This window comes from Callospermophilus lateralis, chromosome 5, assembly GCF_048772815.1.
Source record: "Callospermophilus lateralis isolate mCalLat2 chromosome 5, mCalLat2.hap1, whole genome shotgun sequence".
Classification (NCBI taxonomy): Eukaryota; Metazoa; Chordata; class Mammalia; order Rodentia; family Sciuridae; genus Callospermophilus; species Callospermophilus lateralis.
Genome location: NC_135309.1, coordinates 28,450,090 through 29,026,805, shown reverse-complemented (window position 1 = coordinate 29,026,805; position 576,716 = coordinate 28,450,090). Strand labels below are relative to the sequence as shown.

The window sequence follows — 576,716 nt, the reverse complement described above, 5'->3', positions numbered from 1 at the left end:
AATCTCTAAAACCATTTTTTAAAAATTTAAAGGAACTCAGACTGAACCTGTTTCAGAGGTATCCTGCTTAGCTTTTTTTCCGTAAGAAAGGTAGCAGAATTCCATTTTAACATGACTGTTTTATTTGACTATAGAGTTTCTTTCTTTCCTTTTTTTTTTCCTCCCCCCAAATGAAAGAGGATGGAACCCAGGTGTTTCAGGCTGGACCACACAACTGCCAAGAAAGCTGTTGCTCTTTCTAGGTGAATTCTTGAACCTGCAGGTGGATGGACTTGTAAGAGTTCCCCAGACCTGGATGCTATTGACAGTTACCTTTTGGCTTTTGAATACAGGTTTGAGACATTTTAAAAATATTGATCTCTAGGGCTAAAAACTGCAAGCTGTTTGAAAGTGGCAGGTAAGCTATTTTAGGGGAAAAAATGCCAGGATTTTCTCTGGTTTGCTTATTGCTTTTGATCCTAAGTATCTCTTGTGAAAATTCAGTAATAGATGTTTTTCAAAAGAGGAGGGGGAAATCTCAGATGTGCCTGAAAAAGTTTAAACCAGTGTGTCTTTGAAAGATTTTCTGGAACTTTTTAGAAAGCAGCAAAGCATTGTTGAAGGAGAAGCTTAAGTATGATGGGGCAGGGTTTGGGATCCTCCTTGACTTAACTTCCTAGGAAAGATGCTGTGTCCATGTCGGTTTATCTGATCATAAACTAAAACACAGTAGGTGCTCAATACATCACGCATATATCTATTTTCTACTCCTTTGGAAGTTTCTTTTCCTTCCTTCCTTCCTTCCTTCCTTCCTTCCTTCCTTCCTTCCTTCCTTCCTTCCTTCCTTCCTTTCTTCCTTCCTTTTCTGTACCAAGGATTGAATCCAGAGGTACTTAACCACTGAGCCACATCCTTAGCCCTTTTTATTTTTTTCCTTGACACAGGGTTTCACTAATTTGCTTACAGCCTCGCTAAGTTGCTGAAGTTGGCTATGAACCTTCAATCCTCCTGCCTCAGCCTCCAGAGCCACTGTGGTTACAGACAGGCATAAGCCATCATGCCTAGCTTGGCAGTTTCTTAAACTCTTATATCCTGGCTTCTCTTCCTCTTCCTGCATTGCTATTACTGTTATTGACTTCTCAGGATTATCACAGGGCTCTGGAATTTTATTGGAGCCTCCAAACCTGTTTTACATCAATACATCAATGAAGTGCATTACTCCAATGTATCATTTTGAAAAAAAAATACTAATTGTTGTTTTGCTTTGTCAGGACAAAAAGGAAACCACTTAAAAGAGACCTTAGTGCCTGCAACTTATAGAGCATGCAGATGATGTTGAGTTCATCAGTAGGCACCTCGGATCCAGAGCCTTATCATTTGAGTCATTCTGGCTGAAGGAAAACTAACAGGTTTACTGATTAAGGAAATAATGTCTATATAACATTTTGGGGAAAAGTGTTAGACAATTTCAGGCCTTCTCTGCACTTATTGATATCTATTCTTTCTTCAAACCCTTTCCATTGAAAGATGAACCCAGACCCTACTTGCAATACAACTGTTGTTTGGTGCCACTTCATCTACCAAACTTATAAATCCCAGTGGAGAAAACAATTATACCCCAGTGATCTGGCAATTTTAAAGATCTTCTCTAGTCAACCATGGTCTCTGATTCTCCATTCTGACCTCTTTTGCTTTCACCCCTTTCTCACTATCTGATTTCTCCTCCTTGGTGAGGCCTGCTCCTTTATGCAACTGAGCGGCTGCAGACACTCTGCCCTGGGAGAAGGCGCTCTTCATTCTTGCTGCCCGACCCCTCTCAGCTCTCATCTCAGCTTCACTTCACCAGGCCCTCCCTGACTTCCTTTCCCCAAATGGCAGTTCACGTTTGCTCCCCTCTTTCTCTTTTCGCATTCTTGGTGTTCTCATAATAACCTTTAGTCTTTTCTTTCTAGAGCTTATTGCAACTAGAAATACATGCTTATTTGTGTGATGATTTGCATAATGTCATTAACTTGCACTGTACTCCTAGCTCTCTGAGGGCCAAACTCTACCTCTGTCTTTCCCAGGTATCTCGAGCAGCTACCACAGCACCTCATCCATGGTGGGTCTCAGGATTTGGTAGCATGGATGAATAGATAGATGGTCCACCAAGGATGATTTTAGGGAGATAGTTTGGTGGTGTGTTTGTTGCAGTAAATGGGTTAGATTATCACATCACTTTGTGAATTTGAGCCAGTGGCTTAACCCATTATGTCCCATTGTCCGTTTTTGGAATACCTTAAAAATAATTAATTAATTAATTAATTAATTAATAAATCACTTATGGTAACTTCAAAGTAAATGTTTTCAGAGTACTATTCTTTTGAGCAACGTAATAGTTCAATGATTAGTGATAACATTTCATAATATTACGGATGCTATCATGAACAATAAATGCAGGATTTTGCCTAATAAATGCAGGATTTTGACTTACAATTTGTTTTAATGCACCTGTGTCAATTTCATTGAGACAGTTTGCAGAATTGAAAACCTGGGACTTAGTGGGTTAAGTTCTCTGAGCCTGAGAGAAATAGTAAGACATACCAAATAGGATGACTTTGTGGAACAAATGGGATAATCCATTTTCAACACTTAACGGAGTGCCCAGTGCATAATAAATTATCAAAGGATAACTAAAATAAAAAGCATAATTTTTTTCTTGACTATCTGGTTACATTAGTCTAATTCTTATGTTATTGAATATTCAATTCTCAATATATTGTTCTGATTAGATTTAGCAAATTCAAGTATTTATTTGTTCCTGTGTAAATGCAGAATTTAATATTTTTCCTCTGTTATATTAAGGATTACAACCCAGAATGAACAAGTGACTCTAAAATTTACCTCTCTGAAACAGTACTGTAGACAAGTGAAGAAATGTCAGCCCTCCCCAAAATCTCACAGCACATTTATTCTATGTTTTAAAGTTAATACATGTCTTGTGTGCAATTAACAAGAAGCCCTATTTGATTTCATTTGTTCCCCGTAATCATCCTTATGGAGAGCTTCACTCTCCCCATTGGACAGATAAGAACACCAGACCTGGACTGATTAAGTGGACTGCCAGTTCAATTTAGCAGAGATGTATTGAACACCTGTTTGGTGCCAGGTGCTCAGGGAGATAGAGAGAGGCAGGGCTGGGCCCTAGAGGAGGCAGGGTCAGCAGGGAGGGTACCCTGCAGTCAGCATTCCCTGGGGTTGGCAGGAGCCCTTTCTGCCACCACTATATGTCCTGGGTGGAGTGTGGGTGGGGGAGTGGTGCAGACTTTGTTTAGTGAGGATATGAGGGTGAGGGCTTCAGCCCCTGTAATTAGGAATCAAAAAGGCTGACAAGGAACATCTGATCTCACAGCCTAATAAAGAGCCTCCCAAGCATGACAACAGCCGCCTAAGAGCTGAGGCTTCCCCACTTTCTCATTGTCAAAACACTAAAACTAATTGCCCCCAGGCTCCTTGATTATCTGCAACCAGCTGCTGCTTTGACCACTTGAAAAATGAAAGGGCCTCCAGGAAGGAGATTTGTTTACAGGAAAAGGCAAGAGGATTGCTGAGCTTTCAGCCTACTTACTTACCTTACTCAGCCCAGTGCTCTCTGATCCTTGCTAGTTGGTGTGTGGTTTTCTTGTTGCATTTTCCTCTTTACGTAATCACACATTTGTCTCCCTTGGCAAACAAAGAAGATGGTTTTCATTGTTTGAATGTTGGCCAGTCATTCAAAGCTCACTGGAATGGTTTGAATGGGTTTCCCAAAAGTTCATGTATCAGAAAAACCTTCAAATTAATTTGGTAGTGATATTTGTCGGTGGTCTTTTGGAAGGTGATCAGGATGAGATGCAAGCACGGGGGGCAGAGTCACCCTGATGGCATTTGTGGCTTTATAAGAAGAGAAAGAGGGACCTGAACTGGCACATTTGCTTCCTCTGGCCATAGGGTGCCTTCTGTAGGTTTTATTCTAAGTTACATGGAGAGCTGTGGAGGTGCTGGGCAGAGCTGTGAGGTGATTTGATCGGCTCCCAGTATTTCAGATGCTAAAGATGGATAGAAGTGTCGACTGACAAGCTCCCCATGGGTGAACCGGTGAATTCCCAGGAGCCTCTAGAGAAGCAGCAGCACAGGCAAGGGCTGAAGGAAGACAGCGAGAGCCAAGGGGCCCTGACCCTTTTTGTGGGGGTAGTTCAGGAATGTACCAGGGATTGAAGTCAGAGACATCTGGTCAATGAACCAAATACCCAGCCCTATTTTCTATTGTATTTAGAGACAGGATGAAACTGGCTTTGAACTCGAGATCCTCCTGTCTCAGCCTCCCAAGCTACTAGGATTATAGGTATGTGCCTTGACTCTTTTAAATGATCCCTCTATACAGAACATGGTCACAGACACCGAGGATCCAACAAGACACCCAAAGGCAGCCATTGAGTAAAGAAAACACCTGCAACCTTGTAAAAACCCTTCAAAGAACTAAGTTTCTGACCGGAAGTAAGTTTAATTTATCTTACATAACCAAGATTTCATACCATTCTTAGGGTTGGCGACTAAACAGAGGATGAGGTCAGTTACGACACACAGAAATAGAATTATCAATTACATTTTGTCCAGCTGAGTTGTTATGAGTGTGTTTTGAACCTGATAAAAATCAAAAGCCTGTGTCTGAGTGTCTGAACATCCCAAGTCTCAGTACACGTTGTCATGTGGGTTCAAGCACCCCAGATGGAAAGGCTGGAACACTAGGAGACACGCCACTCCTCAGCGCCTTCCCAGGCAGCGATTGCTTTTGTGATGATCAGAATTTCCAGAATTAGTTCTCATCAGTGTCCTCTCTCCCTCCATCTTCTGATAATCAAGTGGCACCAGAAAGCCAATTTCTTGTTCTTTTTTACCCCCTTCTCTGTAGTGGCAACGCAGTGCCAGGTGAAACAAATTAGGAGGAGGGACCAAGAAACATCCGTCAAAACAGGACAGTCATTCATTAACACAGGCAGCAACTGTCACCCCATTATCTTCTCGCCTTGGCTGAGCTCCAGGCTCTAATCACATGCCATCTCCCCTCACATCTGCATGCACGTGGCTTCTGCAAGAGAAGAAATGGATGCATTTCCAGGGTCCTTCACAAGTGCTTTCTCTTTGAAGGGCTTGGAATTGAGTACTTGGTAGAAGGTGGGCATTTATAAATAATGGTTGCCAGATGCCATCCATTAGGTATCCTACTAGGTCATTTACAAGCTGGGGACCAACTTTCTCATTCCTGTGTGGATGAATGGCCTGTCTTAGGTTCTGTCTGATTTCTGTTGGCAGGATTGTTTTCTTTCTTCCTAATTTGGAGTTTGTTTCTGTGACTAGAGCATTAGAATAGAAATGCCTAATTCCCCAAGGAGGAAACTAGGGTATCAAAGCATGTTAATCCAAGTTTCCTTTTCTGCCCTTTTTAACTTAATATTTTAAGACTTCACACACAGGGCACAGCCTAGTAAGCTCTGGAAAAACTAATGACACTTCCCTTTGGTCAGTACAAACCCATGGCTCTTATATTGAAGGGATGAATTGGATCCATCTATCTCAGTTCCGCTTAGATACAAATTTCTTTTTCCAAAATGTTCTCTGCTTACCTGTGAGCAGTGTTATTTTGGCCAGCATCTATAAAGAGTAACATTCTTAATTGGATTAAGATAAGACATAATTAAAGATTGAGGTCATCCTAGATAAAAAGTAGTGTCTCGGATTGAATCCTGGAACACAAAAAATAAATTAGTAGATACACTGGGGAAGTCCAAATAAATTCTGTAGTTAAAGCTAACATAGCAATTTGAATTATCTCTCTCATGTTAATTTCTTAGTTTTTTTAACTAAAACATGGTTATGGTAGATGTCAATATTAGGAAAGAGTGAGTGACATTTACCTAGTAGCATATTGTGTCACTCTTACAACTTTTCTGTAAATTTATTTCAAAACAAAGAGATACATTTTTAAACATCAGTTATAATTTCGAGGGAGATTTGGGATCTTCTTGTAAGTTTCCTATCATGCACGAAGGGCAGTGTCCCAGGGTACACACAGTTCAGTGAGAAGCAGCTGTGATAGGTTAATGATGTTGGCAATTGCTAGAAGTTCCGAAATCCCACCCATAAGCAGTCAGCCCTTTGAGGCAGGTTCAGTTTGGTCTGTATTGTGCAGGTGAGGAAACTGAAGCTGAGAGCTAGAAAATAACTCCTTCAAGATCAACAGTGAAGGCAGAGTGTTCTCCCCTGTTCCTTGGTACCCAATGTCTATTCTCAACCATGCAGCAGAGAAGTATTTATTTTAATCATGACCTTGCCATTTATTAGCTGTGATCTTGGCCAATTACTAAACCTCTCTACTTCTCCTTTTCCTCATTAATAAAATAAGGAGATCGGGTGTGATGACCCTCAGGGCTTTTTTCAGCTCTGAAATCCTCTGACCTGATAAATTGCGTATAAAATACCTCTTAAATGAAATATTACCATTAAACTTTTCTATCAAGTGGAATTTTTTTTTCAGACTTAGGAGAAAATCACCTTTTGACTGGAAGGGGACTGATGTGCCATTCATTTCTTTCTCTGAGTAATCCTGTCTGCTCCTTATTTCTGGCTGGATATTTACCAATCCTGGGAAGCATGAAAACTTGTAAGGGAGATTTTGTTATAAATAATTCATTAAAAATTCAAATAGCAATTTTAGCATGTATTTATGTACTTTTAATATTAACCTAAGACATATTACTGACAGCATAGAAATGAAAGATTGAGCATGATAAACTATCCCAAAACTATTTATGCATCAGTTTGGTGAGTAAAATGACCCTGACCTTATCAAATTCCGCATGAGTTAATCAGCAAAAGACTTCCTCACCCATAGGTTAACATGATTTGGGTCCTGTTTACCTGAATTCAATATCCCATTAAAGTTTTAGAAATCTCTGACATAGGCAAATCAATACTGAGTAACATAGGAGAGAACAGTAATGAAATTTAAAATTTTTGAGTGCTGGAAGAAATTTAGCCAATGTGAATAGACTTTTTAAAGTTTCAGTGCTACTGCTTGATTATAACCTATTCCATTATAAAAATAAAAATGAATGGACAAAAGAGAACCATGCAAACTTACTGGAAAATTGTCTCCTGCCATGTAGTTTAAAGTAATTTTAAAATGTTTTTTGCAAGTTTCTTTGCAGGGTCTTGATCACTGTGGTACTCTGTGCTTGGCTGCATGCAAACACACATTGACACCAAAATTATCGTCATTTCCATTTCTAACAGTATTCAATGAAACAAGCATGTAAGAAGTTATTCAACTGAAAGGAATAAAATTGAAGAGGAAAATGATTGTCATTTTGTTAAACACTGTTATATCCAGTAAAAAGTAGAAAAAATAAACTCAGTAGGGACATAAGCCTTTGTGTTTGTCATCATACACAGATTAAATTGATGTATTTATACATTTTGACTCTCGTGCATAGATTCATTTTTGATTCCTCACATTTTGGTGCTCTTTTGAAAGCTAACTTTGATGCAGAAACACCTTAGTGAATCCTAAAATTCCCCAATTCATGTTAAATACTTAAATCTATTTTCTTTGCTTTAGAATAATGAAGAAATAACTTCTTTTATAGTTAACTTGACCTTTAGTCCTTATCCCTTTGATAGGAAATTTAAAAAATACACTATGTAATTTTTTTAGTGATGATCAATCATATGGAAAATTAAGTCCTATGTATTGTACTTGCATTTATGTGAAGTAACTTTACTTCACAACATTAGGAAACTTTGTCTAGTCTCAGTTTTTCTTTTGTACAGTGACAGAGCTAATTATTCTTGCTGAATTTATATCAGGGGCTTAGCAGACTTGAAAGCACATTGTGAAGTACATAGGGCTATATTCTGGACAGTTAAAACAGTTAATCTTTCAGTATTTATTGAGTGCCTATTATGTGCAAGGCACTGCATTCACGGTATAGCAGTGAACACAGCAGAGAGAGTATCAGTTCTCATGGGTCTGGCATTCTAATTAAGGGACACAACCAAAGAGAAATCAAATAGGAGAGTTGTTGGTAGAGATAAGAACTATAAAATAAGTTGAAGTGGGTAATGGGTTGGTAGCTGGGAAGGCCTTTTTTGGATAGGTGATTGCAGGAAGCCTCTTTGGGAGGGTGACCTTTGAGTTAAGAGCCAAGAGCAAGGAATTTGAAGGCAAGGGCTTTGCAATGAAGGAATAAGTCATGTTGTTTAAGGAAATGAAGATGGGTGCAGTGGCTGAAGCCTGGTGAAGTGTGGGAAAGATGAACACAGACAGAGCGAAAGGAACATGTAGGGATCTATCACATTGGGCCTTCCTCGTTATGCAATTTTATAGTCCTAGATAAGCTTTGTGATCTGTTTTAAGGATTTGAGTCTTTTCATACAAGTTTCCAAGGGCAAAGTACAGAGATGTTATTGTGAGGCAGGTGGTGTCCTTGGTTTGCTCAAGTTCTGTTAACACTTTTTCATAATAGCCACAAAATTAAATAGTCTATAGGGATGAAAGACTAATATTCCAAGTCAACTGGTGTCTCCCAGATACCTCTCTCATAACTCACAGTCATTTGGTGATATTAACCAGTATTTCTACCTCCTGCATAGCTCTATTGTTTTCTTTTTCTGGTTTTTGTTTTTTCTTTCTTTTTTGCGGGGGGAGTGGATGGAGCTCGTTTTTTTTTTTTTTTTTCCTTTATTTATTTTTTGGTACTGGGGATAAAACCCAGGGTTTCATGTATGCAAAGCAAACACTTTGCCACTGAGTTACATACCAACCCATCTCCTACCTGCATACCTCTTTTATCCACTCTTGATCTTTCTTCCCATTACTCTCATGATGACTTTTCTCTCCTGGTCTAATATGAAACACCCCAAGGTTGCCTCTTGCAATTGGATTTCCGAATGGCCCCTACAATGCTTAGTTGCAAAACAAAATCTCATTATGTCATTGCTTCCCCCTTTGATTCCTACTTACCTAATCTTGGCTGTTTAAAACTATTTGGGGACATTTAATCAGTTATAAATGTCCAGCTATCTTTGCAGAGAATATAGAGCATTTCACTATTTTTCTCCCTCATATTTGGACTTATCAGCTCTGATCCCCAGATGTTTCCCATGGAATATCTCTAAATGACACATTGAGCCCTCCTCATCCTCCCCTTGTCACTGCACATGCTTTTCCTTCTCTCTGGAATGTTTGGTGAATGTCCATTCACCCCTCACACGTCTGTTGCTCTGTGCAATAATCAGATGGCAGTAATCAGAATGCTCCTCATAGTAGGTTAATATTTGGCTTGACCAACTAAAACTGTAAGCTTATGCAAGTTGGTGCAAATTGGGGGTTGGGGGCCATGTCCTACTTACATTTGTAGCTGTCTTACCTGGCACAGTGCTATTAAAAAACAGGCTGTCTCACCACGGGCTTGTGATGGGATGCATGTTAGGCCATGCTATTATGTTCTTGGCTCTGGGAAGGTGAAAGTGTGCAAGCTACTGTTCTGTGCATTGCTCTCTGTTCTGTAATCCATTCTGCTTTTCATTCTTTATCGATAAAAGGAAAATGTTGATTGCTTGCATAAGATGTATATTGAAGGATAAGCATTGTGCCTAATGTAAGCATAGTGATCACAAAAAAAATGGTGGGGTGACAGCAATTACTAAAGCACTAATAATATAATGTTTGAGAGGAAGAACAAAGAATTGAGGACATGATTTTTGCATTTAAAACTTTAAGTCTAGCTGGCAAAGGAAACTCTTTGTATAAAAGGTCACTAACATCCTGGCGATTTTTGATTTGCAGATTGAGATATTTAGAAATTTTGATGGTTTAGATCTGGAATGCCCCTTCCCCCAAGACCCATGTATTAAAGGCTTGGTCCCCAGCCTGTGGCACAATTGGGAGGTGGTGGAACTTTAATATGTGGGGTTTTGTGGGAGGAAGTAAGGTCATTTGTGGCATACCCTTGAAGGGAATACAGGGACCCCTGGCCCTTCTGTCTTGCTCTTTGATCTCTCAGCTGCCATGAGGTATGCCACGTTGCTCCACAAGGTTCTCCCTTCCATAATGTACTGCTATGCCGCTGGCCCAAAGCAACAAAACAACAGGATGAACCAACCATGAACTAAAACTTCCAAAACCAAAAAGCACAATGAACTTTTCCTCTTTTTTTTTTTTTTAAGTTGATTTATCTCAGGTATTTGTTATGGTAACAAAAACTGACTAACATAATGTATTGTACTAATTTATAGGAGGACCAAAAGGGGGAAAATACATTCAAAATGAGGAGAACAATAATGTTAGTAAAAATGACTGTGCATGTATTGAACATATGTATCAGTCTCAATGCTCAGCATTTCACATGAGTAATGTCCTGGGATACTTAGAGAAATCTAGGAAATGAGAACATGTCATATCCTTTTTCTATGGTTGAAGACTCAGAAGCTCAAAAATTGCACTCATATGCCCAACACCACACATGTAGGCCAAATTTTGAACACAGTCAGGTTGAAAAGTTCCAGCTTATAAACCCTGTGTTCTGTTGACTCCAGGAAAGTATCCTGAAGGAGATTATGATTTGACACAGGCAATGAGAAAACCCAAGAAGAGAAGAAGGGCATCCCATGTGAATGGGTAGATAGGTAGACAGTAGGTTACTAGTGAGGCCATGGCATAGGAATTAGAAGATTCTGGAGAAGCAGCACTGGAGATTAATCTGGGTGAAGTTGTTTTGTAAAACAACAATGAATACATGATTATGTTGCTCAAGCAATTGTCCTGTTCTGCCTACAATCTCCTAGTAATTTTCCCACTTGTTAACCACATATTAAGTCCCTTCTATAAACCAAGAAGAATGGAAGTTTCAATGGTATCATTCTCAAAACACTTGGTCTTGCAAAAACAAATACCACAGTTATGGCTTCTTGCTGCAAATCTTGTCAATTCACAGGTAGAATTCTCTAGGCAGGGCTCATGTCTTTTGTTGCCTTTGGGATCTACATGGATTTTTCACAATGGCTTTTGTTGGAAATTTTGCAATAATTTAAACTGTGAGACACAAACTCAGAAATGTTATTCAAAATCTGAACTCTAGGGGGTTTCAAGAGTATTGTTCCTTTAAAGGGCAGGAAAACATGGGCTTATGGTACTTCTGGTGGTCAAGGAGAGAGTAAGATCTCAGTCTTTTGAAGAACCTATGAAGGGAACCTTGTAATTGCATGTGTAAGTGGTAGGAAAAAGATATTAAAGACAAGTTCATGGTTTCCCATTCAAAGTTCCAGAAAGACACTTACCTTATGAGAATAAGATAGCTCTGAGGGGCAGAATATGCAGACTGATGAGAACTCTTAGGAGATGCCTTTTGTGAGGTGTTTGAGAATAAGAATTGAAAAGATCAGAAGATGATCAGGTGAGCACAGATAGTAAAGCTACCGGGAGACATATGTGAGTCCAGGAAAAGATTTAATTAAGGAAGGACATATTAAATGAAGCAAAAGTTTAAAGTCAGCTGAAGAGATACTCTTACCTTTCAATAATACCAACTTAATTGGCAGCCTAGATTCAATTTGGTGGGTAAGTGGGAGAAGAAGACTATAAAACTAACAATACTTCAGGTGAATTGTATTTAGACTTAGTCACCAAATATTTAGTCATAAAAAATTAAACTTTCCTGATATCCAGATATCCATCAGGGGCTTACTATGTGTGTCAATAAATTCTGAATGTAGAAAAAAATGGTAGTAAAATAAGCAGTAAGTAGTGAAAACACCTGGTGAAATAGAGGAAAATATTTATAAATTCGATTGACTGCTGTTTTGTGATCATATTCTATTCAGAAAAAAATATATTTGATACATATTTTTTTTTGGTATTGAGAATTGAACCCTAATTCCTCCCTCCCTCCCTTCCTCCCTTTCTTCCTTTTCCCCTTCCTTCCTTTCTTCCTTTCTGATAAAGTCTTGCTTAGTTTCTGGGGGTCACACAAAGTTGCTAAGCCTAGCCTTGAACTTATGATGTTCCTGCCTCAGCCTCTGAATCACTGGGATTACAGGTATGTGTGTGTGTGTGTGTGTGTGTGTGTGTGTGTGTGTGTGTGTGTGTTTACACGTGCACGCATGCGCCACTGTGCACAGGATTTGATGTGTCTTGATGTCTACCAAAATCACCACTGTGTTAGGTTTTTACCACCAATATAATTTTGTGTTCTGTAGTCAGAGACAGTTTTCATCAATCTCATATTTTACTTTTCCTCCCGAAAAGAATATTATCCAAAGATGTAGTAATTAATGTAGGAAAATGTATCATTCTAAAAGACTATGACACAGTCGAAAATAAAATGCAGCTAGGAGTTCCTGGCTCTAATTTATCTTTTGAAAAAATAAATAGGAAGTCAGTAACTACTTGTGCATGAAAGACAAATGGAAATCTACTCCAGATAAATTTGCTTGGAAGTTGTGGGCTTAGAAAGATATGCTGTTATTTAGATTTCCTGTGAAGGTCAATTAATATAATTTTGATGATACTAATCAATAATGGAAAAAAGTAAATGAGATTATGTTTTAAAGGATATGAAATTACTCTGCCCTCAATGAATTTGAAGAGTAAAGATTTGTAATAGATGTTTGCTCATCTCAAGTAGACAGATTCTTACCTAAGTAAGCATTCAAATAGCTATTTTTCAGTTAGTCATTTATCTTACTTTTTTGGAATAAGTAAAAAAAAAGTTACCTGACCAGCGTGATATAAGTAGACTTACTGCTACATGCCAAATTAATGACATTCACAAAGTTGTGTGCAAATCTTTTAATTTATCTTGATTTAGTGTGTGTGGTATAATGTAGAGTTTGGTTCATTCACCATTTGTTAGTGGTGATGGGTCCAGAGCTTGGTGGCACTGTGGCTAAAGCTACTGAATTCATCAGCTTGGACTGACATCATGAATTCTCATTTTTTATCAACCCCAGCCCAGCAAAATTGTCTAGGTTTCAATGGTTAAATAGCCAGAGTCAATTCTAAGTACAAAGTGCATGAAGTTATTTATTTAAGAGACTTAATAATAATAGTAGTACAGTATAGATGTGATGAATGAGGAAAACAGATTAGGAACATCTCCAAGGAAAACTTTATGTCAATCTTTTAAAAAAAAATCCATGAGATAAACAATCTTGGCAAGACAAAAGAAAGAAAAGAAATTTCATTCTATCTATCCTATAAGAAGCTATACTACATTTTGACATCCCAAATTTCAATCTAGTTCTAATAATCTAGTTTTGGCATTTGGATTTTTAAAATTTATCTTATTTATTTATTTATTTGTATTTTAGAAAAATGGCACACACTGCTTTGTTTACTTTTGTGTGCAGGCAATGAGCACCAATGTTTACCTTTCAAGATTCAGTAATACCTTACCTGCAGTATGAAATAACTGCTACTGTATAAGATCTACAGAACTTTAGTCATCTGAGGGTTTTCTTTATACCCTGTTTTACTCTATATTAGGTGCCAAAAGATTCTTGCAATGTTTTGTCATTATGTCTTAAAAATTGTTTTCAAATTTTTGAACCACAAAAATATTCTCTCTTCTTCACTGTGCATTTCCCTTTTTGCTTATCTGCCTTTAGTTTTAAATAATTACAGGGTGAAAAATCACCAGGGATAAGCCTCTTAAAGAGACAGAGGGACTATTTTTCTCTTAATAATAATGTATATACAAATAAATGTTTATAGCATATTTAACAAATACAATGCCAGCTCTAAAAATGAATGAATACAAGGAAATCTTTTTCTAAATTTTTAAGATATTTTAAATTAAATATACCTTGAATGACTGGAAACTGGCTTTGGGTTTATCATCTGAGCTCAAGAAATTACAAATACAAATTTTAATTAATATGGGTACAGCCAGTAGAGTTACTACTTGATTGTGCAGTTCTTCTGAGGGTAGTAGACACCAGTTATCTTGGGAGTTGTTTGTTTATTCATCAAGTTGATTAAGGCATAATCTATGTGTGATGCATCTTTGTAAAGTGGACAATTCAACTGGTTTTGACGGATGTATACACATATGGAGGTATGAACATCACCATCAAGGTGGAATTTTTCCATAGCCCCAAAAGAACCTTTAAGCCTTTTTGTACTCTACTTCCCTCTCCGGAGGTTATTCTCCCAGGCCCAGGAAACCAGTGATCTGATTTTGTCACTGTATATTAGTTTTTGCAGGGTAGTCTCTTAAATACTGACTGTTTGTTCAATGTAGACCATTGAGCAACTTGACAACACATAGAGAAAAACAATGTTTTTTTTTTTTTAATCACCTAGAAGGATTGCATAAACTACATACCCTTTGTCTAAATAGTTCCTAAAGAGAATTCAATTTTATCAATGCTTCCAGAGCAGCAGTGTGGATAGAGAAGATGTATAAAGAAATAGTTTGACCTGTTCAATTGTAATGGCACTTAGTTACCGGCATGTCAAAACCTTAGCTCTTTGGAGTTTCAAGCCAGGATTAGATGACTATAAAAAGTGGTCAGAGAAAACACCTTTTATAAATTATACAGCGATGTCATATATATATATATATATATATATATATATATATATATATATATATATATATATATATCATCTCAGGTTAAATTATTTGACTTGCTATACATATTATCAGTGTTCTTAGTGAATTTATTAATGTAATTTTATTTATATGTAAATGATAAATATTGCCCATAAAACTTTAATTTTCCTCTTCTAAAGAGTGATGATAACAGCTAATATTTGCAAGTCCTTATCAGGCCCATGCATGTTTAGCCAGTGGTAATTTTCATTATGATAGTTTGATGATATAACAGAGATCAGAGCCCATCATTTATTGAATTTATTAATGATTGCCAATGTATGCTATTGAGTTTCTAACAGTGCCTAAAATTTCACACTGATATTTCCCTAAAGGGTACAATACTCAATTATTCTTTTTAGAAATGAATCTAACAATCAAGACTAAAGCTCAGCCTTAGATTAATAAGTGACAAAATAGAAAAAAAATGGCCATTTTTATGTGAATGAAAATATTGTTTCTTTCTATCATCATTCCTTCCTTCTGGTGTTACTTTTGACACCCATAAAAGCATATGTGTTATAGATGTTTTATAACATCTATTAACTGTTAATGATAAACATTTTGTATGCATTTTATACTTTATGCATATATAAATGTAGATTTTTAGTGAAAATGATTCATACCATCTGGACCAATTTGTTTTTCCTTAAAATCTAATCTAACATATCAGTACAATACTTGATAACAAAAAATAGAGTTTTATGTAATTTTTATATTTTCATGGTTACATAAAATCCTATTATATGATTGTACCATAAGTATTTATCCATTCCTCTATTGCTCGATATTTGTTGGATTTTTTTTTCTGTTTCTGCTATTAAAAATGATTCAATGAATCTTACTATCATACATATTTGTCCCGGATATGGTATTTTAAAATATCACTTCAAAGAAAATGCCTTAGTTTAAATGATGTACATTGAATAAAGCTTTTAAAGCATATTTACAAATTACCTTCCACACAGATTTCATGATACACTTTCCCCCTCTGTAGTGGGTACATTTTAACTTACTGATTTTCAAACTCTTTCACATGATACTGAAGTTGGATAAACTTGCAAATGTATGAAAAACTGTGGAAATGCATTCTTCTTGAGGGAAATATAGAAAGTATCAAGGGTATTTGTCTTGGAACTGAAGTTAGAAGGGGTATTTGATGAAACAACTTCTTTGCCTCATATTCTTTAGAGCCACTTAAGGGTGTTGTGCCTCAGTTTTTACTCCATGGATTATTCTAGCCCAAAGAATATTTGCTACTAATGGATAAACCCTTAGCAAACAACTGCAGAATTTTCTCAGACTTATTAGAAGTATATTCAAAGTCCACAAAGGAGCTATAACAAATATAATAGTTAGTGGTGAACAATTTGAAGCTTTTTTTTCCTGAGATCAGAATAGAATAAAGGTGGCTGCTCTCACTCTTGCATTTGAACCCTGTCCTGTTGATCCTAAGCCAGTGCAATAAAGCAGTAAAATGAAATAAAATGCATTAGAACTAGAAAAGAATAAATGAGCTTGTCATTATTCACAACATGATTGTGTGGGTGAAAGGCAAAAATGAATCTGTTGACAAATTCTTATAATAAGTGATTTTCATAAGGTCACTAAATACATGGTAAATATGTACTTCAGCTCTGAACATTTAAAAAATGAACTTTGAAAATATCATTAAGAAAATTCTACTAATTAGGACTACAACTAAGGAAAGAGGAACATGATCTCAGTGCTAACAAGTACAGAACATTATATTGGAGAAAAATAAGGATGAACTAAATAAATGAAAGGCTATACCATGTTCATGAACTGAAAATTTGATATTGTAAAAATACTATTTCTCAAATTGACCCATAGATCATTCAAATAAAAAAAAACATAAATTTAAATAGAGATACTTTATTTAAATGGATTGTTAAACAAGGAGAAGAGGACAATTGCAATAGGGAGAGAGATGCTATTGCAATGAGGGGAAATCCATGACCTTTAGCTCTGCACGCATCTCAAAGTCAGGATTTTCTTTTACAATGAGCAGGAAATAAAGCCAGAAAGGACCAGATTTGGGGAATGAGTGGTAGTAAAGGAAGCAATGTAGTATGATCATATCATTGTTCAGGGTATGTTTTTCTTTGCAGTCTGCTAATTCTTAGGAGGGTCCCTTCATTGTGAATCCTAATGCTTATTTAACTTTAGGGGCAAGTCAAAGTTTAAAGTGGTTTGTCCAGAGTAACTGGTGAGCACAAGTAGGTAATCTATTAATTTATGAAGCAAATAATAATCTGGAGGATATCTGTCAGTTTGATAAGTAAACAAGGGGACCATCTGGAGGTCTTGTCTAAGTCAAGCAGGGAAGAATGGTTCTCTGCAGTAAGCTATTTCTTGGAATGTAGTGGGGTGGCCCTTGTTGTTTTCCAGGAGCACACAGCTCAGGGGAAGTTGAACCTTGTCTGATCACTGCATTCTCCCAATCAGAATCCCAGAAGATATCTTTGTGGAAATAGGCACACTGATGCTAAAATTTACACTCAAATGCAAAGAACTAATAACAGTCAAGACAATCGTGAAAGAACAAAACCCTGGAATATTGGACATTATATCAAGACCTTATTATAAAGCTGTAGTAAAGAAGACTGGAACATTAGCACTAGAATAGAGCTAGCAGATAAAGAGAACCAGCCAGAATATCCAGAAACTGACCTGATCATGTATTGTCACCTACTTTTTGTGACTGTGGTAGATTGATTAAATTAGTAGTCCTGGTTCCTTGTCCCTTCTGGTATCTGTGCCCATTTGCAGCATGACTTTGTAGTTTTTTTTCCACTCCATGATACAAGTCCACTTCCCTGGAATTTGACCATAATACTTGCCTTGGTCAGTGAGAGGGTAGCAAATGTCACACATGCAAGGCTAGAAAAATACTGTACCCTTCTAATTCTTTTTGCTCTTGACTTAGAACTGAAGTTACAAGTTGAAGTTTTATTGCTCTCTCTCTCTCTCTCTCTCTCTCTCTCTCTCTTCCTACTTATTTATTTATTTATCTATTTTTTGCTTTAGGGATTGAAACCTAGGTATACTAGACAAGCGCTCTACCATTGATTTATAATTCTGGACTCATCCCAACTTTTTTTTTTTAAGTACTAGAGACTAAACTCAGGGCACTATATCACTGAGCTTATATATATATATATATATATATATATATATATATATGTATGTATATTTGTTTTTTGAGGCAGGGTCTTACTAAGTGGCCCAAACTGATCTCAAGCTTGTATTCCTCTTGCCTCAGTCTCCTGAATTGCCAGCATTGTGGGCATGTGCCACTGTACCTGGCTCTTAGACTTGTATTTATTTTTGAAATTTATTAAAAACATAATATTTGTACATCTTTATTGGGTACATAATATTAACTTATTATGTAGATATAATGTGTGGAAATCAAATCAGGGTAATAAGCCATTAAGCATTTTTATGTGTTGAAATATTATTTTACAATTTTAGTCATTTTGAAGCTAGTCATTTTGAAACATAAATTATTTTAATCAATAGTTACCCTACTATGCTAAAGAAGAACCAAAGTAATTCCACCCCTCTGTTTTGGAGCCCACTATTGAAAGAGGTTGTAGTTTCTGAAGCAACTTGTATGCCCTATAATCTTTAAAGTCACTTAAAAATAATGTGCTAATAAGATATTTGCTATGACATACCGAGGATCTCCTGCTAGAGAGAGAGAGTGAAAGACAGTCATCTTACCCCAGGTGTCCCATCCAAGGCCATTTTCCTAGAGGTAGAAAATTAGAGTGTGAAATCTTAGCCAGATTTCAAAGAAATCTAAACATTTAAAAATAAAAGAGGTAATTAACACCAGGAAAAAAATAAAGAGTTGAAATGGAATATAATTGAAATGATAGTATTGACTTGGCTTAGTCATGAACATTTTTTACAGAGACATCATGATGATTAAAAAACTAAATAGACATGCAGATTTAATTAAAAACAAGATGAAATTTTAGCAAAAAAAAAAAGAAGAAGAAGAATAGGAAGGTTAAATAAGGGAGGGTGTCAGAGTGGCTGGTGATAAAACAGAATGTCATCTTCATCTTCCATAGTACTAACCAGTGGCTGTCGTGTTACAGGGCACTGGCCTGCTGTGATGCTGGCAGCATAGTGGCCCCCTCTTCACCCTGATTCTTGTGATCATGCCAACATAATTTCAGGCATGTCATTCAGAGTAACAAGCATGACTTTATTATAAGGGATAGGAAAAGGGAAAAGAGGACATTCTAAAAGGAGACAGTAGGTCCCTTCAGAGAGAAGACAATGTGCCCCTCCTGCCCTCTAGTTCTATTGGGGGCGTCCCAGGGAAGTTTCGAGAGAGTCCTGCCTGGGTCCAACACTTGACTTTTGACTGACAGCAGCAAGATATCAGACTTTCAAGTCCCACTGTGCTTGCCCACTCTGGGTCCTTTTGGTCAATGCTGTCAGGTTCTAATTGGAAACTATTTTTACAGATTTTTGTGGTTATTGGGAATTATCCTTAACTTCCTGAGTTCTGAGATTTGGTCTGTGTCAGGGTCACAAAAGTACTTCTCCAAGCCCCTGCCAGGACAATTTATCTTCTTCTTTGGCATTTTGGGCTTGCATTTCTCTCATAGATAAAAGGTAGTTTGCTGCAGAATGTAATGTATCCTGTCAACTTAAGCCAGGTAAGGCTACATGATATATATATATATATATATATATATATATATATATATATATATATATAGAGAGAGAGAGAGAGAGAGAGAGAGAGAGAGAGAGTGTGTATGGGGGGCACAGTGGGCCCAGTTTTTAGAATTTTTCCCCATAACCACTTTTCCCCCATTGCTCATATCCTCATATCTGTCTCCTTTCAATAGCTATATATGAGAATCAATATCTGTAATATAATCATGTTAATTAAAACCATGAAGCCAAATACTAGAAGGAACAAAGAGAGAGCTGTTTTTTCCATTGTAAGCCATTTTATCAGCTGTTGGATTTTAAAGTAAATTACAAATGGCTAGTTTTGATGACCCCCCACTCCCTTCTCTTTACACTCTCCACCTCTGCCCTTTCCTGTAGCCAAGAGGGCACTCATCATGCCTGTGAGCAGAAGGCAAGGACCCAACCAAGGCAAGTCAGGTACAATCTGAGACCACCAGCTCTAATAAAAGCCAGTTAAATCAACCTACTTGTTTTAGTGTGCTTTCTCTCACTGTGGCAGAGTGTGTGAGGCTGAGGGACCAAAGGATGGAGCTGGGCTTTGCATCATGGTTCTGGAGGGTGGAGCCCAAGAGCATAGGGCCAGTGTGTGTGTGTGGCTTCTGATGAGGGCCTTGCTCCTTGGAGGAAAGCAAGTAAGTGTGGCAGAGGAAGAGAATAGGAGAGGCGGGCTTGCCTTATCATAATTCCCAGTAACTAACCCACTCCCTGGAGAAAGACATTAGTACATAGGAGGGCTGCACCCCCAGGACCCAGACACCTCTCAACAGTGCCACATTGAGGAATTAAACCTCAACACTGACTTTTGGGTGACACACTCAAAACATAAATGACCCAACGCCCTCAGTTATTGTCTAAGGCTGACATGGTGTCCTGCATAGTTTTTTGTTTTGTTTTTTTTATTTGGAAGGGCTAATTATTAAAAAAGGAAATTTAAAAAGTAGGCCTTTATTTTTGCTGTCTTTGTTGTTGCAATTTGTAGTTCTAGGGATGAATGAACGCAGGGGTGCTTTACCACGGAGCTACACCCCCAGCCCTTTTCTATGTTTTATTTTGAGACAGGGTCTTCCTAAGTTGCTGAGGCTGGCCTCAAACTTAGGTTCCTCCTGCCTCAGCCACTGGAGTCACTGGGATTAGAGGTGCAGCCACCATTGTGCCCAGCTGAATAAACTGGGTCTATAATAATGACTTTAATAAGGACTCTTGAAGCTCAAAATCAATCCTCCCTCCATGTTGATGATCAGACAGTTAAAAACACTTCGCTATGCTATCCATTTCTTCTTCCTTTAATTTTTAAAATCCTCACTCTAGCTGTCTATTCTGTTTTTCTATAATTTGTGTATCAATTATCATCTTTTGATGTACAAATTAGCATGAAGTAATGATAATCCAGCATCTATGTTTCCCCAGAGAAATGACCTTGCTGGAAATTCTGCTCATTTTTTTTTTAAACAGTTATCACAAAAACCCTCTCTGGCAGGACCCCAACAAATGTCACTTTTATGGAGAGTCTTTGAAGAACTCAGTGGACTGTGATTTTTACAAACCAAAATAAAATGGCTCCATCTCCCATATGCTCTTTCCTGTGTTCATAATTGCTGTGTTTCAGAACTCACTCAGGACTCCAGTTCTTTTGATCTGCACCAGACATCTATGGTTAGAATAATGAGCTACCATAGGAGGAGAGGATACTTTAAAATTTTTCTAATTGGTCACTCTAATGGTAACTACTGACTCCTATTGCCATCAGAGAATTTTGTTAGCAAAAATATCTATTTCCATATATGTGGAATTTCCTTAGTTTTATTTATTCGCTTAGAAATACCCAGTAAGCACTTCCAGTGCCAGGTCCTGAACTTGGGATTTGACTATTATCAGGAGACACATTTGGATGCATGGTGAAGGCCAGACACACATATGAGTGACTTTCAGGTTTTGACGTATCAGGGTTGTGGATGGTAGTGGGGGTGAAAATGGACTGGTCAGTATCTGTGCAGGCTGATATCTGCCATGATTGTCTTGTTGTCCTGTTTTCCTGTAAGACATCTCTGAATCATCCTTCATCCCTACAGTTTGTGTTCAGTTTTTTTTCCTCATATCTTGCCAAACTGCTTAGGCACACATGAGATCATTCTGCTGTTCCAGTGCTAAATGAGCCCGGGGAAGAATCGCTGGCAGTCTTTAAGTCTTCATCTGAGTTTAGCTACTTCTGAACAAAGAGATCATAGTTTATCTGATCTCTTTGTTGCCTTCTATGACTTCCTATTTTCTGTCTTTTTTTTTTTTTTTTTTGGTCTTAAACCAAAGACATTTATTTCTGACAGTCCTGTAGATTGAAAGTCCAGGATCAAGGTATTGTCCCATTCAGTGTCTGGTGAAGGATCTCTGAGAGAAGGGAAGGGGTGGAGCATGGAGAATGTGAGAGCACTGCCTATTTTCAATGTGTAAAATTAGAACAATTTAGTTAAGAGTCTTAATTGGTTTTATTTCTTATTCTGGACTTGGGCAAGGCTTTGTTCCATAAAATAGAATAAGTGTTTTAATGTGCCAAGCTGAAAAGTTTAGTCTTTAGACATAGAGGACTAAAGAAAGTCAAAACAAAGAACCAAAATAGAATTGGTCATTTCACAGTTATGCTCCTCTCCCACAAAGGTGGGAACAGAGGGACAGGATAATAATAATTGAAAAAAAAAGACTAGTTAGGCATTTTTTTTTCTTGGTAAGGATTAAAACAGGAGGATCTTATTATGATGGTGACTGAAATGGTCCCTTGTGGGGCATTTAACTGCTGTCTCTCTCTTCTGGATTCTTGGAAGATGAAATAACAACTCATTTTCAACTTATCCATGGGAACTTTAGCATGGATGACTGCACTTTGATTTTTAGTCTGGTCAGTTGGGGCCCAGTGTGGAAGCCTAGTCCAACACAGTGACCTTCTGTTATTTTGTATTTAACAATATACAGGAGTCTGAAGAGGTCTCCAGGAGCAGTGGAGACCTCTGCTCAGACTTTCCATGTGACTGATCACATTACAGAAAATAATGTAAGCACAGGTTAGGTATGAGTAACAGAGCAGGAGATTTGTTACAAAGGGGCAAGACACACTGAGAAGTGGGGGTGTGGGTGACGTCAGAGGGAAAGAGTGAATCCCCAGGTCTTGATCTGGGCTTTTAGCATTTATAGGACACTAGAGAGAGGGCTGTAATCGAGGAGGGGTCAGAGCAGGGTTACACTACTTCACACCAGTTTTCCTTGGGCTCGTGGTTCACCCTCACTTGTTCTAATCATGCTCCTTCTTTCATTGTGCATTTTACGTCTCCACCCAGGGGTGTGTATTTAACTATTGTAATGAGGCTCAGTTCATTTCTTGGTCACCAAAGTCTAATGTGCATGCTCCCTGAAGGGCTGGTTCCTCCAGAAGCCTCGTGGTCATCTTGTGGTTGTGTTGTTTTTTTTTTCTTCAGCCCATTGGCTGCTGTGGTCAAAGATGGGGGCATGGGGTGAAGAGTTGCCCAGGAGTTGTTTGTTGTGCATTTCAATTCTTTGTGGGCATTTCTCTTTTTAGAACCAGTATTCTCTCTGTATGTCTAAATTCTTATCTGATAACAACCTTTTTTTTAAAATTTTAATGACATGGTACTGATGACCTCCAGTCTAGAATTGACATAGAGATGCTCCATGCTTCTCTGTTGTCTCCACACTAATCTGAATTGGCCACATCTGCACTTGGCAGATGACATCTCTGTTCACTCCTACCCACCCCCCTAAATTCCTCTTCCCAATTGGGAATCTTGATTCAATTTGGTCAGGGAAATGGGGCCAGTTGAATAGCTCTAAACTTTACTTATCACACTTTCCCAAATCTATGGCCTTCTAAGTAATGTCTGTTCTTTCCTAGGAGAATGTTCTAGACTACTGAAGTTCAGAAGCCAAGGGTTTCTTTTTTCTTTTCTGCTGTTTTTTTCCTCTCCAGTAACAAGGAGCATGGAAGTGTGTAGGCAGTGCTCTAATGAGGGGAGGGGAAAACGGACAAAGGCTTAAGTGTTAGTGTTCCAAAGTACTTAACCAACCATATCTGGCTGGTCATACTACAAAGCCTAAGACAGAGTAATTGAACCATGGAGTCCAAGTTCATTGACTCCAAGAGAAGAAAAGATGCCTCACAGAAGGCTGTTTGAAGATGGCTTTCTCTATGAATGGAAATGTGCTTGGATAATACACATTTCAGTACATTGGGTTTTGGTAGGGAAATGACTGAAAAATATCTTAGTAAAGAGAAGACACTTTAGAGAGAATAGAGAATATCAGGAGAACCCTGCATAGATAAATTCTCTGAAGGGAGTCTGGTCTTGATTTGAATCCTGAGTCTGCCATTGCTAGTCGTGTGCCCTCAGATGAATTATTCAACCTTTCTGAGCCACATTTTCTTCATAGCTAAATGGAAATAATTAAACTACCTGTTACGTGGTGTTGTATGAAGGTAGGTGCAATATAAACGGTGAAGTATTTAGAACAGTGCCTGTGGCTTAGAAAGCAGGATATGTTTACTCATGTTGGAATATTGGTAGGAAGGAGAAGAAAAGTTAAACTATGGAAAGATTGTGAAGGGCCTTGAATAAGATGAGGAAGGAACTTGTCAGTAATGATTTAATGAAAAATTTATCTCAGCAGTACTGCTTAATTTCAAGCCATGATTATCTTGCAAAATTGTGTGTGAGAATGACTGAATAACTCATTAAGAATGCAAATCCCTGGGCTGGGGATGTGGCTTAAGCAGTAGCGTGCTCGCCTGGCATGCGTGAGGCCCGGGTTCCATCCTCAGCACCACATACAAACAAAGATGTTGTGTCCGCCGAGAACTAAAAAATAAATATTAAAAAAAAAAAACTCTCTCTCTCTCTCTCTCTCTCTCTCTCTCTCTAAAAAAAAAAAAAAAAAAAAAAAAAAAAAGAATGCAAATCCTTGGCCAAAAGTTTCCCTAGCCCCTGTGATTGTGACTCAGAAGATACACATGTAGTGAGAAATCTGTTTTTAACAAGGATGTAGGACTAGAGTAGTGTAGGTGAGGGGCCTAGGTAAGTGATTTAAGAGGACCCTCGTGCTCCAGGGCTTGTTAGCGCAAAGTTGTCCCTGAGAGAGTGCTTCCTTAAATTTCAAACTTCATGTCTCATTAACCGCACCCTGGTCCAGAGGACTTGAGATTCTGATGCTGGTGGAGGAAGGAATTTATTCACTCATTCATTCACAAATTTTTGGAGAACAGCTGTGTATGTGCCTGAAGTTATTCCAGGTATTAGCACATGTCACTGAAATTGACTGACAATAGTCCTTCCCTTGTAGAATGTGTGACAGGAATGATGAAAATAATAAATGCCATAATGAAACACATTGTACAATATGTTAGAACATGATGGGTCCTATGAGAAGAATAAGAGTAGAGAAGGAAAATGCTGGTAGCTCCTACTTAGAGGTGCTCTTTTTTTGTGGAGGACCCAGTTCTAGGAGGGTCAGTCACCAGGACCAGCTCAGATTCCCCAGGGGTGGCTGCCTGGAGCCTCCTATTTTTTTTTTTTTTAATTTTTATTGTTGGTTGTTCAAAACATTACATAGTTCTTGATATATCATATTTCACACTTTGATTCAAGTGGGATATGAACTCCCATTTTTGACCCCGTATACAGATTGCAGAATCAAATTCAGTAGCAGAGTTCTGAGTCTATGTCCTTCTTCAGCAGGAAACAATTTATATGAGCCCTTGACAGTGTCTGCCTTGTCTTCATCTGGAGAGGAGGGGCTTGTTATTTCCATCTACCTATTTGCCTCTTCTAACCTATAGCAACCCACAAGTTTTCAGCTTTTTCAACACCTACCATTAATGTGACTATAGAACATTCCTACCAGGGACAAAGATATTCTGATTTTTATGGATCTCTTGTCATTGAAAATGATTCTGTGATGAAAATCTAAAGACAAACTGACTGTAAAACACCACCAAAATGAAAAAGGAGGCTGTAATGCTAGAAGAAAAAAGAAAGAAAGAAAAAGTAGAGAAAGTTGATGAATTCTACAATCTACTTAGTATTTGTCACACACAAATGTCATGGAGTTTTAGAACTGGAAAGAACCTCAGCAATCATCTAACAAAGCAGATCTGAAATGAGAGTTAGGAAATGATGAGTACAAAGATCAGTTAATTTAAAAAATCTCTTTTATGAAAAGAATGATAAAGGGAGAGAAGCTCTGTCACTAAAAACGGGGGATGATGGCCCAGAGCTTATCCATCAGAACCCATGGCAATTAGACATTTGAAGACAGGAAGTAGGAGACACAAAGAACATGAAAGGACAAGAATAAATTGAGAAAATAAATGAAACCAGAAAAAGACAAAGTTCTGGACTTTCTAAATTTGTTAGGTTCTATTTTATGGCATGATATGGCTTAGATCCGGAATGTCTCCCAGCGTCTCATAGGTTGAAGGCTTTGACTCCCACACAGCAATTTAGAGGTGGGGTGTTTAGAGAATGATTGAATCATGAGGGCTTTGACCTCATCAGTGGGTTAAACCATTTGATGGATTCATAATTTGAATGGACTGTTAGGAGGTGATGAAAACTCTGAGCATGGAGGGAATAATTAGAGAAAGTGGGTCATATGGGCCATCTTCTTGGGGGATTATACCTTGTCCTTGGCCCTTTCCTCTCTTTCTCTCTCTGCTTTCTGGCTGTCATTGTCACAGGGCTGGGGTCTTCCAAGAAACTGAGGCAGTGTGAAGGCTCCCCTTCCAACCTCAATTCTTGCCATCAAGTCAGAAAGATTTCAGTCATGCTCAGAAAAATGGGCTTAAGTTTACTGAGGAGAAAAGGAAAGGGGATACTCTCAAGGGAGAGTGGGTCTCAGAGAGGAGAGGGACAGAATGCTTCTCCTGCACTCCAATTGTGTTGTGGATCCCGGAGAAGTTTCCAGAAAATATTGCCCAGGTTCACATCTTGATCTTTGTCTGACAGCAGGATGACAACCAACTTTCAAGTTCCCACCTCCATGACAGTGCTGAGACACTTTGTCCCATGCAGACTGGTTCAAATTGGAACCTTTTCTTACAGAATTTATGGCTAGGGAGAATTATCCTTGTATTCCTGAATTCTAGGATCTGTTCTGTGAAAGGGTCAAAAGTGCCCCTCCTCCTTTAAGGTAGCTTGTATTCTTCTTAGCTTAACACTATTTTAGGCCAGAATTTCTCCTGCAAATAGCAGGTATTTTGCTGAGAAATGTGACATATCTTGTCCTCTTAAGCCAGGCAAGGCTGCAGGTAAATTACTTCTTGGAAAAGAAAACTATATGGGGGTAAGCAGATTGGACCCATTTTATAAAATTATTCTCTTAACCTCCTTTTTCCACCACCCACATCCCTCTGACCCCTATCATTATGAGCTGAGCCACTTTCCTCTGACACAACCTTTCTCCCTGATATTCTTCCTCCTGTCGAGCCCAGAGTAATGGAGTCAGCTGACCATGGACTAAAACCTCTGAAGATGTGAGCTCCAAGAAACTTTTCCTCCTTTAGGTTGTTTATGTCAGGTATTTTGGTCACAGAAATAGAAGTTTGACCAATGTCTGGGATTGCTAATGTACAAACTAAAGAGCATGTCACAGAGGACAGGGCATCTTGAAACTCCTTATGACAACAATTTCTTTGGACATTACATCAAGTAAAAGAGCTATAATTAAGGCCCCTGATTCTGTGATTGGGAGCATTGGAAGAAAACATTAGAGAATACCATGTTCTCGTTCTTTCAGTGGGTATTTATTGGCCCGCAACTAGGTTTCTTTGAAAATTTTTTTGACAAAAATAGAGCCAGACCTGCAATCTGGTAAGCTTATCTGCCGTTGGTTTCTTTTCTGATATTTCAAAAGTATTGCCTTTGAATTTTGTATTTCATTCTTTTACCTGGGGCTGATTGGGCCTATGCTGCAGTATGTGATCTGACTAGTTCAGTTACCTGGGCCACATGGTCACAAGAATGAATTTTGCTTTGTACGGCCACTGTGCTCCACCAGTAATGACAATCTCTCATTGCATCCCAGGCTCTAAACACATCTAGAAGAGTGTTTAGCATATAATTTGGCTCATGAAAATATTTATTAAATAGTTCAAAAACTGATGACCCAACCACCACATATTTCAGACAAACACAAAAACAAATGAATGATTCAATGAATGAATAAATAGACAAAGACCTTCTTGAAAACATTTCTTATCAAACTGTTAATAGTTAACATCTTATGGAAAATAGAATTATGGATGGCTTGAATAAAGAGTAAGGGGGAACTTTCAAGATTTTTCTATAACTTTTACTGTGTCTATTGGGGATAAATATAATCTCCAAATTAATAATGATAACTTTCATGTGCCTGGTCATAATTCTGGGCATAAACTGGTGAATACAATAAACAAAAATATCTACTCCTATGGAGTTTCACTTTTATTAAAAAAAATAAAAATGTAACACAACTGAATACTGAAAAAAAATGGGAAATTGTGTTAGAAAGTGATATGTTCTAGGATAAAGAAAGGAGATCAGAATAAATGTGGTAGGTCACACTTCCAGATTCCTGTTTGAAAGGAGGACCTAGACTAGTTCTGAGAATTTTAGTTTCCTGTACTAATTCAAATCTACTAGGAGTAGTTACCTGCTATTTACCCTTTTAATACTTAAGATTTGATAGTTAATTTCAGAGACATTTTTCCCTAAATAATACCATATGGAATATGAATGGCTTTGAAACTTTTCATGTAGATAACATATAGAAAAATAAAAGTTCATTAGTTTTCTCCATAATTCTATATATTAAGGTGGGTTTGTCAAAAATTAAAATCTGCCAGGTATAGTAGCGCTCACCTGCAATTCCATATTTGAGTTTCTAAAGCTGCAGGATCTAAGTTCAAGGCCAGCCTGAGTGAATTAGCAAGACCCTATCTCCAAAACAACAATAATAAAAACAAAAGAAAAAAAAAAACAAGTGAGATTTAGTTCAGTTGTGGAGAGCCTTTGAGTTCAATACCTGGTACTATAGAAAGAAAATGTGAATCTATTACCTTATAATAGAAAGAAGCCAAGGTTTGGGCTCTTGTATTTTTAGAGTGCAGAAAGTCTGGAGTGCTAACTTAGCATCACCTGATGCCTGATTCCAACTCTAATCATTACAGGTATCCTTTACAGATATAGCAGAAGGAATAAAAAATCAAGCAACTGAATTGATGATTAAAATACTTGGATAACGGAGGCACTAAGGTATTCCTTGAGCCAAGGTAGTAGATTTTCATTAGCTGAACAACTAGTGACTGAGCACCAAAGAACCTGGTTTATCAATAATAAATGGGGAAAAAAGGTGGATGCATTAATAAGAGTGCCAAATCACTAATTCATAATGTGATTACATCCCTGCAATTTTCAGAATGACTGCAATTTATGTTCAACATATGTCCAGTATATTATTAGGTTGGGCCTAAACCCCAAGATATATAGGACCTTAATAAAATGTGCCAAATAGTTTGTTCTACAAATCAATATCTCTCCTTGCGGACAGAGTTCCCTTCCTCCTCTCACCTATTTTCTTAAGACAACAATGAGGGAGATAAAACTTTGCAATGTGGTTTACTGCTTTTCATTTCTGTGCTTATTGGCTGTATGAGTGCACTGCTAAAGGAAAGAAATCAGAAAAACTTAAGAAGGAACAACAGAGCAGCCAATTGTGATCACAACTTAGTGGGAAGCAATGAGGGGGTCTTGAGGCTCTTTGGAAACCAGCCAACCACTTTCACTACTCAGCTGCAGGAGACCGGCCATGGGGAGCCCATGGAGAGGTTTGGGATTCCCTGGTTGCAATTCCATCTGTCTGTGCTTCAGAAACTGTAAGAAAGAAGAGGAGGAGGAAGATAGGAGAAGAAGAAAGGGAAGCAGATGGTGGGAGAGTAGATGAAAGAGGAGGAGGCGAAAGAGAAGGAGGAGGGGGAGGGAAAGAAGAAGTAAAAGAAGCAGAGGTTTTCATACACTTCCAAATGAATCATAATGACTGAGGAACTTTTAAAGGCTTTTGTAGATTATAGACAGAGGCTGGAATGATCTGAGAAGAAAAAGACAACTGAGGGGGAGGGAGTAGGGATGAGAAAAGTGAATAAAGAGGGCAATGAATCTGATCTAACTTTCCTATGTGCATATATGAATATATCACAGTGAGTTTCACCTTCATATAGATCCACAAGGCACTAATTTAACAACAACAACAAAAAAAAAAAACTATAAAGAAATAGAAGATAGTAGAGGAAAGGGAACAGGAGGAGGTAGGAGGAGAGGGAAAGGAGAAATACCGGTGAAGGAATTAGAGCAAATTAGATACCTGCTTGTATACTTACGTTAAAATGGACCCTAATATTTTATATAACTAAAATGAACTTGTATACAAAAAAAATTTTTAAAAATCCAATGAGAGTCCTTTCATTCTCTCTTTCAAGAATAAACAAGAATTTTTCCTCTTGAGAAAAAAGAAAAAAGTAAAAAGATAATCACCATCTCCACTTGTCTCCCCTTCTCAGAGGACTGCTTTCGTAAGGCAGGTGGCACTTGAGGAGATCTTTAGGGTCTGTGTTTCCTCATGTTGACGCAGCAGTTCTTCTAAAATGAGTGATCTTACAATCTTCTGGTAGAGGTATGTTTGGACACTTAACAGATGTCCTGGAAATAATTTGCCAGTGAAATTTTGACACTCTGAATTTATTAGAAAATTTTAATAATGAGCACACAACAACATTTTAGCAGAGACATTGGAAAACCTCTGTCAGAGACCTGGTGGAATGTATTTTAGAATTTGTGCTGTGGTCTCTGTTACCACCAAGCTATCATTGTAAAATCAACAATAGACCATATGCAAACTAATGAGACTGGCTATGTTCCAATAAAATGAGATTTATGGACACTGTAATTCTAATTTCATAAAGCTTCCACTTGCCATGAACTATTCTTTTGATTGTTTTTTAACTAGTTAAAGTGTAAAATCCATTCTTAGCTCTCAGGCAGTAGTTTGCTGATCCCTGTCTAATGCAATCTAATTAAAACAATCAACGGATCCTCTTCATATAATCAAAGCCAAATTGCTCCAGCACGGACAGGGAGAACAGCAGCGGGATTGGATTTTCAAGATTTTTTTTTTTTTTTTGTAAGCACTTTCCCATGTCACCAGTGTGACTACCAGTCTCAGCCCTCCTCTCAACACTTGAGCCACTCAGGAATACAGGGCATCCTCCGGCTTGCCTTATGCCATAGCTGAGTCCAGGTTTGAACAATTAAGGTGAACTTTATTCTCTTCTACAGTTTTATTACTTTGTAAAAATAAATTTGTGGGATACAAGGTAGTCTATGCATCTTCAGGTTAGTGACCTCCACTGGACAGTTATCCCCCTTCTTGCCTCTGTGGGGCAAATAACACAATCCTCCTTCTCACCTGTCATATTGTAGCATGTCTAACATTCTTCTAGGCCAGACTTAACAGAAGACACCTGATAGAGTGTGGTGTCCCCTTGGTGGACACTACTAGGACTTGTTTCCTAGTCTTGTCACTGGATTCTCTTTTTATGCAAAGACCGGTGTCAGGATATTCACTGCCTTCAGTGGACACCCACCTATCCACAGAGAGGGAGTCTCATTCTCGATTAGCAACAACCAAGCAATTTCTTCTGTTTTATAGACTCTGGTTAATCCAGAGTGCTTTTCTGGAACCTGCATCACCTGTTGATGGATGTTTGCCGCAGTCTGGCAGGGCACAATTCAGGAGCCACTTGTCAAAAGAAACTAACTTTATTTTTAGAACCACACACGCCAAACAAAACAGCTCCTCAGGAAAAACCCTCAGAGCCCAACTGCCACCACTGGCTTCCCACAAGCCACTCCCCCCACCACCAGCCTCTCCACCTCCCACAATCCTCCTGCTCTTGAGGCCGATTGGCTGGGTCGCGTGGGCGGAGCCAAAAAAGTCCTCCAATGAGCAGCTCCGTGGCCTGAAAGGGCAGGGAAACAGCCCAATGAGCATCACCGCAGAGGAGCCAATCAGCTAGATGTTGCTGGGGCCGCTGTGAGCCAATCATCAGCTGGCAGTCTGAAAGTTTGCTGGGGCCCCCTCGGCTGTGGCTCTCAACAGATGTTTATGTTTACTGGTCCATGGGAAGGAATTCAGGGACTGGTTTTGATGGCTGTGGGAGGCAAACCTGGCACACTCATGTCATTGACATTCCAGCCCTAACTACAGCCTCGGGATTTGCTCCTATCACAATTATAGGACAGCAAGCAGCAACTGTAGGTAGGGTCATATATATTAAAGACAGACCTTTCCCTGAGCAATTAAAAATTTAAATAAACTTAATTATTTAAAATAAATTAATTGCACATTGGACACTCTGTGAAACAGTATTATCATACGTGAAACTTTGTTATTTTTCTTATGGTTAGTAAATTATAAGGCATTTTGCAATTTAAATGATAAAAATTGTGGGGAAAACCCAATTCTATTTTAGGAATTTAAGCTATTATATATCTGAGCTACAGAAAAAGTAACTCAATGGCCAAATAAATAATAAAAATTTGAATTAGTTAATGTAATACCTTGAAGTGCTTAACAATATAGTAGAAATTAAATTGATTAGCTATAGAATGCCTTAAAGTTATTAATTATATAATATCATATGATAAAGATAGATGCCCTTAAGAGTTATGCTTCTTTGAAATCTTGGCTTTGCCTTCACACTATATCTAATCTTGAGCAAGATAGTTAAACCATTTATGGCTTAGTTTTCTGAATTCAAAAATGGAATAACACAAATGCCATGGGGTTGTTGTGAGGAATACAGTCAGGCCAGCATATAGCACATATTGAGCGCATAGTCAGAGCTTAATGAATAATAGCTGTATTGATGGTATTGGTGATGATGCATGTGGTGGTGACATTGAATGCAATCCTCAAGCTTTGAGGAAAACTGAAGCAAGCCACAGGTATATAATAAGGTACCATTCATTATTGTTAAATGTTAATGTTCTTTAGGGGATACTTTTTCCTCCAACAGTTATTCTACTCCACTTCAGTGTAGATGGTGTTGCCATTTTATTTTTAACCAGTTGATTCATATTTGGTTTTGATGTAGTTGCCTTATTTAAACCCTGAGCTAGCATGTTTCACACAACCATTACCAGGTTCAAACAGAGAGAACTATTCATTATTCTTCCAGCATGCTTCCATATGCTTCACATTAATCATTGTTTAGCTGGGTAAACAGGAGTTGGGGTTTTATTCTTGATGTCATTAGGGAAATTAGTGTAAATGAGAAATTTCACTCTAAAAAGCCCTACAAATTTACCACTGGCTTTCACAGCTGAATGTTGGATGATATCATTTAAAATTCTTTTAATCAGAAGTCAGCTCTTTTGTATAATGTAAGAAAACCGTTTTGACTTATTTTTTTGCAGAATAATTTGAAAATTCTAGGTGCAGAAAAGCACCTAGAGAATAAAATTGTTCCCCATCTCCTCCCACCATCCAGGAATACCCACTGTTAACATGTTAGCATATATATTATGACTATTTTTTTTTCTCTGAATACATGTGCACATCATTTCTTTTTGGGTAAGCTGTTGCTCTTCAAGTCAGAAGATATTCCTATGTACTTGCTTTATGATGTTATTTATAGCTGGTGCTCCTCAAGCGAACCAAGTTTGTGCTGGATTGCTTGATTGGTCTCACCCACTAAGGGAGTAGAGGGAAACTGGGAGATGGCAGGCTAGCCAGGGGAACTGCTGTTGGTGCTTGCTCATTATGCTGGTACCTGAACCTCAGCAAGGCTTCACTGCCAGAGGCATGGGGCGGGTGTTCTATATTGATTAGGGTCAGTTTCCATTTACTGCTCACACTCCCATGGTGAAAATCATGGCATCATCTCTTTATGGGGGTGGGCTTCCGCCTGACGGGGCCTTTCCTTTCCTAATGTCTGAAGGCAGGAATGCCAGTAAAGCAGGGCCTCTCCCAGAAGTCTAAGCCCCAGGTACCTGGGTACCATTTTGGAGCTTCTGAGTTCTAATAATTCTAATTCCATTCATATGTTCCTGCATCCCTAGGAGCTATATCCACAGTCCAGTCACTGCCTCTGTGACATGTTACAATTTCCCTTGGTCTCTCCAGTTCTGTATCTCTTCACCCATTTCTCTATATTAAATTTCATCCCTTAAAATAATTAAGTGGCCTTGACTATTATGCCCACATATCAAGATGTTCTTGACTTTGATAGTCCATCTCCACCCTGTGTTTAGTTTTGCTCCTAAGACCACAAATTATCTTTCACAAGCTAGAAACAGACTTTATATATCAACCAACTTGAATGTCCTCTCACTGTCTACCAGCTAACTGATCCATCCTGTCGGTATCACCACCTTTACATAAGCTTGATTTATATCAATTTTAATTTTATAGGCATTTGGTCCTTATTTTATGAAAATGAAGGAAAAGAAGAAAAAACAAACCATAAACTTGTTGATGCTAAAAACACAACTTGTTGGTCACAAGTTCCATATAACTTGGGGAAAAATCATTGATCATCAAGGAAGTTGGAGATGTCTCTTTCACAGCTTGATCTGCAGCCAAACAGCACTTACAGCATAAGGAAAGTGAGCAAAGATACATGTTGTGTACTCAATTCTATGAATACATTATTAAAGATTACATCTAAAAGACTGGACATGATTAGGGACATAACATACACTTTAGGTCTTTGGGAATAAGGCTTCCTTAGCACACTAAACTAAACTCCTTAGCACACTGAACCATGGCTAAACTCTTCCACTCACTTTGCATTTATGTGAGAATATTCTGCAATTGCTTTATTAAAATGATGTATGGATTTTGCAGCACTTTTTATTCTGCCTTTGTGCTTAATCTGTTATTAACACCTTACCTGCTTTAATCATTCTGCCACTGAATGTTTCTTATCAGCCATTTCTTATTTAATTAATCCCATCTTGTCAACTAGTTATGCTGTTTCTAATTGTCCCATATGAAAATAAAGCCTTTGAAACCTTGCAAATACATTTTTTCATACATTTTTAATGGTTCCCTTAGAAAATTTGCCTGAAATTGCCATTAAAGGGTCAAAGTATAGTGACATTTTTTAACCTGTTACCAAAATGGCCTTCTAGTAATTGTGTTTTGGTGAATGAGTAATCCTCTCTGATTACTGTAAAATAACAGAAAGAATTTTAAATGGTTTTCTCATCTAAGTAGCAGGACTCTCTTGGTTACTTTAAAAAAAAATGTTTATTGAATTTCTCATTGTACCCACATATTAAATCTCTATTAATAATTTAGAATTAGTTTTCATTTTTATTTCTGAATGTGTGTGTGTGGATGTGTGTGTGCACGTACTTGCACATGTGTATTTAACCAACTTGGCTTCTAAAGCTGAACTATGGTTGAAAGAGATCCCAAGCTATAAAAGTGAGTAATTAAGACAGGGAGCCTAGAAAACAAAGGCCCAAAATAGGATAAAGTACCATATTATTCTCTGAATTTTAAGCTAAAAGCCATGAGGATTTGGGCTTGTATTTGTTCTTTTGATTGGAAATTAATCATATGTGATTGTTTTTATACCTGTTACTCGAGCATGTTGGTTTTGATTTCCTCTGGATACTGTTTCCCTTTATGTTAGTTTTTTCCCTATTCATTAAATTTTTTATTAAATGGACAAACAATGTGTTAGGGTGTGATGTTTTGATATATGTATATATTGGAGGATGGTTAAATCAAGCTATTTAACCTCTCCATCACTTCACCTACTTTAAAGATCACCCTAGAAGGAGAAGAGAGGGAGGGCCTATCCTTCCAACCCCCGCTCTCCATTATACTCCCTTTATAAATATAGCCAAAATATTAAAATTCAGGTAGATATCCTCGTGTTGAGAGTTGCCAACATCTGTTCTTTTCTGCCTCACAACTGTGTTTATTCTTTCCCTCATTTTTAGGACACCAAGTGTGTGTAGAACAAAGGAAACATAAAAGATTATCTTTATCAATAAGGGCAGGTGCACAGGAGAGATAAGTAGCCTGGCAGTTCTTGGAGCAAGTCCAAGTAGAAATGTGGCCTTGCAGGAATTGTGTAGATGATTATTTTTGGTATTCCTATAAGAAATGAAAGTAATGTTTTTTTTCCCCTTTCATTCAATAATAATAATTCGCTGAGTGCTTGAATTGTGAGACATTGGGTTTGGCATTCTGTGTTTATTAAGTCACTTAATTTTCCCAGCAGTCTTTTGAAATAGGTATTATTATGTCCCCTGCTGTGTAGAAAAGTAATCATGTGGCAATGGTTGGTGACACAGTGGGGGAATGGTTCAGTGGGGATTTGTATTGACTCTGACTCCGGTGTCCTTACCCCTTTCCCTTGATCCTCATCCCTCTCAGAAATGACTCTATGGACAGTGGCGGTATGGAAAGAACTGATCATTCCTTCTTGGTTGTTTATGGAGGCAAATGGTTCAAATAATTCTTATCAGGATTTAATGGGCAACACTGGGAAATCTCTTGTAGTATCTTTTTTTTTATTTGAGATACGACAGAGTCATCTTCTGTGCTTCAAATGTTAGAGGAACAACTGGAGACATATTGAGTAAGATGTGTTCTGAATGAGAACTTTACCGCCAATAACATTTTAATAACAATCATCTATGTGGATGGGGAAAGAGTGGCATATACCCCGCTGCATGATTTGGATGTGAGGTGTCCCTTAAAAGCTCCTGTGTGAGACAGTGCAAGAAGGTTTAGAGAAGAAATGATTGGCTGATGAGAGTCTTAACCCAATCAGTGAATTAATCCCCTGATGAGATTAACTGAGTGGTGACTGAAGGTGGGTAGGGTGTGGCTGGGGGAAGGTGGGTCCCTGGGGCCATAGCTTTAGTGTACATATTCTGTATCTGAAGAGTGGAGTATCTCTGCTGCCTGACCATCCTATGAGCTGCTTCCCTCTGACACACACTTCTGCCATGATGTTTTGATTTACCTTGAGCCTTAAAGAATGGAGCCACCTATCTATGGATTTAGACCTCTAAAACTGTGAACCCCCAAATAAATGTTTCCTTCCTTACAGTTGTTCTGGTCATGTCTTTTAGTCACAGCAGTGAAAAAGTCAACCAAAACACCCTGTTACTGCACCTCCTTGACACACACACACACACACACATCCCTTTCTACCTCCATGAAAATGCTGCATGAACCTGAACCTTCTGCCTGCTGGGGCTACACCTGGATTGATAAATATTTTTTTAGTACCTAACTTTAGATCACCTTGTCACTTCCATGAATCGAGAGCTTGGTTTCCTTTATGTTGTCAAGTCACTTCAATATCAGAAGAGCAAGTTGAGGTCCAAAGAGGTTCTATGTCTACTGGCTCATAACCAGCCAACAATAACACAAATTGGGCCTGGGGTTGTGGCTCAGTGGTAGAGCACTTGCCTAGTGTGTGCTAGGCATTTTATAGGCATTTGGTCCTTATTTTATGAAAATGAAGGAAAAGATCCTCAGCACCACATAAAAATAAAGAAAAATAAAATAAAGGGATTCTGTCCATCTACAACTAAAAATATATATCCACAAACATAAAAACAAGAACAAAAATGGCATCTACCTGATAGATTTTGGAAGGGATAAATTAAATGAGGCAGGCAAAGCCCCTTACCTGGTGCCTCACACTTACTTGGCTCTGAAGAACTGGAAACTATAGGTGTTTCAACCTCAAGGTGCATAGTTAATAGTGTCACTGTAGAAGGAAAAGGAGGATTGATGTGAATCTGGAGACGTCTCAACTTAAATGCAGTTGCCGTCTTTGGGCTTTCTTGCCTTTGGCAAATTTCCTCATCATGCTTTGATTCCTTTCTTCTTGAAACAATGACATTGGATTGACATTAATATTGAGCTTTCTATAAATTTCACGAAGGCAGTGCCTTTTCTCAACTTTGCTGCAATACTGCCAGTACCAGATAGGTATTGGATGATTTTGTGCCGAGTAAATAATGACTCATCAAATAAGAAATGCATTTGATCTTTTCACCCATCCCCAGGCTTCATGAACTTCAGGTCTGGGCCTCAAGTGAAAGAGTAAAATATCCACATGTTTTCGTTTAGCATTGATGTTCTAGGAATCTACCAAAGGCCCTTTAATATAGTCTAACATAATATAATGCAAAAGAAATCAAGAAATACAAATAGGTGCCTCATGCTTGTGCATTGTAGTACTTCATGTCATGAAATGTCCAGACAGCCTAAGTGGTCTACAGACTCAATCCAATCCCTATCAAAATCACAATAGTATTCATTCTAGAAAAAAAATCCTAAAATCCATATGGAATGTCAAAGGACACCAAATAACCAAAATATGCTAAAAAAGAAGAGCAGAGCAGAGGACTCAGACTTCCTTATTTCAAGACATTCTGAAAAACATCGATTATCAAGATATTGTGCCACTGACAAAGATGATTGCACAAACCAGTGGAACAGAATAGAGGTTCAGACATGAATTCTTGCATATACAGTAGAATGGTTTTTGAGAAAGAGGTCAAGATTACATGATGTGGAATGGACAGTTTCTTCAAAAAAATTGTTAGGAAAGTAGTTATCCATGTGAAAAAATAAAGAAGTTGGACACTTACCTTATACCACGTGTAAGAATTTATTGAAAAAATGACCTCAATATAAAATGTAAAACTATAATACTCTCATTAGAAAACAAAACAAAAAAGCTTCAGGGTACTGGATTTGGTGAGATTTCATGGATGTGATGATGAAAGCAAAAGTGGGTAAATTAGAGAACATTGAATGTAAAAACTCTCCATTAGAGGAGATGATCAACAGAGTGAAAAGGAAATCTATGGAAGGAGGAAAATATTTGCAAATCACAAACCTCATCAGGGATTAGTATACAGAATATATTAAAGAATTCTACAACTCAGCAACAGCAACAAAACAACCTCTTAAAAATGAGCAAAGGACTTGTTTTCTGAATAAGACATAGAGATGGTCAGAAAATTATGATGATGTGTTCAACATCGTAAGATAAATATAGCCAAAACATATCATCTCAGACTGACTAGCATGGGTGCCATAAAAGCAAAAAAATTGTAAGCACTGGTTAAGTGGTAGAGAAATTAGAACCTTTGAAGAATATTGGTGAGAATGTAAAGGGCTATTGCTATTATGAAATCCAGCATGGAGAGGCATCAAAAAATTAATTATTGAATTCACATACAATTCAGGAATCCCACTTCTAGGTTCTTATTTAAAAAAATCAAGACCTCTCTGTATGATGTGAAGCTATATAGCTCTCAGAAGAAAACATGGAAGAAAAGCAGGAATCCCCAAAGTAGAATCTCAAAGACATATCTGTACATCTGTATTCTCCACAATGACTTTTTTTTTTAATATGTTGAAGCAACCCAAATGCCCATTGACAGGTAAGTGAATAAACAAAATGCAGTGTGTAATACCATGGAATATGAAGCAACCTTTCAAAAGGAAACCATGGCCCATACGATAACACAGATGAAACTCAAGAGGATTTTGCCAAGCAAAATAAGCCTGTCAGAAAGGAAAAATTCCACTCATGTGAAGTATCTCAAGCGGTCAGAATCACAGAAACCTAAAGTAGCAAGGTGGTTGCCAAGGGCCAAGGAAGGAAAGGAGAAATAAATGATTTATTAATAGAGAGTTTAAGTTTTCCAAGAGGAAAATGTTCTAGAGATCTGTTATACAACAAGGCAAATATGCTTTCACTTTTGAACTCTACATTTAGAAATGGCAAATTGAATGCATTATGTTTTGGGCCAAATTAAAAAAAAAAAACAGTATGATGAATGTTTTGGTCAGGTTTTTTTTTCACTGCTGTGACTAAAAGAACCAACCAGAACAATTTTAGGGGAGGAAAAGTTTATTTAATGGCTTATGGTTTCAGAGGTCTCAATTCATAGAGAGCTGGATCCATTCCTCAGAGCTGCAGGTGAGGCAGGAACAACATGGCGCAAGAGTGTGGCAGAGGGAAGCAGCTCACATGGCAATCAGGAAACAGAGAGAGGCTACACTCTCCAAATGCAAAATATATGTCCCTTTGCCCCACCCCAAATGAACCACTTCCTCCAGCCACATCCCACCTGCCTCCAGTAACCACTCAGCTGATCCCATCAGGGAATCAATTCACTGATTAGGTTAAGGATATGACCCAATCATTCCTCCCCCAAACCTTGTCTCACACATGAGCTTTTGGAGGACATCATATCTAAACCATAACAATGAAACATGGCATCCTTGTGCACCATTTTAATGTGCTCAGTTATGAATATTCAAAAAATGGTTTATTTGATATTTTGAAAAACAAAGGAATAGAGAGTATCACATTTGTGCACACTGCAGCCTGCCACAGTCTCAGCAAAATATGCAGAAATCCTTCTTCACTCTCCTGTAGCCTTGAGCAAGGCTCAATCGACACATGGTGCCAAGATGTCTTATGTTGACATTAAAGCATAACCATAGGAGGTTTGGTTTGGAAATCGATAGTTGAACAGGGAAACCACAGAATATTGATAAAGTTGACAATATCCTAGGACCATGGCCATTGTAAATGAATACCAGATAAGAAGGAACACAGCAGGTGGTTTTCTAAGGGGAAAATGTGTTATTAAAATTAAATGAATGCTACCTTCTGCAGGAGAGAAGGAAGTGAGCCCATAGCCCCCAAGTTTCTCTCTCTCTCTCTCTTTTAATCTAATAAGTGCTTTATCACTTTCAGTTTTCTTAGCCTCAACCAGGGATGTTTGGGAGTTATTATGAGATTTGAAAGAATCCTGAGTTTTTCATCTTGTCGGGACTGAAAGTGCTTTATAAATGTCAGAGTTGGTGTGTGGGAATCTAGGGCACCGCTCCAGTGTGTACCTTACGAGTCAGTTAATGAGGCCACAGGAGAGCAGCCATCTAAGCGACTCCCAGAGTGGTCCTGACTTCGAGAACAACTCTCTGGGTCTGCTCAGCAAAAGAGGAATTTAATGTAGTTGTTGTTGTTGTGGAATTGCAAACAAGTATCCAGGTTTAAGCAAAATCGTTCTCTGAATTCTCACCCCAAGTTTTTCTAATACCCTGGTTGCTTTCTTGTTTGAGGAAAGATTTTATAGATTTTTTTTTCATTAAAATAATCTCTCAGTTGAGCATGACTCTGCTTGCTATAGACTCCTCCTAGTTAGTTTCTTCACCCTGGATTATTTTTCTTTGACTACTTTGAACTTAGTATTGTATCAGGATAATTCCTGATACAAAATAGACTTAAAATATTTGCTCACAAATGGAACGAATGGAAGCCATGCTGGTTTATAGTTTTGAGTTTGGCAATGTGATTCTGCTGTTGTTTATAATGGCTCTGATTAAATGAGTCTGAGCTTCATTATGGCCTGTAGATTAATTAAATGAGTTGGATTTATAATGAGAAACCATTGAGGTTATAGTTTGTTTTTAGCACTGAGATTCCTTGACCTTGGATAACCAGACAAGCAAAGGCCATAGAGAGACATTCATATGGAAGGGGCCCTTCAAAGCCCCTTGTAAAGCCATTTTGCTTAGAAAAAAATAATTCATTTTTCCAAATAAGGTTATGCCTCTTTTTGTTGAAAATGCAGATCAACTGACACTTTGTGAAGAATCTTGTTGGGGTGCCATAATCAAGGTATGATGCAAAGTGATATGTTCACAGATAGTACAGTGAAGTAGAAGAGGTTCTTTTTGTTTTTAATTAAGAAGAGTTCAGATTGGAAATGATGGCAGTTAACAGAGTTGGCCAAGAGCAGAGGTGCTCTGCTATGTTTTTCTTTATCTCGTGCTCCAAAATAGTATTTCCAAAAATGTGTTCTGTGAAACACTACTTACAAAGGCTTTAATTGTTCTATCAAAGTTGGATTCTGTGGACAAGCAAGTTTGAGAAATACAGGACTTAACAAAGTGAGATTTCTCAAAGCTTTGAAATACATGCTTTGGGACTCCTTAGGAGGATTTGAAAGGATACATCCTATTCCAAGGATTCAATAATAAGAAATGGTTTTAATTGAGAGTTTACCAGAATTAGCATTATATAGAAGTCTTCTGAGACAATCACACTCCATCACGTTGGATATAAGCTTATGTATACTTTATATTAGTTTGTCTATTTGCTGTGGCATATTCTGCACCATTTGCTCCATTACATTTTGTCTATATTTTGGTTTTATAAATCTCTGCTTGCCCATCACATCTAGACTGTAATAGCTTAACATTTAAATTCTTCAAGATTACTAAGATTGTGAAGAACAAAATGTGACTTCCTTTTGGTCACACAAATAAGGGACTAGATCTGATGTGTGATTTTGACAATGATGAAGAATAGCATCAGAAAGACAAGTTTTATGTCATTGACTCATGACTCACATGAAGGTAGACAACTACAACTTCTTTGGATTGCAAAGTCTTTAATGCTTGTATGTCCCAGAACTGGTTCATTTCTCATTCACCTCACACTTACTTCCTCCATGCTCCTGAGATTATGCTTTATTGTGAGGAAACAAAGATGGGTTAGCTATCATCTCTGCTCTTATCTGATTCTTGAGTTTCCTCAATATGTACAGAATTTCTGAAGACTTTCAGCTGAAAGTAGATTTTTTTTCCTTTTTTTTTTTTTATGTGTGTGTGTGTGAAAATGAAATGTCTCATTTTATCCATGGGACACTGAAAGGCCAGTTAGTGAAATAATTTGCCCACTGTCACTGTGCCTATGTGTTAATGCAGAAAAAGGAACCAGATGGTGAAATTATAACATAAACATGAGGGGTAATGTTTTTAAACTCATGATTGAGTTTGTCTGGCTAGAAATGTCTCTAAGTTAAATATATTGAATAAAATCCTGTGATATGATTTATTAATTCAGTGAATACTTATTACATGCTAAATCCTGTTTAGTATTTGGTGACCATATTCTCAGTAGGTTTATATTCCAGAGTCTTCCATGGTGCTCACAACTGTAGACTCTATTGAAACTTGTGACTATATTAAGATATCCTTAATATCAATATGGTTTGTGGAGCATATCATTCCATTGTTTCCTGAGTTTCTGATCCTGACTTACCAGGGTGTGGGCAGTGAGGTGGATTTTAACTCCTAAGTAGCTATTATTGTGCCTGCATGTTCAGAACAAAAACCCACTTGCAGTGGGGGAGTTTAATCTACTTTAGAGAAAGGAGTTCAAACTCTCTTGCAGGGTGGACACAGACATTGATGAAGAATAGCATCAGAAAGACAAGTTTTTTGTCATTGACTCATGACTGGTCTGAATTGCTATATGAACATTTTTTCAAAAAGATTATGAGGTTGATGACTTTGTGGCACCTGAGAATCAGATATAATTCATTCAGGATCACTTCTTGAGGGCTTGTGAGGTATATAATAATGTTCTATATATGGTGGGTGATGCAAATAGGGCTGTAACATATCCCAATGAAATAGAATACAATTTGACCCAGAGAAAAACACACAGAATGCTACACACACCTGAGGGAATCCTGCATTAATACCACATGATTATGTAACACACCAATGGTGTAGACAGTGGGTCAATTATGATTTCTGATGTTATATAAACCACCTATGTGAATGACAGCATATGGGACCTTGGCAGCTTATTATTAACTTTCTGAGCCTTAGTTTCTTCTCGTGAGAACTGACAATAATATGCCATTAAATTGTTGTGAGGAGTAATGAAAATTATGCAGCACCACATATGAAGCATGTTAGGTAATTGGTGTTAAGCACATCTTGCTGTGTGTGTGTGTGTGTGTGTGTGTGTGTGTGTGTGTGTGTGTTTAATTCCCAAATCTCTCCAGAGTTGTAGAGACAAGATCTGGAAGAGATAACAATTATGGGCTTAAGTTAATAACTTAATCAGTGGAAGAGATTTATAATTAAATTTGGGTCAGATGCATTGTCTAGCAATGAGTAATGGAGAAATACAAGTTCTCACAGCACCACAATCTCAAAAGACAGGGAAATCTTAACAAAGGACAATCTTGTTGAATTTCAAAATACCAGGAATGAGATGGATCTTCATTGTTTACTCCAGAATCGTTTTCTCCTCTTCTATGGGAAACTCTTCTTTCTACACTGTAGTGATAGAAAATCAAGGGCTCCTGGTAGAGAACCAGAATAGATTCTCCAGGACTTCTCCACATGCAGATCAACCCTGTACAAGAGGTTACTATCTTTCCCAAAGCCTTGAATTCCAAGGGCAACTCTACTACCTGGACTAACTTCCTTGTGTGTTGAGGTTAGAATTAAGATTTTTTGTTTGTTTTATTTGGAAGCAACAGAAAATTACTGATACTGGCTATATTTGAAGTAAAACAGTGACACATAGCAAATAAGTGACAAATAATGTAATAAAGGCACAATAATGTAATAAAGCACACAAAGGTGAGAGTTTATGCTAAAGAATAGTAGGCAAGGTTAAAAGGTTGACTGGAGATATATTCCTTGGTATTTTTACTTAACAATTTATCTTGAAGATTACTCTATATTTCTTTAAAGAAATGTTATTTTTATTTTGCATGTTTACATAATATCCCATTGTGTGTTTGTACTAGAGTATTCAAGTAACCTAGTAACGTAATCTTCTGTGACTGGGAGACTAAGTTTTTCCCATGATTTTGTTGTCACCACCATAAACATGTAGTTATGTAGTTTAATTTTTGTGTGAATATATTTTGGGTAAATTGCTAGATAGCTTTGCAGTAGAATGAATGCATATAGAATTTCATTATATATTGCAAAATTCTTCATAAGAGCTGAAGCATTGTGCGATTCAATGTAAAGTGTGTTGTAATTTATGCAAGAATAGTGTGGCTAATGACTTTGTATAACATTTTATTTTTAATTTCTAAAATTTGTTTTAATTAGTTATACATGACAGTAGAATGCATGTTGGGGGATATAATTTCTCATTTTTCTGATTGTACTTGTAGAATTACATTGATCATACAGACACATATATACATAAACTAATGATATTTGTTTCATTCTACTACCCTTCCTCTCTCCATATCCCTCTCCCCATCCCTTCCTTTACTGCCCTCTACATAATCTAAGGTAACTCTATTTTTATCTAGTGCCCCCCAATTATTGTGAATTAGCATCCACATATTAGAGAAAACATTCGTCTTTTAGTTTTCTGGGATTAGCATGATATTCTCAAGCTCCATCCATTCACTGTCAAAAGCCATAATTTTATTCTTCTTTAAAGCTGAATAATATTCCACTGAATACATATACCACATTTTTTTACCCATTCATCTATAGAAGGACCATAGTTTAGCTATTGTGAATTGAGCTGCTATAAACATTGTTGTGGCTGTTTCACTTTAGTGTGCTGATTTTCAGCGCTTTGTACATAAACCAGAATAAGATAGCTGGTCAAATGGTTTTTGCATTCTAAGTTTTCTGAGGAATCTTCATACTACCTTCCATGGTGGTTGCACCAAATTACAGTCACACCAGCAATATATGAGTGTACCTTTTTCCCCACATCCTTGTCAACTTTTATTGTTGTCTGTATTCTTGATGATTGCCATTCTGACTGCAGTGGGATGAAGTCTTAGTGTAGTTTTGATTTGCATTTTTCTAATTGCTAGAGATTTTGAACACTTTTTCATATATTTGTTGATGGATTGTATTTCTTCTGTGAAATGTCTGTTTAGTTCCTTAGCCCATTTACTTATTGGGTTATTTGGGTTTTTGGTGTTAAGTTTTTCAAGTTCTTTATATATCCTAGAGATTAATGCTTTATCAGAGGTGCATGTGGTGAAGATTTTCTCCCAGTCTGTAGGCTCTCTCCTCACATTATTGATTGTTTCCTTTGCTGAGAAGAAGCTTTTGAGTTTGAATCCACTCCATTTGTTGATTCTTGATTTTATTTTTTGTGAAGTCAGATCCAAGGCCAACATGGTAAAGATTTGGGCCTATCTTTTCTTTATTAGGTGCAGCGTTTCTGTTTTATTAACTAAGTATTTTGTCTACTTTGAGTTAATTTTTGTGCAGTGTGAGAGTTAGAGATTTAATTTCATTTAGCTACAGTGGATTTCCAGTTTTGCCAGCACCATTTGTTAAATAGGCAGTGAATTTTTTTGGTACCTTTGTCTAATGTGTTTGTGTGGGTTTGTCTCTGTGTCCTCTATTATGTACCATTGATCTATCTGTCTGTTTTGGTGCAAATACCATGCCATTTTTGTTACTATAACTCTGTAGTATAGTTTAAGTTCTGGTATTGTGATGCCTCCTACTTCACTTTTCTTGCTAAGGATTGCTTTGGCTGTTCTGGGTCTATTATTTTCCCAAATATATCATGATTGCTTTTTCCAGTTCTATGAAGAATGTCATTGTGAATTTAATAGGAATTTTATTAAATATGTATGACATTTTGGTAGTATGGCCACTTTGACAATATTAGTTCTGCTGGTCTAGGAGCATGGGTGATCTTTCCATCTTCTAAGTCTTCTTCAATTTCTTTCTTTAGTGTTCTGTAGTTTTCATTATAGAGGTCTTTCACCTCTTTTGTTAGATTGATTCCCAGGTATTTTATTTTCTTTTTTTGAGCCTATAGTAAATGGGGTAGTATTCCTAATTTCTCTTTCTGTGGATTCATTGCTGATATATAGGAACACTTTTGATTTATGGGTGTTGATTTTATATCCTGCTACTTTGCTGAATTTATTTATTCTAGACAGTTTTTTGGTGGAAATTTTTGAATCTTCTAGATATAGAATCATGTCGTCAGCAAATAGTAATAGTTTGGGTTCTTCTTTACCCATTTGTATCCCTTTAATTTCTTTATTCTGTCTAATTCCTCTTGCTAGAGTTTCAAGAAGATGTTGAATAAAAGTGGTGAAAGAGGAAATCCTTGTTTTGTTCCAGTTTTCAATGGAAATGTTTTCAGTTTTTCTCCATTTAGATTGATGCTGGACTTGTGTTTAGCACAGATAGCTTTTACCATGTTGAGGTATGTTCCTGCTATCCCTAGTTTTTCCTAGTGATTTGAACATAAAGGGATACTGTATTTTGTCAAATTCTCTTTCTGCTTTTATTTAGATCATCATATGATTCTTGTTTTTAAGTCTGTTAATATGATAAATTACGTTTTTTGATTTTCGTATGTTGAACCAACCCAGGGATGAACTCCATTTGATCATGGTGCACTATTTTTTTAATATGTGTGTGTATGCAATTTGCCAGAATTTTACTGAGAATTTTTGGTCTGTGTTCATCAGAGATATTGGTATGAAGTTTTCTTTCCTTGATGTGTCTTTGGTTCTGGTATATTATGGTGATATTAGCCTCATAGAATGAGTTTAGATGGATTCCCTTCTATTCTATTTCATGGAATACTTTGTGGAGTATTAATTCTCCTTTGAAAGCCTTGTAGTACATGGCTGAGAATCTGTCTGGTCCTGGGATTTTCTTGATTTGTAAGTTTTTGATGGTGTTTTCTATTTCATTACTTCAAATTGATCTGTTTAAATCATGTATGATCTCCTAATTCAATTTGGGTAGGTCAGTATTTCTAGAAATTTGTCAGTGTCTTTGATATTTTCTATTTTATTGGAATATAAATTTTTAAAATAACTTCTAATTATCTTCTGTATATCAGAAATGTCTATAGTGATATTTCCTTCTTCATCACATATTTTAGTAATTTGAGTTTTCTTTCTTTTTCTCTTCATTATCATGGCTAAGGGTTTATCTATTTTATTTATTTTTTGTAGAATCAACTTTTGGTTTTATCAATTTTTTCAATTGTTTTGAAATTGTACTAAACAGACATACATAGAATATTTCATCCATCTATAAATGCATATGCTTTTTTCAATTTCATTTATTTCAGATCTGATTTTAATTCTTTCCTGTTTCATACTACTTTTAGTGTTGATTTGTTTTTCTTTTACTACAGCTTTGGAATGTGGTATTAGGTCATTTATTTGTTGACTTTTTATTCTATTAATAAATGAGCTCAAATACAATAAAGTTTCCTTTTAGTCTTCATAGTGTGCCAGAGATTTTGATACGCTATATTGGTGTCCTCATTTATCTCTGAGAATTTTTTTATTTCATCCTTGATTTCTTCTACTATCCATTCAACATTTAATAGGGTACTATCTACTCTCCACTTGTTAGGATAGCTTCTATTTTTTAATTTTATCATTGATTTCTAAATTCATTCCATTGTGATCTGTAAGATTCAGGGTATTATCTCTTTTTTTGTATTTACTAAGACTTGCTTTGTGATGTTAGATATGCTCTATTTTAGAGAAGGAGCTACGTGCTGTTGAGAAAAAATATATTCATTCATAGATGATGAAATATTCTATGTATGTGTGTTTAGTCTAAATTATTGATTGTATTATTTAGTTCTGTAGTTTCTTTATTTAGTTTTTGTTTGGAAGAGCTATCCAGTGGTGAAAGAGGTGTGTTAAAGTCACTCAGTATTATTGTTTTGTGGTCTATTTGATTCTTGAAGTTGAGAAGGTTTTGTTTGATGTACACAGATACTTCATTGTTTGGGACATAAACATTTGCAATTTTTATGTCTTGCTGATATATATACATCCCTTAAGAAGTATGAAATGCCCTTCTTTGTCCCTTCTGATTAACTTTGGCTTAAAGCCCACTTTATCTGAAATGAGGATGGAAAACCTTGCTTGTTTACTCATTCCATATGAGTGACATGTTTTTTCCCATCCTTTCATCTTCATTCTGGATGTCTTTGCCCATGAGGTTAGTCTTTTGGAGACAGCATATTTTGGGGTCTTGCTTTTCAATCCAAACTGCCAGTGTATGTCTTTTGATTGATGAGTTTAGGCCATTAACATTCAAGGTTAATATTGAGATAGGATTTGTATTCCCTGTCATTTTGTTTTATTTCTAGTTTTAAATTTGACTTAGTTTCTCATTTGGTTGAATAATTTTCTATTGAAGTTCTTCTCTTTGCTGATTTGCATTTTTTTTTACTTCATCTTCATGGAATGTTTGTTAAGAAATTTCTGTAATGCAGGCTTTCTAGTTGTGAATTATTTTGATTTTTGTTTATCATGGAAGGTTTTAATTTCATCTTCAATTTTGAAACTTAATTTTATTGGATACATAATTCTTGGTTGGCATCCGTTTTCTGTTAGAGCTTGAAATGTATTATACCAGGACCTCCTAGCTTTGAGGGTCTGGATTGATAAATCAATTGAGATCTGTATTGATTTCCCTATATACATAATTTTTTTCTCATGGCCTTTAAGATTTTCTCTTTATTTTCTGTGTTAATCATTCTGATTATAACATGTCTTGGTGTGGGTCTGATGTAATTTTGTACATTTTGGGTTCTGTAAGCCTCTTGTATTTGATTTTCAATTCCATTCTTTAGGTTTGGAAAATTTTCTGATATTATGTAATTGAAAATATTGTGTATCCCTTTGGTTTGTATCTGCTCCTTCATCTATTCTGATAGCTCATAAATTTGGTCTTTCCTTGTTATCCCATAGTTCCTGGACATTCTGTTAATGGTTTCTTACCATCTTCTCTGCATGGTCAACTTTATTTTCAAGATTATATATCTTCATTGACTTTATTGCCTGAGGTTCTGTCTTCCAAGTGCTCTAGTCTGTTGGTGATGCTTTCTATTGAATTTATAATTTAGTTTATTAATTCCTTCATTTTGAGGATTTCTGCTTGTTTTTTAAATAATCTCTAACCCTTTATTGAAGTGATCTTTCACTTCCTGTATTTTTTTCTTTGATTTTACTTCGTATACTATATTTCACAGATCAGTTTAATTTTGTACATTCTGAATTCCTTCTTGGACATTTCTTTTACTGTGTTATCAGTGGATTCTGTTGTTGGAGCATCTTGATTTGTTTAGGGCACTTTATTCCCTTGTTTTTTCATGTTGTCCGTGTGTTTTTCCGTCTAGCAGAATAGATCTAAGGCAGCACAAATTCTACCCTGCAGACTTATAGTGTCTCTGAGTTTCCAGTGCCTCGCCTTTAACAGTGAGACCAATTTCAATAGCACAGTGTAAACAATATATAACCTTAAACCTAATAGCTCCCACTAAGGCGTCTACTGCTTTCACGAAATAAACAAAAATGATGAGTTCAATAACTATCTATAGTATAAACAGAAAAATGGCTAAAATGGTTTACAATTTCAAATGGTGGATGAGAGAACAGAAATAGTGTAGTACACAATGTTCACAAGGGAAGAAGAGAGAAGCTAGATGCAAAAATTCACAGGAAGAGTGGAAGAGGAGCCAACAGAGATTGGCTGTTGGTTGAAGAAAAGGTGGGAAAAAAGATCCAGGAAAACAGACAAGTGAGAGGAAGAATATAAGCAAAGAAAAAAAATTAAAACATAAGAATTCAACAAAACTGCAAAACACCATTCATATGACACCATCCTCCACACACTGATACATAAAAAAAAAACAACAAAAAACACCCTGCTCCAAATATGGTAGAGATATTAGCAAATAGGAAAATAAAATAAAATAAGATAAATCTCAATGGAAAATAAAGCGGTCTCCATTAGAATTCAGAAGTTTCTCAGCCCTGTCTCTGATGGCTCACAGGATCTCCAGGCCCAGATAAGCCCTCACAGACCCAGTCACTGTCCCACCAGTCTGGGCTTCCGATACCTCAGGCTCGACCACACTGCAGTCCCAAGATCACAATTCTGCTCTTACTTGCAAAGAGACCACCAGGGATATGCTCACACAAAGAAGCTACCCAGAAAAGAAGCAACAAGACCCCAGGCACCGCCTAACCCACAGGTAACCCCATGCTGAACCTACAGTTCCTGCCAGGAGTCCCCAGGAAGAGGCGGTTATGGTGGCAAACCTGGTGCCACCCTGGCTCCCAGGCCCTGGCTAGCATCCCAAGATGGATGTGGCCATGTTCAACCAACAGTAGACCTCTGGGTGGAGATGGCAGCAGCAGTGTGGGGGACTGGTAGCAGCAGGTGGCAGGCCAGGGGCAGTTATAGTAGGATAGTGGCAGTGGCACTACAGGAGTGGCTGCAACTATGGCTGCAGGGGCCACAGCAGGTGGCTGCAGCTGCATGGGCAGCAACACCCAGAAAGAAGTCCTCCAGGCAACCTTGGGGTGCCATCAGCGGTATCAGCGGCAGTGACCTCAGAGGTAGGGCAACTTGCCCAGGGAAAAGACCTCTCAGTGGGCAGCAGAGTCTGCTTTTATATAACATTTTAAAAATAAAAATTTGGCCAAGCAAGTATAGGTTTCCTTGGCATTTAACCCAAATGATGTAAGAGTTAGATATAAGATACTGTACTTTTGACAATGGATGATTTGGTTCACCCGAAAAAAAGGGTGGTTTTTTGTTTGTTTGTTTGTTTGTGTCTTACTTTTTCTTAGAGGGTTTATATGGCTACAGCTTATAGGTATATTTTCTAAAGAAAGAAAGCAATGTTTTTACATTAAAATGCATCACATTATTCAAAGGTGACTCTCTAGGCTGTTAAATTTAAAAGAATGATAATTTTTTCTATGCACTTGGCTGTGTGCTTGCAGGATCCAATATCAGATGATTGAATGATAAGACTTACACTGAAATGTATATTGTATCAAAAAAGATCTTAATAAAATGTATTTTTATTGGTGAACATATCCCTTGGAGTGTGCTGACGTTTCTTATTTGAAATATATCTTAAAATGGTGGTTTCAATGAGAAAAATACCTGCCTGCAGATGATACCACCTTTTTAAGACAGGCAAAAGCCAACTAAATGGGAGGGTATAGCTCCCACTCTTTACACAAGATCACTATGTGTGCACTGGTATGGCTCCAAGGTGATTGTGAGTCTGTCCATGTAATTTTTAAAAAGCAACAAATCTTAACAAAACAAGAATTTAGTACAATAGCAATAAAGTGTGTGTATTTGGTTCCAGCAGTATCCTTTATAATCTAATGCAATCATTTAATATTTATGTACCTCAATTTTTTTCACATCTAAAATGTGAGCACTTTGAGCTGGTTGATCATTAATGTTCTTTGTGATTTGAAAATGTATCTTGATTCTAATTATACTACCTGGTACTTACATAGGGAATATATAGATCTGCATTGAAACCAGCTTGTCCTTGGGGCTGGGGATGTATGTAGCTCAGTGGTAGAGTGCTTCCATAGCAAGCACAAAGCCCTGGATTCAGTGCCATCAAAGAAAAAATAATTTGCTTATTTTTGAATTTCCCAATTATTTCCTGAAATATTGAAAATACCAACTGCATATATTATATTGATCATTGCATACCACAGGTGTTTAAGAATTGTGAAATAAAGAAGCCACTGTTTTAAAATTGTAAGCAGGAATGAGATAGGGAGGAGAAAACTCCACTATTGACCTATCTGCCTCTGTTGCTGTGCTCATCTCTATAGCAACTGATGACCCTGATAGGCTTCTTTTCTCTGAAGAGGGCAGGTGAAGTGAGGTGTGAGGCAGAAGTGGTGGTGTCTCTGCTTATATTCTTTTATTCATTAAACCATTATTTTGAAAACTTATCATATAAAAAAAACATGCTTTTAATACATAAAAATCAAACATGGAACTCAACTTTACCGGTAAGCACAAATTTAACTGGGAAAGATAAAATATAACCATATCAGGATAATCAGAACCATAAATTATAAAAATAAAATTATAATAATTGTGTATATAAGTATTAGAGTAGATAGAATTAATTTTTAAAATCTTACATCAAACAACTTTGGTGCAAATTCAATCTTTTCCTCATTGCAGACTAAACTCCACTTTTCTCTCTTCGAGATTGGGGATTGAAATGGAGTAAATCATATTCCATATGTCAAAATGAACCCCACTATTACATATAAGGCACTATAAACACATTTACAAAAGAAGTTGATTGTAAAGTGACCTAGTAGAAAACAGATGGAATAAATTTCAGACCTTCTTGAGATTTTATCTACTTGTTATTATATAGTGAGGCAGTACTCCAAGTTATGTGTGCTAGGCTGCTTTGAAGCTGAGGTAATGTCCTCTACCTCTTGTGCTTTGGGGTTCACTGCCACAGGCTCTCATTCTGACTCTTAGGATTGATTAGAAGCACTCATGGTTCAGCACCTTGGAGAGCTGCAGGAGGAGGAGAGTGATCTTAAGTATCCCTGTCAGCCATCCAGAACAATTGGAACTTTCTGGTACTATTTAAAACATTGGCTGATCTGCTTGAAGGACAAGGGTTAGGTAACTGTCTACACCAAAAGGAGTTTGGTCTGCAATGTGGAACAGATTGACTTTGCACCAACATTGTTTTCAGTAAGATTTATTAGATTTATTCTACCTACACTAAATGTTAACTTACACAGTAATTAGAACTTATATTTTTAAATTTCATGTTTATGATTCTTCTGATATAGTTCTAATATACTCATTGGATATATTTATGTATATATCCATATATGTGCCATAAAATATTCAGCTATTTCTCTATTGAATAGCATACTCATTTTTTTTCTGTTACATTTTTTTTTTTTTTTTGGCATTCAACCTTTTAGTATCTATACTTTTAGTATCTATAGTATCTATACTATTTTGCTTCTGTAAAGATAAACTCCTGTCTGGGAACCTACAAGATGTTGGAAGATGGCTTTGCAGCATGATTCCCCTGACCCTGTAAATGTCAATTTAAACAATTATACACACATGAAGATACCTTCATCAGAGCTAAAGAAATCAGGTTACATGTTACTGCACCTGGGTTTATCACATCCATAAGAAAAATAAATAAATAAAAGAGGGTGGGAAAGACAGTTTTACGTAATTCCATTCACCCTGTCCCCATCCCTGAACAGTGCAGCATGAAGAGATCCCCTGTGAATATGGGAAGGGAAAGGAAGTAAGAGAAGGATTTTGCCAGGACTCCAGCACTAGGTCTGCCTCGGTAAAATCCAGTAACAAACAAAAAAGGAAGTTCTCACAGATTGAGCCTCTAAAGCAACTCCAATGCAAGGCAGATTTCTGCAGCTCCAGGATCTAGACTAGCTCAGCAAACTTACTTTCTTTGTATGTCCTAATGCCAGGCCCTCCCCAGTCACCGCAGCCTCTAGATCAGATCATCTTCCATGAATTCAGGTTTTAGGCCTGCCACATGGCCAGACTGTCCCCAAAGGTACCAGGTTTCAGACCAGGTAACATTCATATAACATTCAGGACCACCCCAAACTAAGCCGACATCTGTAGCCCTACTCATCAGACCAGCACTCATGGACGCATCTTTCAGACTGGCCCTTGTGGATAATGTTCTAGGCTCACCCAGAGTGAGCCTAGAACCTGGATTCCCAGGTACGCTGTCAGGTTTCAGATCAGCCTAGAGCTACATAAGCACATATAACCCCAAGCTTTATGCCCACCCAGCCTCATGTCACCCCTTGGGGACCCAGGCTTCAGGCCCACCACAAGGGTTCCATTAAAAAGGTTGAGTCTAGTAGATTCAGGTTCAAGGCCCAATTGTACAAATAGAGTCTGCCATCCTACCCACTTCTGACCCAGGCTCCAAGCTAGCCTGTCTGAAGACTGCAGTAGCAAGCCCACCTATAGACCACACCAGAAAACCTGCTTGGAATCTCTGTATAAACCAATCAATAAAATATTATATAGACAAAAAAAGTATTTCCAGTCCTCCAAAGGTAAAATAAGTTTCTTTTTTAAAAAAATTCAAAGACATCAATATGAAGCAACAAAAATTATAACAAAGGAGGCATAACACACCAAATAACAGTAGTGGCTGACCCCAGCAAAATAGATATATAGACTGACTGCCTAACAAATAAAGAGCTTAGTGAACTTCTAAAAAATATAGAGAAATAATTCAATCAAGTCAGAAAAAGTAATAAATGACCCAAACTATAAATTTAACAGAGATTGGATTTTTTTTTTTACAAACATCAGAAATTCTGGAGTGGAAAAATGTAAGGAGTACAATGGAAAATTCAAGAGAGACCTGGTACAGTACATAATGATCACAGAAGAATCTCTAAACTCAAAAACAGGCTATGTGAAAACATAGTCCTAGAAGAAGAAAAACATTTTTAAAAGATAGCTTGTAAGATTTGTGGGGAAACCTTACAACAAAAGAGCAGAGGTTTGAGTTATAGGAGTTCAAGAAAAAGAAGAGAAAAACACAGAGGTAAAAAGATGATTTAAAGAAATAGTAGCATAAAACTTTCAAATAGGAGGAAAGATATGCATATTCAGGCAAAGGAAGATAAAATGAGATGCAATCCAAGCAAGACTATAGGAGCACATTGTAATGAAATTTCAAATATTAAAGTCAAAGAGAGGATCCAAAAAAAGCAGAAAAGAAACATACAATGCATAAGTTTGCTTCAACAAGGGCGTCAGCAGATTTCTCAGAAATCTTACAAGTCAGGTATAATGGGATGATATATTAAAACTGCTGAAGAAAAATTACCAGCATAGAATATTGTACCAGGAAAATCTTTCCTTCAGCAACACCTTTACGAAGTGAGAAAGACTTTCGCAGACAAAATCTGAGAGTTCATCACCACCAGACCTGTCTTTTAAGAACTGATGAAAGGAATTCTTCAAGCTGCAAAAAAAGAATGCTGATTGAGTAATATGAAAACATAAAACTCACTGGAAAAAGTAGGTATACCATCAAATTCAGAATACTCTAATACTATAATGGTGGTATGTAAATAACTTATAGCTATAAAACATTAAGTCCCAGGTTTTCAATTCTATGAATATTCCAATGAAATTAATCCAGGTACATTAAAACAGGTTGAAAAATATAATCCAGAGCTTATATATTCTATAAATATTATTTAATATCACAATTATGAGAATATAATTATATTCTAATTTATATATAATTGAACTATATAGTATATACTATGTACTATATTTAAGTTTCTGTCAGTGTTCTACATCTGGGACTTGGGGACTAAATAGGTTAATAGGCAAGTGAAAGGTCAAAATCATAAAAATAATAGCAGCCACAATAATTTGCTAATTTATGTATGATATAAAAGATACAAATTGTGAGAACAAAAGTATAATATATTTGTTTGGTCTAAAATATGCGTGTAGAGATTTTGCATGCAATAAAACTCAAGTTGATAATAGCTTTAAATAGTCTTTTATAACTATAAGATGCTTTATGTAAACCTCATGCTGAGCACAAGGCAAAAATCTTCAGGAGATACACAAAAGACAGAAACTAAAGATCAAAGAATATCACTAGAGAAAAATCACCCAAATCACCAAAAAAGCAATAACAAAAAAGGGGGGTGAGAAGGGGTGGGGAATAAATGTGATACAATGTAGTCAGAAAACAAGGGACAGAATAATAATGTTAACTTCTTACCTTTTGATATTTACATTGAATATAAATGGATTGATTTCTACAATAAAAAGACATAGAGTGACTGAACAGATTTTTAAAAGCTCACCTGTATACTGCCTACAAGAGACTCTCTTCTACTTAAAGGACATAAAGAGATTAAAAATTATTTTATGCAAATGAAAACTAAAAGATCACAAACACAGCTATACTCACATCATATAAAATAAACTTTAGTCAAAAATTTACAAAAAAAAAAAAAAAACAGGGACGAGAGATGGGAGGGAAAGGGAGAAAGAAGGGAAATTGCATTGAAAAGGAAGGAGACCCTCATTGTTACACAAAATTACATATAAGAGGAAGTGAGGGGAAAGGGAAAAGAAACAAGGGGGAGAAATGAATTACAGTAGAGGGGGTAGAGAGAGAAGATGGGAGGGGAGGGGGAGGGGGGATAGCAGAGGATAAGAAAGGCAACAGAATACAACAGACACTAGTATGGCAATAGGTAAATCAGTGGATGTGTAACCAATGTGATGCTGCAATCTGTATACAGGGTAAAAATGGGAGTTCATAACCCACTTGAAATCAAATGTATGAAATATGATATGTCAAGAATTATGTAATGTTTTGAACAACTAATAATAAAAATTTTTTTAAAAATTAAAAAATAAAATACTAAAAAGAATTTACAAAAAAGAGGATGTCATTATATAATGATAAAGGGGCAGTTAATGAGGAAGAAATAAAAATTCTAAATATATACTTGTCATTGGAGCACCTAAATATATAATGCAAATATGAGTAGATCTGAAGGAAGAGAGAAACTATGAAACAATAATAGTAGAAGTCTTCAAAACTTCACTTTCAACAATAAACAGAGAAAATAAATAAGGACATGTTTTCCTTAAGTTAGTTTAGACCTAATTGACCTAACAAACATGTAAAGAATATCCCATCCAACAGTGACAGAATACGTATGCTTTGTAAGAGCACACAGGACATTTTCCAGATTAGATTATGTTCTAGGCAACAGAGCAGGTCCCAACATACTTTAGAAAAGCTAAAGTCATGCACATATTCTTTCTGAACAGAAGAATAGAAATCTAGAAGTCAATAATGAGAATTTTTGATAATACACAAATTTGGAAATCATACGTCACGCTTTTAATCAATGGGTCAAAGAAAAACTTAAAATGGAAATTAAATATCTTGAGGCAAAAGGAAATGAACACAAAACATACCAAAACCTGTAAGACACTTAGAAGTGTCAGTACTATACTGTTTAAACTTTTAGCCACACAAAGTAGGAACTAAATAAACTTATTTTTCTTATAAGTCTCAGCTTCAAATATTTTGTTATAGTAACAGAAAACATGGTAATATGTTATCTTGATCAACAGATTCTGTTGAATCCCTATCAAAGTCGCAATGATATTTTTTAAAGAAATAAAATAAATCCTATGGAAGCAATTCGTGTAGAACCACAAAGATCTGGAATGGGCAAATGATGTTCAGGAAAAAGAACAAAGCTTAAAACATCACGTTTCCTGATTTCAAATTATAGTATATAACTATGGTAATGAAACAGTATGTTATGGCATAAACACAAATACATAGACCAATGGAACAAGATAAAGATCTTTGAAATAAATCCATGCATTAATGGTCAATTTGTTTTCAACAAAGCTGCCAGGATCACACAAGAAGTGTTTCAATCAATAATGTGGGAAAACTGGATAACGGCATGCAGAAGAATCATTATCATGCACCATATGGTTAAAATGGAGTAAAAATAATGGACAATCTGAAACTAGAAAACTAGTAAAATAAAAATGTAATGGAGCCTGGTGTGGTGGTACATGACTGTAATCCCAGCAGCTCGAGAGACTGAGGCAGGAGGATCTTGAATTCAAAGCCAGCTCTGCAATGGCGAGATGTTAAGCAACTTAGTGAGACCTTGTCACTAAATAAAATAAAAATAGGTCTGGGGTTGTGGATCAGTGGTTGAATGACCCTGAGTTCAGTCCATGGTACACACACACACACACACACACACACACACTGCAATGGAAAATTCCATGGCAATTGTTTAGCCAATTGTTTATGGATATGACCCCAAAAGCATAGACAAATGGGAATGTGTTAAACTCAAAATAATTCAGTGCAGCATAGGAAAGAGTAAACAGAATGAAGAGACAACCTTTGGGGTGGGAGGAAATACATGCAAACCACACAACTGATAATGGATTAATGTCTAAAATTTATATGACTTTAAAAATTCAACAGAAGGAAAACAACCCAGTTAAGAAATGGGTAAAGAAACTGAATAAACATTTCTCAAAAGAAGATATAATAATGGTCAGCGGCTTTATGAAGAAGTACTCAAGATTACTCATCTTCAGAGCAATGGAATTAAAACCACAATTAAATATCACCTCATATATATTAGAGTAGTTATTATTTTAAAAAACCAAAGATTTTGGGGAGGATGTAAATAAAAGGGAATCTTCACAAATTAATGGTGGGAGTGTAGGTTAGTACACCCATTATGGGAAACAGCATGGGGGTTCCTCAAAAATTAAAAAAATGCAATGTTTGTGTGATCCAGCAATCCCACACTGAATATGAATAGCCAAAGAAATCAAATAAGTGTGTCAAATAGATATGCCCATTTCTATGTCATTACAGCATTGTTCATGATGGCTAATGTATGGAGTAGATTTAAATGTTCATTAATGAATGAATGGATGAAGAACTTTGGTATATATACAAAAAACAGAATCTATTTAGGTTTATAAAATAAGTGAATCCTGTTATTTGTGGTAAAATGGATAAATCGAGAGGATATTAAGCCAAGTGAAATGAGCTAGGCACAGAAAGACAATACTGTATAATATCGCTTATACATGGAATATAAAAATGTTGGACTCAATGTTGGCAACAGAGTTACCAATTGTGGGTAGATAGAAAGTAGTACCTGGGGAGTTGCTGATTAATTGATACAAAATTTCAGGTAGATGGGAGGATTAAGTTCAAGAGATCCATTTTTTTATAGGGTGACTATAGTTAATAACAATGTATCTAATTCTTGAAACTTAGATTTTTGTACTATAGAGTAATTATAGTTAGTAACAATGTATTGTGTTCTTGAAACTTACTAAGAGTAGATTTTGAATTCTCTCACCACAAATAATAATATGTGTGGTAGTTCACATGTTGATTTGCCCAATTTAGCCATCTCACAATGCAAGCATACTTCAAAACAATGTACATGACATATATTAGAAATTTTACTTATCAATTTAAAAAATAAAGTCATAAATTTGAAATACTAGATTGATTGATGTATGTAAGCCTCTTTATAAAGCAAAGGTAATACTTATTTTATTCCTCATTTTCTCTTATGTTTCCACCCATGAGTCTCATATGTCAAACATAGCATCTCTGAAATAATTTGAGCTTTGTTCCAAAAAAAAAAAAAAAAAAAAAAAAAAAAAAAAAAAAAATGGAGACCTGCTTTCGATAAAATTTTACAATTTATTTCCTTTTGGTCCAATCTTAAATCCTTAAAAATGCTTTGGTATGGACAAGAGGCAAAAAATATTTTGAGGAATTATAAGGAAAATAAGAGTACTTAATAACTTTTGCATTTTGGAAAATCAGAATGAGAAAATGAATGTAATATGTTAACAGGAAGAGTTCAATGGCCAAAAATGTATTAGCATGATTGAAAATGGTGTATGTGCCTCTTAATGGTATCTCTGAAAGTGGCGTGCTATTATAAAGATACGTTTGTGAAGTGTCTTGATGCCAAGCTTAATTCAATTCTCAAAATCATTTTAATTTAGTTTTTAATACTGTAATTTGTGGTAAGTGGCACTTATTTATACTTTAACCCACTTTCTTTATTTTCTCTGTCCATTCCTTAGGACCTTGTACAGTGTTTTTTGCAGAGTAGCCACACCCATCCACCCAGTGACTGGCTCTCTGCCTAATCCTGTCACTGACCGCAGGAGTGTCTCCTCACCTCAGAAAAATGAGACACTCATAGGGAAGAAAGGCACTCTAAACATATCACTGTCTCTGGGTAGTTTAGTATCCTATTTGTGTTTTTTTTTTTTTGGTTGTTGTTGTTGTTCATTTGTTTTGTTGGTTTGTTTGTTTTTTAAATACTTATTTTTTTAGTTATAGTTGGACACAACACCTTTATTTTATTTATTTACTTTTATTTGATGCTAAGGATCGAACCCAGGGCCTTGCACATGCTAGGCGAGCACTCTACCACTGAGCCACAAGGCCAGCCGTTTTTTTTTTTTTTTTTTAACTCAGTTATGACTTCCAAAATTATAGTTCAAGAAATGTGAATTCTCTTTTTGTTACCTTGTAAAATTGATCATATTTTTGTTGCATTTTTTTTTATATATGTATTTGTTGGTGCCAGGGATTGAACCCAGGAGCTCTTAACCACTGGGCCACAACCACAGCTCTTTTTATTTTTATTTATTTATTTATTTTGAGACAGGGTCTGGTTAAGTTACTTAGGGCCTTGCTAAGTTGCTGAGACTGGCTTTGAACTTGTGATCCTCATGCCTCAGCCTCCCCAGTCACTGGGATTACAGATGTGCACCAGTGTACCTGGAGTTTTTCATCTTTAAAAGGTTGTAACATCCTTCAACTTTTCTATAAGACCATTTTAAGCATGAAATGGTCATGAAACATTTAATGATGCTGATTCCATTTGGTAAGATTAGAAAAATGAACAATTGATCATATACAAATATAGATGAATTTACAAATGCATATGTTTGTGTATATATGCACTTCTTTGAGGCAGATTTTCGGTTCCTGTAATCACCCATGTTATACCTACCTATTGTATCATAGAAACATTCTGAATGTGTGATTTTGCATATTGCCTACATTGAGAAAAAAGTATTTTCATATGCTTCAGAATCATCAATTCTGTTTCAAAAAGACCTTGTGATTTAAATGGATGAAGCTTCATTGAAAAGTGGCTGTAACTCTACAATACTTTATTGAGGTCAGATTAAATATAGAAGCCAAACTCTTTTTATATTGCCATGTCTTAGTGACTTGGCTACAAATGCCATTTCTGCCCTCTACTCCTTAGTTGATTCACTGACAGCTGAGGCCATAAGATTTAGTAAAGGTGGAAATACTTTACAATCTATTCTTCTCTTTGTAGCATTCAGGTTTTTCCCTGTGTTGGAGCAGAGGTACAATTGGCAGAAACACCAAAACTAGTCAAGCATATATTGCATTGGTAGCAAGAATACCAATTTAGAATGTGATCATTGTATTTAGATTTCCAATGTATAAAGTATGAGACTAATTCAACCCCTCTACAGATATTTTTATTAAAATTTTTAAACAGATACATTTTTATATCTTTATTTTATTTATTCATTTTTATGTGGTGTGGAGTATCCAACCCAGTGCCTCGCACATGCTAGGTAAGCATTCTGCCACTGAGCCTCAACCATAGCCCCACTCTCTACAGATTTTGATGAATACTGGAGGAAGAATACAGAAGAAAATAAATATTCACACTTTGCACATTTCAGTTAAAACCTAGTATCATTTTTATAAGTATTTAAGAATTCACACACACTGGAACTGTCTTGGTGATTCAGAGTTTAGGGAAGGAACATTTCCAGTTTTATTTGTTATTTGCTTTGCAAAGCTCTACCTTTATGAGTATATATTTCTGGAATTTTATTGCCTTTGAAGTGCTGCTCCTCAGGTTTTCGATTTACACTTCAGAGTACTAGCTGGGAACCTTGGTGCTTGTTCTATTTTGAGTGTGTGTGTGTGTGTGTGTGTGTGTGTGTGTGTGTTAAATCTTAACATCTCCTGATGCTATGAAGAATCCACTCATGTATCCAACAGAGTCTATTAAGTAGACCAGCTTTGCTGAGTTTATAAATCAAAAGCTCCAGGTATGGGCATGAAATACGAAATGTCTATTGAAAATAGACATTTGGAAAACAGAATTGAATCTTAAAAGAAAGCATTACAAGTTAATGACTTGAATAGTCCACTGGCAATGCCAATGGTTTCAATATAAGGACATGGGAGAAAATCTCTCATGGCCTAAATCAACCTTACTGGAAAATGAGAAGGGTCCTAGGGCCAGTCTTGCCTGGATGGGTGACTAGAAAATTATTTTACAGCTGGTAAAACACAAGCACCTACTAAGTAATTGAAAGCAGAAAAATAATTGCTGTGAAGATAATTGCTTTGACATCTGATTAGATCTCAACCCCAGTTTCACCTTTTCCTTCAACATTGGCACCTGGGGCATGCCAATCTTGGTCCTCAAACTGATGTCTACTCCATTTGTAACTTTATTTCTTTCTTTAGCTGTATTTAATACTTGTACTGGATAGCAGCAAGGAGTCACCCTTAGTCGTTTCAGGCTCCCAATGTTGAAACTGTATATGCTTATTTTGTGTGGCTCCTTGTGGCATTAACCAGGACCCATGCATGGATGGATTCCACAAGCAGAGAAGTTTTAGTTCTTTTTTATTTAAAATCAATTTTAAAAGGTTTTATGTAGAAGGAATGGATTTTCTGCTACTGGAAATGTTTATTTCAGTTTCTTGCCATTGGAAATGTTTGTTCTCCAATATTTGGATGATGATCCAGAAAAGCTTATATCATGCCGTAATATATGTGGAGGTAACCTTCGGCTGTTTTGTGCTTCTGGGACAGAATGCCACAGACTGGGTAATGTATAATGAATCGAAATTTCTTGGCTCATAGTTCTGGTGCAAAGAAATATGAGACTGAGGGGCAAAAATCCAGAGGAGCAAGCATTGCTGAGGGGCAAGTATTCGAGTCAAAACATAGCAGACCACAGGGCATGAGAGAAAGCAAGAGAGCTGAGCCCCTCCTATTACTGGGAACCCACTATGCTCTCAGCATTCACACATTCGTCAGCGCTGTGCCCCCTTGACACAAACATTTTCCATCAGGCCCTGTCTCCTAGTGTTGCCACATTGGGGATCAAATTTCCAGCATGTGAGCTTTGGGGGACATGTTCTAACCACATTAGGTCCTAAGTTGTCACTTATCTCCTCTTTCATAACTTGATATAGTTAGTGATTTTCAAGTTCTCTAAGTTGTGTGTTTGCTATCTTGGGAACATAAATATATATATATATATATATTATTCCTATCTTGCTCTTGGCTATGGAGAAATTCATGCAGCTTTCTCAGGCCCACTTATCTTGGCAAACTCACCTACATATTTATGTCTGCTCCTACAAAACACACTGGACATTATATTGGAGACTTTGGATTGCCAACAAGTACTGAAGCCCAGGTCTTTGCAAACCTGGGCCCTCAGATCCTCTTGGAGTTCTGTCAACCCCCTGCCCTAATAATTAGTACAAGGACCCTTCTCAGATACCTACTAACTGGCACTCATGTGTAATTTTTCTACCAGATCCAGAGAGAGCTTTTGGGATTTGGGTTTCAAGTGGTGGTATAATAGAGTGGCTAAAAGCTCATATGCTGGAGCTTGGTTACTCGTAGAACAAATCCTGACTCCATCCGTTTAACTGCCTGTATGAACTTGAGTATGATTGAATCTATATATCTTCATTTTCTCTGTTAATATCACGTGAAGCATTGATGCCATTGCCTGAGGTTGAGGTAAAGTACAGGAAGTACTTGTTAGAGTGCTAGACTCACAGGGAATATGACCAAGGAAGGGTGATGGCAGTACTCAATGTAGTCGCAGCAGTGATATGAGGGATAGGGAAACTAGCTTGTATTTGAACAGAATCTAGGGAGTGCTGAGCCTCTTTAGTCTAGTCTTGATAACTGGAGCTAAAAATAGGCTCCTTTTTTATTCCCTGTGCCATTCCTCCTAGGGTTTTATGGCCTGAGTTCTCCACCTGTGACTAGCTAGATGGTCATTGTTAGTTTCCTTTCTATAAAATGGAGGTGACAGCAACTCCAAATTCCTGGTTTTGCCAGGAAGATCAAGTTAGAAGAATGAACCTAAAGCATAAGGCAAAGAGTAGCCAATAAAGGAATTTCCATTCCCTTTACTCCTCCTGATGTCACTCCTTATCCTAGCTTTTGGAACTGCCTCACTTTTGCTCAATGATTGTTGCTTTCAGTGATTACCCAAAGAACAGTGTTCAGGGATAATTGTTCTAGTGAATGAAACTTGCATAGTGTTTTTCCATAGTGAAACTTGCAAGTGCCTAGGAATTGTACCTGTGTCAATATGAGGAAAGGGGATGTGCCCAGTGCATTGCTATCTCATGGAAAAACGTTGGCAGAAATTAACAGGAATCACTTAGAAATACAATATAGTTAGCAGCATGTAGTTTAGAGTTGGTTCAAAATTTCAACTTAACTTTATGTCTTCCCAGGTAGAGCTTGGGAAAAATGTCTAGGCCTGTGAAACCTGAAGTTTCCCATCTGTATGGAGAATAGCCCTTACCTTATGGGTCACTGAGAAAATTCAAAGAGAAAAACTCATCGCTCTCCAATACATTAACTGCAATCAATACAGTGATAATTTTGTGATTTTTATTAGTCTCATTGTTATTATTGGAGATTTGTTGGATTATTGGGAATAAAATACCTGGAGCTAATGGTAAGGCATTCTGATGATAATAGCATTTTGGGGGGAAATATTTTATATAATAGCAAATTGTATGCATTCTCTAATAATTCTCATAACAAAATTGTGAATTTACTCACAAATGTAACTTAAATTTCATGGAAATTAAATAGCTTACTAAGAAGTTGTAACTAGTGCAGGACAGAGCTGGCACCAAGAGCTACGATCCATGGCTCAGGGTCATAATTTTAACTCTTCTCCATTTTCTAAAATAAATGGTTAAAACAATTGGTATCCTAGAAAATGCAAGACCTTGAGGTTTGTGTGAACTGGAAGTATTGGGAATATATTATGTAGCTCTTAATTTATGAGACTCCATGGGGCAAAGCTAGGACCAAACAATTTTGTGAGCAGGGAAATTTTATTTATGATCTGTTAAAAAATAGAAGAAGCTTTTTGAAAAAAAAAAAAAAGCACTTCTTGTCATTAGAAGTGATTGAATTTGCACATTCAAATAAAAGCCAAGTAACAGGAATTCCAAGGGGGACAGAGCTTATGAGTTATATGATTTCCAAACTTCTGTCCATGACTAGGATTCCATATTTTTGGTTTGAACTGTTTGTGACAATTAATTATGGAGGCAAGATGGAAAATATCAATAATTTCTACATTTTCTGATATTTTTATTTATACATCTCAATTGGTACATTATAATTATACATAATAGGGGGATTTGTTGTTACATTATTGTACACACACATAATATAACACTATACTTTGGTCACTTTCATTCCCTGGTACCCTTCTTCTACTCTATTGATCTTCCTTCTCTGCATTTTGAGATTCCTCCCCCCCTTTTAAAATAGAGTTCATATGATACTAGCTTGTCTCTTGAACTTTTTAATATTTTATTTTTAGAAGGAAGAAGAACAAGGTTTTAGAATCTCTTAAGCTCAACATTTTGTAGTAGTTTTTATTGGGGATGATACTGTGGATTGTGAGGTATAATTGCTAATTCTAGTCACAAAAAATTCAGGTAAGACTCTAAAGAATCCTTGCATTAAGTAATGAAGTGGTTAGCTTTTCAAGCTTAATACATTTCTGACTTTTCTCAAATTTTCACAAAACCAGTTTCTTGAGAAGCATAAAAATGAAATGTGCTCTTTTAATGTTATTTGAATCTTAAAGCAAATAATATATCTTAAACACCTACTAAAGGCAGGAGGATAGTTTTTTTAATCTTCCTTTGATTTTGAGAGATATATAATTTTAAAACTTAAATGATACAATTTCAGTGGAAACTGGGGTTTACCTGCTTGCTTAAAATAATCTTTCCTTTGGCATTCAAGTTACAATATCATTCAAGTTATCTTTCCTGTCGATCTTATTTTACTGAGTCATTTACTTCCCCTTCTGCCCTAGTGTCCTTTCTGTTGCTATAACAAAATATCTGAGTCTTTTATAAAGTGTGGAGATTTATTTCTCAGAATTTTTGTGTCTGGGAAGCCCAAAGTTGAGGGCCCCCGATCTGTTGTGGTCTTCTTGCTTTCTCATCCCATGGCAGAAGGTGGAAGAGCATGAGAGAGCATGCACAAGGGATGGGGGAGGGGCTGGATGGAGAAGAGGAAGCAAGTTGAACTTGTCCTTTCATCAGGAACCCACTCCTGCAGAAGATAAAATGACTCTCATGAGGACAGCACTAATTTATATTCGTGAGGGCAGAGACTTCAGGACCCAATCACCTCTTGAAGATCCCACCTTTCAATACTGTTGTGTGGGTATTAATTTTCCCACATATAAACTTAGGATAGCATATTCAAACCACAGCACCTACCTTGGCAATTCTACTGTGCCTCCCTGGCCAAACTCATTCATCTACCTCACCTCCAAAACAATATTAAGATTCACTTCTCTAGGTGGAAATAACATCATAATCACAAAAAAAAAAATATGAAAGTAAGTCTTTCATTTGGAAGACTATGGAGTGATTGATTATCAATGGGCAGTATTTTCTTACCTTGGATGTATTAGTTTATCAGATAAGGGATAAAGAGTTGAAAATATTTATAGGAAATAAGGGACTTGTGCACTTTGAATTGAAAATAATAAAATTTGTGAGACCGACTTGTGAAAACTCACAAGGATAGGTCAATCTTTAGAAACTGCATGCTATTCGGTGGAAATGCAGATATACAGTCACAGTAACAAGGGCATCTAGAAACTGGGTCCTATGAGAGATGGCTAATGTACATGGTGGTCTCTTCAAACACAGTAAGTGAAGTGAGTTACATGGCCTCCATGCAAGAAAGGAGAATGATCACCCAATTCCAATGAGAACTATGTGAATAGAAGTTTTCTACTGCTCGTGTTTGGCTTTAGAAGTTCTTAGGGCAGAACTTGGCTTACCTTGGCAAGGCCACAGATCTTTTGATTTCTTAAGTAAACAGTTGGTGCAAATGAGGCAGGCTTATGAGTGATAGGATGGAATTGGCTCGAATTTGTGTAGACGGTGGCCAGAATGCCATTTCTACAGGAATGGAGAGCATGGAGCTGATATTAGTGATGCTCTGGAAGAATGCACTGCAGGATATGGTAACAGAGCGAACACAGAAGACAGATCTAAATGACATTACTGGCTTTGTGGCTGAGGTGACAACAAAATAGCAGGATGTAGGTTGTTTTGACAATTGCTTTCTCTCAAAGGACAACTACAAATGGCAAGTGGTAACAATGGGGCCTGTCTTTCTAAATAAATCAACTTATGTGATGAGGTACGAACTTGATGAAAGTAACATTAAATTGACCCATAAATGAATACATCCAATTCCGATGTATCTGTTCTTTGACTTGTGCTTGGTTTCGTAACCAATGTCAACGTAGTGAAGTAGCAGATTTGTGTTAGCATAACAACAGCTCTCATTTATTGATTGGCCACTAATTCTATAATGGGAATTGTACTAAGTATATGAACATATCATTTTACTTCGTCCTCATGGAAACAATTTTCAACCCCAGTCCACTAATGGCAATGGGGATTTAGGGAGATGGAAAACCTTGGTGAATTCTAAAGTCAGGATTCCATTCTCATCCCCAGGCCAAAAGCCCATTCTCTTAAACATTTGGCAGCCCACCTCAGGAAGAACTTCCTGATCATGACCTACCATGGAGCAGAAGCATGACTCCTTAAATAGCCTTTCAGTGGACAGAGCATGAAGACAAAGAGGCACCAATAAATGGGAAAGACATTTGATCAAAAACAAGGGTGCAAACAAGGGCCCACATGGGTATTTAGTTTTATAACATCATCAACATTATCACTTTCATTGACAACCAAACTCTAAGATTTATTTCCAAATTAACTTTTTTTCCAGTTGATTATGTTTTAAAATTTTGTGAGTGGCAGTTTTCTAAGAACCCAGAGGTCTAGATGTGACCACTCCACCTAAAATCAACCAAAGAAAGATCAACGAAGTAAAGGTTAATATCAAGGAAAATCAAACCACAACAAAAGGACTACTTTTGTAGACATTAACTGTAGCTTTTATATCTCAGTGAGGGCTCAAACAAGGCTAATCACAGAACCTGCTTTAATTAAAAAATCATCAACAAATCAATAGGCCATGTACATTTGTCCTGAGCATTGGGTGTTTCTTTTTTTTCAAGGTTTTTTTTTTTTTTTTGATACCAGAGATTGAATCCAGGGGTGCTTAACCACTGAGCCACATCCCTAGCCCTTTTTATTTAGAGACAAGTCTGGCTAAGTTGTTTAGGGTCTTCCTAAATTGCTGAGGTTGACCTTGAACTTGTGGTGATCCTGCCTCAGCCTCCCAAGCTGCTGGGATTATAGGCATCACCACTGCATGCAGTGCATCAGGCCATTTTGATTAACTGCTTTTTGCTTCTATGAGTTCATTTGATAGTCTTCTAAACTATGTGAAGTGTTTTTTTTTTTTCTTGGTATCTATGACATAAGATGTAGTAGATAAACGATTTCCTATATTTAGGGTTCTAAGAAAATTGAGTAATGATGGTTTACAAAAGAATTAGCTATTATAGAAGGTATATTTTATGTTTGGCATTTTCAATTGTTGTCAGCAAGTTGTTTAACCTTCTTGTACCTGTTACATCATCCCTGGAACAGGAACAAGAACCTCGTTCTCACCAAAAGCATTGTTTTGAACCTAACACAAGCATCTTCAGGCTACTAGAAACCAGTATGGCACCACACAGGTGTGAAAGGGCCTTTAGAAAACAATTTCTCCCTGGGTATTTCAGAGTTCAAGTTAGTTGAATTTTAGTATCTAATACAAAAACCTGTGTCTTGACTGAAAATAATTTTTGGCGAAAAGAAACCTAGCTATCACGCTACCTTGGAATATTAGTTTCTTAATAGACATAAAAATTATTGGTACAGAGTGAAGATTAATAGTGTGTTTACTAAACACATGAAGCTACTTACACAAAAGCTCTTATGAGATGATTTGTTTAAAAGACTGATTATTATTTTATTGTTATTAGAATTACAGTCATTTATCCCAGTAAGATATTACAGAATGCACACTGCCATTTGGGAATTGAAAGTGGAAGAATATGCAGAACTATGAAATGACATTCCATGTCTCCTATAATTTTGTCTCCAGGACCACTTACTCAGTATCCTTAAGTGCTTGCTGCTGTTCCATGATCAGAATAAACAATTCGTTAAAAGAATGGATGCCAAGTTTGCCTGCAGTTGTGAAAATACAGTTTAATTTTGTTTCTACCAATAGTATCTTCAAAATCCCTACTGAATTAAAGGGAGCAAGAATGAGTATTTTTACTGAAGTAGTTATTGGAAGTGACAGAAGAGAATTTGTGATTTAAACACGAAAGCAGGGAGGAAAGTAAAGATGACATTTAAAAAAAAAAAAACAACTAGAAGAAAGGAGAGATGAGCTCATCTTTTTGTGCAGGAGTTTGCCTCACCTTTTGCAGAAAAGCAGCAACATTTGACTTATATGAATACAGTTGCCCAATTTCTACTTCCAAAAGGAAAACCTGTTGAACAGTTAAGAATTTTTATTTTTTGGGGGGGAGGATCATTTTGTATGCAAGTATTGAAAACAAGATATAATCTATACATTAATTTGATTTGTCTTCAGTGCCTAACACATGTTGAGCTTATAGTAAGTGTAGTAGTTACATAAATGGATTCTATAAAGCCAATGTATTTATTGATCATCACTTATATTATTAGTATCCTTAATGATTATATAAGATATTTGTGTATCTAAACATCCACTGAAAGGTGTCCACATCACGAAAAGTGATGATTGACAAGGAAACAAATGGAAAGCTTCACGGGAACTATTTTAGAAGGGAAGATACAGAAAAATTAAGAAAAGGAAGAGCAACAATTTTAGTTTTAGATGTGAGTGAGAGGTGCCACTATGATAACTAAGGGGAAAAAACCTAGCAGGTGGTTGTAAGTAGTGCAAATTGGCATAATGGAAGTTGCTTGGTTCTCTCCCTTGGAAGTGTGCTTAATATGCCTCGTTCAAAGGTGAGGAGAATTCTAGCCTAGGTCACTGAATTTTTGTTCACTGGAAAATTATTAATATAGGAGATCATGAGGTGACCTTGGAAAACTTTATTGGACTGGAAACTTTACTAATTCAGGATGAGCCACTCAGGTCACCTTGATAATTTGAACTAAGAATTAGATGCTGTATTCATAGGTTAGAGCACTAGAATGAGATTTATATAAAGATGGGAGGAGGATTGGTACCATGGTATCCCAAATTACAGGCTCTCTTCTCTGGGGGAGAAGAACTCATGTGCCATACCGATATGTGAGGGAAGACAGAAGAAGGAAGGACTGTTTGACAACACCATTTTACCCCTCTCAGTTCCTGTGGCTCCTCCTAGTTGGGCTTCCTTCCATGAGGTCTCTGGGGTATCCTGTCTTCTCTTGGTGAGGATCGATTCAGCAAGACAGCTTGAGGTATAGCTTTAGGATTAATCCCTAGAGGCAATTCAGTAGCTAGCAGAGCATTAGATTAGGGAACTCAAAAATATCAGTCCCCCAGCCCTGACTAATAACAGTAGGCTGAGTCATTCAAGTGATTCTATGAAAGAAATGCAAGCCAAGAGTAAAGCCAGCACTGTCTGAATCTGCCTGTATATTCTCCTAGGCCTCTGCAATGCTCTTAGGCTTTGCTGCAATTAGCTTAAGAGTTTATGGTTTTAAAAAAAATCATTAGTGAGTGCTGGAAATGTGGTTCAGTGGTAGAACATTTGCCTGGCATGCATAAAACTCTCAGTTTGTTCCCTAGCACGGGGTGGGGGAGGGACCATCCATAGTGACATGGGTTAGAACTCCTTTAGATGAATCACCTCTCTGTTGAGGGGAATCCTTTAGTACCCCTGTATGAAGTTTTTTGCTTTGACACCCCTAACATCTACTTCTAATTTTTTTTTTTTTTTTTTTTTTGCTCCCAGATAATTCTAAGACTAGAATAGCTGCTTAAAGGTGAGGCAGAAACCCATCTACCCATGCACTTACTCCTGGATTTTTGTTCTACCATTCCTGGGGCCAGAAAGAAGCTAAGACCCATTTTAAATGTGTGAGCCTTGCACATTCCATCTGGTGACTTAGCTCTCTTTACCTCTGCTTCCCCAGGACACTGAAAGCAGTAGGCTGTGTTTCTTTAACTCCTATGTGCCGAGTGGACTGACATCTGCAATGTGCATTATTAGGGCTCTACTTATTCCAAACCTGGAATGGTTTGGCAGACCATAAAATCTTACTGGGATCATAGCCCCCTCTGAGTATATTAGCATGTCTATTAGCATCTCCTGCAATGAACACATCACATTTATTTTAGGCAGCTGTGGGACTCTGCATTGCCCTTATTCACAATTCATTCCATGTATATTTATTAATATCGTCTGCAGTTCTTCCTGTATATCCCCCTAGCTCCTCCGTGTTTTCACTTCCATTAAAAGGACCATTTATTCCATCATAAAAGATTGGAGACAAAGATAGAGAAGGTTTCTTTTTATATTCACAAGACAAATATCTTTAAACTCATCTCTGGTGTATGGTTGCTAGAGATGAAGAGCTGGCAGGAGATTGGCTGAAAGGAATTCTTGATGTGCAGTTTTGCTTTTTGGGGGAATAGGTATTCTTCACAACAAGAAACCAGAGGAAGCTTGCTAAATTACAATTCATTTTGCCTCCCCTAATAGAGCCATGATAAAATTTGTAGCTAAGTTAAAAAAATACTGCATAAGAAAAATAAATGGAGGCTATATCCATTGCCTATGTAAAATACCAAGAGATGCTTCAGACTTTATCCAGAGAAAACCAATTATTTGTACAATGTCTTTGCAGTAAAACATAATAAAAGGGAGTAATAAGTGTTATATTTGAAAGCTGCCATAACTTCCAGTAATTAAGCGTCATAACAGGAATGCTGTAATGCAGCTTGCCTGTCAGTTCTGCACTGTATGGATTTCCACTTACTTTGGTAAATCTGTTGATGAACAAGGTTGTGTTCTAAAGGCAGGTACTAAAAGCTAGAGCATTTAGTACTAATGAAGGGAAATAGAAGTTTGAGGGCATGATTAAAGGTTCCTATGGGCATTTGCTCAACTTGAAAAAGTTACAGCACAGATAGATGCAGAGAAATTGTGGGAGATAGAAGGTGGGAACAATAATCTTATGTTAAGAACATTTCTGAGTGCAGCTAAATGGTAACACATGGGCATGGTTTGATTCACACAAACGACAACACAGTTGTCCTGCTCCCAAGGAGTCTATAGTTGTCCTGCTTCAAAGGGGCTGAGATGTTAAATGCTCAAGTTTCTAAAGACAAATGTATTCCCCCACATAAAAGTTTTTGAAATTGCTCAACTGTCTTCCAAGGTAGCTGTATCATTTTGCATCCCCAGCAATGGATGAGAATTTCTATTGCTCCATCTTCTTGTCAGCATTGATTGTAGTCAGTATTATGGATTTCAGCCATAATGAAAGATATACAGTCATGTTTCATTGAGTTTTCCAGTTTTTTTAATTCCTTAAAGGCATAATATAGAACTTCTTTTCATGTGATTACTTGCTATCTACATATCTACTTTCTTTGGCAAAAATGTTTCTGTATCTTTCTGCCCTTTTTTAAATGGGATTGTCCATTTTCTTATTGTTGAGTTTTAAGTGCTCTTTGTATATACTAGATACCAGTCACTTATCAAATATATGTTTTCAAACTATTTTCTTCTAGTCTGTGGCTTGTTTTTTCTCTCTCTTAACTCAAACATTTCATTCCCATCTTAAAACATAAGTTTTAACCCAGAAATTTAAATAAATACTGAAGCACAGCTAGAAGGCCTGAGTCTCATCCATAGTGTCCCTTCCACCACCTCCATGGGGGCTCATTCGAACATAAGGCACTGCCACAAAGGTTGGACAGCAATTAACAACAATATTCCTATAAATAAAAACATGATTTTGCTTTGGAAAAGCATCCTCTATGTACACTCTTTTTCCATGAGGTTCATGTGAGCGTTTTGTTCTACTTGTTTGTGATTGACTCACAAATGGGAATATGGTCAACCAGAGACAATCTCCAGACTCTTGGTGGAAAACTTTAAAAGAACTCTTCTTTGTTAGATTTAGACATGGATTTAGCCATGCAATGCTGGCTTTGTGTGGTGCTGGGAATTGAACCCAAGGCTGCACTCATACTAGGAAAGCCCTCTACCACTGAACTACAACCCCAGTTCCTAGACCTGGCCATGTAATGCTGGAAGTCATAATGTTACCTCATGTAATCTTAGATTAATATCAATATGGGTCAAAAAAATAACAGGAGACTGAGGAACCAGGTAATGTTATCATCACATAATTTCGTAGGTCAAGATGTACTGTATAAAAGATCTTTATCTGGGCATTACATTACTTAGAACCAAGAGAATCCTAACTGATACAACAGAAGATGAGACTATTCTACCAGTATATAATTCACCTCTGATAAGGGAAATTATGTTCTGAAAGTATTTTTTTCTTTTAATGAAACCCATCAAAATCATCTGAAAAAATCAAAGAAAGGAACCTGAAAATTTGTGGTTTTCCCCTGCTCTAACCCTTTCAGGAGTGTGAAATTTACATAGAGAAGAGAATCCACTATTTTAATTGGTGGGAGAAACCATCAATGGCATGACTAAAGAATGAAGATGGTATAAATAATGCATGCCCATTATTATAAATCGGATGTGGATAACTGTGCACATATCGTATTTGACCTGGGCTTTATACTTCCATTTGGTGTACAATGTTTTCTGGAGGCAGAAAATCAATTACACTGAACCACATGACTCTTGGATAATTCATATCAGAGCAAAGGAAAAGGGAACAAACAAGCAAAGAACACAGTTCTATATTTTTTAGTCTTTGCTCTGACATGTCACTTCAACAAACTACTTGCCAACTGGGCAGAAAGGAAATGGATCCAGAGAAGTAGGAGACCTGTGCATGCTTCCAAAAGCCAAGTGCTAATCCTGAGAAAAAAAAAATGCAGCTCAGAGTTTTGCCAGAGATGGATTTGCTGTTCTACTGATTATGAATTAACTTCATTTCTTAATGAAAGAGGAAGCTTGTGACTTATTCTTTCCTTACAGGTAATTTAGTTTAAAATAAAACACAGTCTGTCTTCTCATTGAAACCATGATGATTATATATCATAAGGAGTTCATTGTAATAAATAGTACATAAAAGTTCATTAGAAAGCTGGATATACATCCAATAACAAGGTTGTAATTGAATATAGTTTGGTTTTATCTGAAGTTCTGTTTTCCTAAATTCCTAGCAATCTGAGAGCTCAATGATTTGTTTTCTGTTTCCTTTTTGGCTAAGAAAATCGGGAAATTTATAGAGGAAAAGAAATGTCTTCCTGATGTCAGTTTGTTTTGCCTTACTTTCTAGTCAAATGATCTTTGAAATAAACAAATATGATTTAATGCATAGGATGAAAATATGTGGTGGGTTTTCTCCCTTGTGAAAAAGAAAATTTTGTGTGTGCATGTGTGTGTATGTGTGTGTGTGTATGTGTGTGTGTGTGTGTGTGTGTGTGTGTGTGTAAATGCTGTAAACTATTCAAGACATTTTTAGAAAAAAAAATTTAGAAAAATGATTGAAGGAGAATGGTATGATTAATATTATATTAGTTCTTTCTCCCTCCAGAGAGATTAACACATCATAACTTGACCAAAATATATTCTGAGTAAAGTTTTTTTTTTTTTCCCCTGAAAATGTCTTATACTCAGGAATGGACTGGATCACAGTGTGTGCCCTATTACACGCTCCAGACAAACCTCATTTAGTTCACAGTATTGTCCCTCTGGGTTTAAAAACAGTAATTTTAGCTGTAGTGAGTCTTTGGTTTACCACAGTTAAAGTTTTACCACCTGAAGTTAAAAATATAAATGATTATTTTACTCATACAGCTGAATTACAAATGGATGTTACTGTTAAATATGTTTATTTTAAATGCTCCCACTCCCAACGCTAAAGAAATTAAGTTGTAACCAATAGGATAATGGACTGACGAGCTAGAATTTCAAATAAATTGTTTTTAAATGTGGATGTTTTACCCGTAAAGGCAACACCTGAACTGTTGGATCAAATGCCAGACGTATGGATACCCTTAAGTAGCTACTACAGTAGCTACTTAAGTTACATATTCTGTTCTCATCATTCTTCTGGCATGACCTTGTCTCCATGTCCTTTATATAGTTTATAAATAATATGGGAATGTGTCAAGGGGAAAAGAGAATTCTATTAATAGAGCAAATAGCATCACTTGAATGGGGCTAACAAGGATTGGTTATATCACTTTTAAAGGTAATTGTTAAGGTCAGTGCTAACTCAGCTATTATTTCATGAACCCCTAATATGTGCTGGACACTGGAGATCTGATGTACAAGGCATTACACTCCTTACCCTCAAAGAGTTTAGAGTGAAAAAAGGAAATTCAGATCCAGTAAATTCCCATGGGCAAAGGAAAGGCTAATGAAGAGTGAGACAATTAATTTTATCTCCCCCCTTCTGCATTTGTGATTGTACCTTTGTGGTTTCCTTTGGGGAGGTCATGCACCCTGCAGTCTTATGCGGTGGGTGCTCTTCGAGGAGGGAGTCTTCCCACTGGAGAGAGCATCCATCCCCCAGAACTGTCAGTGGTGGATAGCTCACAGTTGTCCCCACCTAGACAACTGCCTTCACCCTCTAGAATGACACATGCCACCCCTAGGATACAAAGGTGAGCCCTTGGCTCAAGTTCTTTCCCTGTTTATCAGGCTGAGGCTTGACTTTATATAACAGTGCCCTATGTGGCTACTGAGTGCTGGAAATGAAACTAGGACCTGAACTTTTAATTATATCTAATTTTAATCACATTAAATGTAAACATCCATATATGGCTGGAGACCCCTTTGTCACAAAGCACACTTCTCTCGTAAAATGTGCAGAGCCAGGCTTCTTCCATGACTAAAAGTCTCCTCATGACCAGAGAAAATTGTAATGGTTTCCAGCCTATTTCAACATCATTAATGGATGCTTGGAGGTGCTCCATTCTCTATTGTATGAGCCGTACAGAATCGCTCCTCTAACACGGCTCTCCTGGAGCTTCTGGGTAGGACACTGGGCTGTGGCCTGTTCAGGATGCTGACATTTCTGGTATTAGGCCAAATGCATTCTGAAGGGTGACCCAAGCATTGTGAAAATATGGGCCTCCTTGGAGGACCTCATTCATTCCTGGAACTGGTCCACTTTGGATCTGAGCCCAGTGGAGCATCTTTGAAGGGAATAAAGAACCAGATTTAGTTTGTGCAAAGACAAACAGCACTATACAAACGAGTGAAGAAGAAAAATTTTTTAAAAAGTATTGATTGGTATGAAGCCAAAGGAGTTGCCCCTGTCAGAGACCCACACTCAATCTTAAACACATGCATATGAAAACAGATTTTCTACACTAGAGACACAAATATTGTTTTGTATTGTAGTTAGTATACAAGATGCTTAGGAAATCATTACTGGAATTAGTTTGTGGGGGCCCAATATGCTGCTATGTAAAGTCACTATCTCTGAGTCCTTGCTTTCATATTTACTTGATGTGGTGTCTGAAGTTACTTATCCTCTAAACCTGTTTTCTTGCCTATAAAATAGAGGCAGTTATTCTCATTTGGAATCTTCCATGTGGTTTTATGAGGCTTTCTTGGGGAACCAAAAGGTTTTGGACCTCTAAGCCGTTTGGAAAAACATAAGCTCCTATACTAGTTTGTTGGGGCTCTTTTATTGTGCTTTCATATTTTCGCTTTGCAGAGTTCATTGACTTCAATCTTATTAATCTGGAACAGTGGTTGCATTTTCAAAGGCTAACCATGCTAGACAGGTCCCTGCAGTGAGTGGAGGGGCAGAGCAGAGGCTGTGGGGGGCTCTGTCGAGAAGGGACTGGCTTGTTCATGTCATGCTTCTGTCCCAGGGGAAGGTGGGCTTAGGGTTGCCAGGATTTTTGCAGTGTGTTAGAGATATTTTCATATTGTATGGGACAAATGAAGTTCATTTATTGTACCCATCCTGTCTGCAGGCCATGAATTTGCAAATTTCCTTATGGGATTTAAAATGAATTATACTAAAAAATAAAATGCAATAGGGAAGAAAAGCAGAGAAGGGAATCAAATGAATAGAATAAGCTGTTTTCCCTCGATCAATAAGAATTTATTCCGCTCTATTGGGCTGAATGCTTTGGGGCTGCTTACAAAATAGAAAGCACTGTCTCTGACCTCACAGAGTATTTAAGGTCCCTAGAGAGGTATGCAAATGAATGATGTCTTAGAGAGTGATCAAAAGCCAAGATATTATTAGGTGTGAGATGGGTCAGTACAGACCATTGCAGTCCAAGTGCAGACTGCACTTTTAATCACTCATCTGTGATGATATAAGAACCAAAGTCGAGAGTCAGTGCCTAGAAACTTCCATAGCAATTTGACAGAGTGCTCTTTGTCTGTTTAATATAATAAAAATTGAGATTTACAAACTTCAGTCTTTGTTCTGTTTCTTTTTTAATTTTCATTTCTCTGGTGATTTATACTTAATGCATTTTTAACAAATTATTTGTTCTTTTTATTTATGCATGACAATGGAGAATATTTTGGCATATTTATACAAACATGAAGTATGTCTTATTTAAGTAGGTTCCCAGTCTTGTGGATATACATGATGTAGAGATTCACTGTGGGTATTCATATATGTCGGTAGGGAAGTCATGTTACATTCATTTTACCATCTTTCATTTTCCTATGCCCTTTCCCTTTTTTTCATTCCCTTGTCTCATCCACAGAACTTCTATTCTTCCCCTCCCTCCCTTGTTGGATATTTGCAGCCACATTATGTGTTTTGTGAAAGTGTCAGTCAGTAGTAGGTTAACTTAGAAAAACAAAAACAAAAGACAAATTTAAAAAAAATAAAACTGCTTCTTCACTGTGGTTATATTGAAAAGCACTGGTAGATGTCAGTATTTGGGAAGTTGGAGAATGAGTAATTTTCTGTTATCTGGAAGTTGTTAGCTCTAGATTAGCTTACTAGAAGGTATCAAGAAAATCTCCTTAAACTGGGTTGAGACAATACCACCCCAGTGAGAGGTGGGGTGTAACCTGGCTCATATTTCAAAAAAAAAAACATATTTAGGGAGAATAATTTTGTAATTACTTATAAACCACTGGGAGGTGTTGAACAACTGAAATTTGGAACATGTAAGAAATCGACATTCAGTTAAGCATGTCTAAAAAGCACACAGTTAACTGGTCATTGAAAGTTTAGAGTGATATCAAACTTTCATGTGTTTATGAGTAAACCTCAATTATTGAACCTATAGATCATTTGGAAAATAACAATTTAGAAAATTGATTTCTAAGGAACAAATTTAATTCAGAATTAGAGAAAGCTTCATTGACAAAGTTGGTCCTTCCCACTTGGGTATGGAAGTGTAAACTCTCTGTGGGCTTACAGAGGACATATGTGTATAGAGCATATAAGACAGGATGAGGAAGTAGCTAGATAGAACCCAACTTTTATTCTATAAGGACTCTTTCAACATTTTCTCCCATTCCTATTTCTTCTATGGGATCATATGTTCTTACTCATACTAACATTCATCAATTGCTAGATTTAGAAATGCCCACTTTGTTGAGGACACATTCTCTATCACACCTTCCCTCATTTATAGGTGTTTATGGAAAGCCTTCCTGGTGATGGTCACTACTTTAGTAGATGCTGGAAAATGCTCTCCTGAGCAACCTTCCATTGTATCTACAGTCAGTTTAGATCCTTCATGTTCCCGTTTGTATTCTTCTGGCCTAAAATCCAGTGAATAGGACAGACCTATGATTCCAATCAAGAAAATGAACTGTGGAGCATGTTGGCCAAAATTGGGAGTTGACCCAATTGAGGAAGGTTTCTGTGTAAGAGAACAGGCCACTCTAGGGTGTAAAATGCCAAGTAGAGTGTTCACACATAATGTCAACATGCAAATGTTTATAGCAGTTATGTTTGTAGTACTCCCAATGGAGGCAATCTGGATGGCTCCAATGGATGAATGACAAACAAACTGAGTCCATCTATACTGTGGGATGGAATGGACTATTGATAAACTCAACAACTTAGGTTTCCGGGGACTTAAGATGAATGAAAAAGCCAGTCCCAAAGAGACTGAACGAATGAATTGATGGGAATGAATTTATAATTTCATTCATGTAGCATTCTTTAAATAACACAATTACAGAAATGGAGAACAGATTAGTAGTTGCCAAGGATTAGAGTTGGTGGTGGAGCAGGAGGAAGATATGTGTGGTTATATAAGAACAACACAAGGGATAAGGGCATCAATGGGTCTGTTTTGTACATTGACTATTCTTGTGTATGCTTAAATCTATATATGTAATAAAATTTCAGAGCTATATACACACTCATAGGAGCAAGTTTCAGATTAAGGAAATGTGAATAAGGTTGCCAATCATCTAGGTTGTGTAGTTAGGATTTTGTAAGATGTTAATTCTGGAGGAAAATGGGTAAATGAAATGTGGAATCTTTCTTAAAGTTGTGCATATAAATCTATAATTAGCTCAAAATAAACATTTAATTAAAAGGAGACAAGTTGAGCAGGGTGAGGTGGGTATCTCTGTAAGAGGAATGCAGTGCAGAGTGCCAGGACTGAGTGAGCTGTGCAGGGTCCTGAATACACAGGGTGCCCAGTACGTGGTGTGAATCCAGAAGGGATGAGAGAGAAGTCTGTGGTGCCCTGGCCTGGGGTGTTCTGCATATGGTGCAAGAGCCTAATAAGGAACAAGAGGGGTGTCTTGGTGAGCCACCAGGATGCCCAGGATGATAGACTGGTTACCCCAGGGAGGTGGGCTGCTATGGTCAGCAAGGTGAGGAGGATAGTCTCATAGGTGGCTTTAGATGTGTGAAAGGTGCCTTTCCACATGGGCACATGAGAAGGTATCAGACCTTTATCAGGGTGAGTACTGGATCCAAACAAAGGGACTCCTGGCATGGGGTATTAGACAGTTAGGAAGTAGAGTGGATAGACACTTCTCCAGACTGCCCCGTCCTTCTAGAAAGACTTGCCCAACACTTTCTCCCGTTCTTTTTTCTTATATGGTGAGTGTTTGACTTCCCCTTTATTTATGGTACTAATGTATCAGTATTAATGTCCTTGCTTTGATATATCTGTGCTGTATAATAGAATATCCTCATGTGATTGAATAGTGTATAGGAATACACACTAAAGCACACCATGGTAACAAAACATCAGGTTGGCACATTTGCTCCTAAATGATTCATTGTTTAAAAAGAAAGTAATTTGCTCCTGTTCACAATATTTCCATAAGTTTGAGAGTGTTTTAGTTTTTTGTAGTAATTTAAAAAAATATACTAAAATTCAAAGCCAGAATTATTCAGAAAGATTTTTGCAGTTCAATTTTCAGGTATTGATGATCAAAATGTTATCAGGAAACAAATCATTGCATTATAATTGGAAACCTATGATACAGTTAGACTTCATCAGAATAATCACTTGTTTTAAATAATTATGGAGAATTTAAATCATAGGTATAGGGAGTAGTATAATAAACACTCATCGCCCACCTTCACAGTTGGCAAGAGGTGACTGAAACTCTAAAGGATGACTTATAAGTATATCAAGATGTCATATTGTCAGTAAATGTTCTGGTATACACCTCTACACAATAACATCTCTGTGTGATTATAATAGCATCACATGTTAAATGCAAAGACTAATTCCTCAGTACTTTCAAACTCTACTCACATTTCTCCAGGTATCTCATAAATGGTTTTGACAGTTGCTTCTTTTTCCCCCAAAAGTAGTTTAAAAATTAAAAAAAATCAAGGTCTTTGTTTTGTATTAAATGAATATGTGCTTAGATATGATTTAATCTTTGTTTCCTCATCCTCTTTTTCTGTATTTTTTTTATCTAATTATTTGTGGTGGGCTACATTTTCTCACATTCTGGGTTTCTGTTGGTGGTATACATGTGGTATCATTTAACAGACTCATTTATTCTCTGTAGTTCTTTGTCATCTTTGCTTTGGACTAGAGGTCTTGTCTGACTCGAGTTCCAGTGTGCCCCTAATTTTGAAGGTGATTTGTGTATTTCTAGCTGTTTCATAGTAGTGGTTCTGCAATGATTGACTGTCTTTCTTTTTTGTTAGATTTATCATTGGTTTTTTTGCGATCGGCCCTCTATTGTAAAATACCCCACGTGATATTCACCTCTTGTTTTATAATCCACTGATTATTATGTCCCAGACCTATTTTTCATCCCTCTCTGACTGGCTGAATTTTTTCTGTAAAGAACAACGTTTCCTGAACAATCATTTGATCACCCAGGTGTGCCATTCATACAAGTCAATGTTTAAGTTTCCCTTTATTTAGAATCAATTTTTTTTTTGAGATCACATGATATTAAGGCAGCTGTTAAGATTGATGGAAGGTGCTACAGGAAGCACTGTGGGACAAATGCCAGCAACAACTGTGAAAGGGCACTTCCTGACCTTTGCCCTTCTGTGTCTACTTACCTTCTCCTTAAGTAACGCCCCCCCCCCTTTCTCTGCTGGTGCCAGTGGCTGGTGGTCAGCCTCACTGGGGGAGACAACAAACCAAATGTCTGACTTCCACCCAGTTTCAAGTTAAGAGTTGCCATTCGGACTCTCTGGATTCAATATTGAAAAGCTTCATTTGTGCCACAGTGGTTATTGATCAATTAAGCTTGGGGAAAAAAAGAAATCACACACACAACTACAGTGGTAGGATTCAGATGACCATATGTGATTTGTTCCAATGGCGGCCATCTCTTAGTTTTTCTTCTGAGCTCTGGTCTTCCTGTGGTCTGTTGGAAAGATGGCTATCAGCTGCTCACTGTTACTTGGATGGTCCATCCACTGGGCATAATTCACACCATCATCCCAACCACTCTTAAGGTTTCTGCGATCTAAATATTTCATGTTGTTCACATTTGTTTGTTCTGCTTCCATGGAGAGCACCCTGGTCAGCTGTAGTTGCACAAAATCAGCACATTTTCATCTCTGCCTCACAGATAGTGGCAGGAGACTGATGTGTGAAGGGAAAAAGAACTCTTAAAACAGTAAAATTCTATTGAAAAAATCAATAGTTTGTTTTCTGTTTGGAAAAAAAAAAATAAGGCTATAGATTTTTTTTTCCTAACACAATATTGATGGGTTCCATTAAAGCCTGTGAGAAATTCGATTTTTAATGAAGTTGTTCTTTCACATATGCTGAACAGATTGATTTAGGAAGTTCTTATTCACGCCAGTGGAAGGCAAGTGTGGAAACTGCTTCATATAAACAAGCAATATGCAAAGCTAAGAGAAAGTTTTCAAAACCCTGAGCAAAAGGTACACTATCACTGTATTTAAATGTGTTTTAGAATAAAATTTCATTTAAAAAATAATTTCCTTTTTTTGTGTGTCTATGCTCAGTGCAGACCACAAAGTAGTGAAATCCCACTGTGTAATTCAGCACATCTGTACATAAATGACTTTGCTCATTCTAGAAGTTTTTGCTGTGCCAGACACCAGCAACACTGAGAACAGCATTCAATCCACGGACATCGCCTGCCCGCATCTTAATAATGACCACTTTAGGCCTAAAACATATAATTAAGTTCCCAGCACTAGGCATCTCAATGAAGAATATTGCTAAATAACCAGTCTGCAACGTATTTAATTAGCATAAACCAAAAAAAAAAAACCAAAAAAAAGCACCACTTAGACAGGCCATCTCGGGGCACCAGTGGGCCCCTTTCCATTTGTGGTACTTCATGAGCAATTTTGTAAAGAGGAAGAGATAATGAAGATTATTGCCCTGTTGCCCTGTTAGCCACACTTAGCCTTAGGACTGGAAAGAATCAGAAATTAGAGATCACATTAGCTCTTTTCCATATGAATTCTCAAAGTCATGAATTGCTAAGTAGAATTTATTCAAGATACAGGAAGCATTGTGTGGGGACCTAATCATTAGAAGTCATTCCAATTCTTGAGCTTCCGATGATTGTGAAGCTCATGATGAGACTCAGGATACAAGGGCTCCTTACTTGACTCAATGAGCAATCTCCTGAAATTCTTTCTTAAAGAGTAATTTGGCACCCACTGGTGCCCCGTGTTGGCAATATGTTTCTATGTGTTCCTTCAATATTAACAAGTTTTTTTAACACCTACTGTGTGCCTGACACAATAGATGTATGTGGCAAGTGCTTATACTTCATGAAGTTTATATTCTTTTCATAGATGGAAAGAAAAGAGATAATTCTATATGATGATCAAAAGAATAAAATATTAAGATGATAGTAATGGCATCAGGAGAGGGTTTAAAAAAACTAAGCCATTTTAAATAGAGAATTGAGGTGATCTGATGTTTTGATTTTTAATAATTATTACAGATTCTCAGTAGAAAATATTTTTAGGAAAACAGGGGAGACAAGTAGGGAGACCATTTGAAAGGTTATGTAGTCATCTGGGCAAAAGATAACTAGTGGCGTAGACTGGAATTTTTGGGATGCTCAAAGGAAGAGAATTTGTGGCTGCATATGGGAGACAGAAGCAGCAGGATCAGGTGGCAGAGAGGAAGGAATGGATCAAAATGAGGGTTGGACTTCTGACAGATGACTTGGTAGGATTTAGTACTAGTTACTACAAAAAGGTTCTCAAAGGAAGATTTTTTACTTAAAATAATAGTTTTGGAAGCAATGAACCTTTGATTTATAATTCCATAACTTGTCCTTCCCTCTGACATATGATCTGATTCATCTCTTAATTTACATTGAATACATGCAATGCCATGTGTTGCAATAGGCCTGAGGATGGGGTGGAGGGGGGAGGGGAGGGGGGAGGGGGTGGGGGGGCAGGCATATTGAATGGCTTTCCTCCAAAACTTAGTTCTAAAGGTTAAAAATTAAACAGAATGATGTATTAATTTAGTAATATACATACACACACATACATAAATAGTATGTTCCCTGTATTCTAGGTCTTTCACAAGTTTTAAGACATCAAACAATACAAGGCTGAAATCTTTGGACTTGATCTCAGAGACTCTATCTTAAGGCGTAGAGTCTTCACATGAGTGACTTTCGTAAGTATTTTTCTGTCTAAGTCCTAGTTAGACAGCCATGAAAGAACCAGGATGAAATAACTGCTTCCTAAGGTTATTGTAAGAAGGAAAATAGACAATATATATGTATTACCTCAGTGCCTGGTATATACAAATAGCATCATCAACTGTGGATATAGACTTTTTCTGTATTTTTTGAAAATTGCTCAAAAGTTTATTATTACTCCTTTAATCTGAGGAAACCTGGAATTAATCAGCTTTACTTAGTTTAATTTTATTCTTTAGGGGGGTTCTGCAGATGGAACTCAGGAACACTTCATCACTGAGCCATATCCCCAGCCCTATTTTTTATTGTACTTAGAGACAGGGTCTCACTGAGTTGCTTAGCACCTTGCTAAATTGCTGAGGATAGCTTTGAACTCATGATCCTCCTGCCTCAGCCTCCCAAACCACTGGGAATATAGGTGTATACCACCACACATAGCAATCCGCTTTATTTTAAAATAAGTAATGTATAATGAAATAGATCTGACCATATATTTGTTTAAGAAAAATTCCCTGGACAAACACCCATACAAAGTTTTAATCAACATGCCTGTAGATTTTATACACTGAAAAATGAAATGATAAAGAACTGTTTTGTATATTGTGGCTATCTTGAGAGTCTCCCAGAGTTTTATAATGATAAGAAGTGTTGAAATTTTGATTCATTTTCTTGCTTGTATCCCCTTCTATGCCCATAAAAATCAACACTGTCAATTTTGATTTCCTCTTTCTTGGCATTTACTATGAAGTCAGACATAATTTATAAAGAAACACCACAAACTACCTTTGTCACCATTGATATTTCCCAAAGATAGTGAGGTACTTTTACAAAATGAAACCTGATTTTTTTGTACAAAGGACGACTGACAGTTCATTCTTCTAACGATCCTTGTGGAAAAGGTGTAGACCTCACCAAGATCACTGAGAAAATTAATGAGGCATCAATTTGAAGATGTCAGAGCTGATAATTTAAAATTCCAAATAATTTGCTTTTTTTCCTAAATAATGGCAGAGAAAGAGGAGAACAGGGAGAATATCTTAGACTGGAAATTGGTGTCCAAATCCTGCCTTGAACTCTGGGACCTGGGAGCAGCCTCACTTCATTCCCATTCAGTTTGATTTGGGAATAAAAAAGAAACTCAGATAAAGAGAAGAAGCAAAAGAAAAGAGGTTCCTTTGTTTGTAATATTCACCAACTTTTCACTTGTGTAAAAAAATATCCTGCAATGTCTTCAAGGAAAACTCTGATATTGTGTTTTAGTGTTTGTTTACAGATTATTAATTGTTTGACACAGAACTGAAAGTTGGGAGTTGGTGAACAGGGAAAATTAAAACTCTTTTGTTTGGAGTCAATGCCAATAGAAAATGAATCGAGACTGGAAATACAGCACATCTGAAATTACTGTGCAAGTCAATGGGGAGGTAATGGTAATAAAGAGACAACTAAGTATCTTGTTGGTCTTTTTATAGACACTTAAGCAAGAGCTTGAAAACAGGCATTGCTCTGGAGAGAGTTTAATGATTTCTTTTACTTGAGTTTATTGAATTTAGCTCAGTTTTATGGTTTGCCAAATTACTCTTATCTGAGGGAACTTAGGTTAAACGTTATTAAAATATAAACACATTTTATATGAATAAAATTTTAGTAGAAATTAGAAGAGCAAATCATTAAAGGATCTCTTCATTTTAAAAAAGCAACCAAATAGCACATTTATTTTCTGTGTACAGTTTCTCCTTATTTATTATAGGTAGCAAGGTTACAGATTCTTCTGTCCCTCTCCCAGCAGTACCAAAAGCAAAATTGGAAAAATTTTAGTTGCACACTCATTGGTTTTAAAAGGGAAGAACTTTTCATGCATGAAGAGGAACACAATACTGAGAAACCCTCTGGTCTTTTGCCTAGGCCCACTTTTATTCCTTCAAAGGTAATTGCCATTACTGATTTAGAGTGGGTCTTTCCAGATCTTTTGCTTTCGGTATTATATTTATAAATCAGTCCAGGTGGAAAAATATATAGATTTATTGATGTTTTAAATCTTTGCTTAAAATATGCTTTACATGATTTATATTAAATCTTTTTCCTTGAAAAATACCCAATGTTATGTATTGGAGATATGCTATTAAAGTTTACCTTACTCAAGCCAGGACATAGCTTACCAGTGGAGCATTTATGGGCCTAGCATGTGCAAGACCCTGAGTTCAGGTCCCACCACCATGACCCCTGCCCCACAAATTGTACTAGTCCTCATTACCCACAAACCATTGTCTATTTAACCTTTCTTCTAACTAACAAATTGGTCTTAAAAATGCTCTTAAGCTTAGCTATAAAGTTAGTAGCCTCCCTTTACTTTAAAACTCTAGTTTGAAAAATCTTTAAATCCACTAATCTAACATCCATCTGATATTTCGGCTTCATTATATACCTATATGGAATGGGAGGGAACAAAGCATACAGAACGTGATCCAGACTCACTGTGGACCTTCTGACACTTTGTGAGTCCCTTGTTCCTCTTTTGTTTGTTTTGATTTGTTTGTTTGTTTGTTTGTTTGTTTAAATAAGAACTTTTGCTGTGAAGCGGCTCAGAAACTAAATTATATATATTGGCAAATGGACTGCCTTTTTGGATTTTCTGATTATTGGTATTATGATGCTTTTTGTTGCTCAGACTTTTCTTCAGAAGAACCCCTAATGGCCGAGGAAAGCAGTGAGGACCCCATGAGGCTCAAACTTAGCCGCAAGCAGTCTGCCAGCAAACAGGGAAATGTCTTTGAAGTCTGGTATTTTATCTTAAATATTCATGCAAAGCCTTATTTTGAAGAAAAAAAAGTTATTTTAGATTATACAATATCTAGTATGTTTGACAGTCTGGGAAGATGTGGTGTGTTTATCATTTGGCTTTGAATGCCCATTATGTGCGCTGCTGGAAGCCCTGGGAGTTCATGGGCCCCATTAGAACTGGACATAGGATGCTCTTTTATAAAGTACTACTGCTTTTGAAGTATCTGGCAAAGTCACTTACACCTGCCTTTTTAACATAGAATAGCCCTGGGATGCATGAAGACCTTGTGTTTTACATGTGTCTTTGTCAAAGCTCTATGCTAGTAAGTAGCAGAAGTCCACAAAACTTCCTTAAGTTTTAACAGTGTGTTTATCTGGGCAGTGGGAGTGTCACAAGAATGCAGACAAGGGTGACTGTCAGAAGCAGTGTGTCAGAAAGGACCAGCACTGGGAACAGGAAAGGGGACAGAAGCCAGGTGTCTTCTGGTGTGCACATCCTGGGTCTGGCTGTTTTCCTCTCTCAACTCTCTCTGAGCATAGATGTGTAACTCTCCTTCTGTTTGCACACCAGACACAATATGTAGGGCCTCTTCACCGCTCCTGAATTATCAAACCTTCTGTTCAAATGACCAGGAGGAAAAAAAATAGCATTTTTTTCAATTTTAGTTTTACGTTGTCAAGAAATTAAGTTCCCAAACATGGATGAGAATTCAAGACAAACAAAAAGTAACAGAGATGACAAAACCCATTGCCAACAGAGTTCTCTTCCTGTGGGATGGACTTAGTTGCCTTTCATTTGTTCAGAGAGGACTTCCCATTGCCGGGTAACTTCCCACCACCCAAATACCATGTATAGCACCGAAATGCAGAGCAAGTAGAAAACTAGTGCATCAAGTAGCTGGGCGAGGTGGTGCTTGCCTATAATCCAAGGAGCTCAAGTTCTTAGGCAGGAGAGTTCAAAGCCAGTCTCAGCAAATTTGTGAGGCCCTAAGCAACTCAATGAGACCCTGTCTCTAAATAAAATACACAAAAGGGCTGGGGATGTAACTCAGTGGTTAAGTGCCCCTGAGCTTAATCCAAAAAAATAAAAATAAAAAAGGAAAAAAAACATCAAAAACAAGTTTAGCCTGTGTTTTCTTACTCAGATCTCTTGTGCAAGAGAAGCTAAAATGAAAGTCATTTCAACTCAGAATTTGGAAAGTGAGATCATTTAGCATAACTGTCCTTCTACTGACAGTCCAGGGCCGGGGTGGTGGTCTAAAACCACTTCTGCAGTATAGTTAACTTATTCAAGGGAGAAAATCAATATTTCCCCTAAGTCTGAGAGAATGCAAACTTTCTTTGAATGGTTAAGCTGATTATAGCAAGATCAATAAAGGCATAGCCAGTCAGTTAAATAATAGGCACTGCATTCAACTCTTCTATAACTTTTAATAATTTGTTTCTGTGTTTGGAAGATGAGAGTTTTATATAAACAATGATATCATCTGCAAATGATGCCAGTTTTATTTCTTCCTTTGCATGTCTTTCATTTTGAGTTCTTATTTTGTAATTCCTTGGAATATGATACAGCTGCAGAATGACACAGTGATAATTGCCCCTCATGGCTTATTCCTGATTTTAAAGGGAATACTGCAAAGATTTCGCTATGGTTTTGCTTTCTCTGGTCATTTCAAAAGGACACTATCAGTTTAAGAGACCTCATGATGATAATTAAATAAGAATTTGTGCCAGTTAGTGGCACCCGCCTGTATTCCCAGCTACTTGGGAGGCTGAGGCAGGAGGATCACAAGTTTGAGGGCAGCCTCAGCAAGTTGGCAAGACTTCTCTCAAAATCATAAAGAAAAATTTAAAAATGAGCTGGAAATGTAGCTGATGATAGATTCCCTTGGGTTTCACTGTTTGTACTACATTGAGTGTTTTGTCTTTAAATAAGTGTTACATCTTATTTTGTTTGTTGTTGTTGTTGTTTGTCTTTGTTTGGATAAGACCAGATAATCATATGATCTTTTTATTCTTTAAATGTCACATTGTTATGAAAGACGTTTGTAAATTTTCTAGTTTCAAATTTACTTGCATAATGAAGTAAATCCAATTATATCATCTCCTATTATATTATAATGTTGGGCTCAATTTGCTTAAGTTTTTTAAAAGGACTTTTAAAATTTACATTCATTAGTAAAGAGAGCCTCTAATTTTTCTTTCTTACAGTATTTTTGTGGAAGTGGAATCAGGCTCATACTGACCTGCACTTCCTTTTCTGTTCATTGAAACAAACGTACATGAAATTGGGCCTGTCCCTTGAAATTTTGGTAGCACTGTGCTGTGAAATCAAATGTTCTTACTCATGATTTTGTAAGCTGTTTATAGGTAGGTTTTTCCCATGAGGCAGTTTGGGTGACTTATTTTTCTAAACATTTCATTGAGGTTTTTTCAAAATTGGCAAGTCCTTATTAGTAGAACTCTCTTATTTATTTACTTCTTCTTTTGAAGCTCTATTTTTATGCTGTTATGAATTGTTTTTATTGATAGTTATAGATTTTTTTCCTCTCTTCTCAGTCAGTCTCCACAGAGGTTTGTCTTGTTAGCTTTTCCAAAGAAATAACTTTTGACTTGAATGATCTTCTCTCTTGCAATTTTCTGTTTTATTAATAACCTCTGTGCTTCCATTGTTTTGTATGGCTCTTTTTCTAAATTGGTAAGCTGAACACTTAGTTAAATAATTTTGATTTTTTTAAATAATATCTTTTTGGAGAAGCATACAATTATGAAGTAAATTTTTCCCAATACCACAGGCCATGCTGCTTTTCTTCATGTTGTATCTAAATACACTTTCCATTTTTGCATGCATCCATTCATTCAAAAGCATTTATGGTGAACTAGTTACTTTTCCAGTTTTGGGCTTTTCTAGTAGAGAAAGCAGGAATAATCCCCAAACTATAGAGTCTATGCTCTCTATTCATTTAAGAAGGAAATCTGATTTATTGTTTCATTGATGTTATTAATAGTCAATAAAATCTAAAAATCTTAAACATTCAATTTGATACATTTTAAAAATAGTATCCATCCAAAACAAGTTAGAGTGAATTTTTCCCCCTCAACAAATTTCCCTTTAGGAGAACTAGCCAGTCTCACCCCTCTGTGAACATTGTTTTCCATAATCCTAGATCAATTTTGCCTGTATTTGAATTTTATAAACATGGAATCAAATAGATTGATGTCATGTTCTCTCATTTAACATACGTTTTGGGTAAAAACACCCAATTATTTCATCAATAAGTTGGTTATTACATTTTATTATCTAGTATCATTCCCTTCTATAGATATATGACGACATGCTTACTCTTTCTTCTCTCAATTAATATTTTGTTTGTTTCCCGTTCTTAGCAATTCTGTAAGAGCCTCCTCTCTCCATTTCCATCATGAGTGTTTGGTCAACACATATTTCCCTTTCTTTTGCACAAATATCTAGGAGTGAAAGTGCTGGCACATGGAATGGATGTATGCTTAAATTTTTAACAATCGTTCTCAGAATTAACAATGGATCTCTGGGAATCTAAAGACCCTTCTAAGAGTTTTACAAGGTCAAAACCATTTTTGTAATAAAAGTAACACGATATTCATCTTTTTCACTGAGTTGACATTTACAGTAATGATACAAAAGCAATGATGGGTGAAAAATGAATGAAGACTTACTAGTAGTCATGGTATTACTTCAGCAGTCTCTACCACATACCCTCAGTATTTCAGTTCCTAGTAAGAATACCTTTGATGATGGTAAAGATGATTAACTTTCCGAAATCTTGACTGTTACACACTCATATTTTAATAATCTGTATGATAAATGGGAAGTACATGTAAAGGCTTCCTACTGCACACTGAATATGATGGGTGCCATGAGGAAAAGCCCCTGTGTGTACTTTGAGTTACAGGCTCAACTAGCTGGTTTTGTCATGAAGCATATATTTTTTTAGTTGACAAGCTATTTATTCAGACTTGCATATTTAGTAAATGCTTTCTTGTAAATAAACCAAGAAAGCTTTTTATATCCAGAAAAATTAGTGACTATAATTTGCTGTGAGAAAAGTTGAACTCTCTAGTTAAAATTTATAGAATTTCAGAAAACACGTATGTCCCACCATAAACTTAACAGCTTTTAAGTACTATGCTCTTTTCTGATGAGATTGGTCATAATATTAACAAATGTGGTGAAGCTCAATGATTGGATAATGAGGTCAGTTAACACGTAGAAGATTCAGAGAACCAATATGTGTTTTTTAAATGATTGGAACTTGATGTTACAAAATCATGTGTTCATAATAACTTTTCAACATTGTGACAAAATATATGTTAAAGTTAAATCAAGTTAAAATATATGTTAAAGTTAAATCAAGTTAAAGGAGGAAATGTTTATTTTGACTCATGGTTTCAGAGATTTCAGAGGTAAATTATTCCCAACATACTGAAAATGCTGGTTTTTCTCAAAATTTTTCTAGATACACTTTGTTTTTTCATGCAAAATTGCTCCACTGCTTTTGGGCCTGTGGTGAGGCAGAATATCATGACAGGAAGCATGTGGTGGAGCAAAGCTGTGTGCCTAATGGTAGCCTGAGAGGAAAGAGATAGGAAGGCTGTGTCCCAATATCCCCTTGAGGGCACGCCTCCAATGACCTCACTTCCTCTCACCAACTCCACTTCCTAAAGATGGCATTACCTCCCAATAGGGCCACTGGATGGCAACCAAACCTTTAACATATGGGCTTTTGGAAGATAATCAATATCCAAATTAAAGCAGTTGAATTATGATCAATTCAAAGTACAAGGCACCAATGGATATTCATGTAATCATATTTTCAAAAAGTTCATTGTCATATTTATATTTATCTAATATTGGCTTAATATCAACAAAAGTTCCCACAGTTATCTTTGGGTGTGCTAGAAATGACATCTTTTACCTTTGTCATATTTTTATTTTATCTTACTGTATAAAATGTATTTTCACAGCATATGTAATTATAAATTGACAATCTCACTCTTTTCCCACTCTGAAAACTTTAAAGATGATATTTTGCTGTCCACTAGATTTTATTTGAAAATGGTAGTACTCTCAGACACATAACATTTCTCTTTCCTTTTCTTTTAAAATACTTCTCTTTATAGTAGTTTGACTATGATGTATTAAAGTGTGGATTTCTTTGCATTAATCCTGCTTGATGTTTACTGAGATTCATGGCTCTGTGCCTGAACGTCATCAATTTAAAAATATTTTCTTTTTATTTCTTCAAATATTTTTTGTACCTTTCCTCTCATCTTCTTCTGAACTATAGTTATGTGCATATTTTAACATCTGATATTACTCCAGAGATTTTGTTAATGTGATCCTTGTAATTTTTTCCACTCTAATTTTCTCTGTGTTTTAGTTTGAATAATTTCTGTTGACTTGTTTTCTGATTGATCTATTCATCTTTGAATCTACTATGACCAGTATGCTATTAATCCAAATAAATAAATTCTCCATTTCCCAATTTTTAAATTTCTAGCATCTTCTTTGCCATCTATAGTGTGAATTGCTCTACCTTGATTTATCCCCTCTTCATATATTTATCTTTTTAACCAGCTCTTTTCACAAATTTAACATGGTAATTCTCAAGAGCTTATCTGATAATTCCAACAGCCTGGACCATCTCTAGGTTGACTTTGGTTTTGTTTTCTTCCCCAAATTTTGTAAAATTAATTCTATTTTTCCTGTCCCTTTCAAATAATAGCCTCTTTTATTCCTCATTGTTTTTCTATTATAAGCTATAATTATCCATGTTAGTACTTTTATTACCATCCTTCATATCCTTTGTATTCTCTATTTTATATTTTTGTAAGTTTCTCTTCTTTTTAAAATTTCTTTTTTTTAAATGAGGTCACATTTTTATAGCTTTATTTTATTCTTTTATTTTTTTTATGTGGTGCTGAGAATTGAACCCAGGGCCTCACATGTGCGAGGCAAGTGCTCCACCACTGAGCCACAACCCCAACCCTCTTCTTTCTAAAATTTCTATAGGCTGTTTTCCAAATTTTATAGTTTATTTCTTATCTATGCTCATTTTGCTATTTATTTTATTAATTTTTATCTTCATTCATGTGTTTTTATACCAAATATTTCTATTTAATTTCTTAAATTTATTTTAAAAATAACAGTAATATTGATGGGTAATTGTTTCATCATCAGATGTCTTATAGAATTACTTTCTAGACAGAAGACTGCATGACACTCTGCTGGGGAACCTTAGATTCCATTGATCTAGTTAGTTATTTTATGGCTTCAGCTTGGGAAAGACATTGAGAGATGCTTATTGAAACTAATACCTTCAATAAATCAATGAGATTCTAAATTTTCTTAATACCAATAAGTAGGTTAAATTTTCAATGTGAGAGTTCTAATCAAGCAAACAAAGAAGTTCTAGTGAATTTCCCTATTCTAAAGCTTAGAGAACTTAAAAAATAGAATGAAAAGGAAAGTCAGTTAAGAAGCAGGGAGTAGTGTGAAGATCCTGATATAGCTAAGGCTAGAGAAGCAGATAGTCAATGTTTGTAAAGCACCACTGAAAGAGATAATAGTCTCTGGAAAGAAGATGCTGATAGATTAAAATCTCCATGCTGTCACTTTCTAGCTCATAAGACCTGTAACAAATTACTTTCAATTTAAGCATCATTTTCCTCTTTGGAAAAAAAAAAATGTACAAATAGTACCTATCTCAGTTTCTGTGGGGTTTAAATTAGATAATATATTTTAAAAGGCTTAATACAGCCAATATCAACAAGGAGGAACTGAAAATGTACCACAGATACAAAGAATAAGGTTTGGAAACTCCAAAGAGATCAGGTGTTAGCTGGAATGTAACCTCCATGGAGCCAGGGATCTTGCCAGGTTTATCCATCCTTGTTTCCCTAGCACTTAGAACAGTTCCTGAAACATGTAGTAGACATCAAGGGAATGTTTGAGAAGTGGGCAAAGAAGCAAATGCTTTAGGAAAATGTGAATTTGTATTGAGGAGCACAGGACATTTCAGAACTAGAGAATAAGTGTTTGCACACACCCAGGTACCACTATCAGTTGGTGGATTAGATGAGGGAGACATGAGCAGCCCAACTACCACCATGATAGAGCAGCAGAGGAGGACCCAGAGTCATGACTGATGTGCTTTTTCTGTTACCACTGAAGGGCAAAGAGATGCAATGGCTGCCTACCCACCTTTGAATTCCAGCCTCAGCCCTTGGCCACTGTGAAAACTGGAGTTTATTTCTCCTAGAACAACAGGTCCATCTGATTCTAAAAATGACACTCTGAATAGTTACATTCTCCTTTCTTGGTCTTTGTGAGGAGAAATGTTCGCAATCCAGAGAGTCCAATTGCAGGGAATTCCAATTGTACAGTGATGTACATGAAGGTTTATAAGAAAGTTTCCTTCCAAATCATTGAATTACAAGAATGGATTTGAATGTTCTTTGAGAAGCTGAACAAAAATATGAAGATGGTTTTGTATGCCTAAAATTTTGGATATCTGGGCTCCAATTCAGGTTCTCAGTGGACTATGTAATCCTTGCCAGTCAATTCAATGCCTTTTCTATTCTCCCTCCATTAAAATTAAGAAAACATATTATTAATTATAATAGTATGTTACTTGTTCACAAAGGGTATGTAGTGATCTTTTCATTTGAACACCAGAATTCTTCCTTTGCTTTACACATCACCATCTGCACAAATATAATAGAATTAGAACTGTACAGGAAAGGTGAATCCAATCCAATGGATTAATTATGAATGAGAGAATCCTGGGAGGTTGGATGTAATTGCTTGCAATATTCTCATGAATCAGATAGTACACAAAAACAAACTTTCAAGCATCTGTCTGACACATAATAAGTATTACAATTAGATATAAGTATCAAGAAGCAAAAACTGACCAAGATGACTTGGAATATAACATTTAGTTCTGCAAGATTTCCACCTAAGTTTTTCTTGATAGAAATACTGGATTCAAAAGAAAACCAGAAGTTAACAATTGATTTTCTCAAAAGGTTTAACAACAACAACAACAAAACCCTCTTTGAAGCTTAATCAAAAAGGTCTTGATTGTGAAGGAAACTATTTTAACAAAGTTAAGAAGTTGGGAAAAAAGTAGCTATTCGATATCACCAAAGTAGAATATTAATCGAGAAATTAGATTGACTGAATGTAGTTCATTAAATTTCTTTTCTCAATGAAAATATCATCTATTTTGATACAGTACTTCTGGTATATTTATAAATATGCATATGAGAGAAAAAGCAAGAGAGATGGTGACTTTTTGTCGTCAAGGAGAGCAGTCCTTTAGAGCTATTTCTGTAAATACATCATGATCCAAGGGGCACGTCACAGAGAACATGATGGACTCCTCTTCTCCCCTTGCTCCTGGTCTAAACTTAGCTTTCTAAATGCAGCAGCTCCAGCAAACTTTGCAACAGGTGCAGTAGATAAGCTCATGTGTTGGCTGTACTCTCCAGAGAGCTCCTTCCCAGATGGAGCACCCACAGTTCTGACAAAGGAACTTGATTTCTGACAACTTCTAACTTGAAGCTTATATCAAAAAGAAGGAGAATGAAAAAACCTAGCATGAGGATCTTTTTTCTAGTTTAGAAGAAGCAGAATCTTGCGTGTCTTTTGAGTTTCTATTCAAATGAGAGTCCTGTTGAAGCCCCGGGATCAGTTTCCCATTGCCACCACCTTCCAAACACAAGCGGACACTCAGTCATTCAACTGAGGTGTGCTTGTGTTCTCTCATAGAACTAAGCCCTTGGGTTTTTTCATAAAGGCCTACATTTCTGTGAGAGTAGGGTACCTGCTTGCTTGCTTGTATGATTTCTTATTATGTACCAGAGTCTAGGAGGATATAGTCTAGTTACCTTTTAGAGCACAGGAAAGCAAGCTATAGTTCATAGCCTGTTTTTATAAACAAATTTTATTGTTTATGCTCACTTCCATTTGCTTATGGATTTTTCTATGGCTGCCTTTGAGCTTTACGATGGCAAAATTGGGTAGTTCATAGAGATGATGTGGCTTACAAAGCCAAAAGCATTTAATATCTGGCCTCGTAGTCCCTAGAGTTGTTATAACAGAATCAATGAGACTCACTAATGTAGAAAGAGCAGAGATTTATTTCTTCCAGTAGGCAGGATGGAAAGTCTAAAGGGGAAAGGTCTGTGTATGGCAAACGCTTTCTTGTTGTGTCACCCCAAGGTGGAAGTGAAAGGTAGAAGGGCAAGACAGCTTGTGTGCATGCTTATGTATGTGTGTGTGAGAGAGAGAGAGAGAGAGAGAGAGAGAGACAGAGAGAGAGAGAGAGAGAGAGAGAGAGAGAGAGAGAAGGTAAGAACTGAACCTATACCTATGTCTGGAACTACTCCTGTGGTCACCAACTACCTCTCGTGATAATGACGCTGATCCACTCGTGAAGGTGGCACCCTTATGCCCTGCACACCTCCTAAGGTTGCACTTTTCAACACTGCTGCATTGTGGATGAAGTTTCCAACATCTGAGCATTGGGGACACAAAAAAACCCATGCATGACCCTTTATGGAAAAAAAGTTTGCTCAGCTATGCTTCAGAAGGTCAAAGATCACTACAGACACAGTTGACATTTTCTTTCCTTACACTGGCTCCATGATCAGCTTCTCTGCACTGGGGAGAAAGTATTGGTTGTATTATAGGTAGGTTAGTGAAGAGTGTCCTGGGGAGGCATGGGGCACACAGCAAGGACAGATGCTTCTTTTATCCACATCCCACAGTTCAAAATTTTTAGTCTTAGAGTCCCCTTCTTTCCTTAGCGTCACCTTCCCTTGAAAGAAGCAGATACAAAATAATTGCTTATGCATGTAGTATTTATTTATAGTACATCTTTCCTTGTATATAGAAGAGAGAACAAAACACCAATAGGCCATGTTGAACTTGTTTTCTTTGCAAGTCAACAGCAAGCAATGCCAAGATTAGTGACAGGGAGAGATTTTGACAACATGGAAATTTTGTTCATGGCACATTGTCAGCTCCGTGCTGCCTGTGACTCGTCTCCCTTTGGATCAATAGAACTGTCTTACCATCAGCATAACACTTTAATCAGGCTTTGCTAGAACTCGGCGATGGGATCTGTTCCATTTTACCACCTGAGCTAAATTTATTTCTCCCCTGACCTTTGAATGGATGTCATCACCCAGAAGGAAAGAATTTTTAGCACCCTTTCTACCATGGGATAACTGGAGCCTTCACTATTTTCTATGCAGGGCACTTTCTAAATGTGGCTTTAGAATTTTTAAAAGTGGGAAAAAAGTCACTACTGGAAAATGGTGATGAGTCACTTGAGGGTTATCACAGGAGCCTGAAAGGTGAGAAAAATTGATAAAACATAAAAATAAATACCCATAGCTAAAATTAGTAGTAGGAGAGGAACTGCTTGCTGCCTTTATAAGACTGTCCTGTTCTTTTGGGGAGTGTGGTAAATGAGGAAACTCAATTCTGCCCTTAGTTTAGAGTCAACGTAATCCCAAGGCTCCATACAATGTAGACCAAGCATGTGTGCCGGAACACCATATTGGACCAGAACCTTGGAGGGGCCACTGGACCCCCACTGATGTTCACGGGGACCATAGTAGTTAAGTGTGGGGATAATGCCACAGGCCTCCCTTCAGTGAGATTTAAAAGAGAGCAAGAGAAAATGAACTAGGCACTAAACCCCATGAACCTAAGAGGGAGTATGGGTACCAGGGCAAGGTTAGAGGGAGCGAATGGGGCATACATTTCAAGTACAGAATATCAGGGGACACCAAGATCCTCAGCAATTAATATGAAACCTTTTAATACCATGTTGATAAAAAGAAAGTAAAAACTTTACAATTAATGAAACATCAGAATTATATGTACCAGGCTCTTCCTCCTGTGTTTGCTTTATGCATATTGTATTATTGTACCATGATGACAGTGGATCCCTGGTTTTCAGTTTGGCTGGCAGTCATCCGGCCCTCCTGGCCATTTTTAACATTGGAAAGTGGCCTTGGAATAGCTTAGGCAACATAAGATTTTACAACAGTCATGTATCCTACTTATAGGATTTCTTTTTGTTGTTGTTGGTTTTTAAATTTTTTTTAGAGTTTTTTTTTTTTTTATTGTAGGTGAACATCATGTCTTTATTTTATTTATTTTTGTCTACGGTGCTAAGGATCAAACCCAGTACCTCTCACATACTGGGCAAGCACTCTGCCACTGAGCCACAACCCCAAGCCTGACCTACAGGTTTTCTATTGACATTTTTTGCACTTGTTTCAAAATATGAGAGAGCATATTGGTAAGTATCGAAGGAACACACAATTGTATTTTGCCTCAGACTTCAATATGGTCCCAAAGTGCTGTATGTTGCTATTGTAAAAAATGGCTGTGCTTTTAGTTGGTTGAGAACAAACATTGTATCAAGAATATTTGAATTGTCTTTAATTATTGTTTCTGTGACAGAGAAAAATCAACAGACATCACAGTGCATGCAGACTTAGGAATGGCTTCCACATTGTCCTTTAGTCATCTTCTTAGCTTCTCCTACAGAAGTCTTGGCTGGTGAGGAAATCTCTCCAGGTTCATACATGATTTTCCTCTTCTCCTTTTATTCTGGTGTGAGTCTATGAGGAGTTGAAAGCTCAACCATCTATAGAATTAGGGCAGGTTTCACAGTGAGGGAAGCAGGTTTGGCAAGGACTGTCCTGAATAGGTCAAACAGACTGCAAACACAGGGACCCAGTGTTTCTTGAATTTTTGATTCTTTAGAAATTGTTCTAATTGCTAAAGGTTGGAAACTTTTTTTTTTTTTTAATGTATGACCAAGTCACATTAAAAAAAAAAAAAAAAAAAAAAAAAAAAACAACTCTTGTCTTAACTGTTGGTCTTCCCTGTTCAGCCTCTCTGATTAGGGGAGAGTAGGAAAAGGAGGTAACTCTCCATAACAATGGTGGGAAAGCCTCAGAGAAGATTCTTTAAACTGTTCTTCACTGGTGGGATGCTCACATCCCAGGATTGCAAAAGACAGCCCATCCAATACAGAAAAAAAATTACTAGGATTTTTATTTATGATGATTTTCCTCATCCCTTTAAAATGTCTTTTTTTTTAAAGTTTATACTGTATGTACTATATTATTACATAGGGCATGTATATAATTTTTAAATAAATATTCATGAGTAGAGATGCTTGCTTAAAACAGGTTTTCTTTTTTTATTAGTGATGCATAATAAAAGTGCAGAGGTGACTAAATTAAATCAGATCTCTCCCAGTGCCTACATGCTCCCCTGCTAGCATGATGCTTGCACTTGGTGCTGCTCTGCAGAGGGTCTGTCTCCTCTTTATTCATTGTGAAGTGTTAGGAAATGCTCCATTATGTTGTGTTAGCTTCAGCATGTTCCAAGTTCAAATACAGAATGGGAAGGAGTTGAGGATTGGGAAGCACAAGATGTTCCTCCAGGGTGGCTGGCTTTGAATAAATTTTCAGGGATGAAAGCAAGTTTAAGAGAGCCCTCCTTGCTCTCACCTATGGTGGACCCTTCTTTATGAAGCACACTGAGTCATTATTGAGGTGCCATATTGAGTCAGTCCGTGGCTTGAAAATGGAGCAATGCTAAATGAACTCTCCACACAGAAAATTTGTTATCAGGACCTCACAAAAATCCATGGGCCAAGCACTGTGGGGTCAGACACTATCATGTGTTCCTCATGTACACAAATTACTTAATTCTTAAAATGATTCTCTGAACAGTTGGTACTGTCCTACATTCCTCCTGTAGATAATCACCTTGTTCTGAAAATCATGCTTTGCCAGTATTATGTCCATTTTTAAGATGGTAAAACTGAGCCTCAGAGGGGAAGTGACTTTTCCAAGGTTCTGCAGCTACAGGAAGTGGAGTCAACTTGGTTCTGTCTAAGTGTCGGATACTCTCAACCTTCTGACTCCCTAGTCCTGGATTTCCATGCAGCTCAGCACATTGGGCATAGGGTACAAGGTGTGAGACAGTGAAGCCGGAGTCTCTCTGTTCATAGGGAGGCCAAACCTGCTGGATTTGTCTTCTTTATTCTAGAAGACACTAGATGATGAGATAATGCACAACTGCCAGAAGGCAGATCAAAATTACCAAGGAAAAATATATCCTTTACTTGGTTTGATAAAAGTTTTACATTTTAAAACCCCAACGAATGCTTTTAACTTCCTGTCAGGGTAGATAAGTTAAGCTGCAGAGGAAGTAGTTGATCACTCCACAGGATTTTTCCCTTTCTGACCTGCCCTTCAGGGCTGCAGAGACAAGGAAGCTCAAGATGATGTTTCCCAGATTGCACCCCTGTACTTTCTTTCTTTAATAAATAATAGCATTTAAAGAATTCTTTCTGCCTAAGTTCATCATATGGACTTACTGTATTTTTTAATGGAGACATAGTATGGGCTCATTTATTTTACACCTTCTCCATGCCCCATGGAACAAGGTCTCTGGCCTCATGGCACTTACGTTTCCAAAATGGAAACATGCACTAAGTCCATTTCAAAGTGTGTCATCAATATGTATAAATCATAAAAATGTATGAAATGTCAATAATCATTGATATGTAAAATTAAGAATAATAATGTAGCAATGTTCCAAAGCATAAGTGTACCAAAATTTATGCAGCATCACTCCTGTGATAAACATTTAGATGGTTGGATTTTGCTATTAAACCACCCTTCACTGAGCTTTCTTGTGAAGGCCTGTTCTCCCATGTGCAAATATATTGTTGCCAATGAACTCCATAAAGTTCCAAAAGGAAGAATTTTATTGTTTTGTAAGAAATATTCCAATATCCTGTGGTTGGCTGAAGTTTGAAATGCAGGACCCTGCCTGACTGTGAGATTTTCCAAATTCTAAGGCTAACAGGAAGGCTACAGGTGCAGGGTTGCTGGGATGAAGAGTGAGGTGGGTCCCAGTTCTGGGCTGGCTGGGCTGATCATACATTTCTCTCTCCCCTGGACAGTGTCTTCACTGAGATCCCAGAAGCCTTTTCCCCTGCTTATCACCTTTTCCTGTTTCTTCCTGCTCTTATTATTAATGCCAGGCTAGCTGCAGTGCAAGCAATGTTACTGTTACCTCTCTTGGCCCTTGACATATTTTATTCTGAGCCTGAGGTTTTGCCAATTGTTAGCAGCTAACAGGTATAAAAATAGCCCACTTGTAATAAAGCAAATAAAAATGCAAAGAGGGCTGTAGGCTCTCCAAGCTGGCCTATTAACCTTTGTAGGATTCTCTGTGAAGTATTGACCACAGCATAATAAAACTTGGGTGAGTAGAAGAGGGACAGAGGAGAGCACTTGGATGACAAATAGTGGATCAGTTTCACCTTTTGCAGAGGTAAGGAAGAGACATGGTAATTTTGTCATCAAGCTCACATTAATCTCCTACCTCTACCTTGAGAGAGGGTAGGCTGAATTCTACCCCCTCTTTGGGATGATTAGTTTGTTTTAGCCTCAGTGAAGAATGTTTACCTTTGCAAGCAAACTAGCCATCCCTATTATGCTTTTTGGCGTTTGGATAGGAATGTCCTCAAAGGCTCATGTGTTGAAGGCTCAGTCCCCAATGTATCAATTGCAAGAAGTGAAGCTTTGGAGAAGTGATTGGGTTGTGAGGTCTTTGACCTCATCAGTGAATTAATCCAATGATGAATTCATATTCTGAATGGCAGGTTGGGAGGAGGTGGAAACTGTAGGAGGTGTAACCTAGTGGGAAGGAGTGAAGCCTTGGTGCCATGCCCATGGAACTATATTTTGTCCCCATAGCCTTCCTCTCCTTCTCTCTGCTTCCTGAATACCATGAGCTGAGTGACTTTTCTCCACCACATCCTTCTTCCATGATGTTCTCTCATCTCATGCCCAAAGCAACGGAGCCAGCTAACTGTGGACTGGAACCATGAGCCAAGATAAATCCTTCCTTGTCTTAGTTGTTTTTCTAAGGTATTTGTCGCAGTGGTGAAAAGCTGACTGTAACACACTTTAGAGATGTAAAACTAATTGAATATCAGTGGCAATTGCATATTCACTGCTCTGATCATTTTTATCTGTGCTTGCTAAGATATCGGGAGGCACTGTCTTGTCACCAGTCTTTATATTTGGAATAAAATGACTTGCTATGGGAGGGACTGGATTTCCATTTTGGAGACTTTCAAAGATTTCTCTTACATGTGTCAATTAGAGGAGTTATTTTTAAATGAAAATGATTTTGTTTTTTAGTGACATTTAGCAATGTCTGGATTGATGACCACAACTGCAGAGTTGCTACTTGCATCTAGCGTGTAGAGGCCAGGAATGTTGCTAAATATCCTGTAATGTACATGACATTTTCCACAACAAAGAATTATTCAGTCCAAAACTTCAGTAATATCAAGGTTGAGAAGACCTGAACTAGAAGAATTCTTCCTGGATGTAAGATTTTGCATGTTGCCGCAGAGTAACTCAGTTAATATGGTTTGTTTTGAGTAGGTTAGGGAACAAATAAAAAATCCTAAATTCTTATGGCTCTGCAGCAACATGCAACATTGTCCAGAATGTTCAATTCCATAGAATTTACAATGTAAATAAAAATAAGAGACATTGAAAATCAAATATAGAACTGTAGACTCAGTGATAATTTAAATATCCCAGTAATTGACTGTATTTCAAATTTAGATTTTTATTGATAATAAATATCACATGTCAACAATGTTTATGCCCAAGAGATACTTGCAATTTCTCCCAAATTAGATCTTTACTCTTTTCTTATTTTTTAACATGACATCACAAGAAATGCTCAGAAAAGTGCAATGGCTAAATTCAAAGCATATAAATACACAATTGACCAAAGAAGAAATGTTTAACACCAGGAAACATTGAGAAGAAGTTATTCAAGAATTTCACTAAGATGAGATGTGTATAAGTAAACAGTTTTTCAACTTTCCAATTTTCCTAGATTCTTATGAATAAAAATATCTAGAGAGTAGGGAAAGCATGCTGTGGGTGATGTTTGTTTCTCTTTCTTTTGAGAAGGGTGGTCATAAAACGTGTTGGGAAAATGCAAATATCTTCAAGGTATTTTTTCTTAAGCAAGAACTATCCCATATTATTTTGAAAGTTCTCTTATCACCAGAGAGCAGGGATGTAGAAAGTGATGAGAACAAAGAGGAGCCACTCCCTACAATACTTCCCCTGCAGATGAGTCTCCCCAAAACCACAAACAGGAAAGTGTCACTACAAGTTCAAGCAAAAACAATGGCCTTAGCACCCAGTCATGGTGGCTGCTGCAAAATAATACAAATAGGTATCTACTATTCCACAAAATTGTTGGAGCCTGGGTTTTGTACTAAATAGTGTTATCAAAATCCATGTATGTATGTAACCAAAATCTCCCCCTATATATATGTATATATATAATACTATATATAACATATATACACATGTAATATTATATAATATAATACTGCATGTATATAATATATATTTTAGTAGTATATATTACATATAGTGTTATTTGATAATATAATACATGTTGGAAATACTATATATATATGGATTCCTCCCACACACAGTCACACATTGGGGAAAAAAAAAAACTTACTGCTGGCTGCCTTGTCTAGTCTTTTTCTTTTACCAAATGAGATAAAATCATATATTGTGCACCAATTTCAGCAGTGCACACATTTCGGTTTGTTTTAAAGGGAGTAGAAAGAGCCCATGTTGGCCAACAACTGGCCACAGGGTTGTGGCCCCAGATGCTGAGAACTGCTGGTCCAGCAGATGGAGTTTTTCCAGTGCACTGTGTTTTAGGCATCCAATACCATTACCACCATGAACCCATTGTCAGGACCGAGGGCACACATGTGACCATGTGCAATTAGAATGAAAACTCCAGACAACTTCGCCCACAGGTTCAAGCTGGATTCACATTATTAGGGATTCTTTCTTAGACACAAAGACTTCTGAATATTTTAGATTATAGATCTCCTAATGGCATTTTTGTTTCCTGCTTTTTAAGTTGATGTTTATTCAGTCTAATGGGAAGCCAGATTTTAGGAAATACAACATTTCTCTTTGGATTCTGCAATTATTCAGGGTAGAGAAGAAATGGTTTTTAAGGCTCCACTGGATATTTACAGTTGGGTGATATTTTTCCTGTTCAGAGGCTGAACATACCCTGATGTGCTGTTTTAAAAATCAATCATAGATACATTTACATAGCTAGTACAGCTCAAGCAATCCATTAGAGGGGGCACATTTCAGTGTTGGGGGAAAAAGGAATTAAGATTGCAGTTTCTTTTTCTACCAGGGACTTTTGGTTGTTGTTTCTACCCATTTTTCCTTTAACACAGATAATTTTTTAGAGTGAACTAGTTTTACCACTGCATTGTATTAATTGCAATGAAGTCATTATTAGAGCAAACACATGGAGCAAGATTGCTTAATTAGGAGGCACTTCTCAGAATTAAAGACAAAGATATTAGGGGAAACTTTGCAACACTATTGCAAAGTGGAATTTTAACCAAATAACTTGCATCTATTTAACATTCATCAGATATCTATTGAGTATGTACAGAATTTCAGGAACGATCTAGGTGATGTTGATACAAATATAAATGAGGGGAAAAGAGAAAAGAACTTAAATATTGGTGTTTGGGAAAGTGTTGCTTTTAGAATTATAAGTACTGAGTTCCAATTCTTTCAGATTTATTTATTAATTAGTTGAGTAATTTATTAGAAACCTTGGCTCCCTTATTTGTGCATTTTTTTTTTTTTTTGGCTACTGTCTTTTTTGGCTAATATCTTTTTGTGATAAGGAGAATCTAGAAACCATATGATAAAACTTTGTAAACTGAATTTAGGGAACAATGATCCTAAGAGAATGTAGAGCACTATGCCAGGGTCCCTGAATGGTATACTATGTGTTCATGTGTGGCAGTAATGAAAAGGAAGACTGGGAACAGAAGGGTGCCCATTCATTTTATCAGTATATAGTTTTTGAGCATCTACAATGTGCTTATTCTACATAGAGATGTGATAGTGAAAAATATGTCTCTTCCCCAATGCAAAGTTAAATTTTAAAAACATAATAAACTTTGTGTTATAGTGGTGGAGGGTTTAAACAAAACATAGATAGGTAAACATATAAAACATCAGGTGAAAAAATGAGGATGAGGGCTGGGGTTGCAGCTCAGTGGTACCATGCTTGCCTAGCCTGTATGAGGTACTGGGTTTGATTCTCAGCATGGCATATAAATAAGGAAATAAAATAAAAGTCCATTGACAACTAAAAATAATATAAAAACAAGGATGTTGTTGCTGGGCGTGGTCACGAATGCCTGTAATCCCAGTGGCTTGGAAAACTGAGCCAGGAGGACTATGACTTTAAAGCCAACCTCAGCAACAGTAAGACACCAAGCAACTCAGTGAGATCCTGTCTTTAAATAAAATACACAAAAGGGCTGGGGATGTGGCTCAGTGGTTGAGTGCCCCTGAATTCAATCCTCAATCGGTACCAAAAACAAAAAACAACAAACAAACAAACAGGGATGGGGATGTGGCTCAAGTGGTAGCGCGCTCGCCTGTCATGCGTGCGGCCTGGGGTTCGATCTTCAGCACCACATACAAACAAAGATGTGTGTCTGACAATAACTAAAAAATAAATATTAAAAATTCTCTCTCTCTCTCTTTGAAAAAAAATAACACAAGTAACTACATGTTAACATGCATAATTAATAAAAAATAACACAATTTCTTTAAAAAAAAACAAACAAACAAATATAATTTAAATCCGGAGGTTATTGCTAGTTGTAGGCATGGCTATATCCAGGAAGTGGGTCAAATGATGTCACTGACATTTTTTATTTCTTCATCTTATGTTTGATTTCCTCATTCAAACCCAGGGTGTCTTACCAAAATAATAGAGCTTAGGAGTAAGTTCCAAGCTTATACTCTCATCATGCCATCAATTTCAGTCTGCAAAGTTTCAGTTTCCCAGTAGCTCTAACCAAGTCTGAAGTGTTAGTGCTCATTGGCTGATTCAGGTCATATATGTGGCATAAACCCATCACTGTCAGGGAACATGCAGATAGACTAGGCCTGCTTCATGTGACCCTTTCTGGCACCGAGGTAGGGAGTTTGCTTGTTGGTCAAACCGTGTGAACTAGATACATTGAAGAGGCTGGTTCTTTAAGAGGAATGAGAACTGCCCTATAAAACAAAGGGAGATTGAGTGTTTGGGCCGCAAAGCAACATTCTAACCTGCACATCCTGATTTTTACCTTCTAAAGCAACACCAAATGGAACTTTTAGTATTTGTGTTATCTGTAAGGGGAAAGGATTATTTTTTTTTTTTGTGGAACATCATATCTCTCTGAGCTCAGATCCCAGGATGTGGGAGGCAGACAAATACAGTTCCTAAATAAATGAATGCTAAAATGAATGAATGAATGGCTGAGATACTTGAATGTGGCTGATGTGATAAGTAATTTCTATCATTGATGGTATAAGGAAAATTGTCTAGCAGCTGGGTATGCTTACCTGCCCCATAACACGAACACAGGAAAGGGACTTAATTAGTTGTAATATGGTTGGATGCTATTAGATACTTAATTGAATAATTACTGGTTTAGGCCAAGGAATGCTTTTATCCTTTAATTATTTGTAGCTGGTTTACATAACCCTTAAAATTCTTCTTGTGGAAAGGAAAAGGGAATTTCCTTGTTTCGAAAAAGAAAATGGGCATGTTTCTCTGTTCATTCTGAGAGGTTCAGTTGAATATCCTCAATTAAAAATGTTTGTTTACTTTTCACAACATGGATTATCCAGTCAATAGATACCTTATGTACGGAAGCCATTGTTATGATTTGAATCTGGAATGTCCCCCAAACGCTGTTATATTGAAGAATCATGGGGACTCTGATCTCATCAGAGGATTAACCCATTGATTCATTCATGATCTGAATGGACTATTAGGAAGTGGTGGAAACTCTAGGAGGTGGGATATAGTTGAAAGGAGTGGGTCCTTGGGGGTGTGCCCTTAGGGACTATATCTTGTCCCTGGCATTTCTGCTCCTACCCTGTCCCACCTGCATGCTTCCATGAGATAAGTAGTTTTGCTTGCCATGCTATCCACCGTGATGCTCTGTCTCACCACAAGCCCAGAAACAATGGAGTCAATTGAGCATGGACTGAAACCTTAGAAACTCTGGGCCAAAATAAATCTTGCCTTCTTTAAGTTGTTTTTTGGTGTTTTGTCACAGCAAAGTAAAGCTAAAACCGATTTCTGTGTGTGGTGTCATTTGCTCAAATTCTTAGCCTTGTATACTGTGTTTCATAAATGAATCCAGGTGATTAAATCAGTGTTGTTAGGAAGATGAGAAGAAGCCCTTTCTGTTACATCTAATAACAAATTCTCTAGTCCCGTATTCCTTAAAGTATTCCCCAGAGACCTTAATATACAATAGAGACATTGAACTAAGTAGAAGCCAACTCCCAGATGGTAGTTGCAGAGGGGGATGGGTAGTGCTTCTCCATGGCTGTGTGGTCTGCTAAGAGCAGGTGATCAGTGCTGGGCCCCCAGAAAAAGCCACAAAACATTTCATTCATAAATGGTATTTAGAAACTGAAAACCGAGGTTTACTTTTTCCTCCAGTTGAATTGTGCTGTGGTTCAGCATTATGAACAGAGCATTCTCACCTAGAATACGACCCTAGGAGCTTCCTCGTACTTCTCCTGTCCCTCTTTTTTTATTATTTCTTGGCACTTATTCTGTCTTCCACTTTTCCTAGCAGGTTCATTCTAAATCTTTAAAATGGGACAGAAATTGTTTTCAACATTTCACTACATCATTTCTCTTCCGCTATGATCTCTGCTGGTCTCATGAGGTTCCTTTACCTGTGGTGTTTACCATGATTATTTTTCATTGCATTTTTCCTTAGAGGTGGCATTTTCATTTTTTAACAGAGGTGTATTACCTTAACTGAGATGTTCTCAAATGTATGTGTTCAACAATCTCACCTGAACTACTTGAAAACAAATTTCTGTCTTCTCCCTAGAGTTCTAACTGCACGTCTAGAATCTTGCCCTAGTGTGGCCATATGCATGGCAAAATGATACTCTGGTCAAGGACTGACCACATATTTGACAGTGATCCTACAAGGTTATAATGGCATTGCAAAAGTCTATCATCTAGTGACATTGTAGCAGTTGTAAAGTTGTATTTGTGGTGACAATGATGTAAACAAACTTGTGCTACCAATCATGTAAAAGCATAGCACACACAATTATATACAGAATGCAATAGTCGATAATAAATGTGTAATTGAGTAATACATAATAATTATGTGACTGGTTTGTGTGTTCTATACTGTACTTTTTATCATGATTTCAACATGTTCTTTTCATACTTATAAAACCATGTTCACTGTAAAACAGCCTGAGCAAGCCCTTCAGAAAGTATCTAGAAGAAAATATTTCTATTATAGGATATGGTAACTCCATGCAAGTTTCTGCCTCTGAAGACCTTGCTGTGGGTCAAGGTGGGGAGGTGGAAGGCGCAGTATTGAGGATCCTGACTCTGCACTGGCCTAGGCTAATGTGGATGTTTGTGTCTTGGATGTTAATAAATTAAAAATTAATAAAAATATAAATTTAAAGTATAGAGAAAATTAATTTAGAATAAGGTATAAAGTCAGAGTTTTGTAAATCTGTATAAATATTTTCATGTTTTAAGCTAAGTGTAATTTCAAAATAGTGAAAAAAGTTCAAAAGCTAAAATTTATAAATTAAAAATGTTACAGTAAGCCAAGCTTAATTTATTTTTGAGAAAAGAAATATTTTTCAGTGCTGGGATTAAAACCAGGACCCTATACATGCTAGGCAAGAGCTCTATCAATGAGCTATATCCCCAGTGCAAATGATTTTTAAAAAATAAATAAATTGAGTGTAGCTGACACATGCAGGGTGATCAAAGACTTCAATGTTATACAGTAATGTTCTAGGCCTTTACATTCACTCAGCACCTGCTCCTTGACTCACCCAGAACAACATCCGGTTCTGTAACCTTCATTCATAGTAAGTTTCCTCTATAAGTGTTCCATTTCTTTTATCCTCCGTTATGAGGTTATTTACTATGCCTTTTCTATGTTTACATATGTTTAAACACATACCACTGTGTTACAATTGCATATAGTATTTAGTATAGTAATATACCATATACCACTGTATCTAGAAGCAACAAAGACTGTACTATATAACTTAAATGTGTGGTAGGCTATAATCTCTAGGTTTGGGTAAGTACGTTTATATAATATCACACAATGATGAATTGCCTGGTGATGGATTTCTCAGAAAGTATTTCTGTCCATAAGTGACAAATGACTGCATTCAAATTTCCAAGCAATTCTCAATTGATGCTAATGTTGATGGTAGACCATACTTTGAGGTCCACTGCTTGATCTCAAAGAAATGAATACTTATGATGTATACTTATATTTGGTATTGAGGAGACAGAGGTGGACACAAAATGAGATGCAGTAAGTTCCACCCTGGTCCCTTCAGTTTAGGGAATGGATTGCTAATTTTAATTGTTATGACCTTAAGCTTTTTTAAGTCATTAATTTGTGTATGTGCATGCATAATTCTGGGGGATTTTTGTGAGCATGAAAGTCAAAAGAGGATGGGAAACGTTTATTAGAACTGAAGCATTATTTGGAAGCAGAGTACTGAAAAACATTAAGAAGCATTGAGAGTGTTGAGAAAGGACCAGTGGGTGTCAGAAAGTGGGGGGATAACTAGGAGGTAAACTAGGCATAGAATAGTCCCTTTCTTGTCATTTGCTTATTCAACTAATATTTATTGGTCATTCACTAGATGGTAGATGAGGAAAATACAGAAAGCAAAGAAGGCAAACATGTAGCACATTTGGTGATAACAAGTGCTATAAATCACACATAAGCTTTAATAATAATTTGAATAACATTGTACTTACCTTTCTGTATCAAATAATGCCATGAAGTAACTTGGTGTAAATGCAGATTCCCATAAGTCACCCCAGATATTCTCACTCATCAGACCTGGCTGCAGCAGGGGTGGGGCATGGGGTGGGCTTATCCTATTATCTGAAAAGTGGTTTTAATGCTGTTAGCCTTCTCAGCCTTATTGAGGAGATGAGATGGTTCAGGGAGCTGGACAGGGATGGAAAGGAGTGTGAAGGTGAAGGGTAAGATCCAAAAGAAAAAGTGAGGGCTGAAACCCTCCTGGGAGAAATAGGAAGCTGGCGCAGAATGGCAGGGAGAAAGAGGGTGGTGGGTCTGAGTGTCCCAGGGCTGATTTAGGATTCTGGCCCTTCCTCACTAGGTGAGTGGCCATGGACATTTCACTTAGTTCCACATCTGGAAAAGAGAAATACACATGTGCATGCATGTGTGTGTGTGTGTGTGTGTGTGTACATGTTTATGTGTATGCATCTCAACTTATGATGGGTTTACATACTAATAAATCCATTGTGAGTTGAAAATACTAAAAGTTGAAAATGTTTTGAATACAGCTAATGTAGTGAATATTATAGCTTAGCCCAGACTATTGGAAACATTCTCAAAACACATTATTCTGCAGTTGGACTAAATCATCTGACACAAAGCTTATTTTATATTAAAGTGATAAATTTATGTCATGGTTTATTGAATCCTGTACTAAATGTGAAAGAAAAATAAATGTATTTGTGTTTTGGGTGAGTGTTTATTTACATATATAGAGATACATATCTATCTATCTATCTATATGTGTACATTTCTACACATACATATGCATAGGATGTGTGTATACATGTGTAGACAGACCATGACCTAAGATGATTAGACTTATGATTTCTCAATGTTACAATATTTAAAAGAATTTTTTGTACTGCCAGTTACTGGTGATGAGTTCTGCTCCCTCCCATGTTGAAGTATGACATTAGAGAAGCACACTGAGGCAAGCATATAAAGCAGGGTTTATTTAAAAAGGGGTAACATACAAGTCTCCTGGGAGAGAGAAGGGGGGCCATAGCTGGTATCCTGGTATCCCAAGAAGGGAGGTGTTCTGCCTTTTTATATGTCCTGGGCTTCCTTTGATCCCCTGCTCTCTTTCCCTTATCTCTCTCCTTCCTGCAGTTTAGTTAGTGACTACGTCCAGGAGATGCTCAGTGGGGTGGCCAAAAGGTGAAAAGCAGAGGCCTGGAGGGGCCAAGTGGGAGGGATCTTGGCAGGAAGGGGGCATAATTAACAACTCCCTGCAGGGAGGGACAATCCCTGGGACAGGTTACCTTAGCAACAGGTTGGAGCAGGGGCAGGTTATCTTGAAAAGGGTGGAGGAAGGGCTTTGCAGGAATTAGCATTTGAATCCCTCTCCAACTTTTTGTACTCACTCAAATTGACCTCCTTGATCCTACCTGACTCCATTTACCTACCTCTAATGACTGCCTGTCTAATTCTGGTTTCATTTTCATATACAATCAAAAGAAAACACACATTTATGTCTTAGTGTGTTTGATGCTGCTTCAGTAGAATAAGACGAGGCAATTTATAATGAACAGAAATGTGTTGGCTAACTGTTGTGGAATTTAGAAGGTCCAATATAAAGGTGCTGGTGCCTGGCCAGAGACAGCATGCAGCATCAACACATGGTGGAGGAGCATACAGGTAAGAAGAAGTCAAGAAGGGGCCACACTTGCTCTTTTATAATGGCAGTCACCTCATCCAGAGGGGGACACTCTCATGACTTAAACAACTTTTAAAAACCCCATCTCCTAACAATTTTACAAGGGCAGTTCAATTTCTACATGAGTTTTGGAGAAACCATAGTGTGTGTGCCTACAAGTATGTATATATGCGCACTTAGACACACACACACACACACACACACACACACACCACATATCTTTTTGGCTGGTATTGTTTTAAAGGCTGCGATAGATAATTTAGAAAAGTTATACCATGTTCCAGGCACTGCATTTGGATTATATATAATCGTGATGGTGGTCTTGATTTTCAGGAATAAGATATTGAATAGGAATAAATTCTCAAAATGTTCCATGAGGGCTGAGAGAATGTAAAAGCATAAAATCTCTACCAAGAGGCTTAAGCACTTAGTTGTGTGCTGCAGAACATCTTTTGAATGTGGGCCAGGAAAGCTGTCAGGACACAAAGCAGTTTGGAAACAATCATTTTGATAGAACTCCTGGGAGCTTTCCTGCCACTGAGTTCTCTTTCCCTGTGTCCTGTGAGTGGTTGTCAAAGACCTTAGGAAACCAATAGTTCTGAGTCCATCACTTGGCACCTGAAATACCTAGACCAGTTTAACTCATCTGTACCTTTAAGGCTGCTTTTTCTTCTCAACAGGATATCAGGAAAGAAGAAATATTTCTTTGCCTGAAATTAACTTTATTTGGCAGCCTCCTGGTTTCTTTTGTCTACTCTGAGTGTTTATATTTTATAGTAAGTAATACATGGCACCCCAAAGAAAATTGTCATGTTCAGTGTTTGCCCAAAGGAGAACCATTGAGGCTTTTTGTTCCTCAGACTGAACTGAATCTCCAACATAGTGAACAACACAGAAGGGCAACCTTGGTGTGTTAGTGACCAAGGGATCACTGAGGATCACTCCCACAGATGAGTGAAGATATGTTTGCACTTCATGCAAAACATGTCCTTAGCTCACTTTTCCCTCTGTTTTTTTTTTTTTTTTTTTTTTTTTAATAACCAGTATTTGCTCTAAGAAATCTGTTTCATGCTTGATTCTGACTTTAAGAATGTTACTCCTTGAATAACTGTTGGGTCTACAGACTAGCCCCATGAGTCCTGCTTTCTGACCATACACCACCATTCCTTTACATGACCTGTCCATTTTATGCTGCAGAAAATTATGTTTCACTTCCACAATATCCTAACCCAGGATTGGACACATTGTCAATGCTAGGCAAATGACTTGATTAAACTGTACCAATTAAAACGGAAGTGTCCATGTTGACTCACCTTTTTTTCTTCTGCTGTGGAATTTTCCAAAATATGCTCTATAGAACATTAGCCCTATAAAATGTTCTGATCAAAGGATCTATAGTCATATAAACCTAGGAAACTATATGTATGCTTATCCCCTCATGGAGATTCACAATACACATTGGATACAAAGTTCTGAGACAATCAGTACTGGGGAACCATGTAATTAGTTGAGTTCTCAAATGAACTTGACTAAGAATCTTTTCTCTGGCTCCTTCTTTTTTATTTCTGCTGGAATTCATTGGGATACTATTCTATAGTACCTGGGCTCCACAAGGAGTTGTAATTCAGTGAGTATTTACTGAGGACCTACCATGTGTAAGGTAGTATGAGCTTCCAGTTTCCAGAATTTCCACATCTTTACAACAAGGGAATAATATCAAATTATATGGAATCAACTGATTCATTTGCTGCAAAATGAGTGAGATTGGTGGGTAGAGAAAGAAGACTACTTAAGAGGCAGAAGTCATTGGAGAAAGGCTGAATGTTTGGAATGCCTTGAAATGGGCTTTCAATAATATAAAATATTTCAGACATTAATATCAACCACCATAATAATAACTGATACTTAAGGTTTAATGCTAGGCATTATGCATTGAGAGTACCATGAGTACTTTAATTCTTTTAGCTTCCATAAAACATAGGCATTGCTATTCCCTTTATTTGACTGATGAGGAAACTGAGGCAGACAGAGGTTGAGTAACTTCCCAGGCCTGTGGGCAGTCCCTGAAGGATGTGAACCTGAAATGGCCAATACCAAAGCCCGTGTTTTTAGCTACTGTGCTAAGCACGGTAGTTTTCAGGATGTTCATAATTTAACTGAACCTGTCATTCTTCCCTAGTAGTATCTTTACATCAAAACATAAGAAAGATGGCCTGAGGATCTGAGTCCCGATGCTGCATGACTCTTGACCTGACTGTGTAGACTTTGCAGGCTACCTACCTTCCCTGCTTTCACTCCCTACTGTTTTCACTCACAGAATAGGTGGGTTGACTATACCTGCCTCATACAGTCCTGGCAAGCATTGATTGCAACATTGCTCATTATTCCTGGTACATGTTAAATTCATAAATGGGGATCACATATTGCACAAATGAATGTACTTTGCTTATTTTGATAACTATCCCTCTTCTCTTTTGGCGTGATTCCCTCTTTCCCTCTTTGTTTCTCTTTTAACTATTGGGACCTGAATAGAAAGAAAACTAGAAATGAAATTAAGTCAGTCTCTCTCTGGAATCATTGGCCCTCCTGATCTTACATTTCTTCCATCCGTAGATCTAGAATTGAGGACCATTACATTTTTTATGCAAAAGGTCAGCTAGTGAATATTTTAGGCTTTGTTGGTCAAAGAGTCTTTGTAGCAAGCTATTTGACTCTTCCATTGCAGTTCAAAAACAGCTGCAGACTGTAATTAAAGAAATGAGCATGACAGTGTTTCAATAAAATATATTTACAAAAAATATAGAGTAAGCTAGCTAGTGTAGAACTCCAGTATCTGGAAGAACAAAGATTTTTCTGTCAAATTCATTCCAAACTTACCTATTTGGCCATTCATTCTTTTCATATTTATCACTGTGGTAAAATATACAATTATCCTAAAGGAAGATACTCACCAGGAGGTGTTTGGGTAAGACAGATGTCTGGATCCACCATCTTAAAGAACTGGGAGGAGGCAGAGAACTGGAAACTGGATGAAGGGTGACTGACCCCAGAATCTTGTGTGTGGAAGTCCTACTAATATTCCGAATGGATTCTGATGAAATATTAATCATAGAAATTTACCACATAAACTGTTGATGGTAAAATCTTGGATTTTTAATGGAAACATTTATAGCTATACATTTTCTCCCTGGGATTGCTTTCTCTGTGTATTGTAAGTTTTGGAAAACTTTGTTTCAATTTTCATGTGTCTCTACTATTTTCTAATTTCTCTTATGTTTTGTCCTTTGATCTTTTGGTGTTTGGTAATGTGCTGTTTGATATCTACAAACTTGTACATTTTCTAGTTTTCCTTCCTTCTGCTTTTGAACCCTAACTTAGTCTTATTATGGTCGCAGAAGATGCTTTATATGATATCTATCTTTTTTAAATATACAGAGACTTCTCTGTGGACTGATATATGAACTCTCATGCAAAATGTCCCATGTACACTAGAGAGGAATGTTGTTGTTAGGTAGAGTGTTTGTGTCTGTTAGATCTACTTGACTTCATGTTCTACTTAATATCTACTTTCTGTTGCTATCAGAGAATACCTAGGGTGAAGTTACCTAAAATGAACAGCAATTTTTTTGGGCTTATAGTTCTGGAAACTGAGAAATCCATAAGCATGTCTCTGGCAAGGAACTCATGTTGCTTCAACTCATGGCATAGAGTAGAGGGTAAGATGCCACGTGTGAAAGGACCAAAACATACAGGGAAGCTTTACTATTATAGCAACATGCTCTGACACCGTGTAACTAACCCAGTTCTGGGAGAGCAAAAACTCCTAAGAATTAGCCAAACTACAGGAGAGCAGCATTAATCCATCAATGATGGTGATGCTCCCATACACTGATCTCACCACACATCAATACCATTACATTGGGGACCAAGATTCAATATGAATTTGGGTGGGGAAGAACCATATTCAAGCCATAGCAGAAGTTGTTCAAGTCCTATATTTCCTAACTTATCTTCTGCATAGCACTATTCATTGTTGGCAGTGTGGTATATAAGTGTCCAACTATCCTTATAGATACATCCTCTTTTTTCTTCAATTCTGTCAATTTTTGCTGCTTTTATTTTTCATGATTTGCTTTCATATGTAGATGTTTTAATTTTTGTAACACCTTTCTGTATGGAGATTTATTAATTCAAAATGTTGTCTCATAAACTTTTAAAATTAGCATCCATTTTTTTCTGATATTAATACAGGATACATATTAATGCATTACATACATATAACATTGCTTTATACATGGTACGTTATTTTACGTTCTTTTACTTTCAACCTGTTTGTGTCTTTGAATCTAACATGGGCTCTCATAGAAAATATCATTGGATCACGTTTTTCAATCCATTTAATCTCTGTCTTTTTATTGAAGAGTTTCCTCCATTTACATTTAAAGTAAGTACTGATAAAAAGGAATGTATTTTGCTCATCTTGCTATTTGTTTTATGCATGCCCTAGAGATTTTTTTTTGTCTTCCATTTCCTGCATTACTATTTCCCTTTGAGGACAGTTGAGTTTTGTAGTGAAATATTCCTATTCTCTCACTTCCTTTGGTGTATATTCTTTAGTTATTTTGCTTGAAATTATAATGGGGTTTATATTTAAAAACCCAAAGAAATAACAGCCTATTTTTAATATATACAAGGTTAACATCAATAACACAAAAACTCTTCTCCTTTAACAGTCTGTCCCTGTTTTTCAGCTGTCACAACTTTACATTTATTTTTGTGTCATAAAATATAAACTGATGATTTTTAATGCTTTACAAAAAATAAAAGCTGTAATTTTTTGTAAAGTTGTACAAAAAACAAAATTTAGAGTTGAAAACCCAAAGCTACAATAACCATTGCTTCTTGAATAATAATGTTTAATGTATTGTTCATTTAAATCATTTAGAAAGTAAAATGTGTAATTGCACATCAGTCTTAAAATAGTACAGGTTTCCTACATCTTTAAGGTACTCACAATGTCCTTTCATTTTACAACTGCACCACTTTCTCTCAAGGATTTTTTTGGTGGTAATGAATTCTGTATTATTTTGTTTACCTAGAAATGCATTAATTTCTTTCTCACTTTTAAAGGATAGCTTTGTGAAATATAGGATTCTTAGTTTACAGTTTTTTTTTTTCAACACTTAGCAGTTTATCCTCAGCATTACAAAAGAAGGAAGTATAGAGAGATGGAAGGAAGGAAAGAAAAGTATGTCTTAGCACTTAGAATACAGTGATAGAATGTATAAGCCTGCTGCATTTTAGCATTCAGTTGTTGCTGAGATATCTGCTGATAGTCCTCTTGGGATCCCTTGTATGTGACCAGTCAGTACTTTGTCAATGGCTTCAATGCTCTACCCCTGCCTTTGCCTTGAACCTGTTTGATTGTAATGTGTTGGGGCATCTCTTTGAGATTATCTTACTAGAAATTCATTGAAATTCTTAGATATTTATATTCATGTCTTTCATAAAATTTGGACTGTTTTCAGCCATTGGGTTTTCAAATATATTCTCTGTCTCAAGCTCTGTATTTTTTTTCTTCTGGGAAACCTATCATGCTGATATGCTTGATGGTGTGACCACAGGTTCCCCTTAGACTCCTTTTGTCAATATCATTATCATTTCTACTGTTTGGCTTCAGACTTCCTGATTATTTCTTCTGCCTGCTCAACTCTGCCTTTTAATCCCTCAAATAAATTTTATTCTTCATTGACTACATTTTTTAGTTTCATAATTTCTTTTTGGTTTGTTTTTTAGTTGCCTTTCTATTGATATTTTTGTTTCACTCTTACATTATTTTCTTGTTTTTGTCTACATCATCCTTTATTTCTCTGAGTATATTTAAATCCATTGTTTTTAAAGCTTTTGTCTAGTTGGTGTTTTATCAGGTCTTTTTAAGCAATAAATTAGGCTGGTCTGTTTACTTTCTCTCTATAGTAGTTTGACTGTACATTATGATGTTTTTGTGGTTGAAAATTGGACATTTCAATCATATGGTGTAGTTGCTCTGGAATCAGAGTTTCCCTCTTCTCCGGGGTTTAATGTTTTTTCTTCTTTGTTGTTGCCTTTGTTTTTGTTGTTGTTTCATTGTCTTCTTTTTAATTATTGCTGGATTAGCCTGAAGTGTTCTCAGGCCTTTTATAAATGTGCATTTTCCCCTGGACATGCACAAAGGCTTTCTATTTTCCCCCATATATGCTGCTGCTTTTCAATCCTGTAATATTCAATTCCTGGATACCACAAGCAGAAGAGAAAAATGAATAGGAGAGCCACTGGTCCTGTAAGCCCCTTGGAAGTCACTTCATTCAGAGGAAGAAGGTAACAGGGGAGGCAGGTGCAGCAACAGTTGCTGCTTCCTCTGTGCCCAATTCTCTGTGAAGAGAAGCAGTCAGATTACTTGATATTTTGAAGACAGAGTCCCTTTTGCAAATTCTGGCTCCTGCCAGCAGTATGCAATGTCTTCATGAGCTCATGCACAGCTACCTGCCAAGGTGTGAGGGGTTGGGGGATGGGTATTTGCTACTGTGGGAAGAGCTAAAACTGACCAAAAATGAACCACAATTTACTGTCAAGGGAAACTACAAACTTGCAACTTTCCCTTAAAAGTTGCAAGTCTTCAATAGACTCAACAATATGTACATCAGACATATTCTATCATTGAATTTGTTGCCTGGTTGGAGGAAAAATGTCTGGCATTTCCTCTTCCACCATCTTCCCAGATTATTGTCTCAATTTACTCATTTAAATTTTTGAGGCTTAAAGACTAGATTATTTTAAAGCTTAATATGTTTCTAACACCCAGTATGCAATCAAGTGTTAAAAAATAAAAGAGAAGTATATGTCCTTGCTCTCAGAAATTTCTATCTCATAGAAAGGGAAAAATACACAAAAATGACACCACAGAAATTAGCCACTTGTAAATCTGCAGATAACTTTTGAAAGCATACCTGGGAGCATAAATAGTGAGTGGCAAGGGAGGAAGCTTCACAGAGAAGGGTCCTTTAGTGTCTACTAGGTACAGTGAAGCTGCAAAACTTCTGGTTGGGGGAAGAACATCTGCCAAAGCCCCAGGGAACATGATGAGCTTATAAAGTGAATGAAAACTCACAGAGCTGTGTTAAAGGTAGATGGAGTTCAGGATGAGAAGGTGTGTTCGTCACCAAGTGCAATGCCACATAAAGTGGTTTTTCTAAGAAATGTTTTCCTTTCCAATTCTAACACCTGCTACTTTACCACTCCCTGCATGAGACTAGATTCCCTGCTGTCTTAAAGTCTGTCACTTCAGATGAGGTTTTGCAGAGCCTAGATCCATATGCTACACTGTGAAAAACTCAATACACCGTGTGCCAGTGTGGTTGTTGAATGCAAGCAAGAGTGGCCATTCAATCTGGCAAGTCATAGCCAGGAGACTGTTTTTTCAATGTCCTTCAATTTTTCTGTATTGCATGAGTTAGAAATCCAATTGATTTACTAAAATGATACAAGTATATAGGAGTAAATATTTTCTAAAGCATTATCAAATGGGAAAGTTTTCCTTATTCTCTCACAGAATATAGTATCTTGGAATGAAATACCTAGAAGGACTTTAAGAGATGATCCAGTTAATTGTGTTTTTCAGATGTGTCTTAGGATGCTGTGCTTAAAGAGGAGAAACTTGGTTTGAGCAGGGCTCTGTGCTCCATTACCCTGCTCTACCCAGCAGAGTTCTATTTTATCACATCTCTGTGAGATGTGAGTTCTGTGCAATTTTAGCATCAGATGAAAAATCAACTTTTTTTTTCCTACGAAACATTTGAAAAATACTGATCTAATTTGAATGTTACTTAATGTGGTGCTAGAATCAGCTCTTACCCATTAATGGTAACTAAAAGAGTGCATCTCTTCCCAACTCTGTGTTTGGTGACATTACACTGATTGCTAGAACTTAGTTAATGCTACACATGAGGGTTGTAATCATTATTTTCTGAAGAGCCAGTAATCATTGGGTCATTCCTGATGGGTGTAATATATAAGCACATGTCACAGCTTACAGGGCATGGTTGGGAAAAGAGTGCAGATCTTCTGTCTCTGACAACAGGACTGTTTCTGAAATGCCCAGTGTCATAGAAGATGGAGGAAATCTACATCAATTGCATGCCTACATGCTTCAAATGCATTCCTACCAGTTAAATGGTTTTATGCTGACAAGGACTCTGAGAACTTGGAATTTTATCTACATTCTTTAGATGTGGACACTAGAGTTGAAAAGGGTTTGTCCCCAAAGCATTTGTTTAGTGAGGGATGTGTCAGAGTTCCCAAACACATGGATAGATCCAGACCTTTCCCTTGCACTCTATCCACGTTGCACAACCCTATGAACTTGAACAAGTCACTAATTTCTTTAAACATATTTTTTCACTTGATATAACTAGAAGAAGATAAACCTTAGCTACCACATAAGGATGTTATAACCCAAGTGAAGCACTGTGTGTGCAGATGCATTTTATAAATCATGAGTGCTATTAAAAATGCATTAGTCCATCACTCATATAAAGTATTAAATCATGACACCACTCTGCTTCAATTTCATATTCATTAATAGGAATGAGAAGCAGTTTAGCATAATAATTAAGGACACAGACAATATCATTAGACAGGCCTGAATTGAATCCAGTCCCTCTTATACATTATTCCACTATGTGCTTTGGGGCAGTTACTTAACCTCTCTCTACCTCAGTTTCCTTACTTGTAAATAGACATAATTTGAACATCTGAGTCATAGGGTTTTTGTGAAGATTACACAATATAAAGAGAAATATTTAAAACTGTGGCATTAGGTTGACAAGTTAGTTCTTAAAAATTCATTGGAATTATTTTTATTTCTTATTCAACAACACTAACTAAACTAGGCTAAGAGAATCATTTAAGTTCTATTTTTTCACAAATGCTGACTGAATGAATTTCTTATTCTTTAACTCACTTTAAGCATAATTGGTTTGTAAACCTTTTAAGAGCTTCTGTCTTCCAGTCCGTACTTACTTTGATTTTTTTATCTTTCTCCTTTCTTCTCTTTTAAGCAGTACATCCCAGATCCCTGTGCAGCAGTCCCTCCATTATCCCTGGGGATGTGTTCCATGACCCTCAGTTGATTCCTGACACCGTGGATGGTACTGAGTCCTAAATACACCATGCTTCCTCCTATACTAGTGTACCTATAGTGAAGTTTAATTTATAAGTTAGGCACTGTAAGAGATTAACAGTGTTAAATAAATGATTAATATCAACACTATTAATAGTGTTAATAAAACAGAACAACGGCAACTATGTACTGCTTTGGAGTTGGACCATGAGTAATATCATCACACAACTCATAAGTGCATGAAATTTAAAATGTTCCAACTGTTTCCTTCTGGAATTTTCCATTTAATATTTTTGGACCATAGTTGACCATGGGTAACTGAAACCATGCAAACAAAACCAGGGATGAGAAAGGATCTACTCTATATCTAAATTGTCCCTTTACGGCTGAGGTATTTCTTCTCCTCTTTCTTTCTCCTTCCCTCTCTTTCTCCTCTAACTTGAAAGTTTGTTGACTACCTCATGCCCACTTAATGGATAATGATTGGTTTTTGACTTATGATGCCTGAGGTTTCAGGCTGGAAAAATCCATTTAGCTTGAAGCTTTGAACACATTTATCTTTAAATTGTAAAGATACAAATTTAAAAGAAAATTATAAAGTGGAGCATAATTTCTACTTAATTTCCACCTTGTTTTATTTTTCTTTTACCTCTTTCTTTCTCTAAAAGTAGTTAGCTTTAATACTATTTTGAGTTTTTAACCAAAAATATAATTATTTAAAAAGAGGTGTTTACTGATTCTAGACTATATTAGAGAAATTCACAAGTATTAGGAAAACTAATGTATTTTTAAGGTCCAGTGAACAAATATGAGCATGATTTATTAGTTTTGATTTTCCAGACCTTCTTTCCTTCTAAAGTCTATAAAGGATGCAATGAAGATAATAATCCAAGGTTGAGTTCATCATTGTCCAAAGAAGAAAAGTATCAGCTCAGGAATGATGCACTCATTTGTCAGTCTTTTATTTTTAATTTTTTTTGGTGAAAACCATTTTTAAAATTATTTATTTTTTTCAATTTAATGTGTATTCATTGAGGACATTTATAAAATTGGAAGTGTAGAGAAATTAAAATTAAATGCCATACTCTTGAAACATAGTCAATTAGAGTATTGATTCCAGTCTTCCTCAGTTTCCTTACTTGTAAATAGAGATAATTTGAACACCTGAGTCATAGGGTTTTTGTGAAGATTACATAATATAGGAAAAATATTTACTGTGGCATTAGCTTGACAAGTTACCTCTTAAAAATTCATTGGGATTATTTTTAGCTTTTGTTTCTTCCGTTTTAAAAATAATAATGATAATTGTACTATATATCCTGTTATTTGTTTTAAAATAAGGATTTAGAAATATTACCACAGACTTTATCAACTTCATTTTTATAACCACCCACTAATTCACTGACTTGTTCATAATTTATTGACCTGTTTCCCTGCTCTGTTATTCACAGTTAGCCATTTTTTTCCTTATAATTCAGTTAATCCATTTATTGCAAAGTCCATCACATAGTATGTGCTCTTGTTAGCCATTAACATTATTTTGAAATTGAAACATTTTTATACATAATAATTTTCTTCACTTAAAAAACTTTTAGTTAAGGGACTGGGGATGTGGCTCAAGAGGTAGCGTGCTCCCCTGGCATGTGTGCGGCCTGGGTTCGATCCTCAGTACCACATACAAAACAAAGATGTTGTGTCAGCCTATAACAACAACAACAAAAAAAAAAAACAAATAAATATTAAAATTCTCTCTCTCTCTCTTTCTTCTCTCTCACGCTCTTTAAAAAAAACAAAAACAAACAAAAAAAAAACTTTTAGTTAATTGATTTTTTGGTACTGCAGATTGAATCTAGGGGGTGTTTTACCCCTAAGAATATATATTCGATGAACTATTGCTCAGCCTTAAAGAATAATGAAATTATGGCATTTTCCATAATTTGGATGGAGCTAGAGAAATAATAATAATCCAATCTCAAAAAAAAACACAAAATCTGAATATTTTCTCTGAAATGCAGATGCTAATTCACAGTGGGGGTGGGGCTAGGAAAGAATAAAGTTACTTTAGATTAGGTAGAGGGGAAAATGAAGGGAGGGGAAGAGTCATGGGTATAGAAAGGATGGATGAATCAGACATTATTACCCTATGAACATATATAACTCTACGACTGGTGTGATTCTACATCATGTATAATCAGAAGAATGAGAAATTATACTCTATTATATACAATGTATCAAAGTGCATTCTATTGTCATGTATAACTAATTACAACAAATTTTTAAAATGTCAGTCATTTTAAAATCTTGGCTAAAGGAATCTTAGCCTCTGTATTGATTATAAACTCCACACAGAGACATTTTAATCAAAAGGAAAAGACACAATAGAAGTAGGGTGAGCTGTGTGCTTCTGACTAGTGATGGAGCCTCTCTGAGTTCCAATTCCCTGCTCTAAATATTTAAATAGTGCAGGAATCAGCTCACTTCTACCCCCAGGCCAAATCTGACTTTCCATCTGTTTTTGTAAACTCATGTGCTAAGAATCTTTTTACATTTTTAAATAATTGAAAAATGGAAAAACTAATATTTCATGACATGAACAATGTGAAACACAAATGTAAGAGTCTATAAACAAAATTGCAATAGAACCAGATATGCCTGTTCATTTATGCATTGTCTGTAGCTGCCTAAATGCTACAAGAGTTGAGTTTAGTAGTTATAATGGTGACTATGTAACCTGAAAATCCTAATATATTTCTTATCTGGCTTTTACAGAAAAAATGTACAACACCTGAGATGGTTCTAACTGCACAAAGTTTTTGCAAAAACAGATGCAGTTTTTGAAGCACCTGGAAGACAGTGGCATGCAATACCTGTCAGTTGTTTTCCTTATATGTAAATATTATGTTAACAAAGAGGGGTTGTGCATCATCTCCTTTTCCTGTTAGAAAGGATAACATCCAATAAGTTGAGTTTTCTGAAGTCAAGTCAGGTACCTGGGAACAGCTATGGGAGATGAGGTAGGGAACTTCCGAGTCTTCAGGGCTGAAGATGTTGCTTTTTATGTGATTGGTGAGGATTTTTAAGTGATTGGTGACGTTTCTGGGTCCTGGAATACAGGTCTGTTAGGGTGGTAGCTGTCTTCTCTAAACAAATCCTGGTAGCAGTTTCTTCATTCCTGAGAGGAGACTCCACATTCAACTCTTAGGATTCTCCACTACTCCACCTCATTCTGGAATTTATAAGTACTGTTCATTTTGGTTTCTGTGAAAATGTGCCTCAGAATGAACCCAAGGCCAGGACATTCCTGATGTTTTCTTATGAAATATTTAGGCATCTTTTCTATCATTGCCTTTTCCTAAATCCTGGAAATCTGGGTTTGCAGTTCCTGAAAATAGGGAGAAATTGCAATTCTACAATTATTGCAATGGTGATGAGATGTTTCCTATTCCTTAGAGTTACATCATCAGAGTCTTAGGAAAAAGCCAGTTTAGGCAAAAATATAAAATTAATTAAGCATAAACAAAAGACTAAATTTAGAGGAAGGCTTCTTGCAATTGGACTTCAAGGTTGTGATAGTCAAGGTTGTTTTATTTAATATAGCCATCTAAATATTTTCTATCTTCTGTAATTTAGTCTTTAAAGACTAAGCAGGATAATAAAGCTTACAAGAACAATTCATTGGTCAGTAAGCATTTTAGGTCACTAGGCAGAACACAAAGCAATTTTTTTTTTTTTTTCTGGTACTGGGTATTGAACTCAGACACTACACAAACTACACCCCCCAGCCCTTTTTATTTCATTTTGAGACAGGGTCTCTTAAGTTTTCCAGTCTGGCCTCAAATTTGCTATTCTTTTTCCTTAGCCTCCCAGGAGCTGGGATTGGAGGCCTGCAACATCATGCTGGTTGGAAATCAAACTTCAAGATTGATTGTGCTAAATCAAAATTAATTACTACATAAACATTGTTTTGTAGCAAGCTGTCTAGTCCACCATACTATGTCTCCCCATACAGCCTCCCTAGCACAGTTTTCAGATTTTCTCTAATTCCCTTTTCTTTGATCTAGCATATATGACAGTGTCTACTCCAGCCCAGACAGTGTGGAAGCTCTGGTGCTGAGAGATGAGTGGGAAAGACACAGTACATTGTCTTAACAGCTGATGATCCAGTTGAACCGGCAGATGACAGGGACAATAAATAATGGCAAGTAGTGTGCAATGAACACTACAAACTTTTGTGGAGAAAATAACAAGATTTAATGCAGAGTTGGGTTTAATTCAATACAAAGAAGGCTCTCAGGTAGAAGGGACTTAGAGCTAAATATTATACAGGAGGTACAGGATGTTGGTTATTCAGTACCTTGCAATCAATGCTGGGAAATTCTCACATGTTTGTTGCAGTTGTGTTTCTTTTCTTTCTTTTTTTTTTTTTTTTTCCTTTTATCTTATTGAGGTGTGATTGTGATTAAGTATTGTGCACATCTAAGGTGTGCATTGTGATGTTTTGGTGTATGTACGCATTGTGAAATGATTACTTCAATCAAGTTAATTAGCATAGCTATCAACTCCCATAGTTACCATTTTTATTGTGTTTGATGAGGACACTTGAGATCTCCTTTAGCAAATTCCAAGTACACAATACACTGTTAGTAACTAGAGTCACCATGCTGTACATTAGCTCTCCAGGGCTCAGTCATCTTATAACAGAATGCCACTGCCTTGGTTCAGCGTCTGTCCTTATAGGACACCTTCAGCTTCCTGGTAACCACTATTCTACTCTCTGTTTCTTCGAGTGAGTTTTTGCTTAGAATTTACCTGTAACTACGATCATGCAGCATTCGTCTTCCTGTGTCTGGTTTATTACACTCAGCATAATATCATCCAGATTCATTCTAGTTGCCACCAATGGTAGCAAGATTTCTTTCATTTTTCAGGCTAAATAATATCTTACTATGTGTATTGGTTGGACAACTTTCTTTTGCACTGATAAAATACCTAAGATAATCAAAAGGAGGAAAGGGTTATTTTGGCTCAAAGCTTTGAAGGTTTTAGTCCATGATCCATTGGCCCTGGCACTTTGGGCTAGTGGTTAGGCAGGACACATTGGTGCAGTGTGTGGGGCAGGGGCTGCTCACCTTGTGGTAGCCAGGAAGCAAGAGGAGAAAGAGAGATGGAAACAGGAAGGGAGACTGGGTGTGGTGGTGCTTGCCTGTAATCCCAGGGGCTCAGGAGGCTGAGGCAGGAGGATCATGGGTTCAAAGCCATCTTCAGCAACAGTGAGGTTACAAGCAATTCAGTGAGTCCCTGTCTCTAAATAAAATACAAAATAAGGCTTGGGATATGGCTCAGTGATTGAGTGCCCCTGAGTTTAATCCCCTCGGTACACCCCCCCCCCAAAAAAAAAGAGGAAGGAAGGGAGGGGTTGGGATTCTAGTATCCCCTTTAAGGGCACACAGCCCCTGTCACTTAACTGGCTCCCACTAGGCTCCTCCTCTTAAAGGTTCCACTGCATCCCAATAGCATGATGGGTTAGGGACCAACCCTTGAACTCGTGATCCTTTGTGGGACACTTTTTAAAATGTAATGGCATGTACATGTCAATCACACTTGGTTTATATTTCCTCTGTCAGTGGATACTTGTTTTCATATCTTTACTATTTTGAATGATGCTTGAAGAGCAAGGGAGTGCAAGCAATTTTGAAGGCAGTGATTTTATTTTATACATATGCAAATCATGTGATATCTCTACTAATTTTCTGAGAAACCTCCATATTGTTTTCCATTATAACTGTGTCAATTTACCTTCCACCAGTGAAGTGCAAGAGTTCCCTTTTCTTCTCATTCTCAAAATACTTATTCTCTTTTCTCTTCTTGACAATTGCTACCCAAAGAGGTACAGGGTTATATCTCTGTGGTTTTGTGCATTTCCCAAAGGATTAGTGATGTGAAACATTCTTTCGTAAACCTAATTTTCATTTCTATGTTTTCTTTGGGAAAACGCCTGATATGCAGTTATTTTTTTGCCCATTTTTAATTGTGCTTTTTTATCACATTGTGATAAATCTAAGTTCCTCAAATATTTTGAATGTTGACTCTTCATTGGATATATGGTTTTCTAGCCAAAACAATTAGGCAAGAAAACAAACAAGCAAAAAGCTTCAAAATCAGAAAGGAAGAGGTAAAATTGTCTGTAGGTGATTTGATTTTATACATTAGAAAACCCTAAAGACCTGTTAACCCACTGTTAGAACTAACAAATATATTAAATTTTCAGGTACAATATCAATATGCAAAAATCAGTTCTGTTTTACAAACTAGAAATAAACTGTCCTCCCCAAATTGAGAAAATAATCCCATTTACTATCATCAAAAAGAATAAAATCTCTGTAATAAATATCACCAAGGAGACATAAGACTTGTACAATGAAAACTATAAAACACTGATGAAATAAATTGAAGAAAACACAAATATGTGCAAAGATACCCCATGCTTATAGAATAAAAGAATTAATTATCAAAATGTACATACTACCTAAAGTCATCTATTGAATTACTGCAATCCCCATTAAAATTCCAATGGCTTTTTCCATGGAAATAGAAATAATCCTAAGATATGTATGGAACCACAAATACCCATATAACTAAAGGAGTCTTGAGTAAGAAGGGCAAGGCTGGATGCATGACATTTCCTTATTCAAATTACTTTGCAAATTTATACTAATCAAAGTGATATGGCACTGGCATTAAAAATAGACACAAGGGGGCTGCAATTGTGGCTCGGTGGTAGAGGGCTTGCTAGCACGTGGGAGACACTGGGTTCAATCCTCAGCACCCCATAAAAATAAATAAACAAAGATATTGTGTCCATATACAACCAAAAAAAAAAAAAGAAAAAAGAAAGAAAGAAAAATAAAACAGACACATGGGTCATGGAATAAATTAGAGAGCCCAGAAATAAACCCACATATGTAGTTCAACTAACTTTTGACAAAGTTACCAAAATTTCATAGTAGCGAAAATTTGGTAACTCAACCATTCTAAGATGAGAGAGAACCTCTGTATAGTTCATATGAATTGAAAGACCAACATTGCCCAAATATGAAAGATTACATTGTTGAAGGGGTGGATGAGTGAATCTGAAGGAAAAAAAAGGCAGGAAGTGAGGGCCAAACCTAGGTGACTGTGGATATTGTAAGCTAATTGGTTTTGAAGAAGGCTGCCTTGAAGCAGTGGTATTGAATAGGATCTTCTTCCTTAAGGAAAATAAGATGGCATACCTTTGATTAATGTCACTTTGTATGTAACCTCTAAATCATAAGTTAATATTGTAACAATTGAATCTATGGGCAATTAGCAAACATAAGGATAGTCTTTGTTTCAGATTCAGTGTAGACTTTTACTACCAAAGCATATTTATGTTCTGAATATATTTAAATACCAACTTTTAAGATTGCTCAAAAAGTAGATAATTTGTTAATACCCACTAATATTGGAATGGTTACTATATAAGAGCTAAATAAATTCTTAGTGCATGTTAGCTATTACAGTGTTTATAAAAGTCACTTTTACTGGGATTATTTCATGAAACCCTTGACATCTTATGAGATGGCTGTTATCCTGTTTTATAGATGAGGATTCAAGGATAAGAGCATTTAAGTAACACAATCTTCTGCTGACTAAGAAGACAATAATCTTAGTCTGCTAAATTCCACACCAGGGCAAAGAAATTCTACCTCCTGCAAATCACAAACATGGTAGCATCACAAAATATCTGCCTTACACAATTTCCCACACCTGGATGCTAAGAATATTTTCAAGGTCATGATATAAAAGTAAAAAGTAACAGTTTTACAGAGGTAAAGTAAAATGTAGTGAATTCAAAATTTTCTCTAGAAACCCAAATATATTTCTTCAATATGGAAATGTTCTAATTTTGATTTTGGCTCTGGGGAAAAAAACAGATTTTATTGATACTAATTATGTTGCTAGAAAGTGAAGTTTGACTTTTATATGGAGCCCCAATACTGCTTAACTCTTTGAATAATAGAATCTTTGTTTTTGTTACAGAAAAATATTGATGTATGATGGTATATTCATGGGAGAGGCTGTAATGAAGTCTCAGCTTTGTAATTTCCTATAAATGTGTTAAATGGCATGGTTAAAAATTTTACCCATTTCTCTAGCTATAAAAATTTACTAATTTATTGTTCTATAGGATACATCTGGGAATCTATAGATGTCACAGTCATTGTCCAAGGATAGCCCTCTTTCCATAGATTTCTCACAGAATGTCTTCCATGAGTTTAGCAAACACACCTATAAAGCTATCAGCTCAGGAAGTCAATCTCTCTCTCAATGGTAGACTCACACTAAACAACCTCATGAGATTGATGTCTGAATTCATAGCAAATTTGAATTAAATGTAGGTAGTCCCTCTGTCTCCATGCTGACTTTTATATTTCAGTTCTTCTCCATTTAGTGTTTATGCCTTTTCCTGCTTTGGGGCAATAGAAGCAGAGCATGTTACTGCAGCCCTTAAGTACATTATGCACAAAATGTACTTTTTAGAATCTATTATATCAATATTCCATCCTAAAATAGGACAGTGATGCAGCCCAGCCAGACAGTCCCAGTCTGTTGCTTCTAACAATTTCTGCTAATTACAGGAGATGAGGCTTATGATATTAAAAGGCTGTTGAAGCTGATCAGAAGGGATGCCCTGGGGAAAATGCCTTTCCCTTGAACCCTACAATATACTAAAGTAAATTCCCAGCAGAAATTCCCAAATTGAGAGAAGAAATGATACAGCGAATCAACCAGAACCACAATCATTTCCCCAGGGGGCAGTGAGGTATCTAGAACTATAATTTCCTGGCCACTTTCTTTGCTGTCTCTGTGTCTCTGGCCATGTCATTTCCACTCTTGAGTTCTCAGTTCCAAGTCATGAGAATGTTCGACTTAGTATGCTCTCTCCTTGTGGATCAAAAATATTTTATGTTCCATCATTTGTGAACTTTAAAAACCATATACAGTTCTGTTGACTGAGGCCTACTGCAAAAAAAAATGCTAGGAGAATATTTTTATTAGCAGCAGTGTTTATTTTTAGGAAAATAACAGATATTCATGAAGCTACTGTTGTGTTCACATACTGTGCCAGTTGTGGAGTTATCTAACTATGCTTCTATCACATATCTAGCAAACTCTAATGATCAAATAATCTAAAATGTAGAATATTAAATTTTCTGTCTTTGGCAGCCTTTGAGAGAAAGAGAACACAACTACTGCAATTGGAAGTTGGATTTGAAGTCCTGGCCTTTACTTTCAGGCAGAACTCTTTGTTCGTGGAACTTATAATTAGCTTGGAATTCCTACAAGCAACAGTTCTGTTTTGTACCACCAAGCACTGATGTGATTGTAAAAAATAAAGACCGTGATGCTGTGTATTTCTCAAGCACAGATCTTATTCCTTCTGGCCTCTCATGGAGTCTGGCCCATTTTATTGATCAATGAATTTTATTTCCAAATAAAAATGTGATATCTCAAGACTTTACTTTCAGAAAACTACAATACAAAGAGAAATTATGGACTAGAAAGAAATTTACAAAGAATTGATCACTGTTTTTAAGTGAAAAAGAAAGAATGAATGAAAGCATCTATTCAAATTCACCAGTATTTTCTTCATGCCATTTAATTTTTTTTCAAAAGGTACGTTTGCAGTGTTTCATTGCTATTCACATTAGTTACCAATATGCCGGTTCCCTGTGAAAATAATGACTTAGCTTCAGACTCCTTCATTGTATATGATGCATTTATTTCAATTTCCAAAACTGAAGATGACTTCAGCTTAGACAGTGTGTCTGGCCAGTAGAGATTCTCAAAATGTGTGGGTCATTGATTTGTCACTGAGCCAAATGTCCCAGTCCAGAGTCCTTCCATAAAAATTTCCTTCATAGTCAACCAGGTAATTTTGTCCCTGACCATTGAAAACTAAAGCTGACTCAGTTTTGCAGAGCCAAAGCGGGGTGTCATTTCCCACCAGGTATGACTTGTGACATGAAACCTCAAATGAAAGGGTGGCACCATGTTATCTCCCATTCATCTGCCATTAATCTAATCCAACTGTTTTGGGCTTGTACAGAGTAACTTCTTTTCTGTCCTTTGACTAAATATTGCCTCCTAATATTTCCAAGAGAGCCTTCCCTGGGCAAGATGCTGCAAGTGTGTCTTGGGGTACTTTAGTTTCCTGTCACCTTTTGTCAGTTCCCTAATAATCACACTCAACCCTATGGAATAAATGGAGCTGACTCCTTCCTGTTGGCTTCTAGCTTGTCCCATGAGTCAAATATGGTGCCCATGAACATGTGGCTTCATCTGGGCTATCAAGAGTCTTCCCTGGAAAAAGACTTACTATTTCCCCAGTGAGAGTGAGACCACCAGGGCATGTCTTACTACCCCAAGAGAGAGTGGAAGTCAGAGTGAAGCCAAGAGAAGGCTCTGGAAGAAGTAGAGGAGTCCTGATTATATTTTTCACTGCCTATCTTCAGATAGGCACCACTGGTAATTGCTGTTACCTCATTGAGTACAACCCCCATCTTTTCTTCCTTCGGTTAATTTGAGTTCTGTCTGCTATGATCAAAAAGTCCTGTCTTCAGGTTTATGCTGTAACTTCTAGCTGCTTCTCTCTTTAGGACCTCACAGTATCGTTACACAGTAGCCTGCCCTCCTCCCATGTCCATGGCCAACAGACTCCCATCCCTATAACCATAGACTACCCACTATGTGTCATAGGCCTTATGGTTTTCCAAGAACCTTGCTTAACCTTTTAACAGAGAAGTCTTTTGAATAAATGTAGGAATTACTTTATCTGTTTTTAACAACATTTGTATCTTATAAGAGGACTCAGTTTCCTGCACTCCAGGCAATATTTTAACAGGTTAGAAAGTGTAAATGAAACCTACAAACTCAAGATATAAGGCATTGAATCTTATGTCTATTGCTGCATTGGGATAAAAAAAACCAAACATAATCACTTACTTAAAAATATCTGTTGTCAATTTTCTGTGAGCTAGTTACCAGTGAGGAAGAGATTGCAACCTCAGCAGCAGAGTATTAGGAAAGATTGATATGAATCAAACAAAACTACAAACCATGTAATATGTCTATAGTCAGTGCCAGTCCGTGGGTCTACAGAACATGGAATTATTGTTCGAGGGTTCAGGGCTCAGGGAGATGTGAATCCTACAGGAAGTGATGATGGCAAACAAGTTTGAAGGCTGAGTTGGGGTTAAGTAGATGAAAACAAGAGACTGGGGTACTTTCTAGGAACAAGTAAAAAAATTTCTAGAAGGGAAGGATAGTTATTTTCCAAGCTCCTCAAGTGGAAATATACATGACTTGAAGAACTGGATGAAGGGAAGAGTGGGTGGCCAACATGGGTGAGAAGGTAGGCTAGGGACTGCTTCTCACCTCAGTCCTGCTGTGGGTCCTGCCTGTGCCTTTTAGACAAGTAATGGCCAGGTGTTTAAGGATTTTAGTTCACAGCATTGTAACATTAGGTCTATGTTTTATAAGATTCTGCAGCTTAGTAATTTTAAATTTGGCTCATATTAAAATTATCCAAGGAGTTCAAAGAAAAACAGTATTGCATCCTACATTCCATTGGAATGAAAATCCCTGGTGTAGGACCCTGGTTTTCATTTTCAGAGCCCCTCCATCCATGAGATTCTAACATAGAGCCGGTCTGGAGAACCACAGCTGTCAATGATGTGGGAGGTGTACCTTAATGCTAGCACCTGTGATGCACTGGGCCCAGATGATTTGAATGTTATCATGGATTGCATTAATAGAAATGTAGTTTCTGAATAAGAGAAGAGGGTGCTTTTCCCCTGCTTCAGACCCAACACACCTGAAATATCTGTCAGCTTCTCAGCACTAAAGGAAGAAATCAACCAAACTGAACTATTCCCAGAGGAAAGCGAACCAAATGACCAGTACAGTCTCAACCATAACAGTGAGAAATGATCCAATAGTGCCAGAAATTTAAAGTATCATCAAAATAATTCTTTTAAAAGGATGATTTCAGAATCTCTGTTTTTTAAGAAAGTCAAAGCTGTAATTTATTCAGGGTACATATATGTCAACTTACCAAATTCCAGTTCTCAGCATTGGAAAATAGAAGAAAATAATACCGATGAATATCTTTGGCCCCATGGAGCTTATATTCAAGAGAATAATGAAGCTTCCTGGTTCATGTGATTGTCAGGATCAGAATTTTTAGCTGACTGTGTGACGAGCAGACATAGAACTTGTAAGTATTATAGCATGGCATATTCCCATTATAATTTTAGAATATTAAAAGAAGTTTCTGAAAAACAAAGAGAACTTCATTTAGGGGAGAACTTCAGCAGGGTTGGTGCAGGTAGAGGGGATTTAAGAACATACTAGTAAGGAAGAAAAGTTGTGGCAGGAGGAACCTTGAGGGGTGAGCTCTAGAATCCTTTGCAAAACTGAGATCCAAGTGCTGGAGCATTAAATACTGACAGCACTTGCATAGCCTGAGCACATACTGTATGCATGCTCCCTGGTGCATTATCTCACAATAGTCAACACTCAGAGATGAAGAGAAAATTCAAATCTTAACTTGTGCAAATATAAAATGAAATATGTCAAAATATAATTTTTTAAAAATCTGACTGATTCATTAATGAGAGAGTTGGTGTGATGGCAAGACTAGTTCCAAGGCTTTGAGGATCTCAGTACGCATAAAGAAATGTTAGGGTGAGATTGCTAGATTTGACACAAAAGTAGGATTGTCCTAGAGGATTGCACACAATCACATTTGAGGTTATTATTATTATTTTTTTTTTTAGTGTATTGGAATTATTTGTATCTTTAGTAGACAAAATATCTCCCAGTTACCATGTAACTTCACTAAGCCTGGGAACTCTTTTTCAATAGCAAACAGCAAGTTCAACAAAGCACATTCCCTTAGGATACTAAATTGTCTTTTAAACAATTCTACATATGATGTTGAAAGAACATGACTGACTACCTTTTGGCCATATTTGCAAGTGTGAAATAATATTTTAAAAAATCAGATGAACCAAGGAATTGTTCTGGATTTTCCAGCTAACTCCAATGAAGCTCTGTATAGAGCTGCCTGTCTCCACTCAACCACACTGAAGTGGAACACTTAGCAAGACTTTGGGGACACAATGGGACAGGGTCTTCTGGATCACACCACTGTTGTTCTTATGTATAAACCAAAGCGTGGTTTTTCCAGTGATTTGCTTATTTGATTATGCAGACATTTGTAAACCACTTGAAATTAAGAACTTCTTGAACTACTTCTTTCGGGTTCCTGAAGGAAGCTGGGCACAGCAAATGATTGATGTGTTCTGAGTGGTTCCATAACCACTTTGGCTCCAAGACAAAGGCGGTGGAACCCCACTGGGAGAAATCCGATTCTTTAGAATTTACGGCAGCTGTTTTCTCAGAAGGAATTCTTTCCCAACTTTTCCATTTTATTTTGCTGCTCCTGTTGTTCCTTTAGGATGTTGCCGTTTCTGAACATAGTTAATGGTCTTCTATTTTTGGAATGTCACGCGAAGTCCAGCTTGCTGTCAGTGGCACTTTGCTCAGCCTCACGTAACTGACTGCAGATTCAATGGCACTATTTCCCTTTCCTCTGAGTTAATCTTGAGGAAAGACTTCAGAGTTAGGTTTAGGGAATAAATGAAAAGTGGCTCAGTGGCTGGTTTAATGCTCCAATAAGGCTTTAGGACAATGTTCTATGTCAAAGGTGAGAAGCCTCTGCTATATAAAGGTAAGGTGGCAGGAAACTTGTTTATTCCAGAACTCAGACTAGATGTGAAAGCACAATTTTGCACTGAAGTAATAGGAGGTCTAAGTTTTGCTCCACTAAAAAAAAAAAAAAAAAAAAAAAAACCCACTAAAATTTACTTTTAGTCTTTGCCATAAACACTTCATGTGGATTAGCTCATTGAATCCTCAACAGCTCTATAATGTAGATTTGACTTTTGTTCCCATTTCACAGTGAAAAATGCTGGGTCTAGACCACTTAAACAAGCTCATTGGGGTTGGTAACTCAAAAGAGGCGAGCCCAGATTTGACCCAAGCCATCTGAGGGTTAGCCTGCACTACTGAAGCTGGATAATGCCACCTTCCCATATTGTGCTGAAATAGAGAAAGCACACAGAACAGGAGACATTGCCTTTCCTAGCCTCAGCTCTGGCATTAACTGTCTTTGCAATTCTAGATGAGTTATCTCATCTTTCTGGGCTTCTATATCCCTGTGTAAGATGAAGGTTAGAAACAATTTGATTGGATGGTCTCTGGGGTTCCTTCCAACTCTAAAGTTCTCTGATTCTATAATTGCATCATGACCTTAGATGCACACATGTATCCTACCCCCCAACACACACACACATGGGCACACATTTGTGTGCACATACACACATTACTTCCCAAGGCCAAACCTAATCTTGCTGAAAGTCCCCAGTGCAATTTGATGCTAAGCCCAGACCCCACAGAATCCTATTATTTACAACAGCCCCTTAGGAACTCACAACACTTTAAAAATCCAGCAAGCCAGTTCTAAAAAAAAAAAAAAAAAAAAAAAAAAAAAAAAAAAAAAAACTGCTAAAGAGAGTGTTTTTTGGAAGTAAAATGTTAATACCAAAAAAGAAAGAGAGAAAACTCTAAATAATTGCTGCTCTCTCTTTAAATGGTCTCTTCTACCATGTTACCTTGACAACTTAGCTTTGGTTCTTTAGATATGGGGTTTTCAGTGTGGGAGAAGAGGGGTGTCCTCCTTCTGTGTTCCTGTGTCTTGAGATTTCCTCTTGTATTAAGGAAAGAAGAAAATGTCAAAGGCAGACCACAACATCTAGAGAAGGTACACAGGACATCTTGCAGGAGTGTCAGCCAGAAATAATCACAGGTGCACAGAATTAGGATGCATTCTGATTCAAGATACATTATTCTCTCGTTCCTGTTTCCTATCACCATGACGCACCGTTGCAATCGCCTGTAAATGTTACATTTTTGGATGAGCACAGTTATAGAGCAACAAAAGTGCCTGAAAAAAAAAATAATTGCATTATTTTTAGTTGCTGCAGTGATAGATGAACGTATCAGGTTGAGGGGACCACTCTCAAGAACTGAGCCAGTCTGGAAATGCTAAAAATATTGTTACCCCTCCAGCAATTGAAAATTTGAGCAAAGACTTAGGAAGCAGCAGGTAGAGAGATCAAATTAGAATTCCTATCTCTCAGCTGTAATAGGTTCGTTATCAAGACTGGCAAGCACTCAGGGGGCTAACAGAGGTCAGCTGGGGACTCCACGTGGAAGGAGCAAGCTAAAAAGGGGCAGTGTGGAGCGGAAGAAAGGCAGGACTTATCTTCATCATCAAGCACCATGGAGCAGAGCCTGCGTGGAGAATGGCTAAAAAATCAGAATTGGTTCTAGAAGCAGTTTCTTCTCTGTGAGTGTGAGCTCCAGCAGAGGCCATGAGCACTGTGGCAAGAGCCAGCCTGTGCCTGACACATGTGTTTCCCATTGATAGCTGGAGACAGCCCAGTAGCCTGTGAGTCGGCCTGACAAAGCCAGATTGAAGTACAGACAGAGTACGGTTTCAAAGCAGTCAGAAAAAGAACGAGAATGCTGTTCAGGAAATTCTTCAGGCATGGGCAGGGACTTGGCCGCTGTTCTGCAGTTGGAAAATCTGACTGGGGCCGCTTGTGAAGACAGGCAGGGCCTGCTCACACTCAGCGGGCTGAGTGACCGCCTCCTTCCCAGCAGCTCAGGCTGGGACACACACACACACCCCCGGAACCCGGACAAGGGCGATTTCCATCGGCAGCTTTGTGAAACAGACAAGAGAGGTAGGGTCCTGCTCAGCTCCTGCGTTTCCAGCCTCCCTTCACTTGCTAAGCCCTCTGCCTGCTGTTTGCAGCAGCTCTTGAGTGTCGCTTGCGTGTGTGTTAATTAACAAGTCATAACTGGATCCCTTGAGCTTTTGGTGTGGAGTTCTAATCTTTGCTTTCCCTAGCCTCTTTGAAAGAGGCACTTTTGAAAGTTGGGATTTAGCTGGTAACGCTGTTGTGTGAAGGAAAGCATGTGAATTCCTTGTATGTCACCCTGCTCCAACCATCTGTAACTTTTTCTTTCTGCCTGGAAGGACAATTCATTGGCAGGAAAGATAATTTTAAATGAAATTGTCTGTGTTCTTTGCCTCACAAGAGTTTCAAGAGGGGCGTTTCTAGCAGAAAATGGCTCTCGTTTTTTTTGGAGGGAATCGGTTTGAAGTTTGTATTTTGGATCACACTTTCAGAGTGTAGGAGCAGATATGTGCGCATGAGTTCCTGGCTTCTTTTATTTGTGTTTGGGATTTTGACTGTCATTATATCAGAGTTGACTGTCAGTGATATAATTGCCTACAAATAAGCTGGATTGTGATTTTGTTTCTGTAATCATTTCCAGTTTTTCTCAGCGGAAGAAGCAACTTAAGAGTTTTACTCTCAAAAAATAATTCTATATTTTATAAAGGATTACAAAACCATAACAGAACAATAGTTGACTCAAAGTCATTGTTAAAATTCACACCATATGTCTCCACCTTTCAACAATCAATTAATCCGATTTTACACCTAAGTGAATATAGTGCTTAAAAACAATCAAATGCTAAATAATTTTCAACAGAGCAGGGAATCTGTTTTCCCCTTCAATTTTGGATCTTCCTTACATATATGTAATATAGGGTTTTCCTCTGATAGGAAAACTATTACTTTTTCCATGTTAAATATTTAGACACCCAGTACAATACAACTGCGTTTAAAAGACTGATTCTGCTCAGCCTAAGCTGGATTGAACCTCATTACTGCTTTATGATTATTGGCTGAGCGATCTGTGGCCACGGTGGTGTTTTCCAAAGGGGGCTTGGCCAAGAGTCTGCTCAAGCAAAGAGGTGAATGGATGAATTCTTGAACATTTCATGAATAGCTAAAGAGTTAGACCTTTTAGCATGGATTTCTATGAAAAGGAGTATGAGTTCACATTAGTATTCTGAAATCTCTAAACAAGTAGCTCACAGTAGACATTCACCCCTGGGTGAATGAATGAAGAAGGCTGGGGTTTGTCAGCTGGGGTTGGCGTGGAACTAGGGTGCGTAGGAAGAAGTTTCTCCTGTTGGTATAAGATGAGGGTGATTAGGCAGCAATTTTATTTTTTCTACAGCCTTGAATTTGGAGAATGGAATTAGGATAGGACTGGCAGTAGGATTTCTTATTCGAAGAGACAGCTCACGAGTGTTTTCTTTGGTAACCTTGTCTTTGGGTGGGGTGCAGTGAGGTGGGGAGGGCCGGGTGTGGAAACCGCAGGGCTCCCTCCAAGGAAGGGAGGGCAGTTGGAAGTCTGTGACTGTTTTTTTCTAATGCCAAGACAGATAAGGGTTGCCATGAACCACAGCCAAGCACAATGCTAGGGCAATGGAGACTCCAATGAGCTCAAATGTCATAGCCTCTAAATTTAGTGTGCATCAAGTGCTCATCAGAAAGAGGCGTGAACTGGCAACCCCAGGTTACAGGCTGATGAAGAACAGTGACAAAAACTTGGAAGAAACTCTATAACTTTTCCCTTTTAGAAATAAAGGAGGGGGCCAGGGCCAGGGGTATGGCTCAGTAGTAGAACGCTTGCCTAGCATGTGAAGGCCCTGGGTTCAATCCCAAGAACCCAGCGAAGGGGAGGGGAGAATCAAGTTCCCTTGACATTTGAAAGGAAAAGAAGGAAAGAGGAGAAAGAGAAGAGGAAAGAAGAAATACAGGGCAGAGGTGGAGGCAGGCAGTAAGGAGAGGCTGCCTACGCCACAAACTGGGTATTGAGCATGGAAATGGAGAGACCCTCGTGAGGAGCAGAGGCTGCCTGTTAGAAAGAGCGCAGACTCCCAGACACTGGTCTGTTGGGCTTGGAGCATGCAGGTAAACCGGTGGCCTCAGTGCATAGGATTGTTTTACTCCCTTCAAAATAGGAAACCTTGTGGTCAGCCTGCCCTGCTGTGCCTTCTGGAAGTAATCAGAAGGCACATTTTATAAGAATAGCATCACCCAAGGGCTCAGATTTCCTCAGCAGGGCGGGAATGGGCACTTAAGACCTTATTTTTAACCGGGATTTGTTCCTTGTGGAGACATTCTTGCAAGGGGCGTTGAATGACAGGACCAGGTGGAGATGAGTGAGTGACTGTGGGGAGCCAAGCCAGTTCTAGGCCTGCTGTGGTCCCTTTATGAAGGCAAACTTGTGGAATAGAATGTAGTGGTTTATTCTCATGAAGAAATCTCTTTAATTGTATTTTTTTTAAAAAAAATCACCAAGGGTATGTGCCACATTGTTGGTTATATTTGGGGTCTCTAAAGAAATAACCAATAGGATAGATATGAATATAAGAGGAGATTTATTATGGGAATTGGCTCACATCAGTATGGAGGCCAGAAAGTCCCATCATATTGATCTGCAAGCTGGAAACCTAGGAAAACCAGGGTGTACTTCAGTCTGAGTCCCAAGGCCTGGACGCCAGAAGAGCTGATGGCATAATTCCCATTTGGAGACCTAAGGCCTGAGGAATCAGGGGGGTTGGAGTGGGGACGGAAAGCACCGATTTAAGTCAGGCCCAAAGCCAGGAAATCGAAAGTCTGAGGGTAGGAGAAGATGCACTTTACGAGGTGCTGTTTCTGGCCAGATGTGGTTTTATAGAAGAATTTCTACAGGAATCCAGGAGGGAATGGCTTTGGGAAGATCCCTCTCTGGGTGTCTGCTGTAGCCCAGCCACTTTTGTCTTATATATTGGAGTTTTGCAAGGTATTTCGTTTGAAGAGAGAGTTTTAATATTTTATCAGTAAAGATTGCATTTGACTGCAAGCTATTCACACACGACTCCAAGAAGTGTAAACATAAAAGGACTTATTTTTTGTGCCTATGGATAGAGATCAGCCTTTCACAGTCTGGGACGCTGGCAGCAGCTGAGCCTTGTCCTAGGGGATCAGAACATTCTCTGCTCTATCATCTTCAGCAGTGGAGCTCAACTCCCGTTCATCTCTCCAGGTATCACCTTCAAGCCAGGGCAAAAGAGGCAGGATATGAAGGGGAAAGCTATTCCTTCTCTTAACCTTGACTCCTTTAATCACAAAGGATATGCTTTTCCTTTCAGACCAGTCTTCATGGTTCAGCCCACACAGGCAGTATCGGGTCCTGTAGACCCTTGTTTCAGGGAGTCATATTACCATGACTGGTTAAGGTCAATCCTATTTCACCCTCTGAGTCTGGAGTAGGAACCCACAAATTTGGGTCAAAGGCTTTTTTTCCCCCCCTGATAATGAGCATGGGTAGTGTCAGCTACAAATACTTTTTCTTAAATTATTTTTTAGTTATACATAGGAACAATACCTTTATTTTGCTCATTTATTTTTATGTGGTGCTGAGGATTGAACCCAGTGCCTCACATGTGCGCGGCGAGCACTCTGCCACGGAGCCACAACCCCAGCCCATACAAATACTTAAAAATGTTTACAAAAGTTCATTTGCAAATTCATTTGAAAAACTCCTCTCATATTTCATTTCTTCCATCATAAAGAAGTAGACGTGGAGACCAGAAGAGACATGTCATTTGCCTAAGGAGCATGGGCAGTCCAGGACAAGGCAGGTCCAGGGAAGAGTAGGCATTTTGTGTGTTGGCTCAGTGACCTCAGCTGAGTGAGACTTTGGAGGCTGTGCTAGAGAAAGTGACATTGTAGTGGAGACTTAGTATTAGAAGTTCCCTCAGAAGCCACCTGGTTTCATAATTTCTCAAAATCCCCATAACCTGATTAGAGATCAGAGTTGGAGAATTCCTGTATTTTTTTAAAGCTTCCCCACTGATTCTGTTGAAGCCAAGCAGATATTAGTCTACAGAGACAGGTCTGATAAATGTGGCTGTGGGTGAATTCCTCATCTCCTTATGGGATCCCTGTGTGACAGATGCCAGGCAGATGTGACAGTGATGCCTTCAGTGATGTCCTGTCTCTGCCCGGACAAGGGCAGCCCGGGGTGTCCCTTCCCCCCTCAGACCTTGTCAGATTCAGTCAAATATGCCTTTCTGTACTTTGCAAGGACCACGCTTGTCGTTGCCTCTTGGGTCACATCTGAGGATGGCAATGGTACTCTGTACAAACGTGGGCTTGGGAGATAGAGTAAATGGAGAGGTGGTCAGAAATGTTAGGATAGATCCTAGCTCCATAGCGCTTTAGATCTTAGTTTTGAAAGAGTATCGGGTGCCTCTTGGGTGTTTTCTCTTTCTTTCTTTTTTTTTTATAATTTTTTATTTGTTTTAATTAGTTATACATGACAGTGGGATACATTTATGCACCTTGATATACGTAAGTGGGGTAGAATTTCTCATTTTTCTGATTGTACATGTTGTAGGACCACATCGGCCATGCAGTCATTATATGCACACAAAGGTGATAGTGTCTGATTCATCTGTTATCCTTCCTATCCCCATACTACCTGCCCTCCTTTCTCTCCCCTCTACCTAATCTAAAGAAACTCTATTCTATAGTGCCACCCCTCCCAATTGTGAATTAGCATTTGCATATCAGAAAGAACATATGGCCTTTGAGTTTTGGGATTGGCTTATTTTGTTTAGCAAAAGGATGGAGTTGGAGAATATCGTACTTATAGATGTTTTAAAATGAAGCTTTTGATTTATTTTTATCTATTTCAATTTTTTGTAATAATTTTAACAGTTTTAGGTTTATAATGAAACAATACAAAGGGATCTGGTATACCCCACACCTGATTACCTTGGTAATGGACTATTAGTACAGTTCACTTCTTACAATTAATGAACTAATTGTGGTCCACTTTATTAGCTGAAGTTCATACATTGTTTGAATTTCTTTATATTTCATCTAACATCCTTTCTAAGTTCCGGGATCCTATCCAGGATAACACATTGCATTTCATTGTCTTAGGCTCCTCTTGGCTATGACAGTTTTACAGACTTTCCTTGTGTTTGATAACCTTGATGGTTTTGAAGAGTCCTTATTTATCAGATGTTTTCTGCATGACTAGACTGGGTATTTTATTTATTCATTCATATTTTCTCAAACTTTTCATTTTGTATTTAATTAGTTATATGTGACAGTAGAATGCACATAGGCACTTTGATATATCATACTTAGATGGAATATAATCTCTCATTTTCCTGAGTGTACATGTTGTAGAATCACACTAGTCATGGGGTCCCATATGGATATAAAGTAATAATGTCCATTTTGTTCTACTATCCTTCCTATTCCCACACCTCTTCCCCTGCCTTCCCTTCACTTCCCTCTACCTAATCTAAGGTAACTCCATTCTTCTCTAGTGCCCCCCACATACACCCTTATTGTGAATTAGCATCCACATATTAGAGAGAACATTGGCTTATTTCGCTTAGCATGATACATCTTGAATTCCAGCACCCATCTCTGCGTCCTTCCTGGACTCTCCGTTGCTTTCCTCTGAAACCCAACAGCTAACCTCACCCTGACAAAACTATGGTCCCCAGAACTCAACTCCAATTATCTTAGAATTTGTATCTCCCATGAGTGGTAAAAGGAAGAGGGTAACTGTAAGGGAGAAGTACAACCAAAAAGAAGGGTGGCCAGTGGGTGATCTTAGAATATGATCACTCTTTTGCTCTGAGTTCAGGCTCACAGGTGGACACTGTAAAGATCTGGGTGACCTTAGGCAAATTTCATCACCTCCATGGTCCTAATTTCCTATAAGATCCCCTTCATATTGTATTGTGAGATTGTGTGCATAATGCTCTTAGAAAGGTACCCTATACTTAAAAAAGAACCTAAATATTTAAATATCCACATAGTTCATGTTAATTGAGATAGTACAAGGCAAACGGAATAGGGACATCAGAGAGTATGAAGAGCCAAGGCAGGCAGCAAAAAAAAAAAAAAAAAAAAAAAAAAAGAACGTTGCACATTGAATTGCTCAGGTTGCTTTATTTTTATTTTTTTTTTTTTGTGCTGCAAAAAAATTTCTCTACCAATTCTGATGTCCCCTTTTTCTTTTCACCTATGCTGCCACACAGAAAGGTGACTGTCTTCATCATTGTTTCAAATTCCTGTTGCAGAGTGTGAACTGCCTTATATAAAGGAAATCATGTAAGCGGTGGCCCCTGACCTGCCTCTCAGACAGGTCTGCAGGACTGGGGAGGAACAGGTCACCACGGTTCGCCAAGTGTATAAATCCTGTAAGATTGGTTTGGTCGAGGATCTTTGCTGGTGGTTGTACTAATGGAGCTCAGGGTGTGTAGGTGGATGTGAATGTAGTTGCTTTATTCTTCTTTTTTAACTGATCAAGTGGTGGCACCTATTAAAGTGAGCACAATTCCCTGATAATAAATAAATAAATAAAATAAAAAACCTGTGTTGCCAGGGATGAGAAACTCCCTTCTCATTCAGACTGCTTTCCCTTGCCAGAGTGATAGAATCAGACTCTCTTGTGAGCACCCTGACTTCCAAATGATACATTCAAAATGCCTGCAGCCCCTGCTGTTACTTGCCAGGGTTGAAATCTTCAGCCACTGAAACTGCTTTCGTTGAGCTCAGAGTAAATAAATAGCAGGGCTCCCTCCCTTCTGCAAGAAGATCATTCCACAACATCCTGCTGCACCCACTCTGATTGGGGTTGGGATGCTGGGCAAGGTGTATGTAATGAAAGATGATGGCTCAAGGACAGAGACAGCTGGGGGGCACAGCCAGGCTGTTTTGTTCCCGTTCTTGCCTATGGTGGCTTTATTTCTACTCTCTCTGTGATCTTTCTAGTTCTTTTCCTCTGTTTACTTATTCTAGGCCATTTATCCACTGGGAGTTTCTTTCCTCTCTCTTGTTCAGTATGTGCTTACTAGAGTTGTTATCTGCTTTCCTCCAGGGGTTGGAGTTGGTGATAGACCAGAGTCTGCACAGCACTAATTTTTTTTTTTTATCATGTCATGATAGACATTAACTTGTAAAGCTGGCTGTGTCCTTCAAAGATCTGTGCTTTCACTTCTATGTCTGACTAAGCTGCTCCTGATGTTTCCCAGGTGATGAAACATAGGGTCACAAACTAGCAACCCAAAGGCTGGCCTAACAGTGCATTTTGGTTCACAAAGTGTGTGCGTGCATGCGTGTGTGTGCGTGTGTTTGCGTGTGTGTGCATGTGTTTGATTTAGTTACAAAGCATTAAAACGCCCTAAGATATCCTGCAAAAATCTACATGTTTGCATTTTCTGGAAAAAGCTAAAGACGGGCACCGTGCCCTGATTTCTCATGGTGCAGTGGTTGGGGATTTGGACAACTCCTGTTTCTTTGAGTGGCATATGTCCCCTCATTCACTGATCTCACCTTCCTGATCTCTAGGCATTCAAGTTTGTCAACTCTGTTTTGCTTGATAGTTTCTCAGTGAAATCATAAAAGGTAATGATTTTGAGAGAATTTCCTTGGTCCTCTCTGGGGTGGTACATATAGTACCATTCTAGATGCACAGGAGAGAAGTTGTAGCATATTGAGACCTGGCTGAATTCTCTGAGAACATTGATGGGATGGGCTAAGCATTCATGGGAGGGGCACAGGAGGACAACATGGCAGCCGAGAGTATGGGTCTCAGAGTTAGATGTATCTGGAAATGACCACCTCAGATGATTGTAACTAGGGTTAAAACTTTAATTGTGGTAGAAATCACAATAGTCACTGGCTCTGGGAGTGGGAACTGCTTAAGAAAGGGCATAAGAGAACTTTCTATGGTGAGAGAAATGTTCCCTACTTTCTTTGAATATTGTTTACAAAGAAATACAGATTTGTAAAACATACTGAGCTGTAAAGTTAATATCTATGTGTATGTCCCTGGAGGTCAATTATAACTTGATAGACACATCTATCCATATCTCAAAGCAGGCAAAGTGCTCATCAAAGTACATAATAACTGTTAGCTGTTCTCATGCTTGTTTCTAGAAATTTTTATTTAAAAAGGAAGATAAAATGTCTAAAAATGGGATGAGTGTTTCCTTTTTGACCACAGATTTCATTCCCAGCATCTAAAAGTATAGGTAAATAGCTAAAGACTCATGCCAAACAATTGTCAAGGGAGAATCTATTGGATCAATGCTAATTTTATGGAGCTATTGAATCACTGTAGAAGGATGTGCCTAATTTGCTCTAGCTGTTTTTCATGATGCTGTAAAAATTCATGGGTTTTGGAGACATATCAAACAGGGTTTATTTCCTGTGAGAAAAATACCTATACTTAAAATAACATGCACCCTGACTGAATTACAGTAGTTTCTCAGTAATTATTCAATAATCTATCTTAAAATTAATATCCATGTTGAGAAATTCTGGCTAAAACAATTATAATAATGTCTTTAATTAGTAATTGTTCTGTTCTGGCTAATGATTCTCATATATCTGGGAGTATTTCCCATGAGAATTAAGAGAACCACTTTTTTGGCCAGGTATTCTGGATTCAGATTCCTGTAATGCCTTTAAAAAGCCAAGATATATATGTGTGAGCATATACGTATTTTATATATATATATATGTATATATATTATATATGTGTGTGTGTGCGCACACACACACACACACACACACACACACACATACATCTTTGAGTATTTTTCAAAAGGCATGGGTATAGTAGTTGATAAAAGTGATGTGAAACCAGCAAATGAAAGTCAAAGTGCAGAAGGCTGAGCCTGGAATTTCTGAGAGACATACTAATTTTCAGATGAGCCAAATGTGGTTTTGTCAGTAAGTCGCTCTGTGGCCTTGATTAAGTCATTTCACCTCCTTGAACCTCATTTTCTCATCTGTTTAACAAGTATTTTGACATTTCCTTCAAGTCTTTGTGTTTCATTTTATGATTCTAAGTGTTTGAGTCATGTTCGTTATTATTTTATTAACTACCTCGATCCCCAAGTCACAGGAGAGTTGTGGCAGCTCCTCTGTGATTGTCATTATCTGGTTCTGGTCAGAACCCTCCATGGGGACTTGGAAGCACTGGCCCTGTACAATACAGGGCAGGAGGCTTGCTGAAAGGAGTCAGATGTGTTCACAAGGGGCCAGAGCAGCACCTTTTGCATGAGAAAATGGCGTTAAATTAAATCTGTGGTAGGGCATATGAAATTGTTTTTCCTGTTCAAGTGTGCAGTTCACACATCCATTTCTGGTCCTTATCTTGCCCGTCAAGGAACAGGTACAGAATTACATCTCTGAGTTTTATATAGAGCCAAATCTTCAACACATGAGATTCTTTCAAGTCTTTGCTCAAATGTTACCTACTTCATGAAGACAACCCCTCTTCCTTTTTTATCTTGTGTCTTTTTCTCAAAGCCCTCTTCCCCTGTCATAAATATAATATACCTTACTCATTTTCATGTTTTTTACCTACCTCTATCACTGACCTCTGCCATGAAATCAGGGTCTTCATCTTTGCTGTTTTATATATCCCAGTTTTCAGGATCAATGCCATGGGATCACCTGAAAGAAATACCTACTGGCAGGTGCTGGTAGCATTTATGCCCATTTAAATGTCTCCTTTACTAAACACACCTCCACGGGAATTGTAAATACCTTGCATTGCATCCGATTCAGGAAATGCTAGGTCTTCGCTTTACTCTCAGTATGTAATGGTAAGAGAACCAGGCCTGGATTTGAGTTGAAACCCTGGCTGACTTCCTTGCTACGAGTTCTTGAGAATATTCCTGTATTCCTCGGAACCACTGTTTCCTCATTCATGAAACAGTTTTAACATTATTGATTTCCTAGAGTATTATCAGAAAAGGATTCATTCAGAGATCTGATAATACCTGATACAAGTATGTATGTAGCTCACAAATATACTTCTGTCTAAAACTACTTCAATAGCATGCCAGGTTTCTGCAGGTCCAGGATGGCAAGAATCAATGTTCATAATGATACCAGACTATCTTCCAGTTCATCAGAGATAAGAATTTTAAACTTAAATGCAAGGTACATGTTCATAATACTGATAGATTAAGACTTACAGATTTGTGCCTGAAGGCCCAGCCCTCTACCCACTGGTTTCCAGACTCATTTCTAAGTGCCTTTGCAACCCTGTCCTCTCTTGGGTCTTGTATGCATTTGAAATTTAGTAGAACTGTCTATCTGGCTGCCTTGCTCACACCCCGCTCCTTTGCCCTGTGAGCCTCCCTTCCCATCTGGCCCAGTCATTCACCTGGCTGATTATTCCAGAGCCCTGGCATCCTTCTTCACTCCTGTTCTTTTCTCACACCCAGTGAATCCTATTGACTGTACTTGCCCAATAGATTCCATTTATAGCAACTCTTCACTTTCTCACCCATCTCTATGCAGGTTCGGGCCATGGTCCCCTCAGCCTACTTTCTCGACTTCCATTCTCATGCTCCACAGCCTGTCCACTAGAGAACAGCCAGAGTGGTCCTAAAGTAGACATGTGATCATCTATGCCTCCTGCCTCAGGTCCTCAATGGTTACTTTCACAGTCAGAATTATACCTAAGGTTTTTACTTTGGCTTATAAGACTCTGCACATACATCCCATCCTATCTGTACCAGGGCTTATTTTCAAACACTTTAGTCTGGTCCTGTCTGATCTATTTACATCACTTGTCACACATGCCAAGCCAGCCCTCACCCCAGGGCCTTGGCACTTGCTGGTCCTGTTTCCTTCTCCTGGAAACCTTCCCAGTTGTCTTCATGCTTTACTCTCTTGCTCATTCATGGTTTTTTTTTTTTTTTCTCAAACCTCTCCATTACAGAGAGACTGTTCTTTGACAGGAGTGCCCCAACATAAACAGCTCCCTAAGTTTGTCTCCAACTGCTTCAGTTTTTTCTTCACAAGACAACTTTGCAAGAATAAGTGCAAGAAGTTACCTATTGATTGGTTTATCTGCTTAGTGTTTCCTCCATTAATGCATCTGAGAGGAGGAGTGGCCAGTCTTCCGACTGCCGAAGGCCTAGTGTGAACACCTGGGAGGCCCTGGCAAGAGTCATTGGACTCAGTACTCATGGGTGACAATAAACTTCTGAGGGGAGCCACAGTGTTCATCTCTGAGGAGTCCATTGTTACATGTCTCATATCCATATGATTTTTAAAAATGTTTTAATTTGTTTTAATTAGTTATACATAACAGTAGAGTGCATTTATGCACTTTGATATATCATACATAGATAGGATATAATTCCTCGTTTTTCTGATTGTACAAGTTGTAGAATCACATTGGTCATGCAGTCCTACATATACATAAAGTAAGAATCTGTTTCATTTTACTATCCTTCCTATCCATATGATTTTAAATAGTCTAGCTGTTTAAAAAATTGATTTTATACATCCTTGTGGAACTATCACTTACCAATTTTAAGTGGACTGAATTAGGTTTAGAACAGTTTGTTAAAAATAAAATCAAAAGTCTTTCTCACATACATACACACACACACACACACACACATATTTTGTCACATGTAGATAATAGAAATTGATATGGTTTGAACACATATTTGTTGCTGGAATCCTAGGCCAGAAACCTGACTCTCTGGCTCCCAACAGACCAGGTCTGTACACCTGCTTTCTGGAGAGCCCAATCAGAGAGAGACAATGGGAGGTGAAGCAGGAAAGGGATTAATTATTCCGAGTGGGCCCAAAGAGAAGAAACAGGGGCCCAGCATCCTGAGCACCTTCGGGATTATACAGGGGAAGGTCAAAGGTGGTGAGGAGAAAGCAGTGTGTGTTGTCAGTCACTCCTGGTCAAACTGAGGGCTGGTTGGTCACTATTGGCATGTCCTGCTGGCTCTGGAGAAAGGGCTCTTACATGGTGGGGTGGTGATTGGATTCCCAACGAGAGATGATTTCTCCAGCTTTGGGGAGGGGGCAGCCTGGATTCTAGTCATGGTGTCATTGCTCCTGCTTTGGGGGCAGCCTCAGTTCCCATCACAGGGAAATCTGCTTCTGAGACTTGTTCTTGGTGAAATCTTACACACCTTAGTCACTCCTTCTTGGTGTCCTCAGTCTTGAAGGAGACAGGAAGGCTAGGTAAATTCAGGGTTAGTCATCCTCATGTTACCGATTCTTGTACAGATGCTCCTTAAATACTTAACCTGTTTACGTGCAGAGTTGGGTAGGAATCTGACTAGAATTTAAGGAGGCAAAGGAAACAGCTGCAGGCCCAAGTAGAGTCGGTTCAGTATTTGCAAGAGCCATTTTTCCATTTCTGTTATATGTGTGTTGAACATTTGTACAAGAACTTTTAAAAACCCAGCAAAAGTGGTTGCCTTTATAGAGGATGAAGGTGTGATGAGAATCTTCTTAACTGTTATGTTCTTTCAAATAATGTGCTTGTCTAATTTTCAGTAAAAGTTGCTCAGTACTTAATGCACGTGAAGTCTTATAAAGTTTGAATACGGAATAACTTTTAAATCAATCCAAATATTCAAAAAGTAAATACAATTCATAGGCTATAAAAAGTCATTTACTTTTTTGGATGAATTTATAAGGAAAAATGCATTCTATCAAAACTAAAAACAATGGGTTTGTTACAATTTTCTAAATTGTGCCAGACCTTAGTAATCTAAGACTTATTACTCGTATGGATGACCGCATGAACTCAACCCTTGAAAGCAAACAGTTTTAAATCAGAAACCACAAATGAACATGGCTGAAAGATGACTGTTTATGTGCCAAGACAATCGAAAATAGTTCAGATTCCACAATAAACCAGAAAATGTAATGAGCCTGTAGGAGAACTTGTGCTTGCTATTTATATAAACTGACTACAATTGTGGAATTGCATAATTCATGGTTACTTTTCTGTTTATCGGAAATTTCAACATGGACTAGCACCAAAGCACCCTAGCCTACTTGGCCTGTGCCATATGTCTCACTCTAAGCCAGATAACGTAGATATTAGTCCTTCTGTATTTTTCTCTAATTCTTATAACTATGAGGAGCCACATACTGGCACTCTAGTCTCTTTCTTCAATTGTGTGTCTTCCCCTCTCCTCCATGTTTGTTCAGTTCCAAGTCTTAAGCACTTGAGCATGCTCTTCAGGTTATCTTGTGTGGTCTCCACTGGAAAACTTGTATCCTTCTCATTGCCACAGGGATTGTCACCTTGTCAGAATGGCCTTCCATGACCACAGAGGGTCACTCTCTAATCTCTACAATGGGACCTCTTTTGCTTCTCCTCCAGCACATGACTTTATTTGTAATTTTTTTTCCGTCTTCCCATTTGTTATGCCCTTCTCCCATTAAAATGGGCCCTTGATAGAAGCAGAAATAAGATCACTCTCAGACTTTTGCCAATGATAGGGAATTCCTTTCAAGGGTGGATCTGAGCTTTGTCACGGTTCTTTCCTCCCGGGTATGTGAACAGAGAACTGCACGCCTTTTTTTTTTTTTTTTAAATTGGTTGTTCAAAACATTACAAAGCTCTTGACATATCATATTTCATACATTTGATTCAAGTGGGTTATGAACTCCCATTTTTACCCCATATACAGATTGCAGAATCACATTGGTTACACACCCACGTTTATATATAATGTCATACTAGAGTCTGTTGTATTCTGCTGCCTTTCCTATCCTCTACTATCCCCCGTCCCCTCCCATCTTCTCTCCCTACCCCATCTACTGTAATTCATTTCTCTCCTTGTTTTTTTTCCCTTTCTCCTCACATCCTCTTATATGTAATTTTGTGTAGCAATGAGGGTCTCCTTCCATTTCCATGCAATTTCCCTTCTCTCTCCCTTTCCCTCGAACCTCTCATCCCTGTTTAATGTTAATCTTCTTCTCATGCTCTTCCTCCCTGGTCTGTTCTTAGTTGCCCTCCTTATATCAAAGAAGACGTTTGGCATTTGTTTTTTAGGGATTGGGTAGCTTCACTAAGCATAATCTGCTCTAGTGCCATCCATTTCCCTGCAAATGCCATGATTTTGTCATTTTTTAGTACTGAGTAATACTCCATTGTGTATAAATGCCACATTTTTTTTATCCATTCGTCTATTGAAGGGCATCTAGGTTGGTTCCACAGTCTAGCTATTGTGAATTGTGCTGCTATGAACATCGATGTAGCAGTATCCCTATAGTATGCTCTTTTAAGGTCTTCAGGGAATAGTCCGAGAAGGGCAATAGCTGGGTCAGATGGTGGTTCCATTCCCAGCTTCCCCAGGAATCTCCATACTGCTTTCCAAATTGGCCACACCAATTTGCAGTCCCACCAGCAATGTATAAGAGTACCCTTTTCCCCACATCCTCGCCAGCACTTGTTGTTGTTTGACTTCCTAATGGCTGCCAATCTTACTGGAGTGAGATGGTATCTTAGGGTGGTTTTGATTTGCATTTCTCTGACTGCTAGAGATGGTGAGCATTTTTTCATGTACTTGTTGATTGATTGTATGTCCTCCTCTGAGAAGTGTCTGTTCAGGTCCTTGGCCCATTTGTTGATTGGGTTATTTGTTTTCTTATTGTTTAATTTTTTGAGTTCTTTGTATACTCTGGATATTAGGGCTCTATCTGAAGTGTGGGAGTAAAGATTTGTTCCCAGGATGTAGGCTCCCTATTTACCTCCCTTATTGTTTCTCTTGCTGAGAAAAAACATTTTAGTTTGAGTAAGTCCCATTTGTTGATTCTTGTTTTTAACTCTTGTGCTATGGGTGTCCTATTAAGGAATTTGGAGCCTGACCTCACAATATGTAGATCGGAGCCAACTTTTTCTTCTATCATCAGACGCAGAGTCTCTGATTTGATATCAAGCTCCTTGATCCATTTTGAGTTAACTTTTGTGCATGGTGAGAGAAAGGGATTCAGTTTCATTTTGTTGCATATGGATTTCCAGTTTTCCCAGCACCATTTGTTGAAGATGCCATCCTTCCTCCATTGCATGCTTTTAGCCCCTTTATCAAATATAAGATAGTTGTAATTTTGTGGATTGGTCTCTGTGTCCTCTATTCTGTACCATTGGTCCACCTGCCTGTTTTGACACCAGTACCATGCTGTTTTTGTTACTATTGCTCTGTAGTACAATTTGAAATCTGATATTGCTATACCCCCTGATTCACACTTCCTGCTTAGAATTGCTTTTGCTGTTCTGAGTCTTTTATTTTTCCATATGAATTTCATGATTGCTTTATCTATTTCTATGAGAAATCCCATTGGGATTTTTATTGGCATTGCATTGAACCTATAGAGAACTTTTGGTAATATCGCCATTTTGATGATGTTAGTTCTGCCTATCCATGAACAGGGTATATTTTTCCATCTTCTAAGATCTTCTTCTATTTCTCTCTTTAGGGTTCTGTAGTTTTCATTGTATAAAACTTTCACCTCTTTTGTTAGTTGATTCCAAGTGTTTTATTTATTTATTTTTTTTGAGGATATTGTGAATGGGGTGGTTTTCCTCATTTCCATTTCAGAAGATTTGTCACTGATATACAGGAATGCCTTTGATTGATGTGTGTTGATTTTATACCCTGCCACTTTGCTGTATTCATTTATTAGCTCTAGTAGTTTCTTTGTAGACCCTTTTGGGTCTTCTCGGTATAGGATCATATCATCGCAAATAGTGAAAATTTAAGTTCTTCTTTTCCTATCTTAATGCCTTTAATTTCTTTTGTCTGTCTAATTGCTCTGGCCAGTATTTCGAGAACTATATTGAATAGAAGTAGTGAGAGAGGGCATCCCTGTCTTGTTCCAGATTTTAGAGAGAATGCCTTCAATTTTTTTCCATTCAGAATGATGCTAGCCTGAGGCTTAGCATAGATAGCTTTTAAAATGTTGAGGTAAGTTCCTGTTATCCCTAGTTTTTCTAGTGTTTTGAACATAAAGGGATGCTGTACTTTGTCAAATGCTTTTTCTGCGTCTATCGAGATGATCATATGGTTCTTATCTTTAAGTCTATTTATGTGGTGAATAACGTTTATTGATTTCTGTATATTGAACCAGCCTTGCATCCCAGGGATGAATCCTACTTGATCATTGTGCACGATCTTTTTGATATGATTTTGTATCTGATTTGCCAGAAATTTATTGAGGATTTTTGCATCTAAATTCATTAGGGATATTGGTCTGTAGTTTTCTTTCTTTGAGGTGTCTTTATCTGGTTTGGGAATCAGGGTGATATTGACCTTATAGAATGAATTTGGAAGTTCTCCCTCTTTTTCTATCTCCTGAAATAGATTGTAGAGTATTGGTATTAGTTCTTCTTTAAAGTTCTTATAAAACTCTGCTGTATATCCATCTTGTCCTGGGCTTTTCTTGGTTGGTAGTCTTTTGATGGCTTCTTCTATTTCCTCACTTGTTATTGGTCTGTTTAGGTTGTTTATATCATCCTGACTCAATCTGGGTAGTTCATATGTCTTAAGGAATTTATTGATGCCTTCACTATCTTCTATTTTATTAGAGTATAGGGCTTCAAAATAATTTCTAATTATCTTCTGTATTTCTGAATTGTCTGTTGTGATGTTGCCTTTTTCATCCTGTAAGCTAGTAATTTGGGTTACCTCTAAGAATTTTTTAATTTCCTCTTTGATGTCTTCTGTAACCCTTTGTTCATTCAGTAGCATATTATTTAATCTCCATGTGATGTAGGATTTTTCTTTCTCATTTTATTATTGATTTCCAATTTCATTCCATTATGTTCAGATAAAATGCATGGTAGTATCTCTACTCCTTTGTAATTGTTAAGATTTTCCCTGTGACATAATATATGGTCTATTTTTGAGAAGGATCCATGTGCTGCTGAGAAGAAAGTGTATCCGCTTGATGTTGGGTAGTATATTCTGTATATATCAATTAAGTCTAAGTTATTAATTGTATTATTGAGCTCTGTGGTTTCTTTATTCAACTTTTGTTTGGAAGATCTGTCCAGTGGTGAGAGAGGTGTGTTAAAATCTCCCATGATTATTGTGTAGTGGTCTATTTGACTCTTGAACTTGAGAAGAATTTGTTTGATGAATGTAGCTGCATCATTGTTTGGGGCATATATATTAATGATCGTCAAGTCTTGTTGGTGTATGGTTCCCTTGAGCAGTATGTAGTGTCCTTGTTTATCCCTTTTGATTAACTTTTGCTTGAAGTCTATTTTATTTGATATAAGTATGGACACCCCTGCTTCCTTCTGGGGTCCATATGAGTGGTATGATTTTTCCCAACCTTTCACCTTCAGTCTGTGTATGTCTTTTCCTATCAGATGAGTCTCCTGTAGGCAGCATATTGTTGGTCTTTATTTTAATCCATTCTACTAGCCTATGTCTTTCGATTGGTGCATTTAAGCCATTAACATTTAGGGTTACTATTGAGATATGGTGAGAACTGCACTCATTAGCTCTCGCGTTCCTTAATGGAACACATGTAGTGACGCTAGATGGAGAACAGAGTCAAGTAAGCATAGGTAAGAAGCGGGCCATTGTCTCCTGGTTCTTAACCTTGCCCTATCACTAGAGTTGATCAAGGTACAAACTAAAAACAAAAATCATTGGAAAACTCGGTGGCATTGATGTGTCTTTAGATAGTTTACTAATTCTAAACAAATCATCCCTGAAAGCATAATGTATTCTTATACAGCAGGCTAATAATGCAGCTGATCTAACTAGTTGCCAGGGAGCTCTCTTACTTGGGCATGGAGAGTATTTTTCCCCTTCTAAAAAGACCTGCTTGAACTTGAGCGTGGAACGCATCTATAAAACGCCGGCTTTTCTCAGTATCAGGCTAGAATGTGTACTTAGGCTCACAAAGCACAGCAGCCGTGTGTTTCTGCCCCATGAACTTCCATCATGCCCTCATCTACCAATGATATGTAGGGAGAGGGCAATAAAAGATTTCCATAGTGTGTATTTGATGCCTCTGAGAGAGAGCGAGAAGGGGGTGAACACAGTACAAACTCAATGACCCCTGGAGGATGATGGAGCCAGTGTCCGTTGGACTGTCAAAGCTTGTCAAAGAAATACTGTCACTCCTATAAATCTCAGTGTGGCTTCCATAATTAAAGGGACAATGGCTAGAGAGTGTAGGTGCCAGTTAGTCTGGGCCTGGTTCACTGTGACAACGTCATAAGGAGGGGTGATTTGCTCCCGGTTACCGGGCTCCTGTAACACATATTCGCCCTCATGAGGCTATTGGAGAACACTCTATTTAGGCCTTAGAAAGTCATGAGTGGTTGGAGGTGGCTGTAGTGGCAGAATTGAGACAGGGTCACACAGCCTAGGATGTTTACCAATGCAAGCCATTAAATGGAGCCTTTTCTTGAAGCTGTACAAATAAACTAACATCAGGCCCTTGATTCTGTAATGCTGTGTGATCCCAAGTGTGAACATTTGCATGTCTGAGACCAAGAGGTTGGAGCTCCCAAAACCGTTATCTAGTACCATGCCCACCCTGAGGGACCTACTTTGGAAACTCCACATCTGTTATGTTTGACAAGTCATTAGTCTGGGAACGTGGGTGGTTATATTATGACATGGCCTTAGTCACTGATGGTTTATTCCTATCCTATGGCAAAGTGACAGAAAGTTTTGCTCCCTTCGTTCTCTGGGAAATATAATCCTATTGCATTCTGTGCACAAAGAAACATTATCCTTAAGTCAACTGGATTGATGCCTAGACAGGTGAACACCAAAAATAGCCTTATGAAGGAGGAGAGCTATGCTTTGGTTTTAAGCCTACTTAGCATTAGTACAATGTGTGTGTCTTTGGAAAGGCACAGGGGTGTACATTTCTATTCCCTTATTTTTGATATTACAGCAGGTGTTTTTTTTTATTACTAGCCAATGTATTCTGCTATTCAACATTGACTTGGTTTTCATTCATTCATTGAGCAAACATGCTTATGTGACATATCTTAGGTGCTACTGGAGTCAAAGAGGTTGAAGAGTGGACCCTGTGTTCGTGGATGACATATATTAATATTAAAAAATCTTGTGGAATAATTTTAAAGAAGTGCTTCAAAGACTGATGGAAATTACCACCATTCTATGATTCTTAAGAGATGGGCGTGTTTGAAAATTGCCTCCTTTTGAAATTCAACTCCAGAGATGCAAGAAAGCCTCCTAGGGAGTGTACTGTACTGGTTGAAATTAATTTTGCTGAATTATTTAACTGTGGGAATCATTTTGGATGCATATTACTATAGAAGGTGGGAAAAATGATAATCATCATCCAACGCAAATGTTTGTTTTGTTACTATGACAGATGAGACACTGCTATAGACTTCCTACAATTGTAAATGAGATGTCCATTCCCTGAGTTCCTAAGCTGCTGTGACGTTTCACAGCCTTCTCTGTAACATCTGAACTTCTTACTATGATCTACAAAGTCCAGAATCACCTGACTCCAGGGTCCTTTTCCAAGTCCATCTCATGCCTGTCCCTACTGTACCCATGCCAAGCCAGTTGTGAAGCCTTGTGTGAATTTGAGGCTTTTCTCCCTTTGCTTAGGATGTTTCTGTACCCTAGTATTCACTCTTTCTTAACCTTCAAGCTCCAGCTCAAATGTTATGTCTTCATAGAGTTCTTTTCTTGGTCATTCCTTATAAAGTACCTTCCACCCTGTGATGCTCTCTTTAATGTAACTTGGATATGTGGTGTGAGTGCTTAATACAATTCATTCCATTTCTTTACTCATTACTTTTGCAATGCTCATTATCTTCCACCATCCAGACTGTGGGATTCATAAAGGCAGGGTAACTCTTATTACCTCTCATACCTTGAGAACTTGGTACAAGATATGAAATTCGATCAATGCTCTCTAACAATTTGATGAGTGAGTAGCTGAATGGTAAACATGTAAGTTCAATTTGCAATGAAAACTGAACTTTCAGTGATACACTGAGTGTCGTCCTCATAGAGGTACAAACCAACAGGATGATATTGAACCTGTCTCTGAGGAGAAAGAGAACATTGACTCATAACATGAACCTAAAGAAGCAGAGAAGAGAGATAGGAATGACAGGTGGTAAACAAAGTGGTAGAAAAAGAACTCCAGTTCTATGCTGTCCTGATTGCCAAAGAAAGTCAGTTTCCAGGTTGGAGGGAAAGTGAGCAGTGCCTAGAACATCATAAGGTCCAAGGAAAATGAGCATGTTAAGAAAAGTACACTGAATTTTAGTGGCTGGGCTTTGAATGGACCGTTTCAATCAATGGATGAGAACATGTGATTCCTAGGGCTTACCGTGGATCTGGAAGCCCTGAGCATTAATGAAATTAAAATAGGAAATAAGCAGAGAAGAAATCAAAGATGAACTGAGGGGTTTGTTTGTTTGGTAGCAGTAAAGATTTGTGCATGTTAAATTGTCAAGACACCAAAGGTTGCAAAGAGCATAAGATTAAACACACTGCTATGTCCACTCTATGCCTTAGTTTTATTAATTGTTAAATAAGAATTAACAATGAATGTATAAAAGTCCTTTAGAAGATGGCCTGGCAAGTACTAAGGGCTCAATACAAGGTTTTTTTTCCTTTTTTTTTTTTTTTTTAAAAAAAAAGGAAGAAAGAAAGAAAGAAAACCAGCTTGAAAAAATAAATAATACAGACTGACATTTGTTACTCAACTTGGGGAAAAAAAAAAGGTTTTCAATATAAAGTGCTAAGTATCCATATACACCTCCCTTTGATCCCATTTACTTTCCTAACACCCAATTATTCTAAATGCAATGATTCCTATCAGCATGCTTTTCTTTATACATGCTCTGAACATGCATATTCCAAAAATATTATCATGTTCCATGGTTCTATACATAACATTAATACAATCAGATTATGCACATTCTTCTACAATTTGCCCTTTCTGTTCATTGTATATAGGTGTGATTCATTTGTGTAAATGTGTGAAGATTGCTTCTTAATTTTCACTGCTACATAATATCCCATTATATTCCTTATTCTGTTGCTCATGAAAATTTATTATGTTTCCATTTGACTCCTCTCCACAAAATGGTATGTTTCTCCTCTTTAATAACTAAATCTTTTTTTAAGGCAATGAAATACCCAGATTCTCCAAAGGAGAACTAAAAGCCAAATAGATTGCTGAAAGAGGGTAGTGAAAACGAAAGCTCCAGGAGTAAAGAAAAAGTGTGAAGGATGGGGAAGTGTGCATGGGAAGAAGAGAGTGACCCAGGTGCATGAGTGTCCATGTTGGTGCTAGCTAAAGAGAGATTACTGACACAGGTGCACTAAACTGGCATCTCCTCGTGTGAAGCTAAGAATTTGCATTTAATCTATGCCTCTGAGTGATTCATCTGCATCCTAAAGTTTAAAAGCCATGCTGGTGGAACAGGGACTCCACTGTCTTTAGCTTGGCAATAGAGTCTGCAGTGCAACACCCAGGTCTTGGTATGCACTTAGGGCTCCTGATAGGAGGGACCAAGAGAGGATCTGGGGTTAATGAGGCTGGAAGCTCAATTTGAGTAGCTATTTTAAGAAAATAAAACTAGGAATACAAACTTAAGATAAAAACATGAATATGTATTTAGAATGAAAAACAAGATTACATTATTAATTTTTAAACGGTGACATAATATATACTTTTACACATCTTAGTGGCTTAGCCTTGGGCTGCCTCTTTAGATGACATCTATAAAGAAAGTGAGAGTGGAAAACCGCTAATAAAAAGGTATTATCTTCTATGGCAATCTTGACAGTTATTTTAAATTATTGATGACCCACAGATACTTAAAGCTTGCAACTTTACATTGAAACCCAACTGATAGACAGAATCTATGAATATGAGTCTTCTGATTGATTCCATTTCCTTGGTTCCTAAAAAGAAAAAAAAATAGAACATTTATAATTATGTATGATGAACTGCATGTAAAGAATTTCTGTTTTGAGTAGGCTTCTAGGAACATTGAATCTTACACTTGCAACTTTATACTTCTGATTATTTTCTTTTCCTAGCCACATCTTTCTCCTTATTACTCATATATTTCTGGTGCTGGTCACCCTAAGTCTTGTTTACCTTGGTATGTAGTTTTCGGATGCTGCACCTTTATGTCACAGTGCTTGTTGAGTTGGCACTAGGGGTAAAAGGAGGATTTCTGGAAGACAGTCCTGTCCCAGGAGAGCTGGCAATCCTGTGCCTCCACGGGAAAGTGGCTGAAAACCACGTAAATACATCTTTAGCACCCAAGATAAGTGAACCCCCAATTCAACCTTCTCTTCATTGAATCTCTAAAATTTGTATAAGTCCATCAAAGTGTGAAGGAAGGCAGAGTAGAATAAAATATGGTTTAACAATTAAAAGTAAACTTTCTTACTTTGCTCAGAAACTTTTGATGATGTTCCTGCATTCCCGGGACCCCCAAGAACTTTCAAAGAGCCCTGGTCGAGGGAGGACTTGAAAGTTCAACTTCGTTCTGTGGACACATTTCTTTGGGGAAGGAATAAAAAGAAACACAGATTAGAGGTTGTCTTTCTTCTTTTATCATTTCAACGTGTTTTGATTTTTGACTAGAGAAATGAACATACTCAGCATATCTAGTTTTCCCTTTTTCTGCAGGATAATTGAAAACAGATGTGCTCACTACCTTACGTTTGTGTGGCAAGGACTCCCGTTGTAATCAGTTGTAGAAAATTGCTCTCTTCCTCCCTGTTTTTCATTAGTTTTAGAGTTGGGCACTGGAGTATTGTGTTTCTTAAGGATCCTTAGAGTACGTGGTAAAGATGTGAGAACCTAGAGATGCGTAAAACAGCCCACTCCCCACGCGCCAGAGGACCTGAGTTCTAATCACTGCTCTGCTTCTGATTCTCTGTGTGGCTTAAAAAGCATCTGCTACTTCTTCCTGGCCAAGGGTTCATCTGTAATGGTGTTTGAGAAAATCTCTGGGTCCCAGGAGCCGAAGGTCTCCACAGAAGTGCTTTTCCAAGGCAGCCAGATTGTGGTTCCTGTTTTAAGTGGCAGGGCTCTGCTTTTCTGCTGTTTTCTTTGCTGAGGTTGCATTCAAGGTTTTTCTTAACATGGTTACATCATAAAGAAATGAAATTGAGTTTTTGATGTTGTCCCAAATGCTTGGAATTACCTGGGTAGTATTTTAGCAATGAATCACCCTGAGCCCAGATTCTAATGATGGAGATCAGAATTTTTATTTAAGTTTCCTTTGGGGCTGACACAGGGTCAGGGTTGCCATTATTCCAGCCCAATGGTATGCGAGCCTGTCTACCATTGGGATTATCTGCAAACTTTGATAAACAGTGATACAATGGTGCTCTATCCCTGACTGTTGTTTAATTAACCTCAGTGTAGCTGTTTTAACAGTGGAATCTGAACTAAAAAACATCTACTAAAAGCAACCACTGCCTTCTGTCAAGTTGTAACAGTCTACGTATTAAAACCAAGCAGTCACAACTTGGTATCTATGTCCCCATTCTCTTCTACCTATTGATCATACCATTTTTAATAAATGACCACTTTATACTTAAGTTATATAATGATATCATCAGTTGCATTGAGTGACAGAGAAAGGAAATCTGCTATGCTGGCAGTGGGATTAGCTTCTGTACATTCATTATGGGGTAACTCACTGTCCACCATGCCTGCAAGAATCCTGGACTGTCATTTGTATCCTTGCCCTACCACTAATCATACCACCATATACCTGTGGGTTAACTCTTCTATTTGAGTTCTTCCATAAAATGAGTAGATTCAAATCAAAGGAACTTGTAGCTCTTCTAAGGTTCTATGGTCCTTTCTTTACTTCACAGAATATGATCAAATGGAAAACAAAGGTCTAATTTCCTATGGACTTCTGCAACATTTTTTCCCCCTTTAATAAAATAATAAAATAACTCACTGTCCACCATGCCTGCAAGAATCCTGGACTGTCATTTGTATCCTTGCCCTACCACTAATCATACCACCATATACCTGTGGGTTAACTCTTCTATTTGAGTTCTTCCATAAAATGAGTAGATTCAAATCAAAGGAACTTGTAGCTCTTCTAAGGTTCTATGGTCCTTTCTTTACTTCACAGAATATGATCAAATGGAAAACAAAGGTCTAATTTCCTATGGACTTCTGCAACATTTTTTCCCCCTTTAATAAAATAATGTTGGTGTATATAAGACTGCTGTGTGATGACTGTGCCTCATCTTCATACAACAGTTCTCATCATGGACAGAACTGTCAGCCTGGGCCATAACAGGGATCACCTTATAACACAAGGCTTACTCCTCGACTGGGAACCGTGGGCTTGGGAGCCTGAAGTGGGTAGATTTGCACAGGGGTAGACACACACAGGAACCTCCTGGTGGTGCTTGACTTGCTCTTGTGTACACTCCCAGGCAGCATCAGCACCAGTAGGGGATGTAAAGTCACTTATTTGTTCTAAATTCACATGTTCATATTTTTCATTCATCAATTCCACACACAGCATTTAAGCATCTAATCACATTAGGCACTGATTTGAGCACTAGGGCAGTGTTGGGAACGAGACAGATGTCATGCAGGCTTTTTATGGCTGCCATCAGGAAGAATTCGCTCAGGTTTTTGAATGGAATTTCACTGGATGCCTGATGGCCATGTGTCCTGTGGGGAAATTTTTGCTGATTATCTAAAAGTCATAAAATAATCATCTTCTAAACCATGGAGAACATGACCAAATAACACAAAGCTGTGATTTTTTTTTTTTTTTTCCTTAGGACTCACATTTTAGTTTGTGCTTATGGTCACTCTGGCACCACATATTACTAATTATTTGCTACTGGCTAAGAAAGAATAAACAGGCAGCCCTTCTCTGCAGAGAATGTAGTATGCCTACACAGGGTCCACAGGAAGTAAATGCCCCAGATAGAGGTTGCACAGTAATCTGAATAGAGAGGAGCAGCATTGGCTGTGTCCTTGGATGGTTTAAGGCAGAGCAGAGTTGCTGTGCTCAGAGACCCTGTACCAAGGCCCTTGGTGCCACACTCTTGAGACTGACTTTTAGCAAATCCTTCTGTGGAGTCATTAGTTCTTTCCCATTTCGAATGACAGGTGTTTTATAACTCTGTTTGGCCCTAATTTTAAGATTTGTTTTGGTTTTAGAATTATAAAAACAAGTGATCTGTATTCATGTTGGTAACCAATTAGCACTGTTAATATTAGGATCATTTGTGTCAACACAAAGGGATTTGGGAAAGATTCCTTGCATTAAAGGTGATCAACAGTACCTCTGGTTGACAAATACTTTTCTGCACTTATTTTATGTTGACCAGTGCTCATATCAGTCTATAGGCTCCTGGAAGGCAGGAGCACATCTTACTGGGCTTGGCTTTCTTATGTTGATTAGGTAAATAAGTCAGTTGAAAACAGAGCTGGATAACTCACAAGAACTAACACAGATACCAAGGTCTGTAATATTCTACCACTCAATGAAGTCTCCCATCTCAGTGAAGCTTAAGCTGTGTGTCAATTGGGCCCCTTTTTAACTCTGACTTAGGGAAGATGAAAATGGTTACCTTTGCCACTTACTGTTTGGCAATACAGAATGATTGCGTTTGAGATCTTATTTTACTCTCCAAATAAATGGTCTGAATAATATTTTTACCCTACAAGATGAACTGCGAGGTAGGGTTTGTTTTATTTTGTTTGTTTTTATCAGACTAACTCCAAGTTTCACCTTTAGAGCTTGAATGAGTCTCTGAATGTTTCCCTCACTAAGATGTTGGAATTCTAAGAGTTATTTGGAAAATAGCTTCCTAGGAGACCCTTTCCTCCCAGGATGTATGCAGATGTGAATGTCTCAATGCGCTTCAGGAAAGAAGGCTGCTTTGAAAGGGAGGGCTAAAGCAAGCATCCAGAGAAGCCACCTTTGTCCAGAGGAGACAGATTTTTAGAGTTGTCAGGAGGGTGAGAACACACACAGTAGCCAGCCTTATCTATTCATCAGTTGATTTTTTTTTTCCTATCTTTTTTGCTCACTCTCTCTCAGCAGTTTAATGTGTGTACTTTTCTCTCACCTCGTTTATTTCAGATGCCTCAGGAACAGTACACACACCACCGGAGCACCATGCCCAGCTCCGAGGGGCCACAGGTCTACAAAGTGGGGATTTACGGCTGGCGGAAAAGATGCCTCTATTTCTTTGTCCTGCTCCTCATGATTTTGATACTGGTGAACTTGGCCATGACCATCTGGATTCTCAAAGTGATGAACTTCACAATCGTAAGTGAAAGCACACTGGGTTGTGGAGCGCTTGCTGGGGGAAGGCAGAACGTGAAGTCAGATGAAAGGGGTTGTGGAGGAGTGATGTGGCAGGACTCAGTACATCCCGCAACCTGGTGTTGGCTAGACGGAATTCCTGATCAGATTGGATATGGACCTTGGCTGTGATCTCGCCTCGGAGTTCTTCCCGAGGCTGGTGATCCACTTTACGGGCATTGCTCTCCTTTACGATCCCTTGTTTGCTTCTCCTCCATGTTTATACCTGTGCTTCTGTATCCGGTAGCTTTTAAGCAGCTGAAGTAAATAATTCAGGAAGAAATACAGGTGAAACTCAAGGTATTATGTTTCCCACAATTTTAGCCATGTTAGTAGAAGGTTTCGTGAAGTAGGAGTTGAGATTTCTGAGTGCAATTAGGCTTTGAGCCTTATTTAAGAGTACTACCTGTCCAGTTACACCTTCTTGTCCATTGCTTTGTATAACTGAGCAAGTTCTCAGTTTGAAGAGAAAAATCTTCTCTGGCACTATTCGGGAAAGATGCAGATGAGAAAAAAAAAAGTAGAGTTTCATATCTTAGGAATTGGCTTTTATGCTTCTTTGAAGAAAATTTGTTACTGGTGTTTATGGTCCCTGTTCAGACTAGGTAATTACTCATTTGATTTGAAATGGAAAGAAAACGGTGATAAAGTAACTTTTGGCATTATTCTGAGCTTTTATTTTTATTTTTTTCATTAGTGATCCTAACCTATACAGAGCAATATAAGTTCTCAACTTACTAAAAAGGAGGTAGTTGTTGTAATCCACTGACCTGAAAAAAACTTTTTCTTGTTCTGATTGCAAAAGTTAATAATTATATGAGCAATGAAAACAAACTCCTGTTTAAGTTTAACAAAAATAACAGGTTTTCATGTGAAAATCCCAAACATGATAACAGGTTGTTTTCTGAATTACAAGGTGCTATGCTTGGCAACGTGTGCATCAGCTACTCCTCTCTGCCTTTGCTCAGGCAGAATCAGCTTGGAGAGCTTCTCTCTGCCTTCCTAGGAAACCCTTCCTTGATGTTCTTGTAGCTCCATTTCTTATCTCTAAATACACTCAATATTCCAGATAATGGTTTTTTGCATGTGCTTTCCAGGCAGACTGAAGGATGAGAAGGGTAAGGGCTGCCTGTCTTCCCTGAGTGCCTTGACCATCACTCATGGTTGGTCTTGTGCTTGTTGGTGCTTGGGATGACTAGGAGTCTATATACCAAGGTTGAAGATGCTGCTTCAGGCTTCAGAATGGCTCTGTTTTTGTGGTTAAAGCTAAGAAACAATCTAATCAAATTAACCTCCATGTTATGGAGTTCTTTTATTTTAGGGGAATGGGTTGAGTTATTTCACAAATACAGAAAAAGTTCTGTCTTGCAATACCAACTTTGGAAGCCTATATTGTTCACTCTCGGTGGGGTTGTGGGGAGTCCCAGGTTATAGGTCCTACAGTATTGGAGCACAACAGCTTCTGTTTCTAAATTGAATTCAGTAAAGACTTTTAAAGCTTGAGCTTTCTTTACAGATGAGCAGCATTCAGAGAAGTGCGTAAGCAGGAAGAGAGTCGAGATCAGATGTAGTCTACAGAGCTGGCACAGGTGGCGATACAATAGAATGGGCAAAGTTTCCTCAGGTTAGGCCTGCAGAGGATGTCCAGGGTCCATTGGATCAAAAGTCCAAGTGATCACAGTTTCCATCTATTAATGTGCATGTTCTTGGTTGGAATAATGGAAACTTAGAAATCCTTCGGCATTGTAAAATATAAGAACACTGAAACTCAGGCAGTGGAATGGAGGGGAAAGATTTGAAAGACACTTAAAAGATAGAATTGACATACCCTCATTACCCTGGTTGGAAATAGGAGTTAAGGAGTGAGTAGACGTTTTGGAAGAATTCCAGGTTTGGATTGGGGAGAAAATTGGATGATGGGGCCCCCAAAACCAAGATGGTGTTTATTACCTTCCTACTGGTCTCCACCCCAATCTTTTGCTTGAAGTTAAATCCCCTGTCTTTCTGCGTGTGTAACTTTTACCTGCTCTGGCATTCATTAATACAGCCTGAAACCTTTAGGGACATGGGGGTCAAAATAGGATTTCAAACCCGAATATGTGTGATTTTATACAAATAGGACTTCTAAAGTATGTTTTATCTGGCAAGTGTCATAAAAGTATATGTACATGTATGTGCAACACCACTTCATAGATGTGAGCTGGGAGAGCAATATCATATTAAGGCAATAATCTATATAAAATCAGCTCTTTCCTGTAGTTAACTAAATTGATTCTCAAAGTTGAGAGTCCTTAAAGCTTTACCAAACCAAGTACTTACTGAGGTGAGAATAATGCCGTTATTATCTGTAATTGGTGCTTTACAAGAGTAATGCGTTTGAGCAAATAGAAGTGAAGTGTTAGAAAATTGGTCTTGCCCTGCAAGTTAAAAGCATATTTTTCCATCAATCACAGTATAAAACATAGTCTTTTCGAGTTATAATTTTATTTCACAAATAATAATTTACTGTCAATAAAGCCTTGCAAAAAGAATGAGGTATTAATCAATGTTATATTGAAGATTGTGAGATGAACAAGCAAAGGAAATCAATGATGGAAAAGTGAAGCATTTTATGCAGAGATTTTTAAAAAGTCAGCAATAGGAAACACTGGTTATTTTATATGCTTCGATTGCTCCATAATTTGGGATCTGGAAGAGTTTACACTATAATCAAACCCTCCAAGTAACAATGATCCAACAGGGTGATATCATGTGAAAGTCCTTCTGGATGACCTCGCATGCCATCCAGGACTGGATATTTGGAATTCTACTTTGTCATCAGACTTGCATTCTGTTCCAACCCCAAGGGACTCTGTTGGAAAAGCCCGCCTAATATAACAGTGTGGATGTACACGCACATTTTCCTTATTTCAGAGGCAAATCAGGAAAAATTGTTTTGTTTTCCTCTGCTCTTGGCAGGATTTTCCAGTGTTCATTACTAGACAGGAGAACAAGGTTACACTTTTCAATTTCCCCCTACAATGAAGAGCGCATAGTTTACCTATACTGTAAATACCTTAAACATCAACCTTTCCTTATTTATTGCACACTGTGGTATATAAGGGAACTAATATTTATTGTGTATATTCTGTGCACAAAACATGAAGAACAGACAATTCTCAAAAAGAAAAACAAGGGGGGGGGCAGAAAATACATGAAAAAATCTTCAATATCCTCAGTAATCAGGGAAACACAAATCAAAACTACACTGAAATTTCATCTCGCTCCAATTAGAATGGCAATCATCCAAGAACAAAAATAACAGTAGGTGGTGGCCAGGATATGGGGGAAAAGGTAAAGTTGTTTCTGTTGGTAGGACTACAGATTAGTTCAATCACTTGGAAAGCAGTATGGAGGACCATCAAAAGACTAGGAATGGAACCACCATATGACCCAGTTATCTCACAACTTGGTATTTATTCAAAGTAACTAAAATCTTCATAATATAGTGATAGAGACATCCATATTTATAGTAGCACAATTCACAATAGCTAAGTCATGGAACCCATAGTCAAATGCCCACCCACGGATGAATGGATACAGAAAATGTGGTACATATACACAATGGAGTTTTACTCACTTGGAAAGAAAAGTGAAAATATGGCATTTGCTGGTACGTGGATGGAATGGAGAATATCATGTAAGACGAATAAGCCATGTTTTCTCTCCCATGAAGAAGCTAGACCAAAAGGAAAAGGGGTGGGGTCAGAATTGCATGAAAATGGAAGGGAGACCAGTGGAGCAGAGGAAGAGGGAAGGAGGAGGAACCAAATTATACTACATACATACTATACAACAGTGAATGTCCCCTTTACATACGTATATAAAGCACCTATATGAACAACTATGAATACATAGAAAAAAGATTTGTAGAGTTGAGGGTAACAGGGGTAGGGAAGGGGAAAGAACAGTAGAAATACTGGGGACTGGATTGGAACAAATTATATCCCATGCCTATATGATCACGTCATAATAAAACCCAACATTAACTACAAAGAACTAATAAAAACAAAAAATTTCAATTTTCAAAACAACTCTACAAATTAGGTATTATTATCCCCATTGTACTAAAATAAATTAGGTATTATTTTTGCAATAATAAGCCCCACCCCAAGGCCCAGAGAAGTTGAGAGACTCACTGAAAGATACACAGCTAGTGAGTGAAGAATTGGTGTTTCAAATCAAAGCCCAACCTTCCCATTGCACTGCTCCTTCCTCTCCTCCTAATGTTGCAATCACCTGGCTCCTCACAAAGATTCTGGAGCTAGCAAAATGGCTCATTATCTCTGTTGCCCATCTTGTGTCATTGGTAATGATTTTCCCTCCCATCTAAGGATGTCACTGGAGACAGTGACATTTTCTGCTGGGAGTGTTTCCCTGATACCTGTGACTGTTTGGTGCTTATCTTAACTGTAAGTTGATGACCCTTTCCCTGCACTGTCTCCAACTTTTGTTTTGTCCCCTTGCTGGGTCGATTGAATAAGTGTCACAGGTGAATGTGAAGATTCAGTGAGTGGGCTCACAGTAAGCATCTGTAGCAGCATCTGACCCATAGGAAGACTCAGTATTGACGGCATAAAGCCATGCCACACGTGTGACACCACAGTGTTGTAGTGAGGGGCTCAGACTCTATAGACGAAGGTATAGTTTTTGATTCTGTCGCTTACTGTGTGAACTTCAACAAGTTCCTTTACCTTTCTGAACTGCTACTTCCCAGAAGTAACAATCCTACCTCAAAGGATTGACGGACAGAACACGACACATAGTAAGTGCTTCGTAGAAATGTTGGCTGTGATCATCAATTATTGCAGGCTCAGTCTACGACAGGCACTGTGCTATTGCAGTTTACAAATGTTATATAACTTAAACCTTATCCAGGTAGACACTATTATGGGGCTGACTTTACAAGGGAGAGGCTCATTAACTTGATTTGGGAATCCATGAGAGTCTGACTCTGGATCCTGTTCATTTAGCTGGTTTGACACTGATAGTACAGAGAGCCTCAGCAGGGATGTCTGGGGCTAGGTGGCTTCTCCATACTGCCCATGACAAACATTTCCTTTATTCTCTGGAGCTCTGTGTAGAACCAAATGAGCTAGCCCAGGTGTTTTGAAAGCACCTTCCTGTTTGGTTACTGTGATTTTGTCTTTTGATCTTACTTAGCTGGGTGAAGCCTCATTCCATTGAAGGCTATTCCTTCTGCCAACACTTTCTAGCAGCCCTGTCCAAACAACCTGGCCTCAAAGACCTTCCAAGTCCTGCCGTATCGATCACGCACACTATCATTTCACACAAGTGGTCATTAAGTGGCAAAACTAAAAAGGGTTAGGAATCATGAATAGGTGGCCTGGTCCTTTGCCCTGGTGGTTGTAAAACAGATGAAGTAGAAGCCACAGGAGTCAGTTCATCAGAAACCCTCATTTCACAGATGAAAGAACCAGGGTGACCTAGCTTCAGCACCCCAGTTGACCTGGGAACTTCTCAGGAGCACGAATTTTGATCTGTTCATTATTTTCCTAGCTTTGCTCCAGTCACTCCTATACAGTTGGCTTTGAATATGCATTTGTTAATTGTACATTGCCTTTTTCAGGCCACATACAGGAGGTAATGGATGTCAAGGGTCTAGTCAGTGCTGGGCACATCGTAGGTTCTCAAATTATCCATAACTGTCTGTTGTAGATCTCTTCTATTTCTCTTTCCAGTCTCCGAATTTATAACATTCAAATGATTGTAATTTGTGGTTGTATAAATAATAAATGTCAATATGTTTAATAAAAACTGATATAAATAAAAACTCTAGTTCCCCCACAGTACTGATAAAAACCCTATACGGCAGGCATCACTGTTACCCATATTTTATAGATAAGGCAGCATGGGCTCAGACAAGTACAGTAACTTGCCCAAGGTCATATAGTGTGTGAGGGATGTAGTTGGGATTGGGTGTCAGGGAGTCTGGCTCTAGATCCCTTGCTCTTGACCAGGGCACAGCGCTGCCCGTTTTCCAAGTGCTATTTTTCATGAAGACAAATTGAATTTGTTCAGTATGATGTCTAAAACATGATTTATTTACCCTAAAGTAAGATAAAGATCCACTGAGCGTCAGGGAGGAAGGCATTCTAAGACTTATAAATTGGACACTTTGTAAAACAACAAAAGCCTGAGAGAATGGCCAGCTTCTTTCATAACTGGGGACACTGGCCCGTCATCTGCTTGGGGAAGGCTCATGGAACTGTGACGCAGTCATTCTAACTCAAGCTGAGGGAGGTGAGGACACATATACAGAGGGAAGAGGAGTGGATCTCAAAGGAATTCAGGATGCCAATGGGGTATGGGTGACCTGCACAGCAGTCGGAGTGCTGTCGGGAACCGGTACTCCTCAGGGATATTCTGCATATGGCTTTCCTGGCCCAATGGCATCAGGCTTGCCTTGGAAGACCCTTTCTAAAGGCAGGGGTCCTTCTGCTCATGGTGAGCAAAAGTCTCTGTGTCTATTCCTGTTTTCTGCTGGCTTGCAACTTCAGCTTGCCTCTGCCTCTGACCTTCCCTGTGGAATGACCTTTGCCATTCAGTCCCCACCTCGACCAGTGGACCAGTGGTCATCTCTTACCTAAGTGAAATCCCAGACAGAGAACCCCGCTGGCCCGGTAAATTCCGCTCATCACCTTGCGGTTGGCTTGCATCCCCGTAGAAGGAGTTCAATGTCTCAGTACCTGAGCCCTGGGAAGGCAAAGTCGCATGTCTACAGAGTCCTGTGCCAAAACAGCAGGGTGTGAACTCCCTTCCCACAAAAGAGGTCAGATTTCACTTGAAATTTGTATGTACATTTGATCTCCTATCCACATTGCCCCTTTTAAAGGGTTTTTCCTTCTCATTTCTTCTCTGAAGTCCTCCCAGTTGGAGCCCTGACTCCCTCCTTTGTGCTGTGCTGTGCCGGGTGGCTGGCGCAGGGCAACAGGCGGGGCTGCTTTTATTTTCCTGTCTGTCTCCCTGTTGGGCTGTGAGCTCAGAAGACAGTCACCTTAAAGGATTCCTCTTTGAACCACAGCTCTCAGCCTCTTGCTTAACACATGGTGGATACTTGGAATATGTTTACTGAATAAATGATCAGGGCAAAGTTATGAATAGGCAGTTACTTTAAATTAAAATGTGGAAAGATGGGTTAATTGAGCTTCATATAGCTTTTTAAAAATGAAGTATTCACTGATTTATCAAGGTAGACAGATCATAAATGAGATGAGTGCTTGAATTTGATTATGAAGAGGTGTTTTAATACAGACACTCCTTTCTGTGTACCAACTACCTGATACACCTTAATTACACAAGAAGAGAAGGGAAATAATGCAATGTGAAAAGATTAGAAACTGACTTCCTTCTAGTTAATACTCAGTTTTGCTCACTAATGAGAGAAAGTGCTGTTACTGGCTTTAGTTATACTTTTTGTTTTATACTGTTAATGAATGAATACATAGTACACGTGAGAAGCCTATGCTCTGTGGCAGATTTCACCTTCACTTGGGGACTTGGGGAGACACCTCTACAGAGAACACCATGCATTCACCTCAAGTCCTTTGATTCTACTGGATACTTTTCACCCATTAGCTCAAAGTCATCAGTCTGAAACATTGCCAAAATGTTATTTTAATGCAGACAAATCACCCTCCAAAATTTATTTTGTTCTACACCGAGTCGTAGAATATAAATGCCTGATGTCATCTTGGGTCTGGAAAGCATTTTGTACCTTGGCAAGCTTGTCTATCATCGGGAAAGGTGCTGGTGTTTTGTAATTGCTACAAAGTGACATGAATCAGGATTATTAGGAGGTTAAACAATGTAGGTGGGCATATTTGCTGCATTCAATCAGTCTTTCTCTTTAATTAATTTTCATTTGTTTGAATTATACATAACAATAGAATGCACTTATGCACTTTGCTATATCATACATATATGGGATATAATTTTTCATTTTTCTGAGTGTACAAGTTGTAGAATCACATTGTCATGCAGTCACATATATACATAAAGTAATGATGTCTGTTTCATTTTACTATCTTTCCTATCCCCACATCCCCTTTCTTCACTTTCTTCTACCTAATCTAAGGTAATGCTATTCTTCTCTAGTGCCCTCCACCTTATTGTGAATTAGCATCTGCATATTAGAGAAAACATTCAGCCTTTGGTTCTTTGGGATTGGCTTATTTCACTTAGCATGATATTCTCCAACTCTGTTCTACTAGCAAATGTCATAATTTCACTCTTCTTTAACACAGAATAATATTCCATTGACTATATATACCACATTTTCTTTATCCATTCATCTATTGAAGGGCACCTAAGTTGGTTCCATAGTTTAGCTATTGTGAATTGAGCTGCTCTAAATATGGATGTGGCTGCATTACTGTAGTATGCTGTGTTAAGTCCTTTGGGTATAAATCAAGGAGTGGGTTAAATGGGCCAAATGGTGGTTCCATTTCAAATTTTCTGAGGAATCTCCATACTGCTTTCCATAGTAGTTGCACCAAATTGCAGTCCCACCAGCAACGTGTGAGTGTACCTTTTTCCCCACATCCTCACCAACACTTATTGTTGCCTGTATTCTTGATGATTGCCATTCTGATAGGAGTGAGATGAAATCTTAGAGTAGTTTTGATTTGCATTTTTCTAATTGCTAAGCACAATGGGCAGTGTTCTGTTTTGTGTGAAAGCTAAAGATTATCCTAAAAATTGTCCTATACTTTAGTAGCTAGTTCACAGTTTACCAGGAGAAATACCCAGTGTATCATTTTAAGACCTTCCAAGATGGCATATATTTTTAAGGAATTATGAAAGAAGAATCAACTGAGGCTAGAAGGCACTGAAAGGCTTCTTGATCTAAGAATTGAGAGATGGAAGAGGCATTTGGAGGGATGTGCAAAGCCAAGAAAACAGCTGGTTGTTCTCTGGAAGCAGGAGGGTTAAAGTTGATTGGGGAACCTCCTCAGGATGGTCCTGGTGGTAAAACCTCAGGCCACTAGAGAGGGCAGAGATGGTAGGAAGGTGGAGACCAGAATCTGACACTGGTCAAGTGGAACTGAATGTAAATTACACTCTAAGGAGGTCAACCTGAGAAACGTGAATTCCAATTATCAGCACATTACTATGCAACTTTATCCTATTTTTTGGGTAGTACTCATGACCTTTGCCACTTATTACAGTTTTCTATACCTTAAGTTCTATTTTTATGGTTCTAGAATAGAGAAAAAGAATGCTGGAAAATCTCCCTGGAAATATTTTTGTTGCTCACATATGGAATTTTAGTTCTGTTGGTCCAGCTCCTGAGAACTATGAATGATTTCAGAAATTAGCAATCATGACCACATCTGAGGAATCTGTTTGCTCTTAGTGAGGCATTAGCAGTCATAGGAAAGTGTTTACAGTTCTCCAGGAGCATGCTACTATAGATAACTTGAGGGTCAGTCCTTTCACAATAGACATGATAGTGAAATTATTCAAACTGTAGAAAGAACCAATTACTAGAAGGAGGTTTTCCTATCTGGTGTATTTGAGATTCATTAATTGGGATTTCTAGGCTCTGAGTGGTTCTGTAAGTACTCTGTACACCAAAGATGTCAAATTAAATAACATTAAAATTTCACTTCCTCAGTCTTACTAGCCACATTGCAATATTTCAATAGCTACATGTGGTTAGTGGCTGCCATCGTCAACAGAGCAGATATAGGATACTTCCCCCATCCCAGAATCATTTTGTTATAAAACTTTGTTTAGAATCTGTCATCCCATCTCTTAGATTGGTCTTTGCTTTTTAGATTGGTCTTTGAGGACGTGCTCAGACCCTTGAATGAAGATGTTCTTCATTCCTCACCATACAACATTTCTTGGATCTGGACACTTTCCAAATCCTGGAACCATGGAATTAATGTAGGAAAATAAACAACAAACACATCCAATAATATTGCTTAACAATAAGAGAAGAAAGTGTGTTATAATCTCATGAACAAATGATCAAGAATAACTATTACATCCACAGCATCTTTGTATCTTTTTCTCCCTTCCTTTCTGTTTTCTAAATTGGGAAGGAAATGAGATTATTAACATTTTTCATCTTGCCTGTGAGGAGCAAGATGGATCTTTGTAAGGTAATGAGCTGCATGAGGAAAGAGGGGCACGCCCATGTTTAGCCTTATTCTGCTAATTTTGCTAATTTATAAAATATGCAGTTAGGACCACATGATATTATAAATTCATTCAAGATCACATAGTTTTTATTTCTAATTACTAGGTTCTCCATACTCCTTGACTCAGAATGAGATCATTATTCTCTCTGGAAGTGTGTGTGTGTTTGTGTGTGTCTGTGTGTGTGTGTGTGTGTGTGTGTGTGTCTGCTTACTCTATATCTGGTTAAACAAAGATTCAAGATCCTAAGTTCCAGAGAATGAAATCTCAAGTGCCTTTTTAAATCTTAATTCATTCAGTTATGTAGTGAGTATTTGATCTGGCTAGCTACAGAAGCAATGGTCTTAAAATTTAGTAGCTTAATGTGAAAATAAATTCACTTTGCTCCAAATCTTCAGTTTGGGCATAGTCGTAAAGCCAGATTTAAAGTTAGGTAGTCAGTGTAGTTAGGTAAATCAGGTCTAATATCGAGTGAAATCTAAAATGGAGGCCATGCTGGGAATGACTCAGGGAAAACGCAGGACAACTCATGGAATGTTAATGAAGTCCTGTAAAGGCCCTAGGCCAAAGTCCACCTCAAAGAAATGTTAATGGAGCCCAGGAAACAGCCCCCAGCAAACTTGAAGGTGCTGACTCAGAAGTCCTTCCTGACCAGATTACTTCTTTGGCCCACCTGTGTCCCACCCCTCTTCCAACATACATTCCATCACCAAAACTATAAAAAGGGGAAACAACCGCACTTCCACGGATTCCCACCTCTTGGGTCCCCTTCCTCTGGGAGAAGTCTTTTCTGCTGTCCTTTAATAAACTTCTAATTTCTATTCTGACCTTGCCTCGGCGTGCTTCTTTGGTGTTATTCTTCAACATTGGGGAAGCAAGAACTCGTCACCGGTCAACAGCGGTTTCAGTCGGAACTCTAACTCTTCATTGGTGGCTAAAAGATTCTAGAAGAACATGTGGATGAGAGAGTGTAGTGATTGACTGGTGGCCCTCCAAAAGATATGTCCAGTTTTAGAACCTGTGAGTGTTGCTATATTTGGAAAGATGGATCTTATCTAAATTAAGGGTCTTGAGACGAGGAGATTTTTCCTGGCTTATTTGGGAGGACTCTAAAGTAAATAACTAGTGTCCTTGTGAAAGGAGGCAAGCAAAGATTTGAAACAAACAGAACAGACAGCATGACCTTGGAGTTCAAAACAGGAGTAATGCAGCCAGTGAGGGGATGCACACTACTTGAGGGAAAGTCAAGGAAGCTGAAAGAGACAATGGACAGATTCTCTAGAGCCTGAAGAGGGTGTGAAGCTTGGCCACAACTTGAATTCAGAACTATGTCTTCTATGACTTTGAGAAAACATATTTCTATTGTTGTAAGCCATTCGTTTTGTGGTAAGTTGTTACAGAAGCCACAGGAAATTAATACTGCAAAACTATTGGGTCCATGTTTGGAAATTAAAATCTGGCATAACACCTCCTCTGCCAACTGCAATTAGACACACAAACCCACATTTGCATCAAACCCTCCTTGAGCAAAACATAGAGCGTCGGACTGTGGTTTCTTCTTTATTTTTCATAAGGAACCCTGTAAGATTCTGTTCTCTCCTTTGGATCATAGAAGAAAGCTGAAACACTAAAATCTTAACTAACCTGCCCAACTTTTGCAGTTGGTAAATAGAAAGGTCAGACCCAAATAGGTCTAACTGCAAAGCTTAGCCTTTGAACCCCACCAGAAAATGTTTACTGTCAAAAAGCAAAGTCAGTGTGTCCTAAACAGTAATGACTTCACTAGCATAACGTTCAGGGCCAGTGATGGTCAGTGTGTCGGGAGGACTGAGGCTCAGTGGGCATCTTGAAAACACTTTGATCCTGGTTCAGCCATTGGCTACTCAAGCAGTTTTCTCTCTGTGAATAATTAAAGGGTCTTGCTAAGCTCATAACTGGTGCCTGTAAGAATCATAGTTTGGTTTCCTTTTGAGTTCTTTTTTTTTTTTCACAAGCCACAGATAAATGATCTTGCTAATTGTTTTCTTGATAAAGAACAAGTTAAAAACATGGGGAAAAAATCCTCAATAGAATTGTAGCCTTTCAACTTATAAGAAAAACCCAACCGACTGCTTTGAAGACAAAATTGTACATTCTGACCAGCTTTAATTACTAACCAATGTTGTTAAGTGGAGAGCGTGACTCGCAGCCCCAGTAAGTACTATGGTCAACCTCTTATCTTTAGAATAAGTAAAAATGAACAACGGGCATTAGAATGTACCAACATTGGGCTTGGGGGTATACTTCAGTGGTAGAGCACTTTCCAATTTCCTGTGCCTTCTGTAGCAACTGATCACATAGCACTTTCCTAGCATCTGTACAATCCCCAGCTCCACAAAAACAAACAAAAACAAAAACTTAGCAACATTTGTCTTTGCAAAGTCCAGCAATCTACCCAGTCTGAGTCTTTGACATGTATGGTAAAAATCACATTCTTTTCCCTTAGCTAGCCATCAAGTTTGGGTTGGCTAGCATCAGGAAGTTTTGACCATAGATGTATAAGACTATAATCTGCTATGTTAATAAAGCATGTGATAATTTCTTAATTATAAGATAAAAGAGGAAGCACCATCCCTAAACCCTAAATACAGAGGGACTGATCATTTGGATCACTGGGTCACTCACTAGATTAAATCAGGTGCCATTCATAGTTGATTGCCATTTGAGAAATGAATGCTTTATAGTTCACATAAGTGCTTTCAAATATGTTCAACTGAAACCTGCACTGCAATTCTTGACAAGGAGGGTTCAGGGGCAGGGATAGTTTGTGTCTTGTTCATTCCCTGGCTGAAAGCCTTGTGCTTCTGACTTTTGTGGTTTTCTTTGGAAAATAATTTCTTAGTCCCAATTAAAGCAAAATGGATCCTATTTGAAATCCTTACCTCTTTAAGTTCATTACCACTCCAGTTACAATTTGGTGATAGACTAATAAATGAATAACCGTCATCTTACTCAACAAATGTTTGTTGAGTTTTCCTCATGAGCCAAGTGCTCTACTTAGTCCGAACTTGTCCTGCTGGCTGGAGGTGCAGAAATGAACAAGACCCAGAGCCTATTTTCCTTCATGCAGCATTCCATACAGTAGTAAAAAGACAGGGATCAATCATATGATGAGACCAATATACATGAAGGAGTAGCTGTGATAAGAGCGTGTTCTAAGAATGTACAAAGGAGTGATACAGTATAATCAAACTGACTTTCCCTTGGATGTTATGCTGTTGAACATGGTGTGAGGAGAATGTTCTTAGGTAACAGTTGTGGAATTCAAGACAAACTAAACATAAGAAGCTAAAGGAAAAAAATCATCATAAATATAAAAGTAAGAATGAGTCATGGTAATTGCTTTCTTATGGACCACTTGGCTACATCATGGATGAATTGGGGACTTCACCCTTCAGAATAAATAGACTTATTCTTCTCACTGACGATAAATACCTTCTACGTTAAGAAGGCTGACTTATAGCATCTTTTGCTTGCTTTATCAGGACAAAAAAACATTTGTCCACTCACACATGCATTGACATTGACCTCAGGATTTGCAAATAGATTATTGTCTTTGATAGAATGAGGTTTGAGAGCAGATTCTCTGGTAGGCATGGTACTGTGCACTAGACACAGGGTATATTATCTAGCCCTGTGACAACCCTAGCATGTGGGTCCTACAGTGTCTTCCTTTTCCAACTGAGGAAGCTGAATCTTAGAAAAGAGGTCAGGTCATTTTCCTAAAGTTGCAGGAAGTGACAGAACTTGGATACCAAGCAAGGCTGAACTTGGAACTCTTGAAGTGCTACGTGACTTTCCATGATGCTATACAGTCTGAGGGTATACTCTTTTATTCCTCAGAGTACTCGGTCCCCAGGCTTGTGACATGACTAAAACATTCAAAGAGTCCACAGCAGGCTACAGGAGAAATGCTGACAATCTGCAGTACTCATCTCTGGAACCTTCTTGATGCCCACATTCAAATACAAAGATGTCTTACTGCAGCTGGCACTGTGCCTTCTGTGCAGTTTGTTGAGATATTGTCTTTGTGTTTTCTAACGGGTCCTATTGATTCTCCTCACTCCTATTGGTCCAATGGCATATTGAACTCAGAGAGGTTAAGAGGCTTCATAGACTGCAGACTTAATTACACTGAAGCAAATCCTCTCGATCTATACTGTCTGGATTATTGGCTTATTTTCCACTGGGCTTTCATTGTGCCAAGCTACTCTGAAGTCATATTGGCAACTGATGATTGGGGAGCATTCTGACATGTGAAAAAGTGATTTTAGGAGCAACAGGATTTAGCGGGCTTGAGAGGACAGAATTGGGTTGAAACCTCAGCTCTGCTACCAATGAGCTAGGTGACAACTTCCCTTCTTTGAGCTTTGCTATACTCATCTGTAGTAATGAGATTCATAATACCCGCATTGCAGAGCATAGTGAAGATTAACCATAACCAGAAAGTAGATCATAGGAGGCAACCAGCATTAGCCATTCTTACTGTCAACTTGAACACATGCCAGAATTGCCTCACAAAGACAGTGGATTCAGTTGCTGAAATTCAGTATGGTCCCAAGCTCATTTTTAAAGGAATGACTAATAGAGTCTTAAAAACATATTTAACTTGGGTGTTGCAGAAAATCATCATTGTGGTAAGAATTACAGTCACTCAGCTATTTTATGTGTGCATATTATTGCCATTTCAACTTAAAATAGATCTCTGGGAAACTGTAAACTATAACCATTCTAGGGGTTGAGATGGCTTATAAAGAAGCAAACTGCTAAATAAACAAAATAATTATTGGTTATGATGTATCCTCTGCAGGAAAAAGATGTCATGATGAGAAATTGGGGCGTGGCTTGCTATGGATACTGGTCAGCCTGTGCCTCTCCACAGAGGCGAATTTTAGTGGAAACTTGAAAGAAAGAGGTTGAGACAGTCATAGGAAGAGCTAGCGGAAATTCCAGTGGGGGAAAAGGAGGAGGATGGTGTTTCAGGAAATTTCAAAGGTCCTGATGGGGAAACAGTTAGGAGCAGGCATTCTCCCTGTGGTGACAAAAAAAGGAAGGTGCCATTGAGTGTCTATACCCCACATAAGAGTCAGTGAAGGGATGACACTGTGCTTTGTTCCCTGCCCTGCTTAGTCATTCATAGTCACCATTTGACTTTTAATGGCTTGTTTCTGATTGGCATATTGTGATACTTACATCAGGTGGTTTGATATCCATGTCCTTTAGTAAGCCCTGTGCCTAGCTGGTCTATTTGAAGTCAATATCCCTTTGTCCCACTTACAGACAGAGTGCTCAATTATTAGAGAAATGATGGTGTTGGCCTGGTGGTTGTTAATCTCATGGTGCCATCATAAAAATCCTTTCCAGTCAGAGAGACGTGGGAGAGCAATTTATGAAAACACAGTCCATTTGGGTTTTTTGCTCAGTATCCACAGAAAAGTATTATAAATGGGCTCCACTCTCTAATCAGAGAATTATAGCAATCTATTAATTGCCATTTCTGATTATTTGCATTTAATTAAGGGGTACTCCTGAGAAAATGAAGGACAGCCTAACCTCAAAATATGGCTTTATGTCATAGATAATTGACTATAATTTCTGCCTTTATAGCTTTCCCTAAATTGTTTATTTCTCCAGATGGTTCCTAAAAAAAAAAAAAAAAAAAAAAAAAAAACAAAAAAAAAAACTATGATTTTACCTCTTTTCTTTTAATGGGCAAGCAGGGTTTTCTGATAAAAGCTTATATGGTTTATTTTTCCCAAATAAATTGAAACTTAATTAGCCAAAAGTCCAGGTCTGTGATGTGTTTACAAAATTCATACAAACATAATAAATTTCAGTTAATCGCACAAATAGGTTTTCTATGTAAACAGTCACCTTTCTCATTGCTGACCTCTCAACATCAGATTTCAGTAGATCTAATCTCTCGACTTCCCTGGTAATGCTAAATCAACTCACCTAATCCAGAATATATTGCTCTTCCTTTGATTTATGAATTTTGCCATGGGAGTCAGTGATTACCTTCTACAGCCCATGTTTCATGTTCTGAAGATGCTATGAGAAAGATGTGCTAGACCAGCATTGTTTTTGTTTCTGTGCAAGCTTAAAAAAAAAAAGAAGTAGAAATATGATTTGGTTTTGTTTCTAAGTTTGCTTCTTCTCATAAAGTTACCTGGGCTTTTTCTTTCTATTTGAATGACAGTTCAAATTACATTGATCAGCTAAATGTCAAAAAGAATAGTTATTATTTAAAAAAAAATCTCCTGATATTTCTAGGATTTCTGTTCCTGAGAAGAATGATAACTTCACCACATGCTCAGCCAGATTCTTTGGCTGCTTGAGCCATTTCCTTTGCAGAAGACTTTAGAAAGCCATGTTAATCCTAAAGAACTATTTTTTAAATGCATGCCTTCATGTTTGATTGGCAATTAAACTTTCTTATTGGCCCCCTCATTATTTTCCCAAAAAGCCTTGTATATAGATGGAAGCTGGTAAATTCTCCTTCTCTTCTTTGTTCATATTCTGAGAAAGGAAGAAGATGTCACTTCAGGACATACGTCAGAAGACCCAGGAGCTTCTTTTCCAGGGCATCCAGAAAAACTCACCACCTGTCTCACTGGCCTGATGGGGTAACGTGTCCATGTGTGGAGCAGCAGTGGTAGGCAGGGAGTGTGATTAGGATCATTAGCTTGATCCTGAGTCACAGTTCCCATGCCCCAAACCCATTACCTGCAGAGAGGTACAAGCAACAGCAGAATGAAAATGAGTCATCCCAAGTGACAAAGAAGGAGCGTGGGGAAGGCATTCACAGGCCCATCTCTCAGAGCCGAATGCACTGTGTCACACTGGGATTATGACGGCAGAAACCCAGGGAACCTCTTGACTTTAGAGTGACTTTTGCTTCAAGATGGTTAGTGCATGTGAACTGTGAATCTGAAAAGTTCTCTTCCTTGCCGTATTTCTCCAAGGTTCATTAACAGCCAATATTATAGAATCAATTCAAAAGGAACATGTTTTTTGGTGCCTATCTTATTATTAGCTTCAGGGCTACATGTTTTAAGATGCATAATGAAATCCATGGAGTATTTAGCAGAAATGTGGCACTTTGCAAAATTGACTTTGGGGACAACGCATGGCTTATTTTGCAAGGGAAGTGTCATGCAGTTGCATGAATTGAAAAATCTTTGGTCCATCTCCAGGCTGCAATGAGCCATAGGCAGTTGGAAAAGGAGAAATGTAGAATATGCATGACTTTCAAAGGATCTATTAAGGTTCAGTGCCTTCTTAGTTTTGTACACAGACTACAGAAGGTCATCTTTTCCTGTGTGTTTCAAGTCACCTCCCTCCTATTGTGGGGTTGCTCATTTCCAAGGATAAGAAATGGGAACTGGCTGTTGTTTGTGACAGGACAGTGCTTCAAGAATAATGAGAGTCACTCCTCCTTTTCCCTAAAGATTGGTAAAGCAGAAGTACACACTGACTTAGTAGTTTTTTTTCTAAACAGCCATCATTACCATTTTCTCTCCAGAACTGTGGAGAGCCTCATCACTGTGAAAGTCAGGACACATGAGTTATGGTCTGGGTTTTGTTACAAGCTGTGTGACCTTGGGCGCAAAACTTATCCCTTCTGGGCAACATGGTGCACTTTGATAAGATGAAGCGTTGCAAAGGCATTCAGAACCAAGTGATGTCCCAGATAGCAGTTACCGCTAACACTGCACATATCTATAGTGGGGAGATGTGAAATAGGGACTTCTGCTTTAAAAGTGCCATCTTCTTCACCCTCTTAACCATCTAGTAAAATTCCCAAGATAAAATGGAGAATGAAGAATTCATCGATCAAAAACTGGGAATGGTAATCAGTCTCTTGCCAAAATCTGGGAGGAATTTTCATGAACCTTCAAGGTTTATGCACCTGTATTAAAGGGCACAATTAAAGGTAGTGGATGTTACACCATGAGAAATTGAGAAATCTTCCCCTTATCAGGGGTTCTTTAGAAAATGCTTCATCTTTTCATCCATATTTTCACCCTGGATACAAAATTCACTATCAGTAGCAAATTGGGAAAACAAGCATTTTCTCCTCTTGCTTTGTGTGATTGGTCTTCTTGAGACAAACTGATCTTCAGTTCTCTTCCTCCTCAGGGAATACACATATGCATGTCTGCATACTTGCACATGCATTTATGCAAACACATCTGAACATAATCATACAGATATTTGCAAAGATACACACCTATATGTGTATTATGTATGCATACATACATACTTACATATATAAACCTCTATATATGCACACACACCCATAAACTAGTGAGGGGGTACAATATGTTTTCTGTGCCTAAAGAATTGAAATATAAAGGACAGATCTGGCAGAGGCAGACAGGCTATAAAATCAAAGGAAATCACATAGGAAACAAAGAGTAAAAAGACAACAGCAAAACTAAACCCCACTTTGGAATCGACAAAAGATTTATGTTGAGAGAAAAATAAATAAGTGAAAACAAAACAAAACCAAAAAAAAAAAAAGGTGCTGTCCCAAAATGAATAAGGAAGAAAAGAGATAAAGCAGAAGAAAATAAACATTATACATGGAGAACAGTGTAAGAGTTATAGAAATCCCTAAGAACCACAGAAATCTCTGAGGAAGAGGTTAGCATTAAGGCCAATATATCAAATTATTGAGTGACATGTATTGAAAGTTTTCATTTGAGAATTTGAAGATATACATGAACCACACCTAGGAAACCACATGTTATCAGTATGGAACCAAAAACTTACCCCCGTCCCCCGCCCACCCCCACAAAAAAAAGTGTCTTGATCCAAGGCTTCTCTTTCAGAATGAAGAAGAAAAACAACAGGATATCTGGATGTTTTTGAAGGGAAAAATGATTTCCAATGATGCGTCAGTCAGAGAAGTGGTTTATCTTAATGGGATAAAACTAAGACACTTTCTCACATAATCTAATCCCCATAAAACATCTTCCACTAGTTTTCTTCAGCCAACTAAAAGTCAAATACAAATTAAGAATCCCAAAATGAGAGGATGATGCCATAAAATAATAGGGGGTAAGTTTTGCAACCATAAGCCTGTGAAAGATTTCTAAATATTTTCTGCAAATTTTTTAAACACAATTGTAAGTAGTTGCAAAAGAAAAAAAAAGAGATATAAGGTATAGATTAACCTAAAAAACTGGCATCTAAAATGTAGACATCATTCTCAAAGACCAGAGGGGTGGATACAGAATGCAGGAAAGGGGCAAGGAGATGTGAATTTGGAGGTTTTGAACTGACCATTGACTGTTTAGCAGAAATGGGTAGGAGCATCTCAAAAACTACCACTTTGTCTTCACTTTGATAGAAATTGAAAGGTGGATAGAATTATTTTTTTTAAAAAATTCCTAAGCAATGTCAAGGAGTATATTTTTTCATAATACCCTTTCTTAGAGAGCAAGGATATGGTAACTCAGAAGCAACAAATAAATGCACTAAATGGATGGTCCAAAAAGCATGAAGGGTATTCAGATTCATTTTAAAGGCTTAACCTAATTACTGCCTAATTCTAACATGGAAGCAATCTTGTAGTGCCATGGTACATTTGACCATGCAGAGTGACATTTAGTTGTAGATCTTCATCAAGGAAGGGTCACTTAGACAACCGGTACAGGACCACATATGGTAAAGAAGGTCCTACTGGGCTGTGCTATGTAGCAGCACTGTAAGCCAAATAAGGTCTGGTGTTGCCACCTAGTCTTGGTGACAGAGTGTGAGCATCAACAAGACAAATTGCATGATCTACCTGAGCTAAGCTCAGTCTTCAGAAATGCTGTGGGATAAGAGCCCTTGTGTGTGATTTCATTGTTTTATTTTTAACTGAGAATCTTCTCAGGAAGTACCAAAACACATTCCAGCCTTTTCTGTCTCATCTGGAGACTGGAATTTTCTTCCAAGTCTTTTGATCCATATTTGTGCATATGGAGTTAATACTATATGCTTTATCATATAGTATTAACTTCTGTTTCTTCATTTCTTTGAGAGTCAGCCACGCTTTCTCAGCCTGAAAGCTGTGAGGTAAACCAGATGATTCTCTGAGATTCCTTCCAGCTCTAAGATCCATAGGTGCTTGTGGAGGGCTGTGTGTATAAGAGGACCTTTAGATTTCAAGGGAAAAATAAGACTCAATCTCATCAGGGCAAGAGCCAAAAATCGCCGATTTTCCTACCCACGTCAGGGTTTACTGGGTTGTCAACAGAGTAGATACAACATAGACTTGTGTTGTGGTGGTATATCCTCCTGTCACATAAGAATTCAGGAGAAAATTGAAGATGTATTTGGGAGTTTTGCATTAGGATCCCACTGGTAGACCTGCAACCAAGATGGACTAAAATCTCCTATGGGCTCTCTGGGTTAATCTCCTCATTTGTGAAATGAAAAGTTTAGATGAGGTTAGGTGTTATGGACTGGCCATTGGACAAACTGTCTGGCAGAAATATGTTAATAGTCCTGTAAAGTGTTGAGAGTGTTCTTTTGAATGCTGTTGGAGGAGGGTGCATGCCCAGCATTACACCCCAGCCTTCCACTCCCTGTAGTATTACCCAAGTCTGGTCTTCAGCACACATTTATGTTTACTTTATTAACTTAAGTAATCATGTGGTGGAGATTTTTTCAGTAAGGCCAGGGAAGGAATTCAATTCTACATCTGTAAAATTAACTCTTCTGCTCTTCAAATTCTGGAGAGTCAATATGAAAAGGTATATGTATATATGTGTTTTTATTAAACACTAGAGGTTAAAATTTATTTGACTCATTAGAATAGATTGATGTGGGGTGGAAAGTCAACCTAGGAAGGCACACCAGAGAAACTGCAAATGGGTTTTAAGATGGAAATAGAAAAGTTATATCGGTGTACTTGTTTCCAAGTGCTTTCTCTTCAAAGTCATTAGTTTGGCCTGAACTACACCAGAATGGTCCTAATGGCCTCAGTCACAAGAGCTATTACAGGTTGTCTAACTTGGTTAAATTCTTTTCTGCTCTAAATTGTTAATGATTCAGCATTTCATGGCTTAAGTCAGGTGCTCTCAGAGGGCACCTTGCTTAAAGGTCAGTCACTTTCCGGAAATCAGCATCCAAGATTAAGACTGCTAATTCTGTATGGTGACCTTGAGAGAATAATTAGGTACTAGACTCAGAGTTCAGAAGGCACAGCTCTAGGGAGGGAGGGAGACCCCAGTTGGCAATGCTGGGAAAAGAAAAGAAAATCTAGTGAGAAACCATGGTGCCAGGAAGCAGTGGGTATGGGTTTGAGGACAGTCCTGCAACAGAGGGAGACCTGGTGCTATAGAAGAGAGTTGAAAATTCTGCATCTGCCTGTACAGTTAGGAACATCCCACACTCCATCTCTCTTTACCTGCTCAGGAGGCTTCTTAGTAAGTAACTATGATCATTACTAGATCACAGATGGGAAAACTGAGTCTTGGAGAAATGAGGCAACATGCCTACCTAAGAACGTTTTCAGAGTTTGCACAATATTTCATGAGGAACATATTATTATTCTCTGAACACCAGTATCTGATGAATGATTTATGCATTTTATTCATTTGTTATTGTGATCTGATATCTGCAAAGTAAATGTTGACGTGAGAGCCCTTTTGTCACCTGCATGGAGTTGTCACTATTACGCAAGGCTGGAACAGACATTCCAGGAGGGAGTGCTATAGATTCATGCCACTTCTCGCCCAGCCCCAAAGTGGGGTGTTAAAGAGATACGTTTTCTTGAAATTGATCAGAACGAAAGGAGGGGGGAGATATTTAGGAACAAACAGAAGGGTGATGACTAAGTAGAATATTAATATTGTCAGCAAAGTGTTGTGCATTTAGAAATAATCGGCCTCTAATTCCTAGGATGCTGTGGGAGGCCAATGGAGGATTTATTATGTTTTTCCCATTTGCAAACCAGCAAGAAGATGATTCATGTACTAAAGGAAAGAAGAAGAAGAAGAAAAAAAAGGCTAACAATGATTCTTTTTTCCTCTCTCATGACATGTAGTTACCAGCTTTGGTTTCTATTTTTACCCTGCCCTACTCCCCGAACATGTTTTTCCCTTATTTAGTAAACCTGCAACTACAAATGTATTGAATCCATTTTCTTACCTTCCTGCTAAATATAGAGGACAATACTTGCATTTCCATGCCTAGGGATTATTTTAAACAGCATCGAGAGCAGTTTTCAAACAAGGAATCCTGTGGGGTTTTGCATCATATTTTGGTTTGAGCTATTTATTTACTTATTACCCTTATTGTGGAAGATGTTTCTCTTTAGGGATTATTTTTTCATATTTTAAATGAAGGAATAAATCATCTTTAAGATCATTTTGTACTAAGACAAATTGTGTTAGGATTAGTGTAGGAATTCTGTTAATTCCTTTTATGATACATACTCAGAGTAAAAAACCAGGAGAATATACCCATAGTTGTAGGATTGAGGAAGCAATGTGAAGACTTCCCTGGGAGGTCATGGGTGACTAGGATGGGACTACAGGCTGGAGGAAGGAGAGAGACCCCAACATTGGGTGCTGGCTCCTTGGGAGTTGCACTTGTTCCTTTAGATGGGTGGGAGATGAGCTAGACACAAAAGACAAGTCTCTTTAATCTCTAACAAACTACCACAGAACCCTTGTTTGCAAGTCTGATTCTGAGCCCGCCTTGATCTCTGACAGCAATGGGGAGCTAGATCCCTGTGGAGTGTCTCTCGTTCTTCTCTCCTTCCTCCATGTTCACGGCCACACTCTACTCCCAGCCCTCTTGGTCTTGTTTAACTCATTGCAGGCCATGGTTTACCCAACTAACCTCTCTGAAATGCTACTTGATGTGTCACTCTACTTCTCAGAAGTTGAAAGACACATTGAGGGTGGCTCTATCAGGAAGACTTGTAGCTGTCCTTTAGATGTCTCTCAATATCCAGTGCATGTTCCCCATTGTCCTTATCATTCATCTACTGTCCCTGAAATGTATTCCTCCTGATTTCCACATCTTTGGGGTTGATGTCTTGTGATACCTCCACAGCTTTGAGATAACAGAAGACACAGAACATGCTGACTTTCATGTGTTGAATTTTTTAAAAACTATTTTTTAGTTGTAGATGACCACAATACCTTTATTTTTATATATTGCTGAGGAATGAACTCAGTGCCTCACACGTCCAAGGCAAGGACTCCACCACTGAGCCACAACCCCAGCCCTCTCACATGTTGAATTTTGACTTGTGTAGCAACTAACACTTCAAAACTATTTTAGAGTGATTACCAGCTTTATACCTCCATCCGTGTTCATGCCAGCACTCTAAAAGTGTTCCCCTTTTCCCTTAATGTTCTTATTTTAATAATTGGAAAATGAAGCTGTGATTGATGAGAATCAAAAGGTTTCAATACAGTTAAGGCTAAAGCTATGCATCTTTAGGGTTGTTAATGATGAAGAGTTGGGTTCTCTACCAGGTCCTCTTTGCATTTAAGCTGATTTTGTGACATAATAGAAAAGAGAAAATAAGAACATGACAAAATGTAGGAATGGTATCTTTTCATGCTATCCTAGAGGTTTGGAATAATAAGATTTATATTCTGTAGCTCCTTCATGGGTGTTAATCTATTATTTTACCTGCATAATTTATCTTGGCACATTTTCACAGACATGTGCTTAGAGTAAGAGGTGATGTCCTGTGTTCCTTAATTATGGTAACTTTACTTTTGCCCCCAGCTGTAATACGAACTCCTTCCAGTGTATTAAGAAACTGTTGGGGCTCATTTGGATTAACTTTCTATAGTTGTTTGTCTTCAATTGTATCTAAATTTCACCTCCTTTCCCTTTGGGCTGCTTTGAAATGATATAGTGTATATCATAACACTTACAAGTTACTTATTGATTATTTGGTCTGTTATCAGCAAAGTAGTGTGCATTTAGAAATAATTGGCTAGTTCACTTGCCCTGTCTACTAAAGTCTGAATTCCTTGAGAGCAAGAATAAGAATTTATCCAGAATACTTTGGGGGAACATAAGGCTATATTAGCTAGATATCTCAGAACTGTGGGACATAGCTTTGCCCACTACATATTAAATGCTAGGAAGAGTTAGAGTCACATTCTACCTTCTTTAAGGGCATTGCACAACCCTTCTGTTTAATATCCAAATTATTTAACTCACTCTAAATGAGTCTCACTCAAGCTTAAAGAGCTTTGAAAGGGATGTGGGATTCCTTTATCTAAGCTCTTCAAACTTTCTACATTGAAATCATGTTTGCTCTTGGGTTTGTAGCCTGAGCCACCCTAATGAAGATGACATTTTATAAAATGGAGAGAAATGGAGTGAGTAACATCTTCTTTTGTGCCATCCCAGAAATACACAATAGTGATTCTTGATCATGAGAGGTATTAGTGTTTAAATCCCCAGTTTTAAGCCACTTGTAAGTTAGCTGTTCGAACAGTAGGGTGAGTTTCATTTAATGTTGGTGTTAGCATTCATGTCTTTTTAGATAATTTACAGGAGAAGAGTAATTTCCTCTAAAACAACTCTGTAAGGGAGGACATCTGCCAATCCAATTACATTTTCAACTTCTCATTTCTTTTTCTATAACCTCCAATAATTTTACTGGACTTTTAAAGAAAAAACATGATCTCATATTATTTTTATATCTATCCTCAGTTGATGCTAATTTTAGTTTTAATGTTCCCTCTTTGATATCTCCCTTTCTATTGATTTGGTAAGAGTTACCTTTAATCACTTAAAAGTAAGTAATGCATTAAGACCGCCCAGGGCTAGCCTATATTTGGAAAAATCACTCCATTTAAGAATTAATTTAACAAGAGTCTATTACACATTTTACTTTGGAAATTCACCAGGATTCTTTCCATCTCTGTGAAAGCATTTATTATCCAGAATAGATTAGACCTAATTTTAGAGAATGCGACAGTGGGAAAAAAACTTGCTTAAATTTCCAGAAATCCCCAGGACCATGACTATAATAATAATGTTTAAGATTCACAGAATTTCACTGCTGAAAGAAAACGAGTAGATGGCACTCATAATTAGAACACCACCACCTAGCTTCAGGTATTTTAAAGCTATTTATACTGTAAAATAAGACACAAAAAGGAGATGACTTATTAGCTCAGGCCAAGAGGATATTCTAGTTCTATGAAAGTTTTCATCTGGTTTTACATTCTGTTTGTGACTACGTCACTAAGTGATCAGCATGGGGGGCTGGGGATGGACAGACCAACTAGATCATCTTGCATGGCAGGAAGTTAGAGCAAAGAATTTAGAAATCTCTATCCTAATATGCTGTTGGCAAGGAGAGTAGGGAAATGAAATCGTAGCTAGAAGCAGAGCAGTGGAGTCAACAGATATTTCATTTTTATTTGGGGTAGGCAGAAACACATTTTTGATAGAAGGGGTTTCCTTTTCTAGAAACTGTATCACCAAAGATATCTAAGAAAAAGGCTCACCTTAACCTGGCTCCCTATCTGGGTATTTGAATCACCAAAGCTGTGGAAAAAGTAATAAGTGATCAATCAACCCTAGCATAATGTAAATGTCACCTGGGGTAATTACTACCAGTCATTTGGAATTGGTAGCAAAATATTGATAGTTTTCTTCATCTGCACCTATTGAGTTTTATTCTTCTCAAAGAATAGGAGACACAGAGAATTGCCCAGTATTTTCAATACTTGACCTATTCATTGAGGCAGGGTCATTGGGGGGATATGGAATGTTTTCTGATTTGGGGGAGCAGTGTGTGTGTAAAACAAAAATTCAAAAAAATTCTCAATAGTTTCTTAAAATCAGAAGCTTCCTCTAGTACAAAACAATATTATGAACCAGTCATGATGGCGCATATGTGTAATCTCAGGGGCTCGGAGGCTGAGACAGGAGGATCGTGCATTCAAAGCCAGCCTCAGCAATGGTGAGGTGCTAAGCAACTCAGTGAGACTCTGTCTCTAATAAATACAAAATTGGGCTGCGAATGTGGTTCAGTGGTTGAGTGCCTCTGAGTTCAATTCCCAATACCTAACCCCCCCAAATAATATATATTATTTTTAGTCTGAATTATACTTTGTAGGGAAAGCCTATACTTTGGGAAATTTTTTGAACTTACTGTAGTCACCTAATTTGCTGAGGAATTAACATCAAAAGTGACTCCTGTTGTTCTGTGTTTAAATAACTTAATTTCTTATAAAAGAATTTTTTTAAAAAAATGCAGCTTTCAAATATGTAACAATAGTTCCCACCATTATGTACAACTATAATACAATAATAAAAAAGAAAAAAAACCACAATTGTAGGTTAAAAACTACAATCCATATAGTTTTCAATTGGGTGCAGTGGTGTATACCTTTCAACCCAGTGGTGGCTCAGGAGGCCGAGGCAGAAGGATATCAAGTTCAAGGCCAGCCTCAGCTACTTAGTGAGACCCTGTCTCAAAATTTAAAAAATAAAATTAGCTGGAGATGTAGCTCAGTGGTTAAGCACGTCTGGGTTTAATCCTTGGTAGCAACACACACACACACACACACACCCCACTTTTATTTGTTAACAGACAATGATAAAAGTGCAGAATATTTAATCCCAGATTTTGCTTTGGGCGCATATGGCTGAGTAACAGATAAGAGCCAAAACTAATTATCTTTGAAAAATAATGACAAATAGTTAAAGCTCTTCTGTCCAGCAGTTAACATAGGGTATACATGTCCTAAAACCACTGAAATTGAAAATAAAGAATGAAAGAGGGAAGGAATTTATATATAATCCCAAACCTCTATTTTAAAATGTCAGTATTATAGGGATAATGAACTTAATACCTACTATTTAATTAAAACTTAAGCTAATTAGTTAGTCTAATTAATTCATCTGATGAGCACCTGAATATTGCCAACATTATTCTGCATCTTTTGGAGTATGTTTTTAAATTTGGAGGGAGTAATTTAATGATGCTCAACACAGATTGTTTACACTGCAAAATAAATTTGATATTTTAATGTGTCAAAATCCCATTATATTATAAAATTTATCCTGATTCTTGCTGTTTCTACTTGCAAGTTAGTCTGTTTATTATTCTCAAAACATACTAAGTTTTCTCATTAGAGCAAATATCAGTCATAATAGCAATAGTTGGTTATGATATACACAGTGCATGTCTTACTGAAATAACTGTAAGCTCCATGAAGGCCAGAATTGTTTTGGACTTGGTCACTACCTAAGCCTAGTGCCCAGAATGCTTGGAAGGTGTTTGGGAGACAGAGACACATGAGCCGATGTCCTCACCAAAAATAAAACCAGCAGTGCACTTGAGGACGACAGTAGTGTGTGCTGGTGTGCTCTTAGATTCAAGTCTAATAAACTATTGTCTTGAATCCCTGAGCCCTATCAATAATATCCATTACATACACGCACAAGCGCGCGCGCGCGCGCGCACACACACACACACACACACACACACACACATATATATATATATATATATATATATATATAAATGAGTATTGTGTAGTTTCTGGGGTTAAATATATTTTCTATTAATTGCAAGTTTGTCTGATGAATGTGTAATGAAGTCTCTCTGGTGTTAGACAAACTCTCTTAAGTGGATGGTGCTCATTATCTGTTGCTATGTAACTCAGTGGCTTGAAACACGAATAAACATTTTGATCACACAGTTTTTTTATATTACCATATGAACCAACAATTCTACTTCTGGGCATATACCCAGGAGATTGAAGTCAGGGATTCAAACAGATATTTGTATACCAGTGTTTGTAGCAGGGTTATTCACAGTAACCAAAAGGTAGAAGTAATCCAAGTATCCACTAGTGGATAAATGAATAAACAAAATGTGTCATATACATATAAAAAATGTTACCCAGTCCTAAAAAAAGAAAAAAAAATTATTTTCTATGCTACAGTATAGATGAACCTTGAGGACTTCCTGAGAAGTGAAGTTAAGTCAGTCATAATAAGACATGGTATGGAAATCGTGTGATTCCATTTATGTGAGGCATGTAGTCAAATTCATAGGGAAGGAAAGTCAGAGGGTCACACAGGGGAGAATGCAGTATTAGTTAATGGGTACCGACTTTAAATTCTACAAGACGAAAAATGTTTGAGGTATAGACAGTGTGATGCCTGCATAGCAATAATTTTTTTAAAAAAAATTTAGTTGTAAAGGAACACAATACCTTTATTTTTATTTATTTATTTTAATGTTGTGCTGAGGGTCAAACCCAGTGCCTCACACAAGCCAGGCAAGTGTTCTACCACTGAGCCACCATTCCAGCCCAGCAATAAATATTCTTAATATGCCTGAACAATATACTTAAAAGAGATGATATGGTTAATTTTGTTAAGTGTGTTTTAAAACAATTTAATGAAAATATTCCTAATTTTATCTCCAGCATTACAAAAATCCAGCCATGTATGCAAATTCCTAAAAGCTCCTTGGCATCAATACATTTCCAGTGTGTGAAGCTTCTGATAGAAGCCAACTTTTTTTAAAAACTATTTTTCCACTCTTTTACTATCAGTTTATATAAGTGAAAAACTGTCCTTTCTTATTTTTCCATTTTTGTTACTAGCTGTGAGCTCTTGGATAATTATTTTTTTTCTAGGTTTCAGTTCATTGTATGTAAAAAGAGAATATACTCCTATTCAGTGTACCCAGAGCATAAACTGAGATGGGGTATGTGGACAAATTTTCTAAATTAAAGTTTTATGCAGATGAAAAATAAATTTAAATTTCATATATAATGTATTAGAAAGTATGGTTAATACTAATGAATGAAGTGAAATTACATGGAATAACACTATCCCAGATGTTACCATGTTGTGGTTAATTCATTTTTTATTCACTCAGGCACTGAGCATCTGTTGTGTGTCAAATACTGGCACTTACTTCCATTTTACCTGCTCATCAACCCACAGGCCTATTTGTTATTTATTCAGTCCATTCTTTGAATGAGCATGCATTTCACATGCCAGGCGCTATTCTAGGCTCTGAAGATGCAAAAGAAACAAAATAAAAAATATCTGCTATCTTGCATTCTAATAGGTAATCTGACTTGAAACAAGATACATAGTTAAGTGTATGTAGTTTAGATAGTGATAACAGCTAAGGAGGAAAATTAAGTCAGGAAAGGATGTTAGAAAATGTCATTGGTGGGTGGATTTAGGCAGTTCAGGAAAATCCTTTGACTTTGAGGAAAGAACTGCCAGAAGTAAGTTGCTCACGTACCTGTCTGAGCAAAAACATCGGAAGAACAATGTGCAAGAAGCTGAGGTGTTCCTGAGGTGGGGTATGGGTGGCATTCACAAGAAGCAGAAAGAAGTATGCCTCTGCCTGGCAGAAGCAATGGGCACGAGCTCAGAGTTGGAGCAGAGGCCACATCATTCAGTGTCTGTGCATGAGAACAAGGCTTGGCTTTTATTTTTAGTGACAAAGGAAGCCATTTTTTTAAGCAGAACAGCAATGTTATTTAATAGCATCTCTCCTGCTACTATCATGAGACTACCTGGCAGAAGGGCAAGGGGAAGAGGAGAAATATAAGAGGGGACACTGAACCAATAATCCAGGTTTGAGGAGATAATGCTTGGATCAGAGTGATAGCAAAAGAGAAAAAGAGATCTTTTCAAAGAAGGACTGGAGTGATCTGCTGGACGGGATGCTGGTTGTGAGACAAAAGATGACACCAGTCTTTTTGCTTTGATGACTCCTTCAGAATGGTTTAGAAAATTATCTTAGGAAAATAATAAAAAGCAAAACCTGCCAAATGGCAGTGTTAGAATTTGTTTTAGTCTTAGTATATCTGTCATTTCACATTTGTTCCCTGTGTTTAAACAAAAACAAAGAATTATAACTTTGGGCATGCCCAGGCCTAGATCCGCCCAGGCGCCATGTTTGTGGTTTGAGGTGTTCCCTCAAGTTGTGGCGGCTGAATCTTCAACATTACTACCCTTTCATTTTCTGTTCTCACTTGTAATCACCATTGCAAATATCTGGTTTAGATTCCAGGGTCTTTTGGCTTGTCTATGTTCCTCCTGGGTTTCAAAAAAGGATCAGGGCAGTAATTGTACTGCACTCATGTAAATGTACTGTAAATGTGCTGTCCACTTCACCAAACCCAAGGCAGACATCAAAAATGCTATACTATTTAGCCAAACCACGTCTGGAAGCCTGTAGCAGATGAGGCTGGCCAGGATGGATTAACGAAAGCTAGAAGAGCACACATTTCAAGCACTCTCTCCTTCCTTCCTTCCTTCCTTCCTTCACGTAAGTGAGACACTGCAAGTCAGAAAATGAAATGATTAAATATCAAATTGAAATGTGTTTTAATACATTCATACATGCATGTAGCATAAATTGGTCCTCCTCTTTCCCCTGGTTCCCCACCTCTAGTTCACTGATCTCCCTTCTATTTTCATGAGATCCTTTTTTTTTTTTATTATTCTTTTTTTCTCTCCAGCTTCTTTTATATGAAAAACACATTGAACCCTTTACTTTGAGTTTGGCTTATTTCACTTAGCATGATGTTTTCTTCAATTCTATCCATTAACCAGCAAACAATATAAAGCCATTCTTCTTCATAACAGAGTAAAACTCCATTGTGTATGTATACTGCGTTTTCTTTATCCATTTGTCTATTGATGGGCACTTAGGTTGGTTCCATAACTTGGCTATTGTTACAAGTTTTATATATACAATGCATTAATTAAAAACTAGAAGGGAGACCAATAAACGAAGAGAGTCAGGGGAGGGAGATGAGGAAGGAAAGGGGAAGTATTAGAACTAGAAATGCATTAAACTATGTTATATGCATTTGTAAATATGTCAAAGTGAACCTCACTACTGTGTATAACTATAATGTACTAATAAAAATGTAAGAATCTAAATAGTTTGTTTTATTCATTTTTAAGAGTTATGACACTTGAGTATAGATTTGAGTCATCAGTATCTGTGTTATAAGGTACAGTTTCATATAGAAGTAATGGGATTGTGGCATTTTTGAGTTGAAGGGATCTCTAAAAGGCTTGGTAAAAACAGCAAGGAATTGCAGGGAAGTAGGGGGATTGTAAGCTTCAGGATTAACCTGCTTGGGCCAGATTTCAACCTCACTCTTTGAGACTCTGTGACTATGGGTAGATTACTTTAACTTTCAGTACATTGGTTTTCCCATCCATAAAATGGGATAATAATAGTATATCTTTCTTAGGGTTGTTAGGAAAACCACATGATATTATTTGTGTAAAACACTTAGCACATAGTAATTGTTCCATGTACATTTTAAACATTTATCATAAACATTATTTTATATTATCTCGTTTACCTCCCCCAAGTTGTTGAAGTATGTACAGTTGTGTTTTTAATTTGCAGCTATCAAACTAAAGGCTCTGTGATGTTAAATGACACAAATAATCGGAAATCAGGAAGCAAAAATCAAACTCAGGTGTGTCTCATTCCAGAATTTAGGCTCTTAGGCAACAGGGCTCACTGGAAACTTGCCAGGGATTAAATCATTGCTTCTTAGATGTTCATCTGGCACATCCCCTGCCTTTCTCTTCTCTCAGCTTCCCCTGTCAAAGAAGCCAGCTAAAAGATGGCAGAATTTGCTTGGCACACTTCAAAGACTTGTAGAAGTTCACTCATGTTGCTCTACATTGTGAATAAAAGTGAAGAGTCTACCCAGATATGAACAAACATGATCACTAAAAACATGCTGAAGACCAGGTTTAAAGGAGTAATGGAAGGGCTGTTTTGTATCTTGACGAGCTTGCAAATCGAGGCTAAATTTACTAAGCATTTCTATCTCATGTTCATTTAAGTGCCAAGAGGTTGTTACTCAAAACCTAAACCTAAAAATTGTTTCCAAGAGCAGTGACAGGTTGTTTAAAACAAAGTAATAAATATCAGGAACACTGAGTATGGCTTCCAATAATATTAGTAGGCGCATAACATTTTCCAAATCCAGTAATGGAAGTCTTTACACTGGGATTTAATTTGTCAGCATTTCAAACCCTGTTCACTGAAATATGTAAACAAAGCAAGTTTCTTGCATCTAATATGAGGTTGCTAAAATTGGTGATTTATGTAATAAATTTTATAAACTTTCAATGACTATAGTACAATATTAGATTTTAATCTGATTGATAAGCACATTCTGATAGCTAAAACTAAGTTACTCCATTCATGGTGAATGGCTATATTTAGTATAATTGATTTCATCCTTGGCCAAAACCAAGCTCATTTCTATGTATAACAAGCTCATCAGCCCTTTTTATTGGGGGCTGTCATAGAGTAGACAGGTTTTCATGCATGGCACCTTGCTCAAAAGATTGATTTTATAATTATGAAGAGGACTTGGATTCTGGAAGGTTACCCAGAATGCTGCCATGAACTTGGCCCATGTGATGTGTAGGACATTCTGTGCTCATCTCTGGAGTTCATAAACATGGGAAGTTTGACTGGAGAAGGGGTATTGACTGGAAAGACAGGACTCCTGGGGATGCCCCCTCTGCTCTGCTGGGTGCTTACAAGCACTGTTCCTCTTGGCTCCCTTTATTTCCTTGTCTATAACAGGGAGCCTTGCATTGAAGCTTAAAGTGAAATCAATCCAGTATCCATAATGCAAATCACAGATGTCCTCAGAATGGCCCTTGGCTTTCTTTTCTTTTTAGAAGCTCATATATTGTCTCTGCAGAAGTCTGGAACAGCTGAGTCCTCCAGAGACAGAACAGATTGTTTTGTTTTTTTTCATTAAGCACAAAATGCCAGATGTAGTAATTGACTTTTGTTTAGGGACACTCATATGAAAGTAAACATACATGTATATTTCTATATATGTATATTATATATATTTTATTATATAGGATATAATATTGTATATAACTCAATATATAATAGACATCATAAAATATACAATATATCATGTAGATTTATATTATGACATGACGCCTTAATGATGTATGTTATATAGCAGTTTATATAATACATATATTAATCCTTATTACCCAATTTGTTTTATATTATATACATAATTAAATTATAAATCTCTTCTCTCATGTGCTCATTCTTGAGACCATGCTATTTAAATCTGTGTGCATTTACAGGGACATGTGTGCAGACATTTGGCTGATGCTGGGTTATCTGGGTCAAGTATATGCTGTTGAAGTCACATAAGTTAAATCTGTGTAGCTGCAGTAGACCTCAGAATGGGCTAATGAACATAGACCAGAAAAGTGGATGCTTCCCCTGCCAGGATGGACCAGGTTTTTCCTTGCTCCCAGGTTCTTGGGTATGTGATTCTCTGTTCTTGGTTCTTTGGTCTCCTTGATTCTTTGTTTACTTCCCTAACTCCTCTTCTTCCAGTAGCTCTACATTAAAGTCCCCTCCACCTGCAAGCCTTCTTTGGCCTCTTTAAGCTAAGCTAGACTCCTGTGTGCTTCACCCCCAGTAACAAAGGCTTTCTCATACTGTAATGGGAACTGCTTGATAACTTGGCTCTCCTCAGTGAGAGATCAGAACCTTATCTGTCTCATTTACTGGGTTCCTCTTCTGTGCCACATGCCAGACTATGGAGATAGGATGGTAAATATGTGAAGAATTGAACAAATGTACAAACAAACAAGTTAGATGCCAAATAAAATCTTCAGGGTTTTATCTACAAAGAAGAATATAAGACATATCCCATAGTATTTTATTTATTTTTATTTTTTTGGTACTGAGGATTGAACCCAGGGGTGCTTAACTACTGAGCAATATCCCCAGCTCTTTTTTATAGAGACAGGGTCTCGCTGGGTTGCTTAGGACCTCACTAAGTTGCTGGGGTTGGCTTTGAACTCGTGATCCTTCTGCCTCAGCCTCCCGAGTTGTTGGGATTAAGTGCACCACCACACCTGGCAATACATTCAATTTTAAAAACATATACTGACAATATGTCCGGTATTTCTCCCTCCATTATTATCAGAGGTCTCCAGTAAAATTTGTTGTAAATTTGTAAGGGTGTAAAGAGTAGTTATGTCATGTTTATGTGTAAACTTTGTCACTCCAGGACTTGGGTGACTAGAGACGGGACCTAGCCTAGACAACAAGTCAGGCTTCAGTGGAGGGGCTTCTAGTTATTGGAAGTCAGGTGCTCCAAGATGCACCTGAAGTTGTCACATAACGTAGCAGGAAGGGTCAGGGGTGCAGATGCAGGCAGAGAGACAGTGGGCTGGCCAAGGCAGGGAGGGAAAGCACATTAATCCTGGTGGGTAGATGGCTTCTTGAATGTGGATAGAAGGTTCTGGAATCCAGCCAGAAACAGAAGTCATTAAAAGCACCAAGAGTACACTCCAAAATCTGGGTGATCAGGAGTTTACCTTCAGGTGGCGCTGAAGTATAGCGGAATGAACAAGAAGTCGGGATTGGAAGGCCTGACCCATGACTGGTCCTGTGACCCTTGGGAAACCTACCTGACCTTTCAGGCTTCAGTTTATCTCTCTGTAAAATGATGGAAGTGACAACCCCATAAAGTTAGAGTCTAGATAATTCTTTAGGTAACAGGATGCCACAGGAGATCATTGGTCAGCAGGAGACTTTGAACCAAGGTTGCCTATGTGTGCATTTCTACTTCCAACCCCAGTTGACTTCAAGGATGGGTAGTCTAGGCCTAGGAGAAGGGGAGGACAAAACCAAAGGACAGGGACCTGGGAGTAATGGTCTTTATACTGAAAAATTGACGCTGGTTTTTCATTTTCACAATATTTCTGCCAAACAAGATTAGACAAGAATGGCTCAGTAGAGTATGCAGGAGCATCAGAATGGGAGAGGGCTGTTTCCTGGCCACTCGGGAACTCTCCCTGGAAGAGGTAAGGGCTTTTTCTGGGTCTTTGATGGAGGAAAGTCCCTTCAGAGGTTGCTGTAAGTTTGGGATATTTGTAGACAGGGAATCCAGGATGATGCAAGGCCTCGAGTAATAAAGCACATGTTCTCTGGTGCTTGTGTATATATATTTTTAAATTTTTAGATGCTCCCACTTATTGAGCATTTGACAACATCCAGCCCCTGTGCTAAGTCATACTTACATGTATGATCTCCTACAGTTGCCCAAACTGGCTTTACAGGTATTTTTTATTACCACCTCTGTTGTTAAATAAGGAAGAGTATAAATTGAATGACCAAAGTGTTCTGCCCAAGAGCATACACCTAGTTAGAATAGGAGCATGGACTCTTGAGTCTTTAAATCCAGAAGCTTCTAATAGGTACTGAGGACCAAAATGATTCCCGGTCATTAGCAGTAAAAGTGGAGACAAAGCTTACCACACTGCTTTGCTGATAGTACACTCACCTGTTACCTTAGTTTACACATTTGCTAATGTCCTTGAAGCACTGAAGGCCCCATACTGAGTCAGATTGTGGGGTCAGCAGTACAATCTGTGGATCATAAAATGTGGATCGTATAGGGGATGAGTTATATAGTTACAATCTGAGATTACCTTCTGGCTGTGTGATGCATGCCGAGTCCACTGGCCTCTCTGAATCTAGATTTGCCTACCCATGAAAGGGAATAGGATTAAATGAGTTAATATATTTAAATTGATTGCAAATGTTGCATAGCACACAATGAAACACAAGACATAAGACCCATTGTTATAATCATCATCTACACTGTCATGTTGGATGGATAAGCACTACATTTAACAATAAATATCTCAGGCTGGGGATATAGCTCAGTTGGTAGAGTGCTTGTCTTGCATGTACAAGCCCTGGGTTCTAATCCCCACACGTACAAAAAAGAATAAACATTTCAGTTTGCAACTTTTTAAAATGTGTTCTCTTAAAAGTCACATGGAATTTAGAATATTGCCTCTCTTACCTATAAAGTAGGGGATTATAATGGTGCCTCATCAGACTGTGATTTGCCTAAATGAAGTGAAGCATACAGAAATATTTTCTGAAACACCCAGCCTCTTAAGAATGTTGGTAGCGTTTTCCTAGTGATGAGCTCCTTGGAACTCTCTACAATCTGTAGCTGAAGAGTGCCCCAGATATTGGAGGAATTAGGCATCAGTCTTATTTCCTATTTGATTATTATTACTTTGGCTCTGCCCCAACCATCTGCAGCTCACTGGAGTCATCAGAAATTTTTAGCCCTCTCAAAAAGTATTTCAAAACGGTGAATCAGGTGAAGGAATTTTTATTCATTGCTCTTTCTTATTTTGTGATGGATTATTTGGTGGAGTACACACTGATTCAGTTGTGGTTTTAAAACAATGCCATTTTGAGCAGTCAGGAATGAAGATCCCAGCACATCCTGCAGATTCTGGGATCTTAGAGCCCTGGAGAACTATCTAGCAGACTTATGAATCAAGAGAGCCTTTGGGAGCAAACTTGCCTTCCCTTTCCTCTTGTTCATGCTCAGTAATAAACAGTTGTATTATGAAGTCGGTAACAAAAGCACACGAGCCTCATGCATTTGGGGGATGTGACAGTTCCAAATGGTGTTGTTTAAAGGAGCATGCTGGGTGTAAGCATGAGTATAATCAATGTGTGGTGACATTTCAAGGTTGTGGAAGTTCAGATCCCTTTGCTGTGTGCAGTATTCAACTCTGGATACAGAAACAACTGTTGTCTCTATTGTACTTCACCACACCAGATGATTAATGTGCTTTTAGCTTAAATAATTGGGAGGGGTGGCACCTCAGGGAATGCTAAACATATTTTTAATTGCTATATAAATATGTCATTTCCTTGCTAATTCAAGTTATGCATGGAAGGTTATATAATACCAGAGGGCCTGTGGGCATGATGCATTGCACCTGTAAGCTGAGTCAAAGGACTAACTGGGCCCAGCTGAAAGTAAAATATTTTTTGCAAACTCTGTCTTAGCAGATGAAGAATTAGATGTTGAAGCATGACATTTCTTTATAAAAGCAGAATTATTGTTTGGCGCAGAGTATAGTTTCTAAATAACTTTCTGTGATGTTGGAAGGAAACTGCATTTTCAATAAGAAAAAAAAACTGCCTAAATGGAACCCCAACTAAAGTATCCTTATTTAGGAGGGTGTATGTGTTAAGGAGAAAAGAATATTGTCTTTGGCATGAAGTTACATAGGCAAGGTGGTGGAGGACATTATTCTCCCATTACCAACATTCATATTATAGCCTAAAACTGGCTACATCAGTTTGGTGTCTCTGAAAGCAAAGATTTATTTAGCCCAAATTCTCCATTTTTTTTTTCCTTTCCAGGACAACCCTTCACCTTAGGGGGAGAGGGCAAGAGAGAGACTAAGAAAGAGTCCTTAGGTATGAAATTGTGCTAATTCACTTTTTCAGGCTCAGTCGATACTAATGGTTTGTCTAACCACAAGAGCTATATGTAAGTTGAATTTTACATTTTGAGACTGCAAAGGAGTCATGTTTAAATTTTGGAATGAGTCTATTTTTGTTGAGGTCACTAAATGACCAAAAATGCATGTTTAATAGGCAATTGAAGGTGAGAAATTCAAGATAACTCAAGAACTATGTTTGCTTTTTTTTTTTTTTTTTTAAATTGCTTCTTATAAGAGAAAACATACAGCCTTTGTTTTTTGGGGGGATTGGCTTATTTCATTTAGCATGATGTTTTCTAGTTCCATCTATTTCCCTGCAAAAGCCATATTTCATAGTGGGTGGGATAGGGAAGAATGAAGGAACTATGAATTGTACAGAAGGGAGTGAGGGGAGGTGTGGGGCTGTGGAGATGGGAAGGAAAGTAGAATGAGACAGACATTATTACCCCATTTACATGTATAATTATCCTATCAGTGTGATCCTGTACCATGTATAGCCAGAGGAATGAGAAGTTGTGCTCCATTTGTGTATAATGTGTCAAAATGCATTCTACTCTCATGTATAACTAAGTAGAACAAGTAAAAAAACGCTTCTTGATAATAGTTTCTTTGAACACTTTGTTTTCTCTATGGATCCTGGCTCATTAACAGAAAGACTGTTGCTGGATTAAACACAGAAGCGGATTCATTCCATGATCAGATGCCAAGAAAATAGTAGTCATTGGCAAACCCAGTGGTCTGATATAGACAGTAATCAAATCACTCACTATTAGATGTGCCCTACCAGTGGTCATTATTTTATTTGCAAGGGCCCTGAAGATGTCCTTTAATTTAAAGAAGAATGGAATCAGAAATCAATTAATGACTGATTGCTGTTTCTTCTACAAATGGATTTTTGGATTTGGCAGTCTGAGGACACCATTGTGCCAAAATCCATGCACCGGCTACATTAAAATACAGCTAGGAGTGTAGATCAGTGAATTAGACCAGATCTTCTACCTTCTTCAGAAAAAAGTCTGTTTTATTCTAAAAAAAAGTTTAATTTCAAAAATTTTCTTGCTCCCACTTTCATAACTTTCTGTGGTTCTATTTATGTCTAATTTTTAGTTAACTGAAGAGGAGTGTTACTGATTCATTTGTATTTTAAATATCTCCCTAAATGTTACTAGGGGCAACAAACAAACAAACAACAACAACAACAAAAAAAAAACGCAATACAAACACTATTTTGAAATATAGATATTGAAACCAGAAGATCCCCAATGCCAGTCTTGTAAAAATCAATGTTATATGTGCCACCTGCTAAATCCTCATCAGGTGTCTACAGCTGAAGTGTTGACTTGACTTGGTAGTGGGCACGGAAGAAAAGGGAACCCTGGTCCTTATCTAGAAGGTTCAACAGATCTGCATCTGGAAGGAGCTGACAGTGCTTGCATGTTCCCTCCCACCAGCTCCTTGTAGATGGACCCACATTAACTGTCAGATATAGCAAGAGGCCCAAACTTCTGAGCTCAGCCCCTACGCCCAAGTTTCTTCCCAGAAACTTCTCCTGTCTCCTCCTTGTGGGTTTTCTGTTGGCTACCTAATCTGGGAGCAAATGAAATGTTATGGATTCTTCCATCTGTAAGACTTATCTCCATTTGAAAAGATGACTTGAGAGCTTACCCAAAGGTTGGGAGCTGGCAGGAATTCCCAGCTCCATCCCATGGTCAGCGGGACGTTCATACTTTCTTTTCTTTTTTTTAATTTTAATTTTAATTTTTTTTTTTTGGTACTGAGGATTGGACCCAGCAGTGCTCAACCACTGAGCCACATCCCCAGCCCTTTTTAATATTTTATTTAGAGACAGGCTCACTGAGTTGCTAAGCGCCTCACTGTTGCTGAGGCTGGGTTTGAACTCACAAATCCTCCTGTCTCAGCCTCCGGAACCGCTGGGATTACAGTTGTGCTCCACCGCGCCTGACCAAACTTATGGTTCTTCCTCTCCTTATCCAGAATCTGGGTGCCTACATTAGAGGTCTTCTAGCAGATTGGATCTACTCTGACTCAAGGGGCCTAACTTCAGGAAGATAAAACTCAACAGCTGAGAGTTTTAGTATACTCTGTGTTTTGTCAGCTGTAGAATATAGCCTCCTGATTAACAACAGAGGCTCTGGAGCCAGAATGCCATACGTTCCTTTCTAAACTATGTGATATTTGAGAAGGAATTTCATTTCTTTGTGCCTCAGTTTCCTCATGTCATATCAAAGTGTTCTATGATTAAATGAATTAATAGTACCCGGCATATAAAGTACTATATGTACATACTTATTATGGCTATTTTCTTGGGGTTAATAGGAAAAAAATCAACTGTAATATTTTTCTAATCATTGAAATTTCTTCCTTAAATAGTAAAATAGAATACAAGAAATAATTGCTATCGTTTTCTTAAAAAAAATTATTGTTGCTGAACTGCCTTTCGATCCTTGGTTGATGTCAGGTGTTTTGTACAAACTGAAAATGTGTTGTAACAGGTCCTTATTTGTGAACTTGATTCTTTCAGCACAACAGGTATCAGTTATATTCTTGGGAATTTCTCAAACGCAAGCCATGTCAGGTCACACTGATAAAAGACTCATCCTTTCAGGGCTCCTGGTTCAAACTCTAAACCACTTGCCATCTGTCCTGAAGCATTAACCCATATCCCATCAGTATCACAGTGATGAGGGGAAGAAGTTGCTCACATATTTATTCCATCCATGCATCCAACATTTGTTGAGGTCCTGATGCCAGAAACAGTGGTAAAGGGTTGGCATGCCCTCGGCCCCACAGAGCCTGCAGTCTGGTGGTACAGGTTGACATGGGACACACGTGGAGAAAAGGAAATAGGAAGTAGGGAAGCATTGGTACAGGGATTGAGAAGACCTCCCCGAATAAAGGAGATTCAGTCTAAGCAGTGTCTGTACTATGTACTTGAACTAGTCCTGGAAGGCCGCAGGGGTTTGTTTGAATGTAGCCAATAGGATTATTATTTAAACAAACTTCACTCTGTTTATGGTACAGTAAAGCCAACTCGGTTTATGGAAAACCAATTTTGATTCTTTAGGGATTTTGCCAATGACTCAGTTGTTAAACACAACTATTAATATTATTTTTAAATAAACAGATAAATGATCACAAATACCCAAAACTGATCACTTCCCTATTTATTTGTACTCTATGATTTTTGTCTGTGGTGGAGTGTTGGGGATTGAACTTGAGGGATGCTCTTGCACTGGGCTACTTCACCAGCCCTTTTTATTTATTTATTATTTTTATTTTTAGACATGGTCTCACTAAGTTGCTGAGGCTGGCCTCAAACTTGTGATCCTCTTGCCTCGGCCTCCCACGTAGCTGGGCTTACAGCCATGCACCACCATACCTAGCTTCAAGGATCTTTAGTCTATTAGATCTTTATGGCATAGAAGTCCCATATGGTGGTATTCTCCTGTGCATCTCTTCTCAGTGAAGTCCTGTTAATACCTTAAAATTGACCTTGATGAGTGAATTTACACCACAGAAATAGACAGTACATGTCAGGGTCCTCCTCCCCCAAGAGCTTATTGTTAAGCAGTTATCAGCAAGGTGCTTGTCTGTCTGCAGTGTTTTTCATCTGTAGCATCCATCTACCTCCTGGGTCTGGCTGGGTAAAGATGTGGGATGAACTGAAGGGCAGAAGCAGGAGCCAGGTGACTCAGATTCCAGTACCAACTTTGCATTTTGCATGAGTTTTGCATTCGGAGTGTGTCACTTAATAATCAGCACACTTAAAGACATGCCTCTCAAGGAGGCCAGATTCTGTGCTTGGAAGACAGAGATGTGTATCTAACTAATTACAATTGATTCTGATATAATGGTTCTTTGGGAGTAAGATGAGTCAGTCTCATATTGGTCACTTGGGAGGAATTCATTGAGGATGTGACTTGTGAACTAGGAACTGAGCAGAATATATATATTGATCTCAGTAGGTAGAAGAGGAGGACGTCAGCAGGTTATGAGTTAGTGTTCTCTGGATAAAGGATGGGAAGCTTTGGGGTGATGATGGGAGGAGATTATAAATTAGGACCCAATTGTGATTAGCATCTATGAGGTGCCAACAAGGTTTCCAATGGTTTTACAGGTTGTATGATGACTGCTTCTGTTTAGAGCATGTTAGCTTCAGTAACTGCAGATGGAACAAACTGAATTTATTAATACACCAAAAGTCAGGTGGCATATGCCTGTAATCCCAGCTGTCTGGGAGGCGGAGGCAGGAGGAACATGAGTTCAAGTCCAGTCTCCCCAGTTTAGCAAGACCCTGTCTCAAAAAAAAAAAAAAAATTAATAAAAATGTCTGGCTGTAGATGCAGCTGAGTGGTAGAGTACTTGCCTAGCATGAATAATGAACATCCTTGGTTGCATTCCCAGTACCTTAAAAAAAAAATAAAAAGCTTCAAGGAACCATTTGAGGATTATTATGATGCAGAAGATGGAGAAGGGGAACCTGAGGTAGGCATCAGGCATCCACCATTACTTTGGTCATCCACAAAAGGGACCAGTATTATTTCCTATGACCAGTGCCACATTATATAAGACTTCTGAATTCTTTAGGTACGTTTTGCTTCTTTGGCTCCCTTCTTCCACAAAAGCCTGCTAATTATATTTCACAGTGGCACTGTGCTTAATGGATAAGTCAGCTCTGCCTCTGACCCATTCTTAAAGTCGATGGCAAACGAGGGAACATGCGGGTAAGCTCCTGGAAGATTAAACACTATACAAACCTGCGCTCCTTTTAGAATTCATATGGGTCAGAAGAGGCTCAGGCATTGTATTGCACTGATTACTTCTTTGCTGTTGGCTTGATCAGTGGATTGAAAGTCCCGACACTGGATTTCCAGAAGCCTTATATGTTCTTAATTTACTGTATCGCAGTGTGTGTGAGATGGTGCAGGGTAGGTGTGCGTGCACGCCATGAAAGTCAGAGAAGACTAAACAAAAGCAGAAAGCAAGGTTATTTATTCTGAGTTTGCTAGAGCAAGGGAGTCAGCCACCCATCACTTGTGTTTTGGCAGATACTCAAAGACAGTAGGGAGTGAGGAGGCTAGGTGATGAAACAGAAAGAGAAGTTTCAGGTGTGACCTGCTTGGAGGCCATGGGGAAGCTTCCGGTGGGCTGCTAGCAGTGAGGCATTGTGCATGATTGGTTAGGGGTACATACTTGGCTTTCTTTGGCTAAGAAAGCCTAAGTTGGAAGACAGAAATTTAGGGAAGCTGACAATTATTAATAAAGTTCTGGCCGATTGGGGCATATTATCACAGAGTTATTGTTTAGCTTCTTAGATTGCCACTGGAGACAGTAGTCCTGTCTTCCTGAAGCTCTGATGTGTAGCAGACTGGCTTCCTGAGTTGATGGAGGATTGGATCCTGGGCAGATTGCAGCAGGTTGTGGGTCAAATTCTGTTTTTATATGTGATCTGAACATTGTCTATTTGCGTGTTAAGTCTTTCTGCAATTTTCAGTCTCACTGCAATTATCTTCTCAGCCTGGTGATAAATTGCCTGTCTAATCCTCTCAATGACACTATGAACAGGGTACTAACATCTGCAGAGAGGAGACGGGTGATCAGAGAGGTTAGGTGTTTTGGTAGTAAGAGGAAGAGACTGTGTTCAGATACACGTGTGTGTCTCCAAAGCCCGTGAATTTAATTCCCATGCTCCATTGGGGTTCAGCTCGATCCACTTGCAAAGTGAAGATGAAGGTGATCACTAGGGTGGCTTCTAAACCCAAATCTCTGATTCACTGGACCATGGTGTCCATCATCCCATTCATGACCTTCATTCGACCAGACCAACTGTGAACCCATGAGACCAACTGCCTGTCAACTCATGAGACCATGAGTTTAATTTAGGCATATCCAGAAAACCTTGAGTGTCTGCAAATTTTATTGCATCAATTGTTGAAAATTCAACAGAACCAAGTCAAGCTACCTGGCTAACTGAACCCTGCCTATAAAGCCCTTCCTGAGAGAGTTATGCTTCCCAGGAAAGGCATAGCTTTGCCTACTGCAACAAGCCATTTTCCCCTGGAAGGATTTAATTTCATGCACAGAGAGATTCTGCGTAGGCGAAGAGAATGCACTATCATGTCATTCAGTCATGTCTGCGATTTCTCAGCTTCTCCCCAGTGCTGTAGAAATGATTAATTCCTCGGAAGGAAGCCAAGAAAATCATGAAAATAGCAAAAATATTTCGACTACAATTGTAGAGCACATAAACTTGTCAGTGGAGTGATGAGAAAACTGCTGGGTTGCCTCTCATTAGCAGCAAAATATTTTATTTATATATGTGCTTGTGTGTGTGTGTTTGTTGTTGCAGTGTGGAGAATGTGGGGAGGGCTTTGGGCTTAGATAAGCAGAGTTTTGGAGAGAGACTATTTTGTGCCCTTGTTGAGTTTCTCACCTGAGGGCTGCTGAGGCCTTTGCCAACAGTATTGATTGGTTAATATGTGTTGAGTGGTCCCTGGTGTGGAGCATGGTAGGTACTTCATGATGTGAGACTTATTGACCCCCGAACAGTACTATTGAAGCGGTTTCACGAGGCAGGCGTGTTCGAACAGAGAAAAAGGAAGTGTGTTCTCACTGCAATTATGACAGCTTACATTGACTGAAATCTTACTATGTCCCAGGCCTTTTGCAGAATGCTTCCCATGTACTATATTATTATATTCTCTCTGCAATCCTAGAAATAGATACTATCATGATTTCTCATTTGAGTACTGAGGTTTAGAGAGATTAAATAATTTACCAATGCCTACAGATCTTAAGAGATAAAGCTCAGACTCAGTGTGAGGATTCAGACTCTCAAACCAGAAACAAAGGAGGTCAGAGCCAGAAAAGACTTTCATGAATGTTTGGGTCTAAGAGTTTCAAACTGTGCATCCAGGAGCACGGGGCTTATCAGGTACCCCTAAAGGAAAAGGTGTTGATCAGGTTTCAACAACTGCATCAGCCTGAGCGGGCTGTAGTATGGGTTATATATTTAGGATTTGGACTCACTGTAAGCTATCCTTTAGAGAGATGACTCCAATAAAGTGTGGGGAGAGAGGAAAATTTGAAAGAAATAGGCATTTTTTTCTAGTTTATTATCTTCAATTTAAAGCAGCAATCAACACACTTTTTTTTCTGTAAAAGCCAGGTAGTAAAGACTTTAGTCTTGGCGTTCTATGTGGTGACTCAATGACATATTTTTTTACTTTGTTTTGTGTAAAACATTAAACATAAAAACCATTCTTGGGCTACGAATTATACAAAAATAGCTTACAAACTGGATGTGGTCCACAGTCTGATTTGCCAAACCTTTTTGTAGAAGATAAACCCAAAATTCAGAGAGGGAAAGTGGTTTGCCTAAAGCTCACACATTCAAGAAGGACTAGAACTCAAGTTGTCCAAAAATTGCGTTATGGGCCCTGCTGACCAAACCAAGCAGTTACACATTCACTGTGCCCTAAACCAGGCCAGAAACGGGGCTATATGTGTGGTGGATTTGTATAGAGTGTGTAAGTGCACCTACCCCCCCAAGCAGCTTAGAATCTAGGAAGAGACAAGATTTAAATGCATGATAAGTTAACCAGTAATACAGAGCCCTCCCCCAAAGAAGTACATAAGTCATTGTCAGGAAAGTGACACTTTAAATGCTGAGTTCCAAGGAAGCAAAGTGAAGTGATTTTTTTGACAGCTCCTAACCAAGGGCAGGGACATATTTGATGAATTTTAGGGCAACCAGTTGTGTTATTCTTCATCTCTCCTGCCTACCAAGAAATGGTTTTGAATCTGTCCTGAGGCTGATTAGAAGTAGGATTTAGTAACATTGCTGCCTTTTTGCTTTGGGACCAGCATCCCAAACTTTTTAACCCTTTGGTACAAGTGTTCCAGGGAATTTGACCACTTCTTGGGCTGTTAGATAAATCTCTTCCCCCAAGGCTCTGCCTAAAGTTCCCTTATTGGTTATTCCTGGGATGTGGGCATTGGGGTCAGTCATTTAATGTGGACAGTATGAAGTGATAGGATTATGGGAATTCATCTTCACATGCAGCTGTCCATTGTATTTATAGCATCACCCAAGTAGGCTACCAGAGAAACTAGTTCAGTTTTCCTTGAAGGAGAAGGAAAGAAGAAAAGCGGAAGGAAGTGTGTGTGGAGAATAAGACTCCCTTGGAGGAAGCTCCTTAGAACTAGAAAGGCCTTTTCCTGGGAATATTCTAGCATGAACTGCTTCAGCACCTGATGAACAATGGAATGAAATGATCAATTAGTATATAACCCGAGGGCACTTAACCACTAAGCTATATCCTCAGCCCTTCTATTATTTTTTTTATTTTGAGATGGGGTTTTGCTGAGTTGCTTAGAGCCTCACTAAGTTGCTGAGGATGGCTTGGACCTCAAAATCCTCCTGCTTCAGCCTCCAGAGCCACCGGAATTACAGGCGTGCGCCACCACACCTAGAGATCAATTAGTTTTTACCATCTCTAAAGTCCATGAGTAGGCTTGATAGAGGTCAGGGGTGATAGAGAACCCTAGAACACAGGCTCCATTGTGACAAGTTACCCATGATAGAGACATGGGCTATTCACCAAAATGATATGCACTTCCTCTGTGCTGAACATGGACCTGCAGCTGCGGGCAGCTGTATGCCCCTACAGCACGCCTTCTAGACTCTTGCATTCCCTGTGACCATGTGGCCAATTCTCATTCTGGGAGGAGGAGTAGAATTGGACAAAATGTGTACCACTCAGCACACACCTGGTCGATAACAGTGCCCTTCCATGCTTTGCCATGTTCTTTTTCTCTTCCAATGGGCTGGATAGAGAACCTCCAGTGTGACCTTGAAGGCCATGTATTGAGAGTGACAGAGCCTTCATTCACCTGGGTGCTAACCCTCACTTGATAGCTTGTCTGGTTGAGCAACCACTAGATGCATGTGGCCGTTTAAATTATTTAAAATTAAAATTCCAGTTCCCTGGTTACACTCATCACATTTTGAGTATTTGATAAATGCAAGTGGCTAGTGCTACCATACTGGGCAGCACAGTTAGAAAACACTTTCATGATTTCAGATGGACCTATTGAATAGCTCTACTCTGTTATATTTGAACTTTGATATATTTTAACTCTCACTTCTTTAACACTGGGCCTCCTCCTACTAATACACATATCAGGATAAGGGTTTGTTGACCCTTAAAGAAAAATATTTGTTAAGTGCATATGGAGGGTCCAGTCCTTCTCTAGAGCTTGGAAATACACCAGTGAGAACAGCAAACTAAATACCCCACTATCGGGAGTAGAAGATGTTAAACAAATGAAGAACAGGGACTTCTGGCGTGGTGAATCTACTCTATAAAATGCCATCATGGTGAAAATTGCCATTATTCTTTGTCAATGCTTTAAAAAACTGTAAAATTCGTGTTTTAATAAATAATTAAACTATTTACTGCCATTAATAATTATTCCATACCATCACTATTGGCAAAATATTTTGATTTTGTGCTTATATCAAATGTTTCTCAGTAATACACAAAGGAAAAAATAGTGGAAACTCTGAATAAGGGAAGGCATATGAAAGCATGGTACTATGTGCTTCATTTTCCTGTAAATCTACAACTCTCTTTAAAATAAAGTCTGTTCATTAAAACAAAAATAAGTAAATAAATAAATACCCCACTATCCATGAACTCATTGTAATAATCCATGTGACTTATCAGATTTCTGAAGGTGCAAATTCGGGATTTTTGTTTTCTATAATATCAATAATGTTCTCCTTTACTAGTTCCCCCAAATACCAACTTCTGTGCAAGAAGCAGACCCACTAAACCAGTGGTCCAACTGGAGAGGCTCAAAAGATGAGATGAGCTGGGGGAAACACACCTGTGAGGTGTGCTCTCCACCTTCACCAGCTGACTGTGGCATTTCCAGAGCCTTGGTGCATGGTGCTTTCTAAAAGATGAGTGGAATCATCTTTCATGTCCTAGGACAGGTGTTTTAGTCCCTTTGGCCAAAACAAAGCAGAGGAAGGATGATACTGGCTTTTCAAAGCAAACTAAAGGCCCAAGTGATGCTGAATTATCCACTATCTCCATAACATGCCCTCGCCTCTTCCCACACTGCATGGACCCCACACATAATGTTCTCTGAGCATTCATTGCTCATCTGTCTTCTCCCCCAGACTGGATGTTCTGCGGTGGAAGGGATTATATCAATCACATGTACCACAGTATTCCCAGGGTCTGGCATGGAATATAATGCGATAAATATGTATTCTTGCCATCGTATGTTGATAATTATCTAGTGAATATATTTTACTTTTTCTTTGGTGCCAGGGATTGAAATCGGGGGCACTCGACCACTGAGCCACATCCCCAGCCTTATTTTGTATTTTATTTAGAGACGGGGTCTCACTGAGTTGTTTAGCGTCTGGCTTTTGCAGAGACTGGCTTTGAACTCATGGTCCTCCTGCCTCAGCCTCCTGAGCTGCTGGGATTATAGGCCCATGCCACAGCCTTTGCTTTTTGATAATCTAGTGTTGCAATTGTTAGTATGTACCTCACAAAACAGTTTGTATGGAAGTTAGTAGGGATCACATGGAAAGTGGTGGAGGGACAAATGTGTTTGAGTAAGGCTATTTTAAATGAGTGTGTTTTCTCTAAGGCCTTCTGCAGGACATTTTGCATCACTACACTGTAGTGGTGTTTCCCAAACTACAGTGAGCTTCAGACTCTCCTGGAGAACTGCCAAAGCATGCATCTCTGGGCTCTGCCTCCAGGGTTTCTGATTCAAGAAGCCTAGGGAGGGCCTGAGTATTATCGTTTTTATCAAGTTCTCAATCGATCTCATGCAGCTCGTCTGGCCACCAAACTTTGAGAACCAATGTGAAGGTGTGTTTTTGTCTCTCAGAAAAAAAAAGATATTTCTACCATTTCCCATATATGTTCCTTTAAATATCTTTTTAAACACAAAGATCAGTATAACTTGACCTAGTTTATGCTCAAGTGCCTATGAATTATAAATTAATGCATCCACAGTTTTAATGGGACATCTGGGCAGAGAACTATTGGAAGCATAAATAATGTGTTGCTACTGATAAAATTTGGACTTCATTCTAAAATAATGACAAGATTTTGGGATGGAGTATCAAAAGAAAAAGAATCAATGACTCCTCCTAGTTATAAAATGGATTTAATCACAACCAGTATTGCCTGGGAAAGAACTGTTTATAACTCAAATCTCTGGCATTATTATTGTCTAAAGCAATTGAGTTGCTTTGTATCTGCAGCTGTTCTAGTTTAAATACACATTGCTTGGCCCTGACAGCCGGCTGCTTTTTTGCCTCTTGGACTTTAGAATGGTTTGAAATGTGTTATTCATAAGTCTTCTGACTTTCAAGGATGGGAAAGAACAGATGTGGACCTGAAGGAATAATCAACTCTTGCTAATATTGCTTTAGACAGAGATTATATATATATATATGTATATGTGTGTGTGTATGTGTGTGTGTATGTACACACACACTCATACATACATAATATATATATATTTGCATGAAAATAAAAAAAACTGCATTTGGTCTTTTTGCTCGAGATTTTAGAATGACACCAATCACTGTAGGTTAACCCAGCACTGTGTGTTGTTTTTAGGTTTATCAGAAAATTCATCAATGAATTTGGCACTCACTAATCTCATAAATACTGTAGGTAACATATTTCTGGTCCTCATGGAATATGTAAGTTATTTTGGGGAGCAAGACATAATCATGAGATAATTAAAGCAGAGGTTTTCCAACTTATTTGTATAGTAGCTTAAGCAAATAAGGAAGCAAAACCCCAGATTCCCAGGACACATCTGAGACCTACTAAATCAGCTTATGAAAAAGTGACACCAGAGAATACATATTTTTATTACATTATTATTATTATTTTGGTAGTGGGGATTGAACCCAGAGACAATTTACCGCTGAGCTCCATCCTCAACTTTTTATTATTTTGTTTTGAGATAGGGTCTCCTTAAGTTGCTCAAGGCCTTGCTAAATTGCTGAGGCTGGTCTTGAACTTGGGTCTTCTTGCCTTAGTCTCCCAAGTTGCGGGATTACGGGTGACAGGCATGGCCACCATACCTGGTTAGAAAATATGTATTTTTAAATAGCTTTCTAGTGGATGCTGATAACCAGGCAGAACTGGAATTCACTAAATAGCTTAAGAGTTTTCAATAATAAAGATGATATATGGAACACTTCTGCCTTAAATTCTGTTTCATCCAGTTGACATATTCTGTCTTCAGAGTGTGTCTGATCTATTTCTGTTATGGCAGATGGCATGGCAAGGAGAGAAAGCCATACAGGACCCTTAAGTTCTTGGCTCTGGAGGGCTCCTAGTTCAGGGTGGGCGATCTGCAAACAGAGCCAAGAGACAATTAATGAATGGTGAGAGCAAGAAAGCCACGTGGGGTGGCACTCCATCAGAATTGACAGGATCAGTCTTGTCACTTAAATATTGAGAACTTTCTATGTGGCAGACAATGTGTGAGACTCTGGAGATATTTAAAATAAGTAAAACTAGTGGCCACTGCCCGCAGAGACCCTACAATCTAGGGGAGACTCAAATAGGAGATAGAATCATGGTCTTCTCCCTGCTTTTAAAAAATTCTGGTAAAATTCACATCAAGTTAATCATCTTAGGCAATTATCAAAAATACAAGTAACAATAAATGTTGGTGAGGATGTGGGGAAAAGGTACACTCATACACTGCTGGTGGGACTGCAAATTGGTGCAATCCTTCTGGAAAGCAGTATGGAGATTCCTCAGAAGACTTGGAATGGAACCACCATTTGACCCAGTTATCCCACTCCTCAGTCTATACCCAAAGGACTTAAAATCAGCATACCATGGTGATATGGTCACATCAATATTTATAACAGCTCAATTCACAATAGTAAGCTATGGAACCAATCTAGGTATCCTTCAAAAGATGAATGGATAAAGAAAATGAGGTATATATACACAATGAAATATTACTGAGACATAAATAAGAATAAAATTATGATATTTGCTAGTAAATGGATGGAATTGGAGACGATAACACTAAGTGAAATGAGCCAATTCCAAAGAACCAAAACCCGAATGTTCTCTCTGGTATGTGGATGGTAACACAAAATAAAAGGGGTGTGAATAGAAATATTTTGGATTAGACAAAGGGAAATGAAAGAAAGGGAGGGGGGATGAGAATGGGAAAGACAGCAGAATGAATCAGACATAAATTTCCGATGTTAATAGATGAATACACAATCAGTATAACTCCACATCACACACAATCATAATAAGCAGAAGTTGTACTCCATGTATGTGTAATATGTCAAAATACAGTCTACCATCATGAATAACTAATAAGAACAAATAAAACATTTTTTTAACAGTTTGCCACTTTAACTATTTCAAGTACATAGCTCAGGCACATTAAGGACATTTATATTGTTACCCAAACATTATTGCCATTCATCTTCAGAGCTCTTTTATTATCCCAAACTAAAGCTCTGTAACTATCAGACAACTCCTCATTGCTTTCCTCTAGCCCTGGTAACCACCATTTTGCTTTCTGTCTATAAATTTGACTGCTCTGGGTGACTGTCTCATTTTGCTCAATATGTTATCTCAAGATCCGTCCATATTTTACCACATGTAAGAATTTCATTCCTTTTTCATACTGAATGATATTCCACTGTATGTGTATATCATGTTTGTCTCTCTCTCCATCAATGGATGTTTTCGTTGTTTCCACCTTGGTCTGCTGTATATCTCTTTGTTCTGAACACTCGTGTGCAAATATTCCTTTGGGTCCCTTGCTTTCCATTCTTTTGAGTGTATTTCTAGAGGTAGAAGTTCCAGATCATATGATAACTCTACATTTTGTTGTTGGAAGAGTTGCCATACTGTTTTCCACAATCGTTACCCCAATTTTACACCCACACTCTTCTGACAAAATAGAAGAAATGGGGTATCATTCCTGTAAGGATTTTATTTATTTGGGTTATCATTGTTTAAAAAAACTTTAATGTCAGGCACCTCAGGGCCACACTGTAGCCCACATCCCAAAGCCACCTCCCCAACCCCCCAGACCCCCCACCTCCAGTTTATCCTTCCACCCATCCTCCCCAGCACTACATTCAGCTTTACAGAGTAAGAAAATCCAGCCTAGAGCCTTCAGGCCCAGGGCCATGTGGCCTATAATGTGTTCCTCTGAGTCACAGTTTTTTCCATCTCGGGTACAATCTTCTGTAATCCTGTTGCCATACCCCACAGGAGAAGCTGCTGGTTTTAGAGAACTCAGGTTCTGTTAAGGTTGAGTGAAAGCCTGGGGCAAAGGCACTGGGGAGTTCTAATCTCAATTTTGCTCCACAATGCCTGGCAGCCTGGGGCAGGTCATTTAACCTCCACAATCCCTCACATTTTCTGACTCACTGAGATGGTTGTAATGACCTCTCTTTGGAGCTAGTGGTAAGGAATTCATAATGTTAGACTAAGGGATGCTTGCAAGGTCTTTTGCCAGGGTTCACTCAGCTGCAAGAGACCAGTGTCACTTGCTCCTATGTGCTCGTGTCCACATGTGGAGTGTTAGTCCTCCATGCCAGGCTCAGTGTCTCTCTAGGGTTAGCTCCCGTCTGCTTCATGAGAACGGACCTAGGTCTCTGTGCTCATCTGCAACCCTGGCAGTGAAATGTGTGGTCCGTGGATTTTTTTTTCTCCAGTTCTTTGGGAGAAGGTGAAAAAGCACCCGGGAGAGGGGCATAAAAATATCCCTTAACATCTCTTAATTCCACTGAATATTTGCAATTGAGCCCAAATGGTATTGAGAAAGTCACTTCCATTCCCTTCAACTTGCCCGTGGGCAGGTGTGGGCAGGGTCCTTGTCTCCAGATCCATTTGTTCTCTGTTCTTCTTTGATGCAGAATTCCATGCTGCTTTGTTTTGGTCAAGAAAATTTCAGTTCCACAAAAACCCTGAGAGAGGAACACAGATTCTACAGAAGGTTTCTGCAGGGAGCCCCAGTGAGCTTCCCTCTCACTTCCTGCAGCAGAGTCCTTGATACCTTTATGAGTCTTTTCTCCTGAATCACTGTCTCCCTGCTTTTCTTCCTGGGAGCATCCAGAACCTCTCCTTTTCTCCCTCCTCCAGGTAACTCTTTAAACTCCTCACATTCCTTCCCAGACCCCAAGTCGTACAGAGCATGCATTATCCCAGTTTCCACCACAAGGGGTTGTCACATGTCCCCTCCCTCTGAAGGCGGGTAGATAACCTATTGTTTCTTATATAAAAACTGGTTTTATGTAACAACTGTATTGATCTGTCATGTGTTGCTAGTAACAAAAAAAAAAAAATACCTAGCTAACAACTCTAAGCTCACAGTTCTGCAGATCCAAGTCTCAGAGGCCACCTATGGTGGTGGTCTTCTTGCTTAGAGAGGTGCGGGCCTTCTCTCTTCTGAATACCCTCTCAACTTTCTGCCTCTAAACACCATAATCAGAGGGAAACAGTGTCCCCCTCTTACTACTTCACAGTGGAGTTAAACTACAACAGACAAGCCCTTGGGTGACAGTGTCAAATGGTGTCCCAACCTTAGCAATGATTTTGATGATTCATTGCTGCTGCTACAAAGTTATATTTTTGATACATTTTATATTTCAATAATTTCCAACATGTCCTTTAAAACATTCTGTTAGGAAGTCATCACTTTCTTTTTAGAAAGCTATACGGAGTGGTAGATAGAAATCTAAAGTGGCTGCCAGGATCATCACTCTCTGATGTACATACTTTGTGTAATTTCTTCCCTTTCATTGAGGGAGCAAGAAACTTATAAATATGCGACCTGACCCTGAGGATGATGGTATTGCCTGAGAGATTTTGTAGATACAATTAAGGTTGCTAATCAGTTGACCCAGTCAAAGGGGAGATTTGAGATGGGGCTGCTGTCTTTACGGGAGACCTTCTGAATCTGGGTATAGGAGTCAGAGTCTGAGAAAGCAGGATAGAAATGGAGGAAGAGTCTGGGAGTCACACGGAAAGGAAGGGCGCTGCTAGGACCTGAGAGTGGCCCTGGCCATCAGCCAGCAGGAGAACTGGGGTCTCAGTCCCATGACTTCTGGGTTTCCAACCACATAAGCCTGGAAACTGCCTGAGCCCTAGCAGGGACACAGCTCGGGTGAGGCCTTGATTTAGGCCTCGTGAGAACCTTGTCAGAGAACCCTGTTCTGTGCCTGGGCTCCAGACCTGAAGGCACCATGAGGGGATATGTGGGTGTGGATTCAAGCCCCTGAATCTGTGCTGATGGGGATTTAGGAGAGCACCTCTGTGTACTTTATTCTGGGCTGGCTGACTTTCCTTTAGTTGCAGGTGTGAAAACAAATGCCTTGTTTTTAGCAAACAATGATTGTGGTAGAGGCTAGGTTTTTGGTTTTAACAAAATATTCAGACTTTGGCAAAAAAAAAAAAAAAAAGTTTATAAACCTTTGTCAACTCCTCCTGCCTTATAGGGTTTGTTTGGGAATTTTAGTAAACGAAGAATTTGCCAAGTCTAGAAATCACAGATTGAAAACGTCCTCTTTCTCCTTCTATTGTTTAGATTTTTCCCCTTCTCTAAAACTGCAGGGCAAGTTCTGCAAGGGTTTGCAGGTGTTTTCTGCTCCTGAGAGTCTTTCTTCTCAACAGTGAGTTCTTAAATCCTGTGCCTGAGTAAAAACTTGCATTTTGTTGTCAAGATGAATCCTGTACTGGTAAATATTTCCTGCATTTTATCTTGCCTCTCAAGCTACAGGCCCAGAGGCAGGACACAATTTCTACCTCTCATGACTCCCTGAGCCTGGCCAAATGCCTAATGTACAGTGGGTGTTCAATCTACCTTTAGATTGAATGATTTTATAAGTTAAGGAACAAAATTTGCTACCAAATAATTGATCAACACACTTTGGGATTTTTTAAGGCATTCCTGTGTGTAGATAGCACCTGATACATTTGGTTCTATCTTTGCCTTAAAAAAAAAAAAAAAAAAAAAAAAAAAACCTTCTGGGTATAAGTCCCTCTTTCAGAGAGAGAAAAACTTTTAGGAGTAGCTGGTCCATTGGATTAAAGACTGAATGTCCATAATGTGTTCAGCCCATGGTCTGCTTGTTCAGGACTCCACATAAGGCAGGAAAGAAATACCTGAGAGCCCAGGATCTGGAAGACATGAAGAGGATTGGTGGCAATGGTGTCCTTCCTTGAGGTGTCACATTATAATCCCTGAGCTGTTAATGCAGATGCTCTTCAATGGCTTCTCATTAGCCACAGGAAAGCATTCAGAGTCCCAGTGTGGCACACCCTCCCTTACGCGTTGCTCCCTCCCTGGGTAGGCTGGTACTAGTTTCATTTACCTGCTCAAAACTCCCTTTGGGTTTTTTCCTCTCCAATTTCAGGGCATGCAATTAGCTGCTCAGGAATGAACTTTTCTGCAGCTTCTTCCCCAATCCCATCCACCCAGTGATTTCTACAGTTATCCTTCAAGACCACACTGAAGTATCACTTCTACACAGTCTCTCCTGACCAGAGGATTTTTGCAAACATTCACTGAGTTTTTACCCTGTTATAAGCACTTTTTACAAGTCATCTCAAAAAATGCTCACAACAGCCCAATGAGGTACACACTCTGCATCTTTCAGAGGATGGAGCTAAGACTGAAAGAGGTTCAGTTACCTGGCCAAATTTTGTAGCTACTAAGCCAGCACATAAGCCAGAGACTATTTCAATCCAAAGACTGGGATTGTAACAGCGGGGTTCTTCTTTGGACTGTGCTGCTTTCTGAGCCCCCACAGCTCTGTATGTGTCATCTCTAAAGCAATGTCCTTCCTTCCTGTCATTATTGACAGCCATCTTCTCTATTCTTTTGTAAGTCTCATGGAGGTAGGGGCCATCTTCGTCGTAATGTATCTCCAGTGAGGTGTAAAATGTTGGACATACCTGAGCTTATTAAATAGAGAATAAGAAAAAATTGTCACAGGCAAAAGGGCTCAACAGAAAGAAAGATCTAATGGAAATGATAATCTACTGGTAGTTACATTGGCTCTGATAAGGCCAGGAGTGGGCTCACTGGAAGTACCAGGTCTTGAGCTTTTGTTTCATTGAATGGAAAAGCACAGTTGCAAGAAGAGTTGCAGAGAGTGAGGGAAAATAAGAGGAGGGAGCAAGTCTACATTTTCCCCAGATACCATGACTTTTATTGCATCATTGATGCTTAATTCCACTTATTTAACGTGTGTAGTTGGATGGAGTTTGTTGGATGCATCTGCAGGGTGTTCAGAGGAACGGTTTCAAAATATTCTGCTCCCCAAGCTCCTTTTCTACCTTACGGCATCATCTGTAACCAACGTGGAGAAGAACATAACATGCCTTGAAGTAGAGGGTGATGGCATTTAATACTTGGTTCAATTTCGGGAATACCAATGTCCACCTCACAGATGGCATCCTAGGAAAGAGGAGCTGAGCAAAGTGATATCTATGTGCCTGGTTCAGTGTTGCTGCTGAATATGTAGGCTGAGATCATAAAACCACATGTCACTCTTAATTCTCCATTCCTTTCCTTGTTATGTATAAATGTCTCTCAGAGATGTAAGCATTTTACTAGGGATAAGAGGACTTTGGATTAGATTGAAATGAGAACCCCACCCTGTGCCCCTGGTCTTGGATACACAGGACTCAGTGGAGTCAATTTTCAAACTTCATTTTAGTTCCTCGGCTTCCTGGGCAGGAACCCAAGTCCAGTTTCTTTCGCTCATTGAGCCTTATCATGGGCCAGCCGCCTCTTTGGTTCTCCTCTTTCCTCTGTCGTCATGCTTTCTTTCCATCCTCAAAGCATCTGTCTTTAATCATTCTCTCATTTTGTTCCATTCCAGAGAAAATATGCCTTCTCCTTTCAGGCTGAGACCTCTGTATCCTCACAGCTGGTCTGAGAGAGCCCCTGGGTCAGAGTCACCACTTTCTATTGGTGATTTTAGCTGAGTCCCTGAGCTTCTCTAAGAAGTTGTCCTCTTCGGTAAGAAAGATAATGGCCCATGTGCAGCTTCCATGTCTAGGTTCTGCTCTTGCCTAGTTTTTTCCCAAGGCTTGTACTCTCTTGGCAGGAGGAAGACAAACACAAATGGGTAACAATAAAACACACACACAAATATACTTAAGGCTCCTTTATCCTTTAGAAAAACAAAACAAAACTTCTTTTGACTCTGATTGCATGTCCTTAAGTCACACTGCCTGGCTACCTTGCAAAAGGAAAACGGTCTCTGCCTCCGTGGCCTTACCTATTCATCCAACCTTCACCTGTCATAAAGCCCCTTCTTTCTTCCTGTCTTAGTTGTTGTTGTTGTTACTGGGGATGAAACCCAGAGTTGCTTAACCACTGAGTCACATCCTCTCCCTTTTTATTTAGCTACTGGTTCTCACTACATTGCTCAGGGCCTCCCTGAGTTGCTGAGGCTGGCCTTGAACTTGTGATCCTCCTACCTCTGCCTCCTGAGTTGCTGGAATTACAGGTATGAGCCACCATGCCCAGCCTTTTCTCTTTCAATCATTCTCTTGATGGTCACCAATGGTCAAACTTTCAAATCCTATAGCCTTTGTTCTTTTGTCCCCCTGGATATCTGTGTAGAATTTTCCACCGCCAAATTCCTCTGTTTTGAAACAACCAGGAACATATTTTTTTCCCTCTTTTTCTGTTCAAATAAGGGCTCCCTCCCTGTTTTCATTAGCAATAGCAATTCTTCTGGTCTCCTTTGCCTCAGACCCCATGGTAAATCGTGAGTCACACATGGCTTTTAAGTGCTGACTTCCAGCTGATCACCGGGCCTTGTGTCACCTCTGGTGGTGTCCTCCTTGTCCTTCTCTTCCCTTTGTTCTCACATTCTGTGGACAGATTGTGTTGCAACCCATCCCAGCCCCAGAACAATTCTGCGACCTTGGCCAACCTATCAGACTTCTTTGATCTTGGCTTGTCTTTCTTAGGAATAATGGTAATAATGGTTTCCCCCTCCAGGAGTTATTGTGAAGAGTCAACAAAAATACCAAACAGAGCGTCCTGTAGGCTCCTGTACTCCACAGTTGGCAGGTGTTAGGTTTTATCTGTGCCACACCACCCCAAAGCCCTCATTAGGATGTTTGTATGGAACAAGTGGTGCTCTGCATTTCAGCCCCACACCAGCATGCCCTCCTCCAGGTTTCTCCATTTGATACTCCAGAGCCCCAGGACAAAACCCAGACCAAGATCACCACAGCACAGTCGTGCAGATGTAGCAAGTTATATGACATTAAAGGGTGTGAATCTTTAGAACTGACAGAACTGGGCTTGTAATCCTTGTTCTGCCTCCTCTTCTCTGGATAATTTCAGTCTGGTTTCTGAACATCTGTGAGTTTCCATTTGAACCTCTGTGAGCTCCCATTCAGGCCTGGTGTAGGAATGAAAAACGTCAGTCCCCGAGATAGTGCCCCGTACTGTCTCACTGAGCAAGTGGTAGGGTTGATGGCACGTCAGTCCCTTGCTCTCTTTAACCCAGAAAATAAATTCCTAGAAGCTGTGATGGACAGACAGGTTTACCCAAGTGCAGCCTCAGGTTCCCCTTCCAGTTGCCTCTACCATGTTGCTCCTACTATATCTTTTCATGTACCCACTGACCTGTGCAAGAAGCCTCATTTTTCTCAGTCTCTATTCTGCCATTTTTTTCCCACTCCTCCTTAGTGGGATCCCAATTCCTTCTCCTCCTCCTTTTCCATGCTTCTTTTCTACCTGGTGCACTGAAAACATACTAAGAATTTTAAGATTGTTGTGGATCTAGACCTTACTATGCCTGCCAATGGGACTTTTCTGTATTTATTTCAGAAACACATCACATTCACTGGTGATTTGGTACTAATCTAAGATAGCCTTATGTTTAGCTGGGCTCAGTGGCACACATCTTCAATCCCATTGACTTGGGAGGCTGAGCAAGGGGATTGCAAGTTTGAGGCCAGCCTCAACAACTTAGCAAATTCCTGTCTAAAAGGAAAAATAAAAAATGGCAAGGGATATAGCTCAGTTTTTACAACACCCCTGGATTTAATACCCACTGCCAAAAAAAATAAGTAGTATTGTGTTTATGCTTTCCTCCTCGATAGCTCCTTATTGCCTTGTTTCTCCTTTAATGCCAAGACAACTATTGAGCAATTACATAATAAAAGTTCAGTAACCTCTCCTTTGGTGATTTTCTAGCTTGATTTTCATGGAATTCACAGCTCCTGCATAATCTAATCCTTAGGTGGCACCATTTATTTCTTGGCCTCTGCACAGACCCTTTCCTCCTAGAGGTTCCATCTGCTTTGCAGAAATTAGCTCATGACTCATTCCTTCCCCACCCTCCTTGTAAACTGTAAAAACAGGAGGTCTGCCCTTTGCGGGAAGAGAAAGTAGAGGTCCAAGGAAGCAGTGGGGAGTTGGAAATAGACTCAAGTTTATCAAGTCCTGGTTCAGGCTTATTACCCCCAAGGCTCATGGAGAAATCAGGCAAGGACAGCTCTGTTCAGTGGAAAGATCAGGTGCTTTCAAGTCTGACATGACCAGGCTTCGATCCAGGCTCCGGCTGCTATGTGGCCTTTGGTTTCTTTATTTTCACTCAGAGTGGTTGGAGTTAACCTTTCCAAATCATTGTTTGTCGTTCAAGAATGTGGTAGCATCAATATCTGCCTACTGATGCTATCTTAAGATTCAAGGGGGCAGTACATGGAGCTCCTGGCATGCATGTTGGTTCAGAGTATTATTTAATACTTATTCTTTATTCCTGGTAATGTTTGGTTGCCCACCAACCCACCCAAAGAGAACACGGCAGGAATGATTGATGAATGCATCAAAAACTTGGCAAATAACTTTTCAACCCCTTTCAGGTCTACTGGAAGACATGATGATGTTCAAAGGGTGAACTGTTTGCTATTCTTTCTTAACAGGAAAGAAACTTGATAAAACACACATGTGAGTTAGAACTGTTTTTATTACTTCCGACCTGACAGCCAGAAACAAAAGTCTGAAAATGATCTTTCTCCCTTTACTTTGAATTATCAAGCGCTGCATTCCCAGAGGGAATCTGGAATTTAGCTAAATTAACATTTTTTCAGTCGTGCAATGGAGGGTGGACCTCTATGGAGTATTCTACCTTTGTGCTTTATGTTCACCCTTTACATTGATTTAGGGAAAATTAACATGGAAAAGTTAGATCACATAGGGGTCAGGGTAGGACCTGACTTGGCCACACTTTGCCCATCGAGAAACACCAGAGCTGTGGCCCTTGGTTTTATTATTTTCACTCAAAGTGATTGGAGTGACCCTTCATTAGCCAGACTTCCAAGATTTTCTCAGTCTAAAATTAGACCATGCATATAAAAAGTGTTTTAAATTTATAATTCTACTTGAAGACAAATAACAAATTTTTTTCCTACCCATGGTTATAAATTAGAAAATAATGTAGAAATAGGAATAGTAACCCAGGGTAGATATTACAATATTCTTTATGCCTCAGGACCAGACTAATTTAACCATGAAGAATTCTTTGGATTAGGTTCTATTATTTGTTTGCCTTTTACTAATGAGGAAAAACAAGGAATTTAAGTTTCTTTCGTAAGAAACAGAGGTACCGGGATTCAAATGTAGGTATTCTATCTTTGGAGTCCATGAGCTCAATAGTCCTATGGAGAAATCCCTCGTTTTAGTATTTATTTTCTCCTTAATTCAGCAAGTACTTATTAATTACCCATTATTTACCTGGCAGTACAAATCATGGGGGAGAGCCAGAGTAAATCAGGCAGGCAGGGCTCTTGTTCTCCTTGAGTTCATAGCCTGATGGGGTAAATGAAAAAAAAATATACAAATAGGGAAATTTAATAATTGCACACTGTTCTAAATGCTGTAATTACAGCCAGCAGGTGCTGAGATGGAGAACAAAGGGTCAGCAGAGGCCTGTATTTGGATCCGATGTTCAAGGAAGGGCTCTTGGAGAGGGTGGCATTTAAGCTAGGCCTCATGAGATGAGAGAATGGTCACCTGGCACATGTGTACCTATCAGCTTAGTGGTTAAATGGGGATACAAAGCCCAGAGATCAAGTCTAATGTATGACTTGGGTCTGGAGGCATTTCACTCTTCAAACTCAGAAGCTAAACAGCAGCTGAAGACTGAGCAGGAGTTGGAAGGCCTTTTATCTTGCTGTTGAAATCTGAGCTGCTTCTGGCAGCTGCTCCATTATGTCACTTGCTTTCACCCCCTTCTTGAGAGAAATCTGATTTATTTATTTATTTATTTATTTTTAAAGAGAGAGAGAGAATTTTAATATTTATTTATTTATTTTTTATTTTTTGGCGGACACAACATCTTTGTTTGTATGTGGTGCTGAGGATCGAACCCGGGCCGCATGCATGCATGCCAGGCGAGCACGCTACCGCTTGAGCCACATCCCCAGCCCCGAGAAATCTGATTTATATAAAACAAACTCTATCTTTGCTACACTGGATATTCAAAATAGATTTCTTACAAGTTGGCCTTCCTTGAACTGAGGCTAAGAAAATTGAGAAAAGGAAGCCTTTCTAATAGAAATAAGTCCTTTCAAAGAACTGGGAAATGTAAATGGAGACTTTGCAGACTGGGGTCACCTGGATTGCTGTCCTCCAAATATGCTGTGTGAGAGAAAGTTGATCTATTTGAATTTAGGTAATGCAAAGTTCCTGAGCTTTCAAAAAAGCTGAATTTTGAACTTTGCTTTGCATCCTTTTTTTTTTCCTGGGTATCATGTAGTATCTTGGCACCTGTCTCTACTCCCAGGATATCTGAGGGAAAAGGTAAAAATACTATTCACTATTTTTTTTTTTTTTGCAGTTTTCTGAAGCAGGTTTCTTATTCTTGATCTCCACCATGCTTCAACTTTCAATGTCTCTTGGTTTTCTAGTTTTCAAAATTTATAAATGGGACCTATAAAAATAAACTCCCATCAGTAGAACATCAATTAAATTAGCAACCTTTCTATAACATTCAGTGATGTGTGTCTTAAAAAGAATAAGGTAGGTCTAGGCAAAATGATCATAAAAGGACATTCTTGGTAGAAGGTTGACAGGAAACGATGGTTATGGAGGAGAGACCGGCACACCTTTTTTGTAAAGGAACAGTTAGTTAATATTTTAGGTTTTGTGGGCTGTATGATTTCTGTGGCAGTTTCTCAGCTCTGCTGTCTTGGCGTGAAAGCAGCCCTAGATAATATGTAAACAAATGAGCAAGGCTGCTTTCCAATAAAACTCTTTACAAGCTTTTACAAAAACAGGCGGTGGATTCACAGTCTGTAGTTGTTCAGGTACTGTCATAAACTATGTAGACTGTGAAATAATTTGTTCTTCAACAATTAAATATTTGGAAGGATATGTAACAAATTGTTTAATGTTCACTATATTGGAGGGAGAGATTATTGGAATGATTTTATTAGCATTTAGTATGTCATAATAAGCAATGATTGCTTTTATTGTCAGCAAAAACAATGAAGACACTACCATTTTAGTAAAATGAGAGTTTGTCTTAATTTGGGATTGGCTCAGTTCAGATAAGTAATATTTATATATTTCCTATGCCATCAGAGCAATTGCTGTTATTTTATTCTATGGAGGCAACAACCAGAAGTGCAGAATTAAACTAATTACTATTTTGGGGGGTGTTGCTGGGAACCAAGAGCCTTGCTCATGGTAAGCACATGCTCTACCACTGAGATATACCACCAGCCCCTAATTAATGAAATTTCCACAAGAACAGGGCATCATTACCCCAAATTTTGCCCACAGTTTCAGTTTTGAAAAGTATCTAGGTACAAAGTGAGGGTCGGTCTCTTTCCACCCTCTGATGTCATATTCTAGAAGTGGGGATTTTTTTTAAAACTTTTTTTTCTACCAAGGATTGAAGCCATCTTTATCTATCTTCTGATGTCAGTCTAGAAGGGGCATCTTTTTCTGTTTGTTTTGATACCAAGGATTGAGCCCAGGGGTACTTAATCACTGAGATCATTGAGCCACATCCCCAGCCCTTTTTATTTTTATTTTGATAGAGTATCTTGCTAAGTTGCTTAGGGCCTTGCTAAATTGCTGAGATTGACTTTGAACTTGTGATCCTTCTGCCTCAACCTCTGGTGTCCCTCCCGCCACCATGCCCGTCTAGAGGGGGACTCTTGATGCAGACTCTTAGGTAATGCAAAATGTAACATGTCATAAAATCTCTATAACCAACTCTTCCGTAATCAGAACATTACCTCTCTTTACATGATACTGTCCTGCCTTAGACGATACCTTCAGTTTTCCCCTGTTGTGCGGCGTTAATCAACACAACGAAAGAGGAGCAGAGTTTAAGTGAAAATTCGTTCTACCTGGTTCTCTCTTCCCTGATTACCATGTTGAAGATGTGGTTTGAACTCAGGATCAGAGGTTCGGTATGAGTTACTTCTGCCCTGATTCTGTTTTCATGATTCAATTGTTGATCAGACTGAGTATTTCTCCAAGGCTCAAAACATCAATGGGTCTTGAAATGAAACAAATTGCCATAATTTAGCATTTGAATTTCAAAATCGGTCTAGTTGAGGAGCCACTAATTAAAGTGGAGCCAGTCAGAACTCACTGAAGTGAAAATGGAAACAGAGGCTCACCCTGTGGGCATCCCATGGCCTTGGCTCTAGAGGACCACGGCAGACATCTCCCTGACTCAGTAACATTTTTCAGAGTTCCTCATAGTGGATTTCAAATATCAGTTAAATGGAGCAAACCTGGGGCTTCTGATTTATTCCTAATTGGAGGAAAGTCTCTTTAAACATTTTTGGCAAAGTGAGCTTTGTATTTTAAAATGAAGAATTATGGATTAGCCAACACAAATTTAACGAATATGTTTAAGGGTTTATCAAGTTGTTAAAAAAAAGAACAATTATGGAAAGGATGTTCACTACCTCAGGAGGATCCTGAGAATCTCTATCATTAAGTCGTTTTACAAGTCTTACATGATTTGCAATGTTATCTATGCATAGTGTTAGACTGCACAAATTTTATCATAACCTTGGCAATAAGGACTTTGAATTCCTTTTAAAATTTTGGTCATTTGAGTGAAAAAGGCACATGGCTCGACTACTTTTGTTTTCTTATGCTATTAGTAAGTTTGAAGAATGTGCAACTTTGGCTCTGAGTCAAGTGCACTTGCCATTTCATAACATGTTCTTAGATTTTCTTTGCTCAAAAAATTATTTTCTGGTGGAAGAAAGTAGAAGAACGAGCAGGAGAGAACAATGCATTACAAAAAAAAAATTCTCATTTTAGAGGGGAAACAAAAAAAAAAAAAAACTTTGGGAAAACCGTTTCAGTAATACATTGCACACGGATAATACAGCCATGCTACAAATGTTTCAATTGAACGGCTCCATCTCCTTCCTAAATGAAAAGCCCCAATTTCTCTCTCTTTTTTTAACACTTGTTCCTAACGTCACACATTTATTTCCATCCCTATTTCATTTCTGGAGATAATATTCCCAATAACAACACAGTAATCTGCCTCCCTGGCCATTAATAAATGATTGTGAGCACTTCAAATGGAAAACTATATAAATAAGTGTAAATACTTGGCGATAATGACGGCAGTAACACCTCACAGGAATATGGGGGAATTAGTTGAAGTTTTCTTAATAGTTGCTGTTAAGGTCTATAAACAAGTCAGATTGGCACCTGTTATTTTGCCAGAGAAATGTTAGAGTCTGTAAACAAGTCTGCATGGCGCCTGGCCAAATGCCAGAGGGAGTGGTTTGTGAAGTAACAAAAACAAGCCATTAAGTGTGGAGATTCCTTATTGGTTGACTGCTGTATCTATTTTATGCTAATTAGATAAGCTGTGTAAAATGTATAAATACCACTCTTATTCTACAATAAACGGCTCTCACTCCTGCTGTATCAACATACACAAGTTATTCGTCACCCCCCGTATATTTTGCCCAGCCAGCCGGGCTGCGGCAAGTTGCTAGTGATTTTCAGGGAAAGACTTGTTGTCATCTCTATCTGCTTGAACTTGTATGACAAAATAGCACAGACTATAGTGGCTTAAGCAACAGAAAGTGTTTGGGAACTGAAAAGTCTAAGATCCAGGTCTGGCAGGGTTTGGTTTCTGCTGCAGGCTCTATTCCTGACTTGCAGAGAGCTGCCCTCTCCCTGTGTCCAATCACAGCAGAAAGAGGAACCTCTAGCATCTCTCCCTCTGCTCTGCAGGGCACGTGCTCTCTGGGATCAGGGCACCACCCTGTGACCTCATGGAACCTTGATCACCCCCCTATCTCCAGTGCAATTTTGTAAGAGATTAGAACTTTCACATTTGGACTTGGGAACGGGAAGGCACTATTCAATCTATAGTAGTATCATGCATTGAAACTGAACCATCACTGGCCTAGCTCTCAGTTGCCAATACCATAAGATGCTTTCTTGTCCTTAGCTTTTATAACAGTTAGTTCATAAACATCACAAGTGTTTCTAGTCTCATCCCCAAATAAAAGCACAAACTAGATAGAAAGATTGAAGATAGGAGTGCCAGAACTCCTTGTCAACCCTAAAAGGCAGTTGTGAAAGTCGTAGAAGATTGTAGACACACAAATCCCAGGAATTATCCAAACCAAACCTGACACCCAGATTTGCAGATGGACGTTAAAAGCAATGGAGAGCTTTGCCACAGGTCACTCAGTTAAGCAGTTGTCCATATGTTCCTGGAAGCCTTCTGACTCCCATTACAGTGCTCAGTGTGATAATGGATATGATTGTGTTTTTAAATGGAGGAGTTTATGGAATGAGTTCCAACTTCATAATGCATCTTAACAGCAGTTAGGGTGGTTTTCTTTTTATAGCAAAAACTATAAGTCAACTCTCATTCTAAGCATAAAGGGTATTGGGGATTTGCAGAATTGGTGAAGGAGGGAAAGACTCCGTTTGGTTGCTGGACAGAATCCCGGCAGCTTTGCAACCACAGTGCAGAAGTACCACCAGGACACCAACCTGCTGCTAGAGAACACCATCTCCATCAGCCCCTGGAGTCAGTTCATACCAGTTCTTTTGGAGGGACTCATGGGATGTCAGAGTCCCAGCAGAGAGATTTCCAGTCATCTTCTTCTAGAGCATTCATTAATGGTTTCCCGATTGGGGATAGAAAGAAGAGAGGGACGATCTAGCCCTTACATCTTATATAAGGGTTCAGAGGCCCTATTTTTTTTTTTTTAGATATTTTTAAAGTTGTCAATTGACCTTTTTTCATTTATTTATACGTGATGCTGAGAATTGAACCCAATGCTTCACACATGCTATGCAAGTGCTCCACCACTGAGCTAAAATCCCAGCCCAGGGGCCCTATTTTTACACAGAAATAGGGGATACCCCAAAATAGAAATTGGTTAGATACAGGACATTGAAAATACAAATTAGAGCAGAAACAAGTATTTATGACAGTCTCCAACATACATGCTTACATAATGGAAGACGGCTTTTGCCAAAGTAGTTTTTTTTCATGTAGAAGCTTCAGATTTCCCTAAAGCTCTCTGGTCTATTGCTAGCCCAGTGTATATTTGGCACTACCTTTTATTTTCTCATTTAGAATGGAATCCAGTATTGGATATTCTTCTTTTATCTATGTTGATTTTTAGCATTCTGTCCCCATATCTAAAGATATATGGCAATTAGGATTCTTCAGAATGGAAGTCAGTTTTTCTAACCTACTTTGTTATTACCTAGTTAAAAGAGAGATCTCAGAACACTCTCAGGGAAGATTTCCAACCACCTTCAGAGTATGGTCTTATTTGTTCATCCATGATCTGGCTATTAAAAAATTGTATATGCATCTGAATACTTGGGTTCAATGTTTCCCTTGTGTAATTGAAGTAACAATCTCGATCTCCTGTTCTTTAGAAAACGAGAGAGAGATTGATCTTAACCAGAAGAATGAATTTGTCAACAATATCATGATCCTAGATGACATGTCTTCTGAGATTTCTCTGTACCTTACTTTTTCTCTTTGGCGCTCATCTTCCCTCAGATCATACCCAAGAGAGGAAGTTCAGACATGGGTGTTCCATTGGTGAGATAACATATAGATCTTTATTTAGGCTCTGACACTAACACCTCCATCATTTTCTTTTTTGAGGATTAGATTTATAGTTTCTGCCAAATAGAAAAAGTGCCACTCAGAATGGTTCATGGATACTATTCATGGAACTTCAAAGGGTGTGATAAAATTGTCCCTGTAGTTGATGGTAAGCAATAGGGGAAAGATGGTGGTGGATCAGTAACTGGCTGGTCCTTGGGAAGCAAGGGGAGATAAGGATGTGGACTACCATGGGAAGTAGTTATTAGTTTTGCAAATGGTTGAGAGAAAACAGAGGAGTCTCTTAATCCTTGTCCTTGATCTTTTACTGAAAATTATATTTTGTAAATATCTTGCTGGACCAAGGCCTAGGCCTACTTCCAAGGTCACACAGAAAAATGGGCATTCCACATCTGTGATAGTTGCCAAGGTGAGTGTTGTTCTGTGCAAGTGTGCACGGAGTTTTGAGAATACACTTGTGTGCTAATGGAGTGAACTACATTTTTCCATCCTTGTCCAGGGTAACTCCATGCAACAGCAAGCAGAACCTAGTGGGATTTCTGTGAGGAGCTTTTGCCCCATCCCCACCCCTTCCCAAATTTTGATTGCCATCTTGCTTTAGCTCTCTTACTTTTCCCTATGGTAATATTATAAAAATACTCAGATTTTCCCCTCACTTTTAACAATTTTTTTTCTTCACAAAATCTGCATCTTTTTTCTTTAGATATCATGCATATTCTACTAATGCAAGTCCAGAGGCTGATGGACCATCTTGATAGTCTGCACAGAATTCAGTAACAAATGTTCAATGAGTTCCTCTGATTTTATATCTGAAACTGTGCACTATATCATAGATGCAAAAAAAGCAATTTCAAAGGGGAAGCACATAAGAAATACGTAAAAATTTGAGAGACACCAAGTGAAATTTGTTCTTGGGAGTGTTTTTTACTATGCTTGTACCATTAGGAGCTTAGAGAATATTGGATAAATTCTCTCTAATGTACCAAGTAACTCATTACTAATTTTGTGTGAATTTCACAGGACCATGCCTTCCTTTGCCTGATATTTCTATACAATTTGCATAAAAACCCATCTCAACTGAAGCCTGATTCTCATTTCAATTTTGACTTTACAAAGAAATTTCTCTGCTTCATCTCCGAGTGCTAGGGCAACCATTTTGACGTTTCTGCCGTGATAAGAGATCAGGGCAGTATTTCTATTGGGTCTTTTTGAAAAGACTCTTTGCTGTGTAATTGCCAGGACAATTAGCTTCAGGCTCTAGTCACTATCTCTTAGCAATGAAAGCTGCTTCCCACTGTAAGAATTGTGCTCTCCCTCAGTGGTGTTGACAAGATGAAGAGCAGTTTGTATGCCATGATTCTGAATTGGCTATCTGTTGGTGATCCCTGCTTCAAAGTGGTTATGATTCAGTTGTAGTCAACTGACATTTATGGCTTTTAGCATCTAGACCAGGGTTTCAATTCAGCTCAATCAGGTGTCCACAGACAAGCATCTGTTATATGGAAGTTTACTGATGTCTTTCTTTCAAACCTGTTATTTCCCTTAAATCAAATGCTTAGTTCAACAGAGCCTGAAAAAACAAAATAAAACAAAAAAAAATAATAAAGTAAAAACTTCAAATGGTCTCCATGGGATATTTTGGAGAATGCTGTTAGGAAAAGGCACAAAGAAAGTAAACTGTACTAGGCTTGAGAATGGGAATGGCCTCCTTTCTCCTATGCCCTTTAAACTGTTATTAATAAAAACGGTAATAACCCAGCTGACCTGAACAGTGTTTTCAGAGATTTTATACTGAATCAGTCCATTTAAAGGATCATAATAATCAACTTGTGATCCTTTAGGTGGTAAAGGAAAACAGCAAGTTTTGACAGGACAAATTTGCATCCTGATTTCAGGTCCATAAGCTCCACCTTTGGATAACTTGTAGTTTTCATGTAAACATTGGTTTCTTCCTCCATAAGCTTGGGCCCTACTATTAGATTTACAAACTTTTTCATCCATACTTATTTATAGAGCCTCTATTATGTACCTGGCACTGTATGCATCTTTGGAGATTCAGGTACAAAATCAATAAAGATTAGAGTCTATATTCTAACAAGGCTTAATGATTTTTTTTCTATTATATCCTACATGTCCACTAAAGAAAACTGCCCTTTGAGATTTAAATTAAGTAAATTCCAACCTCCCTTTTTGCATTCATTGCATGATTCAACATCCCTCTTGGTACCATCAGAAATTTCTGGTGGAAAGATACCTTTGTGCTTCTTACTTCTGACTCTGAATTCTTGCTTTCTCTACAATAGCTCAGTTTAAGGATTATCTTTCTGGTTGACTGATAATATATTGTGTATGGCACACATTACCAGCCATCAGTTCTGCAAAATTCTACCAGCACAAAACTATCAGTTGAATATATGTTTATGTGTGACTTTAGGATGATAGATGCGGCTTACATCACAAATTATTTAATTTTTTTTTCATGAGAGATCCTGTGGCTGTAGCCCCACTAGAATTATTGGACAAATGTGGTACTACTCAGGGCCTGCCTCCCCCCCTCCCCCGCACCCCATCACCAAGCCACTCACTCCTCCTTTCCAAGTACCTTAGACTTTACCTGTAAACCCACAGTGATCTTCTGAGTACTATACAAGTTGAGCATCTCTATTACAAACATCCAAAATCCAAATCACCCCATATGCAGAAACTGAGTGTTGACGTGCTGCCATAAGTAGAAAATTCCAGACCATGGGACTTGACTTCCTTTGCCAAAATTATTAAAGATATTGTATAAAATTACCTTCAGCTGAGCTCTGGGTATAAAATATATAGGAAACAAATAAATTTCAGATTTAGACATAGGTCCCATCCTGGAGATGACTCAATATCTACATGCAAGTATTCCAGAATCTGAAACCTGATTCTCTTCTGGTCCCAAGCAGTTTAGATAAGGAATACTCAATGTATATCACAAATGTATAGCCATCTCATTTATAGGAACTCTGCAGTAGTAACTAAAGCAATATTCTCCCTGTCCCCATTGTATTACTTTTGGTGTGTTGCTCTCCAGACAATTGAGTTAGCTTTGTTTTATTCCATAGCCGCTGACAGCTCTCTTCACAATTGGAATTGGCTACTTTGACAAACATAGGTCAACAGGAGTGCCCCTTGAACAAAAGAAATCCAACCGCACGAGTGATTCTGTGGTGTCCCTGCATTACCCCCATGCTCGCCGTGTCAATAGCATCTGAAGTGGAGACGGAGTGTAAAGCACATGACCCGATGGGGCAGAGAGGGCAGCGGGCGGAGCAGACAGGTTACCACTCAAGAGCCATTGAATTTGAATTCCTAAAGAAGCCCTTAAGTAAATGAGAGCCCTTGGTAGCACTTGATGCTCTCAGTTATGGCCTAAAGAGGCACAGTTCCAAATCACAGATGCTACTTACAAAGGCTAGGAAAATCTATCCCTTATTCCTGACTGCCTTTGGAAAGATTTTTGATTAGACTCTGGTTGAAGGATAAGTCCTAATACCCAATCAGCAAGCTTTTACCAGACACAGCACATGGGATAAATGTGAAATGACAGTGTGTGCCCTCCGGAAATTACAGAGATAAGTACAGACTCATATTATGCTGGGCCCGCGAGGCCACAGAGAGCTTTTGGAAACAGACACCTCCCGCCCAGCAGCTCAGAGTGTTTTATCAGCACTTTACTAATGTGGTTTCCAATGAAGGTCAGAAAGTTAAACTTATCACCCAGTAGCTGGGGTTGATAGTTCATATCTTGATCTTATCACTGGGTCTCTTTCTCCCATTCCAATTGCTTTTTGAGGGCTTAGAACTGCTCGCTTGGGGGAAATATTTGCTGTGAGCAGGAGCCTAAGTAAAAATAAAAATCAAGTTGTGTAAGGTAGAAACAAAGTGTTCAAAACAGTATCTCGGTTCGCTCCTCAAATGTGGATTTTGACCCATCCATTTGTGTCAAAATGATGTGCCCTAATAACAAAGTCACTAGTCTCATTCTCAGACATCAAAGGAAAATATGTTTTTGAAGACGTATTTCTTGAAGTCCTCCTCTTTTGCTTTTGTCAGCTTCCATTGAAATTTAATTTGGACAGCATTGCCATAGGTTTTAAAGGACTCTCGGCTTAATATAGAGAGGGATTTGCTGAAAATGTTCATGCAACTTGATCCTTGATATTCACTAGGTAGATTACCCAAGATATTCTCAAATCCCCAAATTCATGAACACCTAGTGACATCTCCTCAGTTTCCTCAGGTTAAAGCAGGGTTTCTCAGCAGCAGCACTGTTGACATTTTGAGCAAGGCTAATTCTTTATTATGGCACTTGTCCTGTGCATTGTAGGAAGTACAGCAGCATTGCTAGCTTCTCCCACACCAGAAGCCTGCAGCACCCCACCTGCCAGACAGCCAAAAAATGTCTTCAGACATTGCCAAATGTCCCTGTAGGTACAATGTGTTCCCATGTCCCAGTAGAGAACCACTGAAGTACAGTGAAGTCAATATATCCTTTGGTAGGTGACTGGAAGAATGAACGGAAATTGTGTGGGAAGTAGGACCAAGGAATCTGCAAATCAGGAAGGCTGGGAAGTGTGCATTGTTCACACACAAACCAATTTACTGGGACTCAAAACTCATAGTGTGAGTTTAGTCCTAGAGAAAGCTTCCTTTCACAAAGGTTCTTAGAAATAATGAAGATAGAAAATAGTAAATTAACAAAGGGTACAGATCTGCTAGAGTCCCCGATGCCTTATATGTGAATATTCTAGCATCATCTGCATCATTTCTTTTCTCAGAGTTACAACCTGGGTTGTTGTTTTTGTTTTTGGTACTGGAGATTGAACCAGGGACACTTTACCACTGAGCTATATCCCTAGTCTTTTTTTTTTTTTTTTCTATTTAGACAGCATCTCACTAAGTTGCTGAGGCTGGTCTCAAACTTCCAAAACACCTGTCTCAGACTCCCAAGTTGTTGGGATTAGAGGTGTGTACTATTATGCCCAGCTAGCAACTTGGATTGTAAGAATACTGCCTGATGCTAAGAATATGCACAAAAAATGCTCAAGGGAAGAAGGCAGGCAGCTCTCAAGAACAGACCCAGGACCCAATGGCCATGCAGGCACAGGTCAACCATCAGCATTTTTTTTTTAAATCAGCTTCTGGGATCTATGCCAGTACTAAGCACAATCCGGGTGAGTTGTTTGTTATTCTGTGCCTCAGCTTCCTGGTCTATAAGACAGGGATATTAACAGTGCATATTTCATGTGATTATAGTGGAAGTTAAATAAAGTACCATGTGACACTACTGTTATACCTGGTATATGTGTTGTGTCATAGTATATATCTATCTGGTATATGCTCAATTAAAGTTAGCTCATGTGATTACTGTTGCCGTCACCATCAATATCAGGGTATAGTGCGAATTGATTTATTTTGTCTCTCAGCTGCAGGAGTTGAGTTAATCATATTCTTCTGTTCATGGTACTTGGTTGATCCAGTCAAGCCTCTCCTCTTATTCTAAGGGTTAGATGATTCTTGACTTCCATACCTTACTTCCTTCACCCTTGCCCTCATCAGAAAACTTTGTTTTAATGCAGTTACTGGTTATTTTGTTTGTATGTGATCTTGCAAAATGCATGTTGTTTTGCATGTGCATGCTCTTGATTGACATCCATGATATTGTGCTGTGTGTGATTTCTCCCTTAATCTCTTCACTGAGCTATTACTGCATGCTTGCATGCTTCTTCGTAGTCACATGACATTTGATGATGTGCATCAGCATGACTTACCCTTGTATTCTCCAGAGAAAAGCACCTAATGGCATACAGTTCTTCACAAATGGAACAGTCATGAATTTCCTCATTCATTAGCTCTTAATGTATGTGGGAGGATGTATTTGGGATATATATTCTTCTCACATTTCTCTCGGAAGGAGGCTGACGTGGAAAAGCATCCTAAAGTTTTGTTCTTGCCACATCAAAATTTCTGTTGCCTGTCATTTCATTCAGAGCAATAACATCAGAAAATCAAGCTGAGGATAATGATAAATATATCTACTGCATGCATTTTTTATAAGCTAGATACTGTGCTAGATATTTTATGTCTCCAAGACCACCCTTGGGTCTGGAAACTTGCTAGAAAGATTCTTCTTCTCCTCCTCCTCCTCCTCCTCCTCCTCCTCCTCCTCCTCCTCCTCCTCCTCCTCCTTCTTCACAAAAGATACTAAAAAAAAAAAAAAAAGGAAAGAAAAAGGGAAGAGGGGTGAAGTTCAAATCCACAGGAAATCAGAGTCTTCTGCCAGTGGAAAGCTCTTAATTCCCCCCAAAGATTTGGGATAACATGTGTGAAGTGTTGCTAATCAGGGAAAGTCATTTTTAGTAGGATTGGTGGCATGGACTGTCTGTGCCCAGGATATACCCAAATCCCAGGCATTCAGAAGGAAATCAGATGTTCACCGTAAGCCCATATTGTTTGTGCCAAGAGTAGAGGAAGAGAGAGCCATTCTTAACAGCTCTGGGAACAGTGGGACCTTCCAAGACTGTAAGTTCTCAAACTCCAGCCAAAGGTCAACTTGATTGGTGAGACTTTCAAAGGGTGGAAGTCAGGTCCACTAGGTCAAATCTTTTCTGTGCATTTTACTTTCAGTGTATGTTAGTGTACACAAAAGCAGATAACAATGATCTCATTTTAAAATGAGGAAACAGGCTTTGAGAAGTAGCTTGCCCCAGACAGACCACAGAAGGAAAGGAACCAGGCCCTGCCCCACAAATTCAAAATACCTTCAAAAATTGACATCCTCTCTGTGGTGAACTTAGGCTCATCCCCAGTAATTAGAGAAGTTATCCAATCATGTTATGTCTTTCTTTGTGGACATTAACTTGACCTATCATTTTCTTATTTCAAAAGTCATTTCTGAGAAAAGTCTTAGACTACTATATTGACCTAAGCGCAGGATGTGGCCTTGCTATAGTTTGGAGCCAGAGACATTTCTTGGTAAACTGCTTAAATGATGTATATTTTGAACCACAGAGGGCAAAGTTAAAAATTTTTGTAACTTAAAGCAAATATAAAGTTAGGTGAAGAGTCTCTCTTTACTGGTTAGAAAAACTGGGAAGAACCCTCCCTGTGTGCTAAGGGCTCCTGATGTGTGCTCAGACACTAGCAGTTACATGTTGAATTTCCCAAATCTCTTCCACTTACTAGGTGGTGGAACAGAGATTTGAACCAGACAGATGCCAAAGTAAGACTTGCCCATGAGCCCTACTGCCATCTCCAAACATTACCCTCATGATGTCTCAGGGTGAACCAGATGGAGGAAACTGGTCACTGTGAATTAAGAAAGAAAACAAAGGTCCATGTTGGGGGTTGGCCCCCCAGGAAACCCCCTTTCAGAACTGGTTCAGTGTGCTTTAGCATGCCCCTATCTCTTTGTGCCTCAATCCTCGGTTTCCCAAATGAGGGTATAAATTCCCACCTGCCACCTGCATAGTATGATTCTGGACAGCAATAATAATAATACAGTAGAAGTATTTTTGAAAGATTGCTAAGGGGCTTGTATCAGTCATTACGCCCTCAGTTGCCTGTGTCTTGAGGCAAAAAGATCTTTTATCAGGATATAAAACTGAAACTTCTAGAAGGAGGTGTATTGTCATGTGTAGCTGTGGCAACATAAAGCGGCTTCCTCCTGGGCCGTCCTCAGGCTTCCCTTTCCTTCAAGGATGCCCCATTCTCAAAAGCACCTCCCCTTGTGGTTAGGACATGACTGTAGCAGTTGTTAACTTGCTATCTGCAAATGTCAAATGCCTCGGGAAAGACAGAGGGTGCTTTATATGTAGCTCAAACTGAATCTATTAGTTCATTTATCACGACTGTAATGGAATACCTGAGACCAGATACTCGTGAAGAAAAGCGTTTCTCTCTCTCTCTCTTTTTTTTTTTCCCCTCTCAGTTTCTGGAGCCTGAAAGTCCAGGTAGCTTATCTCTGGCCTCTGGCAAGTATCTCTCAAAAATATCTCCTCAAAGGGGTTAACACCACAACCACAGTAGTACGAAAAAAGGAGAGGTCTTACAGTAAGATGGAAGCTGGAGGGGAGGGAGGGGCCCGTCTTGCGACCTCTCACTAGGTCCTGCTTCTTACAGGTGGTTCCACTACCACTCAACATCACCACTTTGGAGATGGGTGCCCAGATCATGAAACCTTGAGGGTGCACACTCTAGTTGGATCCAGACCATAACTTTCAGAGTCCCATAACAGCGGCTAATTGCTTTGGGTAACATGCCTGGATAGGTACTATTTCCTGCCTGATACTGGCTAGGCTAAGGCCGCTTGCCACCCTTGCACCTGAGATAACCATTAGAACCACTTGCAAAGGCAGTGTGTAAGGTGTGGTTCTCTCATGGCTAGAACCTGAAGAAGGGTGATTCTGCTAATAAGAAAGATCCAGCGGCATCGTTTCAATGCTAAAACCTTATTAAAACACCAGAGATCCAAGAAAGCACTGTTCCGTATCCTGGCTGTTCTGTAACAGGTGAAATTGAGTTGTATTTTTCTGAACATAAAATTGAGAGAGTAGGGAAACTCCCCACAGATGCACGCTGTTCATTAAGCTTGCAAAGTTCAATGCAGTTCAGCGACAGAAAGGCTCCCTCCCTCTCCAACCTCATTGAAGGCTTTATTTTTCCGCTCTTGTCATATTGGCTCACTTAGGGAAGGGTAACTATATAAAGTAATTATAGAGATAGTTATTTAATTAGTTTTGGTTCCAAATCAAGGTATTTGCTGCCAGCCTGGCCAGCAATGGGGATGGACATTAATGAAGGAAACCGTGTGATTAAAACATCTGTCACTGTCAAGCACAGTCGATTCAGGGTGGGGATTGGCTGGTCATGGGGAACGTGATGATGCCATGGAAAGCCAAATTAGCCAAACTTAATGTTTCCCTAATGATGAGACGATTGACTGACACTGATTGGTCACAAACATGCACCCATGAGCAGTAATGAAGTTGCCACCAGATCAGTTAGGCGTAGGTTTTTCAGGATAATTAGCTAGATAAAAATGTTAATTTAATCAAAGAAACATGTATTCATTAAAGGTGTATAGGAGAACTGGAGGAGAAAATTGGCTCAGTCATTGAGGAGGTGAAATTATAGCTGCAAAGCAAGTCATCTCGGCTTCAGAAAGTCATTCCTCAATTTACAGCATCTCTTAGCAAACAGTCTCGTTACACTTAAGCACATCACATGGTCTTTTTTCTTCAGATCAGATTATTGTAAGGGAGAGATCATCTGCAGAGCAAGGTACAATAAAAGCAACATGCTTATGTCATTATATCCCCAAGGATTAATTAATTCCTTTAAAAATATTCTTTTATTTTGATTCACGGCTACCAGAAGAGCAACGGTTCTTAGAGATTGTCTAATTCATGCCATTCTGTTTATAGGAAGTAAAAGGAGGCACAGAGAGTCTCTGTCACTTGCTCAAGGCCACACTGCTTAGCACATGTTGATAGGTGCCTTGGACACAAAATTTCTCATGTAGTCAGTGGAGTGCAACTTGCAAATTAATTATTGGAAATGGCATTTCGCCCTTATGTCACTATGCTGCTGACATCCCAAGACACGTTTTATAGAGACGTTTATCTACAGATTACTATCTAGCTGTGCTTGTTGATTGTGAGGAAAATTTAAAATTTACACTACAAATACAGTTTGCTTATTTCTTAGCATAGATCATGCACATGAAAGCACAGGAAGCCACAGGTACTTTATGTGTTGGTTCTTGCTATATTTCAAGGACTGAAGTTATTTTCTGGGTCTATTCTGGACTATATCCTTGACAAGTGATGCAGAGATTGCCTCAGGAGTGTTGTGTCCTATGATTACCCTAGGTCAACGGAGTCTAAGTGCACCACCACCCCTGGTTACTAGCTACCTAATTAGTTATCTATTTGTCCATTCATGTATAAATTCTGCAAATACTTCTGAGGAGGGCTTGGGGAGGAAAATTAAGTTCATTGTTCAAATTAGGGCTTCGGATAATTCTCTCCAGGTTGGAAAGGGAGGAAGCTCTTGGGTTCTGATAATTGCTCAGCCTAAGTTTTGTCAAACATTTCTCTTGTCCTTATCTTCAGCTGAGGAAATTCTGCTCATCTTCCAGAGCTCACTTTGAATATTCTTTCCTCTAGGTAGCTCTCCCTGGCTCCCAGACCAAGTGGGAACTACACCAGTTGCCCCCAGTACATAAGCCTACATTTATCATGACAACTGTCATTCATCTAGAGTAGCCTGCTAGCTAGGTGTGGCTGTGTGGCTGTCATTCCAGCTACTGATTAGTCTAAAGTGGGAGAATGGATTGAGCCCAGGAGTTCAGGGCCAGCCTGGGCAACATTTCAAGAACCCATATTTTAAAAAATTATTTAATTGATTTTATTTTTTAAATATATGACAGTGGAATGCATTACAATTCTTATTACACATATAGAGCACAATTTTTCATCTCTCTGTATATAAAGTATGTTCACACCAATTTATGTCTTCATACATGTACTTAGGAAAATGATGTCCATCACATTCCACCATCTTTGCTAACCCTCTGCCCCCTCCCTTCCTCTCCCACTCCTCTGCCCTATCTAGAGTTCGTCTATTCAGAGTAGCCTACCAATTACCTGTCTCTTCTTGGACCACAGCTTCTTAGTATGGTCCAGGCAGTACCTACATCAAAATTGACCGATTTTGCCTGTTAAAATTTGGATTATTTGTCTGTGCTCTGTATTCCACCTGGGATCTTAGCAAATTTCTTAGGGGATTCTTACATATCATAAGGTTTTAAAAGACTCTAGCGATCTCTAAGTAAGGATGGGCAGGTGCATGGCAAATGCTTAATATGTACTTGCTGAGGGAATGAAAGCATGAATGAATGAATTCCAGTCATATCAAAGGCAATCTTCAAATCATATAGTAGGAACATTCCCAAAGAACAACTAATAGTTTTGATAGTATGGCATCCCATTTCTCATCTCTTGATACTGTTGTAGGAAATAATAACATTTTGAAAGTTCTAAGTGTCTTTGTAAATCCTCCACTCCATTCTTATGGTTTAGATGACCAGATGGCAGGAAAATTACCTAAGGTCCCAGAGCATGTTAATGAGTGGAGACTGACTCAGAGTAGAACCTATATTTCCCTGTGAGTTCATCTCCTTCTCTTTGACACCATGCTTCCTGCTGTGGCTTGCTCTAGGGACGTAAAGGAAAGCTTTCCTTGCTATAGGATCACTTAAGGCAATGTGAAAACTTTTTGGTTTTTTTTAAAAAAATTATTTTTTGATTGATATAATAATTGCATATATTTTATGGAGGATGATGTGATAATTTGTGTGAATACAATGTGTAATAATGAAATAAGGATAATTATTGTTTCCTTCTCCTTAAACATTTATTACTTTGTGTGGGAGCCTTCAAACACTTCTCTTGTACTTCTTCATTAAACATATAATAAATTATTGTAAATGGGTCCAAATGGATCAAGATTTTAATAGTTCCCCTGTAAATAGCATCCACACCTCCTTTGTCGCTAAGTAACTGAGCCACATCTAATATATGGAGAAATTCTTATCAAAATATCAGAGTAATAGTTATTTCAAATTGTAAAAAACAATTAGAAAATCCAGCCTCAGGGAATGGGAGCATCTAATGGCCAGTAAGACCCTTGCTGTCATTTAGTACCAGTCCTTGTACCCCATAATTGATTCATCTCCATTCACTCATCACATTGATAGCTATACCAAAAACCGAACATTTTCCTCTCAGTGAGCTTTAAAAAATATGGCATTCATCCTAAATAGTAAGATTTGTAGGATAACAAACTTGACGTGTCGGGGTTTTCTTATAAATGTTTTTAAATATCTTAAAGTCTTTGTATGTGGAAGACATCTCCTCTGCGTTATGCTTTGGGGACCCACTCCCTCATTCATTATTTTGTTTAATTGTGTCCTCTTTCCATTTGTGTACCCCAAAGGGGTATACTCACAAAATTTCAAAGGAAATGCTCTTATGGTCTCATTTAAATGAAAATAAAGATGCTATCCTGTGGGCATGTTGATTCTTCTGAAGTATGTCTATGGCAAAGCATGGTGGGTTCCTGTATGTACCTATCACACCCAGAGCTATTTGGTTAATTTTAAAGAATGAAAGATGGTACAAAGGTGGCCCAGGTAGGAATTAAGGTCCCTTTGCACGTCTTGTCTTGCAAATTTTGTAGCCCACAGAGGTAGTTTCGATGCTGTCATCAAATGATGCAGGCGGGGTTGCCTTAGCCGTCTAAACTTTACATTTTCAATGAACCACAGTTCTAGTAAACCCGTGGAAACGGTCAATAATCTACCTAACAACAAAGAGGAATTACAATTTGACTGTCTGCTTAGGATGGTTTAAATCTTGGTCAAGGGGGAAGATGCCCATTCTGGGAAAATCCAGAGATTGCTAATGTCATTCTCTGAAGGAGGAAGAAAACATGTATGTTCATTTTTTAACTTTTGTAAATAACCAAACTCAAGTTTTAGAATCAATCCTTCAGACCCACTACAAGGGGTATTTGAATGGGCACTCTAAATCAGTCTCAGCTCTACATTCTCTAGGTTTTAGAGGGACCAAAAGCCTATATACAAGCTGGGGATCTGGAAGTGGCCTTGGGCAGGCTGGGTTTACAACCCTGAAATGGCTCCACTCTCAAATGGGAGTTGAAGGATCTCCGTGAGGGTTTGGAATTGGGAGAGCATATTTGTCAGATTTGCGGACAGTAGGAAATCGACCATTTTTAGAAAACCATAAATGAGTTAATGTAGTGTTCAGGACAAGCTGTGAATTGGCCTCTCCAAGGAGGTTTGTAGTAATAACCCACAGTAAAAATTGCCACTTCCTATTCCAGCAGTCTCCGCCATATGCTCCTGCTCAGAAAGCTGCCATTTTCTGGCAGTCACTGTAGCTTAAGGACGTATTATTCTGTGGTGGACTTTGGCTGTGTTTCCTATGTGCTTTCAGGTGGGCAATTTGCAGCCAGGGAGGGAAGCCTGTGGGAAGTTAAGATGGAAGGATCTTTTTCAAAAGGTGGTTTTCATGCACAGGAGTGAGAAGCACAGAGCTGAAGAGAGAGATTTGTATTCTTAAATGATAGGATGGAAACTTCACTTCAACTCCCACCTCTCCTGGGAAGCTCTCTGTAGCTACATCAACTCATGCTGTTCTCCTGTTTATGAAACTATGGAGTATCTGTAAACTCTACTGTAATATTTAGTAATTAGTCATTTTCTATCATCTCTTTTCTTTTGTCCTTCGCTTCCTTACAGGGAACCCTAACATAAGGGTGTGCTATTTTCTATGTTTCAAAAATAATTTTGTATTCTCTTTAGCAAGTAGCAGCCAGAAAGGCCAATAAGAGCAGTAGCTGCAGTTTGAATCTTGGTAATAACCACCCTAGCAACTTAACATGGATTGAAAGCATTTCAGGCAGTAGATGCTGCTTAAGCTTTCTAGGAAGCAAGTCTTTTAATCTTCCAACAACCGTGAGAGAGTTCCCATTTATTTCATGCGTTTGAGCAATTGAAGGGGTATTGAAGGTAAGAAATGTTAAGAATTAACTAAAATTCAAAGTGAATACTAAAACTCAAGCCAAATGTCTGCCAAGCTTCCACACCTAACCCCTGGGCTCTTTCCTTCTCGAGCGAAATTAAGAAAAAGCAGCTAATCTCTAAGTGGGAGTCAGACTACCTTAGGAACTGTGCCAAGAACCTCTGGGATACAATTCCATTTAACCCTGAAGCCCAGTGAAGGAGGTGCTCTTTCTAGTGCCTCCCCCTCTGGAGGAAACTGAGGTTCAGAAAGGTTAGGGGCTGCTCAATGCCATGCAGCTACTAAGCAGAGCTTCTGAGGAGCCTGTTGGTTTAATCATGGCATGATTGAGCTTCAGGATATACCTGATGTTTATCTGGGTGGTAAGCAAATATTAAAGAGTTCCCTTTGGGCTGACTCACTCATTTCTCAAGAGAAAAGGATTATTCCTTATTGTCTTTATTTAGCTAGGATACTACTTCTCAACCTCCCCCTCCCCCTCCCCTTCCCCCTCCCCTCCCCCTCCCTCCCTTTCCCCTTATTGTCCTTCTCAGTTGCCTGTGGATTGTTTTCATGTTGTTTTGCTTTGGCATAATCACTTCCCAGCAGGCAATGTTAATATAGCAGATATACCCCATGTCTGTTGATGCACTGTAGGTATGACTGTGCTTCTTTACGTGAAAGAAATACAGCATTTTAGTTAAACATAACCAGTGTTCATTCCATTGGGGGACTTATTACCCAGATGAGATGCGGGGGTGAATCTTTCTGTACCACATTTTTAAAGCTCTCTTGCCATGCTCTTTTGAAAAACAAGACAAAGTTTTGATTAAAGCAAGAACTCCTTGTGCTGGATGCTTCCATCAGTCAACAATCCTTTATGTTCATATCCTTTGGAATGCCTTGTCTGGTTTTATCAGATTGTTCTGGAGGGGAAAAAAAATGGATATCAGCAAGACATATTTTTTTTCTGGGCTTTTAACTTTATCATTGGAGGCTCAGGACTCATGGGAGATCCATCGTACAGAAGTTCAATACTGTTGTTTTTAATTGAAGTGAAGTTCACATCACATAGAACTAACCATTTTAAAGTGAGGGATTCAGTGGTATTCAGTGTATTCCAAGGGTTGTTAAGTTTTCATCTTTAATCCCAAAATGTTTTCAGCATCCCAAAAGGAGACCCCACACCTATAAATCAGTCATTCCCCACTGGCCACCACCAATCTGCCTTGACCTCTATGGATTTAACTATTCCAAATACTTCATATAGATGGAATCATGTATCTCTAGCTTTTATTGGTGTCTGATTTCTTTAACTTACCATAATGTTTCACCATGTTTAGACGTTCCTTTTTATATGGTATAATCTATACAAAAGAATGTTAATCAGCCTTTTTTATGGCTGATTAACATTCTTTTGTATAGATTATGCCATATTTTTCTTATTTATCAGCTGATGGACATTACGGTTCTTATCACTTTTTGGCTATTGTGAAAAAAGCTGCTGTGGATATTTGTGCGTAAATTGCCGTGTGGGTACAGGCTTTCAGTTTTCTTGGGCATGGTATGGACTTCCTGGATCCTATGGGAGTGCTAGGTTTCACTGCTTTAGGAACTGGAAATTGCTTTCCACCATGGCTGTACTATTTTGCATTTACCCCAGCATCGTAGGAGTTCCAATTGTTCCACATCCAATATACAAACATTTTTTTTTATTATCATCTTTTAGGTGGGTCTGAAATGCTACCTTATTTTGATCTGCATTTCCCTAAGCATTAATGCTTTTGAGCATAATTTCTTCTTTTTAATTCTAATTGGTTATACATGACAGTATACATGACAGTTATACATGACATTTTGACACATCATACATATATGGAGTATAACTTCTCTTTCTTCTGGTTGTATATAGTGCAGAATCACACCAGTCATGTAATCATATATGCACATAGGGTAATAATGACCGATTCATTCTACTATCCTTTCTACCTCCTAACCTGCTCCTCTCCCTTCACTCGCCTCCCCCTCTGCCTAATCCAAAGTACCTCTATTCTTCCCTAGCCCCCCGCTGCCCCCGGCCCTTATTGATAACTAGCATCTGCATATCAGAGAATACATTTGGACTTTGGTTTGGGGGATTGATTTATTTTAGAGCATAATTTCAAGGGCTTATTGGCCATATGAGATATCTTCTTAGGAGAAATGTCTATTCAAATACTTGTTTTCTTTTTTTTAAATCTGGTTGTCTTTTTATTAAATTGTAGGGGTTCTTTACATATTCTGGGTATCAGTCCAATATCAGATATATGAGTTGCAAAAATTTGTCCCCATTCTGTGAGTTAGCTGTCTTTACACTTTCCTGATGGCTTATTAAAGCACCATAATTTGGGGGAAGAATAATTCATTGAGTTTAGGATTTCTCCCCGCTTGCCCAGCTTATTCCTATGCTTTGGGAGTCATAGACAAGATGTATCAGTCTTTTAATAGAAATCCTGTAACTGTCCAATTCATAACTTGAAGGATTAAAACTTTAATGTTGTGATTTCAGGTCCTGTAGTAGGTGGGGTGGGGACTAGTTTAGTGGCAGTGGCCTTGAAATGTCCCCTAAGGTGCCACATCATCAGCCGCCTACACTGAGGACTTAGAAGATACACTTCCGCCAGGCATAGCCTGCAGATCATAGGCACAGCTTTGGAGGCAAAGCTGAGTTTGAATCTACTGTGTGTCTTAGAGCAAGAGAATAGATGTCTCAAAGATTTCTTATTCTGTAAAGGAAAGAATAATAAGATTCTACTTTTTAAAATTTGTTTTATTCAGTTATACACGACTATAGAATGCATGGTGATACATCATACATTCTCATTTTTTTTGTACATGATGTAGAATCCTACCAGTCATGTGTGTGTATGTGTGTGTATGTATATATAGAGAGAGATATAGATATATATAGATATAGATATAGATATAATAATGTCACATTCATTCTACTATTCCTTTCTATCCCCATACCCTCTCCCCTCCCTTCACTCCCCTCTACCTAATCTACAGTAACTCTATTTTTCCCTAGCACCAACCCCCTTATTATGAATTGGCATCCACACATCAGAGAAAACATTCAGCATTTTTTTGGGGGGGACTGGCTTATTTCACTTAGCATGATATTCTCTAGCTCTATCCATTTAGCAGCAAATACCATAATTTCATTCTTTTTTAAGGCTGAGTTATATTCCATTATGTATATATACTACATTTTCTTTGTCCATTCCATTAGAGAAATGCAAATCAAAACTACTCTAAGATTTCATCTCACTCTAGTCAGAATGGCAATTATCAAGAATACAAGCAACATTACATTGGCAAGGATTTGAGGAAAAAGGTACACTCATACATTGCTCGTGGGAATCCAAATTGGTACAACCACTATAGAAAGTAGTGTGGAGATTCCCTAGAAAAATTGGAATGGAACCACCATTTGACCCAGCTATCACACTGCTTGGATTATACAAAAAGGACTTAAAATCAGCACATTACAGTAATGCAGCCACATCAATGTTTATAGCAGCTCAACTCATAGTATCACAAGAGCTAAACTATAGAACCAACCTAGGTGCCCTTAAACAGATGAATAGAGATTCTTATTTTTTTTGTTGTTGAAGCTATGTCTTAAATAGGTCAGTATAGCATACAGTGCATATAATGTGCTTGAAAAAAGTTATCAGTGATATCACATTAGCAAAGAATCAAGTAATAATTATTGACAATCAGTACATATGGTACAGAATGAAAACTGAATGATCATTTCCACATCCAGTGGTTCTGCATTATCCATGCAACTGCTCCTTTATTTTAGTGTGACTAATTGAAAGATAATTGTACAGATAATCCTCCTGTATTTTTCAATCAAAATTCATAATTGCCAGGCTGCTCACTTGCATATTTATTTCTGGGGTATGTAGTGAGAGGCCTATTGGTCACCTGGAATGGTACAGGGAGATTTTGTCTAGAAACATGTGTGGAATCCAGCCATGACTGTTTCCTGTCGTCAGCTTTCTTCAGCTGATTATTAGGGTGTCGTTGGACCTTGGTGGTTAATTTCGTATACTCTGAGTGTTGCTAATGGGTAAATTGCTCACAGTCACCAGAGGTGGAAATAGCTGATTTGGATGGAAGGAATGCTTGAGAGTAGATGCATTGTCCTGAGAGTGCTTTCTAGCTATGACATTAATTCCTTCCAAGTCAGGAGGTAGCAGGCTGCTGTTAAGTGAGAAAACCTCCAAATCCAACAGTCCACTTGGGCCTCCAGTAATGGTATACTTCCTTGCATGGAGGTTTCACAGGAGCTAGGACGACAAAACAATGGATTTATCTCTGAGTGTGGCTGCAGATTTATTTTTGAGTTGGGAGTGTGCCGAAGTATAATTCCTGTAAAGAAATCATGCATTGTTTCACTTTTTTTGTCTGCGATGATGAAATGTATTCCAATCAGTTCCATATGCTAAGTAGGCATAACAGAGTTAACAAGGATCAAAAGATACTCCTAACTCTAGGAGTCTTGTGAATAGAAAAAACATGGAGGTGGGATTGGTTTGCACAGGTTGAAACTTCAGCTTTACCCTTCTGCTTCTCTGGACCTTGCATACATCCCCACATCTATAGAAGTTAGCTTCCTCAACTGCACAATGAAAAGATTGGAGGGAGAGGGAAAAAAATATTTTAGTAAGTGTTCAATGGTTTCATTTTTTTTAAAGGCAATGCATGCACCCAACAGAATGAAGTTCAGAGGTTCCAGAGTGTATCTATCTTAGTGCATAGAATATGTGCAGTTTGTATCTTGCACTGATACAGAAGAAAACAGAATTGCTTCTGTGTTTATGCAGCTGATATTTTAATGGAGGAGACAAAGTAAAGAAGAGAACACATAAAATGATCTTAAAATGTGGTTGCTGGGGGCTGGGGCTGGGGCTCAGTGGTAACGCACTTGCCTGGTATGTGTGAGGCACTGGGTTTTGATTCTTATCATCACATATAAATAAATAAAAAATAAAGATCTGTCAACAACTAAAAAATATTTTTTTTTAATGTGGTTGCTGTTTTTAAGGGAAATAATCAGCTGAGATGGAGCAAAAGAAGGAGTGGACCTAATTTCAGAAAAAGTGTATATTTTAACTTGTGTCACATTTTGCATCTTCTTTTCAACTATTTCTTTGCAATATATAGTATATTAAAATTTTAGACTGATGTTTCAAAAGACAGTAACTGTCATATACCTTTGATGGTATCTACAGCTAAATTCTTGTTGGGAAGAGTTTTGCCGACATGAGGTAGCCTTCGCGCTGTGTGATTCTGCAGTGTCTCCACCCCGGGAATCATTAGACTGAGTCTCTCTCAGGATCATCTGGGACTGTGAGAATTAGACATTGGACTGGGCTAATTAAAGGCTGACCTCATGGCCGTTTATTGAAGTTTGGTTTGCAGGATCCTGTTTTATTGCATCCTGGGTCATAGCTGATTGGGTGCAAATGACACTCAAGTGACAAGTGAAGACTCTGAGATCAAGAGTGAGGGCACTTAGGATCAGTTCCAGTCTCTGACACTAATTTGCTGTGTGTCTTTGAAAGAATCACAAGGCTCCTCGGGGATTCAGTTCTCCAGCTGTAAAAATAACGGAACTATTTGGTGCAAAATGGCTTCTAGATTTCATCCCACGCTGCCATTGGTAGCATGGAACTTGGGGTCAGTGCCCAGTGGGAACAGATACCCAGCCACTTGGGTCTGCTATGGGAGAGGGACAGGAGGATGTGTGGCTGACACACTTGATTGATTGGCTGACTCCCAGTTAGATCATCTTTCTCATTTAATTCCTCATCTAGCTACGAAAGTGTACTACCTTTATAAAAACGAGAATCCAAATCAATTGAGATTTTCTGCATTCTAAAGACCCTCCTGAACAAAACAGATATTTGCTGATTTTGGACTTCCCACCAGGTTTTCGGGAGGTTTTGTTTCTTTGTGTTCATGTTTTTGTGTGTTTGTGTGTTTGCTTTTTTCCTTCAACTGTCAATCAATCCTCTTCAGAAGAATGAAAGGAAATCTCCTTGCTAGCCTGAGAACTCTGCCCAGAAAATCATGTTTCTATCTTTTGGGACAAGCTGGCTACCTCTGCTGAAGCATTGAGCTTAGAAAGTTTGGGGGCTTCCAGATGTGCTCTGCCTCATGAGGATGTCTGCACTTTGAAAGCTCGGGCCTCCACCGCTGCTGGTTGAAGGCCCACAGCTGGATGGCTGACTGTGCTTAAAGTCTTGCTTCCATTGGGGAGACGATTGATTTGAAAAGGTTGGCAGTCCTGCACATCAGAATCTCTCTGTGCCTCTCCCATCTCCACCCCCACCTCCAAACTTCTATTCCACACAAATTGATGCTTTACTGGAGGAGGAAAAAGATCCTCCTCTTCAATGATCATAAATTGCCTTTCTTTTCTGTAGAGATTGTGGTTAATTTCATTATAGGATATAATGGATGAAGGACAGTCAGCATGAAAATGTATCTATCCGCTGTAATTACATCAACATTTTTAAGCTTAAAGAAGTGTTAGGGAAAGAACTCATTTTGCATCTATAACCAAGAATGCTCCATGTGTTTTTACAAGAGGATAATAAAGACATAAATGGGATAGATGGGGCTAAGTAGTTTTACAGATGGTGGTTGCATATTAAAGATTAAATTGCTGTCTATAAATAAAGCCACTTTTACAGTAACTAGGTTACTGCTTTATCTTAATTTAGGTGTAATTGAGAGCATTAGCGTTCTTTATAATAGCCCAATGGATGTTCCTGCAGACTGTAAACAGGGCTCTGTGGAGTGCTCACTGATGAATGCTCCCTTTGCTCCTGAGAGGCCTTAACTTAAAGGTTACCTGAAGAGTGCTGGCTTCCAGTCCTCATCTTGCAACTCTTCACCCAGAAAATGTTAGAAAGACTAGGTGGGGCCCACAAGAAGGTGTCACCTTTCTCAATGTCCGTTACATTATGTCCAGTGGGTGTGCATGTATTAAGCACTGTTGTGTTTGGATCGCCACCACTGGCCTTTTCTTTTTTTTCTGTAGTTTAAATATCTGCCATATTTAACCAAAACTACTGACATTTATGTATCTTGAGCTACCAAATTTCTTGTAAAATGAGAACCATACCATCAAAATGCTTATGATATAGGAGCTGTTTTGAAATACAATTTATTTGACTTGAGACTGAGACTGCCTGGGTTTAAGTCCCTCCCACTGCTTGCAGCCTCTGTGACCTTCCATAAGTCATGTAACCTCTCTGTGTTTTGGTTTCCTGCTCTGCAAACTGGCACCGTGATAGCACCTATCACATTGACTTGTTATATGGATGGAATGGCATTATCCATGCAAGACTAAGTGCACGTAAAAATCCTGGCACACAGATCCCTTGATCACATTGCATGTGAACACACACACACACACACATACACACACACACACACACACACACACACACACAGTTTTATCATGTTGAGATAGTTTTATTCATTCACTTCTTTGCCAAGTCTTTTGAAGGTGTTATGGTTTGGATATGAAATGTCTCTGAAAAACTCAAATGTGAGACAACACAAGAAGGTTCAGAGGAGAAGACTGGGTTGTGAGAGTCTTAATCCAATCAGTGGATTGAATTAATCCCCTGATAGGGATTACTTGAGCAGTAACTGAAATGGTGGGATTTGGCTGGGGAAGGTAGGAATTGGGAGTGTGGCTTTGGGGTATCTATTTGTATCTGGCAAGTAGAGACCTCCCCCTCTAATCAAATTATTTTTTCCAAAAAAAAAATATATATATAGGAGCTGGGCAGCAAAATTAAGTATACCCTACAGACACAAGAAAAGTAAAGTACATTTTGGGAGAGTTTAAGACAAGATGAGAAGGATGTTATGAGACTGAGGAAGTCATAAAAGCAGTGACACTGGAGTGGGGGGGGAGAGAAAAACTGGCTGTAGGGGTGAACATCCTTGGGGACTTCAAGGTGTGGGGTGGTTTGCAATGACTGAAGAGAGGGGGCCTCATGGTGTTATTGTAAGAAGCAGCAGCCCAGATATTCACCCAGCTTCAGGATGGCAGAGGAAAGCAAATGTTATTCAAAAGTCTCTTTTATTTTCTGGTTATGCAATGTATTTTGTGATTTTCCCCCAACAGACATACTTTGCTAATTAAATTTATCCGAGGCAACCATTCAAAAACAGAGCCTGTGGTATAAAGGGACAGATGGCCAGAGTTCCACCTCTCTTCCCTAGCTTAGAGAGTGGGGTCCAGGAAAAGGCTGGCTTGGGTAGGAATAATTGTTGTGCAAATTAGCCCTTGGTAAAATTCCTGGAATGGAATGACTTCCTGAGGATGAGGTAATATGGAAAAGAACATGAATCCCAGGGCCAGCCACAGAGTCCTGCAATTATAGAGCTGGAAGAGATCTCAAAGCCCTCTACCCCAATTCCTTTATTTTATACTTGGAGAAACTGTATTTTAAGAAGTCGTACAGATTATAGAGGTAAATGCTTCGATGGACTTAAACTACTTTGACTCCATCAAATCTTTTCTTAATTCCTATGATTGAAGGTATGATTTGAGCATGTTGTCCCTGCTTAGGTAGAACCATATAAAATTGCTCATATTTGGATGTTGGGAGCATACAGAAATGGAAATTGCTGTGACATTCAGTCCAATACAAAGCAATCAACAGATGAGTGATTCATATTCTAAGAACACAGCAGCATGACCAGCAATGATTCACATTTTCTGAATCCCCTAGTCAAATTTTCTACTGTTGCTGCAGACATGTTGTCTTAATCAAAATCGTTCTCCTATAATCTTGTCATGCCTGACAGACGATAATAGGGAATCTGGATTTTTAAAAATATGAAAACATTTTTAAAAGTGATAATAAACTGTCACTGAATACTCACTATGTATCTGACATCATTGTTTATTTGATTAATTATTGTTACTGTCCTATGAGACGTAAACACTATTACTAATCTCCATTTTACAGGGAGGAGAAAATGAGGTTCCCTGAGATAACATGTTTTACTCAAGGTCAAACTAGTTTCTAAACGGAGGTCTGTCTGAATCCTGTTCTGTACCTGGGACAACCACTCTTTTCTACCTTTATCAAATCCCTTTGTAACACGTCCTCCATTCAAGTCATCCTTTGTCTCCTTGAAGTCCTAGTGATTGAACTCAGCCCTCCCGGAGGGACCCCTATCATTGGATGATTTTAACTGTTAAAAAGTGTGTCCTAATGCCCCCCAATTCACTCTCCAGCTCTGGGCTGCCTCTCATTGCATAAAACATTAGTTTCCATTTGACCACCTGCCTGAGTTTGCACAAGGTAAATTGAGACCACTTTAATTAGAACACTCTATTGGGGATGAATTATATTGATTTCTCAATAAGAGCGTAATGATGAAAAGTGGTTCTAAAATTTTTTTTTATTAGTGTGGTCTGTGGTACGACACTAAACAGCAGCAAGCTCTTCGTGGGGTATGTTGGAAGCCCTGTGCTCTCAGATTAAAGCAGCATGAGCTAAGGATATGGTTGACATAACCTTGCATTGCCCAGAAGTTAATTTTCAGGGCATTTCTGCCTGTACTAAACTTACAGTCTCAGCAGTTGCCTGTTCCAAGGACAGATAACTATCCATAGTTGTGTCCATGGGCAGGAAAACCTCATTTGCAGAAACACTTGCCCTGTGTGAGGTTTTAAGTCCCTGTTTTGCATTCCTTTGGGGATATTATCAAGCACCAGAAGCATGCGCTCTTTTTTTGTGATTGAGCTCTTACTTCCGAACAGTGTGTTCTTTGAAAGATCAGTTTTTATGGGGATAATGCATCTGTAGTCACCTAAGTTTCACCTCATGAAATGCATTGTAACAGGTTTCTTTACTTCTTCTCAATTTCAAATTTATCCTCATCCATCAGAGTATTTGGGTCATGTCTGTTTCACTCTTTGCAAGTGAAACAGACTTTTAAGAGCAGAACCGAGTTTCCTCACCAGCGAACTCTTAGTAACTAGCACACATCCTGAGAGACACCTGTGCAGTCAACTCCATGAGTGAAAGGAGGATAAGGAGATGGCTTGAGAATCAGCCAAGAGGAGGGAAACAGGACCATGAAGAGAATGATAAACTTTGTCACCTGTGAAATCTCTCCACAGCTAGTTTAGCTATAAACTGTGTTCCCAGTGATCTTTGCTTTTAGGTCTGAAAGCCTGAAATTGTCCTCCAGGTGGGAGGAAGGTGTGAGTCTGGGAGAACCCATTGGGTCTACGCACCCTCCTTTCAGAGCCCTCACACCCTGACACTGGTCAGGTGGGCCCCATTCACAGATGCTACTCAATTTCAACATTTTTTTTTTCCTCTTATTCCCCTCCCAAAGTTTCCATGGGCTGCAATTTGAGTTGCCAGTTTCTCCTGGAGATTGGATTTGCCAACTGGCTGACAACGTGGCTAATGTGACTGCCCAAAACAGTTCACTTTTCATGTCCACACCGTCCACGGGAGTCCAGGTGCAGAGCCACGCAATGTGAGGAGGTACTGGCTAGATCCTGCCAGCTCACATACCGCCCTGCAAATGTTGCGGTGGAGACTCCACAAGAAAGAAGCTTCACCAGGGAGGAATCTACTTCAGGAAGAGAGCTTAGATGCCCTGCAAAACTTTATAGCAAATATAAGTTAATCGGCAAGGATTGCATACAGCCATCTGGGAGTCACTGAAAGATGGCTTAGATTAAAGGTGAATCCTCTTCAGAAAGAATTTTTATGTTGCAGTTCAAGAAATTTGAAAAAAAATAGTATTCGAGTTGTTTTCTAGTAGTAATTAAGGGAGGAGTCTAACAAAGAACTGGTATGCGTATTCAAATAATAATGTCATGTAGAAATTGACCTACTTTTTAAATGAAACTAATTAAAAGGAGGGTAGCTAGAACTTAATGTTAGAAGCAAATCCATGATCTGGGCGTGTGAGAGTGTGTGTGTGTGGCGGGGGGAGAGATGATTTGGAGGAAACTTTCTTTCATATGATTAGGGTAATACAGATATATTGTAGAAAATATATATGTTTTGGAAAACATGAGCAAGAAAGAAATGAGAGGCTGGGTTGTGGCTCAGCGGTAGAGCACTCACCTAGCATGTTCGGGGCACTGGGTTTGCTCCTCAGCACCAAATAAAAATAAATAAATAAAATAACAGTATTGTGTCGGACTACAACTAAGAAAAAATTTTAAAAGAAAAAAAGAAATGAATAGAACTTACTCTAAATTCCACTGTTCCTGAAATAGGTCTTTTATTTTCTCTTTCCAGTAATAGGCAGATTGACATAATATACATTGTGTTCCTCTTTCTTTTCTTCTCCTTCCTTTCATTTTTATTTTCTTCCCTTCTCCTCCTTTCTTCCTTTTAGCATCTGTCTCTTGTTTCTTATGATCATACTCTTACCCAACAGCCTTCAGCTAGAAATTGATGGGTTTGATTAGTAGATCAGTTTAATGGCACGGACGTGTGGGTCTGGGTTCAGTGAGGCATTTGACAAAGTCCCTTATTACATGGTTGTGGACAAGATGAAGAACTATGGCCTGAAGAGCAGGACAATTAGGTGAGCTGACAGCTAGCTGAACATTTGTAGCCAGAGGGCCTTGATTAATGCCCCAGTATCATCCAGCACGGAGGTCCCAGTGGTGTTTGCGAGACCGTGTTTAGCAGATACTATGCTTAGCCAGCACCCAGGATTATGCCTAGTTTAGGAATTTTTCAGTAAGTGCTGATCTGTCTATATCCAAATCTTGAAAGCAATTTCAATCAAAGCCCATTAGGCAATGATGGAACAGACCTCTAAGAATGGAATCACAAAATTAGAGATGGTAGGCTTGAAATTGCTGTGGACATAGAGAAATCTGCCCTCTGGGTCTAATCTACTACCAAATTTAGAGGATGCTTTATAACTAAACATTTCACTAAGAAGAAAAATGTTCTGAGAGATTAACTGAATCCTTACTCAGTTTACCACCAAGTATACAAAAATGTTTACCTGTCTTGGAGTAGAACATCAACCTAGAGCAGGACATGTGGCAATTATTCACACTCCAGTTTATCCACACTGAGAAACTTTTGACACACTTAGCAACTGGCAAACAAGGACTCCTCTACCTAGCTCCTTGGTGGATAACACAACAGTTAACCTTTATGAGTTTTATTGAGCTTTTCCTCTGTACCAGTTCTGCTTAGGACTCTGTATGAGTCATTTCGTTTTCCAGCACCCTAGTGGTACAGTTACTAGATCTGCAGATGAGAAAACTGGGGCAGAGAGAGGACACATACTTGATGTCATGCAGTTGGTACAAATTATGTCAAGGATTTCATCCCAGCAGTCCAACTCGGGAGTCTATCAGTTCTAACATCATGCTACTGTTGCTCCACTTCCTGATTCAGCCTCAATACCTCTTCTGCAACTTTGGATCCACTGCCTGATTCCCATGCTTTTCTTGGTTGTGACGAGTGCTCCTTCTAATTGTCATTTTTCATTCTCACTGAAGAAAGCTCAAGGTCCATGTAGGTACGGCCTCTCATTAAGTTTTTCTAAAGCGTTTTTTCTCCCCCTACATTTGCTCTTTGGGTAAGGCAGTTTGCAGCTCTCTGCATTTCTCTCTCTGAACACCTTTTTATTTGCTTTCTACCCATTTCTCAGATTATGCTACCACAGTTAATAGTAGATTCTTTAGGCCACTAACATTTGGGAAGGAGGAAATGAAGTTGGGTCTTCAGGTTGCACATGGAACAAAGTTCCCTAATTATGCAGAAACAAAATGTTTCTGCCTAGGCATTCCTAATAAAAGCTTCCCCTTCTATGTTCATCAGAGTTTTAGAAAACATTCAAAAGATGCCTACCAAATTAGTGAAAGCCAACAGACTCCTTGGATCTTCATCTTCAACATTTATCTTAAAGCATAGAAGAGGAGTTATTTATTATTCTAAATAAATTTATGGATGCCTCAAAAGCAAGATTCTGTAGTGAATGGCACAATCAACGTTCAAATTTACTCTAATGCATTGGAAAAAATACCTCTATCAACAAGAAGAAAGGAAATGTAGGCAAATGTGCCATCTCTCTGACAGCTTTACATGAAGGTGATAAAGGAAATCCTAATTAACAACAATGTATGTGAAAAGTAAGCTGGAGAAAGAGGTACTTGACCATACGTTTACTACGAACCAAGTCAATCCAAAACCAAATTAGGTAGCGTAATTTTACTAAATGACAATATTCACCTTTTTTTTTTTTTTTGCTGTTCTATAGTACTCAGTTCAGTTTTAAATATTGCATTCTAACAGTGTTATTGCTAAATTTAAATGTGTCCTACGATAGGCAAAAAGAATGATGTGATCTGGGTGTGGTGGAACACGCCTGTAATCCCAGGGGTTTGTGAAGCTGAGGCAGGAGGATTGTGAGTTCAAAGCCAGCTTTAGGAACTTAGTGAGACCCTGTCTCAAAATAAAAAGGCTGGGGATGTGGTTCAGTGGTTAAAAGCCCCTGGGTTCAATCCCAATACCAAAAACCAAAACATAATAATGTGACTTTAGGAAAAAAAAATTTTAAAAACATCAGAGGAGGAAAAAAGATACTCTCAAGTTGGAAGTATTGTCACATGAAAAAGAAAGCAGAATCCTCACATATTACTCCATGGTGGAGGAAATGGTCAGTGTTTCTTTTTCACGTGGGGATGTGATATAGCTGCTAGAGTACAATGTGCCATCACAGAACCAGGTATTCCCCAAGGTAGTAATCGGCTCACCTTCACCCATGTCCAAGTGAAGGCTGGAATATCATATCATGAGTGCTATAAAAAAGAAGTGTGAGCGCTCACAGTGGCATCAGTCGTAGGAGTCGTGGACCAGAAACAACATAGACGTCCATCAACAGATGAGTGTACCTCCCAATCCTGCTCAATGAGGGTGGCTCTTCTCTCCAAGGGAACATTTAGCAATGTCTGCAGATAATTTTGTTTCTCACGGTGGGGAAGGGGCATGCGGTACGTGTCCAGCAGCTGGAGACTGAGGACACTCCTAAACATCCTGTGCAAGACAACAAAGAATTATTCAGACCCAATGGAAAAACTGCCCAGGTTGAGAAATCCTGATAACCATGCTGCAGAATGTCCGTACAGTGGAATTGATCAGCAATAGAAAGAAAGGAATTGCTGATAGATGGAATAGCATGGATGAATCCCAACATTATGATACTGTGTGGGGAAAAATCAGACACAAGACTGCATTCAGCATGATCTCTCTTGTACAAAATTTTAGAATGTGAAAGGTATCTATAGGAAAAGAAAGCAAACCAGGGCTTGCCTGGGGTGGAAGGGGTAGAGAATAGATCGCAGAGGGTCATGAAGAATCTGTTTGGGTTAGAAATATTCTCAAACTTGATTGTTGTGATGGTTTCATAGGTATATAAAACTCATCACATTGCATAATTTTCAACAAACACATAAAATTTTATATATATATATATATATATATATATATATATATATATATATATATATATATATATATAAATTAAATAATAGGATTCTCTGTCTTAGGAGGCACTTCATGTAAGATTCTCTATTTTGCTTCCCTGCTCCAAGATGTCCTTCTGTCACTCTCTGTCCATTGTGTTGTCCGTCATTGGACATTCGGGAAGTCTATATAAAGGCTTGTTGTATCATGAGACTTATTTGATCATGAGACTAAAATTATATGATAAGTTAAAGAAGAGAAATTTAATACAGTTATTCAAATCTCATAAAACATAAAGAAACTCTAAATGGTACCTAGGGCTGCAAGAGAACATCTAAGTAAGGCTGAACTTAAAAGTCTACCTTTTTCCCAAGACTAGAGTTCAGACTTCGCCGAGGAAGGAAAGTGTCACTTAGCTCATTGGATAGCAAAGAAGATTGATTGTTTGTCCAGATTGGAGCAGGTCTGTGGTTATTTATCAAGCTGTAAGTAGCCTCTGAAGTGCAGATGAGGTACAGGCCATGAGCACCTGGGGATGCAAGAACATAGAGGAGATCCTGGGGTGCAGGTGAGCCATGCATGGATGTATGAAGACAGCCTTGGAGTAGTGGCAAGAGGGGGGAACGCTTTCTGAGTAAAGGTGAGCTAAGTGTGGTCTTAAACAGAAATCAGGCCTCTGAGTTCAGGAGACTTAGAGGTAATGGTGTGCTAGTAAGAAAGTTGCTGACAGATTATTGTCAGGCCAGGTAAAGAATGCAATGATGTTGAGGGACTATGCGCTCTGAGCATGTGGCTGGATCGGAAATGCACTAGAAGTTCTTACATCCAGAGCTAATCCTCTGTGTAGCATGCAAAACCAACAAGAGAGCTCCTCCTTCCTGCAGTATCTCTCCAACTTACAGTTGCTCAGCATCATCTTAACTGTAAAGAAAGGGCATTTTTTTAAAAAATCCTGACCATTATTAAAAAGCATCTATTAAATGGAGAACTTGAGAGACAATAAATTAATACTTGGAATTCTTGTTGTTCGGCTTAAATTGTGTCCCACATAAAGATATATCAAAGTCTTAACCCCCAGATACCCAAACCTAACTTTATTTGGACATAGAAGCTTTGTGGATGGAATTAAGATTAACTTGTGGGAAGTGGGCTGTAATCCAATATGATTTATAATCCATTATAAGGCCTGGGAAAGTGCTATGTGAAGACAGACACACACACAGGGGGCATATCAGGTTACAGCAGAGGCAGACTTTGGACTGATGTAAGCACAGGTGGGAAGCTGGCAGGAAGCAAGGAAACATTCCACTCTGTCTCAGAGGGAGCATGGCCCTGCTTACACTTGGACTTCAGACTTCTTGCCTTGAGAACTGACAGAATCAATTTTGGTTGTTTTTAAATACCCAGTTTGTATGATGCTATGATGGATCAAGGAAACAGATTTTTAGTACCAGGAAGTGGGGAGCTCTTGTAACAAACATCCAAGATTGTGGAAGTGTCTTCAAAATCGGGTAATGGGTAAAGGCTGGAAGAGTTGGTGGCACCTGGTAGAAAAAGCCTAGATTGCCTTAAGGGGATTAATGGTAAAAATATGGATATTCACGGCAATTCTGGAGAGGACTCAGAAAGAAAGGAGAGCCACAGGGAAAGTTGTCCTCTTAGCAAACACATGCATGGCAGTGAAGAGAGGCTCCCAGGTACATGACTGGTGAATGTGCTTCCAATGAGGTCTCAGAGATGAGGAGCATATTACTAGACACTGGGGTAAAGATAATCCTTGTTATAAAGTGGCAGAGAAATTAGCTGAATTATTCAGGTAAAAATTAAATAAATTATGATCTTGGATATTTAGGAAGAGATTTCTAAGCAAAGTTTGGAAGGTGCAACTTGGTATCTCCTGGCTGCTCATAGTACAGTTTGAAAGGAAAAAAAATAATAATTGGGGAATAAATTGTGAAGACATAACAAAATAGAACAGAAACTCCCGAGGTTACCATAAGCTGGAAGAAACAGAAGATTTCTCCCCCAGACATATCATGGTCCTGCGGACACCTTTATTTCTGAGCCCCAGCCTTCACAACTGTGAGAAAATAAATTTCAGTTGTTTTAAGGCACTTGCTTGTAGGTCCTTTGTAATGGCAGCCATAGACAATAATACATCTGGAAGATTCCATTCATTGATTCAGATTTTAAATTAAAACCCATTTAGTAATTACGTTTGCTTTGTTGGTTAGGATAGAGACAAAAATGTTAGTTTTTATATTTTAATAAAAATTACATTAATCCAAAAGTAATTTGGTCTCAGTGCACACATCATGATGGGAACCTTTGCCTCAGGAAATGTTTTGGGTTTCCAGGTTTCAACCTTGTTCAGTTATCTACATTTAACTGGAACACAGACCCAAAACACATTTGTTATGCTAACTTCCTTATTTGCTTTCCCAAGTGTGAAAATCTGTGTTCATTATACTCCATTCAGAAGCAGAATTTCTTCAAAATAGTGAAGATTTCCTCAGGGAAACCTTATTTTGCTTTAATAAGGCAAAAGCTTCTGAAAATAGCCTTTTTAAAAAAAAAAAAAAAAAAAAGCCTGCTTTGTTTCTTCAAGTTGGTCACTCTTGCTAGACCTTTGATCCCTTAAAATAATTTCTAGCATATATATAAAAGGCTGACTTGACATTGACTTATTGAATATGCAGTAGTTATGCTGAGGGAATGTTAATTTCCTCTGTAACTTTTACGTCTCCCAACAGTTAAATACTCAAACTGGAAATTATTTCATTAAAACGACAAAACACCCATCAAAAATAAAAATGTGAGTGAAAGAAGAGCAGTAAAGGAGGGTGGTGGAAGGGAGGGGGAGGAAAAGAAAGGTACCAGGGATTGAAAAAAGAGTATGGATGTATGCTTTTGACAGAATGAACACCCTCCTCTCAAAAAAAGACAAAATAGTAAATACTTGACACATCCATCCAAAATACATCAAATATCACATCCCTGACAGGGGTCTTCAGCTCTTTCGGGGTGTTTACTAAGCCACTGAAATGTTCCCATGGCTTTGACTCAGGAAAACACAAAAGTGAAATAAAATCACAATCATCACCATGTCTTCCTCTTCTCAAAGCCCTGCCTGGTGGTGTCCATAACTTTAGAAGATTAAAAGATGAAGTCCTTTTCTTAGTCCTCTGTTAGGCAAGCATGGGAAGGTGTGCATGTGCCTCAGGGCCCACTTCAGAGTTGGTTAGAGTGGTCCCTTTTGGAGCCTTGGAAGCCAAGAAGCCACTGAACCGCTGTAACCTGGTTTTCTCATCAGGCATTGTTGGGGCAGGCCCCAAATGGCTGTAGATAAGCTCCCTCTTCTGGTGGGCTGTGTTCTGTTTTTAGTGTGTAGCCAGGGCTGGGAACGAGCTGCGTTATAGTGGGTCAAGGCCAGAAACACTCTGATTGCTTCAATGTATGCACTCAACGTCATAAACATTAACTTGTGAGCCTATGCTCCCTTAGGTGACCTGTTGGCATTGTGCCTTCTTTCGTTTGACCTTTTATATATTAAAAAAAAAAGGGGGCCTATGGAAAAGATTCAGAGTGACATGGGCTAATAGAGGGCTAATGGGGACAAAATGGGGGCAAAATGAAGACTAAAATGGAACCGGCTGGGGTATAAAGCTGAAGCTGGGGACTGAAGGCTGTGGTCACCTCTGAATAAAGCGCATCTACTATCCTAATTGCATCTTGAATCTTCTTCCACCTACCAAACCCTGAATCAGTTTCCTGGGTCAGAGCTCGTGCAGGACACGGGTATATGTGTGCACAAGTGATGGAGTGAGGAGAGACCTAGAGCTAGTCCAGCATCTTCTACAACTTAGATCACTTTGGGCACTTTTGGTATTTTACAAATAAAGACCTCACATCTTTATTTGTAAAATACCAAAAGATATACCTTCATGTAGATGTTTTAAGAATAAAGGTGATAATTTATTTTTAGACACTTACTTGCAAAGAGCTCAGCCATCATCATTATCATCACCCGTGAGGTAGGGAGAGTGGTAATTTAACCTGAAGGATCTCCTGAGTCCTACCTGTGAGAGCCTTTGCAGAGCATTTATGCAAATGGCCAGTACACGGTTGGCTTTCAGTAAAATTTAATGCATTCTTTGCCCTCCAAACCTGAGATCCATTGGAAAGATGTCAATTCTAGTATGGGTTTATTAAAGCTAAAGATAGTGTTGCAGTTGTCATCATTTTAAGACATTTCCCCTGAATCATGAAAAATAAAGCTCTTTCAAGACATATTGAGATTATCCTATTTTTCATTAAGCAAGAGCCTGTAAAAGTTGGGATAATTCTTTATAACTTGCACTTACTTAACAATGTCTTAGAAATCCTGTTTATCAAAGCATGTACATTTTACTGTTATTTCTAAGCTATTATAATAACAAAACTTTGACGTTGATCACTCCAGCTTGAAATATTCCTAAGTTAAAGCAATGTCCCTGAGGGGCTGGACATGTGTTATCAGTGTTAGAATATTTCCCTTGAATGGGTAATCATGGATTAGGGTTCCACCCCAGCACTCCCCCCCAGGAAATTAAAACAATGCCCAATTAAATCAACAAATCTAGGTCTATAAGTAGAAAATCTAGATCAAATAATATGAACATAATTACAAATCCATAAATTGAAGTCCTGACTAATAATTCTAAGGGCATTGTTTTTATAATCGCATCATTAGCGCATTCACAAACCTTGGAAATTATCAACCCCATGGATCAACAATATTCATTGTTTTAAAAATCCCTGATCGAGTCTTTGTGGGTCTCTGATTTTCATTGGTGCATTATAATATTATACTCTATAGTGGGATTCATTATGCCCTAGTCATACGTGCATGTAACATAATTGGATCACTCTCATTCCTGGTAACTTTCATCTTCTTCTCCCTCCCCTTGTTGATTGGATGCTAATATCAGGAAAAATGTAAAATTAACCAAATTCAAGCATTCTTTATGAAATGCTCCTTTCTACCCTTTTTCTTTCCCTCCCATCTTCCTTTTGTCCCCTTCCTCTTGTCCTCTACTTTGTGAAGGACAAAATTGCATGGATACTATATGGAGAAACCTAAACCTCAGCACTGCAGCACAGAGCCAGACAGGCACCCTGCGCTGAAGCCTGCTGTGTTCTAGCAGAAAGCCTGCAGTCCAGCTGGAAAGTGGCACTCTCTTTTACTCTCCGAGCCATCTAATTCCTGACCACACTGCTTCTCAAGCTTTGGTGTGCATGAGAATAACTTGAAGGATTTTTTTAAATACATTCAGTCTCTAAATTTAAGAAAGATTAAAAAAAAAAAAAAATCCCAGCTATTCCCTCATTTTGTCTGTATGCTCCTGGAGGAATTATTTTTTCTGGGCCTCAGAAACTCTCCAGCTTGGTGTTCACAGTTTACAAAGGAAGAACTTAGGAGTACTTTTTCTATTTTCCATGATTTATATGCTCTCTTTAGAACACCATGTCTGTGTTCTGAAGAACTCTTGTTGGTCAGTGCTTATTAACTCTGAATACTTGGCGATTGAAAAGAAGTGCATCTAATTCATTCAACTTACCACCAATGTATTGAAAATTAGAAAAGGCCAATTAGCATCTAGACTTAACATTTTTAAAGGAAATTTTTAAGCATTAATTAAGGTGATCTGGAACATCCTAGATTCAATTGATAATTTGCATTTAATGCCTTTCCTTGCATTTATTTCCCTACTACAGGCTGGCTAGGATACACTGTCCACATTCCCTGGAGGTTTGAATTCAAGCCAGAGATAAGTATTGGCTGAAAAGTTTCCTGCTCATTTACAGGGAAACCTTTTTTAAAGAACAGCCTTCCCCCCAACCTAGACTATTGAAATGTGTTTCTTTATTGCATATGGTCCCATTATAAGGAAACCAAAGCCACCACTAATGGATTGATACCATCAATAAAGTCTGTTGTTTGGCTGAGGTCTTTCTTTTCAAACTTGAGCTGAAGGTCAATTAGAACAATGATGGAAGGCAGTTAATTTCCTGTTTATAAATACAGACTAGGAAATGCAATATTGATTGCTGCATTTCAAGGAGGGCAGCAACTACCCTCAACTGCAGGCAGCCTAGGATGATGTAATTTATAAGGCCAGAGAGTACAATGTTGCTGCATATATCAAGTAAACAATGATTTATTGGTTGAAGACCACATTAGGTCTGTGAGTCTGAGATATTTGAAATATAGTCCTTGGCTTTTAAGAGCTTAAAAATGTAGGCATCAAATCAAGATCTAGAAATATTAAGATTTAGAAATCATTACCCATAACTGTATGTATGCTAAATGCATTTGGAGTTCAAAGATGAGAAAGAGCCATTGGATAATAGGCATTGCAGGAGAATCCATAAAATAAATAGGATTTGACCAGGACTTTGAAGAATGGAAAAATAAGGGTTATAGTCCCGATAATGCATGCCACAGACAGACAGATCTGTTGGTGCTGCCTGGAAACAGAGACTTAATTGTGTCCTTTGCTGATGTTGAGCAAGTGAGTGAATGAATGGAGGAAGGTGTGAGTAAAGATATACTGGGGTTTATTATCTACAAGCCCATTCACTACTGGCTAAAATGACAGAGCTAAGGGATGGCCCACTCTCTTGAACACCACAGCCCCAAATTAGCAAACTGAGATGTATCAGAATAGCATTTCCTGGTGTGTGCTCTTCAGGCTGTTAAAGGGTGTTGAAGGAGTTTCTTAGCCAAATAAAATCTCAAAATACTGGGATCAAGTTAAAGGCTTCTTGGAGCCCTGAACACGTGGCCATGCCTTATCATTCTCCAAGAAGTTCCTAGAGTATACAGCATTTCCCAAAATGATTTAGCCACAGAAAGAAAGAGATTAATAAAATGTGTCAGTACTTACAGATATATAGGTAGATAGACTGACAGATATTGTGTAGATTCCTTTTTTTTCAGAGCATTTCATAGGGAAAGAGTTTCACAGGGAAAGCATTTCTAGGACATAGTCTGGGAGATACAAAAATAGTTTTCTTCTGCTAGGCTTTTATGGAATCTGTGAGTCCCTCTCAGAGTGAGCTTCACTTTTACATTTCCTTTTTTATTTGTTTATTTCATATTGGAGACATAAGCCATGGAGCTATAAGCCCAGCTCTTTTTATTTTTTATTTTGAAACAGGGTCTCACCAAGTTGCTTAGGGCCTAAGTTGCTGAGGTTGGCCTCAAAATTGTGATCCTCCTGCCTCAGCCTCCCACGTCACTGGGATTATAGGCGCCACTATGACTGGCTTACACACTTTTCATTTCACATGGTAATTCTACTCCTTTATGATTAACAAATTCTGAGAAGCCCATAAAAATATCAGCTTAAGGGATGTAAAGTATGTATTTCATTATCAAAGCATATTACTTTCAATGATTAAAAAGTTACACATGATGTGTCTGGTTTTTTCCAACCTGTTAACCAATGCCAAAATGAACATTGAATTTCATAGGAGTTTCTGTAACAGGATAGCGTTACCAGAAATTCAGGGAGAAAAAAAAATGAGAAAAACTTATTATGAAATGAGACTAGATTTAATGTGGTAAACTACTGGATAAAATGAAATAAGTTTAATTCTATATTAAAACAGCAATAATCTTGGAGGAAAAATCCCTCATTATACAAATTATGCTCATATACAAGATGCTATTGGGAAATCCATTTGGCCATGCATTTTTACTCATTTTCCCTTTGTCTTTTACCTTGTTGCTTACCAGTAAAGACACAGTCTACTTAGGAGCTAATCTTCACAGTCTCATTTCAAATAATTAAATCTGAAGATACCTGGATTGTAATACATTCACACAGCAAGATGCATTTGGAGTCCTCCCAGGAGGGAGGGAGATGTGGTCTAGAATCTCACCTTTATTCATTTAGCTTTCTTCTCCTGAAATCATCATTTGTGGTGTTCAAGTGAATCTCTCTTTCTTTCCTCCATGAATAAAACACCTCTGCATTGTTCTTAGTGCTCTGTATTAAAATCAGAAAGTTTGGGTTCTCATCAGACCTCCAGACTTTGAGCTTCCCACCTGCGTCTCTCTTGATAGTTTTATAGATTGGGGTCATACGTAGAAGTATGGGTGAAGGGAGAAATATGTGAAAATGTTTTCGAAAGAATAGCACTCTATTTTTATGGTCAAATTTGATTATATAATGCTCAACATAAAGGGCAAGAGAAATAGGGTAGAAGGAAGGGGTGAGGAGAAGGAAATGAATATTCTGTATTCTTCTCCATATTCAAATATTCAACTTTGGCAGTCCCTTAGACCAGGAATCTACTCAGAGATAATTCTGAAATTTTCTGTTTTCTGGTTCCGTTGATAATTTAAGAAAAATTTTAAGTTAACTTAGACGATGTTTATTATCTATCTTCATCTTACCTCCTGAATTTTTAAGAGTTTTTTCCACAATGCCTTTATTTTATTTATTTATTATTATTATTTTAATATTTGGTGCTGAGACTCTAACCCAGTGCCTCACATATACTAGGCAAGCACTCTACCACTGAGCTATAGCACCAGCCACCTACTGATTTTTGATACTTGCCCTTGTAGAAGGTGCTACTCTACTGAAAGTCATACTATGTGACTTTAAAATTAAAGGAGACAAAAAGAGGTGTTTTTTTAAACCTATTAGATCTCATTATCCCAAATGTGGAATACCTATAAAAAATTAAGTGAAAAATATACCACTTATGGGTTTTGTGGTAACTTTTGAAATAAATATTACATTTTTAGAGTTATATCATTTTGAGAAAATAGAAGAATGAGTAGATCATGTGAAAAATAAATACTTTATATATATGAAAAATATGTGCTTCCAGGTATATATGAAAATATTCATGGGTTGGGGCTGTAGTTCAGCCACAAAGTGCTTGCCTAGCATGTGTGAGGCACTGGGTTCGATCCTTAGCACCACATAAAAGTAAATAAAATAAAGGCATTCTGTCCATCTATAACTACAAAAAAAAAAAATAAAAAATTTTAAAAAGAAAATATTTATAAAGGAGATAAAAGCTCTAGATTATGATTTCCAACATATTTTAATGTACCTATGTCAATTTTGTTGAATTATTCACAGAATTGAAAAATTGAGTCTTAATGAGTTAAATTTAACTATCTTGATTTTACTGTTGAAGAAAAGAAATTAAGATACAAAGATTGGAAATAACTTATCTACTGACTTAGGAGAGAACGGATGAAATGTTGTTGTTGATTTTAATTCTGGAAATTAGATAACCACACCTGTTAGAATTATGTATAAATAAAGATTAAGTGAACTTTGGGTGACTGGTAGAAGAAGATAATAATGAAGAACAGATCATCTTATGAATAAAACACAAGTGTTTAGACTTTTTTTTTCTTTTTTGCTAATAACATTCCCAAAAGAAAGCAGGCTATGGTGTAATTTTGTGGGCTATGAATTTATGTAGAATTTTAAAGACTAGAACATTATGATTAATGTGAATTTGGATTATATTCTGATTCATCAAGCATTTGCTGCTCCTGGTAAAAGTTCATCGTGAAATAAGACCATTTCTCCCTCTCCTTTCAAATTTCTCCCTATACTTGGAAATTTTGTAATGACTCTTTGGAAGAAAGTAAAACTCTGGAAAACATCAGAGAAAATGTAAACTAACAGATGCAAAGAAAAAGAGTTGACTCTGTCCAAAGAAATCCTCTTTATGCAGCAGATGCATAGCACTTGGCTTTAGAGAAAAGGGTGAATTTTTAATATTTTTTTGTCAATTAGACTTTGAAGCTATATATACAATATATATATAATTATATATATATAATTTTTTTTTACCTGAACTGTCCATTTCCTTGTTGAATTGCAATGGAGATGGTGGGTTTGCACTGGGCTCAGTATGGTGTTCCCTTAGCAGGAGCAGCAAATGAGAAAGGAGTAGATCATTTTTCTCCTAATCCCCAAAGCACATGTCCTTGCATGAGTCACTGAATTTCTCTAAGTCCAGTCACAGTGGGGGCAATGAAAACTCTGTAACTGCTGCTGATGATGAAAGGTAAATTTTAATTGAATTGACAATATGCTGGGTACTACATGAAACACAAGATGTGCCCATCTTATTTAAAACTCAAAGCAATCCTATGGAATAGCTACTACCATGGTATTCATTTTATACATGAGGAAACTGAGACTGAGAAAAATGACACAGCTTAACCCCACTCACACCACTAATAAGTGGAAGAATGTAGATTGGAGTCTATATTTTTAACCACCACTTTTTAATATGAAAGCATTTGAGAATAGCTATGAAGAAATGCAGGGGGTTGTTTCTTTGTAGTAGTTTTGAAAACTCTTGATTAAATCAAAGAGAAGATAAGAAAGATGCTTGATTGAACAGATCGTTTTTTTCCCCTTAGATGCAAACTCAAAACATAGGTTCAGCTTTCTCCTCAAGCTATCTTTCCCCCCGTGAACACCTACAGCTTGTACAACACACCACAGTTCATGAATGTTCCCTGTTATATTTGTCAAATAATGTAATGACATTTAGGAGTGGGCAGAGTGTAGCAGAGGTATTTCAGCCCCTTAATAATTGAGAGGCTTTTGTATTGCTATTGATTTTTTTTAAGTCAAAACTCCCAACAATTCCCTGGCTCGAACATTAATTACAGCATTTTTCTCTGTACTTGAGCTGAAATGCTATGTGGGATAAGGTTATTCTGCACCCTTCAGATTTGTGGAGCTGTGTTTGAGGCTAACTCTCCAGTGTCTGAGCTGCAACTTGAGAATAAATTGGATAGTATTGGACACTCGCCCACCCTGGTGCATCCAGGGGCATGGATTGTTTATAAAAGCAGTTCAGGGTTGCTCTCTCCAAAAATACCCTCCAAGAAATCACCCACCTGCCTCTTAGCATGCCAATGCTTCAAAAGCTTACTTAGTGCTTCTCAAATAGCAGTGTGTGGTTTAACCACTGGGGAGCCAGTGAAAATCTAAGTTTGATTTCTGTAGGTATGGGCAGAGAAATCTGCATCATGAAGCTGATGCCACTGGTCCACCCAAATATTTTGAAACTCAAGGTAATGAGGGATGCATCCGTATCCTCATGGAAAGATATGACTTTCATGTTGGCTTAGGGAAAAACAACATCCCTGGGCAACTCCCTACAGTTAGTTCATGGGAACATTGAGGCATATTTATCTTTAGACGTCCTCATAACTACAAACACACATCACATTTTCTCACTTTTTGAAACTCTGATGGCCTAGGTCATTAAATGTTCACACTGTTCTGAGAGGCCTCCAAGAGCATCTCTGCATCTTTCCCATCAGGTCTCGTGTCTCAAAGACTTTCTTCTCTCTGCTTCCTAATGCACCACAAGCGACCTGTTTTCTGACCTACACTCTCAGAACCTCCCTTCCGTGGTGCCAGTCTAATCAGTCCAAAGCCTTTACCCCAGAACAAAAGAATGAGAGAGGTTGGATAGGGGGATATTTTGGAGCAGAGGAAACTTCTAGAATCCTTGAGATGATGTCACGTGGATGCTGGGTACTGTTTTGCAGCCCCAGGGCTCAGGGAGCAGCGGTTCTTTCTACGGAGGAGACAGCCCCTTGTACTTGTTATTGTATACTATCAGGATTCCATGCTAACAGGTGTTGTGATTTTTTTCTTTTTGTTTCCAAAGTTCTTGGTTGGTATGTGTTTGTAAAGAAAAAGAAAGTAATATACTTATGCCTTCCCTTTTGGGATAGTATCTTTCAAATCTCTCATTTCTGGGCAACCTCCCGAGCTTTCTCTGCAGCCAGCAATGTCATATACAAGTTTTAGATAACACCAGAAGGCAGCTTAAATTATTTTTCAATATATTCTGAGAGTGAAAATGCCAAGTCATATATTTTTGTGAACAGATGTAACTGTAAAAATTCAGTGTTTCCTTAACTGGAGAACTGTAGGGGAGGACTGGGTGATGTGGGATGTCATTTCATCTCTATTCCTATAAAGTCTCCTACAAAGCCTCTGGAGAGTGACAACATTCTAAGAAATAAACATATTTAACCCTTACCCACAGCTATTTCTTTTCAAAAACACATTGCCAACTCTAATTATACTGCCTGCTAGATTTAAGAATAATGAGGACCAGGAGATACTCAATTAGCCCTTGTGCCTTAATGAGAAAAGTTTTCTTCTATTTCTGGCAGTTCCTGATTCATTCATCCAACTTCTCCCTCAGCTACTCTAGGACAGCGCAAGGTGAAGAGACGGGGAAAGAGATTTAGAGTTTGCATTTTATCCAGAGTCAGGGAAGACTGGGGTGAGACCTTACAAGCTATTTGGGCATGAACATATAAATAACAATGCTGGATGTGGAAATATAAACACAGGCAGTTTCTTAAAGAGAAAGCAATTTAGTTGAAAGTAATTTAATTGAAAGAGAAAGGTGGTCTCATTTGGTTTCCTTACCTCTACACTAAGAGTATAGAGGTAAAGAAACCTGGATTGGATTAAAAACCCCTGGAAAGGAGTAAAGTGCACTTCTGGTATATCTGTGAGGATGCTTCCAGACATGAATGGCAGCATGTGGGTCACAAACTGAGTAGAGAAGTTCTTCCCCAAAGGTGGGTGGTACCATTCAATAGGCTGGGAACCCAAATGGAGGAACACAGAGCAGGAGGAGGAGGAGAAGGGGCTGTGTGCCCACAAGCACTGTTCTTCTTGAAGGGCCCCATTGTTTGCTGTTGCCCTTTTGCCCATGGACATTAAGCTCCAGCTTCTTCAGCCTTTGAACTTAAACCCAGTGACACTCTAAGGGGCTTCCAGATCTTTAACTTCTCACAGGGTAGGCACCATTGTTCCCTTTTGAGGCTTCCAGCTTCTTAAACTGATTTCTCTGGCTCTCCAGCTTACAGACAGCCATCATGGGACTTTCCAACCACTGATCATGCGAGCCAGTCCAGTAAATCCCCTTTTGTGATTCCATGTTTTCTCTTGGTTGCTTCTCTAGACAACCCTGGCTCCCTGACTAATATGTTGAGCCTGTGGGGAGGGAAGCATGATTTCTGAGAGCTGACTTCTCCATGAGTTGCTGTGGGTGTAGTGCCCCTGGTACTGTTAGGGACCACAAAAATATATTAATTTCTTTCAAAATCAGAAGAAACAAATGAAACTTTAAAAAGAAGTCTTAATATATAATATCTTCATATTTCATAATCAATGTCATATTTTTAAGTTTAATATAATTTGGTTGGAAATGACCATAAAAGCAAAAGTGCCTAGAGACCCACAAAGGTCACAGTGGGTCCAGGATCTAAGCAAATCGCTTAGCACAGCGGCACACGGGAAGCGTGTTGGAGATGGACACATAGATCAGGCCATACAGTAATTTTAGAATTTGCAGGCTAGGAGTCTTTGGTACAACTACTGAACTCTGTTATTGCAGCATGGAAGTAGACATGGAAATGTAAACACAAAGAGGGAAAGCTGTGTTCCAATAAAACTTACTTACAAAATCAAGCAGCAGCCTGAGTTTGCTTCTTAGGCCTTAATTGTTGACTCCTGACTTAATACCCATAGGCTTACTATTGTGGTATTGAAAAGAAGTTTAATTTTATTCATTCAGTTATCTAAGAAATATCCTCAAGAACATGTGACCAAGGGAGAAGGTTGTAAATGATATACTTTGGCATTTTCAAGACAACCAAATAAAAGAACCCCAATAAAATCTCTTTTTCAGGATTTATCAAGCTATCAAATTTTCTTCACTCTGATAAAGAAATCAAGCACAAGGCAACAAAATGTTTTAGTCATACTTCAGTGTTTCCAGAGATTACCTTATATGGAGGAATAGAGAACTCATGGCTGCAAACATTCTTTATTTAGAAGCAATGTGTACATAAATAGAATTCATAAAAAGAAAATATACATGATGGCATAATAGTTATGGTCTGCCATGGTCCATTGTCATTTGACTCTGTGAAAGATTTCTCCTGTGACTTCTTTGGGTGATCAGGCAGTTGCTTAAAGAGAAAACAATTTAGTTGAAAGTAATTTAGTTGAAAGGGAAAGGTGGACTCATAGACTAAGCCTCAGTTCAGATGAAGGACAGTCAGGCCCTGAAGAGGTGGTCAAAAACTCCTGTGTTAAAACATATATATATATGGAGCAATGATCCCTGTTCAGTCTATTGAACTTGAGACTTTAGCCTACAGAACAAATGGCTAACCTTTATGGTCATGCATATATAACAGTGCGGGCTTTGGAAGTAGAAGAAAATGAAAAGACCATAGCTTTTAGAATTAAATTTGGACTCAAATCTTGGGTCTATAACTTTCCGTAGTTGTTAGGATAGTTTTAAAAACTGAAATCTTGAGCTGGCGATGAGACTCAGTGGTAGAATGTTTGCCTGGTTTGATCCCTAGCACCATAAACATACCAAAATTTAAATCTCAATTTTTATAACTATACAATGAGTTGAAGAATGTCTTTTTCTGTGCTTTCCATGGGAACTTGAAGAATTACCTGAGACTTTACAAGAAAAACATATAACAGAACACCTGTAACATTGACAAATAGGTATTTAATAAATTGAAGCATTTTAATTCCCATAGAGGTGGGAATAATCACTGCTAGGAAAAAATTTCAACAGACAAGGGGCCTCCTAGAAAAGACACATGTGAAACACTTAGGCCTTAGAATCTGTGTCTTGCCTCTGTTCACTTGTTAGGTGTATTATACCACTAGTTCCCTTACTTTTTCTGATCTTTATTTTCCCCACTTGAAAACTGGAGAGAGAAAGAGAACATACCTCTTAACACTGATGGGGAACTAAATACAACACTGATCATAAGTCTGGCTTAGGATCTGACAGTGCAAATTCCTGGAACATTGTAAATGTTTATCACTTCCTTGTGGTCATCATTTCTTGTTTAAAGCTTGGGTTCTTGGATTCCCCCTGAAGAAATCTTGGGGACTTAAAAGGCACATGAATTCTAATAGAACTGTGTGTGCCAGAGCTTATAGTATTATTGGTTTGGTTTGGTTTGGTGTGTGTGTGCGTGTGTGTGTGTACTATGCACATATGGAATTTTTTTTAATAAATATACATCTTTCTAGAGTAAAATTCCATCACTTTTCTTAGTAAATTCATTGCCCCCAAAGTTTTGCAAATTATGTAATCATACAAACAGTCCATATGCCTTGAGGCATTGGTCTTAGCTTGTATTATAATTGCTTATGATAGTAATACAAATTATTAAGAAAGTGCTCCCTAAAATTAGTATACTATATACAAAGAGCTACCCAAGGAAGCACAGCAATATATTTTATCAAAGTTTACAGATATTACGATTATTGATTTAAAGTATTACTGATTCAAATACTATAAGAATTATTGATTCAAAATATGTAATCCTCATTATTGTGTTTACAAACTTGCCTCAACCTCTTTAAATATGCTCTTAGTTGACTATGGCATGGGTATTCCCATTCCAGTATTCTGCTATTCTCAAATAAATATCATTATTCTTTGAAGGAATAATTACAGATATTGAAAAGCTGACTTTCATGTAAAATAATGAAATTCATCTAAAAGTGAGAATTTCAATACTTTGGAAAATTAAGTGAACCAGCTCATTCCTTAATGATTCTGCATAATTTCAATGCTATGTTTGAAAAATGCACTAGCTAATTTGTTTTTAATTTTCCAGTTATTTTAATCAGTGGTTTATATATATTATGCCATTTTGTCTGCACTACAATCCCAGGGTCATTTACAGTCATACTTGGCTTAAGATCACTCCTTTCATGGATTGGTGTCAAGTGTCACACCTGATAGTCTTTTGATGGTGACTAAAATTAGTTGCAAAACACAGAAGTGATAGTATCACATGCTACTGACAATGACCACTAGTTTGAGTTTCAGTGAGATGAGTTAGTGTGAGGGTCAGAAATGATGAAAAATTACATTTACACAAGTGGAAAGCTGAACCAGGTTAAGCCAGAATCTTTAGTACTGCTGGTTCTCAAGTCTCCAAGATCCATTACTAGCAGAAAATATGCTAGTAATGCATAAGGGTACAATTTCTAAAGTAGTGAGTTCGTACTGGGAAGTTATTTGTAACTTGTATTTAAACTCTCCAAGCCACTCTTGGTTGTGGAAGACCTTAAGAGGTTGAATTACATGACAAACAAACCTCATTCTGGATGGGAACAAGTTTTCTTCAAATTCAACTTCATTTATTTCTTGAGTTCCTTGGAGAGAAGAAATATTTATACATAAAAATACTTGTATATTCACCATTAGCTTCTCAGTTCACTTCTGGGATATTACATGAGTAGACTAGTAAAACAGAAAAATTATTCTGCAGTCTGTGCATCTGACTATGAATGATTGCTACATAATTCATGAAGTTCCTGATGTCTTGAGATTTTTCCTATCATTTCTTTTGCTCCAAATTTTCTCAAAAAGAATTTTTTTACCATTTCAAATTTATACCATGTCAAAACATTGGAACCAGTACAGAGTGCCTCAAAAGCAATCATAATGAAGATTAATTAAAAATGTAATCATTTGTAATAACAATAAATGTTGTATTGGAATCTGTTACAACAGGTTACTTAAGGAAATATTTGGAACAATATTAAGAAACTTACTAAATTAAAGGAAAAACATAACTGATGTCTACAGTAATACAGGAGAGATTTTTAGCTCTCTGGAGCTAAAAATACAAAACATTTTTTTTCTCAGTAATGAATATGAAGGACTCATCTCTCAAAACTTAAAAGATGAAGTTATTTAGGTAGCATTAGTTGGGTGACTTCTCAGTCAATAAACACAGCAGAATTTGCATAGATGGGGAAAGAGGGTATTCTATACAAAAGAAATTTTAAGATACATAATTTGGTATACCTTATTCATGGACTGGAAAACTCAGTAAACCATTTCACTCAAATTGATCTATAGTTTTAATGCTGTCACAAATAGCGCAAAATTGATTTTTTAGTAATTGACATTATACATGAAATTTATATGAAAATGTAATGGACTGAAATAAGAAAAGATTCCTTCCTTCCTTCCTTCCTTTCTTTTTTTGGTACTGGGGATTGAACCCAGAGATGCTCAACCACTGAGCCATATTTCCAGCCCCTTTTTATTTTTTAATTTTGAGACAGTGTCTCACTAAGTTGCTTAGGATCTTGCAAAGTTGCTGAGGCTGACTTTGAGCTTGTAATCCTCATGCCTCAGCCTCTCAAATCACTGGGATTATAAGCATGCACCACCCCTCCTAGCAGAAAAAAAAATTAAAAAGAAAAATAGCTGAAGAACTCACACTACCAGATGCAAAGCTACTGAATCAATTATAATATTAGTATGATATTAGCAAAATATTGGCACATTTAATGTAAAATATGAAGTCCAGAAATTGACTCATGTCTATAGTCAAAACATACACAGTCAGTAGATTTTTCACCAGATTCTGAGGCAATATAATTTGGGGAAATGTAAAGTCTTTTCCACAAAAAATACTAAAAAACACATCCTCATTTTAAAAGAATTTACACTGCTTGGTGAACCTGCATACAAAATTAATTTGAAATGAATCATTGACCAAGACATAGAAGCTAAAACTATTAAACGCCCAGAAGAAAATACAAAAGATTACCTTCAGGAGTTTGAAATAGGCAAAGATTTTTTAGGATTTAATAAGTGAGAAAATGAGTAATTAGACTTCATCAAAATAAAAACTTCTTTCCATCAAAAGACATTAACAAAGGAATTGGCAAGCAAGAAACATAAACATAATATTTGCTACATATATATAAGGTAAAGGTTTTACACCAATATATAGATAATTTCTACAATCAACAATAAAAGATGACAATAAAAATGAGCAAAAGACTTAGGTATTGTACAAAAGAAACACATGAAAAGCTCAACATCATTAGTCATCAGGGATTTCCCAGTTAATACACCAATAATATCCCCCCACACACTAGAATAGCTGACATTAAGAGATATACTGAAAGAAATATTTTTTTAACTTCCATTCTCTTTTTTATGATTTTCTTTTTTAATTTTTTTAATTATTAGTTGTTCAAAACATTACAAAGCTCTTGACGTATCATATTTCATACATTTGGTTCAAGCGGATTATGAACTCCCATTTTTACCCCGTATATAGATTGCAGAATCACATCGGTTACACATACACTTTTTTACATACTGCCATACTAGTGTATGTTGTATTCTGCTGCCCTTCCTATCCTTTACTATCCCCTTCCCCTCCCCTCCCCTCCCATCTTCTCTCTCTACCCCATCTACTGTAATTCATCTGTCTCTCTTGGGTTTTTTTCCCCCTTTCCCCTCACTTCCTCTTATATGTAATTTTGTATAACAATGAGGGTCTCCTTCCATTACCATGCATTTTCCCTTCTCTCTCCCTTTCCCTCCCCCATCTCCTCTCTGTGTAATGGTAATCTTCTTCTCATGCTCTTCCTCCCTGGTCTGTTCTTAGTTGCCCTCCTTATATCACAGAAGACGTTTGGCATTTGTTTTTTAGAGATTGGCTAGCTTCACTTAGCATTATCTGCTCTAATGCCCTCCATTTCCCTGCAAATGCCACTGCATGAAATACTAAGGAGGTGGAGTGACTGGGGACAAAGATTGAACTCAGGGGCACTGACCACTGAGTCACATCCCCAGCCCTATGTTGTATTTTATTTAGAGACAGGGTCTCACTGAGTTGCTTAGCGCCTCACTTTTATGGAAGCTGGCTTTGAACTTGTGATCATTCTCTCTAAGTCTCCTGATCCACTGGGATTACAGGTATGTGCCACCATGCCCGGGTAGAGCTCTTGACATCACAGCTAAAAGTGTGAAACTATACAAACACAATGGAATTTTTTTTTTCAAAAGTTAAACATATGCCTGCTTTGTGACCCCTGGATTTCACTTCTAAGTAGCTAAGATAAATGAAAATGCACATCTACATCATGAATTTTTAAAAATATTTATACAAACTTTTTCATAGTTGCTGAAAAATTGAAAACAACCAATATGTATTAAGAATCAATTTTGAATAATCAATCATTGGTTAAAAAAATAACCACTGATATGCACAGTGACATAGAGGATTTAAAAAATACTATGTTAAATGAAAGAAAACAGACACAAGAGTACACACATTCCATTGATAAGAATTTCAACCAGAGGCAAACTAATCCTGTGGTATATCTCAAAACAGTATTTCTCTATGGGATGTAGGACTGATCTCTCAAAACTTATTCCTGACTGACAGGAATAAGTAGCCACTTTGGGAAGTGAAAGTATTAATTAGATGGTGATTTCATGAGTATAGATGTTCATCAAAATGTGTTATATAAACTTACAATCTGTGCATTTCATTGTGTATAAAGTACCCTGTAATGAAAGAAAAAAAAAAAAACTAAGATCCGTGGTAGAATCTATGTAATTATCTGATATCGTATACTCTAGTCATCTAATGCTTCCATGGGATAATTGCAACTAGGAATTTTCTATTAAACTCTTGTTGAAGACTTGGGTGATTATTTCAACTATTCTTTACCATATTTTAGCAACTTTACAATATTTACCATCTTTATTTAATGACGTGTAGCTTTTTGGGTTTTTAAAATTCTTTCTGTTTCTTCAAAGAGATTATAAGGTCCTTGGGATCATCATCTATATCAGTAGTTATCAATGTTTAATTTGCACAAAAACTACCCAGGGAGTTTAATAAAATTCGCAATTTTGAGACTCAACCTACAGATATAGTAATTCTGTATTTGGCATTGGTATAAGGAATCTGTTCTTAAGTAACATTCCTGGTGATTATACACTGACCAGCTTTTGAGAATCAATGGCTCATATCATACTTGTATCATTTCCATTAAACATACAAGGCTTCAGTACTATGTGCCAATTAATTAGCCATTCAGTAAATAAACTTGATGAGTTTGAATGCCTTTGACACCAGTTATTCAACTGTGGGTAGCTATTGGATAGTTTTTTGTGAGACTGTTAGAAACTTCAGATAGCATTCTAAGGTGGGACTCCCAAATAAGAGATAATTTTCCCCAAGTCCTTTATTTTAAATGTCAAAATTGATGCCCAGGGACCAGCAGGGACTTCCCAAGGTTCTGTAGCTAGCAGGAGCTGAATGGAGCCTGGAATGCAAGTCTCCCAAACTAACCCCCCAACGTTTTTTCTTTTCTTTTTTCTTTTTTTCTTTTTCTTTTTTTTTTGCCAAGCTATAAAGCATCAAAGTAACAAAGTTCAGTGGTTTTTAAGCAGGGCACATTTTGTCTCCAAAGAGACATTCAGCAATGTCTGAAAATATGTTTGATTATCCCACCTTTGGACTGAGGTGTGGCTGGCATTTAGAGAACGGAAGAGAGAAGCTTCCAGACACTGTAGAGTACACTGGCAGTCCCCCAACAAAATATCAAGCCCAAAATGTCAGTGGTGCAAGGTAGAGAAATTGGAATAGTACCTGTGGAATGTCATGTCCCAGATTCCCCTCAGGATGACTCAGCCTTGTGCGAGGAGGACTTTGCATCGGGATCTATAGACTTCTGCACACTCTTCCTGGCTCTGAACCCCAGAGCTGCCTGTGGACGTCCCAGCAGGCAGCTCAAGCTAACTCCTTAGCACCTCCACAGCAGCTCCTCTCATTTCCTTGACAAAGCGTCTGCTGGCATCTGAGCAGCTGGCCCTGGACCGGGGCCACTCCAGCCCTGCTGACAGCTCTCTTTGGTGAGGTGGGAGATGCTCCAGCTGGTCACAGAAATAGGCAAACCAGCTGGGCATGACAGGAGACAGATTTAATTTTTGTCCTGGTAGAAGCAAATACCAGTCCAGAGATATGGCCCCTCTCGTTTGAGATTTTTACAGAGATAATTGGGACAAGAGGAAGGAAGAGAACCCTGTAAGTGAGAATATAAGAAAGAAGGGATATTCACCATCTGGCCTATTTTTGCTGGAATGTTGGGTCTCAGAGGCTTAGTGCTGTAAGTCTTCGTTTCTTTGGATTACAGAATGATGATGCTAATAATGTCAATAGTATATGGCTGTTGTAAAGATTAAATGAGCCTAATGAAGGTAGAGAAATATTTTAGTCAAGTGAACGGCATGCAATAAGCACTAAATAAATGATAGCTATTAGCCATTATTTTCCTGCACCATTAACTCACAAAATATGCCAGGCTCCACCAGCCTCTGACTACACAATAACACCCCCCCCTTCTTTTTTGTACCAATAGGATTGTGGTACCAGCTCTCCTTGCCTTATTTATGGCCTGTTAGCCCCTCTTCAAGATACCCATCCATTATTTTTAACCATCCATAAAAGGATCCCTTTCCTGTGCCCACAAATCAGTCTCGGCTACACTCCTCATTACTCACTGGTAATTCTTGCTCACCTGAGCTGGCTTCCTCTGCCCCAAAGCCCATTTAAAGATGTCTTTCCTCCATCATGCCTGTCTTCAGAACATCAGAGCTCTTGTGATATTTCCAGCTGTGGGTTCTCTGAAGGTTGGTGACATTTCAAAGGCTACTGTATGTCCAGAATCCATGCAGAAGAGAAAGAAAAATTCCATGCAATTCTAGACCTTTTTTCCTCTGTGAACTCAGCACTGTTCAGCTCTTATTTAGAGACTTGTGCTGAATAGTTATATCAGCTAATTCCTCTAGCCCTTTCTCCCATGGGATTTTAATCTTTCCAAAAGATAGAAGAAGACAAGATGCCCCCCACCTCCTATTGCACCTCCTGCATGCCCACACTGGAAGCTAACACTTCTAGCAAGTTCTCTGTGACAGAACCCACACCCAAACGTAGAAACAACTGCAAAGAGCTCCTGCAGGTTTTGCAGAAGTGGAGACTTCCCTGGTAGTTGGAGACCCCAGCTCAGCACATAGTAATTGTGCAGAGGTCAACTACAACCCTACAGGAGGGGAGCAGGGACCCAGAAAGAGGACCTGTGAAGAATTGGGGGAAGAAAGAGACCACACCTGGGGAAGGCATAAAGAAAAGGAGGAAATAGATGTGTAGGAGAGGCAGCCTATCCCTCAGAGCCGGGAGGTGCATGGGAACTGGGAGGTTGTGTTTCCCAGGGCTGCAGAGTGAAAGATCAGAGAGGTGATCATCTGTTTTGTTTTGACTTGCCCTGGCTGAAGGCAACAGTCAGCTGTGACCTCTTCCTTGTGACTGATGCCGCACAGGCTTGGCCGGCCTCCGTCTCTGTGTGATTTGCCATTGAACCATGCCAAGAACTGGACAGCATCCAAGCGGTCCTCCGTGTGGCTATTTCTTAAACTTAGGGTGTAGGAGGATAGTGTGGGGGTGGTGGGAACCCGCAGGCCTGTTTGCAGGCAGGCTCCAGTAGCAGTCCTAGAGTTTTGAATTTCAACCCAAGAAAATAATGAATTTAGAGTTTATCTTTGAAACAGTGGAAAATGCATAAAGAAGGGAGAAAGGAGAGATTTCCAGATAGGAATTGGGTTTGTGTGGGTAGGGTAGCCACATTGGAAGGAGCATGAATTTGATAATGGAGCTGGGGTCAGTGGAGACACAAGGCTTAATCATCATCATGGTTTACTTCTGGTCATCCACATAGTCCCAATTCTAGTGTAGTCATGGTTATTAAACATGGTCTTAGCAGATTTTAGATACAGTCTTTTACAATGAATTTTGAAATCAGGGCCTACCAGAGCTCTATTTGAAACTTGAGAGAAGAAAAATGCCTTCAAGAAAATAGGGCAGTGTGTAAATACTTTTATAGGTAAATGTTGCACACGAGGGACCCGGAATGCAGTAAATGGTAAATCCTGAACTTCTTCGGCAAAATTGTTGTAGAGGAAAATTGTTCACCTGAGGGAGAAACCCATCCCGGCTTCCACAGGTGTAACAGTGACTCTGGGAATCCTCATCAGGTGTCTGATAGGTAAACTGAATTCTTGTGCCTTGAACGATCCAGAGGATCTGGCATCTGTCACCCATCCAGTCCCAGGTTTGCCTCTGAGTAGATCTTTGCACTGTGATTGCAGCAGGATTTTCATTTTTAGAGAAAAAAAAAATATCTCATGGTCCTAAAAGCATCTTCCTTGAGACTCTCAATATCCTTGAACTGCAAACAATAGCATTTTTCAAACAGAGTGTTAATTCAGTGAATTTGAGGAGAAAAACGGGGAAAAAAAAAAAGAAAAGAAAGGCTCATACAATTGTCGTTGCTAAATGAACTGAAAAGTAGTTTGAAGGAACATTTCAGACTCAGTTCTTTCTCTATTCTGTTTTTACATTTAAGAATTTCTTTGGTATTGTCGAGCCCCATTGACTAGGATGCTACCAACAAAATATGGTATTTGTTTAGATCTCTATGTTTTTATATACTACTGGGATGGAACCAGAATGTTATGCAACTGAGACACATAAGATGCAATCAGCACGGTTATTCTCCCCAAAACATTATATCCCACTTGAACCAGTGTTTCTCTCTGTCCTTGGATGGACATGGCGCTAGGACCCTGACTTTTCTGGCTATTCTCAGATAATGAGAAGTCATCTGGACAATATAAATCACAAAAACCCATCTGACTTCAGGGATTCCAGGAGAAGGGGACAAAGGACAGGGAAGTCCTCCTTGACTAAGGCTATAACTAAGGCTGTTCCCTGCACTTGACCTCTGTTGATGATTTTGTCTCATGAGAGCCTTTGCAGAGATTTCTCACTAACTGCTGCCCTGATACTGGTAACTGTATCTATCTGGCTTCTTACAACAAACATAGTTTAATTTTTTTTCCAAACAAAATAAAAATTGTGATATCCAGGTCATAACCACTTGACCTATTTTTTTAATTTTTATTTTTATTGGATACCAGGGGTTGAATTCAGAGGCATTTGACTACTGAGCCACACACCCCAGCCCTGTTTTGTATTTTATGTAGAAACAGGGTCTCACTGAGTTGCTTAATACCTCGCTTTTTCTGAGGCTGGCTTTGAACTTGGAATCCTCCTGCCCCAACCTCCCGAGCTACTGGGATTAAATCACTGCACCTGGTTTAAATTTTATTTTAATGATCTGAACTAATAGTAATGGAGGCCAAGGTGGGCAGCTGCAATTTACCTTTAAATCAATTATTTTCTGTGTCATTAGGTGCAAAATTCAGGTCTTATCAAAATTTATTTTTTGGAAACCACTCATTCTACAGATGGTTAATGGATAGTAGAGAACGTATGTTTTAATCAAATCCTCTTGGAAGCTTTAGATCACAATGTCATCACCATCTAGGTAGTGCAGGAAATAAGACCGGGTGGACAAAAGGGGTGGAAATGGAAGAAGGCTTGGAGAGTTGGTGTGAGCCAGTGGGGGCGAGGTACTGAGTCAAGGGGCAGATGCCTGGTCATCTTCACTAGCTGTGTGAATTGGGGGTGCTGGGTGGCGTTTCTGATGCCCACTTCACCTGTCAAGTGGAAATACCAGTTCTAACAATAATAGCAATGGTTCTACGACTTTTCAAATTTATTTTCTTATCTTTCTTTAATTTCTTACCTTCAGTAAGATTGATAAGAAACCTATATCAAGAATTTGGGCCAGGTGTGGGGGGCATATACCTGCAACCCCAGTGATGTGGGAGGCTGAGGCAGGAGGATCTCAAGTTCATAGATGGTCTCAGCAATTTGGAGAAGCCCTAAGCAACTTAGACTCTGTTTCAAAATAAAAAAAAAAAAAAGGAAGGAAGGAGGGAGGGAGGGAAGGAAGGAAGGAAGGAGGGAGGGAAGGAAGGAGGGAGGGAGGGAGGGAAGGAAGGAAGGGAGGGAGGGAGGGAGGGCTCAGTGGTAAAGTGCCTCTGAGTTTAATCTCTAGTACCAAAGAAAGAAAGAAAGCAAGAATTGATCAGTCTCCCTGACCCTAGGTGGGAAAAAGTCATGACCTCAGACGCAGACAGTTGTTGCTGGTGGTGTTAACCCCCACCCATGAAGCTCTTTTGAGAAGTAGGAGCTTGTGCAGCTTTACTGTTCAGTCTGGTCCTCTCTGAGCCACAGGAATCTCTGTAGGAATCCCTGTAGCCATCCCAGTTGGAAGTCCTTTCCCTTGAGTGTCTCTGTCAAAGCCATTTTGGGAAAACACAACCCCCACCCACCTTTCCCATCTCACAGAAGCACTTTCAATCCTTGGGAGCAAAGAGCTATCACTTTACCTCCTTTCTGATAACCCAGTCCTCTCCCTGGACTGTCTTCCGCCTGAGGGCCAAGCCCCTCCCTCTAGGCTCACTTGACCCTCTTGACCCTCATAGGGCTGAGAAACAAGACAATATGCAGTCACCCCTTGTTATCTGAGGAGGAATGGTTCCAGGACTCCCACAGACACTGAACTCTGGGATGCTCACATCCCTCACATAAAATGGTATGGCCTGGCAAAAACATATGCACACTCTTCATTATTCTTTAATCTTCTGTTGATTATCTGCCATACCTAATACAAGTACTGTGTCAATACCCATTATACTGTATTTTTAGAGAATAACAAGGAAAAAATGTGTATATGTGTTTAATACAGATGCATCCATATTTGGTTAAATCTGTAGGTTCAAAACCCAAAGATATGAAGAACTGATGAGTGTTTTGTTTCATGCACATAATAAAATTTAATCTTAAGGAATTTTTATTTAAAAAAAAAAAACAGTGGTCAAGATTGTTGTTGAGATGTTTGACTGTAGCCAAGCAACTGTGTTCTTGACCCTGTGGACTACCCTATAGTCACTACTCTGTACTTACCTATAAAGAGTATAGGTACAGTAGTTCAATGGTACCTAACAGCTCTGCCTTGACTAGAGAGAACGTGCTTGAGTGGTAGATAATGGAAAGTCCAGAGTGAGTGAGACCCTGATTGGAGCTTTGATTGGATTCTGAAATTCCCTCAGCTTTGTTCCTTTCTTTAGTTGCATGTGCATATGGTTTCACTGGTAGTAGCAAAATGGCACCGGCTGCTCCAGGCATCACACCTGTATGTCACACACAGAATGAAAGAGTTTCTCTTCTTTCCCATTAAAAGTTCTCAACTTCACTCTGATTGAACCAACTTATTTCATGCATCCAACATAAACCAATCACTGTGTAAATGGAGTAAGATGACCTCCATGAGTTTGAATCAGTCAGTATCAGCCTTGAAACAGGGACGGGAGTCACAGGCATGGCTGCTACCCCAGCCATGGGCAAACCTAGTTTCCTCCAGGGATAATGCTGGATGCTTTATTTACCTCACAGTTGCCACTACTGGCCATCAGTTATGGGGTATTTGCTTGCTTGCTTTTAAGACAATTATAAAAGCTAAATCTCAGGAGTTTAAGGAACTTGCTGAATGGGTCTTCAGAGCTCCATTAGACATGAACACTCATATTTTAGGGTCTTTTAAAGCTATATCTTCACAACACTGTGAAAAATCACATTCCCCGAGAACTGGATGAGAGAAACATCATAAAATAATCCAAAGATGGTCCTAGATGCTAATTCCAGTCCATCTGCCAACTATTTTATGTGGTCACACTTTTGAATATGTCTCTAAATCTCTCTGGGCCTTGATTTTGTCATCAAGGATTGATGGATTTTATAGTCTTGAGGAGATTGTGCAAGGCCTGTGGTGTCAAAGCATAGAGAAGGTCCACAGCAAACCTAAATATTTTTCTTTCACTTAGTGTGGAATTTCAAATATTATCAGTGTTCTGAGACCATTTTATTCCTGTAGTTTGAAGTTGTCTTTGTTTTAAAAAAAAATTCCATTATGGTCTAATGCAGTAGGTGAGAAACCTCAAATTCAAAAACTCGGAAAGACAAGTTAGTAATAAATGGAGAAAAACGAACAGGGCGGGACTCTCAGGAGGTAGAGGAACTGTGAGCCTCTGAACCTGGAGTCCCTGTCCATCTGAAGAGGATTGTGGCTACTCTCCCTGTTCTCATCATGTGGGAATTTCTGCTTCCTGGATAAATGTATTAGGATTTGTCAAGAAAGGAATGCAATCTCATGGACTAGATTTGTTTAGCTTTGCTTTTTTATTAAAAACATTTTGTGGATCCCCAATACTCTATCTACCAGCTCCAAAGAGCCCACAGGTGTGCAGTCTGAAGCTTTAGTTATTATACATCTCTTCATACACCTATGCCTGGCCATTTCTTACCTGCCTTGGTTAGAAGAGTAAGATGATAATAACAGCTGTCCCAGATAATAATACCTGTTGCCAGGGTGGGAAGGGGTCATCAATGAGTTTCAGATCACTCCCTATGGGCCAGTTCCAAAGGGGGCTGCTACAGATGCACCTTGATGCAGGCACCTATGGTAAAAGGGAGCCCCTCAGACCAGGACCATGACCAGGACTAGTGCTCTACTCTGCAGGGCCACTGCTGGAGAGTCTGTTTGCAGTTTCCTTTTGCTTGTTAATCCTGACTAATCACAGATGCCCCCTGCTTGGGCCACCTTCTGGGATCAGTGACTCAGGACCCACAGAGCAGGCTGTCTGGCCCCTGGCCCCTCACAGTTCCCCTTTCCTCCTCCCTTGCCCAGGTGCCTGGGAATGACACTCAGGTTTATAATGAGACGTGGAGGCACAGACATCAAGGTGGTTGCCAACCTGAGTCAAGATGAAATCCAAGGGATCGGGTGCTGGGCTCCAGTGCTGTGGGTGAAAGACATCCTGTAAGGTCACCGCAGCCCGAACCTTTCCCTGTGAAAGGTTCTGCTGGAATATTTCAGTAATTAAAATCCTAGGGGGAAAAAAAAAAGCTAAAGGAAAGCATTGATCTCCGCATGGGTGAGATGGGGTTAGCACTAGATGCTGCGGTGTGCTAGGGATGGATGCTAGTACCTTTCCATTGTATTGTTATTGTTTTACACAATTAGCACCAAATAATTATCCTGTGAACAAAGCAATGGTGACTCCAGGTTTTCTCCCTTCAGGAAAGTGTCAAGTGACCCTCTGCCAATTCTTTTAGATCATATATAAAAAAAAAGCAAAACTTGCTAACTAGGATCTGGTAAATGAGCTCCGCATTCTCTTTAGAATAAAGATTCACCTTAAGGTCAAAGTACTGTGACTGTGTTGTAAAGGATAAGAACATAAAGTCCTTTTAAGTCTACTCACGTGGTCTGAGGAACAGTCTCAAGATAGAAAAGTAACATTTATAATGCACTTTTCAAAACAGTTGCACATTTTCATCCTTCTTTCAACCTAAGGAGTTTAGAGCATGCATAAATGGAACCTGGCAATATTTGAATTGTCTAGGACAGGGATTTCCAACCTCCTGGTACTTTAGATGGGTATGGCTTTATGGTGGGGATGTTTCTGTGCAGTGTAGTATGTTCACTACCAACCCTGGCCTCTTTCCACTGGGTGACATCAGCTCCTTCTCCCCAGTTGTGGCATTCATAAATGTTTCCCGATGTTGCCACATGTCCCCTTAGGAGATCCAAATCATGGGGTTAGCACCAGATGCTGGGAAACACTACCCCAATCCCCTACAGTTAGTGAAGGGAAGAGCTCACCACAGAAACCTGTGCTCTTGGTTGTCCCCAATACCAGGGGATGAAATGGAGTGAAATCAAATGGAAGAAGGAGTGTTATCATCTGAGTGTAAGGGACCATCAGAAAGAGGTGCAAATGAAGAAAGGTGAATTTCCCAGGAAGTGACATAGATAGGGACTCCCTGACAATGTGGAGGGTGCTGACCATAGCAGCTAGAAGGGTTCATGTCCCAGGCAATGCTTCACTATCCTACGGTGATAAGTACATGGGTCTGAGAGGCCTGGAGTTTTGCTGAGAGTCTTACTAATATTTGCACCTGCCTTTGATGCGGGAGGATCCAGGAGGCTGATGGGGTTGTGTCAGACAGTCAAAGAACATCAGTTCTTGCCATCACCATCTCTCTGGCCTTCTGGACAATTCACAGTAGTTTACCTCAGCAATTGCTTATTGTTCTCATCTTAATGTTTTGATTACTAGGTACTGTTCCAGTATTTGAATATTAGAACTCTGGGACCAGGACTGATAAACCTGTCTTCAACTCTTCATCCAACAACCATTTATAAAATATTCTTACAAAATCTACCTTTCCCTCAACTGCACACCCGCCGTCTTGATTTTTGTTGAATTATAGACCTTACATTTTCATTTGACCCAATGGTTGGCTTGGAAGGCTGCTTTGGGGATATTCTCCAAGGCATCTGCATTGGGGTGTTTGGGATCTGTTCTGTTACTGTTTCCAGTGTTTTGTTTTGATTCCCAGATTCATGAGGCAGGAGTAGGTCCATTTTCTTTACCTGTGCATCTCTAGTATAGACCTTTATTTATTTCATTTACTCACATACCCATCTACCCATCCAAAAATAACTTATTAAGTGTCTACCTCTGCCAGGCTCTGTGAAAATCTCCCCAGTACATTGAGCCTTATGTTAAACACTGGTTTGGGGAAATGTATCTGAACGAGGTGTGTTAAAAATGTTGACTGAAAAATAGAATTCCTGTCCAGCTGTTACAGAGAAGATGGAATGACCTCTAGACCACTTTCCTAGGCACTAGTTGCCCTTGGTTTCCAGTGTACCATTTCCTATTCACAGGTCCATTTGAATTGATTATATTGATACAAAAGTTTTTCAAAGCACCTTGAGACCTAGAATCCAAGACAGCTGGGGTCTCCTGTACCAAGAAGTTTAAACCATCTCATTAACTCTTTGGTTGTTTATTTTTAACCTGCAGTATGATACTGATAAAGTAACATCTATAAGCAACATTGCATGATCTATAGAATTAGAAACTTGTACTTAATGATTAATCAAGGGCCTTCTGTCTCTGAAACAATTTTTAAATAACCAGGGAAATGCTGCATTTCCTGTATATCTGGAATGTTTTCTCCCTGATGACTTAAATCTGTGGTTTCTGCAAATAGAATTCTGGAATGAGATAAGGTCCTCATTTTAGTTTGTTGTCTGACAATTTATATTATTTTCCACTGTAACTTTCTAGAGATCTGGCTGGTTTGGGCATTGTTCAGTACTAGCCAAATGGGCAAGTGGCAGAAACACTATATGAGGAGACAGGCGGCTTGAGTTCTACCACTAGCTACTATGTGGCTGTGGGCAGCCAAGGAGCCTTGAGCCCGGTTGATTTTTGTTTTACTGAATGGCGCAGTTGGAGTATGTGAGCTCCAATGTGTCTTGTTGCCTGTGAATTCTTTAGTTTTCTGTTTGGACAACCCTTCATTTTTGATCTACTCTATTTTCAAGAAATAGAACCACAGGCACGCCAAAAAATTTCATTTTTGTGAGTGGATCTCATGTTTAGTGTGGATTTACAAAATGAGAGATGTAGGAGTGATGGAGACATGTGCATTTCATTGAATGAGATCTTCAGTGTGCAGGCCTACTCTGTGCTGTATTCACCAGCATTTCTGACTGTGTGTCTGCAGACTCATTTGCATTAACTTTGTTCCCCTCATTACATGCCACTGTCCCCAGATCATAAACTGGCAAGAAATAGCCAGGGACTATTAGTACAGGGACCCCACTCTCTCCCTAGGACATTATCTCTGTTGTCATTTAGCAGAGGAGATTCATAACTTAGGTTTGACCTCCTATTTCTGAGCATTTGATTAATCATGACTGTTTCATTGAGTTGGGGTGAGTGATTCAGTGGACGTCTGGGATGTTGTCCAGTCCACCTACTCTCCAGGTGTGGAGTGTTTGAGTGCTGATTTCTTGCATATATAGTATATTATCTTAACTCCCAGTTTTATGAGTCAGAACTCTACACTTGGCACAATCTCTATTTCTTCTACATCTCTGTTGTAGGTGACTCATCTACTCCATGCATCCATTTATACATCTACTCATACAAATCCTACTGGGTCTACTTTAACTCAAGACAAAAGAAAGAATGTGAGAGATGGTTGCTACCTTCCAGGAGTTTATTCATTCATGGGAAAGTTTATAAATCAAGGCACAACTTCAAACCCACTGCTACCTGGGGTGCTGATAAAAAGTTAGTAACCAATAAAGATGATAGCACTGCTGATATTTTACTTCATTTGGTGGCTTATCAAGGAGGTATTCAAAGAGTTCTCACACCTTTGCAAAACTTGAGAATAGCAGGTTTAAATATTATTCAATTTATAGATGGAGGGGAAACAGGCTTTAGTGACTGATCATAGAAAACTCATTTATTTTTTAGGAATTCTTTATTGGGTAGTATATGGCAGGCACTGTCCCAGCAGTAAATGAAAACTTCAGTGAGGTACCCAACCATCCACAAGTACAAAACAATGTGGAGTGAGGTGTTAGGCAGCATAATGGGGTAGAAGGAGCAAGGGGCTTTATGAAGCCAGAGAAGGCTTTATGAAAGATGTTTGAACTGTGCAGAGAGCCTGGAAAAGAGCGTTCCAGGCAGAGAGAACAGCCATTGCAAAGGCCTGGAGGCCGTGCCTGTTTGGTGTGATCAGAGGGCCAGCAAGAAGGCTGGGATAGCTGGGATGCAGTGTGTTCTTTCCATTTCTTCTTCTAGCCCCCATGATCATGGACTTAGAAATAAAATCTTCCTTTCCTTCTATACATGCTTGATATTTAACAGGGGTCAGACTGTGACATTTTTAAAAGACAACCCATCTCAGATGTCTGACTGTGAGGGACAGGGGAGTCACCCTGAGGTTGCAGAGAAAGAATTGATACTAATTGTGGTTGACACAGTGCGCCCCTCTTAAATGCATACTGACTGCCACATGGGCTCCTTCTGCGCTGCCTCTCTTGTCTTTGTGCAGGGACAACCAAAGAGGGGCAAATGCAGGTTTTCAGCAGATTCGTACTGGAGTCAACCACAGGGGACATTCAGCTTCCTTCTTTTCTTCTGTATTTCTTTGACTCTTGAGAGCAAGAGCCTCAGTAGCTAGCGTGGTGTCCGTTACATGCAGCACCGTGAATCAATTACATCGTGATGCCCAAGTTGAGCGTGCGCTGCTACTTTGTGCATTTATATGAGATTCACTTTTCTCAAACCACCAGTCCAACCAGCAACCTCTGGTTTGAGGGGAATTCCCACTAACATTCTTAGCATCTTTGCGACAGAACTCAGAGTCATGCGTGGAGTGAAATCCAGGTGAGAGAGGCAGAAACCTGCTACTGGTGAATAGCTATCTTGGCCTGTATGTTACAGATATCGGGAAATGAAGGTTATAACTATAGCAGCAGAAAGTAAACTTTTGAATGCTTCACTCATTTGAAATTGACACCTCAGACAGCAGGTGTTTTTTAATAAACAGAGAACCTGACTCAGGTGAATTCCCATATCAGGACTGGACCTAAGGGAAATAAGTCTACGGGCTTCATCTGTATCAACTGAAGAGCTCATATTCCAGTATAGGACATTGTAATTAAAGAAAGGGAAAACCTGAAATAATTCTAGCCTCAAGAATCTATATCCTTTTCAGAAAGACTTCAAAAGGAAAATAAGAATACACGAAGGCCAAATCTCTATTTGTTATCTAAAGAAAGTGAAGTAAGGTGACAGTGTACCCCTAGTGGGTCATATCCTATTCTGGGTGATTTAAAGCTGCTAAATACTTGCATCTTTCTACTTAGGTAGCATGTTTGTATTTTATAGAGTAGTAAATTGAAATCAAAAATAGTAAGTGATTTGCACCAGGTCACATAAACAAGAAGAGCAATTTTGCATTTGAGAATGGGTCTTTCTGCCTCTAGAGCTGCTCTTACAGTACTCCAAAGTGAAGATATTTTAAGACCTGAATTTAAGGAAGACAGTATTGAGTTATCCTCTAAACTAATACCACCATTGCATAATGGCTTGTTAGACTATCATTTTTTTTTCGAGCTATCAGTACTCACCTCTTGTCTAGCTGCTCTGAAATGGATTTCTTTGTTTCCCAGACCAATCCTCATTCGTACACATATGTCTGACATGGTGACATGCACCTTTTGGGGGGAGGCTTGCTCATTACGAAGCATTTCATGATGAATAGCGTGACTTGGATGATAAAAAGCAAAAGAAATTGCTGCAGAGGTTTCCCTGCACTTTCTGGATGGAGTGAATAATACACGGCCATTTATGGAGCAGAGTTTCCTTTTGTCTTAGCTTGGTAATTTCCAAGGGTCAGCTGGGTTAAATGAGATTTTAATTCTGAAATATTGTTGCTGGAAATGTTCCCACTGGCCAATTCAAATCTCCTGAATAATAGGATTTGGGCCAAAATGAAAAGCACTAGTCAAGTGCTGAGGAGTATCTTCCATGTAACCTTTGGGAATAAAGTGTGTGTGTGTGTGTGTGTGTGTGTGTGTGTGTGTTAAAAGAGTTTGCATGTGTAAGAAGTTGTCCTGATAATGTATATATCTGACATTCCCAAGACACACAGGTGATCCTCAGAAGATGTTCCTGCCACCTTCATATCTTTTAGGTAGGGGCTGAGAGATGTTTTGTTTCATCTACTGATTTCATGCATCTCTCTTTCAAGTACAAGAGAGGGAGGTTCTTGTTTGCTAATTTTTCTGACATCCTCATGTTGCACAGAATGTAGGAAACAAGTAAATCTTTGTCTTTCTTTTATAGACAGCCATTAATAAAATAAACCCTTCTGAAAGCTCATGCTGTACAGGCCTAACTAGACACAGCCTCTTCCCAATTTCTTGTTGGCTGTAGTAATTATAAACTCTCATTAAACTCTGCCCTACAAATTTACATTGTATTAAGCAGTTAACCTCTCAGTACCTGTGGTAGTCCCCCACCTGACAAGGTCAAGGTTACCCTAAACTCTTTGTGGTTGTGACCCAGCTCATTTGCACACAGCCATATTGTGATCTGGAGCCTGCCATTCTTGTTCTAGAAGAGATCTGAACAAGGCACTGACTTGGTGCTTGAGAACTGGTATTCTGTAAAAGGACTTCCCTTCTCATGGGAGGCAGAGGTAACTGAGCAGCTATAACAGTGGTGTTTCTGGTGCCTACAAAGACTAAGAAAGTCTTTTGTCTCCTCCAAGGGAGAGACCAACTGTGTGTCTCTAAGGGGGTGTGCTGGATATGGATGTGGAACGGGAACAAATGCCTTCTGAAAGCTTCTCTTAATTTTATGTCATGCTGATACACTTCTCTCTCTAGAAACTACATTTGGGGTTAAAGTTCTCTAGTTCTTTGTTAGTCAGGGTTGTTTTAAGAAACACAATCAAAAGAATAGGACCAGAGATAGATAGATAGATAGATAGATAGATAGATTGATTGATAGATATTTGCATCTATAGATAAATATGGATATTTATTTATTTATTTTTATTGATTAAAAAAATAAATGACAGTGGAATGCATTACAATTCTTATTACATGTATACAGCACAATTTTTCGTATCTCTGGTTGTATATAAAGTATGTTGACACCAATTCGTGTCTTCTTACATTTACTTTGGATGATGATGTCTATCATATTCCACCATCCTTCTGACCTAGCTAGAATTAATCTATTCCTCCCTACCCCACTATGAGTCAGCCTCCTTATATCAGAGAAAACATTTGGCATTTTTTTTTGGGGGGGGGGGATTGGCTAACTTCACTTAGCATTGTCTTCTCCAACGTCATCCATTTACCTGCAAATGCCATATGTTATCTCTTTCATTGCTGAATAATATTCCATTGTGTATATATGCCACATTTTTTTTATCCATTCATCCACTGAAGGGCATCTAGGTTGGCTCCACAGTTTAACTATTGTGAATTGTGCTGCTATAAACATTGATGTGGTTGTGTCCCTGTAGTATGCTGTTTTTAAATCTTCGGGGTATAGACCGAGGAGAGGTTAAATGGTGGTTCCATTCCCAGATTTCCAATAAATCTCCATACTGCTTTCCATATTGTGCTGCACCAATTTGCAGTCCCACCAGCAATGTATGAGTGTACCTTTTTTCCCAAATCCTCACCAAAACTTATTGTTGTTTGTCTTCATAATAGCTGCCATTCTGACTAGAATAAGATGATATCTTACAGTAGTTTGATTCGCATTTTTCTAATTGATAGAGATGATGAACTTTTTAATATATTTGCTGATTAATTGTATGTCCTCTTCTAAGAAGTGTCTGTTCAGGTCCTTGGCCTATTTGTTGATTGGGTTATTTGGGTTTTTTTTTTTTGGTGCTTAGCTTTTCAGTTCTTTATATACCCTAGAGATTAATGCTCTATCTGATGTGTGAGGGGTAAAAAATTGCTCCCAGGATGTAGGGTTTCTATTCACCTCACAGGTTGTTTCTTTTGCTGAGAAAAAACTTTTTAGTTTGATTCCATCCCATTTATTGATTCTTGGTTTTAATTCTTGTGCTATAGGAGTCTTATTAAGGAAGTTGGGGCCTAATCCCACATGATGAAGATTAGGGCCTACTTTTTCTTCTATTAGATGCTGAGTCTCTGGTCTAATTCCTAGGTCCTTGATCCACTTTGAGTTGAGTTTTGTGCATGGTGAGAGATAGGGATTTAATTTCATTTTGTTGCATATGGATTTCCAGTTTTCCCAGAATAAGAGACCCAGAATAGCTAAAGCAATCCTTAGCAGGAAGAATGAAGCAGGTGGCATCACTATACCAGACCTTAACTATGCTACAGAGCAATAGTAACAAAAACAGCATGTTATTGACACCAAAACAGCCTGGAGACCAATGGTACAGAATACAGGACACAGAGACCAACCCACAAAATTACAATTATCTTAGTCAAAGATGCCAAAAACACACATTGGAGAAAAAAATAGACTCTTTAACAAATGGACATTTATTATTTTAAAAATTATCTCATGCAGTTATGGGGGCTAGACCATCCCAAAACTGCAGTTGGCAACCTAGTGGCTCAAGACAGCCAGTGGTGTAGTTCCAGGCCAAGTCCACAGACCGGAGACCCAAGAAAAGCTAATGTTTCAGTGCAAGTCTGGAAGCAAGAGCCCCTACTCCCGTCAAGGAGGGACTTTAGTGGATTGGATAAGGCCCACCCACATGACTGAGGGCTGTCAGCCTCACTCAGTTTACCAACTCACATGTTAATCTCATTCAGAAACACCTCAATGTAATTTTTTGACATTTATTTAAGTGACTAATAAGAATTGTATTTATGGTGTGTAACCTGATGTTTTGATATTCGGTAAACATACACTTTGTGGAATGGCCAAATCAAGCTAATTGACATGTATTATTTCTTATCTTTTTTTGTGGGGAGAACACTTAAAATTTATCTTCTTAACAACATAAGATAAAACATATTGTTATGAACTCTAGCCACACTATGGTACGATGGATCCCTCGGACTAACCAACCCCCTCTCTAACCCCAAGTTATGTTTGATTAAATATCTGAGCAACTAACATATAAAATCAACCATCATGATCATTCTCCCAAATAAGGCAAAAGGAATGATTTAAATTGGATTGATTATGGATTTTTGATGACCATGTTGCCTAGCTGGCTCCTCTTGCTTAAGGAGATTACCCCAATACTTGGTCCCCCAAATTGTTCAGATTCTTAAAGTCTCCCTTTTTCCCTTTGTAAGGCACAGATGTAAGGATGTGGCTAATATTTGGCCCGGTAATTAAAAGCAAATAAATGGCAAATTCAGTTCCTTTAATCAGATTTAATATTTAATAATTTATCTTCCATTAAAATAATTGAGGTACCCTCTTGTCCAGAGAGGAAAATGTCCATAATGTTGTCAATCCCTAAAACATCTCTTCTGCTCTCCTATCCTCTGAATTGCTAGCCTTGAGATGTCGGTTGAATGCTAATCTCTTTCTCTAAGTTACTGTCTCAGACACGTTTTTTGGTGCACTGCCTTTCATGATTCATGCCTACCCCTCCTGACTCCCTTGCTCTCCATCCCCCTAACACTGGCAGCTCCATTACTATTTTCTTTTGTTTTTCCTCTTACACAAATCTTTTTGAGCATATGGAATCAAGTAATTGCTAAGTTGTGTGTGGCAGAGTAGACACCTGCCATACAGGAGATCAGAGAATTAAGTCAGAAAAGGAAGCAAGCTGGGAATGGCTGTGGCGCTGGGAGATGATGATTCAGAGCCACCATTGGGCATTTCCATTGTGCCAGGCACCATGCTGAGTAGGTCACACAAACATGCATGCACACAATCCTCAGAGTGATACTCTGATCTCCATTGTACATGGAGAAAAGGTTGAGGTAAGGTCCTCTGGAACCTGAACTCCAAACTGGATCTTTCTGATTCCAGAGCCTATGGTCTGATCTATTGTGTCTATGGATTTGGCCAAACAAAAGAAGTCTATTCAAAACAATTATTTAAATGGGACAAAAACACAGATCTATTATTAGTGATGATTTTTAAAAAGTCATTTTTGGGTAATATTCCATTGTGTATACATACCACAGTTTCTTTATCTATTGAAGAGTATCTAGGTTGGTTCCACAGTTTAGCTATTGTGAATGGAGCTGCTATAAACAAACATTGATGTGGCTACGTTACTATAGTATGCTGATTTTAAGTCCTTTGGGTATAAACCAAGGAGAGGAATAGCTGGGTCAAATGGTGGTCCCTTTCCAAGTTTTTTAAGGAATCTCCATACTGCTTTCCACAATGGAATATTACTCAGCCTTAAAAGAGAATAAAACGATGGCATTTGCAGGTAAACTGGTGGAGTTGGAGAATATCATGCTAAGTGAAGTAAGCCAAACACAAAAAACCAAAGGCTGATAAGTTGATGGTGATCCATAATGGGTGTGGGGGCATGGGAAAAATGCAGAAATTTTGATTGGAGAAAGGGGAGGAAGCCGGATGGGGGCAGTAAAGATGGTAGAATGAGATGGATATCATTATCCTAGGTACATGTATGACTGCACATATGGTGTGGTGCTGCATTATGTACACCAGAGAAATGAAAAGTGGTGCTGCAGTTTTGTACAATGAATTAAAATACATTCTGCTCTCATGTATACCTAATTAGGATAAATAAATAAATTCTCAAACAAAAGCAAAGGAAGGGAAAGGAAAAGTCACAGCCTGTATGTGAATCAAAGGGAAAAGACTGTCATATGCAAAAGAAACAATGAATTAAAATCCATGTCTTAATTTTTAATACATTACTTTTTTTAAAGTAAACAAAAAGTCATTTTTGGAATTAAGTCTGAGAGAGAATTTATTGAAGTGCTCTCATGGAATTCTTGGTGGACTTTACCTAAATTAAAATATAAATCAGCTCCAACCAGCCCCTAGATTAGCATGTTGGATTGACATTTGGTCACAGGAAGAATATAAATCCAAATTTCTTGGTACCATCTTCTCCAGGATGCTCTGTTAATCTGGTCTTTTCCCACTTCTCTGAGTCTATCCTCTGCTCCTTAGTGTAGATAGAGGTGCTAGGATTCCACTCCAGTCATATCAACAGTGGATCCTCTTGTCTTCTTCAAATAGACCAAACCCATTAATAACTCTTTTACTGAGTTCTCACTTCTATTGGGTTTCTTCTTAGAGATAACTTTGGGAAGTCCAGTTTATAGAAGACCCACCCTCTGTCCATTTTCAGTCTTCCTCCCTTGCTTCATTTGAAATACGCCCCAGCTTTGGTCATAGGATGCTATGGGGAGAACAGTAGTTATGCCTTTGCTCACAAAGAAGATGGGTCCTCCAAGCATGTGACCATCCCCTATGCAGTATCCCCTTGTTCCACTCTCTCAAGAACCCGTGTGTGAAATATAGGAAACGTATTAGGACTTAGAAGTGCAAGCAAGGGAAGCTTCCAGAGACGTCTGCCCTGGACCGCTGCTGCCTCTCTAGTTCAAGGCTGCACATAATTGTGGAAACTGGTGGCACATCTGAAAGCCTGAGAGTACAGTTGGTACCATCCCTTGGAAGACCAATTTGGACCTTCAAACTTGAAGGCTAAATTAATAGGTAAGACAGTTCCAGTGCTGGGAGTACACACACTCGCTTTCATAATTCTGAACCTATCCTCGGAAACCGTTCTCACAAGTATCAAAAAGGCACTGGGCACTTTGAAGCTTTAACTTGAAGTCTCATAAAAGACACTGTCGTGTACCACTGACAACTTTTCCTAATGAAAATAGAGAGAAGACAGGACAAGTAGTTCCCTTGAGGCACATACCCTGGTGAAAGAATCTATTTTGGACGGGATTTTCGCAGCATGCATTTTTAGTATCGCTCAGGCCAGCATCTTAATCGGGCTTTCCTGATGGGAAGTGCTCACCTAGCAGCAGGGATCGCCCTGGTATGAATTTTCTCTGAGCACTTGGCATAGGCCTAGTCATATTTCACTTATTTTCTTTTATGTGTCTCTTTGAGATAAATGAGTCCCCTCCTTTATCAACAATGGCTCAGGATTCATAAGCTCACATTTTTCACTGAGGACAGGGGATGTAGCAACTTGCACTTTATTATCCATCTCTCATTTTCTTCCCTTCAAACAATCGATAAATTCTCCACCAATGTCTCTTTTTAAAGGTTGCTTACAAGTTTCTATTTCAGAACAATGTGCCGGCTTTGGTTTTTATGCCTAAATCTTCCCTGAATCCAATGTGCATTTAGAGTGATTTGCAGGAATTTTTTCCAGAATTTCTTTAGCAAAACTATAAATCACACAAATACCCTAATTGTAGCCTATCTTGATTTTGGACACTGGTTCCCAATGATAACTGAGATTCGTTCTATAGGTGATATTTCTTTCTTTTTCTTTTTTCTTTGTTTCTTTCTTTTCTTTCTTTTTTTTTTTTTTTTGTATCATGGAATGAGACTGTATTTAAGGTAAAAGAATCTAAATGTTTATATCACCCTACTTCCCATTATGGGTTAAGAAGAAACAGATTCAAAGGCACTAGGCTGGTCTAGTGCACCAACATCTAGTAGAAGAGGTGAGGCCAAGACCCAGGTGCTACACTTTGCTGGTGATTGCATGGGATATGCTCACACACATTTAAGAATAATCTCACCTGGCATAGTGACACACACCTGTAGTCCCAGTGGCTCTTGAGGCTGAGGCAGGAGGATTGCAGTTCAAGGCCAGCCTCAGCAAAAGCAGGCACTAAGCAACTCAGTGAGACCCTGCCTCTAAATAAAATACAAAATAGGGCTGGGAATGTGGCTCAGTGGTTCAGTGACCCTGAGTTAAATCCCTGGTACCAAAAAAAAAGAAGAATAATCTCTAGTTTGCAGAAGTACACAAAGTCTCCCTGTTGTTTCCTCAGGTAGCCAGCTAACAGTATGGTTCTACATAAAGTGGTATCCAGAGCTTATTGACTTTCTAGCCAGACTTTAAGTTCTTTGGGGAGCTGGAATCAGGTTCTTCCTGGCTAAAAGAAGACTTTTCATCCAGCCAAGTGGACAGGAAGTAACTGAGTCAGGGACTACAGCTGGCTACAATGCTGGCTCTGCCTTCTAAAAGCTTACAATCTAGAAAAATAAGAGGAGGGGGTGGTCAATCAGGCAGTGGCTCTTAAACCATTAGCTCCCAGATGTCTGAATTGCTCACATTTCACTACTGAAACCAATGGTAAATAGCTGGGAAAATGCAATTCCACATGTGCTGGAAAAGAGAGAGAGGGGGGGGGGGAGAGAGAGAGAGAGAGAGAGAGAGAGAGAGAGAGAGAGAGAGAGAGAGGAGGGAGGGAGGGAGGGGGAGGGAGGGAGGGAGGGAGGGGGAGGGAGGGAGGGAGGAAGGGAGGGAAAATAGCAAAGAATTCAAAATGGTGGCTCTTCTACTATCTTGTATGCCTGCGTGACCATCCTGCTAACCCTCCGTGGACATGTGGCTTCATACAGGAATAAATATTTATTATTTGAAGCCACTGACATTTTTCCTCTTACCATAGTGTAGTCTAGCTTTCTTGGATGGTCTGATTTAATCCTGACTTTAGAAATTATTACCGTGGTTACCTGACTGTTCTTGCATGGAGCATGAGGCTTAGGAGGAGCACCAGAAGAAAGTGATGAGCTCACTCTGTCCAGTGCTGTCTTAACCCAGGACTTATTTTGTTAGTGTACCAAATGCTGTCTGTGTGTGTGTGTTCCATAATAGAGGAAAGATGGTTCTCAAAGGACTGAGGAAGAAAAAAATATCACTAAGCCTCTACAGGACAACAGGACTTAGACAATTAGACAACTTGGTAATAAAAAGATTTAGACTCAAGCCTTCTATGTGTGTTTTAGAGATGGGACCCTCCTACCCTCACCCCATGCCTGGCCTCCTTGCTTTACTCAACCCCAGGAAAAGAAGAGGAAAGAATGCCTGTCTATATGTTATTGTTGGCAACCAGGTAAAACGGAATGCTTCAAATACCTTGGATCTGTCAGTCACTTAAAGCAACTTTATGAGATACTGTAAAATATAAGCAAGATATCACATCCTGACCATTAGGGCTCTAAGCAATTTGGTAGGTACATATGTCTTCTTCTCTGTTGTCTATCTACCCATGTGTCCATCTGTTTCATGTACACATAGTTCTAGCCAATACATAAGCTTTGTGGTAACGAGGAAGTAATAAGGGCAAGAAAGAAACACATGTCAACACTGGTGGAAAAAGAAAGAAAATGTAAATGACATTGAGATGACACAGCAAATGACCAAAAGGAGCAGAAGTTGTGACTCGAATACTAAGGGGTCACTTGATCTTGCTGCTGTGTTAATTACTCAGCTATGGTAATATCCCCATTTTTAATGCTCCCAGGAAAAGAAGGTCAGGAGCTACCTTTGTAGCCTATCCCACAATTTCATTACTTATAAAATATTTCCTGTGTCTAATTTGCCTCCGTCTTGCTTCCCTTTAGGAATCTTTCATCAAGCTTGGTCTTTGGAATAAACAAAACACTGCCAACTGGTACCTTTAAGAACTCCAAACAAAACATAGACAAATCATAGTCTCTCATACCTACTTCCTCTTTTCCCAGCATTCATCTCTGAACCACTGCTCTTGACTGATGTTGGGGATTTCAAAGTCCATAATGCCATCACTCCTGAATTGGCTACCTCCTTTCTGTGAACATCATTGCATGTTGGTTATTCTTTAAAACATTATTTTTATTAAGGTTATATTTGCATACTGTAGATTCACCCACTCCAAGTACACAATTCAGTGGTTTTTAGCTAATTTGACTGTTATGCAGCTATCCCACAGTCCAATTTTAGAACATTTTCATCACCTCTGTGTGGTCCCTTGAGCCCAGATGCAGTAAGTCCCATTCCTACGCCCAGCCCCAAACAACCACTGATCTACTTTCTGTCTTTATAGCTCTGTGTCTCAGGTCATCCTGTGTAAATGAGATCATGCAATTTATGACCTTTCTTGTCTCCTTTATTTCACGTAGCATAATGTTTTTGAGGATTATCTACATAATAGCATACATCATTATTTCATTCCTCTTTATCGCTAAGTAGAATTCCATTGCATGTATGTAGATTATTATACTTATCTATTCATCAGTTGATGGTCATTTACTTCTTTTTAGCTTTTAGGATTATGCTGCTATAATCACTTATGTGTAAATCCTCATGGACATAGGTTCTTCATTTATCCGGGGCAGACACTTAGGTGTGGAAATGCTGAGTCCTATGGTAATGCTATGTTCAACTTTTTTAAGAGCCAAGTTGTTTTCTGGAGTGGCCACACCACTTTACATTTCCTGGGTGGTGTATGAACCCTGCACCTCTACATGTTTGCTACCTGTGTGTTCTCTTGTAATTTAGACCTCTGGAACACTTAATGGCTCTGAACTGGTGTTTAGCACAGGGTTGGGCACACAGAGCTGAACAGGGTGGTGTGGAGCTTGGTGGTTCAGGAGTTTTGTTCTGGAGTTACACTGTCAGGGCCTCAAGATGTCTGTTTTCTTAACTGTGAAATGGAGCTAATGGTCCCTCCCCCATGGTTATAATGGAGGATTAATGAATGCAATGCAGAGGAAGTACTTACCTAATGCATACGAAGTGAAAGCTTTTATTACTTATGTTTCAAATTTTGCATCAGTGAGCACTTTCCAAACAATATCTAATTTAGCCCACTTCATTTTTCTCTTGCAGTTACATATTTAGAGACATACAGGGTATGTCCTGGACCCCAAAGGTAAAATTATAAGTGATTCATGATCCCTTATCTCAAGGAATCTGAAGTCTAGTGAAGCAGGATGTAGATGTGCATGGGTGATTACAATGGCAATGATAGGAGACAGGAGATGGAAGGCAACATGAGACAGAGGAGACGTGGTGAGATGGGGGATGTGAGACTGATGGAGAGGCGTACAGGGATGAAGGCACCTCAGAGGGAGACACTGAACCCAGAAAAGACTCCTAAGCAAAACTAAAGGAAGAGAGAGGGGAGAAAAAGAGCTGGGGAGAGTATTGCTGACCAAAGGAGAAACTCAAAGAGAGAGAGAGAGAGTGAGTGAGTTAAGAAAAATCACCAACATTTTCCATGGCAGTAAAGAAAGACTGGAAAGATGTGGAGCTGAGGAAGTGAACAGATGGAGATCAAGAAATGTGTAAATATTATTCAAAAGAAAGGAAATCGGTATGTTGACATGATATCTGCTCTCCCTTGTTCATTGCAGCACTATGAAATAAGACACAGGGCCAACTTAAATGTCCATCAAAAGATAAAGGGATAAAGAAAATATGGCATATAGGTTTAATGGAATACTATTCAGCCTTATAAAAGAAGGAAATCCTGTCCTTTGTGATAACATGGATGAACTGGGAGACATTATATTAAGTGAAATAAATCGCATCACAAAAAAGACCAACAAAAAAAAAAGTTGTTAAATGTTGTTTAAATCAAGGTGTTTGCCCTGTATATTTGCTGCTGTGTTCTATTACATTTTGATACATGAGGAACTGCAAAGAAGATATATCGATATGCACATAGTGTAAGAGACCACTAATAAATTAAAGGGAAAAGTCTGAAAAATTTATAACACTTCAATACAGCATTTCCCAACTCTGGTTCTCATTACTGACCTCCTTCCCAGGAGCATCATACTGGACACTTAAGAATAGTTATGCTTGCTACATACAGAGAGTAAGATTTGTTTTTTCCTCCCCTTGACTCCCTAGTAACCATATTCACCTAGTGAGGTTGTGCCACCCTGGTTGAGAATGGTCATTCCAGATGGAAAGCTTATGTAGAGGTGGGTGTAAGTGTTACTATTTTTTTATAACCCCACACTACCTTTAAAAATGTTAGTGTGGACAGTCCCCATCTACAGATGGTTCACCTTACAATTTTGTTATTTGCTCTTAGATACACGTGATAGTAGAGTGTATTTTGACACATTATGCATATATGGAGTACAACTTATTCTACTTAGTATCCCATTCTTGTGGTTGTCCTCGAGATGGAGTTTCACCAGTGATGTTTACGTCTGACCCATTCTACTGTCTTTCCCATTCCTATCCCACCTCCCTTCCATCATTCGCCCTTGTCTAATCCACTGCCTGCATTGCTGTCTGTCAACAATCCACATGTCAGAACATTTCACCTTTGGTTTCTTAGGAAACTATTTATTGGGTTTCTTAGGAAACTGACGTATTTCACTTGGCCTAATAGTCTCCAGATCCATCTATTTACTGACAAAAATTCATGAAGTTATTCTTTATTTATGGCTGAGTAATACTCCATTATGTATATATACCACATTTTCTTTATTCATTCATCTGTTGAGGGGCACCTAGGTTGGTTCCATAGCTTAGCTATTGCGAATTGAGCTGCTATAAACATTGACATGGCTGTGTCCATTTTTTTGACTTTTAAAGATGTGAAAGTGATAGCATTCAGTAGAAATCACACTTGAAACTTTGATCTTGCTCTGGGCTAGCCAGAGCAATACTTGCAACCCTGGGCAGTAGCAGCAAACCACAGCTCTCCTTAGACCATGCAAGCAAGAGAGTAAGCAAATAATACTCTAGGATGTTGAGTAGGTTAGGAGCATTAAACGAATTTCCTATTTATGATGCTTTCAACTCACAGTGGTTTGATATCAAACCTATGGGCCATAACCCCATTGTAAGTAAAGGGATACTTGCATTTGTTGAAATACTACTTATCAATACTATTTACCAAGCAACATTTTAGGAATGAGATCAAAGGAGTGAACAAAATAGTAAAAAAAAAAAAAAAGAAGAAGAAGAAAAAAATCCCATTCCTCATGAAGCTTCCATTTGAATGCAATCTGTGCATAGGTAAAATTATTTCATGCTCACATCAGAACTAAGTCCTGCCTGCCATTAAAATTGCTCCAGGAAGAGATTGCCTTGAGAGTACTTACTAAAACAGGACTTGGCATTACTTCAAGCTCGAAATGTGCTGACGGAATTAAAAACCTGTCTGATGCTGATGCAGCAGGAAAATCACAGGAGCAGGAAATAGCACTTTCTTAAAATCAACATAATACCAATTCCCAGTCCCCCTGGGCCACAATGGCTGGCTGTCAGCTAAGTCCACTGCACTTGGGAGTTTACAGATGTCCTGGAGTTGGCCAGCAACTATGGGGCGTCCTGTCACCCTTGTGTGCTGCTCTTACTGAGAGAACTGGGGTCTTACCCATGTGATCCCTTAAAGATTAGTGGTTCTGCTGCTTCTCTGCTACTCCAGGGCCAGAGCCCTGCAGCCACTTCTTTTTGAGGCCTTAACCCCTCCTGGGACATTGCAGGACCCTGGTCTCCGACTTTTGGGAAGCACAGTTCTCCTGTTCACCCCCCAGTTGGAAAATATCTCTTTTTTTCTTTCCCTCTTCCACTTTCCTCTCTAGCTCACTCTATTCAATGAGATTTCCCTTTTATAAAAGATGGAAAGTCCCAGTGCTTTCTGACTGCCTCTTCTTTTCACTTGCAGGCTTTTAGCCAAGTAATCACAAAGCTTGGGAACCTGCTTGAAATGGGGATCTTAGGGATCAGGGCCCAGCATGAGAGATCGGAGGAAAGAAACACATTAATATTTCAGCCTATTGTCCCACCACTCTGAAAGCTCTCTACTCTACAGTACTCATCTTGTAGAAAATTGGCTATGCCAACCAACCTACCAGTCAGGATCAGATACAGAGGAAGAACAAATGTTATAGTCCTTGTACCGGCCCAGAAGGAGAAGCTGCAGATTCTACCCACCTCTGCCCGTGTCCCCAAGCATTGTCTCTCCTGAAAAATCTTACGGAGGAGCCTTCTTCAATTAGACTGGGAAAATAACGGGAGGTGCTCTTGTGTTTTCAAAGACTCCTATTCTGAGTGAGTACCTGAGTTATGACACTGGTGAATCTGCAGTGACCAGGACAGTCAGAGGCTCTGCCCTTGCTGGATGACAGTGGACCCTGACCTTGCACTTGTGATGGACTTTGCAGACTTCATTCCCCAGACTGCACTCTGGCAGTCAGTCACACCTATTTGGTCATTTCACTTATTGGAATTCTGATGCTTGTCTTAAAGAGAACCTAAGATTCACAGTTTGGAGAAGAAAAAAGATAAAGGATTCTGAATCTCCTCCATGCCTCTTTTACATTTTACTGGAAGGAGAGTAATATGTCAGAATGGACCTAAAGTCCTATCTGAATTCTACTCATAGCTGCTGCTGCAATTAAAGGTTGCAAATATTTTAAGGGATGCTGATCTCAAGACATTGTGGAGTGTCTTCAACCCAGGGCCATTGTTCCAAAAATATGAAGGAGACTCGCTATATGTGGGGACATATGTAGTTGGTTACTGTCATTGACTTTTTGTTTGGCAAATAGAGGAAAATGACAAAGTCACACTATTCTGCTAGACCTTTCCCACCAAATACCTTGATACATATCTAGAGACAGGGAAGGAGGTTGGAAAACTTAAAGCCGATGATGCACAGAGAAGGAGGAATCCAGAAGTAGAAGACATGATAGGGGCTTGGCAAGTTCGTGGAGAGTTTCCATACACAAGGATTTAAGTGAAGACTGAGTCACTATTGTAAATCAATAGATCTTATTTGGAATAGGCTAGCTAACTACCCCCCAAATGTAATCTATTATATGAGAATACCTATGAGTCTTTTTTTGTTGTTGTTTTATAAACACACATATCAAGCATACAAGACAGTTTAGGAAGCATATAGAAACCAGATTTGGCATGTGTTTTTTTGGAAGAGGTCTGTCTCTCTAGCTAAGGGGATACTGAAGAATAATCCCAAAATAAGAGTGAATCCACATCTCTCTCTCTTTTTTTTTTTTTTTGGAAGCATTTGAGATGCCTTTGGGCTCTTGCTTTCTTTTTCTTTTTTTCCTTGTGTTGCACATTCTGCCTGCTGCCGGTGAGATGTGGGCATGTCCTAATGTCTCTCGCCTCTCCTACTGGGTTTGAGTACCAGTTGCTGGCCCCCTTGGCAGAGCTGTGCCCACGAGTGCCAGAAACAAACAGAAATATGCAGATGGTACACTGTCCACAGAGAACAATACTGACCTGCAGGATCTGTTCTGATCTCCAGGCTGATGTGCTTTTATGAAGAAGGGTTGGGGAAGAGTGGCCATTTCTCACTTGGCCATTCAGTTCCACCCTCCGTGATACCTGTGTTGAATTTATGGAGTTTCATTCACAATTGCAGTGCCTGGGGAGAAGAAGCTGAAGGAGTCTAAGATCACACAGCTCAGTGAAATGGGCTGGGTAGGGACTGTGGTGAACCATGGAGCCTCTGGGGTGTCCGAGCAGGACAGCTGCCATTCATCTCCATGGACAGTGGCCATGAGAGAAGGCAGACCTGGAGTCACCAGGATTTCAGTGTTCAAGAGAAACTGAAAACCTAGATTTTTCATTCTAGAATTTCAGTTTTCAAATGCTATTAAGAAATGGTCGTGTATGCATTGTGTGTATAAATATGCATAGTCTACACAGGATACTTGGTGGAAAGGAAACATGGTAAAGGAAAAATGTATACTTACAAAAAATCCTGAAAAATTGAGATAAAAAGAGATGAGACAGGACTGGTATTGGTTGAATACTTGCCTGGAATGCACAAAGCCCTGGGTTTGAGTCCCCAGACCAAAAAATAGACAAATAATAAAAAATGAGACAACTGAATTTCACTGGTATCATGTTGGTGGCATAACCACACAGAATGAATTTCAAGTGACTTTGAAATCCAATAATTTGTGCTTCCTTAGTAGGCTATGCTTTAAAGATTTTTAAAAACAAATGAATTTTAAATTGTTTTTATTAATCATGTCAGTTTTGTAGTAGCATTGGGGTTTTGAAACTGTTGTGTGTGTATTGTGAATTAAATGAATTATCATGAGACAAAGTCATGGTATATTTTACTTAAAACTACAGAAAATACACGGTGGTTTTTATTTTATTTTTATTTAATGTTCTATACACTAAACTATTTTTTTGGCTCCTACAGAAGCAAGGGCTTATCCAGTAGCTATGAGAATGTGAATCTCTGCACTTTGGGTCTCTAAATACCAGTTCCTGCTAAAATGACCCATGTTGTCACCATGGAGGCAAAAGATCCATTGCAGACTACCAGGTCACAATAAGGACTTGGGCGTTATCTTGAAGGGGTTCTTCTCCATGACCAAAGGCAGGAAAGTTAGAAAATTAAAAATAAAAATTTATGTTAGGGAAAAGTGAACATTGACACTAGGTATTGGACATGAACAAAGGAATGATTGTTACTGTTACTTACAATGGGTGTGATATAGGACAGATGAAGATGGACACCCCAGGAATTTTCAGAAAACAGGTTTATTTAAGCTGCCATGGTTCAGAGGGGCTAATGCCTAAATATCTCTGGACCTGGGATTCAGAAATTCTTTTAGATTTATACTCAGTGTTGGTCACATGTCAGTGGGAGTGGGTAGGAACATAATAGTTACTCTTTGTCCCATAATCTTAGGCTAGACAGAGATTTCCACACGTTTTGTCTGAAAACCTGGTATTTATAAGAAACAGAAAGCTTTAAACCATATTGACCTCTCTTCAGAATTCCCATGAAATGCTTTTGACATCCTTTGTAAAAATCTTTCTGACAAGAGAACAAACTTAATTATGGGGTACCTGGTCTGTTTCAGTTGTTTGATATTAATTAAGGAATGGTTGCTATTTGGAGGTGGGATAATGTATATGGTACTGTGGTCATTTTAAAACTGAGGGTCAGGGGACGGTAAGGAGGTCCAATATACAGCAATAGCCATGATATGATGATAGTTGAAGATGGGTGACGACTACCTAGATGTTTCCTAGCCTTTCTTAATAAAATATTAGTTAAAGTGTCAGTAACTTATTTGACTTCTTAAATGTCTAATGAGCCAAACATACCATGTTTAAAAGTCAGATGTGACCCACAGTCACCAGCCATGCCAATTTCTGCATGGACATTGGGAAACCAGATCTTACCCTTGAACCTCGAGGGTCATCCTTCACTTTCTTTCCACCCACCTCCTGCCTCTGTTCCTCCTGCTCTACTTAGCAATAAGTTCCTCCCTCCTAGCTAGTTAGTGACTAAGGGGCATTACAAATTGCTTGAAAGAGAATTTTCTCAGAAGTGAGCAAAAGGGATAATCTGCATAATTGTATTCAACAATGCCTCCTCATATTTTCTGTGTTCATTTGGACTTCCCTCATTTTGCTCCTTCAAATATTAAAAAAAAGCAATAACTTTGTTTCAATTTTTGACAGCCTGGGGTATTTTGAAATTTTGGCTAATCACATTTTCCCTGTTATCTCTGTGTCTCTATTTCAGGATGGAATGGGAAATTTGAGAATCACAGAAAAAGGTCTAAAGCTAGAAGGAGACTCAGAATTCTTACAACCTCTCTATGCCAAAGAAATCCAGTCCCGACCGGTAAGTTTCTGCTGAAAGAAGGAAAAATGATTGTTCCTCTGCAATCTAAACCCAGGAAAATGTATTTTGCTGTCAGCAATGATAAACAAGTGGGGAGAGAGAGCTAACACAGGTAATGAGATGGATTGGGATACAAATCTGAAGCCTTGCGTTATAATCACAGCTGTGGTACTGGGAACAAGTGGAATGACTTCTCTGAGCCTCTTTCCTTTTTCTAACAGAGGTTTAACAACTCTGCTAACTAACTGTAGAGACTGGGTTGCACATCAGGTAATATAATAAATATGGAAGGCCTTAAATACTATACAAATGAAAGATAATATTGTTGGTATTTTTAGTCGGCCTGGGTTGCCCCACACTTACAATCCCAGCTACTCAATGGCTGAAGCAGGAGCATTGCAAGTTTGAAACCAGTCTGTGCAAATTCGTGAGACCCTACCTCAAAAAGACTGGGATATGGCTCACCAGTAGAGCACCCTACAGTTCAGTCCCCAGCACCAGGAAGAAAAAAAAAGTTTTGATATTGCTTTTAATTGTCAAGTTTTCAAAGCCAGCTTTGGAAACACAGAACTAAAGAATTAGATTCTCATTTCTTGATTTTTTTTTTTGATTATGTAACCAGTGTTGGTTAGAATCAATTCATTATGACAAAGGATACTCTGAAATTATACTAACTCTCTGTGGAGCATGTGCCCTCATCTGGGCACCTTACTACTTTCCATGCATTATCATATCAGTATCTAATTCTTAGTTTGGTCCAGTGGGGTAGGGATTATTATTGTTCCGTTTTACAGATTAGGTAATTAAAACTTACAGAATTAATATTGTCTAAAGCTATCCACTTATGAAATATCAGGGTTAAAATTTCATTTCTGGGTATCCAATGCTAAAGCTTTTGTGTTAACCATGGTCTCCTACAAAAACCTTTACTTTCATTTAGTTTTTCTTTTTTCTTTTTTTTTCTTTTTATCATGATGGAAGTGATTCCTGCATACCTTGCTTTTAATAAAAGATATTATCAAAATCGATTGTAGGAGTGTTTTTAGGTTTATTTGTTTATTTTCTTCTTTTGCAGGGCTGGTAGAATTTGCTTTTCTAAAAGGTTGCTAATGTATTCACTCTGCCCCAGGATAGATCTATATCCACCTGCAAGCACAGAGTAACATGAAAGTTTCCCAAAGCATTATTTGCATTGTGTGCATTGATTAGCATAATTAATGAAATTCAGCAGCTTGGTGCAGTGGTTAATTTTATCTGAATGCCATCTAAAGCCCTGAATTGTATTAAATTAAGTGTAACTACTGAATTGCCAATAAGTTCACTTCCTGCCTTGGAAAAGAGAAGGAGCCAGAATATTTTTTAAAAATCACTAAAACACAATGACGATTTATAAAATTTAGCTAGAACCCATTGTGCGTTGGCAATAAGTTCCTCCCTCCTGCCCCGCTCCTTCCAGCCACTGTTCTCACCAGTACTACCATAGAAGGCTCCTCACTGTCTGATGCCTCTTTGTATTAGGGTTCTCTAAAGGAACAGAATCAACAGGAAGGGTAATTATTAAAGGGGGACTTATTAGGTTGGCTTGCACAACCAGAAGCTGGATAGTCCACAATGGCTGTCTGCAGGCTGGAGAGCTGGGAGAACCAGTAGCTGTGCAGTCCCTTAGATACTAAGGGTATAGTCAGTATATTCACTGCTATGGAGGCATCTCTACCCTAGAAGAGTAACATGGTGACACTGTAAGGAAGACGGGCAGGTGATATTCTGCTTTGGACTGAAGAGACAAATTTCAGGCATTTTAAAAGTACCTGTTATATGTGTTATCATTTAGTGATATCTGGTTCTGCCAATCTGGCAAGTTGGTTAAGGAAGTCATTTATTTGAATTACTAGTTGTTCTTTAGTTTAGTAATCTTATCTGTATTAAGTATGTTTGACATACTAGTTTGGAGTAATCTTGTGATTGCAAACTTGATGGCAAACTTTTTCTACAACTAAATGTGAAAATCACTCTAGCTCAGGGGCCATACAAAAATAGGCTATAGGCTATGTATGGTGTGCTACTGACTCTAATCTAAATTAATGATATTCCCATAAATATATGTGTGTTCTGCTTCAGTTGGATATGGTACGGGGAGTAAATTTTAAGATTATGGGTAAATTAATTAATACATGTTAAGTATTTCTTGGTATAGAATTAGGGTCATAAAGGAATTAAGATATATATTTTGGAAAACTTGAAACAGTGCCTGGTGCTATGGACTCTGCATGAATTGAATTTAGCAAATATGTCAGCCGGTGCCATCTGTGAACCCAGTCAGCTGATCCCAACTCAGTGATCCACTAGTTTGGAAGCTTTAAAAATGATTTCAAAAACTTGCTTTGTTGAAAAATCAGTGAGTTCAATTCAAGTCACTATTTAAAGAAAATGCAAAAAGTTAGAGTTCATTTTTTTACATTGTTAAAATTTTTTTTTCATTTCAAAAAATAAATAATAAAGTCTTTTAGACCTGTTTCTGACAACAAAGTAAATATCTTCTAACTGAACAAGGAAAACAACAGTCATGCATTACACAATAAAACATCAGAAAGACCCATGAGCTCTCCCTAAACCTCAGGGGTAAGTCCAACCCCCCTCCTCCATTGCCTGCCCTGCTCCTTCCAGCCACTGTTCTCACCAGTACTACCATAGAAGGCTCCTCACTGTCTGATGCCTCTTTGTATTAGGGTTCTCTAAAGGAACAGAATCAACAGGAAGGGTAATTATTAAAGGGGGACTTATTAGGTTGGCTTGCACAACCAGAAGCTGGATAGTAGTCCACAATGGCTGTCTGCAGGCTGGAGAGCTGGGAGAACCAGTAGCTGTGCAGTCCAAGAGGCTGAAGCCCCAGAGTAAGAGGGATCAGTGGTGCTACCCTAGTCTGAGACTGAAGGCTTATGGAGAATATGCTTTGGAAGAGTGAAGAAGTGAGGGTCCCCAGCAGCCATCAAGAACCTGTTCAAGAAGAATCAGCTTGCATCTTCTCCTGCTTCCTTGTTCTTCCAACCTTAATTCCATCCAACCCATCATCCTATTGGACTGTGCTGCCCACTCTTAGGTAGGGTCTCTGTTTCAGTTGGCTATCCCACATGCCAATCATTCCTAGACCAGACCCTCATTGACACATCCTTGGCATCTCTTAATCCAGTCAAGTTGGCAATTCAAATTGACCATTACACTCTTACTCTGAGCTTCCTTATCCAAGCTGTAGCCAGCGAGGCCCACCTTCAACAAGTCTCATCCCCTTTGAAGAAGATTCTCCATTGACTTCCCCTTGCAATTGTAATAAAATCCAAAGTCCTTACTTTTGAGGCTTATAAAATTCTTCATCCCATGTTTTCCTTAGAGGGCTCCTTCTGGTCACCCTCATTTTGGCTCAGATGTTTGGAAAAATCATCTTCACCTAGCCAAATATAAATGGCACATTGCTCCCCCCACCCCCGCATTATTGGCATTATTTGACATTCTCATATATAGATTTGGAAGGGAAGAAGATCCTCTTGATTTTGTCTACTGTATTTCCTAGCCCTGTTGCTGTGCCTGGCATATGATATGTCCTCAGTAGATGTATGTAAATTGAATTTCCCTAAACTCTATTCAGAAGGCACAAGCACTGTTAACAACTTAGCATATTTTTTAAGGCATTTCCCATGAGTACATTTTTTATTTTCTTACAAAACTGGTTTTTGACAGGTGAAGTGACATATGCCTATAATCCCAGCAGCTTGGGAGGCTGAGGTAGGAGATTTCAAATTCAAAGGCAGTTTCAGCAAAAACAAGGTGCTAAGCAATTCAGTGAGACCCTGTGTCTAAATCAAATACAAAACAGGGCTGGGGATGTGGCTTAGAGGTCAAGTCCCTCTGAGTTCAATCCCCAGTATAAAACAAAAAACAAAACAAAACTATATTTTGCTTACTATTCTGTATTTTCTCCTACAAATAACACCTGATTTGCAAATTTTCTTATAATATTTTAAATTCTAAGAGCTTTTTTGACGTCTCGACATGCAACGAACTACATATATTTAAATTGTACCATTTGAAATATCTAATATACATGCTGACACTATTACAATGGAGATAATGAATACACCTATTACCCCTAAGGGAGTCTTCCTGTCTTTTTTTAAATCCCTCTGTCTAACCCAAACCACCCTTCCTACTCCCTCAAGCACCCCCAAGCACCACTGATCTATTTTTCATCCCATATATTGCTTTGCATTTTAGAACTTCAGATAAATGGAATGATACATGATGAGTATCTAAATACTTCCACAGATAAATTTTCACATCTATCTAGTTCTTTTTGGAAAAAAAAAAAAACTTAATAAACTTGAAAATTTTTATTTATGTATTTATTGCCTGCATTTGGTTTCTCAATTGGCCAGGGAGGCCTGAGAAGTGGTTCAGGACTTAAACCTTTTAACATTTCCATTTTGGAGGACTTCAGAGTGCATAGAAGGAAAGAGAGCAACTAATTAGGAATGACAGCAAAGATAGAATTTTTAGTTCTTTGAAATGTTGCAAAAAGCGAAAACAAGGGTTTTGGCATAGAAAAGTGAAAGAGTGCGAGGAGAAGGTCCCTTGCTTCAGTCTAGATGATCCCACCCCTTCCCCTCAAGCCAGGGCTTATTGCAGCTGAAGGCATTTGGGGCTCTGATGTGGAGGAAGGTGGGTGGGCGGGGCGACTGTTGCTGGAGGCAGTGGAAGGCACCACACCACACCCACCATAACCTCCCACCAGCTCCAGGAACCTCCCACCTGCTGGCGGCAGCTCCCCAATCTCCACTCTTTCCTTTTCATCTTACTGCTTTTAGATGTGTTTGATTTCGATGTTTTGACCACTGCTTGTAGACCACCTCCGGAAAACTCTTCTCTGTAGGATTATCTGCAGTGTCATTTCTTCTTTGCAGATCACAGCTGCTGCTCCTATTTCCCAGGGCAACTCCCTCTGCTTTTCCCATTGAAAAAAAGATGAGTGTCCAGTTGAACAAGATTAGCCAGCCACTCTAAGTGAGGAGAACTAATGAAGCGACACTTGACTTCATTCCAGTTTTGTGTTTCACTGGTCTGGGAGGAATTGAGATTAGTTAAGCAATCCTCACAATGTCCAATACCGTATGTGATTTCATTATTGAAGATTGCAATTCTGGTCAAGTCACTACAAATTGATTAGTGTGATAGCAATCACTTAGGGAGGTAAATTAATGAGAAAACGTTCATCTTTATTTTAAAAAAATATTCATCTGGGAATTCAGTGAAAGCCCCAGGAACTTCCAGCTTCAGCCACATAAATGCACAACTTCTAAGTGGTAAAGTATCTAATTACTCAGAAAATAGCTTGAGAAGGATATGCACTAAATTAAATATCCTATGATGACATCCCAAAAACAGTCTTAGAAATATCATTCGAATGCCTTGACCTGCACTTTGTGAAGTTAGGGGGCTAACATCCAAAAAACTGTATTTGAATCACTACTTCAATGTGAATGTCTATCTTTAAATCTCTAAATACAAATGTGAATTTTTGGCAGAATTTACTCATAGATTCAAAGAATAAGAAACAAGTAGAGCTTTATGCACAAAGTGTCATTTTGGACAAATGAATCGACATCCTCAGAGAAGTGTCTTCTCATGCTGCTGAAATCAGATGATATACTTTTGCACAACTTAATATGAAGTGACAAAGGAAAGGAAACGAGCCCTTAATGAGCTTCTACTATGTTCCAGGCCTATAACAATAAGAAAGTTTCATAACGATTTTATCCCTATTCTCAAACTGAACTTAAAGGTTGATATAGGCATCCTAACTTGTTGCTGTATTCTATTGAGAAGTTCAGGAGTGATGAGGGTTGAAACAGAAGTTGGAGGAGGAATTTTAAAAATCATATTTGATGAACTATTATGGTTTGGATAAGTGTCTCCCAAAGGCCCCTGTGTTGAAAGCTTGGTTCTCAATTCAGCAATGTTCAGAGGTGGGGCTTTGGGGAAGTGAAGGGATCATGGGGGCTCTGACCTCATGGATGGATTAATCTGTTGAGGGCTTCACAGCTGAATGAGTTATTGGGAGTTGATGGAAACTGTAGCAGATGGAGCCTTGTTGTTGAAGGAAGTAAGTCCTCCTCGAGAGTATGTTCTAGAAGGGTATATCTTTGGCCCCTTCCCCCATCCTCTCTACTTCTCCACTGCCATGAGGAGAGCCACTCTGCTCACCACATGCTCTAAGCCATGATGTTCTGCCTTTGGTATCCAACCAACAGTTTGCCTCACACCATATTTTTTCTTTTAAAATTCATTTTGTCTAACATTTGAAAATCTGAAGGCATTACTTCTTTAAAAATCTGCAATTTCTGATTCTCATGAAAGATTAGAAGTTCTGAAAGAGTGGCTTGACAGGGGTGGAGCTGCGTAGCAGCTGCCCACTTTTGATGAGGCATTGTTTTCCATAGTCCCCACTAGTCCCTAGTGTCTCACACCCACTGTGTAATCCATTTGCATCGTACCCTCTGAAGTTCCTTGTAGATGCAGACTTTGGATTATAGGATAGTGGGAGGTACATAACCCGTGTTGCAAAACTCAAAACTCAGGCTGACTTTTAGGATTTATATGCACTCCTATTCATTTTCCCTTCCTTCTTATTTATTTATATCCCAGATTTTCCTATTAGTTTGGTTCCTATGAGTGCCCCCCACCAGCTTTATTGAGATACAATTTGCAAGTAAAAGTTGCATATATTTAAGGAGTACAATCTTAATAATACTGTGATATACACCCTTGTAAGATGACTACCCTTCAATCTAATGAGCATATCTATCTCTTTACGTAATCACGTGCATGTGTGTGTGTGTGTGTGTGTGTGTGTGTGTGTTGAGAATACCTAAAATCTATTCTCTTAACAAATTTCAAGCATATAATACATTATTAACTGTAGTCTCCAATGCTGCATGTTAGTACTCTAGACATGGTCATATTATAACTAAACTACTTTATTAACTTTAGTCTCCATGTTGTTCAGTACTCTAGAACCTGACTGTATTATAACTAGAAGTCTGTACCTTTTCTCCTTATCTCACATCTGTTAGGATGGCTGACTTCATCTGGTGTAATTTGTAATTCTCATTTAGTTTAAGCACCCTGCCCTTCTAAACAGTATTTCTAAGCTCAAAGTTCTTAAGATTCTACAATAGAGTGAATTCAGTATTTCTCTTTCTGTGCCTGGACTGGTTCACTTTAAGTATTGTAGGTTTTCATTAGGCATCTTTGCATTTCATTCATCCATGTTTTCAATCATGACAGACTGCCTTCTTTTAAAACCCAAGTAGTCTTTCATTGCATGTCTGTTTCTTTACCCATTCCTCTATTAATGAATACCTGAGTTGATTCTATGTCTTGGTAATTGTGAATATTACTGTAACAAACACTTGAAGTGCACTGATTGAGGTAATGATTTTATTTGCATTGGATATACACCCAGAAGGGGAACCACTGGATCATACAGTAGTTCTCTGCAATTTTCCATAATGTCTGTACCAATTCACATTCCTACCAACTATGTTGGAGGGCTCCCTTTCCTCTACATCCTTCTGATACTTGTTATCCTTCCTCTTCTTGATGATAGCCATTGTAACAGATGCAAGATGATGTTGCATTTTTTATTTGCATTTTCCTGATGATTAGTGATGTTGAACACTTTTTTGTGCAGCTGCTGGCTGTTGGTTTGTATGTCTTCTTTGGAAGAAATATCTGTTTGGGTTCTTTGCCTGTTTTTTAATCAAATTGTTCACTTTTTTCTGTTAAGCTGTCTGGGTTACTTATATTTTAATAGTAAACTCCTATCAGATACTATATGATTTACACATGTTTTTTTTCCCATTTCATTTGATGGTCTTTTCATTCTGTTGATGTTTGCTATGCAGAAACATTTTAGTTTAATGTAGTCCTACTTATTTATCTTTTCTTCTGTTGCTTTTGCTTTTGGTATCATATATCCCCCCCCCCCAAAAAAAAAGTAATTGTCAACACCAATGTCCTAAAACTTTCTCCCTATTTTTTTCTAGTAGTTTTATGGATTTAGGTCTTAGATTTGCGTGCTTGATCCATCTTGAGTTTATTTTGTGTGTAGCATAAGGATCCAGTTTCTTTCATTTTCTTCTTTTCTCTTTTTGCATGCGATTATCCAGTTTTCTGCTCCCGATTTATTGAAGAGACTGTCCTTTCCCATCATGTGTTCTTGGAAACTTTATTAGAGACTACTTGACCCTCTATGAGTGGGTTTATTTCCAGACTTCCTGTCCTGCTTCATTGGGCTATGTGTCTTTTTTATGCTGGAGCCTTACTATTTTCAAAACTATAACTTTGTAACATAATAGGAAATCAAGAAGTGTGGTGCTTTTACCTTTATTCTTTTGGTTTGGGAATTGTGAGCATGCTTCAGCAGGTGGTGGCAGTTTGGGACCTTCGGGAGACTGAAGCTGTTTGTCATCCTGAGTTTCCTAGCACACACCTCCTTAAATCCCTCTACCCACTAGAGCATGATCTAGGAAAAGAAGCAGACAGGGACAAGAAAATGAACATTTGCATTATGCATACTGTGCACAAGGCAAAAAGCATGCAGAAATCACGTGAGATGGCAGACATGCAAAAGTTTCATCTAAACAGCTTCCAATTTAATTGCAAAGAGCAGAGCTGTGCCTCTGGTTAGTTTGGAAACCCAGTGAAGACTGTGGTGGCTTCTCCTCAATAAGCAAAACAGCTTCAATTCCCAGCTGAACATATTGCGCACAAAACAGTATTTTCCATGCCACTTGCATGGAACATGAGCATCTTGCTGTCTTTAATTAAGAAGTTAACTGGCCCATGAAGTATTGCCCAAGTAAATAAAAGTGATTTGTACTAAGTCAGAGGGGTGCATTAGGCATCTTTGCATTTCTTTGCTCACACATAAATTATGGATATTATTAAAAATTGGAAGGGTCATCTATAAGCCCATCTGTACCATGAAGCCAATTGCTATTCCCCACATGTATCTATCTGTTTACATGTTGTAATTTATTGTAGGCAATTGTGTGAACCAGCTGCTTACTTTTATATAAAGCAGATACAAACCAAATAAATCGACATTACTACTTTGGTAGGTTTGTTTCTTCCTAGAAACATAGTCATTCAAAGATTTTTGTTTGCTATAAAACTTAAGTGGGCAGATAGAGTTTGTGTTATTTAGAAGGAATTTAGAAGGAATATTTATATTTAGAAGGAATTCACTGCATGCTTTTCTTAAATAAAATTCATGTTGAAAATTAGTGTGGACTTCGGTCAGATCTCTGTTAGTTATATTGACCAGAGTTGTAGGAGATTAGGAGAGGAAACAGGTCCAAACTTCATGTAAGTGTGAGAATGTCTAATTGTTTGATTGGAGGGCCATTGGAAAGGTAGAATGCCTCATATTCTTTCTTGTTGCAGTCAAGATATATGAAGGTCCATCATTAGAATTGCATTCATTTGGAAACTCTTGGAGCTCTCAGAAATATCTGTTCATGCCAGTATCTTACTGCAGACTCTATCATCCACCATGCACACACATTTTCACAAGGGATTGGAAATAGTGTAACAGAAAAATGTATCATAGCAAAGTAACAAAAGATACTAATGGGTTAAGAAGAGCAAAAAAAAAAATATAACTAGAATAGGAGGAGGGGATGGGGGTAAATTAATAGGTTTCAGAGGAAAGGTCAAAGTGTTTCCATAGGTTTGCTCTTACTAAACCTGAGGGTTGGTCATGACCTTTATAAAGGGAGAGGCTGAGTGTGTTGGGTGAAATTGTCTATGTCCTGTAGTGCCTCAATTTAAAAATCCTGGGCAGGAGGGCAATTAAAATTGCCAGTAAGTGTTCCAAAAAGTTTTGCAGTTAGGGGATCTGGGTTCTCTTCACGTTGTCCTACTGATCCGCAGAGAGTCCTTGAAAAACTCCTTCCTCTCCGTTTCATTGTTTGTTTATCCATTGGGCATAATCAATGGTTTTCTACAACTTTATTAGTTATTGAAGTTTTAGGCAAGTTTTACTGGAATCCCCAGATTCAAACCAGGTTGGACAGGGGGTGGACCCTATAACCTGTTATCCCATCTATGCAGTCTCCCTGTCACTAGCCACAGGATGCTGAGGCCCTACGTGGCTTTCCCCAGAGCAGTTTGAAAACCACCAGACGAACCTCATTTCATATAGTTTTCTGCTTACATGATACTTTCTCATGGAGACCTTCCCTGATCACCTTCTCTAAACTAGATCTCTTATCTAGTAGCTTTATTTTCTTATGTATCATATTGATTATGTATGTTAATATGTCATATGTATCGTGTTAGCTTTTCTTTACTGTGACAAAATAACTGAGAAAATTGACTTAAGAGGAAAGTTTGATTTGTGTTCACAGTTTCACAGATTTCAGTTCATGGTTAACTGACTCCAAGGCAGAAATAGTGTGGTGGTAGAGAAACCCTGCTCATCTCTTGTCAGCCAGGAAGCAGAGGAAGGAAGGGAAACAAGGTACAGTCCCCAAGAGCACACCCCCAAGAGCCTATTCCCTGCAACTGTGTCTTACCTCCTCAGTTTCTAGTGTCTTCTAATAGTCCATTCAGCTATGAATCCATCAGTGGATTAATCCAGTGATGAAGTCAGAACAGTCATGATACATTCACTTCCAAAAAGCTCATCTTGAACTGGACCTTCATGATGTAGTCACTTCCCAGAATCCCACCTGCTGCACTGAGGACTAAGCCTTCAACACAGGAGACTTGGGGACATTCCAGATCCAAACCATAACATGTAGAGATGATCTATTTAAATATGCACTTGTTAGTTTCACCTATTACCATATAATCTCCAGGGTCAGATAAATGCAGTACTAAGTGGTGCTTTATTTGTTCCATGATAGTAACAATTTTGCTATATACTTATATCTTACAATGTCATATTATATACCTTAATTTGCACACACACACAAAAAATGTTTAAAAAGCAGAATTTGAAGCATCAGCTTCCTGGATTCAAATTCTGACTCTGGTCACACTAGTTGTGTGACCTTGAGCAAGTTCGTTAACCTTTATTTCTCTGTAAAATGGACATAGCTATATATCACTGTCTCATAAGCTTATGATGGGATTATAAGAGTTAATCTATGTAAAGTTCATAGAATAGTGCCTTAAATACAAATCACTATATGGAATTTGAATAAAATAATTATATATTGCCATTAGCATTTATTATCATTATTACTCTTGGCATGTTTACCACCATCTCCTCAGTTCCTTGACTAGTTCCTGGTACATGGTGGGAAAGCAAATTTTGTTTGAATGAATGGACGAATGAATATTGCCCTAGGATCCTTCTGTTAGACGTTCTGTTAGAACTTCTTAGAGACAAATAACTCATTAATAGGAGCTTATTTATTAATATCTTTATCATCTGAATTCCAAGTATTCAATTTTATAGAAGATGGCTTGAGCAATAATGTGGCCCTAGGTGTGGGGGAGGGAATTGATCATGTGGAAAAAATGACGTGGACTAAAGGTCTTACTGCCCATCTTTACCTGCTGTGCAGTTTTGCCTTAGCTCATGCCATCCTCAGGCTAAGGAAAACTCACAGGAGTGGAGCTGTGCGGCAGACAGGAGGGCTTCACAGAGCAAAACTGGCACTTCAGTTTCTCAAACTATAGTGCTTATCATCACCATCACTGTGGCTTTTCAGCATCACCTGACACTTCTGATGTCATGACTATCATGATGTCATGATGTAATGACTATTTTGGGTTGAAGCTGCTTCTGACTTATTTTATAAATAACTTGTAAGAGAAAAAAAATGCATACCAGGTTCCATGATGGTTTGGTTGATGTCCCTTTAATGGCAAGAAGATCCCTTTTGCAGTTAGGAAGCATCTCATTGCCAGTGACACCTGCTGGCACTTGGGGAGAATAATGAAGAGAGAAGCTAGCTTTTAGCAAGGAGCATGTTTTCATGTATTCTTAAAAGCTTGTTCTTCACTCATAAATGGTTGGCACAAAACAAAAATATTGCTCTAAAAATTGGGTTTTTTTCCATGTTGCTTCTATCCAAACAGACTCATCTCCTGTCAACTCTCATAGCGCTCAGTGTTTTATAATTGTTATGAATGTGTTCCACTGTTAGTCTTCATTTTAAAAACCTTGTTCATTGTCAAAAACACTGATAGTTTTTCAGAGATGTAATTTCAGAGACTGTAAAAAAAAACCCACTTTTTTGGCATGTGAAATAATAAACAAATGCTTACAATTATTTTGGTTTTGTGATAGAGATCACTCTATGAGCAGCTAAGTGTAACCTTTCGATGCAGCCCTCTGTAAATTATTACCAGTGATGTTTTAAATGGAGGTTACCTAAATTATTAGTGTAGGACTTTCCATTTCCATGAATGATTGTTTTTATCATTAATGATTCTGCCTCTAGGCAAATACCAAATGGTTTGCAAAGCAAATGAGGCTTTTAAGACTCATAAATATTTTGCAGATGTACTTGTTGTGTGTTGAAGGGAAAAGAAGGAGGAGAGGTAGATTCTCACAAAAATTGCCATATTGAAAGAATGAGATGAGAGGGTTTCCTTGTTTTCTCCCTGGCTTAGTACACTGGTCTGGATCTCTCTACCTCCTAAGCCACTGTTTTTATTTTGCAACATCAGAGTCATGGAAATAAAAATGGGCCTCTCTCGATAGTAAAAGACAAATAAAGATGGCAGGCCAATTTGAGTATTCTACTGTCAAACTATGTAGATTGGTTTAGTTCTCAGTTAAGGCTCCAACCATTATTTCAAAAAATATGGTAGGAATGTTTATGAAATGAAAATTATTCTTAGGTGGTTGCTCATTAAGAGGAGAGAAATGGAGTGGGGCTTATTTTTAAATCATTAATGCATGTTGATTCATAGTTTGTTCCTAACTCCAATTGTTAACAAACCCAAGATTTCACTGATTTCTTAACATTCTTGATGATTTTTTTTTTTTTTTGCATGTCTTACCATGAGATGTGGAATTCAGCTCCATACTTTCTGCGGCTACCACAAAGAGTTTATCAAATTATAAAATGTTTCTTTCTCCCTCATGATAATTGAGCAGAACTCGGGGAGCCAAACGGTTTAAATATGTCTCCTCTAGAATTCATGTGTTAAAACTTAATTGTGAATGTGATAGTCTTAAGCAGTGGATCTTTTTAGACATATTTAGGTCATGAGGGCTTCTCCCTTGTAAGTGGGATTGAGACCCTCATAAAAGGATGCTTCACGTAGCATTTGGCCTTTTTGTTGTCTGTTATGACCCTTTCACCATGAGAGGGCACAGTGTCCCTCCCCTCTGGAGGTTACAGCAACAAGCAACCTGGAACCTGAGAGGAGCCCACACCAAATGACTGAACCCACTAGCACCTTGGACTTCCTGGCCTCCAGAACTGTGAGAAAATAAACTCCTATTGTGATGTTACCTGTTCTGGAAGATTTTATTACAGTAGCACAAATGAACTAAGAAATGTGCAAGAAGTTTAGTGAAAAACGGAGTTGACGGCATTGTGACAGATATTTTCAAAGTATAAAAAGATGGACAACCCAACACAATGGTGGATGGCAGGGGACAATTGCCTTCTCTCGGTGGTCAAAGCTGTTGGGCACCCTTGGTCTCAGGTCCTTGTCATCACACACATCACAGGGCTTACATCCTGTGGGTCTGGCAATATTGATTAAATGATGAAACTATATCATTGAATTTTTAAAGTGGGCAGCTAGCAATGGCTGTAGTTTTTAAATTACTCTTGGAAAAAACCTAAGTCACCCACAAAATATAAGGCTGATAGATTTATACATAAATCCGGAAATCTAAGCTCCAGGGAACCATCAGGGCTAGCCTAAGTAAAGGGAAAAAGGGACTCTATATGGATGTCTAAACAAACTGTTCTGTTCTAACAAATTGCTACCAGGAAACGGAAAACGGTAACAAAATGTTAAAGTGTCCTTAAGTACCTGCAGGGTTTCACTGTTCTGTTTCAATATTGAACATCTACAACTTTAATACACATTAAACGATTTGCTGTTAAGGAGATTAAATAAACTAATAGGTGTGAAAGCACCATGCAGAGGGCCCAGCCCATTGTAATTGCTTATAAATGTTTGCTGAATTTGAATCTAAGCAATGTGTGATTAAACCCTCATGTTGTAATAGCTAATAGAGTGCTAATGTAAAATTGTCTCATTTATTCCTTGTAGTGACCCTGTGAAGGATCTATCATTTTTATCTTCCATTTAGAGATGAGCAAAAGCTTAGAAAGGTTTAGAAAGGACACACATCTAGTAGTCCAACCCAGCTTGATTTTAACCCTCTGTCCTTAGCTGGAGTGCTCTGCTCTCTTGCAGGAGTAGATGGGGGTTTCTGGATGTCTGTGTCATCTGCCATCTCTGTAAATCCAGGAAACATGCAGGTCACCTGCCAGTTCATGAACAGGGAATGATCTTATTTCATTTTCCTACCAACTGCTACTTCTCTGGCGGTTCCCCACACTCCCTTTAGTGGCCTCTGTTCTGTCGATTTTTTTTCCTCCATTCAAATCACAGATCGCCTAAATTGCACCATTTCCTTCTATGCCATAGATTCCCTCTATGGATGTTCTTTGTTAGAATCGTATTTCAGTGTCTACTTGGAACTAATCAAGGACTCCTGTAAAATAAGTCACTGACCTAGATAAAAAGGCTGTCTTTCAGACAGCTTAGATTCTGCAAGTAAGTTTCCACCCAGAACTTCAGACTCCTGGATATCAAAGTGCTCTCCTGGTTTCTCATTCTGAGTCCTTCAAAATGAAACAAATATGAAGTTATAAAACCTATAGAAATTCTGAACTTCCAAAGACGTAGTCTTTCTTTCTTCTGGTTCCTTATTGCAACTATAGAACTCAGAAAATAGACGTGGCTATCTTCTCAGTTCTTCCAGTTTTCCAAATACCTATTAGCACACTGGATGTGAAGGAGAGCTGTTCATCCACTCCACGCAATGGATGCTTTAGAGTTTAATTACGTTCGGGAACCCTTTGGAAAAATGGCTGTCCTCTTCATTTTCAATCCAACTTGCCTCATAAATTCTCATGGCAACAAGTACAAGAACCCACACTGATTCTCATTCCTTTACTTGTCATCCCAAATCGACAACTCATGATACAGTTAAGAGCAGAGCAGAGCCACATATACAGTAAATATTCGTATGTAACTTTTCCCCCTTATATGATAGTTTCTTTCATCCTTTTCAAGTACCATTGTGAGTAGGCATGTCAGTTAATGTAACAGTTACTTTGTATATTTTCTTAGTCCAGTCTCCATATGGGCAGCCTATGAAATAGCTAATGGTTTTCCAATCATTTGTATGCATTGTAATTAAATGCAGGCAATATATTTGATACCTCCTATATTCACATTTAAATTTTTTTAAAAAGTGACACGCATTATAAACTTATCAGTTCCATAATGTCATCAGATTTCCCCCCATACTATGCAGTCAGCACTGTACAAAGGGCAAGTCTAACCTCTCTGGGTGTTCATAGCCTTTAGGCTCATCCTGCTTGCCCTACTTCAGCCTCTGCTTCATTCCCTCACTGACCCTCTGCCTTCCTCACTTCCAAACCATCCTCCCATCCTCCTGTCCCTGGTGATGCCATATCCTAGCTACTCATACTCTGTTATGTTTCTCGGGTTGTGATGCATAACTTCCCACCCTGCGGTGGGAATTCTCTCTTTAACTTGTAACCTTCAGCCATGCTAAAATGTCCCTTCTAGTCCCCCAGTGGAAATGCTGTCTCTGGATATCTGAAATTCCTCTGAGAAGATTTGCCAGGGCACTTGAAAAGGCAATATGGCATGGTAGCAGAGTAGGAGTGATTTAGAGTCAGACAAAACTGCATTTGAAATTTGGCTTTGCTTCTCACTTACTAGTAACCTGAGACTTGTTACTTGATGCTGTAGCACTCTACTCTCTCTATGATATGGTTAACTGACAGTCTCATGGAGTTGTTTTGAAAATTAAATGAGAAAACAAACTCATGTCTAAATAGTGCCTGCCACTTTATCCACTATAAATGACCACTGTTTTTATCAAAGGCTTCAAAGTAGAAGCAAACCCCCAAGACAGACCTGGAAGGACTGGTAGTTTGAATGTTCTTCTTGCATTGAAAATATGAATAATGCTCCTTATATTTATCTCCATTTACTAATTCCTGTTAAAGTGGCCAGATGACTGGTTTTGAATCCTCCCAAAATTGCACCTTCTGAGATGAAGCAAATGGAAAGAGAAATCTCTCTTTTCCAGAAGCCAAAAACCATTTTGCAAGAGGTGTCTATTCAACCCGTGCATGCAAATGAGGCTGTGATGGTTTCCTCAGAGGTTGTTCAGAATATGACACACAGTGTTAGCCTTAAAGAATGTTACTGGGGCTTGCTGCCTCTGGTTCACAGGGTATACCCACAAGGAAAATAGAAACAATGCAAAGGTAGGTAGCCCACTTGGCACAGTTGATTGACTTTAATAGGTCCTGATTATGTTGCTCATATTCCATGAAATTAAAAAGCTTACAAATGTTATGAGCCATTACCCTTCCATTTAAGGGAGCTTATGACATGTTAGCAACATTTAATGAAATTCTTTTCAAAATGCCACCGGCAGACTCCATAAGATTCCATGTTGAACTTCGACTTGAAGAATTGTTTGAGGAACTTTGTTCTCTAACCTGCCTGGGTTTTTAATGTTTGAGTCCTACCCCAAAGCCAAAATTAGTTTCTTATCAGTTAGGTTATTTCCAGGTATCAGGAGTTCCTGCTTTGGCCAAGGCATTCTGTAATTTAACAAAAAGTTACAAAAGTCGCCACGTTGATATTTGTGCTCATACTTGTGATAGGAGCTCAGAATTGCCGACATTTTTACACAATGGTAAATTTTAAGACTAAAATCCTTTCAGCTCCAATCTGTCTGTATTTATTAACAATATGAACATTCTAGCAAATATTCCAACATGTTATTGCCTGCACTATTTTCAGTGAGCTGTTGCAGTATAATTTGCAAGATAAGCTTTTGTCAAAGAGACAATAAAGCATAAGAAATGAGGTGATTAAGTCCTAGATTAGGTGTACTTATAATTTATATAATAAAATTTGAGGAAGCAAAAATATTACAGTCAGATGTGGGGGACTTTTATAGCATATAAGAAAGATAATGAGTAGTGAGATATGTTATTTAGAGATAATTAATACTTTCAGTTGAATTGTCTTTCATTTTGACCTTAATGGGGATAGTTCATGGCAATATCCGTTGGTTTATTTGCATCCTGATCATATCACTGGGTGTTGGTGATGTCACCTACTATTTTTTTTGAGATGGGGTAGGTAAAAGTTTACTAAGTGCTATAGATAGATCTTCCTGTAATCCTCCTTCTGGTTGTATAAAGTATATCATATTATTTGTGTTTTAATGGATAATGAGAGCTGAGATATGATGATTAGACAGTTGTTTCCAACTAGTGGATGGAGCAGGTGGAATTCAAATCCAGGCATGAACTGCCCCACCTTGATATGAATTCACTTTGAAGGACAGCTGATGTCAAGGCAGCCCCACCCCTCCCTGGATCATGAGCTCTCCGCAAGCTGCAGTCCTGTCATAGGATGGGTTCACCATTGTATTCCCTTGCCTATCACCTGCTTGGCACTCAACAAATATGTAGCAAATGTGCACTTAGTATGTTAAGGAAACACAGCACATGGTGTAATAAAAATGCAATTTGTCTGGGTTGTCACTGAGTTGTTTTGAAAATTTGAAGTGTGAGTGTATGGGTGTCCTCTTCTCTTCTACCTTCCCCACAAAAAATTCCACCAGGTATCCCCTGGTGCATGTACGACACACTCAAACCTGGTAAGCATCCTAGTAATACTTAAGAAACAAAATACAGACCCAATCATAAATTTTAAATGTCCCATCTGAGATGTTTATCAGTGTTTCTAATCAAGTTCAAAGTTACATATTGGTCTCTCCTAGAAACAGCCTTGATGTGATGGCTCTTTCCATTGAGGGGATAGGAGTGAGGTTCACTGCAGCTGTCTCTGCTCTCACCTACCTACTAGAAGCTGCTGGCTCTGGTTTTAGATGCTACCAAGGGGTGGTAGTGACAGATGTGCTAATTGGCTTTGTGACTTTGTGTCCTTTGGAACTGGTGAATGATTTGGCTGGCTTCCATCCTCATGAAGCATTTATGGGTTCTTTGGAGATTCCTGGCACTGGCACTGAAAATTCATCTCTTAGAACTCCTGTGGAAAGAACTAGTGAAGCCGTCGATTCTTGGACAGGCTACTTCACCCCTCATTCTGTTCTCTACTTCTTATTTAGTGGGGGAAATTTGGAATACCCCCAGAACAGCACTGTTGCATTTGACCCATCTCTGTTTTGTGATAATGATCACAGATCTGACAAATTCAGAGAGTACAGACTCTTTCTAAAGAAGCAGTCCTTCACTGCCTATAGTGGACATGCTAGGGGGACATCCATAGTTACTTTGCTTTTAGGAACATATGTTAAGATCTAAGATTGGATTCACTGATGTCTCTTCTCTTTGGACTTGAGGTTATAAGGTAGAACTCACCCAGATAGATAGATAAATAGATACATACATACATATTTACATATACACATAGAGATAGATGTACTTGGTTGAAACCTCATTTTTAACACCCTCATAAATAAGTCCTATGATTGACTGATTTTCAGAGAGAAATGGTTCGAGGTGCTGCCTTTGCTGGTCTCACCTCATCCTGTGTAAGGTTCTTGACACCATGATGGAAGGAAGAACATGGGGAACTACTCCAGATGCACAAGTGAACAGAAAGTGAAAGAAGGACCACAGTGCAGAGGAGAGCTGTCTCTGCTTGCCTGGTTTCCCTGTTGTCTCGCCACCCTGGGTCTGGAGAGATGCTCTGTCTCCTTTTTCTTGAAAGGACTTACTAAATGAAAGATGATGTGGGTTTTTGTTTTTTTTTTTTCCTTGAAACCAAACTTCTGTGGTTCTGTTCTGTGATGCTTTGAGAAGCCATCCTGGTGATTGACAAATCTTTCTTGACTTCCTCAAGAACACTGAGGTGTTTAGAATAATACCTGGGCGAAACTACCATTGAGAAGAAGAGCCAAGTGGCTGGCGGAAGGTGCTCCCGTTGGGTGTTGAGGCAAAGGCTTCTGGAGCAGTTCACTTCATCTTTTAGGGGAGAGGAAAGCAGATGTTTGAAGACCAGATGAGGACAACTACAATGGAAGAATGTTCTTCCCAGTGGAAGGGACCAGAACTTAGAGTTGAACATGTTTTACTTTCCTGGGTTTTGCTTTGTTTAAAAACTTTCCTTGATGAATGTTATCTTGGGGTATTTGAGGATGAGAGTGGAGAATGGATTTTCTCCCTGTGTCTGGAGACCTCCCACTCATGATAGATTGGAGGAACTGCCTGTCATTGTGTCCTCTCTTCCCAGAGCTCTATGATGGCTCTGCTTTCAGAGAGAGCAGGTTCTTGGCAAGTGTTTGTGGACTAATGACTTTGGACTTAGTGTGAATTAAAACACCCTCATTTCCTCTTGCCCTGCAATGCTTTTTACGGATAACACTTGAAAAACTTTTCTTGGCAATTTGTTTGTCTATCATTGTGTTCAGTGTTTGAATGCATTTTATGGCACAGAGTAGGTGCTTAATAAAAGAACATTGAAATATCTAGGGGTGGTTGAAGGAATTGGGCGCAGAGGTCAGCTCTCTTCTGTGATGTCCTAACTTAGCGCAGTTCTGTGAGGCTCATGCTACCCTTCATTTTTTTTTTTGTTTCCAAAATTTCTGTGTTCCATTCTTAATTCTTTTCCAAGCAATTCCCAACTGGAATTTAATTTGAGTTAGGTTATAGCTAACAGTTTCATATATCAAAACTTGAGATTTATGAATTCTGTCAAATCCGAAGTGGATTAAAAAATTAAAATACTATTTTGGGGACCTTTTGCAGTGCCACTGGGGAGACTCTGACAGGATGCCACGTAGTCCTTCTAAAAGTTTGGTTAAAAGTTTCTGCTTACTCTGCTAGTGTCTGTTTCTGACCTTTGTGTATGGAGTGATCCTTCTGAGAAAGTAGAAAGAAGGGGAGGGGTGTCTTCTGAAGGTGCCACATTTGGATCTCCTACTAAATGTCAGTTCCAATTCTGATACATTTCAAAAACTGGATTTCCTCTGAAGGGAAACCAGGCCATGTTGGAGAAACCACAGAAGTTGGCACCAACTTTTAATCAGAGAATGAGAATGTGAGCTCACAGCTGAGAACCTTTAGGCATCATGCAGAATGTGAAGTGAACAATACAGCTTCTCTTTCTCATGTACCACAACTCCTCAACATATGAACTATTGCTGGTTCCATCTTTAGGGAGAGAAACAGGCCCTGAGAAGTTTCTAATTTGTCCAAAGCTTTGCAGGTGGTCAGCACCTTTCACTCTAAACTCCCTGACTCCTAAGTCCATATTCTTGACCATGATGCCACATTGTCTAATTATTTTAAACTCAATATGGCTAGAAATATTATTCATAAAGCATTAACCACACACCCCACTAACCACACACCTAGGAAGGGATTGTTAGGCATTGCTTGTTCCATTTGTGATTTTTTTTTCCTATACTCAATACCTAGTCATTTAAGGAAGAAGTAAAAATTACATCACCCTCTCTATGGGAAGTAGCTGGTACACTAGGGTTTTGTTTCATTTTCTTCCTGCTTCTCCCTAATTTTATCTGTGGTAAAATTTGGAGCCAACAAAATGAGAGAGAAGTTTTCCCTTATGTGTGTATAATGTTAGGTAAGCCACATAATTAAAATATGTCCCTCTAAGTTTATATGTGATAGCTTGGCCTTAAATACTTTTGAACTTTGGTGGTAGACCTTAAACTTGTGATTCATTGAAGAGGTATTACTGATTCTTATTTTTCATCATAGTTTGCTGCTTTGCTTAACATTTACCAGAGTGTTGACCAAAGACTGCTACATTCTCCATGGTAGAGGCAGTTATCCAACAGTGGGCTATTTATCCAGTTGTCTCAATACCAACATGGTGGCCATGCACAATTTCAGTGGCAATCATTTGTTCATTTCTTCCACAAAGATGTATTGACAACATCCTCTGGATACTGGTGAGGGCTGCAGGCTGAGGATATAATTTTTCAAACCATAAATCTATTCTTTTTCCCATGGAGTTGATAATCCCATTTGGGCCAAGCTGAGCTGGAGCAAGACTATGTAAGGTATGTCAAAGAGCTGGGATTAAACTCTTAAATGAACTTGAAAGTGAGTGAAGGAGTTTAAGCTGGGGAAGGATGTATCTAAGTCTTATAATCTCTATTGTGTATATATACCACATTTTCATGCCATTTTACAGAAAAATGGATGGACCTGGAAAGTATTATGTTCAGCAAAATCAACCAGACTGAGAAAGTCAAGGGTCATATGTTTTCTTTTACATACAGAAGCTATAAAGAAAAGACAAGGTAGTATAGAAAGAACCTCATGAAAATAAAAGGAAAGAGACAAGAGAGAGGACAAGGGAAGGTACTGGGGAATAAAATCGATCAAATTTTTGTTATGTGCATGTATGGATATGTCACAATGAATATATATATAGTGTGGATATACATATATATGCATATACACATATATATGTATATATACACACATACATATAATTATAATCAAAAATACTGTATAATACCCTATGTGTAAGAGGGTATTATGTGTAAGAGAAATAATGGACCTTAATGAAGCAAGAATTGAAACAAAGACATACACCTGCTTGGGATTAAAGTGCAAGACAATGGCAACTTGAATGGGTTATGGCCATGAGGAGGAGAGCCGAGGGGTTCAAGGAGTATTTCAGAGGTACAGTTGATATGAGCTGACAATCATAGGAAACGGGAGAAGAGGAGAAAGGGAGGAATCAGGAATGACTCTGGACATTTTTGTAGGATTGCTTTAAAGAAATGTATGTTGATCTTGCCTCAATCATAAATTAAGTTCTTAGCATAGCTAAAAAGTAGTGAAGGGGCTCATCATAAGGAGGCAAAGGAAATAAGTTCATGGACACCCAGAGATGTGTCGGGAACCAGGCCAACCTTTTATATGCTGCTTAATGTACTTAAAGCAATCCATAAAACAAAAATCACAACCCACACATCTTTACCTATGAGGGAATGAAGCCTCAGAGAAGTTAAGTGACTCACCAAAGGTCACAGGTTTGGCAAATAAAGAAATCAAAAATTGAAACTTATCTTCAAATTCTCATTTTATGACATCATTGGTATTTCTACAGGCAAAAATAATGCCACACAACTCAATATTTTATTTCTTGGAAAGTGACTAGTACCATGCCAGGTATCTGTCAGATGCCCATTATAAAAATGGATGAATTGTAAGTTTAAATAATCCATGCACTCATTTGTGTCCATCAGAATGTTAAGGGTTAGAAGACTAGTGAACCTCCAAACGAGTGCTTTTCAATATACCTTGATCAAGAGCTGGGGCTGTAGCTCAGTGATAGAGTGCTTGCCTAGCATGTATGAGGCACTGGGTTTGATTCTCAGCACTGCATATAAATAAATAAAATATACCAACAGCTACAATTTTAAAAATGTTGGTATATTAAAAAAAAAAAAAAAAAAAAAAAAAAACCTTGATCAAAGTAGACCAGATAAAATAGGAAAAAAAAAAAAAATCCTTTTCCTGCCTCCTGTGTCCAGGCACTCTCTCATTGTCCATTAGTGTCCAGCCAAATTGTTGAAATGATGCACAAACATCATCCCAAACAAATACAAAACTTTAAACACAAACCATATTAAAAGCCACCAGTAGGATTACTCCAAGATTGATTGCCAAATAGTGTTAGAAGAACTGAGCGGAGGGGAAAGAATTCCCTGTTTGTGAAGCTGGTCAGAGGATTAGAGCCCTTGTTTGGAAGGATGACTTCTGTTTTGTTTGGCTTTGTACATGTTTGTTTATACCACGCTCTGGGGCAGACTGTTCTGAGTCTAATCCACTTGGAGTTTGAATAGCTTCACCTTCTGTAACTCATCGCATGCAGTTTATGTGGAAAAGAAGTTTAAAGGTATTGAAAGTCTAGGAGGGAGTTTACAAATTGCAAGATAACAGATCCAACTTGGAGTGTGCGTGTGAAGACCTGTGCATGCATGTTAGAAACTTCCTTTCCTTAAGTACACTATTCCTTAGGCTTAAGCAAACCCCCACCTTATTCCCTTCAGCCTTAATTCGAATGTTTCACCTGTTATAATAGCTGCCGTGCCTTACAAAGTAGTTTATTCAACATTGGTTATACTGAATATAGTCACCTTTGAACTCTACAGCTACTTGCAAGAATTTATCAGAATTATTTATCTGTATTATATAAGTTCAAACTGATTTTCTAGAGCCAGCTTATAGGAGTATGTTTTTGTCAGCTTTTTCATTGCTGTGACCAAAAGACCTGACAAGAACAACTTAGAGGGGGAAAAGTGTATTTGTCTCACAGTTTCAGGGGTTCAGTGACTCCATACCTCTGGGCCCAAGGTAAGGTAGAACAACATGGCAGAAGAGCGTGGTGGAATAAGGCAGCTCACCAGGAATGAAGTAGAGGGAGTTCTGCTCACCAAGGTCAAAATATAAAACCCAAAAGCATGCCCCCAATGATCCACTTTATCTAGCCATAGTCAACCTGTCTCCAGTTACCACCTACTTAATCTGTATCAGTGGATTAATCTACTGATTGATATATACCTCTCAAAAATCGAATCTTTTCAACTCTGAACCTTCTTGCATTGTCTCACAGATGAGCATTTGGAAGACACATCATATCTAAACCATAGCAGAATACAAACAGTTTCTGGAAGACAATGATGCTAAGCCCTGTTTCATATACTGTCAGGTAATATGCATTACACATATTAACTCATGTAATCCTCCTAGCACCTCACTGAAGTCAGTAGTATGTTATTACAATATTGTAGGTAGGAAAAAAGACAGGAAAGTGGGCTTCAGAAAGAAGTAAGCCCAAGAGAGAGGAACTCACTTGTCTTAAAGCTAATCAGCTAACATCCAGCATTCCCAGTTGGGAAGTAGAAGTTGAGAGCAAGGCTTAACCTCTCTCCTTTTCTGCCTCCCCTCAACACTAACCAAATCCATGGCTTATGCTTCACTGCTCTGCAACACACTGGTTCAAAATAAAGAGTTGTCCAGAGTATCCCAGCAAATCAGGGGCAACTACAGAGCAAGAATTCCAAATTGGAAGAATCAAGTACTCATCCACTAGTCTTTGCAGATTCGAATGTGCAGACCACATAACTGATGTATGTGAATTCAGGTAACCAGAGTCAAGTGCCCAGAATACAGTCAAAAAGACAAAAAGTTGAAGCCAAGGTCTAGAAATCAAAGAAGATCCTGATTCTAAAAAACTTCTTAAGGCCGAAACTTTTTATTATCTTTGGATATCAGGTATCAGCCTGCTTGGTTTCATCTATGCCAGGATTTGTCAACCTCTACACTGTTGATCTTTGGGAATGGAATATTATTACTCTGGGAGGCTGCCCTGTAAACCCTAGCATCATTGGCCTCTAGGTATAAATAGCCCCCTATGTATAAACCAGTTATAACAGTAAGAAAAAAAAATCTGCCTAATGATCCCTGCATTAATGCCCACTGATCTAGATGAAAGAGAGGATGTAAGTCGATGTGTGTCTTCATTCAGCCTGCCAAGTGCTGCTCGGTTTTTAGTATCATATGATTTCAGGTGCTTTTCCTAGTAGCAGAACTCCTGGACTCTAACACTGGTGTGGAGACTTCAGGCAATACAGTGTTGCTATACAGGGCGTGTGCTGTGGGTTGACTGCTTTGGGTGTAGTCCTCTTAAAATCTGGGCATCTTTACCTTGGGCTTGTTACAGACTCTCCTTGAGCTACAACATCTCTCTCTGCAAATTACAGACAATAACAATACATAGCACAAAGGTTTGTTGTAAGGATTAAATAGGAAAATAAGAGGCTGAGCTAAGTGCCAGATACAAAGTGAGTACTCAATTGATCTTCATGGCCCATGGCATCTTTAACTCCAGCTCCAAGGAGACTCCGACATCTTTTTGGTCTTATGAACTCCCGTTATAGAAACCACCTTAATGACTTCACTTTTAGAACAAAATGTCTAATAAATGGCCAGTGCAGAGGTTTTTCTCCTGTGATTCTAGAGAAACTTTTCCATAAACTCTGGTGGACCCCATGAGTCAATCCAAAAGGGTGGACTGGCTCAGCTTCTACTGCAGTTTTGTGATTAAAGGATTTAGAAGATTAACAGCATCTTTCAGGAAGTGGCTTGGAGAGCTCAGTTGGGTGTATTCCAGTGAAGAGGGATTTTCTGAATTAAATCACCTCTCTGAAAAGAGTGTGCGCGCAGAAGTGAGAAAGAGGAGGCCTGTATTTTCAGAGTTAGCAAGGAGCTGGCTACTTAGTGCAAGCAATATCCCCGAGTGTACATGGTATTAGAACATCAGAAAGAGGCAACAGACAGTTGTATGTACCATTATCCTTCCATTCAACAGTGGCAGCAAATAGCTAAGTTTAAAAAGCCTTGCCTTCTAATCCTTGATTCTATAAAGTAATTTCTCCCAGGAACTCTGGCCGGTCGCTCAATCTACCTGGATGTAAGTTTAAGTTTACTTCTCAATTAAATAAGATTATTTGCAAACTGCAAGATTGTGACATTTGAAAACTGCTGAGCCAGAAAGTCTGAATGTGTAACTTTGTGAAATTTGAGAATTGCTGCCAGACCCCAAGCCCTAGCACTACCCCACTGCTGGACCTGTGGCAGCACCTGGAGAATGGTGGCTGACCTGAAATGAATTGCTGAATACTGTCAGGTGACCATTCCAGAATGATCACCTGAGGCAGTGCCAGGTTGTCAGAACTGATCTTGATCAAAGGTACAAAATGGCCAGAACTTCAGCTGTCTAAGACCAGAGTTTGGAACTCCTCCAGGTACTGTAAATGTCTCTGGCTCAGTTTCCACCCATTTCTTTCCCTGTACATCTGGAGAATCTACATGTGATTGATGGTCTTCTCTCAAAGATTCCCAATTGAGGGTGGAAGAAAGCTCCAGAGCAAGGGGTAGGCTGTGGATGATCAGTGAAAACATTTTCTTCATTCATGTCACAAGTAAAGATTGTCTGAATTATAAATATTCACCATGGATGGAGACAGGACAGTATTTTTTTATTTATATATGACAGAGGAATGCATTACAATTCTTATTACACATATAGAGCACAATTTTTCAAATCTCTGGTTGTATACACAGTATATTCACACCAATTCATGTCTTCATACCTGTACTTTGGATAATAATGATCATCACATTCCACCATAATTAATAACCCCATGGCCCCTCCCTTACCCTCCAATCCCTCTGCCCTATCTAGTCCTCCCATGCTCCTGCTCCCTATCCCACTATGATTCAGCCTCCTTATATCAAAGAAAATATTCAGCATTTGTTTTTTGGGGGATCGTCTAACTTCACTTAGCATTATCTTCTCTAACTTCATCCATTTGCCTACAAATTCCATGATTTCATTTTCTTTTATTGCTGAGTAATATTCCATTGTGTATATATGCCACATTTTTTTTAATCCATTCATCCATTGAAGGGCATCTAGTTTGGTTCTACACTTTAGCTATTGGGAATTGTGCTGCTATCAACATTGATGTAACTGTGTCCTGAGACAGGACAGTATTGCAGGAAGGGCTGTCTAGGGATTATAGGAAGAGTCTAACAACAAATTGGGAGATTTGCTAATATTTGATTAAAGATTTTTACATCTATGTTCATCAGAGATATAGGCCTGTAGTTTTGTTTCCTTGTATGTATTTGTTTTATTTTGGTATCAGGGTGGTAAATGGCTTTGTAGAATTAATTCAGAAGTATTCCCTTCCTATTTTATGGAATAATTTGAGGATAATTGGGCATTAGTTCTTCTTTATTTTTTTATTTTTTTTAATTAATTTTTATTGTAGGTTGTTCAAAACATTACATAGTTCTTGATATATCATATTTCACACTTTGATTCAAGTGGGATATGAACTCCCATTTTTACCCCATATACAGATTGCAGAATCACATCAGTTGCATAACCATTGATTTACATATTGCCATTCTGGTGTCTGTTGTATTCTGCTGCCTTTCCTATCCTCTACTATCCCCCCTCCCCCATCCCCTCCCCTCTTCTCTCTCTACCCCCTCTACTGTAATTCATTTCTCCCCCTTATAATTAGTTCTTCTTTAAAAGTTTGATAGAACTCTTCCAAAAATTTATCTGATCCTGGGTTTGCTTGCTTGGAAGGCTTTTAATTGCTGCTTCTGTCTGATTACTTGATATTAGTCCATTTATCCAATCAGTCTGACCTGGTTCAAACTGGGTAGGTCATATGTGTCTGGAAATCTTTCAATATCTTCTAGGTTTTCTTTTTTTTTAGAGTATAAATTTTTAAAACCGTTTCTAATAATCTTCTGCATTTCAGTAGTGTCTGGTGTGATATCTCCTTTTTCATCTCTGATTTTGTTGATTTGAGTCTTTTTTTTTTTTTTTGGTTAATCTTATTTACAAACTCAAACCAAAAACACATTAAGAAGGTAGTAGACCATGATCAAGTGGTTTTCATCCCAGGGATGCAAGGTGGTTTCAAGGTACACAAATCAATAACTATCATTCACCACCTAAGGACAAGAACAACATAATCGTCTCTATAGATACAGAAAAAGGCTTTGACAAAATCCAAACCAACTCACGTTAAAAATATTACGAAGGCTAGACATGAAAAACCTAAAGCCAACATCTTACTGAGTAAAGAAAAACTGGAAACATTTCCTCTAAAATCAGGGACAAATAAAGGATGTTGACTCTCGCCACTCTTACTCCATATACGTCTTGAAATTCTAACCAGAATAATCAGGCCGGAGAAGTAAATTATAGGGATATTTTAAAAGAAAAAAAGAAGAAGTTTTAAATTTATCTGTTTGCTGATGACATGATCCTCTAACCAGATGACACCCCCGCCCCCCGCAAAAAAAAAAAAAACTCCACCAGAAGACTCTGAGATGGATAAGCAAATTCAGCAAAGGATCAGGATACAAGACCAGCCTACATAAATTAGTTTCTTTCCTGTACCCCAATAATGAACCTGCTTTGAAAGAAACCAAGAAAATTATCCCATCCACAATAACTGCATAAAAAAAAAACCCTTGGGAATAAATTTAACCACGGAGGTGGAAGATCTCTGGATGAAAAATAACAGAACACTGAAGAAAGAAGTTGAAGACCACCTTAGAAGATGAAAAGACCTCTTGGATAGGCAGGATTAAAATTGACCATACTACCAAAAACACAATACAGATTCAATGCAATCCCCATCAAAATACCAATGATTTAAAAAAAAAAAAAGTCCTAAAATTTATTTGGAAAAATAACAGACCCCGAATAGCCAAAGGAGTTCTGGGAAAGAAAAGTGATGCTGGACATATCACAACCGAAGACCTCAAATTCTACTACAGAGCTGTAGTATCAAAAAGAGCAATGTATTGGCATCAAAACAGACATGGAAAACAGTGGAATATAATAGAAAACACAGAGAAAAACCCACATACTTAGTCATCTAATACTTGACAAAGGTGCCAATGATATACTTTAAAGAAAAAAAAAGCCTTTTTAACAAATGGTGCTGGGAAAACCGGATATCCATATGTAGAAGAATGAAACTAGATTCCTGTCTCTTACCCCGCACAAAAATCCACTCAAAGTTTATCAGAGACCCAAGAATTAGAAACTTTGAAACTGCTAGAAGAAAACAGAGTCACACTCCAACACCAACTTTCTTAACAAGATTCCTTAAGCTCAAGAAATAAAACCAAGTGGGACTACATCAGATTTATAAGTTTCTGCACAGCAAAGCAAACAAGAGTGTTAGAGGAGAGCCCATAGAATGGGAGATGATCTCTGCCAGCTGCACCTCCAACAGGGGATTAATATCCAGAATATATAAAGACCTCAAAAAACTTAACACCAGAAAACTAAATAACCCAATGAAGAAATGGGCAAAACAACTAAATAACACTTCTCAAAAGAAGAAATACAAATGTCCAGGAGTGGTGGTGCACAACTGTAACCCCTGCAGCTCAGAAGGCTGAGGCAGGAGGATCATGAGTTCAAAGCCAGCCTCGGTAACTTGTCAAGGTCCTAAAGCAAGTCAGTAAGACCCTGTCTCTAAAGAAAATATTAAAAAGTGCTAGGGAGATGGCTCAGTGATTAAGCACCACTGGATTCAATCCCTCATACCAAAACCAAACCAAACCAAACCAAAAACAAATGACCCACACATATTTGAAAAAAAAAATGTTTATCTCTAGCAATAAGGGAAATGCAAATCAAAACTATATTGAGATTTCATCTCACTTCAGTTAGAATGGCAATCATCAAGAACACAAATAACAATAAATGCTGGCAAGGATGAGGGGAAAAGGTCCACCCACACATTGTTGGTGGGACTACAAAATAGTGAAACCACTTTGGAAAGTGCTATGGAGGTTCCTCAAAAGATTAGGAAAGAGACCACCATGTGACAGAACTATTCCAGTCCTTGACCTTTATCTAAAAGAACAAAAATTGTCATATTGTAGTGGAGTAGGCACATCAATACTTACAGCAACACACTTCACAATAGCTATGTTATGGGACCAGCCCACATGCCCGTCAGTGGATGAATGGATTAAGAAAATGTGGTATATATTCACAGTGGAATATTACTCAATCATAAAGAGTGAAATAATGGCATTTTCCAGGAAAAGGATGAAACTAGAAAACATCACGGTAAGTAAAATAAACCAGACTCAACGTCAAGAGTTGGATCTTTTCTCTCATCTGTCGAAGCTACAACAAAATGAAGAGGAGAAGTGGGAGGGATCTCATGGAAATAGAAAGGAAATCAGTGGAGTAGAAAAAGGGGGCTGAGGGGGAGGGGAAGCGACAGAAAATGGGGGAGGAATAATGGAATGAGGTTGACCAAATCATGCCGTGTGCTTCTGTGAATGTACTGTGGTGAATTCTACCTCTATGTATAGCTATAAAGTACTAATTTATAACAATAAATAGATGGGGGAAGTCCAGAAAAATAGCAGAGGAGTAATGAAGGGTGAGAAGAGAAGGGAGAGAGGAGATTCTGGGGACTAAGATGGAGAAAGTTATATTTCATGCATGGGTGATTAATTATGTCAAAATGAACCCCAGTACTATTTATACCCATAATATACTAATAAAAACATTTTAAAAATCAGATGAAAACTGGGAATAAAACCAATCACATTCTGCTATATGAATGTATGACTCTGTTATAATAAATCCAACTTTTATGTACATTATAATTCATTAATGAAAAATATATACTTGTAACCAAGTAGAAGGAAGAATAGAGAATATAGGAGAAGGAACAGAGGTAGGAGAGGAGGGAAAAGTACTGGTGAATGAATTAGAGCAAATTATACATGTTCACATATGAATATGTTAACATGAACCTCATGAATATGAATAATTATAATGCGCTAATGAAAACATTTTAAAAGAAACGCAGCTAATAAGAGCGAAAGGTAAGATGGCTTGTTCAGCATTAAATAGCATGTCAAATTTAGTCCCTACAAGAGGCCTCACGTGCATTGAGCTTGTCATCCTAGTGTCTTCAGAAAGTTGAATTTGGGGGACTTAAAGTGCATGTGGACATTCCCATCAATCCTAGGCATCACCCGTCTATCATTTGATTCATGAAGACATGTGAGTTTTGCTTCCAAGTTTGAAATAAATGTAATGTTGGCATATTAACTGTGCTAAATGGGCTACTGAAACACAAATAAAGGTCAGAATGGTTTGGCCTTGGCCAAGAAGGTAAAAAGTAGCCTTTATTTAAAAAAGGAGTAAAAATAAGTGGTAGACATGTACAGCGGAAATAGAATGATATATATATATTAGTATGATAATTACTACTGTCATTGATGCTATTAGATTCATCACACAGTCACTCCCTTAATCCTAACAAGCCCCATTTTTTAGGAAGAAAAACAACTTATTAATGTTGAGTGGCTTACTCAGGTCACACAACTAGTATGGGAATAGGGCAGGTTGGGGGAATGACTAAGTTCCTTTTGACTGAGTGACCAGTCACTGCTGTCACTAATTTGGATATTTGGTTACTGTCATCATGCCAGTTTCTTTTCTTTTCAGTAAAGAGGTTGGCTAGACAGCTCTAGCTGGGAATTTTTTTGGTTTGAATGTTTGTGGCACAAAATTAGATATTTTATAATGAGGCTTCTGTATGTTGAAACTTAATATGGAGGGGCTGTGGATTATGTAGATTATGCTTCCCACCATCCAAATTAATTCCTAGCACTATAATGGAAGGGAAATTTGAGCGTCGGGATCCTTGCTTCGAAACAGCTTCCTTGGCTGGCACAGATAAACTAAGCTTTTCTGAGCCCTCAGTTTTATTCCAGCAAACCGATATCACACATGCTTAGCTTATCACACTGGATTTGGAAATGGAATAGTATGTGTATGTCAGGGGGAAGCCCCATTTTAGGGACATTCAAATAATGTGGAGAACAGAAAATAATTGGCGTGATTAACAATTCCATAGCAGGAAACCTGGCTTTAGCCAAGAGGTTCTGTGACTAACTATCCCATGTGTCCTGTGGGTGTCTGTTTCTTCATTTGAAAAATGGAAGCATTTGTCTAGATCGGTATGTCTAAAACTATCTGTCAAAAATGAATATCCCCCGAAAATGTCTGGGGACGTACATTTGGCACATTCAGTCTTCCTCTTGGATACTAGCATTAGTGTATTTGGAGACACTTTGCAATTAAGAAATGTGTTTAACTATATTTAACTCATTGCTAAATTTAGATAACTGTGGAATGTTTGATTTTGAAATTCTGGTTAAAATCTCATGGGACACATTTAGGAAATTCAGGAATAGATGGTATAATTCTCTGTACTATGAGAAGAGGCATTATAATTTATCTGAAGAATAGGCTTGAAGTGTTGGGAAATCACTCTTCCTTGTTTTCTTCTGCCCCTTCGTTAAATTAATCTTACCTAAGGGACAGGAGGTGTGCAGATGTGTATGTGTTCACATGTGTGTTTCATTAGCTGGTACTTTAAACACATGTTCACCCACTATTATAATAAATTCTATGGGCCATGCAAGAACAATATAAAATATTTATTTGGTCTCCACTGAGGACTTGAACAACTGAGAGAAATCTAATACTGAGTGATTTTTTTCAGATTATTTTTGTTTCATTGCAATCTATGGCACTAAATGCTCAACATGATTAACATAGAGAAAAACATTGGTTACGATGATCGGAGATTTTTTCATTTTTATGGAAAAAAAAAACTAAATATTTTCTAGACCTTGAAAGTATGTTAAATATGATGGCAGGTAGGAATAAAAATGGAATGAGCAGGAATGGGACCAGATACAGGAAAAACATCTTGATGGGCTACAATGAACCAAGCAACTATCATAAAAAAAAAAAAAAAAAATGTGGTGGAAATGCGTTGCAGTGGAGAGAAAGCTGTGCAGCAAAATCAGTAGGAGACCCTGATGTAATTCCAGGAAAGGGAAGGTCACTGGATATAGTGAGGCTTTGGCATGTAAGAATAAATATATTCGATTTCAAATAAGGAAAACTACATATGTGTCCCAGTTCTTTGGTTTAAAAATTTCTCCCTATATAATTAATTGAATTGCTTATTTTAAAGTAGTTATATTTGGTTTTGTGACCTGTCTATCTCAGATACCCATTTCCCCTCTACAGAGGCCATTTTAATTACCAGCATCATTGGGTCCTTCCAGAGCAAGTTTTTAACCTTGGCATTATTTTGTTGCGGCTGGATAACTCTTTTGTGAAGAATGTTCTGTGCAATTGTGGAGATTCAGCAGTATCCTGGGCCTCTACTCAGAGCTTCCCAAGTATCCCTTAGCAGACAAATACCTTTCACCTTGGTCAAAAAATTACTATCCCGGAGATATTTTGAAAACTAGAAATCACTGTGCCAAAAGATGGAGGCAATGTTGAGAGGGTTTTTGCATCACTAAAACACTAGGAGGACTAGAAACTGGCTTAGCGGACTCAGGCCTGTATGACTGAACGACTTGTCAGTTTGATGTTTTTCTGATGCAAGTATCATACCTACAGACTTCAACTGGCTTGAACAAGAAAGGAATCTACTCTCACTTGATCAGTGGTCTTAACGCAATTTAGACTCTGGATTGGGGTAGTTGGGTAGCAGACAGTGCCATCATGGATTCAGACTCATTCTGGGCTTTGGGTCTGTCACCCATAGCATCAGGCTGGTGCCCCTTGATGTTATTTTTGTCACAGCAGGTGTGAGCAGCTGCTTCCTGAAATACGTCCAGGAGTAGACAAACAGCCTGGTTCTCTGAAGGCTGGACACATTGCCTTTCCAGAAATCTTTTTTTTTTAATGTGCTACTGACTCAAAATGACTGAGTACCTCACTCTCATCCCTAACCCTTCTAACTGGCAAAATAAATAAGATCAGTTTTGTAGAGTAGAGATTGAGTATCCCCTGTACAATCTTGGGAAGGGAAAGCATCAATCAGACAAGTAGGGAATAGAGTCAGTTTGGTACCTGTTGCTTCTTGAGCTGAACATCATCCAGATAAACTGGGAAATTCCAATACAAGTTTGCTCATACAAATTGAAAGCACATGAGTGAAGAATATGCTGAGGAAAGATGAAGAGCAAAAAGATGATCTTGAGGGAAACTGGGTATTGGTAATTAAGTCATGGTTGGAGAACTTTGGTCTTGGTTCTAGATAGGTGAGTACTCCACCTGCTGAGGGCAAGGTCTTAGCCACATCATTTTTCTTCCTGTGTGTTATTTCCCTTGATTGTGAAATTGAGAAAATGGATGCTCCTCATAACACTGGAAAGACTCCAAAGGCAGGACATGTGAGCACTGAGGTGTGGGCATCCCAAAGCATTAGCGCACAGACTTTGGTGATGGTGGGGGACAGTTGTTTTTGACCTGGAAGAAGTAAAAGCACTTACCAAAGCAGGAGGGAGAGGAACATGGAAGGCCTCTGATCTTGCAGGAGGAAATGATTACTCAGGGCATCCTTACAGGACATTAAGAAGCGCTCTAAAAATGTTCTATTTCCAGATAAACCTCTCAACACTTTGAAATCTAGCTCATTCCTGGGCTGTGTAAGATCCTGTTTATTTATAAATATTTCCAACAGTTGCTCAAGCCATCCCTTCCTTCCTACTACCCCATTCCCTTCCCTCTATCAAAATGCAAAATTCAATTATTTGTACTCCCAAATTAAAAAAAAAAATCAACCTACATCTGGGAAATACCTCCAGTATTTTTTCAGATTTTCACCATTTTATAATGATTTAGATATGGTGTCACCTTACTGAAGGTGTATTATCATCTTTGATCACAGCTTGGTGCTGAAGGATGGTAACTGTCCCACAGGATTTTACAATAAAACAAGAAGTAGAGTGTTTCCCTCGTCAAACCAGATGAGTTTGGACTGGCAGCCTAGATGTACATGTGGGGTTTTACAGCCTTGGATTTTACAAATCTAATTTAAAATAGTATCCTGCCACTTAGCATACTTGGCTACAAATATATACCCATTGTATCAAGCCCACATTTGTTAAATGCCTAGTAGATGCAGGGCATAGACTTAGCTGGGTGCTCATGCAAACTCTGATGTGAGAGGGTGGAGACCTACAAGGACTTTGCATTTTCCTGGGTGGGTTCTTCTCCAGCAAGTGGGCTAGAGATGAGTATGCTAGCTGGATACGTGTGTTATTTTCTCAGTCACTTTGCTCCCTTTCCCCCAGGCCTGTTCATTGCATCTGCTGTTAATTATGGCATCAGTTTTTCTTTAATTATTTGGTTCTTAGTATTTCATTCAAATGCTGCATGTTCATTAATAGGCTTTCAAACCTCTTGACTTTCTGAGTCACTGCCTAAACTCACTAAATGAGTTTAGGCTATGGGACTGAAATCCTGATTTGTGTCTGTATAATTATGGCGTCCAAACTCTTTCCCCTAAGTAATTCTTCTTCTGAGTTGGACCAAGAAGTAGTCACTGCCATCAAAAAAAATTCACTCTCCCATTGGTGAGTGAAATGAGAAAACAGATAACCCTTGGCCTCAGAAAAAGTATACCTAAAATAATTGAATCCATGCTATAAGGTGGGCACTATTCCAAATGCTTCAAATACTTCTTCATGAGGTTTCTAACATTATTCCAATTTCACATATGGAGCAACTGAGGTACAGAAAACTGAATAAAAAACTGATGTACACAGCTAAAAAGAAGAAAATCCAAGATTGTAGGAAGGCTCTCTCCCAACTCATTGCCACTGTGTTGCTTCCCATAACCTCATCCCAAGGTTTCAAATGACAGATGTTACAGAAATACAGTTGGCCCTAAAAATTTATGGGGAATTTATTCTAGAAGCTTCTCCAGATATGAAAATCCACAAATGCTCAAGTCCTCTATATAAAATGCTGTAGTGTTTGCATATAACCTATGCACATCCTCTAATAGTCTAAAATTATTTGTAGGTGACTTATGACACCTAATATAACATAAATGCTATATAAGCAGTTGCTCTACTGTATCACTTAGTAAATGATGACTTCAAGTTCAGTACACATTTATTTTTTTCCCCAAATATTTCACTCCATGGTTGGTTGCACTTGAGAATGCAGACCTTGATACAGAGGGCTGACTGTATGGACATGCTGTATTTCTTTTCTGCATAGATGGGCAAAACGTTGGGGCAGGAAGTAGAGCTTGCTCTCAGCTAGAAGGAATGGGGAGGATTTGCTTGTGCACAGGTGGGGAAATGTGTGGTCTAGGATAAGCATTCTCCAGCTATGAGCACAGGGAAGAGGTGCTGCTGCCTCTGCAGGGTTAATTGCTTCCTGCCTATGTTCTGTGATGAGCCATAGGATGGCTCTGCACCCTCCCAACCACTTCTCACAGCAGTTGCTGCTGCTCGTACACTACCAGCCTGGAACCTGCTGGCACAGCCGTGAGAGCTGGCTTTATGTCCATTGATTTATCCTCACATGCCTCTGTCCACAGATACATCACCAAGCCTCTTGCTCCTGGAGTCAGTGAAGGGAGGTTTATGACTCATTTTATTCATTTGCTTGTGCAGAGAAGTGGCTTCAGTTGTGGATGAGTCGTTTGAAATAAAACATCATTATTAGATTTCCTCTTTCCAAGTCCCCTCTCCTGGCTTGTGGTTACCTGTGAGTCAAGGCTCAAACTAGGATCTGCTGAGGAACTTTCTTCCTCTGCAATCTAAAGAAGCTCATGTGTTTAGCAAATAGAAATTCAAGAACTTGGGCCACAACACGTTTTAAATGAGATATTGAAGGACTTAGAACATGCTACACAAATATGACACCTTAATTGTCACTGCTTTCTGTTTTGTCCTTTGTACCTTCTTTTCTTGCATTTTCTAGGAGGGGCATCTTCTTTAGTGTCCAATTTCCTCCACCTACTTGCTGTCTTGTCCATCAGTTGTCCTCTGTGTACTCAGCTGTCAGATGCATTCTTCATAGCCAAACGGGATCCTGCTCCCAGATCTTTTCTGATATTGTCCTCACACTCGCACCATCTGTTCTTTAGTCCCCGACTTCTCTAACAAGACACATTATCCAACCTCAGGGCCTTGAGCTGCTTGCTACCTGGAAAGTTTGAAGCTGAGGTTTCCCTGTATCATCCCTTCACTTCCTCCAGATCTCTGCCAAATTTGCCATGATTTTAGAGCATCTTTTCTATGCCATTTCCAACATATATTCTTTTTTATTGCATTCTATGTATATATCCCCAATGGACATATTCACTTACTCATTTTTATATATGTCCAATCATAGCTCTTACACACACACACACACACACACACACACACACACTCACACTATTTCCATCTCTGGATCCTCTTCCCTGATCTTCCAGATTCTCATTCTCTCAATGCCACAGTCCATTGTGTCCATCCTTGCTCTCCTCAAATGCACTTGTTCATGGGGAAGAGGGCAGGGGGGTTTTCTGTACCTTTCATTCTAAAAACAGTGCCTGGTACATGGTACAAATTATTGAATGAAAGAAGGAAAGAGGGAAAAGGGCAAGAAAAGAAAGGAAGGAAAGAAAAACCCATGCATGATTCTGCTTTTCTCTACGTCTGTTAGCTTAACCTAGGCAGTGACTTCCATTCCAATGACATACCTCTCAGTGTCTATAGCAATCTCAACATCAATACTTGGTAATGTACTCCATGACCCACCCCTTCAAGCAGAAATCATCATTTTCGTGATATTCCCATTCCATGCTTTCTTACAGTCTTTTTTTTTCTTCTGGCTTCCATCAGTTTCCCCCCGTTCCTCAAAGGCCTGACAAAAATGTCACTGAATGGAGTTCTTGTTTCTTTTCCATTTAACATCATCACCCACACAAGTGGCTTTTGATTGGATGTTTTAAAGGCATGGTATCTGTTATGCACAGCCCAGGCCTTTGTCCACAGCATGGAGACCTATGAGCAGAATCTCTCCCTCTAGAGATTTGCCATTCCAATATGGGGAGTCAACTAGAACTCAGAGCTCCTGCCACAGACACCAGACACATGCCTCTCTCTCTCTCCACTTCCTCTGATAACATCAAGGCGCATGTCTGTAGGGCAGTGTGCAAGTAGGTTTCCTCTTCGTGGCAACTAAGATAGATTCATCCCACATGCCTAGGGTGCTGTGTTAAGAGGGAATTTGAAACTAAATCTGAACCTTAGAGAAAGTGAGCAGTTATCAGTTGGTAATACCTGCCCTGGGCACAGTGGGGATGTGTTGGTATTGTGGATCAGGTTGGCCATCCCAGCCTCAGTAGGATTATCATTCTGCATTTCTGTTTTGAAATGCTTTGCAGCATTTATTGTTTATTCATCTTTTATTAGGTCCAGGTTCAAACAGAAGACTTCCTTAGCTGTATCTGTATGTACAGTGGTACAAATAAGTACAAAGGCATTTGGAGTCCTTGTGGATGGAGTAAAGCTCCTACTCAAAGAATAAGGATTAGTTCAGTTCATTAGAAAGTAAGAATAACCTCTTGCAGTCACCCTGAGTTACTTCACCTCTTACTTCTCTCTGAGATAGTAAGCGTATGATTAATGATAATAATAGCAATAAAAACAGCATAAGTTGCTTTATAGTAGGCACATCTGTCTTCTCTTTGTGTCATCAGCCAAAATACTTTTAGACGTTTTTCAGAATCCTGTTTCATCCATTGATTTAAGTCCTTCTCAAACCTCGTTTCATCTTTAGTTCATTCCACCTTAAAGGGTACTGAGTTATCAGATGCCTTTCTTCCTTTGCATGCCCTTAAATCACTTGTCAACTGCTACACCTGGAACATGTTCCCCAGATTTTACCCACTGGAACACTAGCCCATGCACATCATTATTATTATTCCTTCATTATTCCTTTTTTATTGAAATTAATTCCTATTACATGAAATATACTTTGGAAAAAGTACACTTTATTGCCTTGTAATAGACTTATTATATTGTATGACCACCGCTGCTATCCAATTTCAGAAAATTACCATCACCCCCAAAGAAATTCCACCCTCATCAGCAACCACCCTGCATTCCCTGCTCCTTCCAAACCCTGGCAGCCACTCATCTGCTTTCCATCTCAGTGGATCTATTCTGGACATTTCATATAGATGGAATCACACAATACATGGCTTTTTTTTTGCATCTGACTTAACCTTTTAGCATACTCTGTTCCTGGAAATGTTGGAGCAGATTCAGTACTTTATTGCTTTTTATGGCTAGATTAAATACTCCACAGTTTGGACATATCCCATCTTGCTTATTCATTCATCAGTCAGTGGGCAATTAGGTGGTTGTTTCTCTGGGCTACTATCAATGAGGCTGATAGGAACGCATGTGGACATATTTTCAGTGCTCTTTATTACATGCCTGGGAGTACAATTGCTGAGTCATATAATAATTATATGTTTAAATTTTTGAGGAAACACCAAAGTATATTCCACACTAGCTGCATCCTTTTTCCACCATCAGTATATGAGATTTCCAGTTGATCCATGATCTCTTTAACGCTTCAAGTTTACTACTCTAGCCATGATAAGGAGGGTGATCTTGTATCTCATTATGGTTTTCATACTATAATGACAATTATCTTCTTAGCCACTTTTTGGCCCTCCTTCTTCTTTAGAAATATATTTATTCAAATCCTCTGTCCACATTTTAATTGGCTACTTGCCATCTTATTGTTCACTCATATGAGTTCCATCTGTGTTCTGTACACTACACACTCATCTGATACATGCTCTGCCAATATTGACGTTCATTCTGTGGCTTGTTTTTTCACTTTCTTGATGGTGACCTTTGCTAGGCAAATACTTTTATTTTTGACAAAAGTCAAGTCTTCTTTGGATTGCTTGTGATTTTGGTTATATCTAAAAGGTTGTCTAATCCAGGGTCACACAGATTCATACCTATGTCTCCCTGTACAAGTGGTAGAGTTTTAGCTCCTCTGTTTATCTTCAATCCATTTTGAGTTTTTGTATGCAGTGTTGGGTAAGGAGCCAGATTCATTCTTTGACATGTAGCTATCCAGCTGTCCCAGCACCATCTGTTGAAAAAGTTGTGGTTTTGACACCCTTGCTGAAAATCAGTTGACCATAATTATACCAATTCATTTCTAGAGCCTAAATTTTGTTCCATTATTCTGTATTTCTATTTTTATGTCAATACCACCCTTGTAGTTTTATAGTAAAGTTTGAAACCAGAAAGTACAAGGGCTCCAAATGAGAAAATCCTTATCTTTTTAAGGTTGTGTCGACTATTTGGGACTCTTCATCCTTCTATATGAATTTTTTAAGATCTACTCTCCATTTCTGAGTGACAGCTAGAATTTTGATCAGATTTCATTGAATCTATAGCTCAAATTTGAGGATATTTCCATTCTAACAGCATTAAATGTCACAACCCAAGAACACAAGATGCCTTTTCAATTTATTTAGATTTTTAACTTATTTTAGCACTGTCTTATAATTTTTCAGTGAGTGTTTTTTTTCCCTTTTTTCTCTCTTTGGTTAAGCACATCCCTGAGATTTTTTTTTTTTTTTACTGGTGTTATTTGTTTTTTAATGCCATTGTTGGCAAAACTTTTTCACAACCTTTTCAGTCCTCTATGGTTTTCCCCTGAAAGAAATTTCTGCCTGAAAATTCCTATTTTTTTGAGTCAATCATCACATCTCAAAAAGCTTGTTTGATTGTCTTAACAGTGACCTGAATACCTGTTATCTAAGAAAAATTCCCAGTATAGAAAAAAAAAAAAAAAGATCAGTTAGCAGAGATGGCCCCGAATCGAATCCATAAACTCATTTGCCTTCCTCCAAATAAGCTAAACCCAGTTGTATTGTACTTTATTTCCTAGCAGAGAAAGAAACCCTTACCATATCAAATTTCCCATGATTATGTCACCAAAAGTCCCCATATAATTTTAATTATCCTTTCTCGAACATTCCCTTTTTAAAATTTATCGTTCCTTTGGTTTTCTTGACTCCTGGTACCCCAGTATTTAGCTCCAGTACGTCTTTCCTTGTTACTCTTCTGCTGCCAAGTTCCACAATTTTCCTCCCTTCACTGTATCTTCCCATGTGCCACAGACATCTAATGCCAATCTAAAATCCAGGGATATCATCCCTGATTAGTAGTGTATTAAAATGATAAATATCGTGCTGATGCAGAGGTCCTCATGGATTGCAACTTGATTTTATTAACTTCTGCATTCCTACAGCTCTTCCAATCTGCTGGAGCATGTGCTAAGTACATATCTGTGGAATAGACAGGAAAAGAAACATCTCCCTTAGAATCATACCAGTTTACAGAAGAATCAGTGTGGGGTCAAACCTTGCCCTTTACTCCTGGGTCAGTGAGAGATAACTGTGTGTTTTCTTAAACATTTTTTGTTTTGGTTGGAAACCTATGGAAATCAGGACATTAAGAGGAGACTTTTACAATCTCAGAAAAAAAAAATAGCTGCTTCTCTGTAACTAGTTGCAGTCACAGTCTAGAGTCATTTTGCAAACAGAAAGTCATATGTCCTATCTGTTTGGATAGCAGATTTCATAGGTTCTGGAGTCAAGAGGTCATCATGAGCCATAAAATGCATCTTCGTTTGTGTGCTTTCACTTTTTTGTGCTCTTGCTAGTTTTACTGATTTTCTAGATCTCAAGAACTAGGGCCCTTGACTTCCCTTTTGCTAACAGGACTCTTTATTTGAGAAAATCAGGCATGGATCTGAACTTCCCATCTGCAGAATATTTCTGTGTTTTAAATATTTTCCTAGGAAGTCAGTTGGCTGATCATTTTCAGCCCGCAACCCGTCTAGTTACATCTGCAGCTGAGAAGGATGTTGAGGACTCCATAGCAACACCATCTGCCCATTTCCAGAACGTTTTTTTCTCAGATAAAGATGGGAGTATTAGTCATAATTAAGCAAGTTGCATGCTAGGATCAGAAGCCAATTTGACTTCCCAAGACTTTTGCACCAACAAATACTGCTGGCCACATAGGTAATGAATTCAGAGGAGACTGAAACTATCACTACTGTCACGGATTATAGCTTTTATACTGGAACAGGCATCAGCAAACTGTGGTCAAATTCAGCTTGTGACCTGCATATATAAATAAAGTTTTATTGGAACATAGTCATAACCATTCACTTGTGTATTCCCTATGACTGCTTGTAAAACACTCAGAGTTGAATAGTTGTGACAGAAGCTATATGTCTACAGAGCCTATAATATTTGTTAACTCTTCACAAAGTTTGCTACCTCTCTATTGGAAGATTATTAGAGAATGATTTTGTATTATCACACAAACCGTGTGACCTGTAGTTGCTGTGCATATATATTTTAGATTTGGAACTGCTAAGAAAAACGGCCTTCTTTCTTCCATGACATGTCCCCTCTGTTCTTTCCCTCCCCCCATCGGGTTGAGCATACTATTCTTTCCTTGTCCACAGACACTGTGGGCAGGTCTCAATTACTGTACAGATGTTATTATGTAACGTTCATAACTTAATAGGTAAAATAGGTCATCCACGTGTCTGTGGTATCTCTTAAGCCTGTGAAAATTCTCACATTATATCCTGATTGGGATAGTTGTTCATCAGAAAGGGGACATTGTTGTTGAGGAAGGATGTTATTCTTTGTATTCCTAGGGCCTAGTAGTAATACCCGGGGCAAAAACATACCCCCAAAATATGCTGAACCAGTGAGTGAATGCACAATGAGTTATTTGTCAAGAGAAATGGAAGTGTTATGTGTCTGTCCTTTAAAGACAGGTTAGGAAAGTAATGATGTCTGTGCTCTCTGGACTAGAGTGACTTCTAGTGAAAGCCCACTTCTACCACCGAAGACCTCTGAGTCTGTGGTCAAGTTAGTTATCCTCTTCTGCTTCAGCTTCCCAACCTGTAAGATAAACATAGCAATGTTACCTCCTGTGTGTGCTGTGGTGGAGAAAAGAGTCATATAATCCATGGACAATTTTAGCATGGTGCCAGGAGCATTATAAGGAACCAACATATGATGGCCATTACTGATGAACCTCATTATTCTTTGAAACAAAATTTAACTCCCTGTCCTGCCTCTTAGTTTTACCACACTTCTAAGTTACCGATTGCATGTATACATGTATGTATTTCTTATACACAAGTTTGCCAGGGGTTTGGGGGGAAGGCGAGGGTTCTGACTCTTTGTCAGACACATACCACACCAGTCGAAGGATAGAAAGACGGGTCAAAAGTCATTAAGATCCTTAAGTGCTTCATAATCTAGTATTTTCTATTACATTGCATCCAAGGATGACTTTTAAAAAAGCATGTGTAACTCAGTTCAAAAGTGAGGGGGAGTCAGAAATTGATAATAACTAAGGATTACTGCCCTTTCATTTTTATAAGCAAGCAAAACACTGAAAGAATGAAATGATGCTCTATCTAATGAATTTCTGACATCAGTCAAAGAATAAAGCTGGGATGCACCTGATCCCTAATGAATGTGGAGCCACTGTTTCTGTCTGCACATCTGGACTTGTAGATGGCCACGAGTAAAGATACTCAGGTGTTCTGACCTGAAAAAAGTTTTGTGCCCATTGATCTTCAGTTGGATGCTGTGCATTTGAAAGGCAAATGTTGGTATTGGTGAATGGATTCCAAGACCATTTGCTGTGCAAAGAATGGACCTAAGAGTTCCCATTTTGAATCAGAAAGATGTGGATTGAATCCCAGATGTACTATTCATTAGTTAAGTGACCTTATGCAGACCCCTTTCTCTCCGTTTTCTCATGTATAAAATGTGAATGGTCATAATGCCAACTTTATCAGTTGGTTTTGGCCTATAGTCCTAGGAACAGAGGTCCAGTTTCAAAAGTGTCCCTGGATCTCTTAGACTAGGAAGTGTTCCATCTTGAGGGCAGCTGACATGGACCTCATTTGCCAGCCTCCTTTTCCTGGGCTCAATCTCTGCCTGACTGCTTCTGTGGGCTCAGATGTGGCCACACCAACATAAGAAGGGCATCAGTACATCAGGCAGCAATGTCTCATTGGTACTATGGAGTCTGCAAAACAAAACTTGAGTTCAGCGCACTTTAGAACTTTTTAAAAAAATATATGCTGATGCTGGGTGCGGTGGCACATGCCTGTAATCCCAGCAACTCAGGAGGCTTGGGAAGGAGGATCGGGAGTTCAAAGCCAAGTTCAGCAAAAACAAGGAACTAAGCAACTCAGGGAGACCCTGTCTGTAAATAAAAATACAAAGTAGCACTGGGCATGTGGCTTAGTGGTCAGGTGCTCCTGAGTTCAATCCCTGGTACCTTCCCCCACCCCCCAAAAATATATATATGTTGTGTGTATGTGTATGTATGTATATATATACATACATATATATGTGTATGTGTGTGTGTATAAATATATATGTGTGTGTGTGTGTGTGTGTGTGTGTGTGTGTATTCTACATAGATACTGAGGTACAGAGGCTGTTTCTCTCCAGAGGAAGAGAATTAAGAGGCAGACTACAATAATAAATAAAATCACAAATTCAGGGCAAAGAAATCTCATGTTTGCCACTTCTAGCTGTGGGACCTTGAGCATGTTTCCTAACCTATCCTCAGTTTCTTCATCTATAACGTGGGAATAATGACACCTACTTGCCTGGGGTACCTTAAGAATTGAAGAATTTAGCACAATCCTCCATAGCAGGGACTCTTAGGCAAAGCACCAAATTCTTCAAACTCTGTGGAAAAACATGTTATTGTCTGATTTTTTTGTCTTACTATAGACCTGTAACTTCACAAGGAAATTTAGCTTCCAAATGACTTCTAAACAGGAATTTTAGCTCTAGGTTCTGAGGATACTGAGGACACTGAATTTATTTTTATATCTTTTTTGTTTCTTATATTTATGGGAGTAAAAATATTGGGTTCTTTTATATATAATTTCCCTTCAACAGGAGAGAAAAAGAGACAATATCAGATATTTCCATAAAAAGCTTCCAGTGGGCCAGGTGAACTGTTGCATACCTGTAATCCCAGTTAATTATCAGGCTGAGGCAGGAGAATTGCATGTTTAAGACCAACCTGGGCAATTTAGCAAGACCCTGTCTCAAAAAAGAAAAAATATATATATAAAGGGTTGGGGAAGTGGTTCAGAGGTTCAGAGGTGGAATACCTCTGGGTTCTGAGTAGAATTTGCAATAAAACAAAAAATAAATTAATCTCCCTAGTAGGGGAATTCAGAGGTTCAAAATATGTATGTATGCATTGCCATGGTAATGGAGTTAAAACTCTGTTATAAGCTTTTTTTATTTAGTTATTTATTTCTATCAGTTTTCTTTCATCACCTTTGGTTTTTCTCAAATTACAAAACAGTCAAAGAATTTGGCAAGGAAAATGAGCCAGATGTAACAGTTTCCTCTAACATCTCTTAATAGGGGCAAACATGCTGTAATATAATTTTTCTTCCCGTCACCAAAATTACATCCTTCCCTGAGTTCTCAGCTGCAGAGCAGTAACAAAGCCCCTTGGAAGTGGAAAAGCCCTTATTCTCAAAGGAATGTAATTAAATTTAAATAATGTTGCATCAGCTGGAGGAAGAGGTAAATCTGGAAAGAAAAATTCTCCAGTTTCTGAAAGTTCCTCAGGCTACACCCAGAAATCCTGCTAAGTGCCGACATGAGGTTTCCGTCTGTTGTCAGCTTTAGTGCTCTTGTGGGCTGTATTTGTGCATGATGAAGAGGGCACAGGAAGTCCATAAAATTAGAAGACTTTTTAATAGAAAACAAAGTTCAAAATTCACATTTGGATGCAATTTACAACCTCTAAGGAAGTTTGTGCTGAATCATTTTTGGCTTTTAGGATAAGACTTATTTCTCCCCTACCCTCTGTGTTTCAGGCAAATGCAATTAACTGAAGATAATTTTAATTAGAAGCAATATAGTATAGTAATGTGATTTTGAATAGTGGTATTGAAGTTAGACAAAACCACTTCCTAATTAAAATTTGTGCCCTGCCTCTGTTCTCTGGATAAATTTAGGTGAGTCAGTTTACATCCTTGATCTTTCATTTTCTCATCTAAAAAACAAATTTGGGGTAATAATCTTCATAGCTAATGAGGCTGTTACCAGATTGAAATGGTCCAAGGAATGTAAAGCACTTACCCTGGCATACAGTATACACTCAATAATTGCTGCTGTTGAAATTATTTAATATGCATTGAGGTTCAGTAACAATTTCATTAATTACAATTCACTCCAGGGAGAAAGGGGTAGCACACAAGTAAACTTAGGCTTAATGAAAACTATGATCAAATTACATTGGGAAGGGACATTCTCTTCTACAATTCCCACCTGAAACCAGAACATGATGTCCTATTGACAAGATTGATTCTTTTTCCACCCTATGGACTTTGGAAGTAGTTTCCCAACTCTGTCACTTACTTTTCCCCTTCTATCAATTAAGAAATCCAAGTAAGCCAGGCATGGTGGCTCACGTCTATAATTCCAGCAGCTTGGGAGGCTTAGGCAGGGGGATTGAGAGTTCAAAGCCAGCCTCAGCAAAACCAAGCTGCTAAGCAACTTACTGAGAACCTGTCTCTAAATAAAATACAACATAGGGCTGGGGATGTGGCTCAGTGGTCAAGTGTCCCTGAGTTTAATCCCTGGTTCAAAATAAAAAGAAGTCCAAGTAAATTCCCCCAGGACTATTGCAAGCCATTTTTAAATCACCATTTCTAGAAATATCATCGTTGCCTGTATCTGTAAACATCATGAATGGTTGAAAGGAATTAACCATTGAGATCATAGCAAGAGGCTATCTGAACTTATGCAACCTCATATTACTCTAATAAGCAAAGCTGTGAAGAAGCTGTTAGGAAGGTTTCTCTGACTATTCAGTCTTGGGTAACTTGGTTTAGATGACTTAGAAACAGAGATCAGAAATGTCCCTGTTAAGACAGGGAAGCTGTGTCACCTGCTTACTTGCCTGATGGTTTAGAATCGTTTTTCAGTGTCTGAGTTGGTTGGTTGGGTCATCCTTTCTAGGGAATGCAATCTTCAAATGGAGCCTTTTTTTTTTTTTTTTTGATTTTATATCTTTTGTAGTTTTTTTATTGTCTTATTATTATGTGGTCTTATGGAAAGAAGGCTAAATTTGAAGTCAGGAACATGGGAGTAAATCCCAACTCATACCTGTCATCTTGGATAAACTAGTTTACTCTTCCATTGAATTTTAGCTGCCTTCTCATGAAAATGGAGGCAGTCTTATTCATATTCAAGGAATGCCAGAAGGATTAAATAAGAAAACTTATGCAAAGTCCCAAACATATGTGGGATATCAACTGGAAGGTTCCTTGCTGATGCGCGAAGGCAGAAGCATGCTTCCCATGTTCAGGCACAGGAAGGAGCCCCATGTGGCTGAGGCAGAATGACCCAGGAGAACTCTGAGGAAAAGGGAGAGATAGGGAAGGACACTGAGCAAAGGAAACACACGCTCTAACTTGGACTTATAAATGAAGCTCTCAGGTTGCTATTTTAGGATCTCAGTGAGACTGGGAGTAGAGGGATCAGTTAGTCTTTCCCAGGATTCCAGGTAACAGGTGATGGTGGCCGGAGCCATCGGGCAGCAAGAAGGGATGGATTTTGAATATAATGTTGTTCTTTTTAGCTTACCTTTTATTTCTTGGATTGTGGTAACAATATTTATCCAGTTGTGAGAGCTATTAATAAGGAAAAGATGGTGATACAAGACAACCATCAACACCTACCTAAAGTAGGCCTGTGCTAATTCCCCAAGCACCAATGAGGAAGGTGTAATTATTAACCCCTATTGACAGAAAACAAATCTGAGGCAGAGAGAGTCCAAGGATCACAACCAAGGTCCCACCCATCACAGTGGTGAAGCTGGGAGTCAAGCCCATGTGGCCCAATTCTAGAGCCACACTGCGGGGGTGTGGTCTGTACAGAGGAGTCACGTAGGGCCACATTCCATACCCCTCCTCTTTTTTTCCTAAAGATAATTTTCCCCCACTGCCTCCGATTTTTCATACGGGTGAGCCACTGTGCCTGGCTTACTTGGACTTCTTGATGGTTCTCTGAAATCATTATTAAAGAATGAAGAAGTTAAATGTCATTCCTAGTGGTAGAAGTGTATCCATCAGGATATCAGACATTTGGGTGGCTAGTGAATTTGTTTATTGAAAAAAATAACGAACTAACAATTTTACAATTTTATCAAAATACTCTTTTTCTGTTTTCTTTCTTTTTTTTTTTAACTGTCCAAAAATCACAATGAAATTTTTAAAGTGTTTTTAACATGGTAAAATACAGAGTAAAATGAAATCTACCGTTTTAGGCAATGTTAAGCCTACAGTTGAATGATGTTAAACATATCCACAATGTTCAACCATCAGCACCCTCCACCTACAGAACTCTTTTCATATTGAAGAACTAAAGTCCGTACCCATTAAACAACAGCTCCCCACTTCCTCACATCCAAGCCCTGCCAACCAACATTCTTTTTTAAAAAAATTTTTTATTTATATTTTTTAGGTCATACATGACAGTAGAATGTATTCTGACATATAATACATACATGGAATGTACATACAGCAATCATATTGTCTATTCTACTCTGCTGCCCTTCCTATCCTCCCTACTCCTCCCCTCCTCTCCCATCCTTTCTCTCTATCCAATCTAATGTGACACACTTTTTTTCTTTTTCTCATTACAACATCACATATGTATTCTGTATAACAATGAGGTTCTCCTTCCATCTTCTGTGTAACTCCCCTTCTCCCTCTTTTTCCCTCCCACCTCTCTTCGCTGTTTAGTGGTAGTCTTCTTCTCATGCTCTTCCTCCCTATCCCATTTTGAGTCACCCATCTTATATCAGAAGACATTCGGCATTTGTTTTTTAGGGATTGGCTAACTTCACTTAGCATAAATCTGTTCTAATGCCATCCATTTCCCTGCAAATGCCATGATTTTATTATTTTTTAGTGCTGAGTAATATTCCATTGTGTATAAATGCCACATTTTTAAATCCATTCATCTATTGAAGGGCATCTAGGTTGGTTCCACATTCTAGCTATTGTGAATTGTGCTGCTATAAACATTGATATGGCTGTGTCCCTGTAGTATGCTCTTCTTAGGTCTTTTGGGTATAGTCCCAGAAGGGGAATAGCTGGGTCAAATGGTGGTTCCATTCCCAGCTTTCCAAGGAATCTCCATACTGCTTTCCAAATTGGCTGCACCAATTTGCAGTCCCACCAGCAATGTATGAGTGTACCTTTTTCCCCACATCCTCGCCAGCACTTACTGCTCTTTGACTTCATAATGACTGTCATTCTTATTGGAGTGAGATGGTATCTTAGTGTAGTTTTAATTTGCATTTCTCTGATTGCTAGAGATCAACCAACATTCTTCTGTATGAATTTGATTGTTTAAGGCACCATATAAGTGGAATCATACAGGACCTTTCCTCTTGTGTCTGGCTTATTCCACTTAACATCCTCCATGTTGTTTTCATTTGTCAGATTTTACTTATTTAAGGCTGAATACCAATTCATTGTATGTACGCATATATTTTGTTTTCCCATTAATCCTTTGATGAATCACAATATATTTTAAAATTCTCATAGCACATTAATTTATCTTGAATTTTAGAATGTCACTTTACAATCAAGTGGGGACTTAATAGCAAAAGTCTTTTTGTTGCTTCTAGCCTATAAAGTGCACAGAACTGTAGCAACTATTTTAAGCAAAAGGTGGGGAGGTCTCTACATTCCCAGAAGGTTCTGTTGCCTTTTGGTCTATAGAATCAAAAATGAGGAGAATTTCCCACTGTATATTTTGTGTCTCATTTATTATGTTTCATTTGTCCTGAATTAAGCAAATCATTTTGTTTGCACAACAGTTTCTTTTTGGGGATTGTATTTGGGTTTTTTGAAAATTTTACTTTCCACAGTACATAATAGATTTGTTCAAATATTAACCTTAGGGAAATGTAATTTGACAGTTCTTCAAAGAACGTATAAAACTAATTATAAGTGAAAGTCATTTCAATTTTAATAATAATAAAAAAGACTCTACCAACGTTAGATTATTCTCTTTCAACTCATACATAGACCTGTCCATCATTATGATTTCCTTTTTGACCAAATTACATGAATCAAAACGTTGAACCTTTTTGTTTTGTTTTATTTTGCACTGAGGTCTGAACCGGTGGCACTTAACCACTGAGTCACATCCCAAACCCTTTTTATTTTTAAATAGTTTAAGAGAGGGCCTCCCTAAGTTCTTTAGAGTTTTGCAAAATTGCTAAGGCTGGCTTTGGACTTGCTGTCCTCCTGCCTCACCCTGCCAAGTCACTGGGATTACAGATGTACAACACCACAACTGCAAAACATTGAATTTTCAATCATATGAGTGTGTTTCACATCTTACTTTAAGATAAAGTCTGCAAAAGCTTATTTAAAAAATTTATTTTTTTAGTTGTAGGTGGACACAATACCTTTATTTCATTTTTCTGCAGTGCTGGGGATAGAACCTAGTGCCTCACACGTGCTAGGCGAGTACTCTACCACTGAGCCACAACCCCAGCCCCTTGCATAAACTCATTTTTTAAAACTAATAGGTATCTACCAAAATATTTTTTACCACTTATATATTTTGTTTTGCTCACATGTTTTTTTTCTTTTTTTTCCCTGGATTAAATCTGGGGCCTTGCACATGCTAGGCAAATGCTCTACCACTGGACTGCATCCCCAGTCCTTAGATGGATTTTTTAGCCTACTTTAGAGAGAATGCTATTTTATTATTGGAATAAGATAGCACCAGTTTTAAAGGGACCAGCATGTTATAGAATCATCAAATCTCCAGGTGGAAAGAAACTTAAAACTTACCTAGACCCCATGCTCAACCTGATCTGAATCCACTTGGTCATCTGTGGCCCTCAGACTTTGCTTTGAACCTTCTGTGGTCTGTGTTGCCAAACCTCTGTGAACTGTGTATCCTTGGCATGATTTGGGGCCTAAGTACATATGTTTTTAAAAGAATATTTACTCAATGTTTTTCTTTTAATGGAGTTTTGTTTGGGGTTTTTGTTGTTGTTGTTGTTGTTGTTGTTCAGTTAAAAGAAATATTCAGCACTATTCTAAGTGAAGAACCAACCTTACATCCAAGAACAGAAGGTAGACACAAAAGGAACTATTAATGTTGAAATATTAAACAGGACACCAACTCTCTGATAAATATGGAAATGTGTTTTACAGAGGTATTGATACCATCATAGGTCCACACTGAAACATTATGTTTAAAGTCGTCAAAGGTAGGCAATTGAAAAGGAAGTGAGCCTTTTATATGTAATGCCATGTTCTGTCACAGCTAAAATCTTGCACACTGCTAAGTCCCAAACTTTGGGGAACAATACCTCTTTCTCACATTCCATCCTTGGAAAAACTTGACTGCTAGAAATTTCTCCTCTCATTTTGTTGACATTTGACCACACCTGTAGAACACCCACAGATGGTCTACACATGAGGACAATATAGTTTGATCAGAATCCACTGATTTAAGCCTCAATCTCCTTCAGAACAAGGACAATGTGAGCTGGACAATTAAGTGATTGGGTATACAGCTTACTAGTGTTTTACAAACGCCTATGTCAGACAAATTCATTATTCTCCTGGAAATTTGAACTAAGCAGCCCAGAGATTGTGTTCAATCCTGGATTGTGTACTGGATGATGACAGTGATATTACGGTCATTATTAGCAATGGCGAACACAGATTGAGAGTGTGCTATAATCTAGACACAGTACTCGTTGCTTTGAATATTATGTAATCTTTTGAATACTCTGAAAAACAGGTTCTACTTTTATTTCTATTAGGTGGACACAGAACCTGAGTGGTAGAGGAATTAAATGGCATGCCCAGCTACTGAGAGAGAGGTGTAGGATTTAGGTACAGGTAGTCGAATTCCATAGTCCGTGTAACTTTTTACCACTAAATGTTCCTGGCCCCCACTTGTCCTCCTTTGAACCATTATAAAACACTGCAGAATTGTTATGATTTAGGTATGAGGTGTTCCTTGGGCTGGGTGATATAGCTCAGCTGGTAGAGTGCTTGCCTCACTTGCACAAGGCCCTGGGTTCAATCTCCAGGACCACAAAAGAAAAAAAAAATGAGGTGTTCCCCCAAAACTTATGTGGTAGACAATGCTGCAGTGTTTAGAGGTGATATGATTAGATTATGAGGGCTCTAACGTAATCAGTGAATTAATCATTTGATGGAATAATTTGAAAGGACCATTACACAGGCTGTTGGCTGGAGAAAGTAGGTCACTGAGGGTGTGCCCTTGGGATTATATCTTGTTCCCCTGGCTTCTCTCCTTATCCCTGCTTCCTGGCAGCCCTGAGCTGAGCAGATTTCCCCTGCCATATCCTTCCACCAAGATGTTCTGCCCCACCTCAGGTCCAGAGCTGTGGAGTTGACTGACCACGGACTGAACCATGAGCAAAAATAAACGTTTCCTCCTCTAAGTTGCTCTTGTCAGGCATGGCAGTGACGAAGAGCTGACTCACACAAGAATGTACAGTCTAGAAACAAAGCCTGGCCATAAAGTCTGGAAACACTTGACATATTTGACCATGTTAAGTGGACCAACTAATACCCATACTTGACTAGACAGTTACATCCCAGCAGGATGGCACCCCATCTGCACCAGACTGGTGAGGAAATGCTTGGTTGATGATTTCTAAAACCTGGGTGGGACAACGGGGATTGTGCCCGTGGGTTACACCCATGCCAGATCTGAACCCTCCTGACATGTTGAAAGTACAGGTTTCTTCAATAAGAAGCAGAGATGCCAATCCTCTGAGGCAGCCCATCACTAATACCATTCAGGAGCTGTTAGTGAATCACATTGTTGCATATTTCACATGTCATGTAATGTCATTGAGCCCATGTGTATCATAATGAAAACCATGAAGCCATTACTACGTGTACATATACTGTTTATAGCGTCAAGCTATGTTGTTACTTATACACTTGGTTGTTCACCATGTTGTATTTCATTCATTAAAATATAGGGTCTGGGTCTGAACACAGTATTCCACACTGTGGAATCTGTCCTCACCACCCAAGGTAAAACAGAACCATCCTCCTTCTTATAAGGAGCTAAAAATTTTCTAGCAATCAGTAAACTCAATGAACTCATATTGACTTTGATATTTATTTATCTGAAGAAAAAAAAAATAGCTTTGTACCTACCCTGTATGACACACTGTTTTAGACACTTGTAATATTGGTGGTGAACCCATAAACATCCCTGCCTTGTGCATCTTTTATTACATTAGAGCAAGACAGATCCAAACTACATCATACAAATACATCAAGCAGATATGAAATGTTCAGTTATGCTGACTGAAATAAAGAAAGGTAAAGCTTAAGTGTAAGAAAAATGGAGAGTGAGGAGTCTTCTGTGCTAAACAAGGAGGTAAAGGCAGCCAGCGGGGTGAAATGCAGTGAGAAGAAATGCAGGCCCAATAAGTGCAGATGCTTGGAGCTGGGCCCACCCCAAGACGGCTGGAAAAGCAGGAGGCAAGTTTGCTGGAGTAGAAATGAGCACCAGAAAGAAATGCAGATGGCGAGAGAGTAGCAGACCACATCATTTAGTATCTTGTAATAAGAAATTTGAATTCAAACTTGGAAATTGGGGTCTGATTTTTTCCCCGTAGGAGTGAGGTCATTGTGTTGAATTCGAAAATAATTACCCAGTTACTCGGAGGATAATAGACTGTAGGAGGGCAAGAGTGAAAGCAAGGAAATCAATATAGACTATGGAAGAAAACAACTAATTTTGCATTTCCAAGATTGTTCGTTTGTAATGATCATTTCTATTTTATTTATAATTTAAAGGCACTGCAATTTATTATGACACTGGTTGTTTAAAAATCCCTTTTTGAACTAGCACATCGTTACTTTTGAAATTGCTTTACTGTATTTGAAAATAATGTAGATCCTCAATTTGTTGGGTGCAGAGTTCTACATATCCATTAGTTCAAACTAGCTAAACATTGGTCTTCAGATCATATCCACGTTGTCATTTGTCATGCAGTCTATAATTTTCTGATTCTTGTTAAAATCTCATCATAGGGTTTGCTGAATTTGCCTCAAACTTCTGATAATTTTTATTGGGCATGATTTTATGGTACATTAATAGATACGTCTCTAGGAATGATTTGTACAGCTTCTTGTTAGATTCTTTTGTGTGCAGCTTCTACCGTATACATTATGATGTTCTTTGCTTTAAGTACAGTTTATCCAATGTTAATATTGATATCTTAACTTTCTCTCAGTGTTTTCCTGCCATATCTTTTTGCCAGATTTTTATTTTCATCCTTTCCATATGATTTTGTCTTAAATATTTCATTTGTAAAAGCAGTACTTCTGTAGATTTTTTTTTTTTTTTGGCTTTATATTGTGAATATTTTGTACCCCTGCCATTGTGGTTGGTATTTATTCTCTGATATTGTCTTTGTTTCTTTATAAAGAAAAACATTTTTGTCCTTTTATATTCCTTCTCTTTCTCTTATGCTGGATTTGGGACCATGGATGATAATTTAGTTCTTTTTTTTTTAAGAGAGAGAGGAGAATTTTAATATTTATTTTTTAGTTCTCAGCAGACCCAACATCTTTGTTTGTATATGGTGCCGAGGATCTAACCCCGGCCGCATGCATGCCAGGTGAGCGTGCTACTGCTTGAACCACATCCCCAGCCCATAAAGAATAGTCTTTTTTTTTTTTTTTTTTGTGGTGGTACTGGGGATTGAACCGAGGGTCTTGTGCATAGGCAGCAAGCACTCTACCAACTGAGCTACATCCCCAGCCCGATAATTTTGTTCTTGCAGTGACCACTTTAATTATCAACATGTTCTCTTACTAGTTCCATCCTTCCTCTTAGATATGACACCAACCACCATCTGCTTTAGCTGTCCACTAACCTGTTGGCACAGGTGAGGCTGGCTCTGCCGTCACACCACAGCAGACTCTGAAAGTTACTTCTGCTTGGCTTCAATTAAACATGTAGTCTCAATGACCTGCTTATGCACCCCCATATATCTAGTTTAAAGGTTTTTATTACCCTTGATATAACCCCTAAACCCATTGGTAGTTACTCCCATTACTTGCTCTAGTCCTTGGTAATAATTTTTCTTTGTTTCTAAGGATTCACCTAATCTGGATATTTCTTATCAATGGTTTCATTCAGTATGTGACTTTTTGTGTTTGCATACTATTCCATTGGATTGATATACCATATTTTGTTTATGCTTTCATCTGTCAATAAGCATTTGTGTTGTTTCCTACCTTTATTTATTATGAATGGTGCTGCCATGAACATTTGTAGGTAAGTTTTTGTTTCAGAATATGTTTTCTATTTTGAGATATATACACAGGAGTAGAATTGCTGTGCCACATGTAATTCCATGTTGAAATTGAGAAATGGATAACTGTTTTTCATAGGGGTGATACAATTTTACATTGCCACCAGTGACGATGACCATGAGGCTTCCTATTTCTCTACATCCTTACTGCCATATTATTTTCTGATTTTTTTGATAGCCTTTTAGCTGATATGAAACTTACCTAATATTTCAGACCCACTATAACTTAGTGGTTTTCTGTTTCCATTCTTGCCATGTCTTAACATGGCTATGGGTTAGAAGCCTAGGTGTCCATCAAAACACCATCTTCTCTGGCCATTCTGGCCATATTTCCTAAGGGGACTAGTGGTTTAAGCATTCCTGCACAGATGTGCCTGATAACAGAATACTGTCACTTTTCTATGGAATGGGGAAGGAGATGGTATCTTTTCAAGGTAGGTAGACTCAGACTAATGAAAGTTTAGTTCAACTGGCTTTCTCCTTTATCACCTTGTCTTCTTAATCATACTAGTACAACACAGACATTGCACAAGTTGAAATCAGAGCAGAATGCGTGTATGTTTTCTAAGAGTTAAGCTTCTTCTCAAAGAGTCAGCAACAACTCTTAAACCACTTCTCTTCTCTCCCTTTTCACCTGTCCAATAAATTAGAACTTTTGACATGCCAAGAAAGAAATGAAGAGCCCACACACAAAAAAGAAAGAAATTTATATATTGCCTGCATTTGTCCATACTTTCTTACTTAATGGCATTTCTATGAACATTATTTTATGTATTCATGATATTCATGATTATGAACATATATTATGCATATATTATGCATTCATTATTTTATGATCATAAAAACAATATATACTTATTGCTCTTTAAGAGTCAAAGACTCACAAGGCATGCAGGCACATGCTGGTAATCCCAGTGACTCGGGAGGTTGAGGCAGGAGGATTGCAAGTTTGGGAGCAGCCTTAGCAACTTAGCAAGACCCTAAGCAACTTAGTGGGACCCTGTCTCAAAATAAAATATTAGTTAGCTCTCATAGTCCTTACTTTGCTTGGAACTGTGCTGTCTTACATAAATTGTCTTGGTTCCCACAGGAACCTAAGAGGTAGGTATTGCTCCCTGGCCCCCACGCTCACTTTATAGGTGAAAAAACAGAAACAAGCTACACCCTGCATTTACACACTAGGGTGTGGATGTGCTTGGTTCCAGTCCTACTCTGCATGAAATTGTGCTTCTAACCAGCATGTTCACATCTAACATCTTTCTATTTGGTGGGGGTCAGCAGGGCTTAGCAACCATCAGCATCAGTGGTTAATGTCCTTTTTTAAATAACATTTTTAAATGTTTAAACACAGTGCTAAATTCCTTGCATATGCTCTTTCTTTTAAACCTTTCAACTCTGTGGGGTGATTACTGTTAGTAATACCATTTTCTACAATGTGATGTCTATTTTCCCGTTAAAAACGGATGCTGAGTGGTCTAAGGCCACGATTTCAGAAATAGCAAAGCAGGGGAATCAATTCAGAACTCGGCACCTCCAAAGCCTGCACAGTAGCACACTCCAAAGAAAGGATCCCGTGACCCCAGGGTTAGTGTTTTGAAATTTGTTGTTTGTTCCTATGCCATTCTAATTTTTTATGAAGTCCAGCCTCTGTCAAGTCAGGAGGCACGAGGCTAGGCATATTTCTCTTGAAGAAAATCAAATTATGTCGCTCCCATGACACAAACCTGCCCCTATGCAGCCATTATTTTTCACTCCTTGTTAATAATTCTGACCTCTGCCTGCACTTCTCTGAAAGGCTCCCGTTATCTCTACCCAAACTTTTCCTGAGAGATGCTTGTTGACTCCTGAGAATACCATGTACTGTTCTGTGAAAGGTCAAGATCCAAAGCCACAGTCCTCACTGACAGAGGGCAGAACAATGTGCAGACAGAGCTGAGGAATGTGCGGGGGCCAGCCACAAAGCCAAGACTTGTGCACCCAGATCTGGGGGTGCTGTCAGGCCGTGGCAAAGCCAAGGACACTGCCCATGGAAAAGTCCTGTTTGCAAATGTGGCCAAAAGCCAGAGAATTTTGGCCTGTGATAGTTTCTCTGCAAAGAACAGGGGTGGAACCATTTTTGTTTTGCTTTCTGGCAAACAACCTTCCATACAAAAACACATCTTAGTCTTGCTGTCTTGAGATTCAGTGCTGTTAACAACAGCATTGGTCTGACTGATCTCAGGGGGAAAAGATGGGGCTGACTCCTTTCATGCAGGATGTCTCTGCTTATTGGCTTTCTCCAAACCCCTAGTCAAGCCTGCTTGCCCCCGTAAAGATGTCTTAACCTTTCCAATATAAATTAAATATGTTGAAGACTTTTTTTTCATCAGATCTTTTTTTTTTTTGGTGGTGGTGGCAGGGGTACCAGGGATTGAACTCAGAGGGACTCAGCCACTGAGCCACATCCCCAGCCCTATTTTGTATTTTATTTAGAGACAGGGTCTCACTGAGTTGCTTAATGCCTCACTGTTGCTAAGGCTGGCTTTGAACTCATGATCTTCCTGCTTCAGCCTCCCAAGCCACAGGTCTTATATTTACAGCTCAGACTGCACATTCCACAGCAGTAGAACCGGAGGGAACTTCTTGGTTTTCAAGTCCTCAGTTCTCTCTCTGCAATTTACCAGCATTGAAGCTAGTCAACGATGTGCCCCCCACACAGTGTCAGTTTCCCCATCTATAAAATGGCTCACTGGGATTGTGGACATTAAGCCATCTAGCAGGCGTCACTGAGTGCCCATAAAGCGACAGGAGCTCTTCTAACCCCTTTATGATTTGAAGAAGATAAAGTCAGATCTACCTCATAAATCCTTGTGTATACAGACCAAGCTATAGGGTAGCATTTCCCCAAGTGAGTCCTACCGTGTTTTCTGTTGATATGTAGTTTAAGAAAAAAAAAATCTATAATTAAATAAACATAGGAGAGGTTTGGTACGCAAAGGAAAACAAATTGTTATTGAGGTAGGACTTCACAGAGAAGGAAAATTCTAACCAAGATTGTGAACTTAGAAGGTATGGGAGAGGACATTAGATTTTTGTGAATGTTTTGCTCATAAAACCTTTTGGAGACAGATGTTTTTTTTTGTTTGTTTGTTTCTTTGTTTTAAGAATTACTACTCACTATTATGGAAATGTTTCCTGCACAACAGTGGAAAATATTAGAAAGATGGGTCAGGCAGTTACCAAAGGTGTTATTTCATATGCTGTGAATATAAACTTGTTACCTGAGATCATGATAGACCAGTGGCTTGTACATTATCCAGTGCCACCTTCATGGGCTGTCTCTGATCTCATAGGGGCTTTGATTGTACAAGAGTGTTGATTTTCTCTTTCCAGATATAGCACAAGGCTCCCTGCTACCTCTTCACTGCTCTGACACAGTTCCTAGCTCAGTGCTGGGTGCATAGAAGGATGACTGAATGCGCTCTGGCCTTGGCTTCCCCAGCCATGTGTCACTAGACACATCCTCAAAGCATGCTGCCATGGCTGTGCTGGCACACAGTGGAGTCTGGCTGCACTGTCACCTGGGTCTCGGGTGGGATGTTGGGAAGTCATTCTTTTCCAAGGCACTTCAGTTAACCTTTATACCTGACCTTGCCCGCAAAGAGGAAAAATGTGTCAGCCTTTTGTTTTCCTATGGAGTTAGCTACGTTTCAAGAACCTCAGCTAGGAAATGAGAATTAACTTATAGTTTTACATCTCCCTATTTGTTTCTTCATAGCTCTGTGTGTGTAATTGTCTACCTGCCTTTGAGGACACTCACTCACTCACTCACTCACACACACACACACACACACACGCACGCACACACACGCACGCACACCAGAAAATCCACTGAGTTTTCGTTTCCTAAAAAGTTTCTTTGAATTCTTTGTAACCTTCAGACTATGGGAAATCAGACTTGCAATGTTACCCTGAAGATAACAATTGCATTTTAATATGTCTGCCATCTCACAGAATCCCTAGTGACGATGCCCAGAACGAGGAGGAAACACATTTTAAGTTGCCTGGGAGAATCAACATGGAAATGCACAGATGTTTGAGTGACAGCTGAGATAGCAAAATTGTGAACATTTTTATAAACAAAATTTCACTATCTACTGGTCCTGTACAGAGTAACTTAAAAGTTATAATACAGAATTGAAAAAAATGTGCACTCTGTACCCTAATACGTCAGACTCAGATGTTTCATACTTAGCATTTACCAAGTGGCGTTTTTAAAAATTATTTTGTAGTTGTGGATGGACAGATTGCCTTTATTTATTTTTTTATTTATGTTTAATTTTTATGTGGTGCTAAGGATCAAACCCACTGCCTCACACATGCTAGAGAAAGCGCTCTGCACTGAGCTACAGCCCCAGCCCCCAAGCAGCACGTTTAAGTCCATAACTTCACATCTACAAAATTTGCCCTTCAGATATTCCCCTCAGCAGCTGTTCTGTAGTTCAGTCAAAAGCTATACCTCTTCAATTGCCAAGAAATGCAAAAGTTCTCCTTGACTCTGCCCCATTTTTCCTGCCCAGGCCAAATCAATCACCAACCCCTGTCAATTCTAAAAACACCCATCTTTAATCTCCCTACTATCTCTGCTTCCACTGCAGTTGAAGCTGTCATTGTCTCCTCATCTGGGTGGCTGAATAGTCTACCTCGCCTTCTATCACATGCACTTGCAAAGTAACGAGAGTGGCCAGGTTTGCCGCCGTCTTATATGGACAGTGTCCCCTAAAGGTTCATGTAATAAGACTGGGTCCCCAGGGTGTTGGTACTGGGAGGGGGTGCTATGCTCTGCACCTTTAGGAGGTGGGGCCCAGTGGGTGTCCTTAGGTCATTGGGGATGTGCCTTCAAAAGAGATTGTGGGATCATCCCCCTGTACTTTCTGTTTTGAGATGTGGATGTTCACTCTGACAAGTCTCCCCATGATGGACATCCTCAATAGTTCTCATATCCTGGATTTGAACCTCCAAAACTGGGAGCTAAACAGACTTTTCTTCTTAAGTAGCCAGTCTCAGGTATTTTGTTGTCGTAACACATAGCTAATACAGTGTTTAACTGAAAGTCAGTTCGGACCACTCTTAAAATCCTTTCATGACTGCTCATTTGCAGGGAAAGTTCAAAACCTTCAAAATGTCCTGTGAGATAAGAGCATGTAGACTGACCTACCAGGTTCTTAGACATAACTCAGAGCCACAGTAATAAAAATAATAGAGTATTGGCTCAAGAACAGATAACAGAACAGACTAGAGGGCTCTAGGACAGACTCATGTCAGTTTGGGAATTAATATATGAAAAAAAGTAGCATCACATATTTGTGGGAAAAATACCAACTATTTGGTGGATAGTGTTGATAGTGTTGAGAAAACTGCTTTCCATTTGTATTCCTACTTAACTACATGCAGCAGGGAAAGACTTGATATGAGAGGTAAGACTCAAATATAAACAGAAGAAAATATAAAGAAAAGGAAAAGATTTCTTTATTAAACATTAACCAATTAACAAAATGAAACAACCCTGTTCGTCAGAAGGCAGCGTGGGGCAGTGTTCACAAAAGTTTTAATTTCTCCCTGGATCATCAACCACACTGACCTTTTTCTTCCTGTCCCTTAAATATACTAAGATTTGTGGCCTGGAGTTAGTATACCTATCTGTGTCCATGAAAAGTTTCTTCTCCTCTGTCAGCTAACCAGTTCACCCTCATCCCAGTAACCTCAGCCAAAATGTCTCTTCCTTAGAAAGGCTTTAATGCCCTAATTATGGTGCTGTGCATGTGATCTCCTTTCACCTTCTAATCTGCATTCAGTGCACATATTGCGATCACAATGATATAGCCATTTATGGAACTCTGAACTCTGAATTTAGTATCCATCTCCCCTAGTAGATTAAACTCCAGGAGATCAAAGGCCACCTATCCAGCACTTGGCTCAGTGCTTTATACTTGGACGACACTCATAAAATGTTAGTGAAATGGATTGATATGGGGCAGTTGAAAGAGAGCTCATTTGACACCACCTGCCACACGCGTACCATGGGCCCAGGGAAGTCTCCAAGCGTCCTTCAATTTCTAACTCATTGAGAATTTGCAGTCACATTTTGTGCTGCTGTTTTGCCCTGTCACTCTGACGCTCAAGTCTCGCTTGCCTCTCCTACAGTTCCGGGCACTACAGGAGAAGCTATATTGATATTTGTTAATTTCATGTCCATAATACTTCCTCTCCACTCACTCAGACTTCCATGTTCAGAGCATCATCACATTGCCCACACGTAATGGCTTGTTTTTGAAAGTGTGGCAGATCACATCAACCTTCATTTAATTACTGCTTCAGTTGACAACTCACTCTCAGTTGACTCTTGATTTTATCCGAGCATTCAGTTATTCAATAAATATTTATTGAAAGCCTAATGGGTACCAGAAATGTGCTGGGCCCTGGAAGAACTGGCATTCCCCTGCAGCACTGGCGTGTTAACACTATGTCCCAAAGGAATCCTTAGACAGAACACTTCCATTTAGCAAAGTATTGAGAAAGACCACAATGAACCCAGAATTGGGTATATGCAGAATAGCTGAGCAAGGATGGTATGGTAGAAAATCTGGATCATTGTCCAGCTTACCTTGACAAGATGTCTCATGGTGTAGCTTTGATATTCACTGCTGGAATTTTTTTTAAAAAAACAATGTGAATGCACCCAAACTTCATTATAAAAAGACACTCCAAGGTGAAACAGAAATGACCATACTAAAGTATAGTTTATAAATGTGCTTTTCAAGGGGTCGATTCAGATAAATTAAAGCATCCTATTAAAATAATAGAAACATTTGATGCTTGCTGTAAGAGAAACTTAACGACCCTTTGGAAATTATTTTATTAATAAATCTGAGTTTGTATTAGCTTTGATCTTTCAAGGTCATATTGAGAGTTTGTATTACTTTAGAAACATCCATCCTGCAGCCCATTCATTGGGATACCTTCTCCACAGAAGCCAAGAATTTCAGAGCACCCTATTTTCTAGAAACTGACCAGGGAAGAATGCTTAGAGGCCCCCGAAACTTCACCCAGGCTGTGAAAGATCCCAAAGATGGTTCTTTGATTATTCTTAAAGACAGAAAGCTGTGGGAAAGAAATTTGTCTCCATGTAAGGGAAATTTTTCTGATATTATCAAACCCAAAGTGGGCCATCTATACCTCCTTGCTTGCTCAAAGATGGGTGCTCTTCCAGGGTCTCTTTCTAAAATTCTAGATCTTAGAGTTCAGCAGCCTAATAGATCTTTCAAAAAATATCATATTTTGCAATAGTTTTATATTTGAAGAAAAGCTGTGAAGATAGTACAGTGTTCCCCACACCCACATTTTCCTGTAAGTAGCATCTGTTGAGCCAATATTGATGTATCATTACTAACTAAAGCCCATTTATTTTGGTTTTAACCAATTATGCTTTTTCTGTCTAAGGATCCCACCCAGGATGCCTTAATACGTGTAGTCCTCATGTCTCCTTAGTCTCTTCTTGGCTAGGGTTCGATGACATGGACAGTTTGAGAAGTGATGGTCAGGCATTTGTCTGAAATGGCTTTAACTGAGATGGGCCCTGTGGTACATGAGGGGATACTTTGTGAAGAGGAAGATCTCTGCCATAGTCTTCACAGAATATCCAAGGTGCCTACATCAACACCAGTTGAATCACCACTGCTGACGTTGTTCAGCTGGGTTACTTTACAGAGGTAGTGTCTGTTAGAGTTCTTAGCTATGAAGTTATCCCATTATTTCCCTTCTGTATTGTTCTTTTTGAAAGGAAGACACTGTGGGCAATCCACCTTGAAGAGTGGGGAGTTAGTAACATAAATTATGTGACATTCTTCTACCCAGAATGTTTGACTCTTCTTCCCCATTTATCCATCTATTCATTTATTCATCTCAACATGGACTCATGGGTATTTATTTTTTACTCTGAGTTATATTCCAATACTAGGATGTTTATTTCACTGCTCAAATTATTCCATCCATGACCATTTGGGACTCTTTTGGTCGTCTCCTGTGTCCCTTTGATATACATACCCCATCATCCTGGGTATTTTGGGTTTTGTTCATTTTTTTGAACACTTTCTTTCTGGCATTCAGAATGCTCCTGACTCATGCTATAGATTTCTTGCTGCAGCAGTACAATTAGCTGTTTCTTCAAGGACCTGTCTTCGTGCAGCTTTTGTGTTTGTTTTGTGTCTTCTTGCAGCTTTTGTGTTTTGTGTTTGCAGTTCTGAAGTGCTTTTGCCGGTGCTTTTCCTATATTTTCCTTCTTGATTTTCTTTTAACACCATTGTGTTGCCTTGAACTTCGTTTCATAGGCACGGAAACTCAACTCGGCCAGAAATTTACCCAAGGTCACGGAGTTACTGAAGAAGTGGGGTTGGGATGGAAGCCCAGACCTGCCAGACTCCAGAGCTCTGCTCCAGGAAGACAGCCTCCCTAGTTACCTACTTAGCATTATATAGAATCAAAGCTATTATGAGCCCACCTGCCTTCCATTAGGAGGAAAGGGCAGAAGCCAGCCCAGTTCTCCTTGGGAGACTCCTCTCAGGATTCCAGCTGCCCTAATCTCTTCCTCCTCTGAACTTCACTCACACTGAGAGTTCAAACCCTTCCCTCATGTGAAACTTGTTTGTGTGCTAATCTCTTGGTTTTCTCTGTTTATCTAAATTCCCGGAACAGATTGTTAGCTCCTGGGAGGGCCAGGGAGATATACCACAGTGTAGGATTATCAAGATAAGAAGCTTCTGGCTGCCACATCACTTCAAAACAGACTGGGGTGATATGGTTGTGATTAAATGCAAATATTAAAATCTGTCTCTCATCCTAGGAGAGCATAAATCTTGACTGAAGTGATAGCTGCATTGTTGTTATGGTTATTTTACATCAAATCAGTCTCCTCCTGGGCTAGGAGTTTCTTAAAGATAAAGGTCACTTGTACTTCCCATTCTAGGGATTGGGACAGGATCTGACATGTTCCAGACACTCCTTTAATGTATAGAGAATGCTTAAGAGAGGCTCTTGGGGCCTGCTCTGAAGTCACCCACAATTTTAACCAGCTCTGCTCTTGAGAAGGTAATGTTATTAACGAAGAAAAAAAATTAAAAGGACTCATGGATAAAGGAAGAATAAGTGACAATAGACAAGGAATATCAACATTTTAAATCATTACTGTTGGGTTGTTTAGTTGAGGTCCGGGTCCTTGGTGTTGTAAACAAAAGAATTGAGCAAGACACACAGAAATAACAGGCATAGTACAGACTTATGGAAGATGAAGGTAGCACTTGGTTAGATAAAATGAAGTGGGCTTGGTGAGAGAGAGAGAGAGAGAGAGAGAGAGAGGGAGGGAGGGAGGAGGTTGGTTCAAGGTCTCCAATGTCTGGAAATTAGGGTCTTATATGCTGAGCTGTGAGGTGTTCTCTTCCTTATATAGACCAAAAGGAAGACCTTCCCCCATTGGCTCCCATTGGTTACCTTGTGATACCTGATTAGAATATTCTCCAATTCTCCCCTCTCCATTGGTTACTTTAGAAAATCTAATTAGAATACTGCCCACTGTACCCTCATTAGTCATTTTAAAATATTGAAACCCCGGGGGGTGGGGGGTGTTGTCACAGTGATCAGTCCTCAGTGGGAGGAGTTGTCAGGGTAATGGGACTTACTGTAAATAGGGACATGACTTATCTCCTTGTCTTGTCCCCCAGTGGCTTCTTTCTTATACCCTGTCTCTACCATCTTGCTGTCCCCAAACTCCTACCTAACAAAAACAATCTGAAGTGGGTAGAGGAGAGGTAGTTCAGCTGCAAAGCTAGGATCAACATCTTTCAGTAAGGAAACAGAGAAGGACAGCGAATGTGTTAGTCCATGATGCAGGGCCCTGACAAGGCTGGGGACCTGGGTGTCTCTGGAGATCTGAGGGTCAGGGTGTGGAGTGAGTGGGTCAGGGAGACTTACCTACTAGACTGCCAGGAGACAAAACCTAGATTCACTATGAATATGGAAATAGACTGAAAAAGAAGACTGTCTATCCCCAGATATCATCTAACTCACTCAGCTGGGCACATACCTATTTTCCAGTACAAGATAGGAGGAGTCTTTTCTAGAAGCTGGCTTAGACCAGAGGAACTCTGTGCTTGGGATACCCAATACGGATGATGTTAGGGATGGACCATGGAAGACAGAGGGTTTAATGGACAGTCCACTGCACAGCAAAATGCCTAGCCCCTTCCCCTGGACACCCAGAATTCTTATTATAAATTTCGACCCACCCACCTCCCGGCAGGAGTTTGCAGAATTCCTCTGGTGAAACTGGCCTAAAGATACTGACAGCCCAGTTTGAAGGTTTTTTCCCAGGAATGAGTTAAATCCCTCACATTGTCCCCTTGGGCAAGATTCACCCTTTCCAGAAACAGCCTCCTATCAGCTCTAGTATTCCTGCTTCCTGCTGAGAGAGGATGGTGTGTGAATCAGAAAGAGATAATAAAAAGAAAAAAAAAAAAAAAAGGAAAGCTTAAAGAACAAGAAAATGCTCCTGAAATTAATAGTAGTAGAAAAGTTTTTCAAAATTAACAGAAAGAATAGAACAATGTCAAAAATGTCCTCCATCAAATAGGACCTAAAGAAAAAGGTTAGAACACAAAGGATAGGAAAAAATAGAAAATTAAACAAGTTTTTTTGTTTTTAAATGAAGGCTATATTGGCTGCAAGCAAAGAAAATTGTACAAGAAAGGAAAAGGAAGTGCAGCTAAAGTAGAGTCCTTGACTTGTTGGAGAATAATAGCCACATAATCATAATAACTATAAATATCGATGTAACCCAAGTTATATGAAGTCTAGACCACTGCAGGGCAATAGATAGCATCTAAAGTTAATAAATGTCACATAGAAGCATATTTTGGGCCAAAGGAAGAGAAACACCTGACAGGAACATAGAAGTTAAAAGCTCTCGCAAGAGGGAGAGGTGCGGATTGCTGCTTTTTGTTACAAGCCTTGTAGCCTTTGACGTTTATGCATTCTGCTTTGATATGAGAATAAATTAGACATTTTTCGCAATCAGATACAATAATTTAAAAATGTCACACAATGGAGCCATTCGGTGTTCAAAAAGCCACGTATAGTAGATGTGGCGGAAAAACAATGTTCATTTCACTAGCCCCAAGTCATCAAGACAGGATTTGATTCTGTTCTGCTTAGTCTCCTTTAAAGAGAGAGAGAAATGTGGTGGAATTCCTCTCCATCAAAATGTGCACAGTGTGGGCACTTAGATGCGTGTGCATGTTGAGCGTCCTTGTCCTTCTCCTTTGTGAGAGGGTGGTATGTTGCCTCTGTTCTCTATCCTAAATTCTGTGTCCAGAAGAATCGCAAGCCGATTGGCTGCAGACTGACTTGAGCTGACCCTCCTTATTATCCGATGAGGGGCAGCTAGACTCCTTTCTGGCCGTAGTTACCTTGAGGTCAGTGAGCAGGAGTCACAGTGGTGAGCAGGAGGGAATGCAGAGGAGAGAGGGAAGGCTGAGAGGGCAGAGGTTAGCTTCTCATCAGACATCAGAGTGTTTCCCAGAGGCTGGGCTTGGCTGGTGTTTTCCTGCCAAGTCTCCATAGGCAGAGTCAGAAAACAAAGATCACAGGGTCCCAGCCACCCCGGGAAGCTCTTCACTTTGTTAACCGGCTCTTGCCTTTTTCCTGGCAATCTTTCTGATATAAGTATACATGAGGATTGCAGCAACACATCCCAGGTGAGAATAAGGTTCTTTGTTTAAACCCTGATACAGCAAAGATTCTATTTCCCAGGATGTTAGCAAATTAGAACAATTAATGCCAAACTATAACATTTTGACAAGGTAATAAAAAGGGAATGGGTGGTTTTATTATATCTCCTGCTGTAAATCTTGGACAAAGCTGCTAGATTTGTCCATGATAGAAATACTTAAATAGTTGTAAGGACAGGCAGGTAGTATTGGGAGAGACTGGGATTTGAAGGATGGTGGTAAGCCAACTGGATGTAGGAAAACCTTTGAAATATAAAAACAGAATGTTGGAAATGGAGAAAGCCCTTGATTTGCCCTACTGATGGGTTGGGGAAATTAGAGACAGAAGTAAGATCATTCTCTCCATCTCTCCCGCTCTATTTCATGCCTCTTTTTCCCTCCTCCCCCTGCCTTCTTCCTCTTCCTTCTCTTTTCCCTTTTCCTCTCTTCCTCTTATCTCCTTTACTACTTCCTTTTCTCTCCTCCTTTCTTTGCCCTAAAAATTACTGAGGACTTCACGCGTGCCCATCACTGGACCACATGCATGCATCATTCATAATCACATCTGGAATCACTTGTTTTTGAATAATTTTATCTGGGAATCTTAATGATCTCAGTATTAAGTGTATTTTGGTAATTTGATAACTAATTTTGCACCAACCTTTTTTTTTTTCTTAATGAGGATTGGAACAATTATGTAACTTGCTTAATGTCCACTCCCAAGTGGTAAAATTGGGATTGGAAGTAGTTGGACTCAGGATCTCCTATTGCACACCTGGCCCACAGAGTGCTCAGTCATGGCAGTGATGAACTTGATAATGATATTGGTGTTGATGGTGGAAAATGCAAACATTGGGACACAGCAGACTGAGCTGATTTCAGCAGGGTCACACAGTAGTTGGTGGCAGGAGATTTAGCCAGTTCCCTGATTTCAGGCCATTTTTCTCTCTGAAGTATTAAGTTGATGGATACATGAAGAGGAACTTCAATGAGTTAACTCCTGGAAACATAACTCCTGTCCATGTTTCAAGTTCTAGATCATGAATTCATACTTCATTAGAATTCTTTGGAAGCAAGAACTTAACACCAAAAACAAACAAACAAACAAACAAATAACCCGATTAATAAATGGGCAAAGGAACTGAACAGACCCTTTATAGAAGAATAAATATGATCAGTTGAAAAATATATGAAAAAGTGTTCAACATCTCTAGGAATTAGAAAAATTCAGATTAAAACTATACTAATATTTTATCTCACTCCAGTCAGAATGACAATTATTAAGAACACAAATAACAGTAAAGGTTGGTAAGGATTTTGGGAAAGAAGATCTCTTATACATTACTGGTGGGACTGCAAATTGACTTTGATGCAACCATCCTGGAAGGCAGTATGGAGATTCCTCAGAAAACTTATCATTTGATCCAGTTATCCCACTCCTCAGCATATAACCAAAGGACTTAAAGTCAGCATACTATAATGATGCAGCCATATCAATGTTTCTAGCAGCTCAACTCACAATAGCTAAGCTATGGAACCAACCTAGGTGCCCTTCAACAGATGAATGGATAAAAAAATATGGTTCATACACACAATGAAATATTACTCAGCCATAAAGAATAAAATTATGGCATTTGCTGGTAAATGGATGAAACTGGAGACTATCAGGCTAAATGAAATAAGTCAATCCCAAAAAATAAAAGGCTGAATGTTCTCTCTGATATGTAGATGCTAACTCACATTAAGCAGTGAGGAGGGAGGAATAGAAGTTCACTAGATCAGAAAAAGGGAATAAAGGGAAGGCGGGAATAAGAAAAACACTAGAATGAATCAGATATCACTTTCCTATGTTCGTTATGGATACATGATCCATGTAATTCCACATCATGTACAAACACAAAAATGGGAAGTTATACTCTATGTATGTGTGATATGTCAAAATACATTCTACTGTTATGTATAATTTAAAATTACACAAAAAAATTAAGAACTGTTTTGAAGCTTTAAGTTGAATTGCTAAGCAGACTCAGAAAAAATGATGAAGAAATTATTTTAGACTAATATTTGTTTCCTTATCAACAGAAAACAAATGACAAGATTTGAGTAAATGTACTTCTTTCTTGACCCAATTAAAAACAATTTATTTATTTATTTATTTATTGGCGTAGGACTGAACTCAGGGCCACTTAACCACTGAGCCACTTCCTTGGCCCTTTTTATTCTTTATTGTGAATCAGGGTCTTGCTAAGTTGTTTAGGGACTTGCTCAGTGGCTGAGGCTGGCTTTGAACTTGAGATCCTCCTGCCTCAGCCTCCTGAACCACTGGGATTACAGGTGTGTGCCACCACATCTGGCTAGAGAAACCTTTTTTTATCTGGGGAAATAAAATTTTAAGCCATGGTGGGAGAGTACACTGGATCAGTGATCAAAATTCCTTGTCTCTTTCTCCAACACTATGTCAATAGTTCTCACCCAAAGGTAACTGGTTACTCAGGTCCTGAGTGAGTCATGGGTATCCGTTATCCATTTTAGCAGAAAGCCTAAGATGAGAATGACCACATATCCAGGCTGTCAGTATACCATTGTTGCCACTCCATCCCCTCTCCTCCTCTTGTGAAAATCATCTCAGCCCTTGGAACTAGCTGTCTGTTAGCTCACAGTCTGCACTCTTTGTCTACTGGTTCTAAGTTGGATTTGCTAATTAGCCTCACCAATATTAGGAGGAAAGAGCCTATACATACTTTTGTGAACTTTGTTCTTCATTTCAACTTGGTAAAGCATAGCCTTGCTCTCTTCAGTGACCAGTGCAAATGCCTACTTCTCTAGGAATTCTTTCCACTCCCCAGGCCCAAGCGGCAAAGAATCCCACTCTTTGGGAAAGCCCTCCAAATACATTGTAGTTCCCTACTGGTTCTCTGGCTGGTATACTTATCCCCATTAGAAACTAAGACCTTGAAGATAATGGCTAAGTTTCACCTCTCTGGTAAGACAATGGTTCCATGCATTTGGACAGACTCAATACAGAGTATTGAGTATTACAGAGTTTCCGGCAGGTGTGTGCCATGTTTGAAAAGACAGAAATGACTACCATATTCATTTTTTTCCAATGACAACTAGACAATGTGGACGAGCATTAGTAAAAAAGAAAACTAAATGCAAGATTAGCTAATAACAGCATTTGAGCTACATCTAACCCTCCATCTGTCTTTTTATTTCCATCAAAGTAAAAATGGATTTTTCATTTTTAGATGACCAGTGGAGGGAATAAAACAGAGGAAAATTAATACATCATAACACATTAAGAATATATTAGATTTTAAACATAAAATTTAAATGAAGTGAAATTGAAATATCATGGTCTATGAATGAAGTTTACTTGGAATGTAGCCATGCCTTTTTATCTGTGTACTGTTTAGGAATATTTTTGCACCAAAACAACTAAGTTGTTTTGATGAAGAGGGAAGTGGATGATGGCACAAAGTACCCGGAGGAAAAGTAATCTGGAAAAGAAGAAAGGAAGAATGGGAAGAGATTTACTCAGAAAGTCTAGATCTCCCAGGTTTTGTATGCATGTGTTGCAAACAAGTTCATGGGATTCTCACAGCTGGTGGACATGCCCAAGGGGAAGACCTTGGGTATTTCACTGCAGCTGTCTGTTCTCTTGTAAGGATTCTTCATTATTCTTTTGCTGAAACTGTAACCTAGAAAGGACATGGTTAGGAGATTATTCCTGATTTTTTTCTGTCCACAAAAGATAGCTTATATCTGCAATAAGATCTAAAGGTTTCTGTGTCCTAATTGTCTCTGATTCAACTATAGCTCCGTGCTTGTGTGTGTTTTCTAGAGAAACCTGTGTTGTGTGTGTACATGCATACACCTGCCTCTGGGGAATTCTATGTTGAATGTATGTCTTTTAATTATCAAGTGTGTGGGACCATTAAACATTTGTTGGAGTTTTCAAATAACATACATTGGTTGGAACTTGGCTAAAACCGGTTCAGCTCCTTGGAGAACTGAGATTATAGTTCTTTGGGGTAAAAAAACCTTCCATTTTCATGTGTTTTCTTTGTTTTCTTATTGCAGGGTAATGCCCTCTACTTCAAATCTGCCAGAAACGTGACAGTGAACATTCTCAATGATCAGACTAAAGTGCTAACTCAGCTGATCACAGGTAAGAAGAGAAAGAACTTAGAAAAGCCAGATCCATGCTAGGCACTCAGAGAACATACACTTGAAGGTCAAATAAAGCATCCCATGAACTTGGAAAGAAGGTTGGCTAACACATTGACTGTGTCAAGAAAGGAATATATAAGATATATTCCATCAGTCTCCTAAAGGAGAGAGCCCTACCTAGACCCATTTTAACTCGGGAAATCCAATGATAGCTGCTTAGGGGGAGAAGCTATTTTTCGCAGGCTGTGGCCCCTAAATACAAGCCAGCTGCTTGTCCTGCTGCTCAACCAAGAAAAGCTCCCCACTCTGAAGCTGGAGGAAACACTGGCTGTGTTAGATTGATTGGGAGAGCAGAGTGTGTACAAAGTCATGCGCCGTGCTTTATGGGTTTTAAAAGGGACTTTTAATGATAGTTTGAATCTATGCCATATTTCCTCTATGTGCTGACTTTGAACATAACTCAATTGCAAGATGCAGATGTAGCCATTGGAAATGTTTGTGTGGTTCTTTTTAATATAGGAGATCTGATCCTAACAGCTGTGGAAAGCACCCACTGGGTCTGAAGCTGCACATTCCTCAAATTTAAACAAGGATTGATTATTCACAGGAATGACTGTAATGCTAAGCATGGGCCTCATGGTCGCTTAATATGTTGAGTGGTGTGAATGCTGTATGCTCCGTAGGTGAGAGGCAACCATGAACAGAGAGGCACCATGCACCCCCCCTCACTGGAAAGGGAGAAGCGGTGCTTATCTGAATGGAATGGTTATACTTCCTTCAAAAATGCCATTTGTTTGGCTTCAGGGCCGAGAGAAAAGTATCCAGATGGATATTTTGAGAAGCCAGTTGCCCAAATGCCCTGAAACATTACCGTGACTAAAATTTCTGGAGCCCAGCTCATAAACAAACCACAGGGAAACAGGTGCTTTTGTGCCCAGAGTTTTTTTCCTGCTGCGAGAGAGCCCCACTCTCTGTCCCCAGGAAAACTGAAGATGGATGTCAAGAGATTCATAACCACTAGGTGACTTGGACCATCTAGGACCATCCATTCCTGGGTCTCAGGGACGGCCGCACACAGAGCCTGTAATCCACAAACATGTCGTTCCAGCATGCAGTGCCATTGCCTGCTGGCCGTGCTTATATAACATCTGGCCTGCAGTCAGCATGCTAAATAATTAAATAAACAGCTTCGGTAAGCAATGATTTAAGCGGCATGTGTGAAAACTGCCTCCAGGAGGGGAAATAAATCCAACCTCAGCTCCCAGATCCCTTCCTTCAAAAGGACCGTATTTAGCCTGTTGATCATTTGCCATTTATTTGCAGAGGGAGAGTTGCCTTACTTGAGAGATTTTGTTTTGATAAAGCTGAAACTGCCCAAATAACTATTATTCAGCAAAATAGTTTCTCTCTCTTCCCCCTCTCTCTCTCCCCTTTTCTCTCCTTCCACCTTCTCTCCATTGCTGTCCTCCTCTCCTCCCCTCCCTTCTTTGCCCAGGCTCTCTGACTTCCATTCTTTCTCTGGCTCATCTGCTTTCACCTGTTTCTTCTTGCCCACCATCCCTCTCCCTACCCCTCCTCTTTCACGTTTTTCCCTTCCTCCCTTTTTTTTCTTTTCTCCTTCCCCCCTCTCCTCTGGTCTCCCTTTTTTTCCTCCCTCCCTTCTTTATTTTTTCTCCTCTTTCTCTATTTTTCTTTCACCCCTTCTGTAGTCTTGTTTTTCTGTGTGTCCTAGTCCCAAGTTAAGCCCTCCCAGGAAGACACCTATCACTAACTCTTATGGTGAGGCTCAAGAGAGTTAGTAAAATGAGATGGGCAAAAACATTCTAACACTGGGTAACAGAAGTTTTCAAGATGAGTTCTACAGAGGATAATAGATGTATTTAAATTATAATTCAGTCTATGCAAACATATGCACACCCATTTACGTAGGGGTTTTCCTCTATGCTTCTCCATTTACGACGTTACATTTATGCACACAGTAGAGAGCACTCTTTCAGCACCCATACCTTAGTCCAGTTATGCTGGGCGGCGTGCTTACTGGAAAGGATGCTGCCTTATTGGAAAGTCCCTGCCTTCCAAGCAATGAGGTCTACTTAGGCAATCCTGAGGATTCAAACATCCTGTGTTCCTGAAAAAAAGATCTCAAAAGTCCTTTAGATGTTCTAATCTTAAAAATTTCAGGTAATCTCTTTGCATGAAACGATGCTTTCAGTGATAGTTACTTCCCAAGATAGACTACAAGTGCATATTTGACCCACAATGTTGCAAGGAGGAAGGTGGTAGGGTTGTCCCTGTACCCTCAGGTGTCAGTGCAGATGGGTCTCAGTGTCAAGGGAGATGGGGAAGAAATTTTCAGCTGAATGCCGCCCCGTCCATTTATTCAACTCCCAGATTTGTGGCAGAGGCTTGGCTTGGAGACTGTGGATAAATCCTGATGGATTCCAATTCTCCACCCTGTTCAGTAGAAGGCACTTTACCCATAGACTGTCAGACAAAGGCAGATTAACTGAAGATTAGTTTCACAGTATAAAGAGTGATTTTTTTTTTTTCATCCCAAGAGAAACAATGGGCTCACCAAGGGAACTCCAGAGCTGCCCCCCCCTCCATTTGCATTTCCCTCTGGAGTCCTGTTTTAAGATTCCAGTCATGTCCAGGAAGTCTGGCAGCCCCAGGGAAAATCTACCAAGGGCAAGCCGCCTGCACCACTGAGCCAGCAGTTACTCTGTGGGGTTTTGGCTTAAATCCCTATTATGGGGTGTTAGATATCCAAATGGTTCTGGCCTTGGGTAAATTCCATTTTGTGGGCTTCTATGAAGCCCCGAAAGGCAAGATAACTTTATTGTGCTTTGTACTTTCTGATTTAACTAGGGTCTCTTGAATGCATTCCCCTGTAAGTCTCACAGATGTTTAATGAGTCAGAGTAATCTCAGTCCATACACAGGAAAGGACTCTTATCTCCCCAGGCGGCCAGTTTGGATGATCTTGTGCAAGTCCACAGAGGCCAAGTCCAAGCATTTATGTCCCCCTAGAATGCCCTCACTTTTCCATGTGACTAGATCAAAAGTGGGCAAACTGTACTAACCCTCTGCCCATCTTGAGGTCATTCATTCATCATTAATGCTTCATTACATTCTCAGCCCCAACCCCCCCAAGTGGTAATGTCCCTAAAGTATTGACAAGCGATAGCTTTCTTGAAGATGCAGTCAAGAAGAGAGCTGCATCTTAGCTGCTACAGACATCCTTAATTCACATCCTTCACTCCATATCTCTGTTCTTTTAAGATCCCCCTCTGGTTTCATCTCTGCTTTTCTGCTTTCTCTCCTCTTCATGAATCCCATTTCCTTGCTATTTTGGACATGTTGCTCAGTCCTCTTCTCCTTTCTGGACAATCAGACATATTCTTCTGCCATGGAGCAACTCTGAAAGCTGGATTCCAGACTCAGGTCTGCCATTGGCTCCCTGGGTGCCCTTGGGAGAGCTCCCCACGTCTTCACTGCTGGCTCTCCTCACCTACCACATGCAGTGGAGCTCATAAGATGACACCCAGGACCCAGGCTGCTTGGAAATTCTGTACAATCTCCGCCGTTTCCATCTCTGAAACATTAAAGAGCCTTGCCAATGTCCCTTCTTTGTGCATCAGGGGGCCAGCCGTGGATGCACTTGTAAGAGATGATTGTCTGCCAAATTGATATGATTATGTGAATGAGGAAAGTGCCCCGAGAGGCTTCATCATTCATCATTTTCAATGCGTCACCACCATTGCAGTCGAAAACTGGTAATGGTGATGGAGATGACCACGGGAACTACATGAACAGCCCTCACATTTCATAGCATTTTTCCACCTACAGAGTTCTTTGGCTGAATTCTATATTATTTGATCCTTTCCAACTTTCTATGATTCTGTGAGATATATAGAGAAGATCTTTGGTATTCATTTTTTTTTCTTTTTCTAATGGTACTGAAGGTTGAATCCAGGATCTTGTGCATAATAAGCAAGCAAGCACTCTACCACTGAGCTACCCCACCCTGAGCCCTCCTGATAGTCGTTTTATAGATGCAGACACCGAGATTCACAAAGATCAAGTGACCTATCCAAAGTCACAGCACCAAAAAATTTGAGAGCATTGGTACATAATGTATGCCTCTTGATTCCTGTTCCGATATTCTTGACCAAGAAGAAAGCTGCCTTAGATGCCCGAGGGCTGACCTGACACTATTTGTCAGGTTTCATTGCTCCCTTTCCTGAGCATGAATGATTTCACAGAGTGTCTTCAGACAAACAAAACACATGCACACAAAAGCCAGGACAACTCTGATCATGTCTGAACGCAGACAAAAACAAACATTCTTAAACCAAAAGACCAAATATCCCTCATCCTAGTGAATGTGATCAACTGAGGTTTCTTTATTCGTGGCCATTTTAGCATTGCTTTGGGCTTTCCTACTTCTAGATAAGATTCATTAAGATACCTGTCCTAACGTTAGTCACCCTTCTGAAAGGATTTAATCTGTCTTGCTTTCTTAACTTTTCCTGAAAATAACCTAACATGAGGCTAAAACCTGAGTCCTAGCAGCTGTTTAACAAGATGCCTTGTGGTTACCCACCACACACCTTCACCTCCCTGCAGTGAATAAGAAATGGAGCTAGTTCACCTCCAGGTGTGTTCTTCATGGGTCTTTGGCTGTTAGGCATTGAGGACCCTTTCTTTGCTACATGTTATGAAGTAATAGTCTGATGAACACTATCTAGAAGGCAGCAAAAATGTCACATCCGAATCTCCTGGGCATTTGGGGGAAAATACAAGATTTTTGGACACTACCAACAAATTTTACTATAGGAGTTCAAAGACCAAAAGATAAATTCCTTTTGATCAGAACTAGGTTCCATGAGGATGAACACACCACGGGATTATTCAGATGCTTTATGAGAGCTACCTGGGAGATCAGGTAGCTCAGATAGACTGAAATGTTTTCCTTTTAGAAATTCTGGCCCGTGAACTTGTTTTTGTATAGTACCTAAAACTCTCTGCAAATTTTTGTTTGTTGGTTAGCAGATTGTTAAACTTGTATCAATATTTGTCCATCAGCAGGCAGATCCATGGGATCAGGAGCGAATCTTCCCTATGTACTATTGCAGATACCCCACCCTCAAGAATAGCCTCTGTTGTCATATAATAAACTCAAAATTTATTTTTTATTGAATGACTTTCTGGCATGAAAGATTCAACAACTTCTAAAGCAATTAATTACAATATTTTATAGCCATCTCTACCAGGAAATGATCTATCTAGTGAGGAAATAGACTTGTCTTAGTTCACATACAGCCACTGGGTCAAGGCTACAAAAGGAGGCAGATTTCAGCTAAATTTAAAGGAGCCCTTCTGAACATTAGGGCAGCTGAAGGTGGATGATCAACTTAAGAGGGGGTAAGCCTCTTGGGCCTTGACATATTCAACCAAGAATCTACATCTCTGCCACTGATTTGGTGGTTAGCTGAGAGAAATTTCATTTGAGCATTAGTTTGGAAGGAGGATGTGATGGTCTTTAAAATTATAGCCTGAGAACCCATCATTAAACGTAATTGACAAGAGATGACTCAGGTCAATAGGCTGATTTTCATGCTTGGTTTCTGAAAACCAATCCACTTAACATTAAAGTCCAACACAGTTTTGTCAGATGCATATGTTCTATGAAAAGCAGTCAAATTGCAGTGAAACTAACATACTTTCTCCTTTTCTTCCTCCCTCTCTTAGGTCCAAAAGCTGTAGAAGCTTACGGCAAAAAGTTTGAAGTAAAAACCGTTTCTGGGAAATTGCTCTTCTCTGCAGATGACAACGAGGTGGTAGTAGGAGCTGAGAGATTAAGAGTTTTAGGTAAGGAAATTTTCAACATGTAATTGGTTTGATGCTGCCATACATATTTTAAAGGAAAGCTGAAATGATACCATGGATTAAATGTTTGTGTCCCTACAAAATATGTACACCCCAATGTGACAGTATTTGGAGGTTGAGACTTTGAAAGTTTATTAGGTCTTCAGAGTGGAACCTTTATGCATTGTATTCATGTAGTGCCCATAAGAGGGAATCAAGAGTTGCTCCTGTGTGCTCTCATGCCCCCTCTCTCTTGCCACATGAGGTTACAATGAGAAGCTGACAGGCGAAGGGGACCCTCACCAGAACCCAAACAGGCTGAGACCTGATCTCGGTCCTCAGCCTCCAGTACTGGTGTTGTAAGCCAGCCAGTCTGTGGTACTTTGTTACATCAGTTCAAACTAAGCAGATTGGTGTCCAAAAAAGGAAACAAGGCCAATTTGCTGGATTCTTTTACAGTGAGGCAGTTGAATCTCCCTAGAGCCTGGCCCCTTGATGAAAGTTTCTCATTCCATGACGTCATCTTGGCGCATCTTCCAGCTCTGAGCTTTGACTTGGATGGATGGTCAGTCCAAAAATGACAATAGAGTATATGCTGTCCTTACAAACTGACAGTTTTGCCTGAAATAGTCAAGATTCTATACATGGTGAGCCAGGCAGGGTGATTCATGCCTATAATCCTAGTGATTCAGGAGGATGAGACAGGAGGATTGTAAGTCTGAGGCCCACCTCAGCAACTTAGTAAGACCCCCTTATCAACACAAAAAATAAAAAGGGCTAGGGATGTGGCTCAGTGGTAAAGTATCCATCTGTTAATTCTCTAGGATATAAAAAAGATAGAATTTTTTTTTTGTATACATGATACAGTGATCTGTAAATCTGGTTGTAAATCAAGAATCATCTGGGAAACTTGAAAAGTTGAGGTTCGTAGATCCATCTCTGACATATTGGATTATAAGCTAAGGTGGAAGAACCTGCAAGTTTATTGTTAAAATATTTGCAAACTTTCCTGTTATGCCACTTTTGGAATCGTTGAATTGGGAACATATAACAAATGATTGTTCTATGACTATACACTGGGAATAGCCCAGCATGGTAGGGGTGCTCATATTGGAGTGGACCTGGCTTTTAACCCCTGCTGGCACCTACGAGTTGTGTCTTTGGGCAAGTTCCTGATATCACTGAGCCAGTTTCCTTTTCTGCTCCACTAGGTTAAGAACATTTGGCATATCAAGTCGTGGACAGGGTTAAATGAGACCATGCTCGATGCACTTAACACAGTGCCTGTGCACAATAGGACTCAGTCACTGATTGCTGCTGCTTGGGCCACTATGAATACCCTACTGTTTTCCCTTCTTTTGTTCCATAATACTCAGTGTAGCATGGTGTTTCCTAGCTCAAGCTCTGAAATGAACCCTTTGTGATTTTTAACTCCATCTCTGTCTTTTACTACCTCTGTGACCTTATGCTTGTGGTTTCAACTCTCTGTACCTGTTTAACCTATTCAATTGGCTCAGCAGAAATATTGATCTTTCCAGATTGTTGCAAAGATTGAATGAAATAGTATATGTAATATGTTGACCAAAACATTAAGTACTCGGTAAGTGCTGGCTATTGTTATCTTAAATTATTATTATTCTAAGTTCTTTCTAGTTGAAATTACTTCTTCCCTGCATTAGTATTTGCCCTCCACATCTTTCAGTTCCATGACTTTCATCCTCCTGGCTCAGCCCTCAGTCAATCTGTTTTTGCATGAGCTAGCATACACACCTGTTTTGGCACACTTGCTTTCTTTCCTTCTCTCTGTCTCTCTCTTGTAAAATACACATTCCCATCTAATGTCCTTGTTGGATGACTCAAATCTCCAGCTCTGACAGCTAGATCTTCCTCTTAGACTAGATATTCCACCAGCCTCTCAGACATGGCTGGTTTTAAGTGCCTAGTCTAACACTCACATTCCATCTCCACCCTCTTCTCTCCAACTTTTGTTGGATTATTGTCCCTGTCGCTTATACTAGCCCCATTATTCTCTGCTCTCTTCAGCACCATCAGCTCAGCAGATTCAGAAGGTGGAACTGGCCGTTCCTAGGGGCTGATGGGAGGAGAGGCAGTGAGGCCAGGGAATCTAGTTCCTGGCCCGTGGCTCAGCAGTGGTGTCACCTGGATCCGCTGCCTTTCTTTCAGGGCCTATTCTAATCTGTAACATGAGAGTTTCCTGGAGAAGTTTCCAAACAATGTTTTCTGGGACAAAAACTGATCAAAATTTCATATATAGCCCCAGTAAATAAGAAAGATAAAAGAGCAAGATTGCTCTGGAATGTCACCAAAGATTTGGGGCAGAGAGGTCAGATATGGGAATCTTATCTGTGTAGTTTCATTGTTGCGCCCCTTTGTGTCCTGTATGGACTGCTTACAATTAATTTTTAAAACCTGTTAAGTAGAGTATCTTTCAAAACAATTCTCTGGACCACTTGCTATGATCCGGGTGCAATGCTTTATACGCATTATTAAATTTAGACCTAATAAATTGCCTTGTGATATCATTGTCATGCCTATATTTCAGATTCCAGAAAGGGGTTGAATCATAGGAGAGGTGAGCCATGGTTAGACTGAGAGCCGGCATCCCCTGCCTCCTGCTTTGTATGCAGAGCGCTTTACTTGAAGGCACCATTCTTTGCTGACTCCTCTCATTAAACCATTTTCAAATGAGGAAACTAGGTCTTGAAAAGGTGAATAAATTTGCCCAAGACCAAGTGCCGGTAAGAATTAGGACCCGAGTACAAATCCTGCCCACGGACCCCAGCCTCAAGGCATTTCTCACACACCATATATTAGGCTAAGACCCTCTCCACTCTCACAATTGATGCTTTTCTCTGTTTGTAAAAATGACATTTTTTTCACATTAATTGTAGATGAGGCAGGGGAGCACAAATTTTCAGGCAGTCCCCTTGTTCCAGAGGACTTTACGTTACCAGTTCTAAAATAATTGTCCAGGGAGAGAAGTGACACTATCTCACACCAGGATCACTTTGGAAAAGTGGGTTTGACAACTTCCCATTAGTTGCTTGGTGCTTCCTGAGTCACCTCACTACATTAAAATCTGTCTTTGCAAAAACAGTTGCTGAATAACTTTAAATGTCCAAGTACTTTGGCTTAATCTTATTGCATAAAACCCTTATTGTACAAAATCTTGTTGTACAAAACTCTGTACAAACTCATTTACAGATTCCCCCTGTCCCACAGCTACTTAGACAATATTGGAATATGATTGTAGCTTGGGTCACTTCAATGCAGGTGGATATTTTGTTGTGGTTTGTGCTTATTTATCATAGTTTGCTTAGAGAATGATACATGATAAAGCCTGTCTTTCTCCATCATTAGGAGAATTTGCTTTTCTTATGTAAAAATGAAGAAGAAAAGCATCAAAATAAACTCCACTGCTGCTACCAGTGTGAAAAAGATTTGGAAATGTCCACCCAACAAATCTTGCATCAACCTACTTGGTGAAATGAGCCAAGGGTGCTGTAGAAATGAGCTTCCTGTCAGCTGGGACTCAGCCATATGGTGTGGAACGAGAAGCTTAGGCAATTTCGTTTTCAGCTTAATGAGAAGTTTTGTCTTTGTGAGTTGTCAGGCTGCACAACTCTTGAGAAGTTTGACTCTGGAAGCCTATTTCTTGGTTTGAAACCTTGCTCAGCCTCTCAGGCTCTGAGTTATCCAATTCAAGTCTACTTTTCTCTCTAAGCTTGAATTTCCACTCGTCTAAAACATAGAAGAACAAGATAAAGAAAGGAAAAAATAAAAGAATGAGTAGAGCAAGAAGTATAAGTAAATATTATAGACAGAGTTATTTCAGTTCATAGGAATAAGCAATAGGGAACCAAAAAGATATCTGGGATGCATTGGATCTGAATATTTTCTAAAGTTCTTCTCCAGCCTTGGGTTATATATGTCAGTGGTAAAGTGTGCTCTTAACATGTGCAGGGCCCTGAGTTCATTCCTAGCAACACACACACACACACACACACACACATACATACATACACATATATTCATACACTCATACATAGACTTCTAGATAACCACACTCAACCTAGAGCACATTCAAGGGACCTCAAAGAACATGACCAGGGACCTGGAAGCCATTCTTCATACAGAATGGTTCAATCATCTGGAAACATACAGCCTCCCATGGCAGTGCAGGGGCATCAATGTGAGCAGGCTGCACTTGCTAACCTGTATGTGCCTATCTTTCCTGCGAGATCTATGCCATTGAGTCGCTGAGCACAGCTTTTGTAATTCACTCTGTCCTGCAGTCCTGGTCTCTGTCATTTGGTAGCTGTGGCTGGATAAGTTGCTTCTGCTTTCTCAGCACCCTTTCCCCTCTCCATGACGTCTGGACCTTGGCATTGTTGGGGAACTTAGTGGCATGAGGAGCACTGGGTGTGTACCCCTGAGTGTGGCGCCCAGGTCAGCACTCAATACATTCTGACTCTTGCTTTGTTGGTAATGGCTTCTCTGGGCCCACTTGGGCTTCCAGAAGCCTGTCCAGACTGAAATTCTACATTTCATTTCTTGGGGACTCACAAAAGAAATTGGCTTGAAACTTATAAGGGCTCTCATGCATCAGGTGAGTTTGGATTACTGGATCCTCTGGACAGGGCCAGGGTCAAAACCATTTTACCTGTGGGCAGGTAATGTTGAGCTTATGAATAATAAGTGTTCTCATTTCAAATGATCCCAGAGTCTTTATTTTATTAGCCCAGAACTGTCCTCTTAATCCTAGCTCCAAATTCCCAGCACCTTGGACCTTCCCGTCCTGTGTGGACTTCTGTGCATCCCTTCTATTTCATTAGGAATCCCACAAACGCCCTGCCTCTCCAGGACCCACCTGACTAATTCTCCTTATGAGTCCACCTTTGTTCAAGGTCTGGCTTTCATTTCATTCTTTGTACAAACACTAATGTTGTTGCAATTCTTGAGGTTTCTGTAGCATGGAGCATGGGGTTGGGTTCTTTGTCTTTGAATTGGAAGAATGAAATCCACAGATACAAGTTGAGATCAAAGTAACAGGATTTATTAGAGTAATAGAAAGAAAGCAAGGTTTCCAAAGGAGAGGGGTACCAAGCAAAGGATCCTGGAGGGCGACTATTATCTAAGGATTTTTGTGAATCTACAGGGTTAAGAAAGTGAGCTCCCCACCCAATCCTAAGTAAGACACTCAGTGCCCACAAGCTTTTCACATGTTCTCTGGTCTGACCATGTCACCGTGTCTTTGTTTTATTTATTTATTTATGCCTGGGTACCAAGCACGAGATGTCTCATTATCAGATATTTCTTTTTTTCTCTGCTTACCAAGAAGTTGGCCTGACCTTGATGAGGCCTGACTTTTGTAGGTATTTTCTCAGCCCTGCTACACACAGATCTGAACTTAAAGGAGCTCAAGTTTCCTGCCTATCCATTTTAATCCTTTCTCCCACCTCATTATGAGCTACTTAGGTCTAGCACACAAAAAAAATTAGTTTGTAATCAGGTCCATTCATTTAATGACCCAAAAGGTGTAAAATTAGTATTCAAGATGAGGCATGATAGAGTTTATCTTTCATTAGAGAACACAGTTATTAAATATTGGATAAAAGTGGTCTTTAAAAAGCAGCAAGAATATAGGCAATAAAAAGCCAGGGCATCTAAGAGACATCTTCATAGCAACGCCAGGGAAAGCGTGACTTTGGTTTTCATTAATGACCAATTTCACTGAACAATGAATCGGGCATTATAGCATTTATAAACAAAGCATAATCATAAAGTGCTATTCTAATTGTTAATTAGGTCTATTTATACTGTAGATTAGTTTTTTCATTATGTCCTCTAGATGCCACTTGATGCTAATTATCTAAGTTACATTATTATCAAGTGAAAAACATTTTTAATTAAATCTAAAGCCATTTAAATTAGCATAAAATTTATAGAAATTTAAATGTGGCCTGATGCTTAACATTTTTTTTTTTTGGACTACTCAGATGAATAAAACTCTCTATTACACCCTGGCAAACTGATGATTATGATAAGAGGAACCAAGGATATTCTTAGTGATAATATTCATTCATTAAATCAGTGTGTGTCCATCAAACATATCTGCATATATATAACATATGTATATGTAGGTATGTGTAAGTGGTGTCTCTGAATTACTGTTACTGGTGCCACAGAGATTCAAGGATGGATGCCACTGGAGCTCTCTGTCTAAAGAGATGAGACAAACTGACAGGCTTCTGTGAGCCCAGGGAGGAAACCAGCTGCCTAAGGAGGGGGATAGAATAGAGGACCTGTAGAACCCGGCAGGGGGGGGAAGGAGAGAGCTTAGAATCTTAAACTGGTAACCAGGGACATTTGAACTAGTTCTTGAGTACAGATGGTGGGTGGGGGAGATACAGGGAGAAGACTGGCCTGGTGAGTGGGATAGTTTATCATTCAGGACTCACTTGGCTGCAAGTAATATAAATCCAACCCAGAGTGAGAGCTGGAAAGTTTTACTGGCTCATCTGATTGAATAAGCCCTCAGATAGTTGGCTCCAAGCTGGATTCAGTGGTTCACTGGATGAGACCAGAACTGCTTCTGTCTTTTTTTTCTCTTACCATGTCTCTGCTCTGCTTTCCAAGCTGTATTCTGTCCTCAGCTTCGCTGGTGAGCAGAGAGTGCTTATCTTCCTAACAAAAATTCAACCACTGGGGCTATGTGCCTCGTCATTGAGACCAAGATGCTGGAATCTGCAGGTTAGTGAGGTCTGGGTCCTATCCCAAATGCTAGAGCTAAGGTTGGACTGACAGTGAGTGAAACAGGCCATTTTGTTAACAAGAGAAGGAATAGATGCTAGGCAAAGACAAAATCAAGTATTTGTTTCAGTAATCAAAGTTACAATCATAGCAAATTGTAATGATCACACATGAGAGGGGAACCCAGGAATTGCTCAATACCTCATCAAAAAGATCTTCCCTGACCACTTTATAAAAATGTTACATTCTCACCACTGATGTACATATCTAGAGTGGGCAAAATATGGCCCATGGGCCAAATAGGTCAAAACCACTTTCTGTTTTGAAAAAAAAAATGCTTATTTTGGAACACAGTCAAGGTGGTGCATTTAAGTATCATCTCTTTGCTTCTGTCCTATCATGACAGAGTTGAGTAGTTGAGTCAAAGATCATATGGCTCACAAAACACAAAATATTTACTGTCTGGTTATTTACAGTAAAAGTTTTCAGAATCCTGGCCTGTACCTTTATTTTACTTTATTCTTCTTTAGAAAGGTTATCATAACATGACATGCTATATATTTGTTTTTCCCTTCTTTCCTTTTTAGAATATAAGCTTCATGTGGCAGCAGGAAGTCTTTTTTAGCAAAGTCTTGAATAGCCCCTTCTTTCATAAAGAAAGTGTCCAGTAATGTTTTTGCATGTATGGCCTGAAAGATTCAATCATAGGACTCTTCAACAATTAATGTGACAATGTAGTGTAAAGAAGGGAGGGGAAACTTACACTCAAGTTACAAAGATGTTAGAATACCTTTGTTGAAGATTCACTACAACCTCAACTAGGATAGTAAGAGATGAAAAAGTCAAATGGGAAAGACCAGCTAATGAAATCTGGCAAATCAGTAGACATGAAGGGTCCAGAGAGAGGGAAGTTGTAAATATCTCTGGTGTTGTGAGCTGCCTTAGTCAGACAGTTGTGGTGTCATTAACAGAAATTGGTAGGAGATCAGAGATGAACAGTTTAGCTTTACATGTACTGGGATCCTGGAATTTTACCTCTCCCATGGGGAGGTCCACTGTCCAGAAGGAAATGCCAGAAAAATGCCCACAAGAGATGCAGTCTGAGCAGAGGGGCTGCAGAGTGCCCACATAGCTTGACCATATGCACAAGAAAGATGGCCTAGGAGTGTCCCGGAGCAAGTAGCTGGAGAAGTTCATCAATTTCAGCTTCCTTGAAGCTCTTAGCCTTCCAGACCTTCTGTGTCTCTGAAGAAAAACCCAGGGCTGGCTTACAGAGGCTCAGGCTTCACTCCCTGGTGCGTGTTCGGGAGTCACAGTCCCTACCCTATGTTCTTATACCGATCCTCTCTGCCTTCCACCATAGCTATGTGAAGAAACTCAAAATCGGCTGGATTCAACACAATTTGATTCTGTCCTGTTACCAGCTATGTGACCTTGACCGCACTATTCAAATTGCTCTCCACAAACAGCATGTCCCCCTTCCTTTCACTTTGCCTCTATCTATTTTCATCTTTGTCTTTCTACAGTATCTTGCCAGTATCAGAAAACATCAGAGAGGCTCTGAAGAATTAAAGAGTAGAACCTGGGTCCTCCTGTGGGCTGGTTGAAAACTGAGTAATTCAGACACTGATCCTCAAGCACAAGAGCTCACCAATCTAGGAATTTATCACCTGGGTGAAAAATCAGAGGAGCCTGAAACTTGCCAAGGCCCTCCTTCTTCTTGGTATTGCAGAGATAAATTTGGGGGGATTTAACTGTTTATAAAGAATTGCTGGGGTGTAGCTCAGTGGTAAGGTGCTTGCCTAGCATATGTCATGCCTTAGGTTCAATCCCCAGTGCCCCCGAAAAAGGAGAATGGGGAAGAGCAGAAGGAAGAAGAAGAAGAAAAGAAAAACAAATGTTGGTTCTATAGTTCTTCCAGGCTACCTCATTCCAAAGTTGGTTTATTATTTACAGAAATACAGGAATAATATCTTAGATCATAAAAATATATTTCCCATAAATAATGCAGCAAGAAAGCCAAATGTAAAAGAGTCTCAGATGAACAACCCCAACCTCATAAACCAGAGACACTTAATGAGAAAAAGCACAATTCTACAATAGAGAAATAATAAAGGAGCTTCATTGTAAATACTATCATCACTCTCCAAAAGCATTAAAAAGGGCTGGCGCGGAAGCTGGGGCAGTGCCACACCTAGCTTCAGGCAGGCACGCACCCACCCATGTGTGCGGGCACCTCGAGCTCCAGTGTTTGAGCCCAATCCCCCAATGCTCCAGCAGTTAATTCCTGATGCAGGAGGAAAGAAGTTTGCTGAGCCCCACATCATTTTTCCTTTGGCACCAGGGAGATGTGATTTACGATGAGCGTGATGGATTCACGGTTCTGTGTACACTTCCCCAGCTGTCCCAGAGCCACAGCCTCAGCAAACCTCCCCCAGATGCTCAGCTCAGCTCCCCTCCCCCTTCCTCAGTGCCTGCAGGTGGGGGTGGGAAGAAGGCAGCCAGGGACATTTATCTGCTTTCTAGTTTGATTAAAGCGTTGATGAGATACATTCCTGGGCTGCTTTGAAGAGAACCAATTACAGCACTTAGCAAAGGAAGGGCAGATGTTTTGGGGTTTTTTGTTTGTTTGTCTGTACAACTGACAAGATTTTGATTTCTCTATCAAGTTGCAGTCAGCACGAAAAGTCATCCGTTGGTTGGTTTTTATTGCCAAAGTTTTCTTCTTGCCAGTTAACACCCATAAGGGTCTATTCACAGGAGGAGATCAACTTCTGTCAGGGCATCCTCAATGTCAACAGGTATATTGTCTCCTTTGTTATTAATGACAGGGACTGTTATGGAATATTCTTATGCCACCAAAAGTCACCAAAGGAGAATTTTTTTTTCCTTCTTTCTTTCCAACAGAAGCCAAGGGGAATGTTGGTATTCCACAGTGACACTTGCAACTTAATGAGATGGCAATGGGAACAAGAAAATCTCACTACTCAGGACAGGGAAGGAAATTAACTTTATTCTCCTTCATTGGAAGGACTTGGATTTTATTTGTTCATTTGAGTGTGAAAGAAAAGTACTAAAATATTCTTTTAAGTTCTTTATTCATTTCCTCCCCCATATCCCTACACTTTTGCCATGTATTTCCCTCCCAGTATCAATTCTCTTTGTACCCTTCTTCCTCAAGAAGAGTGGCTAAGTTGACAAGGAAGAATCTAAGCAAAGGAAATAGGGAGAAAGCGGGGGAAAATATCCAGACTCCTCCAGAGCACAGAGTAGAAGCAAATGTTTATTTTTTTTTTTCTCTCTTTAGGACAGTACTGTGGGATGGTAGAATGGTTGCATATAGGATTTGGAGATAGACTGCTTAGATTCAAGTCTTATTACAACCTTGGATGAATTTATGAATCCTTAAAAACCTCAGGTTTCTCATCTATAAAATGTGGCCATAAGAATGTCCTGGACATGTTGCCAAGCACACAATTAGTGCCCAAAATGTTGCTGCTTATTGTCACTGTTTATTCTGCAAATTCTTTTTGAGCAGCATTTGTTCGACTATCATAGATGAAAGTTCAGTGCAGAGATGTGTGAACGCAGGACAAAATTGCCTCATGAGATGTTCCCAAGTAGAGTTCAGTCAGGTAGGGGCGGCAGTGCACATGCCCAGAAACATCAGATACAGCAGCAGCAGTAAATATTTTAAAGACTTAATTAACAAAGACATCTGATAGAACTTGGCTGAGAGGGTTAGGTGGTAAGTGCGGGCGATAGGCTCCTAGGGGATGTTGAGGGACAAGGCAAGGCGGAGGACAGAGGTTGACTCAGCAGAAGCAATGGAAAAGAGTGACAGCCTCAGCAGATGCCTCAGCACAGCTGTATGTGCCGGGGTGGTCGGCCATTGCTTTCTCCAACAAATGAAGATACTTGGATTTCTTGTTGGGCAAGAGACTGTCATTACTAGCAGATAGAGAACAGGAATTGCTTTCCTCCCCAAAGCAATCTGAGTTAAGGAGATCTGCTACAACCTGCTGGGGACTTTCCTTCTTGGCAGTGTACTGTGAAGGATGTGACTGAAATGGCAATGGGAACATGTGATTTTAGTTTGATTCTGTAAGTCAGAGAGGAAAGACGAACAGAGTTAGACTCAGGAGTTATTTATGATGCAAGAGCATTCTCAGTTCAAAGAAAGGAAGTGACATCAACAGGAAGCCTCTTGGCATGAGTTAAGCTGTCATACAGCAGATCTCTATTCAAGAGTCGCATTACATTCGACACATTAGCTGAGCACTCACTCTGGCTAACTGCTGTGCTGACTATGGTCACACCCTGGGTCTCTGACTTTCTGGAATCCAGAGCCAAGCACAGACAGAGGTTTTGAATATTTGTACAAAAAGCATGCATGCTATCATAGGAGCGAAGTACCAGATGTTTTGGAAACATAAATTAGGAGATTTATTTAAGAGGAAAGTCTTCCCAAGGCAAGTGGTGATTAAGACTGGAAGGATAAATTAGAGTCAGTTAGTCCAAGGGCTGGAGAGTCCGGATGCAGAGCAGCTGTTTCAGGCACACAGAAAACCTTATAGCAAGTTTTTGCAAAGCAAGACCATTTGGAGAGAAAGAAACAAAAACAAATTTTAGAAGTTCAATATAGAGAGACCTTGGAGCAGAGTGCCCATTCATGAAAGGCAAGAGGTTGTGACTGTAGTAGTTAGTATTTCTAAATCCTTAAACTCTGTGGAGAATGACCTGTGCCCTGCTCTGAGTTACTTTATGATGTATAGGACAGCCATCTTCAAGCCGTGCCGCGCCCTGAGTTTTTCCTTTTTATAAAGCAGCTGTGCCCTGAGCTAATCCATTTTGGGTGCAAGCACTAAGGCAGAATGACATTGTAACTTGTTTGCATAAAGAGACAAGGACCAGCTGTTGGACATATAGAACTTATCAAAAAGAATGACCCCCAGCTACACAGCACAATCATAAGGCACAGACTGATAAATAAACGGATGTGCTCATAAAAAACAGACCACCTGTGAGCTTGTCATATAAATCATAAGCACGTAGGTACCCACCTCAGAGAGACTAGGCCTATGAGCTTATCAAACACCCCAGGCCACCCAGTGAGCCACCTCCCCACCTGGAACACATAAGAAGGGCACTAAAGATACTGGTATGGCAGCTCACAGTGCCTGTCATCTTAGACCACCTGGGGAACACATTCGGAGGGGAAAGGGATGTCCCTAGGACTTCAGTTCTTGCTTGACACAGCCCACTTTGAAACTGCCTGCTGTCTGGACCCTCACTTTGAACAAGTTCTGTATCCTTAACAGCTGGGGCCCTGAACAGGTTCTTTGGTGGCTAATCTTGTCTGACCACCTGCGGTGACTCTCTTGCATTTGTGTCTGCTCTCAGTCATTGCTCTTGGCTTGGCCTCTTGAAACCCTGTGGCCAGCTTAACCCTTTCTTAGCGGGTTCTGTAAGCCACACGTATTGTTGTGTAAGTTCAAGTGTGGTGTGTGACTTGAGTGATATATGAATTAGCAATTAGGTTCAGAATAGAGTAAAAGAGCCTGTCATTGCCCTGCTCATGGCCACCAAGTGAACCAGGAACACTCGGTGAATTCAAGCCAATGAAAGTGATATAGAATTGATGAAATTACAACACCATGGGAAGACACCAATGGGTCCAGTCTATCTTATGGCATAACTGGTTCAAACATTTTACATACCAGACAATGTCGAATCTCTTCTTGTGTGTTTTCTTTGTTCTCACCACAGCCCTGAGATGGGTTATGTCCTTGTGCTCAGTTTTTATGTGAGAAAACTGACAGACAGGCACATTCCCAAGAGTAAGCAACAAGTTAAAGGGCAGAATGAGATGCAAAACCAGATAGTCAGATTCCTGAATCTTTGTTTTGTTCGTGTTGTAAACATCTTATTGAGGTATAATTGAGATATTATTCAATGTACCCATTTAAACTGTAGAAGTCAATGTTTTTCAGTTTAAAGGTTTGCTTTTCACATAGATCATAGAGGGGAGATAAAGAAATGTGTTTTTCTCATTCATTGAAAGGTTAACTCCTATAACAAGGACATATTAACAAGAGAAAAGTATGCTAAATTTATTTAATGTACATTATATGCGGCATGGAAGCCTTTAGATATTTACACCCCCCCCCCAAAAGAGGAAGCTGTGTGGGTTCATGCTTAGGTATGATGAAGAATGGGCTTCATCTGTTTAGACTGAGGGGATCTGACCTAATAAACTGAAGGGGGAGTGACTTAGCAGGTCCCATTTGTTCAGATTCTTCTTAGTGTCTGTGTCTTCGTCCCTTCCCTCTGGGTACAGGGCAGAACACTCGTCAGAAGGGTGAGAGAAGGTCAGAGAGACCTCCCTGCTTCTGCTGTTTTCTTAAAAGTCAAGGTGTCATATTTTACGGTAGCATATCCTGAAGCCCAACAATCATTTACACATAGCCACAAATAGACATACATGTTACTATATTAAATGTTGTATATATGCAGATTATGTACATTTGTTAAATATGATATATGTGCATATATACATTATAGTTGAATAACATACATTATATTAATGCATGTATATCTCTCTCTCTCACACACAAACATACACACACAGTCTGTATTATTCTGCACATATAAGTGTGTATGTATGTGCTTGTGCATATGAATCTACTAGAAAAGCTACAACATTGCAGTGAAAACTCTGTGCATGTGAAGCTGTTTAGATTTTATGTTAAGGAAAATGGAAAGGCATTGAAGGGTTTCAGACTGAAGAATGACAAGATGTAGTGTGTGTTTTATGGGACACTGTGAGGAAGAACAGCCAGGGATAGGTTGGACAGATGCACTAAACATTAAACCAAATCCATTCTTGAAATTTATGCTTAGAGGTTTAATCAAAAGCAAAAAACGACCTCCTCAAAAGAAAGTTATGCAGCCTGTTTGGTAGGACTTGTAGATCTCACAAACAATTCAGAAGGCTCATTTTTGCCTTCAGCCCAAAGTAAAGAGGCTGAACATATGAGAAAGGGCAGGAGCACCCTGGTTGGCAAGGACACGGCACACCGTATGAGTGCTGAATGCAGCACATTGTTCCTCCCATTAGGTTGCTTGATGTGAGATGATCAGAGGTCAAAGCAAATTCAAACTATTTGTATTGTATCACGGGCTTGGGGAAGAAGTTGCTTTTAACCAAACAAAGGGGAGAGTGATATGAAATCAATATGCAGGGTGCCTGTGAGCTATGAAGGAAAGTAATGTGCTTTTCTTCTTTGGCTTTTAGAAGCATCTCAGCTGCCAGGGAGAATGACTTTCCCTCTCAGACTTTCTATCTCTCTGTCCGGCTGGTTACTAGGGACTATTCAGGCTCTAGTGTCTCTGCTGGGTGTTCAATGAGGGCATCCTTCCATGAGAGGCTGAGCAAGTTTCTCTGGACAAATTTCTTCATCCCAGGACTCTAAGAATATATCCCTCCTTAACACATTGTGACCAAAGATTTGTGTTAAAGAAATGCAGGGCCTTGGCTTTTAAAGAGAGGGTCTGTATCTGCCACTGGGAACATAAGTGGGTGAGATCTGAGAAATGGACCAGAGAGACTCACATGCAAGTGCCTAGAGAACTAGAGTCACGGGAATGTAAGGACAGACTGTCGTCACTGAGACATGGAGATTTCCATTCACTCTTGAAAGATTCCACTGGATGAAGTTAGGTAAAGCAGGAGAAGCTTTTCCTGATGAAAGGAAATGACACCGAAAATCACTGAGTCTTGGCTTGTGACTGAAGAGTAGTTAAAAATTTAGTCCTTTCAGGCTTGGTGGCTCACGTCTGCAACATCAGCAAATCAGGAGGTTGAAGCAGAAAGAGCTCAAGTTGGAGAGCAGCTTTTGCAATTTAGTGAGATCCTGTCTGAAAACAAAAATAAATAAGTGAATAAGAGCCTCAATAGTAAAGCAACCTTGGGTTCCATACCCAGTGCCAAAAAAAAAAAAAAAAAAGAAAGAAATTAGTCAAATGTAGTCTTACTGCCTAAACAACCAAAGAATCAAGAGTGAATTGAGGGACAGGGAGTTGAACTGAACTAACCCTTTGGTAAACGGCCCCTTTAATCTCTCTCTTCATCTATTCCTTGTCTCTTCCTCCCATGATTTCCAGGGTAAAAAAAAAAAAAAAGTGAAAGAAGCCAGTTTAGGTAAATTCTGTGCTACCACAACAAATTGGGAGGACTATTGTAAGTGGACTAGTAATGACGAAGAGGTAATGAGAAATCCTGAAGAACTGAACATGCTACCATATCTGCAGAGTTGCATTCAGTTATCCAGTTATTTCAAGACAGGGTCTCAGTAAGTTGCTGAGGCTGGCCTTGAACTTGTGACCATCCTGCCTCAGCCTCCCAAGTCACTGGAATCACAGATGTGCACCAATGTACTCAGCTCAGATTCATCCTTAGAGCTACTCAGGAATAAGGCAGTAATTATGGGGAATAAAACAAAGACATTTTCATATTAGAGATTAAGTGACTAAACCTATGGGAGTAAAACAGTGGTCCAAGGTCAAGCAGCAAGGAGTGTGTGCTCCTGCCTCAACTTCATATCCCAACTCAGCAGTGAGCAAGTGTGGCCCTTCCCCAAGCACCACAGGAGTGGTGCAGAAAGTTCTGCAAGATCCACTGTGTTTCCCAAACACTTCCCCAATTTTTACATTAGGTGATCATTCAAAAGAGCAAGGGTTCTTCACTAATTTTTTGCCCCAGACCCCTTTTCAAGCTTTTAAAGATTATGAACCCATTCTCAAAATTACATATTTAACTATATTAAATACAAAATCTAAGATTACAAAAGAAAACCAATTATGGGGAGTTATCAGCATATGCATATAATTTTGTGATATAATAATGTGCCTTTCTTTGTTACGCATTTAAAAGATCTAGTGATGGGTCTAATAACTACCATAATTTCAAAGTAGTGATGAGCATGAACAATATTTTGCTCTAAGTAACAAATTGACTGTGATATGAAGCAATTTGTGATGTTAATTGGTGACAGTCTCAGAGGTGATATTATTACAGATCATGTTCTACATTGTGACTAAGGAAATTGCTAGATTTCATTTAGAGATAGAATAGGGGAAAGAATGATATAAAATCTGCCCCTTCAGAGTTCACAGACCAACAGAATTCTATTTACAAATTCCTGGAGTCCACTGTCCACAGGTGAGGTTTCCTGTCCTAAGGTAAGTGCTTAATGAGCACCTATTATATGCAGTCATCATGATAAACCAGTATGCAGCAAGAATATCCAAGAATAGGACACAATTCCAAACACTATAATATGTGCACATCATTTCATGTTTAGTATCATGAATCAGATGAAAGACTCTCCTGTTTTATGAGGAGCCAGTCACTAAATTTGAAGGATGTATAAGCCTGTAACTGTAAAAGCCAAACAATGATTATCTCTCTCTCTTTTTTTTTTTTTTTTGAACTTCTAGGGCTTGCAAGTAGGTCTCTTGCATGCTAGTTAAGTGCTCTACCACTAAGGTACATCCCCAGCCTTTTTTATCTTTTATTTTATTTTGATACAGAGTCTTTCTAGGTTACCCGGGCTGGCCCCAAATTTGGGGACCCTCCTGCCTCAGCCTCCTGATTATAGGCATGTCCAGTACACCCATCCATATAATGGTTCTCATCAGAGAGGCAGAGTGTGGGGAGGCAGCAACTGAGTCCCCACAATTGGCCTTGTCTAGAGACATCTTTGATTATCACAACTCTGGACATATAATGGGTAGAAGGCAGGGATGCTTATTAACATCCTATAATGCCCTGGAAAACCTCCCAACAAGGAATTAAGAAATTGTCCAGTGCTCAGTTTCAATCAGGCTGTGGCTGAGAAGCCCTGTGCCAGAAGGAAGGAATGCAGAACACTGAGGAAGTCACATTGCAAATGGACTTGTGTGTCCCTGGTTCTGTGCCCTCTCCCCTGTTAGGGGAGTGTGTTGCTCTTTCTGATTCTTCAAGGTTGTAGATGGCATTCTTTCGCCCTCTACTATGCCTGAGTCGGGTTACATAAATAGGTGAATAGTTAATGTGGACCACTGATGAATCTGAGCCCACTCTCTCTTTAGCCTGTTGGTCCCAAAGCAGGACCAACAGGAGCTCCAGACAGGACCTCTGTAGGGGAAGGCTCTTTGGAGTGGGAACACAGAAGTGGCAGAAGCACACAAGTCTCTACCTCTTATTCAGAGCATTAGGAGCACCCTGCTTCTGTCTGTGCAGCAAGGAATGCAGAAGCCTCAGCAAGACAGCTTCCCCTCCATTTGGTGGACATGGGAAGGTCTGTGTTTCTACATGATACAGCAAACATTATGTCTGTCATGCAAGATGGATATCCAGCCTACGATTCACATAACCTTACCATTGAAATAGACTTAAAAGAGGTGATGACATTACTGACATTTGTCAACTACCTAATATTTTGTGTTGCTTTGTATTCATCATATCACGTAGGACTTATTTTTGATTCTTTTCCTGCTGTTTCCATTGATAATCAGGGTTATTTCCTCAGTTAAAAAAAATAGTTATATTGGGGCAAATGATAATCTAAAGTCCATCATTGTAGGCCTTTAAAATGACAAGGGCCTGGGCCATAACTCAGTGGTAGAGTGTCTGCCTAGCATGTGCAAAGCACTCATTTCAATCCCCAGTACTGGAAACCAAGACAAAAAGCCAAAGGCCAGCTTGTGTTTGTGAAGTGTGAGGTGCAAGCTTTTTAGATTCCTATCGTAACCCAGGTGTGATCTCATAGTTGGGCCTGTTTCTTTAAAATTCTGAGTTGTGCTTTAATTGGTGACATTTCCTCCTCTTCCTTTAAGGCTGATTTGACTCGGTCCTGAACTGATTCCTCAGGTGGTGATCAATTGCCCTGTGGGAGAGTGATTCCGATGGGGTCACTGGGTCTCTCAAAGTCCTTTGCTCTGATGGATTAGGGTCCTGTCAGCTCCATCTATTTCGTGAGCTTCTCTTTGAGCTGTTTCCATTTTTCATGAAAATCTAGAAGGAGCTTTTGCAATGCCTGAATAAGAAGGTTCAGAAAAATGAGCCTGGGCTGCTTATTGATTTGTCAGTGTTCACTGTCCCCAAAATTGGACCTTGGGGTGACTTTTTTATTTTTGTGAGAACAGTGAAAAAAAAAAACATATAGAAAGAAAATTTAATAGACCTAGATGAAAGTCTTGCATTTAATCTTAAATTAGTCATGTTTAGTTTAGCCTTCTGATTTTAAGAGGCTCTTCTTATAAAAGATCAGCTTGTAAAAATGAAAAGAATCTTCACTGGACCTGGGGAGAAATCCCTGAGTGGTGCCTTCTGTCACTAGTGTTTGTGTGTTGCGGTCCAGCCGAGGAGCTTATTCACCTCTTATTTGTATATTATCAGCCTGAGCCACAGGTTGAGCAGTGGATAATGCCCACTGCAGGATCTAAGCCAAAAGAGTTCACACACTTGGACTCACACAGTAAGTTTGGTGGAAAGTTAAGATGAGAACCCCAATGTTAACCACTATGTAGCTACTAATTTTTTTTTTTTTTAAAGAAAAACCAGTGAGTTGGAAGATCCAGGTTCTAGTATCCATCCAAGATGCCAAGTCTGTGTTACTGCTTGGTTTCATTTAGAAGCAAAATTTGAAGTATGAGAAAAATACATTCCATCTTCTACAAAGATGAAGTGGCAAGAGCCAAGAGTGACTTGGATCAGTTACCAAAATGCAGAGTATGAAATACTTGGGAATTTAAATGTCTTTGGTCAAACGCAGTAACTCATTGGTGACTTCTCATTTAGAGAATATATTTCTTAATGTACAGGTAGGTGTTTCATTATTTATCCTCCATTATTGGTCAGACTATAGACTAGGATTTGTTTTTAAATAAGAGGTAGTCTGCAAATAATTGGGATCTGGCTTCCTTGAGAGCTAAAAGTAGATTCACTTTTGAGCGAATAATATCCTCATACTCATTTTTGTCTTCTCCTTCTACTGTTCTATTCACCAAGTCTTGGGGGAAAAAAAAGTAATAACCAAATTATCTTCAAGTCATCCACTTAGTGAAGGAGCCGTGTGCAGGCACCACAATTTGATTTCATGGGGAGGAAGAGAAAGAAGACAGGTGTCTGTGAAAGAACCACAGGACAGGCTTCAGGGGAGTGTCCTCCTGCCAGCCTTCCTGATTCAGGCAGGCTTTCGTAGAGTCTTGGTGCTCTTGTTCATTAGAGGGGAATTAGGAGCAGGTCAGTAACATTAATGGGCCTTACGTGTATGATGGGGACATCGCTACTCCATCCCTAGGTGATCACTGTGGAAATCAAATAAGAAAATGCATATAAAGCTCTACTCAGATATACTAAGTTCTCGGTAAATGTTCTGTCATCAGAAAAATGAAGTCTCCCAAAATGTCACTTTCCTCATCTGTGAGTAGACTTACATAATTGTCTGTAACTGCTGGGTTGTTTCAATGATTGAGTAAGGGACATATATATGAGGTGCCAAGTATTTGTGATAGTCAATCATTAAACAATGACTAATAAGAACATTAGAATCTTGAATATTTCCTGTAAGTTGACAGTTAAATGAGTACTTAGAATGCTAGTGAAAAACAATAAATTCCAACAGCCCAACAACATATCAACCTGTACAAATCTAAACGATAAAAATCAAGAGTGATACTGATCAAAAGACTTCTAGCATAGAAACTCGGGAATGGTGTTCTCTGTCCAGTGAGTCACATAATGGGGGAAAAAATGGGTCAAGCATGAGATCATCAGAGAGCCAAGGATTGCTGATAATGTTGGCGCATAATGAGGACACAATAAATAGGAATGGAGCTATAGGTGCACAGAAGAGTGAGTTCATGCTTTGGAATGTTTTCACAAGGTTATACACAGCCTTCCATGGAGGGCAACAGAGAGAATTCCCCTGGAAAAATCAGCAACATCAAAATCATGTACTTTTCTTCATAGAGGGCATGTTATCAGAAATGAACTGATTGATCCATGCAGGCCAGATATTGCTATTTTTTTTCCCCAATTCCAAGAGGTGATAAGGTGGTAAAGCTAAGAGAATCTATGGACTAATAATCCAGATCAGGGATCTTTTCCTGTAAAGTGTCAATTCCTAAAAGTGTCAGGTATGTGGACCACAGAATCTCGGTTGTACCTTTTAACTCCACCATTATAGTAGACAAAAAAGATGCATAATCAGATGAATCTGAACATGTTCTAATAAGATTTCACTTACAAGAACAGGTGGAGGGACAGATTTGAGCCATGAGTTAAAGTTTGCCAATCCTTGGTTTGGGCTATGTTTCTGTCACCTTTTCATTCTATGAATACCAAAAAATATAAATCTATGATAGATGTGAGAGCATGGGCTTATCCAATACCAAATCTTCAGCATCTTTTCTAATGTCTGACACATAACAAGTGCCTAATAAATATTGGATGGATGGATGGATGAATTGACAGTGGCTTATGATTGTCTAGTTGAAACAAGAATGGTTAACAAGTTGCCAAGTAGTGCACTCTTACCGTGTTCTACTATATTAACTATTTATTTTATTGATTTTTTTTCAATAACCTGATGTGTAGACACCATCTTAGTCCATCAGAATTTGTGGCATTCTATAGTCTTAGGACATGTTAGCTGCTCAATCTTAAATGAGTCACTTAAGCTCCTCTTTTTCTGTTCCATTCATACAGATGTTTATGAGAATCAAAAATTGCATATGAAGATCCCCATAAACTATAAAGTAATAACCAGAGATTAATTAATTCTTGATTTAGCCCAGCTATAGCATATACAAACAGGTGATGCCATCCAAGAAAGCAAGGTTTAATGTTAAGTATGTATTGACACAACTCGATATAGACAAAATTGGGAAATTTCAGGGCAAATGTGGGACCTTTCAATAGTATCATTGTTGTTCACCCATATGTCTCTAGGACCTAGGGAAATGTCCAACCCACAACAGATACTAAGTAAATATTGACTTAAGAAATTAACAAACTAACAAAAGAATAAATTCCTTTGGATATTCACCTGCCTCCACTGAGGAAGGCAATCTGGCTATAGATATTTTGAGTGTGAATAGGTCTCCCCAGAGAATGGAATATATATCACAGTATAAAATAATGGGAGGTGGCTGATCTACTTAGTGCTGACTTGAAAGCTGAAACATTTTCATAATGGATCAGAGAGGCATTTTTCAGAACAACTTGGTAATTCATCTTTATTTCCTTGTATACACAGTGCATTCTATTTAAAAGAAAGATGCTAATGCATTTATGTTAAAGCATATGGATTTACAGCCTGGGATGAAATATATTCATAGATAGTGTACCTTAATCCTGTTTAGGGAAAGGGAAGAATCAACCAGCATCAGATTAGTATTGATTAACTGTCACTTGGATTGACAAAGCAGCACAGAATACACTTAGCAAACACCCGAATAGAGCTAAAAAGCTCTGCAGATATGGGTTTTGGCACTTGCTTTTTTTTTTTCCTTTAAAAAATAATCCGTTCAAAATCTAAAAACATACTCTTTGGCACTGAATAATTTAGACTTCATAGACACTTTTTTTCTTTACCATGTGAGATTGGTACTGTTCACAGGGAGGGAGGAAAAAGCTGTAAGAAGTTGACAAAATGTGCTTGCTCCTGGGTTGTTAGAGAAGAGAGAGAGAAAAATGCAAAATGCCCTCAAAATTTGTCTTGCACTGATTCAGACTGAAAGGATACCTTTGAGCATACGTGCTTCCACAATTCTTCACTGCTAGTGAAAATTGAGAAGCCTCTGTCACTTTGTGAATTTATTTCCCTTTGTATTGAGCAAGTGTTTGATATTAGGTCCTATAGGAGTCAAGGTTACTTCCCAAAGTCTTTGTTGTTGTCTCTGGGGGACAGTTCTCTCTCTCTGCTTTAGTGGACTGTTAGTTAAAGCACAGAATCTTCCATCCCACAAGAAAAATAATGTGTTCTTCATGGCGCTTCGAATTCTAAGTGAGAGAAAGTAAGATTAATCTGGTTGAAAATTTTTATGGGAGTTTGCTGACACAGATGACTGAGAAGTCCTGCCATAATCAGCTACGATGCTTTTGCCATCTTCTCTTTCTGCGTAGCTTTCTTTCCGGCAGCCCCTTAGAAGATGTCATCTCAGAAGGAGAAGTAGAAGGAGCTTTGTCCAGGCAGCTACATGATCCTTGCAAAAAAAAAAACTCTTGAGCTCTGCTTGGGTCACATGCCTTGGTCTGGTGACTTTTTTGAGGGACTTTGATATTCTGGTTAGCCAGTCACATTCCCTTCTGTATTGGGATGGTGGAAGCAAACAGGGAATTATCAGATCCCATGGATTTCCAGAAGTACATAATTGTTTTCATATCAAAAGGGCAGAAGGGATGCTAAATAGGTAGACACTGTAACCATCCCCTCTTTTCCCTTGCCTCCTAGCCAGATGTGACACCTTATTTTAAAGACGTTCCTTTTTACTTTGTTTCTCGCTGAGTCTAGAAGATTCGCAGTGATGGACAGCACAGTTAAATGAAAAGTCATTTTTTATTGCCCTGTCTTTCCTTCAGAGCTATATTCTCTACTTGGTTAATACCAAAAAGGTTTAGTGACTGTCACGAGGGAGGCAAGGGTAGGTGAAACCTGAGGACTAAGATAGTTGCCGTGGGCTGGGGCTGGGGCTCAGCAGTAGTGCACTTGCCTGGCATGTGTGAGACACTGGGTTCGATTCTCAGCACCACGTATGAATAAATAAAGGTCTATCAATGACTAAAAAAAAAAAAATAGTTGCCATGGCTTGGGTTTAAAGTAGTAAAGTAAATGAATTAGAAAACCTCTGCCATTTTTCTGAGGCCTTCAATCACTGAAGAACTAACTATGGGATTTTCCTTTCAAGAGGCCAAGCTCAGTCAGGATTAATCTGGTACATGTGCCTCCACACACCCTGGAGTATGAGACATGGATTTAAGAAGAAACACATTAAGGGTTGTCTAAGGGCATGTTTGTTTAAAAAAAAAAAAAAAAAGAAAGAAAAGAAGAAAAAAACAAAAAACCGAATCTACCCTAGCTAGGTCCTGGAAAAATAGTATTTATTCCATCATGAGAAGATAACTGAAGAGCTATTTATCTACACTCAGTCAAGTATTATGAGATCTACTGCAAGGAAGTTTCTAGAATGTAGATGTTCCTTCTACCCCTCAAAGGCCGTGTGACCTCTCCTTCCCTCTTTCACATTTTCTACTTGAGATGTTACCGCTTACATACCTTTCAACAGAGCTGCCAGCCTGAAATTTATGTTAATAAGTCAGAAATGCTAGATGTAGGACAAATTGTCCCTTCAACAGAGAAGTTCTGAATAGGATATACAAAAATAAACTGTGCATTGGTGTGATTGTTAGGGTTTGCATATGAGATGTCCCCCAATAAGTTCCTATTATAGAAAAATGAAGCAATGTTAAGAGGTGAACGTATTAGATTTTGAGAGCTACAACCTAACCAGTGGATTAATTCCATTTAATGGTCTGATACTTTGGAAGGACTATTGTACTGGGTTTAATAATAGGCAGGTGAGGCAGAGCCAAAGGAGGTGGTTCACTGGGAGTATGCCCTTGGGGATTATAACTTCGCCCCTGGCTCTTCCCTCTCTCCCTCTCTTCCTGTCTGCCATAAACTGGGTAGCTTTTCTCTGCCACACCTGTCAGCCATGATATTCTGCCTCACTTTGGGCTCAGAGTAATGTAGTCATCTCACAATGGATGGAACCTCTGAAACTGTGAGCCAAAATAAATTCATCTCCCTCCAAGTTGTCCTCATTGGGTATTTTTGTCCTAGTGATGAAAAGCTGATCGACACAGTGGTGGTTCTTTGCCTGGAAGAGAGATCTATGAGTCCAAATTATAATTCCCAAACTCATAGCTGAAAAAGTAATACATTTAGCAGGGAATTAAGAATATGGACTCTGCAGCTAGACTTGCATATTTTCTGATCCTGGCTACCACACCACTCCTTGTTAAAACTTCCTGTGCTTCAGTGCTCATCGGAAAGAGGAATAAAACAATATGCACCCAAGAGGGGTGCCGTGTGAATAAGTGAGTCAATCCATGAAGTGTTTTCAAAAATATCTTGCAAATAGTAAGCGCTCATTAGATGTCAGAGATTGATTTGCGTTTTATCCCCTCAATCTGTCTCTGAGCTCTCACAATAGTCTTGTGGGACATTCCATCTCCATCATTATGGGGTTCCATAATTGAAGAAGCATATGGATGCCATGAAAATTTGGGCAGCCTGCTACTCATTGTTCCATTAAGATCATCTCTACTCAATTTCCTGACGTGCCTAGTCATTTGAAATATGTCTCTGCTCGACTTCCATCCACAGAGAGGGCTTAGAAATCTTTGCTGGGCTGGAGGCTCCTGAGCTATCATTATGCCTCCTACGGCCAGAATATAACCTCCCCTCTGAGAGATTGCCACCCATCTAATGGTGATTCCGATGTTCCAAGTACCCCATATCTCTAAATTCTTCTAAGTAAGAGGAAACATCTACTCTCTCTGTCTTTCTTCCAAGACCCTCCCACCTTCTTCCCCTAAGGAACCAGCATACTATCTAATAAAGTTAGGCTTTTACAAAAGGCAGGAGAGGCTACTGATTTAAAGGAACTTTTGCTTTTGATTCAATGAAAAGCTATCATGAAACTCAAGTGCATCTTACTAACAGAAAGAAGTCCGACCCAAAACTGTATGTACTGAATTATTCCACTTAAATGACATTCCAGAAAAGACAAAACCGTAGGACAACAGTCGGAGCCAGGATTTAGAGCTCAGAGAATGGAATAACTACAAAAGGGAAGTCCAGGGAATTTTGGAGTGATAAAATTGTGCTGTGTTTTGCTTATGATGCTAGATATACCACTGCATGTATTTTTCAAAATGTGTGGACTGTGTTTTCCTTTATGGAAACAAATAAACAAACATCAAGATCATGCAAAAAACAAAAGGGGAAAGAAAACATGAAGAGAATAAGCATAAATCAATATTTTTACAAAAAAGATCACACCATAGACAAAGTTAAAGGGATGAGTTAAGCCTTGTGATGTTGAAAAGTGGGATTCTGTTATGTAAAATAAGAGCTCAAGCAAGGCTATAAACCAGGCAAAAGACCTGACACACTTCAACTTTGAACAGTTGACTTAATTACACCTGTAAGAAAATAGAGGAACTGTTTAAAGGATGTTCCACTGAGACTATGTAGCTATAGCCATTTACTTTCCTGGACAGCAGTTTGTGAGGTATCATAATGAAAGAGCTGTGGATCAGCCCTAGATGAAATACCTTTTTCATTTTCCAAATTTTTCTTGCTTAAGTCAAATGTAATTCAAAATAAGCTGATGACATGGTCTTGAATCTAAGTAGCTTACATTGCAGTGAAAGAAAGCACAGTCACTGATCCATCTCACAAGGTAGAAGGAAGTAAGTGTTCATCCAAGGAATAAGTAAGGGGCAATGGAGGAACAAAGGAAGAAGTGGTTAGTGTGAGAGAGAGAAGGCCAGGAGAGGCTTCTTTAGAGAGGTGGCATTTGAGCTGGGTATTAGAGAATTTGATATACTAACAAGAAAAGAAAGATACTTTCTGGCTGAAAACAATGTGACCAAGATGGGGAAGTGGGATAACCAAACCTTATTTAGTTATCAGTGAAAAGATATTTCTATAGAGTAGTAATCTATAGTAAGAGTGATTTTCAGTTTATGGCCCTTTGTCTTCATGTAAAAAAAAGCATGAAAGGTATGATCCTGTTGAAGGTCATGGACAGTGTGGTGTTAAACTTCAGATGGGGCAAGTAATGGAATTCTCTTAAAGTGGCTCAATCAAATCATAAATAGGGGCTGTTTTTCTCCAGTAAGATTATTCTAATGGTAAACAGTTGCTGGCAGCTTAGTGATGCCTGGGTCAATATATCTGAAATCCTCTTTGTTTTTTTTCTCATGGTTGAAAGATAGCTCTGGATATTCAATAAAGAAGAAAGAAGAAGTGCAGAACCAGCCACAGCAGGACCCTCCTACAGAGAATAAAACTTCCCTAATACCCCTCTTCAGTAGGCTGCTGCCTACATCCTATTAGATAAAGTTGCATGACATATGGTTCCTCCTAGCTTCCTGGGAGTTTAGGAAGGCAAGTATTGAGCTGGGCACTTTGCTCCCATGAATAATTCAAGATTTGTTAGCAAAGGAAAAGGAGAAAATAGTGTTTATCCTGGAGGGGAAAAAAAAAAATTTAGTGGCTAAGGTAAAAATCAAGCATGAAGGCTTGCTTTCACACCAAAATTGTATTCAGAAGTTAAATCATTCAAATGTTGTAATGCTTTGAAACTTTACCACTTTTACTAAGATTTCAATGTGCTCTTTCTTGCTTTCAAGTCGTCATTATCTTCAACTCCTGTAAATGGTTTTGTAAGTTTCTCCAATTATTTTTTAGATGGTGTTTCTCCCTGGTTCTCAATTAACGTTTCAATTTCCTTCTCCATGGGAAGGCATCACCACCCACCTGCCTGGCCATAGGAACAACTGTTCTACCTCTGTTTCAATGACCAGGAAACCCTTAAAAATCATGCACCTATTGTTTTTTTCAGGTCTTCTCAGAATCCATTCACTATCTGAGCCTTGATTGCTTTCACACTGTGAGAGGCACTGGAGAACTGAGATTTCCACTGAGCACACTGTATTCACGGCTCCCATCTTACCTCCAACTCCCAGGTGAAAAGCAGGCAGAACAGAGACTCACTTGAACTTGTTCACATTGTACATATTCTCTTCTGTTCTTGTACACTGTTGGCCTGCTTCTGGCCACCTGTCCCCTGAGAGTCTGGAGGCAATCATGGGCAATCAGGGTCACATTAATCTCATCCATGGGACATGCATCATCTCTGAAAACCAAGAGGTTTCCCTCAAGTGCAGCCCTCTGAAGTAGATATCAGACAGCATCCTCACATTGTCACTGATGTTCTGTTGTCTATTAACTGTCCTAACTTAGAGGCTACCTCTTCCCAGAGTGTTTCCTCCACATAAAACACAATCAAGGGGATGAAATCATTTGCCGGACTGTGAAGTTTTGCTTCCTATCAAAAATAATGTAGTCATAAAAAACTGAAATGAGGTTGCTTGCTGCTTGAATCGTTTCTTTTATTTATTTTTTTTTCTAGCTTTGGTGTAATGATACACCAAGCATGAGTTCTGGTCTATTGGCTTCTGGAGTAGAGTTTGTTTAATTAAACCACTTGTCTCTTCATAGCTAGCCTGGATGTTTCTATACGTAAATCCCAAATCTCCTTTGTGGTTTCACATTCTACACATGTGCAAAATGTGCCTTTGATGGCATACCTGGCTGAGCTAAAGAGTATGGCAGAAAAAACAGCTTATTATTCTCCATTGCTAGCGTTCAAATTATTTAATGATATTCTTTCATCTCTATAGATTTACCTTCTATTTTTATATCTTGTAACAGAACAAATAGAAAATATCCACCTTTTTCTGAGCATTTTATTGTACCAGACATGCTTAGTATTGCATTTTGTGATATGATATACTTCAATATATTCCTCTTCACAGTCTTCCTAGACAACCCTGAACTTTCTTTTCAAAGCTTTGAAAAGAAACACACGTGATTCTCACCAACCTGTGCCATACAGCAGCCTAGAGCATCATTAAGGGTGGTCACTAGCCATAGCTTGCCTTTCAATATCCTGTACCCAACACTCGGTACCCAGCTCACTCAATGTATTTCCCTTGTCAAAAAATGGTAACTCTTGCCATTATCCATTTTCTCACCTCCCACTCGCTCTTCTGCCCATAGCAGACCACCTCCGCTTTTGATGTAAAGTATTCCCATGTTGCTAAATTCAGTGGACATGCCAATTCCCAGCCTTACAGCCCAGCACTGTTGAACACAAAGTGCTCACACCTCCTTGAAATACTTCTCTTCTCTCTTTTCCTTTGTTACTCTGTGCCTGAACTTTCTACCTCCAGTCTTTTCTTATCCATTTGTTGGTTTGTTTTGAAGGCTCACCCTTCCATGCTCAGACTTCAAATGTTGGAGTCTCTTACAGTTCTGACCTTGGCACTCTTTGTACATTACTCTAGACATTGGTTGGATCACATCACCCATTCTCTTGATTTCTCTTATCATCCACACTCCAGTGATTCTCAGTAAGACCATGTCCCCAGCAAAGGCTCCTCAGACCCTCTCACACTAGGACAATGTCCTGATGAATGAACCATCAGTTCCTATGCTGTGTCATAACACATCTAACCTTTTCTCAATGCATTTTTTTTCTTTTTTTTTAATTTATATTTTTATAGATGCATTATAATTATGCATAATATTGAGTTTCATTAGACCATGATTTGATTAGTCTAATTCCTTTTCTCTCCCCTCATCCTCTTCCTTTACCCTCTTGCTCTACTCTACTGACCTCCCTTCTATTATTTTAATTAGTACATTATAATTATAATATATATATATATATATATATATATATATACACACACACACACACACACACACACACACACACACACTGGATTCAATGTGGTCTATTCATACTTGGACTTAATGATTTGGTAGATTTCATTCCTCAGTACTTCCCTGTGCCCTCCCCTCTTCCTTCCTTCCTTATCAACTTTTTTCCTAATACTATTCTTCTAAAGAATCTTTTCAGATTTTTCTTCATCATCCTGTCTCATAAAATTTTATTGTCACAGATATACTGTTTTCTTCTTTTGATGTACATATGTGTATATACACATAATCCATACACATACACACAGATGCACACCATGTTCTATACACAAATAGAGCAAGATCTAGTTTGACCCCTATGAACTCATTTTTTCCTCTGGTGATATCTCCTTTATTGAGAATAAATGACTTATGGTAATTTTATTTTAAATTTTTATTTAAATATTTTCTATATTATCTGTCTAGCTATAATAAAACCTCTAAGGGCAAAGATAAATTTCCCTGAATATTGCCTCAACATTGTACCACGCACACAGGTACATATTTGCTCCATATTGATAGGCAATAAATACTATTACACTTGGAATTGCTACCAATTATAGATACATTTTGAATTTTTTTAATAATTTGCAATTCTGAAAAGAAGTCTGAGCCTGTCTTCCCCATAAACTTTCATGGATGGGCCTTTTATAAAAACTTATTGAATTAATTAATTATCTGTACATTTTAGGTTAGGAAAATCTGTCCTAATTCCTGAAAAGAAAATATTTGGTGTGTATCCTAGAAACTACTTGTAATCACTGCAGATGTTTTGCATTAGCAGTTTATTAAATGCCACCAGGGAAGATACACTGGGATAAAAGCACCCCAACTGACTTTCTCCATTATATGAGACAGTCTGGTGTCTCTGTACTGCTCCTAGCTGGAGAGGCCTCAGAAGCTCACAGCTAGTTCAGTGTGCCAACCCTTGATAGTTGTGGAAACTATATATATATATAATATTATATTTTTAAAAAGATTCTTAAAATATTAGCTTTGAGAATGGTTCTTTTCCATTTATTAGAATAATTTGATCATCATAAATTTTTATCAACATCATGAGATTGTCATTATAATTTTTCTGCCCAATGTTTCTCCCAAGTCCCATTTTTCTGACAAATTTTATAAATCTAAGTTTTTCTTTCAGTGTCTAGACCACAGCAATTTTTAATACATATGGTTTTTGGCACTTCAGTATTTATTGTTTTGCATAAGATTTCATTTCCCCCAGGTTTTTGGAGTTTCAGTTACAAAGTCTTTGGGGTTTTTTTGTTATTTTTTTAAGTTAGTTTCATCCATAATTTTACTCTCTACTATTTTATCCTCTAACAAGATTTATTTTCTGGTGATTATTTCTACCAATTAAGTGAAGTTTAAATTAGACAAAAATCTGTTTACTTTTCTTTGTTTTTTCCTTAAACACTGAGAAAATGCTGAGTAAATTCCTTTGATATTTCAGGATTGTTTTGTTTTTGCTTCAGGGAAAAGAGGTGGCTAAAGATGGTTATCTGTTAGATCCAGTTGTAACCTCATCCAGTTTTAGATTTAGAGCAACATAGGTTACCTCTGATACTTCATTCCTCATTTGACATCTGAAGAAATCAGAATTTAGAGTGGTCATGGGGTTTTCCTAAAATCACAGAGAAAGGCCTGGATTTCAGGATTCTCGATGTCCAGGACACCTTGAGGGGAAAGCATGACAGATCGACAGAATAGAGCTCAAAACTTGAGCATCCTTTCTAAAGAGGAGAAGCTGGCTTTTCGTTACTATGGTAACAGAGTGCATTTGAGATTTTTCAACAAGTATACCCCCTACCTGTGCTAGTAGGAAAAAGAGCCATTGAGCTGATCCTTATGGTGATTCAAAACACTTTAGATAGATCCTGTCTCATGCCTTATAAGTTCCTGATTGATTGTGTGGAATTAAGTTATTGGGCAGAGAACCAGCTAATGGAAACACATTGATGAAATCATTTTTGAGGGACATTAAATGGAACTTAAAATAAAGCTGAAATGGCTTTATGGATTTTTCAGTCAAACTGTTTATGAACATTTATTGCCAGTAAATTATATTGTGTCAAAAGAGGGAATCAGTAGGTATGGCTTTAATAGAAACCTTTTTGAAATAATAAAACTGAGAATAATGTATTATCCAGGAATGACTAGAGGATGGAATGGGAAATTTGTCCTGATGGATGGTTGTCCGCTGTGCCGCTTTGGAGAAGGAGAAAAATGGTGTGAAAAATCAGATACCTGATAGGACTTGGAGAGAAATGCTCTCTTGGAAAAGTAACAAATGTCTTATCTCATTGTACATGTGAATTGTTTTCAAGAGAAAGGTGACTGGGGATTTAGCAAGGGTTGTTTAAGGGCAGAAGCACTGGCATTTGCTCAGGTCTCAAAAGAAGATGAGTAAGTAGACAGCAAATGGCTTAGAAAGCTGAGAGCTGAAGACTACAGTTCAGATACCAGTCTTTGACTATAGGAAAAAGTTTTCATTTCCCTGAGTCTCAGATGCCACATTCATACTGACAGGTACTAACAGTCCCTACCAGAGAGGGTTTCTCTATGGATCAAATGAAGAACTATAGTAGTCAATATAGTTTCAAATTCATAGTCAGTGATTTAAAAATATTGTTTTTGAAATCATTGTAAGAATTGGGATAAGAAGAGGGAAGAATAAGGTTCATAAAATTTTATTCCTAGTAGATTTTTATTGATTATCATCTACTGATTGCTATGCACCAAAGTTCTCAATCTCCCATAATATCTCTCTAGGAGTTAAAGGTACTATACGTATGCCTTCTTTTCAGAAAAGAAAATCCTCTGTCAGAGAGAGTAAGTATCATGTCCAAAGTCAGTCAGCAAATGAGAGACTTTGATATCTTTCCTTTAAAATTATGTCAATAAATATGTCTTTTGGTATGTGAGATATATGGGTCCCTTGGCTAATCCAGTAAACTAAAACCAAAAGGTATTTGAGTGGACAGCGAGAGCTGAGGAAGCATGAGGATCTTGCCCTTCACTTCCACCCTACATGCAGAGCCTGTCAATCATCCACCACATCTCCCTGTCAGTCCATCCCCTAGGGCTGGCTTGACTTTCACTACATTGACCTGGCATTGAGGAGACAGAGCACGAGGAACTGTGAGTAAGAGTGGGCTCTTAACGTCCGTTAGCTGTATGTGAATCTCTGCGCTGTACCTCACTGGGTATGTGACTGTGAGACGCACGTGTTTGTTCTGTTTTTCTTTCCACATTTTTATTGGATTATCGTTGTACAGAGTGATTTGTTTTTACATATTAGGACATGCACACAATATAACAATATAATTTGGCCAATATCACTGCCTAGCATTTTCCCCTCCCTCCCCTTTCCCACCTCCTGGTCTCTTTCCTCTGCTGATGTCCCTTTGATTTTTAGGAGATTCACCCTTACCTTTCTTTTTCTTTTACCTCTCAAGTTTCCACATACAAGATGAAACATACAACCCTTGATCTTCTGAGTTTGGCCTATTTCTCTTACAGAGTTGTCTCAAGTTCCATCCATTTTCATGCAAATGCCATCATTTAACGTTTCTTTTTTTAAAATTTATTTATATGTGACAGCAGAATGAATTACAATTCTTATTACACATATAGAGCACAATTTTTCATATCTCTGGTTGTAGACAAAGTATATTTATGGCTGAATAAAATGCCATTGTGTATATATAACATATTTTCTTTTTCCATTCATCCATTGATGGACAACTACACTGGTTTCACAGTTTGGCTATTGTGAATTGTGCTGCTATAAATATGGGTATGCATGGATCACTTAGTAAGATGACTAATTCTCTAAGATAAATACTGAGGAGTGGTATAGCTGGGTCATATGGTGGTTCTATGCCTAGTCTATGAGGTAACTCCGTACTCATTTCCATAGTGCATGTCCTAATTTATAATCCCACAAACAATGTAAAAGTATTCCTTTTTTCTCCACATTCTGTCCAGCATTTTTTTTTTATTATTATTATTCCCAGGGAATGAACTCAGGGGCACTCAAACACTGAGCCAGATCCCCAGCCCCATTTTGTATTTTATTTAGAGATGGGGTCTCATTGAGTTGCTTGCACCTTGCTGTTGCTGAGGCTGGCTTTGAACTTGAAATCTTCCTGCCTCAGCCTCCTAAGCCACTGGGATTAGAGGAGTGTGCCACTATGGCCGTCTATTGTTTGTATGCCTGATGACTGCCATTCTGATTGGTATGAGATAGTTTTGATTTGCATTTCCCTACTTGCTAATGACATTGAACATTTTTTCATGATTTTTTAGCCAGACAAGTCTAATTTTTTTCCCATTTATTAATTGGGTTGTTTTGTTTTTGGTGTTAAGTTTTTTAATTCTCTAGGTTATTATTCCTACGTTACAAGAGTAGCTAGCAAAGAATTTTTTCCCATTCTGTAGGGTTTGTCTTCACATTCCTAATTGTATCTTTTGCTATGCAGAGACTACCCCATTTATTAACTCTTGACAATATTTCCTGGACTTTGGGGTTCTTATTGAGAAAGTTATTGCCTGTGCCTATATGCTGGACTGTTGACCCTATGTTGTTGTTGTTGTTGTTTTTTCTAGGAGTTTTATATTTTCTGGTCCAATTCCAAGGTTTTTGATCCATTTTGAGTTAACTTTTGTGCAGGATGAGAGATAAGGGTCCAGTTTCATTCTTCTATATATGGACAGCCAGTTTTCTCAGCATCCTTTATCTAAAAGTCTATCTTTTCTCCAATATATGTTTTTTGTCAAGGATCAGATGACTGTATGTTATGGTTGGCATCTGAGAAGTCCCCCAAAAGCTCACATGAGAGACAATGCAAGAAGGTTCAAAGGAGAAGTAATTGGGTTGTGAGAGTCTTAACCCAATCAGTGAATTAGTCCCCTGACAGGGATTAACTGAGTGGTCACTGAAGTGGTAGGGTGTGGATGGAGGTGGGAATTGGGGGCATGGCTCTGGGGTATATATAATTTATATCTGGAGAGTAGATTTCCTCTCTCTGCCTTCTGATGATGGGAGCTGCTTCCTTCTGCCCCACTCTCCTGCCATGAAGTTCAGACTCACCTCAAGCCCCAATGAATGGAGCTTGCTGTCTATGGATTAAGACCCCTGAAATCGTGAGGCCTCCAATAAACTTTTCCTCCCTGAAAATTGTTCTACTTGGGTCCTTTTAGTTACAGCAGTGAAAAATCTGATGAAAATGCTGTATCTATGTGGACTTGTCTCTGTGTCTTCTATTCTGTACCATTGGTCTATGTATCTGTTCTTATGCCAGTGCCATGCAGTTTTGGCTACTATGGTTTTGTAGTATAATTTGAAGTCAGATATTGTGATGCCTCCAGCATTGTTTTGTTGTTTGATATTTTTGTTTTGTTTTGTTTTGGGCTTAAAATTGCCTTTGCTATTTTTTTCATTCTTCCAAATGAATTTTAGAACTAGTTTTTTCTAGCTCTGTGAACAATGTCATTGGCATTTTGATGGGTATTGCAATGAATCTACATATTGCTTTTGATAGAATGGTCATTTAAAAAATATTAATTCTGCCTATGCATGAACATGGCAGGTCTTTCCACATTCATGTGTCTTCTTTAATTTATTTCTTTAGTGTTATATAGTTTTCATTGTATCTTTCACCTCCCTGGTTAGAATTAGAATTATTCCTAGGAATTTTTTTTTTAATTTCTCTCTCTGTCTTTACTCCCCTCCCTTCTCTTTCTTTGAAGCTATTGGTAATGAAAGTATTTTCCTGATTCATTTCTCAACAGATTCATTGTCAGTATATATAGGAAAATTATTGATTTTTGTCTGATGATTTTGTAGCCTACCACTTTGTCAAATATGTTTATTAGTTCTAGCAGTCTTTTAATGGAGTTTTTTAAATTTGGATCTCCTAAGTATAGGATGATAGCATCTACAAACAGCGATAGTTTGACTTCTTCCTCTCCTATTTTTTTTTAATTTTTTTAGTTGTAGATGGACACAATACCTTTATTTTATTTATGTGGTGCTGAGGATCGCACCCAGTGCTCCAAGCATGTGAGGCAGGTGCTCTACCACAACCCCAGCCCATTCCTCTCCTATTTTTATCCCTTTTATTTCCTTCCTTTGCCTAATTGCTCTAGCTGCTATATGGATGGTGAAAATAGACACCCTTGTCTTGTTCCATGATTTAAAGAAAATGCTTTCAGATTTTTCCCATTTACTATGAGGTTTGGCTTTGGGTTTTTCATATATAATTTCATGCAGTTGAGGTAGGATCCTTCTATCCCTAGTTTCTTCAGTGTTCATGTCATGAATGGGTGCTGAATTTAGTAGAAGGCCTTCTCTACACCTATTGAGGTGATAGTTATTTTTGTCCTTAATTCTATTTGTGATGAACTGCATTTATTAATTTGCATGTTAAACCATCCTTGCATCTGTGAAATAAAACCAACTTGGTTATGATGTACAGTCTTCTTAATATGTTATTGAGCAGGAATTCTCTAATGTTTTATTAAGGATTTTTAATTTTTTTTTTATTATTGGTTGTAAAAAACATTACAAAGCTCTTGACATATCATATTTCATACATTTGATTCAAGTGGGTTATGAACTCCCATTTTTACCCCGTATACAGATTGCAGTATCACATCGGTTACACATCCACGTTTTTACATATTGCCATACTAGTGACTGTTGTATTCTGCTACCTTTCCTATCCTCTACTATCCCCCTCCCCTCCCCTCCCCTCCCCTCTCATCTTCTCTCTCTACCCCATCTACTGCAATTCATTTCTCTCCCTTGTTTTGTTTTGTTTTCCCCTCACATCCTCTTATATGTAATTTTGTATAACAATGAGGGTCTCCTTCCATTTCCATGCAATTTCCCTTCTCTCTGCCTTTTCCTCCCACCTTTAGTCCCTGTTTAATGTTAATATTTTTCTCATGCTCTTCCTCTCTGCTCTGTTCTTAGATGCTCTCCTTATATCAAAGAAGACGTTTGGCCTTTGTTTTTTAGGGATTGGCTAGTTTTACTTAGTATAATCTGCTCTAATGCCATCCATTTCCCTGCAAATGCCATGATTTTGTCATTTTTTAGTGCTGAGTAATACTCCATTGTGTATAAATACCACATTTTTTAATACATTCATCTATTGAAGGGCATCTAGGTTGGTTTCACAGTCTAGCTATTGTGAATTGTGCTGCTATGAACATGGATGTAGCAGTGTCCCTATAGTATGCTCTTTTAAGGTCTTCAGGGAATAGTCTGAGAAGGGAAATAGCTGGGTCAAATGGTGGTTCCATTCCCAGCTTTCCAAGGAATCTCCATACTGCTTTCCAAATTGGCTGCACCAATTTGCAGTCCCACCAGCAATGTACAAGTGTACCCTTTTCTCCTATTAAGGATTTTTTTATCTAAGTTTGTCAGGGATATTGGTCTATCATTTTCTTTCCTTTATGTCTCCATATGTGGTTTGGAAACCCACATGTTATCAGCCCTACTCTCCTTATCTATAGATTAAGGGGTCCCTTGATTTCAGGAGGAGACTACAGGCATTTTTTTCTCAGTTTACTTAAAAGAATTGTGTTTTTGTTTAGTTCAAATAGTCTTCCTTGATTGGCATGATTTTTAATTTTAGAGGTGGAATCAAAATACTATTTTGGAATATAATTTTGGACACTCACTCAAATTTTATTACATTGTGTAAGGAGGCTTAAAACAATAAAAGTACTCCCACATTCGTTGAGGTACCAATTATAAATCAAGCAGCCATGACAATGGGTGAAACCTTAATCTCCGCTGTGTACAGTAGCAGTTCTAATAATGAAGGTGATCTGTGGCTGGTACTAATTGCCATGTGGATAAATCAGATGATTAGGAATGGTTCAAATTGATGTTATAGTTTCCAAGGAATTCTGGGTAGAGGGGGAATTTTAGCTACAATTAAAGAATGAAAACAACGAAACCAAACAAATAACTATCCTTGCCTTATTGACATATATAATCATTCTTTTAGTCATGGGTTTAAACCTAGTGCACAAATGTTCATGGACTAAGGATCTCTGAGTTTCAAAGGGAAGTTCCTGCTCAATGTGACAGTAATAGATTGATAGATGGAAGTTGCTCCAGACTGATAGGAGTTGATACTGTGAGGGGTTAAGGCATGCTCTTGGGTTTTAGACCACCTGGGGCCATATACCCAATGTCACTCATTATTCTGTGACTTCTAGGGCTGTCAACCTAGGCAGCCTCCACAGGACCTCTTGTCTTGCATTCGCCAAAGTATCACAAAAATGTTGGAAATGGATGGAATGTATATTCTGCAAAACCAAATTTAATACATGTTTAACAAAAGCTCCAAACCTGCACTATATAATCCAATCCATTCTGATTCCGATATACAGAATACAATAAAGTTAAAATCATAAAGACAAAATTAATAATTTATGCATAAGAAAATTATGACATTCTTCTGAAATTCACATCAAAAATGTTGTGAGTTTTTAAATGTTTATATTTCAATGTATTTGAAACGAGACAGTTTAGAGTCTTAAAAGGGATGTCTAACAGACTAAGAAAGGTCTTCAGTGGCCCTACACTTAATGTCTCTTTGCCTAATGCAATTGTTAATTTTAATAGATTGTTACAGGAAATAAATGAACTAGTGCTTATGAATATAAATTATGGAGTCTATGATAGTCACTTAAAATGGTAGCTTAGAAATAGTTATTATTTTTCTTCAAGCTATTCCTTTAAGGACCATATGTAACATTAAGTAGATGCATTATTTCCTGATTGTACTTACAGTAGTCTATTACTCCTATCAAAAAGACTGGACTTATAATTATTCCAGGATAAATAATTCATTTTCCTGGACTTATAATTATTCCAGGATAAATCTAGATTTGGAATAATAGTGGTGAATGGAGGATTTCTGCACATTTTAACAATGCAAGAGAATTCTAGAAATCTACACATGAATGCAAAATAGTTAATCTCTCCTAATAGCATGGGGATGTAGCTCAGTTGGTAGAGTACTTGCCTTGCATGCACAAAGCCCTGGGTTCAATCCCCAGCCCCCACACACAAAACAACAACGACAACAAAAATAACCCACCAAATACATAAAACAAACTTCTTTACTATAAAGTATAAGAGAGGACCTTGGCTCCATTTGCTTTGTTTTTTTGGTTTCAAGATACTCAGGATGGAACCCAGGGCCTCATGCATGTTCTATCCCTGGCACTTTTAATTTTTTTTGTTGTCGTTGTTTTGAGACAGGGTCTCAGAATGATTCTCAAGATGGCCTCAAACTTAACAATCCTCCTGCCTCATCCTCCCAAGTAGCTGGGATTAGAGCTACTGAGTATGTGCCACATACTCAGCTGTCTCAGCTAAGTCTAATTGAAAAATTAATATCCAGTGCAATTGTCTGTGATAAATTGAGGTTTAAATGATTTGAAAACACTTGGGGAGTGTACAAATCAGATAATCACAATCTTTTATGGCTGGGAGGTTCAGCCAGTGCTGACACATTGTAAAGATAAAGGTTTATAGTACAGCCAAGCTAAATGTCTAGATAGGGTGGGGAATCAATGTTAATACCTGAAATGTGAAAGCCTTGAACTTCAAAGGATAGGTCACGATGCTCTGTTTGTTTGTCTCTCCAAAAGAATAATACAGAACTTTATTTACTGAAAAACTTTAGGCAAATACTGCGATCTAACCTACTGCTTAGATGTCCAAGGTGTTATGTGATTTGTGCCCCGCATTGCCATCAGAGGGTTTCAGCTGTTGTATTTCAAAACATTTGCAGTTAGGTGGCTATTAATGGTTTATGAGAGTCAGACCTTGCAATTTATTTCTAGGCATCTTTTTAAAATTTCTTTTTAATTTATTTATTTTTTTTAAGCCAAGATGGAATTTGCCTCATGGCCTCACTCTGATCTCAGCAAGAACACTTTCAAAAGATATTTCTTGTTTTTTCAAAGGTTGTTTGCATGAGTTGATTCAATGCTCTCTCATCAGGAGCCCTGAAGCCAGTGCTCTTGGGCTGTATAATGGATTCACTACATTTAGCTCCAGTGTGTTGATGGTACCCCGAGGTGATCCCGCCAACATTTCCAATCTCTGTTTTCTTTTCTTTTGTTTACAGGAGCTGAGGGCACAGTCTTCCCTAAATCCATAGAAACACCTAACGTCAGGGCAGACCCCTTCAAGGAACTAAGGTAAGCTACTGACCTGGATTTGCATTGATCAATTGCAATCAGCTTACTCTGTGCAACAGACCCATGATTCATTTCGAATTATAATGATAGTGTCACAATGTGAATATGTAAGCCAGGAGAGGTGGGAGCTGGCTGCAGATAAACTTTACCTGAAAGAAAGATTTGCTGAATACTTAAGAATATTAAGGTCTTGGGGTGAGAGGTCGCCAACTTTGCATTGGTGAAGTTCAGATTCATTGATTTGCTGCTGTATTTGTGGTACACAAACTGATCAGTTACAAAACTATACAGTAATCGGTGTTGATCAGCTCAAAGAAAACTGCTTTCTAAAGGAAATTAATGTCTACATATAATACTGGTATATTTCTATGTACCACACTACCTATTTCTCTCGGTAGAATGTGGCTAGAATGACATTCTCTGGGTATTTAGCCATTAGTATGCTGCTGAAGCAGAGGAAGACCCTGGGAAACCCACTGCTCACTAACACCAACTGTGGAAAATGGGAAGGAACAGCAGACCGGGAGACTGACATCGCCTGAACCCATTCTAGCCACCAATGAATTAACTCTGGTCCTCCAAACACACATAAAAATGTGATCTGTTGATATCAATTTAACTGCAATTTCTATGATATAATCATAACCATGAAGAATTCAGTGAATGCTGGCTTTCTTCATCTTGGTTCATATTTCTTTTACTTAAAACCAGGGATATGTAACCAATGACCATAAACAGCTTTGAGTAACTGTTTCATGATAGACACCAACCCCAGGCAAAGGTAGCTGCATTGCACAAGTCTTACCAACTTTTATGATGCTGACTGTCCTTTCCTAAGACAGAAACAACTCCCCTAGCAGCTTCTATTTATTTAACAGGAACACTTCTCAGTGGTGGAAAATAAAAACTCGTTAGAAAACCTGGAGCTGGTTTTGCAAAGCCTGTAAGTCTTTGAGACTGTAAAGAAATAAACTTGGCCAAAAGAAGAGCAAAGCTCCACATACATAAGGGCTATGGTATTAAAGTTTTACCACATTTTCTAGAGTAGCTTTTTTTTCAGCAAAACTTCCACATGCCAGAGATCACCTGGCTCCCTGGCAGTTACCGGACTCACCTCTCCTTCCAGCACTGAAGCTGGAAGTCACTCAGGACTTCCTTTCAGGACTCTTGAGAGAGCTCATTCTGGGAGTGCAATGTCTCACGTCTGTGATGTAAGAACTCTTTCCGGATGAGGTAATGAATGAAGGGCTGGTCCGATTCTCTTCCTTTCAACCGTCCTTAGCAGAGTCGAATTTTTGACAGAACTAGTTAGTGCTGCCCAGCCCAGAGAAAAGTGCTCTCAAATAAAGCTGAATTCTAAAAGACAATATTGATATCCACCCCCTATGGAGTAAGCTCTTGGTTACATGAAAGACTTGGAAAATGTAACAGGAGAGAATTTAGGCTAATTTGACGTTAAGCAGCAAAAATTACTCTTCTGTAATTAAAAATAAATCCAACTCAAACCACTTCCCCTAGGGAGAGGAGAGACCTCTCAAATAATCAGGATAAAAAATAGATGATCTGAACAGACATTTCACAAAAGTGGCTACTTAAATGGCCAATAACTATTTTTAAAATGTTCATCGTCACCGATTATCATGTGATGGAAAATCGAATCACAATGAGAGACTGTGTCACCACGGTTAGAACGGCTGTAATCAAAAAGAAAAACAAACAAATAACCAGTGTTGGCAAAGATGTTGAAAAAGGGAGAATTCTCATAAGCCATTAGAGGAAACGTAAATTAGTACATGTAAATGTAAATCACTACGGAAAATAACATAGAAGTTCTTCAAAAAATTAAAAATAGAACTACCTTATGATTCAGCTGTCCCACTGCTGGGTATATCACACCCCCAAACTATATGACTTTATCAGGCACATACCTGCTCTCATGATTATTACAACAAGGTTCATAACAGCCGAGATGTAAAATCAACCAAGGTGTCCTTCAATAGACAAACGGATTTAAAAAGTGATGTAAATGTCAATTGTGTTAGTCAGTTTTCAATGACTATAACAAAATTCTTGAGAAAATCGGTTCAAAGCAGAGAAGATGTATTTTTGTTTCATGGTTCCAAAAATTTCATTTCCTGGTCACTTGGCCCTATTGTTTCTTGGCCCAAGGAGAGACAGAATATTAGACAAGAGGGCATGATTATAGAGGAAAATTGCTTGTCTCATGGTGGCCAGAAAGCAAAGTATGAGAGAGAAGGAGGAGCTGTGAACAAAATGTACCCCAGTGACCTACTTCCTCCAACTCAGCCCCACATCCTAACATTGCCAACACCTCTCAGTAGCCCATTAAGGGGCCTGGGATTGTGGCTCAGCAATACAGCGCTTGCCTATCATGGGTGAGGCACTGGGTTTCATCCTCAGGAACATATAAAAATAAAATAATAAAAATAAAGGTATTGTGTCCACCTACAACTAAATATTTATATATAAAAAATAGCTCATCAAGGTATGAATTGAAGCCCTGGTGACCCAATAACTTCCCAAAGGCCCTACCTCTGAACGTTGGTACCCAAACATTCACACATGAGCTTGTGGTATTCCAAATCCAAACCCTAACATTAACCAATTCAAAATCAGAAACTGCAAAAGCACTTTATTTAGAGTGTTAAGGAGACACAGGTTTAGATCTCTGTGAATAAGTGTTCCTAGGAAGGCAAGAAAGGGTGAGTTTCTGTCGTCTATTGAATGTTGAAAAGGTACCAAGGTTGCTTAACCATTAGGGGGTAAAGACAAGAATGTATAAACAGAACGGAAGTATCCACAAATCAATAATATCCTCTTGACCTGTATCTTGAACCTCTGGGTAGAATGTAACTATCCAGTCATACCGACTGCCTACAGAGAAAGAGTAGAGATGACCAAAATTTACATCCCAGCAGCTAGAATCTACAGAAAGCCCTATTTCCTTATGTTTCTCTGAGTCCATTTTGTAAAACCCTTTCAACATTGGTTCCATTGTGATTTTCCATTTGTTTTCACAACGTAATGGACTATAACTCAGTCATTAAAAGAATGTGATCTTGGCCAGACATGTGGGGCAGACCTATAATCCCAAAAGCTGGGGAGGCTGAGGCAGGAGGATCACAAGTTTGAGTTGAGACCAGCCTCAGCAATTTAGTGAGACCTGTCTCCAAAAAAAAAAAAAAAAAAAAAAAAGCTAAGGAGTAGCAAAGTAATTCTGGGTTCAATCCCCAGTACCAAAAAAAAAAAAGAGAGAGAAAAAAAAAATTGTACCTTCACATTTCTGGCAACATGGATGGAACTAGAAAATGTTATATTGAATGAAATAATCCAGACAGAGAAATATAATTAACTTCATAGAAGTAGAAAGGAGATTGTAGGCGGCTAGCTAACAGGAACCAAAATACAATTACACAGGAATAAGTTCTAACATTCTACAGCCCAGTACAGTGTATAAAGTTCAAAACACTTTATTATGTACTTTACTGAGAATGAAGAGAGAGGAATTCCAAGTTTCCCAATACAAAGAAATGATACTTAAGACAGAAATTCTCATTGACCTCATTGAATTGTTACACATGGCTTACCTGTATCGAATTAACTCACTGTTCCCCATAAACACATACAAATCAAAAGGCACAAGCTCCATGCATCTCTCTGCTTTCGATGTCTGGGTCCTGAAGAATGTAGAACAGAATATTCACCCTTGTGATTCTCTAGCAGCCCTGAGAGTGTCAGTGCAGTTTCTCTAGGAAACCCTGCAACTTGCCTTCAAAAATTAAACCTCCATAATTCATGAGTGAATCTAAGTCTAGTGAAACTGCAGAAATGAAGGCTTCAGGTAATGGCTGAATTTTCCTTGCTTATTCTAAACTTATGAGAATATTCTACAGAGACTAGAAATAAAATTTTCTTATCTGCATAAAAATATTTCCTGTTATCCTAAAACCGTTCTTTTGTTTGTCTCTTTAGCTCAAATCACGGGAGCCTAGATTGAGACAGGCACCTACAGTGTCAAAATCTAGCCTTTTCATCCTCTGCAATTTTTTATTTGTGGTTTTTTTTTAATATTTTTTCATTGTCAATGAGGTTTATTTCATTTACTTACATGTGGTGCTGAGAATCAAACCCAGTGCCTCACATATGCTAGGCAAGTGCAAAACCACTGAGCCACCCCTGCCAGCCCACTGTATGTGTTTTTTAAAGGCACTTTGCAGGAGGGTCTCTGACCCTCTGGAAAGGTAAGCAGCTGTAGTTCACAGACTAACCAGACAAGTGTCTGCACATCACTTACGTTATCTGTTTAATGATGCCACATCTTACTCTGCTATTGATTGGTATTGATCTTGGATACTGAGTAAATATGTAATGAAATTGGAGACCAAGTCTCCTGTCCTCTGACTTTAGAGGTGAATGGGTCTTACTTGGCCACATTCATGCTTCTTCTAGACTCAAGAAAACTGAGGAGTTTAAGTGAGATCGCTGGGCTCCTAACAGGAGGTAGAGATAGATGAAGCATTAAGGAGCAGATGGGTCTGCTCCTCAGAGGCAAGGCTGTAGAGGGGAAGGGGCACATCACTGAGAGCCAGATCCCCAGAGCAAACTTACTGCATGGGCTCCAGCTAATTGTGGAGCTTTGCTCTGCAAAACTGAGGACCACTTCCAGCTCCAAGCAGCTAATCCCTGGGTAGTCTTTCAATTTTGTGTTTTCAAATTATTTTAGATTTAAAGAAGAGCTATAAAATCCATACAGATCATTCCCACCTATGCGTAACTCATTTTTTCCCCTCATATTAACATCTTAAAGTCCTAGAATATCCTACTCTGTGTTAAGATTTGTTAAAAGGATTGCAATCACCTGAAGGTCTTGTAGATTAAAAAACATATAAAAGAGTCTTAACAAAAAAGCAGCCTGTCGAGATGTGAATTAATTGATCTTAAAATTCCCAATGAAGTTAAGTAGGAATGCTTTTCAGTAGGGCTTTTTTTTTTTTTTAATTTTATCTCTAATGTTCTAGACAAAGATTTTCTTGGTCTTGTTTGTTATTAATGGTAAACAAATTGAGTCCAAAAAAAAGTGAGAAAATTGCATCTGTCTTAGAAAGCTTGTCCTCTGGGATCACTTTTGTGTCCTCAAACCTCTGTCTGGGCTGCTGCAGGTTTTTTTGTTTATTCTCTTGGTTTTTGTTTGCTTGCTTGTTAATGAAAACCAGGTTTGAGGCCTCTGGCATTTCTTCCTAGAAGGTCTGTTACAGAAGAGGTAGCTTCTTGCTCACTGGAGTTCAGTTGATTCCTTTCCTTTTCAGAGTTGCTGGAGTTCTGGTTTTGCAGTGTTTCTTAAGATGTTTGTAAATAACCAGAGCTGAGCTCAGATTCATATTCTCTCTCTCTCTCTCTCTCTCTCTCTCACACACACACACACACACACACACACACACACACCCCATTTGTTTCTCTCCAGACAAATAATGAGGGTTACAAAGGTCTAAGCCAAACCTCTCTCTCCGGACAGTATATGTTGATTTTACCCCTTCAGGGTTATTCTGAAATAATGACTCATTGTCCTAGATTCAAGACTGTACTTAAAAATATACCAAGCATTGTACCCATCCCTCGACATAAGAAAAACTAACTTTGAATAGAAATTGGATTCTAATAAATTCATGATCTTTGAACATAAATGTATTATATGTTCACTGGCTCGTTTTTTTTTTCTTCTTCTTCTTTTTCTGGAGTCTATATAAAAGAAAAATGAAAAAAAAAATCACGGATGTTAGGCTGTTCATGATCTGAAGCAGGAAATAGGCCACTTGGTTTTGCATACGCATTTTCTATAAGAACAGAGGCTGCCCTTGAGTGTTCTAAGGATTCCTTTCAATTGTGAAGTTTCCTCATAGGATTCTGATCCTACAGGAGGATGAAGTAGACTGTGAAATCTTATCTCACAGGCACATGCACATAGCATATATGAAAAGAGGGAGAAGGAGATACCGACTACTATACTCCTACACCCAACTTGGTTTCCCTTAAGATCCCCCAAAGCTTGGAAGGAGCCACAAAAGATCTCAAAGCCAAAAGGTCTTTCTGAAAAAACTCTTCTTCCTCCTTCATCCACTGTGCCCCTGTGCCCTCACTTTACATGCAATGATAACCAAACTGGTGGGCTGCTTATCCTCTCAGGGGAATCAGGGACTGTTCACCTGATATCTGTTGGACATTTATTAAGGAGTCAGGATGTGTGCTGATTATTCTGAATGCAGAAATCAGTACTCAAGTAGTTTTTAGTTAAGGGGAATACAACAGAAATATAACCACCAAATGCAATATCTTGTGATGATTGACAGGATAGAGATTAAAAACCAAACCAGAAGGAAATACAGAGAAGGAAGCCATCTCCCTATGTGAGTTGGTTAGGTAGAGTTGGAGAGTTAGGTAAGGCTAGAAGTGTTACCCAAGTTTACCTACAGGAAATAACGTTTTGGTTGAAAGATGAGAGAAAGGGTAAAAGTCAGTAATAGGTCTTAGGATTTTTAAAAAAAAAAAAAAAATGGATCTCTCAGGCCATCTAGTGTAGGAGTGAATAGCCCAATATATCTCTGTAGTCTCTAAAACATCCCTGGTCATTTACAAAGGTGGGGGCTTATGATGTAATTTTCCACATTGACAGTTGTGTTCTTTAATAAATGTTGTGGAGTCGTTTTCAGGAATGGTTTCAAAAGACGTTAAAGATTGCTTTAACTTCCAAAAATTGGTGCGTCACACCATTTAGGACCGAAAGATTCGTTAATCTCAAACCTATTCAGTTCCAAATAGATACTGCTTTGTTACTGTTCATTTTCTTCATAATATTACCAGGTTTCCACCAATAAGGCAGAAAAATTCTAACGTACATCTATCATTCCCAGGGTGTACTTGAACATTCTGTAGGTACTTTTGTTTTCCTTTGTTTTGTAATGGAAAGTACTAACGCTAACCTCCTTTAGGAATGGGTGAGACTTAAAGTCTGTGTATATCATAAGAAAAAAAGGGTTAGACAAGGCTCCCACAAATTGACAAAATACATTTCTTTTTGCTCTAAGTTTACCTTTGAGTGTCTATAATCAACTAAGTTACTGGCTCCCAGTGATTTATAAATTTAAGCTACTGAAATAGTTTGTCAAAGCCTGAGGTTCAATTAATTAGAGGCCTACAATGTAACCTGAAAAAGTCACAATACCAAAAATATTGTAGAGTTTGAGTTTTAAAAATGTATAAATATACATATTGAAAGAGAGAAACACACACTCAGCCATAGAGAGACACACAAAGCACTGTATACTGAGCCTCTTAGCCCTGGGCACATGGTATTTGGAGCAACACCATTGAATTCCACTGTGCAAGAAGTCCTTACGTTTCTTCCCTTATGAACATTTAGAGACATGTTCTATAATTGTTTCATATCTCTTCTTCCCACCATTCCCAGCATTCCATGCATTTAAGCTGAGAGTTTTAGTTTTGTTTAACATATATAGAATTCAGCATTATTTAGTCACATAACACAAATATTAAAGTGATTTAAAGAAAAATTTTTTAAAAAACATAGTAGCAGGGTTACTCCAGGGTCTTATGAAATCATCAAATGTCCATATTTATCACCAGTGTATACTTTGAAGGTGCCCTGCTAGGTTTGAACTTGGCCCCAGTGCCTATCTGCCTTGGGAATTCGGGCATCTCGTTTAAAGCTCTCCAATCCCCAGTGCCTAGAACATTGAAAAACTCAGTGAACATAATAAGCTCAACAAATATTAGCTTTGGGGAAGAGAGACAAGCAGCCCTTTTTATCAGGGGTCAGGAACTCAGACACCAGTTTCCAGAGTTTCGAATTTTATCAGCCAGTAAAAACTTTCCATCCAATTATGGTAACCAACAATTCTGTTTCCATTAAGGATAAAACTAGAACCAAAAAAACAAGTTCTTATGTTCACTATTAACAGTTTGTATCAAAGGATATTTCCACTAATAGTCAATTTCAGAATAAGAGACAGTTCTGTCAGTTGGATGCACTTGGCTATAACCAATCAATGTGCTGTCACTATTTTTCTCATTTTGCTAAAGACGACATGACTGTAACACGGCTCTTGTCAGGGATTCCAAATGCCACAGACTAGAGAATAATGAGGTTAACTCAGTTTAAGGTCATTCTGTTTAAAATCCCCAAATTAGAACATTTTGCTCCCCTTTCAAGACTATTTGATTGGACTGTCCACCTACCTGCATGTGCCCCTTTGCTCCCTCTTTCCCTCCCTCTCAAATTACAATTATTATCATTTCCCTCTTTTTCCCTGTAAGCATCAGTGCTGTCGTTTAAATTTATCTGCATATTTCTCTTTACCCCCGTTCCCAGTATCTCTCTAGGATGCCCTTTCTACCATGGCTCTTTTCATGTGCAGAAGGAGAAACAAATGGCACAAAGGAAAAGTGATGTTTAGGATCTGAGATATTTCCATCCCATCCCTTGACGTATTTATCAAAAGCTCCTGTTTTAAAAATGTGATGGAAACTGCATTTTAAAGATGTCAAGCCCATGTGTTCCATCACCGTCTCCTCTATACATTGTAATTCTGCCTCTAGAGGCCAGGGGAGAATGGATAACATCTGGGGGGAAATCAGGACAGCACATAAGGAAAGTCTCATTCAGAAATAAATGGACAGCCCATCTCTTCTCATGACTGGGGGTTGTGGGAAGAAGATTCTACAAAATGTAAGTAAGGAGAGGGATGAAAGCAAGGTCCTGGTGACTCCTCTTATTCAAGTCATGGAGGGAAAAAAATAATTAGAGTCTGAAAAACTGATTGTTGAAGAGAAAGTTTAAGTTTTGGGATCACAGAAAGGTTGCCAGGCTGGGCTCAATTTAATTTTTCCTGGTAATTCATAAGGATCAGAAGTTTGAGAGTAAAAGATATTCCATTGCTTTGCATGGATGAACATGGCTTGTCAGCGGGCCAGCCTTTAATAAAGGTGTTACACTGACATTGGCTCACTTTGCCAACTGTTAAGGCTGTGGCTCTCCCCCTGTGAGTCTTATAGGATCATGGTTACCATCAATGGGGAAGTACGCCTTTAGAATCCATCTTAAGGCACTTACTCTCGGTGGTTTTCACTTCGAGTCTTGAATCATCCTTAATTAAAATGAAAGTCCACATATGATGTTCTAAGCCTCCTCCCCAAATGCACTTTTCAGTTTTTCATCTTTCAAACTCAACCAGATTTTGGAGGCACCAAAACCTTTCTCAGAATCCTCACTAGACATTATTAGAATATCCCTAAAAGTTAGAGCCATGGAAGATGTGCATTGAGGCAGCTGGTTTTACCTGTCATGAGCAGCCCATTTCCATCTGAATTTGAGAGGGGCAGTGTGATGACATCACCGTCATCGTCCCAGACATGTGGCTTTTACTCAGAAATTAAAAATATGTCTTTCAGATTAATTTCAATAATGAGGATTAAAATGTGAGGAAATCACTCAAAAGCACATTGGGAGAATATAAAATTGTACTTTTATCTCTGTCATCAGCAGCCATGATATTTTAAAACTAAGTGGGAAGTTTTCAGTCTTAGAGCATAGTGGGCATTCCTGAGCTACTGCCACCTTCTGCCTCAAAGCAGAATGTTCCCACTTGTCACGGTTTTCATCTTGATTAAAATGTCAGCCACTGTCATTTATTATGCAAAGGGTGTGGAGTGTATTGTTCTGTTATTCTTGAGAAACACACAATTGCTTTTGATTTCCCTCTCTTTCTCCCCAGTAGGATGGCCCTGCTGGGTGTTCAGACAGAAAATCTTTCTTAATTACACCCTTCATGATCCTGGCTCCACGCCAGCCTTGTTTTATTTCAGTTATAACCTTTTCAAAAACAAAGAGGAATGGGAGTTTAGAGGAACAAGCTGACATGAGTTTTTTACCTGAAATAAGTTGAGAGCCAGAAGTGAATCAAAAACAAATATCATTTTTTTTTCTTGATCCAGAATTCTCCATGGTTAGATACAATGCAGTGTAATATAAATGAGAGTAAGACAAATTTCAGAGAGACCTAGATAAACTTGCCCCACACCTGGCCATGGATCATGTGCCACGTTGGGACAAATGTCACTCCCTTCCATCCTTCGGTGGGTCTCCCTGATTGAAGATGATACTTCAAAAGTATACGTATGAATTTAACATGACCCTAGACTGATGGTCTCCTGGGACTCTTCCCCACCTTCCAACCATTTTCTTATTTTTATTTTTCCTCTTACTCTCCCCTAGTTTTCATTGCTTCCACTAAACTTTTAATCCCTGATTTTATATTTTAATTTTCAAAAGTTTTTTTTTTTCCTATGGTTCTATTCTTTCATAACACCCCTTGCATAAATGTACTGCCTTTTCCTTTTGAACATATCAATGATAGGTGTTCTCAAATTTCTTGTTTCTCCCATTTTTTTTTTTTTAAACTTCACATCCCTGGGTTTGTGATTAGGGCTTTATCCAGTGGTTGGTGAGTCCTGCATAGCTATTCATTTTTAAGAGTGAAGTATCAGGGCTGGGGATGTGGCTCAAGCGGTAGTGCGCTCACCTGGCATGTGTGCGGCCCGGGTTCGATCCTCAGCACCACATACAAACAAAGATGTTGTGTCTGCCAAAAACTAAAAAGTAAATATATTTTTTAAAAAAGAGTGAAGTATCAAGAATCAAAGCATCAAGAATTTCTTGTCAGGTTTGTGTGCATGAATGGGACTGGGTGGTGGGTGATGAATGACTCCAAATGTCAAAACTTATAGGTCTTTTCTCTTGGGCTGGTCAGTTTCCCCAATAGAAGTCCAAATCCCTTGCTTATCATACATCTGGCTGTCAGTATGTTCATGGTGGGGGAATCTGGGAGGCCTCACTCTCCAATATGTAGGTTTTCCCTTAATTCCCTGTTTCCACACCAGTGAAGAAACAGTCCCTTGGGGCTGCCTATTTCCCATGGGGCCCTCTGTAAGTCTTCTCTATCGCAGTCCTGCTAGACACTTCTGATTCCTGGGCCTGGCCACAGTTTTTCAGCTTAATCAACTTGCAGCTTGATCTTCCCCAAACCTATATAAGCTCTTAGCTTTTAGTTTCCTTTCACCTGCTAATGGAGTTACTATTTGTGATTTGCTTTTCAACTTCCAAAGCATGGTCGCCATCTATTTTGTACCCTTATCTCTTCTCTTTTATTTCATCTTTGTGGATTAGGGCCTTATTGGGGTCCATTTATAGCCATTGAAGTAGCATTTCCAGAAAGGGAAAAAGTAGGCAGGCATGTTTGATACTCCATTGAATCAGACGTCTTCTGTCTGCAAGCTTTGGCCACGCTACCCTGCCCTGCTTCCTCTAGGGTGTTTGCGATTCTTCATGTTACCATTCCCTTTTCTTGGAACACTCTTCTCTGCTTACACATCTTTTCCTAACCTAAGGACATGATGTTTCTTGGCATTCTTCCAGGCATATGATGGTCTCCCCCTTGTCTTATCCTGCTCCTCTATTGGATAAACTAAGAGGGCCCCCACTTTTGCCATTCCCCACAGGGGGACCAGGTTAGATGAATTGTGATACATCCAATCCCCTAGGATTTATTTTTATTTTTATTTTTTACATATACAACCTAACTCATTAATGATACTTGTCCTTGACTCTCGTCTGAGCTCAGACACAGACACTCCAAAATAACAAAGCACAGAGGAATTTGAATCTTTTGACAATCCAAGCACCATACCCCTAACCTTGAATAGGAAATAGATGCTAATAAATTCAGGGTCTTAAAAATGTGAATTATAGTCATTTCACACTTCGTGGCAACTTCATGCTGAAGTAATAGCTTCAAGCTTAATTATGATGCTTGTCCCTTCCTTAAGTGCAGATGACATTCCTCAGATAGATTTTTGCAATGACATTTGAGGAGCGGAGTTGAGACACCAATTAGTTATTCATGATGGAGAATATTGACTGCATGCTGATTAAAGGAAAGTGTTGATACCCTTCCTGACATGATGCATCTGTCTCTTCATTTATGGTTCTCCCTCTGGCCCTCTTGGAATGCTCTTGGGAAATGATGGAAATGCCCTTCAGCCTTCACATGCAGATCTATAAAGAAAATGTGCATGATGAGTGGGATTATTAATGGAGACCAGGAGGCATTAGGCTTCCTCTGATTCCCTGCAGGTGTCTGGGCTTCTCTAGGAGGACCATGTGAGAGACACACCATAATGGATTAGACATGGCCCACTCTCGGTGCTGGAGAAGCTATTACACAATATGTTCAGCACCTCAGCATTCTTCCTGCAGCTAGAAGTCAGGAGAGGATGATGAATGGAGGATTCTGTCCTCTGTCACATAATCCCATGGCATGATCCAGGAGCCACTAAGCCATGTGACCAGGAAAGTGCAACCTCCCTCTCTTTGTGCAAGATGTGATAGTCTCATAAAAAAAGAGAATTTTGTTCTTTATTCTAATGACCTAGAGTGGCTCAGGAGTGAGGGGCAGAACCAGAGTGAGACAGCTTAATAGAAGGAAGCAACTTCTAGTAGTCTGAAGAGGTATATTATCCCATCACTGAGAGCAAGGGGGAGACTCTCCTATCAGGACTGCCACAGAGCCAGGTCAAGCCTCAGAAGGAGGGAAGACTTTTAACTAAATGTCCTTTCAGGTCTACTCTGATATGAATATTCTTAAAACTCAGGACTCCAAGTGCTGCTCACAAACACAATTTTAGCAGGAGCCTCTCATTAAGTTTAAGTTCCTTGAAAAGCTCTCTTCATTGAGTGGTTGGAGAGCAAAAATCTGTGATCAGTGTTGATCCTTTTTTATTCCTTAGACTCTGAGTGTTTGAAGAATGACTCATTCTTCTAGTGATTTGTAAATTTTGAAGAATTTTTACAAATACCCCCTCAAAACCTTTCTAAAGCTGATACAGTAGTGCATTCCTATAATACCAGTGATTTTAGGAGGCCAAGGCAGGAGGAATGCAAGTCTGAGGCTGGTCCCAGTAACTTAGAAAGATCCTGTCTCAAAATAAAAAGGGTTAGGGATGTAGCTCAGTGGTAGAGCTCCCCTGGTTTCAAACAAAACGAAATACTTCCTAAAGCTGAATATGAGGCATTTGCCTTAATTCTCATTGTATAGATGAAGAAATGGAAGGGTTAATATGAAGCACCTTTTGTTTGACTTTCACAAAAAAAAAAGCCTTATCCTTTCTCACTGCTCCAAGATTTTCATTTGTATTTTTACTTTTTGCATTGCTGGAGATGGGAACTCAGGGCCTCACACATGTTAGGCATGCGCTGTACCACTGAGCTATCCCCCCAACACCTGCTCCATGATATCAAGGTGCTACTGGTAGCAGCACATGGTGAAGGTAGAAAGCAGAGCTCTGGGTCAAATGGCTGGCCACTGGTCCTAGGTTTTCTACCCACTAAGATGTGACTCCAGCCAAGTTTGAAAAAACTCCTTGAGTTTCAGTTCTCTCATTTATAAAAGGGATAAGAACAAGACCAACCACAGAAAGACTGTGAGAACTAAATGGCCCACTGTATATGAACTACTTCAAACATGACCTAGAACTTAGGGCTTAATAAATATTGGTTTCAGGGGCTTTGTTGTTGCAGCAACAGAAATTAACTCATGCTTGCAGATGGCAAGGACTCTCTCCTAGTGATCTGGAAAGGTGCCTGTATTAGATGCCGGGTAGGTAGCAGTCAACAACAGGTTAAGGGCCTATCTGTACAAGTCTAGATAATGAAAACAACAAGTGTGAGATGATTGATTTGCCAGATTGGTCCCAAAATTAGCAAGTGAGCTTTAACCCTTTAATCTTTTAATGCTTTTGATATTATTTTTTTCATAGGAAATATATTTCTTATCTATAGGAAGGCAGGAGAGAGCCATATTTTTTTCTTAGGAGAGGCAAACTGAGCAACTTAAACACTACAAAGACAGGATGAAGTGCTAAGCATTGTGATTGTGAATGAAAGGGTTCATTTTATAAGTACTTACACTGCAAACAGCTTTTGAACTTCCTCTGAATTTAATTGCATCTGGGAAAAGGATAGGGGTGGCAACATTGTTTAGAAATAGAAAAGAATAGCATGTAAGTACCAACATGTTTTAAAAATCTTCTCACACCATAATGACCAAAGTACCCACCTTCCTAACTCCTTCACCCATGTGCAGGATGGAGATGGGGGGTTAAATCCAATACCCTGGAGGACCAGACCAAGTAGAAAATCTCAGAAACAAAAGGGCTTGTCTGGGTACATTCTATCCCTGTTGCTGACTGTTACCAGGAATCAATAGCTCTCTCCTAACCATCAGGAAAATGAAATTACACTTTAAACTCTAATGAGATTTTTTTTTTAATTTTCACGTTGAATATTTTGTATCATCCTAGAGATTGCTCATTTATTTTTACATACAATCAAAAAGCTTTTGATCCTTCATTAAATACTGCCCTTACAAGTTATATTGTTTTCTTCCCCTGAAAGCCATAATGGGTACCTATTTTTTTTTCACAGAGCTTGGATGTATTTTTATCACATAATGCTAACTGAAGGCTGCCACTGCACTTTTGGTTCTTATCTATAACCTGTTCCTGAGCTAGACTAACCTGTTAGATGTAGAAGCCACAATGCTTTTTCCAGGAAAGGGGATTGTCTTTGTTAGTAGCAGGTAGTTAGACACCCCTAGGACTGCTAAAAGCAAACCCCTGTGGTTTTCAAAGGGCTGGCTGGTATCCCTTGAACAGACAATACTAGCGAGATTGAGAGGATACACAGCACACAGCCAGCATGCTAGTTCCATGGTTTCTCTGGAGCAGCATTTACAGCAGGGTGGAGGGGTCTCAGGCTGGGACCTTGTGACAAGCTAAGCCATGCTGGTCCTTGATTTCCCAGTACATACAGGTCTTCTTTGAAAAACTTGCTAAGTCAGGGGGCACAACCCGTGAAGGAAGACAAGAGGAAATGGTCTCAGAGTGTCATTCCACACAGTGAAGCCATCTGAAGGCTCTGAGATGACATTCATTGACAGAATCTATATGTTCCAACCAAATAGGCCTGCCAGGCTAGTCACATCAGTATAATCCAAATGGAGGTATTCTGTGCACAGGTGCTTGAATATCTTCAGGTGTCTGGCATACCATGTGAACATCTGGTATATATTTCTAGGAGCACACTGATTAACAGGACAGGCATGGCCCTTGCTCCTGTGGGCTCTGTGTTCTAGCAGGGGAGGTGCTGACTATCAGGCCAAGTGATCAGTGCCAGTGTCTTATGTCATTTAACCTTCACATCAGAAAAGCCTTTTCAGGAAGAAGGTGCTACAGGCACTCCTATTTCACAAATGAGGAGTCAGAGGCTCATAGAGGTTCAGAGACCTGCTCTGGGATACTGAAAGAGTTAGGGAGAAAATATCTCATTTGGGGCTGGAGATGTGGCTCAAGTGGTAGCGCATTCGCCTGGCATGCGTGCGGCCCGGGTTCTATCCTCAGCACCACATACAAACAAAGATGTTGTGTCTGCCGAATATTAAAAAATAAATATTAAAAAAATTCTCTCTCTCTCTCTCTCTCTCTCTCTCTCTCTCTCTCTCTCTCTCTCTCTCTCTTTAAAAAAAAAAAAAAGAAAATATCTCATTTGCCAGATTTTTATAGCCTATTTTTCCGGCTAAACCATCCTGCCACACAAAAGGGATCTTGCTCTCAGAGTACAGAAGGTGTCTTGAATTTCTTATGCCCTTCTCTTACATTACCTAAGAGGCTTTCAGACTTTCCAGTTAGGAAAAGTAACTTGAAAACAGCAAGGAAAAGCCAGGAGTGGGGCTTTCTGCTCATTGCATCCCTGATATTCTGACACTAAAGTGTAGGGGGGAGAAATGTGTGAAAACACAGATTAAGAGTGTTTCCTGAATTTTGGGTCTTGTCTCAGAGTGGACACGGGTTGGAGCTAACTCTCAGAAAGGGAAGCCACCATTGCCCCGGCCTTGGACATCACACAGTCGTTCATTTGCTCACGTGCTTACAGTCCATCTCCCTTCCTGGGCTGTAAGAGCAAAACCTGTGATTCTCAACCCTTGTGTCATAGTGGAGACCCCCAAGGAGCTTAAAGATAATCCTGATTCCTAGTGCCCATCCCAGAAGAATTAAATCAGAATGGACAGGGCTATCACCTAGACAGTGGTGTAACATAGAACATGCCTATTGGTTCCACAGGTCAGGAACCAGGTTCTAAGGTACAGGTGCTGTGTCCCATGTCCTCACCGCATACACACTGCAGGGTGAGCTGAGAAACTGCGACCATTTTAAAGGACATTCAGTAAATGCTTGTTGAGTACATGGATGGATGGAGAGATGGAAGGATGGACAGGTGGGTGAGTGAGAGAGTTAATCAAGAAGGAGATGCTGAATTTGAGTTCATGGAATAGCTCTTATGAGATCACTGTTTACAGTTAACCTTTTAGTCATTCAGAATCTATATGCTTCTGTACCAAAATAGAAATTAGAGGCCTTAGGTAAGTATATGAAACAGTAGACAGCAAGCTGCTGGGTGCTCACATCATCTGGAAGTGTAATTGTCTTTGCCTTTCTTAATGTGTATTAATCGCCCATTTTGGCACCGTTCCGTTTTGACAGCGTAGGCAGCCATTACATCAAAGGTAATGGTTCATTATCATTTCTTCAGTGAGTCATGTTTGTCTGAGGGAAGCAAAGATAACAAAGAGGAAATTATAGTTTGTGTGCAGTGATATGATTGCATGTAAACTGAGCAATAAACGCATAGTGTGCATGAGCAATTGGGAGTTCCTTCTCTGTCCTCTGGATGCAAAGAAAGCAGAGTGATATTAAAATGCTCACATTTTAACTGGAGGTGGAGAAAGACACTGAGGCATCTTCCATACCTGAGAGCCCACCATGTCACTTACACCCATGGCTACGTCTGTGGGGTGCCAGTGTCACCTTGGGTATGTCAATGATTGCTCTAGTTCTGACTCATATGAAGTTCAAGTCCGCGGCCGTGACAGGAGCAGTAGAAAGACCAGAGGAGCGGAGAGGGCAGCCTCTGCGTGGGCCTCTGTCAATGTGCCTCACACTGCTTCCCCTGTACGTACGTGGATGTCAACTGAGATTACCCCGCTCCTAGAGTGACTGATGCAGAATGCTTTTGATAGATTATGGAAGACGTCACATCCTCTCTAAGGACCTCCTTTTGGCTCATGATAACCTTTGATTTTAAACTTTTGTTCTACCGGTGCTTTCCCTTTGACCAGGCACCACCAAATCCTGTATCCCCTTTGTTTACATTAGAATAAGGCACCCTTTCTTTCAGGTCATTGAATTTCTAGGAGTCAGAAAAATTGTCATAACAAGGTATTTTTTTTTTAGAATAAGACATGCTGTACCATATGCCAGAAAAATGCAATAAATGTGCAAATCTGGGATGCCTAGGATTTGAAAATTCCCTACACACACACACACACACACACACACACACACACACACACCCCTACCTCACTTTAGCAGTGCATGAACCATACTACTGAGTCTGGAGAAGATGAAAGATGAGCTCCCCAAACCTGCTCCAGTTACCACCCAATAAAGTATTGACTGGGATTTGTCTCTCAGCATTCTTCACTTAATTCCCACCAAAATACTGCTCACACATGGTTTTGGTGTGATGCACAGATGATTTTTACTAAAATTTTGTGAAAGCAAAACAAACTTAAAATTCAATAGTATATTCTTAGTCCAAAAAGCCCCTGGGTCACATTATCTAGTACTGTATCTTCTCTTTCTTTCCTTCCTCCTGGATTTCTGCTCCTGAACCTTTTCCCCCATTTTAGAGGCTTTCTAATACATTTCACTCTACTTGTCATCTTGGTTACCTAGATTCATGCTTTAGGTTTTTACCTTGGCCTGGAGCTGCATGTCAAAGTATCTTCTCAAACACAGAGGATAGCTTCCCTAAGAGAAATTCTGGGGCGGGTATTCAAATATTTTTTCCTCTAAGTTTGCTACAAATATTTAAATGGTAATTGGGAGTTTTTTTTTCATATGGCTGATTGTTTCTTTTCTTTTTCTTTTTTTAAATTTCAAAGTTTTAATTTTTTATATTTAGATTAACATGTAGTAATTCTGCATATTTAAGGGGTAGAATATAATGTCAATATGTGTATTTGCTGTATAGTGATCCAGCAGCACCTCCTCACTCCTTTACGGCAGCTTGTTTCTATTTACTATACATTCTGTGGCCTGCAAATAGGAAGGAGCCTGTAGGGAAGGATGTTGCATAGGTGTTATAGGGGCAAGTGGCCCTTGGATATTATCTGGTTAACTGCTGTCAGATTGTGAAAGGGGAAGTTCAGGCCCAGACCTACTGAAGTTGCATAGTTTAGCAGGCTCATCAGCAGTAAAAGTCTCCTGGTAACTTCCCAGTACTGAAGTGTCTCTTACACCACTTGGTCTGTACTTTGTCTTCTGATCACATATCAGCCTGGTATCATGCTTGTAAGAATCCTGACATTACAGTCAGATATCACCACAAAGGATGTGGAGAAGTTCACCAAGAAAGAGAAGATGGCGAAACCCATCTGGTCTTGAGAGGCAGGGCATGTGATATGGTATGGAACATGAAATTACATGTGCGATTTATTTATTGGAATCACAGCAACAGTGTCACCAGAGTGTTTGCAGCCCAGAGTGACAGATGAAGCTGGAAAGGGATGTCAGGGTGGGATGAGAGAGGGGTTTGAATGCTGTGCTGATTTTGGATTTTAACCTATAGGTGATAGGCGAGCAAACATCATTGCACAATAAAAGAAGCTGTACCATATGAATCATTGGAATGATTTTAAATGCTTTGCTGTTATCTGTGCTCTTGATTTATTCTTGATTTGAGGTTACTTTACTGGTGAAAAATATTCTTGTTCTAAGCAGTCCATCTAAAAGTGGATTTACGTCAAATGAGGCTGACAAACCAAATGCTGTCAGAAAGGTGAAAATATAATCTCAGCAGGCTTTTATTTAATTGAGGGCTAGCATGATGAAGTAGTTCCCTGTAGCTAAAGTAACATGTTCCAGCCACTGGATTTGATAAAACCCTGCTTAGAGTATATATAAAAGGGGTAAAAACCTATCTGTACTTTCTGTCTGATGTATTTCTCAGGACTATACTTAGTAAGGATCAAATGCGACACGTTACTGACTTGTGTGGGGATTTGCAATGTAAAAAAAAAAGAAAGAGGAAATAATATAAAATGTCAGTTTCATTACCAAATATATAGAGGTGTTGCTACTTCTCTGATGGCAGAAAACAGAAAAGCAGTAAGTTTGTATATTCCTCCTTTGTGAGAAATACAATCCTGTATTTCCTCATAGCATATGAAGGCACCTGAAGTTCTCTTTTTAAATATATTTTATTTTTAATTGACACATAGTCATTGTACATATTTATGGGGTACCATGTGTCATTTCAATACTTGCTTACCTTGTGCATTGAGCAGACCCGGGTAATTGGCATAACTACTACCTCCAACATTTATCGTTTTTTTGTGTGTGTGTTGGGCACATTAAAAATTACCTCTTTTTGAAAGACTCAATAGCTATCATATTGGGCTATAGAACATTAGAAATTATCCTGTGCATCTACCTGTGCCTGTTAACTATCTTCTCTTCCTCCCTTCCTTACCACATCCTTCCCAACCTCTGGAAACCACTCTTTCATACTCTAGTTCTTTGAGATCAATATTTTGGCATCCAAATATAAAGGACAACATGTGGAAATTGTCCTTCTGTGTATCACTCATTTCACTTAACATAATGTCTTTCAGTTCCATCCATGCTACTGAAATGGTAGTATTTAATTCTTTCATATAGATAAATATCAGTCCATTTGTATAGATACTGCATTTTACTTACCCACTAGACGCTTATTTCTTCTGTCCTGGAGATTGTCTCTTCATTTTGTTGATTGTTTATTCAACTGTACAGAGCTTTTCAATTTGATTTAATCTCACTTGTCAATTTTTGCATGTAGTATTGGGGGTCATATTGAAAAAATCTTTGCCTTGAATATATAGATTGTTTGAATAGTATGAACATTTTCGTAATATTAATATCTCCAATTCATGAACATGAGATGCCTTAACATTTTGTGTATCAGTACATCTCGTCATGTTATAATCTTTTTTATGCGCTGTTGAGTTCGTTAGTATTTTGTTGAGAATTTTTTGTCATGTACATCAGAGATATTGGTCTGTGGTTACCTTGTTGTTGTTGCTGTATTCTTGTCTGATTTGTGTATCAGGGCATCATAGTAGAATGGAGTTTGGAAGAATTCCCTCTCTTTCAATAATTAAGAATAGATTGAGAAGAATTGGCAGTAGTTTTCTTTTAAAAGTATGGTAAAATTGAACAGTGAAGCCACCCTGGGCTTTTCTTTATGGGGAGATTATTAGTTATTCATTATCATTACTTGTTATTGATCTGCTGAGGTTTCCTATATTCCTATGGTTCATTTTTTTAGACTATATATAGAGAAATGTATCCATTTCTAATAGGATTTCCAATTTTTTTTGTTTATAGTTGTTCATAAAAATCCCTAATTATTCTTTATATTTCTGTGGTATCAGTTGTTATGTTCCCATTTTCATTTCTTATTTTATTTATTTGAGTGTGTGTGTGTGTGTGTGTGTGTGTCTTTCTTCACTCCCTCCTTCCCTCCCTCCTTTCCTCTCTCTCCTTCTTCCTCTCTCTCTTTCATAAGCCTAGATAAAGTTCAAGTTTGTTTATGCTTTTTAAAAATCTTCTTTTCAATGATCTTTAGTCATTTTATTCTACTTTTTCTTTTTTTGATTCCTGCTGATTTTGAGATTCAGTCTTGATTTTTTAGTTCCTTGAGTTGCATTTTAGGTTATTTATTTAAAATCATTTTATTTTATTTTTTATGTAGTTACTCACTACAAAAATATTTTTATAGCAGTACTGGTTTTACTCTATCCTATAGGTTTTGTTATGTTGTGTTTTTATTTTTATATGTCTTAAGAAAATTTTAAATTTCCCTTTAAATTTCTTCACTGACTCACTGGTCTTTCAGGAGAACGTTGTTTACCACGTATTTTGAATTTCCAAGTCTCTTCTTGTTGATTTTTTAGTTTTATTCCATTGTGGTCAGAGTATTGAAGTCACCCACTAGGATTGTGGTAGAACCTAAGTCTCCTTTTAGAGCTAATGTTTGTTTTCTATAATGGGTGCTCCAAAATTGGGTGCATATATATTTAGAGTTACTATTTACTCTTGTTAAATCGACCCCTTCATAATTATACTCATTATATCTCCTTATAGTTTTTGAGTTGAAGTCTGTTTTATCTGACATAAGTATCATCGTTACACCTACACAATTTTGGTTTTTATTTGCATGGATATCTTTTTTCCATCCATTCATTCTATGTGTGTCTTTACTAAAATGAGTTTCTTATAAGTAGCATATTGTTGTGTCCAGCTTTTTAATCCCTTCGTCAGTCTCTATTTTAAGTGGGTGACTTAATTGTGTTTATATTCAAGGTCATTGCTAATAAGTAAAGATATACCCCTGTCATTCTATTAATATTTTTCTGGTTGTTTTGTATGTCTTGTCTTCATTTTTTCCTCTTATTGTTTCCCATTGTGGAATGATGGTTTCTGTGTTGATAGGGATTAATGATCTTCTCTTCATCTTTTGTGTCTCTGCTCTACTGTTTTTTAACTTAATATTTTCATGATGGTAGTTATCATCCATTTTCTTCTAGTATTAGGACTTCCTTAAGCACTTCTAGCATGGCCAGTCTGGTGGTGATGGGCTCCCTCAGTTTGCTTGTCTTGAAAGTCTAAATTTCTTCTTTATTTCTAAAGAATGACTTCTCTGAGAGAATATTCTTATTTTGATTTTTTTTCTTTAATGACTTTGAAAATATTATCCCATTTTCTCCTGGTATGGAAGGTTTCTACTGAGATATCTTTTATTAGTCTAATAGAGATTCCCTTATAAGTGATTTGATGTTTTCTCATGATGCTTTTAGGATTCTCTCTGTCTTGTACTTTTGACAGGTAGATTTTTGGCCAAATCTTCTAGGGCTCCTTTCAGTTTCATGTACCTAGATATCTTTCCTAAGATCTGAAAAGTTTTCAGCAATTATTTTATTGGATAGGTTTTCAAGGCCTTTCCTTTCTATTTTTCTTCTGGAATACTGATAATGTAAAAGTTGGCTTTATTAATGGCATTCCATAAGTCTTAAAGACTTATTTCTTTTGAAATAACTGTTAGATTAGGGGAGAAAAATAAAGAATGTCTTTAAGACTTACATAATAAGTCTTAAAAGAATAAAGAATCTGTTTGATTCATTCTGCTACCAAGGCTTTCAATTACATTTTTTATTTTACTTACTGAGTTCTTTAGCTCCAAAGTTTCCCATTGGTACTTTTTAAATGATCTCTTTTTGCAGGATTTCTCATTTTTATCATGAATTATCTTCTTAATTTTAATTATTTGTCTGTCTATAGATTCATGTATCTATAATTAAGTTTCCTTAAATTATTTCTTTTGAATTCTTTATCAGATAATTTATTGATTTCTTTTTTGGGGGGGCATTCTCTTGCTAGAGAGTTGTGTTCCTTTGTAGGCATCAGGTGACCTTGTTTTTTCATGTTTTTTCTATGTATTTATAAATACATGAGTATTTATGAACTGGTGGGTGGGTGGACTTTACCAACTTATGGGATATCTATGTGTTCTAGAGTGTTAATTTGATATGCTTCATTGACTTTGATCCAGGTAGACACTTTATTGTAGTGTCAATGTAATTTCTTCAGCTGTAACCCATATTGGTAACATCTGTGGCATCTCCATGGTCTAGATTGCTAGAGTTCTATATTTTCATCTCCAGTAAGACTGCAGCTTCCTAAGGTGGGGTAAGTTTGTTGACAGCTCTGGGAAAGTTTTGTGTAAAGGTTGTGTAAAGGTAGGGTTACCATAGTGGGCCCAGGTGAATGTAGCACAGAGATCCTGGGAATGAGGTGAGGGTGTCTGACAGCATCTGAGGGCTGCACAAGAGCCAGGCCACACTGGTGGGGCCAGGTAGAGCACTTGTCAATGTCCACTGGGATTACAGGTGACTTTGGGGGGCCTCTGGAAACCATTCACCAAAGGATGATGTGCTTTGTTGCTTCTCAGGGTCAAGGGTGAATAGACAGAGTTGAGCATTTACTTATCAGGGCCTCAGTGGGTTGAGCTTCTGAGAATGGGCTGCACAGTTACTTTTGGGGCCCATTGGAGTTGCAAGAGATAACCTGGTTCCTTCCCAGGGACTTTGTTGGGCTTAGTGATTCAGGAAAGGCTGTTTGGCCCTTCCCAGTGTTGTGTGTGTTGGTCAAGGATGCTCATCTGCTTTCCTGGGTCTCTAGGTTGAGCTGCTTAGTATGAATTACCTAGGAAGCAGGGTGCATGGGCAGGGCCACATGTCTGTTTCCAGGATATTGAGAGTCAACATGGTTACCCAATGGTTTTCTCTGAGCCTTTGCAAGCCAAAGCCCATCAGGGTGGGCTACCTAGATGCTTGGTTAGTTCACAAGGATGGGTTGGCAGAGCTGCTATGAGCAGCTTTGTGGATTTTTCACAAGAACATGGGTAGGTGGGGTCTTAAGATGGTTCTGTGAGGCAAGAGCCTGAATGGAAGAGAGAACTGCATGGACTGGGTTCTTTCACTGGGAACAGTACAGCGGTGTGATAACCAATCAGTTCCACAAACTGGGCTCAGGCCTCGCAATGCTGCAGAGTTCTCCAGTGATAAATGCCTCAGGTATCCGTGGTCTGAGTGGGCTCTGTCAGGGGAAACATCTGAAGACTTCCAACGTTTTAGAAGGCATCAGTCGAAGTGTACAGGTTGACTATCTTCTAGTGTGGGAAAGTAGCAAAAATAGAATTTTTGGAATTTTTCTAGGCAGAAATAAGTAAAAGAAAAATTGTTTTGACTTTTGCATTATCCCTGCTTTCCAAAATCAAACTGTATAAATGCAAAAGTCTTTTTAGCCTCTGCCAAAAAAGATAGTATCTTCAGGCTCTGTAACAGCTAGCTTTAATGTTTAACACAGAAACCAAGATAAAGAAAAATAATCCAGTATGGACAAGGAACATTAAAGTACTAGGCAGAAAACTAATTGAAAATGTGGAAAGAAACCAGCATATGAAGAGAGTCAGGGGACACCATCTGATCAGCAGGGGTTGGATTCTTTGGGGCTTTGCAGTGATAGAGGTCAAAGATTAGGGGAAGCTTCATTTTATACTTTCGAGTGCTTAATCATGACTCTGGGTGGAGCATCAGCAACAAAGGACTCCAAAGCATTGATACAGAATGCACACACACACACCACACATAGTGGATTAGTGGACATTTAGCAAAGCTGAAGCCAGTATATCCCTCCCTGTTCATCTTTCTCCCAACACACATTCACATGGGAAGCTGAACTTAGAATCCCCAAGAAAGTGAACGATATTAGAGCAATTTACACATTCCAGGGAAGATGGTAAATTGCCAAAGCCTAGGGTAAACTCTGGAAAGGAAAGACATGATTTCCACTAATGTGTCTGAGGGAGTCCCAGTACCTGAGTGAGTGACAGGCACAAGTCTTAAAGGAACATATGCCCAGTGGATGCTTAATTAGAACAAGAGAATAACATTGGGTTGTAGGAAATACCTGAATGGGAGATTGCTCATTCTTAATGACGCAACATTCAGTCCTTGTTGAATTGACAAGTAATGGAAGTTCTTGAAATAGATTCTCTTGGCTGATACTTGATTGGTCCCCTCCCCAACCCTTTTAGATAAATTAATTTCTATGTTGAACTCATGCATCATGTGCCCAGGCCCCACTCTCTGCTCTACATTCTATAGCCACCATGTATCTCCTCCATTTACCTATTATTTACCTTTGCCTCTATATTTCACTTTTAGATATCTATTATTCATGTTCCTAGCCCTAATTACCCAAAAGCATCATAACAGCAGAGCACCTTTTTTTCCCCACTGTTTAATCCCAGTGTCTAACACCATGTCTGACATATAATAGTTATTCAATATTTGTTGAATGAGAGATGAACAAAGGAAACGAAATCAGAGCCAGCTGGCATGGTTAAGCCTAAGAGAGGAGGTGGTAGACTTGTAGACAGAATTATATTTTGCTGGGTTGTAGAAATTCTTATGCTTCATTGTGCTTGACACAGGTCTAAATGTTGCTGCTAGACAAATAACTCCCTGGAAACTTAGCAGGAACAAAGCCAGCATATGCAGTGAACCTAGGCACACAGTGCCCAGTGCCCAGTACCCTGAGCTTTGGAGTCACCAAGACCTGAGTTAAATCCCTGGCTTTGACTCTTACCAGTTTTATGATATTGAACGGATCTTGTAACCTTTCAGATTCTCAGTTGCCTCATCTTTAAAAGACCATTCATAATAAATTCAACTCATTAGGCATCTCTCAGATTTGGTAGACAGTGTCAGTACAGAGTCATCTAATGTGATAAAATAGCAATGTTAATTCAAGGGAAACATTGGGGAGTTTAAGATTGATTCAGTGAAACTAAAGATAAAGATGAAACCAAACTGCAAAAAAAATAAAAATAAAAAATGGTAGTTCAACAAATTTTAACTCATTTGTTTACTAGTTGATTGTCTCCTAGACAAAATTATAAGATCTATACACCAGGGACTTGGTTGGTCTTGTTTATTCCCATGTGGTACTAAACGCACAGGGCCTTGCACATAGTAGGTCATTAGTAAGCATTTGCTAAAATGAATTAATAAATGCTCAAGCAAATTCCTAGGTAAGGCATTATGAATTGCCAGACTAATTATAGAGTCCTTTCCAGCCGACACTAGAGTTCAGACCCATAGGGACTACTGCTAGAGAAAGAGAAGGGTTATTGGAAAGATTAGGAATTAACACTGGATTATTTCAGTATTGGGTTTGTTTTTTTTTTTTTAAATAAGTACATCGAACATCAGTGAAAAGAAGATAAGATAGGGCTGTGGAGGATGCCATCTCTAGAGGAGCAAGAAGAACAAAGGACCAGAAAGACATAACATACATCTAGGGACTAGGCTAAGAAAAGGAGCTGGCAAAAGAGTCAGATGGGGAAGCTGAGAGCAGAGAAAGGAGTAGCTATCAGGAACCTGCAAGTGAAATTCTTAAAAGCCAGAGAGAGAGAGGAGCAGATGCAGAAGGAAGTGCATGGCGGAGCAGCCAGCGCTCCAGCCTTGCCTGGGGAGAGAGTGGCAGGAGAGGAGCTCAGCCAGGCAGCTCTGCCAAGGGCACTGCTACCAAAACACATTTAATTTGGGGAAGATGATAACAGAGATGGAGGATGGCAGAGAGGAAACTGAAGGAGGTGGGTATGAGAAGGAAAATCACTGGTGTTATTCTGTTCCTTTCCTTGGGGGGGGGGGGGAAGGTGACTTGGCACATTGCTTTCCAAATGTTTGATGAAGCATACAGCAGAATATTTCAAGGGGGAGTGGAAGTGGCTGTCAGCAACCCCCGAGGAACGTGATTTTCCTTTGTTTGCTTTGCTGTGTAGCTCCTTGGGATTTAAGTATTTTGAGACCCACAGACCCTCCAGCTTGCTTATGTGCTGCCTTGGAATCCATCCTAAGTTTTTTCATGCATGCCTGCCTTGTCAAGAAGTTCATGGTACAGTCGGGGAGACAACATGGAGGGTGTCATTTGCTTTAGTGTCTTGGCAGTAACCAGCATCTACAGTAGCTACTTAACAAATGTTTATTGAAGTGAAGTCAAGCTGGGCTGATGTTCTTTTGTGCCACAGGCTTGATTATCAGCTCACATGGGTGCAAAGCACTCCACAAAGAATGTTACGCTTCCACAAATTACTAAGAATCGTGGCTACTATATACTCAACACTGCATGAAACACTATATGCATTTTGTCTTCAGGTCAATTCTTCAAGATAGGTACTTGTCTTGATCCCCATTTCATTGATAAGGAAACTAAGGTGTGCAGAAGTTGAGGAATTTATTAACTCAAGGTCATATTGCGAGTAAATGGCTTGGTTTCCAAATGAATTCAGGTTTATCTAAATCCAGGGATCCAGGGGTTACATTACTCCTCAGATCATCAACTCCTCTCGGAGCCTCACCCTGGGGTGTGAACCCTGAGAATGCCAGAACCATGGGAATCTGCAAAAGTTCTTTTACCTTTTTCTCCCTTGCCCTCCAGCCTAACAGAAGCCAAGGTTACTGGGGTAATTAGTACTGGGGTAATTAGACACTGCCTCATTTAGCAGTAGAAACCTGATGGATGGTCTCTCTAGGCAGGGTAGTATCTTGCACACCACGGGTCCCCAGCTGTCTTCATCTTTGACCAGGATCCCTGCTGAACACAAAACCACCAGAGTTCTGTGCTGCAAAGCTTATTCAGGGGCTGGCAGGTTTGCAAGTGTCCAGGGAACAAAGCTGCTGCTGATTATTAAATTTGCTTTAGGACTATCAAATAATTTAAGCAAGGTGCTCCGAGGTGACCAATTTGAGAAACTCCTTAGAGTAGTTGGTGATGACTCTTTTGAAAGTTCTCATCTGCTTTGCTTTCAGGAATCTATAGGCAAAACCAAAGCCACAAGGAAATTTGATCTTGAGGGCTTCCCAGGACCATTTCTTGAAACTGACCATTTCTTCTTCCATCACCAGCCTCTGTCAGCATTTAATAACCATGCCTGTGATTTATTAATGTGTCTGATTCCCTCTGGGGGTGGTCCCATTTTTCAAAGATATCCCATGCTCCAAACAGCTCTTTGCACAGTGACTGTCCATCATAGGCACCCGCTCCAGCAGCTGCAGATATGTCCATGCCTCAGCAGACAGTGCTACAATCTCCTGAGAACTGGCACACAGAGCAATGATGGATTTATAGAAATCCACTACTGTGTCAAAGGGAGAAGACAGATTAGGCAGAAAAGGCAGGGCAGCCAGGGGCTGAGGAACAAGGAGACAAAATTCCAGGAAACCAAGCCATACAATAGTGGCACTGTATCATCGAGAAGCATCCTTTCCACCCAGCAGAAGGAGTCCACGAATGATGGGAATGTGGGGGTGGGTCTCAAGGACCGTAAAAGGGATCAGATGGGATTCAGGTCATCTGAAAATCAACAGAAATTTTTTAAAAAGCACACATTCAAATGGAATAGACTTCCCTTGCTTTCCCATCTTTTCACTCCATCTTTTCTTTTCCTTTTTTTTTTGAAAACCATTTAGCAAGAATCGTGAAACACAACAAACAGCAAAGAGGAAGTGAGTTCTTTATTGGAGGTAGAAAATTCAAGTTACGTTGGCATTGTGTCACTGAGCTGAATAGCTATCTGAGACTCTTTCCTCAACTTTGAATGGGCCCCAAATGTCACTGTTATCAATGGTGCACATTGAAGAAGACAGCAGATAATGTACCCAGTCGAAGAGGCAGCCGCAGCCCAGAAAATGTGTCACACTTCCAGTCTCCGACCCTCTTTCCCTCTGCATCGACTTGTGTCATAAATCGCTATTTGCTGACAAGTTGAACTGACATGAACCCAAGAATGGCTGCAGCACAAGAGAAACATGCCATTCGCTTAGTGCCAGGGACTGTCACACCCTGCTCATCCCCAGCTGATCACCAGGTTGCTGGATGGAACAGGCAGGGAGGGACATGGCCCTCCTTCCTCACAGGCTTACTTCCCAGATAGGCACCTCAGCAGCACCAGGAACTGAAGAGAGACGTTCAACCACCGCAGGAAGCGTGAGCAATGCTGCTGGCACCTACCCCAACTCTTTCCAGGGCCCCCAACACGCATGCCCACACGCCCTCACCATGGTCTCACTGTGGAGCAGGAAGTGGTGCCGAACACTTCAGCCTCAACTCGACTTGACAGTTATCCTGAAACATTTGGTATTTTTAGCATAGTGGCTGACACCTATAAATATCTGGAATTTAAATATTTGCTGGATGAAAAGAGTGGCCAAATGGATTTTATCTGAATGGATTTATCAACTAGGATATTCAGAGCAGTTACTGTTTATAATGAGCTCTCGTAGAGGTTAGCTTGTTGGATCTTTACAGCTGTCAAAGCAACAGCTACTCTACCAACCCTCTTATTTAGGGTTCTTTGGTAACAAACAATCAAACTTTGGCCTCTGGCTTCATGACCTCATGAAGCATTTTGTTTTGTTTCTGTCTTTCTTGTTGTTGTTTTTGAAAGGATGTCAGAAATATTTTAGAAATCACAAGAGTTCGTTAGAAAATAAGGTCCCAAGATAGGAAAGAGGGAAGATGGCTTCAAAAGGCCAGAAATCTTACGAACCATAAGACTCTGCTCAGGAAACCCCTGTCAGGATTAAGAAGCTCCAGCTGGTCTCCATCTCTTCATACTGCTGGAGGCCCACCTAAGGTAGGGCACACCAGCCTGTGTCCCATACCCACTACTTGACCCAAGGAGTGTGAGCACAACTTACAGTTTCATCAGTGAGGAGAAAATCACCAAAGGAAATCTATGAAAAATGGGAAATGGATGCTGGCCAGCCCTCCCATCCCCCAGCCAAAACAAACAAACAAACAAACAAAAAAACGACCACCAGGGTCTACCACATTTTCTTTATGCATAGAAACGCCAAGGCTCAGTGCTTAGTTGATTCCTTCAAAGTTGCACACATGGTGCAACACAAGCCTTGGTTTTTCTATTCCCATATTCCACTTTCTGTCCTATACTATGCTCTTGCTGTGTGTGCATTTAGACCTCATTTAGTTTTTATGTGCAGTGTACCATCCTGGAGGGTACTATCCCAGGCTGGATCCTGAATAGGAAAAAAAAAGACACAAGGGGAAAAAACTGGTGAAACCCAAATAAGGTTAATAGTTTAGTAGTAGTATACCAGTGTCAATTTTTTAACGCTTAAAAATGTACCCTGTTTACATAAAATGTTGAAATGATAGGAATCTGTGGAAAAGATGTGCAGAAACTCTATTTATATAAATTTTCTGTGAATCTGAGATCATCCCAAATATGAAATGTTGTTTTTTAAATGATATCAGGTTGATAGAACACCTGAGCCTTCTTAGGGACAAAGTGACAAACACTGATAGACTTCTGAGGCAAGGCAATTGTATTCCCCCAAATTGGATATTTCAGCTTCTGTACCACAGGTACAATGGGTCTGGAAAGGATAGTGTCAAGGGGGACATGATGGGCAGGAATTATGCTTGGAAATTTGGGGCCAGCATTATGGGAAAAGAACCATTTGAGTTCACCATAAAGGATGATAAAATTTGGATTTCCAAAGAGAAAGGAGTAGAAGAATAACTCCTGGACCTTAGAGAAAAGAATTAAGCTCTACATGGAGTAGGTGCACCTAAGGCCCCAGCATGTAGACTGAGTGTTCTGAACCTTCTCCTCTCTGTCGGCAGATAGCTGAGGTCATCATAACTGCTCTTGGGAAGCACCCTTTGACTTGATATGTAGGAAAGATTCTGAGGAGACAGGAAGGAGGGTGGGAAAATAAGTCCAAATTTAAGATGAGAGATAATTTAAATCAGTTTTGTGTCATAAGCACTAGAAATAGTTATCAAAAGCTCTGTTTGTCCAAATATCCAGAATAACCCAAATATTTGCTGTAATTAATTTACAGCAACCTGGGGAAAAATGAATGTGGAAATTGGCTCATGCCTTGTAATAGTGTATGATTTTTGTGTGTGTGTGTGAAAAAATACCAAAATATCATCTCATTCATTGTATGAACCAGCTATTATCATTTTGAAAACATGAGATTTAACTTAAGCACATGCAAAATTTACTATCTTGCAGGCACTGACTTAAATGCTGTACAAATATTAACTCCTTTAATCCCCATATTGTGCACATTTGGGAGGCAGGTACTAGTACCTGTTCTCCAGATGAGGGAGCAGAGGTACAGGGAGGTTAAGTAACTTGCCTAAGATGACAGAGATGGCCAAGGGCAGAACTGACATTCATACCCAGGTAGCCTAGCTGAATCCATGCTCTTAATAAAAGTTAATTGTGGCAACAGTAGTAGTAGTGGTGGTAATGGTAGTAATAGTACTACTTAGAGATTGTGATTAAGACAGAACAGATGATATTAAACCAATAATAATGGGACTCCAAGCAGATAAGTCTTGCAACTGGAAATTTTATGGAAAATTCTAGAAAAAAAATTGATTAGGGGGAAGAAAAGAGGTGTTAAAAGATAAGCTTGGGTGTGCATTCTAGTGAGTTGTTTTAGTAGAGACATAGGGCCTGTAGTTAGACTTGTGGGAACACAGCTCAGGAGTTACCGATATGCAGGCCATCTGCTTAAATGTCACAGTTGCTGCCACGAGAGTCAATGTTATTGACAGGAAAACAATTATAAATAAAAGACATAGCCAAGTCATTAGTAAATGCCTGCTTTGAAGAGGAAGCAGACCAGTCTGTGATAAATGGAGGTAGGAAGAAATTTCAGAAGCATGGGGTGGAGAAAATAATGTATTTTAATAAGAAAAAAGAGGTCAAGGAAAATTAATACCAAGAATGATTTGGTACCTTGAAATTTATTTTTATGGGGAAAAGTAGGAGAAGTAATAAATTCAGAAGGTTAAGCAGATGGCAGGGTACTGTAATACTATTTTGTTTTGTTTATTAGAGGGGATCTCACTGTGTTGTACAGGCTAGCCTCAGGGTCCCAGGCCCAAGTGATCCTCCTGCCTAAGTCTCCCAAGTAGCTAGGACTATCAGCACATGCCACTAACCTGGCTCTAGGGTGTTATGGAGTTAGGATCCAGACTGCCATATGGATGGACTAGAACTGCACTGTCCACAGGGTACGGGTGGCTATTTAAACTTAGATTCATTAAAATTAAATAAAATAAAAATCCATTCTTGAGTCAGAGTGTCCACATTTTGATCCCTGAGTAGTCACATATGTCTATTATTTTGGCACACAGATGTAGGGCATTTCCATCATTACAGAAACTTCTATCATACAGGGTTGGACTAAAATGTAGGGATCAGCAAAGTTTCTGTAGTGAGTTGGATAGCAGATATTTTAGGCTAAATGGGCCACACAACCTCTAACTGTCACTGGGGCTCAAAAGCAGCCATAGAAAATACCTAAGTAAATGGCATGGCCATGTTCAAATAAATTTTATTTATGGGCAATGCCATCTAAATTTCAGAATTTTCATATACCACAAATATTTCTTTGTATTGAATTTTATTACTTAAAGATATAAAAACACATTCTTAGCCTGTGAGCTAAGATTACAAAAATAGATGTAAGGTTAGATTTAGCCAAAGAATCATAGTTTGCTGACCTTTGGACTATAATATTGTGGGTCGCAGCCACAGAATTAGCATGTGTCTGAGCATCTTTATATGTTAAACTGACTGAATAAGAATAAAAGTATAAAATGAATATGTATTAGCACTGATTTCATCTATTCTTCATCACCCCAATACATTAGACAAATATGATAAAAATGCACATTAAAACTGCATGAACTATGTTAGAATAGAGAAGGAAAGCTGTTAGTAAACAATGGATAGTTCATTACTGAAAATAATGGGAATTATTATAAATAATAATGAAAAGGGACTTTGATTGTGGCATTAATACTAATATATTAGATTCTCGGCTTGCAATTAGGTAACTACCTTTGTTGCTATATAGAAATCAATGTAAGAGTTCCTTATAAAAATAAATTACTATATGCAGTCCAATTTCTTGACATATCTGAATTTAAAACCCCAAACAACAGTCATCCCCAGATTCTACCAAGGTCTTGAAAGAAAATGCGGTTAAGTACAACTGACTTTCCTTATTTAGAAGACATTGGTGGTAAATAGTTTTCTTTTCATCTAATGGCTCTCATCAATACACAGTAGTTGCCTGAATGCCTGAAATGCAATATCTTGATTGAGTATTAATGTCGGTCATGGTGAGAGTATAGGAAGATGGGGCACAAGTGCTACTTATTTGTCTGGGTGATGAGCATGAGGCGGGGGAGGGAGTGACATTAGATTTTGAACCAGCTGAAGATCTGGCTATTACAATTTGTTGAAGATCTGGCTATTGCATACATGAGCTCTCTTTAACCTCTCATTATGGAAAATTTTAAGCATATACAGAAGAGGAAATGGTACAGTGAGTCCTTAGATATCCATCACTCAGCTTCGACAATTATCAAAACAGCTCATTCTTATTCCACTTTCCCAGTCCCATATTATTTATGTGCAAATCACAAATATCATATCATTTGCAAGCTTTTTTTTTTGACAAGTCATCATCTCTACTTAACCTAGCTGTTCTTCTGCAATAAATGCTTTAACGTTATTAAATGCTTGTTAGTGTATAATATTAAGGCTGAGATAATTTATATTTTAGAAAGAGTCTACAAATGGATGAATTAAAAACTTCAATGTTGGGTGCATTGGCAATGCTGGCAGTACCATGTACTCTGGAGGCTGAGGTAAGAATTGTTTGAGCCCAGATAGGAGTTTTAAGCCATCCTGGGCAACACAGGAGGACCCCATTTCAACAACAACAACAAATTTCAGTCCAGTGCCTTATAGCCTAACAAGCCTATACGACTTATAATATGTTTAACTTTAAAGGCATAATTTGCCAAGTATGAACTTATAAGCATGCTAAATCCTCAGGCTCAGCTTGCCATTACCAGGTGTCAAACATCCTTCCATCCTCTCAGAAGCTCTGGAAGAGATTGTTACCACAAGGCAAATTGAGGCATGTGTGCTGAGGATGGATCTGAGGTCCTTTAGCCTGAAGGGGAAGACAAATAACAGAGGAACTTACTGTTTTAATGAAACACAGCTTCCAGGACACCAAAGTGTCCTCTACCTTATTAACTATATTTTACACCTCTTGCTTTCCATTTGATAGATTTTTATTTTTTCTTTTCAAGTTGTTTTTGAAGCCTGAGTCTGGTAGCTATACCCAGTTGGGCATGTCTAAGGGAAACGATGGAGAGAGACCTGAAGGGGAGCAAGCGGGTTGAGAGTTCATATTCATGACCACAGGAATAGAGATGCAGGAAAAGTTATTACACCTCCTACTGCCTAGTGAATACGAGACTCTTGCCGCCTGTGTTCCCTGGCTTTGAAAAGAACCACATGATGTGACCTCTGCTCCTTCTTTATGATTTTCTATAATAGTTTCGACTTCTACCTTTAGAAATGGCGAGGAAGATGCAAATGAGAGAAAATATTCTTCACTTCAGGAATACTTGGGGACAACTACACATTTTATGCTGAATAATCAAAATATTGGGGATATCAGTATATCCACTCAACATAGTGTAGTAATAAAGAGAGGAAGGATCCTCTCTAGAAGCAGGAGGATCTGATCTCCACCTGGCTAGTGACCCCCCCCCCCCAAGTTAGTCACTTCTCTCTGGTCTTGTTTCCTCATTAATAAAATTGGAAGGGTAGACTCTTATAAGAAATTGCAATTATCAGGCTGTAGATCTCTAGTTCAGCATAGGGACTGTGTTTTGGTTTTCTAATTTTAATTAGCAGTTAATTTTGTAAACATTGGCAGATTTTTGTTGTTTATTAGACGTCCATTCTTACCAACAAGAATCAGGGACATCCAAACAGAACTGCTGTGTCCGGAAAGAATGGGTGGCCTGTAATTCTCCCCAGTCTCTACCACTCTTTACTGTCTCCCTGACACAGGTGGTCAGTTGCCATTTGTCATTAGACTTGCAATGACTTCTAGCGCATTTCACCCCTACATTCCCCACCTGGTCCCTGGAGACATTTGTCATTATGATTGGACCTTCTGTACCCTTGAGGTCTTGGAGGTTCTGTGGCTGCCTGGTTAAATAGTATATCCCAAATGTCTGTGGCTGCAGAATGTTGTCTAATTAAAGTTTTCCTGCTGTGGGAGCTCTGGGGACCAAAGGGCAGAACGAACCTTTTTGCCCAGGTCACTGTAATTTTCCAGAGGAAATGCTGACTCCTAAATCCAGGAGTGGAAGTCAGCACCTTGGAGTCCTGTTTTCCGTTTAATTACATCTCCCAGGCCTTGGCTTTGGATTAGCATTCAATCAAAACTTCTTGGGTATGATGTTCATTCAAATCTGAACCATAGCCATCTTGATTATTCTGGCTATTTGCTTTATCACCTTGTATTGGTTTAGTTTTCTCAACTCTTTCCTAAAAATCATTGGCTTTTCCCACTGACTTTGTGAGACAAGAGGCAAAAATTGTACCCACCTTTCAAAAGAGAGGAAGATTTGGATGCTGTTAAGGAGGGACTTTGCATTGCAGCTTTTTTCCTTAAAACAAGCCTCAGTACTTTGTTTTTAAAGCTGTTTCCTAAATACAAAGATAAAAACGTGCTTAATTAAAACATCATTCTCCGAGGCCTAAAGACTTCCAGACCACATTATTCTCCCTCCCCACTGAGACATAATTGAAGATTGATATGATACGTTTTATTAATTAGGCCCGTCTGCTTTTCCCACAGAGAAGAGAGAAATGTGTCATCTATTATGCCAGCTGATTTAAATAAAAATCCACTTGGATTTAGCCTTTTCATGTTGGTGCTACCCCCAAAAAGACCAAAAAGTGAAATGGGAAATATTAACCTTCATCTCATTCTTTTAGAGAAAACTGAATCATTGTTGCAAATGTATTTTCTCCAGGAGTACTGAGTAACTGAATATTAGACAGGATTCGTGTGTTCTCTTTTTTATTGACTGCAAACCAATCAAAGTGAGTTAAATAAAATGTACAGAAAATAATACAGAGTGAATAGTGCCCTCTTTAGAGGACTGGACTGCGTGTAGGTGTGTTGGTTAGTTTTATGTGTAGACATGGTTGAGCTTCTGTACCCAGACAGTGGTCAAACGTTATTCTGATGTTTCTGTGAATTTATCTTTAGATGATTCCATTTAGAGATTAACATTTAACAGATTCTGAGTATAAGAGATTAGCCTCTTATACTCAAATGGGTGGACTTTTTCCAATCGTTAACTGTGAGGACCATGTGATCTTTGTTGAAACTACTCAGCTCTGTTGTTGCTCCCTAGTAGCCATAGACAATGGCCATAATAAATGGCATGGCAGTGTACCAATAAAACTTTATTTATAAAAGTAAATGGTAATAGGTCAAATGTTGCCAACTGGGGCACCCAGTGTAATTTCCCTAGGGCTTGTCCAGAGGGAGCATGTCTATGTGGCACTCGTGTCTTCTGCTCATGCTAATATTGTCATATCTGGGCCCTTGACTTCATGGGTACCACTGACATACTCCTGGTTCGTTCTTGCAAAGCTTCCTCATGTCCAAAGAGGCCTTGTATTCCCTGCATACCATTCTCAATAGTCTTTATGTTCGTACACCAGGTGAGAGCAGGGAAAACTCCTTAAATCAGTTGTGTGGCCATACTGTCCACTCACCAGATCGCCAGTCTTAGCCTGGGTCTGGCCCCTCCTGGACTCCTTCTTCCACACTGTAGAATAAATTAGATACTATAAACTTCTCTCATTTTTTTTTCTCTTCAGTTCTCTAGACATTGCCTATGGAACATAATTCAGGAACTGTCACCCCAATGTCTAGCTTTTATCCATTTCAACCCTGTATACTGCACTTTAATTCATCACATCTTGATTTCTTTCCATTCTCTTCTGAGCTCAGCTTTCTCAAACTCAGAAAGTAGGTTAAAAAAAAAACTATCTTTTGGAATTATTATTATTATTTATATATTGTAATATGTCTTTCCCTCAGCAATGAGCAATCATGCCTTACTCTTGAATGAGAGAAATGGCCAAAATGAGAAAGAAAATACCAAGATAAGCCACTGGTAAATATTTGATAAATACTATCCTGTCACATTCAGCTTCACAATACCCAGAGTCAATCTCCATGTCTGTTTAATAGAACTGGAAAATAGAGTTTGGAGAAACTGAGCCATTTGCCCATACAGTAGACACAGGACTCAAATGAAGGTCAACCTGACTTCAAAGCCAGGACTTTGAGCCTTTGATGGGTTATATTAACCCATGTTTAACAGGATGTTCTGCTGTCAAAATAGTACCATCTGTTAAGTCTGAAAAACAATTTGTGAGTTAAGATCGAAATAGAATAAGCAATGCAAGATATTCTCCTAGAGAAAAATGAGTGCCATACACAAGGACTGCACATTTAGAGAAGCAGAGATTACTGTGGGTTAGCGTTAGGCTTTAAGAGGTGGGAATTTAGATTAATGTTCAACTACTAATAGGATTCCATTAACGGGACATGTAAGTTCTGGGAGGAGTTCTGCACCTCTCTGTCTTGCAGAATGATGTCTGTCCATGGCCATCAGTTCCTATGATGAATCACTCCTTTTAGGCATCAAGACATGTCCCAGGAATGTGAACCACCTCCAACCATGAGACCTCTCAGAGCCTACCTGCCAATTCTTAGTCACTTAACACATTTTTGGGGTGCTTGAAAATATTTAGAATGCCTTCACCTTGAGATTCTATGGAAATGTGCTGGGGGGGCCTGGAGAGGAGAAAACTCCTTCCCTTATTACACCACTCACTGGTTACTACTTGGATGTAAAGGAAGACCTGGTATTTCTCACTGAGACTTTTGGTTTCCTCTGGTGATAACTGTGCAGCTAAGAAATGGTCGCTTTGTTCTGGGAACCCTCCCACAGAATTATGCAGAGTTCCAGTCTGCTGACCCTGTACGACTCTGTCTGGTGTCCTGGAGCCCTGAGATCTCTGCATTGTCTAAGTTTTGAATATGTGCCCCCTCTACTTCTATTTATTTATTTTTATGTGGTGAGGATGGAACCCAGTGCCTCACACATGCTAGGCAAGCGCTCTACCACTGAGCCACAGCCTCAGTCCACTCTAATTCTTCTCCTGTCATTTGTTGAACTGTTTCAGGTAGCAAAATTGTTCTTATGTAAATGTGCAGGATTGGGGTTTACAAACTTTTCAGATTATTTAAAATTCCATGTTTTGGGAATTAAGAGAAAACAGTACCTCTCAAATGATCAACTCTTGTGATTAAATGTTTTTGCTTTCAAGAGTCTATTTTTGTGTTTTTGGTCTGGAAGAATCTGGCCCATTATTCTAGCACCTCTTGGAACACTTTTCTCTCACCATCCTCTGCACACGCTCTCGCGTGCACACACACACACAATTTCACTACTGCAATTAACATAAAGAGCCATCTTAGACTTTAGAAGTTTGGCTTCTATTTTTTCTCTAAAACTACTAGCAATTGGCATGAACACATTTTTCATACCTGAAGATCACTTGCAAATTTAAGAACTGATTGCCTATTGTCTTAGGGGATGACAGCTGAGGGGAAAGGGGTTTCCTTCTGAGGAGATGAAAATGTTCTAAGTGATTTCGGTAATAGTTGCACAATTCTAAACATAATGGAAGCCCTGGATTGTATACATTAAATGGGTGAATTACATGGCATGTGAATTATATTTCAATAGAGTTTTTTTAAAAAACAATTTAGATTAAAAAAGCAGCATAGCTTCTGAGACCCCGAACTTTGGCTCTGAAGAAGTACATCAAAACTTCTAGGAGACATTCTGTTTCCCAAATACTGTACTTTGCTTTCTTCTTCACATAGTTCATAGTTCCTATGCTACCCAATTCTTCCTAATTCTTTCCTTGTCCCTCTTTCCCAAATTCTGTATATTCATAATGGGGTTAGAACACTGTGAATCATCTTTTGGGAAAGAATTTAGACATTAGCTACTTCAATGAAGCTCTCCTTAACCAGCCAAGTGTGAGTTAACAGCCCTTGCCATAGGCTCCTAGACTTTATCACAGTCTGTTGTATCATAACTGCCTGCTTCCTGGACCGTGAGCTTTGCAATTCATCATGTCCATCAGAGTTTCCCAGTTCCTGGAAGATAGTTCAGGATGGATGGATGGATGGGTGGGTGGGTGGGTGGATAGATGCATAGACAGATGCATGGATAACCTGCTTACTAATGTATAGCTAAGGATTTTATTTCCATGTAATAGAAATGGAAAGAAGCTACAACAAAAGGTATTTCCCCCTCTTTAATCCGGAGAAAGAAAGATGTTACAACTCAGTCTGGTCATTTTGTAGTTTTGGAATCTCAATTATTTGAGTGGTGTGTAATGAAGTCTTTCTCTGGGCACCATGTCTCATCTACATTTGCTATTATAATTGACCCAGCTCTGCTTTCCTGCTGTTCTCCCTGCTTGTTTATAAATTAGGGAACATCTTTCAACTTGGTGGGGAAGCTGTATTCTAACACAGGAATGGTAAGAAGGCAGTATGTGGAGGACAATTTAGAAATATCATTGCAACTCAGATGGAAAGTCCCACCCTTCCTAGGCATGAAATCACTCACTGAGACAGGAACAAACAGAATGAGAACTTATTGGGAGGACCAGCAATTTCTATCCAGGAGTAGTGATAATATATTGAAAAAGTAAAGCTTTCTCTAGGTGACTACTTCTCCCTTTCTATCTGTTTCCCTTGATAGTCACACATAGACACCAACTCACTACTCCAACCCAGCTCTCAAGATACACCAACCCTTACCCTCAATATAAGAATCAGAAGGTAGCCCTGAGGCTACATGGTTCAACCTGCTAGGAATGGAGGTTATTCTGAACCGGTGGCACTCAGCTCCTTCTTTGTGCATCTCTACTGATGATGACCCATTACTGCAGAAGACAGCTGATTTCTCTGTTGGGCAATGACATGAAAAGGTCATTTCAGACCAGCAGAGTAGAAAGTGCACAGGTCTGGAGACACACCAGCCTTGGAGTCCTGTTTTATCTCAGCTGGATGCCCTTCAGTAGGTTATTTAACTTCTCTATGCCTCAACTTTCTGTCTGTATCAAAGGAAGGACCAATAGTATTTGATTTATTGTATTTTGAGGATTAAATGAGAAACTATGCACAAAACATTTAGTGCATTGGCTGCCACATAGGAAATATCCAGTAAGTGGCAGCTTAAAATTCAAACCAAGAGTTGTAAAAAGGTCATGAGTCTGACAGGAATTTTGCAAATTCAGGTTAAATAAAGAATGACCTACAGTTATCATGACTGTCAAAACCAAGCTAATGAGTTACTGTACTATATATGGTATCCTGTGATTTTTAACCCAAATTTGAAACAAAAGACTCTGAACTCACTGGAAGTCAGAGACTTAAGGATAAGAAATTACTAAGCAGAGACTGTGTTGCATAGGAAGCAGTTCCATAGCTATCTGGATATTAAAATGGTGGGTTTTTTTGTGGCAATCACTGAAGAAACTGGCCTGCTCCATTTTCCATAGAGAAAACTGGAACAGATGAAGGTGAAACTCCTTGGGAATCCTGTCAATTCCTTGAAGTCACTTACTTTACCAAGTTGGCTGTCTACTACCTCAAGGGCTAGTGAATATCCCAGGACAATACAAAATCAAATGCATCAATTCATTTGGAAGGAAAGAACATGTCTTTTTTTTTTATTGGTTGTTCAAAACCTTACAAAGCTCTTGACATATCATATTTCATACATTAGCATACATTAGCTTCAAGTGAATTATGAACTCCCTTTTTTACCCCAAGTACAGATTGCAGAATCACATGGGTTACACATGTCTTTGCTATGAGTACCTGTAAGCAGGTTTTGATGACTCCAACTGTGATTTCAGTTAATTTTCTGATGTTAAAGCTTAAAATTACCCAGCTCATCAAGGTGTTAATGGGGACTTTGTACCATCTCTAAGAACAATTGGATTGTTCTTCTCACACAAAAGATCATTGTTCTTGATTATTTTTTGCCTGAACTCCCTTGTATTATCATCAAGAGGTATCCTTACAACAAGGCTCAGGGACTGGCTGTCATTTCAGCAAACCAAGAAAAAGAATCAGGTTTACAGTGATTCTATAAGAAATGCAATTTGCCCACTTTTATTTCCTGGAAGATAAGTCATCCCTGGGACCTGTTTCTTAAGTGTAGTCCTGAGATAAGGGGACAGAGCTGTTGAGATACATCCTCAAGTACTTCTTAGGTGGGCCAAGAACACGTCAGTGTTCCCCACCATGCATAATCAAGCTCTCAAACAAGATCACCTACCTCATTTAAAGCACAGCTTGTACCTTTGGGATGAACATGAATTTGGTGTGAAGCAGACGTCCCACTAACCAAGAGTGAGGGCTGCAGAGTTTCTTTCAGGACCACGGGGGTCAGTGTTTTCTGCTCAGCCATTTTCATCTTGTTATGCCACTGCCTCTAACTGCAAACCACCCACCACCACCACCGGGGTCTGATTCCACTGGCGATACTGTCACGCTCAGGAAGAATGTGAATTCTTCCTGCTGAATTGAAAACATTTAGAAAAATCCAGGTTTCATTCCTTTCAGTGATTTGAGCCATGACAAAGTCCTAGAGCACCTCAGAGCTCTGATTTTATTTCTTCTAACCCCTATGCTTTTGAGCCTATTATTTCCCCCCTCCTTTATAATGTCTGAATCCTACCCCATGATGCTCTTTATCAGGATGATTCCTATTTATCTTGAAGCATCACCCACTCCTGGACTCCCCGAGCATCTCCATATATGTCCCTTTGGATGGAACCACATTGTCATATTCCTCATCCAGGAGACCATGAGCTGCACCTGTGTACCCTCAAATTCATGGCACATAACTTCCCAGCAATGGTTTTGCTGAGTAGCTCTGAAAGAAATACTGTTCCAATTGAAGTATTTTCTTCATTCAACACATATTTATTGAGTTTTTATACTTAAGGAATAGCAAATTATAAAAGAGTGAGGTTCTAAAGTCAGCAAGAGAGCAAATTATGCACACACACACACACACACACACACACACACACATGCTTGCAATGCCTTTCAAAACCTTTTAAATTGCACTCTTAGTACTTGATTTTAGCATGCTTAACCCAATACAATAATTCTAATGCACTTGAAGGCTTCGTGGCTGCTGGGTTCAAGGAAGAAGCAAAGGGTATACATATCTTTATGTGGATATCCAGAAAGTCAATTCATTCTGCATTTAAATAACTAAATTCTGGAAGATGAATTGGGGAGTATAGTTTTCCTCTTCACCTAAAAGTCTTTGTCATTTTCTTCATCATATGTATGTGTGTGTGTGTGTGTGTGTGTGTGTGTGTGTGTGTATATATATATATGACATAATACCTTTATTTTTTTTTTATATGTGGTGCTGAGGATTGAGCCCAATGCCTCACATTTGCTAGGTTAGTACTCTACCACTGAGCCACAACCCCAGCCCTTTTATTTTTTTAGGAGGTTTTTTTTTTTTTAAATTGATGCATTACAATTATACAAATTAGGATTTGCTGTTACATATTTGTACATATATACAATATAATTTGGCACTGCAGTACTTCCTCTTTCTTCTCTAATACCAAGTCTCTAATACATGTAAACATACCTGTTGTAAAAATTAAATGAGATAATAGTTACAATAACAGTCTAGGTTCTAGCACCTTGTGGTTTCTCAATATTTGCTCAATATAAAAGTCATAAGCACACTTGTCTTGGAAACTGGTAGGGGAAAGTCAGCCACTTGCCTTTGGTTGTTTCCACTGTATCCCCGCTGACTGGCTGCCACTGTCAGTCCTGGGCCTGAAGAAGCAGAGAGCTTGGTTCTAATGACAGGGCTTGCTTTGGATGCATGACTTGCGTGATGACTGTGCCAAGCAGCATGGCATGCTCTGTGCCAGTCTCAGGTGAGACTGGTAAGTGAGGTGGGTATGTCCTTGACCTTGGGAAACTTCAACTCGGACATGAAAGATGCATACATAAATAATTACCAAGGGTTGTCTGTTTAGGGAGAGTCAGAGTGGCCAAGAAATCTGTTCCAGGCCAGGCCAAGGGTCTAGGAAGGGTTCCTTCAGGAAGTGGCATTTTAAGATAATGGCAGCTAACTAAGTGAAGGGTGGAGGACATTATTTAATAGAGGAAGATCTAGAGATAGAATAGGAAAAAAAAGAAGTCCGATCTGGTTGGTCTGTGGAGAGTGGACTTGACCTGGCCTCCCCTGACCCTATCATTCTGACCAACTAAACCCCAACTTTTGGTTAATCTAATTCTCTACCATCTGTCTTCATCCAGGCAGTAGACAATGGTCAGAGAAAGACATACCAGTCTCTTGACCAACCTCTCCTTAAATCCACTGTCTCTAACCTCCAGAGGGTCCTAAGCCAGAAACCCTCCATCATTTCCAATCTACTCCCTTTCCTCCTCCTCCACAGAGCTACCTTATGCTTCTCCTTTCCCTTTTACCTGAGCACCCCCTTGCTACACCTCCCTCTCTTCTTGATGGCTTTGTTTCATGTTTTTAAGGAAAAAAAAAAAAAACAGAACCAAAGGAGAACCTCTCACTGCACAAACACCTGTGTGATTACCATGTTCCTTCTTCTAGCTGCTGAGATAAACTGGCCCTACTCCTCTCCAAACCATCCCATCTTTTCTTGCAATGGATGCCCTCCTTTGCAACTATTCAAGGATATTGTTCCAACAGTTAACCGTCATCCCTTCACCTGTACCATAACTTTAACTTCTCTCCCTGGATCATTCCCCTCAGTGGCTAAATGTACTTTCATCTCTTTATCAAAGAGAAGAAAAAGAGACAACCTTCCTTTCTCTTCCATGTTATCCCTGGCAAGCACCCCATTGATCTTCTCTCCCCTTAGGGAAACTCCTTCAAGAGGTTGTTTCTACTGAGTGTTCATTTCTTTGCCTTCTGTTTTTCCTTGATCTTTCCACATTCACTAGTGACTTCTACAGTGGGAGATTTATCTTTAAAAGGTATCCCCAAATTGCATTCATTTGGGTGACACAAAACGTATCCACCTGACTTCTACATTGTTATATCAATGCTCAGATGTTTTATTATGGTGGGTTTTTTGGGTAGTGTTTTGGCTTTGGTTTTGTTTTATTGGTATTGATCATTCATCACTGTTGATCGCTCTTATCATTAAAAGAGTTTCTTCACGTTGCTTCACATTCTTTTTCTTAACTCCCCTCCATGGTTTCTTTGCTGTCACTCATTCCCTGCCCGTCTTATCATTGTTAGGCTCCTACGTTCAGCGTTGTACTTACTTCCTCTTGATGATATCATTTATTTTTATGGCTTTAAATACCATTCCTATCCTGTCGACTCTTAATTACTTATTTTTAGCCCAGGACTTCTCCTGAGAACTCCAGATTGCTACATCTGACTAGGTACTTGCTTTTTCTGTCGGATGTCTAATAGGAATTCCACGTGCCAAGGAGTTCCTGATTCCCAATCTAAACTACTGTAGTCCTTCCTGTCTCAGTAAACATCAACTCCATTCAGGTATTCAGGCAGACAAACAACAAAATCTTCTCTTTCTCTCATGCTTTCTGCTACCTCAAAATAAAATCCTATTGCTCCTCTCTTGAAAGTTATATCACCTTACACCATCATCATTGCTACCTTCCTAACCCAAGCTACTAGGTTTTGCAGGGATTGTTGTAAATTTTCTTTCTGCTCCCAGAGTTAACCAGAATCTACCCAGGTTTTAATCTTAAAATGGTGTTTCAATAATATGTTCGAACCTGGAGAAAAAGCCACAGAATTTTCAAATACCCTCTATAATGTGAGGACTTGGAAATATGCAATAACCAATATTGTCATTTATGGCTACAAAGAAAGCTAAAAGCAATAGCATCCACATGAATGTTTTTTAATAAGGCACTAAATAGATTCCATCCCTTCCAATTTTTAATAAGTACTTTTCCCAAAAGACAAAACACCCAGAATTCAAATAGATAGACTGAAAATCCATAGAACCAATTCAACCTTATTTTTCGAAATTACTCTAGGGTTGCTTCTGTGACTTGAGTCTCATAGACCTAAAGGATCTTGTCCCTCTCACTCTACTGTTTGCCTAACTTCTGAATGCAGCATACATAGGGACAGGGTCTCCCTGAGTTGCTTAGTGCCTCTCCATTGCTGAGGTTGACTTTGAACTCATGATCCCCCTGCCTTAGCCTCCCAGGCCTCTGGGATTACAGGTGTGCACCTCCATGACTGACCTCATCATGCATTTTTGATGTGTATTACAAGATGCTACTGGGAATTTAAAAATAGTTGAGTTATCATTTCAACTGTTGTTTAAAACTATTCAGGACTGGGTGACTAAAGCTTCCTTCATTCATGCCAATGTGCCCCCTACTTTGGGTTAATTTTCTAGCCTCCAAGGTATAGCCTGCCTTTCCAGTCTTCTTCACAACTCCCGTTTCTCAGCTCAACATCTTTCTCTCTGAGAACTCTTTTACCCTTTCATCATTAAATTCTACCTGGCCATCAAGTTAATGGTCCAGCAAAAACGTGGCTGCTTTCTCTCCCTATGTCATCCCAAATACCCTCTGGGATAAATGTATTGAAACGCATTCTAATAAGACCAAAACCAAAAGAACCTAACTTTTCTCGTTCAATTATTCTCAATAAAAATCAATATAGTTTTTGCTTTTTATTCTTCAGTAACCTCCAGAATGGATTTGGGTTTTATATAGTACCTCTATCTGATATAGTAGTTCTATTCAATGGGAAATTAAATGTGTAAGGTTTAATAAAGTCAGACCTTAATATTTTAATTTAGATTTTCTTATTGCCTCTTTTTTAGAAGTCAGAGTCCATTCTGATGGGACTTTTGTGTTTCTGCATGTCTTTAAGTGAGATACTAGCTGCCCTTGTTCCAAACTATCTTCTCAAACATACAGAAATATTATCTCTCTCCAGTGCAAAGGGTAGCCATGCTCACTGCCAAATATAATAAAAATAAGATCTTCTGGTGCAAAGGAGAAGCAAGCTAATGCTCATTAAAAATGATGTGGGTTCCTAAGATGAGGACTCCTCCCTTACAGCACAAGCCAGTGTTTACAAGCATTCATCTGGGCATGTCTGTGTTGCCCTTGCCTATGGGTTTGGAGACAGGAAATTATTCTGGAATGATGCTGCTTATGGTGCTTGCTGTGCTATGAGTAATAAAATCTCCTGTCTCTGACTCAGGATTCCAAGTCTTCTTGCAGCATCCATGAAACTTGGAGGACACCTTGGTAGTTTGCAAGGAGGGTAGAATCTCAGATTCTTAGGCTGCTTCCAGTTATAAAAAAGATACTTTAAGCCAGGGGCAGTGGTGCATGCCTATAATCCCAGTGGCTCAGGAGGCTGAGGCAGGAGGATTGCAAGTTCAAAGCCAGCCTTAGCAATTTAGCAAGACCCTAAGCCACTTAAAAAGACCCTGTCTCTAAATAAAATATAGAAAAGGCTAGGGATGTAGCTCAGTGGTTAAGTGCCCCTGGGTTCAAATCTTGGTATAAAAAAATACTTTAAATAATATTTAAACAAGGTGAAATACAAGCCTGATTTAAAAATCTAAAAATATTTAAAAATCTATAGCAGGGTGATTCTGGAACATGAAACATATGCCCCTGAGTTAGCCCATACTTTCCTTTTTCCTTCTTTTTTTTTTTTTTTTTAATTAAGCTATTCCCTCTGCCTGGAATTTCATTTCTTCCACATATTTATCTAAGTCTTTTGGCAGTTGGCATTTGGAAGGTTTTTTGAATGGCATTACTTTTTAATATGCATTTGAAAAATCAATGATCCATGCTGTGAAAACTGATTGAAGTAAAGAGTTTCATCCTTAATCTCATTTTTGTACTGTGCTAGGCAACACTTCTAGAGAATATTCATTCATTCCTTTGCTCAAACATTTATTATGTACCTAATTTGTGCCAGGTATAATATTGGATCTTGAGAATACAGAGATAGGGATTCTCAGTTTAATGAAGCTCAGAAGCAAATAAATATAAAATGATGAGATAAAGATGTAATAAAACCCACGCCAATATGAGTTTATAATCTTTTCCCACCATTAATGCCTGATAGAGAGCAAGATCTCTGTGAACCATGGCTCTTGGGTCCCAGTGTGGTACTCTGACTTTCAACTTGCCATCCCTTCTTGGATCATTATCAAATACCCCTGAGGGAGGAATAAATTATGCATACCATGAAGACAAATTATTAGTAGAATGTTGGTTGCAAGTGAAAGAACACCTAACTCAAAAAGATATATCCAGGGATGTTTTCCCACATTTTATTTATTGTTAATTCTGCTGCCATACCTGTAGGATACTTCTGTAGTTATCATTCAAGTATTACCATCCACTCGGTGGTAGCTTACCTAGGACAAAAAGGAAAAGCAAAAGTACTAGTCTCAAAATCCTATTCAAGTAGTTTTCTGTTAATATTAACCCAAGGAACCAAATCTGATGTGAAAACTGTAGGTTGGAAGAAGAGGAATGACATTTTAGCTCTTTAATTTATAATCATTTGCACATAATAACGAGTCAGCAAACTTTTATTAAAAATTACTATGTGCCCGACACCATTATCGCCATCCTCAATAGGAATGTTAATCAAAGTGGATACTCCTTTTCTCACAAAGTTCTGATTTATAAATTGAGCTATCTTCTTCTAACACTTTTTATAAGTAGATTGCCAAAGAAATCCTCTTAAGATAACAGAAATGAGGATGTCTAAGGGTCTGAGTATCAACTGCCAGGTATCTGCCTGCACCCCAACATAATCTTTGCCTTTAGCATTGACAGATAAAAAGCACAGCTATAGCAAAACACTACTGTCTTATGGCATCCTGTGTAGGAGCTCCATGTGCGAAATTATAGTCATACCTATAACCTTAAGTGATTAATATGAGCACATTTATTTTTACCAGTGAAACCATCCAGGATGCATATGTAAAACTAAGAGGTAATATGAAAAAAAATGATGTTCAAAGTAGCAGTTCTTGTTTAGCATGTTACAAAGTTTCATCTGTTTTATTTTTTTCCTTTTCTTAGTGCAATATAATTATACATAGTAGGGCTTCATGGTGACAGGTTCACATATGAGTATAGCATAATTTGCTTTAATATATTTTTCCTTCCTTTCTACTGTTCCCTTCCTGTGCTCTTCTGGACTTCCTTCTATGTATTTACATGTATATTTTCTATTGGTGCATTATAGGTTTACAAAAAGGTGGAATTCATTGTGATATATTCATACATTACATAGCATAATTTGGTTGATTTTTGTTCCCGTGTTCTTCCTCTCTCCTTTTTTCTTCCCCTTTGATCCCCTACCTTCATTCCACTAATCTCTCTTCTATTTTTGTGAGAGTCCCCCAACTCTTTTTTAAATTTCTTTTTTTCCCTAGTTTCCACATAAGAAAGAAAACATTTAACTGTTGACTTTCTGAGTTTCACTTATTTCATTTGAAATGATATTTTCTAGTTCTATCCATTTCCCAGCAAATGACATAATTCTATTCTTTTTAGGGCTTATTATAACTTCTTTTTGTATATATAGACTATTTATATTTTATTCACATATTTGCTGGTGGCCACCTGGGCTAGTTCCATGACTTGGCTACTGTGGATTGTGTTGGTATAAAAATTGGAATGCATGCATCTCTGCATTATGCTGATTTCAGTTCTTTGGGATAAATACCCAGGAGTGGAATAGCTGGGCATCCTTAGTCTTTTGAGGAATCTCCATGTTGATTCCCATAGTGTTTGTACTAACTTGAAGTCCCACCAACAATATATGTTTTTTTTCTCCCCACATCCTCACTAGCATTTGTTATTGTTTGTAGTCTTGATGGCTACCGCCCTGACTGAGGTGAGATAGAATCTCAGTGTAGCTTTAATTTGCTGTTCCCTGACTGCTAACGATTATACTTGTTTTATTTAAAACATTTGCTGAAGGTGGATGCTACCAAAAATGGAACATTTTCCTATGATAGGCATCTCGTTGCATTATGAAGTTTGGATAGTTAGCTGCTGCAGTATTACATCCTTGGAGGTCCTAGCCAAGTATTTTACAGAAATCAAGTAGACAATCAATAAATGCTTGCTCAAGGAGAAAAAAGAAAACAGAATATCTATGGTAAATTGTATTATTGCAAACACATAGTTGCTGCCCTTTCCTGCAGCAGAGTTGCATTGCCCTTCCCCTGTGAGGACTTTGTGATTTTCTTTGATCAATTAAAAGTGAACAGGAGTGACACATTCAACTTCTCAGCAGAAACTCAAAAAGCCACTGCATGGTTCTACCAGTTTCTCTCTTCCCACCTGCTCTTGTAGCAGCAGGTTGTTTTTGTTGTAAGTCTCTGAAATTCAGGGTCCTTGGTATTACAGCATATGTTAGCCTAAACATTTAAAAGGATTTTACATCATCTTAAATGGGATTACTCTTTTGATCTACAAATAGCTTTTTTAGCCCCTTGAACTTGAAGGTCAGAGAGATGTACTCTGTATTAATCCAGATGAACTTGGTATTTTGAGGACTGGCCATGTGTTGTCAGCTCACATTCATTCTGCCGAGACATCGTCACTCTGTGGTCACATGTATGGAATAGTCCCTTACCAGTTTAATTCAAAGGACTTTATTATCTCTCTGTGTGTCTTGACCCCTCCTTTAATAGTGTGATGTGTGGTTTAGACCTTACCATAGTAAGTGTGTTGTAATACTGTGCTGTTGTACCTTGTTTTTATTCTTGGGGAGCTCAGATATGTATACTTTAATCAACCCGATGCAATCATATTCAATTTGGTAAGAAATTCTAAACCACAGTTACTTGAAGGATATATTTCAACCCTTGTTTTCTGTGCTATCTCTGAAGGATGTAGAAGTTTAGCGTGCTGGCTGGGTATATAATAAATTACAGGTGTGGTCGGTTCTATATAACTGCTAACCTACAGAGATGGTCTAAAGAGATGAACTTAAAAATGATGTAAAATCCTCATCCTTATAGATAGCATAAGCTTATTATCAATTAATTCTCTTCTCTGATTGTATCTCAATTGTGATGGCCAGTCAAAGTTGAGTCCTTGTCCTGCTGCACGTTTCTCCCGATCTTTAGTGGTTGGTGGGGGCACGATGTTCCCACATTCCCCTGAGCCTGATAAGAAGAAGCACTCTGCCTGTTCTCTAGGTCCCCACTGCCCTTTGCCATCAGAAAACACTGTGCTTCTCCCTGTGCCATGCTCAGAGGCACACTGAAGGCCCTCTGTTTGGTGGATCCCACAGGAAGCCCTTCTTTTGTGGAATGTTGGCACTTTGCTGGCCTCCTCAGGAAGGAGGAGGCTGGGGGATGCATGTTCCCCGTATTCTCAGACTCCTCAGTGCTACCCAGAAGTACTAGTGGTCTGCACTGAGACCTTGCGGGGGGGATTGAACTGGGGCCCATTTTAAAATATGCCTCACTGTCTAAACCCTCTTTTTTACTTCTCACTTACCGTTTCTTCCTTCATCCAGAGTTTCCTGATTCAGTCTGGTCCTTGCTTAGTTGGACTTTTTATCTGGTCTTTCAGAATTCATTAAGAATTCATTGCTCAGGCCAGGCAAGGTGGTGCACACCTATAATCCCAGCGGCTTAGGAGGCTGAGACAGGAGGATTGAGAGTTCAAAGCCAGCCTCAGCAATAGCAAGGTGCTAAGCAATTGGGTGAGACTTTGTTTCTAAATAAAATACAAAATAGCGCTGGAGGGGCTGGGGATGTGGCTCAAGCGGTAGCGCGCTCGCCTGGCATGCGTGAGGCCCAGGTTCGATCCTCAGCACCACATACAAACAAAGATGTTGTGTCCACCGAAAAAAAATAAAATAAAATAAATAAATATTAAAATTATAAAAAAAATAGCGCTGGAGATGTGGCTCAGTGATTGAGTGCCCCTGAGTTTAATCCCCAGTACCAAAAAATAATAATAATAATAACAATAATCATTGCTCAGATCCTAATCCAGCCTTTTTGATACCAGATAGGTGATCTATAAGGACTTCTCATAGAATCCAGTTTTATTTTGTTTAATCTTGGTTTTCTTAGGGTGAAAACCTGCTTGGCATGAACAGTGTCCCCTTACCCTACTTTCAGCTAATGAAGTAGAGGCAAAACGTAAAACTGGTTTCAGAGTAAACAGAATGCATCTTCTGGAAAGTCAGTCCTACCTGAAGATTTCAGGGGTTGGCTTTACACACTCATAACAGATGTGCATTAGATGTCCTCAGGGATAAATGCTTAATTGGTATGAATTTGTGAGATAAAGCACTCATCGTTAAATACACACATTGCTTATTTTTAAGTAGGCAGAATTGAGCAAATGGGAAAGTCCATTATTTTGGAGAAGAGAAATTTGTCAGAATATGTTATTAAGTATAGACTCTGGGATGCCCCTAAATCCGGGATGTCATAGAAGAGCTTTTTTCTTCCCTCTTAATTATATTCTGGCATTCTGCAAATTAAAAAAAAAAAGACAGTAATAGAATAGGTTCATTTTATGTTCAGACAAGGGAGCCTAATAGAAATGAATGGAAAAGCCCAAAGAAACAGTGAAATCCAAAAGCTTATGTACTTTTTTTTTTTTTTTCAAAAGAACAATAAATTTGTAGAGAAGTAACAAGACCAAGGAAAAGGGTTTTGAGCTTCTAGGGAAGGAAATAACTGAGGGAGACTAATGGAAGGTAAGGGTTATTTTAGTAAGGTTTATTGTTATTCTAATCAAAGCCTAGGGTTTTTCTGAGAGAGGGAGGTGGGGAACCCCTCCATAAGGTTAAATGTATGCTCTACTTTTAAGTAGGGAGAGAAAAGAAAGCATCTTTCTGTTTCTCTGTTGCCTTCAGCTCAAAATAATCCTCATGCCAAAGTGGCATATTTGGGGATGGCATACTGTGATCCCTTTCAAGGCCACAAAGACCATCTGGTGGCAAAAAAAAAAAAAAAATAGGAAAAGATGCAATTAAAAACTTATCATAAGTATACCTAGGTCCTTATTTACCTTCTCTCCACACAAACAGTATTGGAGAGGGCGGAACTATATACAGATAAAGTGTTCAGCAATTACAAAATGCCCAGAGGCACGGCCAGCTTGACCTTGTGGAATGCAACTTCCAATAGAACAGGGGAAAAGGGATTTGTCCTGAAGACAAAGCTGAGGAGACTGTGGTGTGATGGAAAAATTCAGAGTAGTATGAAAGAATTAAAAGGATCCTGTGAGAGTGTCTGAGGAACTGTTTGTTCCTTCCCTGAGCCACAACTTAGATACACATTGTATTATGTTCTTGAACATTTATTTATTTATTTTTTTTCTCTAATGTCCATTAGTGTTGCTACCAGGAAAGAACCGTAGCTGAGAGAGAGTAGAAATTCATTTCTGGTGATCTGAATAGAGGTTTAGCCTGGAACAGTTAAAACTTCCTCTTGCTTGGGTCATTTCTCCTTCCTCTGGGGAGCCATCAAGGGATTCAACCTGAGAAGCACAGTCCATCCCTCACTACCAACTTCCCAGTTCCCTAGCCAGCAGGGACTTGTGATAGAAGTTAGAGAAAGGGTCCAGACTTGGCAGGCTTCGAGTTTTCTTGCAGCATTGCAGCTGGAGGTCTTGGGAGTTTTCTCACATCCTGTAGCCCAGTTTCTTAACAGTCTGTCCACTACAGGCACTTGTTGGACATGACTTGTGAGCAGGAAATGCCTGGAATATAGTCTCCTCTCTCCAGCGCCCCCAGTGGCCACAATAGTAATGATAGACACCCCCCCCCCAAAAAAAAGGAAAACAGAGAGAGTTAATGTTTTTAAAATATCTTTCTACATAGACTAAGGCTCACCAGATAATAGATGCTCAGTACATACTTGATGCAAGCTTGGCTGCTAATGTCAACACCATCGGCAAAATAGGACAAAATATATACAAGAAAACATGCTTTTTTTTTTTTTTTAACCTGGGGTAATATTATATTAAACCTGGTACTTCAGAAAATATTCCCATGTTCAAACCCAGAGCAATTTTCTGGAGTATTTTGCAGTGTTTGCCCCATAGAACTAGTGTCCTAGGATTTCCTATTTCAGTAAACACTGTACATCCTCTGACAGCACCGAGCCTGTATCACTAGCTTCTTGCCAAGTTAACATTACGTTCTTGCAAATGTATCTTGCAATCTCTTCCTTACGGAGCAAGCAAGATAAGAGGGAAAATGAAGTTGGAGGAAACAATAACTTTCTGACGCAAGCAGCTCTGGCAGCCATCAGCATCAACATAAGTACTTTTTAATCCATTGTATTTTGCCAGAGGATGACTCTCTGTTAGGAGTGGTAATTGCTGTACTTTACCTCTTGCTGTGGCTTCAGGAAAGGTTGTCCCCAGGCCCTGACCTGGCTTTGCTCTATGAGAGATCCCTGGGAGCTTTAATCCTGTACATGCAATTTTTTAAATCAGGTTTTATATTTTGATGACTTCCTGAAGCTCCCCAAAGCATAATACATCATAAATACATATCTCTGCAGAGGTGCGACAGTCTAATACTCTGGCCGGTGGTTGTGGGTTCATTAAGGCTTGCCAATGCCTCAGCAGATCTTTAAAAACATTTAAGGTGAGCTGTAGGTATGATAAAGTATTATAGGAGTTAAATAAGATACTCATTTTATCAACTCAAATTTAACAAATTAGAGTTTACTTTCTCAACCAGGTAAGAAATATTACTACTTAATTTTACCAACCAATTTTCCTCTTGCATATAAGCTGTTTTAGTTGCAAATATTAGAAACTAAAGAGAATTTGAGTTAAAATGAATGAGAAACTTGGTAAGTTTATATTTCTCTAAGCATCTGAGGATCAGCATCTAGTTTGTAGGAGACACTGGGGCAAGGTCTGGGCTCCACACCTTCTTCTCTGTCTGCTTCCCAGACCACAGCTTCATGCTGTGCACAAAGCCCTGGTTCTTCTCCCTCTACCGCCTGTGTTCTTTGGACTCTCAAGCCCTTCCCCAGGTGGCTCCTCCTAAGAAGAGCATACCCCTAACCTGTTTCCAGAACAGCCCAGTTTCCTCCATCATCTCATTATTACCCTCATAACACAACAATGAGCAACTGTCCTGTATGTGTCTTTGCTGTCTCACACTCAGAATTCAGCCTTCACGGGGAGCTTATTATCCCTATGTTCCCCTCATCTACACAGTGCTTCTCTTGGGGCAGATACTCCACCACATATTGACTGCATTCATATATAAACACAGGCTTAGCAGTGAGGGGCCCATTGATATGACTAGGGGGACTGGAAGGGGGCATTCTGAGGACTGCAAAAAATGCACACTCCCACTAGGATATCTGAACTAACTTCTAGTATTTTCTCAACTAAATCAGAGAATTTTTCTTGTACACAGGTAGTTATGGTTTGGGTGTGACATGTCCCCCAAAAGCTCATGTGTGAGACAATGCAAGAAGGTTTAGAAGTGAAATGATTGTTATGAGAGCCTTAACCTAATCAGTGAATTAATCCCCCAACAAGGATTAACCATGTGATAACTGGAGGTGGGTCATTGGGAGTGTCCCTTTGGGGTATATATTTTATATCTGGTCAGTGAAGTCTCTCTCTGCTTCCTGGTGTGGTATATTGAGCTGTTTCCCTTTACCATATTCTTCAGCCCTGATGTTCTGCCTCACCTCAAGCCCCTAGGAATGGAGCCAGCCATCTATGGACTGAAACTATGAGCCCCCCAAGTAAATTTTTCCTAAAATTGTTCTTGTTAGGTCTTTTGGTTACAACCGTGAAAAAGCTAACACTGGCCCTGCCTTTAAGCTGCTTGATCCTGATCCCTTTGCAAATCCAATCAGCTACTTCAGTAGCTCAAAGTACTAAGTAATTATGTCTTTCATATAGGATCATGGTTTGGGTTCAAATCATGCCAAATAAAGGCCCCAATTACCTAATCACTACACGACGTATGATAGAGGTGTCTCACACTTCAAGTCTGATCAGTATTTACAGATGACCCTCATTCTTCACAGATCCTACATGTATGAATCTGTAGCTGTATCATCAAAGTTCCCTGTGCTTATGCAATTACTCCTGGACATATGCAGGGCAGCGGGAGATTTGTGTCACCCAATGCCACATTCCCAGCTGAGGTTGAAAAAAATCAATGTTCTGCACCTTGATTTAGTCCTCATACTATAAGGAAGCATCCCCTTTGCCGGGGATCCATTTCCTGTCTGCCATGGCCTCAGCCATAGTTCTGAAGTGTGGTCTGGCGATCCTACACACACTAAGAGGCTCTCATGCACTTCTTGGAGAGGATATGTGTGGTCTGTGGCTTCATCAAGCATGTGATATAGAACTGTTGGCCAGGAGCTTAATGCTGATGAATCAACACTGTGTATTAAATAAGGTGTTTTAAAAATAGGGACCGACATAAAAGAATGTTATGTCTTTATTAAGTCAAAAAAAAAAAAAAAAAAAGTGAGAGCAGAAGCTTGTGGGAACCTGACCCTGTACTTGCCTTGGGAGTGATGGCTTAGTTATTTGTAATTCCAGCAATCTCCAGGAGTTCATAGAATTTCACTGTTGTGAATCGAATGTGTGTGTTCATCCAGTAAGACTTTAGTTCAAGGGATTTGTATCCAACACACAGGTAGACCTTTCTTCAGCACATTTTTTTTAAGCCCTTTAGAACACAAGTCCTTGAAAAGTGTGCATCCTTTCAATGAATCATTTCATTTCTCTTTACCACTTACTTGTCCAAGTCGATCCCAGGCCACTGATGTCGGGATCTATGGAAACTCCACACACACAAATCCCCATCAGTTCTTGGGACTGAACATCTGTGCTGTTTTCAGGCTGGGGAAAGGGCTCCCTGAGTGGTGAATCTTGACTTTTGGTACAGAGCCACTCACTCTGTTGTGGTGAAGCCACAGGAAGCGTGTTACATTCTTTCTAATGTGTCTCGGTCCTAAAATGAATTGAGAAGTAACAGGGGACTGTAGGAATAGATACAAAGTCAATGCAGTCATTATAAATTGACAATCTGTAAGGTAAATGAGAAGGACAGGAGATTGAAGCCTTTAACACTGATAGAAGCTCATTGGCAAAGGGTGATTTAATTGCTTACGTCAAACTTCAAACTCAATGAGGATTGTGTAGTGGATACCAAGAAAGAGGTACCGTCACACTGGCATATTCAGAGTTTGCAGATGTCTGCTCTGAGCCAGACGTGGCGTGCTACCCACGCTGGCTTCTCCTATCCCAAGTGACTAATCCATGTTCCCACCTCATCATCATCCACCCTTCATGCAACACACATTTACTTTGAGTGGCTTCAAGACACCAAGACAAAGTCAAACCTGGGCATGCTATACTGTCTGACTTAAGCATTCGGGGTATGAAGCAAGAGCGTATGGGTATGAATTACAGCTTTACCTCTTATTAGCTGTGTTTTCCTATGCCAGTTACCTAACCTACCAGGGCCTCAATTTCCACAACTGTAAAGCATAGATAACACCAGTACCCACCTCATAGGCTGCTGTGAGGATTAAATGAGATAATCTGCATATCACCACTCAGCACAGTGCCTGGCATAGAGTGAGTACTTGTCTGACAAGCAGAAGGGTCACCATAGTGCCAAGGTGTCCTTAGCAAGAGAGTGGTTTGAAAGAAAAAAAAAAAAAAGCACTTGGGCCAAATCGTACAGGGCCTCATACATAGTTAAAAAATCCTCTCTTTGGCTAAGTTTTAAATGTTTAACTTCGCATGATTTTAAGTGGTACACAGACCACTTTTTTTGCAAGAAAGGAATGTTGGTACTTTAAAAGGGTACTGCAGAAATCATATTCCCTGGAAAAACTTACAAGACAGCCTTAATATGTTAATTGCCTGAGTTCCCCACACTGTGCTCCAAAAGACCCTGACTTCAAATCCTGCTGGAACCTACTACCCTCAGCTGCTTTGTATCATGAGGAAAGTATCTATGCTGTGGCTACTTTTGCTAGGCTCACATGCATTATTTCACTCAACCCTTACAACTGCCTTCCCAAGTCATCTGATCCCATTTTGTAGATGAGAAAGTGAAATTCCTTGTCTAGAAAGACCCTGGAACTGAGAAGCATGTTTAGCATGTTTCTGATCCAGAACTCCCTGGACTCTCACTGACGTCCAGAGGGACCTTGAATGTGATAGAGACATAGCTCTGAAGTCTGACGAACTGTCTTAGTTCAACCTCTCACCTCTGGGACCTCAGTGTTTATTCCTACTGGAAAAGTGGGAATAATAACATCTACCTTGCAAACTGGTTGTGAGACGTGGCTATGGTGTTAATACATAAAGGTCAGCACAGTGCCAGGCAAATAGTAAGCACTCCATAAATGTTGTACTACTGCAGTGCTACGTTGCCAGTGTGTTCTCAAGATGTGTAGAAATATTTCCACTACTACAGAGAAGTTGTAGAATCTTTGTTTCCTATAACTCTGCTTTTTACATTAGCCAGCTTCTGTTTTCTAAGATAACATGGCATGAATGGGAACATGCAACCCTGATTCCCTGTTGAAGGTTGTTTATATCATGTATGTTTGCTCCATCCTTAGCAGAGATGGGACAGGGAAGCTATATATGGACGCATGCAGGAAGCTAAGCCCCAATTGCTTCTAAACTGGTTTTCTCCAAATGATGCTTTTTAATTAAACCTTGAAAGGTTTAATTAGGGAATGACATGAGTCATCTTTGTTTCTGAGAATGTATTTGTGGTTTGGCTAATTATGTAGTGGGATTTAATATGATTTCTCTCCTCATGTGTGAAATTAATACATGGAATATTTTACAAAGGAAAACATCTAAGGCATTTACCTGGGCAGCAGGTGGGGAGCAAATAAATAGTTGAAAGGACATTCGTTTAAAGTCATGCTAAGAAAAGCTGGGCTGGTTTGAAATGGGTCACTTAACGTACCTCAAAGAGAAAGGCAGTCTTTTAATCAGTGTGTCTCATTGTGCAGCCTTTGATGTCACCTTGTTGCTTAGAGATGGAATATAGTCTCCTCATCAAGGTGCTTAGCTTGCACACAACCTTATGCATACTACTGCCCTGCTATATCATGCTCTGTCATTTTCCCAAACTGCCAGGCTCCTTCATGCATAGGTGGCTGTATTTGGTGTGGTCCTTCTTGTAGTGATTTGGTTCCTCTCTTCTGGATAAATTCTTCCACATTTGCATGAATAGTGTCTTTATTTTCTATATTCAATGCTTTGACATCATGGGTGTGGCTGACCTGGAGGAGTTTGCCCTTGCAGTGCTAGTGAGTTCCTAGAGAGCACAAACATTGCCAGGCCTGCAAGTTCGCCTTCCATATCCAATCCAGGGCCCAAATCCCAAATACCTCTGTTACCAGGCTTTCACAGTCACGACTCCTATCTCCCTGCTCTAATCGCTGAACAAGAGGGACAGCCCCTGCACTCCAGCCCATTGAAGCGATCCAAATTAGCCAGTCTCAAACATTAATATGCATACATGAGCATTTCAATGTGCCAAGACGACTTCCACGTCACTAGGTATTTTTCGGCTTCATTTTTATCTTATAGAACCAGCTCCTGGCCAGAGAGAAACACTTCCCAACAAACAGAGAGGCTCACTTAGTGGGGGCTAAAGCATTGGGACGTCCTAAGTTGAAGGGTGGACTCCTATTCTGGTAGTTCCGGAAGCCGTACCCTCCAATCCTCATCTGTATCCTTGACATTTTTGTTCTGAACCCTTCCATGAATATTAACTGAGTAATAATTCACCAAATATTGAGCATCAGTTATGTGGCAAATCGATATGACAGATGATATAACTAATAAATGTATGTCAGATAGTGGAATAGTGAGCACAGAGTGGAGGGTGCTATTAAAAGTGGGTGGCCAAGGAAGACCTTTCTAATGTGAAGAGGCCAATGGAAGCAGGAGTGAGCCAAGTATACATTTGGTAAGGCATGTTCCGAACAGCAGTAACTGAGTACAGAGGCCCCGGGGTGGGAGTAGGCTTTGTTGAGGGAAAGCAAGGTAACTTATGTATCTGGAACAGTGAGCAAGAGGAACATGGAGAGGTAGCCAGAGGCCATAGAACATTGTGGACAATGTGAAGAATGGAGCTTTTACTCTGCCTGAGATGCGTACCACTGGTGGGTTTTGAGCAGCACGGTGATATCAAGGCTGCCAAGAATCAAAGGATGTCCAGCAGAGGGCTGCATTCTTCCAAAGAAAAGCTTATTACCTCATTCACTCCAAGGTACCTTTTGCTCATCAGGTGTGCATTCCCAGGATCACACTGGTCTAGTCCTGACTGTCATCTTATATAATTTTGGCTTCTGTGAGGGGGAAAAACAGCAAGAGCCAGAGAGGAAAGCCAGGGCAGCCATTTAAAAGGATCTTGAAAAATCTCAGGAAGATATGGTGGGGGTAGTAGAAGATATTTCAAGATGTACTTGGATTCTGAATCTATATGGAAAGCAGACAGGAGGATTTTCTGATGTATTGGAGTGTAGGTGTAAGATGAAGGAAGGAAGGAAGGGGTGATGCCCTCCAGGATTTTGGCCTCAGCAACTGGAAAGTGAGGTTGCAGTCAATAGAGGGGGGAAAAGGCCACAGGAGGCCACAGCATGGGGCTGAGGATGCAGAAATCAGGAGTTCAGGGGGAGTGTGTTCAGCGAGCCATCCACATGGAGAAATCAAATAGGCAATTAGGCATACACATCCAGAGTTCAGGGCAGAAGATGTCAATGTCGGAGTCATCTGCAGAGATAGTACCAGGTGATGCTACTGGTCCAGATCACTTGGAATCAGCATATTGATCAAGATCAGGGAGATGAGAAGGAACTTCTGTACAAATCTAAGAAGAATCGAAAGAGAAAAATGTTCTGGAAGCTACACATTTTAAGTTTCAAGGAGGAACAGGGATAAAGAGAGTCAAATACTGTTGAGATTAACTAATAAGACCAATACTATTAGGTTTATTTACAGGATGGATGTGGCAGAGCAAAAGTAATCAAATATTTAAAGGAGTTTTGATATCAGAGGGAAGAAATGAGGCAGCTGTTTAGAGGGGTGTTTGTGAATAAGAAATTAATACAGCAAGTCTGGACACTGATGAGAATAAGGCAGGAGAGGGGGGGAATAGAAAGGTGGTGGACCCTGGGAGGGGATCTAGTCGAGCTGAAGGCCTGTGCGTGGTGAAAGGAGGTAAGACAAAATAAATGCAAATGTGGGTGCACTGGGTGGTGGGAAGACATGAATTGTTGTCTTTTTCCAGTGAAATAGGAGGTAAGGCCATTCACATAAGGGAAAAAGAGTCAAAAAAATATCCCTTTCTTCTTGATTCTAGTTTCTGCCATACTGGATTCCTAAAAAAAAAAAAAAAAAAAAAAACCAGGAATGATCCATCTCAGAAATACTCATATTTCTTAAATGGCCAAGTGAACCTTAGACACCTAGAGTGTCTATGGTGTATTATTCCTAGAGTGGAATTTTACTGGACAGGTTAGGGGAGTTAGGGAGGAATTCCATTCTTCGTTCATATCTGTCAGAGAAGGAAACGGGGAACAAGTCTCCTGGTCACCAGCGTCCTATGTTAGCATCCTCATCTTCTCCCACCAGTTTACCCATTGAGGCTATGAACCTGCACCTCCTAGTCCCAAACCCATTCTACTAATATTGAAGTCCCCTGGGTGTTCAGTTCTCCTATTCATCATTATCATTTTTTTTTTAATTAGAAAAACTCAATCTCTCAAGTTTCTCTCCCAATACTGAACATTCTGGAAGAAAAAAGCAGTGGTAGGGACAAATTCTATGAAGGAAGGAAGAGGTTGGGGAAGAGGACTTGAGCATCCAGGCCCAGGTTTATTTGGGGCAGACATGGCAGGGAGGGGAAGATGTGAACACTCCCGCATTAGTAATTTTTGTCTTGTCACAGCTATAATCAAAGTGCTGATGACACTGTTGTCATAAAATCTACTCAACCACTACTCTGGGCTCAGGTTTTGTCTGTATCCTGGGCATTCACAATAAATTCTCCCACGGCTGTTCAGATTCCTCTTGTCATACGGTGTTTTACTACCGATTCTGGACCTTGAAATGCAACATGTACTTTATACCGAATAAAGAATCTCAGAGAAGGAAAATTGGAGGGCATCTTATCCAACCCCCAGAATTTCCTATAACTTCCCTGACAAGCAGCCATTCAGACTATATACAGGGCTGGGGGACTATTCCACCTGTGGAATGGCCTGAATTGTTACCCACTGCAATCTCTCCCTCTGCTTCCAAACTTTCAATCCCCAGCTCCCCTCTGGAACCCCAGAGAATAAACAAACACATTCTGTCCTCTTTTTGTGGGGAACCACCCTTCTCCTGTCTTTCTAAATGTCTAGTCACCCTCTGAATCAAAAACATGCCTATATTTGGCATAGTCTTTGCCAGCTAGTAATTTAAACATTGGAAAAAAAAATAATACCTACTTGAAGTCAGGTTCCAAATAGTCCTTTGCCTAAAGAGGATTAAGAGATGCTTTTAGCAAAGCCCTGAGCAACTCAGTGAGACCCTGTCTCTAAATAAAATATTGAAAAGGGCTGGGGATGGGGCTCAGTGGTTAATGGTCTCTGGGTTTAATCCCCAATACAAAAAAAAAAGAGTTCCTTTATAGTCAACACTATCAAATCTGATGGCAAGGCTATAGCTGGGTGAAATTTTATGTTTAAATGATAAATCTTCTAGGACTGCTCCAAGGACTGAAAGGTTGGGAGCACCATGGTTACCTAAGACTGAGGTCAGATGGGGTTGGTCCTACACATTTCTTCCTTCTACCAACTGTAGTCTCAGTTGGGCTCCTCTGTGACTTCCTTGCAGGTCTTAATCCTTGAGCTAGGTGATAAAGTTTCAACAATGAGCATCAAAGCATAGTGTAGACTGCAAAGCTTCCAGCACTATCTCAACAATGGGATAGAACCGGAAACATAATGATCAGGAAAAAAAAAAAAAAAAAAACTTCTTTGAGCAGCTAATATTTTGGTGAGGAGGAAAAGTGAATTAGACAACCCCATAAATATATGTAAAACTGCAAGATACTAAGACTATGAAGGGAAGCTTTGTAATGCTATGAGAGCACGGAACAGGAGGAGCTAACCTAGTTCGAATGAGGAGGAGAAAGCCTCTGCTGATGAATTCACGTTGGAATTGGCCTCTAGAAGAAGTATAGGAGAAGGTCTCTGGCCGAGGGCAGTACAGTGGATGTTGGAACCTCTCGGCATGTGTCAAGGTGGGCAGGCAAGCAGTGTGGAAGAGCAAGGTCCGAGATGAAGTTTGAGAGGTACAGGGAATGCAGGTCATGGTTGGCTTTGCGGGCCAGCTTAAGATTTTCCAAATTTAACTGTGAACAGTCAGAAACCACTGAAATGTTCCAAGCAGTGTCTGAGCACTCATATAATATAGTCATATTTATATTTAGATCATTCCTAATGCAATGAAGAGAATGGTTTGGAAAGGATCATGGTGAAGACAGAGTTACTATGGCAATGGTACAGAGGTGAGATCTGGTGACTTGGACCAGGGTAATAGCAGTGAACGTAGAAACAAGGGGACACTGATTTGCAAGAGTTCTAGGAGAGGAAATAATGGGTGTCATGGCAATATGGATATGGGAAGCAAGGGAAAGCATGATGACTTTTGGAATTCCTGGCCAGGCCTGCCACATTCACCTGTCAGTTATCTAACAGGGAAGATAGCCTACTTACCCATGACTCGTTCCAGAGCCAAACATGACGTTCATGAAGGATGCCTACCCACTATTATAAACTGCTGGAAAGTGGGGAACTGTGGCATAGGAATGCAACATAATTGGATGTTATTTCTGGTGGTGCGGTTTTCTAAAGTCATATTGTTGTTTGTAGATATATTAGTTGGAGTTGCAGAATGATACATTTAGGGATGATAAATATTTGTTAAGTCCTCATTTAGGTCTTTCTGATAGGCCTCTCCCTAAACAGAATCTCACAGCCATCAATTAATCACATCTTCTGGAATGTTCTGGAGAGACTAGAGCAATCTGTCCCCCGAAACATACCCCAGCTTGAGATCTCCTGGTGCTTTGCTGAGAATGTGTCCTTCTCTAAGACTGATAGGCCAGTGTGCATTTTTACTAAGCCCTTTACCTAGTGCCCTGTAGGACTTGTGCAGTATGGGGAATGAATCCCAGGTGGCGACTGGGAGTGGCAAAGCCACACTCTGGGATAGGAAGTGCTCTAAGAGACCTGTTGAATCTGGAAATCTAAAATGAAACACAGCCATGAGGTGACCATAGACAATATGAGCCTGGTGTTCTAAGGAGGTGCCTAGAATGGTGACTCAGAGCATCTCCGGGAGGGTTGATCTTGATCAAGGAATACTGTACAGGCAAGTGCTGTCACAAGGTACTATTTATGAAAGGAAGGCTGGGTCAAAGCCTCCCTACTCTGAGGTTTCGCAACTTGAAAACTCATGGTTTTCAAGCCACTCGGGTGTCTGATTAAAGCCCTCTTACTCCTGGAAAAATTGGTTATAAAGAAAAAGGAGTATGAGACAGAGCCCAAAGGTAAGGTGGCTGTACCTCTAAAGGAGAACTGGCTATCACCTGTAGGTGATGTTTCCTGCTTCTGTTATAGGAGAAACAGAATGGCCACCCCATCCTGTCCAGGGTGGTCAACAGACATTGGCTGGGCTTGCATTGTTCCCCGAAGAAAGAATCCTATTGGTCGATGTCTAAGCATGTTAGTCTAAGGAGTGTTCGTTCCCACGCCCTCTGCCTATTCAGCAGAACAAAATTTCTAAGCAGAGGCACAGACAGGAGCGACAAATTGGCTCCCATGTCTGCTTTACAGTATAATTAATGGTCTTCCAATCTTGGAAAAAAAAGAAAAGAGAGCTTTTTGCTTTATAATCAACAACTTCTTAATTATCTTGATGGTTATTAATTTGTATGTCCATATTTCTCCTTGGTTAATTATTAATCCTATGCTCTCCATCAACTCTATTTTCTGTCACTTTCCAGTACTGGATATTAAGATTTGCTTTTTCAAATTCCAGTCATCTCCCAAGAATTTTACACTTGTCAATGGATTTATGTCACTGTTTGATCTTGTTTTGTGCCTAAGTACTTATCGTCATGTAACCCATCTTGAAGGTGGCTAAAATTTTAAAATTCTGAAAATCCATGAAGGATTTTAGATATATCGGCATGCTTTTTTTTTCCCTCAGAGATCTTGCCTATGGCAATAGTTTCAAGGGTAATGAGCTTCAGACCCTAACCGTACTTCATTAGTGTGTCCATCTCTCCTGGGAGTATTACAGGTCCTATTACTTCACATGTCTGAAACTAAGCCCCCGAGCTACACCCTACTCTTGCTCATGTTCTGTGAGGTCAATCTTAAAAATTAGCAACATAGAGATATATACCTGGATGCCATCTCTTTCTACTTTAGTCTTAAAATATTACTGCCTTTTATCTTACTCATCCGCTCCTTTAATACTTTCTGTGCCCTGAGGCCAGGTGGTCTAAACCCAGTGCTACCAAGTCACTCCCTGTTCAGTGTCCTTCAGAGGAAGGACCCCCAACCCCATTCCTGGCTTATAAATTCCTGATGGCCTATTCTCACCTCCACTCTACCCTCCCTGAAAAATGAATTCTTTAACCTCACTCTGCCCAAAGCCAACCTCTCATCAGATCTATTAACATTCTCCTTGGGAAATTTTGCTCAACTCCTCTGGTCAGATCCTCACCCCATTCTGATTATCAATAATTGTTTACAATAATTGTTTTCTGCTATGTTTTAGTTGTCATTTTACAGGTTTCTCTTTCCCAGGAGAGGCAGTATGATAAACACTGATTATATAGTGCTTGATTTCAAATCTCAATTTTGCCTCTTCCTAGCTGTGTGAATGTGGGCTAATTATTTAACTTCTCTGAGTCTCTGTTTCCTCACCTACAAAAATCGGGATAGTAATAGACTATTAAACCATATATTCTGCACACACATAATGATGCAAATACATAGATAAACCTCAAGAAATATCCATAGGACAGTGTCAAAGGTTAAGTTCAGACTTTATTGGGATCATCAAGATAGGATTTTGATGTAGGGGGAGAGATGGAACTCAGTCCCAAATAAAGCATGTGGAAGTAGGAGCTGGTAGTCAAGAAGCAGGGTGGGTGACAGTGAATAGAAAATTACCAGGAGGAAATTGGACCCAGGGAGAGCTTAACTAAATCCAGCCCACAGGATCCCTTCTGAAGACACACACCATCTGGGGGATGGTAGACCTGACTTGATAAGGAAGATGAGGGCTTCTTACTAAAACTGGCTGAAGTTTGGCCAAGCATAGAATTTTTGTCAAGGGCCAGTCAATGTACAATATTTGATTAATACAGGCTAAAAACAAACATGTTACAATGTAGATAAGTAGATCCTGTCTTTTGGTTCATTCTTTAAGATACATAGGACTCAATAACACTTAGGTTCTTAAAATGACTCAAATTGTTGACAAGAATTCAGTAGAAATTGGTAAAAGAACACCAGAATAGTGTTCTCTCTACTATTTTACCTGTGTTCCCTAAAGCAAATCCTTTTTGTTTCTGTTTTTTTCCACATATAAAGTGGGAATAATATCTTAAGTCATGAACTAAATAAGATGATCTGCACAGGTTTCCTATCACAGTGAATGGTATTTCCCTTGATAAATCACCTTCCACTCTTTACAGAAGCTAACTTTCGGTGTAAATTAGAGAAGAGAATGTGAGGAGATAAGAACAGGTAAAAATTCCCTCCTTATCCTATGAATGCTAAATTGTTAAGCTCCACAAACAATAAAATAACGGATATCTTTGAAATATCAAAGCGTGCCAGGCACAATTCTAAATAGAGTGGCTCTCCTTAGCTGCAGATTCAGGTTTTCATGGTCCAAATATATTACAATGAGGAATTCAGGTATTTTGAGAAAGACCACATTCACTTACCTTTATTATAGTATATGACTATAGTTATTCTATTATTATTGTTAATTATATCTTGCCAGTCACATGTATGTATTGGACAAAACATAATATCTATGTACATAGGGTTTTGCACTGTCTGTGGTGATAGTCATTTACTTTGGGTCTTGGAACACATCCCCTGGAGAAAAGACAGGACAACTGTATCTTACATTCAGTATCTCAGACACGGGGAAGAATGGCTTCATGACAATGAGTCTTTTTGAAACCCAGGGTAACCCAGAAGGAAAGAAAGTGGCCTCAATACCATGCTCAACAGCTTCTCCTTGGCTCAGAAACTGGCATCTTCAAAGAGATGGTACCTTTCTTTTGCTCCCCCTCTCCTAGTTCCTTGGCAATAAAATAGCTCTGTTCAGGGAAAAGTTGCTGTCAAAGGTGGAGCACTCTACACAGCTGGCCCTGGTGGAAGCTTGGTTCTTCGACAACAGCCCCCCAATTAGGCTTTTTGAAGCAGTGATTGACATTTTCCTATGATAACTACTCACCTCTTGCCCCATAGGTAGTAAACAGTTGTTTACAAGCATTAGTTTTGACTTCACTATGCACAAACACCCATGTGAATTCTTCCCCCAGGATTTATCCACATTAATAAACACACTCCAAAATCAGCTAGGTTGCAAAAATGTCCCCATTATAACAGATTTGCACCATAACTGTTGGAAATTACCTGATGATTAATGTTGTCTCACCCAGAGAACTCTATTGCAGAGAGGTTGAGGATTTATCGATAAATGTGATCATAATCCTCTATCTTTGTTTATATCAGTAATTAATGCAGTTCAGGAGTGCGTCTGCAAAACCTTGTGTAAGCAAGATTTATTCCCACTGGAATAGATTACAGTCATATGTCACCATTCAGAAGGTAATTGGTACATTTCATTAGAAAGTAATTGAAAAAAAAGATTTATTTTAATGCCCCATAATAAATAATCTTGATAAACATTATTGTTAGCAGAGATATCTTCACTGTGTAAAGAATTTGCTCTACATAAAAATATAATGCATACTATATATCATTCTCACATTTCTCTGAAAGATTTTACTTACCTTGTGACTCAGAGTAAAGAAGATCATGATCTTATACTGTAAGGTTTCCTTTGAGGACAAGACCTCCTCCTCGTGGCCACATGCCTTTGTCATTCTCATGACTCATATTGACAATAAGACCCTGGCCTGATCATATCCCTCACAGGTAGCCTGTATCTAAGAGTTGGTTAGAGCAAAGACTTGAGGTGACTCAGTCAGACTAAAGGAAATATGATGGGACATATCTCTTAGTGCTTTGACAAGCATGAAGTGGGGTGGTAAACATAGAGCATTTCGATAATTTCTGGAATAAAGTGTGCAACGAATATTAATAAATGCTGTCGTCATCGCTCAGTGCAGCTGCCCTGATTTGGGGAAGACATCATTCTAGAGTCAGCTTTCACTCAAATCTCATTATAAAAGCAAGAGTTCTGTGTGCAAGCATCTCTCTCCCCATTTCTATTTGTAAATGTAATAAATTTACCAAGTACATGAAAACAGTGAAGCGTGCAATATTCTAGTTCCAGCCACAGGCAGGACCCAAAAGGACTCAACCTTCCCTGACCCCTCAGAAGGCCCTAATGTTAACATAGATTGATAATTCTTTCCAGAGTTTTGCAACCCTGTTGAGCTACTATGTAGATTAAAGCCATTTCCCCTAGTACCTCAACAAACTTGAACTAAGAATAGAAATCCAGAAAGGCCATCCACAGATTGAAATGGAATTACACTCTGGCAGGGAAGCAACTACAACTTCAGAACAATGGCTGGAGAAAAAGTGAGTTAAATAATTTTCATTGTCTACCCCCAATAGTCATGCCATGTCGGAGAGCTTTGATTCAACCTGCTTTCTCAATAATCATACAGACTTGTGCTAAGCATGGCATATACGTAGGTTTTAAAAGACTATTAGAGTCCTCATTACCTTTATTTCATAGGTGGATAAAGTTGAGGTTCAGAGATGGTGAGCACTTGACCAAAGTCATTTACTAATCAATGATAAAATCATTCTACTGAACTGAGTGTTAAACCTCACATTCCGTGTTTCTTACTCTGCCTTATTGCAGTTTTGTTCTTGAATTAGGTAATAGTAAGCCACAGGATCAACTTAACACACCTCCCTGGAGGATATTTTGCCCCAAGGATGGAAACCAAATAATCTAAATGATAAATTAAGTCACTATTTTTTCAATTAAATACAGATATTTTATGTGGAAGAACACCAAATTTATATGGCTTTTTTTAGGTTGAACCCAGGAGACTTTAAGGAAATGCTGGTCTTTTTGAGAGTCTTTGCCCCAGACCCTCACAGGAACATACTCATCCTCTATGGTAGTTGGTAATTCCATATGGTGTTTGGGAAGACTATTTACCTGAGTCCCATCTGTGAGTCATCGAGCCCTATCCATCCATCACACTATGTATAGGACACCCTGAGGACTCTCTGAACCCTGTTAAAGTCTGAGAGCATAGTCAATGCTTAGTACCCAGTGGCTACTTTCCAAACAGGCTCTCTGATTCCTTCAGCCACCAGTTTTCATATCATCCTACAGCTAACCATACTAAGCCCAAGGCCAGAACCATCGGTCCATATCACTTTCAATCCCATATTAGGCTTCCCATTCCCTTCACTAATGAAGCCCTGGAAATGGATCACACAGAGTGCAAAGTATGAAGGCTGAATACTACCTTTTTTTCCCCCATAGCTGGGCCAAAAAATAGAGGTTTTGCAATTAATATCTAATAGAACTTTCATTTTAAATGGATACATTCACATTAACCAAAATATCTTAGAACACAAATAAGTACTCCCTAAATTTTTTCAATTATAATTTGCTTTGCCTGAATTGAACAGACACTTCAGAGAAGAAGAAATATGATTGGTCAAAAATATATGAAAAAATGTTCAGCATCTCTAGCAATTAGAGAAATGTAAATTAAAACTATACTGAGATTTCATCTCACTCCAGTCAGAAGGGCAGTTATTAGCCATACAAGCAACAATCAGTGTTGGAGAGGATGTAAAGGAAAAGATACATTCATACTTTGCTGGTGGGACTGAAAATTGTAACCACTCTGGAAAGCAGTATGGAGATTCCTCAGAAAACGTGGAATGGAACCACCATTTGATACAGTTATCCCACCCCTCAGCATATACCTGAAGGACTTAAAATTTGTATACTATAGTGATACAGCCACATCAACATTCATAGCAGCTCAATCCACAATAGCTAAGCTATGGAACCAACCTAGATTCCCTACAACATATGAATGGATAAAGAAAATGTGGTACATATACATAATGTGATATCACTCTGAAGAACACCATGAATGTGGAAGTGTACCTCATTGCTGTGATATTCAAATCAATTATTTGGTTTCTGTTCCACATTAGAATAATGAATAAAGAAGAATAAAATTATGGCATTTGCCTGGAATTGAATGGAACTGGAGATTATCATGCTAAATGAAATAAGCCAATCCCAAAAAACCAAAGGTTAAATGTTCTCTTTGATATGCAGTTGCTAACCCACAATAAGGGTGGGGAGGGAAGAATAGAAGTACTTTGGATTAGACAAAGGGTGATGGGAATAGGGAAGAGAGTAGAATGAATCAGAACTTTCCTATGTTCTTGTATGAATACAGGACCAGTATAACTCATCGTGTACAACAGTCAAAATGCATTCTACTGTCATACATACCCAAAAAGAATAAAAAAATAATTTGCTTTGTCCCCCAAACCCTTAAACCTTAGTCTATAGCTCATTATCAGTAAATCCAAGCAGATTTAGGGCAGCATTTAAAACTATATGTACTTTAGAAAGAGCTGTGGTGGGAACCTCCAATTTCCTGCTGGCTACTCACTGTGTAATCTGACACATCACATCTCCAAGCTTCACTTTCACTATGTCTAAAATGAGGAGGATAATATTAATGGTAGGATAATGACTTTTGTCCAGAATAATTGTAAGCTGGAAATTATTAAACACCTTTTACAAAATTAAGCTAGAAGTGTAATTTTTTGCATATGCGATATTTGCATTTTTAGCCTTCTCAGGACTGAGAATCTCACCTGTTTTGGTCCCTGGAGGCAGGGATTCCTGTACAACATCTAAGTGGGTGATGAGGATGTCTATTGAGCGTTAGCATGGAGGATGAACAGAGCTCATTATGATCATTGACTCAATGCAAGAGTTTTTCCTTACACTATAAGCATGATAGGCAGTCCACTTATTTATTAATCTTTCAAAACCTGTATACTGATGATAAATGCTGGTTTTGTTTTAAGGCTTTCACCCTTTCAAATGCTACTATAACTCCCACTGGATGGAGAAAAGTGGGTCTCGAGGGCCACATGGCAAGTTAATGGCACACCTGGTGATAAGATTCCACTCCAAACTCCTTGTTCAGTGTTTCTTCTGCTCTGACACCCTATACCACAGGGTCAATGGACTGAGAATTCTGATCAAAGCTAGAGATTTCATTTCAATGAGAATTCCAAATAGCATCTCTGAATTTCTTATTTTGATTTCGAATTGCACTCATCAGTAGCCTAGCTCTATGTGACCCATGGAGTCAGGTCTTACTGGGGAAACTGGAAAAGTAGCATTCTGAAGAACACCATGAATGCGCAAGTGTACGTCATTGGCTGTGATATTCAAATCAATTACTTGGTTTCTGTCCCACATTAGAATAAGTACGGAGAATGTAATGGTTTGGGGATGGCAAGGTACAGGGAGGGCTAGAGTTTCTCTGGAAACTGCACTTCTCATGTCTGTAGTTTCATATGTGGTCACCTTGGCAACCTCCACTTTTGAGAAACACGATTTGCTACAAAATCTCAGTTTCTTATCACAATTCAGAAGGTCATATTAAACCACTACAGTTTAGTATTTGTGATCAGTTTTGAGCTCTGAAAAGGTCATTGACGAATTCCACAGAGAATCTATTGATATTCTACCACCTCAAAGTCCTCGACATTTTCCTGAAATCTTTTAATAGCCAGAAACAAAGCATGAAAGAAAAATGGACTTCTTTAGCCACTTGCTTTTGACTATGTTAGGTCAAGATTGTTCTCTGCACTCAAGCTCTTTGCTAAGTCTGTCACGCTGCCAGGATCTACAACAGGGTGCTCCTTGTGGATCACACAGAGTTAAAGCCAGAGAGGAGATTAGAGTTGGAAATAGAAGAAATTATCAATGCTTACCAGGTTCGGAAGGAGAAGAAGAGGGATGGCTGAGTTTGTATCTCAATGAATTCAATAATGACGCCTGTCACTGATCGCTCCACCTGTGAACCATCTATCTGAGGAAGGCTTTGCCTGCATCTCCACACTCCACTTCCTGACAGTCCTAGAGGGGAGAGACTGTCATTCCCTCATAAGCACACAAAATAGCTCAACCTCAGGAAGATGGACAACTTCTCCAAGATGAAACAAGGGATACAATGACCAGCAGATAGAGGTGCTTGGGTTCATCCTCCATCTGAAGTTCTGTATTTAAACCAGTGTCTTATATTCCCGCTGAAGGGAGAATAAAGAATCTAAGGCATTTAAAAGAGGAGAAACTATTGTGCTCCCGGAAAACCTAAAAGATAGCCTGGCAAAATATGGGTCCAGCTGCATCTTTTGCTTTTGGTCCAAGTTCAGTCTGAGACAATGCTAGTATGACTCGAACATGATCAAAATTAAGAAATCACAAATTGTTGAAAATCATACAGAGATGGTAAGAGGAAGGAAAGTGATGTTTTCGGCCCTGGACCTTGTCTGGAACATAAAAGCATCATATTCAATGCTAGATGATGGGCTCTCAGGGGGACAGCAACTCATCTCAGTGAATATTCATTGAATACTAGGCACATCCTTTATACTGGGCATGAATCTAGCAGAATCACCACCTTATAGGCTTTATTCTACAGGATGAGAGAAAGAAAACAAGTGAACAGACACATAGTTACAAACTATACCCAGGGGCATGAAGAAATGTCAGTGTTTGAAGGGTAATCAGGGAGAGCCTCTGAGAGGTGACATTTCAGTGACACATGAAGTAGACAAATCAAGAACAGAGGGTACGCCTACTCTCTGCTGCAAGGCAGGATGATCAGAAATACTACATAAGAACAGAATACTATATACGAGCCTGCTTGCTGTAGGATCTGTTGAAGACCCTGTGCAGGCTGGAAAGGGAAAACTTCAGGACTATCGAGATGCTCATGTTTTAAAAATTGGGTGTATCTATCGATGGAAGTTCCAGGTGACATGGAAGATTACAGGAAGAGTTTTCTACCCAAAATGTAAAGTTACTTTTTATTAAATAGAAACAAAGAAGATTGTAGAATACACTTGCTAGGAGTCGGGAGAACTGAGTTGATCTACAGCTCTCTGGGCCTGTGCTTTTTGGCCACAGTGTTAAACATTTAACTCTTTAGATTCCAGTTGTTCCTCTTACCAAATGGGACTGGTAGTGAACCCAAACAGAATACTACACACGAAAAAAGCTTAATGTGCACAGTATATGTTATAGAATCTGCTATATCAATGCAACAATTGATCCAAATCTGTTACTAAAGCTTGAAAACAGACTTTTATGTGAAAACCCTAGGCTTCCAAGTTCCTTCAGATAAGACTGAGAGGCTTACTCAAAAATACAGGGTGAGAGACAAGGGATACAAGAAAATAAAGTGGGAAACATTATTAATTTTCAAACTGAAATCCAGTTGGACCACAGACTTTAATGTGATGGTAGCCAATGCCCTGCTCTTAAGATTATCTTCGTCTCAAAATCTCACTCAGCATTTCTTAAGCCCATTCTGTTGATAAAAATCAGTTTCCTCAAAACAGCTGCTAGTTCTCTTCAGTGTTTGTCAAACAGTACAAATAAAATACGGAAGCCTTTTTAAAGCACTTTTCTTGAAATGGCAAGTAAACTTCAAGCTCTTAAAGATTCAATAAGAGCTAGTGCTTCCCTTCAAATCCATGAAGAAATCAAGAAGTATTTAAAAGTTGCTATAAATAAAATACATGCCCTTTGAATAAAAGATCCCACTGGGTTGCTAAAGTTTTATATGCACAATCTCATTAGATTGGCAACACAGAAAGCCAGTGGGCCCACAGAAGAGGCACTGCAGGTCATTTTATCTGGTACCGACATGCATCACATACACAACAGTGGGCCTGTGAGGTTACTGTAATGAAGCTCAAAAGTCCCTATTGCCTAGTGATGTTGAAGCATCCCTAGGTCAATGCATCACGCAAGTGTCTGTGGTGGTAGTGATGTCCACAGGCCTGGCTGCAGCCCTATAAATGTGTACATAATGGTGTACACTACATAATACTTGGTAAATGACTTATTGGTTTAAGCATTTTACTATGCAGTACTTTTCTTATTTCCTACTTATGGAGAAAATGTTTACTATAAAATGGTATGCCATGTTAGGCTTTGTCCTCATAAATCTCATATTTACTTTAATAAGGATCTGTGCTGAGTGGATAGCCTAGACCATCTAGATTTGTATTAGAATATGAGGTTTGCACAACTACAAAACTGCTTTACCAACACATTTTTTAGAATGCATCCCGCATGTTAACTTGGCTACTATGGTTGCAACAAAGGTTGCTTGTTCCCCAGAAGTGATACCAGAATATGCTGTTTGCATCAGTGGAATGGTAGGGATTCATATTATTAAAGTCCCAAGATCTTCAATACACACAGGTCTGCTGAGCTAGTATATGTCTGTGGTTGTCTATACCTTCTCTCTAGAGAGAAATTTTAAAAATATATAGATGCCCCAGAATTCTGATTTAATTTGTGTGAGGTATGACCTAAGATTCAAAGATCCCCTGTAATTGTGACAATGATATTTCCCAGTTAATCTGAGAACTCCTTAGGTTCAGCTACTTTGATTGATCAAAACTGCACCAACTTAGCTGAGCATGGTGGCACACACCTGTAATTCGAGCAGCTCAGGAGGCTGAGGCAGGAGGATTGCGAGTTCAGAGCCAGCCTCAGCAAAAGCAATGCACCAAGGAACTCGGTGAGACCCTGTCTCTAAATAAAATACAAAATAGGGCTGGGGATGTGGCTCAGTGGTTGAGTGCCCCTGAGTTCAATCCCTGGTATCCAAAAAAACTATACCAACTTTATAGCTTGTTTTCAATTCTTCCCCTTTCAATAAGTTTCTCTGATTATGTTAAGTACGAGGAGAAAAAATAGGAAGTAATCCTAGGTGTTGGTAGGAATCTGTTATTTCTTAGGAAAGTCTGGAGCTAACTCCCTTCCATTTCAGCTATCATATACATTCCTCGATTTTTATGATGCTCTGAAGGTCACTCCCCAAAGTAACAAAAGCCATTGTCTCCATTCTCTGAGGATCAGAGCAAAATATGATCTAAAAGCTTGTCTGGGCTTGGAAGTGATTAATGTAGATGCTTATGATGAAGGAAATGAAAACGAGAAATCTGGATAAGTAATCACTGTTTCAACAGAAACAATTTCAACAAAAAATGAGCCTGAGACAGAGAGAACAAACTGATAATGCCAACAGCAAATAAATTATTCTCAGAGTTTTAAAAACAGGCCTTGTGATAGCATTTAAAGTTTTGTGGGATTTTTGATTCATGAGACTTCTGAGTAGAACCAAGAAGGAAAGGATCATGGTTGCTGACCGTGTTTCGCAGGTACTTCAGACGGAGCTTGAGCAGAGAATGATAGGGTGCTAAGGAGCACAGAACTGTAGCAGCAAATAATGATTTGATAGAGAAACATCTCCTCGGTGCTTCATAAACATAGAAGACAGGACCAGTTTTCTGTTTGTCCTGTTTCCTGGGCCAAAGACTGCAAAACTCAAAAAAGAGCTATGTCAAAGGGCCACAAACAGAGGCCGAGCCCTTTGGAACTCTGGTTGGGATATTGCCCTCTTTGAGTTGTAGAATGAGAACTGATTTCAAGGGAAATCTTCATGCTGTCAGAATGCAATCTACACCATGAAATAGCCACACAACTCGTTCCCAGATTGCACTTTCCTTACTCTCACCAGCCAAAAATAGACAGCTGCAACTCCAGAGTGTGATGTTTTCAGAGATTTTTCTATTGAGGTTTTTATATACACAATACCATTCACTCACCACTAACCACGATCAAATGTACCACTTTATGTCCTCCTCTAGCCCTTCATGTTTATATTTCCACTTAACATCTAAAAAACTTCAACGTATCTGAAACTGAACTCTTATTTTTATAAGTTTTATATAAGTTTTATAGCTTTGCACCATTTTCTTCAGTGGCTGACCCTTAACTACCTACCAGTGACAAAATCCAAAACACTGGAAAAACGTTTGATTCATTCTGTCATCAAATCCAAATCCCCATCTTTCCCCACCTGTAATAGTGACAGACTCAACTAGTTCCTTTTCAGTCCTCTTCACAGATTTTTTGCATTCTTCACTCTGTAGAGAGTTTAACTATCCATCAGAAAAACAGAAACGTTGGGAAATATAGAGGAATTCTATGAGAAATTGACTCCCATCAAAGAAATCAAGCTGAAAAGTCCCATGATCTGCTGTCTGTGAGACACCTAGGAGAATGGGTGGTGTGGTTTCAGTCTGTGTCTGTGGTCTCAGGAGATCAGAGGACAAAAGTCACAGTATAGGGGCAGAAAACTCATGTCCTAAGTAATCAGCCATGCAAAATTCCTTCTTACTCAGCTTGCCATCCAGGTGAACTACACCTGCATTAAAGACAATGTGCTTTACTGAGTCTACACGTCCATAAGTTGATCTCACTCAGAAACATCCTCACAGACACAGCCAGAATATTTGACCAAATGTCTGGACACTCCATGGTCTAGTCAAATTGACAAATTAAATTTAAATTAATTACTATCCAGTCTTCTTTGCAACATGGAAATCGTATTACGTGGCCTCCTTTTTGCTTCTTTCCACATTTGTCCATGTAAGTCTTTATTATCTCACCACATTCTGCCATTGTGCCTCACTTACCTCCTACCTCTTATTAATACCACTTTCTCTATCTACCTTCTTTTAATTTATCTTAACCTACAAAGTTTTCTTCCTCCTAAAAGTCTTCAGACAGTGTGCTGGTCCATCTGCTTGGAACCTTCCTCCCTCCTGAGGCTAATTTCTTCCCATCCATCAGTTGTCAACATAAGCCTTCCCAGACATGAATCCCTCCTAATACCTGGTCCACAGTTATGGATTCCTGCTAATGCTCATACTGGCCATCTTGGCTTTTTTATCCACATAAGTCCACGTGAATTTGAGATCCAGCCAAAGTGTCTTTCACAAGGGACAGCAAATTATGGATTTATTCCATAAAAACAAAATTATGAACTTCCCTCAGAAGACCTGCAGTACAATAAAACATCAAGGATTGTCTTGATGTGGAACCAACCTAGATGCCCCCTCAGTAGATGAATGGATAAAGAAAATGTGATACACACACACACACACACACACAATGGAATATTACTCAGCAATAAAAGAAAATTAAAATCATGGCATTTGCAGGTAAATGGATGGAGTTGGAGAATATCATGCTAAAGTGAAGTTAGCCAATCCCTAAAAATCAAATGCCAAATGTTTTCTCTGATATAAGGAAGCAGATCATAGTGGGGTAGGGAGGGGGAGCGTGGGAGGAATAAACAAACCCTAGATAGGGCAAAGGGGTGGGAGGGGACATGGGGGTAAAAATGATGGTGGAATGAGATGGATATCATTACCCTAAGTGCATGTATGAAGACACGGATGGTCTGAATATACTTTATGTATAATCAGAGATATAAAAACTTGTGCTCTATGTGTGTAATATGAATTGTAATGCATTCTGCTGTCATATATAACAAATTAGAATAAAAATAAGAAAGAAGGAAAAAAACACTAAGATGACAGAAGGAATAAGAAAAGTGGTAAATACATAGATATACAAGAACTCATTGATTGCATAAACAATAACCTTGCAGAATCAGGAGCCTTGCAAAACCCAGAATCAGGACATGTAACAAAAGCACATAAATCAGGAAGAGTAAATTTGAACAGTTGGATTAAAAAGAAAATCTACTGGGGACTCAAGTTTGTTAAGAATAACTTTCCCCAAAACTCCTTCATGAATCCAACCAATCCTCTCAGACTTTTTTTCCCCCTGTTTTTAGAAACTGACAAGTTAATTCAAAGATTAATATGAAATAGGGAAGGATCTGCAATGGTCTAAACAATCTGTTTTCTTTTGCAAGCATTAAAGAAATGATAGTAATTTTGAGACTTATTGTAACATTATGACCAGCTAAGAGGATAAGGAAGCCAAGACAGCCAGTATGAGCATTAGCATGAAGCTATAATACAGATAAAAAGATTTTGGAAACTGTCCGCCCACATGTGGTTAATTGATTCTCAACACAGCACTGTGATGTTCAAAAGGGACAGGATTTTTGTTTTTACTAAATGGTGCTGGAATAGATGGATAAACCTACTGCCAAGAATGACCCTCAACAATATTCTAAAAAGTTAGCTCAAAACAAATCATAAATTTAACATCTAGAACTGTCAATCTTTCAGAAGAAAACATAGGAGAGTGCCTTTGTTATCTTGGACTTTCTCTAATAAATCATCACCTGACACAAAAGCAGTAAACATACAAAATATTGATAAATAGAAATTTATCAAAATTAAAATATCATCAAAAACAAAAATAAAAAGTCATCAATTGGGAGAAAACACTTGATTTATATGTGTATATGAAAAATACTTTCCCCCAGTAGATGAAGCAAATCAGTAACAAAAAATGTGAAAAAAAAAGGCACTTGGAAAAAGTTGGGCAAAAAAAAAAAAAAGAGATTTAAATAGGCCCTTACCAAAAGAACACATTTGAATAGTCAGCTACCACATGAGTGGTAAGGTGTTCAGTATCATTATTCATCGGGGAAGTGAAACCATAATAAAGCACTATTTTATAGTCACTAGAATAGCTGTAATTAAAAAGGAGGTTAGCATCAACATCGGCAGTAGAGACATAAAACTGTGAACTATCTCAGAATGTAGTTGGGCAATTTCTTATTACGCTATTAATCTACTGACGGGTGGCACATTTCCTCACAACTTAGCCGTTTAAAACAGCAGTCACTTATTATCTCCAGTTTCTGAGTCATTATCCAGGTGCAGCTTAGCTGAAACCTCTGACTGAAGATCTTTTAGGAGGTTACAGTTAAACTTTGGGCCAGCACCAAGATCTATCTCATCAAATGCTCGACTTGGGGAAGACACAGTTCCAAACATTTCTGCAGCTATGGACAAGATTCAGTTCCCTGTAGATGGTTAGTTTGAGGACATTAGTTCCCCATGGGCAAATGTCCTCCCTGTTTCTTGGGCCCCTTCACAGGGAAGCTATCCACAAAACAACTGACTCCCTGTTTTAGCCAGCCTTTTCATTGCTGTAACCAAAAGACCTGATGAGAACAATATTAGGGGAGGAAAAGTTTATTTGGAGGTTCACTGTTTCAGAGGTCTCAGTCCAAAGACATCTGGCTCTGTTCCTTGGGGCTCAAGATGAGGCAGAACATCAAGGCAGAAGAGTATGGTGAAGGAAAGTAGCTCAAGGACATAACAATCAGGAACTAGAGAGAAAGAGAGAATGTTCAACAAGGACAGAATATAAACCCTAAAGATGCACCGGCAATGACCCACTCCCTCTGTCTACAGTTTCCAGTTAATACCTATCAGTGTATTCACACACCGATTAGGTTATGGCTTTTGTAACCCAATCATTTATTCTCTAACCCCTTTTGCATTGAACTTTAGGGGGACACCTCATATCTAAACCATGACACTTCTCTTAAACATCTCACATCTAAACCATAACACAAGCCAAGTATGGAAATCAGTTATTATATCCTAATTTCGTGAGTGATAGACCATCACTTTGGCCATATTCTATTTGTATAGAAGCACACATTCAGCTCACACTGAAGGGAGAGAATTATCTAAGAACATAAGTACCTAGAGGAAAAGATCACTGGGGACCAGCTTGGATGCTGCCTTCCCACAGTTATTAAAAACCCATCTATTTTATGACCTAGTAATTCCACTCGTAGATATTAATTCAGGAAAAACTTTTCTCAAAAGACTTGCTATGTAAGTCAACTTTTTGTCTCTGTAACCAAAATACCCAACAAGAGTTTCTTTGGGATCACAGTTCCAGAGGTCCATCTGTGGTTGGCGAAACCATTGCTCTAGACCCAAGGTGCAGCACAACACCATGGTGGAAGGCCTTGGACACTGTTCCATTCATGGAAGCCAGGAACAGATGGAAGGGGCTGAAGGAAAGATTTACCCTTCCAGGGTATGCCCCATCTGCCTGCAGTTACTACTTAGTCAGTCCCTTCAAATTGATTAGGTAACAGGTCTCATAACCTAATCATTTCACCTTCTGAATATTTCTGCATTAACATAGCAGATTTGGCAGGGGCTACCTCATATCTAAACCATAATACTTGCTATTTTACACAAAATAGCCCAAATCTGGAAACAACCAGATGTCTATGAACTATTTATTAGATAAGCAAATCATGGTCTATTCTTGAATTGATCATTACTAACCAATAGAAAGAATCAAAACAGCCATGTGGAAGAAAACCAAGCAATTCAAAAGTCATGTGAGTATAAAAACTAAGACTCTCTTTATATCAAGTTTAGGAACAAGCAAGATTGATCTGTTGAGACAGAAATGAGATGAGCACTTGCCTTTGGAGGGTTGATCAATATGACAGCAGATGCACATGTGGGATGTTTGGTGAAAAATTCATCAAAGAAAATATTTGGCCTTTGTTTTAGGGGATTAGCTTATTTTGCTTAGCATGAGAGTCCCATAATTTCATTTTTCTTTAAGGCTGAGTAATAATCCTTTGTGTATATATGCCATATTTTCTGTATCTGTTCATCTATTGAAGGGCATCTAGGTTGGTTCCATAGTTTAGCTATTGTGAATTGAGCTGCTGTAAATACTGATATGGCTGTGATCCTGTAGTATGCTGATTTTAAGTCTTTTATGTATAAATCGAGGAATGGAATAACTGGGTCAAATGGTGGTTCTATCTCAAGTTTTCCTAGGAATCTCCATACTGCTTTTCATAATGGTTGCACCAATTTGCAGTCCTACCAGCAATGTATGAGTGTACCTTTTTCCCACACATCCTTGCCAACATTTATTGTACTTGTATTCTTGATAATTGCCATCTGAATGGAGTGAGATGAAATCTCAGTATAGTTTTAATTTGCATTTCTCTAATTGCTAGAGATGTTGATCATTTTTTCATATATTTCTCAAAGTGTATAATTAAGATTGTGCATTTCAATGTATGGGAATTTTATCTCAGTAAAAAGGCATCTAAAATCAATAATAATCCAATGGCATGAGAAATACATGTAAAACATAAGCATACAAAATGGTTGGTATTTAAGTATGGAAAAATGTGTTTAAAGAAGATACTAGTGGAAACAGAGTTGGAACAACCATATCAAGTGGCAAAGGATTACAAAAACTAAAGAGAGTCCCACATGTTTATAAGATGATCAAGATGATAGAACCATTCTAAAGTTGTATGCATCTAATAACATACCTCTTTCAGTAATTGATAAAATGGATGTGGCTATAAAAATTTTAACAATTTACATAGCTTAATAAGGCCAACATAGAACATTTTCTATATATTCATGTTTAACAACTGAAGAACACTTTTTGTTTATAGTGGTATAGGGATTAAACCCAGGGCATCATGAGCTAGGCAAGTGCTCAATCACTGAGCTACATCCCAAGCACATACTCTTTGTCATGAAATTTTTATGAAAATTGACACATTATGGGCCCAAATGCTAGTCTCAATTTTTAAAAAACTGATTTTATGATTGTCTATTTTAAGATTGTTATTTCTTACACATAGTTGCTTCATTGATTTGAATATTTTTTTGAAATATCTAGAAATCCATAGTAGGAAATCTTGTAATTGTAGAAATTAAGGAATACCTTTCTATAAAACTCATAAGTCAGAGGATAAATGATATTAAAATTAAAAAATATTTATACCTTATTATAAGTATTCCTTTGGGATGCTATAAAAATGCTTACCCTTAAATGCACATATTAAAATTAAGAAAGGTAAAAAATCAACAAAGTAGGACATTTAGAACTTAGAACAACTGGAGAATTACCTGTAAAAAATTTTAAGAACTACAAATAAAATAGAATTGAAAAAGAAAAGTTAGCTCTTCTAAAGGACTAATAAAATAAACCTCAGGTAGTACTGTTCAAGGGAAAACGAAGAATAGACTACAAACACAGGGGACGTTAAGAGAAAAAATGGGGATATTATGAAAAACTTTGCCAACAAACTTAAACCTTTGTATAAAGTGGGAAAATATCAAGAGAAAGTGATAATTTGTAAAAATCAACCTGAGGTAACATATAAAATTGTTTGATTCTATAATAATTTTTTATATAGAAATGTTTTTCTATCCCAGAGGATTTATCAATGAGTTTAAATACACAAGGGACAAATAATTCTAATCTTTCATAAATAATTCTGGAGTTATAAAACCTGACAATGACATTATAAGAAAAATTTACAGAATACACTCATCCTGGAAGGCAGGTGCAAAATTCTAAAAATTATTAATGCATGGTTAATAATTATATTATAGAATAGGTGATAAATAATGGAGAAGCTAGGTTAATGACAAAGTGTTATCAACACATTAATATACTAAAAATAAATATATTATTTTAATAGATAATATATCCTTATACATTATAAAATATATTGATAAATTTCACAATACTGATAGAAACTCTTAGAAAATTAGATGGGAATTTTTTTGTGTGTGTGTGTGTATTTTTGCTTGTTTTTTAGTGCCAGGGATTAAACCCAGGTACACTAAACCACTGAGCCACATCACCAGCCCCTTTTTCTTTTATATTTTATTTAGAGACAACATCTCACTAAGTTGCTGATGCCCTTGCTAAGTTACTGAGGCTGGCCTCAAACCTTCAATCCTCCTACTTTAGCCTCCTAAGCTGCTTGGATCTGTATTTTGTTAAAAAGTGTTAAAGGAAAAAAAAAAAATCCCCAGAGCAAAAACACATACTGAAAGGTAATTGCATTGTTGAAAGTTTTCTTAAAGTCAGGAAGATGCAAGATTTCTATTTCCTTACTTCTAGTCAATATCATATTGCGTAGTATGTAGAGTATGAAAATAAAAAGAAATAAAAGTTCTAAAAATGAAAGGATATAAAACTGTCATAATTTAAAATTAATAGTGACTATATAGAAAATTATCTGTACACAAATTATGAAAATTAATTTATCTGTGTTGACCATATGATCAACATACCAAAAAATAGAAGATATGTATGTGTATACACATGTACCTACATATACACATAAGTACATACACACTAGGGAAGGAAAAGGAACAAGAGAAATAGTTTTTTTAAAATACCATTTTCATCAACCACAAAGGATATGCTAAACTCAGAGAAAATTTCTAACAATTAGGAAACACAATTTATTCAGAAAACAACTAAGACGACACAATGTCCATGGAGTGAACTTAAATCCAATCAAAATTCTGACAGTATTTCCTTGTGAAACTCAAGTTCCAAATTTATATGGAAGATCAAGAATAGTAAAGTATTCTTGAAAAAGAAGAAGATGGTAGGCAGGTTTGCCTTATGAAATATAAAGAATTTAAAACCTCCAATAAGTTAGCTGAAATATTTAAATAATTTTGGAGGATGGGCAAATAGAATAATGTAATGACTAGAAACCCTGAAAAAGAACCATAAGTGTATAAACATATCATTATGACAGAGCTAAATGTGGGCTTATAAGCATATGGTATTAAGATTTCCTGCGTTCTGTTGAGACCCCAACCTCACACCATACACAGAAATCAATTCATGATGAATTTTATTTCATGGAAAAAACAGCATAAAACTTTTGAAAACAATATAGAAGAACATCATGACTTCAGTGTAGGGAATGACTGCTCAGATAAGATATAGAAAGCACAAATCCTATAGGAAAAAATAGTAACAATAATAAATGTGCCTGCACTAAAATATAAAATGTAATTTCTGTTCATCCAAAGATATTGAACACAGAAGTCAAACCACAAATTGAAAGTCGAAATTATCAGTATATAGAACTACTAAATATTTTTAGCATATATACTTTATAAATCACATCAAAAACATTTAATGTAAAATAATTGAAATAGCACAAAAAGAAAAAAAAGAAAGCATATTAACTGAAGAAAATCCCAAATGGCTTACGAATGCAAAGATGCTTCCCTGCTAATTAGGGAAACGCAATTTTAAAAGACAATAACATCCTATTTCACATTCATTTCATACTTAATATTATCAAATGCTAGCAAGAAAGTGGAACAACTGGAACTGTATACACTTCTAGTGGGGAAGTCAATTGGAACAATCATTTTTGAAAGCTAATTGGCATCATCTAATTATGCTAAAAGTATGCCTCCCCTAGGAGTAGCAATTCTAGTCTCCTCTAAGTGTCTCAAAGAGATTTTTGCATGAACACACCAGGAGCATATGCAAGAATGTACATAGATAAACTATGTGTAGAAACAAAAACCTAGAACCAATGCAAACATCCAACAGAGTGGACAAGTAGCTCATGGGGTTATGAGAACACCAGAGAAACAGAATAAAATAGAACCATGTGCCAGAACATGGGAACATAACAGGGAGGGGGAAAGAGTGACTAAAGAAATGCTTAATTGCTCTGTGCGTAAAGTTCCAAAAATGTGCAAGAGGAAATAGTATGTTGTTGAAGAAAGTAAGCTTACAATAGTATAAAGAAAAGCAAAAAAGAAAAAAATAGACACAAAATTCCATATAGTACTTACTTCTAGAGAGAGACAGGAAGGGATGGGATCAAGAAGATGAGCTCAGGGCACCACCAAGGTAAAAAGTTCTTTTTTTTTTTTTTTCCCATAAAAAGGATGGTGAGTATTCAAGGCCCCTTGCATTGTCATTCTCTTTATAGTAGTTGTGCTTTTATAAATGTTCTTTTGTATCTATGAGTGGAACTTCATGTATCAGAATAAAATTAATTTTTTTTTAATTGGGGGGAAAATAAGTTAGAAGTTTTGGGAATAGTTCACCAGGTTAGCAGAGCAGCTGACTTTGATGGACAGCATCTTATTCTCTTTCATATTCAAATCAATGTCATTTGCCAGATATCACTGTGCTGGGACTGTTTTATTTCCAGCCTTCTTGCAGGTGCCTCGTTGACATCACCCAAACACTGTTTCAAAATGGGAAACACTGCATTCTGGGAAGTGCGTATCACTCAGCTGTCTGTGGTGCCATCCTTGTTCTCATTGATATGGACTAGCTTTGGAATGATGAGCATTAATTCCACAAAAATTAAAAAGTGACATTTAATTACAGAGAACAGGGTACCAATATGGATAGGAAAAATAGCTTTTCTGAAAGTGGCACGGTACAGTAAACAACACCCTGGCTTTGGTTTCTGCTACCTTTGAATCTTGGTTCTGCCATTTAACTACAAGTACAATCCTGAGCAAGTCACAATTAGGATTACAGGAGCATAGGGCTGATAAGGTTTTGTGATGATTCAATACTGTTAGCAAGCCCTTTACACACTGCCACAATCTAGTCAACCCTTCATAAATGATAGTTGATGTTTTCAGTAAGAAAGAAGACCAATACAATAAGGTGAACCAAACCCTAAATGGTGAGTAAGCTCAGGAGTTCAAGTTCCTAAGGACCTTGGGACGGTTTTAATTAAACAACAAATGACATACTCAATACTGACTTCAGAGATATCTATTTGTGGGTAAAGTGCATTTCAAAAAAGTGGGGGGAAAATAATGAGACAAAGATTGAGAAACAGGTAAGCAGATTACAGAAGTTCTGGTCTCCTGAGAGGGAGGAGTTAAAGGCTGAGTTAACTGATGCCATGAGAGAGGGAGCAAGGGAAGGAAAGAAAAGAGGGCTCCACCCTGGGGAAGGTGGAGCAGGCGGAGCCATGGGAGGGCAAACCTGTGCTAAAAGGAGGCGCATCACTATTCGTGGAATGTCAGAAAACTCGGAATAAACTGTGTAAATCAGCCAAACTGTACGGGAGGGAAACCAAGAGAAAGTGGCATAAAACTATCTTCATATTTCAAAACTGAGAGGTGGTTGGGAACGTAGGAGAAGCTCCACTGAGCTGGACTGAGGTCTAGGCGGCACTGCAGCGCTCCTGTTGCCCTGGTAACCAGACACCTTGTCCCACCAGCATTATCTCATCAGGAGAAAAACCACATGCACACGCAGTAAACCATAATGACAGGCAGCCCCACCCAGCCCAGGCAGCCATGGTGAAGTTCTCCTGAGAAAGAAAAGGTCGGGATAGGGACTTTTGCCACATACAAAGGAGCAAGCAAAGAATGAGTTTGGGAGAAGGTCAAGTAATTGTGCCTGTTGCTTCTCTTTCTGACTCTGGCTGAGCCACTGTAGGGTAAAAACAAATCAAGGGGAAAAATCTATGGCCTGGAAGCAAGCATTAAGAACCCAGAACCTTACCCAGGCACAGTGGTGCACACCTGTTGTAATCCCAATGGCTCCAGAGGCTGAGGCGGGAGGATCCAGAGTTCAAAGCCAGCCTCAACAACTTAGGGAAGCCCTAAGCAACTAGGCAAGAACCTGACTCTAAATAAAGTATTTTTAAAAAGGGGTTAGGGATGTGGTTCAGTGATTAAGCACCTCTGGGTTCAATCCCTGATACCCCCCACCAAAAAAATAAAGAAAGAAGCCAGACCCAGAAGTGTGGTGGCATTCTGTAGCATCCGTGTAACATGACCATTGATTGCTAGGGGATGGCATCATACTGGTCACTTTGTTCTTCTCGTCCCTTACTGAGGCTCTAGAGGATTTGCCTGCCCCAAGGGAGTGATGGAAACACAACAACATGGGCAGAGGGGATGATGTTCCTTTTCAACATGTTCAGGGTGATCAAAAGTTAGAGTTGTTGACTAGGGAAATTGGTCTTAATAAAAGTGGTTTGAAAAACATTACTGAGGCCCCTACTTCTACTTTGAAGTAATAGAGAAGAGGATCTTCGTATATTGCCATCTAATAGGAATGTTAAAAATCTAGAGTATTCAGGGGATGACTGAGTTTTAGTTAATGTTTCTCTCATTAAAGTGAATTAGGAAAGAAAAAATACCCAAGAAATACTATCCTCTATTTTGGTATCATAATTAGAATAGAGCATGACTGATTCACCTTCTCTGGGTTTACTTCTTATCTTACATACAATAAAATTTGCTAAATCCAGAGAGACTTGTAACCCCCACTGCAAATCAAGATATGGAACACAGGTCCACTGTCCACAACATCCCCTCCTGTCATGCCTTTGTCAACAAACCACCTCAACTCCCAGCCCTGGAAACCACTGACCCATTCTAAATCTTTTGACAACTACATTGTAGAACAGGGCTCAGGACTGCTTTATAATTTTCTGGTACAATAACATTAGTAAAAGCAGTCTATTTTGTGTTCCCAATAGAAAAATCCAAAACGCTCCAAACAAACTTTTTGAGTGCCAACAGAAGGTTCCAAAAGTTTCACATTTTGGAGTATCTTGGAATCTGGATTTTTCAATTAGTAAAGTCTACATAAGTATTCAAAAAAAAAAAAAAAACCTTCTGAAATACTTCTGGTTCCAAACATTTTGAATACATAATTTCACCTGTAATAGTTAATACATATGCACATTTCCAATGTGGCAGGCATTATTTGAAGTACTGTATAAATGAAGAAACTGTCACTTTTTGAAATTATAGAAAGAAAAGGAAGAAAGATTTGCCCAGGATCATATAGTGGCCACACCATGACTCAATTCCAAGCATGTCTTGCTCCTAGATCTATTTTCTTAACTTCTGATTTCACATCCAAAGAAGATACAGAAAGTAAGGAAAAGTGGAAACAATATCTACCAATTTCAGGAAGCTCAGTTTAGACCTAGGATTGTCCTATTCTTTTGAAAAAACACATGTGAGAGTTTGATTAACTATACCAATAAAGCAATAATTGAATGGATATAAAATAACATGAAGTCATGATTCTGGAACACCTTCCTTATGACCTTTGTGGAATGTAATAAAGATACAGCCTGGACCCCTTATATTCTCTGTCAAACTTGTCCAGGTTTCTAAAGCAAAACTGGAAACATCCTTTGATCAAATTCCGAAATGGTCTTTTGATGCCCTGAGCACCAACCTTCTCTGAAATTCACCGAAAAGGGAACAGGATCTTTAATCTTCACCTTGTGTGTCTTTCAGGTTGGAGTCTCCAACCCGTTCTCTGGTGATGGAGGCCCCAAAAGGAGTCGAAATAAACGCAGAAGCTGGCAATATGGAAGCCACCTGCAGAACGGAGCTGAGGCTGGAGTCCAAAGATGGAGAGGTAAGGGCTAGGAATAACAGAAGCCCAAAGACCTCTCCCAGAGCTGGGTTGCACCAAGATTGATCCTGCACTACTTCAACCAAAGGAGTCAAACAGAAGGTTTTATTTTATGACACAAAAAGTTGAATAACATGATTACAAGCCAAAACCATAGTACTTAAAAGTTATGATTCATTATTTGTGAAGTGCTACCATAATGGAGTGTGTTGCAAGTACACAACTATATGGCCAATTTGGAATGATATTTCCAAATTCTCTCTTGTTGCCTTAAAATAATATTTATTTAGCCAGCAGAGTCAAGCTGAATGTCTCACCCATCTGGCTAAAGATAAACTTAGTTTACATGCACGTATTTTATGTTGTATGTTTCTATTTTCATTGGGAACGGAGAGTCAGCTCTAACAGCTATTCTAAACCACAACAAGCAAAAAATTAATAGGGTAAAACCAGGTAACCAGAGAATGAAGGATTGCAGATATCCATTATCTTATCTCATCACAATCCAGTTGGATAAATAAAAACACTTCTTGTGTTTTTGCAAACAATGTAAGCTTCATCGCCTCTACAACATTCCCCCCTCCCAGTATGATTTGACTACAAACTTTTAAAAATACTTTCAAAGTATTCACTTATGAGTGAGGCTTTTAATTTAAGAATAAAAATAAGAAGGAGAAAACCTGAGATTTTTTTTTTAGCATTTTTTTTTTTTTTTGGATGGTGGTGGGGATTGAACCCAGGGCCTTGTGCGTAGAAGGCAAGCACTCTACCAACTGACCTATATCCCCAGCCCAGAATTTTCTTTAAAAGGTAAAACTATTCTCCCTGTTGTATCCACTCACAGGGAGTCTCCACCTGCTTCCCTAATCCACCCCATGGATATAACACCCTCTCTTTGATTGGTTTGGCATTTACTCTTTTATTTTAAAATGAAGAGAACTTTCAATTATCACAGCTGCCTCTTCAAATAGCCACAAACTGCAAACGCACACATAAAAATAGTGACTATCTCACATATCTCAGAATTTGAGCTCTGGAGGAATAAGTTATAATCACATTTCTATTGGTAGTCTCACCACTGCTAATTTTTTATAATAATGTATATAAGTATATTCTATAGAATACCAGCAACATAAATTGTTCAAAAAGGAAAATGGAAAGTTCACTCATCATTTAAAACTTGGAAAATGCTGTTCATTCCCCTCCTCTTGAAGGTTCATCTTATATAGGGACATATGTAGAATCTGAGAAGCCCGCAGGTAATGAAAACTGTTACATACACCATTATTCACATTCTACACTTTATATTTTTTGCAAAACTGCTAATGTTGGTCAGTGTATCATTATCTTGCTAGGATGTATGTTTCTGGGAGAGGAGCAATTTCACCTGTCTTGAGCATCTCAGATCCCCAGTGCCAAGACACTGTAGGTGCTCAGGAGGTTTAAATGAAGCTGAACATTCATCTGCTCACTCTTTCTGCAAGTCCAGAGTAAAGATGGCAGCCTCTGACTGACTCTTTCCTTCCTATTCACTCTCTTCAGATTAGGTTAGATGCTGCGAAAATCAAACTACCTAGACTGCCTCATGGATCCTACACGCCCACAGGAACGAGGCAGAAGGTCTTCGAGATCTGCGTCTGCGCCAACGGGAGATTATTCCTGTCCCAGGCGGGAACTGGTTCCACTTGTCAGATAAACACAAGTGTCTGCCTTTGAAAGACTATCCACAGTGGACCTTGTCGGCAGCATAAAGGCCTTTTTTTTGGCTTTAGACACTGGCTGCCAGCTATTTTTACTAGAACACAGAAAGCCTATCAAAGACCTTGTGTGCGTGTGCGTGTGCGTACGCGTGTGCATGGGTGAGTGTATGTGTACAAGTGAGAGTGTTTGCCTGTGTGAGTGGATATAAATATATATAAATAAATATAAATAAATATATATATCCTCTGTATAAAATGAGGTTTCAGTACAAAAGGAACCATGGGTGACCCTGTGATATCCACTGTCATTTTCCATCCCATCCACACCACCTACATGTCAGAAATCAAAACACTCATTCAGGCCCAACATCCCCGAGACCATTCAAAGTCACACAGTGGATTGAACACTTGAATATGCATCAACATGTTCAAGTGACAGCATATCGTCTTTTTTTACATCATTATAGGCAGCGATGGCGGGAATCGCCAAGTCACACTCAAGTGCTGAGATCCTTGTATGAAGCCCACACACCTTGGGCTGGGGAGGGTATGGCTCAGTGGTAAAGTGAGAATTTAGCAAGTGCAAGGTCCTGGGTTCGATTCCCAGAACCAGCTCCCCACCAACACCAAAAAATAGATGTTTGGTTTTCCTTTCTTAGCTTTAGTAAGTCTATAAGGCTGGCCCAGGGCCCCCCTTCAAATCAGAGATGGGTTGATGCCATGGAAGTCATCAAAGGAACTCAAAATGCCCATCCTACCCCTGCAGCCAAGTGTGTTGGGATTTTTGTCATTGCATGAATGAGGAGCATGAGTTTTAACAAATTCTGAACTGCTCACCCAACTTCAGCTTATCTTAATTCCTTTAAACTCACATATTCTCCCATAGTCAAAATTAGAGTTGTATATCAGCACAAAATAGGATAACAGCTGCTCCTCAGTCAGCTGGTAGCAACTCAGTGGCCTGACAGGCAAAGAATAAATGGGTGATATGTCTCTGTTTAAAGGAAAGAAATGGCTCCAAAGCTGTTACATTCTCACTTCTTCCTCCAATAGAATCTGATCCAAAATGATGATGTCAATCAAAATCCCAAAGAGTGGAGCCCTATCCAAAGAAAAATCATTTTAAGATGGAAATCTAAGAGTAGCATAGGGAACCCAATTGCCATTCATGCATTTTGGGGTATCAGGTAGGTAATTTAGACACACTTTTTATTTTTAAAGGCATTTACCCACTGTCTAGTTTTGATCTTATTTTTTTTTCAGTACCGGGATATGTATATTCCTAAATCCACTATTATGTTTTCTCTAGAAATCACAGGTTTAAAGCACTATAAAGCTGCCAAAATTGCTCACTGCAAGTTAACGTAAACTGAGTCACGTGTCTTTATCAGGATCACTGTGTGCTGTGGGACACAGCAGCACCCACTGCCCCTTAAATGGAAGCATCTTTAATTCCCGCCATCAGCTACCTCTCATTTTTCCACCTTCATCACCATGCTCCAGGGTCACCCTGGCCAGCTCTTGTGCTGGGACAGGGGATTACACCATCTCTGTTCAAAGAGGGGGAAATGTGCCTATGCCTTAAGTCAATGCACTCAGCAAGGAGAAGCACATCCTATTTATCTTGTTACCTATAGTTTATTTTGGGTGATTGGAGAGGAATGGTTTAGTTATGACTGAGCATCAACAGCTGGTAGACACACCAAATAGTTAACAGATGTGGACTCTACGGAGCCCAGAGTGGAGATGTAACTGGCTTAGACCGTCCTGGATGCCATTTGACAAGCAACGGCCCCGCAATTCTAAAATGAAGCCGTATGTATTGGCCTGAATGGTTTTTTTTTTTTTTCCTTCTTCAACAAGGTTCTAGTTTTTCTTATTTCTCAAGCAGAGGAAGGTTTGTCATGAAAGATTTGATATTTTTGAGGTGTCACTCAAGCATCAGGCTGAGGTTGGAACACATGGGTTGTCAAAGCAAACTGTGTGTTGCTTGGTTTCTTGGAGGGTGGGATGGCCAAGTGACTCAGCTGGTTTCTCCCAGGCTCGCTCCTCTCGTTCTTGCTTGGATGTCATGCAGAAGAATTGGGTTGGTCGATTTTAGGGAAAGTCCATAGGATTGCTGAGTTGGTAGTACTAAGGTCTAAAAAAAGAATACCATAAAAGACATCGGGATACTCTGGATTGGGATTACCACTATCCTGTTGGGTCACCCTGCCAGAATCTGCATGTATCTCACCCAGGGCTTTTCCCAGCCAGGAAAAAATCCCTAGTTGTCTATTCAGATCACCTACCGCATAGCATTCAGACAAACCATATAGCTCACAATAGATTGTGGCTAAATTCCTTAGGACAGGTTTGTACTTGAAGCAGACAGACAAACCATCTCTGCATTTTGCCATCTCACATACATCATCTATTGATGATGAGGAAACAAGAGTTCTCTGAACCTCTTTCCTCTGATTTTGTTTTAATCGTGACAAATGTCTGAGATGAGCACCTTGGGAGGTCTATGCCAATTAAGAAGAAGAAACACTGGTATAGTCCTCTTGCAAAATTTAATTCTAAAGGTAATCAGATCACAAGTAGAATAAAAAATAATAGCAATCACGATTAAAAATGAAGCACCTTTGTGGGACACAGGATATGAAAGTCTGCTTTTCATTTATGTTAAATGACCACAAAGTATAAGTTAATAAGCAGAAACTCCAATGAGGATGAAATTATGCATTTCAGTTCAGACTTTAGAAAATGTTAAAATATACTCGAAGATCTTCAATGTACTCCCCCCCCCCCAATGCCCTCTAAACAGAATCTCTTTCCATGGTCATAAGAGAAAGTTTTATTTGAATTCTGGGGAAAAAATAGATTTTACATTAAAATCTGCTAATCCCTAATTTTAAAAAACAAGATTCTTTCTAATCTTTGTATAAAATACCTGCTAGACAATCACACTTTGGGGTATAGTAAACACCTGGCAATATAATAAAGAGTTCGAACAATTCTTCAATATACTGGAAGTTCTAATATGATACTATTCTCCAGATTTTTTTATAAATGAAAAAAATGATCTACAAATATGTTTAACATTTAGTTCTATTTGATCTCTGCTTGATAAGTCATGAAATTTCCATCTTGGGGAAAAACTTCAGTGTGATGGAGGTTTTTGAAAGCCTTATAGCGGCACCTACCAAGGTGGAAACTTGACATGTGGCTTTGTGATTGTTTTGTTGCCCAAGAGATAAACCTTATAAACTTGAATTGGCTTCCAACTTCTTTTAAGTCATATTCCCTTTGGATAATTTTCACTGTACATCCAGCAGCCATAGACCAAAGATTGCTTGAGGTTTGACCCTAAAGCAAGGGTCAGCAAACTCTAACCTGGAGACCAAATCTGATTCATTACCAGTTTTTGTAAATAAAGATTTATTGGAACACAGCCATGTGCTTTAATTTGTATGTTGTTTGTGACTGATATCACTCTGTGACACCAGGGTTGTCAGAACCCATGTGGCCCGCTAAACATAATGATGGCTATTTGGATCTTCATGGAGAAAGTTTGCTGACCCCTGACCTAGAGGCCATTTGTGGTATATGTCGGACATAGCAGGAGAGAAAGCAGATCCCCTAGTAGCAAGGGTAAGCCTGCATTTCTGTGTGAGCATGGGAATATAAATACTTGGCAAACTAATTTAGGAAGGAAGAGCTTACTTAAAACTACATGAAGAAATGATTCATCTGTTGGAGAAACATAAGATCAGAGGATTTGGGGGGTCAGGGAGAACAGAATGAGGGGCAGCTTAGGTGAACAGGAAAGTTGTGATAGATCCTCTGAATCTTTTCGGAAGATTCTTCATAAATGGATCAGCATCATTGTATGACAAGAGGTGAAGCAGGGATGCTATGGTTGAAATGGACAATCTCTTTCCTGAAAACTCTTTCTGGAACTCTCTAATCTCACACAGAAGTTCCCACCTCTCCTGCCCATTCTCCAGAAAGATGACCACACCAAGGTCCTTCATAGACATTTTTTTTTTTTTACTTCATTGTCTTTTTTTGGTCTCCGTTACCTTGGTTATCCATATCTCCTGGGTACTTCATGGTCCTCTGGCCACAGCATGCCTCAAGAAATGGTCAGAAGGAAGGATAATTGAAAGTATCAGAAGAAGCAGGATTTTAATGTGTGTAGGAAGAAAAATACAGGAAAATTCTTTTTATGAAGCCATTGGTGAGAGGAACCAGAGTAATGCCAGTTTGCTTTTGTTTCCAAGGATCTTGGTATTTTGTTCCTTGGTGCCAAGTGCAAAGAAGAAAAAAAATCAAAACAAAACATGTTTTGGATTCTACTACTCTGCTTCTGTGTGGGAAAGCAGGTTCCTACCAGAAATTTGTCTCTCCAATCAACACCCCTTTTGCTAAATGAGGGCTTTTATACTCAATATTATTTAAAAAAAAAAAAAAACATGAGTTATAAATGACCCTCTGTAAGTATGAGTATTCACACTGGGGAGGAAGGATCTTTTTAGTGAAAATGATCATCATTTACTAGTCCCTAATCTCTATCCAATAAGAGGCCCCTCAATCTTCCATGTAGATACAGTTGATAGAAGATTATGGGGGCAGCAGAATAGAACATGTTGCTTTTATTTTAGGCAAAAGGTAGCAGTGATGTTTGGGTGCAAAGAGTAAATAGATACAATTCAGCACCTGACCCTTTTTTTTAATAAGGATCTATGAAAGCTGAAAATTTTTCATGTAAGGAAGTCTCAAACAACATCAGTTCGCCCTCACCCCTACCCCAGGAAATGTTAGGTACAAAGAGGGTAAAGGAGCAATTCCTTGAATGACACATTTGCATGGTGCACCAGTAACCAGTGGGGAAAAAGTTAGAATGAAAGAAACAACCTTAGAAAACAGGCCTTTTATCTCCAAGATAAAATGCCCCTCTTGTGGTCTTTCATCACTTTCTCCTTGGTAGAAAGTTCCCCCAGTTCCCACATTATTTCCATTAAAATAGTCAAAGCTACTGCATTGGGATGTCAAATGCATCCCTTTCTTTGTGCTAATCGGAATTTAAAATTATACAGTTGCCTCTGAATTTCTCATTCACAAAGCCAAACCACTGATAAGAGAGAGAGCGGTGGGAAGCCGCTGCTCCCATCAGCACAGCACACCACGCATCAGCTCTTTCGCAAGCACTGTGATTTCTATGGTCCTCAAAAGCTTTCTTTATAATCGAGTCCTTGAAATTTCTCCAGGCAGGTCTGAATGGCAAAGGGAAAATAATTACTTGTGGGAGGTCCTTTTGAGTATTGTTAGAGCACAAGTGTAAAAGAAAACACCCCTTTTGGTGCACCCTATGCTCACACACGTGACTTGGGCTTTCCCCCACCCTCCTTTTGTAGATACTGATGGAGCAGGAAATTAGTATCTTCCTTTGAGAGACAAAAAGCAAGAATGTCATGAGCCCCCATGCACTAGAAAGTGTGATACGTAACACAGTGTTAAAGATGCCTTCAGAGCATAGGTCAGCAGTCTCCCTCACACCAACAGCGATGCTAACTACAGTTCCTTTACTTTAGCACAGCAACTGGTAATATTGGTACCTCTTTTGTGGTTTGCAATTGGAAGAAAACAAAGGAAGAATTGCTATAAGTAAGAAGTAGTTTTGAGTCCAAATCTACTTATCATGGTAAGAAGGCAGAGTAGTGTTCTGAACACCTCGTTCAGGATGTAGACATCCTGGATAAAAAGTGAGTTGATTTTGCCTCATCACTGAACACCCTATAGCTGAGAACAGCTAAGTAAAATATGATTCTGCTCTCACTGGGGGAAGGGAGAAGAAAACATCTGTTTAATCTAAAATCTACCCTGCATACTTAGAATTTTCTAGCAGGCACAAGTCCAGTGTCTTCACAGTCTACTTCTACATTTGGGACTTTTAGCAAAATCAGAGATAACTCAGATATCATAAAGTGAGAAACTCTAAACTGGTCTGTTAGCTTACATGGGAGGGCTACAGCATCAGGTTGTCTGAGAGCAGGAAGATGACATTTGTCAACAAGAGAGATGTCTCTTTAGTTTCCATATCCTTCTAATTCACAGGATGCTTAAGTCTTAAGGGTCATGGATTCTTTTAAGAATAGGAGCACAGCTATGAAACTTCTCTGCAAAAAGAATCATATCCACAAAAAAAATTGCTTAAAAGGAGGTTTCCTTTGATCCAAAGCCTTACCCTAAGACACAGAAAGAGTTTGATTATTTTCTCCTATAATTGCTTAATTAATATTCACTGAATATGTACTACGTGCTAGGCACTAGGCTAAGTGTTTCACATGTATTCACTTATTTTATCCTCAAAACAATCCTTTGAAATGGGTTTCATTACAGTTTCAATGTATAAATGCAGGGATGGAGCCATGGAAAGGTTAAGAAACTTGTCCAAAGCCACTCGTTAGGAAATGACAGAGCTGGAATGTAGATCTAACTTCTGACCACCATACTAAGAAGTCACCAACATGACGAACTATGTTTCAAGCTCTTAGGAAGTATCTTCTACTAGATTTTAGAGTAGATCTTAAACAAATGAGACTGCAGAACACTTATCTCCCTGCTTTCTGTAGCCTCTCATGATGATAACAATCAATACTAAATTATAGACCCATGGGGTGAAGACCTGCCTGGATAATAGAATCTAGAACCAAAAAAAAAAAAAAAAAAAGAATGTGTTTGCTCTGGATGTAATGCTTGTTAAGCCAGGCACCTTATCCTTTCAGATTGTCAGCCTCATGATTAGGACATTTTAGTAGTAATCTATGGATATAAACAAAGCAGCACTCCTGCACACATACCTTTTGTTCTCTCATTTTAGGTGAGGTCTTTGAACCATTTGGTTGTCATTCTTCTCCACCTTTGTTTTTGACAAAAGTAAAGGAAATGATCAAATAGTATGGCACTCAGGAGAGCGTCACTGTCCCTGTTCCTAAGTAAAACAAGACTACCGATACAGGGTTTGGTTATTAGCATTGGCCACTCAATAGGCTTGGAGCCGAGCGGGTCATGTTGGCTCTGCCAGGGCTTGAGCACCTCACCTCCTCAGCTATATTCTTCCTCGTGGGCAGAATTCTTTTCACCAAAGCTTTCAGGCCACAATTCCCAATTCGTCCAAGTTGGAAATGAGAGCCATTTGCAAATTTTATTTTATTATTAAAAAAGAAAAAAAACAGCACTCTTTAACCAGAGTAGGTCATACACTGGCGTCCTAGATTTAGCAATGAGGCTGGTGGCCTTCCAACCAGGAAAGGAGAAAATGCATGCACCTGAAGTTTATTAGAATTGAATAGCTTTGCAGCACTTTTATCTTCTGAGCGAAGACATTGGGCTTTGAACTGCTAGAGTTAAAAGACAAAGTCCTTTTGAAGAATTAACTCAGCCAAGGACCATTCGAATAGGTTATGCACCAGTATGCCTTTATCAAGGTCCTACTGTCACTCGGCACCCCGGCACCCCCGCCCCCCGGGGATGAGAGGGCCACAGCCACAGGGCTGGTGATCCATCCTGCTCTTATGTGCTTTCTATACTGCACATATCTGATTTAGTGGGGAAGCTGCATATCCACTCACTATACCCAAATACACTCAGCCCCTGAGACAGTGTTTACCTGACTCAACCTCCCCATAAAAACCTTACAACAGGATGAGCTAAAAAGGTTTAAGTCCCTATTTCAGAGTCAGTCTGCCAGGGATTTGCTTTCTATTGGTGTAGATGTTCAAATGGCAAGCCAGGAATGGATGACTGTAAGGGTCTCATGGAACCCACCTCACCAGGGCCAGAAATCTGGCTTCCTGAAAGAGGGGAGATTCTAGCAAAGTGAAGGGAACTGTGGGCACACTTGAATGTGGGTGACACAAAATGAAGATAATTGTTATCCAGTGTTTTAGGGATTGGGGTTGAAGTTTTCCATATGTAACCCACTTTTCCTGGTCAAGACTTTTCCTTTTGGAGTCCACAAAGGAGCAGAGGCACCTCTTAAGGAGGTCATATTTGAGAAAGAAAAGGCAGAGGCCATCCATCATGATATGGCTAGACGTACTTCGGGAGAAGCCGGATTCTGGTGCTTTTAATAGGAAAAAATAAATAAAAGAGGTCATAGAAGTCCCATTGGCTTGGGAATTCTGAATTTTTTAAAAAAGGAGACCCATTCCCACGAAGCAATGGAGGCCAGCCTCTGTGTTATTTTTTGGTTTGGTTTTGTTTTTGCTCTGGGTTTGGGTGTGATGTGAGAAGAGCTTTTTAGTTTTGTTTTGAATAACATCAATCCTTGCACACTCTATGCAAAAATTTTGTAAGCATTGCAATAATGCTATGAATTACAAGGAACTATTTTAACTTTATTACGCTTTCTGTATAAAAATTTGTATTTAATATTATTTCAATTTCAGTCTTGTAAAATATATTAATAAAAATAATGATTGGTAAGAAGGAAAGCACCCTTGTCCACTTCTTTAGGGAACTCCACTCACTCAGCTAATAATCCAGTCACTCTTATGTACTGTGCTTCAGAAATAAATTTACAGATCAACTTCTCTTCTACATCTCTTAGATGGGTGGCCTAAAATGTTGGGCTAAGCTATTTTGGCTTTCAAGAAGAGAGTCACACAGGCAGACGCCATCCAGCCTTTTAAAAGAAAGATAATTATAAGGTAATACATAACCTGGAATTTGGAGTCCCCAGGATCTGAAGCAGGTCAGTTAATATAGATTATTCTTTTAATGACTTATATGGTTTCCTCTGTTTGTGGCTTACAACTCCCCTTTCTAAGTCTTTGAGGAAACCAGTCTGAATGGTCCCTATTGGGTACCACCTTTTCAACCAACATTCCTGGTCACCTGTGGATAGACCATTTTAGTTACATGTCCATCCCTGGCCCAGTTAGTTTTCATCCAAAGACAATCCCAGTACTGCTCCCCTAAATGGAGCCTTGGGTGAGACCGTGTATATGATGGACAGCATCATGGAATAACCACATTGACCTGCCCACCAGAACCAATCCTTCACTGTGCGCATCTCATTACTCCTAGCCTACCACAATGACAAGTTGCAGTGACACTGTTTATTCCACCTGCCAAGAACACCCTCCCATCTAGCACTACCCCACCTCAGAGTATCATCATTCTCTTTTCATGTACATCTCTCTGTGGTCCTTTTCATTCTCCCTCAAGTATCTAATAATTTATTTTGCAATTACTAACATTGTACTATGGTTTGCCTCCTTATCCATCTGAGAACCTAGAATACTTACAATCATTTCTAAAATTTATACAGAATTGATCACATATCTAAACTGATTTTCACAATAATGTTATAAGGTACACAGGTAATTTTCTCATCTAGAAAACCCAAGACAGATTTTACATAGTCAATGCATGAAAGAACCAATGTCTACTCCCAGGTATATTTTCATCAAAGGCCACATCTTGTTAAATCTATCTCCAGAGTCGAAGCAACACTGAGGGAACATTACAGAATCTTCAATGTAAAAGGCTGTATTAAAAACATCATCCCCAGGCAAGGTGAAATTTATGTATAAAGATGCAATCATTTTGTTACCTGGCTTCACTTTGGGGAAAATTTACTCATTCCCCCCAAAAAAGCAAAATCAGAGAAAGTGGAATCTTATCTTAGCTAAAAAAGAAAAAGTTTAATGTGATGTGAGAGGAAGACCGTTAGTACAAGTCACACAACTAGACATTATTTTTTGATTAAAAAATTAGGAAGCAGACGGAAATGCTAGGGAGCTAAAAAGAGCTCTATTCCTTTTCATACAAGGGAATTTTTAAAAGTAGCAATTAGGTGTAAATCAGCAACTTTTAGGTTTCTTCTGATCTTAAGTCCTTCAAAAAAGATAAAAGGTTCTATGGCACAGTTAATGATGCAGCCCACATTATCCTCGAATACAGGGGAAGGGAACGGACATCAGAGTACCAGAGAATAAACCAACAGTTAAAACCTTGTGAGCAACATGTATGAATCGGCATCCCCAATTAAGTGCAACAAGTTGATTTTAGTTTGTTAACACCAGATTTTAATTCCTCTCAATAATACTGAACACTTGCAACTGAGAATCAACTTACAGCCCCCAGTGAAGAGCCTCATTCAACTGACAAACAGATGAGCTTTTGAAACTCCCTGGCACAAATAGATATACCTAAAGACAACTTGAGATACTTCAAGAGAACTCCTTCCTGGAATTTAAAATGGGCACACAAAATGTGAAATAAAATCTTCCAAATTATAGCTTGTGTAGATAGGATAGTAAGTATTTGGAGTCAGCAAAGTTAAGGATAATAGATATTAAGTCAGAAGCAGTAATCAGTTTTAATCTACTAGGAGACCAAGTCAATAGTTGTATTTTAAAATGTTGGGCAAATATTAACCAAGCAATTTGAATTAAAAGAAGTCAGTGTTTTAGTACATGTGCTGCCAAAATTAGCATAAGAAATCAGTATTTTGAAGTAGAAATTTAAGGTAAAAAAAATTAGAGCAATTCAGTTTAATAACATACAATGAATTATGCCCTAATTTATGGATTATACACAAACCACTTTACTGAAAGATCCGTATCAAAAAACAAAATTCAAAACTATGAAAAAGATGAAAATTAAATATAATTGGAGGCAAAGTTTTTTACCACTCCATTCTTATAATTATCAAAGCATGAAAAATGAACTATTACATATACACACACACACACACTCCTCTAATAGCAAAAAAGTTCTTCGACCATGCTCATATAAAACAAAGAAATATAATTTTAAAACAAAACAGTTAAAAACTTTTCAGACTATTTTCTCTGAAAACAGAAACAGTTTATTTTTATACAAACATAAAATTCTAGAAATTTTAAAACTGAACATTTCCCTAACTAGTTGGTGATTTGGAAAAAATAACCAACCTAACTAAAGAATCAGAATTAAAAATGCTACAAATGACATTATTTATTTGACCAAAGTAATATTCAACATAATAAATATATTTAAACTTATTAACACAGAAATAAATCAAGCATTCAACTTAAGATTTTATAAAAAGTAGGCAAAGGGAAAAAAAACAATAAAGCTGAGATCACTAATTCTAAATTTTATATTAAAAAAAAAATGAAACCAAGAATTTAGATGATAAATCTTTTAAGAACATAAAAATAAACTTAAAACACACATATAAATTTTTTCCTTTAATTGTAAAACTTTATTAGAAGAACTCTCCTTCTTCTCTTTTCTAAATCCTCACCTGACAGAGACAAAGAAAAGGAAATCACTCAGCATGAGAATGCTCTGACAAGAAAAAGTAGCTGAAAGCCATTTAGAAAAACCACATATAAAAATTTAAAGTGTGCTACAGCAGCATGTTATTTCCTTATAAAAAAATAGAAAACCTCAATGACATGTACAATTCAAAAATTTAACTAAAAAGAACAAAGTAAAAATTGGTTCTTGTTTCTTAAGCAAACAAATCAATTTTCGGTTAGGAAATTCTACCAAATTTCTTGATATAAATATCTATGTATTAAACATAATAAATATGTATACATTCATAAACTTATCTGTGAAAAGATCTCATAAGAGATCTGTTTAACCTGTACTAAGTAACATATAAATTTCTGAAAGAAAAATATAAAATGAAGTGATTAGCTCTTAGCTGTTTGACCAAAATTGTTTTCCTTCAAGCTAATTTACATATTTGAAAAAAAAAAAAAACACCCATCAAAAACCCAACAGATCTTTCTGGAAAATAAACAAGATTTGAAGAGGATCAGGCAAAATAAAATAGAAAAATTAAAAGATGAGGAATATTCTCTCCACAAAGCATTAAAATGACAGAAACCTAACAGACTATTGAAGATCACAAAATAGCAACACTGAAGATAATATTTCAGAAACAAATACAAATTGACTGCATTGAGCATTATTTTTCTACCTGGAAAATATCCTCCTCCTCTGGCTTCTTCCTTCTCACCCTCTAAGATTTCAGGGGACACCAGCCTCCAGCAAGTCTTCTCTCAATTTTCCTCTCAATCTTTATCAAGCAATCTTTCCCAGGCACCCTGCCCACATCTCCACCACAGCTTCCACCGTACTGGAGCAACCTGTTAATTTTTACACTTACCCCACTAGAATATGGTCTATAGAACAAAGGCACAGCTTCCTAGTACTGATAAAATACTGAGCCTAGCAAGGTGCCAGGCTCCTGAATGGAACGGTTGGAAATGACCAGAAACCCCAGAAATAGATAATGAAAATGAATGAAGGACTAACTGTCTTACCAGTTCAATGTACCACTTATTTTCTCATTCCCAAAGTAGACAGCAAGAACAACTCAGTGACCTCTGCCCTTGCAAATGGGCAATCTTGGCAACATAGCAGTCACAGATATGAAATAACCAACCATGGCAGAGAAGTTGATGGCAGGAAAGCAGAGAGCTAGAATGTCTTTACAAACCAATGAAAAAGGTCACGATTATTTGATTGGTATTAGGAAAAACTGACCACCTATTTATTTGGTGAGGCTGAGGCGGCTTCAGAGTCACACCTTAAATTAATTCCAGTGGACCACAGTTACATACGTTTGTCTATCCAGTGTCTTTTGAATTTCTTTTGTAAATAAATCATATCCTGTTCTGGCTCTTGAGTATCTCAGAGCCTATGGATATGCAGGGATCTAAAATAATCAGGTATCACACAGTATGGAAGAGTTCCACAAAAGAAAGATAAAATAACAGGATATGGACTAACAACCCACCTAGGATTTGTGGAAGAATGCTAAAGGAAATCTCAAAGACAAAAGACTAGCCTGTTCAAGTATATTTAATTCTTAAATTCCTTCTTCCTCCAACCCACACAGGAGACTTTTATATATATAAAAAAAAAATAACAGCAGAAAAGAAATGGTTAAAAAATTTGAACTTGAAGACATTCATGCAAATTAATAAGAAAACTATCAAGGCATCAATAAATCAATGAACAAAAGAGATAATAAGCACATAATTCACACAAGTAAACATGTTCATTTTTTTCTTAATTCTGAGACACTGAAAGATGTAACAAAATTAATAACCACTATCCAAGGAAAACAAAGATGCTACCACATTAAATATTCATTTTAAGATGCAGCCTGATTTTAGAAATATTAAAATTATAAAAAGTGGAACATAGAATCTACTAAATAAAATGTGGTTACACTTATCATATAAATGTGGTTCAAATGTTCATATCCTTGATTTAAGAATAAACAATGAAAAAAGAAAGTTTAATCGACAAAGCTTTTTCTTAATCTATTGGATTTTTTGTTTGTTTTGTTTCAATTTACCAATCAAATTATTTTTAATTTAATAGATTAGTTAAATAGTGTCTGCTACATTGAGGGGTATGTAATAAGGCTGTTTTATACTTTGTTTAATCCTGAAACAGTAGGTAGGTATTAACCAGGTGCAGTAGCAAATGCCTGTAATCCCAGTGGCTTGGGAGGCTGAGGTCTAGGGATAGAGAATTCAAAGCCAGCCTCAGAACTTAGTGAGGCCCTAAGCAACTCAGAGAGAACCTGTCTCTAAATAAAATATAAAGAAAGGGCTGGGGATGTGTGGTTCAGGGTTAAGCACCCCTGGGTTTAATGATACAATTTAAAAAAAGGTATTAATTCTCACTATATAGAAATCTTTAAGCAAACTTGCCTAAGATAATTCTACTACCAAATGACAGAGCTGAGCATTAACTTCCAGGAGAGTTCCCTCCTTTTTAAGAGTTTGTGCACCCTCCTGTCACAAAGAAGGCAAATAAGGCAAATGTATGTCTGTACTGAAGGGTGGGCACTGTTATATTCTTTCAGAAAGTAACTGGTCAATTTTTTAATGAGTCATAATAAAAAATATTTACACCTTTGGGCCCACCAAACCCATTTTCAAAATTCATCCCTGCAATGCTTTTTAAATAGGAAAAAGTGGTTAGTAATATGTATTACACAAGAATTTGAAGATGGAAAAATTAAGCAATGTTGCCTAAACACATAAAAGGGAACATCGATTAGATCATGGTTATTTTGACTTTTTGGAATATCATGCTGCCTTTAGAAAGATTTGGAGGATTTTATTTTGATACAGAAAAATTGAATATTGAATATGTAAAAATGATGTTTACACATGAATGGAGACTTCTGGGGAGACTGAAAGACAAAGCAAGTTGATTTATTTGGATGATGGTATTGTTTCATTCTTGTGTTTATAATATTTGTAAAATAAAACTTTTTCAAAAAAGACTTGTATCTGCTCTTTTTCTATGAAACAAAAATGAAGACACATAGTTTGATCCTAGAAATAATCCATAAGAAACAAAACCTTTGACCCAAAATTATATATTACATATTTAGCAAGAAAAATATCCAGGATTTGCCTTTTTAAATCAACAATAGTAACAATAGGTAAATACATCTCTGTTCATCCAGTCAATGGAAGACTGTAAGTATTAAAATAATCTGGAAACTACAGAACAATTTCAGATGTTTAAAATAAATTTAAAAGATCTAGAATTGCATGAAACCTAACTATAGTTAGGTCTTAGTGTCAGCTGCTATCATTATGTACTGTAGAATGGAAGCTGATAAGGAATTTATATTTCACAGTTCTAAGCCCGGGATCAGAGTACCTGCATGGTTGGGTTCTGCTGAGGGCCCTATTCCAAGATAGAGAGCGTCAAGTTCCTATTATCTCTTTACATGGGAGGAAGAGGACAAGAGAACTCCCAGAGGACCCTTTAATAAAGACACTAATCTTATTCATCAGGGCTCCACCTTCAAGAGCTAATCAACTCCCATAGTTTTCACCTTCTCATACCACCACATTGGAGGTTAGGATTTCAACATACGAATTTTGGAAGACACAAACATTCAGTACTTGAAAGTGGGGAAAAAATAAAAAATAAATGTAAGGATATAAAAAGTATTCCCGATCATTTTAAGATGTTATAGCAATATAAATATGACTATTTTATATTACTTAAACTTCCTTAAGTACCACCATTAATTTTGTAAAATAAACAAAGATAATTTTTAAATTGAGCTTTAAAAACTGTTTCATTTTCAACTTTCAGTCCATTTATTCAAGTGTACCAATAGGTCAAATTTGAAAAGACCTCTGAACACAGAGAATACATTGTGATTTAAGGTTGCCTCTTCTTCCATGCCACAGAAGAATGAGACCTTTGAAATTGTCCTTCTCGCCCCTGTGATGGTTACAAAGCTCTTCTATGCATGGACATCAAATACCAAGCCATACATCTAAGCTCTATGTGGGTACCAGGGTTGTAGGAGGTTGGCTCCCCCACTGGATTTCAAGCAAGCAGAAGGTGAGGAAGGGCCTAACCCTGTCCCCTTATGAGAGACATGAAGAGGAACTAAAGAAAACTTTATCCACAACTTGAAATGGACAGCTAAGTTGTGACAATAATGAAAAGAGATCCCTTCTGATCCCTGTTACCTTCTTTCACTTTCATTCCTCAATGTTCCACAACACCCTCCTGCCTCAAACACTCCAGACTTGTTTTGTTAGGTTAGACATTATACTCTCTAATGTAAAATGGTTTCATTCAAATTTGGTGCATCTTGGCCCCATCCCTTCCATGATCTTTAGACATCATAACCCCCTTCCCTTAGCTCTCATGAGACTGCAGCTCATGATTCCTCATCCAACATCTGACTCATCTTTCTCTTCTTCAGAAAAGACTGTGTAATACACGATGCACTCAGGTACCCAGAAATCTGTAGTTAACCTCTCCTCCAATGCTGAAGAGAGTTACCACAAAAGTCCTCATCTATTCTTTATAAATATTTTTTTAAATAACTGATATAGATTGAACATTCCCAAGTTGGAAACCTGAAATCTGAACTGCTTCAAAATAAGAAACTTTGAATGCCAACACGATATCACAAGTAGAAATTCCATACCAAGTATCTTTCATGCACAAATTTACTTAAAATAGTGTATAAAATTACCTTTAGGCTATGTATACAAGATATGTGGGGTGTGTGTGTGTGTGTGTGTGTGTGTGTGTGTGTGTGTGTAACATAAATCAATTTTGTGTTTAAACTTGAATCTTACACTCAAGATGTCTCATCATGAATACACCAATATTCCAAATTCCTTCATTAAAAATGCCACTGAGTTCTGATTTCAGCAATCTGGGTTCCTGACACCTTCAACCATCCCTACTCAGTTATCTTGTTTAGTCTTCCTAAGCTTTGAAAGAAGGCTAAAATTATTCTGCATTCTACTTTTCTCCCCTACCTCTAATGTAATGTGGTTCATTTAAAAAGTTCCCATTGACCTGTTACTGATTAAATCGGAAGCCTTTCCAGGGGCCATTTTTCCCTTTTGACACAATCTAATGCCAAGTCCAGTCTGTAGCTCACATTATTGGTGGACTCTCGGCCCTCATTTAGCCATGTGACTTACTTACAGAGCCCTAGCTGGATCAGGAGCCCACCGTCCTCCCACGATATCCATGTAACTCAGAAAAGCATAAAATATTATCCATAAATAATAGTTACATTAAATGAAAGCCTTCAGAGTTCCTTAGCTTTCATTTTCCATCTTGAGAAAATTTGGTGATTTCATGCCATGCTAGATAGATCTCTGACATGTTTTAAAATATGCATAGTTGATTTTATTTCTTCTGACAGCTGCATCATGATTCTGAGGGTTATAAAAACACTCCTTCAATCATGACGGTAAGTTTACAAACACTGGCCTTTCCTCATAGTGTTCTCCTTGCCTGTTAACTCTTTCTTTAGGCTTTAGGGCTCCTAATAACACCTTTCCCAGCTCCAGGCCATCAATCTTTCCCTGTATAATATGTCTAATTGGCACAAAGGCAGTAATATCCCCTTGATATTTCTTTTTTCACTGTTTCTATCTAACTAATTTCTCACATGCATTGCCAAGTAACCTATTAAATTATCTCATTAAGTTACCACAGTATATCTATAAACTACACAAGACACCTATATCATGTGCAGAAGGAAACTAGAGAGACGTAGTGACGATCCAAGTTGATGTGTTTAAAAGCAGCAGAGGCAGATCTGGAATCTGTTTGGTGCATCTGTATTTACTGAGGTTTGGTCATGTGGCAGGGCCCCCAAAGCTTACGCTCCTTCAAAAACCAGTCACGCGGCATGGATATAAGAAACTCTCCATCGTTTCCCAGTCTGGTCAATAGTTAGTCATGTGATTGTGACAAGACTTAAGCCTCAGTTCCTTGTCCTCTGTAAAATGAAAGTGTCAAGGAATAATCTTCTCTAGCTCTCTCAGCTTGTGAGTTTTCACAGTGCTCTGGAAATTACCATCAGAGTGACCAGGGTTGAATCATGGTCACAACCGTCCATTCATTCACCAGTCAACTGTTTAATGAACATGGGCAGAGTGCTGGCCATGCTTTTCTGTGTCTAGAGAATATAATAAAACACAAACAGGTGTGGCCCGGGGAGTTTATAATCCAGTGTGAAGTAGCAATGCAAAAATATATGAACAAGATCGTTTCCACACAGTGCAAAGTGCAATCAGAGAATCAAACCCTTCCCAAAAGAGGTGACAAGAGAAGAAATCAGGCATAGAGGAAACAATTTGTGGAAAAGTATAGGTTGTTAGTTTCATTACTTAGAAGACTGAACATTTACGGCTTTGCTCATCTTCATTTTCTTCTGTGAATCAGACACATGGAATGCAATTCTTGCCTTTCACCTGCTGGGAGAGTGTGAATATTAATCTGTCCTCCAGGAAAGAAAAGTGCTTTTTAGGTGCTAAGGATGGCTTCTATAATTGACCATCAAGGACTAGAAAGAGAGATCCAAAGGATAGAGGGAGTACCTTTGAGGCCAACAAGAAGGGAAAGTAGAGATCCTTTGAGGTTAAAAAGAAGGAGACACAAGTCAGAAGTCCCTAGTCTCCGACATTTCACACCGCGTCACCACAGAGGCCAAAGCATCAGAAGTCAAGACACGGCACATCATGGATGTCATGGGGGGCTGCACCCCAGAGAGCGAGGTCCTGCACTTCAAGGAGATGACTGGTGCTTCAAAGTCCAGTCAAGGTGATATAGTGAGATTGCACCTTGAGGCCGACTCTCTGATCTAAACACGCATCACAATGAAAAAGAGGAAAAGAGTTAAGATCTCTGAAACCCAGCATGATCCTAAAACTGAAGAAAATGGAAAAGTGTGTCACGCTAAAGCCTTGAGGTTGCTGGGGCCCGGGACCAGGAGGGGACGGAGGTTGTCTGAGGGTGTGTTCACTGTTTACAATCCGGGACAGGGAGGAGTAGAGAAGCCTGCAGAGGACTGCAGCCTGCACAATAGGTAATGAAACCTTCCCCATCCACAGTACGAGATTAGACAGAGCCTCCTCACCAGCACCTGCAAGTGTGCAGAATTTCCCTGATGCTTCTCTAAGGGGAAAACTCTAGCAAGTGATGTAAAACCCGGTTCTGCACTAAGGACTTTTGGGGATCCTAGAAACAAATGAATTTACAAAATCATTTGAGTCAGAGAAAACCATCAAAACAAAGACCCCAAGCTGTCAGGGGAAAATCTAAAACATGAAGAAAACTAATATTAAGACAAGCAAGCCATGAGTCAACAACTCAGAAAATGAAATCTGGGTAAATTAATATTAGAGGTGAATCTGGAAAAAAAAAAAAAAGAAAAGACTTTGAAATAAGTAATGGCAAAACCCTCAAAGAAAAAATGAAAGAAAAACATGCTTAAAAATGGAAAATGTATGATGGCTGGGGCTTTAGCTCAGTAGTAGAGCACTTGCCTAGCACATGTGAGGCACTGGGTTTGATCCTCAGCACCACATTAAAAAATATATAGAAATAAAATAAAGGCATTCTTGTCCATATCCAACTATAAAAAAATGGAAAATGTATGAAACAAAAAAATTCCTCCCTTCCCTTTTTCTCTCTCAGAGACATACACACATATACACATGTATAATACACATATATATGAAAGAATCAGAAACAACTTTTAGAAATAAAAAATGCAGTCACTCAAATAATAGTTGAGAATAAAGATAAAATCTGAAGGGATACAGGCAAAAAGAAAATCAGTTAATTAGAGGAAAAATAGTAAAGAATTTAGCCAAAGTACAGTCAGGGAGGAAAGGAGGTAAAATTGACTAAAGTACTGAGATGAGCATTCAGGGATACTAATAATTGTCTAATTAGAGATTTAGAGGAATAGAGGGAATGTTGTAGAAGTAGTATTTTTTTTTCAGTACTAGGAATTGAACCCAGGAGTACTCTACCTCTGAGCTACACCCTTAGCCCTTTATATTATTGTGAAACAGGGTCTTGCCAAGTTGTGGAGGCCAGTCTCAAACTTGTGATCCTCCTGTCTCAGCCTCCTGAGTTGCTGGGATTATAGGCCTGTGCCATCATGCCTGACTGATAAAGCAACATTCAAAGAGATATCCACTAAGGATTTTCTAAAATAAAAAAAAAAATACTATATATGAATCCTCAATTTGGACACATGCCAAACATGATAAATAAAAATTTATTTAAAGATAGAAACCTTAAAATAAAATTTTAGAAATCATGAATAAAGAAAAATCTTAAAGGTTTCTTGAAAGGGTTATAACCAAGAGAAAGAAAACAATTGTAAACATCAGCAACCTGTGTCATTTAAAGTGCTTGGGAACATAATTATAAATGTAAAATTATTTACACATTTAAACTGTAATTAGAGATGGAGCAGGAAAAAAACTAACACTAATGTTTATAAACTCAATGCTTGGGAGGATGGAAAACTCTCCTTGAACCTCCAAATAAGGAACTCACAGCAGAAAATTAACCTTAGGTGGAAAAAATAAGGTCAAAATTTAGGTATTAAAAATATGAATAAAATAGAGTATGTATTCAAACCTAAATGCACCAGCAATTTTTTTAAGTAAAAACTGATTACTATTCCAACTAAAAATTAAGACAGTTGACTTAAATTCTTCTTAAAAATATTTGCTACTTGGAGATATTTGCTACATGGAGAAAGCCCTCCCATGTAGAAATTTTCTAAAAGAAAGGCAGCATCATTCTCATAGTATAAGACAAAACAAACTTAAAAACAAAAAATTATATAATTTCACATAAAAGGAGATATCTCATGGTGATTAATGGATCCAGGCTAGTGAAAGACAGCAAAATGGAAATTCCCTAATGATTAACAAAATATAATTGCCAGAACTTAAAAAAAAGGTAGAAAGAGTCATGATAGAAGAGACATAAAAATATCTCTTCAGAAACTGCAGTAATTCTTTAAAAAAGAAATGGAAAAACTTGTAGGGATACGGAAGTTTTCAGTAACACAATTAATAAACTTGACGTACTTGACAAAGATGGGATATTTCATGGAACAATCACAGAATATGTTTTCTTTTCAAATTAACATGGAACCGTTTCCAAGGCAGTCATTTGCCATATCATAAAGAATAAATGAGCATAGATGTTATTTTTACACTCACAAACACACACACATACACACACGTACCACAATGTCTGCAAATGCCTGCAATATGTATATATATATCTCTCAGAGAAAACCCTCAACTTCCAAGAAATTGAATCGCATATTTTTTTTTTAATTTTTATTGTTGGTTGTTCAAAACATTACGTAGTTCTTGATATATCCTATTTCACACTTTGATTCAAGTGGGATATGAACTCCCATTTTTACCCCGTATACAGATTGCAGAATCACATCAGTTACACATCCATTGATTTACATATTGCCATACTAGTGTCCGTTGTATTCTGCTACCTTTCCTATCCTCTACTATCCCCCCTCCCCCCTCCCCTCCCCTCTTCTCTCTCTACCCCCTCTACTGTAACTCATTTCTCCCCCTTATATTTTTTTCCCTTTCCCCTCACTTCCTCTTGTATGAAATTTTGTATACCCCTGAGGGTCTCCTTCCACTTCCATGCAATTTCTCTTCTCTCTCCCTTTCCCTCCCACCTCATCCCTGTTTAATATTAATCTTCTTCTCATGCTCTTCGTCCCTACTCTGTTCTTAGTTACTCTCCTTATATCAAAGAAGACACTTGGCATTTGTTTTTAAGGAATTGGCTAGCTTCACTTAGCATAATCTGCTCTAATGCCATCCATTTCCCTCCAAATTCTATGATTTTGTCATTTTTTAATGCAGAGTAATACTCCATTGTGTATAAATGCCACATATTTTTTTATCCATTCGTCTATTGAAGGGCATCTAGGTTGGTTCCACAGTCTTGCTATTGTGAATTGTGCTATTATGAACATGGATGTAGCAGTGTCCCTGTAGTATGCTCTTTTTAGGTCTTTAGGGAATAGACCAAGAAGGGGAATAGCTGGGTCAAATGGTGGTTCCATTCCCAGCTTTCCAAGAAATCTCCATACTGCTTTCCAAATTGGCCGCACCAATTTGCAGTCCCATCAGCAATGTACAAGTGAACCCTTTTCCCCACATCCTCGCCAGCACTTGTTGTTGTTTGACTTCCTAATGGCTGCCAATCTTACTGGAGTGAGATGGTATCTTAGGGTGGTTTTGATTTGCATTTCTCTGACTTCTAGAGATGGTGAGCATTTTTTCATGTACTTGTTGATTGATTGTATGTTCTCCTCTGAGAAGTTTCTGTTCAGGTCCTTGGCCCATTTGTTGATTGGGTTATTTGTTATCTTATTGTCTAATTTTTTGAGTTCTTTGTATATTCTGGATATTAGGGCTCTATCTGAAGTGTGAGGAGTAAAAATTTGTTCCCATGATGTAGGCTCCCTATTTACCTCTCTTATTGTTTCTCTTGCTGTGAAAAAACTTTGTAGTTTAAGTAAGTCCCATTTGTTGATTCTTGCTATTAACTCTTGTGCTATGGGTGTCCTATTAAGGAATTTGGAGCCCGACCCCACTATATGTAGATCGGAGCCAACTTTTTCTTCTATCTGACGCTGTGTCTCTGATTTGATATCAATTTCCTTGATCCACTTTGAGTTAACTTTTGTGCATGGTGAGAGAAAGGGATTCAGTTTCATTTTGTTGCATATGGATTTCCAGTTTTCCCAGCACCTGAATCGCATATTTTTAATAATCCATGCTTCATAGAAGAAATCAAACAAAAACTAGAAAACATTTTCACCCAAATAGTAATGAGGATATGAGTATCCACAAATGGTGCTGGGGCAACTGGATATTCTCATTCAAAAAAGTAAAAACGGGTACGAATGTCATGTGATACACAAGTATTAACTCAAAATGTATCAGAGACTTAAATATTAATAGCTAAAATGATGGAACCCCAAGAAGAAAACAGGAGTAAATTTTTTGTGATTGGGGTTAGATAATGAATTCTTTGGTAGGATGCTAAAAACATGTGTAATTAAAAAAAAAAAAAAGCAATTGGAGTATATTAAACTTTAAAACTTCTCTGCTTCAAAGCCACCGTCAAGAAAGCAAAGGCCAACTTAGACAATCCAAGGAAATATTTGCAAAACACATGTGGTGCAAAGATCAAGATATTTTACTGATAAACAAAAATAACAAAAGGACAAGCAACCCAACAGCTACAGGATTTGAATAGACATTTCTCCAAAAAAAAATGTATACAACTGGCCAATCGACACTTGAGTATCAATACACAATGAGGTGCCTCTTCATATCCTCTAGGATGTCTAGACTCAAAAACAGGAAGAATAAAAAGTGCGGAGGAGCATAGGGAAACGCAGAAATCCTCATACATTGCCACATAATATGAAAATGGCATCACTGTTTTGAAAACCACATTGGCAGTTTCTCAAGAGTTACCATAGGACTCAAAGATTCCCCCTCAAGTATATACCCAAGAGAAATGAAAACAAATGTCTACCGAAGAAAGTTCACAAATGTCCATAGCAGCATTATCATAATACACAAAAGTGGAAACACCCTGCATGTCCACTACTTATAATGAATGGATAAATGAATGCGAGCTATCCATACTATGCAGTAATGTTCACCATAAAAATTAATAACAGATACATGTTTCAAAATAAATTTTGAAAATAGCATAGTAACTGAAAGGAGCCACACAAAAAAGGCTACATAGGGTGAAATGAATTCGTATGAAATGCCTAGAATAAGCAAATACAGAGAAATAGAAAGTAGGTCACTGTGTTCCAGGGTTTGAAGGTAGAGGGGAACAAAGAATGACAGCTCGTGTGTAGTGAATTTATTTTTTAGAATGAAAAACTTGTCCTTAAACTGGAGAGAATTGATGGTTCTATGACTGCGATACACTAAAAGCTGCTAATGGTATATTTTAAATGGTGAATTGTCTCTCAATAAAAGTTTTATTTTAAAAAATTGAGGGTGGTTAACTATCACTGAAACAGTAGTCAGATGAAAATTTATAAACTAAAGTAGATACATTAAAGAAGGATAAATCCTGAAATCCATTTCAAGATGGAATAAAAACAGTGAATCAAACACAAGATAAAAAAGTAATCAACAAAAATGGGAAGCAAGCATCCATACAGAAAATTCAGCAGTTATTTCTGGGTGTAAAGATTAGTAAATTGATGCTCCCTTACAAAATTGATTAGTAATAGGAGGAAACACAAATTAACAATTTCTAAAATAAAAAGGAGGCATTATCACAGAACCTATAGGTATGTAAAAGTTTTAATAAGAGAAAAGTATAAATTATTATATACTGATATATTTGACACTTTGGGTGAAAGGTAAAACCTCTAAAAATAGCAAGTTACCAAAGTTGACAAAAATAGATACAAATTCTGAGTTCTCTCTCAAGTGGAGTTCAATATTTGAAAAGTTCCCATCAAGAACACCAATACAAAGAAGTCTTTACCAGCAAATTCTTTTAAACATTTATGTAAGAAATACATAATTCTACAACTGTGACAGAGAATAGAAAAGAAGAAAGATAACTTTTCAAATGAGGATCACCGTAAAAAGCAGAATCATAATCTTGATTTTGAAATGTAACAAGGAGTTTATAAGAAATATAATTACAGACCAAACTCTCTCATGATGCTACATACAAAATTATTTGCAAGACTATGGCACAAAAGCCCAAACAGAAGGAAAATATCAATAAATGGACTTCATCAAAATTAAAAACACTCGTGCATCAAAGTACAGTATGAAGAAGATGAAAAGACAACTCAAAGAATGGAAATCATATCTGATAAGAATCTTGTCTCCACATTACATAAAGAATACTTATATTTAAATAAAAAAAGATAAACAATCCAATCAAAAATAGGCAACAGACATAAATAGACATTTCTCCAAATAAGATGTGCAAATGATCAACCAGTGCATGCAAAGGTGCTGATCATCATAGTCATTAGGAATATGCAAATAGAAAACATAATGAGATATCACTTCCTATCCATGAGGATGGCTATGATCAAAGAAACAAAGTGTTGATGAGGATGTGAAGAAAATGGTATCCTCATTTGCTGCAAGTAGGAATAGAAAACCATGCAACCATTATGAAAAGCAATTTGGCAGTTACTCAAAATTTAAATATAGCATTACCATAAGACTCAGTTATTCTATTCCTAGGTAAATACCTAAAAGAATTCGAAACAAATCTTGCACATGGGCAGACAAATGTCTAATCTTCTCAAAGTAGCCTATATATTTTTTATTTGTGAGCCTATAAATTAATAAGTGAAATATGTACAATCCAACAGAAAGGGAAAAGAGAACACTCAATTCACTGAAGAGAAAATGAACGATGAATATATAACTGGATGCTTTACCCATACTAGCAAAGGAAATGCAAATTCAGTATGCAATATATAGCATCTGATAATGATTAGGGTAGACATCACTTGATGAACAGCTAAGGGACAATGGGTAAATAAATTTGGTATTGTTATACGAGAATATTAAAAGACAGACCATCAGTTAAGTAGCCCAAACTGAAGCAACCTGAGAAAAAATGTTGAGTAAAAAGTAGGAATGATACATACTGTTGAGGTTCACAAAGCAGCACCTCAAAAGTATGGCACTTGGGCATGATAAGTAGTTTAAAAAGCAGTCTCAGAACCAAGGTCTGTGTGACCTTATCTACCCCCTCCTTTTCCTTCACACTCCCTCCCTCCAGAAGCACAGTAAAGCTCACCGTCTCTGAAGTTTCACTACAGCAAGTTCCTCCAGACGTCGTAGGACTGTCAAGAGCTCTCTCCCCATAATCTCAACAAACATGAAAGATTAACTCACCAGAAAGAAGACTAAAGGTCAGAGCCTCATCAATGTTTACAGCAGCACAATTCACAATAGCTAAACTGTGGAACCAACCTAGATGCCCTTCAGTGGGTGAATGCATAAAAAAAAAAGTGGCTTATATACACAATGGAATATTACTCAGCAATAAAAGACAATAAAATCATGGCATTTGCAGGTAAATGGATATGGTTAGAGAAGATAATGCTAAGTGAAGTTAGCCCATCCCAAGAAACCAAATGCTGAATGTTTTCTCTGATATAAGGAGGCTGATTTATAGTGGGGTAGGGAGGGGGATCATGGGAGGAATAGACAAACTCTATATAGGGCAGAGGGGTGGGAGGGGAAGAGAGGGGACATGGGGTTAGAAATGATGGTGGAACGTGATGATCATTATTATCCAAAGTACATGTATGAAGACACAAATTGGTGTGAATATGCTGTGTATACAACCAGAGATATGAAAAATTGTGTTCTAGATGTATAATGTGAATTATAATCCATTGCGCTGTCATATATAAATTGAAAAGTTAATTAAAAAAATGAAGACTAAAGGTCAGTACCACTTATTCTACTGAGAGGTGTGTGCAACCTATGAGGCGCTACCTACACAATAGGACGATCTTGTCCATCATGCATTTACTCCCCTCACTCTCCCACAGCTCATGTCACCACCTCCCCACAGGAAAACCCAGGACCCTCTTCCTGTAGCTCAAAATTCTATTTAAGCTTCAACCATCTGGCCCTTTGTGAGTCTCATATCTTGTGTGGCCCATTGTAACAAGCACATGTACCTTTTCTCCCATGAGTCTGTCAGCCTATGACATAAACTCAAGTACAGAGTCTTCAAAGGAAAATTCCCTTTGCCCCCATGACATACTAAAATCAAAATGTTAAATACAAAAAGAATCTTAGTTATCCTGCATAAATAGCTGCATATTTCCCACATTGCATCTCATTAGCCTCTTCATCTCCACTCAGAGGTTTGTATCTTACTATTAATAGTGAGACCAGTGCATGCACCGAAATCTTCAAGAGTGTGTCTTTACTCTTTAAAGAAGCTGTTCCTCCAGCTGTCTGGTGGTCTTACAGTCTTATTGCTTTTTTTATGAGACAGTCGGCAAGTTGGGAGCAAGGATACTGTGTATTACAATGGTTTACGAAAGTTTCTTTTGAGACTCACTGTTCTACTTGTATCTCTAAATTCCTATCTCATTATCATTGGAAAAAAAGCTAGAAACCATAACAAAATGGGCACCATAGAAAGAATAAATTACAGTATAACTGTATTACCATATTCTATAAAATAATTTAAAAACAAATTTTCTAAAAGGATAGATAATGTGGAAGAGAGGCAGACCCTAAAGTTTTATATATTTCATGAACTGAAGAACCTCTGAAATAAAAATTAAAGCAGCAGCATTTTTTTTAATCGTGTAAGAACATTAATAGAAAAAAGGTCTAGAACGAGCTCTCAATTTGTGCTTTCTAAGTGTTTTCCCCTATTTCTCTGTACTATTATATATTTTTCTAAACTTTTTAAATGTGCATTTATCCCTTTTGTATTTAGAAATAAATCCATTAAAGACACATTAAGATGAAGAACAGCAATATACCGCTTCTCTAATGTAAAAAGAAATTAGAGTTTACCAAAGGCACTTTCCTGTCTTACATTAACTGATATTGTCCCTTCTGTTTTGACACATGCTCAGTCTGCTTAAAGTTTTAATCTTGATTTTTTTTAAAAAAAATAAAGATATTCTGCCTGTTCATCCAGACATTAGAATACACAGCATGTGCACCATTTCATTAAAGAGAATCATGCTCCTATGTCATCATGGAAAATACCTCTCACCAAGCTTCCCAGCTAGACTCTGGCATCCTGGCAGGTGGGGACCTCAGTATTAAATGATCATCACAGAGAAATGTTGAAATGTACTGCTTCTTTAAAAAAGGAAGAAGTAAACATTTTTAAGTAGAATCAACTGAGATGAAGAGTTGTGTTCCAACTCTTCAGCAATAAGAGTTTAGTAACATATAGGAAGAACAGGCAGGAAGAGGCCGCAAATAAGCAAGGGCAGGGAGAAAAGAGAAACATGGTGAGAACAAGCGTAAAACAGAATGGGAGCTGCAAGCCATGGGGGGCATCAGATAGAGATTCGATTAGGGTGGAAGGAGGGGATGAGAGAGGAGGGGCATCTTCAGTGGTAGAAGAAAGGGAAGGAGCCAGCAATGCAAGGGATAGAGGCAGGTAATCTGAGAAATAGGAAAGGAGGGGGAAAGGGTAGGGGGAGTGAGGAAGGAGAGTGGGGTCATAGTCTTTCATGCATGCTTGTCGCATAAAACAAAATCTAATCCTGTCTTCTGGCATTCCAAGTATATAATGGTTGGATCTGGACCCAACTTTGCAGCCTTATTTCTCACCAGCCCACAAGTCTACTTGAGTTTTCAAGACCCACACTGACCATTAAGTCATTGCCCTCGGCTCAGGCTGCATCCTCAGTCTCGGATGCTCTCTCCCACCCCTTGCCCTTTTGATATATTAGCCCTGCTTTGGTGCCAAGTTCAATCAGACCACCTCCAAGAAGCCTTCTGAGGTGTCCTGCTTGGAATTCTTTCAAAACTACCTGATAAAATTTCTTGATTTTGGAACTTATGTGATTTATTATGCCTCATTGGCTTACAGGGATTTAGAGAACAGGAGTCACATGCCAGTCAGGTTGACTGTTGCCTGTGCAGTTCTCAAGGATTTGTAAACAGAAGTCACCTAATACATGTTGGTCATATTCACCTGGACTTGTATTTAGAGCTGAGCAGCTATTCACATGGTCAAACAGAGGATCCCCAAACATCACTCAAACACCTGAGACCGAGTTCCTTGTCAATGGGGGAGGACAAACATTACTTTGGACAAAGTCTTCATATCCTTAAAAGTGGGAAAGGACAAAAGCAAGTTGTCACTAGATTTGCAGTCTTCCAGTGTGGAGACCTTGATTAGGATTGGGTTTAGGATTAGTGGACAATTTTGAAAGAAATGTTCAGAATGTCTTAGGGAATAAATTTACTTATTTTTTTTTTATTGGGGAGTTGATGGGTCTTCAAAATGAACAATAATAATATTTGCAATATTTATCTTCTTGGGCAAGAATTTCCTCAAAGAAGAAACTTATATCACCGAAGACAGGATAATACTAGCATATTCATGTTAATGTAAAGCTGGGGGTTGAGGAGTAGATGGTTTCTGTCTCTATATCAATAAGGATTTGCCAGCTATTTTTCTTGATAGAGCTGCATCAAACCCAAGTAGCTACCATGTCTTTATTGCCAAAACCTTTGAAGGGTTTGCTCTTAAGGTCGCCATAAAAATGCAAGTATGTTTTCAGAGGCAGAACATAGCCATGCCACATTCTAAAGTGAAAACTAGAATAAAGCAACTGGTCAGAATCTGGAAAAAATTGACAAAAAATGCTAGAATGTTTTGATGGGATTTAAGATTAAAAACAATAGCCCAATCTTCCCTGGCCACTGACTAGATTACAGATAGGAACATGCCTCAAGCTGACCAAGAAAAATCTTTTCTAGGATTTTGTAATCTGATTCTAGGAAAGAAATCCCCTGTCTTATTTTTTTTGTGGGGGAGGGTTGCTAAATTGGGTTCATTTAAGCCTGAAGCTGTGGCAGCAGAGCACTGTTCCATATCTTGCGCTGCTCCTGAAGCATAAAGGAATTTCACCATCTAAAGGAGGAAAAATGGGGACTTGCCCAAGAACAGAACATTGAACAGAAAGCAAGAGTGACAGAGATTGGATGACATGTGTATCTGGAGAACCGCAGTTTCAATAATCACCAACTACTTACTTAGGCTTAAGCTGTTTCTGTCACTTCAAACTCAAAACATTCTGATTAAGCCCACATTTAATGATCAGTCTTAAATTCTGGAAGCATGCATAATTTTGAAATTCTTCGGGGATCCTCACTACTCCTCTACCCAGGACCATAGATTTCAAAAAAATAGAATCAATTTTTTTCATTCTACTCAATAAACAGATTTCATACCATTTATCTAGATCTTTTATACTGCCAGGAGCTCAGATCAAAATTTTACAGAAATTCACAAGAATCCAAATATGCCCTTTAGTGATGACTGCATATGGGTGGACGGAAGAGAGAAATCATACCAAGCCATTTTGGGAGATGAGAAAACAGAAAAGTCTTCATATGACTCCTACTCATCTCTTTCAGACTCTGAAATTATTCTGGGGCTATATGATCACTGAATTGAGAAAATTCAAAAACAACAACAAAGCTTTCTTTTAAACAAGAAATTTTACAAAACTAGAGTCCACAGGAAAAACCTCCTTCTCTCAGCGATGGCTTTACTTTAATTCACCTCCAGAGGTCATGGCTAGTCAATGCAATCCTCTTTTGACAACACACACATTTCACTGGCTTCCTCAGACAAGTGTTTATCAAACTGCTTCCTAGAGACTGCAGGGCAGAAACTTCATTGGGGTGAAAGAGAAAAATGGAGGGCAGGAATCTTTGGTTACCTTGTATCAACCTGAATATTTCTTTTTAAATTTATCTTTTGTGTACTGGGCTCTTAAGAAAAACTTCTATGAAAAGGATTTTGGATTGCTTTGAAAATTTAAAAAAAAAAACTCTCTGCTTTAACTCTACAGCTTCCATGAATCCAAGAACTAAGTTCTTAGGTATCTCAGAGCCTGAGAGTCTTTAAATATTCAGAGACAATACCACTGTTTTCACAGATCAAGCCTCTGCTGGCCCTCCAAATTGTGCACTCTGTATTAACCTCAAAGGATCACCCACTTCTGTCAACCTGGAATTACAAAATAAGATTCTGTACATCTTGCTGTCCAGAGCATGCACCAACTGATGAGTTCTACATTTGTTAGGACGTAAAATAAAGATTGAGACAGGGCACTAGTGCCGCTCTAGGGCTTAATCAGTCTTGATGTAAAATTCTACCATTTGAGATCAGAAGCTCAGCATGTAATAAGCCCCTATTGTTCCAGCACACAGATCCCCACATATAAGTAATATTTCTTCAAGGCATTCCCCTTACATTTGACCAATAATGCAGAAAACACCTGGGCTAGCTAGAGCTCTTTGGTGCAAGAGAAAGATGCTATTAGGAAGCACTGGTATAACAAACCCTTGAAAACATGGTTTTTTTGATAGAACTGTTCTTTAACACATCAGGGACTAAAGTTATTGTGACCTTGTTATACAACTCTGTCCTTTTTCCATCACCAAAAATGGACACACACACACACACACACACACACACACACACACACACAGAAGAACCTGTAATCCTTCATCCTACTCGCCATCTTCAAAGTGGGGGCTTTCTTTTCTCCCTTGCATTTAGATTCCATCCTTCTGCTTGAGGTAGTAAGTTCAGGGAATTTTCAAAGAGACAAAAGCTACTCAAAAGAATATAAATGTCAGACACATGTGTAAATTTCTCTTGCTCCATTTTCCCCCAAGTCAGGAATGCCCTTTGTTGTCTCCTGGTATGTTTCAGCTGGCTGACATCCATGGTGGAGGAGCAATCATGCAGGCAGCATCCTTACAATGTAATGACAATCAGTTACCAAAAATGTGCGGGCACTGATAACAGAACTCAGAGGGTCAGAAGCGAGTGGAAGGAAAAAGGCATTTCAAACAAATGCACGGCGGCGGCGGCAGCTCCGACCTTGGCTTCGGTTGCATCCAAAAACGTTTATTAATTTTCCACCGTAAAACAGAAGGAAGCCAAGTGAAGTCCTGATAGAGGATCATTTTGGAGAGGGGGAGAATACTGTACTGTTTAAATGGTATTCCTGCAGTTAAATTAATCTCTTCTAGAAACATCTTTCCTCCCTCTTGTGCTGCCAAGAAGAGGGGGTGCAGAGGAGGAGACAGGACATAACTTAAGATTTATAACGTCTTTGAGGATGATTCTATAGTTTTTAATGGATTGAACAACTAAGCCAGGTAATATAAAGAACAAGTACAGAAAAGGTTTCAGCCAGCCTTTAAGAACAACATCAAGAATTTATTCCAGCGAGATGCTCTACCAAGAAGATAGCAAGTGAAAAAGTACAACAACAACAACAACAACAACAAAAAAAAACCCTGTAGCATCTAACTTTTACTGAGTGCCAACTGTAGTCCCATTATTTTAATTCAAAAATAACTCTGCAAGCTTGATGATATCCTCCATCTTGCAAATAAGAAATCAAAGGTTTAAATGAATTAACTTGTTCACAATCAAGCAATATGAGAGAACTGGGTTTCAAAGTGTCCTTTTTGGACTCCAAAACCAGGAGTCCACTTAAAAGTGAAAAAGATAAACTAAGAAACTTGTAAGGTGAGGAGTCTGAAGATCATGTCCTATTGACTGAAAAACACGTCAGTCATTTAATCTAGAGAAAAAGGAGCTGGGCAGGCTTTATAGGGGCTGTGAAAATCATCTGAAAGATTCCCATTTGGACAAGGAGAGACTTCCCTACGATATATATGTTTCATTAAAAACAATTATTTATAGGTGCTACTTCTAGCTATGACAGAATCCTGGTTCACAGTGAAATTCCTACTGAAAACAAGTACAAAACCTAGGTAAAATAAATTAAAATTGAAAAATTGGTCACATATAATCATCAGTGACGAATCAATGAACCAGGCTCAATAGATCAAGATCCTGAAGAGAAGGGAAATGTACTAAGACAAACCTTCTATTTACCTCTTTTATCCTGCACACTGTGCTTGTCAGCTATTAGAGAACAGCACAGGTCATAAAGCAGCAATCCAGAGGTTCTGGTGAGCCCCTTGGGCTAAGAAGACCAGAATAAATGAGCTTACGGCTACCAGGAAAGCCAGGGGTTAAGAGAAAACAAAACATTTCTGAAAAATTCCCCCTGAAAGTGTGATGGCAGAGTGACATTAAAGAAATACTGGGGAGGTTCTGTAAGTAGAAGAATCCCTGATAGAAGAAGAACACTAAGGTAGAGAGAGAATGAAAATCAGAGAAGAAGGCAAATTCATGAACATGAATGAATGTTGACTATTTAATAAGACTTGTCTCACAGGAACACACATGCACACACGCATGATGAATTTTAAACATGATTTATATGTGTGACAATAGTAATATAAAAGGTGAGAGAGACTCATAAATGGAATTGAAGTTTTCAAACTTATTTATCCTAGAAATGGTCAAAGTAAAATTGAAGTTAGAGTACTAAGTTAAGGATTCACTGTATAATCTTTAGGATAAAATCTTAAAATTTCTAAGATGTATAGTTAGGAAGAAAATAAAGTAAAAGAGAATGTTATAAAATTTTTATGTCTCCCTCCGTTTCCATGCAATTCCCCTTTTCTCATTGTTATACTAAATTACATGTAAGAGGTTGTAAGTGGAATGGGAAAATAAACAAGGTGAGAAATGAATTACAGTAGAAGGGGTAGAGAGAGAAGATGGGAGGGGAGGGGAGGGGGGATAGTAGAGGATAGGAAAGGTAGCAGAATACAACAGTTACTATTATGGTATTATGTAAAAATGTGGATGTGTAACCCATGTGATTCTGCAATCTGTACTTGGGGTAAAAAAGGGAGTTCATAACTCACTTGAAGCTAATGTATGCTAATGTATGAAATATGATATGTCAAGAGCTTTGTAGGGTTTTGAACAACCAATAAAAAAAAAAAAAAGACATTTCAGACAAAATATGTCACCAGCTTTTCAGACTGAAAGGGAGCAACCTTTCAGTCAGGAGGGATGCTCAGGCACATGGAAGGAATGAACACCAAGAGGGCCAAATATGTGCATAAATATAAAAGATTTTTTTAATTTAAAAGAAAAGTATTGACTATTAAAAACCAAAGTACATCTGGGGATCCACAATATATGCAGAAATAAAATTTATGGCATGAGAGAGATTAAAATGTCACACCCCAAATATATTTCTTTGGCATATTTCAAGTTGGTTATTCAGAGAAACTGCAGACCTCTGCACTCACAGGAATGGCTCTGAGTAGCTTTTCATTTGTTAAAAGAAATTTGCATTTATTATATTAAAGTACTAAAAGCTACTTATTCTAATTTAAGGCAAAGATCATCTTGACTTATGATAACTGATAACTCCTGCCTCCAGCCCCTCCCTTTCAGGAAAAAGATTGGGGTCTGACCCCTGGTCCAGATAGGGAGGACCTCAGGTGCTGTCACAAGGAAAGCTTCATCTGCATAACCAGACACCCCTGCTCACTGTGCACATCTTCCCCCAAACTTCCATAGCCTGCCTTAGATCTCCTTTGCCCAGATCCCTTTGTTAAACCCTATATGAGTTTCTGCCATCATGTCCCTCTTTGAGTCTCATATTCTTGTATGGATGTGGCATAGAATAAGGTTGTTTGGGGCTGGGGATGTGGCTCAAGTGGTTGTGCGCTCGCCTGGCATGGACCCAGCACTGGGTTCCATTCTCAGCACCACATACAAATAAAGATGTTGTGTCTGCCAAAAACTAAAAATATATATATATATAAATATTAAAAAACTCTCTCTTTAAAAAAAAAAAAAAGATTGTTTGTTCTTTTTTCTGTTGTCCATCTATTGTCAGTTCATTTGATAGACAAAAAATGATCAAACCTTCAGAAGGAAAAGAGTAAAGCTTCCCTACAAACATTGATAGCATAACAGACTAGGGAGCTATCAAATGGAATCATATCCTTGCAAAATTTTTCATTGTTGATTAAGTGCTAAAATACTAATCAGATTATCTTAATAATTTGGGGTGATAGCTGGGGATGCAGATTGTAATCTGTAGAGCTTTAGTTCTCCACCTGAGATAATTACCTTACTCTGCCCCAGAACATTTTAGTGGACACAACTTGGTGGGGGGATGGTCCCTACTGTCATTTACTGGGAAGAGGACTTGTGTTTAGGAAAATCCTATAGCTAAGGAAATTAAAAAAAAAAAAATCTTTCATAAGACTACCTGTGATAAGATGAGTAATAGCCCCCTAAAGATGTTCACCTTCTAAACCCCAGAACTAATGAACATGACCTTACATGACTAAAGGGATTTTTACAAACTGTTAATAATTTGAGATGAAAAAAATTGACTTGGATTATCATTGTGGCTCAAGTGTGATCACAAGGGACTTTGTTGGGGGAGGGAGAGGGTTCATAGAGGAGCTATTATGAAGGAAGAAAAGGTGGAAGAAAGAAGGGCAAGGGAAGAGAGAGGAAGAGATTAAAAATGGATGAAATTTGAAGATACTACATGGCTAGCTTTAAAGATGGAGGAGAGGGTCTCAAGCCAAGGGATGCAGGCAGCTTCTAGAAGCTGGAAAAACTAAAATGGATTCTTCCCTAGAACTCCCAAAGGTAGCACAGCCTATTTCCTTAGCCCACTGAAAACCATTTTGGACTTTTGACCTTCAGAACCGAGGCAATGAAATTGTGTGGTATTAAGGCACTATGTTTGGGGTGACTAGTTAAAACAGTCACAGGAGGGTAACAGCCTACCCAGCTAGGATTTGTTCTCAGATATTTATATCCACAGCCTATGCTGTGAATCATAAGATGGGTATAGATGCCAAACTGGGGGGGGGGGATTGGGGGAGTAAACTATTTATCATAATGATTTGCCTTGCAGAGATATTTGATAGTGTTTGATGTCTGGTGTTCCTAAAATCGAAATATACAGGAAATTTACCTATCTAAGGAAAAAAAATCAAGATGGAGTAGCATTGATTTGGGTATTGGGAAGTCACTGTTAATCAAATCACAGAAAAATCTACATCTGAAACTTTGAATATGGCTACAGAATGATCACTGCCAAATACAGTTGACCTGTGAGTCACTCAGTCTCCCTTGACCTTCTATATAATGGACCCTTTCCAACAAACTCCCCAAAGGCTGAGACCACATCCAATCCCTTTCTTATAAGACAGCTTATCTTCACCAGTACCAACCATAATTCCTGACTACCAAGTGATGTGATTTTCAATGTCCTTGTGATTTAAAGCTGTCCATACCACTACCATTTTGTAAAACCTCAGAGCACTTTTCAAAACTGCTTGAATCTGATTTCCTAGATAGCAATCCTAATTAGCCCCATAAAAAGATGTTGTTTTCTTTGTTCTCAATTAGGTTGGCTTTTTTCTTGGATAATGTACTAAAGACTTTTTGATTTTTGCAAGCTTTACAGACACCTGGAAGAATGATCAATTGGCTGGATCCTCATAAAGTGAGATTCCTGAATATTCGTGAACTCCTCTTTGAAATGTGTATACGTACATACTCATGCATACATGTATAACATACTGCATATGCAAATGTATACATACACTGTATAAATATACATACACATATTTACACACATATTCTATGGATATTTATATAGATATACATATAGATGCACACATATTTGTGTATGCATTTACATATATAAGAGTAAAATATTCTTGGAAGTATACATACACTGTTTATATAAGTTGCTTCCAAGAAGGAGAACTTGAGTTTCCAGAAAATACAAATGGTAGTTTTTGATTACCTCCATCAGCAAGAGTTCAAGAGAGACTTGACATGTTTCTTCTAAGACCCTTGCCCATTTCCCTGAGCCAACATTTGCTGCCCTGAGACTGTGAGGCAGAATCTCTTTTTATCCCTGTCCCCACAGGAAGCTCCAACCCTCCAGGTGGGTCCATGGCCCAGACCTGCTTTTCCCACGACTCTTGGCACAAATACAGTTCCTCCCTCTGCCCTCTCACCCACCTGTCCCAGCTGTACTTTGCCCCATAGCATTCATCACTATCCGGAATATTTTATATTTTCCTTGCTTGTCTTGATCATTGGTTGTCTCCCTCCAACAGAAAGTGAGCTCCAGAGGGCAGGGATTCTTGTCTACATGTTCACTCCTGGATCCCAAGAGGACATCAGAGTGCAGCACACAGTAGGTTCCCACTAAGTGTCTGATGATAGGGGAGCAATAAAAGAAGGGAATAAAGGAATGAGTGAGAGAGATTTCAGCACTCTGCTGGGAGCCACAGTTCTGATGGCACCAAAGTCAAGGAGAGATGAGCAGGGAGAGTTATGTTCCTAATGGCCATCCTCCCCATCTGGCAAGGGCTGGTAGGAAGAAGACATTGCTATGAAGGCAGGTCCCCTCTGTTATATGTCAGACCTCCTACACTCATTTCCACCTTGTAGCTCCTACTGCAGCAGGAGCAAAAGAAAAATGCTGGAAGCCTACAGCCCAGATAAGTGGTGGGTTTGAAGGGTAAGGGGCCATGTGTCTGGAAAGCCCTGAAGTGCAAAGGGTGTACAATTACAGTCCTGTATGCAACAGGTAGCAGAACACCATGAACAGCTTAATAACACGTTACTATTGCTTTAATGGAGGGCAAGATTAATTGAGAACTGTGCTTAGAATTTGCTGCATCATTTGTGTTAATCATGGAAAAGTTTCCGGGGAGGAGGGCCCAACGTTTCTGATTGTGATTTGTGATGCATAGGAAATAACCTGGGAGAACCTGGGGACGCCTCCTTGATGAAGGTGGAGCAGACAGCACCAGGGGTCTGGCTCCTTCGCCCTGCACTTAAGGTGCCCGCTGCTCACAGTGTGGTCCTCAGATCAGCGGCAAGGGCATTGTCTAGGAGCTTCTTGCAGCTGCAGAATCTGGGCCCCAGCGCCCCAACTCCTGAACCAGTCTTCATTTTAACAAGATCCCCCGGGGTCTGTGTGCACACTAAAGTCTGAAAACGACTCTCCAGGACTGCTTCTTACAGCTGTATTGGCACTATTTCCACTGCTCTGTCTGCCTAACAAGGAGCAATCCCGAAGCACCTCCTTCCTCCCCCTGAGGTCTCATACCAGTGGCTGAGGGAAGTGGGAGTATCAGTGTCCCATGGGGTGATGCTGAGGCAGCCATTTCCCCCTTTTCCAGAGCTTCCCAGGGAATAAGCTCAATTGTCCACTGTGGCAGTTGGGCACCTTTGTTGGTTGCTTGCCCTGCTCATGTTCCCTGTTGCCACCATTCATTTGTCTCAGAGTGCTCCAAAAGGAACCTGGTGGCAGTCTGTGAGCTGAGGACTGAGGGATGTAAGGGACACACTGGATGAAGAGCCAGAACAGGAGGGTCCCCAGGTAGGTGACAGTCGGGGAAGTGACCCTGAGGCTGCAGACCTTGCAGGGCACTCACAGACCAGAACTGAGGCCAGCGTGGAAGGAGCCCAGTGGGAACTGGGAACGCCATGGAGATCAGAGAGGGCACCGCAAGGGTAGGAGAGGGATGGGTAGTGGCAGCTGCCCTGGTGCAGCTCAGAGGTGACGTGGCGTAGGAGAACTAGGTGGGAGTGGAGTTAAGGAAGAGTCAGACTGGGGAGAGTTTTGACCTGTTACAAAGTCTGCACTGATGCTATTTGCGAAGTGTTAGAAATACGCTCCCCCACCCCGCCTTAACTTGTGTGTGTGTGTGTGTGGTTCTGGGGATTGAACCCTGCACCTTGTGCATGGGAGGCAAGCACTCTACCAACTGAGCTATACCCCCAGCCCCTTTAACTTTTGACCAATGCCATGAAATTAAGTATATTATCCAAAATTACTTCTTTTGATATATCTTCCATGAGGATGCACCATCTAATGGCTACACCAAACAAAAACTGTTTGGTCCTTATATAAAAATGCCCAATATAGCATCTGGCATAGATTAGTCACTTCGTAACATTTCTTTCCCTAAACTCTAGTTCAGAGAGAAGCAAAGATACCTCTGATGGCCACTAAGCCACTCCCTAGCTTTTGTATGCTTGGACTTTGATTTTCATTTATTTAACAAACATGTGTCAAGTACAGCCTATTGCTAGGTGTTGTGCTGGGTAGTACAGATCTCAAGATGGGCAAGATAAGGTCGCAGAAGGAAGCAGCCTGGGTGTCACAACTGCATGTGGTAAGTGTGATTCACACTCCATGAACAAAGAAGCCGGAATGCAACTACCTAAAAATTGTGCCGTCCTTTTTAGGGAGTTGCAGATAGCTTAACAGAAGAGGCAAATTAATAACTGCATTTGAGTGAAGCCCAAACTGTGAGAAAAAAACTTGTCAGTTCAGGAAAAGAGGAAAAAGAAGAACCTTTATCTAAGAAAAGGTTCTGTAGAGTTGAAACATAACCTTCATCCCAGTGATGGCTTCCAGCACTTCCTTCACTCTCAGGACTTGTAGAAGACTCTAACGTGTGTTTTGTAATTTTTCCATAGAAAGGCATAATATTGAATACTTCCTAGTCTTGTTCATCCACAGATAATGCTGTTTAACATTTTAATTTTTAAGAATTAGTAGTTAACCTCTAGATAAGAACATGACCTCCAACCACATTATGAAGCAATTAGTGTGCTAAACCCAGGAATCAAGGGTAGAACACTAATATTTCTAATCAAAAGACATGAATATGGTACTTTAGTGTTTTACAAACCTAATTCTAAAAGCAGAGTTGGTTTTCTTGAGAGATGATCACTGTAGTAATGGACTGAAGAGGATTCCAGTATCTCTGCCAAGAACACATTATAACCTTAAGAAACCCTTCCTGTCAAAAAGTTCTTCAAGAAAACATAAGCCCTACTCTCCATCATGCAGCTTAGGGACCGAATTCCTCAACAGGACTCCTAAAGTGCAAGAAGTGAAATTAAGAATCAATAAATGGGATGGAATCAAACTAAAAAGCTTGTGAAATTAAGAATCAATAAATGGGATGGAATCAAACTAAAAAGCTTCTTCATAGCAAAGGAAACAATGAAGAATGTGAACAGAGAGCCTACAGAATGGGAGAAATTCTTTGCCACCTGCACCTCAGAGCATTAATTATACAAAGACTCAACCCCCCCCCTCTCTCACACACACACACACACACACACACACACACACACACACACACGGCGGGGGGCAGAGAGAGAGAGAGAGAGAGAGAGAGAGAACCCAATCAATAAACGGGCAAAGTAACTGAACAGACACTTTACCAATGAAGGGATATGATCAGTCAACAAATAATGAAAAAAAAATGTTCAACATCTCTGGCAATCACAGAAATGCAAATTAAAACTACACTGAAATTTCTTCTCACTCCAGTCAGAATGGCAATTATCAAGAATACAACTAACAATAAATGTTGCTGAGGACGTGAGGGAAAAGGTTCACTCATACATTGCTGGTGGGACTGCAAATTGTTGTAACCACTCTGGAAGCAGAATGGAGATTCCTCAGAAAACTTGGAATGGAACCACCATTTGACCCATTTATCCACTCCTTGGCATACACCCAAAGGACTTAAAATCAGCATACTATAGTGATGGAGCCACAACAATATTTATAGCAGCTCAATTCACAATAGCCAAGGTATGGAACCAAACTTGATGTCCTTCAACAGATGAATAGATAAAGAAAATGTGGTATATGTATAAAATGGAATATTACTCAGCCATAAATAAGAATGAAATCATGGCATTTGACAGTAAATGGATGGAACTGGAAACTATCATGCTAAGTGAAATAAGCCAATCCCCAAAAACAAAGGTTGAATGTTATCTCCTATATGTGGATGCTAACACACAATAAGGGAGTGGTGGAGAACAAAAATTCATTGAATTATACAAAGGAGAATGAAGGGAAGGGATGGAGGAAGGGAATAGAAAAGACAGTAGAATGAATCAGACATAACTTTCCTATGTTCGTATCTGAATACACAACCACTGGAACTCCACATTATGTACCACCACAAACATGGGAAGTTCTACTCCATATATGTATGATATGTCAAAATACACTCACTGTCATGTGTATCTAAAAAAGAACAAATAAAAAAAGAAGTTATTCAGATGCATTAGATTTTAGTCCTTCTTGCTGCAAATTAAGTCCTTATACCAACCCTGCATCCTCCTCTAAAATTGATGCTATTTTTCCTGCAAATAATAATGGCAGATCATTTTTCTTCTAGAGTTGATGAAGAAAGAATTCCTACTTAAACAACACTGCACCAGAGAACTACAGGTGGTGAACACCAAGAATCAGATGATTTTTTCCAACTCAAATCTGTTTTTGGTTTGTTTGTTTATGATGAAAAATTCAGCTTCCCAGGTATTTGTTCCAGAGTTTATTCCTTTCTAGATGTGAATGATCTTCTCTCAGAGTCCGTTTCTTCCTTTGTGTGATGATTCCACTTCTCCTAAACATTACTGTCTGTGAAATTTGCATTCAACACATGGTACTGTCCAATGGGTGAGCTGCGAGCTCTTCTCCACCACTGCCCTGTGCTATCCACAGTCAGGACAGCCACAATCAGCAGTTCTTCACCATCTTCCCTGTGACTACCCATCTGCCCTTCTCCTTCCTAATCCACCCAGCAAAAGTCCCACTGCACCACTGAGTCTGAGAACGGCTCTCACCCTTGCCCCTTCTGTCTAAGAAAGAGGTCAATCTCAGAGTTGGGAGAGACTTTAAGGTGCTTCCCTCTTGGGGCTCCCTTCCTGATATATTCACAGCCAAAAATTATACCCAACATGGGATATGTGTGTGTTATCTGTCTTTCCCAAATTTAAATTAGATTAAATGAGGTTTATATTGGCTACTTAACCTTCCTGGGCTCCCATTCCCTCAAACATCTGTGCAACAACATTTTCTTTTCATTGGATAAAAAAAAAGTGATAGTCACCAATGACATATGACCTTGTGCATCTCTCAAGGGATCTTTCCTTTTTATGCTGAAATCTATCAACCCGCTCAGATGTACATGAAATATTTCAAGTCAATAGACTGTAGCTCGTTCTCCTAGAAGACCCATATTTAGCACAAGATGGGTTTGGATGTTGTTGTGGTGGTCATTGTTTAAGCCAGATAATGCAAATGAGAAGAATTCACATACAACTCCAGATTCCCCATTTCTCTTGAAGAATCTGAAGATCTACTCATTACCCACTTTGTACAGGTCACCTTGCTGGCATGAGTCATTCTCCATGGTCACCCCAACATGTGACCAAGGGTCAGTTTCCTTCTATCATGACTTTGCTGTGTTTTTTTTTTTAACAATAGAAGAAATTTTTCTGCATCAATATAGATAGAGGAAAAAAAAGACATACCAAGGGGATTAAGGAAAACAAGGAGTGCCATATTTTTATGTGAATGAAATCAACTAAATTATGCTATGAATGTATATAAATGTACCTCAGTGAAGTCCATCTTTCTGCATATCTGTAAAGCACTAATTGAAAAAAACTAATAATAAATAGAAGGAAGACCAATAGAACAGGTGGAGGGAGAAGAGGAGGAAAAGAGGAAGTACTGGGGGCAGAATGAGAGCAAATTATATTCCATGCATCTAAAATTATGTCAAAATGAAACTCAATAGTATATATTACTATAATGCACTAATTAAAACAAAAAAAGGAGAACCCTTCTAGTTTATTAGGCGAATCTCGAGCTCACTTGCGTTTTCATTCTGCCTGACCCGATGGCCATTTAAGTGTGAGGTCCTGAGCTAGCCATTTGAGAGACCTTGGGAGGGTGACAATCCTGCTACACAGGAAGTAGCTCTTCCTTCTCTGCAGCTCAGACCTTCCACCTGTAAAGGAAGCTGGTAGAACTAGGTAGTCCTTCTAGTTTGGACAGAAAGTCCACGATCCCTGTATTCCAACAAAACCAGAAAGTCTGAAAAAAAGACAATCCACACAGGCCCTGCCAGGGTAAGAAAAGGCAACACTGACACCAAGTGGTCCCACTCACTAGCTTCCTGGTGATGTCCTAAAATTTCCTGGGACTGCTGGGTATTCAGGCCCAGCCCAAAACTCAAGTCCTGAATAAGCAGGAAGCAAAAGGCCACCAAAAGTGAGTGTAGCCCAAAAGTGGCACTTACTGGCTGTGTTCCACATCTCCCCAGTGAAGACCTGGCTATATCATGGTTTGGCTTAAATATAACCGATCCATTATATCAAGGCATCTGTATTCAATAACGTATTTCTCTTGCATCATGGAAACAAATATGCCTTTGAAAATACCAGACTTATTTCTCAGAAAGTCAAAGTCCGAACACCTGCACAGTTCTATCATGATTTCTTTGATTTGTTAATTAGTCCTCTAAGCTCTGAAGAATAATGAGTACCTGGGATGAGAGGATGAGGACTGGTTTGACTAGTTTTGTGACTCTGTGCACAGCCTCAGATCCTTAAGTTTGGTGTCCAGGTGACCACAGGAGTGGAACAGAGGCAGAACTAACAGGAGAAACATATTTTGAGAATGTTTTTTCTCATTTCTGATGGGTTAATAGTTACCAAAAGTTTAAAATCATCAAGAATCTAAAATATAACTTCTGGTGACATTTATTCCGACTGTAGATGGAAGGAAAATAAACAAGTGAAAAAATGTATTTTAATCATCGCTATTTCATATCAGAAGCCTTTGATTTTTGTCCAAAAAGACATGGCCTAGCATGTCCATCCTAACATTACTTCCTATCTCTTTTGGGTGGTACCAGGAATTGAACTCAGGGGCATTCAACCACTGAGCCACATCCCCAGCCCTGTTTTGTATTTTATTTAGAGATAGCATCTCACTGAGTTGCTTAGCACCTTGCTTTTGTTGAGGCTGGCTTTGAACTCAAGATTCTCTCCCGTAGCCTCCCAAGCCACTGGGATTATAGGTGTGTGCCACCCTGCCCAGAGTCACCTCCTATCTTGATACACTACAAGTCAGGCTTCAGAATCATGGCGTTGATGTAAAATGCACAAGGACTTCTGCAGCTATGAAAATACCTAAAACAACTCAGCGACTCAAGAGGCTGAGGCAGTAGGATCACAAGTTCAAAGCCAGACTCAGTAAGTTAGAGCCCTGTCTCTAAAATATAAAAAAGGGCTGGGTATATGGTTCAGTGGTTAAGTGCCCCTAAGTCCAATCCCTGTACCCCCCGCCCCCCAAAAAATATTGAATTCTAAGAGTTTCATTTGCAAACAAAAATGAATAAATTATCATTGATAGTTTTTTGTAAAAAAGGAAACCACACCACTAGTATCCTGACATAACTGAAAGGCTCAGGAAGGACACTCAGGTAAAGAAAAAGTAAACAATCACAGTCTCTCCTGTCTCATCACCATGAAATAAAGATAACAGTATAAAAATAAATCAGCCACAACTAAACATGGAATGTGCATTCCATCCTGTCCAAAAGGTGGTAGTCAAGAGAGAAGAATTCCATCCCCCGGAGGATACTGACTCCCGAGGATATTTCTTAGTTCTCTGGATTTGGATACGGAAGGAAAGGGGGATGGTGTCCCCGTGTCTCCTTTGGCCTCAGGGATGCGCAAAGCACGACCTGAGGTGTGAAGGAATGAAACAGGAAGGGCACTGTCAAGGTGACCTACTTCTGCAGAAGCACAGGCTCCTGAACACCACACTACCCAGGGGAACCGTCCAGAGGAAAGGACGCTCTGCTTCATTAAGTGCAGCCGTCTCAGGCACAGGTCAGAAAACAACACTGAAGACAGAGAATCAGAAACTTATTCCTCCAAGAATGATTCATAGCTCCCAACTCCAGCTGAATTCTCCCCTCTCACCTCGCCCACAGGCTCCAGAGTGAAAAGCAACACCTCACCTCCAGTGACAGCTGGATGACGAGATGCCTCCAACAGAGGCAGAAAGGAAGCCAGGGTCACTTGGATGGACAGAGGTGGCCGTGGGACTCAGAGCAGCTTTTCTTAAACAGGAGTTTGCAGAAGGGAGGAGTGTGTTAACCTGAAGACCATCCGAGAAAATGCCACATGAAAAAGAAATTTTTAAAAATATGGTATCTTGGTTTCCTAAAATACAGTACCCCAAGGATAATTCCCAAGCTCTTAGTCCCACTGGATAAGTTAATGAGAATAAGATTATTTAAGAAGAAATAAAAACTTAAACTAGTCTAGCCATACTTCAAAAGTATGAGGGGATATGAAAAATTAAGGGGAATAAATTTGAGGTCACAAAAACACCATTTCAGAATTAATGGATAAACTAGAGCAAAAAAGAAGAGACACAGTTGAAAAGAAAATTAAGGAGATAGAAGACCCACTTAAAATATCAGTCACCATTTGGGGGGAGGGGGAAGAAATATAAAGCTAAGAAAGAGTGAATAACTGATAATGGAAGAGGAAATTGTTTGTTATTATACTCTAAAGAAAGAGTTCCTGAAGTTGTTTTGGGGGTTGAATTGTGTCACCCATCAAAGGATATGTTAAGTACCTCTGCCTGCAATCTTATTTGGAAATAGGATCTTTGTAGATGTAATCAAGTTAAAGTAAGATCCCCCCCCATGAGAAGGACCTCACCCAATATGACTTGTCCCAGGAGAACCAAGGTTAGCCAGCTATCACCAGCAGGGAGAAAAGGGGAAAAGCTTCTCCCCAAAGGTGTCAGGAGGAATCAACATTGCAGAAACACTGATTTTTACCTAGGAGTCTCCAGGACTGCAAAGGAGTGAATTTCTGTATTTTGGGGATAGGGGTGGGAGAGTGGGATACTGAAGATTGAACTCAGGGGCACTCAACCACGGAGCCCCATCCTCAGCCCTATTTTGTATTTTTATTTAGAGACAGGGTCTCACTGAGTTGCTTAGTGCCTCTCTTTTGCTGAGGCTGGTTTTGAACTCACAATATTCCTGGTCAGCCTTCCAAGCCTCTGGGATTACAGGTATGCACCCCATAGTTTTAAGCCACTTTCTTTGCAGTACTTTGTCCTAACTACCTTAAGAAGCAAGTCCAACAAGTGGAACAAAGAACAAACCATTTAAATACATGTCAGCAAGATTTTTGAAATGAAATTAAAGAAACAGGAAAACTGCAGACAGGGCAAATTGTGTTCTAGGAAAATTTGAAAGGGCTGATTAACTCTGAACTCTACCATGTTAACAAATGAACTTCAAGAATAAAAATCTTCAAGTTTGAGGCAGAGAAAGAACTCAAGGACTCGAAGAATCTAGGATCCCTTCATTAAAAAAGAAAATTGTGTTGTTTTTTTTTTTTTGTTTGTTTGTTTGTTTTTGGTGAAATGATGACATCCAACCAATCAAGGCAGAAATCAAAATAAAGACAAACAAGAAGCCCAGATGAAACAGTGGGATGAGCATTGGACCAATTTAACCACAGTACTAATAAAAAATAACACTGGAAATTAGGACTAGGAGATAAAACAGAAATCCTTCAAATCTTGATGATACCTTAGAAAGCAACTTATAATTTATAATATTCTAAAAGATGAACAGAAGTCAATAAATCCTAGATTAAATTTAAATATATGATTTTTGAAACAAGTCCATTTTCTCTGATATTCAAAAACTAATATAAAATAACTGTAGGTGGTGGGGTTCAGATTTTATCAAAATAGAAGAAAGACCAGTGACCAGTCAAGGACTGGGGCTGAGGCAGAGGGAAGAGGGATGTGAACAAAGAAGAACATTAAACTTGAGATTCTGCATCTAAAAAAAAAAAAAAAAAGTAGGCCCTAATCTTCATAATGTTAGGCCCCCAACTTCTTTAATAAGACTCCTATAGCACAAGGATTAAAACCAAGAATCAATAGATGGGATAAAATCAAACTAAAAAGTTTCTTCTCAGCAAAAGAAACAATCTGTGAGGTGAATAGAGACCCTACATCCTGGGAGCACATTTTCACCCCTCACACATCAGATAGAGCACTAATCTCTGGGGTCTGTAAAGAACTCACAAAGCTAAGCACCAAAAAAACAAATAACACAATCAACAAATGAACCAAGGACATGAACAGATACTTCTCAGAAGAGGGTATACAATTGATCAACAAATATATGAAAAAATGTTCATCATCTCTAGCAATTAGAGAAATGCAAATCAAAACCACTCTCTCATTTCACTCCAGTCAGAATGGCAGATATTATGAAGACAAACAACAAGTGTTGGCGAGGATGTGGGGAGAAAGGCACACTCATACATTGCTGGTGGGACTGAAAATTGGTACAGCCAATATGGAAAGCAGTATGGAGAATCCTTGGAAATCTGGGAATGGAACCACCATTTGACCCAGCGATCCCTCTCTTTAGACTATACCCAAAAGACTTAAAAACAGCATACTACAGGGACACAGCCACATCAATGTTTATAGCAGCACAATTCACAATAGCTAAACTGTGGAGCCAATCTAGATGCCCTTCAGTGGATGAATGGATTAAAAAAAGTGTGGCATATGTACACAATGGAATTTTACGCAGCAATAAAAGAGAATAAAATCATGGCATTTACAGGTAAATGGATGGCATTGGAGAAGATAATGCTAAAGTGAAGTTAGCCAATCCCCAAAAAACAAATGCTGAATGTTTTCTCTGATAAAAGGAGGCTGACTCATAATGGGGTAGGGAAGGGGAACATGGGGGGAATAGATGAATTCTAGATAGGGAAGAGAGGTGAGAGGGAAAGGGAGGGGGCAGGGGGTTAGCAAGGATGGTGGAATGTGATGGACATCATTATCCAAAGTACATGTATGAAGATATGAATTAGTAGTCAACCTACTTTATATACAAAGAGATATGAAAAATTGTGATGTATATGTGTAATAAGAATTGTAATGCATTCCACTGTCATTTTTTTAAAATCAGTAAAAAAAGAAAAAAAAAGAACATTTACTTTTAATTGAGGAATAAAAGCTTATATAGATATTTAAAAAAAAAAGAACAGTGGAATGAATCTGACCTAAGTTTCTTGTATGCAGATGTGAACATACCACAGTGAATCTCACCTTTATATACACAAAGCACTAATTAAAAAAAAAAAAGTAATCAGCAGGAAGATATTAGAGGGAAGAGAACAGGAGGATGGAGGAGAAAGTGAAGGAAAAAGGAAACACTGGGGAGTGAATTAGAGCAAATTATATTCCATGCTTTTATCATTATGTCAAAATGAATCCTAATGTTCTGTATAACTAGAAAGAATAAATAAAAATGCAAAAACAAAATGAATCCAAAAGATCTACATGGGAGTCACCATGCTAGATAATGGGACTCCAATATGATTAAAATATGGTCTGTATGATCTAAAGATTTATCATCTTTGAACTATAATTAGCCTACTTGAATACTTTACTATATGTTCTACATTAGTGTCGTCACAGCTGCTCATATCCTAGTATGAAATAGGCATGGATCCAGATGCAACACAGGTGTCACAGGTGTAGATTCTCAAACTACAACTGCCAAAAAAGTACACGGTCTTCATTTTACATTTTATGAGGAAGAAGTATTTATCTAATATTTATGAAGTTCAGTTTGACTTCCACTTCTTTTTGTCTACTAAATTCAAGTAAAATCAAACTTATACATTTTTGTTAAAAAAAAAAAAAAGTAAGGAAGGAGAAAAGGGAGAAAGCAAAAACAGAATCCAGTTTTTTTTTAAGCTCAACTTTTCACCAGCTATGTGACCTCAGACAAAGCCTGTTCTACATCTTAGACCGGAGGGATAGTGCTAGTTATCTCCTTATCAGTTCCCCCTTTTTAACCTTTAATTTTAGAAAACTGGGCCAAGGACTGTGGCTCATGCCTATACTTCCAGAGACTCCTGAGGCTGAGGCAGGAGGATCACAAGTTCGAGGCCAGCCTCAGCAACTTACTGAGGTCCTAAGCAACTTAGCAAGACCCCATCTCAAAATAAAAAACTAAAAAGGTCTGGGGATGTAGCTCAGTGGGAAACTGCCCTGGGTTCAATTCCCAATACTAAGTACATACATACACACACACACACACACACACACACACAGATACATACATACATATATACCCATCCTGGATTTTAACTGGGCACACAGCAGTCTAGAATAAAGACTACAATTCCCAGCCTCCTTAGCAACTGATATGACCATGTGACTACACTGCAACCCAGTGGGCATTAGTGAATTATGTGCAATTTCTGAGAATTGTCAAAGGGACAATTCCTTTTATATATATATATATATTTTAAAGGACCCCTTCATGCATCTTAAAACAACCATAAGCAGCTCTCTAGTTGAAGCAGGAATAAGGCACAAGATCACATTCTATCAAAGAGAAAGGTGAAGCTCAGAGAGGAGAAATAATTCACTAGCAAAGAACAAAGCTCAGGTCTGGACCTGGGGTTCTCTCACATCTGCAGCTACCTTCTGGCTGCACCAAGTTAGGCTTTTCGACCCAAGTTCCTCTGGACCCTGTACATTCTCCAGCCCAGAAACTTTTCAGTTCAAAAAGAATAAAGATAATTTTACTCATTGAGCTTGGAGAACTGTCAAAACATTTTAATCATGGAAAAATGAAAGGGCTAATGAAACAATGGATGTCCCTTTTGAAAACCTGACATACAGTTTTGACCATGAATGAAAAGAGTGAAGGGAAGAAGTCAGAGAGGTGTTAAAAACCAACCTGAGGATCCTATAGGCCCCTCCTTGTCCACCTAGAGAGTGACTCCTGATTGCTTTCCAAACACCAGTCCTCTGTCTCTCCAATTTGGAAGTTTCCATTCAACAAACAACGGTAAGGATATGCATGGGAACCACATGATAGACACTGGGAATCCAGCCTCAATAAGACATAATCACTGCCTTCCAAATTCACATAATCCCTTAAAAATAATTATTGTATTTGAACATTCATCAGATTACTTATATTATTATCACAATAGTCACTCACAACCTGGATAAATGGGCATTGATCAAGGTGCTTGTTGTCATGTAAAGTATAGTTTTCATACAAGAGATAAGAAATGTATAATATCAGCCTCATTTTATAGGTGAGGAGGTGAAGCATATGACAATAAATAATTTACCTAAGGTTATACAGCAAGTAGAATATGCTGTCTCCTGTGTTATTCACAAGAGTCCTAGCTGGTGGCACCTGCTTAATAATCTAAGTAATCTGCTTCTTTTGGTAAAAATGGGGGGGCAATAGCTGGTTGCACATGTATGCATGTTGGGAATGTAAACCAATGCAATTCAGTGCAAGAAATACAAAGAAAAGATACAACACACAAAACGAGAGAGTCTCACAGGCATGAAAACTCAACTTGAGTCCAGGGAAACCGAGCCCCAAACCCAACCCTTTCCCCACACCTGACCGTTTAATGAGGGCTAGCATATGGGTGAGCAGAGGCCCTGGTGGACACGGCCAGGGAGGCCGGCAGGAAGCAGTAGGTGAACCTTACTTTCAGAAGGGATGCCCACGCCAATCCACAGGGTGAGTAGGCCCGGGGTGGGGGAATGCTTCCTACGTGAAGAGAAATGAGTGTAGGATCCATGGCTGGTGCCTGAGTGGGAGCTGTGTTGGGAGAGATGGGGTAGAGAAAGACGTGACTGGAAATGGCATCTTTGTCTGCTGGTCTCTAAGGCTTAGTCTCCACAACTAAGCCTAATCTTTCTGGAAACGTTTACTCCTGACCTGCTTCTCTGGTTCAGTAACTGTCTTAGTGATTTGTGTTCCAAGTTGAGAATCACCTCTTGTCCCTTTCCTTTGCTTCTGCATTCACCTCCTTATCACATCTTGTTAAATGTGTGATATCCACCGTTTCATTAGCCCCATTGCCACATCTTGGGGACACCCCTCTGAGCCTCAAGATTAGACAAGAGCCATAGACCACAGCCCACAATATCCAGCTTACCTTTCCAAAACCCACATGACCCACAAGTCTACTCTTCTGGGCACAGGGCACAAACTGACGTTTCATTCCCACACACAATGCCCGATACAAAGAGCACAAAATATGTGGATACACACTGCGCCTTATTAGCACCCCCAAATAAAGGGAGATAAGAAGAAAGTTTTTACTTCTAGAACTCTGAAAATTTTAAAAAGGTCAGCAATGCCCGTTGCTGATGAGGATGTGAGGAAATGCACACACATGGCTTTCTTTGGGAGTACAAGTTGATAAAACTACTGTGGGAAGCAGTTTAACAATGGTGTCAACACCCTTAAACAGGTATGTGTCCTCCTCCTGAAGAAATAATCAGACTCAAGTCCCCAACAAGGACATTTAGTAATGGTTACCATGGTTACCGTAAGGTAATTTAAAAAACTGAAAACAAGGTATGTATCTATCATTAATGGACTGATTTTGAAGACAATGGAACAGATGGGCAGATATGGGAATATACCCAGTGACTAAAGATGATAATGTATAGATACGTTTATTGACATGGAAAAATGTCAACATGAGTACATACATGTTCCTGTGTAAATGTATAGAAACACCCATATAAAGTGAGAAAGTCTGCAGCAATTAAAAAAAAAAAAAAGTCATGTGTAGAGTGGTCCCAGTTTTTCAAATATCTTCAAACCAGTAACTTGAGTATTGCTGAATCTTATCATCTATCATAAGTAAAGAAAGACATATATGAAACTATATATTGGAAAAAAAAAGGAGAAGAGGCTAAGATCAAAGAAACATGAAGCTCCAACTAGTGATACATCCTTTCTTGGGATCCAAGGAGATCCAGTGTTCACTCTAGCAACCCCTCTTACAGCCGCTGGTCTCTGAGCATCTCACAACCTGATACCGCACAGAATCCTTCCATCCTCCATTCGCCACCGTCCACCAAAACCTCTCTGACTATGCTTTCTCCCCTCTACTCCTATTTTCCTTTTTCTCATTCTCTTGTAAGTCAGCCACATTCCTCTCCGCAACATCCATCTCCAAAGTCCATCCTGGTCATCCGCGATCACCTACTGACAAGCAGGGAGAGGGAAGGAGGAGGAAGGGACGAGCCACAGGGAAATTCCCAGAAGGCAATGTAAAAGTCTTTATTAGATGTAAGGCTACTGAATACAGACTCTTAAAATGTTCTTTTTTTTTCTTATTAAATCAGACTGACTCACAATTCAGAGAGACAGAAAATAGAGGAGAGGCCAGGAAGGGCGAACATGGGAAGGAGTTGGTTACCCCTTCATGGTTACAGAGGTTCTGTTTTAAACGATGAAACGTTTTTGGAAACAGTAGTGATGGTTTTACAATATCACATGCTATTGAATTATACATCATGACCTCCGATAGGCTTGCCCCAAGAACCTTACCTGAAATAGTTAAGCAAATTGTGTGTGCTTGTGTGTGTGTGTGTGTCCACCAAAAAATTGGGGGTGGAGGGGGGCAGGCACAAGATGTATTGTTTGTCCCCTTTGCTACAGCTTTCTGTCTAGAGTACAAGTGATAGCCTAATTGATACCAGAGTCATCTACAATGAGGCAATAAACATGAGGATAAAAACCAATATATTATAGATGATAAAGCAGAAAGAGTGTGCCAGTGTCCCTGTGGGCATGAGGAACCTCATGGTTCAAACTGTCTATCCTTAGGCTTCTTACTCTGAAAGCAAATTAAAACCCCCTTGGTTAAGGTTCTTAGTAAGTTTTCAGTTTCTCCTGGCAGATAATCACTCCCTGTTGCCTATTCCAGAGAATCAAATAGTAGCATGGCATTAGAGACTCTGTCTAGTCTTTCCCCAACTCCTCTTTGCAGATTTATCTTTGTAGTTGTTGTTGTTGGTTGTTTGTTTGTTTGTTTCTCATACAAATCTCCAGACTCTGCGTTTGCCTTTCTCTACATAGAGCCTCCTCTGGACTGATTCTGTGTCTGCTCACCACAGTCCCTACCTAGAACATCCTCTCCTGCCACCTCCTATAGCTGCCCTTCTGTGCCACCTCTCCCACGAAGACTCTGCCCAACTCCAGCAAGAATGAAGTATCTCCGCTTCTTTTGAAAGTCAGAAACTGCCTGTGTCTCAGGTGTCACTAGTGTCCAATCCATCACCAAGGCTTTTCAGAAGGCCACGTCAACTCTCACTGGAGAACCAACACTGCCTCCCCCTGCCTCCTCAATCCATTCTTGCCTCCCTCCTTTCCTCCAATTTCTAACACAGATTCCAGGATAAGTTCTTTCAAATTATTGCTAGATTGAGTCACATTCCACTCAGACTCTGTGGACTTTTTTCCCAATAGAATGAACCCCAAATCAATGTCCTTGGCCAAACAGCCACATTTGCCTTTTCTTCCTTGCTTACGCCCACCTCATTCCAGCCTTAAGGTATTTGCACTTGACATTCCCTCAGGCTAGGATGAGCTCCTCCCAGTCTATACATAGCCAGTTCTGGCCCATTTCCTGGTTACCTGTAAATCTCTGCTATATCAGTACCTTAGGTAGGCTAGGCCTGCTCTAAGAACCTTACCTAAAATAATTAGCCAAATGATGTTCACCTTTGGTGTGCCTTTTTCTTCTCCTCGGCACTTGTCCCTCCCTGAGTTTGGATACATGTGCATTTGCTCGTACGTTCTAGGACTCTGAAATACCAGGTCCACTAGGGCATGGGCTGTGCTGTCTGTCACCGTATCTCCACCAGTCACCACGGTGCATGGCACGTGGTTTGCATGGCTTCTTCAACTTGTCCTGGGCATTTGCCACATTATTGCCCTCAGTAGATACTTCCACCTTGAAGTCATACCCAATGTCTTCTCCAACTCTGCCTCTCCATCCTGCCAATCTCTGCACCTATTGCAAAGTCCAGAACATCTGAATTTCTCATTTAAGTCTGTCAGAAATTATTTGCTTAACCTCCGATTTTACATAAACTAATAAAAATTTTCCCTTATCAAGAGTTAACTATTATTCTACAAAATAGTTAGAACGTGATATCGGTTCTTCTCATTGATGTAGGGCCTTATGCTTTAATTTTTTTTGAATGATTATGATTTTATTCCATTTTCATTAGAGAAAGCAAACTTTTATTTTTCTATTTCATTAGACAAAGCGAAACCACTCTGAATCCTTGCAAAGAGCCATACATTTTTAAATATAAAAGAAAAGATTTTTAAATCCAAATAAATAGAAACATGAATCACTTGCTATTTAAAAGGGCAGGATCACTAGCATCCACAAGACTGTATTTATGAATATTAGTTAATTACTGTTTCTGTGTCTGCTTCAAATCATTCCATTAGATAAGTGATGCTCAAGTCTAAGTTGTTTGTTTTGTTGTGCTGTGTTGTGTTGTGCTGTTTTTGGACCAGGATGGTACCCAGGGGCACTTAACCACTGAGACACATCCCAGCCCCTTTTATTCTGAGACAGTGCCTTGCTAAGTTGCCGAGGCTGGCTTTGAACCTATGATCCTCCTGCCTCAGCCTCCCAAGGGCCTGGGATCATAGGCATGCACCACTGCTCCCAGCATAAGTTTCCAAGTTCTTGAAAGGATCCTCATGAAAAGGTTGAGGCTGCTTCCTCAGTGCAGGAGTGTTGGGTCCAGTGGGACTTTCTTGGATTGTGAGGGAGAATCCTTATTGAGGGATTATTCTATTTTCCCCCAGAAAGTGGGTTAGTTATCTTGAGAGCAGGTTGTTATAAAGTATCTATCTGGTGCCTTTCTCCCTTCCTCTCTTCCACATGTGCTAGTTTATCCTTCTGTATTTTTGCCATAGGAAGTCTCCAGTAACCTTTCTTATTTGTAAATATCCCAGTCTCAAGTATTCTGTTAAAGCAATAGAAAAACTAAGACATCTCCCAATACCAGCCTCATTTCAGGTTACAATGGACCTGCACTCATGATGGAAGTACTGGGACTAAAGCGCCACTACTTCAGAGCACTATTCAAACCACAGTTCCCCTTTATGCGCACCGGTTAATGAGAGAAACCAGTCTGAAAAGACTACACACATTCTAACTGTAAGATGTTCTCGAAGAGGCAAAAAGTACAGGGAGAGCAAGAAGTTCAATAAGTGAATGTACTTATTGCCATTAAATATGACACTTAAAAATAGCTAAAATGGTAAGTTTCACATCATGTGTATGTTTTACGATAATTTTTAAAACAGGAAAGATAATCATTGCCAGAGGTTCAGGAGAGGAAGTAGGGAGAGATGAACAGGGTAATCACAGAAAGTTTTCAGAGTGGTGAAAACATTATTCCATTATGGTACTGTAGCCATGGGTACATCATACATTAATTTTATCAAAATTCATAGACCTGTCAAAGATGAAGAGTGAACTCTAGTGTAAATTATGGACTCCAGATAATATGAATGTATCGATACTGGTCCATCAATTGTAAGAAATGAACAATGTAAGATTTAATAATGTATGAGATGCAATGCAAGATGTTAATAACAGAGGAATCTAAGAGGAAGTAGGGAAAGAGGGTGGATGGACACATTGTACTTTCTGCTCAATTTTCTGCAAACCTAAAACAGCTCTGAAAAATAAAGTCTATTCATTGAAAGAAAACAAGCAAACAACACAGTTCCCTTTCTGGTTATCAATATCTGCTTGAACATAAGTTTAAAAAGTCCTTACTGACAAATTGTAGATTTAATGTGGCATTGTGATGAGTGCATATTTATATTTCTTCTTAATTTAATGAGTTTCCTATTTATTCTTAAATATTTGATATTCTTAAATATCTGATAATTCAGGCTAATATTTATGAAGCTCCTAGTCTTTGCAAGGCTCTGTGACAACCAGTCACATACTTCCAAACAAATTAAGAAAAATATTTATTCCCAGTCATCTTTGGGGTTACATAAGAAAGATTTCCAAGGGATTTTCCCAGAAGCTTTCTTTGGGATACACAGTTTGCCTTCTCCCTAGCAATTCTAGAAGACACTAGGGTTCTCTATCATCTACACATTTTTACAAATTCCTCAGTTCCTCTTACTAGAAAGAAAGTAATTTCTCAGAGTGAACGGGCCACATTGATATGCACAGGATAAACGGCTGTAAGTGAACAGCAACACCCCACTAATGTAAATTTCATACACGGTTTCCTAAAGGTTAAACAATGCTGCTCAGCTCTACTGTGCCTGGAAAGCAAATGACAGCCAGAGGCTGAACCCTGGCAGCAGGCTGTCCTTATGCAAAAAGTTCTCTGAATAACAAAGTCCTGCTCTCTGCTTGGGAGAGATGTGCAACACCCTTGAACAGTCAGATTCCCTGGAAACTAAGAACTCAGCATACACACAGAGAGACTCCATTCAACACTCTTGATTCAACAACAGAAGTCCACAGGTAAAGGAGGGTAGAAAAGTAAAGATGGAAATATTTTCAAGTTTGCTTTGTGAATGCACACTTTTTAACAACTTTCCCAAATATGCTCACTGAACAGCATTATCTTCTCTCTCTGCTCCTTAGCTTAGTACTCTGACTCCATCCTCTCTCATTCAGTCAGTAGTGTATGCTCAACGCCCACCCCCATGCTGAGTAGCATTAAAGGTGCTACAGGTACATCAGTAAGGAATACAGATAACTTCTTTGCATCCCAAAGGTTTCATATTCTGGGAGAGGCAGATAACAACGTAGCTAATTTCAGATTGTTTTAAACACCACGGAGGAAAATCAACCTGGGTAATGGGGTAACAAGAATGATGGTGGTGGGCATTGGGTGCAAGAACTGTAGATAGGTGATTATGGAAGGCCTCCGTAAAAAGGGGGCATCAAACTGACGTAGATGCTGAGAAGGAGCAAACCATCTAGAGATGTGGGGAGACTCTCCAGCAAAAGAAACCTGCATGTCCATGACTGGAAAGGAGGCCAGTGGCCAGAACAGAGGAAGGATAAGAAAAAGTGGTGTCAGGAGCTAGGTCCTGGAGGGCCCTGCAAGCACAGTAAATATTCTGGGTTTTGTGCTTCAGGAACATGGAAGCATTATTATTCAGGAAGCAGAATTATCTGATTTATGCTTTGAAAAGATCCATATTATTAGGGTGTGCTGAAAGGAACACAGAGGAGCAAGATTGAAGATGGGAAAATGGCTTGGAAGAACAGAGGGAGTGTACCAGAGGAGAGGGGCCTGGGGAGGGGATGAGCAGGGCTGTGGTTTGGGGCAGCCCCGTCTGTACGTACCTAGCCCTGAGACCCAACTTGGCAAAAGGCTGATTCAGATTACAAGGGGAGTCTTTGGACAACTTGTCCACCCCAAGGGAACACATCTTGTCCTCTGCATGGAGGCAACTTATCTGCTTGGGGAGCTGGTTGGACCACAATAGCCCCAGTGGGCTGCAGAGAAGAGATTTGATAGAGAAAATATCATAGAGATCAATCAGAACAGGATTTCCTGATGGATTTGACGGGTGGGGTATCAATGGGAGAAGGAGAACTAAGTTCCCCCCAGGTTTCTGTGTGTAGCATCATTGTGGGTGGTCTATTTCCTGAAATAGGGAAGAGTGGAGAGGGATGTCTTTACAAGGTTAGAAAATCAAGTTTTATTTCAAACACATCAATTTGAAGTGTCTACTAGACGACATATGGACAATCACAGAGGGACAGAGTGGGAAAACAGGGGAGAAGAAGGTCATTTAGAGGTCAGGCAGAGGAGAAGGAGTCAGGAGAGACTATGCTCAAAGCCTTGGTAGCCAGGGTGCACTCCTGCAATAAAGCAGAGCACAAAGTCCATTTGTTTCAGAAGCAGCAGCCTGGCAGGTGGAGACTGGGTGGTGTTCACTCAACATGTGCTTTATAGCTCATTTTCAATCAAGGGCTCCCATATAAATCCAGACAGTAGATCATCTACAAATTTAATTAACTGTATTTGTGCAGAATCTCAATTTGACCATAAAATTTTAATGCTTAATATAGTTTAAGGTTCAATGGCCTTTCTTTTTAAAAGGAGACAGACGAAATGGCCACAGATTAATTTTTCCGGTCATCCTCAATATATCAGAGTTATGAAGACAACTGAGAAGACGGGATGCTCGATACAAGTACTGGGATGAATGTTGGATACAATATAGGGTAAAACTGTCTTCTACCAAACTCTTCTGAAACCAGAAAATTTATTTTCTCTGATTAAATAATTGTTTGTTCCTTAGTAGCCATCTAACTAGGGCATCCTGAAGCCATTTGCGGAAGCCAAATATCAATGCCCAGGCAAAAACACTGTCACTTCTGATAACCCCCCCCCCACCTTTGTGTGCACATGGATACTATGTGTATTTGCTAATAATAGTGCACGGAAGGGGGTAGGAAGTCACCCTACAATGAGTTGGGCCACTTTTATAAATATTTATAAAGCCTCGACTGAATTTATTCACATTATTAGGTCTTCTAATTTAAGAAGAGTGGTCATAAAGAACATTGGACCTCGATTTTAGTCCCAGCTCTTATATTTGCTAGTTGGGTGACCTTGGGCAAAGCAATCAGCATCAGGTTTCTTCTTCTGTAAAGAGGGGCACTGGGATGCCCACTCTGGCTACTTCACTGGGAAGATGAACAAAATAAATGAAATCAGGACACGTAAAATCAACTGCCAGTCATTTCTGTTATCAGGATATATGAAGTCAGGCACATAACAAACTCCATGTTGTTCTGAAATATTTTACCATGTAATTACTGGAATAGCAGAAATTAAATTAAATGTGTCCACACACTTCATACCAAGCAGCACACTAGCTCATAGTAGGTCATCAGCAGATGCTCACCTTCCTGCATATGCTTGCTTGAGCCTGCTGGAAAAGATGCCAGGGATCATTTAGTTCATGCCTACTGTTTTAAATCAGAAGGAAAAAAAGCCCAGTGTGGGGGTGGGGTGTAAAAAGACACACTTTGGTTTCAAAGGAAATCTCTGCATCAAAGTTTCTCCAAATAAAAAACTATTTTACAACAGAGCCAACACACAGGGTTAGGGAAAAACAGAATCTGACTTCTATTCATTCAGGGCAAATTTGCCTTTAGGACACTATATTCCATAAGATCAGTAGGACAAGGCGGCTCAAGCTGCTAACAACAACAAAATACTTTAAAGAAACTCTTCGTTTATGAGAGTTGACAAACTGGCTTGGCCAAATGCTAATGTCTTCCAGCAGGTTACAGCTTTGCAAGGCCCCAGGTCCCCACTGCTTCCTTTTGTCTTCTACCAGCCCACTTCACTCAGCCAAGTACCCTGGCTGACTCCAGATCACCCCCACCTGCCATCCTTCATGCCTTGGAGAAATTCTATGATTCACTTGCTTAAGTTCTTACCTCCATAATTAAAATGTCAATTTCACTGCCACAAAATATAACAGAAGCTTAACCAAGAGAGTTCATTTTCATAAAGGTTTATGTCTAAGCAGCCTGGGGACAATGTTGCAGTTCTCTGGTGTCTGGGAACAATGTTCCTTCTGCCTTGCCCTGTCATCTTCAACCTGCCACTAGGTACTCATGGGCCCAGATAAAACTCAAGATTCCTAAACAGGGAAGGGAGAATGGCCAGTGGAAGAGAGCTATTGGTTCAGGCCACAACTTTTCATTATTATTAAATTTTAAATACTGGGTCAGAGACAAGGAAATAAGCTTCTATATAGCCTACACAGTGCTAGTCCTATGCAAATATGTGCAGGTAACTTCTCAATACTCATTTATGGTGAGGTGAGATCCATCAAGTAAGAAAAGCTTAGGAGTGAGAAAAGGAGGTTGAAAGAGATTCTGTTTGGGACATGTGTAGCTTGAAAAGCTGATTAGGCATCCAAAGCAGGTGTAGTATAGTCCAGCAAGTAGTGCCATGGGAAAGATATGATGGGCAATGGGCACTGGGAGTAATCAAGAGGTGGGACATATCTTCAGCCTTGGAGGAGACTCTAGGAAGACAGAGGTAGATTGAGAAAGAGGTCCAGGAACTGGGTTTGGGGCTGCATCCAGCATCTAGATGTTGAAGAGATGAGAAAATTAGAAATAGCAGCCCTTGAGGTAGGAGGGGGAAGGATATTTTAGATAACAAGAGAAGGGTTGTAAGGAGGAAGTAATGATGAAGTGTCAAATGTTGCTAATAGGTACAGAATAAGGAATCAGAAGTGAGCATTCAATTAGCCAAGGGAAGTCATCAATACTTGTCAGTGTTTGAATAGAACAGGGAAAGCAAAGCCTGTTTGGAACACATTTGAGAATAAATAAAAGGAAAAGAATTGGAGACAGCAAGTATTGATGACCTTTATGAGGAATGTTGGTGTAAAGGGGAATAAAAATGGGATGCAGTGGACAGGAAAATGGGAGACAAAGGCTCAAAAGAACTGAGGTATGAGAAACAAGCTGGGCACAGTGGTATACACCTGTAATCCCAGCCACTTAGAAAGCTAAAGCACTAGGGGCACAAGTTTGAAGCCTGTCTGGGCAACTTAGTGAGACCTGTTCTCAAAAATGAAATTTTAGCAAAGGCAGCTGGAGATACAGTTTGGTGACAGAATGCTTACCTAGCATGTGCAAGGCCCTGGGTTTAATCCGTGGTCACATACATGTGAGAAATAGCCTGTTCCATTGCTAATAGGAATGATCCATTAGAGAGAGAAAATTGAATGATGTCGGTGAGAGGAAAGAATTGTAGCCTAGTTCTTGAGTAGGTGGGAGGAAATTGGATCTAATAGAGAAGTGAAAGTGGAGTTTGATAGGAGAGTGGACAGTTCATCCTTGGTCACCGTTGGAAGGCAGGGTTTATGGGTAACAAAGCTGCTAAGTGAATGTGAAGGAGGAATCAGTCGAAGATCTCTCCTATATAACCTTTTTCAGTAGAATCGGAACTGGATTGAGAGTGAGGATGGGGAGGAGGATGGGAGTTTGTAAAGAAGATATCAATGGTTATGTAGAAAATTGGAGAATGAAAGGATTAAGAGTGTATAGGATCCTTGCCTGGGAGCAGAAGCCCCCTTGAGAAGATCAATACAGCAGAATAGAGGCACCCGGCACTCACCTCCTCCTCCCATAAAGAAGAACCAGAGTAACAGCTGTATGGCTGCACTTTGAGGAGAGGGGCTTTGAGAGAAAGTAGAAATCAGCAAGAGAAAGATGAAACATGATAAGATCCAAAGACCTGGGAAAATAGCATGGAAAGAGAAACAAAATACTCTCGGCATCTGCCACCCCAGCTCCACAGTCCAGGGAGAGGGCATCTCCCCTTTGCCAAGGTAAGTGGGAAATAAACAATCCTAGCAAACTCAGTGAAGATGCTGGCAATCCTGGCTGCTGGAGAGTTTCACAATCCTCACAGACTTGTAACTGACTTAGTTGTAAAGTAACATGAAATCTGCACAGTAGATTTGCTTTGGAAAAGGAATTCATATCATCTACCAGCAAATACCCAAGGTGCACTAGCTAGGGGCCATCATGTGAAGTCAGCTACTGTCTGAGTTTGGTCTGCTCCAGGGGTCAAAAAACCCCGAATATTCCCTCTTCTGGAACTCTACGATATTCCACTCTCTGAGGCTGTGGGTAGCCAGCTGCCTTGAAGAACAATTGTCACCTAAGCTTGTTGGGTATAGGGATTCTGACTGTGAAAATATACAGGGAAGTGTTCTGGTGCAAACTCCTGGGGGATAACAGGCACCCTGTTTCCCACCCTTAGAATGCCTTGTAATCTCTCTTAGGATCTAATAATATAGCTAATATATGTGCAATATCTAGCTGGTATGGCAATGCCCTGAAGAGCTTCTGTGTTAGAGCCTTATCAAGCTTCAACCTTGATGGCAGGCACATAGCTCCTGGGAATAAAAGAAACTGTTTGCTAGGTAACTACAATGTTTCACCAAGCTCTGGTGCTCCTGCAGCTGCCCGCCTAACAGTAACTACAGACAATGGACTTTCTTAAGAGCTGCACAAAGCTCCTGACATTACATGTTGTAACTGTAGAATGTAACTGCAAAATAAGCAACCTTACTGATACTCTAAACAATAATGTGGTTATGGTACTAATGACCTAATGTAACCTACTGGTATAAATAAATGTGACCGCTTGGACAAAGAGCCACTCTGCCACCTTCCCTGCCTCTATACCTTGTCTCTGTGTCACCCTTTATTATTAATTCCTTAAAGTTGGGTGCCCTGCACTGTAGGAGACATGTGCTGCCACAGGGAGGGGACTAGAGGGCACTGCCCTCAAAACCAGATCAGGTCATTTGTCCTGAGACCAAGGGGGTGACCAAGCACATGCGGATGTGGGCCAATGCCAGGACTGAAGGCAGCACCCACATGGTTCCTGCTGTCCTTGTACCACAGTCAGGCACCTGGTATTGACAGTATGGGGAGGAAACACTGATTGCTGCTGCACTCCCGCCCAAAGGGGCATACTGAGGGACCTTTAGCAACTCTGTGGCTCTAGTTGTCACCCTGCTCCTGGACACATGCTACAGCTGAAGGAGAGGATAAGGGCACAAAAGCCCCATCTCCAGCTATCCTCCAACCCCCAGGTATGCATATGTGGGCCTACAGGAACACTGCACGGACCAGCTTCAGTCTGCTCTGAGCTCAAACCATCACAGAAAGAGAGGGATATCATAGTTTCTGTTGCCACCTCACCTATGAGGCTTCTGCCACCACCCTATCTATGCACCTTGTCTGACCACACACTGCTGTCAGGACAGAGTTTGAGCACCATACAGGGGATGTTGTGGTTTCTGTCAAGCCTCTCCCCTACAGCATCACAGCCCATACCATTGACTGGTTGAAGGACAAAAGCTTCAGACCCCTCAACTAACTTTAGGACTTTAAGTGTCATAAGCCCTTACTAGTAGCAGAGCTAGCATCAGCAGTACCTGAAGAAACTCCCATTACCTCATAAAGACACTCCACATAGGATTAGCCACACAGGGAGAACCCCACACCCACTGTCATCTGCATCTCACATGCCTGAACTGCTAGAGTGTCTCTATTCTTGTATGGCCCATAGAGACTGTGGATCTCTCCAACTCTGCCATGCTACACACTGACCAAAGTCATCAATCACAACCAAAGAAAATATAAAGAGACTGCAATATGGTGCCAATGTTTCATAACATAAAAATAAAGCCAATACTGTGTAATAAACCAAACTTCCCAATACATATCTTCACCTGCCACTTACTAAAAAGTCCAACCTGAAAAAGTGGTAAATATCTACCAGATGCTCAAGTCTCAATGTAAAAGCACAGAAGTGTGAAAAAAACAAGGTACTAAGACACCTCCAAGACAACAGAATAACTCCATAGCAACAGATTGCAAAGAAATCAATATGGATAAAATATCTGATAAACAATTCAAAATAATGATTTTAAAACAGCTTAATGAGATCAAAGAGAGTACACATAAATAAATAAAATTAGGAAGAAAATGTGGGATATGAATAAGATATTCAGCTAAGAGTGTCTATGGAAAAAAAATACAAATGTTGGAAATGAAAAGCTTTAAGAGTCAAATAAAAAATACAGTTGAAAGTCTCAAAAGAGAATAGATCAAGTAGAAGAAAGAGTATCTGAACTTGAAGACAGGTATTTTGGAAAGGAAAAGGAAAAGAAGGAGGAGGAGGAGGGGAAGATGAAAAAGGAGGAGGGAGAGGGAGGAGGGAGAAAGAAAGAGAAAATCCAATACTTGTAGAACACTGTCACATTATTAAATGTAAAAATATCCACATTTTCAGAATGCTCAAAGTGAAGGCAAAAATGTTAACCATATTGAAAAACTGTTCAATGAAATAGCAGCAGAAAACTTCCCTAATCCTGGGAAAGGTATGAGCTTCCATGCACAGATGGCTAATGAAGACCCTAAATAGAAATGACCAGAAAAAAAATCTATAATATGGTGTATTAAGGTCAAACGTTCAAAAGTACAAGACAAACAAAAAAATTCTAAAGTCTGTAAGAGGAAAGTATCAAGTCACCATTAAGTTTGTGCCCAGTAGACTAACAGCAAATTTCTCAGCAGAAATCCCACGGGCCAGCAGAAAATGGAATGGCATATTCTAAGTCCTGAAATAAAATAGATGCAACAAAAAATAGTTAGACAATAACCTTCAAAAATAGCAAACAGTAACCCACAAAAATGAAGGCGACATTAAAAACAAAAACAAAAACAAAAAAAACCCCAAAGCTTAGGGGATTCATGACTACCTGGCCAAAAAAATAAATTTAAGGAAGGCTTACATTCAGAAGTGAAAGAAAAAAACTAGTATCATGAAAGCATATGAAAGAATATATTCCTCTAGAAGGTAAGATGCACAATTGAGAAACAGACCAAAAGAAATAATGGACAAAAACAAATAAATGAAAACCAACAATATGTTGCCTTCAAGAAGTACATTTCACCAGTAAAGACACACACAGAGACTGAAAGTACAAGGATGGAAAATCATATTCTAAGCTAACGAAAACCCAAAGCAAGCTAAAGAAACTACATCTGTATCTGAAAAAAAAAGACAAAAACTACAAGAATAGACAAAGATCACTACCATAAAGACCAAGGTGGCAACTCAACAATAAGTTATAACTATTGTATCTATATGCACCTAATTCTGGAGTCCCTACCTACAAAATAAACACTGTTTGACTTCAAAACAGTGACAGGATCCATTACAATAACAGTGGAAGACTTCACTGCTCCATTCTCAACAATAGACAGTTCATCCAGAGAAAATACCAACAACAACAACAACAACAAAACAGAGTCAA

At 38.8% G+C, this 576,716-nt stretch overlaps 1 protein-coding gene across 2 annotated transcripts; it reads left to right on the top strand.

Annotated features, from left to right (window-relative positions):
- Positions 1–136,559: 136,559 nt before the first annotated feature.
- Positions 136,560–517,725, top strand: Sgcd (sarcoglycan delta). 2 transcript variants are annotated; one of them, XM_076856397.2, is made up of 8 exons: positions 136,560–136,828; positions 162,945–163,133; positions 307,915–308,016; positions 379,178–379,265; positions 385,021–385,140; positions 423,695–423,767; positions 511,177–511,300; positions 512,840–517,725. In XM_076856397.2, exons 2-8 carry the CDS (start codon positions 162,945–162,947, stop codon positions 513,011–513,013), a joined length of 870 nt encoding a protein of 289 aa, XP_076712512.1. In that variant the 5' UTR covers positions 136,560–136,828; the 3' UTR covers positions 513,014–517,725. The 2 variants fall into 2 exon arrangements, with proteins under 2 accessions (XP_076712512.1, XP_076712511.1); XM_076856396.2 differs by lacking the exon at positions 136,560–136,828 and adding an exon at positions 138,753–138,919.
- The last annotated feature ends 58,991 nt before the right edge of the window (positions 517,726–576,716 follow it).

Bases quoted from the DNA above. Each gene is read 5' to 3' on its own strand.
- Sgcd (XM_076856396.2), top strand. The intron at 163,134-307,914 runs GTAAGTGAAAGC...TCTCTATTTCAG, and splicing joins AAGTGATGAACTTCACAATC to GATGGAATGGGAAATTTGAG. The intron at 511,301-512,839 runs GTAAGGGCTAGG...CACTCTCTTCAG, and splicing joins TGGAGTCCAAAGATGGAGAG to ATTAGGTTAGATGCTGCGAA.